This window comes from Mytilus californianus, unplaced genomic scaffold (assembly GCF_021869535.1).
Source record: "Mytilus californianus isolate M0D057914Y unplaced genomic scaffold, xbMytCali1.0.p SCAF_6, whole genome shotgun sequence".
NCBI lineage: Eukaryota > Metazoa > Mollusca > Bivalvia > Mytilida > Mytilidae > Mytilus > Mytilus californianus.
This window is the reverse complement of record NW_026262712.1, coordinates 86,514,675-87,024,182: the sequence shown is the minus strand read 5'-3', so window position 1 is coordinate 87,024,182 and position 509,508 is coordinate 86,514,675. Positions and strand designations below refer to the sequence as shown.

At 32.6% G+C, this 509,508-nt stretch overlaps 14 protein-coding genes across 20 annotated transcripts in view; 6 read left to right on the top strand and 8 right to left on the bottom strand.

The window, feature by feature from the left end:
- Positions 1-6,552: 6,552 nt before the first annotated feature.
- LOC127705956 (uncharacterized) lies at positions 6,553-18,876 on the top strand. Its single transcript, XM_052210340.1, has 5 exons — positions 6,553-6,646; positions 13,776-13,842; positions 15,120-15,806; positions 17,624-17,740; positions 18,751-18,876. Exons 2-5 carry the CDS (start codon positions 13,788-13,790, stop codon positions 18,768-18,770), a joined length of 879 nt encoding a protein of 292 aa, XP_052066300.1. The 5' UTR covers positions 6,553-6,646; positions 13,776-13,787; the 3' UTR covers positions 18,771-18,876.
- Positions 18,877-34,796: 15,920 nt separating this feature from the next.
- On the top strand, positions 34,797-39,198 carry LOC127705958 (uncharacterized). The gene is made up of 5 exons (XM_052210342.1): positions 34,797-35,094; positions 36,598-36,759; positions 37,482-37,595; positions 38,191-38,347; positions 38,899-39,198. The coding sequence occupies exons 1-5, from the start codon at positions 34,987-34,989 to the stop codon at positions 39,024-39,026; spliced, it is 669 nt and encodes a 222-aa protein (XP_052066302.1). The 5' UTR covers positions 34,797-34,986; the 3' UTR covers positions 39,027-39,198.
- Positions 39,199-40,297: 1,099 nt separating this feature from the next.
- LOC127705945 (F-box/LRR-repeat protein 7-like) lies at positions 40,298-44,767 on the bottom strand. Of its 2 annotated transcripts, none has more exons than XM_052210323.1 (2): positions 44,627-44,767; positions 40,298-42,813 (listed from the first exon to the last, which is right to left on the bottom strand). In XM_052210323.1, the coding sequence occupies exon 2, from the start codon at positions 42,643-42,645 to the stop codon at positions 41,083-41,085; it is 1,563 nt and encodes a 520-aa protein (XP_052066283.1). In that variant the 5' UTR covers positions 42,646-42,813; positions 44,627-44,767; the 3' UTR covers positions 40,298-41,082. The 2 variants fall into 2 exon arrangements, with proteins under 2 accessions (XP_052066283.1, XP_052066284.1); XM_052210324.1 differs by having other exon boundaries at positions 40,298-42,655; positions 44,627-44,748.
- A 17,182-nt stretch (positions 44,768-61,949) lies between these two features.
- LOC127706654 (uncharacterized) lies at positions 61,950-65,306 on the bottom strand. The gene is made up of 4 exons (XM_052211309.1): positions 65,300-65,306; positions 64,546-64,702; positions 63,370-63,534; positions 61,950-62,121 (listed from the first exon to the last, which is right to left on the bottom strand). The coding sequence occupies exons 1-4, from the start codon at positions 65,304-65,306 to the stop codon at positions 61,968-61,970; spliced, it is 483 nt and encodes a 160-aa protein (XP_052067269.1). The 3' UTR covers positions 61,950-61,967.
- Positions 65,307-69,542: 4,236 nt separating this feature from the next.
- LOC127705952 (peroxisomal membrane protein PEX16-like) lies at positions 69,543-86,310 on the bottom strand. The gene is made up of 10 exons (XM_052210336.1): positions 86,168-86,310; positions 82,402-82,514; positions 81,749-81,882; positions 79,735-79,852; positions 79,028-79,124; positions 78,261-78,416; positions 75,493-75,565; positions 74,655-74,774; positions 74,036-74,100; positions 69,543-72,681 (listed from the first exon to the last, which is right to left on the bottom strand). The coding sequence occupies exons 1-10, from the start codon at positions 86,292-86,294 to the stop codon at positions 72,620-72,622; spliced, it is 1,065 nt and encodes a 354-aa protein (XP_052066296.1). The 5' UTR covers positions 86,295-86,310; the 3' UTR covers positions 69,543-72,619.
- Positions 86,311-88,846: 2,536 nt separating this feature from the next.
- Positions 88,847-134,856, top strand: LOC127705940 (xylosyl- and glucuronyltransferase LARGE2s-like). Of its 2 annotated transcripts, XR_007984121.1 has the most exons (20): positions 88,847-88,926; positions 92,367-92,504; positions 94,767-94,872; positions 96,128-96,251; positions 97,246-97,417; positions 100,137-100,171; positions 100,421-100,516; positions 101,113-101,196; positions 102,500-102,577; positions 105,674-105,805; positions 106,772-106,897; positions 107,154-107,312; positions 107,539-107,847; positions 113,280-113,435; positions 114,243-114,349; positions 114,933-115,005; positions 120,067-120,191; positions 121,074-121,172; positions 130,635-131,585; positions 131,715-134,856. XR_007984121.1 is itself a non-coding variant. In XM_052210303.1 (19 exons), exons 2-19 carry the CDS (start codon positions 92,408-92,410, stop codon positions 130,720-130,722), a joined length of 2,166 nt encoding a protein of 721 aa, XP_052066263.1. In that variant the 5' UTR covers positions 88,847-88,926; positions 92,367-92,407; the 3' UTR covers positions 130,723-134,856. The 2 variants fall into 2 exon arrangements, 1 of the variants encoding a protein (XP_052066263.1); XM_052210303.1 differs by having other exon boundaries at positions 130,635-134,856.
- A 1,082-nt stretch (positions 134,857-135,938) lies between these two features.
- Positions 135,939-287,387, bottom strand: LOC127705942 (uncharacterized). Of its 4 annotated transcripts, none has more exons than XM_052210307.1 (2): positions 286,985-287,387; positions 135,939-138,996 (listed from the first exon to the last, which is right to left on the bottom strand). In XM_052210307.1, exon 2 carries the CDS (start codon positions 138,976-138,978, stop codon positions 137,035-137,037), a length of 1,944 nt encoding a protein of 647 aa, XP_052066267.1. In that variant the 5' UTR covers positions 138,979-138,996; positions 286,985-287,387; the 3' UTR covers positions 135,939-137,034. The 4 variants fall into 4 exon arrangements, with proteins under 4 accessions (XP_052066267.1, XP_052066269.1, XP_052066268.1 ...); XM_052210309.1 differs by lacking the exon at positions 286,985-287,387 and adding an exon at positions 143,776-143,825; XM_052210308.1 differs by lacking the exon at positions 286,985-287,387 and adding an exon at positions 143,667-143,765.
- Positions 155,029-166,718, top strand: LOC127706653 (xylosyl- and glucuronyltransferase LARGE2s-like). The gene is made up of 8 exons (XM_052211307.1): positions 155,029-155,098; positions 157,803-157,908; positions 159,170-159,293; positions 160,303-160,474; positions 161,676-161,710; positions 161,967-162,062; positions 165,619-165,750; positions 166,713-166,718. The coding sequence occupies exons 3-8, from the start codon at positions 159,201-159,203 to the stop codon at positions 166,716-166,718; spliced, it is 534 nt and encodes a 177-aa protein (XP_052067267.1). The 5' UTR covers positions 155,029-155,098; positions 157,803-157,908; positions 159,170-159,200.
- On the bottom strand, positions 250,833-253,060 carry LOC127706652 (uncharacterized). Its single transcript, XM_052211306.1, is given in 3 exon segments — positions 250,833-251,249; positions 251,251-251,561; positions 253,051-253,060. Coding segments are annotated over 3 exon segments (738 nt in total).
- LOC127705957 (uncharacterized) lies at positions 268,738-272,414 on the bottom strand. The gene is made up of 2 exons (XM_052210341.1): positions 272,177-272,414; positions 268,738-269,735 (listed from the first exon to the last, which is right to left on the bottom strand). The coding sequence occupies exon 2, from the start codon at positions 269,489-269,491 to the stop codon at positions 268,757-268,759; it is 735 nt and encodes a 244-aa protein (XP_052066301.1). The 5' UTR covers positions 269,492-269,735; positions 272,177-272,414; the 3' UTR covers positions 268,738-268,756.
- Positions 287,388-287,516: 129 nt separating the features above from the next.
- Positions 287,517-302,132, bottom strand: LOC127705959 (uncharacterized). Its single transcript, XM_052210343.1, has 4 exons — positions 301,885-302,132; positions 297,700-297,838; positions 296,712-296,846; positions 287,517-288,961 (listed from the first exon to the last, which is right to left on the bottom strand). Exons 1-4 carry the CDS (start codon positions 301,946-301,948, stop codon positions 288,712-288,714), a joined length of 588 nt encoding a protein of 195 aa, XP_052066303.1. The 5' UTR covers positions 301,949-302,132; the 3' UTR covers positions 287,517-288,711.
- Positions 302,133-362,889: 60,757 nt separating this feature from the next.
- LOC127705398 (cholecystokinin receptor-like) lies at positions 362,890-364,073 on the top strand. Its single transcript, XM_052209703.1, has one exon. It carries the CDS (start codon positions 362,897-362,899, stop codon positions 363,938-363,940), a length of 1,044 nt encoding a protein of 347 aa, XP_052065663.1. The 5' UTR covers positions 362,890-362,896; the 3' UTR covers positions 363,941-364,073.
- Positions 364,074-428,051: 63,978 nt separating this feature from the next.
- Positions 428,052-485,644, top strand: LOC127706229 (uncharacterized). Of its 2 annotated transcripts, XR_007984334.1 has the most exons (13): positions 428,052-432,465; positions 434,189-434,841; positions 436,390-436,438; positions 452,063-452,143; positions 455,337-455,687; positions 457,162-457,293; positions 457,830-457,910; positions 461,682-461,879; positions 467,087-467,796; positions 470,845-470,935; positions 472,840-473,017; positions 474,651-474,749; positions 480,708-480,743. XR_007984334.1 is itself a non-coding variant. In XM_052210707.1 (12 exons), the coding sequence occupies exons 2-12, from the start codon at positions 434,239-434,241 to the stop codon at positions 481,076-481,078; spliced, it is 2,766 nt and encodes a 921-aa protein (XP_052066667.1). In that variant the 5' UTR covers positions 428,052-432,465; positions 434,189-434,238; the 3' UTR covers positions 481,079-485,644. The 2 variants fall into 2 exon arrangements, 1 of the variants encoding a protein (XP_052066667.1); XM_052210707.1 differs by lacking the exon at positions 472,840-473,017 and having other exon boundaries at positions 480,708-485,644.
- Positions 485,645-504,410: 18,766 nt separating this feature from the next.
- Positions 504,411-509,508, bottom strand: part of LOC127706651 (tyrosine protein-kinase src-1-like) — a 21,095-nt gene continuing 15,997 nt past the window's right edge. Inside the window, exon 3 of the mRNA XM_052211305.1 lies at positions 504,411-504,609. Within this exon, the coding sequence (XP_052067265.1) occupies positions 504,411-504,609 (199 nt within the window). The remainder of the gene's footprint in view (positions 504,610-509,508) is intronic.

Genomic DNA, 509,508 nt, shown 5'->3' with positions numbered 1-509,508 from the left:
GATTTGCATGTTATATTTGCCACTGGACGTTTTTTAAACACTATTTCATCATCATTGCCATATATTTGAGATCTTTTACAAAGTTTAACATTTTTTCTCAATGTTTGCGATTACTGCCAAACTGTTCTGTCCCGACCCTAATGCGATGCAATAAGAGGAGGAGTAAAGGGGTAGTCAACGCCGGTTTATGTCATTGATTTTTCATATCTTACTTCTCTGGGAACTTGTCATGTTTGGGTTCATATTTATTATGGTGTATGAAAATGATATGTGAAGATGATTTTTTGGGATTCCATTTTGATTCCAACTGCAATGGTAGTGTATAAAGCATTACATACAAGCAGAACTACATAAATGACGTAACAATATAAAAAAAAGCAGACGTGATATGATTGCCAATAACAGTATAACTGTGAATAGACCAAAATACAGATCAGTGAACAATTTATAGTTTAAGTTAAAGTATGTTGTATTCACATTTGAAACAGATAGGCCATTACACTTTGGTCATACAGACTAACGAAAACAAAGAATACATACTTACGTCATAAAATCGGTTCTGTGTACACAATATTAAAGATCACTGAACTTGTTAATTATCAGAAATCTTGGTCAAATTCGTTTTTAACGATTTCAATTATATTAAATTGAAATATCTGTTTCGAAGTAGTACAAATACGTTTAGTAAAACTCATCAGATACCAGGCTAATAATTTTATACTCCAGGCGTTCGTTTCGTCTACGCCCGAATGTATTTGAAATAGTTGGAAGGCCGCAGTTAGTGCGAAGTTGAAGAGTATTTAAACCCGGAATTTCAACAAAAAATAAAACCTAAATCTGGATAAGGTCATCTTTGCTTTGGGTAGAAAATCTTTAGTGTTTTCAAAAATTTTAACATTTTATTTGATTAAGATCTTTTGTATGATGACTCTTTTTTGAAAGCGAGTATTTCTTTTAGGATGTAGGTTATGTTTTTTTGTTGAATATAACTGTCAATACTACCCTTTTATTTCGGTTCAACGATGTTTGTGGAAGTTTCATTTTTCATTTTTGTAAGTCTGATAACACATGTTATAATTCTATATCATCTTTATCAATTCTTTTGTGTTTAGCGCCTTACACTACTTGACAAACTAAGCTATGATACCAAAGGAACATTCGAACTCATAAGTCGAAAATAAGCTGATGGCGAAAAAAAAATGCCAAGAGACAAACAACAGTACACAAAACACAACATAGAAACTAAAGACTGAGCAACACGATCCCCACCAAAAAAACCGGGAGTGATCTCAGGTGCTAAATAGTTTTCTTATATCGAGTAATGCCTCGTCGGCTGTATCTCGGGTTAAAACACAGTATATGATGTTGAGTGGCTAATTTTGTCTATCCTTAAGGATGATTATTTTACTTACCTTGCAGTCACATTAATTTTATTATATACGTCTTAATATATGAGAACTTTATAACAGACGTTCTCCATCGTATAACCTATTTCATTTACTATGAATTATCTGCAGTCGTCTGTAGATTTACGAACAAAGAGATTGTCAAGGTAAATTGACAGTATTTGTCTTGTATTTATGAAGTGTTGTTTACTGTATACTTCTATTTTATTACTTGTGTGTCTTATCTAATGATTGCACGACGTCATTGGGATGTACTCTAAATTCATTTCACGGTTGTCATTGAATCTTATCTACTGATATAAACAGGTTTTAAACCAGTTTTTTAAATTATTCCAAATTTTTCAATGATCAATATATAGACTTTCTTCGGTAATGATATGATTTGCGAGCTGGCCTGTTGTCTTGTAGGATCGGTTGGGTCATACTTTAGATATTAAAAGTGGCATTTGCTGCTTGTCTACTCACTCCATACTATTTAAGGATAAAACTATCTTGGATAAATAATAAAATGTCGATGTATTTACCCCCAATGACTATTGTCATGGCGTTGTCAGTTTTTTTTTCGACTTAGGTGTTTGAATTTCCCTTTGGTATCTTTCACCTCCTTTTTGCCTACTATTTTATTGCACTTTTAAAACGATTTGTGAAATCACAAATACAAAGTCTACTATGGAATTGTTCACGTAAAACTTGACCGAAATGTGTTCATCTCTTGTAGATGAAACAAGTGTGTTTTCTATACCACTGTACAATTTAAAATTGAATTTTTGCACTCTCAATTGGTGATCTCTTCCTTTTATAAACACAAGTGAAAATGAAGGAGCTTGTAATGTTAATTTTCATCGTACCGACTATTGCAGCAGTGTTGCGTAAGGACATATTATCTCTTTCGAACATGTATCTTAATTAATCATCTCTCTTAATGAGTTTGAAAAAAAGCCCTAATATATACATGGAGAACTGTTTATTGAAATTAAATTTTTAACATGTCTCTCCTCCCCCCCCCCCCCCAAAAAAAAAAAACCCCGGCATCTAAAAAAAGATTAAAAAAAGGAAAACCGAACATTTCTTATTCCAAAAATCAAAATCTGATATAATAGGGTTGTCCATGCTAATTTTAGATATAACGATCTTTGAAAACGCGATGACAAAAAATTTCGTATGGCCAATTTCCCATTCTTGATTAGCAATTAACAACCTGTCCTGCATATGACATAATGCACGATTAGCAAAATCATATTTTATCGTTGTGATTTCACTTACAGAGGAATAGTCTAAGCAAGGTTTGTCAAGTCCCGCTCCGTTTGAGAATGCCATTCAGACTGTTTTTATTCCAATATTAGTATGTTTATTACTGACATTGGAATACTACTGTCATTTTATTACTTTTTGGATATTGATAGTTTAGAGATAAAACTAATATTTTGTTTACGTTTCATTATATTTTTAACTTTCTTCTATTTTCCAAATGTTTGTTTAAATATTAATGACATGTACATACAGACACATATATTCACGGACGTTCTAATTGAAGACTGTCTTGATTGTATTTCTTTTCGTGTTTTTTTTTCAGATTCTTGTCAATACGTGTACTATGCAACTCCTCAAAGTACGAAAGGGTAATATCGAATCTATAATAAACAACAACAAGTCTACAATGTATGGTGTGAGTTCCATCAAAACTATGGCTATGCATTTTTTTTCCAAACCTATTGCATGGACACGTGCTATCTTACGCCATATTACCACTTCCGGTGTTCAAAAAAAGATTGAAGTTGCACAATTAAATCTATATCATACGACGCCCTTGTCCTTTCAGTACAATAAAAATGATGGTTATGCTTCACCCTATCACCATGTTCAACAGGGACCATACATCTATCTGGGATTTCTTCCAACATCTAGCAGAGACATATAATACAAGAGATTCGCAACTCGGCGAAATCCCGTAATAACACGCGGCCACTAGTTAAACCTCGCGAGATCTCCTTAGGTAATAAAGTCATTAATAAAAGTATTAAAAGTACTCGAAGTAAGGATAATGTTTAAGTATAACATAAACTGTTTCAGTGTTAAATTTATCATAATTAATTAAATAATTTGAGTACATATATAATTATTTATCTTAATGTAATTTTGATTTTAGATTTGTATTATTGAAAAAGAGACATAATTTGATATTGTATTAAAAAAAACTGATATGAAATAATTAACACTTGATAAATTGTTTCAGAGTTCATTTTATTTGATAGTTACATAATGGGTTTTTATTGAATATACATCTGTCTCGGAGACATAATTTCACAGTGTGACATGTATATTAGGTTTGAATTATTCGATGGCATGGGTAAATCACGAACATGTTATAAATAATGAGTTTTAATTGACACCTTGTAAACAAGAAGTTGTTACACCACAGGTGTCCACACTCTTTCCAAAAATACAATTCACAAAATGTAAAATTAATTAATGTGGAAAAAAACTTAATTTATTTGTTAATTAATTGTTAATAATGATAGGCTTTGTTTTTTATTCTTGATAATTTAGCCTTCTAAATATTTTGATCGAGCGACGTCTAATTTTCTGTAAATTTCCCGCGTATGAATTTTTACATTATCAGAAACACTAAAGTTTTTTTTCTTCCCAACTTTCATATATAGCCTTACTAGATTTCGCACAGCTTTTTCGGAGTATTTAGTTTCCAACTTAGTTATTAATTTTGCTTTCTAAATTCAAGCCCTACTGATGAGTATTATGTAGAAGACACGCTCGTATAGAGAAGTAAATTATAAGCCTATAAATGATGAGTTTTCGTTACCACTAAGAAGATGCCACTACTGGTATGGTGGCGTATTGTCCCCGAGCGTATCACTAGGCCAGTAGTGAACGCTTCTTTGTGGGCATGAATTATCATTGATACGTCATTTTCTGTAAATTTTCCTTTTATGAAAATATGTTGAAATTTTTCCAAACACCAAGGTTTTACTACAGGATTAGATAATCTTAGGCAGATTTATTTGCCACAACCTTTTCGGAAAATCTTGTTTTCAGTGCTCTTCATCTTCCTTATTGATTTAGCCTTCTCATCTTTTTTCTTCGAGTGCCACTGGTGAGTCTTATGTAGATTTTATGCTCATCTGGCGAACACAATGTTCAGCCTTTGGTTATTTTTCACTACAAACTTAAAGGCATACAACATCAATCAATGAAAACTTTCATTTTGATCAGTGAACGATAGAAAAAAAAACCAGTTTAAATGTGAAATAAATTGAGGTGTCTTGAATGCAGAATACAATGAATATAAGAATATGTGATAGGATTATTAATGAGACAACTATCCATAAATAACCAACGTACAAGGTTGGTAACAACTACAGGTTACCATAAAATCTGCATCAATCATTCATATAATAAAATATCCACCTCTTGTTTAGTTTTTGAAAGTTAAAAACTCGTACATAGTAACAAACAAAAAAACTGCACGGATGCCGATTTCAACATTCAATATTATTATTTAATTTTTTTTAACATTAGATTTCAACATTCAACATTCAACATTCGATTTCAACATTTAACATTCGTTTTTCAAAATTCAACATTAAATTTTCAACATTCAACATTTAACTTTCTTTTTTTAACATTCAACATTCGATTAAAATATTCAGCAAGCGTTTTTCAAAATTCAACGTTCGTTTTTAACATTCAACTTAAAAAAAATCATTTTTCAACATTCGATTTCAACATTCAACATTCGATTTCAATATTCAACATTCGTTATGCAACATTCAGCATTCGATTTCAATATACAACAAACTTTCTTTTTTCAACATTTTCAACTTTTAATATTTGACATTCGTTTTTCAGTATTCGACATTCGTTTTCAACATTCAACATTAGATTTCAACATTCAACATTCAAAATTAAAACAAAAAGATATTTTCATTTTTTTTCAACATTCGATTTCAACATTCAAAATTCATATTAAACATTCGTTTTTATAAAGGGACATGACTAGAGAACTGTTCAAGTGACGCCACCCAAATTCGAATTTGATCTGTGTTTTATAGTAATAAGCACCGTGTATAAGTTTTGGTTGAAGCAAACCAAAGTTAGAGAAGAACAAGTGTAACTCCCTTCGCCGAGGCGGGGGCATAGAAATTACTGCAGAGTGATCTGGTTTGTATAATTAGGACAACAGTAAATTACTAATGTCCAAGTCTTATGAATCAATTAAGAAGACAAATTAAGGTCACAAACACAAACCTAATTATCATACCCTTAAATTTGGAACGATTGTGTAAGAGACTTTTTGAAACATTTTATACACGACCTAGCTACACCAAATTTGGATGATCCTTTTACATAAAATCAAACACAAATTATGATTAAAGATATGTTAATTTATTAAAAACTGAATCAATTAGAACGACTAATTTTATAGGAACAATTTTTTTTCGTCACGTAGAACAAAAAAATCATCATAGATACCAGGATTACAATTCTGTACGCCAGACGTCTACAAAAGACTCATCAGTGACGCTCGAATCATATTATGATATCCATGTCTAAATAAATGAATAAGTTAACTGCGTTAAGATATTGATCAAAAATTTTTTTTTACAAACACATGTCTGCCATCTTGCTCCAGTTTCTTATTAAGCATGGCACTGTTTTAATTGTTGATGTATATGTTTTTATTGTTAGAGAAAAGCTCTAAATACCTTGTGTTTTTCATGTTTGTACGAATACTTCACTTTTAATAAAATTTATCTGATCTTATTAACAGTTTCTATTCATTTACTATAGGTACATTGGAGTCCATATTTGTACATTATTGACTAATAATAGGAAATTGCGTATCTTTTAAATATAAGGAAATAATGTTCTTAAATGTTAAGATATAAAATTATTTCCGTAAAGATCTCACCATAAACTTGGATCTTTACAATAAATGTAGGGTATAATTTTTTTCCCCGAAATAATACGTTCCATATGAGTTCAAATATTTACTAAATAAGAAAAGCACTGTAGTCACCTATATATTTACGAAACAAGGTATTGTCACGGATAATCTTAGGATAGAGTAGGAGATATCGTGTATTTACGAGTTATTGGTCATTCTGTTCATTGATTATTTGTGTGTCTTATCAAATGGTGTCAATTTCGTCAATATGAAAGTGGTCATGTACTTCTATTTCATTTCACTTAAGTCATTGGATCTTGTCTGCTGCTGTAAACAGGTTTGTAAGAGTTGTTAAAATAATTACAAACTAACTGTAATGATCAATATAGACATTCCTCGGTTATGCGACATTTGTGCTTGCTTCTTGTCTCTAATTTCGTTTACTTAACCGGTTGGCTCATACTTTATTATTTAAAGTGGTATTTTCTGCTTGTCAAATCAATCAATTATTTTTAGGAGTAATATATTCTTGGCAAGATAATATAAGCTCGATGTATGTCCCAATGGCTACTGTCACATGCTGCATATCATTTCGTTGCCCAATAACTTGCATATCATTTCGGTGATCAATAAAACGTGACCGAAATGTTTTTATCTGTTGTAGCAAAAAATTTACAAACTAGTGAACATTTTATTTAAAGAGAGAGACATAGAGAATTTGCAATTTTAAAGCATATTATATTTAAACTAAATGATGTGCATAATTCTCACTTTTCGTTAGGATTAAAAGGGCTATTTAAGAACTGTTAAGTGTCTAAAAATAAACGCCACCCTATATATTGGTCTCGAGCGTGCCTAAAAACGGTTAACCAAGAAACACGTAAAAACACGGAAATCATAACATACAGATTTTTAAAACTGGGTCGGTACCGGTGATGGTAGCCAATTAGTCCAAGAGGGTACCATCCAGTAGCCAGTTGACAAAATACAAATGGTAATTTTACTATCAATTTACCGTAATAATACAGTCTTCATTCAGTCTTAAAATGTGTCAAGTTTTATATCTTTCGAATAAAAGTTGTAGATATATTTGACAGAGACAATCAAAGATGAAATCAAGACTAAATTCCCTGATAGAAAAAAAAACATTAGGAGATTTTTGTATTTGCTTTTTTGTTTTCTATTATATACAGGTTATTAAGTTAATTGATTTTTCCGAATTATTCTTATCGTTCGTTCTTAAACTTACCTTGATTGAAGTAAAAAGGGCAAGGATTGAATTCTTAAAAAGATAAACAAATGTTGACTGATGGATCACAATCATTGTCAAGTTAACTAATTATGTAAGTATGGGATGCTCACACTATTTTTTTTCACAATAGCAAAACTATAGTAAACTGCAATACAAGTTGGATATTAAGTTTGCTGTAAAACCAGGTTTAACGTACCATTTTCATCGGAAAATGTCTCTACCAAGTCAGGAATACGAGTTGTTTTCCAGTCGTTCCGTTGGAATGTGGTATAGTCGAGCGTTTTGTTTTGTCAGTTTTAATGGTTTTTTGCCTTTCTGAATTTACCTGGGACTTCGGTATTTTTGTTATTAATTTCTTTTTAATAAGAAGTAAAAAATAAGTCAAATCTCAGTTAATATTCTCGTCAGTGGTTATCTTAAATGACATGCATATTAATTAATGTTTTACTTTTACTTTTTTCCGCATTTTGGTGTCGATTGTATATACTCCCATGCTACTTTAAAACGTGGTATATAATATGTGTTACAAGCAATACAGACAGAATTATAGAGTTCACATACATATATAAGGTTTGACTATCTAAATTACTTAGAGATAAGTTTCACAATCATGAAATCATAATGATATAAAATAATATCAATATTGTATGAAAATAATGGAGAGATAATTGCTAGACAGTTTCCATGCATTAAGTCTTCAGTGAAGCGGCCTGCCCATAGATCTCTAGTTACATAAATATCTCTTATACATATATGAATTGGTTATTTTGAAGAAGACGTGAACATTATATAATGCTATATTGTACATAACTAAACATATGATACTGATTTCTGTTACCACATTATGAGTTTATAAAAGAAAATAAACTTCAACGGTACGCTGCAGACTGGAAACATAAAAGGCACACACACAAAAACTAAACCCGTCTATGGTCAACTTTGTCTGACGGAGTCGCAATTGTAAAACATTTTATAACTTACTTTTTAAACAATCAATTTGAAAATATCTTTTCCCCATAACATTAATAAACTTATTATTACCCAAACAGGTTAGAATCTTGTACGTTTGATGTCCTATTTTCGACCCAATAAAGACATTCATACTAATAGTTCCTAAAAAATGTAAACACAGATCTTAATGATGTTTAGCTCACCTGACCCAAAGGGTCAAGTGAGTTTTTCTCATCACTTGGCGTCCGTCGTCCATCGTCCGTCGTCGTCGTCCGTTAACTTTTACAAAAATCTTCTCCTCTGAAACTACTGGACTAAATTTAACCAAACTTGGCCACAATCATCATTGGGTATCTAGTTTTTAAAATGTGTCCGGTGACCCCGCCTTCCAACCAAGATGACCGACATGGCTAAATATAGAACATAGGGGTAAAATGCAAGTTTTTGTCTATTATTTTGAAAACCGTTATAAATAAAGAAAATCTGACATGAGCAAGAATGTTCAGAATGTTGAGCTCTACCTATTGTCTTTATACGTCAAAACTGTCAGACGACTTCTTTTAGGAGTAATTGCCCTTAAGGTAGCTGGGGTGTCTTCCTCCATCTTGGATTTTGCAATAGCAGATAACAATCGGTCTAGATCTTTAATGAAATTTACAAATTTCGAGAGTAGTGTGTAATTCATGTGTAAGACTTTTCATGTTTATAAAGAAAATTATGTGTTTAATCATATTTACGGCTCTATTTCACAAAAACAGAATATTTTTGTTTGATTAATTTTTTTTTCAACTTTGCCGCGTAAGGGGATATAACTCAGATATAAGGGGGGATATTACTCAGATATAAGTGGGGATAACTCAGATAAAGTAACTTTTATAATAGAATGTGTTGTGAATTTACGATTTTATTATGTAGCAAGAAAACAAGTCCAGTGACATCATTTTTCTCTTTTTCTTATCTGAAAGCATATTATTAGAGTTATTTTCTCATATTTTATCTTAAAATTCTAGAGGGGGTGGACAGGGGGTACCCTCATCCCACTTCCCGCCCCCTATCTCCCACCTCCCACTTTTAGAATCTTTTTTGTCTCCCACCTATTTTTTGTCTTCCACCTCCCGCCCCCCCCCCCCCCCCCCCCCCCACCTCCCTCAAAAGCTGTCCACCCCCTCATTCTATGGTAAAGTTTTCTTTTTATCACACAATATTGGGTTTTCCATGCATAATCTATACAAAATCTGACAAAATTGCACAACCTCTAGCGTGAAAAAAAAGCCCGGTGACCCATACTTTTTAGTTAACCTGGCCTAAAAGGCCAAGAGAGCTATTCTCATCACTTGGCGTCCGTCGTCGTTAACTTTTACAAAAATCTTCTCCTCTGAAACTACTAGACCAAATTTAACCAAACCTGGCCACAATCATCATTAGGGTATTTAGTTTTAAAAATGTGTCCGTTGACACGGCCCGCCAACCAAGATGGCCGCCATGGCTAAAAATAGAACATAGTAGTAAAATGCAGATTTTGGCTTATATCTCTGAAACCAAAGCATTTAGAGCAAATCTGACGGATTAAAATTGTTTATCAGGTCAAGTTCTATCTGCCCTGAAATTTTCAGAGGCTTTAAAGAGCCTGTGTCGCTCACCTTGGTCTATGTGTATATCAAACAAAGGACACTCTCCAACATTGTAGACGAGAACAGACTTCATGACAAAAATCTCTATTTTGTTGATCTTGACAGAGCTCCAGATAAGCTGCGTATTTGCGTGATCACGCAATACAAATAATTAAAAACCCAATGCAATTGCCCATTGCAGGGTTCAATTACCCAATTAATTCAAAGGAAAACCCTATTATATGCCAAAACCATGAGTTCTTAACGCTTTTATTCGCTATCGTTTGCGTTATTTACCCTTATCTGATTACAGTCGTCGCGTAAATCTATTTTTATAATATTTATAATTGGAAATGTCCTTTCGTTCTTAAAATAGAGCCCTGCATCAAGTAGCTGTAATGGGTTCCTGTTAGAATTTTCCGTTGCTCAAAAGGTACACGTGTTTATGAAAACATTTCGATCTTCTCGGCGTTTATCCAATTAGCGTGTGACATGCTGTCATATTTTTTAGAATTGCTCGGGATTTATCATAACATACAATGAATTAAAACGAAAGTAAATGTCCGATAAAAATATTGAATAGAAGCATGTTTTCGGCTTCTTTTTGATAGCTGAGGGAAAGTTATGATGATAACAAGACTCAGCTAGTGATTTTTGGAAGGTCCATTGAACGCACGGGCGTGTTTGAAGGTACGAGGGGGGGGGGGGGGGGGGGTCTACGAGAACATTGCTATAGAACGATAAACACGGGGTTTCGTCAAAAACGAAATCAGTTGGAAAAAGTGAAAGGCCAAATCAATTATGGCATGATATGTAGTTGGAAAGCATCGGAAACCAAAAGTTCTGGTAAGGGACAACTTAACCTAGATTTATGTAAATTGAATTAAACAAAAACAGTTTATATATTATTTTTTTTCATTTAAGTTGATGAATGAATACACATATCCGTTTTTTACGTCAAATTATGCAGCTTGACACTTTCTTTGTTTTGGTCTAATTGTTCTGGATGCTTTTAAAAGATAGTTGTCTTATTGGCAAGTGCAGTATAACATTGTCATTTATTTACTTGATGTTGCAGAATTATTTGTAAATTTAAGTTGAATGTGGTCTCCATCATTAAACCACCCTATAAATCTCAAGGTTTTGGGGTATATCTTAAATCTGGGAACTACTTTTTATTTTTATTAAAAAGTAGATCTGGCAAATAGGTGAAAGGACTGGCAAAACTTTCTTACAGCACCTAAATTTCACATATATTACATAAAAATCTAAACACTTAGCCACACTTATCCCAACTATAAACTGTACGGTGATCATATGGGATCTAGAAAGGCAATTAGTTGCTGTCCAACTAGTGACACCAGCTGCAGTTTACATAAGTTTTGAGAAAATACAAAACTGACAGAACGTTTAAAACGGGACACAAATTAAACGTACAATTGCTCGTCAGTGAATAAACCAAATAAAACAGCTAAGCACATATACAAAGAAAGAAACACATTTAAGATGGAAACACATCTGGGGTTGATATAATGTGATTATAACATGCCTAAATATTCAATATTGTGTTGATGAAAAAACCCAATACATTAAGGAGCTTGGTGGTGAAAAACCCAATTTGATATTTGCTTGAGGTGTGAATTGGAATTGATAATGCAATTAAAAAACTTTATCACCCAATTACATAAAAAAAATGGTGGGTAAAAACCCCAATTTGTGAATTCTTATCTGGAGCTCTGCAGTCAGTCTTGTATTATTGATCTTTTAGTCTGTTAAGTTTCTCTCTATCTTCTTTAGTTTTTGCTCAAAACACAAAAGAGAGTAAAACAAATCATCATTTAAGGGCAATCACTCCTATGAAGAGTGACAGTCTACTAACTATAACGGCAAATTTTGACTTTTTAATAGATCTTGCCTTGCTGATCATTTTTGTGATTTGAAGTGTTTATATATCTATTATAATTTAAATCATATAAAAATATCATAGTTTTCATGATAATAGGCAAAAATGAAAAAAATGGTAAAATTTGTCATATATGGGCAATAACTCCTATAAGAATTTGTCTAACAGTTTTGACGTATATAGACAATTGGTAGAGCTCATTATTCTGAACATTTTTGCTCCTTTCAGATTTTCTCTATTTATAACGTTTCAAAAAATAATAGACAAAACTTGCATTTTACCCTATGTTCTATTTTTAGCCATGTCGGCCAATTTGGTTGGTAGGCGGGGTCATAGGACACATTTTAAAACTAGATACTCTAATGATGATTGTGGCCAATTTTGGTTAAATTTGTCTCAGTAGTTTTAGAGGAGAAGAATTTTGTAATAGATTACAAAAATTTACAAAAAAATTGTTAAAAATTGACTATAAAGGGCAATAACTCCTTAAGGGGTCAATTGACCATTTTGGTCATGTTGCCTTATTTGTAGATCTTACTTTGCTGAACATTATTGCTGTTTACAGTTTATCTCTATCTATAATAATATTAAAGATAATAACCAAAAACGGCAAAATTTACTTAAAATTACCAATTCAAAGGCAGCAATCCAGCTACGGGTTGTCTGGTTTGTCTGAAAATTTCAGGGCTAAAAGATCTTAACCTGAAGAACATTATAAGGCAAAATAAAATAGTCAAATTTGTCGATAAAGTAAGTAGACTGTCACTCTTTATAGAAGTGATTGCCCTTAAATGAGGATTTTATTTACCCTCTTTTGTGTTTTGAGCACAAACTAAAGAAGAAAGAGAGAAACTAAACAGACTAAATGATGAGCAATACAAGATCAACAAAACAGAGATTTTTGTCATGAATTCTATTCTCGTCTACAATGTTGGGGAGTGTCCTTTGTTGAATATGCACATAGACCAAGGTGAGCGACACAGGCTCTTAAGAGCCACTGGTTCTTTGTGTTAACACTTCTTTGGCGACTGCCATATGTGAAGCAAGATCTACGTAACCCTCTGGAGAACCCGATTTTTTGGTAGGTCTCGTGTTGCTAAGTCTTCAGTTTTCTGTGTAGTGTTGTTGTGGAATGTTTGTCGTTTGTTTTTTAAATGGTTTTGTATTTTTTCTCTAACATATGGTTTTTTGGTTGTCACCTTGGTTTTTTTCGTCTTTTTCTTAACGTCCAACTCGAGTCTCTAGACAAGAACAAACAAAGGGGACATTACCAACCCAGTAGTCAACAACACTTCTGTGTTGACATGAATTGTCATTGATATGGACCATAATTTTAAATTATAAAAATTTACAAGACTTGTTTTTATTAAATACTGAAGATTTTCTACCCCAGGAATAGATTACCTTATCTGTATTTGGCACAACCTTTCGAAATTTGGGGTTTTAAACACTCTTCAATTTCGTACTTTATTTGGCCTTTTAACTTTTTGATTCGAGCGTCACTGGTTAGTCTTTTGTAGACGAAACGCGGGTCTGGCGGACGCAATTTTAAGGCTAGTATCTACGATAAGTTTATTTGTTGATTAACCTTATTCTAACTTATGTAAATGCTGATCATATAAGAACATACGTTAAATTTCATTTCGCCTGTAAGGAATATTATCAATAAAGAAAAAACCAAAAGAAGTAATGAGTTTTCTAATTTTAAAGAACATTTGCAATCCCAATATCCAATCTTTTCCTTTTACAGATATAACTCAAAATGATGGTGCTTGGAGTGTTGATTTTCATCGTACCGACTGTTGCTGCAGTGTTGAGTAAGCACGTCATATCTCTTTTGTATCTAAAGAAAAGTATCCATCTATATGAGATTATGTAGACTGCAGTAAAAAAAAAAACAAATTCGTTGTTTCCATCTATACAGTACCTTTTTAGAAAAACCACAATTAAGATCATGCACAAGAAATAACGTGTTGCTAGTTAAAAGAATGTTTGTTAGTTGTTTTATTATATTTACCAATATAGGATAACATGGATTATCAAATTACTGGAAAGTAAAACAGATCACAGCAACTACCAACGACTCCTTCGAAGTAATAACCGACATTCTACAATCTTCCGATACCTATATTTTGGACTTGCGCAAGGTCATGTTTTTCTCTGACAGTTAATGTAGTCTTTGCACTAAACCCATTGGATGCTGGATGTGCACTGGTTGATATTTTAGTCTTATATACATATTTTTTATTAGTTGTTGTTGGCTTTGAACTAGCTGTCAATAACGGTTTCCCCCAGATCTTTGGCTATTTCTGTTGTGAGGGATGTATAAATACCCTGCCACGTCTCCGGTCTGTGTTTTTGCTTGATTTTTTTTTCTGTTATATATCGATCTGATGATTTAAACCATTTTCTACTGATTTTTATAGTTTGTTCTTATGTTGTGCCGTTACACCAATTAGGGGGAGGGCTGGCACCTTCAAGCATGTTTAACCCCGTCACATTCTGTATGTGCCTGTCTCAAGTCAGGAGACTGTAGTTCAGTGGTTCATGTCTGTCATATTTGTTTTTCGTAAATTGTTTTGTCATAAATTAGGCCGTTAGTTTTCTCGATTGAATTGTTTCATATTTCGGGGCCTTTTATAGCCGACTATACGGTATGGATTTTCTCATTGTTGAAGGCCGTATGGTTGTCTATACGACTTCATTTGAACTTTGGTGGATAGTTGTCTCATTGGTAATCATACCACATCTCCTTATTTTTATATACAAACAAAGAAAGACAACAACAAACAGCACATTCATAAAACCTTCAAAATACAAGCCCAACGTACAATTAGAATAAAATGAAACGAATTAACCACCTCGCTCGGTATTGATAATCTAGAGTATGAACTAGTAAATATGTTTACTTATTATATTAACTTAGAAGTGATTATCGATTGAATTAAATTTCTTGATATGTTTTCTAATCATCGTTGTTTTAATATTTGTTATGCTTCACATATTTTCAAATATTTTTGAAATACACTGTCACTAACATTCACATATTTTGTCATTCTAAGTACTTGATTGTAATTCATTTAGTAATTTTTAGATTCTTGTCAAGATGTGTACTATACAAATCCTCAAAGTACGACAGGGTCATACCGAATCTATAATAAACAACAACAAGTCTACAATGTATGGTGTGAGTTCAATACAAACTATGGCTATGCGTTTGTTTCAAATCTATCCCATGTAGATATTAATATAGATGATTTGTATACAGACAGAACACGTGCTATCGTACGCCATATCACCGCTTCCGGTGTCCAAAAAGAGATTGAAGTTGCACAATTAAATCGATATCATACGACGCCCTTGTCCTTCCAGTACAACAAACATAATGGATACGCTGAACCCCAGAATCATGATAAACTTGGGCCATATATCTATTTCGGATTTCTTCCAATGTCTACCGCAGGTCACAGAAACGTTCAAGGATATCGTGCTGGTGGCGCCGACTACACTTTCACCAACTGTGACAGCAATCCTAACAGTTATTTAGCCTTGTTTTTTAACCGTAACAATTCCGATCCTGTAGGTTATTTCCAAAAATGTTGTCCTTCAACACTAATAACAGCATGGACAACACATTCACAACCTCTTCAGAAAAACAGATACATGGACCCTCCTTTCTATTTCATATTTGAAATGCATATGGGTGGTTGCGGTGGCTACGAAATTTCACTGCATCAAGATCTACGTGGCGTCATTGGTGCTGCTATCGGTTTCAGATTTGGTAAGTTGCTTTAATTCGAGCCATTTTTGATGCGGCTGGTTTGTATATATGTTATAATTATTTAGGAATAATTTTTAGTGCAAAGGATGTTCTTAAACCCTGCTGACTGCCATTTGCGATTGCCAAATAAACGGATCACCAGATGTAACAAAATGTCTCTTAACTTTTAATTTAATTCCAAACGGAAAACAATGTTTTAAAGGTTGTACGACCTGCTAGTCAGATGCGTTTTGTTAAAATATACTTTTTCACTTTTTTGATCTTTTGGAAAATGTAATTTGTGCTGTATTTAGACCCCTCTACCAAGAAATTTGTTTTGCATACACACGTATAATAATTGCGGTTTTTATCCAACGCAATCATAGGTTGGAACGTTGTTTTCAATTTAGACTTGTATATATATATTTATATATGTGTGTAGTTCATTTATGTTCAAACTGTTTTTTCTTTGTATGCATACTAGACTATTGTTGTTTGTTATTGTCTTATTAATGTCTTATATTGTATTATGCTCCTTGTGAGACCATTTAATTGAAATAAAACATCTTCTTCTTCTTCTACATGAAAATGTTCTCTGATTCATGTTAAGGATAAATCACGAAAATCCTGTTTGAGATATACATGTTACAGTAGTAGATTGGTCTAAATACATGGGATTTGATATTAAATTTGTCTCAATTTTTGACGTTCTGTGCGTATTTTAACCTGGACAACACCCGATTGACCATCAACATGACCTATGAGGATTTTCGATAGACATGTGACCTTGATAGAAAGAAAAAAATAAATGGACATATTAGTACGTGCAACATTATAATGCCAATTTTCCTAGTTCTATTTGATTTAAAAGATGTGCAAATCATTGTTTTATCTATATAAGAATTATTTGTTTGCGGGAAGATTCAGTCAATGAAATAGGAGTTCCTCCTGTCATCTTTACATCTGACGTTCTTTTCAATAACTGAATATGTGAAGCACAGAGGCAATCCATCGACAACTGAGGTCACACCATAGGCGTCATGCATACGTCTATAACGAAGTTAAGAGGATAGTTTTCTCGCTTAATTACTAAATTTTGAAGTATAATGAAAATTACACTGCAATAAGACAAAAATAAAGATTTGTTACTACATCAGTAAGAATGTGTTGATTGAATAATCTTGAGAAAAAAAGAATGCATGAGGTTAAATCCAAATTATGGTATTATGTCAAATGCAAGGATTTAGGGAATGTTCGCTATTACAGCCCATGCTAGGAGGCGTCCAATAGGGAATGCGGGATGTACATGTACAAATACACAACCACATATGGCCACAACGAGGAATTTAAAATCTGATGACACGTGTTCGGAAAATGTCATGTTAATTGCACATTGAAGAATCATAGAAATAACTCTTTGAGGGGTTCACAGATGGCCTATTGCAAGGCAAAATTCCATCCTGTCCAACATAACCTCTTGTATCAGTCTAAGTTCCCCACCCTTTTTCCGGGTTCATCAATTTTGCAGAACCTATATAACTATTGTATTATACTAGTACATTCGTTCTCGTCCAATGAGCTAAAGATCATAACATTAAGCCTACACAATTAAGGCAGACGGGCTAACATCGACAGCCATGCAATATGATTGGACAGGAAGTTAAATAATGGGGCGGGGTTGACGGTGTCTGTAAGTGCTCAACCCTACTCATAGAAATTGATGTCTGACTGCAGTTATATTGTGACATTTCTTAGACTCGCACATTAAACATAACAAAATCATAAAAAATATCAATGCATTCAGAATATATTTACAAGAGAGTGTCTGTGCTTTCTAGATATCAAAGACCCATGTGCTAAAAACCCATGTCAGCACGGAGGTACTTGTTATCCTGACGGCCGGGTGTATACATGCGAGTGTCCCGTAGGAATTTCTGGTGTTCTTTGTGAGACAGGTTAGTAAAACAATTCTAGAATATATTTATGTACTAAAATAAGAAAACCCCCAACAATTAACTAGAATATATTTATATGTACTAAAATAAGAACCCCCCTCCCCAACAGCAATTAACTTATGCAATATAACAAGATATAGGATCTTCGAGAATAAAGGATTGGGCCATATGAACCCCAATAGGAACTTAAAATTATATATGGTGCTTTTGGCGGGTATGTATAATGATCTCTGCATGCTTCACTCCTTGTATTGTAATGTATGACCATTCTAATGCCAATTCCAACTGTGAGAACGGTAAGCTTCTGGCGTACACATAATAAACTCTTGTAATTTTTTCGGATTAAATTATGTATCTCGTATAGATAAGAGGACATGTTGGGTAAAAGACAAAGAGACGGCAACCAACGACACAAATGATCTAAAGAAATATACACGTATATAAAGCAATTTTAGACAAGTGTCTATACATAATGTCAAGATCTAAATCCACCAAAGATATTAAGGGGACAATCAAATACCATACGTCGTTACAAAACAGACAACACCATGGCCAAAGAAAAACGACGAAAAGAATAAAAAAAACATTGTACAAAACAGATAACACCATGCCAAAGAAATACGACGAAAAGAATAAAAAAAAACAGTCTACAAAGCTTGAGCCTAGCCTACAAAGGACTTAGAAAACAAAACATTAAGCAACACAAACCACATCAAAGTTAAAACGTCATGAATATAACAGGCGATTACAGCTATAAGGGCGTAACGAGTGGAAAGCCGATGTGTAAAAGGATTTATATAATCAAAAAGAACTTTAAGAGAGACATGTGTAAAATTTTTATGATTTGTTAAAAAAATATATTCAAACTGGAGAAATATATCTTGGCCTTCTGCGCAGATAGGAACTATACACCTACCATCTCACAACTCACCCAAAACTAGATATTATCAAAATTGTTAATTTGTGTATGGTTTAGTATTACATATAAATACAAATAATCTTTTTTGCAGTTGGGTCATTTGTTGGATGAGTAGAAGACGTTTATTTTTGAAGGACGAAGTTCAGATAGTTTTTGATAATCAATAAACTGAGTAACTTGAAAAAAATATGATATTGATTTGAGAATAAAATAAGATATTAACCACTTCTATACGTTTTGAGTGTTTTATACTCGGGTTTGTTAACAAATTAAAAAAAAAAATCATCAGAAACTTGAAAACTGTATAAGTAGTACATTTTGATCCCATACGTCGATGACTTGAAAAAGTGTTAAAATATATATAAAAAAGGAATTGTGTCAATGAGACACCTATCAATGTATACCAAAGTACAAGTTTTATATGCGAATGATTCGTAAATAACACCGAACAGGTTTACCAAACATTTTTTTGACGGTGAATTGTGTGCCACTTTTTGCAGATAAACTTCTGGTTTCGTGTGAATTATAATTTATCTGTAGGCTATGATGGAATAGCCCAAATTAATCAGTCCCTATTTGTATTTCAGCATATGCTTTGAATAATATTCTGGTTATATGTGGCTCTATCTTAGCTTTCCCCTGTGATCGCTCTATAAATAAACGCACAGCTAATACTTTCTCTAGTTTATTGCATATGCTAGTTAACTTTATATTACATCAAACATGACAATTTCGGTTTTGGCTTTCCCAAATATTCGATATTTCAACAGTTATAACATTCATGTAATCTTGAAACCAATCGAATTAGAAACCAAATATCTAAAACGTTTAAGCCTCTAGGAGCTATTTAAATGCGGTTTGATAATGTCGAGCATTACAGTAATCCAAACTTATACCCATTCTTACTGACATACATGTACCTAGTAGTTTCTCCTATCAATGAGGGTCATAATGGGGGTACCTTCATGACGAATAACGGTAAAAATTCTTGCCAAATGACGTTAACGTTAATTTTTTGGTGCATGACGATAAAATGTACACTCTCTTTTAGACGATAAAAAAATCGATTGATTTTGACGAATCACGCTAATTTTTTTCCAAAATTAACGGTAACGATAATTATTTTTGATTAAATAAACTAAGACCCGTTCACACTAGGACATTTATATCGATTTAAATTAGATCGGTTCACTTTAGATCGGTTTAAGGGCTAATGTGAACGCTTTGAATCGATCTTCAATCGGTCTAAACTAAAACACCAAAAGAGGTAGTTTAGTTTGAATCGATCTAAAGTGAACCGATCTAACTTTAAATGTGAACGCAAAGATCGGTTTAAACTAGTACGATTGAATCGAAAATAATCTATGCGCATGTATAGCGACAAAACTACAAGTGTAATAACATAACACCCCTGTATATATCGGTGGTTCGTTGTTTAACCAATATTTCTCTGTTTAAAAACAGACCTTTGTGTAAATGCAAGTAAAAACAAACGGAAAAAAGTTGTCTTCGCCGTACCATAAATTTGTGTGTCTTCTTTTCTTCTGTTGTTTTTGTTGGGTTTTTTTTCCGAACCGCAGCATTTCTTCCTTGCTACAGTTTTTTGTTTCGAAATTAATGAGAACTACAAGAACACCAGTATCAAAATTTGAACTTGTGATTCAAGAGAAACAATAACTTCATTAATTTTTTTAAGAGTGTGTTTCAGTGTACCAACACATAAATTTGATTAATTTTTTCTATTTATACACAATGTTTACAGTTTTACGGGTAATGAGGTCAGATCGATTTCATTTTTAATTGTAGTGTGAACGCAGTGGTTCAGATTAGACCGATAGAGATCGTTATGATTAAAGATAATGTGAACGCTATCTGGTTTTATTTAGATCGATTCAAATTAGATCGATAAAAAAATGCTAGTGTGAACGGGGTCTAAATCTTTATCGTGTGTTCGAGTCTACAAAAGCACTTCAACATGTACAATAAAATAGTTCATCGACAATCATGCTGTAATTCTATTTTTCTGCTGTCATATTTAGTAATATTATCAAGAAAGAATGCCCGGGTCCTCCACCAATTTATCAAGAAAGAATTTGACACGTTTCCAGATAAAAATGCCGGAATGGCTTTGAGTGGGATCCCGTGTGTGGGATGGTGTTGAAGATGGGGAAACTAGCTTTTGTATCTGTTGTCAGATGTTGTTGTTCTACAAGATACGAGCGTGTTACATCAGGTTAGATGTTTCGGTACCAATATATGAGATATTGGGTTTTGGTTAATGGATTGTAATCTAGATCACACTCATTCACATCTAAGTTGGCAGTCCAATCCAATAAACGTAAACAAATTGGTAAAGTCCAAATTAGTTTAATACAGTCCAAATATAAAATAACAGTGTTATACAAATCAGAAATTTTAAAACAAAAACAGTATATCTGATTACGTTGGATAATCCGAACGCAGTTCATGTGCTCTCGTTGGCATATCCAAACGGAGTCCATGTGCTCTCGTTGACATATCCAAACGGAGTCCTTTGATTAAAAATTATCTTTCTTTAAATACCAAATATCGTTGCTAACAACAAAGTTTGTAATGGTCATATTGTCGACAGAAATTAGATAACAGATTGATTCCGTTTATCAAAGAGAATTATTTACACGCTTGTGTATTGAACTAAACATAATTGATCAAATAGAAATATTGAAAAACCGTAAGATTTAAGTTCAATCTTGACCATAAGTATTGACAAATATAAATTTATAATCTAACATGTTTCAGGTGTAAACAAATATTTCGGACATTTAAATTCATTATGAAATTCGAAATCATTGCTATTGAATAAATTAAATATGCCTGGTGCATACGAAATGTACACGTTAATAAGCTTTAATAGAAATCAACATATTTAGATAGTTTTGAATATAAAATTTAGTACAAAAATAGTGTGTGACAATATGAACTTACCTTCGTTTAACTCACAGACTGTATCAAAAATCCCGAAATTAACCAGTACATATTGATAACATACATATATATCTAAAATTATTGACCCTGACGAAGGCTATTTGTTCAGCCGAAATATTTTTCAACACGATTTTAATACATCGTCTTCGTATATTACCATCTAATATTAGTACCGTTGAGCAAATCTTTAAACTTTTATAACGTTTTCCTTATCTGCGCAGTCTCGTCTATTCTAGATGATCTGGTGCATATTAGATTTGCTGGTTGGTCCTTTTTATAGATTTATATATATATATATATATATATATATATCTAAAAGGGTACAACATCACCAAAAAATAACAATAAAATGAACAAATGTAACTATAAATATTTCGGATAACAGGTATCCTTCATCAGTATGATCATGATGTAAAATGAATCTTATCAACCTTTTCTGATTATAAAACTATAGCAATCTTGAATTCTATAAAAAAAAAAAACAGTTTTACCAGAACATCATAGAGACGCTAGTACAATTCTAAAGTTTCCAAACACGGCGCAACGACATACCTAAAATAAAAATATTTTGTAGTGTACTGTATCATAATTATATGATCCATCGCCCCGTAAGATTTATCGTTGGCTATTAATCAGTCATTTTATATATATATATATATGTAGGACTCAAATCTATGGTGGGTTCCAGATCTATGGCAAATTTCTGCAAATTCCTAATCTATGGTAAATATGATGTCACAAACGCCAAATCACAAATCTATGGCAGTATTTTGTTTTCTCCAAATCTATGGCAGATTTGGATACTACGCAATTTTCCGTCACAATTTTAAAATAACGTCATGTAACGTCGAAGCTGCCGCTGACGACGACGGTTTTGTTATACAAAAGGAAAAGAAAAAGATCAAGTTTGCAAGTATCCAAATTAATAAATAAATTATAATTCAGAATTGTGTTTGTTTCTACCTTTTTTTCTTCTTCTCGTGTTGCTGGTGTTGGCATCACCCTTAATTGTACGAGCTTTTTTACCGTGCATTTTGGTTTGTTGTTTTGTGTTTTTATGCTATTTTTTGTATTCCTATGATCTCTTTAATTTTCTGTAGGAAGTAACACAACATAAAATATTTTGTCAGCTATATAACAGTAACTAACTGTACTATTGAAGCAAATAATCTTTCTTGAGATTTGGAAAAAATAAATATGACATAGATTTCTAGTAGATATTTTATATCTATAAATATGTCGAATAACTGTACTGTTGAAGAATTAAGGATTTTTTTTTAGAGAGTCACGTGTTTGAGGCGAGTCATTGTTCATTAAAGGACTTAAATCGTCATCAGTCCAACAAGATTTATATTATTCAACGCTCAAATAGATATTAGCTAAAAATTCAAACTGTTTGTGTGTTGTTAAGGGACTTGGTTTAATAAAGGGTCAAACAGGTACTATGCACAGAGTAGGAAATAATTATTCTTCCGGGGCACATGATTTCAACCCTAAAGTCTGTGTTCATTTTACAAACGGTTATGGATAGGCTTCCTAGTAATAGTCCTATTTTTCTTATACTGGTTTTTACTTAAAAGCAGCTCTTTTGCAACCTTTGGACATTTCGACCTTTAAATCATTGGTCAGATATGTACTGACTGGTCCGACCTTTGCAGAAAATAAGTCATAGATTTGAAATCTAGAAATCCGCCATAGATTAGGAAACTAAAAAAATTGCCATAGATTAGGGAACTAAAAAGTTGCCATAGATTAGGATTCTTAAAAAACTGCCATAGATTTGGGATGGCATTATAAGTTATCTACGTTCATATCCATATCTACGGATATGAACGTAGATAACGAATTTATCCCCGGTCTTAGTCCAAATCTGGCGATTTTTAGGGAAATTCGACCACAAAGTGAAACGTGAAAACAATGTTTTTTTCATTTTTTAAATATCTTTTATTGAAATTTGGGAATTTGTCATATTTTTAACGGGGTGTAGGGTACTACCTTTGGTAGAACCCTACAGGTAGACAAATATAAGACTTTTTTAAACTAGAGACAGAGAAACTGAAATGGGTCGAATTTGGCGCGCAATGTTGTGAGAGTTACATCATAAACGGTGTGACGTCAACGTGGGTCATTTGGATAGCTAGGTCAGTAGTACCATTCATTGACAATGTGGCTGCATAGTGATGCATTTACTAAAATGAGTGCGAATAATCGATATAATAAGATAAAATCGTTAGTGGATTAAATATTTAATTATACAGACATCATTGAAAATCTACAGAATTCGATATTTCATAAGGAACAACCATGGAAATAAGGAAAGCGCGCGTGAAATTCCCTGATATAATGGGTAGCAACGTCCGGGGATATGGGTTAGCAACACCCAGGGGCTATGGGTTTTGTAATGACGTGCGTTAACCAATCAAACTCCTAGAAATATACTAAGCCGGGGATAAGACGTCATATTTACCATAGATAAGGAATCTGCCATAGATCTGGAACCCGCCATAGATTAGAGTCCTACATATATATACAAGTCTAAATTGAAAACAACGTTCAAACCTATGATTGCGTTGGATAAAAACCGCAATTTTTATAAGTGTGCATGCAAAACAAATTTCTTGGTAGAGGGGTCTAAATACAGCACAAACAACATTTTCCAAAAGACCGAATGAGTGAAAAAGTATATTTTAACAAAACGCATTTGACTAGCAGGTCGAACAAATGATGTTCTTAAACCCTGTTGACTGCCATTGGCGATTGCCAAATAAACGGATCACAAGATTTAACAAAATATATCTTATGATGTAACAAAATAGATCTTATAAATTGCCTAACAATGTAATTTTAAAAAAATATTTAGTTATAAATATTAGAATGTTTAAAATATTTACAACGCGATAAAAAATAAACGCAATATTTCGCTAGACAAACTAGCTTCATCAAGCGTACATCTATCCAGGTGAAATCGGATGTAGATAAGAAACTTTTGCAGCTCACTGTTCATAAATTTAGCTGTCTTGTGTAAAGAATTCAAAATTTGGATGAAGTTCAAGATTTTTGCAACGTCCAATATCATATAATAATTCGTCTAAATAACAGCCCAAAAATGTTAGATCTGTAAATTTGCTTTGTTCTTCCCTGGCCGGGATTCGAACTCATGCTACTGATATATCGTGGCACCAGAATGTGTTTTCCGCCTTGTATCACCATCACTGGTGATTCGATGGATAAAATCTGTCGTAGAGTTACCACTGGTTCAGACGTACTTATGATATAATTATTTCTGTGACTGCATCCTACATTAATTTGCAAGATCCTCAACGATAGATAATTCAGCTGATCTGTAATATTCCATCTTCATGCCGAGATATAGCCTTTCTGTGCTAATGCGGCGTAAAGCAAACAACAATCGATCAATCAATCATGCCTTGTATATCATGTACTGTGTTACGACGTTAGATAAAAACTGACGAGGAAAGGTCACACCCGGCCACCGAAAACTTGATTTTTGTCGAGCCTAGGTGGTCGGATGGTCTAGCGCGTCGGGCATAGTGCAAGGCGATTTGGTGCCACGATATATCAGTAGCATGAGTTCGAATCCTGTCCAGGGAAGAACAAAAAAATTGCTTCCGCAAATTTACAGATCTAACATTGTTGGACTGTTTTTAATTATGTACAGAATGTGTTTTCAGCCTTGTATCCCCCTCACTGGTGACCCGATTGATAAAATCTGTCGTAGAGTTGTCACTGGTTTCAGACGTACTTGTATATGTATATATCAAAGTCTAAATTGAAAACAACGTTCAAACCTATGATTGCGTTGGATAAAAACCGCAATTTTTATACGTGTGCATGTAAAACAAATTTCTTGGTAGAGGGGTCTAAATACAGCACAAACAACAATTTCCAAAAGACCAAAAAAGGTAAAAAAGTCTATTTTAACAAAACGCATTTGACTAACAGGTCGAACAACTGATGTTCTTAAACCCTGCTGACTGCCATTGGCGATTGCCAACTAAATTGATCACCAGATCTAACGAAGTGGATCTTTAATATTAATTTAATACCAAACAGAAAACAATAAACTTGTGAAAAAGATGGTATACCACAAACATGAGGTGCAAAAATTTGTACACCATATCCGGATTTCGACAATTAATGTCTCTTCAGTGATGTTAGGGATCGAAACGGTATTTGGAAGGCCATAAAATTTACCTCAATTTAGGATAGACTCTTGAATTTTAAAGAGTCGAAATAGGATGAACGGATCATATAAACCCGAAGGAAAATATAATACAAGCCCAAACGAAAAAATATATAAAAGTCTAAATTGAAAACAACGTTCAAACCTATGATTGCGTTGGATAAAAACCGCAATTTTTATACGTGTGCATGTAAAACAAATTTCTTGGTAGAGGGGTCTAAATACAGCACAAACAACAATTTCCAAAAGACCAAAAAAGTGAAAAAGTCTATTTTAACAAAACGCATTTGACTAACAGGTCGAACAACTGATGTTCTTAAACCCTGCTGACTGCCATTGGCGATTGCCAACTAAATTGATTACCAGATCTAACGAAGTGGATCTTTAATATTAATTTAATACCAAACAGAAAACAATAAACTTGTGGAAAAGATGGTATACCACAAACATGAGGTGCAAAAATTTGTACACCATATCCGGATTTCGACAATTAATGTCTCTTCAGTGATGTTAGGGATCGAAACGGTATTTGGAAGGCCATAAAATTTATCTCAATTTAGGATAGACTCTTGAATTTTAAAGAGTCGAAATAGGATGAACGGATCATATAAACCCGAAGGAAAATATAATACAAGCCCAAACGAAAAAATATATAAAAGTATATGTATATATCTACATACGTCTAAATATGTGACAACTTTACGACAGACGTTCTCCATCGGATAACCTGTGGTTCATTGCCAAGAATCTGTCCGGTTTAAGGGAGATAACCCAATTTGAAAACAATTATTTGTATCGACAAGGACGATAACCCGTCCTCGCTCCATATGGGGTCACTTGCCAATTTGACATAAGCGATAAGACGCACAATTAAGGGGTTGAACACCCGCTGGTCTGTAAAGATAACTTCAGTGAAAACCAATATCAGATGTTATCGATAAAATAATTTTAAATCATGTTTTCTGTATAATTAATTGAAGGCCGGAGTTCCTATTCGATCTTTGTTGAAACCTGGGACTACTGAATTAGTGTATTAATTAGTCCCAGTTGAAACATTGAAACGGCATGAGATGTTTTACCCAAATTGGTAAATGAAAAATGCATATAAATAAAAATAGATGTTCTTATTCAAAATGAATTGAGCATCAAACTGACTGAAATGTAATTGAAATTTTAGTTCAACTATTTCACATATAATTGGCCGAAAAGCCGTTGTCTTACGGTTCTTTTTTTATATATATACAAAACGGGTACCTCGAGAATTCGGAATGTCTGTCATTTTATTTAATTTTAAACATCCATTGACAGTTCATAATTATTGAATTTAACAGTATACATTGAGTGAGGATAACAGCACAATTCCTCGAGTTAAATGAACTGTTGTTGGTTAATGTCTGTCATATTTGTTTTTCGTAAATTGTTTTGTTATAAATTAGGGCGTTAGTTTTCTCAATTGAATAGTTACATATTTTTCATGTTGGGGCCTTTTATAGCCGACTAAACGGTATGCATTTTTCTCATTGTTGAAGGCCGTACGGTTGCCTATAATTGATTACGTCCACTTCATTTGAACTTTGGTGGATAGTTGTCTTATTGGCAATCATACCACGTCTCTTTATTTTTATATGTATGTTGGATGTGTACTGGTAGATAATTTATCTTCAGATCGGTACTTTAGATCTTTTGTCTTCTGTAGATAGTTTTTTCGTGCCCATCTGACAAGGAAGCCTTTTCCTACTAATTTCAACAGTTTGGTCTTGTGTTGTGCTTTTATACCACTGCCCCAGGTTCAGTGGGATTAAGATAGATTTGAGCACTCACAAGCATGTTTAACCCCGCCGCATGCCACGGTTTATAGTTCTGGTTTAGACCCATTGGTGGCTTTAGGCTGATTTCTGCTCTTTGGTCCGGTTGTTGTCTCTTTTAACACATTTCCCGTTTCCATTCTCAATTCTATCCTACAAAGCTTACTATACGATATGGGTTTAGCTCATTGATAGAGGCCTATAGTTGCTTTCAACCACGTTCTTTGGTCTATGGTGACAAGTTGTCTCATTGCCAATTTTACCACATCGTCTTATTTTGTAAATTATTGTATTTACTTCTAAGTTAAACCAGAGCCATATATATACATATAGCTCTGGTTAAACCATTATTTATGAAGGAACGGGGGGTTTAAAGCTTTTCATACATTATGATAGTCAATTTATTCAGTTAAAGCTTACATAACCCTCTATTATCTTGTGAATTTTGTGGGTGGAGTGTAGGTTATCTCGTGGATATTTACCTAATATCTCACATTATATAAACATCTACGACGCAAACAATGGAAGTTAAACAAGAAACAGAAAACATACAAGCTTCCAGCATCGTTTCAACCATATATCCACAGGTATATACCCTGAAGCTGACATGTTAATTGTCATACATGTACAAGTACCTGTTCAAAGCTAACAATCTTTACCGTTTTGTGAAGAAATTATTGATTTTTTATTAAATATTGTTTCGATTCAATAATATTAATTGAGATGAAAAGCTAGTGATAAAAAATTGACAAAGGGAATTTAATAAAAAGTAGTTTTTTGTTGTTTTTTTTCATTTTATACACTTTTCGTTTTGATTATTTTTGTCATCAACAAGTTTCTTTTTGACGGCGAATGTACAATTTATGTAATGAATGAATTTCAAAACTATTTAACGGGTCTTGCAGGGTGCAAACTTTCCAATTTATTGTGCGCACATATTATTATTCGTGTATTTAGTTTCAAGAAATTAAAATAACAGAAACTCGGTTTGATGTAAAATATATTATTAGATTTCATCTTGCCGTATCAAGTGGTCGAATTCGTGAAGTATTCTAAATGGTTTTTTTTATGCACTGTTTAAAGTGCGACGAAATGGAATTGTTCTCCTATATGATTGTGTATTCAAATCGTGTTAAAATTGTCTCAAAAAATTATTATCTAGGGATTGTCAAGAAAACGAGCCAGTTGTCTGATTGACAATCATACAACATCTTCTTCTTTTTTTTTAAATAAATGTGAATAGAAACCATGTAATGCCATTGAAAAAAAATATGATTGTGTATTGATAAAACATTCAGATGAACAAGCATTTATTTAAAATAATGCATTTTAGATTTTGATTGCATTCTAATGATATATTTATTAATTTTCGGTTATAACCACGTGAAAACAGAAACAAAAAAAACTTAAAATCTAATAGTCTTCAACAAGGATTTATATATATAGTGAGATATACAAATCCTTGTCTTTAATTATAAAAAAACGTTAATTATAATTATATGGTGTTTTGCTATTCCGTCAACCCTTAATCAAGTTTATACAAAATGTCGTTTACACTATATTACATGACTCTGGGAATATATTATGTCTCAGCATGACTGTATAAACACGATTGTATAACAATTTGTTATCTGTTTACACACACGATGTGTCCTGTTGTCAAATAGAAATTGATAGAAAAAAAAACAAAAATCGCCTACATTTAAATCAAATTTGGAGCAAGAAGAACATAACCAATTTGAAAATAAACTACACCACGTTAAGCTTTAATTTTTTATCTTTTTCTTGGTCGCAGCAGCTAAGGTATATCATAAGTAAAAGTATTTTATTTATTTTTTTCAAAGCTGACCACTCTTCCGAATAATGACATTTTCCTGTAAGAATAACGGCAAAAGTAAGCCATTTGACATCACTGTAAAAAATCCAAATTTGTTGCAAGAAGTTCAAACTTTATTTTGAAATAATCTATATCATTAAAAAGAAGACACATTAAGAATTCTGGGAATCGCAGCAGCTAAGAAAACCATTGAGAAGAAACTTGAATATCGTCTTGTAAAGATAATTTTCCATATAACTTCTATATAACGATTTTATCCATGTAGGGTATCTGAATTCACGCATGCGCAATATTGACCGGACTGATTCTTGACAATGTATACAGGGCTAACAACATAATTCATAGATACTTCGTTTTGTTCACCCAACAATGGTTGATCTGCAAATATGCGTTATCAAATTTTTGTTCTTTGGGTCTCGAATCCCTGCATCTGAGACATCGTGGCAACACCGCCTGCAACGTGTCCAGCGCCCTAGACCACTCGACCAACTAGGCTTTATATATATATATAGATATATTCGACTCTTTAAAATTCAAGAAATTGAGGTAAATTATATGGCCTTCCAAATACCGTTTCGATCCCTAACATCACTGAAGAGACATTAATTGTCGAAATCCGGATATGGTGTACAAATTTTTGCACCTCATGGTTGTGGTATACCATCTTTTCCACAAGTTTATTTTTTTCTGTTTTGTATTAAATTACTATTAAGATCATTTTGTTACATCTGTGATCAATTTATTTGGCAATCGCCAATGGCAGTCAGCAGGGTTTAAGAACATCCGTTGTTCGACCTGTTAGTCAAATGCGTTTTGTTGAAATATACTTTTTCACTTTTATGGTCTTTTGGAAAATGTTGTTTGTGCTGTATTTAGACCCCTTTAACAAGAAATTTGTTTTACATGCACACGTATAAAAATTGCGGTTTTTATCCAACGCAATCATAGGTTTGAACGTTGTTTTCAATTTAGACTTGGATATATATATATATATCTATAGTTGTAACCTCTACGCCAGTTGGTCTCTAGTGGAGAGTTGTCTCATTGGAAATCATACTAAATATATGAACCCCACAAAAAAAACGGGGTGACCTCAGGTGCTCTGGAAGGATCTGCAGATCCAGCTCCAAATGTGGCACCCGACATGTACTCATTATGAACTGTAATTGACTGGCTTAAATTTATAAACGATTATAAAATTATAATCATGGAACTTTGTATAAGAATTTACGGTGATTATTAAAAGCAGGTATACTCTATTTGTAGTATATAGTATAAATTAAATCATAGATTGATACTCTGGCACAAAATTATATATGACAAAACACCTAGTTATCTCCGTGAACAAATACCAGGTTTAGTAGAAAGTGGGCATAACCATAATACAAGGCAACGTCAAAATGTCTTAGAAATCGGTACAAGAACTCGCTTATATTCAGAATACTTTTTCCCTGCAACCGTGAAATTATGGAATAAGATACCTTTTAATATAAGACAGTGCGACTCTCTCTTTCTATTTAAAAAACATATTTGTAAACAAAATAAGAAGGTTCCCACACATTATTATGTTGGAAATCGCATTGGACAAATTCTCCATGCACGCTTGCGAATGAACTCTAGTGCTTTAAACTCCGATTTATTTTTACGTAATTTAGTGGATTCGCCAAATTGTCGTTGTGGTGCTATAGAAACAAGCTCTCATTTTTTATTAACGTGTCCTTACTATACTAACATACGCCAAGTGCTACTGAATTCTCTTGCTGATTTTCCGCAGCGTATTGATGTAAATATTTTGCTTTTTGGGTCAGATTGTTTAACTGATGAAGAAAATTGTACTCTTTTTGTATTGGTACAAAAATACATATTGAAAAGTAAAAGATTCACACCATAATATGAAAGCATCATTTATATGTTTTCCTTGCATTTCATTTAGCTCATTTCAATCACTTGTTTTTTGTTTTTTGTGTTTGTTTTTTTTTTTCTCCCTTTTTTCTCAAACTATATAATCAATCTTTTTTTGTATTTACTATTCTTAATATATTCCAATTGACAGAGCATGCTCCAAGTATTCATTATATTGTATGTCAACATTCTTTTGGAGACAGATTAAAATAAGCAATGTTGCTTGTTTCTGAATCCCATTGTTTATACTGTATTATATTATATAGAATGATTTGACTTATCGAATAAAATATTGTTTAAACCAATAACAGTGTTTTAAAAAGCGTGTTATTTTGAAACAGAGTAGCGAACATCCTTAACTTTGATTTGCAGGTACACAATCAAAATGCGTTATCATACATGCTAAGTAAATTGTCTAATGAGATCCAACGTTTATGCCATCTAACAGTTGATTGCAGTTAATTTATTCTTTTAATTTTTCTACTGTTTTTGAATTTATAAATACTAAATCGGCTGTTGCAATACATTTAGTTTTTCGTCATGTAAAATTTTTCTTCAGTATTTTAAATGAATTAATGAGTGGAAGGAATGTACGCCAACAATGTTCAACAGCAAAACAATTTAATGTAAAAACAGACATCGGAAGTTTTAGGATAAGTCTTTTATGTATAGATAAAGGGCTGTGGTATGATTTCCAATAAGACAAATATCCATTAAAGTTCAAATGACGAAGATAAAAGCAATCATAGGTCACCGTACAGTCTTCAAAAATGAGAAAAACACATACCGTATAATCAGCTATAAAAGGCACCGAGATGAAAAATGTGAAACTAAAAAAAAAACACAAAAAGCAATGGACACAAACGCTGAGTATAATACTGAAAGTAAGCTCAAAGACAATTACAACTTACAAATAAATCATGTCTTCCCAGACTAAAGTGTCATTTTTTACACATGCAACGGATTTAGTGTTAGGACGTCATAACAGTCTGCATATTAATAAGAGACGAAGCCTAGTGTCGATCCAATAATTGCACTTTGTTTCTTGGTATTACTGTTACAAACTCGTAAAATTCACATTTTTCGGCAAAAATGTGATTCAGTGGTTACTAATATAAACACATTATAACAAATTATTATCACGTGTTTTCTGACCCCCGGTCGAATAATTGCAAATTTCAATGTATCAAAAAATATGCTGTCCTGCACATATTCTTTTTTTTTTTCTTGTTAAAGGAAAAAATCATCAGTTAAATGTTTTTTTTATAACTCTTTGTGGCAATGATGTTAAGTAATTTTTTATGATACATGTTGGTGTTTTAGAAATCGTAAAATTATTACACGCAAACAACTAAATTTCGTCAAATGATTATTGATTCTATGTGCGCACTGTTGTCTTCACAATTTACCTTTATGAATATTACGATTAAACACATTATGTACCATAGTTTGTTTGATTTTCAATTGAAAAAGTGTGAGGGTATCTACACATATACCACATCCCAAAACGTTTAGATACGTACCAGCCTTACATAATTCGTGCGTATCGAGAAACCTTTTTATTAGCACTTTGTTGTTAAACGCCTTTTAAATAGATTAACTTCCACGGAATATTTTTTTTAAATTCGATATCGATTTTAGTTTTTTTTTCAATTATTCTATAGAAATGTTTTTATCTTGCCTATTCAATTTCATCTTGGGGGCCTTGACGCTTTTACGAACTAGAATATAGCTACAGGGCTTAACTAGACGTATACATACCAGTCAAATTACAAAAACAAGTTTTATATAATTCATGGAGGAAGTTTCTTGTAAGATAATTCTGACTCGAATCCTAGTGCAAGATTTGTCATGATAAGAAAAACAAGTTTTCCTTAAATCAAGGAGGAAGTCGTATGATTCCAATATATTCCTGAATTATCCGGTCGTTTTATTTGAATTTGTCCTTTTCTGAACATTAGTGCATTACCTGATATACTTCGTGAATATTAATGTCCTCCAAAAAAAACCATTTTATTCTTGAACTACTATTGAAGTAAAAAAAAATATGGTGCTATTGTAAAGAATTTCCGAAAATTATTGTCTTAACAAGTTCGCTGTATCACAGAAGATAGGGTATATTTTAAACACAATGTTTTTGTCCGAGAAAACTGAATTCCACAATGAATTTTGTGCTGTTTTAAGAAACTTGAATTGAGGGATACCTGCTGCATACACATTCTTTTAAAGTAAAGCTTCATACAGGTTAAAGGGAGATCAAAAGAAATTGGATGGAGGAGTGTGAGAGAGAGAAAGAGACAGGTGAAAGGGAAGTGAGAGAGAGAGAGAGAGAGAGAGAGAGAGAGAGAGAGAGAGAGAGAGAGAGTGAACGAAAAGTAGGAGAGTAAATGGCAGAGGGGTGAAAACTAGAGGGATTTTTTTTTTATTAATTAATCCAATAGATGACTAGCATTTATTTATTCAAAAATTTCAAGATCTAAAAAACGAACTACTGGTTGCATGGATATTTTTATATTTTCTTTTTAAGAAAACCCGATTTTAAGTCAAGTTCGGTTCTTCCTCCTGTCGCCTTTTGTACTAAATTGAGCTTTATCATTTTATATAACTCGGCAGATCAATAAACCCAAGTACAAATGTACTTAATTACAGTCAGATATCATGACTGCATCTGCTGTCTCCGTATTGTAAGCAAAAGGGTACTACATGAGAAACACTAGCTGCTTTAATTATTGCTGTTGATACCTGAGTAAATAAACAAGGGTGTGTTCACTTGAAGGATTTTCAGTGTATTTCCTTTTTTCAGATTAAACATGCATTCAGTCATCTTCTGCTTTTACTAATACAAGAAAGTAAAGAATTATGTTTTTTTTTAAAACTGAATTTCCTCTCTTCACGCAATAATTGGGAAATGAAATATTCAAAAGAATGTATTCTAGTAACCTTTTCCAGATCGGACTTCATTAAAGATTAGTAAGGGTTCTTACAAGAATCTGATTACAAGGACCACATGCATACACAAAAATTATGTTAATACTTGCTGGTATTGAAAATAATGCTGAACAAATATGCTCATTAAAAAACCACAAAAAAAAAAAACCACAAAAGTATACGATCTTTATTAGACTTTTTTTTTAGAACTTATTATTAAAATTTTAAGAAAAAGGGGATACAAGCCGTTTGACATGTTTGACTCAGTAGATGTATTTGTTTCTTTTTTAATATAATAATTATTTTAATGCATGTGAACACTGATTAAAATGGATCACTGAAAATTATTTTTGGAATCTGGAGTAACCGAATAGTAACCTAACAAATAGTAAGGTCAGTAACGTTACGAAACACAAGCTCTTAATATATATACCACGTGCATTGACACGTGCGCATGTTGTTTCCTGTAAGTAAACATGTAAAGATCAGAATCTATGATGTTTTAGCCAAAGGGAAACCATGAAGTATGTGGATAATTAAGACATCTAATCATGTAAGAACTACAGATGAACCTTTGCATAATAGACCACATGACACATGTAGTACACGAGTATATAAGAACCTAGTTGTAAATAGAGTTTGTCAAAACAGTAAACTTGCATCAGGAACAGAAACTCGAAATTCAATATGAATAAATTGATGTTTTTGTTTGTGTGTTGTTTGGCAATCGTTATTTGCCAAGCGAGTTGGAAAGGAAGAAACAAAAATAAATGGAGAAACTATGCACGAAGAATGGTAAGAGCACATATATTATTGTCTATTGAATTCTATTCATTGATTCAACCTGGTTTAATCTCTTTTAACACACAGATATTTTCACATGATCAGATATATTATACCTCTTTAATAATTCTTCACAACTGGTGAATATTAGCTATAATCATTAAATTTAATTATATATCTTCATATTTTTCAGTAACAATAAAGCTATAAATCATTTTCACACTCTTGTTAATTCATTTACGTTCCTGTAATATATATATATATATTTAATTTTCGTTCAATCAAAAAATGTATCTGGTTCTGAACAATGTTTTTGACATAAACATTTAAAGTCATAAACAATTATGTCAAATATTTTTTTTAAAAATAAATTTGGTGAGTGTGAACTGCTTTTCTGGATTTACGTTTGTAACCGGAGAGCATTATTCTACTTGCAAAATCGCATGTCTCCACCGGGACTCGAACCCGGGACCTTTGTGTTACAAGGCAGCGCGTATACCGACTGAGCTAAAGGAGAAGTTCTTCCTTAGATCAACCACTTACGGCTGACTAAGTATCTACTAATGAAGGGAAGCAATCCCGTCACACGTTCGTAAGGAACGTTCACACCGAAAAAAAATAATTAAAACCAATTAAGGATGTATAAATACCTGAACACGTGAAAAGCCATCTTACCAAAAGGAGCATGAAAAAAATTAGTCAAATACATCATAGATCAACTGTGTCTGCGCAGGAACATATAAATTGACGGGACTTGACACTACCTAATTGTAGCCGATTTTATCGTCGGGTCATAGTTAATAAAGATAGATATACTGTTCCCAGGTCTGCGAGAGTTAATCATTAGTTTTTTAAATAATTTCTAAATTGGTCAACGAAAAATTTATAACAAATAGAGAAAACGTCTGTGGCCATTGTAATTTTTTCTTCTCGTGAATGAAGTTATGTGAGGTAATACGTTAATCGAGAAGCAACCAAACCACAAAAAAATATATATAAGTCAATCTTAAAGATAACATACGGTCTATTTAGGCAGGTTTCTATACAATATGTAAATTTCTAAAAACAACTCAGACTAAAAAGTTGAGAATAATCTAATAAAATCTGACATCAACACAATATTTTCTAAAGGGCAGATAAAACAGTAAGAGATACACAAAGACAACAGCAAACTAGTTTTGTTTTTGGGACAGGCACATGTGCATGAAGCGGGGTTTAACTATAATGAATAAGATAGAATGCTCGCAGTTACTGTAAGTACGCAATTATTAAGTTCAAAGTACTTCAACAGCGAATGTCCGACACTTTTCGGAGTCTATATTTTCCGGTTTAAAAACTTTTCCTTATTGTATCTGGGTTAGCTAGCTCCAACAAATAAGCTGTATAACAGGAGTAAAAGCAATTTCGCCCATTTCCCTACTATTTCTTGAGATTGTAGACTATTGTACATCCTCGACATGTTCTTTTTATTCTCCAATGTATATTTATATTTTTTCGTAATATTATGTGTTTTAGAACTTCATAAATACAACATGGACTAACACAGTTGACAATGTGGATTTAGCAGAAAGCGCAATATACCGTGATGGGTTGGATGTAGTGTTTATGAAGTCACGTGACACGAACAATGAGGCTATTGGCTACAATACGTCGTTCTTCATATATGACGTTGATGCGGTGAGTATCTGATTTTGAATATTCGTAGAAATTATATGTTAAACACTTATTACTTGATGTAACCAGAATGTGGTTAGAAATTCTTCCTATTTTTCCAATAAAATGACATTTACTTAAATTTCCTTCAGATCACATTCCACATTCAAGTTTCATTTTTAATTCCGATTTTCTAAAAAGGTTGTCAAATCATGTTGTTCATTGTGTTATCAGCATAAACATGTTTACTGTTTGTCTAAAAGTGTCCATTGACAGCCTAAAAACAATATAAGACATTTGTTAAGGTTCAAAAGTTGAGATTTCAGTCAGGGTTGAGCATTGGTGATGTTGTCTGTGTATTTTGGTGTATATAATAGAATTTATATTTTCTATACAAAAAGAAATAACAGAATATGACCAGAATCGTACCAATGTACGCTTGCATTGTTGGCCAAACTTGGAACGGTTTAAAGATATAAAAGTTTAAAGAGTACTAAATGTTGATTAGGGGGTAATACCAAATGAAATTCTTTTAAATAGAAACATCCCAAACTAAAATGATTGATTGAAGGTGTTTAGCGTCTAGCGGCAAATATTACATTTATATTTCTAATTACACAACTGCTTGTACTTGTATAACGACAATTTTTGCATACTAGAAATTGGTCATCTGAGCACTGGTTACATGCAACACAGCACCGCTCTCTTTATCTTGAATTATATTGTGAGCTTGATTTTCCTTCCAGGCACTAGGTGCAATAAGTGTTAGAAACGGAAGAGTCAAGTACTGTTTTATCACCGAGATGGACGATACAAAAACCATGGAATCTGTGAAGAACGACTTAGAGGTTCTTAAAAATGTAAGTAAATATTGTAAAAACAAACATAGCTTGCTGTTCGGTGTGAGCCAATGCTCCGTGTTGAAGGCCGTACCTTGAACTATAATGGTTTACTTTTATAAATTGTTACTTGGATGGAGAGTTGTCTCATTGGCACTCATACCACATCTTCCTATATCTATTTAAGAACATTTCAGAAAATATAAAAGGCGAATATAAGCAAACGTCTTTAAACCATAAATGTTTAATCCAAGTTTCACAATATAGAATGTATTAACGGTTTGTATAGATCAAAGAGAGAGGGAGAGAGAGAAATTCGCTTAATTTTCAGTTTTACAATAATATGATTCAACTTCTTTGTATCGAAAGTCTGTTCAGCAATGTTATTTTGGCATTGCACAAGATCACATTCTGTACTGTTCAAGACATTATTGTAATTCACTATTCAATTTATTTACGACATTTGGAGACTGTCAATTTATTTACTGTAACAAAATTCTTTTTTTCTTTTTCTCCCAGAAACATAGTAAATAAACTGTGATTTTAAAGACCATTATCTACTTATACTTTGCTTTGTCTACAGAGATCGTTATTTGTACCTTTTAAATCGTTTTAGGATGGGAATGTAGTAAAGGATGTAAAGACTATATATGTCTCCCAGAACGATGCTGCCACAGTGGAACAGCTAATTGGAAAGAGTCGTATGATCAGTGCCATATGTTCTAAAGCAGCCAATTGTGACAAAGCTTTCATGGCGAGTTCAAAGCAAGCTGGTAAGTTAACATCACACAAAATCACATAACCACACATCGAATTGTCTCTTCGTTTTATCAGTTTTAGAATATAGAATATATATTCTTCATTTATTTCCCAACATTTCTCTAAGAACATGGTTAATTTTTTAACGACAATTTTCAATAATCTGCCACAAAAACATTAGCATATACTAGATATGTAAATAGAGAATTCAAGACACTATTTAGCATATATATCATCTGAAATTAAGCATAACAATGTTAGATCTGCAAGGCATCTGATTGTACGTCCATGTCCCGACCAAACGCAGCTACGTATTCATACAACCCGTATGTAGCCAAATGGACGTCAATCTTTGACATTGGTTCTACTAACAGGTAGAACTCAGGGTGACCATAACTATTTATACCACAGTCAACACTTGAGGTCTTTGTAAATCGTACATCAGACGACTATATTTAAGTGAATACCAATAGTAAATTGTTAAACCATAAATACAAAAACTGTTCACTGTTTTTTTAATGTATTATATAAGATACATGTATAATGATATTTTAATATATTACAGAAACAGTAACAACATGGAAAACATCTGGAATGTACAATGATTTTGAGATCCGTATGTCCTTTCAACCAGACTCAAGCAACACACTTTGTAGAGATTGGGTTAATTATTGGATGAAGAAAGCTAACTAGTTATACAACAGCTCATTGTCATTTTCATTTTTTTTTAATCTTAAATGCAAAATAATTTCATTCATGTTCATTGTCATTTGTATTTTTATATTTTATTTTTTTTTATCTTGAAGGCAAAATCATTTCATTCATGTTGTTATATAATAGAAATATAATTAAAAGTTGTTATTAACGAATGTTTTATTTATTTACAATTGACTGCTACATGAGTAAATCGAAGTTATATCCAAAATATGTGATTTATCAACACGACGGGTGCCACATGTGGAGCAGGATCTACTTACCCTTCCGTGGCACCTTATATCACCCCCAGGTTTTGGTGGGGTTCGTGTTGCGCATTCTTTAGTTTTCTATGTTGTGTTTCGTGTACTATTGTTTGTCCGTTTGTCTTTTTCTTTTTAAGCCATGGCGTTGTCAGTGTATTTTCGACTTATGAGTTTGAATGTCCCTTTGCTATCTTTCGTCTCTCTTTTATCCACGGTTGGATCTGAAAAAAAAATCAGTTTAAAAAAGTTAATTAGAAGGTTCCTTAAAAGGAAATTTCATTATAATTAATGAACTATTGAAGCAAAATGTTTCAGAACAAAATAGAATTCAGTGTATTTCATTTAAAATCACATTTTTTTGTATGCCAAAATCCTATTTCATGTCCGATTTTGATGAATTTTTTACTGTTAAACTCTTACATGTCTATAATTTTTATGATTACAATGAAATATTATTATGACATGTTTTTCAGAAAAATCCTTACATAAAAACAAATATTAAATCAAGTGTAAATCTTTTTCCTATACCCATACATTTTTTTTCATGCAGAAATTCCCATTTGTCTTTAAACAGTTATTTCCTTAAAAATATAAATCAAACACATGGATCAAAATTATTGCACAAAATTGCAGACATATTATGTTTAACGGTAAACATTTCATTCAAATCGGAAAAGAAATAACTCAATGATAATATTTTTAATGTGTTTTTATACGAATATATAGCAGAATTTTCAAGTGGTGAAACCCTTTTGCCCTCCAACTGTTCACTCGTTAAATCAACCTGTCATGAACTTGGAGAATGTACTTTACAATGATATGTCCTCTCATAAAATGGAAAGACTTGACTTTATTCTCTTACAAACACCAAAAGGCCATTCAAAAGCATGTAGCATTTTTCATTTACTTTTTTTTTTGCATAAACCAGGCCATTGGTTTTCTCATTTGATTTGTTTCACATTTTGCAATGCCGGGGCTTTTTAAAGCTTTCTTCACGGAATGGGATTTATAGTTGAAGGCAATACGGAGACCTGTAGTTCTTTACATCCATCCTCGTCCTTTGGTCTTTGGGGGATAATTGTCCCATTGACAATCATACCACATCACCTGTTTTTAAAAGACTTAGATTCATTTGTGTGTTAAGACAAAATTGGATTGTCCTACTTAGAATATATCATCTATATGCAATCAAGAAAGGAGATAAAATACCAAAGGCAATCAAAAATCAAACGTCGAAGAAAAACAGATAAAAGCATGACCAAAAAAGGTCAAGACTACAAGACCAACAACAAACAACAAGACACAATACACTACACAGAAAACTAAAGATTGAGCAACATGGATCCCCACCAAAACCCGGAAGAACTCATATGTTCCGAAAGATTAAGCAATTGCTCCATTAGTGGTACTGTAAATACAATTTTTTTTTCTTTTTGAAAAAAAAAAAAAAATACATGAAAGTACGAAATATGACATACATTTGACAAGGTGAATTATTGAAAAATTATTTATATCAATACTGAAGCAGTGATAAAAAAAAAACACTGATATCCTTGTTTCATTTTGAGACCTCAACAAGGATAGCTATCAAAACTGAATAAAAAACTAAAACAAATGTGAAAATGCCGAAATCAAGAAGACACTGCATGAATAAATCAATTGAAAGGCACACTCATAACGTTTTCTTAATTCCAGCCACACGACTTTCACGATGTACTGGTATTTTTCATTACTAATATCAAGATACTTTGAAAGTTTGAGCATCAAAAAACCCACATACGATACACTTATTACTTCAAGTAATCTTGCCTCCGAATTGTTGTTGTAGATAGTTTGAATTCGGACAAACAAACACAGTTCTCAAAAATTTCCTGGAACCATTCTTTATCTGAATCAATATCAGCAGATATTGATAACCTAAGAGATATCAAATCTGGTAATATTTTAGTTAACTTGGTTACTAATGTTCTTGTAACATGCATGCTTTCACTAAGATCCAAGTCTTTCAAGTGAGCGTGGAAACAATGCATTTTGGATCTAGACATATCGAGTTCACTATTGATTGACGAATTTGTTCTTGGTTGGTAGGTTTGACTCTGTGTATCCAACATATTTTCAAGTTCGGACACATTTGTGTCATCAATATTGTTGCAGTTCGACGTATTCAATTTGGTAAGTCCTTTGCAATTCTGTATTAAATACATTGCGCCTTTGAGGGATATAGCACTGTTTCGTATCTCGCACACATTCAGCAATGGACAATGGTCAGCTAGTGCAAATAATGAAATATCTGTAATATTGGTACAACCGTTTAGATTTATACCCAGAAGACTGCCGCATGACGATGCCAGATCCATTATACAGTCGTCTTCAAGTTTTGAACAGCCAATTGCAGAAAGGAATTCCAGATGAGGACAGGCTTTTGCTATTTTTGTGATGACGTCACTAGATAAGTCAGTTACACAATTCGAATTTAATTCTCCAATAAATAGCCTCTTGAGATGAGAACAATTAAATGCAATATGGAGAAAGCCACGTTCTGTTATCAAACTACAACCTTCAATATTTAGAGTTTTTAAACACGAAGTACGTTTTGTTAACGCCTCCAAGTCGTCATCTCCAAACTCGCTTTGCGATTTCATAGAAAACTCAGTTAAAGCCAAACCATTTGTGGACATTTTGAAGGATTCCGCTGATACATAGGCTCCTGAAATATTCAACGATGTTAACGTTGGACATATTTCCAAAATTTGCGCCACTGTATTTTCCGCAAAATAATGCGACGCCCTGATTTTTAAGATTTTCAAACTTCTTTGACCATGCACAAATTGTATAAACCTATAGTGCAAATCGTGTAGGTTGCCACCATACACTGTGCTACCATAATATCCAAAGTCTAATTCAATGATCGAGTATTTAGATAATGCATATAAACAATTTTCAGCGTCTTTCCAAAAGTCAGGAGTGATCTTGATTATCTGAAAGTTTGGGAACATAGAGAAAAAGTTATTGAATACAGAATTTGGCCACCAAGTACACTGAACCTTACTAGTGATGTGCAATGATTTAAGATTTTCAAATTTCACATCTTGATAATGTTTCTCGAATGTCTGTATATACGTAGAATGCATAACAAGTTTCTTTATATAGAGTTGTATGGCCGAGAAATATTTCAGGGGATATGCGAATGAATCCATGTATTTATTTAGCTCCACATTTTGTCGAAGGATCGGTGATGTAGAAATAAGATTCCATAATTGACAGACATGGCGAGCATTTCTAAGGAAATCCCATTCTGGTAGGTAAGTGAATATCTCAATCAGCATCTCTGCCGGTAAATCATTTATATTCATAATTGTTTATCTAAAATAAAGCAAAGACTATGTATAAGTTATTTGTACTAATCAAAAGTAAGTATTCTTAATCTTGTTATTAGTTGATGTCATGCGCCATGATGAATTCAGATCCTGAAATCGATTTACCATCCGGTTTGGTCACTTTTCTATACAAATCAGGGATGGCTACAAGAAAAAATAAACAAATAAATACTACAGTGACGTTTACAAATTACGGTAAGAGTTAGCAATATTAAATAAAACAATTCCAATGAATAAATACCTAAAGTTGAAACGAAGAGCTAAGAAAGAGGCGAATGATACCAAGGTATTCAACAATCATAAGTCTATGAGAAACTGACAATGCCATGGCTAAAAACGGACAACACACGAAAAGACAAATAAGTTGACAAAACACTACTTAGACTAAAGACGAAGTAACATTAACCCCACGAAAAACCGGTGGTCATATCATGTTCTCCGGAAGGGTAGACAGATTCTGCTCCACATGTGGCACCCATCATACTGTTCGTGGTTAGTACATCATAAGTGCATGTCAACTCGGACAAAGACAACTTAACCACTTTCCAAGATTATTTTAATAAATTATTTATTTTAGATATCCTTCTGGTTGTCCGTCCTCACTTCTGTCATACTTTCACATAATGATTCAATATTATAAAAATAAAATCACAGTTGATAGATTTGGTTAATTTTCAAAAACTAAGGATACAACTCTATTATGTTATTATTTTTGGCTGTACAGTTTTGTCTTTTTTTGGCAATTCTTAATATCAATGTACGTTATACAAGATAGATAACGAAAACATCAAGGCCCATCATACTGACTGTTTTAGGAAAAACTTTTCAAACGAACCTCATTTTAAAATTTTCCATTGACTGTCAAATTCCTAAGTTTTTACACAAACCTTTGAATGAAGGCAGTAGGTCGAACCAGGTTTTGAGCGCGCAAAACCTCCAAACATGTAGACTAAGGACACATTTAAGTCACAATTAATAAAAATTTATGTATCTTTTATGCTAATGTTTCTTTCCGGAAGTGTTTATGTTTTTATATACTAGTATCACGCACAGCAAAACGGACGTAAAAGAGGGACGAAAGATACCAGAGGGACAGTCAAGCTCATGGATCGAAAACAAACTGACAACGCCATGACCAAAAATAAAAAGACAAACAGACAAATAATAGTACAGATGACACAACATAGAAAACCAAAGACTAAGCAACACGAACCCCACCAAAAACTGGGGGTGATCTCAGGTGCTCCGGAAGGGTAAGCAGATCCTGCTCAACATGTGGCACCCGTCGTGTTACTTATGTTATTACAAATCCGGTGAATAGTCTAATTCGGTAAGTCACATTCGTGAAAAGGGAGGGTATTGTAGTTACGACATAAGGAACATATCCGATATCATCTGTGAAACGGTTATTCCATAACGGTCAACCAACTCGTGATGGCGTCCGTAAAATTTACGAAGAGATGACTTCAACCTCACCATTTGGAACTCTTGGTTTAATAGCTTCCTTGTGACGTAACAGTGTATTTATACATCCCTCAAAGTCAAACTGACACCCCTCAGGTAGAGTAGCCGCAAGCGTGGAACCGATGCATGGCGTTCCCATTGACTGATCTATATATTCAAGATTATCTGTTATCTGTAGGATATTTACCTGTGTATCATGTATTGAACTGTAATGGACATTTTGCACTAGCCTGCATAGCTTCGCTGCACATCATAGCTACTATATCAAAGGCTCATTTTTATTTTAATGGCGTATATGACATTCCATTCTTTTGTTTGAAGCCATTTTATATGAAAAGAAACATACATCAGGAAGAAGATGTTAATCGCTTTCTTCTTTCATTAGTATTCTATAATAATTAAATTAAAGCATAATGGTACTATATATAAAATTATCGAAAAAATGACGTCGGGTGTATAGTATATTGACCATTGTAATAGGTCTAAATCTTACCTGTTTGTCTTCTCAACTTTATACGTTGTTAATCGTTGCGAGGAAGAAGTATATTAAAAAATAAAATACGAATGCACTATTTATAGAAAATGTCCATTATTAAGTCACCGATAAATAATTTAAAAGCATATGTTCAATGACTGGAACAGTTTGGTTATAAAATTAGTATAAATTGTCACAGGGGAAATTCCATTCTCTGCGATATTAAAATTGTTGATACCACATATAAAACAGCTTCAGATCGGTAGATTTATGACAACCGAATACACTCGCATGCTACAGTGTCTAAATAGATTTTTTAATACGATGAATTGTTCAAAGATAGGCAGATTGGTTAAATACTGACATGATGTCATGTCTTTTTTCGTATTGGCTGAATGATATTGACTCTAGTGACAGCCCAAGCCGATTGAAAAATGTGATTTATTATAAAGAAGTCCAAGTATTTTTAAACCGTTCGTAAACGTGCCTAAAATTAGTTTCGTTGCTTCCTGTTCGAATGATATTTAAAAAAAACACGTTGTATTGTACGTCTATTTTACCTAATAATTCATCAAGTTTTGGATTTGAAAAATTTTGTGAAAAACTTATAACTGGGTCTCTAACCTTAGCTGTATTTGGCAAAATTTCTCAGAATTTTGGTCTTCAATGCTCTTTAACTTCGTACCTTATTTGGTCATTTCAACTTTTTTTATTCGAGCCTCACTGATGAGTCTTTTGAAGATGAAAATTGTCTGGCGTACAAAAATTTAACCCTGGTATCTATGATGAGTTTATTTACATAGCTTACTTTTTATCTCATTGATAAAACAAATGAACACTCGCCCAGTTTCCGTTTTTAGGGTGCCAAAAAAACCCATATGATATGATTATCATGCGTTCAACACATGCTACGGGAATAACATCCATCAGGTATGCTGGAAACCAAACGTTTGGAAAGCCAAAAATATAAACTATTGGAGCGTTTAGAAACCAAAGGTCCTAAAGAGAACAGCACTTTTGCCCCAGGATGCTGCAACCGTAACTTAAACACCAATAGATAATGACTTGAAATTTACCGACTCCTAAACTTTTGTATGTATTTGTCTCACAAAACAGTAGGTATCCAAAGAAGCTTAAAAACACGCATTGTGCGTTCGGAAATTTTTATCTTAGGTTTATTTTACTATCCCTGTGTCGTTACAAATGATGGCAGACTCTTAGCCCGCGAATGTACCATTTTCGCAGTGGCCAGGTCTTAAATTAATTGTAAATTTACATGAATTATGATTGCAATCTTTGAGGCAAAGTTGACTCTTTAAATGTTTTTAGTTGTTCTGTTTAAGGACTCTTTTAAGTATATTTATAATTTGGTTTTCCTTCCTATTAACGACCTTATGCCTTATGAAGCTTAAGGTAATTCCAGAAAGGCATGTCGGTATCACACACTTATTTGAACTTGTCAATCTTACCTGGGAAAATATCATTTTCAAGTTGTTTTGGGACAAGTACAGTCGTTTGTGTAGTAAGTTTAGTCTATCAAATAACTATGAATACAGGGAAATGGAGTAATTAACATAGTACATGTAATTTATTTGATTTGATTTGATTTTTTGAAATTTCGAAATAATGTTATTTTTCGTTACTATATATTTGGACTTTTTACCATTGAAATGTAGAAACAAAAATAACAAAAATAACTTAACAAAATTAAACTATCTGAAAGAAAAGGAAAAAGAAAAAGAAAAAAAGTTGTCCATATGGCTTAATAGCAAAGTCAGATTAATACAACTTCGAAGTGAAATACAAATGTATAAAATAACTGAAAGTTGGATCCTACAACCACAACAAATGTCTGTATTAGTTTGTCAAATTCATGATAATCCCTACTGTAACAGCTTATTATATACGGAAATGTGACGTTTATTAAGCCCACATTGAACCGAAGTTCCTTGTGAACTATTTTCATCACTAGACGTCCGTCCTCAAAATCGTTCATTTTTCGTAATCACAATCCATTTCCTACTTTTCCCAGAATGTGATCTACCGAATAAGACTTATCACCGGGTTTGTACTTACATGATCAATACGACAGGTGCTACCTGTGGAGCAGGGTCTGCTTACTCTATTGGAGTACCTGAGATCACCTCGGGTTTTGGTGGGGTTCGTGTTGCTCAGTCTTTCGTTTTCTATGTTGTGTTTTGAATACTGTTGTTTGTCTATTGGTCTTTTTTCTTTTTTGACATGGCGGTGTCAGTTTATTTTCGACCTATGAGTTTGAATGTCCCTTTGGTATCTTTCGCCTCTCTTTTTCAGGAGGCCAAAAAGGCCTCTCGTGTTGGACAGTCGATCACGGGGAAGAACAGAACTATTCGGGTGAAACAATAATTAGTGTCATTTTCTTCAATTTTCATGATCGATGCGTCCGAATATTTAAAAAAAAAAAAACAATTAGCCATGGTTTACTTAATGTACTTCTTGAATTTCTTGTAAAATCTCATCAAAGATGCTACATTAGGTCCATCAGTGGCACTCGAATGGCAAAAAATTGAAGGGCCAAGTCAAACTCGAAGTTGAAGAGCATTGCAATACAGAAATTCCGAAAAGATGTGACAAATACGGTTAAGACTATCTATGCCTGGGGGTAGAAAACCATAGCGTTTCGAAAAAATCTAAATTTTATAAACAGAAAATTTACAGAAAAGGACCATATCAGTGAAGGTAATTACAATGGTAAATTGAAAAGTTATTCTTGTATAATCTAAAAAGTCTAACAATATGACGATGGCCTTAATTGAAAACAATTCACGATGATCGTCCCGATCTCATCTGATTTAGAATTTTTGAATTTGTACAGAATACATATAATAGATACGAATAACAAACACTTTTAAGTAACTGCGAAAAACCCGCCGGACATGGGTATAAAAGTGATCGATCCAATTTGACGCCTCAGAGCAGCTTGTCAAGGGAAACTTAACACCAATATGGACACGCATTTTCCGATCTTCAATTTGAAATATGATGATTTGTCACATCTTATGAATTTTCAGCACGATCGGTCGTTTCACGGTTCGTATATTACCTTAGCTAGGTTCCTGTATTGGCGAGTACATTTTGGCCCTACTTTTTTTTTTAAATAGAGTGCCTACCCTTATTCTAGTTAGTTGGTAACTGGAATATGACTTTATCTTTAATATGTGTATTTCTTTTACGACAGAAAGTCCATTTGAGGCAAAAGAAGAGGTTTGTGCTTGCTTAAAATTAGTTAAATTCCACCACTTTTCATGTCTTTACCAAGCTATTGGACCATGTGTTGTTCGTGGTTGTTTGTCTTTGTTTGTATTTGTTTGAGGAGTTGGTTTTGTCGCATGGTGTTATACTTTCAAAAATTTTGGCAATTCCTGTTATCATTTTTGTATTATCAAAAATATTGTTTTATCAAAATCCATGGCATTTTTTACACTTCTTTTCATGTATGTACGTTTATATTCGCGTGTTTGTGACATAAAAGTTGAATGTATATGTTTTAAATAAACAAAATATGTATGTGTAGCGCGTTTTATACAGCCTTTGAGTCGCATTACTTTTAACGTTTTTACAAAGGATAAGCCTCACTCAGCTCAGAGTCAAATTTAGCGAAAATCACTAACAGTATGTACAATGTGTAGTAACAGCTACAGAATAAAATTACATTGTGTTGTTCCATTGTTTTTCATAGCTTACTATAAGGTATGGTTTTTGTTCGTTGTTCAAACCGTACAGTAACATGTATTTTGTTTACATCCTTGTCATTTGGTCTTTAGTGAAAAGTTACCTCTTTTACAATTATACCATATTTTCTTTGATAAAAAGCCAACAATGCAATTGAGAAATCAGTTTTAAAGAAAGCTGTCTATAATCATGTTCTCCAAGGAATATTTTGTTATGTTTTTTGTTACACATTGTAAAACTATGATGATATTTGTTTTTTTTTTAATATATTTTCAACAACTTAAGCATATACATGCCATACATACCATTTAATACATGTAACAAATACAATATCATTAAAACAATACCTTACAGTTGGAAATATTAAACATTTTATAGAAAGCAGATATAAAAAAAGTTCAGAAAAAAGATCAAGTTACAGAAAGCAGAGAAAAGAAAAGAACCAAAGATTACGTTACAGAATGTAGGAGTGAAAAAAGTAGTAACAAAGATTAATTTACAGAAAATAGGAGTGAAAAAAGTAGAAACAAAGATCAAGTTACAAAAAGAAGAAGAATTATTCTGTTACATCCCTAATTTCATTTTAAGTGTAAAATATCAATTATGAATAATATAAAAAACTGAAATATATAAATGAACCTTTTAGCTCTTTCAAATCAGGTCAAGTACATTACATAACAAGAGTGCACACGCTGAAATGTCTCGCCTGCTTTACTGACCATTGATTTTACGCTGAAAGTCTTAAAGATAAAGGTTTTGCTAAAACCATTACAGAAACTTAACATTTTTAAAGATCTATGACAATGAGGTCAAATAAATCATGTCAGACAGACATATACACCTTTTTTTCGGCATCACCCCTATGGATTTTTCTAACCCTCTATGGATCCGTAGGGGGTCAGTAGCAAACCATATAACTTATGATATATTCTCTCTCATTACATAAAAATGATATATTCTCTCTCATTACATAAAAATTATATATTCTCTCTTATTACATAAAAATTATATATTCTCTCTCATAACATAAAAATGATAGATTCTCTCATTACATAAAAACAATTTAATGATATATTCTCTCAACTAAATCCATGAGAAAATGCCCGTACCAAGTCAGGAATATGACAGTTGTTTTCCATTAGTTTAATGTGTTTGAGCTTTTGATTTTGCCATTTGATAAGGGACTTTCCGTTTTGAATTTTCCTTGGAGTTCGGTATTTTTGTTATATTTACTTTTTAACAGGTTTGCAAAAACCTTCCGTACATTGTCATTCAGTTTTGTTTTGCAGATTCCTTTTCAATCGTCTAGAGTTATACACATATAATGCTTAAACATCATGTTGTACTTGTTGTTTGTGAAATTTTTGTTCTAAGTCTCCAAAACTGGAATTAAATGTATTGTCATGTCAGTGGGATACCTATTCAATCGGAAAGGAAGCAGTTATCAATATCCTGCAGAAAATTGTGTACAGTATTACAATTTCAAAAGAGATGTTCTATAGTTCCTGTTTTACAAAATGAACATAAAGGATAATAAGAATGTTTTATTAAATTAAATGCTGATTTGTTGCACGTATTACTAGCTTTAGTAACAGCAAATGGCAGTCTGAAAATATTTTTCCTGTTCAGATCTTGTTCACCTAAAATGTTAACCCGCTTAAACTGTCTAGACGGAATGACATCATTTCTAGTCAAAACAATATACATATCTGTTGACCCTTTACAGTGTTTAAACAATACTTGTAGACATGATGGTATAAATGGGAAAAATAATTTGTCAGATTATTGAATGAAAGATTGTGATGACTCTTAAAGAAAATTCTAAATATCTACTCTACCATCTCCTGACATTACCATTGGAAGTTATTTACTGTCAAAAGGCTTAAAATTCATAGTACTGAGAGAATGATAGTTTCTTTCCTTTACATAATGACATTGATGACTTATTACTAGCTCTCTTTTTCCAGGGTAATATTTCTCACAAGTTGAACGTTTTGATGATATTTTATCAGTTATTATATGGATTAAAATGAAGAGAACAAAACTGTCATGTCACAGAAATATTACTCAAATAATACACCCTAAACACATATTTTTTTTCCTTTAAGCATTTTGTGTAAAACTACCAATCAGGAACAACGGCCATGACGACTAGCTGACCTCCAGCAACAAACTGGCATTCTTCAGATTTGCCATTGAAGTTGATTCCTATGCAGTCGTCACTTCAAGAACATTTTAATGCACAACCAATTTCCTTGGGTTCCATTGAGGTGGATAGTAATGTCATGTTACCATATGTTCCTGCTTTGCCACAGTTACTGTAATAACCAGTAAATAGAGCTGAAAAATAAACATCGCCATTTTGGTATCTTCTCATTCTTTTAATTACGATGAATAATGTTTTTCATATTTAGATATGGGTGCATAGGTACTCGGCACTAAAAAGTACTTCCTTTTTGGTAAATATTTACTTAACCCCTGTCATATCCAACCAAAATATTTAAAACCAAAACAATAAAATAAAGAACTTTATTTCCACTTTTATTCTAAATAAAGGAACGAATAAAGTTTGAGTTTGGTCTTTCTGTCTTTGTACTTAAAATAAAACAAAAGTGTCCATATTATGGCTGAAAAGTATTCGCAGTTCATGCGATTCCCTTAGTTTTGTTGTTTACCATGATTTGTGTGTTCTAAATGGATTCAACAGATTTGAACAGCTTTCGGATAACTATTGTTGCCTTTAATGTAGGGTTTGCAAATGATAATTAGCCAGATAGATAAAATCTGCAAACAATGTAGTAGACAATGAATCACATGCAAAAATCAGTTTTCGCAAATTTGACATTTGCAGTTGTTACAGAGTGAAGAAAATATTGCTTTGCCAATCTCATGAAGGTATTTCCATATAACCGGCTATAAATTTCAGTTTTTGGTTTTGGTTATATTTTTGTTATTCCTTTGTTATCAGCAGTACATGAGCAATGTTATTGACCACGTGAAAGTATATTTAGTAGAACAAAGATATAAGATAGCTTTAAAATGAATCAAAACTATTTTACTGCAGTTGTTTTACCTACAGGTATTGTTTCAGTATAGAAATGAATAATTCCCCAACTTCATGATATTTGAGGAAATAACAAATTGTCTTATTTCTGAACAACTAGTCAAATTGTAAATGAGTATAGATTACCCGGGTGCTTATCTAAAAACATCATTTGGACATTTAAAGAAAACTATCGCCGAAATATTGAAAGGAACATTTCCAAAAAGTTATCATATAGAAAAACAATCGTTTAATTTTAACTTTTCTCGTAAGAAACAATAATAGCGAATGTGTAACTATAAATCATTTTCAAAATGTGTGACTTGTTTGTTTGATCATTTACATCAAATTATCCCTACTTGACTGGAGTTTAGTGTAGAAATATTTATTATCACGCAAAAATTGTGAGTAATTAATTTCCTTTTAAACATATAACAAAACCCCATTATTTTAGACATTTTTGTGCTAATACTTTCATTCTATCACATTCAAGCAAAATTTCTATCGCTTACATGCATGCTCCACAATCCACAATCCCTCAGATCCAAAACCCGTCATAATCCCAACGCCTTGAATATGTATGGGTAATGGGTCTGTCCAATCCAGGACTGTTCTAGAACCTGCCATTACAGTTATCCTTCCTAATACTTCCCAATTGACTTCAACCAACCTGTGCTCTGAGCAGCTTAGTATATATTTTGCATAAAAATGTATACAATTGTAATGAATCAACAACACTTTGACGTAAAAATATCTTTGTATTGTGCTGTCCACCGATGCATATTTCATAACCGTCAGGACAGTTCAGATTGATGTCAGCAGAGAGAAGAACAAAAGCGTTTGAGCATGCTTTAATATGAAATTTCACAGATCTTCTGTTGGCAGGAAATATGTGGAGAGTTGACAAACTGGTGTAATAAGTATCAACATTTGAATTTGAGCGGATATCAAAGTTTCCACTGTTGTTAGTTTTAATCCATATTTCATCTAAAAGATTACCTGCAGTTGAATTATATACATCGCAATTTAAAAACTTGAATTCGTTTTCAATCACTAGTATTTTTAATCTTAAAGTTAAAAAGGTGTAGGAAGATCATCTGCAGACATAACCAAGCATTATCCTGTCTTTGTGGTCATGTGTTTTTTGTTAAATCTTTTTACATCGGTCATCGATTCATTTAAATGGCGTAACCTAGTGATGTGACATCATTCAGACATCAAAATATAATGAGAGATCAAACGAAATCGCTTCCGGTTACAAGTTCGACCGAAAATTATACCGAGTAAATTCAATAAATCTGTATCATATTTAAAACCATAGTCGGAAAGAATGACAAATGTTCCTGAACTGTCATTCCAGTGGTAATATGACACTACAATGTAAACTAAAGGCACATTAATGTGTTTTCGTGGACCATGACGATGTTTCAATAGAAGAGCGCATACCTTCTAAGAAATTGAGACATGAACTTTGTTCAATTATGTAAATTGCAAACATAAAGTTACTGTTTTTGAAATATTTGCCATATATTGCAAAAGGGCACAGCTTCTTTTTTCCGCTAGTATTCAAATCATTAAGGCAACGTATGCAGTTAAACTTTCAGTTAAATCTAACTAATAAGTAATTGAAGTTCTTTTCTAAATACACTTTTAAATTATGAGTCTACAGACGGCAATAATGGGAATCAATTTCGTTAACTCATATTTAAAATCTGAATTCTGACATTATACGGGAAAACCTAAAAATCAAGAATTAAAGGTGTTCCATAGGTCAGGGAAAGACCTGAAAATTGCTACTTGCAAAGGTAAATAAATTTAAGTTCCGAAATTATTAAGTTTACTCAGTGCTAGGACTGGACTTTTTCCTGTTATCAAATAAAGTAAAATACAATTGATATTAAAGAATACAATATAAATTAAGACAAAGAATTATTTGTATAATCAAACACGAATGTCTCAAATATCTCACTCACCGCAAGTTTCAGTACTTGAGTTCCTGTCATTCTATTTCAAGACTCACTCCTCTACCAGTTTGATCAGGTTTGAAATAACTTATAGGACGTTGCTGTTTTCCTTTTTCTATAGGTTTGTTCAAGTCATAAATTTCAGACGCCATTTGATAATGTCAAAAAATAATTACACCATGTATGTATCATTACACCAAGTGATCGGTTTCTCGACATGTGGATGCGATCGAACACCGAAATATTTGCAAAAACAATCTTTTTAAATCATCGAAAGTGTTCTACATGTAAAAAAAATGTTTCATGGATACATTTTATGATCCTTGCACAGTATATTTTAATTTTTGGATTTAACTTTTTGTTAACGGAAGCATAAGGTATTTCTAAGCGTGGTTAAGACATGCTCCTACCAGATCGGGTCCATTAGCAGTTTCTTAATTCCAAATTGGAAAATATAAGCCCAATCTTTTTGATATGTCTCAGGGTTTGCTTCCATAATCGATTGGTAATTTGTTTCCGAGATCTTTTATCTTAGGATGTTTGGCTTTTCTCTACAAGAATAACAAATGGACATTAAAAAGCGGTGTCGACTTTGTTTCCGAGACACTAGCACTTACCTTCATCCCTATCCAGTACCTACCTACCGACCTACCTGCATGCTTCAGGTAGTTAAGTCATTCAAAAAGAGGGAGAACAAAAAAGGATTACAGACATTTGAAATACATTTTAGGTTTCAATGATTTCAGTAAAATAGGTCTCGTAATAATTAGAATACATTCCAGTTTATTACTATATATATGCAAACAAATTCCAGTCTAATAAATAAAAGATACGCAAAGGAAGTATTATCCTAGAACTTAGACCAATGAACTAGAAGTTAGTAATTTAGACCAATTGACTATTCGTCAGTGAAGTATTTTATTTGAAAGGCAGTAGTTTGTATTCCACACAAAGGTCAAGAGTCAACATGGTCAATTTTGCCGATATTTAATGTCTTAAAGTTTAATCAACGACATTGATATTAACTAATTCTAAATCAGTATTAAAAATCGAATAATGGTATTATTCATGAAACACGAAAGTATACAATTAGGAGAAAACCATTTTATATTCCTGTGGAGTGGTATGCGTTTCTTTTCTGAAGGAACGATTATTTTATTTTTGCTGCAATGCAGCATGAATATTTATCTTCGTTTTTCATGTACAAATATTCCCAACATTTTGTTGGTCAGCTGCCTATGGAAATATTATTAATTTTTGTAAATTACAATGTCATGAGTCATTTTTCGACCCCACCCCAAATCTTTTCGAATGATCGATCCCTTATATTTAAAATTAGTCTGTTAGTGATTACGTAAATTTGCAAAATAGAATATAGATAAGTTAAGATAAGATTTATTTTATTAAAGTGTCATATTATATATGTAAGTCTTTAATGATTAAAGGGATAGTAGCTACGATTTTGACAAAATTATGACCAAGTTTTAAAGCTGCTAAAATCAAAGATATGTACTTTAAATTAACAATAAGATCGGTGGAATGTTTATATAAAGTACAGAAGTGTTAATAATTGATAATTAATATCGTGTAGCGTGCATTTTCATCTCATTAATTATGCATCGGGTTTACTTCCCGAACTTTGCCGACACAGCGAGTGCGATGACCAAGATATGAAAATGTACTCGATAATTAATATTAAAAAAAATGCTACTAGTGTTATCTTACCAAGTTCAATCGTGGTCAATACAGTAAAAAATGTCACCACTATCATCATATTTATTCTGAAAATGTTCAGACTGCAAATACGAATTTTGAGTATCTGTTTTACTTTATATCAATTTCTTTGTCAATCAAATATATTCTATCCAATGAACATTACAATTCGAAGCATAACATTTTTAATTCGGTGTGGAAAAAAAAAAGATCCTGATCGGGTTTCGAAGTAATTGATTATAGCTCATCAGCTATGAAACTTGATATCCAATAAAGACAGATTTATGCCAAGAGCTACTGTTTATTAGCTTGATATGATATGGATACAGCATATTTTCAAATTTAAAGCAAGCATTTACATTGAATATGTTAAAGATATTGTAAAAGAGAGGTGTAAGATACCAAAGAAATATTCAAATTCAGAAGTCAAAAACAAACTGGCAATGCCATGGCAAAAAAACCCGAAAAACGACGAAAAGACAAACAACAGTATACAAAACACAAAAACGCTATTATGAATTTGAAATAAAGGTAGTGAAGGAAATACACTAGCAATCAATGATACAGCAATATTTCAAATTACCTAGATTAACAGATAGCTTAACATAAAAAATAATTGTGTGATTTTAATGTAACTTTTAATGAATATGGCTACCATAATAAATTATTTACCACGTTGTAATTTTGTTTATATTACATGTACGTGAAGAATTACATTCTTTTGGATTTGGCTGACTAGGGAATCCTTCTGATTGAAGCATACTAGTAGCTGACCTTCAGGTCATTGTGCATGTGACTCTACTCTGTCAGCCGTCAGAAACTGAATGTGATACAGGTATATATTATTTGGTTTGCAAAAATACGCGACAGGACTAACGAATATCATACACTAATAAACAGATATTTATTATGTTACAATCATGAGATGAGAGTATATATAGTGTCTCCGTAGTGTTATGTTGATAAACTAAGAGTAACTCGAATAATGTCAGTCGTTATATTCCGCCGATCTCCTACTGATCACTGATTGCTACATTAACCTCGATAGGCTATAGGCCGCAGAATTATTCGAGTTTAACTAAGAGTAATCTCAGTGATAAAAAAAATTCATTGAGACAAGTCGTAATATACTACAACTCTTGGAAACTGGATTTATATTTTAAAAACATATAAGCTTATAATGATTACTTAAAATACGGACGCACACATAATAATGTTTTTGAAAGCTTTCCATAAATACATATGTTCAACTGTTGATCTTTTGTGTGATGTTTATGTGTATCTTTTTAATTTGATTTTTGATACCGGTATTTTACCTGAGGCATGGCTTATAGGCAATGTAATCCCAGTGTTTAAAAACAAAGGTAGTAAATCAGAGCCGAAGAATTACCGGCCAATAACACTTTTATGTTGCCGCGGGAAAATATTTACTTCTATATTGAATACAAGATTATGTGATTACCTAGACCAAATTTTAATACTTCACAAAAATCAGGCAGGTTTTAGGCATGGATATAGCACGAATGATCATATATTTTCGTTGTACGCATTATTTGAACTATTGAAAGTAAAGAAGAAAAAGTTACATTGTGCTTTTATTGATTTCCAACGCGCGTTTGATTCTATTCAGAGAAATTTACTTTTATGCAAACTGTTGAATAATAGTATAGATGGTAAATTTTATCGAATTATTCAAAACATGTACAAAGATATAAAGTCATGTGTAATTCATAATAATGAGAAATCAGCCTTTTTCCCATGCGAAATCGGTGTTCGACAGGGGGAAATCCTATCTCCTGCCTTATTTTCAGTACATCTAAATGATCTCCAAGATTTTTTAGAGTGATCAAATTTATCTGGTTTGACTTCTATTAATTCAGATTTAGAAAGTGAGTTCAACGTTTACTTGTTTATATGCTGATGACACTGTTCTGTTAGCAGAAACCAGTTCTGATTTACAAAATATGTTAAATGCTTTCTCAAGCTACTGTAAAAAATGGAAGCTGATTGTTAATGTCGATAAAACAAAAATACTAATTCTTTCAGGTGGTAGAATTCCACAAAACTTGAATTTTTTATAGATGATAGTAAAATTGAAATTGTCAAAGACTACAAGTACCTTGGTATATTTTTCGCAAGAAGTGGTTCGTTTTTGACAACACGAAAATATCTATATGAGCAAGGTATGAAAGCAATGTACTCTGCCTTGAAAAAATGCAGACAGAACAATCTATCTATAGAGTGTCAGTTAGATATTTTTGATAAAGCTGTAGTGCCAGTTCTTCTATAGGCCTCAGAAATTTGGGGTTTTGAAAATTTTGATTTATTGGAACGTATTCACCTCAGATTTTGTAAGATTATTCTACATTTAAAACAAAGTACACCGAATTTTATTGTTTATGCTGAGCTTGGCAGATATCTTATATCATTAAAGGTAAAAGTTCGTATGATAAATTTCTGGGGCAGATTATTAAATGATAAAGAAAGTAAAATATCTTGTCTACTATATAAACTTTTATTCTTTAATTTTACTATGTATGGATATGAAAACAAGTGGCTTGTTTATATAAAAAATATTCTAGACAGCTGTGGAATGTCAAACATATAGAGTATGCAATTTGCGGATAAATGGGTATCAAAAAGTGTTGAACAAAAACTGCAAGACCAATATAAACAGCCATGTTTGTCAGATATAGATGCAGCACCAAAAGGGTTATGTTATAGAATTTTTAAGACAGAAATTAAGTTAGATAAATATTTTAATATTTTGTCAAATACCCATTTGTATACATTGTGCAAATTTAGATGTGGTAGTCACCGATTGCCAGTTAAGACGGGAAGATGGCAGGGTCTTGCAAGAGACAATAGAGTATGCCATCTTTGTGACTCAACTAACATTGGTGACGAATACCACTACATTATGACTTGCGAAGCACTTAAAACAGATAGAACAAAATTGTTATCTAATTATTTTTGGAAAAAATCCAAACACATACAAATTTTATGTTTTATTCAATTCTACAAATACTGTACAACTAGAAAAACTGTGTAAATTTATTAAAATTATTAATGTGAAAGTATGTCCTCCTAGTTGAAATATGTAACTTACATGTTGTATTTCACACATGCATGTAGTTAATCTATTTATGTATATATATGTACCATTCTCTGTAACTTTGTATTTAGTTTATGAAAATAAAAGATTCATTCATTCATTCATGGCTAACCCTCCTTAATTGGGTTAGTTTTTATCATACATTTCTTATCAATTTTCAAGATTTCAAAATTATTTCAGATTCAAACAATTTCTTGTTTTTGAATTAAAGAGTGCTGCACCCCTCTTTGCATTTACATGAAAGAAACCCCTGACCACCAGCTTTTAAAAGCTTTTTAATTGCGTCACGTAGCAAAAGTTGAAGCTCATGAACCGTTGCTGCAAATAAACATGGGTCTTTAACAGCTTCAATTTGAATTCTAGACAAATATCCTGTTATAATTCCTGCAGCTGTTCCAACGCGGTACTAAAAATTCTTGGTAAACAAATGATTGTGCTTTCATGTATTATTCTCTGCTAGGTTCATAATTTATTGGATAAATGTAATTATCCTGCTGGTCAACAATGCTGGTCATGTTTACACTATTATATCAAATGAGTAAAGAACCAAAAGAGTGTTCACAAACACCAGGGATATATATCTTTGACAACTTATTAAAACAATTGACCCCAAAATAATGAACAGTCCAAAAGTGTTCAAAAATAGCTGAATACAAAAATGTTTTCCTCGAGGTAATTAAAATGTATAACAGTTAAAAATATATAAAAAGCCATCTTTTCTGTCATATTAAATTATCATATATCCTTTGTACAAGTTATAAGTGAATTTTAGTCAAATTTTGAACAAATTGTAATTTGTACAAGCATTTTTTGTACAAATTACAATTTGTACAAAGTTAACATACAAATTATAATTTGTACAAAATGATAACTTGTACACAACATATATATTCTCAAGATAAAACATTGTTGATTACAAATAAATGTTCTTAAAACATATTTTCATGAATTTTCATTGATAATATTAATAGATATATGAAGCAATAAAGAATTCAATTTTGCACTCGATAACGTCAGCGTATTTATCATGTTTATATATACGCAGTAAAGCGCTGTTAAAAGCATACTCAGAAACTGCCATAGCATTACTTCGGATGACCTCCTCAAGGTCATCCGAGTAAAAAAGTACTTATTCTAAGTATATCTACATAATAAAAAAAAACAAGTTGTTTTCTTTAAAAAAAAGAAAAGCAGTACGTGAACCCGATACCGCTGACTGGTCACCAAACATTGTTGCTGAATTTTTGTTTGCTTTTGATTTGAAATAATTGACTGTGAATAGAATAAGATAATGATGATGTTAAAACGCCTTCATTGAAAATATGTAATTGTGTGTAGATTCTTGCACAAGTCAATTGAAAGCAATGTTGGATAGTTGTGAATAGAAAAGTGTATATATATACTGCTACTATTTGAATTTACATTTTAAGGCTTGACTGTTTTATTTATTACTTGGGAGTGTACATCATTTTTTCATAATCCTATTGCAAATCCCAGTTTCTGCAAACCTGATGTCTAATGCAAATTGCAAAAACAAAATCGCAATATAAATTTAAGCACTCAGTTTTATAATCTGGATGCATTTATTTTATCTATCATATCTTCATATTTTGTTTCCTGGGTGTCTTCAATTATATTTATACTCGTTATTGAAGCTGTCTGTACTCATGTAGATGTTGCATAGATAAATTTAAAGCCCAATTTCAATGTGAAGTGAAACAGTGTGGCATGCAACTTGTAAGAAGGTTTCGTATTTTTTCTTGAGAGTAACATACCAGCTTCATTGGGACGGGCTTATATACTGACAATTATTTTGGTCTCATAAGACATCTCAAATTTTAAGGATTTCCTGAAGTTACTTAAATCAATCCAAATATTCTACAGGAAAACTTGGTTTTGAAGAATATCTTATTTTCAGAAGTTTTATGAATACCTGAACATACTCTCAAAAGGACGTGCAGGATAGCTGGTCAACACAATGGATACAATTTTCAAAATCATACCATATTGCAAAGTTTAAGATGCTATAAGGTTGAACTATTAAAAAAATTAAATTTAATCATTAACATACATTCCTGTTAATGAATCTTTTCCGAAAATTTAGAATATAATATCAATAAACACCAGCTTCAAGTATTTATTGATGGACATTTTATTTATCAAATCAATCTGTTCTTAAACTCTAACTGTCTACTATATGAATATATTGCTATACAAAATATAAGCAAAGACTTATAAATCCATACTAAAACAGTATCAAATTATTAACGTAGTAATGAATATTGTTAAATATTAATTACCGTGTTTTTTTTGTGAAATGCAAGGATTTAAAATCCTTGTGAATTGAAACCATGCAAGTATTTTTTCATTTACCACCGTTTAAAATTTAGATACTAACTTGTGTATACGCATCCCTGCTCATTAGTGCATATAATTTTCATAAATGCATTCACTGTTCAAACCTGTGGGGCACAATACACGTATATATAACATTTTTAATTATATTCTATTAAGGATAAGTTTAGTCTCAGTTTAAACTTAATAATTTTAATGAATACAGCACGCTGTATAAAACTACACACACAACACGTACAGGGACCGTCTCAAAGCATGACTTATATAATTGCGTTATCATTATAATACGTGATATTTAATAAACATTCGCATCATTAAAAACACTTATGTTTTGTCAAAAGGCAAATAGGTTCTAACATATAAATGATTTTTTGACTGCAACCTAGTCTTTATTTCTTTACTATCCGATCTACAAATGAACTTTGATTGTTGAAATATAAAATGTCAGGTGGTAGCCTATCCATAGAGGGACCGTATCAAAGACATAGATAACTACCTGTATAAATGATCGAAAATTTTCGAGAAGTTCCGAGAATCTTGTTTCCGGAAAGATCCGAATGGCCCATAGAAGCTACAAAAACCCACCAAGACTATACTTCACGAGAATATTTCACTCAACGAAACAATAACAATTGTATCTTTCGTGCAATAATTTTCCAACGTCAATAATAAATCAAGAATAACATTACAATGCACTTTCTTTAGTTTGTTCATTTTAAGGTACTACAATGTCTTTAGTAAAGGGTCTTTATTTTGACAGTGAATTTAGTAAATTTGTCTTCTTTAGACGTCTAGGGGTTTATTCCAATAATGGTTAACATGTTGTGAAACAACACATCTTTAAAACTTTAATTAATTTTGCCATAGCTATTCATTTGGTTTTTTTTTTAAATATTTCTCCAAAACAATATTAAAGAATACTCATTGTATACGTTGTTTACTTTATCGGTAATTAACACAACCCCAATTCATAGTCATAGACAGTAAACAAACTTTTTTGAAACATTTCTCTAGAGAATCGGTTACACTAGCTTTATGGATATCAAATGTATATTCGAAAAGGAAATTTAATATAAGCTTTTAATTTGTTTCACATGCATTTTCAACCTAGACCTATTTAAAGTGAACTAAGAAAGCATAAAATATGCCTCCATTCTTGTCGAGAGCTTCCTCAGTGCAAACAACGTAATCAATATTGAATCAAAATTTAAGTGTTTGGTCTTAGTTAAAAATATCGGGAACACCAATTCACTACAGATAAATGCCAGTCAAGCGATTTAGACTCTGATTTCCAACTTTGGGATTTAGTGATCTACATGTGAAAATTAGCACAATCAGTGCAATAAGACAAACAAAATTTGAATTGCATTTATGAATTTATATTGATACGTGTGTCAAATGGAGATTCAATTACACAAACTTATATCTTTCCTGGCAAAACAATGACGCTTTCTGATATCAAAAGTTTTTTATTGTTTGTCCACTCCACCACTCTTCTTTATAATTTGAGTTACAAAATTCGTCGTCTGGTAAGCTGAATGCCGGGTGATCTTTTGACTTTTCCATGATTTCCTCCTCTTGTTTACGTCTTTCGACGCGACTGGCACAACATCTGAAATACCAATATCGGTTTACATTCAAGGACACAAAATAAACATGAACGATAAACCACATTTTGTTATTTGTGTTTCTGCTTAGTTTCCGATCTGAGGAGTCCATCACTTTTCAGTTTGTTCTAATTTTGGGTTGTAACAACTTAGCAGTGCGAGTTTTGATGTTTTACCTAGCCTTATTTTGTATTGTGTATAAAGCCAGGTTCCTCGAGTTGTATGTTTGTTGTCGTCGGTTGCTGTCTGTCATTATCATTCAGCCCGTTAGCTTTCTCTTTTGAATTGTTCGCATTTTTTTTATCCCATGTTTTGAATAGCTTACTACTGTATATGGTATGGGTTTTGCTGATTGTTTAAAGCTGTAAGGTGACCTGTAGTGGTTAACATCCTCATAATTTGGTCTTGTGTGGACACTTGTCTAATTGGAAATCATGCAAATCTCCTTATTATTTCATTAACATGATACTAGTAAATTAAACTTATTGAGTAGCTATCGCATATGTTCTGTGCATTTAAATTGTTTTTAAACTATCGAGGCTTAATTTAGAGCAGATATCGTTCTCTCAGGCTCGACGCTGATTTCCTTTCCAAAGTTTTAAAATACATAGATACGGATTGATGTGGCCTTCAAGTACGTTTAATTGTGCTGTTCTTGGTTAACAATTTGACAACTTTTGCTTCATTGTGTTTTTAGTTTTTTTTTTTTTCATTAAAAATTTTGTATATCTTAAAACAGATAGATAAAATGAGTTCGAAAAGTAGCATGAGTTGTGTCAGCAAATATTATTTTTACTTCTGAAATTAATTGGTGTGATGTTGGAAGACTTGTCGTAAAAACAGCAGTTCCAAATTATATCAAGTAAGATGTTGACACGGAAGGTGACCGCCATGGACTTATGATAAACAACTATAACGTGTCACGAGTTCAGAGGAGTATCTCAGAAACTTGCTTACCTCAAATATGGCTAGTTGAAATGAAAAAGTAGGAATCTTTAAATTTAGATTATGATAATGCGTGTTACATACAGTATGTATGTCGACAAACGGTACTAAATTGCGAAAATAATGGTATTTTTTTTCTGTTTACCGTAATAATTTCATTTACCCATACGACACAAGAAATAAGAAGAAATGCAGACGGGTTTTTTGACAATTGACTGTGAACTGAATTGTCACATGTTCTATAAAGATTCGGTCGTTCTTTTTGTCTCAAAATACATATAACTTAAACTCATTATCGTTGTACTTACGGAAGTGATTCTTCAGCTTGATGGTATTTCTTTTGTATTTTATCCTGACAACGACCGAGACAGGGAATCGTGTCCTTCTTACACCAAAACAAATAGATATAAATAACAGCTAAAGTTATGAATGTCAGTCCTATACCCAGGCTCATGGCAAGAATTTTCTTCCACCTAAAACAAAGAAAAGTCATTATCAATACGAGGTGAACTGCAATCTTCAGTCAGGAATTTATTTATTCAATTGAAAGTGCTTCTTATTCGGTGCCGATTGATGTGTTTGAAAGTATCCAAATGCTTGAAATGTTAAAAAAAATGTCGTTACATGGAGTTACTCGTACACGTTTCAATTTAATCAAAATAAGTTCTCCGCACTTGTTCGATTTCCTCATTTTCGTTCGGTTGTCTTTATGTCGCGTGACATTAAAACCGAACAGAAATGAGGAGCAAGTGCGGTGGACTAATTTTAATACGTTTAAAAAATGCGTATTGTCAGAGCTATTACGTATTATCATATAATAATGTCTCTGGTATAGTCATATCATGTTAATATATTTATATATATAGATGAGGTGCGGTTCTTTTTCGAAGGAGGTGGGTGTTGGTGATTCAGTTGGTGTGTTGAACTGTAGTACATTTTTGTCATATTATATTTTCTAAATTATTTTCTGGTGATTTGAACAGTAATGGTTTTTTTCAAATTTTTTTACTTATTACAATTGATAAATGACATTGAATTTGTTTAATTAAAAAATCATTCATTGGAAAACAAATTTTATAAACGATAGATTCTGAATAATTCTGACTTATTTTCCATTATTTGGTGAAAAGCTGACATTTTATGAGTCTATTTGTTTTTTGTAAATTAAATATTTAAGTAAACCCGTCTGATAATTTTAATAACTTTGATAAATATTGTTTTTCGTTTATTGTTTTGTACATAAATCAGGCTGTTTGATGTTAGATACATTTGTCATTTTGGGTCCTTTTTTAGCTGAATTTGCGGTATGGTTTTTGTTCATTGTTGAAGGCCGCACGGTCACCTTTAGTTGTTAACTTCTACGTCATTAGGTCTCTGGTGAAAATTTGTTTTATTGGCAATTATACCACATCTTCTTATTCTTATATTGACTTCTTTTGTCCGGAGATTGATCTTTGGTAACACAAATACAAATACATATATACCTGCCACCAGGTTCGCAACACCCAACACTTCCCTCTATTTTACAACACTTAGTTCGTCCTGCTGCAACCATTTCTTTTGATGTACAGTCAATATAGTTGTCGGCTGATGAAGCTGGTAAAGTGTCATCCACTACACAGTTTTGATCATCATAAGACACTGGAAAGTGTCAATTGCATATAGTAATTAGTAGTAATAAAGATTTTTTAAAAAGAAAAACGGAATTGTTACGGTTCACTGATTTCTTATTGATAAATTAAGACCAAATTAAAGATTTAAAAAAAAGGAGGGGCGAGCAGAGGGGCCCATCGAAAAAAAAAATTGTTGAATGTAAAAACTTAGAATACATTTATCAACTTCCACTATACCTTTTAGCAATTTTCCAACCTGTCTGTAATTCGTTTCTAATTTCTACCAAGAAAGGGGGCAATCACAAGTCAAATAAGTACACAACACATTAAAAAACAAAAAACAAAAAAACCGACAAATGACTTTACAAGAAAAATCTCAGGACACGTACAATTCGGCAATAAGTCTGATTAGGTGACAATGATATTAATAAAAGAAAAATATAATACTTACTAGATTCGACATAGTCCATACAGATATTGCTAAATAAAAATATCAAACTAAACGTTAGTGTGGAATGCATGTCGCAAAACTTTGAAACTTTTCAGGTTTATAACTGACAAAACACACCTGGACCAAGAAATATACTTAAGGAAAAAAATTGATTAATAAAAGAAAACAGTTTACTCTTCATTGTGTTGCTTTTAACTTTCGATTATTTCATTGACAATGAGTATAAGCAAATGGTACAATTTATTGACAAATCTATTTATATGTAACTGTATGAATTATGTAAACAATTAACGTCTGCTGAACCAAGGATAAAAAATACAAATCGAAAATTAAAATTTAGGTCATTTCATTTTATAAAAAAATCATGTTTTCTTGGAAACAATACATTTACATTATGATGAACATTATTATGAAATATATTTTTTGTTACAAATTCACACAACCTGTAAGTTGAGTTCATTGCTTAGTGCTTCATTTGTTTATTTTGGGAGATCCAATATATATATCTACATATTTGTTTGTTCACCAATACAAAAGATCGAATCAGAACTTTTAGGACATCCGAATTTTTGTATTTTGTATTAAATGAAATATACATGTCATGCATGTATTGCTGGCCTGGCCCCTTTCTGAACACAGGTCAGTATATACAGATTAAGAACCATTATATGTGTGAGTTTGCTTTAGCAGAATTGTGTACATGAATCCGGAAAAAAAGTCACTCTTAATAAATTCAGTTACACTTTGTAATGACTGGATTTATGACTCTCAGAATATGATAAAGCGAGGACAGTTTTATCAACATTTGGTCACAAAAGGCTTCCTATAACAAAATGAAATCCTTGAAATATAGCATTGTATATTCATTTGATAATTGAGGATAATTTTTTACACTTATCATTGAATTTTGCATCAATAAAAATCTGTTTGATAAAAACCAAAATGCTGGATGTGAAATAATTGCCAATGAGACAACTCCCCACCAGAGACCCAATTGCAAAGAAGTTAACAACTAAAGGTCACTGTACGGCCTTCAACAATAGGCAAAAGTTAAACCCATACCGCGCGGCAAAGTCAGCTATAAAAGTCCCGAAATGACAAATGTAAAACAATTTAAACGAGAAAACTAACGGCCTGATTAAAAAAAAACAATCATCGAACGAAATACAAATATGAGATACAGCAACAAACGACAACCACTGGATTACAAGCTCCTGATTTGGAACAGGTACATACAAAATGTGGGTTAAATATGTCAGCGGGCACCCAACCCTCACCCTAACCTGGGACAGTTGTGTAACAGTGCAACATATGAACAATGCAATGACTTTGTCTTCTCTGCTTTAATGACCTTGATTGATTTAACGTTGAAAGTCTTACAGAAAAAGGTTTAACAATAAGCATTACAAAATCTTAATATTATCAATGATCAATGAAAATAAGGTCAAGGTCGGGTAAATCATGGCAGATATACATGTACACCTTACAATCATTCCATACACCAAATATAGTTGACCTTTTGATTATAGTAGAAAGGAAACAAACCAAACCATGAACATTAAACATTGAACCATGAAAATGAGGTCAAGGTCAGATGATAAATAACAAACAGACATGTACACATTACAATCATTATATGCACCAAGTATAGTTGAACTATTGCTAATAATATCAAAGCAACAGCCTTAACCAGGAAAACTAAATATTGACCAATGAACCACAAAAATGAGGTCAAGGTCAGATGAACCCTGCCAGACAAACATCAATACCCTACAATCATTCCACACACCAAAAATAGTTGACCTATTACAGTACTTATAGTATCTTAGAGGAGGACCAAACTTCAGAAACTTAATATTGACCAATGAACCATGAAAACAACTGATATCTACCAGGCAGACATGTACACATTACAATCATTCCATACATTAAATATAGTTCACTCATTGCTTATAATATTTAAATCAAAGCATCATGGATGTTGTGATTCAGCCAACTTTGTAGCTAGTCTTGACATTTTTTCTGACCATACTTTCAATAATTATTTTGTTATCTTCATTTCCATAATCTCACTGTAAATTTTCTAATCTATTGCCAAAAGATGGCAAATTTTGCAATATTGATGCAAATTATTTTGGTATTTCAATTGAAGACACTGTCAGATTTTTATACATCTTTTTTTTAGAAACATTTGAAATTCAATGACTCTGACAAGAATGTTAAAGGAAATCTTCACTTTCTCAACAACAACAAAAATAAATAACTAACTTTTACCTAAATTGGTGTTCATTCTTCATTAAAGAAACAATACATTCCTGTATTCAAATATAAATGTACAAATACCTAATGCTGAGATAATTTCAATACTGTTAAATAGCAATATAATGGGGAATATACAAATAAATTAATTGCAGAAAATGCTCAGGTAAGAGTTATGCAATTGTGTTTATTGATAGACCTTAAAATCATCAACTTATGTCAGATGGTTATGACACTGATTTTACAAAGTTCTTTTGAGGTCAAGGTTTTTTTATTCAGTTAGATGTGTAATAAATTGAATACACAAATTCTTGACCTCAATACCAGTATGATTATCAACTGTCATGATGTGTTATTATATCTGTGGTCAATTAAAACTGCATTTGAGTGGAGTTTAATCCAATTAATACTTACACCTTTGAGTGTAATTGTTTGAAAATCGTGGCAGCTGTCCATCATACTGGTATTGAAACAATAATCTCATTTGCCTAATGCAAGAATGGGAATAACAGCATTTCAAAAAAGTGTGGGAATCAACTCTGATATCAATACACATCTTGAACCAAATTTTATTCAATGGCTTACAGGAACAGAAGATACTGATAAAATGCCTTAAAATTCTTTATCATTCTTATCAACTGCTTAAATTTGATAAATCACATTTTCCACATTAATTAATAAATGGCAATTTAATATAAATTTTAATTTACAAAGGAACTATATGCAAGTGTATATCTAAAATAAAGAAGTTGTTTGCCCAACCTTTTTTTCATTTAAGGACAATTTACATATTAAAAGTTGGCATTTGATGATTAAAATGGTGTATAAAGTTCCTGCAAGTCATAGAAACACATAATTATTTTCATGATATGTCTTCAACTTAGAATTTTGCACCATCTCCAAATCCGGAGTGATCACATAGATCCAGCATGGTTGAATCAAAAACAGACCAAACACAAACACTTAACATTGACCAATGAACCAAGAAAATGAGGTCAAGGTCAGTTGAAACCTGCCAGTCTGAAATGTACACATAACAATCATTTCATACACCAAATATAGCTGACCTATACTGCTTGTTGTATCTGAGAAACAGACCTTATGATGTTACTTTAACCTTGATCAATGAAAAATGAAATAAAGTCAAGGCCAAGTGAACCCTGTCTGACAAACATGTAGAAGTATCAAACTTAAGGAACCCATATACCAAATACAGTTATCAAACTTATCATATTACTTATAATAAGCAAGAAAAAAACATGAAAAAAGAACCTACTTTTTTTTTTGAGCAGTCACTGAACCATGGAAATGAGGTCAAGGACAATGGACATGTGACAGACAGAAACTTCATGACATAAGGTATCTGCATACAAGTTATGAAGCATCCAGGTCTTCTACTTTCTGAAATAAAAAACTGTATACAACTCCTGCCACCTGATTATAATCCAAATGTCTATCATTCTGTGACTTTAGCCGCCGGCTAGACAAAAATTATTACAGATTTGTCATCACTTTCATTAATCTCAAATAGACTAAAGGAAAAACCCACAAAAACCGCCAAAACCAAAAAGTTTCCTTTCTATGGACAGGCAAACCATCATATAGTGGACTTTAAACAATTTTATTGAGATCTAAACCTCTCCACTTTTATGGCAGAAAAAAAGGTAAAAAATAAAGAATTGAAAATTAATGGGTGCTACAATATAAAGAAAAGAGAATAATGGGCATAAAAAAACAAAAATAGAGAAAAATGGCAATAAATAAACAATGCAGAATTGAAGACATTCTTTAGGGGAGAAATATGGAATAACAAAGTACAGATAAAAAGGCAAAATCAGTCTAGAAAACCACTTAATTCAATAAAATTGGTTTTAACTGAGGAAAAAAGATAATAATTATTTTCATGAATTATGTTAAAATAGCAAATAAACATTAGTTGTCCCTTTCAGCAGAGGGCAAGCTAGATATTGGATAAGTTTTGCAGGTAATATCAGGAAAGTATAGCTATTTTGGAAGCCATGAATTTCATAGAAGTCCTTTACTTTTTTGTCTTTGGGTTGCTGTCTCATTGATTTATACCACACATCTCCTTTTATTCATACTAAAAACTCTCAAGTCATACATATTGGATGTAAAATCAGGCAATGAGCAGTCAGTACACATTACTATATCTTTATTGTATACAATACACAAAAGTAATGTATTTACACAATTTTATTAGTCAAGTATTTAATCATTGTAATTTGCATATTCTGCATAACAATCAAGTTTCATAGATTTTTAAAACAATTTGATCATACAATTTTATAAATTAATAATTATAACCTGTAAACTATAATATGTACAGTAAGCTTGGTCTCTCAATTGACAGTCAAAGCCAGTGTAGTCCAAATATTGGGGGAGTTATCATATTAAGTATCAGAATGGTAATTCAAATAGGGTTTCAGTGAATATTACACAAACATAAAGAGGACAACTAAAGCTTTAAAAGGTGAGCAGACTAAAAAAATACAGCATTGAAGCACCGAACATTTAGTTATAACATATTTCTAAACTCAATAAAATGCTCCGCTGGGGCGCAGCTTGATACGACCGCAGAGGTCGAACCCTGAACAGTTGGGGCAAGTATGGACACAACATTCAAGCTTGATACAGCACTGAATTTGGATTGTGATTAAATATTTGACACAGCATAGGTTTCTGACACAGAATGAATGTGGTCTAAGAAATTAAATTTTTTTAATTTACCTATTCAAACCATATCATTATTATTTGCTTTTATATATAAATCAGAAATAACCAATTCAAAATGGAAAATTTTAAAGAAAAAAAAAATCCCTCCACTAAATTTTTTGAACCCCCTTATGATTCATCACCCCCAAACTCAATCCCAGCCTTCCCTTTGTGGTATGGTACCTTGCAGTACAATTTCAGAGAGATCCATACACTTGAACACAAGTTATTGTCTGGAAACTAGAAAAATGCTTGTTTTTAGGCCCCTTTTTGGCCCCAAATTCCTAAATGTTTAGGGCAATTACCCCCAAACTTAAACCCAGCTCTCCTTTTGTGATATGGAACCTTGTAGTACAATTTCATAAAGATCCATACACTTACACACAAGTTATTGTCCTGAAACTAGAAAAATGCTTGTTTTTTGCCCCTTTTTGGCCCCTAATTCCTAAAATTTTGAAGCAATTACCCCCAAAATCAATCCGAGCATTCCCTTTGTGGTATGGTACCTTGAAGTACAATTTCAGAGAGATCCATACACTTGAACACAAGTTATTGTCTGGAAACTAAAAAAATGCTTGTTTTTAGGCCCCTTTTTGGCCCCAAATTCCTAAACGTTAAGGGCAATTACCCCAAACTCAAACCCAGCTTTCCTTTTGTGATATGGAACCTTGTAGTACAATTTCATAAAGATCCATACACTTACACACAAGTTATTGTCCTGAAACTAGAAAAATGCTTGTTTTTTGCCCCTTTTTGGCCCCTAATTCCTAAAATTTTGAGGCAATTACCCCCAAAATCAATCCCAGCATTCCTTTTGTGGTATGGTACCTTGCAGTACAATTTCAGAGAGATCCATACACTTGAACACAAGTTATTGTCTGGAAACTAGAAAAATGCTATTTTTGGCCCCTTTTTGGCCCCTTATTCCTAAACGTTTAGGGCAATTACCCCCAAACTCAATTCCAGCTTTCCCTTTGTGATATGGAACCTTGTAGTTCAATTTAAAAAAAATCCATATGCTTACACACAAGTAATTATCATGAAACTAGAAAAATGCTTGTTTTTTGCCCCTTTTTTGGCCCCTAATTCCTAAAATTTTGCAGCAATTACCCCCAAAATCAATCCCAGCATTCCCTTTGTGAAATGGAACCTTGTGGTACAATTTCAGAGAGATCCATACACTAACACACAAGTTATGTCTGGAAGTTACAAAAATGCTTATTTTTGGCCCCTAATTCCTTAACTGTTGGTACCATAACCCCCAAAATCAATCCCAACCTTCCTTTTGTGGTATTGAACCTTATGGTAAAATTTCATGGAGATCCATTCACTTAAACTAAAGTTAGAGTGCGAAAACCAATGTGTCTTCGGACGACGACGCCGGACAGCGACGTCGACGACGCCATACCAATATACGACCAAAAAATTTTTAATTTTTGCGGTCGTATAAAAATTGATTGAATTTTATGAATTTTTAAATATATTCATTTATATAACAAAATAGATATAAGAAGATGTGGTATGAGTGCCAAATGAGACAACTCTCCATCCAAGTCAAAATTTATAAAAGTAAACCATTATAGGTCACAGTACGGTCTTCAACAAAATGACTATTTTGTGACAAATTGTGTTATTCTTAATGGCTGCTATTTCATGAACAGGTAGTTCTACTAATTGTTTTGTTCATTTAGTTTAATTTAAAAAGTATTATTCCATTCATTATTTGAGAGGGCAGCCAGTGAACCAGAAATGTGTCATGAGAGGGCAGCCAGTGAAACAGAATGTGTCATGAGAGGGCAGCCAGTGAACCAGAAATGTGTCTTGAGAGGGCAACCAGTGAACCAGAATTGTTTCATGAGAGTCTAGCCAGTGAACCAGAATTGGGACTTCTAATATGCCATGTTTCAGACATTATTTACAAATAACAAAAGGTTTATTATTATGTACAAATTTTCTATAGGATTTCGACTAGACTTTCATGCTGGTTTTCCTTTATGAGAAATCATTCAGTAACTTTTTATTTTAGACATGATAACTGTTAGCCTTTAAATTATCAGCCCAGCCTCCAAAATATTATGATGTACCTACATGCTCACATTTCAACAAAGATTTGGTCCACATTTGGATATGATCCTGCATAACCTATCCCACCTCCTCTACCAATCAATCATACCTCAAGATCACCTATGATAGCCTTATTGTTATCAGTAACCATACCCTGAAAGATGTAGCTTATTTGCTTATCTTTGCAGATAAAAGAAAATTAGGCATTTCTGATAACAATGTGTAACAGGTGCATTCATATATTTGATATAAATATCTTTCTTCCTTTTGTTTGTCTTTTAAAGCAAAGTCGAGCATGGAACAATTGGTCACTTGGTATAAAACTGGTGATCAAACATATATGTTGTAACTTTATGGTTTGAAATAAAATTCAACATGTGAAACATGTAAAAAAATACATTTATCAGTTTAATAAACAATTTAAAAATTTGTCAGTGATTATGTTGACCACAAGTAGAAATAGACTTTCTGCCAAGCAGGTAGGTACTGTGCCAATGGACCTATAACAAAAATAAAATATTTATATAGTAGAAATGTGTCATAAACAAAAACATTAATCAAGATTGAACATATTTATAATTAAACATTAACATTCTCACAGCTGAATGCTTTAATTCAAGTATCTTTGATCTTGGTTTCCATGTCCATTTGGACTTTCATCTATTGAAAAGTTTGTGTTTGTAAAAGATATTTGTCCTCTTGAATAAATGTACTTACAAATTTTCCTTGACTGGGCTCAGTGGTTGTTGTTTATTTTATTTTTTTTTTGTACATTAATCACAGAACATTGGTTTTCTGGTTTGAACTGTTTTACCTTTTGTCATGTTTGGGCCTTTAATAGCTTACTATACAGTATGGGTTTCGCTCATTGTTGATGATAACAGTACAGTAACCTATAGATGCTTATATCTATATCATTTGGTCTCTGGTGAATAGTTGTCTCATTGAAAATCATACATCTCCTCTTTTATATTCATGGCATTGCACTTGCACATTATTGAAAACTATATTGTGACCTCCAGATGTCTATTTTGATTTATGTTGTTGGGATGTTGTCTCATTTAATTTTACCACCACAAGTCCTTTTTCATACCACACTTATAACAAAAACTGTGCAATACTTTGAGTATTCCAAAGTACTATCAGGATTTTAAAGTGAAATACACTGGCGATTCAATTAGTTTTTAAGTCATTGGAATACAGTCGTAAAAATGTCTAAACTTGTACTGCAGACTTTGCTTCATGTTGGACATAACTTTGTTTTACATATTTGTACCCACATGTGACTATTATTTTTAAATGTTCATAAAACAAGGAATGCTATTTTGTCTGCAAATAGTCAACTTAAAGGTTGCACTTTGTAAATACAGCTGTTTCACAAACCACGCGTCTTTTGGGGAGAATTTTAATAATCATAGATTTTTTGTTTACCTACTGGTTCCCAGATATGATCTCTATGCTTCATCTCTTAGAGACACAACTTGGGACGGTTACCAGTATAAATACACATGGATAACAGCCAAATTGAATTCTGAGGAAGACCCAAAGTGAAATGATGGGTAGTACAGAATTTTAGTATAAGTTTAAACTTTTAGAAGTTCGAGGCATATAAATGTTGAAAATATGCCACACAGCCCTATGTTTTGACCTTTGAAGAAAATAGTTGCACATATTAACTTTCCATTCTATGATATAATTTTTTTACGAAACTTCATAGTAAAAGTGGCACAGTTTTAGCTGTAAAAGGTGTTCCTATGGGAAATTGCACTGTCTATATTTACAGAAGTGCACCCTTAAATTCTAAAATACAATGAAACCTCTTCTTTCTTCAAAAAAAATTCCATTAATACTTACGTAGAATTAACCCAGTTAATGGAACATGGTCAGATATAAACTGTAATGTGGACAAAATCTTTACTCTGAAATTCACAAGAAAATATTACTGACATTGACATAATAAAACATTACCACTGTGTCGTAAACCAGTAATACCCCACTCCTTTGGTGCGGGGGTATAATTATTCAATTCATTTATAAATTGGATAGTTGAGTACTGTTAATGCTTTGATATATACCGGTAGTCTTAATTTTTGTTATAATTATATTCATCAATTTGCTAAGTGCTAATATAATAAATAAATAAAAAATAATAAAGTCTAAAATGTTAGAATAGAAATTACCACTAAATACGTTTTTTATTTGGTGTACTCTTCCACAAAAATTATTATCTTGATAAATTCTAGGCCCATAAAAAAGGACTAAAAGCTTAGTTAAGTACAGAAGTTTGGCTAAATGGACATCTATTCAACAGATTGGTGCAACTGCTTAAGCCATACCTAACAAGTGCTTATTGGTCATGTTATTCTTAATTGAGCACTCATGAAAAAGTTCTTTTGTGTGATTGTCATCATTCTGACTGGTTTATATTAAAAAAAATGTTCTAACTTCCAATTCCATCATTATTTTTACTTACTTAGTATGTCTATCATACATAGGAGACTTCAATAAATATAATAACAACATGTATGTCCTTTTCTTTATCTCCTGTTTTTCTTCTTGGTTAAGGTCTTGAGGGTCACCAATCATACATAAACTGTAATGAAAAGTATTTACATAATATCTCTAAACAGTGAACTGAAAATTACAGGTATTTCAAACATAATGTAATTTAACAAAAGATTTAAACTTTGAAAAATTAGGGCATTTCTTTTTGAAGTAAAGGTTTTTGATTTCTATTGTCTATCTATAAGAACGATGTCATCTCTATTGGCTGGTTACCGAATCCCAGATTAATTTTGATACTTGATACATTATTGATAAAATATCCCTAATGAATAAGAAAAATACTTGTTATTTCACCTGTGAATGGTCAAAACAGATGGATCTATGGAGATTCGAAGATCTAGCAAATTTCATTTGAACAAAATTACCACAGATTAAATATACAGATCTACAATGTGTAAGGAAGGGGTTTAAGATTTAAATTTTTATTTTGAAAAAATGGACATATCAGGCATAATACAGTAAGCATCCATTTGTCTTTTGTACATTTTTAAATGCATACAAATAGGAGAGATTTCTATATTGGTGACTTATATAATGTTTGTAACAGTGTTCTCCTCAGTAATTTCAAACAGCACAATGGGATCGGAAATAGCACTCTTTCCCTAAAATTATAGCACTACATTCATAATACATTCTATTATAAAACCTATTCAGATAGTAACATGGTAAAAAATATAGCACAATGGTACCAAGGAACTATAAGGTCCTTAAAGAGAACACTGTATAATAGAATGCAATCATATTACCTTGAAACATCAGCAAATCCAGATAACAAGAAGGGCTTCCATGACTCTATCCCAAATAGACGCATGCTAAATACTACAGATATTTAAGGAAAAACTACACTGAACAACAATATTTTCCTGTAGCTTAAAGCAAGCGTTCATAATTGTAATCATGTAAAAGGCATCAACTCTGCTATCTTAATATCAATAGTAGGTACCAATAATCATGGCTGAAAAAAGTACAGGTAGGGCTAAAGGATGCAAATTCAATCAGAAGACTTTGGTTAAAAATATATGTCCTTCTTGTAGGTAAGAAGCTATTTAAAACATGCTGTAGATAGAACCAAGGATTATCACATGATATTCATCTAGAGTGTCACTTACAGTACAGACACATGTCTACTGCCCAAAAATGTAAGTTAAAGGTGCATTAGCTATGAGGTATACAAAAATTTAAATATTTTTTTTTTGTTCAATCATTTTATGAAAGTGAAATAGTGAAATAATAATTAGCTTTTAGCAGCCAGTTTAGTGTATTTTGTCAAAATAAGCTAAGAAACATTGCTGATGAATTATTCACCTGCAAGTGAATAATTCGACCTCATTGAATCTGTATTCATTTGACCTTCAATTTAACCCCTTAGCTAGAGATTGGTTACACATGTATTAGTCGTGTTCAGCCATTAAAAGGGAAAGAATATAAACATTGAAAGTGAAACAAAGGTGAACCATTTTGTTGACCTATTCGATCCACAAAAAATCATTCTGATACAGGTAAAAAAGATGATTAACTTGTTTTTTTAACCCATAACATGCAATCAATCAGACCTAGAAAAGTCCAATTGCACGAGGTCACTATCTATTTATATTTATGTTTATATCGGGTTATGAGACCATCGGCAGTCTTCAAGGTCATTTCGATGATTACTTAGATGCCGTTTAGACTAAAATAAACACGAAATACTGATATATATGTAGGACTCAAATCTATGGTGGGTTCCAAATCAATGGCAAATTCCTAATCTATGGTAAATATTGACGTCACAAATGCCACACAAATTACAAATCTATGGCAGTTTTTTGTTTTCTCCAAATCTATGGCAGATTTGGATATTATGTAATTTTCCGTCACAATTAAATAACGTCATGTGATGTCGAAGCCGCCGTTAACAATGTCGGTTTTGTTATATAGAAGGAAAAGAAAAGGCCAGTTTTCAAGGACCCTAATCCATAAATTAAATTATATTTCAGAACAGAATTCTAGTTTACTTTATCGGAAATCCCTGTAAATGAGATGTAATCATCGGATTCGGCCGAAATAAGAATACTAGCGAACAAACCCAGTCATTCGTAGCAGCAAAATGGCTGGTGCAGGCAATTTCACACAAATGAATATGTTTTTGGTGTTTGCTTCAATGTTTATGTTTCGTGTTTGTTTCCGCTCCTTGTTTTCTTGTTCTTGTGTTTCTGGTGTTGCCCTCACCCTTAATTGCATGAGTTTTACTGTGTATTTTGGTTTGCTTTTTGTTTTTCTTTCATAATTTTTCTTTGTGATAAGCTGTTTTCTTGTTATTTTTTTTATCCCTATGGTCTCTAATTTTCTTTTACATGTAACATAACCAATAGTATTTTTTCGGCTATATAACGGTGACTACCTGTACTTTTGTTTCAAATAAGCTTTATTGAGATTTGGAAGCTTAAAAAAAAATCTGTGATAGATTTCTAATAACTATTTACATTATTTTCAGCTATATTTAAGTCGAATAACTGAACTGTTGGAGAAATAAGCATTTGTTTAAGAAAGCCATGTGTTTGAGGCAAGTTATTGTTCGTTACAGGACTTTGACTTAAATCATCATCAGTTAAAAAAGATTTATTAACGCTCAAATAAATTTTAGGTAAAAAGTGAAACTGCGTTTTGGGTTGTCAAGGGACTTGGTTAAATGAAGGGTCAAACAGATACCATGCAAAGAGTAGGAAATGCTTATTCTTCCGGGCACATCATTTCACCCCAAAAGTCTGTGTTCACTTCACAAATGGTTATGGATATGCTTCCTAGTCGTACTCCTAATCCGTTTTTCTTATACTGCCGTTAAATAAAAAACAGCCTTTTCGCTACCTTTGAACATTTCGACTTGTTTAAGGCAACTTTGAAATGATTGGTCAGATATGTACTGACTGGTCCACCATTTGTAGAAAATTATGTTATAGATTTGAAAACTAGAAATCCGCCATAGATTATGAAACTAAAATAATGCCATAGATTAGGAAACTGAAAAATTGCCATAGATTAGGATTCTAAATAATCTGCCATAGATTGGGATGGCATGATGTCATATTTACCATAGATTAGGAATCTGCCATAGATCTGGAACCAACCATAGATTTGAGTCCTACATATATAATCGAGTCCATGCATTGTTAATTGTTTATTTCGACTTATTGTAATTAAGATATATGTTTTAGTATGTTATAAATCAAATATGAGAATTTGAGTCAAATCCGTGAACATGAATTTGACAGCTAATGTCCCTTTAAACTCTATACTTGCAATAATAATAAAAAAAATCTTATGGCAGGCCATATAGGAGAAAAGAAAAGTATTAAGGATAATTCTTAATCTTTAACAACGGATATCAACATGTAAGGGGGTCTCCTTCAAAGTTGGGAGGGTTATACTACAGGCTAAATAGCAGTGGAAACTTGTTAGGATTCATTTTCTAAAATGTAAATCTGTTTTTACGATTATAAAACATTGTGAAGGCAATCAATGCAGTGACAAAGGATACAGTGTAACAATGGTTTGATTATATAAAAAGTTTCTGCATATAGTCTCTGCTTTGACAATGACGTTGGTGAAATTCCGTACGGTAATTTTTTGTTTTTGGAATAACTGGATTTTTCTTCTGAAGGTAACTTCCAAGTTCTGAAGTTGATTGGAGGAGCTGAAAAGAAAAAAGGAAGTTAGGTACAAAGAGATCATAACTAAAATTCACATTAATAGACAGAGTAACATTATTTAAGTATTGACAATTATCTAGGTTTCAACAATTCTTCCATTTAATAACTTTTCAATCTTTATCCCAACTGCATTAACCAATTTATTAATTGTCCTTCTTTGGATAGCAAATGGAGACATTGAAATGCCTATGGTTTTTTGTGGGTGTCTTATGTAATTTCTGCCTCCCCCATTTTCTATCATCTATATAATTTAGAGTATGGTCATGATAATTAAGTTGATGCAAAAATAAGAACAGAAAAAAAGGGTAGAAAACACTGATATATTTAGTATCTAATATGTAACTATTTGTTGTCTATTGTTTTATTTGCTCGATGCCCATTTATCACTGTTCAATCACCTGCTTCACTTAGTGTCAGGCATGTTTCACTCCAATCTTAATTGACTAGGATTGTCAGTTTTCCTATTGAAGGTTCTCAACAGGCACTCTGGCTTCCTTCAGCAATAAAAACTGACCGCCACGAAATAGCACAATAATGTGAAAGTGGCATTATACACAAATCAATCAATCAATCGATAGTACAATCTTCAACTTACATGTAGAAAGACGTCTCATTACTTTGCCGGAACTTTTCAGTGTAAAAGTAGGACTTTCATTTTCACCATCTAAATTTTCTTCCAAATCAAGCAGTTCCTAAAAAATATGACAAAATGTATAAAACAATGCATATACAAATCTAGGGCAGATAAATCACCCCTGGTTTAACTGTCCCGGTCAATATTTTCAAGTGTAAAAAGCTGGTCGATTGAATTTTAAAGGTGAATAATCTTAGAATATTTCTGACTTTGTCTAACAAATGGCAATGGCTATATCATAAAACCAATTGCTACCAATAGGCATTCTTGCAAAGTTTTAGAGAGCAGTTAAGCTTGAATGTAAGTGATAATAATCTTGGAGATCACATCTTATGGGAATAATGTCAACCACAGTTAATGTCTTGTCATATCGACAATACCAGATGGTATTTTCCAAAAAAAACCAAAAAAACTTGAAAATCTCAGGAAATCTTTTCATGATGAAAATCTTATCAGCTAATTAGGTACCAATATGGGCTCCTAATATATTGAAATATTCTTAATTATGCTGAAATACCTATGCAAGATACCTATTGCTGATGAAGTCTTCCTGTAAAAATTTCACAACATGGTTGTGTTTATGTTGAATTTGGAATGTAATGCATCTGCTCTTGTATTTAGCTGTGTGTTAATTAAGGTATTTCCATAAATCTGTTATTAATTTTTACCTTTGAAACACTTCTCTTTAGCTTGGGTAAAAGTTGGTCCCTATCAAGTGGAGGCTGAGGAGGATTAGTCTGAAACCCTCCTTTATGTTTCCAAAGCAGCATCATCCTTATAACTGTCCTAAGATTGAATTTCAAAATTCATTTTTACAAAGTTAAAATAAAAGAATAAATAAGAATTTGAAAATCCAAAGTAATTTAAATCTACCAAATAAAATCCTTTAGGTGTTCACACATCTTTAGGACATCAGTATTTACATTGTTGAATTTTGTTGTAAACATTGGCATTAGGGCTTTAAATTTCTTACATTTAGTGCAAAAAATCAAAACTGCCAAATAAGTCTAATTAATATTAAAGATGTATCAGCCAGAGCTTTACCCAACTCAAAGTGACATCACAAACTTATGTTTCCAGATTTAAGCAACTGGTTCATTTATCAATTACAGTCGAACCTCGTTGTGTCGAAGTCGAAGGGACCAGACCAAAGTATTCGACTCATCCGAGGTCGAGTGTGCCGTCATACATTTAGAATGCATAAAATACAGTATGAGATTTGCGTAAACTAGATACTTTGAACAGTGTGCCTTTTTTTTTTCGATATGACACTTTATGATTGTGTATTCAATCTCCATTTTTGGTCCTTCATAATTATTAAACATACAAGTACAGATACAAATCATGCACAAATAAAATCAATATTTACAATGGTCAATCACTATAAATTATGAAATCACTCGCAGAACGAAATAAGGTCTTGAACGATCAACAAAGGTGTTAATTACCGGCAACCATAAACATATCATTTTAACTGTTATACAAACAAGTATGTTTATTCAGCTTTAATCTCTTGTGAAAAATGATTAGGTTACATAAGAAATACATCCGATTTGAATTTTTATCATTAGGTCTGCATTTTTCAAAAAATCTTACTTTCGAACTTCGAGACATCGGGGTCAATTTACAATAATTTTATATCGACAGGACTATAAAATTTACTCGACTTAACCGAGTATTCGAATCAAACGAGTTCGACTCATTATAGGTAATTATGCATTGATCAAACGGGAATTTTACCGGGACCTAGAAATTACTTCGACACATCCGAGTTTTCGACACAACCGAGTTCGACACACCGAGGTTCGACTGTAACATTATTTTGGGGGCCTCGGTGGCCGAGTGGTCTAAGTAGTTAATACTGTAATCACTAGCCAGTCAACACTGAGGTTGTGAGTTCGAACCCCGCTCGTGCGGTTGCACTCGACTGCAATCTTAATTGACTAGGATTGTCAGTTTTCCTATCAAAGGTAGGTGGTTTTATCCCGGCACTCCAGCTACCTCCACCAATAAAAACTGGCCGCCACGAAATAGCCCAAAAGCGGTGCTTAAAAGTGGCGTTAAAACACCAAAAATCAAAATCAAATCAAATCAACATTATTTTGAAAGGCTGGAATAAGTTTACTATTTTTGCATGTTAAGGGGCCAACTAATGGCTCTTATCATACTTCCTATTTTCTGAAATCAATATTAAGTTATTTATTTTTGTCCTAAACTGCCAGGGAAGGGGATTTAAGGCATAGGCATAAAGGTACGCAATATTTTTCAGAATGACATTTCTAAAATTGCACTCAAAGGTCAAAGAGCAATTACGATTAATATCAATGATGTCAGTTTTTATTTCAATGTTTCACATACAACAAGGTCCACTGGAATCCAAATGAAAAATAAAGTTCATTGAATAAATTTAAAATTATTTGTCAAGACAGATGTCTTTGAGTTGGGATAAGTTTTAAAAATATGCACATTTGTATTGAAGAAGAAAAGCTTTCTTTAAGTTGTATAATTTTTGTCTTCAATGAAAATGCTTTACTGCTTCATACTAATTAGCTCATTCCAAAATTTTCTGCTCTTTTTTCACCCACATACACAACTTTTTTTGATGGACACAAATTAAATTTGGTCATTCTATATATACATCTATATAAAGCAGATAAATCTGTAGAGAAACTGCATGTTTACTTTGTGAGCTGTACAACTAATATAATGAACCATCTTCCTGTTTCTCCCCATGCTCTCTGTGCTGCCATTTCTAGAAAAACTTCTGCATACTGCAAAACTGTTAGAAATCTCTTCCATCTTTCTACTGGGACAGACTGTAAATACAAAGACCATAAAACAGTACATTTAATAGTCCAGTGTTAACAAAAGTCAGTCATCTACCTTGCATAAACATCAAAGAAGTAAACAGATGACACAGTTCATATCAGATACATACATCTGTACATCCAATATATGTCCAAGATATTTCTGATCATGTTTTTTTTGAAACTAGGATGCTATTCACCATTTCTCAGTATTCATCCATGACAACCAATCATAAGTTGCTTTATAAAAAAATTGAAGTATTATTTAGTTACAAAGTGACTAAGAGATAAAAACCAGGATTAAAAAAAGATGTCTGGCCAGCTCAATTTTTATTTTGGAAGCACTGAGTGGACAGCCGGTTTTGCTCTTACTGGTTTGTATGACTTTTAATGGCTTTTGAAGATATAAGTGTATTACTTTGACATCACGGATATTTACTGAGTTGCTTTTTCAAATTCAGTATTACTATTAGCTACAACTTTAACCATTAATAAATTATGTTGAATCACAATTTAACAGAGACTTACTATGTTTTTTAAAACTTTGGCTGTCTGTCTAAAGATTGTATCATTTAGTAGAATCAGCAAATTAGATGCCAAGTAGACAAGTTCTGACAAAACCTGGGAATCTTCAAATCTACCTGAAAGACAAAATTTGTTAATTGGTTAAAAAGGTATAAAAGAAATCATAAAAGAATGATTTTAACCTCTGGATGATTATTTCTGATTTTTTATTGTTCTATCTAGTTCATTCATACACAGACATATCCATATATACATGCATTAATTATATATAAAGTCCTCGAATATAAAGGTCACCCTGTTGCAACATTTCAGATTTGGACCATCAAATTTGATTTCAGTTCCTGTTCCAGTATTTTTCATGTTGATCAAATCACCTTTCTACTATTTCTTTCAGAAACCTGTACATAAAATCAATGATCTTTGTGCAAAAACGTTTTCCCTGGATCCAGGATTAGCCCATGAAAGTAACAAATAAGAATAGGTTTTTGTTTATCATAAAAAAAAAAGTAACCAATAAGAGGCCTTGGTGCTGATAACTCAAAAAAAAAGTGAACATTTGTTGGGGTTAAAACTATTATTATTCCAATTTTAGAAAGTATCTTTAAGGGGGGATTAAAAAGACATTGGTATATTGGGGTGAGGAGGGGCATGGGGGTTGGAGGGAGGTAGTAAAATATATGCTTTAGTTTTCTATTTGGACCAGTCAAATTCTATTTGGGCTTCCAAAATTCAATTTTCTGACATCAATGTTGGTCCAATTTTTTTCATTTGAACCAAAAGAGTTAAAAAAATAACTTTATATAAATGTCCTTTCCTATTTAATCAGTCATTATAAAAATAAAGACATGTGAAATGATTTATAGTTCTCAATTTGCTTGCTAACGAATTTTGCTGTTTATTGATTCACTCTATCCCTTATTATAATTACTGTTTTCAAGATACATAGTTATATCCAAATAACAAAACCATCAAAGATATCAATAAAGGGCAATAGCTCAAATTAGAAATCCTCTGACAATTTTGAATAGTCAAGGGTATGACTTAAACAAGTGATTTTATTATCACTTTTTTTTACTGATTAGTAAATTTCAGTAATCACCTTAAGCAGTTAAGCATGTTAAGTAGTAAGTGATTTTGATGTTTGCTTTGATCTTTAAATACAGATTTCAGGAATGTTCCACTCAATATCAAATTTAAGATCCCTTTCTATTATATATCAACTTCATGAGTGCAGAGGCCAGTAACTTGTACAGTATACATGGTATATATGGAACTTGCAAACAAGTAAGAAAATCATCTTTCTGAAAATGAAATTAAGTATTATTATCATAATCTACTATACATGCTATACAAAACCACATAAAATATTGTTTCGTGTTTTGAGCTTGTTTTGCATTGTTTTTCTGGTTATCTAGGTAACAACTTTTACCCAATATTTTGATTTCATTTTAATGGGGATTCTAATAGATGACTTTCAAGTACATGCACTTTCCTGTAAATTTCCTACGTCACTTAGCATGCTTAGTATTCTTATGTTATTACGTCACAGTAAGAGCCGATTATTCAATGACATCATTACGCCAATTGACCTCAGGTCAACCAGTGTAACTCATTCATAAATAAATGTGGATAGTGTCCACATGTGGACACAGATGATGCCCCCACTTGCATAGCATATAGTTATAAAGGGACATAACTGAAGAATGGTAAAAGTAACGCTACCCAAATTTGAACTTGATCTGAGTTTTGTGGTAATAAGCATTGTGTGTAAGTCTTATAACATTTGGTTGAAGCTAACTTAAGTAGAGAACAGAGACTAAAAATTCAGCAATTTTTCTATTTGTAAACACGCATAACTCTAGAACGGTTGTGTATAAGTTTTATAACATTTGGTTGAGACAAACTAAAGTTAGAGAACGGAAACAAAAAATTCAGCAATTTTTATGTTTATAAAGGGACATAACTCAAGAATGGTAAAAGTGTTCTCACCAAATTTTGTACTTAATCTGTATTATGTAGTAATAAGCATTGTGTATAAGTTTCATAACATTTGGTTGAGGCAAACTAAAGTTAGAAAACGGAAACACAAAATTTGTACTTGATCTTAGTTTTGTGGTAATGAATATTGTGTATAGGTTTCATAATGTTTGGTTGGGGCAAACTTAAGTTACAGAATGGAAACTAAAAATTTTGCAATCTATCGATTTATAAAGGGCATAACTCAATAATGGTTAAAGTGACACTACCCAAATTCAACTTGATCTGTGTTTTATCAGTGAAAGTCAAAATTAAACATTGCATTGTATAAAGCATTAATTGTAGTTGATTCAACCATAATCTTTGACAAAGAAAGATAACTCCAATTTTAAAAATTACTTGATATTTAGAAGAAAAAAAATATTTTGCAATTTTTCCATGTATAAAGGGACATAACTCTAGAACGATTAAAGCGACACCACCAAAATTCAAACTTGATCTGTGTTTTGTGGTAATAAGCATTGTGTATAAGTTTCATAACATTTGGTAGAGGCAAACTTAAGTTAGAGAATGGAAACTAAACATTTTGCAATTTTTACATCTATAAACATGATAAAGGAGCATAACTCTAGAACGGTTAAAGTGACACCACCAAAATTCAAACTTGATCTGTGTTTTGTGGTAATAAGCATTGTGTATAAGTTTCATAACATTTGGTTGAGGCAAACTTAAGTTAGAGAACGGAAACTAAACATTTTGCAATTTTTCCATTTATAAAGGGGCATAACTCTAGAACGGTTAAAGTGACGCCATCAAAATTATCACTTGATCTGTGTTTTGTGGTAATAAGCATTGTGTATAAGTTTCATAACATTTGGTTGAGGCAAACTCAAGTTAGAGAACGGAAACAAATTTTGGGACGTACGTACAGACGGACAAGGGTAAAACTTAATGCCCCCACCGCTATGGCGGGGGCATAAAAAAATCTCAAGATTAATGTATGTACTCCAGTCAACCAATGGGTATTTTTTCTTCTTCTTTTTCCGAATACTGGAGTAAGACTCCTAGGTAGGTGTGTAATACTTCCCGGAACTTGTATGCTATGTACATATGGACTTAATTAAAATTACTATAAACAATTAAGTAAAATAGTCTATAGAATAACATAAATACATTATGTACAGTGGCTTTGGTGGTTTAATAAGTTGGTGTGGGTCCTTCAAATGTCAGAGTGGATATGCCATTTTTTGAAGGATTCCAGGTTGTCAGACATACCTATTGCTTCAGGTAGTGAATTCCAGTCGAATAAAAAGAGTATTTATAGAAGTCTTTATTAGTTGCAATTTGCCGAAATTTATGTTGCCCCCTAAAACGCGTCTATCAGATTTTGTCAATTGTTCCGAGTTTTCTTCAATACTTCAACAGACAGGATGATTTCATGGTATTAAATGAATGGGGTTGTAGATTGTTCGCTAATATACTTGAAATACAGTGGTTTGACAGCAAAGTTGGGAACCAAGAAATGTGACAAATGATAAAACTGAACCATGACCTTTGCCTTGGCTTGTATAAAAAAAAAAATAGCAGCATCAATCAGTAGGAGTATAGTTTCGGCCCTTTCAAGATGATACATATGTGTAAAATCAAGCAGGAAAAAATTTATTAATGCATGCCATGGTGTTGCCCATCAAAAAGGATTTTGTTGATGTGAAACTGAAAGTAGGATTATAATCTGAGTTATCCACCCCTTTTAAGATTTCTTGTAAAAATTCTTCATAAACAATTATTTCACCTGCTATAACATATGACACAACTTTGAATGTGGATTCTAGCTGACTGACGGTTTCAGGGTTTTCCCTCACAATCTTCTGATAGCGTTCCCAAACTTCTCTCACGAAATCTGATGCAGCTGAGGCCATGGTCAATACTGGGGCGTGTTTTTTTGTTCTTCGGTAGTGAGCCAGAAGAGGTCCATTTTTATTTTTTTGAATTAGGAAGATCTTCTGGCTCTCTTCCATCTCTTCTTTTTAAATAGGTGGTTTAGACGGCAGAGGCAAAAAACAAACATGGCGTCGTTAAGTCTAAATGACATTAATTAATTCGTGAATGAAGATATATTAGAATGTGAGCTGTGTTATAAACGTTTTTATGGTATGACAGCCATAGTAGGACATCTCTGTAGGACGATAAGCTGGCTGAATATAAGAACTACACGGACAATAACAGTTAAGGGTCAACTATTTGAAATCCCTAGGGAAGGGATTTTGATTCATTGGTGTTTTACGCTACTTTCAACACTCATGATTGGGCTCAGTAGTAGTCAGTTTAAATCAATAGATGAGGAATAAATGAAGAAGGAAAGAGGGCATTATTATTCATTTTAATTTTTCGCTAATCATGCCTATTTTTTAGCTCTTACCAGGAAACCATATTCATATACGAAATCCTCCTGTCCCCCATCCCAACAAATAAATAAATATCAAATGGTTTCTCTTATTAAACACAAGTTTAAATTGATCATGCTAATTTTTAACGACCAGTGACAAATATTTCATGCATGTTCAGGAAAACACGAGATAAAAAAAGGTCGGATAAATTATATAAAAACGAAGAGATGTGATATGATTGCTATTGAGGCAACTATCCTAATATGAAGTGGATGTAAGCAATATATAGACAACCTTAAGGCCTTCAACACTGACGAAACCCGATACTGTAAAGCCGTTTATAAAAGGCCATTAAAAGTGTGAAACAATTCAAACGATAAAACTAACGGCCTAATTATACAAAACAAAACAATTTACAAAATATCAAATATGAGTTGAGACATGAACCAACGACAACCACTAAACTACAGACTCCCGTGACTTTGGACAGGTTCATAAAGAATATGGCAGGGTTTATATAAAAACGAAGATGTGGTATGATTTCCAATGAGACAACTCTTCACAAGAGACCAAATGCTACAGAAATTAACAGCCATATGTCACAATACGGCTTTCAACAATAAACAAAGCCCATACTGACCACATAGTGAGCTATAAAAAGCCCCGAAATCGCAAATGTAAAACAATTCAATGGTAAAAGCTAACGGCCTAACTAATGTACAAAATAAAGTGAACGAAAAACAAATAAGTAACATAGCAACAAACGACAACCACTGACTTACAGGCTCCTGACTTGGGACAGGCACATACATACAGAATGTGGCGGCGTTAAACATGTTAGCAGGATCCCAACCATGCCCTACCTGGGACAGCGATGTAACAGTACAACATCTTGTTTGTGAGAGCTCAATCCTCCCCGAAGCTGAAACAGTAGTGTAGCAGTTCAATATAAGAACAACCTGCGCAAATCAGTTGCAATTAGATTAACTCAAAAGATCGGTACGAGACACACAAAAGAAACCGGCCAACTAACATTAAGACAATAGACTCAAAGCATCGAACTAAGAGTATTTGCAATTACTAGAAGTTTGTTCAAAGCTAGTTGCAACTAGTACTGAAATAAATCTTGTTCTCCAAGACTTAAGTATCAATCAGTACACAACCAACTGATTTATTAAATAAAAGTCTAAGAAACGTCTGTTATACGTTGTAAATCCATTGGTGGCCTTCGGCTATTGTCTGCTCTTTGGTCGGGTTGTTGTGTCTTTGACACATTCCCCATTTCCATTCTCAATTTTATTACATCTAGATCCATATACAATAAAAAAAAATTGAAAAGTCCGAATTAAGGTTTTGACCATCGAAATTTTGCATTAGAAATAATAGTTAGGATCAGAAGATTTTCTTTATGGACCGCCAGAGAAAAACGATTTTTTCGAACTTTCTGATATCTTGTTAATCCAGTTCGGTTACTTTAAAAAAAAAAAATATGGAAAGACTAAGATTTCCTTTTTGATCAGTCATATTCCAGACAAACATTGACGAATTCTTGTGCAGTTTAAGATTATTCTTAAAAATCAAATAGTGGGGGTTAAGCCTGATTTGTTTAGCAAAATTGAGTTGGACGTATCTTAATTTTCTAAAAAAATCGTAAACTTAATTTATGTCATCCAACATAACAGAAACCTGCTATATTCGACGGCAAATTGCATTTTTATTTTATTGACCTTCCATAGAATATCTCCAGAAGAGGTCCAGATTCATTTTTTTGGACTCTTCACCAGAAGACATTCTGGAGATGTACCGAAGAGACCAATAAAACACACCCCTGGTAAAATATATCTGAATACCGAAAAGTATAATGTTTTTTACTCAAAAATGTGTGCGGTTAATGTTTAATATTTTAGCATCAACTTTAAAGTACACTCTTTTCTGTAAAAATAAAAAAACATTTTAAAAGTAGAATTTCAACTATGCCTCAGGGTCAAAACCTTTAACTTTTTCGTCTAGTTCTTGTTTTTCGGTGATTGGGAAATTCTTTTAGGCTGGTTACCTGTTGATAGTTTTCGTTCACATCTGGGTACGTCTTATAAAGAAGTTCCAGTTGAAAATACAACTGAAAAAAGTTATCTATTTTTATAATGAACACATAAATTTATATAAGGTATTAATTGACACTATAATCTAAAAAAAACTAATCCAGCGACATTGAAGCCACTGCAGTAGAATACTTTTGTCACTTAAAAATTGTGTTTCTTCTGTTTAATTTTGCTTGTTGGCCCAATCAATCACATTTGAAGTTATAGGTTTTGTATTAATCATAAATTATGAGAGATAAACATTGCCTGGTTTCTAAAGTACAAATCTGGTACAATATATATTTGATATAATAGTTTCCTTCTGCATCATCAGTAGTAGTTATTTTTTTAAATGAACCAGATCTAGCATTTTTCTGTAAAAAAAAATGACATCTCAAAATAAATATCTTTAGGTCACAATGTCCTATAACATGTTTTCCCCCAAATGACCCCAGGGCAGTTCATTCATTAAATTGAAATTGGGAGGTCATCTATAGGAGAGTTCAGGATAGTTGTTGTTTCAATGTGGAGATAGAAAAAGTCATATCACATGACATTTTTCTATGCACATGCATACATGTGAACCTCCCGACGGGAGTACAATAATCCTGTTTTCAGGGGTCTCCTCCCGTCCTCCCGTTGGAGAGAAAAAACTATCATGAATGAAAAATTTCAGGCACCATTTTTGCTACGACTTAAGACTAAATGTTTGTTATTGATGATGTAAAAACCTGAGTGTATCGAACGTATCCGGTGTAACTGACATTACCTGATTACGCAACATGTGGAGATTTTGACCTGGCCGACGGCTAATTAACAAGTGATTATAGTTTGATTGAACAATACACAGGTGATAGGATAATAAATACTTGATATGACTTCTGTCTAATGGCACACGCTGATAAATACCGGCATTGATAGAAAAGTGGAAGGTTTTGATGCCGAAAAAAAAAAAAAATTTAATAAACTTTCAACTCGGCAGAGAAATACTAGCTATTTCACACTCCAGTGTGGACATGAAGGTCCTTCAGCATGTTAAAGAAGATCCAAACCTGGAACATTATTTAATAGTTTCAGTCAACACTGACAGCAGACAAACATTGACTCAAAGACAATTCACAGCCTCCTAACAACTATAATAAACTGTTACCAGGATCAGGATTACTTTAGTACAGAGTCAAGTGCATTAAACTAAAGGCAGCCAAGTCAGCTTGTACTTCTTACATGACCCAGTGTTCTAAGACCAGTGTTTTGTTTCTTAAATAACATTTATCACTGTAATATAGACAGTGCTTTAGCTAATATATTTGACATGACTTTCTTAAGGTAGATCGGGTGTCTTCCTCCATCTTGGATTTTGAAATACCAGAAAACTATCAGTCTAGATCTTTAATAAAATATGCAAATTTTGAGAGTAGTAGGTAATTCATGTGTAAGAATTTTCATTTCAAGATAGAAAATGACATGTTTTATCATATTTATGGTTGTATTTTACAAAAAATAGAATACTTTTGTTTGATTCAATTTTTTCCATTTTTGCCACATAAGGGGAGGCAACTCAAATGTAGGGGCAGATAATTCAGATAAAGTTACTTTTACAATAGAATGTGTTAGGTATTTACCTATTTTTTTATATAGCAAGAAAACGGGTCCCGTGACCCATTTTTTTCTTTTTCTTATCTGAAAGCATAATATTAGAGCTATCTTCTCATATTTTACCTCAAAATTCTATGGTATAGTTTTCGTTTTATGGCAGAAAATTTGGTTTTCCATGCATAATCTATACAAAATCTGTCAATTTTGCACAACCTGTAGCGTGAGAATAAGCCCCGTGACCTATTCTTTTTATTATTTTTTTTTAAAAAGCATGATATAAACTATGTTTTTGCAAATTATTAAAAAATTCTATGGATTATAATTTAGACACCCCATCTACCTTAATGCTTAAAAACCATGCATAACTATTGTTTGTTTATCATTCATCTATTTATCATTTTATAAATGTATAGCATATTTCATTCTTATATATATCTATGCCAATGACATTGAAATCAAATAAAGAAGATTGAGACATAAATAAAACATTATACTTAGTACTCGAAGAAAAGGTTAAATTATAGTACTTTATTTATGAGCAGACTGCAATCAAAAACAAAACAAGAAACAGAATTTTCTCAATATTTCTTTCAAGTGATCTCATTCTAACAGAAAGGCTTCATGGGCAGATGGGTACTGTAAACACATTGCATTCAGGTGGAAAATTGAAGGAAAAACACTTAAAAAAACAAATTTAACATCAGACGGTTACATTTACGACAAAATTTATGTCAATAAAAAACCTCCTGATCTGAGGTCTAAACTCCTGACCAAAATTTCCCAATCTCCTGATCTTAGTTTCATAGTCCATCACATGTATGCACATGCCTAGATTTTTATAAAGGGGAATTATGCAAATGTTATGATTTAATTGAATTTCTACCTAAATTAATCAACCACGCTGCTCTAATTTGACTTCCTCACCCTGATGAAACCTATGGTAAGGTGACAGCGTCCATAAGTTGATGTTTTCATGCAGACGATGTTGTACTGATCCTTACACTGCATAGATTTCTGACATTATCACATGGTTTTTGTGTAGTTATATATGTATATATGTAGTTTATAGAATAGAAAATAATAACAGAAATATAGTTTTTATATATTACAAGCCAAGCGAGTAAAACACGGATCTATTACATAAATATCAAACTTTGTTTAGAATTGTTATTTGTAAAAGGTTACTCTATGAAAAATGCAAAATATTACTTCTAAAAGTCATTTTTATACATATTTGAAATAGATAATAATAACAATTGCAAAATGTATATAAGAAACTATGTAATTGTTTTTGGTTACAAATTTATAATAACTTCAGGGCTCAATTAAATTACATCACATTCATGTATATGTTTTGATCTATTTATATCTGTCTACCTTCAAGATTTCTAAGAAAAATAATATTTCAATAGTCCCAACTGACCAATCCTTGACCCAGAGGCGCCACTCTTTAATGTGTGTCTGGAAGGGAAATAGTTTTAGGAGGATTAGTTTTTCTACTTCTGATATGGGAAAAAATAACCAGATGTTTGACAAAACTGAATGTTTATGCATATTAAAATCTTTATGAATGTACACCTGTAAATGATCTTTAAAAAAGTAAGTTTTTTAAGAAATATCATGAATATATAAAAGAGCCTTGTATAGGTTATGAAAGTTTACTTGTTTAAGTAATTCCCCTGACTGCTGAACATGCTGAAGATACTAAAACAAAACAATAAAGATGGACTAAATACAAATATGCTGGTGAAAAAAAGATCATGAACACAAACACACTGTAAATTAAATATACATTAGTGCACAATTAAATTTCTTTCACAAATTGAAACATCAGTTTGTTGTATTTTTTTCTCTTCAGTTTTTCGAAAGTATGCAATTTCTAGTTCAGAAAAGAATATAGCTTTTCATATCAATTTTTTTCAATTTTTAGAACAGTATGCAATGTAGCAAGAGAGACTATGGGTTACCACAATGCTGATAAGAATGAAAAAGCAGACTTTGGTTGTGTTGGTGATAATAGGAGCATTTCCAACATGTATTTTGGTTTACTTAGCTTTAACAACTGATGGTAATTATCAACATTATAAATTTGTAGAGCATGTAGAGTGAATTAGTAAGGGAACTAAAATGATAGATTTAGGAAATGAGAAATTTACTCACTTGTTATCATCAAAACTTTCCCCCAAAATGATCACTACCGGTATTCATAAATTTCCTGTTTCTTCATCAATCATGTTTTTGTCTGCTAGCCTGATTATTTTCAACATAATATAAAAAAAACTAGGAATTGCACTTACAATAAAATGGATAATATAAATTCTGGTCGTGAAATTTTTTTTTTCTTTTAAATATGTATCATACTCTATTGATAATTTTGACATTTGTTAGTTGGATACAAAAAATACCGGTACCTTATCCTGGCCTCATTAACCATTAGTAATATATAATAATTTGGTTAGTACTTAAAAGTTAACTTATTTTGGCAACAGCAAAAAAAAAAAATATGTCTTACAGCATTCATTACAGCTCACAAGGATTTTTTTCTTTTGGATTATATTTGTACAAGAAACTATGACGAACATAAATGCAGATATAAACTTAGGTATCTTTTTAGTTATGTAAAATTTACCTGATTTTCACAAAGTTTTGTTTCATAAATATAGAATTTTGTCAGGAGTATTATGAAGTTTTTATGCCTCCGCCTCTAGGCAAAGGGGGATTTAAGTGTTACCCTTGTCTGTCCCATCCGTCCCTTGCATACGTCCCCAAAATTGGTTTTTGTTTCCTAACTTTAGTGTGCCTCAACCAAATGTTATAAAACTTATACACAATGTTTTTTTGCCACAAAACACAGATCAAGTTTCAAAATTGGGTGGCGTCCCTTTTACCATTCATGAGTTATGCCCTTTATAAACATAAAAATTGCAAATTTTTCGTTGTTTCCGTTTTTCTAACTTTAGTTTGCCTCAACCAAATGTTATGAAACTTATACACAATGCTTATTACCACAAAAGTCAGATCAAGTTTAAATTTGGATGGTGTCACTTTTAATGTTCTTGAGTTATATCCCTTTATAACATTATATGCAAGCAGGGGCATCATCTGTGTCCCATGGATACATTCTTCATTTATTTATCTTATAATTTCCTGTGTTTCCTAAATTTCCAAATAAAATAATATCCATATTAAATGGAATTATTATTTGTGTTTGGTAATAAATTCAATCACTAAGTTTAATCCATAAATCTGATATTTTATTGCATGTCCAAAATATGTGCTCAATATCTTCAATAGCTTCACTGCAGAACGTACATTTATCTGTTTGTTTTATCTTAATTTTGAATAAAAATTCATTTGTGCCTATGATTCTGAGTTTTATTCTATACTGGAATCAATGAAGTTTTGAGCTTTTTGTGGTGTGAAAAGACATAATGACTTTGTGCACTTTTATCCAATCTTAATTTTTTTTATAATCTTAGAGATCATTTATCTTCACAGTTAAGTCTTGTACTGCTTTTTTTAATAAAACATAAAATAATGATCAGGTATGTAATGATTGTGTATCATCTTTTATGTAACAGCATATTGACATATTTGTCAATTATACTGTTAAATTCAAATATGAATATAAAGGAGAAGGTCCGCTAAGGGCTAATTTTGGCCTAAAATTCAAAGTACATCCGATGAAAGATTTTTGACATTTTTTAAACATATAATTAGTGTCTACCACAGTCGATTCAATTAGTTTATGTATAAGATTTGAATTGATTTGGTCATTAAAGACGCTCAAATGCAAGCTTAAATGTGAAAAATCTATCAAATATGCCATAAAACGTAACTTTCCAGGTGGTTTTTGTCAAAAATGAAAGTGGCTGCATTGTGTTCAGTCTCAATCTTTATATATGTTATGTATTATCATCAAGTACAACATATATTTAAATATAAAGGCTGAACACAAATGGGGCCACTTCCATTTTAGGCAAAAACCTTTTAGAAATTAGCACAAATGTTAAAATTGTGAAGATTTCAGTAATTTTGCATAAATTAATGATGCTAGTACCTGATGCATGTGCATTGTATTGTCAAAACAGCCAATATTTATGTAGCAAAAGTATTCTACTTTCCAATAAATAGCGTAAAGTTGACAATTGAACAAATTTATAAAAATGCTTTATTCTGGAGCCAAAAGGGGGTCTTACCGGGCCTATTTCTTTCTTAATCATAAAACAATTTTTCAGAAGACATTTATAAAGGGAACATAGAACAGTAAAATATGCATGGAAATTCTTAAATCTACATTCAAAACGTTATTTTTATTTTTATTTCATAGAAATTCCTAAATATGATGGCCAAGCCGGGCAAATTTTGGAGTCCAGACTTGCACAGAGATTGAAAGAAGCTGATCAGGAAAATAAAGTCCTTAGGAAGCAACTAAGGTACAAATGAAATCTAGAACCTTACATTCAAAACCTTGTGTATATTTAATCCTATATTCTTGCACAATTAGGTCTATTTGAACAAATAACATGAATAAGTTGAAAAAAGAATTTTGAGAAATCAGGAAATGGTCTTGTAGTATATCTAGGTATTGATATCCAGAACAATAGAAACTTATTCTGTCTCTCTAAAGATAAATATTCCTTGAATATAAAGTATCACTCTCATTACTGACCCTATTATTCACCTATAAATAACTAGAGCTTCTTGATTTGTACACAAGTTATCTCCCATCAAAATTATGTCTCAGACATAAATGGCAACTGTCATGTTAGAAGCCCATGGAGTGACAGGGAAACAAGGCTTAGAAATTCATCTAGTGCTGAGGGTATCTCTAATAATTGGTCCTTTAAATGAGTTTTCAGGGCCATCAATATTTTGTAGGAAGAGTTTTCCTTTGTTGTATATTGTACATACAAGAAATTCTTAGACACAAAATAATTTTCTAACATAACTGTTTTGATTGATTGATTGTTGGTTACTCAACATCGTGTGTAACTGTTTGACAATCTGTTACTACAGTAAGGCAAGTGCTTTTTCAATGGTTCAAAAGACCCTTTCTCTGTTAGTTGGGTATAATAAAATATTTCTGGCAATTTGAAGAGATGAATATCCAAAATTGTCAACCCTGAAAAGTTATTTTCGAAATTAAAGGCAATACAATCTGACTGAAATATCATTATGCTGAACCAGAAATACCATTTGTGAGTCAGGCAAGGTAAAAACCCTGCTAAAATATTGTATTTCTTTACCAGTTATATTAATGTGTGTAGTTGGCAGGCAATAATATAGGTTATAAAATATGCAGAAATGCTTTGACTTCCATTGTTTACTTTCCTATCACAAAATATAAAGTTTTGATCTTATCTTGTGGGTTTCATTCTTGAAGCTGTTGTTTTTCATCTGCATTGTTGTTAAATTTTATACGCAAACTTAAATTGACACCTTCCTTCTAACAGTTTATATGTCATGTATGTGTGTTTTGTTTAGAAAATATGGATATAATACATTTTATTCAAAAATTTATTAATTGAAAATTCTTGTTTTACTTTAGATTCAAATTCATTTATAAGCTATAAATCTATACATCTTATTACATGTATTTGGGAGTCCTACATTGTCATGATTGTATTATTTGTCACTATAGTATTCTTTTTAAGATCCATCAATAATTGTATATCTTTGTTTCAACAGTAAAACAAGAAATAAACTATTAGGCCTACAGATGAGTATTGCTGTACAGAATGGCACAACATATGGTGGCAATAAAACCCTACTAAGGTGTCTGAATGCTGAACTAGAAATACCCAAGTGTGAGGTAGGCAGGCAATGACAGTCTATTAAACTCTGATCTAAAACATGTAGAAATACCAAAACACAATAATTTTCTACTGAAATATATAAATGCAATAAAACTTGCTGAATTACTAATCTTTGAATGAAAGATTTCCAAATGTGAGCCAGGCATGCAATGATACACTTCTTAAGCATCTTCATGGGTAGAAAATACTAAAAATTTGGGTTGATATCCAATAAAGATTCAGTTGAAGTTTCTAATTTCTGAAACAGAAATAAAAAGAGAAGGCAGTAAAATCTTACTGAAATATCTTAAAGCTGAACCCAAAATACTGCTGCTAGAGGCAGGCAAGGAAAAAACCCTGCTAAAATAGCTTTTTGCTGAACCAGTAATATTAGTGTTCAATGTTGGCAGGCCATTAAACCCTTTTGAAATGTTTTGCTAGACTAGAAATACAAAATATGTGAGATAGATAGGCAATTCAATTTTTCTTGTATTTCTTAATGCTGACTCAGAAATCAAAGTTTTCAACCAGAAATAACAAGTGTGAGATACATGTACATGTTAACCAGCAATAAAAGCCCTGAAATGTCTGCATGCTAAAATAAAACCAATATATACAAAGTAGCACCACAATAAAACTATATTTGATTTCTTTGTAACTTTTATATTATGCATTATAAATCAGCAATAATTTTGGTGGATGTATGTTATTGTCACATTTGTGAGAATACAATAAAGGGAGCATTGATCATATTAATTATGAGATACCATTGCCACAAGTTTATGGCCTTTTCACATTGTTGAAGACTATGGTGACCTCTAAATGTCTTGTTTCTGTAAATTTTTGGTTTTGAGCATCTGTTTTATTGACATTTACAACATTTATTCTTTAAATGCAAAAATGCAAACAGAAGAGTTTTAGCACAAATTTCTTTATTTGTTTTCTCCTTTTTAATAAGAATATAGATTATATAGCAAAATCAGCAATGAAACTTAAAAAATTTTGTTACAGGTAATACACATAGCGATTGTATGTGCTGGACACAGTGCCACAAGGAGTGTTGTCACATTGATTAAAAGTGTACTGTTCTACAGAAAGAATCCTCTCCACTTCCACTTTATATCAGATCATATAGCTCAACTAATTTTAAGTCGTCTGTTTGACACATGGAATGTTCCTGAAGGTATTTACATTTATTTTGACTATGTAGTAATTTGCAACCGAACCTGTCCTCATTAGGGTTAAAATTGGTCAAAATGTAATTCCTTAATCTGTGATCTGTATGTACTTCAGTGCTTCTTGTAACTGGTGATTAGTTTTGAGACACAGACAAATGGACACTTGTCCCTCTTTTACATTATATGTGTGACTGCTAACTGATAGATGAGTGCTTGAATTTAAAGTGACAGGGGACCAGTCAGGAGAATGACATCATTATGTGTGTACAAAAGGCATAATCATTTTTATAATTGTACAGAGGACAAATTATTTGATATTAATCTAGCTGTTTGCTTAAAAGTCTTGTAGCAAATATTCATGCATATTCTGGATAAAAACAAATCAAACTATTATTATACGACTGCAAAAAAATTTTTGTGGTCGTATATTGGTATGACTTTAGTTTAAGTGAATGGATCTCAATGAAATTTTACCATAAGGTTCAATACCACAAAAGGAAGGTGGGGATTGATTTTGGGGGTTATGGTACCAACAGTTAAGGAATTAGGGGCCAAAAAGGGGCCAAAAATAAGCATTTTTGTAACTTCCAGACATAACTTGTGTGTAAGTGTATGGATCTCTCTGACATTGTACCACAAGGTTCCATATCACAAAGGGAATGCTGGGATTGATTTGGGGGTAATTGCCTCCAAATTTTAGGAATTAGGGGCCAAAAAGGGGCAAAAAACAAGCATTTTTCTAGTTTCATGACAATAACTTGTGTGTTAGTGTATGGATCTCTCTGACATTGTATCACAATGTTCCATATCACAAAGGGAATGCTGGGATTGATTTTGGGGGTAATTGCCTTCAAATTTTAGGAATTAGGGGCCAAAAAGGGGCAACAAACAAGCATTTTTCTATTTTTATGACAATAACTTGTGTGTTAGTGTATGGATCTTTATGAAATTGTACTACAAGGTTCCATATCACAAAGGGAAAGCTGGAATTGAGTTTGGGGGTAATTGCCCAAAAAGTTTAGGAAAAAGGGGCCAAAAAGGGGCCAAAAATAAGCATTTTTCTAGTTTCCAGACAATAACTTGTGTTCAAGTGTATGGATCTCTCTGAAATTGTACTGCAAGGTACCATACCTCAAAGGGAAGGCTGGGATTGATTTTGGGGGTAATTCCCTCAAAATTTTAGTAATTAGGGGCCATAAAAGGGAAAAAAACAAGCATTTTTCTAGTTTCAGGACAATAACTTGTGTGTATTAAGTGTATGGATCTTTATGAAATTGTACTGCAAGGTACCATATCACAAAGGGAAAGCTGGGTTCGAGTTTGGGGGTGATTGCCCAAAACGTTTAGGAATTTGGTGCCAAAAAGGGGCCAAAAAACATGCATTTTTCTAGTTTCCAGACAATAACTTGTGTTCAAGTGTATGGATCTCTCTGAAATTGTACTGCAAGGTACCATACCACAAAGGGAAAGCTGGGATTGAGTTTGGGGGATGATGAATCATAAGGGGGTTCAAAAAATTGGGGGGGGGGATTTTTTTTCCTTTTTTTTCTTTAAAATTTTCCATTTTTAATTGGTTATTTCTGATTTATATATAAAAGCAAATAATAATGATATGGTTTGAATAGGTAAATTAAAAGTTCTTAGACCACATTCATTCTGTGTCAGAAACCTATGCTGTGTCAAATATTTAATTACAATCCAAATTCATAGTCCTATAATATACTATCAATGTTGAAACCCGAAGTCTTATCGATTAATGCTTTTTTCGGGTTTCAACATTGATAGTAAAAAAAAAATATCCAATAAAAAACGTTGAATGTAATTGATATGGAACTCCGAAGTCTTATATTATAGGACTATCCAAATTCAGTGCTTTATCAAGCTTGAATGTTGTGTCCATACTTGCCCCAACTGTTCAGGGTTCGACCTCTGCGGTTGTTTCAAGCTGTGCCTTAGCGGAGCATTTTATTCTATTTACACCCATGAATTTAATAGAGACATTGTCTGAAACACATGCACTTTTATAACAATTTTTTTGCCGATTTGAATTAAAATTAAGTAATCGAAATTCATTTCTGCTATGCCAACTCCAACAAGATAGAGGCCTTTGTCTGGACCAAGTGGCAATGTAAAAAGAAGAAATAGATAACTGCAAATCGAAATGTCAAGCAGATTTGAAGGAAAGATTTTGAATTTTTACGACTAAGTTCACTTGGCAATGAATCTTTTTGCACATCATGTTCAATCAACTTTTCGATTTCTTCTGGTGGTCTGTACGATGTTTGAAAGCATGCTTAGTGTGAGACTCACAACAAAATCAATATATGGAATCTTATGAGTTATGAGACTCTGAGGTATTGAAAAAGGCTAAATAAAACCCCACCTTGTATAGATTATAACCATGAATTGAAGAAATAAAGTATATTTATTAAGTCTTTTTGGTGTTTTGTAGATGAATACTTAAACAGGTCATATATTTAACTTGAAAATGTCGTTTGCGCAAGATCTCCCTCTTTGAAGGTTTCAGAGGTTGGCAGGTATGCATTAGTGGGAAAATTTTTATTCGTTGGTTTTAATACACAACTTGTCATAATGCTATCTTTTCAGTACTAGCTTGTATCTCAGAAAATTAATTTGTGTTCAATTTATTTCAGTTTTTTATAAATTCAATTTCATTTTTTTACTTTTCATTACATTGAACATACAATTTTTTCTGTATTTCAGTAAATGTCAGTTTTTACTCAACAGACAAAGTTCAGGTAATTTAAAATTAATATTATTAGAAATGATGTAAATTCAGAAATTTATATAATGCAATGCGTTTTTTTTAGAAAAAGTGAAAAAATTGATAATGTGAATTTGTGTAAACTTTTTTTAAGTTATATAATTGAAATATTTTTTTTTATCTTATTATAATAATTTGAATTTGTGTAAACATCTGAGTTGACATAGTGTTGTGAAATTTTACCTGAGTTTTTAAACATAGCTATGAACATGTTGTATTGTAGGAAGATGTAGTATGGATATCTAATAAACATTACTCTGGGGTGTTTGGTCTGATGAAGTTAACATTACCAAAAACTTTACCAAAAAATCTCTCCAAGGTTTGTATTACTAAATTGGTTATACAACTATATTATCATGAGAATTTCACAACAGAATAGATCATACTTAATCAAAAAAATGTTATATATTTATTGATATGGTCACCTTATTTTAAATAAAACCATAATAAAAAATATTTCAAAATACCTCCTTTAAAATTAGCATTGAAAATATTTTCTATCTAACAAAAAATAATTATTGAATTTGGTGTGTCAGAATTCCTTTGTACAATGCCAAATTTCGTTTGTTTTATAAGCTAGCAGAATTGAAACAAGAATTCTTATGAATGTGAAATAAAAAGAAAAGGTTTCTAATGAAATTGGTATGGTTCAACATGTTTCCATCCATCTTGTATTAATTCCTCTTAATTGCAACTTTTATTGTTTATTGCTTTACAGTTTTCCGTTAAGCACTAGAGTAAACTTTGAATGATAAATACACCAATTTTGAGTTATGGGCTTGACAATGACTGACCTTAGTTTTGAGCCATTTGACAAAATGATGTTAACTAATCAATTACTTTTTTTGCCATCAAATGTTTTCTGATGTGACACACACTTAAACTAATGTAAAATTATTTAATTTACTTCGATAGGTTATAGTATTAGATACAGATGTGACATTTGCTACAGATATAGCTGAGCTGTGGAAAATATTCAGCATTCTAAAAGGGAAAAAGGTGAATATTATTAATTATCGTACCCTACTCAGTCATCATTAATTCCCATATCATGGCTTTATGAGGTTTGAGCAGAACTTATCAGCAAAATAACAATGTGTAAGGAGAAGTTATCAGCAATGCCACATTGTGAGAGCAGACCTCAAAAAGCTTACTTCAGTGAGGACAACAAAGTGTAAAAAAAATGGCTTGAGGAGGAAAAAATAACCAGAATTAGTAAGATAAACAGATTATCAGGTTTTCTTTGTATAGATATTGTAAAATATTAGTCACTCTACGCAATGTGACTCGACTACTCACCAAAAAGGTTCACAATGTACCTCTTAACTGATATTTTACGATACCAATGGAGGGAAAACCCACTGATCTATACCTATTGTTTGAAAACATGTAAATGTTTTTGTTCAGCAGATTAGAATAATACCTTACTGTTATATAATGTAAAATAAAGAAAGATAATTGAATAAAATTAATGGAATGAATGAAAATGTACCAGGTTATCTATATGATTAAATCAACAGAATGACCAAGTATTAAAGGAAAGAATGCAGTGTTACATTTAAAGGTAAAAATGATGGTTCTTAAACATTTATTTAAAATGGGAACAGACAAGAGAGTGTTTTAGAAACAATGAAAATAGTGCACAAAACAGAACAGAGAAAACAGAAAACTGAGTAATGCAAAACAACTACTATAATAGGAATCTTGGATGATTTTTATGCCCCACCTAGGGGCATTATGTTTTTTGGTCTGTGTGTCCGTTCGTCCGTCTGTCCCTCCGTCCATTCGTCCGTCCGTTCGTCCGTCTGTCTGTCCCGCTTCAGTTTAAAGTTTTTGGTCAAGGTAGTTTTTGATGAAATTGAAGTTCAATGAACTTGAAACTTCGTACACATATTCCCTATGATATGATCTTTCTAATTTAATGCCAAATTAGAGTTTTGACCCCAATTTCACGGTCCACTGAACATAGAATATGATAGTGCGAGTGGGGCATCCGTGTACTATGGACACATTCTTGTTTAGGACTAGCTGTTAACTTATACATATATAGCAAAGATTCTCTGTTATTGTGACTATGCAAAAGCAGGTTGACCAGTAACTCTGTTTGAGAGAGTGAAGTTTTAGAATTATAGTGATAAAAAATCATGTCGTGAAAAAAACAAGAAAAAATAGAAACATCAATAAGGAGCTGACAGTTTCGTTTATAAATATCTTTTCATTTTACACTTCAGATAATCTGTGATTATACTTTTTTGTTAGATTGATATTAAGCTTTGCATTAGTAATTTTGATGATATTTCAGACTATAGGACTGGTAGAGAACCAAAGTGACTGGTACCTTGGTAAACTTTGGAAGAATCACAGACCATGGCGAGCTCTGGTACAGTAATATATTTTGTGCAGATTATTATTAGCTATTATCACATCATTATATGATGTGTGTTTTAAAAGATTCCTATTATTATTTTTCTCTAGAGAAAGAATATTATTCCATGTAAATAAAGTTTAATGTATATCATCAAGATCATCATTGTACATGTTATATAGAAAGATAAATCACATGTTTAAGGATTATATTAAAATGAACTTCTGAAAGGAAGATATTTTGCAAAGACAAATGGTCATCATATAAGAATAATAACCTACTGTTCAAATGAAGAAAAACATAAAAGTGAATATCAGTTATTAAGTCAGTTAAGTCTGCCTCATATCTTGACTTACATCTAGAAATTGACAATGAGGGTCGGTTGAAAACAAAACTTTACGACAAAAGAGATGATTTCAGCTTCCCAATTGTAAACTTTCCATTTCTATGTAGCAACATTCCAGCAGCGCCTGCATACGGAGTCTATATCTCCCAATTGATACGATATTCCCGGGCTTGTGTTTCCTGTCATGATTTCCTTGACAGAGGATTGCTGCTTACAAGGAAGCTATTAAACCAAGAGTTCCAAATGGTGAAGTTGAAGTCATCCCTTCATAATTTTACGGACGCCATCACGAGTTGGTTGACCGTTTCACAGATGATATCGGATATGTTCCTTATGTCGTAACTACAATACCCTCCCTTTTCACGAATGTGACTTACCGAATTAGACTATTTACCGGATTTGTAATAACATAAGCAACACGACGGGTGCCACATGTTGAGCAGGATCTGCTTACCCTTCCGGAGCACCTGAGATCACCCCCAGGTTTTGGTGGGGTTCGTGTTGCTTAGTCTTTGGTTTTCTATGTTGTGTCATCTGTACTATTATTTGTCTGTTTGTCTTTTTAGCTCACCTGACCTGAAAGGTCAAGTGAGCTTTTCTCATCACTTTGCGTCCGTCGTCCGTCGTCCTGCGTCCGTCGTCCGTAAACTTTTACAAAAATCTTCTCCTCTGAAACTACTTGGCCAAATTTGACCAAACTTGGCCACAATCATTATTGGGGTATCTAGTTTAAAAAATGTGTCCGGTGACCCGGCCAACCAACCAAGATGGCCGCCATGGCTAAAAATAGAACATAGGGGTAAAATGTAGATTTTGGCTTATATCTCTGAAACCAAAGCATTTAGAGCAAATCTGACATGGGGTAAAATTGTTTATCAGGTCAAGATCTATCTGCCCTGAAATTTTCAGATGAATCGGACAACCCGTTGTTGGGTTGCTGCCCCTGAATTGGTAATTTTAAGGAAATTTTGCAGTTTTTGGTTATTATCTGGAATATTATTATAGATAGAGGTAAACTGTAAACAGCAATAATGTTCAGCAAAGTAAGATCTACAAATAAGTCAACTTGACTAAAATGGTCAGTTGACCCCTTAAGGAGTTATTGCCCTTTATATTCAATTTTTAACCATTTTTCGTAAATTTTTGTAATCTTTTACAAAAATCTTCTCCTCTGAAACTACTAAGACAAATTTAACCAAACTTGTCCACAATCATCATAAGGGTATCTAGTTTAAAAAATGATTCCAATGACCCCGCCCGCGAACCAAGATGGCGGACATGGCTAAAAAATAGTACATAGGGTAAAATGCAGTTTTTGGCTCATATCTCTGAAACCAAAGCATTTAGAGCAAATCTGATGGCATAAACTTGTTCATTAGGTCAAGATCTATCTGCCCTGAAATTTTCAGACCAATCAGGCAACCCGTTGTTGGGTTGCTGCCCCTGAATTGGTAATTTTAAGGAAATTTTGCCGTTTTTGGTTATTATCTTGAATATTATTATAGATAGAGATAAACTGTAAACAGCAATAATGTTCAGCAAAGTAAGATCTACAAATAAGGCAACATGACCAAAATTGTCAATTGACCCCTTAAGGAGTTATTGCCCTTTATAGTCAATTTTTTACAATTTTCATAAATTTTGTAAATTTTTGTAAATTTTTAAAAGTATTTTCCACTGTAACTACCGGGCCAAGTTCATTATAGATAGAGATAATAGTAAGGAGCAAGAATATTCAGTAAAGTAAGATCTACAAATACATCACCATCACCAAAACACAATTTTGTCATGAATCCATCTGTGTCCTTTGTTTAATATGCACATAGACCAAGGTGAGCGACACAGGCTCTTTAGAGCCTCTAGTTATTTTTGGCCATGGCATTGTCAGTTTATTTTCGATCTATGAGTTTGACTGTCCCTCTGGTATCTTTCGTCCCTCTTTTTCATCTATATCATTAACTACAGATAACAAAGAATAATAAATGTCTCTATTTGTGATGAAAATTCTACTACTTATCTCAACAATAATCCTAATAAGTTTGAGGAGGATAGAAAAATGATTTGCCCTAAAGTCTGAATTTAAGACCTTATTATGCTAACAAATCATATAGATAGAATGTTAATTCAAATAGACAAAATCATTAAGTTTACATGCATCATGGAAACTGTTTTGCTCATTAATAGTGTTTTCCTTCATAACAGGAATGTTTGTGGTCTTTACTATTTAGTCTAAGCTTTCCTTTCAAAAGATTTTATTTTTATTCTTATGTGGTTCAGCAGACAAACATGTCCCATTTGTACATACATTTTTAGTTAATAGATGTGTTGATTGTTCATGTTACTTATATGTAAATTTTAGGACTGATTATTAATGAACTGGTTCCAATTAAAAGTGTTTCCTTTCATGATTAAGTAGATAGCCATTCAATTTACTTGATACCAGAATCAGGTTTGATATACCGGTATCGATTCTGATATGAATGCATGATAGTTGTTATTCCCTGAAAGTATTTTTATTTTCTATATATCTCTCTTTATTTTCTATAGATACATGACTACCGTAATAAAATTGAGAATGGAAATGGGGAATGTGTCAAAGAGACAACAACCCGACCAAAGAGCAAAAAACAGCTGAAGGCCACCAATGGGTCTTCAACACAGCGAGAAAATCCCGCACCCGAAGGTGTGCTTCAGCTGGCCCATAAACAAAAATGTGTACTAATTCAGTGATAATAGACATTTATATGTACATTTATATGTTTCAGGGTAGAGGTTTCAATACTGGAGTTATCTTACTTGACTTACAAAAGTTACGTGATATGGGATGGATGGAATTATGGACTAAAGTAGCCCAGGAAGAATTACAGACTATGTTATATACTTCATTAGCAGATCAGGTAAAATAGGATAAATTATGTGGCTTATTTCAACATGCTTAGCTTAGCAGATGGTGGTAAAACATGCAGTTGGTATTTCATCTGCAACAAATCAAATGGGTTTTGATAAAATGATAATCACTATGTTATGAGAAATCTATACTGGTTGCTGTTAGTGTAAAATCTTTGTAAGTCTACTTGTTCTATGTGTGGACAATTTGGTCATTTAAAAAAATGACATATACAGAATTATAAAAAATGCCTTTATAGGTGATTTACTGATATCTTAACTTATACAGTTAGGTATTCAATTACCAATTTAGTTGGACTGCTTTCGCTTCAAGTATTTTGATAAAATATGTTTTCATGGAAGGGGTCAGTATAATATTTTTTGTCTGTATGTCTGTTTAAAGATTAAAGTTTTGGTTCAAGGTAGTTTACCATAATACTTGAAACAAAGTACACTTGTTCATTATTTGCCAAATTAGGGCTTTGATCCAGATTTTGCAGTTTAATGTACATTGAAAGAAGAATGATAAAAAGTGTGTGGGCACAATGTCCTATTTACACATAAATTCATAACAAATGAACATAGATAACTTTTACAGAAAATGTACATCAGAAAGTTGGAACAAGATTTCTGAGATTGCTGACAGTTGATCACAAAACAAATTTAAACAAACACTACCTCATAGTATGTTTTTCTTGAGTGTTGCTGGAATGATATTTAAAAGACATAAAATTTAACTGTAAAAAGTGCAGAATAATATAACATATGAAGATACAATTTAAGTGAGATCTGACACTTTAGTCAATAAATTTACAGTTTATGAAAACTTAAAATTTTTTTTTTTTAATTAAATGAACTCTATTTGACCTTTGTCTTGGCGATTGAGGCAGATGACAAGTATGAGTCCTCTAAATTTGATTTATTTTTTTCTGAAGCAAGTTAAAACTGTCTTAAATGAAACATGTCGTTACTTTCAGGATATATTTAATACAGTATTAAAACTTCATCCCTATCTGTTGTATCAGTTACCCTGTCAGTGGAATGTACAATTAAGTGATAACACTCGTAGTGAACAATGTTACAGTGAAATCTCTGATCTCAAGGTAAGACACAATTAAATGATAACACTTGAAATTAATGCTTTGGTAAATATGAATGAAAAACAATTACATTAGAACTGTTATATCTTGTTTCTGAACTTTTCATCGATATAAAAAATTATAAAAAAACTACATTACATTAGTTTGCTATAAAAAACTCTTTTCTTAAGAATAAACAAGAAATTACTATTTATGTGTTGATAAAACAACAGATTGAAATTCTGCAAGAATAGTTAAAATTACTCTTGTTTTCTTTTAGATAATCCACTGGAATTCACCAAAGAAATTAAAAGTAAAAATTAAGCATTTAGAATTTTTCCACAATTTGTATCTGACTTTCCTGGAGTATGATGCCAATTTGTTGAGACGTGAATTGTTTGGATGTGATAACAGTCAAGAAAACCCTATTGAACAGCAGGTAAATTTAATAAATTGATGGATGAAGTTTCTGATGATTAGCATTTTTATAGAAAGGGATTAATCAAGTAAAACTTAATGTATCAGGGAATGAAATCAAAAATGCCTTCTAACACCATCACCAAAGTATTTATTTTAGTGAACAATTTTAACTTATTATAGTCAGATGTAAGATCCACTTAATATTATTTTGATGTATGAAGTTAAAACATTTTGTTATTTTACAGTTGAGTGCTTTGAATGAAGATGATGAATGTTATGATTTTCGAAGAGAACGTATCCTTGTACACCGTACACACTTGTATTACCTGGACTTCGATTACCAACCAACAGAATGGGATGTGACATTAGTGGCACAACTAAGCATGGATAGACTTCAAATGCTAGAAACAATCTGTAGACATTGGGAAGGCCCTATCAGTCTAGCTCTTCACATGTCTGATGCAGAGGCTCAACAATTCTTACGATATGCTCAGGAATCAGAAGTATTGATGCAGAGGAAAAATATAGGATATCATGTAGTTTATAGAGATGGGGTAAGATAATATGATGCCCCCCTCAACTTGTGACCTTTGACCAACAGTAATCAGTTGGCCTGTTTGTTATCAATCAACACTTTACATGTCCCACAACAACTCGAATTTGCTTTATATCATCAAGCGGTGTGTATAGTGCGCACATTTATACCCTGGGTTGTGTTTCTTGTAAGAGGGGTGCGCATTATACATGCCTACAAGCATTTTCTTAGTCTTTTTTCAGGTCCTTCAACAAAGAAAAAACCAGGTGAAGTGAAGAGTACGGAATTTTTCGCTAAAACCTCGGTTTTTATTATGTTTTACATGTTATATTTGTAATATAAAATTGAGAATGGAAATGGGGAATGTGTTAAAGAGACAACAACCCGACCATAGAACAAACAACAGCAGAAGGTCACCAACAGGTCTTCAATGCAGCGAGAAATTCCCGCACCCGGAGGTGTCCTTCAGCTGGCCCCTAAACAAATATATATACTAGTTCAGTGATAATGAACGCCATACTAAACTCCAAATTGTACACAAGAAACTAAAATTAAAAATAATACAAGACTAACAAAGGCTAGAGGCTCCTGACTTGGGACAGGCGCAAAAATGCGGCGGGGTTAAACATGTTTATGAGATCTCAACCCTCCCCCTATACCTCTAGCCAATGTAGAAAAGTAAACGCATAACAATACGCACATTGAAATTCAGTTCAAGAGAAGTCCGAGTCTGATGTCAAAAGATGTAACCAAAGAAAATAAACAAAATGACAATAATACATAAATAACAACAGACTACTAGCAGTTAACTGACATGCCAGCTCCAGACTTCAATTAAACTGATTGAAAGATTATGTCTTCATCATATGAATATCAGGCACAATCCTTCCCGTTAGGGGTTTAGTATCATACCATCATAACATATATGAGAAGAACATAACCCGTGTCATGCCAACAACTGGTTTTTAAATAAATGTGTTTAGTGCCGATGCAAAGACCCTATAAGGGAATCAATATTAACGCCAAAATATGCAATCTTTAATGACCTGACAACAGTATCGTAACTATATCCCTTCTTAATAAGTCTATTTAAAGGTTTTGTTAGCTTCAAAGGTGAATACTGACATTTTTGTGCTTTATAAAGAATATTTCAATGTATCTTATTGTACTTGATATGTCATGTTTTATTCAAATAAAATACATTTTATATCTCTGTAGTTACGTTTATCGTGTAAATTTGTCCATCTGTTTGCAATCCTGAAGTTTGCCATGTCTTAATAAAGACACAATGAAGCTTTTGGTGTCGGTTAATTTAGCCTCTGTGTTTCTTGTGGTCATAACTTACTGTTTTTGTATGTGTTCATCATGGAGGGTAGAAGATAAGTGTATGAAAATTGAATAAACCACGCTCGTTTTGAAAAGATAAACTGCCATTTTTTTCTATTGTATCAGGTGATCCCCAGTCATGTGACTTAACATTGTAATTTGATGATTTAGTCTATGAGAAGTTTTTTTTATGCCCCCGCCGTAGCGGTGGGGGCATTAAGTTTTACCCTTGTCCGTCTGTACGTACTTACGTACGTACGTACGTACGTACGTCCGTCCGTACATCCCAAAATTGGTTTCCGTTCTCTAACTTGAGTTTGCCTCAACCAAATGTTCTGAAACTTATACACAATGCTTATTACCACAAAACACAGATCAAGTTTGAATTTTGGTGGCGTCACTGTAACCGTTCTAGAGTTATGCTCCTTTATAAATGGAAAAATTGGAAAAATTTTAGTTTTCTGTTCTCTGACTTCAGTTTGCCTCAACCAAATGTTATGAAACTTATACACAGTGCTTATTACCACAAAACACAGATCAAGTTTGAATTTTGCTGGCGTCACTTTAACCGTTCTAGAGTTATGCCCCTTTATAAATGGAAGAATTGCAAAATTTTAAGTTTCCGTTCTCTAACTTAAGTTTGCCTCAACTAAATGTTATGAAACTTATACACAATGCTTATTACCACAAAACACAGATCAAGTTTGAATTTTTGTGGTGTCACTTTAACCGTTCTAGAGTTATTCCCCTTTACAAACGGAAAAATTGCAAAATTTTTATTTTCTGGTAAATATCAAGTAATTTATATTAAAATTGGAGTTATCTTCCATGATTGAATCAACTACAATCAATGCTTTCTACAATGCAATGTTTAATTTTTACTTCCACTGATAAAACACAGATCAAGTTGAATTTGGGTAGTGTCACTTTAACCATTATTGAGTTATGCCCCTTTATAAATCGAAAGATTGCAAAATTTTTAGTTTTCATTCTGTAACTTAAGTTTGCCCCAACCAAACATTATGAAACCTATACACAATATTCATTACCACAAAACTAAGATCAAGTACAAAATTTTTGTTTCCGTTTTCTAATTAATTTGCCTCAACCAAATGTTATGAAACTTATACACAATGCTTATTACTACATAATACAGATTAAGTACGAAATGAGGTCAACACTTTTTCCATTCTTGAGTTATTTCCCTTTATAAACATAAAAATTGCTGAATTTTTTAGTTTGTTTCAACCAAATGTTATAAAACTTATACACAACCGTTCTATAGTTATGCGTGTTTACAAATAGAAAAATTGCTGAATTTATAGTTTCTGTTCTCTACTTGAGTTAGCCTAAACCAAATGTTATGAGACTTACACAGAATGCATATTACCACTTAACCCATTTCTCTGACGTCAGTCTATTGTTCTTACTGTAGATTATTTTTCAAGATTCCACTGACCACAGTATTAACTTAAGAGAACTTATACTATAACTTTAAACTTTTAACTTACGATGTTTTATCCTCTCAAAAACGAATGGCATGTGTAGGATTCGAACCCGCGCGCATTTTCTTCATAATCAATAGAGTCTTCAATCTATGCATGATACCACTAGACCACGATGGCTGACATCTATCATGATATGAATAGTACTCTTAAAGCGCTTAATTGTCAATACATGTCATTTAACTGTATTTCTGTCTCATTGATAATTCGCTTTTGTAATCTAATGAAATATATATATCTTGGTTTGTTCATGTTTATTGAATTTGTTTTATTTTGGGTGTTATTGTTTTTTTTAAAAGAAATCGGGGTTTAAACTACTTCTTTGACAGTAAAAGCAGAAACAAAATCATCGCCATTGTATGAAAATGAAATATATAATACTTCTACATGTTCTAGGATTAAAACAATATTTTGGTCCAGAAAAAAATTACAATGAAAAAATTTCATTCCGGATACAAGGTTCGAACTTTGCACTGTTAATATCACCGTTGTGACATTCGTTACCAACGACTAGACAATCACGGCTATGAACACCTTGAAGGTAAATTAATGAAATCAACATAATTATTCATTGTACATCCGTAGCAAGAGCAATTCTGATGGGGATTCAGAATGCTTACCACAGATAAAACTAGTTTATTGACCGGTGAACGATATATGCCAAATGTAATAACGTTAAAATAATCTTAACTTAATGAAACGGAAACAGTTTAAACAAAATTTAAATATAATTGTTCAATTTAAATCGTAAACATACAATTTTAATACTTCAGGAAAGGAACATGAATTTGAGCATTATTAAATAGCAGATTTATGGCATTAACGCTAACAATATTTATTTGACTAAGAACAGCTTAACGGTCTTTAGTCTTCAATTTACCAAATCATGTTGCTAAATATTATATATATAAATTTTGAAGGTTCTAAATTTTGGTAATTAAATTTTTTTAACTTTTCAAAACAAGATAAATAAATTCTGTATATTAATATATGTCTTTTTGAATAAATTAAATATACCAAAATCAATTCAATTTAAATAATTTGTAATGATTAAACATTAAATGAAATATGTATATACAAAAATAAAATCGTGTGTTAAAAAGGGGAGCTAACACCCCATTTAAGTTATCTTAAACTTATGTTAACTTGTCAAATGTCTAAATATAGATGCGAACCGTGTGGATATAATCATTTCCAGCTATTATAGATAAAAAAAACAAAATACGAAACTTTTTTTATGAAATATCGTTGATTCATTGTCAAAACGTAAAACAGACAGTCGTTTTACTAGAAATGGGTTGAGCTAAAGAATTGATAAGAAGTAGTGGATTCGGAAACGATAATCAACTTGCGACTAAAGTCCCTCGTTGATTATCGTTTACGAATCCACTAATTCTTATCAATTCTTTACTACAAAACTCAGATCAAGTTCAAATTTGGGTAGCGTCACTTTTACCGTTCTTCAGTTATGTCCCTTAAAACTATATGATATGCAAGCGGGGGCATCATCTGTGTCCACATGTGGACACTATCCACATTTATTTTATAAATACGTTTCTACTTTGTAACTTTTAAACAGTAACAACTGTTTAAAACCAATCAAGAAATTATGATTGAAAACATGATAATCCCATAATTGTAACGTGAACGAATTTAATTAGGAACAAGTTGAACCTGTCATTGATTTGTTTTGACATCAATTAGACCCATTGATTGAGGTGTGATAATCCAGATTAACAGCTAGAATCAACAAACAAAAAATAAAAATTATTAGATTTTAACAATTTATTTCAGCACTAATTCATAACATAACGGTGACCATTTAAAAAACTTCCAGTTTAGACTTCCTGTTTGCCAACAAACAACAAACATTAACTTGTGGGTTATAAAAAATAGATAACTATTAAAATTCTTTATTCAGCTACAATAAATTCTTTCCATGATATTAATCATGACTTCTCATTAAATCTTGCCGAAAAAAATCATGCTCAAGCAACATTTTACCGATTTTGGAGCTGTGACTTTTCCGAAAATGTCTATGTGTATTATACGAAGAAGAAACTTTTTTTTCAAGTTTCTTGGACCATAAAGGGGGTGCGCACAATACACAAATGCGCACTATAGACACCAAAAGACAGTACTTTTTTTGCTTTGTAGATTTCAATAACTCTGTACACGATGTTTGTAGAGGAAAATGAAGCTCACTTTTGATTTGGACTGTTTTTAAATTGTGTTGTTTCAGACTCATGGGACTTAATGGTAAAAAATTAGAAAATCTTTCTATTTCTTACAATAATGTAAGTTTTCAGTATTGAATTTTAAAATTTTTATTAAACCACCCTCAACCCCCACAAACAATATCTTGGTGGATATAAAGGAATCACACTGTCCTCCTGTCTGTCCATCTGTCTATCTGGTAAGTGCAACTCCTCCAAACAGGCTTGATGTGATGAAACTGTACACAGATGTAGAATGCTACCTTGGGAGGAATAAATCCTTGTCTTACATGTTGAAGGGGAGATAATCAAATTTATATTAAATTGGTTTCTAGAGTTCTCCACTCTTTCCAATGTGTGTTTAATAGTTCTTGTGTTATTTTGATATTTTATGTATATTTCAGCAATATTATCCAGTCAACTATTTACGTAATGTAGCTTTAAAACAAGTCAATACGCCATATGTGTTCCTGTCTGATGTAGATTTCCTACCCATGCATGGATTATATGAATATTTAAAGAAGGCTTTACCATTGATGGATATGGAAAACAGTAAAAAAGTTAGTACCAGTTTGTAAACAACATTAAAAATAAATCATTGTCAATGGCCTTCAAGTTATGAACTATCTGCACTATGAATTTCAAATTTTTAAGAATGTATTTTCAGTTTTACATTTATTACAAATTATTTTTGAAATCGATTTGAGTACAAATGTTTTGCATGTCTACTACTTATAGTCAAGTTGGAAATGATATGTTGAGAATTAGATTTTTATATTATTCATAAATGTTCAAGCATTTTATGGTCTTTTCAGCTTTGATTATTCCAGATTTTATGTACTTTACAGCATTTTATTGTTTTAGAAGTGTATGTTCTTTACAGGCCTTTGATAATTGTTCAGGCATTTAATGTTCTTTACATGCTTTTATTTTTTTAGCATTTTATATTCTTTACAGTCTTTTATTGTTCCTTCCCAGGCATTGATTGATCAAGTATTTCATGTTCTTTACATGCATTAATTGTTCAAGCATTTGGTGTTCTTTACATGCATTCATTGTTCAAGCATTTCATTTTCTTTACATGCATTAATTGTTCAAGCATTTGGTATTCTTTACATGCATTTATTGTTCAAGCATTTCATTTTCTTTACAGGCATTAATTGTTCAAGGATTTGGTGTTCTTTGCAGGCATTAATTGTTCAAGCATTTGATGTTCTTTACATGCATTAATTGTTCTTCAAGCATTTTGGTGTTCTTTACATGTATTAATTGTTCAAGCAGTTGGTGGTCTTTACAGGCATTAATTGTTCAAGCATTTGGTATTCTTTATATGCATTAAGTGTTCAAGCATTTGATTTTCTTTACAGGCATTAATTGTTCCAGCATTTGAAACACAAAGGTACAGAATAGACTTTCCTAAATCTAAGGCAGAATTACTGTCACAGCTGGACATGGGTGATCTCTTCACATTTAGGTAGGTGCACATAAACAACAGCTAACAGAGAATACATATTATACTCCTGCTTAAAGATACCTGGGGTTAAATTGTTTTTTGTTTATTATATTGTATATTTTTCTCGAGCATTAATTGATGTTTTTTTACATACATTAATTGTTCCAGCATTTGAAACACAAAGGTACAGAATAGGCTTTCCCAAATTCGAGGCAGAATTATGAAATGTCAAAGATCAACTTAACAACTTAACTGAATGATAAAGTCCACTCTTGCATCAAATCTTTTCAATGGCAGAACTGATACTTATTTGTTAGTCATAGGTCAAAGGTCAATTGGTTGACAATGTAAAGGACCACAAAACTGTAATAATTTGAACATATCTTATTAAATAAAATACTTTAACATCAATCATCATATTGACTCTGATAAATTTCGATATTAGACTAAATCTTAGAATTATATATGAGTCTATATGGATAATGCCATGCAATTATTTAGATATTTAGAACTTTTGCAGGATGAATATTGCACAATTTGAAACTTGATTACTTCACATTTCCATTTTCTCTTTTTATTTTATTTACATTATTTTTTTTTATAGATTTCATGTTTGGCCAAAAGGACATGCACAGACTAATTATGCCAAATGGAGGATTTCTACACAGCCTTACAAGGTAATTGTTCAATCTGGAAATAATTTTCGATATAACATCAGTCTATTAGTATTATGTATTTTAGAAAATGATAATTTTATTAGAAATTCCTCCACATTTCTGTTTGATTGTTCCTGTGTCATTTTGATGATGTTAGTTTTCTGGAAACTCATTGATCTGTTGGTAGCATACTTATACTTTAACTGTCTAAGGTTGTAGACTCTATCCCTGGCTGTGTCAAACCAAAGAATTGTTATTTGCTCCTTCTTTGCAAAACATACAGGATTCAGAATTCTGGCAAAGATTGTGGAGCATGAAGTCAGAATAATGAGGGTTTTTTTTCTCGAAACATTTGAAAAACAAATTACAATTGTATTGTTTTACCAAAAAAAATTTATATTCAAAAGTAAAGAAAGGTACAAGGCTATTCATTAGTGATTTTTTTTTTAAAATTTGGTCATTTTAAAAGATTTCACTTGTAATAATAAGGTGATTTTTGTATTAGCGGCATCCCAATTTTAGCATTGTAAAATAATAATACATATTTTATTTATAATGGTTCATGTTTCAAAAGGCAGGAGAAAGATACCAAAGGGACATTCAAACTGATAAGTCGAAAATTAACCTGACAATTAATTGCACAGCAAAAAGTGAAAAAAAGACTAATAGACTATATACCTATAGCTAACATCAATATACAAAACACAAGATAGAAAACTAAAGACTGAGTAACATGAACCCACCAAAAATCGGGGGTGATCTCAGATGCACCAGAAGGGAAAGCAGATCCTGCTCTACATGTGAAACCTGTGTTACTTCTATACAATATGTTGATGACAATGTGCCAAAAAAGAAAACAATTGAGGTCTGGAGCTGGCATGTCAGTAACTGCTAGTAGTCTTTTGTTAATTTATGTTGATGATTGTAATTTTGCTTAGTTTTATAGCTCACCGGGGCCTGAAGGGCCCCATGTGAGCTTATGCCATCACTTGGCGTCCATCGTCGTCCGTCGTCTGTCGTCTGTCGTCGTAAACTATTTCAAAAATCTTCTCCTCTGAAACTACTGGGCCAAATACCTTCAAACTTTAACTGAATGTTCCTTAGGGTATCTAGTTTATAAATTGTATCCGAAGCTTAGATCCATCGACAAACATGGCCGCCATGGCTAAAAATAGAACATAGGGGGTAAAATGCAGTTTTTGGCTTATATCTCAAAAACTAAAGCTTTTAGAGCAAATCTGACATGGGGTAAAATTGTTCAATTGGTCAAGTTCTATCAGCTCTGAAATTTTCAGACGAATCGAACAACCCATTGTTGGGTTGCTGCCACCGAATTGGTAGTTTTAACAAAATTTTGCAGTTTTTTGTTATTATTTTGAATTTTATTATAGATATATGTAAATTGTAAGCAGCAATAATGTTCAGCAAAGTAAGATCTACTAAAAAGTTAATATGACCATAATTGTCAATTGACCCCTTAAGGAGTTATTGCCCTTTAATGACAATTTTACACAATTTGTTCATCAAGTTTGCTAACATTTAAAAATCTTCTCCTCTGAAACTACGGGGCCAATTACCTTCAAACTTTAATTAAATGTTCCTTAGGGTATCTTGTTTATAAATTGTATCCGAAGTTTGTATCCATCGACAAACATGGCCGTCATGGCTAAAAATAGAACATAAGGGTCAAATGCAGTTTTTGGCTTATATCTCAAAAACTAAATCATTTAGAGCAAATGTGACATGGGGTAAAATTGTTTAATTGGTCAAGATCTATCGGCCCTGAAATTATCAGAAGAATTGAACAACCCATTGTTGGGTTGCTGCCACCGAATTGGTAGTTTTAAAAAAATTTTGCAGTTTTTTGTTATTATTTTGAATATTATTATAGATATATATAAACTGTAAGCAACAAAAAAGTTAATATGACCAAAATTGTCAATTGACCCCTTAAGGAGTTATTGCCCTTTAAAGACAATTTTACACAATTTTTTCATCAAGTTTGCTAACATTTTAAAATCTTCTCCTCTGAAATACAGGTGAGCGATTCAGGCTCTTGAGAGCCTCTTGTTCTGTTACCTATTCTAACATCGGACTCTGGCTTCTTTTAAACTGAGTTTTACTGTGTGTATTGCTGTGTGTTTGTTTATTCCACATTGGCTAGAGGTATATGGGAGGGTTGAGATCTCACAAAACATGTTAAATCAAGCCGCATTTTTGCGTCTGTCCCAAGTCAGGAACCTCTGGCCTTTGTTAGTCTTGTAAGTTTTTTATGCCCCCGCCGTAGCGGTAGGAGCATTAAGTTTTACCCTTGTCCGTCTGTACGTACGTACTTCCCAAAATTGGTTTCTGTTCTCTAACTTGAGTTTGCCTTAACCAAATGTTATGAAACTTATACACAATGCTTATTATCATAAAACATAGATCAAGTTTGAATTTTGGTGGCGTCAATTTAACCTTTCTAGAGTTATGCCTCTTTATAAATGGAAAAATTGCAAAATTTTTAGTTTCCGTTCTCTAACTTAAGTTTGCCTCAACCAAATGTTATGAAACTTATACACAATGCTTATTACCACAAAACACAGATCAAGTTTGAATTTTGGTGGCGTCACTTTAACCGTTCTAGAGTTATGCCCCTTTATAAATGGAAAAATTGCAAAATTTTTATTTTCTTCTAAATATCAAGTAATTTTAAAATTGGAGTTATCTTCCTTTGTCCATGATTATAGTTGAATCAACTACAATCAATACTTTATACAATGCAATGTTTAATTTTGACTTCAACTGATAAAATGCTGATCAAGTTGAATATGGGTAGTGTCACTTTAACCATTATTGAGTTATGCCCCTTTATAAATCGAAAGATTGCAAAATTTTTAGTTTCCATTCTGTAACTTAAGTTTGCCCCAACCAAACATTATGAAACCTATACACAATATTCATTACCACAAAACTAAGATCAAGTACAAATTTTTTGTTTCCGTTTTCTAACTTCACAGAATGAATGTGGTCTAAGAACTTAAAAATTTTTAAATTTACCTATTATGGTCCAATATCCAAAATCTAAATACATACACTGTTAGATTCAGCATATCAAAGAACCCCAAGAATTCAATTTTTGTTAAAATCAAACTAAGTTTAATTTTGGACCCTTTGGACCTTAATGTAGACCAATTTGAAAACGGGACCAAAAATTAAGAATCTAAATACACGGTTAAATTCAGCATATCAAAGAACCCCAATATTTCAATTTTTGATGAAATCAAACCATATCATTATTATTTGCTTTTATATATAAATTAAAAATAACCAACTGAAAATGGAAAATTTTAAAGAAAAAAAAAGGAAAAAAAATCCCCCCCCTCCAATTTTTTGAACACCATTATGATTCATCACCCCCAAACTCAATCCCAGCCTTCCCTTTGTGGTATGGTACCTTGCAGTACAATTTCGGAGAGATCCATACACTTGAAAACAAGTTATTGTCTGGAAACTGTAAAACTGCTTGTTTTTTTGCCCCTTTTTGGCCCCAAATTCCTAAACATTTAGGGCAATTACCCCCAACCTCAAACACAGCTTTCCCTTTGTGATATGGAACCTTGTAGTACAAATTCATAAAGATCCATACACTTACACACAAGTTATTGTCCTGTAACTAGAAAAATGCTTGTTTTTTTTTCCTTTTTGGCCCCTAATTCCTAATATTTTGAGGCAATTACCCCCAAAATCAATCCCAGCCTTCCCTTTGTGGTATGGTACCTTGCAGTATAATTTCAGAGATCCATACACTTGAACACAAGTTATAGTCTGGAAACTAGAAAAATGCTTATTTTTAGCCCCTTTTTGGCCCCTTTTTCCTAAACGTTTTGGGCAATTACCCCTAAAAATCAATTCCAACTTTCCCTTTGTGATATGGAACCTTGTAGTACAATTTCAGAAAGATCCATACACTTACACACAAGTTATTGTCATGAAACTAGAAAAATGCTTGTTTTTTGCCCCCTAATTCCTAAAATTTTGAGGCAATTACCCCCAAAAGCAATCCCAGCATTTCCTTTGTGATATAGAACCTTGTGGTACAATGTCAGAGAGATCCATACACTAACACACAAGTTATTGTCTGGAAGTTACAAAAATGCTTATTTTTGGCCCCTAATTCCTTAACTGTTGGTACCATAACCCCCAAAATCAAACCCAACCTTCCTTTTGTGGTATTGAACCTTATGGTAAAATTTCATAGAGATCCATTCACTTAAACTAAAGTTATTGTGCGAAAACCAATGTGTCTTCGGATGACGAAGCCGGACGACGAGGACGCCAACATCATACCAATATATGACCACAAAAAAAAAAATGCTTATTTGGGCCTCTTTTTGCCCCCTAACTCCTAAACAGTTGGGACCATACACCCCAAAATCAATCCCAACCTTCCTTTAGTGGTTATAAACCTTGTGTTAAAATTTTATTGATTTCTATTTACTCATACTAAAGTTATTATCCAGAAACCATCTGTCTTCGGCTGATACTGGACGACGACAAAGTGGTGACCAAAATACGACCAAAATTTTTTTAATTTTTGCGGTCATATTAAAATTGCTGAATTTTTATTTTCTGTTCTCTACTTAAGTTAGCCTCAACCAAATGTTATTAGACTTACACACAATGCTTATCACCACAAAACTCAAATCAAGTTGAAATTTGGGTAGCCTCACTTTTACGGTTCTTCAGTTATGTCCCTTTATAACTGTATGATATGCAAGCGGGGGCATCATCTGTGTCCACATGTGGACACTATCCACATTTATTAAATTTTGTTTCATTTATATGTTTCAGAGTTTAGTGTGACGTCCATTTTCGCTGAACTAGTATACATTATTGTTTAGGGGCCAGCTTAAGCCCGCCTCTGGGTGCGGGATTTTCTCACTGTGTTGAAGACTCATCAGTGGCCATGGGCTGTTTTCTGCTCTTTGGTCTTGTTGTTGTCTCTTTGACACATTCCCTGTTTCCATTCTCAATTTTGATTAAAATATGCACTACAGATAATAAAGCTGTTGTAGTATTATGTCTAGTTTATTTTTACAGGTTGAATGGAACCATGATTTTGAACCTTATATAGTTGTCGGTAAAGACATTCCAAAGTTTGACCAAAGATTTGTTGGGTTTGGATGGAACAAAGTCTCGCATATAATGGAGTTAGATGTTTTAGGGTATGTTGTAATGGAATTCCTTCCTAAAAAAAAATCAGTGATTCGCTCTACAATAATAATCTTTTATTTTGTCTCCTTTTCAATGAAGGGAGACATAATGTTTACTATTTCTTCTTCTTCTGGTTCTAAAACAACCTTGTCGAAGCAAAAACTTTTTTTTATCTTTTGACATTGACTAATGATTTTTTGCAGGAAGATGTATTACCATAAGGCAGTGCGTCGCATATGACCTTTACCTCCAAAATCATATCTTAGGTCATTTTCTTGTCTAGAACATAACTTTTTTTATCTCTTAACATAGGCTTTTCATATTTGGCACATGAGTGCATCACCTCAAGATGATATATCATTTACCATTGATCATATACCACTGAAGATGACAGTGATCTTTGACTTATTAACTTCTCATCATATTATTTGTATGAAGCTAAAAGTATTTCCTAAAATTGCATTTATTAATTTTTTCATTTTTGTTTGTTGACCAACAATCTTATTAATACATGCACAAATCATTCCTGTATTTACAGTATTTAAAAAATGAAAGGGATTACAGAAGAAATAACCAATTTTGCTCTATTTATTTTACCAGATGACTAAAACATGCTGCTGGCAATTTTCTCTGGTGCCAACATTCTGCCTTATTTGTTCATTTGTCTTTAATCATATCTGCAAATTTCACAAATAAATGCATTATTTACTACTGCATATGAATATGTACAATTTCATCATCTGACAGGTGTATGACAAATTAGAAAGATACATCATTTCAAGTGACCAAAAACAGTAACTTTGAAGTTTACTGTTGAATTTTAAATTACTGTAGTTAAGTTTTCCCTGAAATAAAAACTCACTAGAATACCATAAAATATTTTGTTTTTACAGATATGAGTATTACGTCTTACCTAATGCCTTTATGATCCACATGCCTCATGCTCCTAGCTTTGACATTGCCAAATTTAGATCAAGTTCTAACTACAGGAGGTGAGTGTCATATAATAAACGTACAAACTTGTCAATATGATTCAGACTTGTATAAAAATATACATTCAAGTTTTGCTTTTAAAAGTTTGATATACGGTCATTAAAAACTATGTCTGTTGTAAAGTTTTTATTAAATGAGTTTTTGCCCATGTTTGAAGAAGCCTAAAACCTGCTTATAGTACAGTGATGGGTGGGTGGGGAAAAGTGGGTACCTAATTTGTGTAATAAATTACTCCTACATTTTTCAACCCAGATCCCTGAATTTTCAAAGGAAGGTTGTGCATATATGTTGAAGTTGTGCACCAGCTATATATATATATTATGCAATTGTTTCAGGATTTGTTTTCTCTTTTTCCAGACTTGTGAACTTAGTCATGTTATGGAATCGGTTGAAGTTCCATCCTTGGGAACTTATTTTTTTTCAAAATTGTTTTAATATCCCCTTCATATAATTGCAAGTACATTGTAAGCATTCTACATTGATTTGTCATAAATATTGAAACTGTTGTCAGTCATTAGACAGAATAATGTCTTTTTTGCTTTCTTTCCATTCCGTAACATATACCCTCCATGATCTTATGCTATCAAAATGTCTGTCATATTTTGAACCTAGATTTGTTGTATTTATGATCTATTTATTTTTATGCCCCCGCCGCTAGGCGTCATGGGCATTAAGTGTAACCCTTGTCCGTCTGTCCATCGCGTACATCCCCAAAATTGGTTTCCGTTCTCTAACTTTAGTTTGCCTCAACCAAATGTTATAAAACTTACACACAATACTTATTATCATAAAACACAGATCAAGTTCGAAATTGGATGGCGTCAATTTTACCATTCATGAGATATGCCCCTTTATAAACATAAAAATTGTTGAATATTTTGTTTCTGTTCTCTAACTTAAGTTTGCTTCAACCAAATGTTATGAAACTTATACACAATGCTTATTACCACAAAACACAGCTCAAGTTCGAAATTGGGTGGCATCAATTTTACCGTTCATGAGATATGCCCCATGGTAAACATAAAAATTGCTGAATTTTTCGTTTCCGTTCTCTAACTTTAGTTTTCCTCAACCAAATGTAATGAAACTTATACACTATGCTTATTATCACAAAACGGTCTTAACTACGTGAATCCTGCATCTGTATGTGGAAGTTGACTCATGCATATTTACAAGTGGGGGCATCTGTGGCCCATAGACACATTCTCCATTTATTTTATTTTACATGTTATTTATCAAAGGTCAGGATTTAATTTGTTAAATGAAAAAGTTTTCGTCCAATATATTCCTTTTTGGTGTAGTATTGGCTTTATTGCTCTTCTTTTTTTACACCCGCCCTTTTTATAGTATGTTTTCTGGTCTGTGCAATGCAGTGATATTGTTTGCCTCAAATTACATCCGAAATTCAGCTTTTTCCAATAGAGAAAATTCCCAATTAATAAAAAAAAAATGGCTTAAAATTCCTCCCAATAAGTTTTAACATTTTTCCCAAAAGTGATGGCATTGGTATTAATGAATGTAAATTTTGTATTCATGTTATTATTTTGATATTATGAAAGCGCTTTTGAGATCCAGGTTTCTGATCAGAATCATCACGGTGTTTGTAACAAATGTGGTTTTCAATGCATTAAGTACAGTTGGGTGCAGACCAAGCATTACATGTAGACGGGCGGTAAAAGTTAACGCGGCGTTTACTCGCGTGCACTTCTTGTAAACGCCGCGTTAACTGTGCGTTAACTCTGAAATTTCAGTTGACATAAAAAGTAAACGGGGTTTACTTTCGCGTTTACCTCCGCGTTAACGCAAAATCAGCGCGTCTTCTAATTTTGTAAAGAGTAAACGGGTGTTTACTTTCGCATTTACTTCTGCATTAACGTGAAAAAGGCGCTTCTTCTAATTTCGCCAAAAGTAAACACACGTTTACTAATTGTAGTAAACGCGCGTTAACGCATATGGTCATCATATCCTGGATACACTGACCTTAAATATCAAAAACAATGACAACAAAATTTGGTTCGCATCAATTTATAGTGCCAGCATGTCCTCTTTTTATTTAAAATATTGAATCGTAAACAAATATCGGTAGTTTTCATACCTCAGACTGACTCATATAACAAATTATTTGTCTGCAACTACCAAAACTGACCATTTTTCCACTATGTCATGCAAATCTATGTAGCTGCATAGTAAATCAGTTATATTTTTAGGTCAGGACGGAGTGTATAATACAAATGACAGTTATATTAGAAAACAATGACTACAAAATTTTGATCGCATCAATTTATAGTGCCAGCATGTCCTCTTTTTATTCAAAATATTAAATTGTAAACAAGTATCAGAAGTTTTCATACCTAAGGCCGACTCGAATAACAAAATTATTTGTCCGCATCAACCAAAACTGACCATATTTGCACTTTATTGTGTAAATCTTAATAGCTGCATAGTAAATCAGTTATATTTTTATATCAGGATGGATTGTATAATACAAATGACAGCAATATTGGAAAACAATGACTACAAAGTTTGTTCGCATTAATTTTTAGTGCCAGCATGTCTCCTTTTTATTCAAAATATTGAATCGTAAACAAATATCAGTAGTTTTCATACCTCAGACTCACTCGTATAACAAAATTTGTTTGTCCGCATCAACCAAAACTGACCATATTATCACTTTATCAAGTAAATATATATAGCTGCACAGTAATTCAGTTATATTTTTAGGTCAGGAGGTACTGTATAATACAAATTACAGCAATATTTGAACACATTGAATACAAAATTTTGTTGGCATTAATTTATAGTGCCAGTATGTTCTCTTTATATTCAAAATATTTAATCGTTAACAAATATCACTAGTTTTCATGCCTCAGACTGACATGTATAACAAAATTATTTTTCTGCATCAACCAAAACTGACCTTATTTGCTCTTCTTTATGTAAATCTTAAAGTCGCATAGTAAATCAGTAATATTTTTATGTAAGGATGGATTGTATAATACAAATAATAGACATATTGGAAAACAATGACTACAAAATTTTGTTCGCATCAATTTATAGTGCCAGAATGTTCCCTTTTTATTGAAAATATTGAATCGTAAACAAATATCAGTAGTTTTCATACCTCAGACTGACTTGATTACAAAATTATTTGACCGCATCAACCAAAACTGACCATATTTGCTCTTTTATTGTAAATCTTATAGTCGCATAGTAAATCAGTAATATTTTTATGTAAGGATGGATTGTATAATACAAATAATAGACATATTGGAAAACAATGACTACAAAATTTTGTTCGCATCAATTTATAGTGCCAGAATGTTCCCTTTTTATTGAAAATATTGAATCGTAAACAAATATCAGTAGTTTTCATACCTCAGACTGACTTGATAACAAAATTATTTGACCGCATCAACCAAAACTGACCATATTTGCTCTTTTTTTGTAAATCTTATAGTCGCATAGTAAATCATTAATATTTTTATATTGGGATGGATTGTATAATACAAATGACCGCAATATTGGAAAACAATGACCATATAAACAAATATCAGTAGTTTTCATACCTCAGACTCACTCGTATAACAAAATTTTTTTGTCCGCATCAACCAAAACTGACCATATTATCACTTTATCAAGTAAATATATAAAGCTGCACAGTAATTCAGTTATATTTTTAGGTCAGGAGGAACTGTTTAATACAAATTACAGCAATATTGGACCACAATGACTACAAAATTTTGTTCACATCAATTGTGAGTGCCAGCATGTCCTCTTTTTATTCAAAATATTGAATCGTAAACAAATATCGGTAGTTTTCATACCTCAGACTGACTCATATAACAAAATTATTTGTCCGCAACAACCAAAACTGACCATTTTTCCACTATGTCATGCAAATCTATGTAGCTGCATAGTAAATCAGTTACATTTTTAGGTCAGGAGGGAGTGTATAATACAAATGACAGTTATATTAGAAAACAATGACTACAAAATTTTGATCACATCACTTTATAGTGCCAGCATGTCCTCTTTTTATTCAAAATATTAAATTGTAAACAAATATCAGAAGTTTTCATACCAAAGGCTGACTCGTATAACAAAATTATTTGTCCGCATCAACCAAAACTGACCATATTTGCACTTTATTGTGTAAATCTTAATTGCTGCATAGTAAATCAGTTATATTTTTATATCAGGATGGATTGTATAATACAAATGACAGCAATATTGGAAAACAATGACTACAAAATTTTGTTCGCATTAATTTTTAGTGCCAGCATGTCTCCTTTTTATTCAAAATATTGAATCGTAAACAAATATCAGTAGTTTTCATACCTCAGACTGACTCGTATAACAAACTTATTTTTCCGCATCAACCAAAACTGACCTTATTTGCTCTTTTACATGTAAATCTTATAGTCGCAGAGTAAATCAGTAATATTTTAATGTAAGGATGGATTGTATAATACAAATAATAGACATATTGGAAAACAATGACTACAAAATTTTGTTCGCATCAATTTATAGTGCCAGAATGTTCCCTTTGTATTCAAAATATTGAATCGTAAACAAATATCAGTATTATTGATACCTCAGACTGCCTTGATAACAAAATTATTTGACCGCATCAACCAAAACTGACCATATTTGCTCTTTTTTTGTAAATCTGATAGTCGCATAGTAAATCAGTAATATTTTTATATTTGGATGGATTGTATAATACAAATGACCACAATATTGGAAAACAATGACCACAAAATTTGGTTCCCATCAATTTATAGTGCCAGCGTGTCCTCTTTTTATTCAAAATATTGAATCGTAAAGAAATATCAGTAGTTTTCATATTTCAGACTGACTCGTATAACAAAATTATTTGTCTGCATCAACCAAAACTGACCATATTTGCACTTTATTATGTAAATCTTAATAGCTGCATAGTAAATCAGTTATATTTTTAGGTCAGGAGGTAGTGTATAATACAAATGACAGTTATATTAGAAAACAATGACTACAAAATTTTGATCGCATCAATTTATAGTGCCAGCATGTCCTCTTTTTATTCAAAATATTAAATTGTAAACAAATATCAGAAGTTTTCATACCTAAGGCTGACTCGTATAACAAAATTATTTGTCCGCATCAACCAAAACTGACCATATTTGCACTTTATTGTGTAAATCTTAATTGCTGCATAGTAAATCAGTTATATTTTTAGGTCAGGAGGTAGTGTATAATACAAATGACAGTTATATTAGAAAACAATGACTACAAAATTTTGATCGCATCAATTTATAGTGCCAGCATGTCCTCTTTTTATTCAAAATATTAAATTGTAAACAAATATCAGAAGTTTTCATACCTAAGGCTGACTCGTATAACAAAATTATTTGTCCGCATCAACCAAAACTGACCATATTTGCACTTTATTATGTAAATCTTAATAGCTGCATAGTACATGTAGTAAATCAGTTATATTTTTATATCAGGATGGATTGTATAATACAAATGACAGCAATATTGGAAAACAATGAGTACAAAATTTTGTTTGCATTAATTTTTAGTGCCAGAATGTCTTCTTTTTATTCAAAATATTGAATCGTAAACAAATATCAGTAGTTTTCATACCTCAGACTCACTCGTATAACAAAATTTGTTTGTCCGCATCAACCAAAACTGACCATATTATCACTTTATCAAGTAAATATATATAGCTGCACAGTAATTCAGTTATATTTTTAGGTCAGGAGGTACTGTATAATACAAATTACAGCAATATTTGAACACATTGAATACAAAATTTTGTTGGCATTAATTTATAGTGCCAGTATGTCCTCTTTATATTCAAAATATTTAATCGTTAACAAATATCACTAGTTTTCATACCTCAGACTGACATGTATAACAAAATTATTTTTCTGCATCAACCAAAACTGACCTTATTTGCTCTTTTTTATGTAAATCTTATAGTTGCAGAGTAAATCAGTAATATTTTTATGTAAGGATGGATTGTATAAAACAAATAATAGACATATTGGAAAACAATGACTACAAAATTTTGTTCGCATCAATTTATAGTGCCAGAATGTTCCCTTTTTATTGAAAATATTGAATCCTAAACAAATATCAGTATTATTGATACCTCAGACTGACTTGATAACAAAATTATTTGACCGCATCAACCTAAACTGACCATATTTGCTCTTTTTTTGTAAATCTTATAGTCGCATAGTAAATCAGTAATATTTTTATATTGGGATGGATTGTATAATACAAATGACCGCAATATTGGAAAACAATGACCACAAAATTTGGTTCCCATCAATTTATAGTGCCAGCATGTCCTCTTTTTATTCAAAATATTGAATCGTAAACAAATATCAGTAGTTTTCATATTTCAGACTGACTCGTATAACAAAATTATTTGTCTGCATCAACCAAAACTGACCATATTTGCACTTTATTATGTAAATCTTAATAGCTGCATAGTAAATCAGTTATATTTTTATATCAGGATGGATTGTATAAAACAAATGACAGCAATATTGGAAAACAATGACTATAAAATTTGTTCGCATTAATTTTTAGTGCCAGCATGTCCTCTTTTATTCAAAATACTAAATCCTTAAAAAAATATCAGTAGTTTTTATACCTCAGTTTGACTCGTATAACAAAATTTTTTGTCCCCATAAACCAAAAATGACTATATTTGCACTTCATCAATTAAGTATTATAGCTGCACAGTAATTCAGTTCTATTTTCAGGTCAGGATGTACTGTATAATACAAATTACAGCAATATTAGAACACATTGACTACAAAATTTTGTTTGCATCATTTTATAGTGTCAGTATGTCCTCTTTTTATTCAAAATATTGAATTGTAAACAAATATCAGTAGTTTTCATACCTCAGACTGACTTGTATAACAAAATTATTTTTCCGCATCAACCAAAACTGACCTTATTTGCTCTTTTTTATGTAAATCTTAAAGTCGCATAGTAAATCAGTAATATTTTTATGTAAGGATGGATTGTATAATATAAATGTTAGCCATATTGGAAAACAATGAATACAAAATTTTGTTTGCATCAATTTATAGTGCCAGCATGTTCCCTTTTTATTGTACATATTGAATTGTAAACAAATATCAAAACTGACCATATTTTCTCTTTTTTATGTAAATCGCATAGTAAATCAGTAATACTTTTATATCAGGATGAATTGTATAATACAAATGACAGCAATATTGGAAAAAAATGACTAAAAAATTTGTTTCGCATCAATTTATAGTGCCAGCATGTCCTGTTTTTATTCAAAATATTGAATCATAAACAAATATCAGTAGTTTTCATACCTCAGACTGACTCATTATTTGTCCACATCAACCAAAACTGACTATATTTGCACTATATCATGCAAATCTATATAGCTGCATAGTAAATTAGTTATATTTTTAAGTCAGGAGGAACTGTATAAAACAAATGACGGTAATATTAGAAAACAATGACTACAAAATTTTGTTCGCATTTATTTATAGTGCCAGCATGTCCTCTTTTTATTCAAAATATTGAATCTTCAACAAATTTTGTTGTTTTCATACCTTAGACTGACTCATATAACAAAATTATTTGTCCGCATCAACCAAAACTGACCATATTTGCACTTTATTATGGAAATCTTTATAGTTGCATAATGAACTGTCACTAAAGTCAGTAGTTCGGGATGGTTTGTATTTAAAACAAAACTATAATATTTAACGACATCATCCAACAATGACATGACTGATTAAAGTAATTTATTATGAAAAGTATGAGAAGTTCTCTTCTTGTAATAGTGTACTGTTAATATATTATGGTGTTTGATTGATTTTGTTTGTAGCTTAATGTCCAGGGGCAAATATTTTATTCATGTTCAGAACGAGTATATTTTTCTGACGTCCCAGATATCATTTATAATCGTTCTGGATAAGTCTGTCTAAATTGACGAGATGGTACAGATGTACATACTTATACAACACCTTATCAATATCCCTATATATACACTGTACAATTTTCGATTGAACATTTGGCAAAACAGAATCCTAAATCATGTAAATCCAAGGCAAACAAGGTGAATTACGATTAAAAATCAATGTATTAAATGCATAGAGTTATATTTAGGAAGAGACTGTTAAAAATGGGGAACGAAGCAACGTGAACCATGATGTTTATATCCCATCATATACAAATATTTTTCCGATGTGTTGGATAACCTTTCTATCCGCCTCGATATTTGTACATGTAACTTTTGAAAAAAAATATAGAAAATCTGCATCTCAGCAAAATTATTGGAAATGATTTTTTGTAATTAATAAAAGTTAATATTTCTAATCAAAAGTGTTTTTGAATTGTTCTGGTTTGAAACACTTGTACGTAAAATATTAAGATACAAGTGTTTCAATTAAAATAAATGTACAAATGAACACGAAGTTTATTTCTTAATTTACACAATCAGTTAACGTGAAAAGTAAACGTGCGTTTACTTTCAAGTGCACGTAGAAATACACTTGTGAAATCTGTAGTAAATGCCTGTTTACTTTTAAGTGCACGTAAAAATAAACTTGTGAAATCTGAGGTAAATGCCAGTTTACTACTGACTAAACGGACACAGAGTAAACGCCTGTTTACTCGGGTAGACATTAGAAATTTCCATTTTGAACGCGTTAACGTAATTATAGTAAACGCGCGTTTACTAGTAAATGTGAAAATTGAAGTTAACTAACGAAATATGTGCACGCGGCGTTAACTTGCGTTTACTTTATATAATGCTTGGTCTGCACCCAACTGTACCATCATCATTGTTTTCATCTCTTTCCCCTCCACAAAAAGTACCTTTCAGGTTTAAAATGTCTGACAATCAAAATATACGTGATAAAACTGTGCAAAAAAGACAGTAAAGTTTAGCAAAAAATCGGAGATGTGTTTAAAAAAAAACAAAAAACTTCCCAATTTCAATAAAAATTATGCATTTTTCCCAAAAAAAAATGGTAGAGGTAGTTTTGAAAAAAAGACAACAATATCACTGATATGTCACTCTGTTTGTCTGTCTTGTCTCCTGTTTAAGTATTGACATAAGGTAGTTAAATATGAAGTTGTGGTCACATCAACTTTGACGTTAGTACTCATGTTCATTTTGATTTAAACTTTTCTGAACATAGAAATGTGATTGTACAAGTGAGGCATGGTGTCCTATGGACACAAATAAATCCTTGTTTAATTTACATTTCCAACATTTTGTTCAGAGCACCACTGATGAGGAGTATATTTTCAAATTTGCATATTGTACATCAAATGAGTATCTTGTAATTTTATATTGTTATAGTGTATTCATGTTATACCAGTATTTTGTAGTTTTTTTATAAACAAAAAAACATGTTAAATACATACACAATGATGCAACTTTGTTACATTTTTAATTGCAGATGTCTTAAATTGCTCAAAGCTGAATTTAAACGAGACCTTTCATTGAAACATGGATTGAAAGCTTTAAAATATTTGTCAAATGATTGATTTTACAAGAAACAGAAGCCAATGTGAAATGAAAAGTAACAAATGGAAGATGTGGGAGAATATATTGTTTCAGTTTTATTCATGTAGTCAGAAAGTAATTCACACTATATTGAGATGCAGCTTACAAAATGCATTTACAAACTATCAAGGGAGACCATACAAATACATAAATATAAAATAGTCTGTCTAATAACAAAGGAGAGAGAAAAAGAGATCTATTTAAGTTTGGAGAACTTCTGCTTACCACTGAGAAAATGAATTGCATATATTTTAAATGTGACATCTAAAAAGGCAGTGGTGAAAACTGAGTAGAAAAGTGTGACAAGGAGAAACAAATTGATACAAATCATATCCTATTGATTCATTGTATTGAAGTGATTGCAGCATTTGAGTAAGGTTGATTAAAGTCAGAGTTGTACATTTTTTAAACAGGTTGAATATGAAAGTGCAATAATGTATATGTGAAACAAATATCTGGTATATAGATAAAGAGAACTCTGTTTTGAATATGTAAATGTGTAATTTTAGCTGCAGTTTGGCAGGAAGGATCTGCATTTTAGTCATTTAACTTGGTTTAAGTGGTTTTGACTCTTTTTCTGTGTTTATTTATATTATATATGATATTACTAAGTGTTTTATATACATAGCTATAGGTATGTACAGGTGAATCTTAAAACTGTTCCTGTTTAGAGAAGAAATACATAATTGAGGTAGTATCTCATCAAATACTAACAAGTTGAAGGGAGCTTTACTAATAATGACTTTAATTTGATATACAGAAAATTATGTACATGATAATTTTCTTTTTTGCAAATAATCAATTCCTTTTTTCTTAAATTTAAAGATATTTAACCATTTGATATGTATTTAAACCAATATTACTCTTTTTAAATCAGTTTACTACTGAAGATTCTACTTCTGAGTAACCTCCCATTGGACATTGAGCAACCAACAAACAATCAATCTGAGTAACCTCAGTACCACCACCTGAGGGATTTGGGTTTCTGTGCCTGATATAATGACAAAAGAGCATGAAATGAAATTATTTATTACTAACGCTTGCAAAAAATTGTATACCTACCAATACATTTTTTGGTTGTAAAGGAGAAATTTTAAAAAGTATGCTTACTTTGTTCCAGATATGGACTTTTCGTACATTTTTATCTATAGAATTATACGGAAGAAGAAGTCTATCACTCATTGACTTTAAGCAGCACTTGAATCTATAAATTCATTTGTTAACTTTGATCTCGTCCATGCTCTGCCATTGTAATTTCACTAAACATAATAAATCTCAGGAATCATTTATTGAGTCTTCAGCCACTTCAACAATTTCACTCAACAAGTTCACTCATCATCACATTGATGATGTTATGTTTGGTAAATAATATTTCCAAAACTATGTGTACCCTATGAGTACATTTTTATTATATTTCTTTAAACATATTTGTCAAGAGTTTTTGATTGTGTAAGTTAGATGCACATGTCTGGGTATACTTCATTATGGACCATTGGACCAATCTTAAATTTACTTTGAAAAAAAGGTCTGACCCTGGTAAAAAATCTCCCGGATTCCATTTGTAATATACTACTTTCGGATCATTTATTCACAGATATCTTAAACATATGTTTTTGATGATTTTGTTAATGGCAACAACAATGGGTTTCTCATTGAAATAAACCCCCACATCTGCTTCATAGTAGTCATAGTGAATATTCAGTCAGGTGTTTTATTGACTTTTGAAAATTAATGATTGACCAAATAAAATTATAATCATCCAAACTGGAACACCATACAAACAAAATTGATTATAAATTGTTTTGAAAATACATTTTAAATGTTATCATAACCCTGCTTCAAATGAGTCTCGGTATTATGTCTGTACTTCGTTGACTCTGTCTCTAACACATTTTTCTCAGCAACTGCAAATCAGAGTTTCTTGATATTTGTTAAATTATTTTGTATTGGTAAGCTGTACTGTCATTGACGGTGTTTGGCATATGCATTACTTTTCACTCAAAACCAAGAGTATAAACTATTGAACAGTTGCGCTCACTTCATTTTGTTTAAACAGATCACATGATTTGACTGAAAAGTACACAGTGCTATAAAATATGTACACTGAGTTTATGATGAAAAAGGTTGTTTATAGTTCTGTGATATAATTTTATGTACAATTTGAGTGACTTTGTTATACACATTTTTATGTGCATGTATGACTGTGTTTTTGTTATCTGAAAGTTTGTATAACATGAACAATATGTGTTTTGCATTTAAAGAGATTTTTATACGTCAAAACAACACCTGATGAAAACTTTATATACAATAATTTAATCAGTTTTAATTTTGTTAATTGTTTATTTCTGTATCCCTATTTTCATATGAAATAATTTACAGATTCACTGTTTCCTTGAATGCTCAACAGTTAATTGTTGCCATGTAAAAATATTAATTTGGAAGAATTTGACAGAACAATTCCAAGTATGTACTTTAACATTTTACTTCATTTTCATAAATAATTTTGGAACAAGTTGAACCAGTCACAATTTTAATATGTAGAAAGTTTATCTTATCAATTTCTTTACAGATTTATCCTTTTAAAGGTTGTAAAACAATTGAAATGGAATTATATTAACTTTATTAAAAAAAAATCAGGTTATTTCTTAAGTTAACTTTCTTTAGTGCTTAGTTATTATCTATAGCTGTTTAACAAAAAAAAATATTGTGATTAACACTGAAATGTTCATGAGTTACAAAAATGGTTTCTCCTAAGATTTTTTTTTTTAGGAGAGGCTCTATAACTAGAATTATATTTATGGATACATTTATCAGTATTGAAATGATTCAAGCACTCATGAGCCTCTAGTGTTGTAACATAAGAAGAAGATTAGATTCTTTCTATACATGACAAGCATAGTAAACAAAAAGATTTACTGATGTTTATTTTATCATTTTGAAAAGAATTAAGAAACCTAAAAAAAGATGTTTTATTTATTAAAATACTTTGGTGAAAATTTGCAAATTAATCCTGCATTCAAATAAGTTAACTGGTAAAACAGTTTCTGTTTTCAACAGGATATTCAGTCACCTTGAGATTGAAATTAATTGTTCATTACCTTTTACCACAAATCATCTACAATGAGATTGTTGCTACATAAAAGTAAAGTATGAAGTATGCTTATTTCTTTTTGTAACACTTTTGAAAAATTTATATTGTTTACTTTTATGGGTTGTTACTAATAAAACAAACTTCTTGAGTTGCAAACCTTTTAACGTGACTACCTTTTATAGGATTTCACCATTAAAATGACTAGAAGAAACGTTTCAATTGTTTCAAATCATGCATCTGAAATCTTTTGGATTTTTAGATACATTAATTTTATCATCTGTCATTAAATGGTTATCATTACTTTTATCAATAAATGGTGCTATATTGAACACTTGTTATAGTTTTGTTTGGATCCAACTTTGCATTTTTCTTGTCCTGGGACTAAGCATGGTATGTACAGTATTGTAGATGATTTTAGAGGATGAAAATTATTCGTATGGGAAGTTCATACATTTTCACATTGTATTATAATTTTCATAATTTTGAGATATATTGACGAGCATGATGAGAACTATGAAATATTTCAAATTAAAGACTGCTAGTTTATTAGAAGTTTGAGGATCACAATTTTATATTTTCAATACTACAAAACACTTTTTTGAAATTTCAAATTACTTGCCAAAAGAGAGGTCTACTCATCCTTATTGAGCATTTCTGTTTTAAATGACATTTCATTAAATTTCCAGTGACACATGTATAAGTTATTGACACTAATGCTCTAGTATTTATTATTATAGTTATTTAATAACCTGCTGTTCTTGTTGTTATCTACTTTAGAGGAAAAGGATAACATATGGTAATTCCGTTTTTATTTGGGTATGAAAGATTGTATGAAATGCAATTAAAACCCTCTTGCCACTGTCTTGATAGTTAAATTTTCAAGGCTTCATCTCTATCTTTAAGAGCACATACACCTTAGTGCTGTGAAGTTAACATTCTTAAGATTCAACCCTTGTAATTTGTTATCATTACTACTATTACAAGAATGCTTTCGTGCAAATTTTTAAATAAAAGTTTTTGTATATTCGTTTTTGCCATGGCGCTGTCAGTTTGTTTTGGGACTAGAAATTTGAATACCCCTTTGATATCTTCTGCCTCTACTTTGGTACGACGAATTGGGTTATCACTGCAGTATATCAGTATTGTAACTTACTACAGAAAATGTTAAACCTAGTTTAGATGATTTATAGTAACTTTTATCCATTGGAGATTATTAATGGTGTAATAGAGTCAATTGCCGCGACACTTTCTACTGGACATTAGTGGTTAAGGATCTGTCACCTTCATGACTATTATTACCGTTGATAAATTTAGAAATTAATTGAAACTAAGCTTTCATCTCCCGCAGGCAAACTGTACCTCAAACTGTTTTGGCTTATATAAAAAAGAAGATGTGGTATGATTTCCAATGAGACAACTCTCCACAAGAGACCAAATGACACAGAAATTAACAACTATAGGTCACCGTACAGCCTTCAACAATGAGCAAAGCCCATACCGCACAGTCAGCTATAAAAGGCCCCGAAATGACAATGTAAAACAATTCAAACGAGAAAACTAACGGCCTAATTTATGTACAAAAAATGAACGAAAAACAAATATGTAACACATGAACAAACGACAACCACTGAATTACAGGTTCCTGACTTGGGACAGGCACATACATACAGAATGTGGCGGGGTTAAACATGTTAGCGGGATTCCAACCCTCCCCCTAACCTGGGACAGTGGTGTAACAGTACAACATAAGAACTAACTATAAAAATCAGTTGAAAGAGGCTTAACTCATCAGATGGATAAAAATACAAATACTACAAATACAAGTGGATGTGGCCGGGTACTTGTACATCCAAACATCAAAAAGACACTAAGTACAGATCTGAGAGTACTCGCAGTTACTGACAGCTAGTTCAAAGCCACTAACAACTAATAAAAAAAATCATGCATCTAAGACTAAATTATCAATCCGTATACATCCAACATCCAATGGATTTAGTGTAACGACGTCATAAACAGTCAGAGAAAAACATGACCTTGTGTAATGCCAAGATACAGGTATCGACAGATTGTAGATCCATGAATGTGTATATGTATATAACAATAATATTTAGTTTGCTTTTAATTTACTGATAACAAAATCAATATTAGTACCAATAAAAATAATATTTAATGATCTAATTACAGTGTTGAATTGGTAACCTTTTAGAATAAGTTTATTTAAAGGATCGATAGGTTTACCAGGATCGTTTCTAAATTTCCGGGCACGATAAACAATATTGCCGTAAAAATGAGGATGTGCAATCCCGTTTGAAATAAGTTTTCTACAGGTACAACCTGGGAACATATATCTAGATATATAGTCAATATATATGTTCCTGGTACAACCAAACTTCAAAACCAAATCATTATATCTGTGGAAGAATTTAGTAAAGGTTTTAAGTAATTTGTGGTAACGAAATCCCTGGCTTAATAATTTACCAGTAATACATAAATTACGTTCGTTAAAATCAAAAACGTCACAACAGACACGGGCATAGCGAACGAGTTGTGAAATATAAACACCGTAAGATGGTGCCAAAGGAACATCACCATCCAAAAGGGGAAAATTAACAATAGGGAACGAAAAATCTTTGCTTGTCTTTTTATGTGCTTTTAGTAATAAATTTCCTCAAGTAGTTATACGCCCTGACTTTACAATGTTTGGCGTTGGGCATTCCTGATGATGGTTATATCCAGAAAAGCACATCAGATGCATTAAATGTTTAAAATGTTTATTTATTTTCATTCAATAGTTTACTGATTTTATTTAGATAACATTACCAAAAGGGATGCATTTAAAAAAAATTATTTTCTTTGTCATCATCTAGAGTGTTTAACATATTTTATTCATAAACTAAAAGACCATGTTTTATAAAAAATTGTGAAAAAAATAAACTTAAATGAAAAGGTTTATATGAAGTAAAATACCAAAAATACCGAACCCTAAGAAAAATTCAAAACGGAAAGTCCCTTATCAAATGACAAAACACCAAAAGCTCAAACACATCAAACGAAAGGAAAACAACTGTCATATTCCTGACTTGGTACAGGAATTTCTGAAGCGTTTCTTTGATTTCACTACACCCTTTCATAAATGTAAACAATTCTATAGTACAAAGTTTCACAATGCTTCTCGATCTTCAGTTTATTCTTTTGTTTCGGATCAAGACAAATGGTGGATACCATTCAATTTAATAAGTCGGTTTTGTGCATGCTTAGAAAATTCTAACATTTGTAAGTCGTTGCTGAGTTTGTGTGCTGATGTTGCATACTGCAGTGCTAATTGTGGCATTTTAATTCTAAAATAATAATCACACTTTGCTAAATCTGCATGCATTTTCAACATTTTAGGCATATCTTTTATGTACTCTTCCAATAATTTCAGATACTTTTCTGCTGTTTTGATACCACCACTTGAAGGGTGTAGTATATCCATCATTCGTCCGTTATCACCACATTGAAGAAGCAAAATGACCAAACGACATAATGCATATCCGAAGCCAAAAGGACCGTCTTTTCCAACATCTCTCTGGAAATGACATATCGATTTCTTAAAACTGTTTTTGGCTTTGCTGTGTAACAGTTTACATGCCCTAGCTGAATTTCTCTGTTGAAAATTGATGCATCCAATTTGAATTGCAGAATATCTAGCATCATTTAGATACAACCAGCCAGCTGCATGGCCAGTGCAGCTTAAAGGATCTGATTCTACAATCATTTTAGCATCATCAATTGTTGTTTGGAATTTTTCAAACTGTCTCTTACTTAAAAACATTCTAGATTTGGCAGATAACAATTCTGTTGTAAAGTACTTAGGATTAGAAGTCTTTGGTACGATTTCGAGTGCGTTAGTTATCAGTTTCTTTGCCTTATCAGAATCTGCTCTAAAAAGCTCTCTACTAGCTTGTAAATACATGATCAAACAGTTAAGATCATAGTCGTCGGTATATTTATGCTTTAACCCATCGCAATAACACTGAAAAATATCAAATTTGCCCTCGTTAATTAATGTACTTAAATAGTTGAAAGCCACAAGTAAATGTTGGTGTTGTTCTAAAGGGGGCCGTATTGACAGATCTTTAAAAATGAATAGTTTTCTCGATTTTGAATTCCCCATGTAAGTCGACTGAAAACACGATCTTATATCTGTCTTAATACTAGATGTAGAATCTGTGTCTGAAAATGGTACAGGTGAAAGCGATGAAGACTTTTTGGACGGTCTCCGTCTGTTTCGTGAATGCCTTGGTCGGAAAGTTTGCACAGTCGAAAGTTTAGGATGATTTGACACTAACTGACGGCAATTTCTTTTATCTAATACTGAAGTCTTGAAGGACGTTATATCATCCGCCATGTAACATTTGCAGTCATCAGATGATATTTGCCCTACACATATTTTGCAAGGAAGATCGTTCATATATTTTTGATGACGATCATGAATACATGTATGCTTGGAACTCTCTGCACATTCTAAAAGCAATTTATTGGTTTGGAATTTACCTTCTTCTACTGTTTGGTTAATGATTGTTTTAATGAAATCATATTTTGAGTTGAAGGCTTCATTCAACACGGGAAGGACAATATCTTGATGGCATAGCGAAAGCAGGTATAATAGTTTAGAACATCTAGACCTTCTTGTTCTACATTCCCGGACAGTTTCGTACTCGTCTTCAGAGATAACTCGCTCCTTATACAGAATATCTAAAATATCATTTGGTTCAACATTTTCCAAAATCAGGGTTCTAATCCCATGCATAGGTACTGAACTAGTTGTATTGGATGAGTTCTGAATTTCATGGACATTTCTTTTCTTCGGAAATATTTTAGTATACCTGCATTGACCAGAGGAAATTTTCTCATTCAGAAACTTATACTTTCCTAGGTTAAGAGCTCGTGTAAAAGAGCTATAAGCTTTTGGACCACGTCGTGTAATTGTATCGATCAGTAATCTTGACCGTTCTTTCCTCGTTTTACCACTAAAAATTAGTTCACAATCCGTATTCGTCAGTATTTCATCTTCATGAAGGTAGTCTAAAATATCGCCAGCTTCAAGATTGTTGATTATGTCAGCTCTGTATATTCTCAAACGCTCCCTATCTTGTTTTTCCATTCCCGTTTACATATATACCTACAGAAGTGAGACATTTACAGTTAGTACCTTTCATATATTTTTCGCATAGTTTAAATGATACGAATGGAAATTGTATCATAATGAAAATAAAGTCCAAAAAACTGCATGAACTTATGAAAATGGAGCAGTTTTGACATTTTTCATATTTCTATTTTTCTGTATTTAAGTGTCAGAAATATATTTATTTGAATTTGACGAACTATGAATACCTTATACAGAAATTGGATTAGATATAACACACTACATAGAAAACTAAATATTGAACAGATCGATTAACGGTGTAAAGCACGAGCATACACCAGAGGTAAAACAGATATTTTAGTAGCTCCTGTTTCACGAGTGACTCTCGTCGTGTTGCTCAATGCGGAAAAATATTCGGTAATAAGTATTTTAAGATGCTACATAAAAAAGACCGGGAATATGGCTACGACCAGAGGAACATACCTGTCGTATTCAGTGATACATATATTTCATAAGATTAACCAAATGTTGATGGGCCCTTAAAACTTTCGAACAGATGACTTCATGTTACGATCACTAAAAATTATTTTTAAAGATTAAAAACAATTTGTGAATTCGAATTCGAAGACCTTACAACTGAACATACCTACTGTAAACAATTTAACGGTAATGTAGATAATTCAAATTAAATATATCCATGGTCATCTAGAACAGGACAGTAAACCAAATCATAAAGTTGTCCGTAAATAAGAAGCAACATTAATTGTATACCGGTGTTCAAATCTCGTTGATATTCTGAATATACACATTAAGTAAAGCAAATGAGTGAAATGCGTAAAATCAAAACGAAGCGAGACAAGGTGCGTCGATAGGTTAACTTATCACAAATCATTCAAATCTAGACTCAGCCAAACTGTCACGATAGCAAAGAGGACACACTCGGTAAATTTACTGATCAGATGACTTTTTAAGATCTAAGACTTCGAATAGATGTGAGTTGAGACACAGACAAATCGCATAAAGCCAATTCGTGATGATGACCATGCTATTTGTGTATATTTCAATCGATCTTCCTGATAACCATGCTGGAGGAGATTTTGCATTATGAGCACATCCGTGATGATGGAGTTCGTATAATATGAACATGTACGCACGTAAGGTATCGATTGAGATATTTAAACGAAATAAAATTGGACAGCAGTTATGTTACAACTGAGAAATGGAAAGTTGACATTTTGGGAAAATGCAATTGTACCGTTAAGTTCTGCTTCATATGACTACAACAAGTCGACCAATGGGATACATAATTACCACCCTTTGTAATAACTACTTTTGAAGAATTGATTTCAATTAACTTTTAAAATCACCAATTTATCGATATCTTCTTTGAGCGCAGGATTCCTCTAGCAATGCAATCACGATACAAAACGTAAGCTGACGTATCAACTTGGAGATACATTCTTCATTTGCGTGTGTTGCTGGGTTTATATACGTAAAAGCGAAAGTTCGCAATTACACACTGAATATCTTATTATTTATTCTAACCATTCTTTGAATCAAATCAATATAGCAATATACAAGCACAACCCCTTTTTTTTATTCTTATATACAAGTACAACCCATTTTAAAATTACATTTTTCATTAGTTTGTCGTACCACTTCACTTATTTTCCCTGAGTTTAATGTACAAAAAGTAATGATGACAGTATTATAAATAAGGACGTAAACGTTTATCTGTCTGTTTTATGAATGACACCTGCAAAGTACAAAGATGTCTTGTACACACGTGGAAGAAAACATGTAGAAATCCGTTAGAATAAAGTGTTACAGTATCCTGCTTTTAGTTTAACTTGATTTGTCTCTTTCCTTTTTCTAATCGTTTTACGAGATTTGAATATCGATCTACAACTGTCACCTTAATTTGATATTTCACCTTTAGGTCAGGGTCAATTACTTTTTTCCCCCAACATTTGACACAACTCTCGCAATTAGACTATATGCTTCAATGAGACTTATCGTGGTTTATCTACTCATGACGTCTTATATAAAAATAAGGAGATGTGGTATGATTGGCAAGGAGACAACTATCCACCAGTACCAATCATACCACATCTCCTTATTTTTATATAAGACGTCATGAGTATACCAAATGATGGTAGATAAACCAAGATAAGTCTCATTGAAGCATATAGTCTAATTGCGAGAGTTGTGTCAAATGTTGGAAAAATAAAGTTTCGAAAATATTTTGGTATACCAACACCATAATGGAACTGAACACCATCAACATAGTTATTGCGATCCTAAGTGAAATTATGTTAGGTCTTTCGATTATGAATAAACGTTCCCAATCTGTGAACGTGTAAACTACCAACTACGACAATTATCATCGTAAAATTAAATTCTGTCTAAATAAACTATAGAATTTAAAATATCCGGCGCTTCAGCAGACTCAAAATCACTCACTAGACACAATATCAAGCAGACAGGTGCAAATTACTGCAAATAATGGCTATATGAATATCCGATGTCACATAACATATTGATGTTATATAATTGTCCACAGAATACGGTCCTATTCTTCTCGAAACAACAATGTAAACGTACTATTTAAACACAAATTACACAGATTGTAATAATAAATATAATTTTAGTTCCAAATTTTTCCTGCCACTTTCTACATGTATCTGCACTGAAGCGCCTTCTGAGATCAGATTACATGATCAGGGGAAGGATCTAAGTATTAGCATTTCTCCAATATAAAGTCAAAGAGTTATTCCGCTTTCTATAGTATCGCCAAGTTTGCCAAAAAATCATTTTTAATAAAAATTAGCATTGAGCGCAGGATTCCTCTAGCAATGCAATCACGATACAAAACGTAAGCTGACGTATCAACTTGGAAATACATTCTCCATTTGCGTGTGTTGCTGGGTTTTTATACATAAAAGCGAAAGTTCGCAATTACACACTGAATATCTTATTATTTATTCCAACCTTTCTTTGAATCAAATCAATATAGCAATATACAAGCACAACCCCTTTTTTTTATTCTTATATACAAGTACAACCCATTTTAATGTCAAATAAAATAAAGTAGTAAAATTACATTTTTCATTAGTTTGTCGTACCACTTCACTTATTTTCCCTGAGTTTAATGTACAAAAAGTAATGATAGCAGTATTATAAATAAGGACGTACACGTTTATCTGTCTGTTTTATGAATGACACCTGCAAAGTACAAAGATGTCTTGTACACACGTGGAAGAAAACATGTAGAAATCCGTTAGAATAAAGTGTTACAGTATCCTGCTTTTAGTTTAACTTGATTTGTCTCTTTCCTTTTTCTAATCGTTTTACGAGATTTGAATATCGATCTACAACTGTCACCTCAATTTGATATTTCACCTTTAGGTCAGGGTCAATTACTTTTTTCCCCCAACATTTGACACAACTCTCGCAATTAGACTATATGCTTCAATGATACTTATCGTGGTTTATCTACCATCATTTTGGTATACTCATGACGTCTTATATAAAAATAAGGAGATGTGGTATGATTGGCAAGGAGACAACTATCTACCAGATTTCCTATGAAGTGGATATAAACAATTATAGGCGATTGTACGGCTTCAACAATATGAAGAACCCATACCGTATAGTCGGCTATGAAAGGCCCCGTCATGTAAAATGTGAAACAATGTAAACGGTCTAATTTATAACAAAATAATTTATGAAAAACAAATATGGCAGGCATGAACCAACGAAAACCCCCGAACCACAAGCTCCTCATTGTATTAACATATGAACGTCTGTACATTTTGTAATCCATCAGTCATGATAATCCGTTGTGCATTTCAAGGTTTGATTTTAAAAATATACAGCATACGTTGTAGTTATGAAGATTAAATTTGGCCGGAAAATTTGTGATCTAAGTCTATACAAAAAAAGAGATGATTTTTTAATGAAACACCTATCCAAATAACGTGGATGTAAGAAATTTTAGGTCACCATACGACCTTTAATAATGAGCAAAGCGCATGTCGTATATTCAGTTGCAAGTATAATAGGCACTGGACAAGAAAACCGCGACCCTTGGTTTATGAATTTTTTTTTAACAAAAACAAATATCACAGACCTACCAACAATAACCACTGAATTAACTTCTAACTAAGGATGATTGCCAATGAGACAACTATCCACCAGAGTCCAAATAACGACGCGGATGTATGTACATTACAATAATATAGCAAATAAACCGACAGAGTTATTGATCAAAACTATCCTTTCCCAACTGTAAAATCAATGTTCATAATAAAATCAAATTTGTCGGTAAAATTCTATCTAAACAAGAAGATATTAGTAATAAACATACTGTTACATAAACAAAAAAGTAGAAAATATAACAGAAACATAACATTGAATAAAAGTAGAACAACGAAATGAATGATTGTGAATCAACATTTATTTTAACTTTCGATTATCGTTTTCAACAGCGGATGACATTCATTTTCAGAAGTGGGAAAAAAAATGACAAAATATTTAATAATAAGAAAATATAAGATAAATTTATACTTACACTTGTTCATTAAATGGCCAGTAAACTGAGTGAATTGCATTGTTTCATTGTAAAATTACCCAACTATTCTAAATTTAGAAAAATATCAATGGGAAGGAAATTCGTGAAAATTTGAAAGATATTACAAACTTACAAAGATATAGCTACACGATTTCATCATGCTTTCTTTCTTATGTAATTGAACTCAATTAGTAATAGCTGTTCTTAAAGTAAAATATGCGCCCAAATAAAATTCGTATTACCCTCACTTGATAATTAAGTGCGTCATCATGTGATAACATTACCAGGATTACGTAAGCGTATGTCACATGTTTAAAAATATCATATCAAACAACAAGAATTACAATAACTTAATATATTGTTTGGGTTGTGATTTTACCTTTCGCGTAGATTATCACTATTTATCCATAATGTAAAATTGATAAATATAAACCAAATGGAAGTATGCAATATACATTTAATACGAATTAACACCACGAACAGAAACACTGAGGGACTTATCATTTTTTACTTTGGAAAGGTTGGAAAGGGGGGTGGGGGATGGTCCATAATATTTCACTATTTCTATTTTATCCCCCCTTAAAAATGTTTAAAAAAAAATTGTTTCCCCCCCTCTATTAAACATGCCAAAATTTTAACATGCAAAACACACAACTTTGACACACATGATATGTAGGATATACTTGATGATTCAAAAGTTCACAAATGTTTCATTAGAGATAAAATTGATCCCCCCACTTTCAATTTATAAAAAAAATTGAACCCCCCTTTTCCACTTACAGAAACAAACTTGACCCCCCTACATTTTGACCAGCCCCCCTCCCAAGTAAAAAATGGTAAGTCCCTAATTTCCATATCATATACAGTTATTGGACGATCATTTGAAATTCGTGGGGGAGAGGGAAGGGGTAGGAGGATTCTTTTGCGGATTAAATATTCACTTTCATCTGTTGCTACGACAATTACTTCCTGCATTTTGTGTTGCAAAATATTCATTTTCATCATGTCTTGAGCAAGACTATTTATTTTCAGGTCTCACCAGAATAGAATTACCATGCCCCAACCCGACAGAAAATCAAATAATCGTATCCTAACGGGGAGAAAACTTTGATGCTCAATATATACAAGCAATGAAGATATCTTTGTTTTGACATGCAAGAAGCAGCCGTCATAGAATTGATTTGATATGAACCTTGATTTGTATAAACCTTATCTGCTTATGGCCAAAACATAAAAATTTATACTACAAATATTGGCAATTATTTCATTAATGATCCCTTTTCCCATATTCTTTATTATCAGTTCATCAAGATTTTTTGTCGTATACATATATTTGTCTTGTCAAGTTATGTAACACATATCTGGATCTGCATTATGGTGTAATACAAAAAGACATGATCATATTGTTTCTGTATTTTACAAGGAGATTAGAGAGCAAATAATGGCAGTATTTTCCCACTGTTATGGTGTGTAGTTAGATGATATTAACCAGCGTACAATACCTATATATTAAAACCGGTACTAATGCCGGCTTGAACTTGCAGAAAGCTCTTGTTCCATGTTTAAAGTCAGAATTTAACTGGGAGTTAAAAAAATAGCAGTTTAAGCGGTCTTTCTTTTCTTTATTTGTTGTTAAATCCATGTAGGTATTTTGTGTTTTAAGATGATACATTATATCCCTTCTTTTGGATAATATATAAACAGAATGTTATGTAGATGAAAGACTAACATTTCATACTGTAATATGTAAAATACAGCAATGCACTGGTTGAGGTCAATGATGCAAAATTTAAATCTGAGTTCTGTTTTTATTTTGAACATCCATTTTACTTTGTAGGTTTAACGAGGCTGCTTCCGTATACGATATATGTATGCTGCCATCGTTTTCGGTTGATGACATGCCGTTCACTGGTTCAATGTCAGACTCAGATTGTGAATCAGACCAACAAGAATCCTCGTCTTCGTTTAATTATGGTTTGTTCTTAATACCAGTTCTTGTATAAGTTGTAGAGTCTTTTCTGTTGGACCTTTCAGCAGTTGATGCTTCATCACTTTGTCTATTATTAGCTCTAAAAGAAAATCATTAAAAGAATAATTATAACATTGATATCTAGATAAAAATGAATTATAGAAAATTTGATAAACACGACGATAAAGTCGAATGAAATACTCGGTAATAGAAAATACGTACACATAAAAAACATTGAACTTATTGTTTTCATAACAATAACAATATACTTCAACGAGGGATAATAAAGTTTTTCCATTGTACCAAACAAAAAGCATCCTGATGCATTGATTTGGATGAATATTTTATTGTCTATGTATATTCAATTAACATATGTACCGAAGTCAACCTAAGCCCCATGGATGACCATATCGATGTGTTGAGCCGTGACGCTCATAATCTACAGACTCTAAAGAGCCTGTGTTGCTCACTCAGGTCTATTTGCATCTTCATCAATGGATGACATTGTAGGTATAAAACCACTAATTTATAGCCCCATTGCTTTCTATGTTAAATTCTGCAATTTCAAGCATAAATGGCTACTTTATCTGAAGTTCAAATAAAGTGGCAGTTATTTCATGTCAAAACTGTACCTTATGCTGACTTGTGCTGAAAAAATCAACATACCTTTAATTGCATATTAGAGCGTACTGGTTCCCGGAAGTTTGATAGTACAAAAACAGGAACTTCTGATCTGAACAACAGGCCAAATGAGCCCTCCTATTTAAATTTCCTATACTTCTTTATTATTCAAATAAAACTTTCAACAAGGGTTCTACAGTGACCCCAAGTCCCCAAGCTTTCATTTGATACTAAAACTACCCAAATATTCCCACTATTGACAAAGATACAGCTATGCGTAGGAACTATTTTGTTTAAAATATGTACTATTGTCTTGTATGTTCTTTCCGACCGGGCCTGAATTAGTGGTTCTATACCTATAACAGCACCAAACTTGTTATATTGACTTCTGCTTGACTTAATTTCCTTCTATGATCTATTTCTAGCATAGAAAAACACATAAAAGTTTTGTCAAAACACTATATCACTGAATTCAAGCTCAAATTGGGCTGGTAGTAACATATGCGTTAAACAAAGAAAACTACATATAGATACTAATAGTGACAGATATGACACTTTTTCAATTTTTACCAGTTCTGATTTGTTAATATCTACTCAAGTAACAGTGTTCTTACCTATATGTCTTATTTTTATCAGAGATTCTTCCTTGAATACAAATACAGTGGTCTGAACATAAAATATAATTGATAATTTTGTCCCCCCTTTTTTCTACATGTTGGAAAAGGAGAGTGATTAGGTAAAAAAAACATACTTTTATGTATAAACATGGATCAACAAAGCAATTTATGTATATCCAAGCTAGACAACTTGCTAAAATGATTATAAAATGCATTTCAAGTGAGATTTTGGAATTCCTATATAAGTATACACCAATTTTCCTTGAAATAAATAATTCACCAAGAAACACAATAAAACATGAACACTCACTAGATAATTTGACCAAAAACAATATTTATACTATAAACTAGTCATAATATACAAGTTTCATTGGTTTCAGTGTTAGATAATCCAAAAATTTAAATTTCAGGTAAAATCTTAACTGTGTGCATGCTAAATGACCAAAAAAGGCTAAAATACCTTATTGTAGCAATTTGAGGTCTGTAATTTGACACTAACATAATTGTTACATAAAAAAAAATAATGTAACATGATTTCTGACAACAAATGTGACCAATTTTCACTGTAAAGGGTATGATTTCTACAAATAGAATTTCACATGCCTGTCAGTAATAGGTATAAAACCACTAATTTATAGCCCCATTGCTTTCTATGTTAAATTCTGCAATTTCAAGCATAAATGGCTACTTTATCTTAAGTTCGAATAAAGTGGCAGTTATTTCATGTCAAAACTGTACCTTATGCTGACTTGTGCTGAAAAAATCAACATACCTTTAATTGCATATTAGAGCGTACTGGTTCCCGGAAGTTTGATAGTACAAAAACAGGAACTTCTGATCTGAACAACAGGCCAATTGAGCCCTCCTATTAAAACTACCCAAATATTCCCACTATTGACAAAGATACAGCTATGCGTAGGAACTATTTTGTTTAAAATATGTACTATTTTCTTGTATGTTCTTCCCGACCGGGCCTGAATTAGTGGTTCTATACCTGTAGACTAGAATATTATTCATGAACAAAAGCTCCTTGAACTTGTATTGATATTTTTACTGTTTACTGTTTCTCTCTATCTTCTATAGTCTTGACCAAAACACTAAAGGGTAAACCGTCATTTAAGGGCAATAATTCCTTTAAGAAGACAAATTCATCTACATGTATATTGATCTATTTGCAGATCTTGTCTTGTTGGTAATTTTTCATAAAATTTCTATCAATCTATTAAAGGTTTCAAGATAAAAGGCAAAATGCAAAACATAGTAAAAAATGTCATTTAAGGGCACTAAACCATTTAAAGAGTTGTACACCAATTTCAGCAATATCAACTTCATAGTAGATCTTGCCTTGTGGACCATTTTTGCTCCCTTTAATTTTTTGTATATATTATTAAAATATTTTTTTTCTCAAAATAATCAGCAAAAAAAAAAAAATGGTAAAATCTTCGTTTCATAGCAACAACTCCTTTAATGAATCTACTGACGTTTTCCATAATTAGACTTATTTATAGATCTTGTCTTACTGTTTGATTTTGCTCTTTTCAAATTTCTATTTATGTATTATAGTTTTAAAGATTATAGGCAAAAATGCAAAAAATGATAAAACTCGTCATTTAAGGACAATAACTCCTAAACAAATGATAAGGAGTAGGCTAATGATTTAGGCTAATAAACTAATTTGTTGATCTTGTCTTGTTGATCATTTTTACTATAACAAGTTTATGTCTATCTGTTATCATTTTCAAGATAAAAGACAAAAATTGGTAAAGTTTTCATTTAAGGGCAATAATTCTTACAGTAAATGTAAATAGATAGACTAAATAATTCAAAATTAGGTGACTATGTTGAACGCATCTATCCGATCGATAAAGGATACAACAGATACAGTTAAGTCTGCCTCATATCTTGACTTACATCTGGAAATTGACAATGAGGGTCGGTTGAAAACAAAACTTTACGAAAAAAAGAGATGATTTCAGCTTCACAATTGTGAATTTTTCATTTCTATGTAGCAACATTCCAGCAGCGCCTGCATACGGATTATATATCTCCCAGTTGATACGATATTCTACGGCTTGTATTTCTAATCATGATTTCCTTGATAGAGGGTTGCTACTCTCAAGGAAGCTATTAAACCAACAGTTCCAAGGGGTGAAGTTGAAATCATCTCTACGTAAATTTTACGAACGCCATCACGAGTTGCTTGACCGTTATGGAATATCCGTTTCACAGATGATAGTGGATATGTTCCAAATGTCGTAACTTCAATCCCGTCCCATTTTCCTCAAATGTGACGTACCAAATTACCGGGTTTGTACCAATATGAGCAACACGACGAGTGCCACATGTAGAGCAGTATCTGTTTACCCTTCTGGACCACCTGAGATCACCCCCAGTTTTTGGTGGGGTTCGTGTTGCTTAGTCTTTAGTTTTCTATGTTGTGTTTTGGTTTACTATTGTTTGTCTGTTTGTCCTTTTCTTTTTTAGCCATGGAGTTGTCAGTTTATTTTCGACTTACGAGCTTTAGTGTCCCTTTGGTATCTTTCGCCTGTCTATTCTAAACATTTTTGTCCTATCATATTTTCTCGATCTATAGTGGTTTACAAGATAATAGACCTTACTTGCAACTCACCCCTATGTTCTATTTTAGCCATGTTGGTCATGTTGGTTGGCAGGCGGGGTCATTGGACACATATTTAAAACTAGATACCCAATTGATGAATGTGAACAAGTTTGCTTAAATTTGGCACAATGATTTGAGAGGAAATGATCTTTGTAAAAGTCAACGGACAATGACAGACGACGGATGCCAAGTGATGGCTAAAGCTCACAACGTCCCTATGGGCCAAGAAAGCCCACAAACCAAAACAGGCAAACAAAACATCTTGGATAGATTATATTTTGGTATGTCTTCAGTACTTTTCGGCAAAAATGATCGTAACATATGACAATTGATGTAGGAGATTCTATAGTGGACGACAAAGACATAGTAAGCCTTAAGACACGATATTCTTCTCAATCATAGGTAAATTTTAAACAATAGTTATTAATTTGAGAAAAGTGTTAAAAACACAATTATAGAAAAACCAGAAAAAAAATCGTCAGTCAATACCGTAACATAATATTTTTGCATTTGAAGATTGAACGATCATATAACCTTTTACGATCTTTTACGTTTTACTATACATTATAGCACACAATGTTTACATTGCAAATTACTGTATAGAAATAAGAAGATGTCGAATGATTGCCATGTATAGTCTATTCACGAAAAGATATTTTTGGCAACTAATATAGTTTCATCAAAAGAGGATTTTGTAATTACGGTCCTAGTTGCTAAGCTCGGACTATCATTATTGTTGCAAATTTCTTTTTTTATTGGTACACGGTTTAGTTTATTATTTTAAGGGTATAACGATAACGGCATTTTGAACTTAGTATCGACGATTCAGTCATCGGTGAAGTCTTGTTGCAATTCCTTCTAATTTTGGGTCCTCAATGCACATAAACTTCGTTCTTTATTTGGACGTTTTAACTTTTTTGATTCGAGCGTTACTGATGAGACTTTTGTAGATGAAACGCGCATCTGGCGAACACAATTTTAAGCCGGTATCTATGATGAGTGTATTCTATTCATATATAATCGAATTAAACTACAATTGATTTTTTTTGCTTGACACAATTATAGCAAAAATTGCCCCAAAAAAGTCTGGTTTGGATAATAAAACACTGAGTGACTCTATAAATAACCTTTAACCTATCTAAATAAGCTAAGATTTATAAGTATAAATATGAGAATAGAATATACACCCACAGAATCATCTGAAAGTTAATTCCTTAAGATGAAACATCGATCACTCTATGTTCATGCTATGGAAGATTTCTGTCGCTGTCTTATTGTTCCGTACCCGTATCTCACTTCTTTTTCTTAATATTTTCTAGTGATCGGAGGAATTAAAGCAAGTCAGTGATAAAGCTCAGAAAGGCTAATAACAATACAAAAATAAAATAAACGTTTCCTGAAGTAATAAAACAAACCAACTTGATATGTCAGGCTTTTAACAATGTCAACCATATACCTTAACAGATGCAACGATCTTTAAAGCTGAATGTTACAGAGATGTATTTTATGTGCATTAGATATTAGTAGGAGTGTGGTGCTGTTATGATAGTCATACAATGTGGACACTTGTCTATGGTCTCTACATTTATCTTGGTTATTTTGTCACTCGGTTGCTGTCTCATTGACGTGTACCCAGCAACTCATTTTATTCATATAACCGTATGATAAAATCTTAACACCTGACATTTTTATTAAATTTTTGTTTCATATGAGTATTGAATAGTTTTAGTCAACATTAGTCTACCGATATTCAAATCTAACACATCGATTTCGAAGATACCAATGAAGGTAACAAAAACCAAAAGTGAGGGGATCGTATCAACTTCAAAAGGTGCGAGACAGGAAGCTTCGACAGTTTAAGCGCCTCCCATGCATGGATCATCCTCTATATCTTAGTAACAATGTCACAATCGGGAAAAGGAAACAATCGATACATTTGCAAATCAGACGAATATTCTGGTGTCTAAAGATTTAAGACAGCGAAACCATGTCGATAGTGAGTCTAGACATATCGTGTCAGTCAACGAAGTCGTGATTTTGACCGTAAAAGTAATGTAGTGTAAATTTAAGTCGTTCTTCCTCATATCTAAATTTTAATGTAATGAACACACCCTGATAATAAAGTACGTATAGTGTAAACATGAACACGAGCGTAACGTATTAATTGATGAGAAGAGAGGGTATGTTACTACTGAAAAATAGGAAGTTGACATTTGGAAAGTTGAATTCATCACATTTTTCAAAGTACTGTTGTAGAAGATAAAAATAAAGAATCATTAGATAATACAAAATTTAGAATAATGTAGACGAAATAAGTTTAGACTTTACCAAATTGACAATTCATATATACCTGACTACATTCACAATACTATAATATGTTTACCTCACAAGTGACAATATGCTGTCTTTCAATGTAGGTCTAGTGAAAATTTCAACATCTTTCTTCAAATACATGTAGATAATAAATATAATCATAATAAAGAATGCAACTACACCCCACAATTGGAACTGTTCCCGTCTGAAATATAAAAAAAATATATGTTTTGATTATACAGCACATAAAAAGTAACAAAAAATGTACAAACTTTCCAGTAATCAAAAATATAAATGACTTATCAATATCTATCACGTCACGGCAAACTAGTTCGCATCGAACCAACTTAGCTGTCAACGAAAGGAAAATTAATAACAGAAATAAAATATCGACCTGTTTACATTAACATTTTATTTGAGAAATTCTATGACAAATTCTAATATCAAGGTCTTGAATCAATAAACGTTGGGTTTGATAACAGGATGTAAAGTGTATACATTCAATACGTATATTTATAAACTCTGGATAGTTTACGGGGTATGTGTTGTCTAAACATTTGAAGGTATCGCTTAAAAATGTATCAAGAAGTATAAGCTAGATCATTATGACAGTTAATCATAAATTGCGATTTGCAACTACAGTATTCAGGCAAATCAAAAATAAGAGTGGCACAGCGAGTACCCATCGGAATACCAATCTCTTACCGATATAATGATTAAAAACGCTTTTATGATTTCTTTGCAAGTCTAGTTAGTGTATTTTTGTAAGTTTTAATACAGTAAAATGCATAGTAACGACTTAATCAAACTTTTAAAACTTTTGGTCCTCAATGCTTTTCAACTTTGTACTTGTTTTGGCTTTCGAACTTTTTTGATCTGAGCGTCACTGATGGGTCTTATGTAGACGTAATGCGCGTCTGGCGTAACAAATTAAAAGCCTGGTACCTTAGGATTACAAACTAGAAAAATGCTTGTTTTTTGCCCCTTTTTGGCCCCTAATTCCTAAAATTTGGAGGCAATTACCCCCAAAATCAATCCCAGCATTCCCTTTGTGATATGGAACCTTGTGGTACAATGTCAGAGAGATCCATACACTAACACACAAGTTATGTCTGGAAGTTACAAAAATGCTTATTTTTGGTCCCTTTTTGGCCTCTAATTCCTTAACTGTTGGTACCATAACCCCCAAAATCAATCCAAACCTTCCTTTTGTAGTATTGAACCTTATGGTAAAATTTCATAGAGATCCATTCACTTAAACTAAAGTAAGAGTGCGAAAACCAATGTGTCTTCGGACGACGACGATGACGACGATTACAACGTCATACCAATAACGACCACAAAATTTTTTTGCGGTCGTATAAAAATGCTTATTTTTGGCCCCTTTTTTGGCCCCTTATTCCTAAAGGTTTTGGGAAATTACCTCCAAACTCAATTCAAGCCTTTCCTTTGTGATATGGAACCTTGTAGTATAATTTCAGAAAGATCTATACACTTACACACAAGTTATTGTCATGAAACTAGAAAAATGCTTTTTTTTTCCCCTTTTTTGGCCCCTAATTCCTAAAATTTTGAGGCAATTACCCCCAAAATCAATCCCAGCATTCCCTTTGTGATATGGAACCCTGTGGTACAATGTCAGAATGATCCATAGACTAACACACAAATTATGTCTGGAAGTTACAAAAATGCTTATTTTTGGCCCCTAATTCCTTAACGGTTGGTACAATAACCCCCAAAATCAATCCCAACCTTTCCTTTATAAAGATCCATTCACTTAAACTAAAGTTAGAGTGTGAAAACCAATGTGTCTTCGGACGACAACGACGACGACGCCGACAACGACGACGACGCCGGACGACGACAACGACGACGACGACAACGACGACGCCAACGTCATACCAATATACGACCACAAAAAAGTTTTGCGGTCGTATAAAAATCTAATTCTCAACATAACATTTCCAACTTGACTATTAGTAGTAGACATGCAAAACATTTGTACTCAATTCGATTTCAAAAATAACTTGTAATAAATGTAAAACTGATAATACATTCTTAAAAATTTGAAATTCATAGTGCAGATAGTTCATAACTTGAAGGCCATTGATTTTATTTTTAATGTAGTATACAAACTGGTACTAACTTTTTTACTGTTTTCCATATCCATCAATGGTAAAGCCTTCTTTAAATATTCATATAATCCATGCATGGGTAGGAAATCTACATCAGACAGGAACACATATGGCGTATTGACTTGTTTTAAAGCTACATTACGTAAATAGTTGACTGGATAATATTGCTGAAATATACATAAAATATCAAAATAACATAAGAACTATTAAACACACATTGGAAAGAGTTGAGAACTCTAGAAACCAATTTAAATTCCATTATCTCCCCTTTTACATGTAAGACAAGGATTTATTCCTCCAAAGGTAGCATTCTACATCTGTGTAAAGTTTCATCAATATCCATCAAGCCTGGAGGAGTTGCACTTACCAGATAGACAGATGGACAGACAGGAGGACAGTGTGATTCCTTTATACCCTCCAAGATATTGTTTTGGGGGGTGGGGGTGGTTTAATAAAATTTTAAAATTCAATACTGAAAACTTACATTATTGTAAGAAATATAATTTTTTTCTAATTTTTTACCATTTAGTCCCATGAGTCTGAAACAACACAATTTAAAAATAGTCCAAATCAAAAGTGAGCTTCATTTTCCACTTCAAACATCGTGTACAGAGTTATTGAAATCTACAAAGCAAAAAAAGTACCCCGGTATAAAGCAAATTCGAGTTGTTGTTGGACATGTAAAGTGTTGATTGATAACAGACAGGCCAACTGATTACTGTTGGTCAAAGATAACAAATTGAGGGGGCATCATATTATCTTACCCCATCTCTATAAACTACATGATATTTTTTATGAATGTACACCTGTAAATGATCTTTACAAAAGTAAGTTTTTTAAGAAATATTTAAAAGAACCTTTTATAGGATATGAAAATTTACTTGTTTAAGTAATTACCCTGACTGCTGAACATGCTTAAGATACTAAAACAAAACAATAAAGATGGACTAAATACAAATATGCTGGTGAAAGAACATGAATACAAACACCCTGTAAATGAAATATACATTAGTGCACAATTAAATTTCTTTCACAAATTGAAACATCAGTTTGTTGTATTTTTTTCTCTTCAGTTTTTCGAAAGACTCAAAGCATGCAATTTCTAGTTCAGAAAAGAATATAGCTTCATATATCAATTTTTTTCATTTTTTAGAACAGCATGCAATGTAGCAAGAGAGACTATGGGTTACAACAATGCTGATAAGAATGAAAAACAGACTTTGGTTGTGTTGGTGATAATAGGAGCATTTCCAACATGTATTTTGGTTTACTTAGCTTTAACAACTGATGGTAATTATCAACATTTGTAGAGCATGTAGAGTGAATTAGAAAGGGAACTAAAATGATAGATTTAGGAAATAAGAAATTTACTCCCTTGTTATCTGACATCAAAACTTTCCCCCAGAATGATCACTACCGGTATTCATAAATTTCCTGTTTCTTCATCTCTCATGTTTTTGTCTGCTTGCCTGATTATTTTCAACATAATATAAAAAAAAACTAGGAATTGCACTGGCAGTAAAATGGATAATATAAATTCTGGTCATGAATATTTTTTTCTTTTAAATATCATGAATATGTATCATACTTTATTTATGATTTTGACATTTGTTAGTTGGATACAAAAAATACCGGTACCTTATCCTGACCTCGTTAACCATTAGTTATATATAATAATTTGGTTAGTACTTAAAAGTTAACTTATTTTGGCAACAGCAAAAAAAAAAAATAAAAAAATATGTCTTACAGCATTCATTACAGCTCACAAGGATTTTTTTCTTTTGGATTATATTTGTACAAGAAACTTTGACGAACATAAATGCAGATATAAACTTAGGTATTTTTTTAGTTATGTAAAATTTACCTGATTTTCACAAAGTTTTGTTTTATAAATATAGAATTTTGTCAGGAGTATTATGAAGTTTTTATGCCTCCGCCACTAGGCAAAGGGGAGATTTAAGTGTTACCCTTGTCCGTCCCGTCCGTCCCTTGCGTACGTCCCCAAAATTGGTTTCTGTTTAGTGTGCCTCAACCAAATGTTATAAAACTTATACACAATGCTTATTGCCACAAAACACAGATCAAGTTTCAAAATTGGGTGGCGTCACTTTTACCATTCATGAGTTATGCCCCTTTATAAACATAGACATTGCAATTTTTCATTGTTTCCGTTTTCTAACTTTAGTTTGCCTCAACCAAATGTTATGAAACTTATACACAATTCTTATTACCACAAAAGTCAGATCAAGTTCAAATTTGGATGGTGTCACTTTTAATATTCTTGAGTTATATCCCTTTATAACATTATATGCAAGCAGAGGCATCATCTGTGTCCCATGGACACATTCTTCATTTATTTATCTTATAATTTCCTGTGTTTCCTAAATTTCCAAATAAATTAATATCCATATTAAATGGAATTATTATTTGTGTTTGGTAATAAATCCAATCACTAAGTTAAATCCTTAAATCTGATATTTTATTGCATGTCCAAAATATGTGCTCAATATCTTCAATAGCTTCACTGCAGAACGTACATTTATCTGTTTGTTTGTTTAATTTTGAATAAAATTCATTTGTGCCTATGATTCTGTGTATTATTCTATACTAGAATCAATGAAGTTTTGAGCTTTTTGTGGTGTAAAATTAAAAGACATAATGACTTTGTGCACTTTTTTCCAATCTTAATTTTTATTTAATCTTAGAGATCATTTATCTTCACAGTTAAGCCTTGTACTGTTTTTTTTCTAATAAAACATAGAATAAAGATCAGGAAAAAAATGATTGTGTATCATCGTGTCTGTAACAGCATATTGACATATTTGTCAATAACACTGTTAAATTCAAATATGAATATAAAGGAGAAGGTCCGCTAAGGGCTAATTTTGGCCTAAAATTCAAAATACATGGGATAAAAGATTTTTGACATTTTTTAAACATTTAAGTGTCTACCACAGTCGATTCAATTAGTTTATGTATAAGATTTAAATTGATTTGGTCAATAAAGACGCTCAAATGCAAGCTTAAATGTGAAAAATCTATCAAATATGCCATAAAACGTAACTTTCCAGATGGTTTTTGTCAAAAATGAAAGTGGCTGCATTCGTGTTCAGTCTCAATCTTTATATATGTTATGAAATATCATCAAGTACAACATATATTTTGATATAAAGGCTGAACACAAATGCGGCCATTTCCATTTTAGGCAAAAACCGTTTAGAAATTAGCACAAATGTTAAAATTGTGAAAATTTCAGTAATTTTGCATAAATTAATGATGCTAGTACCTGATGCATGTGCATTGTATTGTCAAAGTCAACATTTATGTAGCAAAAGTATTCTACTTTCCAATAAATAGCGTAAAGTTTACAATTGAACAAATTTGTAAAAATGCTTTATGGTCCGAGTACACAGTTATTTCGTAGTGCATTTCTTTTAGACAATAAATGAAAATAAAAAAAATCACACCTGCGCTTTCTCAATAACATTTTACAGTGTGTTGTACTACTTTTGGGACAAATTATATCAAAATTATAGAAAACTTCATCGGCTCTAACTCAAAATATGGACAATTTCATTGTAAGGGAGTCTTGAAATCTTTTGACAGCTTCCAAAGTGCTAATTTGTAACCTTTTTCAGCTGGACCAAATCACTACTTTACTTTAAAATTCATGACCCAGTGTAATTTCATCCCCCTACTTGCTATTTGAGGCATAAAACATGAAGAAATACATTTGGAAGAGGTATAAAAAAAATGGCAAGTAACACACTGTCCACACTAGGGACTATATTTGTGGACAACGAAAATCAAGGGACGATAACTGTGTTCACGGACCTTATTCTGGAGCCAAACAGGGGTCTTACCGGGCCTATTCCTTTCTTAATCATAAAACAATTTTTCAGAAGATATTTATAAAGTGAACTTTAAACTGTAAAATATGCATGGAAATTCTTAAAGCTACATTCAAAATGGCATTTTTATTTTTATTTCATAGAAATCCCTAAATATGATGGCCAAGCCGGGCAAATTTTGGAGTCCAGACTTGCACAGAGATTGAAAGAAGCTGATCAGGAAAATAAAGTCCTTAGGAAGCAACTAAGGTACAAATGAAATCTAGAACCTTACATTCAAAATCTTGTGTATGGTTAATCCTATATTCTTGTACAATAGGTCTATTTGAACAAATAACATGAATAAGTTGAAAAAAGAATTTTGAGAAATTAAGAAATGGTCTTGTAGTATATTTAGGTATTGATATCCAGAACAATAGAAGGCTTATTCTGTCACTCTAAAGATAAATATTCCTTGAATATAAAGTATCACTCTCATTACTGACCCTATTATTCATCTATAAATAACTAGAGCTTCTTGATTTGTACAGAAGTTATCTCCCATCAAAATTATGTCTCAGACATAAATGGCAACTGTCATGTTAGAAGCCCATGGAGTGACAAGGAAACAAGGCTTAGAAATTCATCTAGTGCCGAGGGTATCTCTAATAATTGGTCCTTTAAATGAGGGCCATCAATATTTTGTAGGAAGAGTTTTCCTTTGTTGTATATTGTACATACAAGAAATTCTTAGACACAAAATAATTTTCTAACATAACTGTTTTGATTGATTGATTGTTGGTTGCTCAACATCGTGTGTAACTGTTTTGACAATCTGTTACTACAGTAAGGTAAGTGCTTTTTCAATGGTTCAAAAGACTCCTCCTCTGTTAGTTGGGTATAATAAAACATTTGTGGCACCTTTAAAGAGATGAATATTCAAAATTGTCAACCCTGAAAAGTTATTTTCGAAATTAAAGGCAATACAATCTGACTGAAATATCATTATGCTGGACCAGAAATACCATTTTGTGAGTCAGTCAAGGTAAAAACTCTGCTAAGATATCTTATTTCTTTACCAGTTATATTAACGTGTGTAGTTGGCAGGCAATAATATAGGTTATAAAATATGGAAAAATGCTTTGACTTCCATTGTTTACTTTCCTATCACAAAATATAATAAAGTTTTGATATTATCTGGTGGGTTTCATTCTTGAAGCTGTTGTTTTTCATCTGCATTGTTGTTAAATTTTACAGACAAACATAAATTGACACCTTCCTTCTAACAGTATATATGTCATGTATGTGTGTTTTGTTTAGAAAATATGTATATACATGTAATACATTTTTAATCAAAAATTTAATAATTGAAAATTCTTGTTTTTCTTTAGATTCAAATTCATTTATAAACTATAAATCTATACCTCTTATTACATATATTTGGGAGTCCTACATTGTCATGATTGTATTATTTGTCACTATAGTATTCTTTTTAAGTATCGTCAATAATTGTATCTCTTTGTTTCAACAGTAAAACAAGAAATAAACTATTAGGCCTACAGATGAGTATTGCAGTACAGAATGGCACAACATATGGTGGCAATAAAACCCTACTAAGATGTCTGAATGCTGAACTGGAAATACCCAAGTGTGAGGTAGGCAGGCAATGAAAGTCTATTAAAATAGTTAAGCTCTGATCTAGAAATACCAAAATGTGACAATGGATACACAATAATTTTCTACTGAAATATATAAATACAATAAAACTTGCTGAATTACTGAACTTTGAACAAAAGATTTCCAAATGTGAGCCAGGCATGCAATGATACACTTCTTAAATGTCTTCATGGGTAAAAAATACTAAAAATTTGGGTTGATAACCAATAAAGATTCAGCTGAAGTTTCTAATTTCTGAAACAGAAATAAAAAAAGAAGGCAGTAAAATCTTACTGAAATATCTTTAAACTGAACCCAAAATACTGCTGCTAGAGACAGGCAAGGAAAAAACTCTGCTAAAATATCTTATTGCTGAACCAGTAATATTAGTGTTCGATGTTGGCAGGCCATTAAACCCTTTTGAAATGTTTTGCTAGACTAGAAATACAAAATATGTGAGATAGATAGGCTATTCAATTTTTCTTGTATTTCTTAGTGCTGACTCAGAAATCAAAGTTTTCAACCAGATATAACAAATGTGAGATACATGTATATGTTACCCAGCAATAAAAAACGCTGAAATGTCTGCATGCTAAAATAAAACCAATATATACAAAGTAGCACCACAATAAAACCATATTTGATTTCTTTGTAGCTTTTATGTTATGCATTATAAATCAGCAATAATTTTGGTGGATGTATTATATTGTCACATTTGTGAGAATACAATAAAGGGACCATTAATCATATTAATTATGAGATAGCAGTGCCACAAGTTTATAGCCTTTTTACATTGCTGAAGACTATGGTGACCTCCAAATGTCTTGTTTCTGTAAATTTTTGGTTTTGAGTATCTGTTTTATTGATATTTACAACATTTACTCTTTGAATGCAAAAATGCAAACAGAAGAGTTTTAGCACAAATTTCTTTATTTATTTTCTCCTTTTTAATAAGAATATAGATTATATAGCAAAATCAGCAATGAAACTTAAAAATTTCTGTTACAGGTAATACACATAGCGATTGTATGTGCTGGACACAGTGCCACAAGGAGTGTTGTCACATTGATTAAAAGTGTATTGTTCTACAGAAAGAATCCTCTCCACTTCCACTTTATATCAGATGATATAGCTCAACTCATTTTAAGTCGTCTGTTTGACACATGGAATGTTCCTGAAGGTATTTACATTTATTTTGACTATGTAGTAATTTGCAACCGAACCTGTCCTCATTAGGGTTAAAATTGGTCAAAATGTAATTCCTTAATCTGTGATCTGTATGTACTTCAGTGCTTCTTGTAACTGGTGATTAGTTTTGAGACACAGACAAATGGACACTTGTCCCTCTTTTACATTATATGTGTGACTGCTAACTGATAGATGAGTGCTAGAATTTAAAGTGACAGGGGACCAGTCAGGAGAATGACATCATTATGTGTGTACAAAAGGCATAATCATTTTTATAATTGTACAGAGGACAAATTATTTGATATTAATCTAGCTGTTTGCTTAAAAGTCTTGTAGCAAATATTCATGCATATTCTGGATAAAAACAAATCAAACTATTATTCTATTTACACCCATTAATTTAATAGAGACATTGTCTGAAACACATGCACTTTTATACAATTTTTCATGCACCTTTATACAATTTTTTTGCCGATTTGAATTAAAATTAAATAATCGAAATTCATTTCTGCTATGCCAACTCCAACAAGATAGAGGCCTTTGTCTGGACCAAGTGGCAATGTAAAAAGAAGAAATAGATAACTGCAAATTGAAATGTCAAGCAGATTTGAAGGAAAGATTTTGAATTTTTACGACTAAGTTCACTTGGCAATGAATCTTTTTGCACATCATGTTCAATCAACTTTTCGATTTCTTCTGGTGGTCTGTACGATGTTTGAAAGCATGCTTAGTGTGAGACTCACAACAAAATCAAAATATGGAATCTTATGAGTTATGAGACTCTGAGGTATTGAAAAAGGCTAAATAAAACCCTTCCTTGTATAGATTATAACCATGAATTGAAGAAGTAAAGTATATTTATTAAGTCTTTTTGGTGTTTTGTAGATGAATTCTTAAAATGTCATATATTTAACTTGAAAATGTCGTTCGCGCAAAATCTCCCCCTCAGCCTCAGCTGTCATAGCTGTGGGGGAGATCTCCCTCTTTGAAGGTTTCAGAGGTTGGCAGGTATGCATTAGTGGGAAAATTTGTATTCGTTGGTTTTAATACACAACTTGTCATAATGCTATCTTTTCAGTACTAGCATGTATCTCAGAAAATTAATTTGTGTTCAATTTATTTCAGTTTTTTATAAATTCAATTTCATTTTTACTTTTCATTACATTGAACATACAATTTTTTCTGTATTTCAGTAAATGTCAGTTTTTACTCAACAGACAAAGTTCAGGTAATTTAAAATTGATATTATTAGAAATGATGTAAATTCAGAAAATTTATATAATGCAATGCGGTTTTTTAGAAAAAGTAAAAAAATTGATAATGTGAATTTGTGTAAACTTTTTTTAAGTTTTATAATTGAATAATTTTTTTTTATCTTATCATAATAATTTGAATTTGTGTAAACATCTGAGTTTATAATTGACATAGTGTTGTGAAATTTTACTTGAGTTTTTAAACATAGCTATGAACATGTTGTATTGTAGGAAGATGTAGTATGGATATCTAATAAACATTACTCTGGGGTGTTTGGTCTGATGAAGTTAACATTACCAAAAACTTTACCAAGAAATCTATCCAAGGTTTGTATTACGAAATTGACTATAAAACTATATTATCATTGGCATTTCACAACATTTTTCTATGTATTAGCAATAACTTTACCACATAGATTATTTAATATTATTATCTCTTAAAAACACCAAAAAGAGGTAAATAGACATGTTGGGATGAACTGTCACTCAGATTCAAATGATAATGAAAGAAATTCAAAACCGAATAGTCAAATACTGTAGTATCAGAAATTATTGCGAGGTTTTAATCATTGCGAATAATGCGACTGGGTGAGGACCGCAATAATAAGAACAATCAGATAGATATATCTTTGTGCAGATTTTCCTGAAATCACAATAATTACTCTTGCATTTTTGTCCATTCTTCAAAAATCGCAATAATAAAAGCACACATTAATTTCTGAATTTACGGTAGATCATATTTAATCAAAAATTTGTTATATATTTATTGATATGGTCACCTTGTTTTAAATAAAATAAAAAAGATAAAGATATCTCCTTTAAAATTTACATTCAAAATATTTTCTATCTAACAAAAAATGTTTATTGAATTTGGTGTGTCAGAATTCCTTTATACAATGCCAAATTTCGTTTGTTTTATGAGCTAGTAGAATTGAAGCGAATTATTAATTTGAAATAAAAAAAAAAGGTTTCTAATGACATTGGTTTGGTTCAACCTGTTTCCATCCATATTGTATTAATTCCTCTTAATTGCAACTTTTATTGTTTATTGCTTTACAGTTTTGCTTTAAGCACTAGAGTTACCTTTGAATTATAAATACACCAATTTTGAGTTATGGGCTTGACAATGACTGACCTTAATTTTGAGCTATTTGACAAAATGATGTTGGCTAATCAAGTACTTTTTTTGCCATCAAATGTTTTCTGATGTGACACACACTTAAACTAATGTAAAATTATTTAATTTACTTTGATAGGTTATAGTATTAGATACAGATGTGACATTTGCTACAGATATAGCTGAGCTGTGGAAAATATTCAGCATTTTAAAAGGGAAAAAGGTGAATATTATTAATTATCGTACTTCCCTGTGTCTATATTACCCTAATCAGTTAATTCCCATATCATGGCTTTATGAGGTTTGAGCAGAACTTATCAACAAAATAACAATGTGTAAAGAGAAGTTATCAGCAATGCCACAATGTGAGAGCAGACCTCAACAAGCTTACTTCCACGAGGACATCAAAGTGTCACAAAAATGGCTTAAGGAGGAAAAAATAACCAGAATTAGTAAGATTATCAGATTTTCTTTGTATATATATTGTAAAACATTAGTCACGCTACACAATGTGACTCGTCTACTCACCAAAAAGGTTCACAATGTACCTCTTGACTGATATTTTACGATATCAATGGAGGGAAAAACCCACTGATCTATATCTATTGTTTGATTGATTGATTGATTTTTGGTGTGTTAACGCCACTTTTAAGCACCGCTTTTGCGCTATTTCGTGGCGGCCAGTTTTTATTGGTGGAGGAAGCCGGAGTGCCCGGAGAAAACCACTGACCTTCGATAGAAAAAATGACAATCCTAGTCAATTAAGATTGGAGTCGAGTGCACCCGAACGAGCGGGGTTCGAACCCACAACCTCAGTGTTGACTGGCTAGTGATTAAAGTAGTAACTACTTAGACCACTCGGCCACCGAGGCCTCTACCTATTGTTTGAGAACATGTAAATGTTTTTTTTTCAGCAGATTAGAATAATACCTTACTGTTATATAATGTAAATTAAAGAAAGATAATTGAATAGAATTAATGGAATGAATGAAAATGTACCAGGTTATCTGTATGATTAAATCAACAGAATGACCAAGTATTAAAGGAAAGAATGCAGTGTTACATGTAAAGGTAAAACATGATGGTCCTAAAACATTTATTAAAAATGGGAACAGACAAGAAAGTGTTTTAGAAACAATGAAAATAGTGCACAAAATAGAACAGAGAAAACAGAAAACTGAGTAATGCAAAACAACTAATAGGAATCTTGGATGATTTTTAGGCCCCACCTAGGGGCATTATGTTTTTTGGTCTGTGTGTCCGTTCGTCCGTCACTCCATCCGTTCGTCCGTCCGTTCGTCCGTCTGTCCCGCTTCAGGTTAAAGTTTTTGGTCAAGTTAGTTTTTGATGAAGTTGAAGTCCAATCAACTTGAAACTTAGTACACATGTTCCCTATGACATGATCTTTCTAATTTTAATGCTAGATTAGAGTTTTGACCCCAATTTCACGGTCCATTGAACATAGAAAATGATAGTGCGAGGGGGGCATCCGTGTACTATAGACACATTCTTGTTTAGGGCTAGCTGTTACCTTATACATATATAGAAAAGATTATATGTTATTGTGACTATGCAAAAGCAGGTTGACCAGTAACTATGTTTGAGAGAGTGAAGTTTTAGAATTATAGTGATAAAAAATCATGTCGTGAATAAAACAAGAAAAAAGAGAAACATTAATAAGTAGCTGACTGTTTCGTTTGTAAAAATCTTTTCATTTTACACTTCAGATAATCTGTGATTATACTTTTTTTGTTAGATTGGTATCAAGCTTTGCATTAGTAATTTCGATGATTATTTCAGACTATAGGACTGGTAGGGAACCAAAGTGACTGGTACCTTGGTAAACTTTGGAAGAATCACAGACCATGGCGAGCTCTGATGTGTGTTTTAAAAGATTCCTATTATTATTTTTCTCTTGAGAAAGGATTTTATTCCATGTAAATATACTTTAATGTATATTATCATGATCATAATTGTACGTGTTATATAGAAAGAAAAATCACATGTTTAAAGATTATATTAAAATGAACTTCTGAAAGGAAGATATTTTGCAAAGACAAATGGTCATCATGTAAGAATAATAACCTACTGTTCAAATGAAGAAAATCATAAAAGTGAATATTCATCTATATCATGAACTACAAATTATAAAGAATAATAAATGTCTCTATTTTTGATGAAAATTCTACTACTTATCTGAACAATAAACCTAATAAGTTTGAGGAGGATAGAAAAATGATTTGCCCTAAAGGCTGAATTTAAGACCTCATTATGCTAACAAATCATATAGATAGAATGTTAATTCAAATAGACAAAATCATTAAGTCTACATGCATCATGAAACATGTTTTGCTCATTAATATTGTTTTCCTTCATAACAGGAATGTTTGTGGTCTTTACTATTTAGTCCAAGCTTTCCTTTCAAAAGATTTTATTTTTATTCTAATTTTGTTCAGCAGACAAACATGCCCCATTTGTACATACATTTTTAGTTAATAGATGTGTTGATGGTTCATGTCACTTATATGCAACTTTTGGGACTGATTATATACTGGATTAGACTGGTTCTAATTAAAAGTGTTTCCTTTCATGGTTAAGAAGATAGCCATTCAAGTTACTCGATACCAGAATCAGGTTTGATAAATTTCACGTATCGAATCTGATATGAACGCATGATACTTTTTATTCCCTCAAAGTAATTTTATTTTTCTATATATTTCTTTTTATTTTTGTAAAGATACATGACTGTACATTGATATGCTTCAGGGTAGAGGTTTCAATACTGGAGTTATCTTACTTGACTTACAGAAGTTACGTGATATGGGATGGATGGAATTATGGACTAAAGTAGCCCAGGAAGAATTACAGACCATGGTATATACTTCATTAGCAGATCAGGTAAAATAGAATAAGTTATGTGGCTTATTTCAACATGCTTAGCTTAGTAGATGGTGGTAAAACATGAAATTGGTCTTTCATCTGCAACAAATCAAATGGGTTTTGATAAAATGATAATCACTATTTTATGAGAAATCTATACTGATTGCTGTGAGTGTAAAATTTTTGTAACTCTACTTGTTCTATGTGTGGACAATTTGGTCATTTAAAGAAATGAAATATACAGAATAATAAAAAAAAAGCCTTTATAGGTGATTTACTGATATCTTGACATATACAGTTCGGTTTTCGAATACCGATTTAGTTGGACTGCTTTTGCTTTAAATATTTTGATCACATATGTTTTAATGGAAGGGGTCAGTATAATATTTTTCGTCTGTGTGTCTGTATACAGGTTAAAGTTTTGGTTCAAGGTAGTTTACCATGATACTTGAAACAAAGTACACTTGTTCATTATATGCCAAATTAGGGCTTTGATCCACATTTTGCAGTTTAATGTACATTGAAAGAAAAATTATAAAAAGTGTGTGGGCATAATGTCCTATTGACACATAAATTCATAACAAATGGACATAGATAACTTTTACAGAAAATGTACATCAGAAAGTTGGAATAAGATTTGTGAGATTGCTGACAGTTGATCACAAAACAAATTTAAACAAACACTACCTCATAGTATGTTTTTCTTGAGTGTTGCTGGAATGATATACTGTAAAAAGTGCAGAATAATATAACATATGAAGATACAATTTATGTGAGATCTGACACTTTAGTCAATAAATTTACAGTTTATGAAAACTTAAAATTTTTTTTTTTAATTAAATGAACTCTATTTGACCTTTGTCCTGGCGATTGAGGCAGATGACAAGAATGAGTCCTCTAAATTTGATTTTTTGTTCTGAAGCAAGTTAAAACTGTCTTAAATGAAACATTTTGTTACTTTCAGGATATATTTAATACAGTATTAAAACTTCATCCCTATCTGTTGTATCAGTTACCCTGTCAGTGGAATGTACAACTAAGTGATAACACTCGTAGTGAACAATGTTACAGTGAAATCTCTGATCTCAAGGTAAGGCACAATTAATTGATAACACTTGAAATTAATGCTTCAGTAAATATGAATGAAAAACAATTACATTAGAACTGTTATATCTTGTTTCTGAACTTTTCATCGATATAAAAAATTATAAAAAAACTACATTACATTAGTTTGCTATAAAAAACACTTTTCTTAAGAATAAACAAGAAATTACTATTTATGTGTTGATAAAACAACAGATTGAAATTCTGCAAGAATAGTTAAAATTACTCTTGTTTTCTTTTAGATAATCCACTGGAATTCACCAAAGAAATTAAAAGTAAAAATTAAGCATTTAGAATTTTTCCACAATTTGTATCTGACATTCCTGGAGTATGATGCCAATCTGTTGAGACGTGAATTGTTTGGATGTGATAACAGTCAAGAAAACCCTATTGACCAGCAGGTATATTTGATAAATTGATGGATGAAGTTTCTGATGATTAGCATTTTTATAGAAAGGGATTAATCAAGTAAAACTTAATGTATTGGGGAATGAAATCAAAAATGCCTTCTGACACCACCACAAAATTATTTATTTTAGTGAACAATTTTAAATGATTAATGTCATATATACGATCTGCTTTATATTATTTTGATGTATTACATTTAAACATTTATTATTTTACAGTTGAGTGCTTTGAATGAAGATGATGAATGTTATGATTTTCGAAGAGAACGTATCCTTGTACACCGTACACACTTGTATTACCTGGACTATGATTACCAACCAACAGAATGGGATGTGACATTAGTGGCACAACTAAGTATGGATAGACTTCAGATGCTAGAAACAATCTGTAGACATTGGGAAGGCCCTATCAGTTTAGCTCTTCACATGTCTGACGCAGAGGCTCAACAATTCTTACGATATGCTCAGGAATCAGAAGTATTGATGCAGAGGAAAAATATAGGATATCATGTAGTTTATAGAGATGGGGTAAGATAATATGATGCCCCCCTCAACTTGTGACCTTTGACCAACAGTAATCAGTTGGCCTGTCTGTTATCAATCAACACTTTACATGTCCCACACCAACTCAAATTTGCTTTATACCGTCAAGCGGTGTGTATAGTGTGCACATTTATACCCTGGGTCGTGTTTCGTGTAAGAGGGGTGCGCATTATACATGCCTATAAGCATTTTCTTAGTCTTTTTTCAGGTCTGAACTCCGACAAAAAAAAAACCAGGTGAAGTGAAGAGTACGGAATTTTTCGCTAAAACCTCGATTTTTATTATGTTTTACATGTTATATTTGTAATATGTATCTTATTGTACTTGATATGTCATGTTTTATTCAAATAAAATACATTTTATATCTCTGTAGTTACTTTTATCGTGTAAATTTGTCCATCTGTTTGCAATCCGGAAGTTTGCCATGTTTTAATAAAGACACAATGAAGCTTTTGTTGTCGGTTAATTTAGCCTCTGTGTTTCTTGTGGTCATAACTTACTGTTTTTGTATGTGTGTATCTTGGAGAGTAGAAGAAAAGTGTATGAAAATTTAATAAACCACGCTCGTTTTGAAAAGAAAACTGCCATTTTTTTCTATTGTATCAGGTGATCGCCAGTCATGTGACTTAACATTGTAACGTGATGATTTAGTCTGAGAAGTTTTTATTTTATAAATACGTTTCTACTTTGTAACTTTTAAACAGTAACAACTGTTTAAAACTGTTCAAGAAATTATGATTGAAAACATGATAATCCCATAATTGTAACCTGAACAAATTTAATTAGGAACAAGTTGAACCTGTCATTGATTTGTTTTGACATCGATTAGACCCATTGATTGAGGTGTGATAATCTGGATTAACAGCTAGAATCAACAAGCAAAAAATAAAAATTATTAGATTTTAACAATTTATTTCAGCACTAATTCATAACATAAAATTAAATAATACAAGATAATACACTTTCGTATTAATTACGTATTCTGTACGGAATTCACCGACATCAGTGACCATTTTAAAAACTTCCAGTTTAGACTTCCTGTTTGCCAATAAACAACAAACATTAACTTGTGGGTTATAAAAAGTAGATAACTATTAAAATTCTTTATTCAGCTACAATAAATTCTTTCCATGATATTAATCATGACTTCTCATTAATTCCTTGCCGAAAATAATCACGCTCAAGCAACATTTTACTGATTTTGGAGCTGTGACTTTTCCGAAAATGTCTATGTGTATTATACGAAGAAGAAACTTTTTTCTCAAGTTTCTTGGACCATAAATGGGATGCGCACAATACACAAATGCGCACTATAGACACCAAAAGACGGTACTATTTTTGCTTTGTAGATTTCAATAACTCTGTACACAATGTTTGTAGAGGAAAATGAAGCTCACTTTTGATTTGGACTGTTTTTAAAATGCGTTGTTTCAGACTCTTGGGACTAAATGGTAAAAAATTAGAAAATCTTTCTATTTCTTACAATAATGTAAGTTTTCAGTATTGAATTTTAAAATTTTATTAAACTACCCTCACGCCCACAAACCATATCTTGGCGGGTATAAAGGATTCTAATGCAATTTTTATGTAACCACTTTTTTCATTGGCTAAAAGTTGCCGTCAAATCCACAGTTGACCAGTCGTAACTAAGGAGGGACCCGCCATTTTGAATTGATTGAATCAACAAATGTTCGATTTCTACAATATAACCTCAAATTAAATAACACCAACCTCAAAATCGCCGTTTTAATGTGATGTCATCCAAATTTGAATCGTAGAGGTGACGTAATAACCTCCAGTTTGTAAGTTTTCATTTGTATGACGTCACGTTTTGCCATAACGTCTATGTGCAAAAATCGTTCATAAAGTTTCGCGGATTTTTTTTTTATTTCAAATTTATACATTTTTTTAAGCTCTAACGTATTATTTCTTTTTGTAATGCATTAGAATCGGAATAACAGTACTGTAGTTGAAGAGTTGCCACCGTCAATTTTGATTTGACGGTCGCAAATTGACGTTTTACTGTCTCCGCTACGCGTCGCCAGTAAAACTGCATTTGCGACCGTCAAATCGCCAATTGACGATGGCAACTCTTCAACTACAGACTGTTATTCCTTAAATATCTAGTAAGTTCAACTCCTCCAAACAGGCTTGATGTGATGAAACCGTACACAGATGTAAAATGCTACCTTGGGAGGAATAAATCCTTGTCTTACATGTTGAAGGGGAGATAATCAGATTTAAATTGGTTTCTAGAGTTCTCCACTCTTTCCAATGTGTGTTTAATAGTTCTTATGTTATTTTGATATTTTATGTATATTTCAGCAATATTATCCAGTCAACTATTTACGTAATGTAGCTTTAAAACAAGTCAATACGCCATATGTGTTCCTGTCTGATGTAGATTTCCTACCCATGCATGGATTATATGAATATTTAAAGAAGGCTTTACCATTGATGGATATGGAAAACAGTAAAAAGTTAGTACCAGTTTGTAAACTACATTAAAAATAAATCATTATCAATGGCCTTCAAGTTATGAACTATCTGCACTATGAATTTCAAATTTTTAAGAATGTATTATCAGTTTTTTAGATTTTTATATTATTCATAAATGTTCAAGCATTTTATGGTCTTTTCAGCTTTGATTATTCCAGATTTTATGTACTTTACAGCATTTTAATGTTTTAGAAGTGTATGTTCTTTACAGGCCTTTGATAATTGTTCAGGCATTTAATGTTCTTTACATGCTTTTATTTTTTTAGCATTTTATATTCTTTACAGTCTTTTATTGTTCCTTCCCAGGCATTGATTGATCAAGTATTTCATGTTCTTTACATGCATTAATTATTCAAGCATTTGGTGTTCTTTACATGCATTTATTGTTCAAGCATTTCATTTTCTTTACAGGCATTAACTGTTCAAGCATTTGGTGTTCTTTGCAGGCATTAATTGTTCAAGCATTTGATGTTCTTTACATGCATTAATTGTTCAAGCATTTTGGTGTTCTTTACATGCATTAATTGTTCAAGCAGTTGGTGGTCTTAACAGGCAATAATTGTTCAAGCATTTGGTATTCTTTATATGCATTAAGTGTTCAAGCATTTGATTTTCTTTACAGGCATTAATTGTTCCAGCATTTGAAACACAAAGGTACAGAATAGACTTTCCTAAATCTAAGGCAGAATTACTGTCACAGCTGGACATGGGTGATCTCTTCACATTTAGGTAGGTGCACATAAACAACAGCTAACAGAGAATACATATTATACTCCTGCTTAAAGATACCTGGGGTAATTGTTTTTTGTTTATTATATTGTATATTTTTCTTGAGCATTAATTGATGTTTTTTTACAGGCATTAATTGTTCCAGCTTTTGAAACACAAATGTACAGAATAGGCTTTCCCAAATTCAAGGCAGAATTATGAAATGTCAAAGATCAACTTAACAACTTGACTGAATGATAAAGTCCACTCTTGCATCAAATCTTTTCAATGGCAGAACTGATACTTATTTGTTAGTCATAGGTCCAAGGTCAATTGGTTGACTATGTATAGGACCACAAAACTGTAATAATTTGAACATATCTTATTAAATAAAATACTTTAACATCAATCATCATATTGACTCTGATAAATTTCAATATTAGACTAAATCTCAGAATTATATATGAGTCTATATGGATAATGCCATGCAATTATTTAGATATTTAGAACTTTTGCAGGATGAATATTGCACAATTTGAAACTTGATTACTTCACATTTCCATTTTCTCTTTTTATTTTATTTACATTATTTTTTTTATAGATTTCATGTTTGGCCAAAAGGACATGCACAGACTAATTATGCCAAATGGAGGATTTCTACACAGCCTTACAAGGTAATTGTTCAATCTGGAAATAATTTTCGATATAACATCAGTCTATTAGTATCATGTATTTTAGAAAATGATAATTTTATTAGAAATTCCTCCATATTTCAGTTTGATTGTTCCTGTCTCATTTTGATGATGTAAGTTTTCTGGAAACTCATTGGTCTGTTGCTAGCATACTTATACTTTAACTGTCTAAGGTTGTAGACTCTATCCCTGGCTGTGTCAAACCAAAGAATTATTTGCTTCTTCTTTGCAAAACATACAGGATTCAGAATTCTGGCAAAGATTGTGGAGCATGAAGTCAGAATAATGAGGGTTTTTTTTCTTGAAACATTTGAAATACAAATTACAATTGTATTGTTTTACCAAAAACAAATTTATATTCAAAAGCAAAAAAAGGTACAAGGCTATTCATTAGTGATTTGTTTTTAAAAATTTGGTCATTTCAAAAGATTTTACTTGTAATAATAAGGTGATTTTTGTATTAGTGGCATCCCAATTTTAGCATTGTAAAGTAATAATACATATTTTACCTATAATGGTTCATGTTTCAAAAGGCAGGAGAAAGATACCAAAGGGACATTCAAACTCATAAGTCGAAAATAAAACTGACAATTAATTGCACAGCAAAAAATGAAAAAAGACTAATAGACTATATATATATAGCTAACATGGATAGCGCACTGCATTTCAAGAAATTAAGATCTTTAACTAAAAAGAAACTACATTTTCAAGGCAGCTAAATTCAAGTGCAACATATTCATTTAGCTGCAAAAGTTTCTTATCATCTACATCCGATTTCACCTGGATAGATGCACGCTTGATAAAGCTAGTTAGTCTAGCGAAATATTGCGTTTATTTTCATCATTTTGTAAATATTTTAAACATTCTTATATTTACATACTAAATAGTGTGTTAAAATTACATTGTTAGGCAATCTATAATTTTATTTGTGTAATTGAATTAATCTCTGTACTGATTAATCCACACTCCCATAGATTTGTATGTCATGTGCTGCTATTTATAGGCACTTATATTATTATCTTCAGTAGCACGCATTTCACAAATGTTTGTGTAATCCATTCAAATCTATCGCTATCTTTACAACATGGATAGCGCACTGCATTTCAAGAAATTAAGATCTTTAACTAAAAAGAAACTACATTTTCAAGGCAGCTAAATACAAGTGCAACATATACATTGAGCTGCAAAAGTTTCTTAGCATCTACATCCGATTTCACCTGGATAGATGCACGCTTGATAAAGCTAGTTAGTCTAGGGAAATTTTGCGTTTATTTTCATCATTTTGTAAATATTTTAAACATTCTTATATTTACATACTAAATAGTGTGTTAAAATTACATTGTTAGGCAATCTATAATTTTATTTGTGTAATTGAATTAATCTCTGTACTGATTAATCCACACTCCCATAGATTTGTATGCCATGTGCTGCTTTTTATAGGCACTTATATTATTATCTTCAGTAGCACGCATTTCACAAATGTTTGTGTTATCCATTCAAATCTATCGCTATCTTTACAACATGGATAGCGCACTGCATTTCAAGAAATTAAGATCTTTAACTAAAAAGAAACTACATTTTCAAGGCAGCTAAATTCAAGTGCAACATATACATTGAGCTGCAAAAGTTTCTTATCATCTACATCCAATTTCACCTGGATAGATGCACGCTTGATAAAGCTAGTTAGTCTAGCGAAATATTGCGTTTATTTTCATCATTTTGTAAATATTTTAAACATTCTTATATTTACATACTAAATAGTGTGTTAAAATTACATTGTTAGACAATCTATAATTTTATTTGTGTAATTAAATTAATCTCTGTACTGATTAATCCACACTCCCATAGATTTGTATGTCATGTGCTGCTATTTATAGGCACTTATATTATTATCTTCAGTAGCACGCATTTCACAAATGTTTGTGTAATCCATTCAAATATATCGCTATCTTTACAACATGGATAGCGCACTGCATTTCAAGAAATTAAGATCTTTAACTAAAAAGAAACTACATTTTCAAGGCAGCTAAATACAAGTGCAACATATACATTGAGCTGCAAAAGTTTCTTATCATCTACATCCGATTTCACCTGGATAGATGCACGCTTGATAAAGCTAGTTAGTCTAGCGAAATATTGCGTTTATTTTCATCATTTTGTAAATATTATAAACATTCTTATATTTACATACTTAATAGTGTGTTAAAATTACATTGTTAGGCAATCTATAATTTTATTTGTGTAATTGAATTAATCTCTGTACTGATTAATCCACACTCCCATAGATTTGTATGTCATGTGCTGCTATTTATAGGCACTTATATAGCTAACATCAATATTCAAAACACAAGATAGAAAACTAAAGACTGAGTAACATGAACCCCACCAAAAATTGGGGGTGATCTCAGATGCACCAGAAGGGAAAGCAGATCCTGCTCCACATGTGACACCTGTCGTGTTACTTCTATAAAATATGTTGATGACAATGTGCCAAAAAAGAAAACAATTGAGGTCTGGAGCTGGCATGTCAGTAACTGCTAGTTGTCTTTTATTAATTTATGTTGATCATTGTAATTTTGATTAGTTTCTTCTGTTACCTATTCTAACATCGGACTCTGACTTCTTTTAAACTGAGTTTTACTGTGTGTATTGCTGTGTGTTTGTTTATTCCACATTAGCTAGAGGTATAGGGGGAGGGTTGAGATCTCACAAAACATGTTAAATCAAGTTGCATTTTTGCATCTGTCCCAAGTCAGGAATCTCTGGCCTTTGTTAGTCTTTGATGTTTTGATACGACCGCAAAAAATGTTTGCGGTCGTATATTGGTATGACGTTGGCGTTGTTGTCGTCGTTGTCGTCGTCATCGTCCAAAGACACATTGGTTTTGGCACAATAACTTTAGTTGAAGTAAATGGATCTCTTTGAAATTTTACCATAAGGTTCAATACCATAAAAAGAAGCTTGGGATTGATTTTGGGGGTTATGGTAATAACAGTTAAGGAATTAGGGGCCAAAAAGGGGCAAAAAATAAGCATTTCTGTAACTTCCAGACAATAACTTGTGTGTTAGTGTATGGATCTCTCTGACATTGTACCACAAGGTTCCATATCAAAAAGGGAATGCTGGGATTGATTTTGGGGGTAATTGCCTCAAAATTTTAGGAATAAGGGGGCAAAAAGGGGCAAAAAACAAGCATTTTTCTAGTTTCATGACAATAACTTGTGTGTAAGTGTATGGATCTTTCTAAAATTGTACTACAAGGTTCCATATCACAAAGGGAAAGCTGAAATTGAGTTTGGGGGTAATTGCCCAAAACGTTTAGGAATAAGGGGCCAAAAAGGGGCCAAAAATAAGCATTTTTCTAGTTTCCAGACAATAACTTGTGTTCAAGCGTATGGATCTCTCTGAAATTGTACTGCAAGGTACCATACCACAAAGGAAAGGCTGGGATGGATTGTGGGGGTAATTGCCTCAAAATTTTTGGAATTAGGGGCCAAAAAGGGGTAAAAAACAAGCATTTTTCTAGTTTCATGACAATAACTTGTGTGTAAGTGTATGGATCTTTATGAAATTGTACTACCAGGTTTCATATCACAAAGGGAAAGCTGGGTTTGAGTTTGGAGGTAATTGCCCTAAAGGTGTAGGAATTTGGGGCCAAAAAGTGGCCAAAAAACAAGCATTTTCTAGTTTCCAGACAATAACTTGTGTTTTAGTGTATGGATCTCTCTGACATTGTACCACAAGGTTCCATATCACAAAGGGAATGCTGGGATTAATTTTGGTGGTAATTGCCTCAAAATTATAGGAATTAGGAGCCAAAAAAGGGGCAAAAAACAAGCATTTTTCTAGTTTCATGACAATAACTTGTGTGTAAGTGTATGGATCTTTCTAAAATTGTACTACAAGGTACCATACCACAAAGGAAAGGCTGGGATGGATTGTGGGGGTAATTGCCTCAAAATTTTAGGAATTAGGGACCAAAAAGGGGCAAAAAACAAGCATTTTTCTAGTTTCATGACAATAACTTGTGTGTAAGTGTATGGATCTTTATGAAATTGTACTACCAGGTTTCATATCACAAAGGGACGGCTGGGTAGGAGTGTAGGGGTAATTGCCCTAAAGGTTTAGGAATTTGGGGCCAAAAGGTGCCAAAAAACAAGCATTTTCTAGTTTCCAGTAATAACTTGTGTTCAAGTATATAGATCTCTCTGAAATTGTACTGCAAGGTACCATTACACAAAGGGAAGGCTGGGATTAAGTTTGGGGGTGATGAATCATAAGGGGTCTAAAAAATTTTGGGTCTTTTTTTTTTTTTCTATTTTAAAATTTTTATGATGTATTTAAATTGGTAGTTATGGTTGCAAACTCCATTGGAAATTTTAATTGAGATCATGACCATATTTTGAGGGAAAGAATTTTTTTTTGGAAAAGGGGCGGGGGGGGGGGGGGGGTAAAAGAGAAGTTGTGGGGGCAATTTTTTTTTCATTTTTTTAATGGGGGGGGGGGGGGGGGTGTTTCAATACTCAACAGCATAGTGTATTTCATAAAAGCAAAAAAAAAGGGGGGTAATGTTTTTTTTTTTTTTGGGGGGGGGGGTTCAATTACGCAACAGCTTGCACGAAAGCAAAAAATTAAATTTAAATCAAATAACCAATTCTAAATTCTTTGACTACAGTTATTAGGTGTCAGAAACCTATTATGTGTCAAATATTTATTTACATTCCAAATTCAGACCTGTATCAAGCGTGATTATTGTGTCCATTTTTGCCCCAACTGTTCAGGGTTGGACCTCTGCGGTCGTATCCAGCTGCGCTCAGCGAAGCATTTTATTTAAATTTTGTTTCATTTATATGTTTCGGAGTTTAGTGTGACGTCCATTTTCGCTGAACTAGTATACATTATTGTTAAGGGTCCAGCTTAAGCCCGCCTCTGGGTGCCGGATTTTCTCACTGTGTTGAAGACTCATCAATGGCCATGGGCTGTTTTCTGCTCTATAGTCCTGTTGTTGTCTCTTTGACACATTCCCTGTTTCCATTCTCAATTTTGATTAAATAATGCACTACAGATAATAAAGCTAATATAGTATTACCTTTTGTTTATTATAACAGGTTGAATGGAACCATGATTTTGAACCTTATATAGTTGTCGGTAAAGACATTCCAAAGTTTGACCAAAGATTTGTTGGGTTTGGATGGAACAAAGTCTCGCATATAATGGAGTTAGATGTTTTAGGGTATGTTGTAAAGGAATTCCTTCTTGAAAAAAAATATCAAAGATTTGCTCTACAATAATAACCTTTTATTGTGTCTCCCTTTCAATGAAGGGAGACATAATGTATTAGTACTATTTCTTCTTCTTCTGGTTCTAAAACAACCTTGTCAAAGCAAAAACTTTTTTTTATCTTTTGACATTGACTAACGATTTTTTGCATGAAGATGTATTACCATAAGGCAGTGCGTCTCATATGACCTTTACCTCCAAAATCATATCTTTTCTTGTCCAGAACATAACTTTTTTTATCTCTTAACATAGGATTTCAATATTTGGCACATGAGTGCATCAACTCAAGATGATATATCATTTACCATTGATTATATACCACTGAAGATAACATTGATCTTTGACTTATTAACTTCTCATCATATTATTTGTATGAAGCTAAACGTATTTCTTAAAATTATATTTATTAATTTTTTTCATTTTTGTTTGTTGACCAACAATCTTATTAATACATGCACAAATCATTCCTGTATTTACAGTATATAAAAAAAGAAAGGGATTACAGAAGAAATAACCAATTTTGCACTTTTTATTTTACCAGATGACTAAAACATGCTGCTGGCGCCAACATTCTGCCTTATTTGTTCATTTATCTTTAATCATATCTGCAAATTTCACAAATAAACGCATTATTTGCTACTGCATATGAAAGTGTACAATTTCATCATCTGACAGGTGTATGACAAATTAGAAAGATGCATCATTTCTAGTGACCAACACAGAAACTTTGAAGTTTACTGTTGAATTTTGAATTACTGTAGTTAAGTTTATCCTGAAAGAAAAGCTCACTAGAATATCATGAAATATTTTGTTTTTACAGATATGAGTATTACGTCTTACCTAATGCCTTTATGATCCACATGCCTCATGCTCCTAGCTTTGACATTGCGAAATTTAGATCAAGTTCTAACTACAGGAGGTGAGTGTCAAATGATAAACGTACAAACTGGTCAACAATATACATTCAAGTTTTGCTTTTAAAAGTTTGATATACGGTCATTAAAAATTATGTCTGTTGTAAAGTTTTTATTAAATGAGTTTTTGCCCATGTTTGAAGAAGCCTAAAACCTGCTTATAGTATGGTAATGGGTGGGTGGGGGAAATGTGGGTACCTTATTTGTGTAATAAACTTCTCCTACATTTTTCAACCCAGATCCCTGAATTTTCAAAGGAAGGTTGTACATATATGTTGAAGTTGTGCACCAGCTATTATACAATTGTTTCAGGATTTTTTTTCTCTTTTTCCAGACTTGTGAACATAGTCATTTTATGGAATCGGTTGAAGTTCCATCATTGGGAACTTAGTTTTTTTCTTGCTGTTCTTCATCTGGTTAGGTTTTCAAGCAAAATTCTTTATCCCCTTCATATAATTGCAAGTACATTGTAAGCATTCAACAGTGATTAGTCACAAATATTGGAACCCAGCAATTTGAGTCTTTGACCCAATTTTTTTCTATCATCTCATTTGGTAATAATTGAAAAAAAAATTAAGCGTTTGGAATTTTGATAAACCCTTTAATTCTTGCAATACTGGTTTATCATAACAATCATGTTTAAGAAAATGTGTTTTGTAAGGAAGAAAATAAAATTATATATCATCTTTTATGAAATTTTATATCACATTATAAAGCTTCTACAGGAAATTACTAAATTGTTTCTTTCTGGCAGAATAACTTTTCCACCGGAAAAATTACATTTTTGAAAGGACTGTACAAAAAATACACTCAAACTTATATATCAACTATTTTGATTTAACAATAAACATACAATATAGATGCTTTTGTAGGTCTTGGTTGTTTCAGGTTATTAAGGTAAAACTAAGTTACAATGTATATATTATGTTTAAAAGATGATAGCACTGAACAGTAAACTAATGTTCAAGTTTAATACTTTATGGAATGTTTCCTCAACTTGTAAATGAACCTTTAAAAAATGCTGTGTAATGTTTCTTTGGCTGATTACTCATTGCTTACAATTAAATAGAATGTTTTCTTTTTCTGAAAGATATTCATTTCATTGACTTTTGTCAGAAAAAGAGCATGTTTTGTTTTATTTAAAAATGTTTCTCCCTTATATTTTAAACTTGAAACTGTTGTTAGTCATTTGACAGAATAATGTCTTTCTTGCTCTCTTTTTTTCTTTTTCATTATCATTTTTTCTCTTTAGAATTCTTAAAAAATAAGGAGTATACATAAATGAGACAGAAACACAATAAAACCATAAAATCAAAATATTACAAAAAAAAAAACGTTCCGTAACATATACCTTCCATGATCTTCTACTTTTAAAATGTCCGTCATATTTTAAACCTAGATTTATTGTATTTATGATCCATTTATTTTGTTATTTTACATTTTTTTTTTATCTTTTGACATTGACTAACGATTTTTTGCATGAAGATGTATTACCATAAGGCAGTGCGTCTCATATGACCTTTACCTCCAAAATCATATCTTTTCTTGTCCAGAACATAACTTTTTTTATCTCTTAACATAGGATTTCAATATTTGGCACATGAGTGCATCAACTCAAGATGATATATCATTTACCATTGATTATATACCACTGAAGATAACATTGATCTTTGACTTATTAACTTCTCATCATATTATTTGTATGAAGCTAAACGTATTTCTTAAAATTATATTTATTAATTTTTTTCATTTTTGTTTGTTGACCAACAATCTTATTAATACATGCACAAATCATTCCTGTATTTACAGTATATAAAAAAAGAAAGGGATTACAGAAGAAATAACCAATTTTGCACTTTTTATTTTACCAGATGACTAAAACATGCTGCTGGCGCCAACATTCTGCCTTATTTGTTCATTTATCTTTAATCATATCTGCAAATTTCACAAATAAACGCATTATTTGCTACTGCATATGAAAGTGTACAATTTCATCATCTGACAGGTGTATGACAAATTAGAAAGATGCATCATTTCTAGTGACCAACACAGAAACTTTGAAGTTTACTGTTGAATTTTGAATTACTGTAGTTAAGTTTATCCTGAAAGAAAAGCTCACTAGAATATCATGAAATATTTTGTTTTTACAGATATGAGTATTACGTCTTACCTAATGCCTTTATGATCCACATGCCTCATGCTCCTAGCTTTGACATTGCGAAATTTAGATCAAGTTCTAACTACAGGAGGTGAGTGTCAAATGATAAACGTACAAACTGGTCAACAATATACATTCAAGTTTTGCTTTTAAAAGTTTGATATACGGTCATTAAAAATTATGTCTGTTGTAAAGTTTTTATTAAATGAGTTTTTGCCCATGTTTGAAGAAGCCTAAAACCTGCTTATAGTATGGTAATGGGTGGGTGGGGGAAATGTGGGTACCTTATTTGTGTAATAAACTTCTCCTACATTTTTCAACCCAGATCCCTGAATTTTCAAAGGAAGGTTGTACATATATGTTGAAGTTGTGCACCAGCTATTATACAATTGTTTCAGGATTTTTTTTCTCTTTTTCCAGACTTGTGAACATAGTCATTTTATGGAATCGGTTGAAGTTCCATCATTGGGAACTTAGTTTTTTTCTTGCTGTTCTTCATCTGGTTAGGTTTTCAAGCAAAATTCTTTATCCCCTTCATATAATTGCAAGTACATTGTAAGCATTCAACAGTGATTAGTCACAAATATTGGAACCCAGCAATTTGAGTCTTTGACCCAATTTTTTTCTATCATCTCATTTGGTAATAATTGAAAAAAAAATTAAGCGTTTGGAATTTTGATAAACCCTTTAATTCTTGCAATACTGGTTTATCATAACAATCATGTTTAAGAAAATGTGTTTTGTAAGGAAGAAAATAAAATTATATATCATCTTTTATGAAATTTTATATCACATTATAAAGCTTCTACAGGAAATTACTAAATTGTTTCTTTCTGGCAGAATAACTTTTCCACCGGAAAAATTACATTTTTGAAAGGACTGTACAAAAAATACACTCAAACTTATATATCAACTATTTTGATTTAACAATAAACATACAATATAGATGCTTTTGTAGGTCTTGGTTGTTTCAGGTTATTAAGGTAAAACTAAGTTACAATGTATATATTATGTTTAAAAGATGATAGCACTGAACAGTAAACTAATGTTCAAGTTTAATACTTTATGGAATGTTTCCTCAACTTGTAAATGAACCTTTAAAAAATGCTGTGTAATGTTTCTTTGGCTGATTACTCATTGCTTACAATTAAATAGAATGTTTTCTTTTTCTGAAAGATATTCATTTCATTGACTTTTGTCAGAAAAAGAGCATGTTTTGTTTTATTTAAAAATGTTTCTCCCTTATATTTTAAACTTGAAACTGTTGTTAGTCATTTGACAGAATAATGTCTTTCTTGCTCTCTTTTTTTCTTTTTCATTATCATTTTTTCTCTTTAGAATTCTTAAAAAATAAGGAGTATACATAAATGAGACAGAAACACAATAAAACCATAAAATCAAAATATTACAAAAAAAAAAAACGTTCCGTAACATATACCTTCCATGATCTTCTACTTTTAAAATGTCCGTCATATTTTAAACCTAGATTTATTGTATTTATGATCCATTTATTTTGTTATTTTACATTTTTTTTTTATCTTTTGACATTGACTAACGATTTTTTGCATGAAGATGTATTACCATAAGGCAGTGCGTCTCATATGACCTTTACCTCCAAAATCATATCTTTTCTTGTCCAGAACATAACTTTTTTTATCTCTTAACATAGGATTTCAATATTTGGCACATGAGTGCATCAACTCAAGATGATATATCATTTACCATTGATTATATACCACTGAAGATAACATTGATCTTTCACTTATTAACTTCTCATCATATTATTTGTATGAAGCTAAACGTATTTCTTAAAATTATATTTATTAATTTTTTTCATTTTTGTTTGTTGACCAACAATCTTATTAATACATGCACAAATCATTCCTGTATTTACAGTATATAAAAAAAGAAAGGGATTACAGAAGAAATAACCAATTTTGCACTTTTTATTTTACCAGATGACTAAAACATGCTGCTGGCGCCAACATTCTGCCTTATTTGTTCATTTATCTTTAATCATATCTGCAAATTTCACAAATAAACGCATTATTTGCTACTGCATATGAAAGTGTACAATTTCATCATCTGACAGGTGTATGACAAATTAGAAAGATGCATCATTTCTAGTGACCAACACAGAAACTTTGAAGTTTACTGTTGAATTTTGAATTACTGTAGTTAAGTTTATCCTGAAAGAAAAGCTCACTAGAATATCATGAAATATTTTGTTTTTACAGATATGAGTATTACGTCTTACCTAATGCCTTTATGATCCACATGCCTCATGCTCCTAGCTTTGACATTGCGAAATTTAGATCAAGTTCTAACTACAGGAGGTGAGTGTCAAATGATAAACGTACAAACTGGTCAACAATATACATTCAAGTTTTGCTTTTAAAAGTTTGATATACGGTCATTAAAAATTATGTCTGTTGTAAAGTTTTTATTAAATGAGTTTTTGCCCATGTTTGAAGAAGCCTAAAACCTGCTTATAGTATGGTAATGGGTGGGTGGGGGAAATGTGGGTACCTTATTTGTGTAATAAACTTCTCCTACATTTTTCAACCCAGATCCCTGAATTTTCAAAGGAAGGTTGTACATATATGTTGAAGTTGTGCACCAGCTATTATACAATTGTTTCAGGATTTTTTTTCTCTTTTTCCAGACTTGTGAACATAGTCATTTTATGGAATCGGTTGAAGTTCCATCATTGGGAACTTAGTTTTTTTCTTGCTGTTCTTCATCTGGTTAGGTTTTCAAGCAAAATTCTTTATCCCCTTCATATAATTGCAAGTACATTGTAAGCATTCAACAGTGATTAGTCACAAATATTGGAACCCAGCAATTTGAGTCTTTGACCCAATTTTTTTCTATCATCTCATTTGGTAATAATTGAAAAAAAAATTAAGCGTTTGGAATTTTGATAAACCCTTTAATTCTTGCAATACTGGTTTATCATAACAATCATGTTTAAGAAAATGTGTTTTGTAAGGAAGAAAATAAAATTATATATCATCTTTTATGAAATTTTATATCACATTATAAAGCTTCTACAGGAAATTACTAAATTGTTTCTTTCTGGCAGAATAACTTTTCCACCGGAAAAATTACATTTTTGAAAGGACTGTACAAAAAATACACTCAAACTTATATATCAACTATTTTGATTTAACAATAAACATACAATATAGATGCTTTTGTAGGTCTTGGTTGTTTCAGGTTATTAAGGTAAAACTAAGTTACAATGTATATATTATGTTTAAAAGATGATAGCACTGAACAGTAAACTAATGTTCAAGTTTAATACTTTATGGAATGTTTCCTCAACTTGTAAATGAACCTTTAAAAAATGCTGTGTAATGTTTCTTTGGCTGATTACTCATTGCTTACAATTAAATAGAATGTTTTCTTTTTCTGAAAGATATTCATTTCATTGACTTTTGTCAGAAAAAGAGCATGTTTTGTTTTATTTAAAAATGTTTCTCCCTTATATTTTAAACTTGAAACTGTTGTTAGTCATTTGACAGAATAATGTCTTTCTTGCTCTCTTTTTTTCTTTTTCATTATCATTTTTTCTCTTTAGAATTCTTAAAAAATAAGGAGTATACATAAATGAGACAGAAACACAATAAAACCATAAAATCAAAATATTACAAAAAAAAAAAACGTTCCGTAACATATACCTTCCATGATCTTCTACTTTTAAAATGTCCGTCATATTTTAAACCTAGATTTATTGTATTTATGATCCATTTATTTTGTTATTTTACATTTTTTTTTTATCTTTTGACATTGACTAACGATTTTTTGCATGAAGATGTATTACCATAAGGCAGTGCGTCTCATATGACCTTTACCTCCAAAATCATATCTTTTCTTGTCCAGAACATAACTTTTTTTATCTCTTAACATAGGATTTCAATATTTGGCACATGAGTGCATCAACTCAAGATGATATATCATTTACCATTGATTATATACCACTGAAGATAACATTGATCTTTCACTTATTAACTTCTCATCATATTATTTGTATGAAGCTAAACGTATTTCTTAAAATTATATTTATTAATTTTTTTCATTTTTGTTTGTTGACCAACAATCTTATTAATACATGCACAAATCATTCCTGTATTTACAGTATATAAAAAAAGAAAGGGATTACAGAAGAAATAACCAATTTTGCACTTTTTATTTTACCAGATGACTAAAACATGCTGCTGGCGCCAACATTCTGCCTTATTTGTTCATTTATCTTTAATCATATCTGCAAATTTCACAAATAAACGCATTATTTGCTACTGCATATGAAAGTGTACAATTTCATCATCTGACAGGTGTATGACAAATTAGAAAGATGCATCATTTCTAGTGACCAACACAGAAACTTTGAAGTTTACTGTTGAATTTTGAATTACTGTAGTTAAGTTTATCCTGAAAGAAAAGCTCACTAGAATATCATGAAATATTTTGTTTTTACAGATATGAGTATTACGTCTTACCTAATGCCTTTATGATCCACATGCCTCATGCTCCTAGCTTTGACATTGCGAAATTTAGATCAAGTTCTAACTACAGGAGGTGAGTGTCAAATGATAAACGTACAAACTGGTCAACAATATACATTCAAGTTTTGCTTTTAAAAGTTTGATATACGGTCATTAAAAATTATGTCTGTTGTAAAGTTTTTATTAAATGAGTTTTTGCCCATGTTTGAAGAAGCCTAAAACCTGCTTATAGTATGGTAATGGGTGGGTGGGGGAAATGTGGGTACCTTATTTGTGTAATAAACTTCTCCTACATTTTTCAACCCAGATCCCTGAATTTTCAAAGGAAGGTTGTACATATATGTTGAAGTTGTGCACCAGCTATTATACAATTGTTTCAGGATTTTTTTTCTCTTTTTCCAGACTTGTGAACATAGTCATTTTATGGAATCGGTTGAAGTTCCATCATTGGGAACTTAGTTTTTTTCTTGCTGTTCTTCATCTGGTTAGGTTTTCAAGCAAAATTCTTTATCCCCTTCATATAATTGCAAGTACATTGTAAGCATTCAACAGTGATTAGTCACAAATATTGGAACCCAGCAATTTGAGTCTTTGACCCAATTTTTTTCTATCATCTCATTTGGTAATAATTGAAAAAAAAATTAAGCGTTTGGAATTTTGATAAACCCTTTAATTCTTGCAATACTGGTTTATCATAACAATCATGTTTAAGAAAATGTGTTTTGTAAGGAAGAAAATAAAATTATATATCATCTTTTATGAAATTTTATATCACATTATAAAGCTTCTACAGGAAATTACTAAATTGTTTCTTTCTGGCAGAATAACTTTTCCACCGGAAAAATTACATTTTTGAAAGGACTGTACAAAAAATACACTCAAACTTATATATCAACTATTTTGATTTAACAATAAACATACAATATAGATGCTTTTGTAGGTCTTGGTTGTTTCAGGTTATTAAGGTAAAACTAAGTTACAATGTATATATTATGTTTAAAAGATGATAGCACTGAACAGTAAACTAATGTTCAAGTTTAATACTTTATGGAATGTTTCCTCAACTTGTAAATGAACCTTTAAAAAATGCTGTGTAATGTTTCTTTGGCTGATTACTCATTGCTTACAATTAAATAGAATGTTTTCTTTTTCTGAAAGATATTCATTTCATTGACTTTTGTCAGAAAAAGAGCATGTTTTGTTTTATTTAAAAATGTTTCTCCCTTATATTTTAAACTTGAAACTGTTGTTAGTCATTTGACAGAATAATGTCTTTCTTGCTCTCTTTTTTTCTTTTTCATTATCATTTTTTCTCTTTAGAATTCTTAAAAAATAAGGAGTATACATAAATGAGACAGAAACACAATAAAACCATAAAATCAAAATATTACAAAAAAAAAAACGTTCCGTAACATATACCTTCCATGATCTTCTACTTTTAAAATGTCCGTCATATTTTAAACCTAGATTTATTGTATTTATGATCCATTTATTTTGTTATTTTACATTTTATTTATGAAAGGTCAGGATTTAATTTGTGAGCTGCAAAAGTTTTCTTCCAATATATTCCTTCTTGGTGTAATATTGGCTTATCTATTTTGTATTTACATTGTATCATAGATCAAATTTATTTGTTCAGTGTATGATCACTGGTGTTAATATGTCTTTTGATTGAGTTAAGCCATTTCAATTGATATTTTATAGTGTGTCTTTCTATGTTGTGATGTTACACTATTGTTTAAGATAAGGATGAAGGTTTGGTACCATTAAAACGTTCAAACCCGCTGCAATTGTTTGCACCTGTCCTAAGTCAGGAACTGATGTTCAGTAGTTGTCGTTTGTTGATGTGATTCATAAGTGTTTCTCGTTTCTCGTTTTTATACGACCGCAAAAAATTTTGGGGTCGTATATTGGTATGACGTTGGCGTCGTCGTCGTCGTCGTCTGATGACACATTGGTTTTCGCACTCTAACTTTAGTTTAAGTGAATGGATCTATATGAAATTTACCATAAGGTTCAATACCACAAAAGGAAGGTTGGGATTGATTTCGGGGTTATGGTACCAACAGTTAAGGAATTAGGGGCCAAAAAGTGGCCAAAAATAAGCATTTTCTAGTTTCCAGACAGTAACTTGTGGAACGGTGTATGGATCTCTCTGAAATTATACCACAAGTTTCCATACCACCAAGGGATGGTTAAGATATGGATCAAACCGTTTAGGAATTAGAGGCAAAAAAAGGGGAAAAACAAGGTTGTCCTGGTTAATGGACAAATACTTTAGTACAAAACATAATTTAAAGCAGTGTAAGGGAGATAAATTAAATACAATATTTGAATTACCTCCCTTACACTGCTTTTAAATTATGTATAAAGTAATGAACAATTAATACAATTTAAAACAGTGTAAGGGAGGTAATCCAAATACAACGTTTTGATTACTTCCCTTACACTGCTTTTAAATTATGTTTAAAGAAATGCATATTTATAAAGGAAGACCAGTAAAAATATCTGCAAATGTTGCATCTTTTTTTTTTACAAAAAAATCGATTTGAAAGATTTGACACCATATTTTAAATTCTATCATAAAATAGATTAAGTTAGCACTATGGTAAATTTAAATGGGTAATTAAAAATTTGAATTGCGATTATGACCATATCTTGAGGGAAAGCATTTTTGGGGTAAAAAGGAGGGGGGAGGGGTAAAAAGAAATTGTGGGGGGTCAATTTTTTCTCATTTCGCATTTCAGAAATTAAAAAGAATTATTCTTCAAATATTATTTTTTTTTCAAGTTTCATATATTGAACGTTCATACATTGAAAAATTTCAAGAAGTAATCTTTTATTGCACAGTATGGCGCATTAGATTTGTAAAATCTTTGACCACATTTATATGTTATGCCGAATCTAACAGTGTATTTAGATTTTTAATTTTGGGTCCAGTATTCAAATTGTTCTACATTAAGTTCCAAAGGGTCCAAAATTAAACTTAGTTTGATTTTAACAAAAATTTAATATATGGTGTTCTTGGTATTGATATGCTGAATCTAAACATGTATTTAGATTTTTGATTTTGGGCCCAGTTTTCAAGTTGGTCCAAATTGGGGTCCAAAATTAGACTTTGTTTGATTTCAACAAAAATTGAATATATGGGGTTCTTTGATATGCTGAATCTAACCATGCATTTAGATTTTTTATTTGCTATCAAATTGGTTCATATTGAGGTCAAAAGGGTCCAAAATTAAACTTTGTTTGATTTCATCAAAAATTGAATTATTGGGGTTCTTTGATATGCCAAATCTAACCGTGTATTTAGATTTTTAATTTTGGGTCCCATTTTTTAAATTGGTCTACATTAAGGTCCAAAGGGTCCAAAATTAAACTTAGTTTGATTTTAACAAAAATTGAATTCTTGGGGTTCTTTAATATGTGTTTAGATTTTTGATTATGGGCCCAGTTTTCAAGTTGGTCCAAGTTGGGGTCCAATTAAACTTTGTTTGATTTCAACAAAAATTGAATATATGGGGTTCTTTGATATGCAGAATCTAACCATGTATTTTGATTTTTGGGCCCCGTTATCAAATTGGTCCACATTGAGGTCAAAAGGGTTCAAAAGTAAACTTTGTTTGATTTCATCAAAAATTGAATTCTTTGGATTCTTTGATGTGCTGAATCTAACCATGTACTTAGATTATGGATATTGGACCATAATAGGTAAATTAAAATTTTTTAAGTTCTTAGACTACGTTCATTCTGTGTCAGAAACCTATGCTGTGTCAAATATTTAATCACAATCCAAATTCAGAGCTGTATCAAGCTTGAATGTTGTGTCCATACTTGCCCCAACTGTTTATGGTTCGACCTCTGCGGTCGTATCAAGTTGCGCCCAGCGGAACATTTTATTTATATAGATTAGACCGTTGGTTTTCCCGTTTGAATGGTCATACACTAGTTATTTTTGGGGCCTTTTATAGCTTGCTGTTCGGTGTGAACCAAGGTTCTGTGTTGAAGGCCGAAATTTGACCTTTAATGGATTACTTAAAAATTTATAAATTTTGACTTGGATGGAGAGTTGTCTCATTGGCACTCACTCATACCACATCTTCTTAAATCTATTTATTGCTCTTTTTATTACCCGACCTTTTTATAGTATGTTTCCCGGTCTGTGCAATCGAGTCCATAAGTCATTCTGTTTATCCTGTTTAAGTATTGACATAAGGTAGTTAAATATGAAGTTGTGGTCATATCAACTTAAAATTAATACCCATGTTCATTTTGATGTAAACTTTGTAAATTGTAGGCCAAATTAAAGTTTTAACCCACACAAATGTTTTTGTTTTCTGAACATGGAAATATGATTGTACAAGTGAGGCAGGGTATCCTATGGACACAAATCCTTGTTAGTCCCCTACTGACGAAGTCGAAGGGGACTTTAGGTTTTCACTCCATCTGTCTGTATGTCTGTCTATCCGTCAGTCCGGCAAATCAGTTATCCACACTTTTTTTCTTCGTGCTTGAAGATATTGATTTGATATTTTGTGTATTGTTTAATCATGACAAGTTACAGATCAAGTTTGAATTTTGTTCTGGTCTATTGATTTTGTGCAGAGTTATGGTCCTTGGACTTAGAAAATTTACTTAAATAATCAGTTTTCCGCACTTTTTTCGTCATGCTTGAAGATATTGAAAGGGTAATTGGTATATAGTTTTATCATGACAAATTACAGATCAAGTTCGAATTTTGTTCTGGTCTGTTGATTTTGTGCAGGGTTATGGTCCTTGGACTTAGTAAATTCACTTAAATAATCAGTTTTCTACACTTTTTTTTCGTCATGCTTGAAGATATTGACTTGATATTTGTTATAAAGTTTACATCATGACAAGTTATAGATCAAGTTAGCATTTTGTTCCAGTACAATTAATTTTTAACTGGTAGGGGACTATGTATTGCCATGCAATACTCTCAGAATGCTTGTTTAATTTTACATTTCCAACATTTGTTTCAGAGCACCACTGATGAGAAGTAAAATTTCAAAATTTGCATATTGTACATCAAATGAGTATCTTGTAAATTTATATTGATATAGTGTATTTATGTTATACAAGTTTTTTGTAGTTTTGAGATAAGCAAAAAACATGTGAAATACCTACACAATGATGCAACTTTGTTACATTTTTAATTGCAGATGTCTTAAATTGCCCAAAGCTGAATTTAAACGAGACCTATCATTGAAACATGGATTGAAAGCTTTAAAATATTTGTCAAATGATTGAATTTACAAGAAACAGAAGCCAATGTGAGATGAAAAATAACAAATTGAAAGATTGTGGGAGAATATATTGTTTCAGTTTTATTAATTTAGTCAGAAAGTAAATCACACTATATTGAGAGGCCAAATACAAAATGCCTTTACAAACTGTTGAAGGCAGACCATACAAATACATAAATAAGAAATAGGTCTATCTAATAACAAAGGAGAGATCAATATAAAATAGGTCTGTCTAATAACCAAGGAGAGATCAATATAAAATAGGTCTGTCCATAGGCGGATACAGGGGGGGGGGGGGGGGGGGGGGCTGGGGGGCCCGCCCCCCCCCTTTCGTGGGAAAAATTTGGTTGATTATATAGGGAATCACTGAAGCATGACTGGAGCGGCCCCCCTCTTATGAAAAGTTCTGGATCCGCCACTGCTGTCTAATAACAAAGGGAGATCAATAAGAAAAAGAGAACTATTTAAGTTTGGATAACTACTGCTTACTGCTGAGCAAATGAATTGCATATATTTTAAATGTGACTTCTGAAGAGGCAGTGGTGAAAACTGAGTAGAAAAATGTGACAAGGAGAAACAAATTGATACAAATCATATCCTATTGATTCATTGTAATGAAGTGATTGCAGCATTTGAGTAAGGTTGATTAAAGTCAGGGTTGTACATTTTTATGCCCCCGCCGTATTACTTTTGTCCGTCCGTCCGTACGTCCGTATGTCCCAAAGTTGGTTTCCGTTCTCTAACTTTAGTTTGCCTCAACCTAATGTTATGACACTTAAACACAATGCTTATTACCACAGAACACAGATCGAGTTTGAATTTTGGTGGCGTCACTTTAACAGTTCTAGAGTTATGCCCCTTTATAAATGGAAAAATTGCAAATTTTTTAGTTTCCATTTTCTAACTTAAGTTTACCTCAACCAAATGTTATGAAACTTATACACAATGCTTATTACCACAAAACACAGATCAAGTTTGAATTTTGGTGGTGTCACTTTAATCATTCTAGAGTTATGCCCTTTTATAAATGGAAAAATTGCAAAATCTTTAGTTTCCGTTCTCTAACTTAAGTTTGCCTCAACCAAATGTTATGAAACTTATACACAATGCTTATTACCACAAAACACAGATCAAGTTTGAATTTTAGTGGCGTCACTTTAACTGTTCTAGAGTTAGGCCCTTTATAAATGGAAAAATTGCAAAATCTTTAGTTTCCGTTCTCTAACTTAAGTTTGCCTCAACCAAATGTTATGAAACTTATACACAAAGCTTATTACCACAAAAAAACAGATCAAGTCTGAATTTTGATGGCATCACTTAAACCATTCTAGAGTTATGCCCCTTTATAAATGGAAAAATTGCAAAATTTTTATTTTCTTCTAAATATCAAGTAATTTTTATACGACCGCAAACAAATTTTGTGGTCCTATATTGGTATGACGTTTGCATCGTCGTCGTCGTCCGAAGACACATTAGTTTTCGCACTCTAACTTTAGTTTAAGTGAATGGATCTCTATGAAATTTTATCATGAGGTTTAATACCACAGAAGGAAGGTTTGGATTAATTTTGGGGGTTATGGTACCAACAGTTAAGGAATTAGGGGCCAAAAAGAGCCAAAAATAAGCATTTTTGTAACTTCCAGACATAACTTGTGTATTAGTGTATGGATCTCTCTGACATTGTACCACAAGTTTCCATGTCATAAAGGAAATGCTGGGATTGATTTTGGGGGTAATTGCCTCAAAATTTTAGGAATTAGAGGCCAAAAAAGGGGCAAAAAAACAAGCATTTTCCTAGTTTCATGACAATAACTTGTGTGTAAGTGTATGGATCTTTCTGAAATTGTACTACAAGGTTCCATATCATAAAGGAAAAGCTGGAATTGAGTTTGGGGGTAATTGCCCAAAACGTATAGGAAAAAGGGGCCAAAAATAAGCATTTTTCTAGTTTTCAGACAATAACTTGTGTTCAAGTGTATGGATCTCTCTGAAATTGTACTGCAAGGTTCCATATCACAAAGGGAAAGCTGGGTTTGAGTTTGGGGGTAATTGCCCTAAATTTTAGGAATTAAGTGCCAAAAAAGGGGCAAAAAACAAGCATTTTTCTAGTTTCAGGACAATAAGTTGTGTGTAAGTGTATCGATCTTTATGAAATTTTACTACAAGGTTCCATATCAAAAAGGGAAAGCTGGGGTTTAGTTTGGGGGTAATTGCCCTAAACGTTTAGGAATTTGGGGCAAAAAAGGGGCAAAAAAACAAGCATTTTTCTAGTTTCCAGACAATAACTTGTGTTCAAGTGTATGGATCTCTCTGAAATTGTACTGCAAGGTACCATACCACAAAGGGAAGGCTGGGATTGAGTTTGGGGGTGATGAATCATAAGGGGGTTCAAAAAATTTGGGGGGAGGGATTTTTTTTTTCTTTTTTTTTTCTTTAAAATTTTCCATTTTAAATTGGTTATTTCTGATTTATATATAAAAGCAAGTTATTATGGTTTGAATAGGTAAATTAAAAATTTATAAGTTCTTAGACCACATTCATTCTGTGTCAGAAACCTATGCTGTGTCAAATATTTAATCACAATCCAAATTCAGTGTGTATCAAGCTTGAATGTTGTGTCTATACTTGCCCCAACTGTTCAGGGTTCGACCTCTGCGGTTGTATCAAGCTGCGCCCAGCAGAGCATTTTATTAAAATTGGAGTTATCTTCCTTGGTCCATGATTATAGTTTAATCAACTACAATCAATGCTTTATACAATGCAATGTTTAATTTTGACTTCCACTGATAAAACACAGATCAAGTTGAATTTGGGTAGTGTCACTTTAACCATTATTGAGTCACTTTAACTGTTCTAGAGTTAGGCCCCTTTATAAATGGAAAAAATTGCAAAATTTTTAGTTTCCGTTCTCTAACTTAGGTTTGCCTCAACCAAATGTTATGAAACTTGTACACAATGCTTATTACCAGAAAAAACAGATCAAGTCTGATTTTTGATGGCACCACTTAAACCATTCTAGAGTTATGCCCCTTTATAAATGGAAAAATTGCAAAATTTTTATTTTCTTCTAAATATCAAGTAAGTTTTATACGACCGCAAAAAAATTTTGTGGTCGTATATTGGTATGACGTTGGCGTCGTTGTCCGAAGACACATTGGTTTTCGCACTCTAACTTTAGTTTAAGTAAATGGATCTCTATGAAATTTCACCATAAGGTTCAATACCACAAAAGGAAGGTTTGGATTGATTTTGAGGGTTATGGTACCAACAGTTAAGGAATTAGGGGCCAAAAAGGGCCAAAAATAAGCATTTTTGTACATTCCAGACATAACATAACTTGTGTGTTAGTGTATGGATCTCTCTGACATTGTACCACAAGGTTCCATGTCATAAAGGGAATGCTGGGATTGATTTTGGGGGTAATTGCCTCAAAGTTTTAGGAATTAGGGGCCAAAAAAGGGGCAAAAAAACAAGCATTTTACTAGTTTCATGACAATAACTTGTGTGTAAGTGTATGGATCTTTCTGAAATTGTACTACAAGGTTCCATATCACAAAGGGAAAGCTGGAATTGAGTTTGGGGGTAATTGCCCAAAACGTTTAGGAAAAAGGGGCCAAAAAGGGGCCAAAAATAAGCATTTTTCTAGTTTTCAGACAATTACTTGTGTTCAAGTGTATGGATCTCTCTGAAATTGTACTGCAAGGTACCATACCACAAAGGGAAGGAGGCTGGGATTGATTTTGGGGGGAATTGCCTCAAAATTTTAGGAATTAGGGGCCAAAAGGGGGCAAAAAACAAGCATTTTTCTAGTTTCAGGACAAAAAGTTGTGTGTAAGTGTATGGATCTTTATGAAATTGTACTACAAGGTTCCAGATCACAAAGGGAAAGCTGGGGTTTAGTTTGGGGGTAATTGCTGTAAACGTTTAGGAATTTGGGGCCAAAAAGGGGCAAAAAAACAAGCATTTTTCTAGTTTCCAGACAATAACTTGTGTTCAAGTGTATGGATCTCTCTGAAATTGTACTACAAGGTACCATACCACAAAGGGAAGGCTGGGATTGAGTTTGAGGGTGATGAATCATAAGGGGGTTCAAAAAATTTGGGGGGAGGGATTTTTTTTTCTTTAAAATTTTCCATTTTAAATTGGTTATTTCTGATTTATATATAAAAGCAAATAATTATGGTTTGAATAGGTAAATTAAAATTTTTTAAGTTCTTAGACCACTTTATAAATGGAAAAATTGCAAAATTTTTATTTTCTTCTAAATATCAAGTAATTTTTAAAATTGAAGTTATCTTCCTTTGTCCATGACTATAGTTGAATCAACTACAATCAAGGCTTTATACAATGCAATGTTTAATTTTGACTTCCACTGATAAAACACAAATCCAATTGAAATTGGGTAGTGTCACTTTAATCATCACTGAGTTATGCCCCTTTATAAATCAAAAGATTGCAAAATTTTTAGTTTCCATTCTGTAACTTAAGTTTGCCCCAACCAAACATTATGAAACCTGTACACAATATTCATTACCACAAAACTAAGATCAAGTACAAATTTTGTGTTTCCGTTTTCTAACTTTAGTTTGCCTCAACCAAATGTTATGAAACTTATACACAATGCTTATTACTACATAATACAGATTAAGTACGAAATTTGGTGGCGACACTTTTACCATTCTTGAGTTATGTCCCTTTATAAACATGAAAATTGCTGAATTTTTTGTTTCCGTTCTCTAACTTTAGTTTGTCTCAACCAAATGTTATAAATTTTATACACAACTGTTCTAGAGTTATGCGTGTTTACAAATAGAAAAATTGCTGAATTTTTAGTTTCTGTTCTCTACTTAAGTTATCCTCAACCAAATGTTATGAGATGTACACACAATGCTTATTACCACAAAACTCAGATCAAGTTCAAATTTGGGTAGCGTTACTTTTACCGTTCTTCAGTTATGTCCCTTTATAACTATATGATATGCAAGCGGGGGCATCATCTGTGTCCACATGTGGACACTATCCACATTTATTTAAACAGGTTGAATAGTGCAATAATGTATATGTGAAAAAATATCTATTATATAGATAAAGAGAACTCTGTTTTGAATATGTTAATGTATAGTTTCAGCTGCATTTATGCAGGAAGGATCTGCATTTTAGTCATTTTACTTATATTTATGTGGTTTTGACTCTTTTTCTGTGTTTATTTATATTATATATAATATATGATATTACTAAGTGTTTTTATATACATAGCTATAGGTATGTACAGGTGAATCTTAAAACTGTTCCTGTCAACAGTTTTTGATTGTGCAAGTCGGAGGCACATGTCTGGATATATTTCATTATGGGACATTGGACCTATCTTAAATATACTTTTAAAAAAGTCTGACCCAGGTAAAAAATCTCCTGGATTCAATTTTTATATACTCCTATGGGATCATTTCTTCACAGATATCTTAAACATATGTTTTTGATGATTTTGTTACTTGCATCAACAATGGGTTGCTGTTTCATTGACGTAAACCCCACATCTTCTTTATAGTAGTCATAGTGAATATTCAGTCAGGTGTTTTTTTGACATTTGAAAATAGATGATTGACCAAATATATAATCATCCAAACTGGAACACCATACAAACCAAATTAATTATAATTTGTTTTGAAAATACATTTTAAATGTTATTATAACCCTGCTCCAAATGAGTCGCGGTATTATGTCTGCCCTTTCTTGGATCTGTATGTAACACATTTTTCTCAACAACTGCAAATCAGAGCTTCTTGATATTTTTACAAAGCTTCATATTGGTAAGCTGTAAGGTTTGTTGGGCTTCCACATTGTTTGGCATATGTATTACTTTTCACTCAAAAGCAAGGGTATGGATTATTGAACAGCAGCTCATGCTACATCTTGTTTAAACAGATCACATGATACGACTGAAAAATAAGCAAATTGTGCTATTGAAAATGTATACTGAATTTGCTAGAGCTTTATTAAAACTTGAGAGTTTGCTAGATTTGTAGAAAAACCTGAAGTTTGTGATGAACAAGGTTGTTTATAGTTCTGTGATATAATTTTATGTACAATTTGACTGACTTTGTAATAGACATTCTTATTTTTATTTGCATGTTTAGATGCTTTTCATCTGAAGCTTTGTATGACAGGAAAAAGTGATTTCTTAACTGTGAAAACTAAATCGCTGAGAACAAAAATTAAACAATTTTTTATGCTATTAAATGTTTATTTTGGTAAACCCTATTTTCATATGAAATAATTCACAGATAATTGTTTCTTTGAGTGTTCAGCATTTAGTTGCTGCCATGTAAAAAAAATAATTTTGAAGAATTTGACAGAACAATTTCAAGTATGTACTTTAACATTTTCTTTCATTTTCATGCATACATTCTTGAACCAGTTAAAAATGTATGTAGAAAATTTATCTTATCGATTTCTTTACAGAATTCAAAGATTGTTAAATAATTGAAATAGAATTGTATGTCTCATCGACTTGATTATAAAAAAATTTTGTTTATTTCTTAGGTTGTGTTTAGTAATGATCTAAAGCTGTTTAACAAAAACAAACTGTTGTAATTTACACTGAAATGTTTATGACCTACAAACATGTTTTCTCTTAAGATTTTTTTTATGAAATGAGGTTCAATTCTCCATACTGAGATTATATTCATGGATATATTTTTCAGTATATAATGATTCCAGCACACATGAGCATCTAGTGTTTTGCATTAACATAAAAAGATGAACACAGCTGATTCACAATATTTCATTCTGTAGTGACAAGCACAGTAAACAAAAAGATTAAGTGTTTTTTTTTTATCATTTTGAAAATAATTAATAAACCTTAAAAACATATAAGTTATTTATCAAAATACTTTGGAGTAGATTTAAGAAATAATTTCTTCATGTTATGCTCTATGCTCATTTTAACATGGGTAGGTATTATATTTGTCAATATTTTACACTGAGGGATAGCGAGGTGTAAAATATGGTAAAATATAATGCCTACCCATGTTAAAATGAGCATAGAGCATGAATTGAAGGAATTATTTTGAATCTAATAAGACAAATACATTATTTTTATAGGCTGAAGTGTACGAAAATACCTTAGTATTGTTTGGCTATTCCCGTTTCCTCCCCATGAATTATGTACATTACATTTTCATACTAAATAAGTATAAAAACTTAGCAGGGTAAATATATGATGTTTTAATAACAAAATATAATAAAATTTTATGTAAGCAGCTAAAATATAAATATTTTATTATAATTAAAATAGAAATAACGAGAATGTAAACAGTAAGTTTGTGCGCATGTGTCAAACATATTTTGTGCTAATTAGAACACGGCTTTGTTTACAAAGCGTATTAAGGACGTCATATTAGAATTCCAAATTAATCCTACATTCTTAATAAGCTAGGTAGTAAAAAAAAATGTTTCAACAGGATTTTTAGCCGCCTATAGATTGAAATTAATTGTTTTACAGGATGTACACCTCTGAGGAGCCAAAAATTTCTAGAATTAAACTTTTTTTCTCAACCTGATTTTTAACTTTATATGACTGCAAAACATTATTGATGAAGAAAAAATCATATGGTGGTGCACTTCTTTTTTTTGCTACAACCATTTGAAAGTACCCAATTCTGATGATTTTCCCTTTTTTCATAAATTTTTACCCATTTTTGGGCTATTATCATGAAAAAAATCACAGTTTCACGATTAAACTTTTTTTCATACTTTTAATAAAGATGAAGTGGACCAATCTGAATAAATTTAACTTAAAATACTATAGGTAGGTGTTAATATAAGAAAGTTTTATAAAATTTTTGTTGCTTTTTCGTGTCAAATTTACCATGCTGTCAATTTTGTAAATTTTGGATTTTTTCTCTTTTTTTAAAACAAAAATAATAATATTTTAACTTATTTGTTATAAAATGATTGAAAAAATACATATCTAAGAAATTTGAAAAGAAAAAATTGATATGGGATGTACATGTTTCTGGTAAAATCATTTCTTGTACCCCTCACCTATTTTCTCAATACTTTGGCTAATGAGACTGACTTGACTGGTAATAAAATTTGAAAAATCTATTACTCAAAAACTACTTATTGTAAATAAACAATTTTTTCACAGAGTTAAGTTTGATTATATTATTTTAAAATTCATTGATATTTTCTACTTTTATCACGTTTTGGAAATAATTCCAGAACTAGATTTCAACGAGACTGAAACGTCAGAAAAATACATCCTTAAATGCCAAATACCACAAATGGCAATGAGATCGTTACTTCATGAAAGTAAGGTATAAAGTTATATTATTTATTGCATTATTTATTATGAAAACTATATTTTACCAACATGGTTATTACTAATAAAAACATAATTCTTGAGTAAACCTTATGATGTGGCTAGCGTATATGTTATTAACCGGATTTTCGAAGGAAATATCGGTTATTAAAATGGTGATGTACGGCGGGCGGCTGGGCGGATCTACGGGCGGCTGCCAAACAGTGTCAGCACAATAACATGAAAAAGCTTTAACAAATTTTTTTCAAATTTAAATATGTTGTTTCCTGGTTGAGATCCCCACCCCTAAACCATATATATTCTTGTACGGGACAATAACACAAATCAAATGAAATATAGGGGTAGTCCATGGGGGGTCACCCCCATCCCCCTACTTTTTGAAAACTTGTAAACGGTCAAGATCCCCACCCCAAAACCATATATATTGTTGTATGGGACAATAAAACAAATCTCATGAAAAAAAGGCGAGTCCCCTTGGGTCACCCCACCCCATCCTGTTTAAGAACTTGTAAACCGTCGAGATCCCCACCCCTAAACCATATATATTCTTGAATGGGACAATAAAACAAATCAAATGATATATAGGGGAAGTCCATGGGGGTCACCCCCTCCCCCTTCTTTTTAATAACTTGTAAACAGTTGAGATCCCATCCCTAAACCATACAAATTCTTGAATTGGACAATAAAACAAATCAAATAAAATTGAGGGGGAGTCCCCTGGGGTCACCCCCACCCCTTTTTTTTTTGAAAACTTGTAAACAGTCAAAATCTTCACCCCGAAACCATATATATTCTTGTATGAGAAAATCAAATGAAATACAAGGCGAGTCCCCTGGGGTCACGCCCACCCCCTCCTGTTTAAGAACTTGTAAACGTTCGAGATCCCAACCCCTAAACCATATATATTCTTGTATGGGACAATAACACAAATGAAATGAAATATAGGGGAAGACCATGGGGGTCACCCCCACCCCCTTTCTTTTTGAAAACTTGTAGACGGTCAAGATCCACACCCTGAAACTATATATATTCTTGTATGGGACAATGAAACAAATCAAATAAAAAATAAAAGGCAGGTCCCCTGGGGTCACCCCCACCCCCTCCTGTTTGAGAACTTGTAAATGGTCGAGATCCCCACCCCTAAACCATATATATTCTTGTTTGCAATAAAACAAATCAAATGAAATATAGGGGAAGTCCATGGGGGTCACCGCCACCCCCTTTTTATGATAACTTGTAAACGGTCTAGATCCCCACCCCTAAACCATATATATTCTTGAAAGGGACAATAAAACAAATCAAATGAAATTAAGGGGAAATCCCCTGGGGTAACCCCCACCCCCTTCTTTTGGAAACCATATATATTCTTGTATGGGACCATAAAACAAATCAAATGAAATATAAGGCGAGTCCCCTAGGGTCACCCGCACCATCTCCTGTTTAAGAACTTGTAAACGGTCAAGATCCCTACCCCTAAACCATATATATTCTGGTACAGGACAAAAAAACAAATCATATGAAATAAGGGAGAGTCCCCTGGGGATCACCCCCCTTTTGAGAACTTGTAAACGGTCGAGATCTCCACCCCTAAACCATATAAATTCCTGTTCGTAATTTCAAGAAGATTTGAATGACATACAGGGTCAATCCATAGGCGTCACTAATGCATATCATAAACCAATTAGTACTGGACATTGCCCAATGTCAAGCGACAATGGGAATGACGAATTATTGGAGCTTTGTTTGGGAGACTTCGTAACAGCATTCTGTTACAATTATTTCTTGTTACTGATAAGGTTTATAGATTTTGAAATGACATAGTATTAATGATAAATAAAATTTTGGATTTTTAACCGGATTTTCGAAGGAAATATCGGTTATTAAAATGGTGATATACGATGGGCGGCTGGGCGGTACTGGGACTGCCAAACAGTGTCAGCACAATAACATGAAAACGCTTTAACAAATTTTTTTCAAATCTAAATATGTTGCTTCCTGGGACTTAATGAAGGTCTCTATTAATCTTCAAGATTTTAGTATATCTCCTTTGTGAGTTATCGCCATTTTTAATATCCAAAAGTAGAATTTTAAAATATTTTACTGTTGTTATCATGTTATGATTTGTCTTATCTCAGAATAATAATTGGAGTGACAGATTTATATGAAAATTATATATTTCCTAAGTGGTAATGATTATAAGCTATGTCATTAGACATTTTGAAGATTATTACATTATTCATTATTTTAGAGTACTATGTTAAACAACCATAGTTCTGTTCAATTAGATATTATAAATATTTCAGCATATGATAATGATTTATTTTCATTATTAATTAGATCTTGGAAATATTTTAGCATATGATAATCATTGGAGTGACAGATTTATTTGAAAATTTTCAGTTTTCTGATAAGATCTGTAGGACTGTATATATACAGTTTGAAACTTACTAGTATTACTGTATAAATGAAGTTTGGAATTTACTGTTCATTATTAGACATTTTGTAGATAATTAAGTGTCCGTTAATCATATATATTCTTACCCCTACCCCCTTTCAATTTGATAATGGGCTTTTATCTTGTAAACGGTTGAGATCCCTACTCCTAAACCATATATATTCTTGTATGGGACAATAAAACAAATCAAATAAAATATTGGGATAGTCCCCGGTTTCACAGCTACCCTCCTTTTTTTTGAAAACTTGTAAATGTGCAAGCTCCCCACCCTGGAACCATATATATTCTTGTATGTTACAAATCAAATGAAAAAAAAGGGGAGTCCCCTGGGGTCACCCCCAGTGTGTCTGTTTGAGAACTTGTAAACGGTCGAGATTCCCATCCCTAAACCATATATATTTTTGTATGGGACAATAAAAGATATCAAATATAGGGGAAGTCCATTGTGGTAACCCCCCACCCCTTCTGTTTGAGAAATTGTAAACGGTTGAGATCCCCACCCCTAAACCATATTTATTCTTGTATTTGCACTAAAACAAATCAAATAAAATTTAGGGGAAGTCCACGAGGGTAAACCCCACCCCCGTCTTTTTGAAAACTTGTAAACAGTTGAGATCCCCACCCCTTAACCATATATAATCTTTTTTGGGTAAATAAAACAAATAAAATGAAATTTAGGGGATGTCCCCTGGGGTAACCCTCACCCCCTTTTTTTTTGAAAATTTGTAAACGGTCAAGATTCCCACCCTGAAACTATTTTTCTTCTTGTATATTACAATAAAACAAATCAAATAAAATAAAAGTCGAGTCCCCTGGGGTCACCCCCATCTTTTTCCTGTTTAAGAACTTGTAAACGGTTAAGATCCCTCACCCCTAAACCATATATATTCTTGTATGGGACAATAAAACAAATCAAATGTAATATAGGGGAAGTCCATTGGGGTAACCCCAAACCCCTTCTTTTTGATAGCTTGTAAACGGTCAAGATTCCCACCCAGAAACCATATATATTCTTGTATGGGACAATATATCAAATCAAATGAAATATAGATGAAGTCCACGGGGGTAAATCCCATCCCCTTCTTTTTGAAAACTTGTAAACGGTTGAGATCCCCACCCCTAAACCATATATATTCTTGTATGGGACAATAAAACAAATCAATTGAAATTTAGGGGAAGTCCCCTGGGGTAACCCCCAACCCTCTTTATTTGAAAACTTGTAAACAGTCAAGATCCCCACCCTGAAACCATATATATTCTTGTATGTTACAATAAAACTAATCAAATGAAATATAGGGGAAGTCCATGGGGTAACCCCTACCCCCCCCTTTTTTTTGATAACTTGTAAACGGTCAAGATTCCCACCCAGAAACCATATATATTCTTGTATGGGACAATATATCAAATCAAAAGAAATATAGGGGAAGTCCACGGGAGTAACACTACCCCCTTCTTTTTGAAAACTTGTAAATGGTCAAGATCCCCACCGCGAAACCATATATATTCTTGTATTTTACAATAAAACAAATGAAATGAAATAAAAGGTTAGTTCCTTGGGGTCATTCCCACCTTCCTGTTTAAGAACTTGTAAATGGTCGAGATCCCCGCCCCTAAACCATATATATCCTTGTATGGGACAAAAAAACAAATCATATGAAATAAAGAGCAGGTCCCCTGGGAAAATTAATCAGTTTGTGTGTGTGTGTATTATAATTGAATATATATAGGGTTCTTTCAAGTGCTGAATCTGAACTTGTTTTTAATTAGATAATAATCTATTTTTATTATGAGATAAAGTTTTTGACATTGATAAATAAGTTGCAGATCTGTATTATTTTTTGACACATGAAAGAAACAATATTAGCAATTATTAATTAAATTTGATTATAATATGGAAATAGATATAACATCATATCTGAATTTAGAGAAGTATTTTGCTGGTTTTTTACTGGTTTATGGAAATAAGTTTGAGTTATTTGTTTTGAAAAGTGATGTGTTTAATTGATAGATATAAAATCATATCTAATTTTAGAGATTTATGAGTGGTAAAGTCATATCTAATTTTAGAGAATTATTTTGGTGTTTTGTTACTGGTTCATGGAAATAAATTTGAGTTATTGGCGAAATATCATTGGTAAATTGTTTGAAACGTTTTTGGTAGGCTGTGTGTCTGTCTTTCTGTCTGTTTGTCCTTCAGTTTGGCAAATCAGTTTGCCACACTTTTATGCCTGTAGTTGAGGGGGCATTAAGTTTTACCCTTGTCTGTCTGTAAGTACATATGCTGTATGTCCCAAAATTGGTTTTCGTTCTCTATGGGACAATAAAACAAATCAAATGAAATATAGGGGAAGTCCATTGGAGTAACTACCACCCCCCTTCTTTTTGATAACTTGTAAAGGGTCAAGATCCCCACCCTGAAACCATATACCTATGTTCTTGTATGTTAAAATAAAACAAATCAAATCCATTTTTAATATCCAAAAGTGGAATTTTTAATATATTTATCTCTTGTTATTATTTTATGACTTGTCTTATCTCACAATAAAAATTGGAGTGACAGATTTATCTGAAAATTATCTATTTCCTAAGTGGTGATGATTATAAGCTATATTATTAGACATTTTGAAGATTATTACATTATTATTTATTAATTAGATCTGGTTTATATCTTAGCATATGATAATCATTAGAGTCACAGATTTATTTGAAAAATTTCTGTTTATTGATGAGATCTGTAGGACTGTATATATAAAGTTTTAAATTTACTAGTAGGACTGTATAAATGAAGTTTGAAATTTACTGTTCATTTTTAGACATTTTGTAGATAATTAAGTCTCCCTAAACCATATATATTCTAACCCCCACCCCCCTTCAATTTGAGAATGTGCTTTTTTCTTGTAAACGGTAGAGATCCCCACCCCTAAACCATATATATTCTTGTATGGGACAATAAGACAAATCTAACAAAATATTGGGGGAGTCCCCGGGACCACCCCAATCCCCCTTCTTTTTGAAAACTGGTGAACGGTCAAGATCCCCACCCTGAAACCATATATATTCTTGTATGGGACAATAAAAAAAATCAAATGAAATATAAGGCAAGTCCCATGGGGTACCCCCACCCCATTCTGTTTGAGAACTTGTAAACAGTCGAGATCCACACCCCTAAACCATATATATTCTTGTATGGGACAATAACACTAATCAAATAAAATATAGGGGAAGTCCATGGGGTTAACCCCCACCCCCTTCTTTTTGATAACTTGAAAATGGTCGAGATCCCCACCCCTGAACCATATATATTCTTGAATGGGACATTAAAACAAATCAAATGAAATTGAGGGGAAGTCCTCTGGGATAACCCCCACCCCCTTCTTTTTGATAACTTCAAAATGGTCGAGATCCCCCACCCCTGAACCATATATATTCTTGAATGGGACATTAAAACAAATCAAATGAAATTGAGAGGAAGTCCTCTGGGATAACCCCCACTCCCCCTTCTTTTTGAAAACTTGTAAACGGTCAAGATCCCCACCCTGAAACCATATATATTCTTGTATGAGACAATAAAACAAATCAAATGAAATATATGGCAAGTCCCCTGGGGTACCCCCACCCCATTCTGTTTGAGAACTTGTAAACAGTCGAGATCCACACCCCTAAACCATATATATTCTTGTATGGGACAATAACACTAATCAAATAAAATATAAGGGAAGTCCATGGGGGTAACCCCCACCCCCTTCTTTTTGATAACTTGAAAATGGTCAAGATCCCCACCCATAAACCATATATATTCTTGTACGGGTTAATAAAACAAATCAAATGAAATATTGGGGAAGTCCATGGGGGTAACCCCCACCCCCTTCTTTTTGATAACTTGAAAATGGTCGAGATCCCCACCCCTGAATCATATATATTCTTGAATGGGACATTAAAACAAATCAAATGAAATTGAGGGGAAGTCCTCTGGGATAACCCCCACCCCCTTCTTTTTGATAACTTGAAAATGGTCGAGATCCCCACCCCTGAACCATATATATTCTTGAATGGGACATTAAAACAAATCAAATGAAATTGAGGGGAAGTCCTCTGGGATAACCCCCACCCCCTTCTTTTTGAAAACTTGTAAATGGTCAAGATCCCCACCCTGAAACCATATATATTCTTGTATGAGACAATAAAACAAATCAAATGAAATATATGGCAAGTCCCCTGGGGTCACCCCCACCCCATTCTGTTTGAGAACTTGTAGACAGTCGAGATCCACACCCCTAAACCATATATATTCTTGTATGGGACAATAACACTAATCAAATAAAATATAGGGGAAGTCCAGGATGGTCACCCCCACCCCCTTTCTTTTTGAAAACTTGTAAATGGTCAAGATCCCCACCCATAAACCATATATATTCTTGTATGGGTTAATAAAACAAATCAAATGAAATATTGGGGAAGTCCATGGGGGTAACCCCCACCCTCTTCTTTTTGATAACTTGAAAATGGTCGAGATCCCCACCCCTAAACCATATATATTCTTGAATGGGACATTAAAACAAATCAAATGAAATTGAGGGGAAGTCCTCTGGGATAACCTCCATCCCCCTTCTTTTTGATAACTTGTAAAGGGTCAAGATCCCCACCCTGAAACCATATACCTATGTTCTTGTATGTTAAAATAAAACAAATCAAATCCATTTTTAATATCCAAAAGTGGAATTTTAATATATTTATCTCTTGTTATTATTTTATGACTTGTCTTATCTCACAATAAAAATTGGAGTGACAGATTTATTTGAAAATTATCTATTTCCTAAGTGGTGATGATTATAAGCTATATTATTAGACATTTTGAAGATTATTACATTATTATTTATTAATTAGATCTGGTTTATATCTTAGCATATAATAATCATTAGAGTCACAGATTTATTTGAAAAATTTCTGTTTATTGATGAGATCTGTAGGACTGTATATATAAAGTTTGAAATTTACTAGTAAGACTGTATAAATGAAGTTTGAAATTTACTGTTCATTTTTAGACATTTTGTAGATAATTAAGTCTCCCTAAACCATATATATTCTAACCCCCATCCCCCTTCAATTTGAGAATGTGCTTTTTTTCTTGTAAACGGTAGAGATCCCCATCCCCTAAACCATATATATGCTTGTATGGGACAATAAGACAAATCTAACAAAATATTGGGGGAGTCCCCGGGACCACCCCAATCCCCCTTATTTTTGAAAACTTGTAAACGGTCAAGATCCCCACCCTCAAACCATATATATTCTTGTATGAGACAATAAAACAAATCAAATGAAATTTAAGGCAAGTCCCCTGGGGTACCCCCACCCCATTCTGTTTGAGAACTTGTAAACAGTCGAGATCCACACCCCTAAACCATATATATTCTTGTATGGGACAATAACACTAATCAAATAAAATATAGGGGAAGTCCAGGGGGTCACCCCCACTCCCTTTCTTTTTGAAAACTTGTAAATGGTCAAGATCCCCACCCATAAACCATAGATTTTCTTGTATGGGTTAATAAAACAAATCAAATGAAATATTGGGGAAGTCCATGGGGGTAACCCCCAACCCCTTCTTTTTGATAACTTGAAAATGGTCGAGATCCCCACCCCTGAATCATATATATTCTTGAATGGGACATTAAAACAAATCAAATGAAATTGAGGGGAAGTCCTCTGGGATTACCCCCACCCCCCTTCTTTTTGAAAACTTGTAAATGGTCAAGATCCCCACCCTGAAACCATATATATTCTTGAATGAGACAATAAAACAAATCAAATGAAATATAAGGCAAGTCCCCTGGGGTCACCCCCACCCCCTTTGTTTTGAAAACTTGTTAACGGTCAAGATCCCCACCCCGAAACCATATATTATATTGTATGGGAAAATTAAACAAATCAAATGAAATATAAGGCGAGTCCCCTTGGGTCACCCCCACCCCTCTCCTGTTTGAGAACTTGTAAACGGTCAAGATCCTTACCCTTAAACCATATATATTCTTGTATGGGACAATAACACTAATCAAATAAAATATAGTGGAAGTCCAGGGGGTCACCCCCACCCCCTTTCTTTTTGAAAACTTGTAAATGGTCAAAATCCCCACCCATAAACCATATATATTCTTGTATGGGTTAATAAAACAAATCAAATGAAATATTGGGGAAGTCCATGGGGGTAACTCCCACCCCCTTCTTTTTGATAACTTGAAAATGGTGGAGATCCCCACCCCTGAACCATATATATTCTTGAATGGGACATTAAAACAAATCAAATGAAATTGAGGGAAAGTCCCCTGGGGAAACCCCCACCCCCTTCTTTTTGAAAACTTGTAAATGGTCAACATCCCCACCCAGAAACCATATATATTCTTGTATGGGACAATAAAACTAATCAAATGAAGTAAAAGGCCAGTTCCCAGGGGTCACACCAACCCCCTCCTGTTTGAGTACTTGTAAACGGTCGAGATTTCCACCCCTAAACCATATATATTCTTGTATGGGACAATAACACAAATCAAATGAAAATATAGGGGAAGTCCATGGGGGTCACCCCCACCCCCTTCTTTTTGAGAACTTGTAAACGGTCAAGATCCCCACCCCGAAACCATATATATTCTTGTATGGGACAATAAATCAAATCAAATGAAATATAAAAGTCCATGGGGGTAACCCCCACCCCCCCTTCTTTTTGATAACTTGTAAACGGTCGAGATCCCCACCCCTTAACCATATATATTCTTGAATGGGACAATAAAACAAATCAAATGAAATTGAGGGAAAGTCCCCTGGGGAAACCCTCACCCCCTTTGTTTTGAAAACTTGTAAATGGTCAAAATCCCCACCCATAAACCATATATATTCTTGTATGGGTTAATAAAACAAATCAAATGAAATATTGGGGAAGTCCATGGGGGTAACTCCCACCCCCTTCTTTTTGATAACTTGAAAATGGTCGAGATCCCCACCCCTGAACCATATATATTCTTGAATGGGACATTAAAACAAATCAAATGAAATTGAGGGAAAGTCCCCTGGGGAAACCCCCACCCCCTTCTTTTTGAAAACTTGTAAATGGTCAACATCCCCACCCAGAAACCATATATATTCTTGTATGGGACAATAAAACTAATCAAATGAAGTAAAAGGCCAGTCCCCAGGGGTCACCCCAACCCCCTCCTGTTTGAGTACTTGTAAACGGTCGAGATTTCCACCCCTAAACCATATATATTCTTGTATGGGACAATAACACAAATCAAATGAAAATATAGGGGAAGTCCATGGGGGTCACCCCCACCCCCTTCTTTTTGAGAACTTGTAAACGGTCAAGATCCCCACCCCGAAACCATATATATTCTTGTATGGGACAATAAATCAAATCAAATGAAATATAAAAGTCCATGGGGGTAACCCCCACCCCCCCCCCCTTCTTTTTGATAACTTGTAAACGGTCGAGATCCCCACCCCTTAACCATATATATTCTTGAATGGGACAATAAAACAAATCAAATGAAATTGAGGGAAAGTCCCCTGGGGAAACCCTCACCCCCTTTGTTTTGAAAACTTGTTAACGGTCAAGATCCCCACCCCGAAACCATATATTATGTTGTATGGGAAAATTAAACAAATCAAATGAAATATAAGGCGAGTCCCTTTGGGTCACCCCCACCCCTCTCCTGTTTGAGAACTTGTAAACGGTCAAGATCCTTACCCTTAAACCATATATATTCTTGTATGGGACAATAAAACAAATCAAATGAAATAAAAGGCGAGTCCCCTGGGGTCACCCCACCCCCTCCCGTTTGAGAACTTGTAAACGGTCGAGATCCCCACCTCTAATCCATATATATTCTTGTATGGGACAATAAAACAAATCAAATGAAATAAAAGGCGAGTCCCCTGGGGTCACCCCACCCCCTCCTGTTTGAGAACTTGTAAACGGTCGAGATCCCCACCTCTAATCCATATATATTCTTGTATGGGACAATAAAACAAATCAAATGAAATAAAAGGCGAGTCCCCTGGGGTCACCCCACCCCCTCCTGTTTGAGAACTTGTAAACGGTCGAGATCCCCACCTCTAATCCATATATATTCTTGTATGGGACAATAAAACAAATAAATGAAATATAGGGAAAGTCCGTGGGGGTAACCCCCACCCCCTTCTTTTTGATAACTTGAATCGGTCGAGATCCCCACCCCTAAACCATATATATTCTTGAATGGGACAATTAAACAAATCAAATGAAAATGAGGGAAAGCCCTCTGGGGTAACCCCCACCCCCCTTCTTTTTGAAAACTTGTAAATGGTCAAGATCCGCACCCCAAAACCATATATATATTATTGTATGGGACAATAAAACAAATCAAATGAAATATAAGGTGAGTCCCCTTGAGTCACCCCCACCCCCTCCTGTTTAAGAACTTGTAAACGGTTGAGCTTTTCATAAATAATAAGATAATACCACATTGAGGTCCAAAGGGTCCTAAATTAAACTTTTGTTTAATTTCATCAAAAATTGAATTCTTTGGTTCTTTGATATGCTGATTCTAACAATGTTTGAGTGTTAAATCATATCTAAATTTAGAGAACTTAGTCATCCCTGGTTGTTGTTATTATATTATTGATTATAATTTGAAAAATTGCATCATATCTTATTTTAGAGAACTATTTATCCAGTTTGAGTTATTTCCATTTGCACAGAAAATATTATGGATAAAATTAACCTGTGTTTCATTTCTACATATATTAAAAATATATATAGGGTTCTTTCAAATGCTGAATCTAAACTCTATTTAAATATTAGATTTTTAAGCCCAGTTTTTAAGTTGGTCCAAATCAGGGTCCAAGTTTAACATTGTTTGATTCAACAAAAATTGAATTTATAGGGTTCTTTGAAATGCTGAATCTAACCATGTATTGAGAGATTTTGGATTGTGGGCTCCTTTATCAAATTGGTCCACATTGAGGTCCAAACCTGTGTTTTAGCATAAGCTGAATTCATTTTAGCATAAGCTAAAATCAATTTAGCATATGCTGTAATGTTCAGCTTATACAGAAATGTTGGCGCGGAATCAAGGTCATAAATATTAAACTTCGCATATACGATCAATGAATTTAGCTTATGCTAAAATGATTTTAGCTTATGCTTAAATGAATTCAGCTTATGCTAAAATGATTTTAGCTTATGCTAAAATGAATTCAGCTTATGCTTAATTAATTGTGTTATCCAATGAAAATCTCGCTTTCTTAACTTCTTTTATGCTTTACTCTGGCATAACTAAATAACCACTTTTCTCAAATCAATAAAGTTCTATTTTTCACAACACATGTACCTCTATGGTACCAATAAATCAAGAGAACAAATCAAACTAATATACAATTCAATTACGGACTGCAATTCGCATATACACATAACCCAATAATTGGTAAAGGAGAGATAACTCTCTTAAAAGTATGCCAACTTGACCAAACGTCTTGACCATACCAAACTGACATATAAAATTCCCCTGAAAAAATAAACACACCCCGCTTGTTTTCAATGGTCAAGGCGTTTAGGTCATTTAAAATAAATCAAAAATTCAATAATGTCATAAACAAATATGCCTTTTTACGTCTTCAATCTATTATTCAATCAATATCAAATCTTTGTATACTATACGAAAAAATCACTATCTACTGCATATTCCACTATAAAATTGGTTATACAGAGCAAACTTTAATAAATGATGACACCAGCAGAGACCTTGGCTCTTATTAAATGGAATTATATTAAAGCAACACACTAGCCAGATACGCTGCCTCAACAAATACAACCATAAAAATAGGTTATTTCTGGTATTCTACACACAGTCCGTCATTACAAATGACAACACTTTAAATGCAGTATTTTTTCTCTTAATTGCCTAAATGCAATATTTGCTATTTATCAAACTTCAAAAAATGAAAGCAATCTCTAATGTTAATATATGATTTCATATTCAACAAAATGAATTACTAAAATTTAAAACTTTTACTACTAAATTAACTTCTCTTCACTCAAATCGTAAGCCTGAAAAAAATATACATTGAAGAATAAAACTTAAATAAAAATTCAAGAACAGTAAATTTGAAATAAAAATCTTTTGAAAACTGCTATCATAGCAATACTGAAGCAAATATTCTCTCGATATTTTAATAATAAAACAAATCTATTCAAAACACCTTTCCGCTAACTGACACCTATTACATTGTCAATTACTTCCTTCTTCTCACAAAATTATCACTTTCCATTTATACACATATTATTACTTTTAGACAAATTTTATAAAACCAGACACATTGTTCTTTTAAAGAATTCAGTACTTCAAATATTTCTTGTCACAAAATAACATCTGCGTATTACGATAAACAAATCAACATTGTCATAAAACGTCACAAATCATAATTCAATAATGTTCATAATAAAATACACCACTACTAGTCTGCACATGGCGGTTGTTTTGTTTGTACTATCTTTTGTGTGTGTGAATTATTCTGTTCGAATGGTATCCATAATGCATTCTGTGTCGGTTCGCCTTTAAATTGCACACGGTATTCTGTTTTTCCATTTCTTTTTCGTTGAGATAAAATTCGCTTCACTTTATAATAAGTCTGATTGGGTCGTAAATTCATCGGAAGAATTTGTTTTGTATCCAAAGATAAAATTTGAAAACGAACAGGATGTTTGCGAGATCGTGTTGAACGACGCACAACCACAATGACTGCCTTATGTTGATGATCATCATTATATGCTGTCGTCACAACATTATTATGCAGTGGTCACAACATTAAATGCAGTAGTCACAACATTATATGCAGTCGTGCCAACATTATATGCAGTTGTCGGAACATTATATGCAGTGGTCACAACATTTAATATATGCAGTCGTGATAGCATTATATGCAGTTGTCGGAACATTATATGCAGTGGTCACAACATTATATGCAGTTGTCACAACATTATACGTGTTTTGTTGATGAAGGTGATGATCAGTGATGGTGATGATGATACTTGATGTATGTGATGGTGGTGGTTCAGATTCGGTAAACTTCGGATAAATTTTATCGGAAATTACCGAATCCTATCACAATAAATAATGCCCCGCAAACAAATTGAAAAATTATTGAAATCATGTTATCATTTAGGCAATTCGATTGAAACTTTATCAGAAAAAAATAACGCCTGCTATTGTCTGCAAATTGGACAGACACCATTTTATAAATATAGGGGAGGTTCATTCTGACTGAGGAAATGATGAAACTAAGAGTTGAATGGATTAACCATAGTTTCTGTTCGTCCTAAGAAATACGCATGGCTTAATTGATGTAAAATAATAATGAAATATCGTTATTATGTATCTTAACGGAGAACTATTGTTTTACTGTGAACTCTTCTCGTTGTTGTTATTTGTGTTCTAATTCTTCTCACAAACAAGCTTGTCTATAGTCTGGATATTTCTGTTATTTTTGATAACAAAATGTTTTCCATATCCCATGTTAGGATCATGTCAGAGGTTGAAAATTTCATATCTGAATATTTTTCGTTATCTGGAAATTTACTTTTTATGGTGGTTCTGTGTTCTTGTTTCTGTGGGGCTTCTTTCTCTTAGATGAGAAAATTATCTAAAAACCATGAATTTGCATCTGAAGTACTTTGACCACCCACTTTACTTACAGGTTAACCAGTTAATAGGTCGAACGATGATCCAAGTAACCTGGTAGGCAAACATTTAAGGAAATTTAGGAAAGACTTTAAACAAAACAAAGTAGCTGCTCGTGTCTAGTTCCATCCATTGATTTGTTTGGTATCAAAGATAGGGAAGGCTATCAACATTATTTTCGTTTTTCTGGTTTTACGGGAATTGATAATCATTACAAAAATGTAAATATTTCGGGGCCTTTTATAGCTGAATATGCGGTATGGACTTTGCTCATTGTTGAAGGCCGTACGATGACCTATAGTTGTTAATTTCTGTGTCATTTGGTCTCTTGTGGAGAGTTGTCTTATTGGCAATCATGCCACATCTCTTTTTTTATATATATAGAATGAACATTAAAATTTATTAAATTACATGAAATTCTGTACAACATATATACATATCTTAATATTATTAAACTAGAGGATCGTGTGATCTTAAGCTTTTATCGTTCACTTGATCTAAATATGATCATTGTTGGTTTTAAGGAACACATAATTGAAGCTTTTTCTATTGAAGCGTATTTTATACTTTGGACCTATAGTGCTTGGTCCCCAAGGGCATGAATTTCTTCAAACTAAAATCTTCACGGCCACCCTACTGAAGCTTCTTGGGAAAATCTAACATCTTACATAGCTTACATTACCAACCAGGTCATGTACTTAACTTGACTTTCAACCGTACAGTAGTGGCTTCGATATAACCCTTTACTTATAATCTTATACCGAAATCTACATGCTAAGGACCCTGTACCCTACACATTCTCAGTCAAACAATCATGTACTTCATATGAGGTTTTGGAAGAAGGTAAATTCAAAACTAAATTGAGTGTACACTTCTCAGAATTCTTATCAAACTATTTCATTCGTGTAAAAAATCGAACACTGCCTTTTATAATAACTAGCAATTAACTGATAGACAGACATTCTGCATTAAATAAATGAAAGTATAACTTGTTCCTCTTTTTGTAAAAATCTACATTACTTTATAATATAAAAGGTTTTTTTTACATTTTTCAGTTGTTTACTTACTAATTATATCAAATTTTAATCACTTGCTATGTACGGAAGTTCCAGACCATATATACATATAGGAAGATGTGGTATGAGTGCCAATGAGACAACTCTCCATCCAAGTAACAATTTATAAAAGTAAACATATGCCCATTTCAAATTATGTATACGATCTGTACGTGCGCGGTCTGTCTACTTTTAAGAAAATTGTCACTCAAATCTAGAATTAATAAGAATAATTGAAATTAAAAGTTTTAATTAAATACAAAAGTCACGCTACATTGTAAATTTATCAGTTAATTTCCTATATTAAGGATGAAATTGTGTTAAAATGCTCAAGACGTTAAGCACAATGTTGGTGACGTTTTCTGATTTCACGTACCTGACACCAAAATTCGGCTTTAAATTAGATAAATAAAGGGAAGATCTAGTGTTATTTTGCTTACAAAATCTTTAAAGATCGTAAGAAATTTAGTTACAGATGGCTTATCGTTTTTCATTAAGTTTTGTCGATCAATTTTCCGAATACTAACAAGAAAAATCTTATTTTGTGTTGTTCTTCGAGATCTCCTCCTATTTTCGGGATCTTAATAGTAGATAAAGTATAACAATGCTATACCATTTGAGAGAGAAAAGTTAGGGCTTTAGGAGGACATGTGTGTAAGACGTAAATAACGCAATTTTCGAACCGAGTAGGCCTTGTAAAATGTCATTATTGGTTGTAGACACCAAGGAAAAATATCACTCCCCTACGGCACAACAGTTCAGAATGCATTTATAGCTAGAGGATTATGTTCTCAAATTGGTGATAGCGTATATCTTTTTGTAAAATAAGTTTGGAAAACTCTTTTAAAGCACAGAAATCAAATGTAAACGAGCGATTTCCATGGAAACCTCGACATCATTACCGAAAACCTAGTACAAAGTCATTGTCACAACAATGTTTAAAAATACTGTTCTATAAAGAACGAATCAATATTGAGTAAAACTGTGCAAAACATTTCATCTAGTAAGAAAATGTAACATGCGTCCTAATCTATAACATTTGAACGACATTTATTCGGACTTCAATCTCATTTATAGCATAACTTTTTATTAGCATTGAACAAAATCAAAGTACTGAAGTACTGAACATCGGATGACCGCAAGTTCTTGTGGATGGTCCGACAAGCACTTGTCTCAGAAAAAAATATCACATCTCTTTACCTGAAAGTGAGGTTAATGTACAGATTTAATAAAAAGTAAAATCACAAAAATACTGAACTCCGAGGAAAATTCAATCGGAAAGTCCCTAATCACATGGCAAAATCAAATGACAAAACACATCAAACGAATGGACAACAACTGTCATATTCCTGACTTGGTACAGGCATTTTCAAATGTAGAAAATGGTGGATTGAACCTGGTTTTATAGCGCTAAACCTCTCATTTGTACGACAGTCTCTCCAAATTCCGTTATATTTACAACGATACGTGAACAAAACAGACATGATAAATAAAATAGTCAAAATATGGGTACAGCAGTCATCACTGTGTTACAATATCAAAACAATCATTTACAAAAAAGCACAAAAGCATCTATCAAATTAAAAACCACATTCGCGTGTCTGACGTCAGAAAATGTAAACGTCACATAAGAAGAAATTTCGTCGTTCAATGTTCAATAATTTTTTGGGACAAGTTCGTGCGTGAATGATAAATTAATGCCAGGGAATTCAACCTCGCCGTAATTACTATTATATTGTAGTGATACAAATCAATATACCCTGGTTTATTGTTATATATTATATTAGTACTTGTATATTACAGTTACATGTTTATATAATTTTCATGCATTTGTATAAGATTCTATTCTACTATATTAATAATAGTGCAGTTCAAGTGCATGGTGGACACTCTTCTGTAATAATTCGATTTTTCTAATAATATGGATTTGAGTAGGCATTCATATTTTCCCGCAAAAAAATGTTTAATCATCCATGCAGAGTTATTGTTCCTTGAGATTGCAAACGTTCTTGAGATATTCTTCCGCATGCGTGTGCATAGATATTAATGATTTTTTACTTATATGTATATACATACAACAAAACATTTTAATATTATTAGTTTATCTTCTTTAAAAAGTATTTGATGAGTATTCATTGAAGAAATGAATTTGTAACAAGCGATAAGGAATGTTAGTTTGCACTTGATAATGTCTACGTATTCATCATGTTTACAGATCGGTTAAAAACCCAGAACGAATATTACGTAATGGAAATCTAGGCGATAGCAATACACCGGAATGCCCTCACGATCATCCGCTGTAAAATACGAAGTATATGAATCCCCAAAGGTCTTCCGTCACAAAACTTTATACCAAAATTTTACGTTAGTAATTCCGGAGTTGGTAATAGAAAACATTGAAAAATAATATGATTTGCATTTTTGAACGGAGAAATTAAGCCAGTATGATAAATTCCAAATATAAAAGAAAATATTCTATGCTTTCAATTTTAATCGATTAGTATCGAATATCGAAGCATTAAAAGGGTGTCTACCAAATTGTCACAATGTTAGCGTCATCTTTTTTTCTTTGAATTATTAGGCACAAGTTGTTACAAATCATTAAAATGACTGAAAACAACATCAGTTGTTCGAAAAAAAAACTTTTATATCAAATTCCTTTGCAAGACGAACGTTTCGATATATATATGATAAAGAATAATGTACAAATCATCAAAATAAAGTGGTCACATGGTGGTCTACCAAAACGTCACACCATCGCTAATTTGATGTTTTTGACGTTCAATGTGTAGGTAACGTATGTTTGCATTTTTGTGTTTTTGAAACGTACCTGTTTTATTAAAGGAATACCTAAAATATTAATTTACAATAATTGTTTTATTTGACCTCGTGGAATTGCATTCCTCTTTTCAATATAACATTATTTGCAAAAAATCCTGATTTGAGTACATTTCAATCAAACAGCAACTCAACAATAACAAAAAATACATATTTACACAAATCGTCTAAAGACCAAAGTGGAAATTCAAATATTGCTTGCATCAAACATGTATAATAATTGTATATTTAAATTAGAATGTTGATCATTATTGACTTATGATAAATTAACCCAAACTTGGCCACATCTGCAAGAAATCAAATTGGGAGAATTGCAATTAGTTACTGTTAAATTACAACAACAAAAAAAATCGTTATAAATGATATATTCCATACGTTGCCATATTCTTTATTGAACGTTATACTTTCTTGATTGATATTAGTATAAATATAGACTAAGAGTACATACTCAGTAAACATCGGTAAAATGCGTTTGAAAATACTTCTGCTCATTATATAATTCTAAATCAAGAAGCAATGTTTTATGAGTTAAACGAATAACAGAATGATGTGAGACAACATCAAACTTTGCCCCTAACTTGTCAGATGATTGTCTGACATATCGACCTAAAAATCTACAAAGTTGACTTAAATATTTGAAAAGAAAATATCTGACAAGTTTTCTTAAAAAGAGACAAATTGAATTTACATGAAGAAGAAAATGATACTATTTTGGAATGTGCGAGTGTATGTGTTATACTGTTTAAACACTGTTCCCGGGTAGGGAGAGGGTTTGGCGCCATCAAACATGTTTAACCTCGCCACATTCTGTATGTGCCTGTCCAAAGTCAGGAGCTTATAATTAAGCGGTTGTTTTTTCTTGCTGTGTATTCTGTTTTTGTTTTATACATAAATCAGGCCGTGATGTTCTCGTTTGAATTGTTTTTACATTTTTCATTTCGGTGCCTTTTATAGCTTACTGTGCGGTATGTGTTTTTCTCATTGCTGAGGGCCGTACGATGACCTATAATTTTTAACTTTTATGTCATTTGGTCTCTGGTAGAGATTTGTCTCAATCATACCACATCTTTTTATTTTTTTTTTATTATTTAAAGAAATGCCTAGGCCTTTTTGCCGAGTGATCTAAGAGTTTATCTGCATGCAGTAATCACTATATCACGTCAAGGTTGTGAATTAGACATATTCAATTCGTTACGAGTAAGATCTAAAGATGTTTTTTAGATCTTAACTTTAATAATTTGTCGAAAACGAAATGTGTTTTTCACGTCTTTTGATAGTAAGGAGTTCGTCAATTTCTAGATAAATATCAAATTTTTGTTGTTGAGTGTGAAAGCGTATATATTATTGGTTTATTTCGAAATTTGTGTAACATAAACGTCGAATTGGTTGAATATAAAGATCTTTGTATAGTTTTGCTTTGCCGAAGTAAATATTACTGCAGACGGAGGGGGTAAAGTTATGAAAACAAAACGTCTGTTAAAAACAGGTAAAACAACCCCATCCTATATATACAGATGACTATGATGAGAATGTAAGGATAGTTTTGCTATATAGGGAAAACACCCAAACGTATGTTTTGAGTGATGCTCTTATTACATGTTGTTTAAAGGTAGATTCACAAGGAGAAATTTTGACAAGGGAGAAATTTTTAATTATAGCCAATTTTACCCTCAATTTGTTTAGGTCACTATGATCTGTTATGAGTTCTGACTTGAGATCATACAACCTAACAACAAGATTTCGAGCTGCATCTATAGATTCATCGATGTCACAATTCGAAAGGTGAAATCTTCTTGGTTGTCCTGCAAGACTTTAAAAACAGAGCGCTTACCGATCCCAAACAGGGATGACGTTATAGTAGCATCCTGTTACAGCATGTGCGGCTGGTAGAATGTTACAGATGACAGACCCGAGACTTTTACATATTTCGTGGACAGGTATATAGCGGCGCAAACCTTGTGTGCAAGTTGAAGTGCCAGTTTAAAACCATAGCTTATGCGTATGCTGCATGGAGGGGAAGTAATTAACGTATAAGATCAGTAAATTTGTATTTTGTGACTTTATTATTATCCTACCCTTGATTCCTTTCATACCGAACTCTTTGTTTACATGAATAGCATGTAAAATCATGCGAGTATCTGATACCCTAAGAAACCACAAGATTTTGAAAAACGTGACCACGGAAGCTTACGACGACATTCATGATTGGAAAATATAATGATTTTCCAATAGTTTGCATATAGATATAGCCGTGTGTTATCCCTTAACTTAAACTCGTTAACTAGACGACTTTTTCGGTACTGGGCACCCTACTAATAATAATAATAATTCATAATCGGTGTTTTTGCTTATTTTGAAAAAAAAATAAACCATGATACTTGCTGCTAATACCGAATTATTATTATTTCACTATCTCACTTTCATTAATGATTGAACAAAAAAATTCGTAATGATTCCGCGGAACCCAGTCTCTCGCCTACTTTTGCTGTTCGTCGCAGGCTCAACAAAAATGGGGAAAAAAGTATCAAAAATTTTTCCTCTAGATACTATCTTTTGACTGTAAGGAGTTCTGTTCAAGTTTGGTAAAAATCCAAGAAGGTTTATGAATCTAATAAATGTTTTAAAAACTTTAACTGCAGACTGTACGTAATGTTAACTGGAATAAAACTGAGTCCATCTATAAGTAATATACGGAAAAACAGGTAATAAATTTTTACGAAATTTCCTTCTAGATACTATCTTTTGATCATAAAGAAGCTTCTGTCCAAGTGTGGTACAAATCCAGGATAGTTCAAGAAAGTAATTAAAAAATTGAAAGCTTTAACCACAGAGTGAATGTAATGTTAACTGGCAGAAAAAATAAGTCCATTTATAAGTGAAATACGGATAAACAGGATTTTTTTTAACATAATTTACTTTAATTTGAATACTATCTTATGATCACAAACAATCTTCTGTCCAAGTGTGGTACAAATGTAGGATAGTTTAAGAAAGTTATTAAAATTTGAAAAACTTTAACCACAGAGTGAATGTAATGTTAACTGGCAGAAAAACTAAGTCCATATATGAGTAAAATACGGAAAACAGGTTTTTTTTTTTACAAAATTTTCTTCTGAATACTATCTTATGATTATAAACAATCTTCTGACTAAGTGTGGTACACATCTAGGATAGTTTAAGAAAGTTATTAAAATTTCAAAAACTTTAACCACAGAGTGAATGTAATGTTAACTGGCAGAAAAACTAAGTCCATTTATGAGTAAAATACGGAAAAACAGGATTTATTTTACAAAATTTTCTTCTGGATACTATCTTATGATCATAAACAAGCTTCTGTGCAAGTTTGGTTGAAATGCAGGATACTTTAAGAAAGTTATTAAAATTTCAAAAACTTTAACCACAGGGTGAATATTTGTGGACGCCGCCGCCGCCAACGACGACGAGGACGACGACGACGGAATGTAGGATCGCTTTGTCTAGCTTTTGCGACAAAAGTCGCAGGCTCGACAAAAATCATAATCTAAATTTTTGAATGTATCTCGTAGCTAGTGCCCCTCTAAGCAATTATATTTTTATTACATTAATTTGGTGCATGGAATGAAATGATACAGCCATGAAAAGATTTATCTCACCTTGACATTATGTTTATTGATCATTGAATTGTTAATTTAATGTAATGCTTTTAGTAGAAATAAATTCAATATTATAAACACTGAAACAGGGAAGACGTTTCAGTGTGTCCAAACAGTCTTGGTATAATAATTATATATACAATGTAGATATAAAAAAGATTGCCAATGAGACAGCTCTCCACAAGAGACCAAATGACACAGAAATTAACAACCATAAATCATCGTACGGCCTTCAACAATGAGCAAAGTCCATACCGCATAGTCAGCTATAAAAGGCCCCGAAATGACAAATGTAAAACAATTCAAACGAGAAAACTTACGGCCTAAATTATGTACAAAAAAGAACGAAAAACAAATATGTAACATATCAACAAACGACCACCACTAAATAACAGGCTCCTGACTTGTGACAGGCACATACAGAATGTGGCGGGGTTAAACATGATTATTGTGTTAAAATACGTTAATCCGATAGCAATAATCAATACACAACTATTGGATGGAGACTGGTCTCATTGGCACGCAGACCACATCTTCTTATTTACACAAGTGCATTGGGTCATGATGATGTATCCTGTCCTCCTCCTTTTTTAGAGGCAATATTTTGTCAAAGTTCTGATTGCAAGTCATTTTATATAATTACATGTAACGTTTATCTTTCTATTTCCTGGCCATCTATACACATTTTTACTTATTTGTGCCGTATTACTATCTAGCTATGTTCTCTACTTTTATATCGGTAAACTATATAAAAGTTAAAAAAATAGCTGGAGGGAAGGGCAGGATACATTATTATGACCCAATTGCCTTGTGCTAATGTTTAGTAACAATTTAATTAAATCTAGAAAAATCGATTCTTATGTCGAATTTATTGTACGTGCTCATGTTTCTAATCAACATAAAAATTTAGAAAAAAAAACACTATTAATAACATGTCCCGATACTTTTACTATATACATTAGTTACGGCAAAAAGTTATTATAAATATAATTATACATTTCTAGATTTAGAAAAAAAACAACTTGAAGAATGCAGTAATTATGTATTAAGGAACTAATTTACTATATAGATATAAGATGATTTGGTATGCACGGGTGTCATTCGGTTTATCGAGAGAAATGATCGTGAAAGAATATCTAACGGTGGTCAAGCATTGCGATTGGATCGTGAAAGATCTGGTACCGGATCGTGAATGTAATTAAATGTAAATTTATCTTCAAAACCGTGAAAAAAATCGCTGTGTTTTCAAAACGCGGAACAAAAAATATGTCTGTCAAAATGATTCAACTTTCTAAACAATACTGTACATTAAGATAAATAAAATATGCAGTACTTTATGAGAAAACACAAAAGGCGCAATACATGTCTATGGGATTCATTAAAAATCCACGTTTTTTGTACCTATACTGTTCACATTCCAATATATCATGATATATTTGAAACTTAATCTTTGGTGTGTCCGATAGTACAGTAAAATAAAAATATGCTCTTCCCATGAAATCCGTCATTTGCTTATGAAAACCTTGAATTTTGTTGATTTTTCATCAAACTTGATTGTGAAAGATCAGGCAACGCATTATTTTGATCGTGAAAGGTAAAGCGTGACAAGACTTAATAATCAGAAAAAATTTCTTTTACCAATTGGTATACTTGCAACTGACGGAAGCGTGTAACTATTTTGATAGGAACGAACATTAAAGCTTTCATTTTTACAGTTCAAGAATTGTGTACCTTTATTTTCTTAAACATCAAATACTGCAAGCGTGGGTATATGCCTTCATTATATCATCTATTTCAAATACTCAATCACGCAAATGCTCATTATAATTTCGTAATCGTTCTATCGACCATTCTTCCTTATTTCTTTTCCATGTAGGTCCATATACCTTGATTTTTTTTCTTACTGCGTCTTCTTAAATCTGTATTGCTGAGATACTATATCGAGAGGTATTGAAGAAATTCGCCAAGATTTAACACAGTATAGGTTGTGCTATCAACTAAAGGTGATGAAATTCTGCTACTTTAGTTCTAATACATTAACCAAGCTTGCATCACCTGTTCCCACGAAGGCCAATATCCTGTTCTTAATATTGAACGAACATTAAAAGTTTATTAAGATTTCTTATATAAAAAAATAAATTTTTTGATATATTTCGATTGCAGGCTTATTACATGTCGAACTATTGGATGTCGGACTATTGGGTGTCGGACTAATGGCGTGTCGGACTGCTGGGGTGTCGGACGAATGGGGTGTGGGACTAATGGGGTGTCGAAATATCGGGGCTGCCCATAATGATTTACTTTTACAAACTGTGACTTAGATGAAAGATTTGTCTCATTAGCACTCATACCACATCTTCTTATATCTATTTCAACGCTATCTTTTCGGTTTGTCGGTTTATGCCTTAAAAATAATGCCGATGATTTTCACGTTTTTGATTGACTATGAGGTGAGGATTTCTGCTCCGCGTTGAGTGTCGTATGGTATCATGCAGTCTCTATCACCAAAGACATTTGGTCTCTTGTAGAGAGTAGCTTCATTGGCAATCTTACCAATTATTCTTAATTCCATATTTTTTTAATCGACCGTCACTGATGAATCCTTTGTAGGAAAACGCGAGTTTGGAGAATACAGTTATACATTTGCATGGTATCTTTCATGAATGTTTTAATTTATTATCCGATATTCAGACCTTAAATCACCTATACTTAAAATTGGCCAATAAACTATGAAACTGAGGTCAAGGTCAGATTGCCACTTCTTGTCGGATATGTAAATCATACATAAATTACATCTAGCCTATGTCGAGAACTCGGACCTTTGGTGAAGACAAACCATGAGTTGTCCCACCTGGGCCTTTTGGCCCATCGGACCTTTGACTATTACCTATCATATTCACTTAGTAGGTAAAAAAGTATCGCCGTAGGGAATTTTTGACGCTCTTTCAAAAATTCGGTGTAGGCATGTTAGACCCTTTAGACCCAAGTTTGGACCTTTTGAAGACAAACCATGAGTTGTCCCACCTGTGACTTTTGACCCATTGGACCTTAGACCATTACCCATAAATTGTACCTTGTGGGTAAAAAAGTATTGCCGTAGGGAAAATTTGACACATTTTCAAAAATTGGGGCTAGGCATTATTAAAAATATCTATCTTTGGACCTATGGATAGACAAACCATGAATTGTCCCACCTGGGTCTTTAGGCCCATTGAACCTTAGACAATTACATATCATTTGTACCTAGTGGGTAACAATGATTTACCGTTAAGATTTTTTGTCAGACTTTTAAAAATTAGGGGGAGGCATGTTAGACCCTGTAGACACAAGTCCGTACCTATGGTGAAAACAAACCATGAGTTGTACCACCTGGGCCTTTTGGCCTATTGGAACTGTGCTCTGTTTTTGGCATTTGATGTAATTATACAATAAGTGTGAAAACAAAGTCAATTGGTTGGAAGAAATCGCTGTGTTTGTGACTTTTTTTCTAACTGCTTTCCTAACTAAATTTTGCTTAACCAATCGGACTTAAAGCCTAGACCATTTGATTTTCAGGAATAATCTTAAACTATTCAATAATTTGTCGACTTTTGTCTTGTATATGATATGTAGATGATGGTGGCCCTTAAAGAAAATCTGCTAGTCCTAACTTTTATTTCTATTGCAAAATTTCGATGGTCAAAAACCTTCGGATCACAACTTTTCGAAAATCTGAATTGTAGAATACAAGGTCATGGCGTTTCTCAGACTGTTTATGACTTAATCTGTTGGTTGTGTAGTGATTGATACTTGAGTCTGAGAGAACAAGATTTATTTCAGTCTTAGTGTAATACGCTTTGGTCAAACTTTCAGTAATTGTACATACTCTTATTTCGATGCTTTGTGTCTATAGCTATTGTCTAAATGTTAGTGTGTGTGTGGTTTTTTTTGTGGGTCTTGTACCGATCTTTTAATCTATTTTCAACTGATTTTACAGTTTGTTCTTTCTTATGTTGTACTGTTACACCACTGACAAAGTTCAGGAATGGGTTGAACGCTCACAAACATGTTTAACTCTATTTGCATGCATATTTTGTATGTGCCTGTCCCAAATTAGGAGCCTATAGTTCAGTGGTTGTCGTTGGTTCATGTCTGTCGACTTATTTTTTATTTTTTGTAAAAAAAAAAATAGCCAACTATACGGTATGGGTTTTTGTCATTGTTGAAAGCCGTATGGTTGCCTATAATTACTAACATCCTAATAGTCTAGATGAAAGCCATATAACGCCGGGAAGCTCATCATATGGTTTGTTTTTAAGTTTTTTCATGTTGAAGGTAATAGGTAAGCTCGAAGTAGGAAATCCAGTCACTGTCTAATGCCTCGTTCACACGTACAAAAAATGTACATTTAATTCGAATTGAATTCGACTCGATTTATCCCCCCATCTATCGTTTAAAAAGGGGGAATGCATAAATTGAAAACAGCATAACTCGATCTAAGACTACAAATGCAATTGAGCTGAAAATCTAACTTGGCCTCACAGGCACTTGTGTCAGAAAAATATATCTCTATACGTTAGATTAAGGTATCAGTTATATTGTTTTCTGAGACAAGTTCCTGTGCTTTACCTTTTTTTTTTCAAAGCACTACGAAATTGTGCAAAATTTTTAAACAAATCAATTGATCAGTGTTTGATTCAAAGAGAGAAATTATTGCTACTCTCAATTCAATAGGAACGTTTTTGGCCATTTACCCAGTTAAACAACGGTATCCGAAGTTTTTCGTGATTGGCCGAGAAGGTCGAAGTCCCTGGAGGTGTGGCACTGACCCCTTCTGTTACAAGTAAAAAGGGGTGGCAAAAGTTAAAAACGATCAAAAACAGAACTACTCGAAAACTACAAATGGGATTGTGCTGCAAATAGAAATTGACTTGTATTTCTAATAGTGCTATAAGCATTGTACAAGATTTAAAAACATCATTTGTTCCAATCTCAACTTGTCATCTATATTTCAATGTCTAATTTTGTATACATTGTATTCGACCCTTTTAAACCCACACAGTAGTGAAATTTTCATTCCTGCGATCGGCCACAAATGTACACATTGTATATCGAAAGCACCGTTAAGGGTTAAAAGATCGAATACAATGTATACAAAATTACACATAGAATTTTATTTAAACAACAAACACGTGTCAATAAATTTCCCGACATGCGAGACCTGGCTGAATGTTTATACAAAATCGACTTATTAATAATTGGTAGCAGAGGCGGATTTAGCGGGATGGCAGAGGGCCCTAGTCCCATTGTTATATATGTATTTACATTAAGAAACAACATTAAATGTTTAGATGATAAAACGCTTTACAGTGATCGTCTTAAGGTTATTAAAGGTCTGCAGTGAATGTCAACATTTATATATATAGGGAGCTACCATTTGATTTTTATAGGAGGGGGGTCTATGATGAAATTGAAGAAAGGCAGGACCTGAATATTGGACAAAACAAAATGGCAGGTTTCAAAAGATGAGATAATAAAAAAACACGATATTATCTTAGAAAAACCTTCCAGAGATAGAGCGAAAACAAAGCAGAATACATATTTCGTTGAATAAAATAGTCAGGATATAAACATTCTTCCTGCCACCACCTAGAAATCAAAGTGTTGCCCCTTATGAAACGGATGCACTCATTGGGTGATATTTTCTTTAAATTCAGCAATTCAGTATATACTTTATTGAATTAAGGATATGCTTAAATGAATTAAGCATATGCTGAAATGAATTTAGCATATGCTGAAATGAATTAAGCATATGCTGAAATGAATTTAGCATATGCTGAAATGCGTTAAGCTTATGCTGAAATAGATTTGTAGAATTATTATGACCTTGATTCCGCGCCTACATTTCTGTATAAGCTTAATAATTCAGCATATGCTGAATTGAATTTAGCATATGCTAAAATGAATTAATTAAGCATATCCTAAATGATTTTAGCATATGCTAAATTATAATATAGCATATGCTAAATTATAATATAGCATATGCTAAATTATAATATAGCATATGCTAAAATGATTTAAGCATATGCTAAATTCGATATTTATGATCCTAATTCCGCGTCATAATATATATAGGATGCTTTGAAATGCTTAAACTAAACCTTTATTTCTTTTCATTATTAATAAGATAATACCACATTGAGGTCCAAAGGGTCCTAAATTACACTTTTGATTAATTTCATCAAAAATTGAATTCTTTGGTTCTTTGATATGCTGATTCTAGCAATGTTTGAGTGTTAAATCATATCTAATTTTAGAGAACTTAGTCATCACTGGTTGTTGTTATTATATTATTGATTATAATTTGAAAAATTGCATCATATCTTATTTAAGAGAACTATTTATCCAGTTTGAGCTATTTCCCTTTGCACAGAAAATATTATGGATAAAATTAACCTGTGTTTCATTTCAACATAAATTAAATATATATAGGTTCTTTCAAATGCTGAATCTAAACCTGTATTTAAATATTAGATTTTTGGGCCCAGTTTTCAAGTTGGTCCAAATCAGGGTCCAAAATTAAACTTTGTTTGATTCAACAACAAAATTATTGATGGGGTTCTTTGAAATGCTGAATCTAACCATGCATTGAGAGATTTTGGATTGTGGGCTCCTTTATCAAATTGGTCCACATTGAGGTCAAAAGGGACTTGAATTAAACTTTTGTCTGATTTCATCAAAAATTGAATTCTTGGGGTTCTTTGATATGCTGATTCTAAGATGTACTTAGATTTTTGATATTGGACCATAATAGGTATTTAAATGTCCAATTTCAAGTATTTCAGTTCTTAAACCACATTCATTTTGTGTCACAAACCTATGCTGTGTCAAATATTCAATCACAATCCAAATTCAGAGCTGTTTTAAGCTTAAATGTAGTGTCCATACTTGCTCAACTGTTTAGGGGTCGACCTCTGCAGGAAAATCCGGTTTGCTGTCACTCTGACAGCCTCTTGTTTCAGCACTAAAATGACAAGAAGAAATATTGTTGTCGTTTTGGTGTTGTGTTTGACGTTGCCATAAAAGCGGGAGGTTTGGCAGGTTTAACCCACCATATTTTTTTTTAAATGTCCTGTACCAAGTCGGGAAGATGGCCATTGTTATATTATAGTTCGTTTCTGTGTGTGTTACATTTTAATGTTGTGTTTTTGTTGTGTCGTTGTTCTCCTCTTATATTTGATGCGTTTCCCTCAGTTTTAGTTTGTAACCCGGATTTGTTTTTATCTCTATATCGATTTATGAGTTTCGAACAGTGGTATACTACTGTTGCCTTTATTATTCAATATTTTTAAATCATTCAGTGACATCTGAAATATATCCGATTTGTGGATACATTAATTTTATCATCTGTCATAAAAGGGTTATCATTACTTTTATCAATAAATGGTGCTATTGAACACTTTTTATAGTTTTGTTTGGATCCAACTTTGCAATTTTCTTGTAGTGGGACAAAGCATGATATGAACAGTATAAAAGATGATATTTCAGAACAAGCATTCTGTGAGTATTGCATGGCAATACATAGTCCCCTTACGGTTTAAAATTCATTGTAATGGAATGAAATTCTAACATGATCTATAATTTGTCATGGTGAAAACTACAAAAAATAACAAACAAACCTACCACTAAATTCTTCAAACAATTTACTAAAGAAAAGGAAAAAAATCCAAATTGTCATTTATCTTAATACAATGTCTTTTGAAAATTGAATTATTTCCCTTTGAACAGAAATCTAGTAATTAATAAGTATTTCATTAAAAATTTAATTCTAGGGAAAGTTAAAAAATGAGTTATTTTCCTTTGAACAAAAATCTAGTAATTAATAAGTATTTCATCAAAAATTTAATTCTAGGGAAAGGGCTTTAACTAAACAAGGAGAAAAGCTAAAATCGTGAAAATCGAACTTCACCTGTAACTTGTCATGATATAACAATACACCAAATATCAAATCAATATCTTCAAGCATAAAGAAAAAAAGTCTGGAAAACTGATTTGCCGGACTGACGTATGGACAGACGGACAGACGGACAGACAGACAGACGGACAGAGTGCAAACCTAAAGTCCCCTTCGACTTTGTCGGTAGGGGACTAATAAACATTGCTAGTTTTTTAGAAGATCAATGAAGATTGAGGATCACAATTTCATTAGTATTTCATTTTACTACAAAACATTTTTTTTAATTTCGAATTATTTGCTAAAAGAGTTTTTACTCATCCTTATTGAGCATTTCTGTGTTAAAACATTTCATAAATTATCTGTTGACTCATGTATAAGTTATTGACACTTATGTTCCATCTCTTTTGTGGTCATGTCACTCCTTCAGTATTTATTATTGTAGTTTAATAACCTGCTGTTCTTGTTGTTTCTTTTACTCTTGTCTACTCAAGAGCGAAAGGATAACATATGGTAATTCCTTATATCTAAGGATGAGAATTTAGTAAAGGTTTTGAGTAATATATGGTAACAAAATCCTTGACTTAATAATTTACCAGTAATATATAGATTACCCGTATTGAAATACAAAAACGTACTACAGACACGGGCGAAGTAAACGAGTCCAGATATGTAAACACCATAAGTCAGTGCCAAAGGAGCATCACCGTCCAAAAACAAAAGTAACAATAGGGAAAGAGAAATCGTCCATTTTGTCGTACAATTTTGTGTAGAGTTTTTTCATGTAAAACTGAAATATCTAAATCTAGGATAGAACAAATATTGCTGTTTGTATTATTAGATTTATTTAAAGTAAGTCAGACGTCCGTTTCGTCTACAAAAGACTCATCAGTTACGCTCGAATAAAAAAAGTTAAAAAGGCCAAATAAAGTACGAAGTTGAAGAGCTAAATTTAGATAATTCTTGATTATTTAACGAAAACATATCAATATCACGGTAATTGTTGTTAAAATCATCAATTAAATGATTTTACTGGCTTTTACTGAGTTTGGCCATAAACTGTGATTAGTAACTGTACAGGAACAAGTCTGCTATTAAAGGGGTACAACTGGTGTCCATTAGAAAACTTACAACCTGTTAATATTTTTTTTTTGCCCCGAAACGTACATAAAGTTTTCAAAGAGAAAATGTACAGTTTAAACCATCTCATCACACATCCAGTAAGTATATCTAGCATATTTACCTTCCTTATTTTTAAAAAAGGCTTTATATGAGTTGCAGCAAATAAATTTGCAAGTAGAGTTATCAAACGACTATTTAATTACAAAATTTAGCATACTGAAATTTAAAAAAAAAAAACTGTTTCAGAATAAAATGTATTTTTCAGGGAAACAAAGTCACTGAAAAAATTGACGAAAGAGTTTTAATAGATAAAAGAAGATGTGGCATGAGTGCCAATGAGACAACTCTCCATCCAAGTCAAAGTACGGTCTTCAACACGGAGCCTTGGCTCACACCGAACAGCAAGCTATAAAGGGCCCCAAAAATTACTAGTGTAAAACCATTCATTAATGTATGGATTATACGGACATTTCAGTCTCAACATGCTGATATTTTATTTCTAATTTGTAACCTGTGAATGTTGAGGATGGTATATTACTGGTACCAAAATAAATACTAAAATAAGAGACACGCATTGCTTGTTCCTATTATAATTATATCGACATGTTTGCAATCATATGAGGCGCTAAGTACATTAAAGATGAAGTAATATACTTAATTCAATAATTTGTTTTAAAAGTTTAAAAGGACAATTATAATGATGTTTGATTCATTTTTCTTTATAAAGGCGTGTATCTGCTGTACACATGTTTAATTTCAAGTATGGGTTATTGTCTAAATTCACATACAATATAACAATACTTTCGGCATTCATGGCCTAACACCATTTCATGTGGTATGTTATTTGTACTTTCATCTCTATTTCAGTCTATTTATATTATGCCAAAGAATGATTTATAATCAAGAAACTTTATATATTTTTATGAGCTGAAACTATTAATTGTTCATGACAGGCCTTCCCTTAAAACATAAAAAACTCAATTTCCAGTCACAACTCATATATGATAGACTTTTGTATAACTATAGTAAGTCTTATCCAACAAATGAATACTATGCTGCTACTTTCAAAATATGATACTTGACACTTCATGACACTTACAAATCAAATATTTTTACACTATTAGGTAGATATAGTATATCGAAAAACTGTTATTGTTTTTATATGGTGATTAACAAAAATGTCCAAATAATGAAAGAAACCAATAAGTTGATTTTTGATAATAAATGAGATGCATAGTAAAATTTTGGTTGATATTTGATATAATCTAGCTTATTTCATAGGTTGTAAGCTCTCTAGAGCGTTTAACTTTTTAATTAAACAGCGCCTGTTTTGATTATCTGAAGCAAGATTTTGATAGCCACCTGTACATGTTGTATATTTTATGAAATGTTAAACTCATAGATTTACAATATAACTTATTCAGTACCAGTTATTATTAATATAATACCAAAAACGAGCTATGTATTTTGGGTAAATTCATATACGCCGTCTGGTACTATATTGTTCATGTATTCATGGCTCATACTTCTAGAGTTGTAGTCTTCCATCCATGCGGTGTTCCAGTTGACTCTGTAGTCGTCTCCCATAGCGTTTTTCATAATGCTCTTTTCTTTAAATTCATCGCAAGGATACGTTATCCAGGCAAAGTTCAAACATGAGATCGCTGAGTTGTATCGCAATTGAACAATTGTGCACCTTAAAGAATGGAGATAACTGTGCTCACCACGAGACATTTCTTTTCTTTGGAACCCCCAAGGTCCAATTTTTCTTTTACAGAATGGTCCAATTTCTCTTCCACAATTGGTTTTAAACGACAAGTCTTTTACAAAGCATCCTAAATACAAGTCCACCGCGATTACAACCTCGTCTTCGTCTAGACAAAACTCGTCTTCCGAAATACATTTCGTCGGTTTTTTATTGTATTCAATTGTTTTTCCACTTTTATATAGGATTATCATCCCGCCGAGAACGGCTACGCCATCCCAGTCTACAAACCAAAGAGAAATTTTCTGAGGCCTGTCATTTTTATACATATATATTTCACTACATACAACATCAGAACGTATGCCTCCCTCAAAATTAGAATGTTTCAAAAGTTCTTTTGCTGATAGGCCATATGATTCATCTCCAAATTCTATTTTCCGTTTACAGATTGAAAAGTTCTTTTGATCTACGCATTGAAGCAACTTTTGATGGAGTTTACAATTTTCTTTACTCTTGAAGTATGCATTTACAATTTCACATAAAACTAAATTCGGATTATCAACTGGAATTCCATGTCGAAAAACTGATAAATTTTCATTTGAAAACAGTAATTCGAAATTATGCTCGCATAGCTGTAGTAATTCGGTAGAAAGTTGTACAAAGTTCTCCGAGACATAATCACAGATAGCTTTCAATATTTTTGTCGACTGGAATTTGTCGTAAAGGTTTATCATGGATAATATTTCCGATGCATCTTTGTTTTGCATAATTCTTATAATTACTTTTTCACATTCCTCTATAACAAAAGGACATTGTATATAATGTGCAACCTGGTAAAGTTTTTCGACATTGAGAGAAGAAAAGCTAAGTATACCGGTATTGGCATAATGCACGACACTGGAAATACTTTCGTAATCCTTAACTTGATCTTTATTTTCCTCTAAATCAACCTCTCTGACATGTATGTGCCATTCAAAATAAGAGTTAAAGTATTTAGACACCATCCCGAATATTTTGGGATGAACATTGGAAGACTCTCCTCCTGAGTGCAGAACAACATATTCGTCTTTTTTATTGAGTAATTTCTTGAAATCGTCGCTTTCCGTAACAACAACGTGAACTTCATCTATACATTTAAACTCCAAACACCTGCAAAGGAATATTATTTTTGCATGACTGTTTTGGAAAAATCATCAGATTTATATACACGTATGCGAACATAAAGAGGAATTTTATAGCTACCATTAATCAGGAAAATGAAACCATGCATTATAGAAATGAAATGCAATTTTCTTTTAAAATGTTTTGTTCTTCAAATTATGCATTCCAAGTCTCCTATTGTTGATAACGTTGCATCGTAGAAAAATAGCGTAAAGGTACGGGATGTCGATATTGCTAAAATAAGCCCTCTTTGGCTTTCTTTAAAAAAAAAAAAAAAAACGTTTTGTCATCATAATAAAAATAATTGCTTAACAATATATTTCAAAATAAATTGTATGCATTTGAGTAGTACATTGCAGTTGGTAGCAACTTTAGTTCTTCATCAGAGTTATATTTAAGTTAAGAGAAGCACCAACATCATTTGAAAGAATAACGAAATGTTGGCTTTACAGTTAGTTTTCTGAATTGAATTGTTTCATATTTTTCATTTCGGGACCTTTTCAAGTCGACTATACAGTACGGATTTTCCTCATTGTTTAAAGGCCGAACAGTTGTCTTTAATTACTTGCATCCACTTATATGAACTTTGGTGGATAGTTGTCCATTAACAATCATACATGATCTCCTTATTTTTTTTATACTAGCAGATGAGATTTTCATTCCTTTACAGCAACACTATGTGACTATACATGCTTTTTTTTAGCTGTTTGAAAAAAAAAAAAACAAAAAAAAAAACGTAACCGTCCTTTTCATTATGTTTCGGAAATATCTATTGAATAACTACATGTAAACGAGACATAAAATATCGAACGATTTTTAAATAAGAGACCGAATAACATATCAAAAGAAATGCGTGTAGCGCATGAGTGAATTATCATTTTTTTTAACCGCATTTTCTTAGTTTACTATTGCAAGTTGTTTTTTTCATCATATTGCCTTGATGGTATCGCTAAAGAAATGCGTCATTGGTATCATTGGGTTACACTGACACATTTGTTTAGTTGTTAAGCACCAGAGTTATCTCTTCCTAATCGATTTACGATATTTGAAGATCGGTAATGTTGTCGTCTTAATTTAGAAACCTTATTTTGAAAAATATACGTAGAAAATTTCATGCATTTTATTTGATATAACTGTGAATAAAATAAGTCTTACCAAAGGAACAGGTTTAAACATTTCAGGAATATTATGGATATAATAAATTATTCGTCGTTCAAGACGAGATTATTCAAAAGGTGCATTTAAACTTTGTATTTCCTCGAAAAAGTATCCAGCATGGCACTTACCGTTTGTCTTTATTAATACTTTTGATGTTTTCGTTTTGTTTAGAACATGCCATCTATTATATTTCTCCTTTCACTTTTCATCTACTTGGTAATGTGTGTATGTTTTTTCTTCTTCGTCAGAATCAATTGGATTTAAAAATTCTGTACCCTGTTTGAATAATAAAAAAATATTTAAATTGATAAATGCATTATGCAAGCATAACAACGGTCTGTTTATCTTTTAGATAAACAAACCTTTCACTATTCACAATGATTAAATATTAAGAATTTAAAACCCAGTTTTGATTATAATAATTGTACTAAACAAACAAAACATAAAAAGACATATTCAAATATACAAATCACAATTATGTTTTAACAATAATTTAATGCTTTGCAGTGGATAAATAGATGTATAAAAGAACAGAGAAATTAGATAAGTCTTCTTGCAAATACGTAAGAAGCTTGTTAGAGTCGTGTGATCTGATTTCGTATTACACTTTGTGTCCTAACACATACTTTTATCACAATAACACTGTGACAATTAAAAAAGTACAGGTTGTCGGATGGATGGATGCATTGAAGTAAATATTTACTCTGTTGATGCATCTGGTTGAGTTTTGTTGGAAGATAAATGATTAAAATGTATCCCCGAAATATCATGAAGACTTGTTCATAAGAAGAGATTTGAACATCGGTAAACTGTCTTTTGTGCATATTGAATACTTATTCTGTAGAGGTGTAAATCTATGCCTTGTTATTTATATAAACTAATGCACTATACACGCATAAATATGATATGCTTAAGTATATAATGACGAAATCTTTCACTATTCAACATTATGATATATGATCAATTTAAAATTCAATAGCGACTATCATAATAGTACGATACAAACAAGATATTTTTTTTTATCAAAACGTCATATATATGCAAATCAGAGTTATATGTTTTGCAGTGGAACAATAGATGAATAAGAAAATTGTAGAACTTCAATAATCTTGTTATTGTTGTCCTATTCGAAAATTAATGACTGTGTCCGATTGAATAAATTTGTCATAACAAGCTGATTAACTCCAGATTTGATAAGTAGGTGATGCGTGTATTGCAGGAGAAACTGACTCTTTTGGCTCATCTTGTTGGGTTTCTTTTTGAGTTCATGCTATTCTGAAAGTTTTTATAATGGTTTGTGTATATTGAAAAGGGAATCACGAACCTTTAACATAAGTAAAGAAAGTGCTGTTGCCTATAAATTACATTGAACTCTCATGTTTTGTTCATTTACATATTCTGAATATTGATAAAACATCATTTCGATATACAATAAATTCTTAGGATATTTCTATTAACAGAATAATGTTTTGTTTAGCATGTAATATATGTCTGTTCTTTTACTTTGGTTTTGATTGCCGACGTGTTATCTTTTCTTCTTTTTGTATAACATATTTGATCATGATCACCTTCTTTTTATGAAGCTAGTTATAAGCATGTGGACCTCCTCGTTGTCTCAGAAACTTTAGATTTCAAGACTATTTTTGTATTATTATAAGGATTTTAATGTTTTAAGTGTGTCTATCCACTTAAAATTCATCAAAGATATCAGGCACAAAATTTGGTATGTCAGATGCGCGATTCGTCTTCATACGACTCATCAAGGGCGCTCGAATACAATATTTCGAAGTTGAAGATCATTAATACCTGAAAATGCAGAAAAGTTGTGCCAAATATGGCTAAGGGAACGAATACCTTGGGGCTAAAAATACCATATTTGAACATATAATAAATAATAATTTTCTAGAACTCGAACATATCACTGGTTTTTCATGTCAGCACAAAAGTGCTGACTACTGGGCTGGTGACACCATCGGGAACGAAACATTTATATGCATTGGCATTGACTTAGTAGTTGTAAAATTTCTAAAACAAGGCAAAAGCGAACATTAATTTTGTTCCTGATTATCAGTTAAATGATTTCGACTGTTCAATCATGAATCAGTGTAGTTCATTATCGTAAAGGAACAGTACTATAAATTAACGTATTACTGTTTAATTAATTTGAGAAATAGTTTATACATTGAAGCATTTGAGAAAAACAAAAAATCTCTCCCATCTTTGAAAAATGCATATATCGCTTTCGGGGGAGGGGTGACTGGTGATAATTATATTGAAATAACAAATAAGTTAATTTCATTTTGTCCTGTTTTTTTGTGAACAGTTCCTATATTGTATAATGTTGCAACACATCATTTGTATTATAGCATTTGCATTTGACCAGTTCATAGTTTACATTCTTGTATTCTTGAATGTTTTTGATTTTTCTGCTGCAGTATTATGTTTACCGTTTAATATCATTACAGTAATTGCACTTGTGATTATAGCCAGTTGATGGACTGTTCATCAGTTACGGCATTGTCGTAAATTGCTATAGCTTTCTAATACATCTATCAAATGGTCAAGACTTCTTTCCTTTCTATCAACCACTTTATGATATTATAGTGCCGTGACAAGAAAAGCAACAAAAATTTCGTCAAACTCCTGTGGCTATGGCTTTGAGAAGGAGCGAGAGTGTAATTAAACGTTTAAATAAGGAACCAAAATTTACTATTAAAATATGGAGAAATAATTGATGATCGGGAAAAACGAGGGTTCATTGGGAGGATTGAAAATGAAGAAATTAAACCAAATATCAAACTTCATTACAAACCACATCATCAAGTGAAGAAGATTTTCAGTGACGACGTCAATCAGGATCGTATATGAGTGTAGTTGTAAAAAGACACCCGATAGTGCCAGCTTGAATGTATGTTTACTGAATGTACCACCGAAGCTAAATGAAGTCACCGCAATCCTACTTAGATTCCGCACAAATAAGTACGCAGTATCTACAGACATCGAAAAAGCGTTTCTTAATGTTAGACTGGATATTGAGGACCGGGACGTAACTAGGTTTCACTGGTTGAGTAAACCAACAGACCAAAACAGTGATTTAACAACTTACAGATTAAAGTCCGTATTATTTGGTGCTACATGCTATTGATATGCCGTATTATCAAAGCACTTGCATAAGCACCCATTTGATTTTACAGTAAAAAATTATCAAAGATTTGTATGTAGATAACATTATATCAAGCTTTACAGATGCACATTAGTTCACAGTAACCGGGGTAAATTTTCACAGAGGGAAAAAGGGGGGGGGAGGTGTTACCTCGATATTGTTTTTGCAACACGACGGGTGCCACATGTGGAGCAGGATCTGCTTACCCTTCCGGAGCACCCGAGATCACCACCAGTTTTTGGTGGGGTTCGTGTTGCTTAGTCTTTATTTTTCTATGTTGTGTTTTGTGTACTATTGTTTATCTTTTTCTTTTTTAGCCATGGCGTTGTCAGTTTATTTTCGATTTATGAGTTTGAATGTCCCTCTGGTATTTTTTGTCCCTCTTTTGGTAGGGGTGTGCAATGTTTGCCTTAAAAATATACCAATTCTAATATAACATTCACATATATTCAGTACCTATAGTTATATAAATATTTAAGAAAGAATGACCCCTACTTATTTAAAGATCAGGAGACAAATTTCCGAGGTCTATTTGGGAAATTATTTGAAAGGTGAACTTTCAAATGAATTGATTTAATTTAATATAATAATTGATCATAAATAATGTAAGATTTCGAATAGCATATTTATATATGGTATGTATATCATACATACCCCAAATCAATATACAGTTATCAAACGTAAATGCATTTTATTATAGGATGTTATAAAAAGGAGGGTCATTTTTATATACAATCTCGCAAAATTATGACCCATATTTTTGGCATATCCCCGTACACCCAATAATAGGAAGTGATCCTCCCGTATAGATTTTACTGGCGCCTTGAATGTTAAAAACATAGATGCACAAATAAGTGAAGTATATTTTTGTTTATTTACCTGCGCAAACACCCGCGCTGTATATTTGGAAGTAGTGATGAATTTATCTGAATAGACATTCTTATTAGTGTTTCGAAGACTCGCAAGTAGAAAAGCATTGCCGAAAACAATGATTTATGACAACGCCACAACAAAAATCGAAGTCGCCAAGCAGATTGAGGAACTAACACGTTCACCATCAATTAGAAAAAATCAATGCCTTTGGCACAACATGGAAGTCTACACCAAAAAGAGCACCGCGGTATAGTGGCTTTTGGGAGAGACTTATAGGACTTACAAAGGACTCTTTTAAAAAGATGTTGGGGTGTTCTTTGAGTAACGTTGAACTAATCAGAACCATATTTACGGAAGTTGAACTATACTCAACGACAGACCTTAATCATACGTCTCAACAGACCCGTTAGATGAACCGCTCACATCATCGCCATATAGACTGTGCAAATAGAACATGTCGCCAAGGTAAGAGTGTTGCCATGGAGAAGACAATGAAATGGACGAAGTGAATAATACAGAGACTGTAAAAAGTGAGATTCAATTTAGGTTTTCATGGACATGCATTCATTTTAGATACGTTTAAAGTTTTCAGTTATTGTACTTTCCTGATAATTGATTTCATTGTAATTTAGAAATTTTGGGCTAATTTAACTTTTGTGCGGTATGTTGTAAATACCACAGACATGACATTCACTATGTTCCGCGCTTTATGTAACATCACGTCACCCTCTCGTGTTACTATACCTTTCTTATACATTTATTAAATAGTTAAGACGTTTATTTCTTTCCATCAACCACTTTATGAAAAGCATCATCATCCCAGGAGCTCAATTCAGAGGTATTGAAAACACATTTACTAATTGAAATTTGTTGTAAAAAACTTGAAACGAATTTGAAATAAAGGAAAAGATGATTGCGTTTTTTTCCGGGTTTGGCTAAACTGTTCGCCCTGTTGTTTACAGGAGTTCGTCGACGACTGCGTGATATTTTGTTTTTCGTCTAGAGCATATAACAAAATGTGAAAAATTCAAAAAGAAACAGCTATGATTTTATGAATAAAAGTGTCATCTGAGGGGTTAATGGTCCAAGGATACTCACATTTCTTGATCGGATGTTTGTTGAAGTATAAAGCCCACACACACCGGAGCCAATATATTAAGTCGAGTCGATTAGTTTGACAAAGTAGTCGCGAATGCAGTATTTTCAAAACGGGGCCATGATATAAGGACATTAAAAAACCCACTTAAAGCGAAATTTTCGCAAAGAAAGTAGAAGCACCTTAGATCGTTTGCTATTGAGGATAAAGAACTGAGAGGAATTTGACTATCACAACACATCCTTAAATTATTAGGTAGGGTCGAAATATTTTGCTTCAACATCGGCTGCAAATTTGTCTACTTTAAGCGAAAAAAGCTAGGTTAGGCTCTGAAAAGTGATTGGAAATTGAAAGGGTGCCTATTTGCAATATCCCGCAACAATATGTAACTAAAGGCTGTTAGTCCGAGAAACTTGGTCCAATTGGTATATACCTTGGTTCCGTCGAGAGTAGTTGATTTTTTGGAACAGGAGATACCTACCTACACTGATTTTAAAATACTAATAATAGAACGACAATGACCTACAGTTAGAACGAAGCAATAATAGAACACTTATGACTTGGTTCTCATATGATTCATATATACTTAGCGGTTTTTTTTTCGAAAACGGAAATGATTAAGGTTATGACTGCAAATTTGAACGTTTGTAATATTTCGAAGAATATTCACTGACGAAATGTAAATAATGTGTCAGCTTGTATGCTAGGCACATCACTGTTTTCAAAATGTTTTTATTAATTTGATGTTCATGGTTTTCAATCAAAAATCTTAATTAATTGATTGATATGTGGCTTCAACATTGCTTAACGTGCCAACTATTTCCAGATCCGTACGTATATTAAAACAAAAATCAACTATCCATTAGTTAAAACTAGTTTAAGATAATATTACTTGTACATGTATATGAATATAACCAATACTGAAATCAAATACTTAAATAAAAAGACTCTACAAAAACATAATGTATTTAAATCTTTATGATAGATTTACAAATTAAACATTAAAATTTTCAAAAAGTTTCTAAAGTTTTAAATATCATACTACACTTTGATGTATTCAGACCAAATCATGCACATTATTAACGTTAAAACATTTCTTTCAAATAGTATTGGATGCATTTAAATAAAGTTTGATTTATTCTATCGTCTATTTTGAAGTTTCTCTATATCTATGTATAATAATCAATGATGTCATCAATATTTATGACAAAGACATATAAAAGAAATATCAACGATAATTTAAGACACGATTTCAAATATATTTATAAGGCCAATTCTCTGCCAAATTTATGACCACCGTCAATGCGCACCTTTGACAAATGAAAACAGACCCATAATCGCTCATTTATCGTTGTCTACGAATATAAACCCTTGTGTTGACAGTACATCTCATGGGGCTCCATGTACAAAGCAGTAATCATAATGGAAGGGTTTGGATGAATCACACTGTTAAAACCTTCAATGGGGTCAAAGGTGCACATTCACGTCTACTTGGAGTATGGGAATGTTAACATACGCATTCACGTCTACTTGATATTAAATTCTTTTTTATTTGTGTAGAGCGAGATTACAGAATAACACACCCTGTCAAACGGTCCTACCATTCATCTGGTCTACACACTTTGCAGAACCTTACCTGTTATATTAATTGTTCCTTTTTTCTCGCATTGAATTGACAAAAACTATTTCCTGCTTGATATTCAAAAATACAAACCGAACACTTGAGCATACAATTGTATCGTATCAACAAGAACCGCAATGACATTCCTGCTAATCAATAATTTCCATCAGTTAATTCGACCAGATTAGCTCGCACTATGGTACACATGTTTATCTTATAAGTAATGTCAAAATCAAAATTAGATTGACTGGCAATATACTATGTGTTGAAAAATTCTTTCCCGGAAGTGACGTTTTGAAGGAGTATCTGTACACAAATAATTCGGATAACAAGGAAATATTTACAGTTGCAATGCATAAGAAATATTCTGTGAAGTGTTCAATGAAATATAATGATGTGATAGGAGAATTAGATGATATGAGATGTCTGTTGTCGTTTGATGGTAAACTGCAACAGTTAATATTTTCCTATGATTACTTTATATTATGGTTTTGAGATGAGGAACAGTATTAAATGCATTGTATATTTGAAATTTGTTTTTCATGTTCATTTGATTTACACGGCTTTCTTTTAAATAAATCAAAACCTTTCTTTTATCAAATGTATAGTTTACTGTATTATTCATATATTTATAGAAAACATGGAAATATAAAAAAGATCCACCTTCAAGACATTTGAACTCATCATTAAATCCAGCTTTTCTGAAAGAAAACAAACAATTATGAAGTCGTGTTACTAGACCTGTTAGGATAGGTTTAAATACTGCGCTGACGTTAAATAACAATACCGATGTAAGATTTAAGTGTGAACCTTCTAAAAATACAATTGCATTGAAAAGTATCCAGGCGGGCGTATAGTTTACCCTAATGGTGTGTTTGATACAATATAGCACAAGGATAATAGTTACGCTGAAATGTGCCCAGAGGTAACCTCTATGAATAGTGCTATTCTGCGCAGTAATAGTAAGGTTCTAAAAATAAACCAATGGTTCTAAAATAAACTAAACTACACTTATTTACATCGCGTGAACTTTACTAAGGTACAGTAAAGACATGAGCAACTGGTTTTTACCGTGAATTACAGAAACTTTAGTTCAACTTAGCCATTTATAGTTTATGTATATATTATAGTAGATGTTTGCTTCATACATTTGTGATGGTGACATATATTATTTTAAATGAAACTTCACTGGAACAGCGAAATATTCCGAATGACTATTTATTCTTACCGAAATTTCAAAAATCTAAAATTGTAGATACAAAATGTTGAGAGATAGACTCAGAAGAATAAAACTAGATATAAAACTAGGTATCAGAAAATATTTTTTCACCAATGTCATTCGTACAACATGCATATAATATGTACATGTAGTCGATAATGTAATGATAGTTTGAACGATGAGTCATAAAAAAGGAGTATAATAGGTAATTCAATAAATTTAATATATATATCTGACCATCATATCTACCTTAAAAAAAACAGATAATATTAGTTACATGGTGTGCTAGTGACCTAATACGATATATATGAGGTCAGTTAATTCCATATAGGGTGAGAGCGAAGCTAGAACCCCATATGAAATTTACTGACCCCATATATATCGTATTAGGTCACTAGCACACTGTGTAACGAATTTATCTTATCGACTATCTTAACATGTGGCGTATCAAAGTGATCCTAGTGGCCTATCAAAGTGACCAAGTCTTCAATATAGAGAACCTACTTCTATTGGTCTATACGAAAACAAATGCCAACAATAAAAACTTGTTAGCTTTTAATGTGTTTTCTGCATTTATTTCAATCGTTAATCAATTTCTTTGTTTGTAGAAACGTTTAAGATTTTTTCTCAGGTATTGTTTTTTTATAAAGGGACGTAACACCACTACTAACCGTGTACTAGAATAAGCCCCGCCTACTAACCCCATATGAAATATACACGGTCTCCACGCGGTAGCGTTTAACCAATGATATTCCTAGAAATGTATAGGAGGTAAGATAATGACACAGATCTCCCGACACAGTACAAATGAAGACAAAGGTTACTTCCAACCACGTTATGCAGATATTCTAGATATTGACTTAGGTTACCTCTGGTCACCTCGCAAAGATAATGACTTTGGTTACCTCTGGTCACCTTACAAATATATTTACTTCAGTTTCCTCTGGTCAATTTATATATATTAACTCTGGTTGCCTCTAGTCACCTAGCATAAGTATTGACTTTGCTTATACCAAATATTGGCTTTGGTTACTTCTTGTTACCTAATACAGATGTTGACTTTGGATACCACCTCTAGTCACCTTACACAAATTTTGACTTTTGTTAACTTTGGTCACCCTACACATGCATTTACTGTGCTTACAATTGGACACCTGACGTAGATATTGGCTTTGTTTACCTCTGGTCACCTTACTTACACAGATATTGACTAAGTTACCTCTGGTCATCTTAATTACACAGATGCTAATTTTTGTTATCTGTGGTTGCCTCACACATATATTGACTTTGGTAACCTCTGGACACTATACACATGCAGATATTAACTTTGGTTGCATCTGGTCACCTAACATAGATATTGGATTTAGTAATCTCTGGTCACCTTATATAGATATTGACTTCAGTTAAAGATATTAACTTTGGTAACCTCTGGTCACCTTTCACAGACATTAAATTTCTTTACCTCTGGTCACCTAACACATATATTATCTTTGATTACCTCTGCTCCCTTACCAAATATTAGCTTTGGAAATCTGTGGTCACCATACACATGCAAAAGTTACATCTGGACACCTTACACAGATGTTGACTTTGTTTACCTCTGGTCACCTTTCACGTGCAGATTATGACTTTGGAAACGTCTGGTCATCTTTACAGAGATATGATTTTAAATGGTTACCTCTAGTATCCTACATAGATTGAATTTGGTAACATTTGGTAACCATATACAGATATCTCCCATGGTTACATCTGGTCACCTTACACACATAGTGACTTTGGTTGTCTCTGGTAACCTTACACATATATTAACTTTGGTAACCTCTGATCACCATACACATGCAGATATTGGATTTGGTTACCTCTGGTCACCCTTCATATATATTGACTTTGGTTACCTGTGGTCACTTACCCATGCAGATATATCAACTTTGGTTAACTCTGGTCACCTTACACAGATGTTGATTTTGGTAACCTCTGGTCTACTCACACATGGATATTTTGACTTTGGAAACCTCTGGTCATCCTCACATAGATATGACTTCAAATGGATACCCCTGTCATCCTACATAGACTGAATTTGGTTACTTCTTGTCACATTACACATATATTGACTTTTGTAACCTCTGACCACCATACACATGCAGAAATGGAATTTGGTTACTTCTGGTCACCTTACACACAAAAAGTAAAAACTCTGGTTACCTGTAGTCACAATATAGATGCAAGATTGAATTTGGTATATTGATTTTGTTTACCTCTGGTCTTCGTACCGTATATTGACTTTGGTCACCTCTAGACACCTCACACAGATATAAACCTTAGTTACTTCTAGACACCTTACATATATATTGGATTTGGTTACCTCTAGTCACCTTAAATTGGTATTGACTCTAGTTAACTCTGGTCACTTTACATAGATATTGACTTTGGTTACCTTTGGTCGCCTACCATAAATAGTTACTTTGGTTACCTCTGTTCACCTTGCATAAATATTGAAAAAGGATAACAATTGAAGATAGGGCATAGAAACAATTTTTTAGCAAAATACTTGAAGCAAAAGCAGTCCACATAAATTGTATACCTAACTGCATATGCCAATTATTCTGACAGTAAATAACAAATAAGATGGCTTAATTCTGTAAATTTCATATTTTCAAATGAACATATCGAACACACACAGAACTGGGTTTAAAAAGATTTTACACTGAGCAACTTTTCTTGTATTCTTTTGCAAGAGCTGGATTCTGTATTTTCCTCCACCAAGACTGACCAAGATGGAATCTACAAGAATTAATGACATCGTTTGGAAACATGTCTCTTAATGTTTTATGCATTCGTTCTTTAAAAGCTAGATGAATGGTGTTTACGTTCAAGGTCAGATTAAACATCTTAATTTTGATGAGTGTTCAGTTTAATCTTAGATCAACAGATTAATTATAATACATGATACATGTATAATATAGGTAAAAAAAGTAGACAGGTAATATTTACATGTGTAAGGTGTCCAACTCTGGTTACCTGTAGTCACAATATAGATGCAAGATTGAATTTGGTATATTGAGTTTGGTTACCTCTGGTCTTCGTACCGTATATTGACTCTGGTTACCTGTAGTCACAATAAAGATGCAAGATTGAATTTGGTATATTGATTTTGGTTACCTCTGGTCTTCGTACCGTGTATTGACTTTGGTTACCTCTAGACACCTCACACACATATAAACCTTAGTTACTTTTAGACACCTTACATATATATTGGATTTGGTTACCTCTAGTCACCTTAAATTGGTATTGACTCTAGTTAACTCTGGTCACTTTACATAGATATTGACTTTGGTTACCTTTGGTCGCCTACCATAAATAGTTACTTTGGTTACCTCTGTTCACCTTGCATAAATATTGAAAAAGTATAACAAAAATACTGAACTCTAATGTAAATTAAACAAGGGACGCTATCAATCAACGAAACATATAGAAACAACTGACATATTCCTGACTAGGTACAGGCATACCCGAAGAAAATGGTTGGTTAAACTTGACTTACTGCATATGTACGGTAACCTGGTGGTTAACTTTGGTTACCTCTGGTCACCTTACATAGATATTGACTTTGGTTAACTCTGGTCACCTTACACAGATGTTGATTTTGGTAACCTCTGGTCACCTCACACATGGAGATTTGAACTTTGGAAATTTCTGGTCATCCTTACGTAGATATGACTTCAAATGGTTACCCTTGTCATCTTAAATAGATCGAATGTGGTCATCTCTAGTTACCTTACACATCTATTGACTTTTGTTACCTCTGATCACCGTACACATACAGATATTGACTTTGGTTACCTTACATAGATATTGACTTTGGTTACAACTGGTCACCTTATATCGATATTAACTTTGGTTACCTCTGGACACCTTACACATGTAAATATTACCTGTCTACTTTTTTTTACCTATATTATACATGTATCATGTATTATAATTCATCTGTTGATCTAAGATTAAACTGAACACTCATCAAAATTAAGATGTTTAATCTGACCTTGAACGTAAACACCATTCATCTAGCTTTTAAAGAACGAATGCATAAAACATTAAGAGACATGTTTCCAAACGATGTCATTAATTCTTGTAGATTCCATCTTGGTCAGTCTTGGTGGAGGAAAATACAGAATCCAGCTCTTGCAAAAGAATACAAGAAAAGTTGCTCAGTGTAAAATCTTTTTAAACCCAGTTCTGTGTGTGTTCGATATGTTCATTTGAAAATATGAAATTTACAGAATTAAGCCATCTTATTTGTTATTTACTGTCAGAATAATTGGCATATGCAGTTAGGTATACAATTTATGTGGACTGCTTTTGCTTCAAGTATTTTGCTGAAAATTTGTTTCGATGCCCTATCTTCAATTGTAGGGGATGGGAGAGGGGGCTGTTCTATATACTAGTTAAAATTTCAGTTCAAATTAGTTTACCATGAAACTTGAAACAAAGTACACTTGTTCATTAAATACCAAATAAGGGTTTTGACACAGATTTAGCAGTTAACTGTACATTGAAATGTGAAATAAGAAAATGAGTGTGGGGTATAATGTCCTGTAGACACATTCTTGGTACCTGTGTTGCCGACTGCGTAAGCAAGTCTAGTAATCGCTCAACTCCGTTCGTCCGTCTGTCCGTCCTTTTGCCAGAAAAAAAAACTTTCATCATCAAAGTTTTTTGGCTTCAATGAAAGGTAATGATTTAATATTTGGTCTGCAGCTTTATAATGTTGAGTTGTTGCGAGTAAGTAATTTTTACATCTGCCATGTAGCCATTTACCTGTTTGCAGATATATGTTTTTGTAGCTTGAAATTTACAAAACAAGTACAAGATAAATTTTTGTCAATTTTTCTCAGCTCATATTAAAGGGAATGATTTAATATTTAGTCTACAGCTTTATAATAATGAGTTGTAGTGTGTACGCAATTTTTACATCTGCCGTGCTGTCACTTCTTGTTTTCCGATATTTCAAATTTTACAATACTCATGTTACCTTAATCACTTAAATGCAGTGACAGAGGTCTTGACCTGGTCTTGTTATTGTTAGTGTTAGATATTAATAAACAAACGAAAATAGATAACTTTTACAGAAAAAATACTACAAATACAACATCAGAAATTTGGCACAAGATCTCTGAAATTCCTCACAGTTGATCACAAAATATAATCAAACAAAAACTACCTCATAGTATGTTTTGTATGAGTGTTGATCGGATCATACTAAAAAAAAGAATAAATTTAAACTGTTAAAAGTGGAGGATAATATGTCATTTGAAGATACAAGTTAAGCAAGGTCACTTGAGTTTAAAATTTACAGTTTAATTAAACGAACTCCTTTGAACCGGTGATTAAAACTGTTGACAAATGTGGGTTATCAAATTTTTTGATTTTTTTCTCTTCTTAATTAGATATAGGAAGATGTGGTATGAGTGCCAATGAGACAACTCTCCATCCAAGTTACAATTAATAAAAGTAAACCATTATAGGTCAAGTACGGCCTCAACACGGAGCATTGGCTCACACCGAACAGCAAGCTATAAAGGGCCGCAAAAAATTACTAGTGTAAAACCATTCAAACGGAAAATTCAACGGTCTAATCTATATAAAAACGAGAAACGAGAAACACGTATGAACTACATAAACAGACGACAACTACTGTAATCAGATTCCTGACTTAGGACAGGTGCAAACATTTGCAGCGGGATTAAACGTTTTAATGGTACCAAACCTTCTCCCTTTTCTGAAACAATAGTATAACATCACAACATAGAAAAACACACTATAAAATATCAATTGGAAGGTTTAACTCAATCAAAAAACGTAAATTAACACACAATGAACGAATAAATTTGACCCGTGACACCTGAATGCAAATACACAGTTAATAAAAAATTACAAGGGATAAATAATTAAAGTCAAAAGTAAATAAACAGGTAAATAAACATGTTAAAACGTTGTAAAAAATCAACATATTATTATTTTCAGGATATTTTTAATACAGTATTAAAACTTCACCCCTATCTGTTGTATCAGTTACCCTGTCAAATGAATGTACAACTAAGTGATAACACTCGTAGTGAACAATGTTACAGTGAAATCTCTTGATCTCAAGGTAAGGCACAGTTAAATGATACTTGCATTAGTGACATTTAATGGTTGGGTAACTATGATTGAATGGCATTGGAACTGTTATATATCTTCTTTTCTGAACTTTTCATCATAAGACAGCTTATGAATAAAGAATTACAAAAATACTACATTACATAAAACTGTGCAAAAAGTTACTATTCTTGGGTTTGATTAAATCGTATAAACTACCATTATAGTTTATAGTAATGCTTTTTCTGTTTTATAATACAGATCTTGCACAGTTGATGACCATTTTGACTCCATTACTACAGTCCCAGTATAAACCAATAAATACTTTCAAAGGTTTCAACTGGCTTGCGTAATCTGTTTATTAATTTTTCTATTTTAGTTCTGACGTCATGGAGCTTTCTTAGATTTTTATCATATGCTAAATTATTTTGTTGACCACGAATGGTATATATGAATTTTTTCTTGTATGGTCCATGTTGATAAATACACAAAATACTCGAGATCTGATTTTTATACTCAGATTTTTCTAAATTCAGAAATGCATGTGGTTAACATCTACATTAATGTAGGCCACTTGGTAATTTTCTTATTTCTACAATTCTGTGCAAAAATTGGGAAGTTTAGGTGAAGAAATAGGTAGAATGTGAACACAATTATTAAAAATATTAAAAAATAGTAAAAATCACTCTTGTTTTCTTTTAGATAATCCACTTGAATTCACCAAAGAAATTAAACGTAAAAATAAAGCATTTGGAATTTTTACACAATTTGTATCTGACATTCCTGGAGTATGATGCCAATCTGTTGAGACGTGAATTGTTTGGATGTGATAACACTCAAGAAAACCCTATTGAACAGCAGGTAAATTTGATAAATCGATGTATGAAGTTTCTGATGATCAACATTTCTATAGAAAGGGATTAATCAAGTAAAACTAAATGTATCAGGGAATGAAATCACAAATGCTTTCTGACACCACCACAAAATTATTCATTTTAGTGAGAAATTGTAAATGATTAATGTCATATATACGATCTGCTTTATATTATTTTGATGTATTACATTTAAACATTTATTATTTTACAGTTGAGTGCTTTGAATGAAGATGATGAATGTTATGATTTTCGAAGAGAACGTATCCTTGTACACCGTACACACTTGTATTACCTGGACTATGATTAACAACCAACAGAATGGGATGTGACATTAGTGGCACAACTAAGTATGGATAGACTTCAGATGCTAGAAACAATCTGTAGACATTGGGAAGGCCCTATCAGTCTAGCTCTTCACATGTCTGATGCAGAGGCTCAACAATTCTTACGATATGCTCAGGAATCAGAAGTATTCATGCAGAGGAAAAATATAGGATATTATGTAGTTTATAGAGATGGGGTAAGATAATATGATGCCCCCTCAACTTGTGACCTTTGACCAACAGTAATCAGTTGGCCTGTCTGTTATCAATCAACACTTTACATGTTCCACAACAACTCAAATTTGCTTTGTACTTTTTTTTGCTTTTGTAGATTTCAATAACTCTGTACACTATGTTTGGAGTGGAAAATGAAGCTCACTTTTGATTTGGACTGTTTTTGAATTGTGTTGTTTCAGACTCATGGGACTAAACGGTAAAACATTAGAAAAATCTTTCTATTTCTTAGAATAATGTAAGTTTTCATTATTGAATTTTAAAACTTTTATTAAACCACCCCCACCCCCAAACAATATTTTGATGAATATAAAGGAATCACCCTGTCCTGTCTGTCCATCTGTCTATCTGGTAAGTGCTACTCATCCAAACAGGCTTGATGGATATTGATGAAACTGTACACAGATGTAGAATACTACCTTTATAGGAGAAATATAATCCTTGTCTTACATGTTAAAGGGAAGATAATCGAATTTACTTACTTCTATGTTGCAATAAATTTATATAGTCTCTAGTAAGCACAACTCCTCCTTAAGTAGACAAGTAGACAGATATTTGTAAAACACATTTGTATAACACTACTGTATATTAACCAGATCTTTACTTGTTGTACACACATACTTCTCTTGTTGTACACACATACTTCTCTTGTTGTACACACATACTTCTCTTGTTGTACACATATACTTCTCTTGGAAATTGGAAGTAGTAAACCTTTTTATAGAAATGCAAAACATTCAGTTTCATAATTTGTCAATAGACATTTCTTTGTTGCCAGGTTATGAAGAGCCTCAAACTTGCATATTAGCATCAAAATTCAGTTATGAAAAAAATTCTTATTCTCCGTATCAATGGTTAAATCATATGATAGTATTTCTAACCAACAACAACAAAACCAAAAACAATTGTCTAGAGGTCAGTGTGCTGTCTTCAAGTATCTTTATTAAGGAACAAGCTTAAAATCCTTCAGACCACAGACAACTCATAAATATATTTAACAGACACTCCTCCAGGATTGCCATTCACAAAAAATTCTTAATTGGTCAAAATCATTTAAATATATCCATGGAGATGTTCCTGACTATTGACGAGCAAACATATTTGGTTGATTAAATCAGTTTATGCAGTTCACAACTCTTCCCTGTGTTAAATAATTCATATGTAATTTTAATATTTTATTTTTGTCACAGCAATATTATCCAGTCAACTATTTACGTAATGTAGCTTTAAAACAAGTCAATACACCATATGTGTTCCTGTCTGATGTAGATTTCCTACCCATGCATGGATTGTATGAATATTTAAAGAAGGCTTAACCATTGATGGATATAGAAAACAGTAAAAAAGTTTTCATACTGCACTAAAAAGCTTCACATTTTATAGGGAAGAAGACCTGGATGCTTCATACTTTATATATAGATGCCTTATGTTATGAAGTTTCCGTCTGTCATATGTCCATTGCCCGTGACCTCATTTTCATGGTTCAGTGACTACTTGAGATTTTTTTGTAATGTTAATTTCTCTCTTATTATGAGTAATAAGATACCTAACTGTATTTGGTATGTGCATATCTAGCAAAATCCTCATGACTATCAGACAGTTTTCACCTGACCTCGACCTCATTTCTTGGATCAATGAACAAGGTTAAGTTTACGTGGTCAAGTCCATATCTCAGATACTATAAGCAATAGGTCTACTATATTTGTTGTATGGAGTGATTGTAAGGTGTACATGTCCAACTGGCAGGTGTCATCTGACCTTGACCTTATTTTCATGGTCCAGTGGTTAAAGTTAAGTTTTTATGTTTGTGTATGTTTTTCTAATACTGTGCAATAGGTCAACTATATTTTGTGTATGGAAATATTTTACGATGAGCATGTCAGTCTGGCACTTAATATTAGAGCATGACCTCATTTTCAAGGTTCATTGCTCAATGTTAAGTTTTTGTGTTTTGTCTGTTTTTCTTAAACTAAAAGCAATAGGTCAACTTTATTGGTGTATGGAATGGTTATAAGGTATATATGTCTGTCTGGCAGGTATCATCTGACCTTGACCTCATTTTCATGGTTCAGTGGTTAAAGATAAGTTTTTGTGCTTTGGTCTGTTTTTCTAATACTGTATGGAATAGGTCAACTATATTTGGTGTATGAAAATATTTTAAGATGAATATGTCAGCCTGGCAGGCTTTATTTGATCTGGAAATCATTTTCACATTTAATTGCTCGATGTTAAGTTTTGTGTTTTGGTCTGTTTTTCTTTAACCATAAGCAATAGGTCAACTATATTTGTTGTATCTAATGATTATGAGGTGTATAAATAACTAGTGTAAAACAATTTAAAAAAAGAAAACCAACGGTCTAATTTATATAAAAAATGAGAAACGAGAAACACTTATGAACCACACCAATTTCTGTCTTGTTGTTTCAGATACTTTGCTGCTGTTTTGATACCACCACTTGAAGGGTGTAGTATATCCATCATTCGTCCGTTATCACCACATCGAAGAAGCAAAATGATCAAACGACATAATGCATATCCGAAGCCAAAAGGACCGTCTTTTCCAACATCTCTCTGGAAATGACATATGGATTTCTTAAAACTGTTTTTGGCTTTGCTGTGTAACAGTTTACATGCCCTTGCTGAATTTCTCTGTTGAAAATTGATGCATCCAATTTGAATTGCAGAATATCTAGCATCATTTAGATACAACCAGCCAGCTGCATGACCAGTGCAGCTTAAAGGATCTGATTTTACAATAATTTTAGCATCATCAATTGTTGTTTGGAATTTTTCAAACTGTCTCCTACTTTAAAAACATTCTAGATTTGGCAGATTATAATTCTGTTGTAAAGTACTGAGGATTAGAAGTCCTTGGAACGATTTCGAGTGCGTTAGTTATCAGTTTCTTTGCCTTATCAGAATCTGTTCTAAAAAGCTCTCTACTAGCTTGTAAATACATGATCAAACAGTTAAGATCATAGTCGTCGGTATATTTATGCTTTAACCCATTGCAATAACACTGAAAAATATCAAATTTGCCCTCGTTAATTAATGTACTTAAATAGTTGAAAGCCACAAGTAAATGTTGGTGTTGTTCTAAAGGGGGCCGTGTTGACAGATCTCAAAAAATGAATAGTTTTCTCGATTTTGAATTCCCCATGCAAGTCGACTGAAAACACGATCTTATATCTGTCATTATACTAGATGTGGAATGTGTGTCTGAAAATGGTACAGGTGAAAGCGATGAAGACTTTTTGGACGGTCTCCGTCTGTTTCGTGAATGCCTTGGTCGGAAAGTTTGCACAGTCGAAAGTTTAGGATGACTTGACACTAACTGACGGCAATTTCTTTTATCTAACACTGAAGTCTTGAAGAACGTTATATCATCCGCCATGTAACATTTGCAGTCATCAGATGATATTTGCCCTACACATATTTTGCAAGGAAGATCGTTCATATATTTTTGATGACGATCATAAATACATGTATGCTTGGAGCTCTCTGCACATTCTAAATGCAGTTTATTGGTTTGGAATTTACCTTCTCCTACTGTTTGGTTAATGATTGTTTTAATGAAATCATATTTTGAGTTGAAGGCTTCATTCAACACTGGAATGACAATATCTTGATGGCATAGCGAAAGCAGGTATAATAGTTTAGAACATCTAGACCTTCTTGTTCTACATTCCCAGACAGTTTCGTACTCGTCTTCAGAGATAACTCGCTCCTGATACAGAATAACTAAAATATCATTTGGTTCAACATTTTCCAAAACCAAGGTTCTAATCCCATGCATAGGTATTGAACTATTGGATGAGTTCTGAATTTCTTGGAAGATTTTTTGCTTCGGATACAATTTAGTATACCTGCATTGACCAGAGGAAATTTTCTCATTCAAAAACTTATACTTTTCTAGGTTAAGAGCTCGTGTAAAAGAGCTATAAGCTTTTGGACCACGTCGTGTAATTGTATCGATCAGTAATCTTGACCGTTCTTTCCTCGTTTTACCACTAAAAATTAGTTCACAATCCGTATTCGTCAGTATTTCATCTTCATGAAGGTAGTCTAAAATATCACCAGCTTCAAGATTGTTGATTATGTCAGTTCTGTATATTCTCAAACGCTCCCTATCTTGTTTTTCCATTCCCGTTTACATAAATACCTACAGAAGTGAGACATTTACAGTTAGTACCTTTCATATATTTTTCGCATAGTTTAAATGATACGAATGGAAATTGTAGCATAATGAAATTAAAGTCCAAATAACTGCATGAACTTATGAAAATGGAGCAATTTTGACATTTTTCATATTTCTATTTTTCTGTATTTAAGTGTCAGAAATATATTTAGTTCATTTTGACGAACTATGAATGCCTTATACAGAAATAAGATTAGATACAAAACACTACATAGAAAACTAAATACTGAACAGATCGATTACCGGTGTAAAGCACGAGCATAAACCAGAGGTAAAACAGATATTTTAGTAGCTCCTGTTTCAAGAGTGACTCTCGTCGTGTTGCTCGATGCGGAAAAATATTCGGTAACAAGTATTTTAAGATGCTACATAAAAAAGACCGGGAATATGGCTACGACCAGAGGAACGTACCTGTCGTCATCAGTGATACATATATTTCATAAGATTAACCAAATTTTGATGAGCCCTTTAAATTTACGAACAGATGACTTCATGTTACGATCACTAAAAATTATTTTTAAAGATTAAAAGCAATTTGTGAATTCGAATTCGAAGACCTTACAACTGAACATATACCTACTGTAAACAATTCAACTGTAATGTAGATAATACAAATTAAATATATCCATGGTCATCTAGACCAGGACAGTAAACCAAACCATAAAGTTGTCCGTAAATAAGAGGCAACATTAATTGTATACCGGTATTCAAATCTCGTTGATATTCTGAATATACACATCAAGTAAAACAAATGAGTGAAATGCGTAAAATCAAAACGGAGCGAGACCAGGTGCGTCGATAGGGCAATGCATCACAAATCATTCAAATCTAGACTCAGCCAAACTGTCACGATAGCAAAGAGGACACACTCGGTAAATTTACTGATCAGATGACTTTTCTGGTATTTTAAGATCTAAGACTTCGAAAAGATGTGAGTTGAGACACAGACAAATCGTATAAAGCCAATTCGTGATGATGACCATGCCATTTGTGTATATTTCAATCGATCTTCCTGATAACCATGCTGGAGGAGATTTTGCATTATGAGCACATCCTTGATGATGGAGTTCGTATAATATGAACATGTACGCACGTAAGGTATTGATTGAGATATTTAAACGAAATATAATTGGACAGCAGTTATGTTACAACTGAGAAATGGAAAGTTGACATTTTGGGAAAATGCAATTGTACCGTTAAGTTCTGCTTCATATGACTACAACAAGTCGACCAATGGGATACATAATTACCACCCTTTGGAATAACTACTTTTGAAGAATTGATTTCAATTAACTTTTAAAATCACCAATTTATCGATATCTTCTTTGAGCGCAGGATTCCTCTAGCAATGCAATCACGATACAAAACGTAAGCTGACGTATCAACTTGGAAATAAATTCTCCATTTGCGGGTGTTGCTGTGTTTTTATACGTAAAAGCGAAAGTTCGCAATTACACACTGAATATCTTATTATTTATTCTAACCTTTCTTTGAATCAAATCAATATAGCAATATACAAGCACTACCCCTTTTTCATTCTTATATACAAGTACAACCCATTTTAATGTCAAATAAAATAAAGTAGTAAAATTACATTTTTCATTAGTTTGTCGTACCACTTCACTTATTTTCCCTGAGTTTAATGTACAAAAAGTAATGATAATAGTATTATAAATAAGGACGTAAACGTTTATCTGTCTTTTTTATGAATGACACCTGCAAAGTACAAAGATGTCTTGTACACACGTGGAAGAAAACATGTAGAAATCCGTCGGAATAAAGTGTTACAGTATCCTGCTTTCAGTTTAACTTGAGTTGTCTCTTTCCTTTTTCTAATCGTTTTACGAGATTTGAATATCGATCTACAACTGTCACCTTACTTTGATATTTCACCTTTAGGTCAGGGTCAATTACTTTTTATTTTTCCAACATTTGACACAACTCTCGCAATTAGACTATATGCTTCAATGAGACTTATCGTGGTTTATCTACCATCAATTGGTATACTCATGACGTCTTATATAAAAATAAGGATATGTGGTATGATTGGCTCTGGTGGATAGTTGTCTCCTTGCCAATCATACCACATCTCCTTATTTTTATATAAGACGTCATGAGTATACCAAATGATGGTAGATAAACCACGATAAGTCTCATTGAAGCATATAGTCTAATTTCGAGAGTTGTGTCAAATGTTGGAAAAATAAAGTTTCGAAAATATTTTGGTATACCAACACCATAGTGGAACTGAACACCATCAACATAGTTATTGCGATCCTAAGTGAAATTATGTTAGGTCTTTCGATTATGAATAAACGTTCCCAATCTGTGAACGTGTAAACTACCAACTACGACAATTATCATCGTAAAATTAAATTCTGTCTAAATAAACTATAGAATTTAAAATATCCGGCGCTTCAGCTGACTCAAAATCACTCACTAGACACAATATCAAGCAGACAGGTGCAAATTACGGCAAATAACGGCTATATAAATATCCGATGTCAAATAACATATTGATGTTATATAATTGTCAACAGAATACGGTCCTTTTCTTCTCGAAACCACAATGTAAACGTACTATTTAAACACAAATTACACAGATTGTAATAATAAATACAATTTCAGTTCCAAATTTGTCCTGCCACTTTCTATCTGCACTCAGGAAGCGCCTTCTGAGATCAGATTACATGATCAGGAGAAGGAACTAGGTATTAGCATTTCTCCAATCTAAAGTCAAAGAGTTATTCCGCTTTCTATAGTATCGCCAAGTTTGCCAAAAAATCATTTTAATAAAAATTAGCATTGAGCGCAGGATTCCTCTAGCATGGCAATCACGATACAAAACGTAAGCTGACGTATCAACTTTAAGATAAATTCTCCATTTGCGGGTGTTGCTGGGTTTTTATACGTAAAAGCGAAAGTTCGCAATTACACACTGAATATCTTATTATTTATTCTAACCTTTCTTTGAATAAAATCAATATAGCAATATACAAGCACTACCCCTTTTTCATTCTTATATACAAGTACAACCCATTTTAATGTCAAATAAAATAAAGTAGTAAAATTACATTTTTCATTAGTTTGTCGTACCACTTCACTTATTTTCCCTGAGTTTAATGTACAAAAAGTAATGATAACAATATTATAAATAAGGAGGTAAACGTTTATCTGTCTGTTTTATGAATGACACCTGCAAAGTACAAACATGTCTTGTACACACGTGGAAGAAAACATGTAGAAATCCGTTGAAATAAAGTGTTACAGTATCCTGCTTTTAGTTTAACTTGATTTGTCTCTTTCCTCTTTCTAATGGTTTTACGAGATTTGAATATCGATCTACAACTATCACCTTAATTTGATATTTCACCTTTAGGTCAGGGTCAATTACTTTTTATTTTTCCAACATTTGACACAACTCTCGCAATTAACATCACGGTACCCAAATTGCACCGAGTACCCAAATTGCACCTATTTAGCAAAAATAGCAGCGGAAATCTTACAAGTTTTCCTATAGATTAAACAGTTTGTATTTTTGAGATTTGACACTATGCACGTCTTTTAACATAGATAAATATATTTGAATATACACAACACATTCACAGTATATATCAACAGATGAAGTGATCACTGGAAAAAGTAAAATGTACGGAAACGTCGCCATGCGACGTCCACAAAAAGTCATCTTTTAAAAATTAGCAAACAAAATATGTTACAAGCATTCATTTAATAAAAAATGAACAGTAAGTATGGACTAATGTCAAATTTTTCTAAATATTTGAAGAAATAAAACAAAAGATCTGTTATTCGACTTTTAAGGATGTGAATTTAAGCATGGATGCAATTTGGGTACTCCTCATTACAGAATCATGGACCGTTTGAAGGTTCGTTCAAACCCATTTTTCTATGATTCATTATGGATTCAAAATTGAATTGGTGGAGCCATATAGTAAATAATGATACATCTACAAAATAAACACAGAATGGAAACTTTTGTCTGGTTCATGAAAAAACGTAGGTGAAAAAACTGTCAAAATAGGTGCAATTTGGGTACCCTCACGTTAGACTATATGCTTCAATGAGACTTATCGTGGTTTATCTACCATCATTTGGTATACTCATGACGTCTTATATAAAAATAAGGAGATGTGGTATGATTGGCAAGGAGACAACTATCCACCAAATTTCCTATGAAGTGGATATAAACAATTATAAGCGACCGTACGGCTTCAACAATATGAAGAACCCATACCGTATAGTCGGCTATAAAAGGCCCCGGCATGTAAAATGTGAAACAATTTAAACGGTCTAATTTATAACAAAATAATTTATGAAAAACAAATATGGCAGGCACGAACCAACGAAAACCCCCGAACCACAGGCTCCTGATTGTATTAACATATGAACGTCTGTACATTTTGTAATCCATCAGTCATGATAATCCGTTGTGCATTTCAAGGTTTGATTTTAAAAATATACAGCATACGTTGTAATTATGAAGATTAAATTTGGCCGGAAAATTTGTGATCTAACCCAGCAGGCACTCAACGTTGATTCAACGTTGTTCAGCGTATATTCAATGTAGAAACAACGTTATATTTTCAACGTTGGGTAATTAACATTTATTCAACGTTGAATTAACGTTGACCATTTCAACTTTAAAATTGGAACGTTGATTCAACATTGAATAAACGTTGATTTTAAATAAGTATTTATTGTAGATCTTTATAAAAAAAAGAATCATCCAATCAAGGTAGTACATGCGGATGGAGAGTTATCTCATTGGCACTCATACCACATCTTCCTATATCTATATAACGACAGCAGTATATATTTATTAAGAAAAGAATAATATAAGTTTTCGATTTCCACAGATATCTTATGTACACAAAAGATCTTATTATTTTCTGTGAAATAATCGGCACTGAAAGATATAGGCTGATCCAGGGTTGATTATATAGGGAATCAATGAAGCATGACTTAAGCCCCCCCCCCTTTTTAGGTCAGTCAGAGCCGCCCCCTCCCCCCTTACTAAAAGTTCTGGATCCGCCACTGAAAGATAATATTTAGAATTACTGCAATTGATTATGGGTGTTTTTTTACCTGTTGCTTACAACTAAGAACACTTTTCTTTACATCGAAATGGTCCTTCGAGACATCCACTATTAATCTTTGTGTGTGTGCATGTGGGGGGGGGGGGGGGGGGGGGGGGGGGTTTAAAATGTTAGATACAGAATTTCTTTGAAGAAAAAAAAAAGAAAAACCACAGTATATCATATCTCACATGATATTTATGAATAATTTCACATAATGATAACATGTACAGAAATTTGAAATAATGTGATTATTTACAAAAATCTCGAATTTTTCATATTCATATTTTCGCGGGGTTTTAACAGTCAGGAAGTTAAGATTACACATGCGCATTCCTGCAGCCCGCTCTTTTCCTGTTTAAAAGAAAAGAAAAACCATGGAAGAATTATATTGACAGGAACTACTACGACCCGACTTCAAACGTTTCATCTGCGATGCCGCGCGCAATTTAATGACATGTTAATTAGCTTGAAACATGGCACGTTATTTACACACCAGCGTGTAGTGCCCTACAATATCGTCATTCTCGGTTGCTTTCGCGATTACGGAAATAAACGAAGAAATCGAAAGTTGTGATAAATTCTTAGGAAACAACAATTGGCAAACCTCGGCAGATTCCGTTATCCTACATCTGCATATGTGTGCCGATTGATAGATTGATGGATTTGTGCGAGACATCATTAATTCTATAGAAAAACACATTGACGATGGAAATTTGTACCATATTAATTGAATAAATGCCCGATGTTTACTGTTTTTTTTTCGGAAGAAATTGCACTATATGTGATATATATCGCAAGTTGTGATAATATAATTACTGGTTACTCCAGTGGCACACATTTCATGCATATTTAAGACGATTGTAAAATGATTGTTCTGATACAAATTAAAGATCAAAGTGATTTGAAATAAATGTAGAAATTATCAAGCTTCGCTCTAAATGCAGATAATTGGTTGGTATACGAATGTTTCAGCTGAGCCCTGATGTGTTGAAATTTTGTAAGTACTGCAACTGTTCAATAATATTTATTAGTATCATTTGGACAGATAGTGATAAAATTTTATGGGACAGAGATGCTTTAGCTATTCCATAACATTTTAGAAGTCTCGTTTTTTTTCTGAAATTGATAAATACGGATCAAATCATAAGTCATGATTGGCACATTCTTAAATGACAAATAAAAAATACTGACACCGGCTGCATATTATCAGATAAAATTCGTTTTTTCGCATTTAAAACTGAAAATTTCTACTTTCCAGGGTAATCCAGGTTCGTTGCTCTATACATTAATCGGGTCGTCACAGTGTATATATTTATTTAGAAAATTTTCTTGACCCGGCGGTAACCGGAACACACTCTTTTGACAGTTTTAACTTAACCCCTGAAGAAATAAAATAATGTCACTGACTATTTTGAATCGTTGTAGAATAATTAATTCTGGGCCGATTTTCATTTTTTATGCATCAGTCGATTTGTTTAAATAAGTTGTTCATGAATAAATGTCAACCTACGCGATTGAAATAAGTAAAGGTGTTTTCCGACAGGTATTGATGTTAATCTGTCTGGAGTCTGGATAAAAACCACGTGATTGATAAGAAGTATCTCTGGTCAATTTATCGCAGATAGTCACAAAAGAAATTAACGACAACGTACTAATAAGACAGTTTCCATATCTTTTCTACAGAGCTACCCGGGTTATAAATAAGTGCTAATTAATCGTTGTAGTTCCTGTCAATATAATACTTCCATGGAAAAACAAAGGACGAAGTCGACGAGAAACTTGTCGTTATCAAGTATCATTATGGTAAGTAGATGTTTCTTTGTGGCTATAACTGTTTTTCATTGTTTGAATTGTATAAAGAAATGCTGAATTAGTGTCAGTATCGCTCAATCAGAGAAAAATATAACGTCAACAAAAGTGTCCTATCGTAGAACACGTGGAAGGGCCATAGTGAACAATATAATATATAATTTCCACCAATTTTGCTACTTTTAAGAGCTTTTAAGGTTGAATGCATATTTGTTTTCTCTTCAGGTAAAATTAGAGCCATTAACATGCTTGAAGTGTCCGACAAGAAAAAGGGAGGCCGAGGGTACTCGGTCTCAACGGCTTTATTCCTTTAGCCTTTACACTAGTTATAGTAAATCTAAATGGGATTGGGTGTTCTACTATACTATAGATATGTGTCTTCTCTCAGTTTAAGGCTCGGTTACTTGCACAAGTTTGACGATTGTAAACAATAAATTCGGTTGGACAACCATATATTGAACGATCATGTGCAGGAATTTTAAAATGTGATATATTTGTACTATTTTTTCAATTACATTAAATAATACCACAAAACACAATTACTTCACGCTATGGGATGACGACTAGAATATTTATACATTATTCCTACACCTAATTAACCTTTCTACACAACTAACAACATGTCAGTCTGACCCTTATCTGATCCTCAGTCGCTGGTTGTGAAAATACGAGAAATGATATTAACATAGCATGTGTATGGCACGCCTGAACCACTTTTATAGATAATCCTATATTATCTCAGATAAACTAGGATTATCTCAGATAAACTAGGATTATCTCACTATTTTACATTAAGCTCAGATAAACCGGGATTATCTCGATTTTTTTCAGATAATCCCGGTTTATCTCAGACTTTTAAGATAAACCGGGATTTTCTCAGCTTAATGCATATTTGAGATAATTCATTATATTCCTCACAAAATTAGATAAATAATTAACTGGAGAAAATCCGGGATTATCTGAAAATTCTGAGATAATCTGGGATTATCTGAGAATTTTGAGAAAATCGATTAACTGAAAAAAAGTAGCCAATAGAAAGCCACGACACATTGGAGGAAAATTTCATGGTCATAAGGGATAAGATATAGATACAATGGTGCATCTATACAGATAGAGAAGAATAAAAGATTACGCTCTTACGGGAAACGTTTTAGAAGTTTTAAATTTCCAAATTTGATAAAAATAACAATTGATTTGTTCAGGATGTACATGTATGACAAGTGTATCGATAATAATGAAGATCAGAGGGATCTAGAATTTAGAAGTTTGTCTTGAGAGGTTTTTTTAAGAGAATTTGAATGTTATATCCGTATTTGTCTTTATGACGATAGTGAAATATGTTACATAAATCTGGCATCCGCACAATTAACTAGGACAAATAACTAAAATGTTGAAATAAGTTTAGCAAAGTTGAAATACACCACTTCGAAGTTCTAATGAGTTTCCTTTTAGAAAGTTATAATCTTTAAAAAAAAATATCACGCGCCGTTTTTCTTTCCTTAATTTTCCCTTTTTGTTGTCAATTAGATAATCTAATCATGATAATGACAAATGCCCAATACCTGAAATATTTATTACCTTACAACTCTATTATATTGTTAATCAGTTTGTTTTTTAACGACACGTGGCCAATGCATAATTAACCTTTAAACAAACGCTGTTAAAACGGGGTTTTGATCCCTGAAGGACGCCACACTTTGCAATGAATTAGATCTATATTTAACGTTTTCAAATTAAATAAACTGAATGGATTTCTTAAAACTCTCAAATGGCTTTAATATTATTACAAACAAAACGAAACGTTTATTTAACATTTTTTGCAACTTTTATCTTTATTTTTGTTCTAAGAAAACCTTTCTTGCTTGGTTAACTAGTATGTGTTGATTACCTTCACTAATTACTAAAGATCAGACGACCTAATTAAGGATTTGTATAGAACTTATCAACATGATAATTGGTATCGAATATGATCATCGGTCATGCATGACATATTCCAAATAACGGCGCATGTTAATAAACACTTCAATAACTTCTGAAATATTCAAACAAAAATATTATGATAAAAAAATAAATAATTTATCGGACGCATACCCTCAACGCCCACTAAAATATCTATTACATGTCCTGAGTGTACTCAGGAGGCCCTGAGCGGTTTTAAAACGTACCACAAAATTATTACTTAAAATAATTTTTGTTGACTGTTAAATGAAATACATTTCAATTCATGGAGTGTCAGTGAGTTATAATATATTTTACAAATGAGGGCCCCACTTTGGTAGTCCAACTTGAACACATTGAGCGATCGTATATATGCAATCAGGAACAGATGTATCCACGAAATTATATTAACATTTTATGAACTTGCCTGCTTAAATAAATCATGTTTTAGTTATAACATACACTTTTAATGTACTATTATTTATAAATCAATGTTTAAAATTCACATATATGTGCTAAGATTAAAACTTCATGTAATATTTTAATACTTTATTCTTGTAAAATTTTTCATTAATAAATACTGTTTAAACTAAGATTAAAATTTCATGTGTCATACGGTCATTCCAAGTGTCACTCAGTCATTCGTGTTACGTATCTCCAGTACTTCTCTATGGATAAGAGCTAAAACTACCAAAAACAAGTTCACCAGAATTAATCGAAAACTTCCAGAAAAAGCTACTAATAAGCTTATACTCTCATTACCAACTTATGTAGCAGATGTTACTATCAACATCCTAAACGGAATACTACCAGTAGAAGCCCAACTACATATCCGAGTACTTGGACTATTGAACAACATCTGTAATCAGCCCGAAAAAAGCATAGATAAATTGCTAGCTGACGACAACTTAAACTGAAAACATAAAATGAGAATTCAAAGTTATAAATACAAAATAAAACACCTTAATGTATAAAATAACAATACTTAAGAAATCTGTGTGGTATTATAAGATATTAGATCATGCCAATCTATTTTTTTTTAATACCAATAACAAATTATCATATAATTGAAGAATAATATGAACGTCTTCGTAGCATTAGATCTTTCACGATCCTTTTCACGATCTTCAAAAACCGGTACGTGATCTTTCACGATCCGAAATATAAATTTTGTGTAAATATTTCTTTTTTTTACCAAGTTTCAGATTATGTTTTTAAAAAATAACTATGAGAACAATTTGATGCATTCAAATAGAATGCCCTTTTTCGAAGAAAAATAGTTTATTTAATTGGAATTTGTGAAAAAAATCATGTTTGTTTACATTTTTGATGTCACTGAAATGTCGAGGAGCAATATGCCTTTTGTTGTTTTGTAAAAACTATGTACTTTTAGAACTGGATTTTCTCACATACTGATCATAATGTTCAACCATTTTGACAGACAGTTTTATTTTGTTGTAAATTTGTCCGTGTAATTGATTAAATTAGATTATTTAATGACTTTTCATATGTCTTCTCGATTAAATTTCTTTCACGATCCGGTACATGTACCAAATCTTTCACGATCGTCTCGCAATACTTGACCTCCGTTAGATATTCTTTCACGATCATTTCTCTCTATAAACCGAATGACAACCGTGTTAGCGAGTTTCACACACATTTTGTATTCAGACAATGTACATTTATTGTTTATATCCTACAATTAATAATTGGCGCTTTAATGTTCGTGGCATATAAACTCTTACTTATTTAATTATTTTGAAAACAAAATGAAAATTATGTCTAATGAATAACCATGATGAAATAATTGTTTTTTCCATAATTGAATCGTGCATTATGTGTATTGGATTACTTAGTTGCCTTCTTTCTAGTGCTATCTATTTTGTTTACTGACAAATGACGAAATAATGCAATAGTTAAAATTAAATATTTTACAAAACTTTGTCACGATTAAAAAATTAAAACCGACTGAATGAATTAAAATATGAGAATTCAATGATTATCGATGTCGAAATTAGCCGTCGGTAATAAACAGTCAGTTTGTGTAAAAGAAATAGCTACCAAATTTGTTTATTATGTATATACAAAGTATATGTATATTGTATATAATCAGCTCTTTTGTATATTACTTGTTTTTATAATTGATTCAACAAATTTCGCTTGTCCAGGTGTCAATAACGGTGATGTTCACACCACGAGTAGTGATAAATGACACAATACCACAGCGATCGATCAATAATATAAGTAAAAATTGCGTGCCGTATGCTGAATGTCGCCTCTCCTCTGAAAAAGGACGCTAATTTTTATACAAAATCTCGCAAAATTATGACCCATATTTTGGCACATCCCCGTTCACCCAATAATAGGAAGTGAATTCGTCACCATCATGGTTTCAAAGAGAAAGTAAAACGTTAAAAGCCGGATTGTCGTCCAATTAAAACACTCGTTACATTGTTCTTTTGTATATTTAGAATCCGAGATAAACCTAGATTTTCTCGAGAAATGAGATAATTCATTATCTGAAATTGAGAAAATTAGTTATCTGGAGATAAATTAGGATTATCTGAAAATCGATCAGAAAAACCTAGATTTTCTTAATATTTTGAGATAAACCGGGATTTTCTCCAGATAATGAATTTTCCGTATTTTCTGATATAAACTAGGATTTTCTCGAATTTGAATTAAGCTGAGATAATCTTAGTTTATCTGAGATAAACCGGGATTATCTGAGATAATCCTAGTTTATCTGAGATAATCTAAGATTAATTAATAAAAGTGGTTCAGGCGTGCCATACATGTGCGCCAAATCAATTGTAGCCACTTTAAAATCAATATGACCATACATTAAATAAAAAAAAAAAAAAAGACATACATAACATATTACATACATAAGAAACTTTCATCAATTCGTTTACTAAGAAAAATAACATTTAATTTATCAAATGCTAGGCAGACACAAATTCAAAAATATGTATTCACTACAAAGTCAATTATTTATGTGGCGGGTTAAGACAAATAATACAATAAAAAGAATAAGCTGAATTAAAAAAAAAGGAGGTAGCCAAGATTGTGATTAGCATAATTGAGGATTTACACAGTGAAAACTATTTTGAAAACATTCATAGACTTCGTATTCATAAAACATTATCGTGTACTCGTCTGAAATGCGAATTTAACCTGCCGCTGAACATTAACTTACAACAGCTATCCATTATCTTGAACATGTATTATCTATTTTACAGAAGTTTGTCAAACAAATTAAAGGCTTAAAGGAGTTTTAAGTGAAGCAAAATCAAAATTCAGTTTTGGGAATTCCAATATTTTAGAAACATTTAAACCATATTATTTTTATCTAATCTAAAGTGTTCTATTAAAGTTCTGTAGAATATGATATTTTAATTAGGGATTTATTCTTTCAGTGGAAGTATTATTTATTAACACCAGGTGCTGTGCCCACACTTCAATATTTTCCCTACATTCTCATCAGCACCTTTTATAGATAATAAATTGTATCCAGTAATATACTTGCCATAATGCAATCTAATTAAAATTAAATCTCCGCACTTGCTCCTCGTTGTTTATATGTCGCGCGTGGGAGATCTAACAACAGCCGCTTGAGGGTCATGTCTAGGGTCAAATTTGCTGTAGCCAATCAGCGAAGGTGCTACAAAGTGTTAGGGTATTGGACTGGCATAGGAGTCTTAGTAGCGTCTAGAGGTCTTCCGAATGTATATAAACAAAAATGGCAGCCCCCATGCGAAAAACGTTTCGTAACATACAACTGTAATAACAGTTTGTATTATTGCCTTCCGAGGTTAAAATGGCATCAAGTGAAGTATGCACCCCAAGGAAAATATCAGTATGAACAAACATTTGTGTTTTATGCGGTTTTTCTTTCATCCAGATAGAAATCTCCTCAACGTTAGAACGTGTTGAAAAAAAACTGTTCAAACTGAAACTTCAGCAGAACTCAGAGAGAATCGCAATAATTTCTAGTGTTGTTACTGGTTTTGAAGTAAACGCCGAAGTAGACAATGACAATGGCGTCTGTATTAAATGTTTTAGAAAAGTCCAACAGTCAATCAAATTAAAGAAAGATGCATTAAAAATTCAAGAAGAACTAAGTGACTAACTTCGGGTGTCTTACCACCTGACCAATCAGAAAGATTATTTGCTAATAGATTTGTTAATCTGCAAGGTGGAACAAACAATAATATAAGCTTAGATGAATACTTGAGAGATGTTGAACAAGGATACAAAAGTAACATGTTCAGGACATCAGACAAAGGAAAATATCCTTCAACACTCTATAAAGAGTATCCTCATCTAGTTAATTTTGCAAGCCATTTTGATAACATTACCAATTTAACAGGAAAGAAGGGGTTCCACCATATACGGTCATACCAAGCTGATGTTCAGAAAATTGCAAAAGACCTACTACAAAAAAATGTACTACATGTAACACATAAAACTTCAAGAATAATAACAGTTAAGTGCAAGGAGCTAAAAAAAGACAAAAACCCATTTGACAGTGCATTTATAGGACTTCGTACATTGATTCTTCGCCGTGACATCAACCAACAGTCCCCTTCCATCGCCTTCAAATCCACATATTTGAAAAATATTGCTTGGAAATAAATTATTGTGAATAAAGTGTGCAGGTTTAATTTTCTCTTAAGTCATAACCTTAATTAGCTGGTACTTTTTTAGTAGTTTGTTGCTGATATTAAAGTGTCATAAGTCAATGAGACATCAACCCAACAAACTAAGTAATGAAATACTTTCAGTTTAGTTGCAGAATATCATGGTCATTTTGATTAGGCAGCATAACTACCTACAAAACATGTTTATAAAAATGTGGCATGATTTCTAATGAGACAACTATTCAAAAGGGACCAACTTATTTTTCTGTATTAAAGTTCACAGTTCCACCTCTGACTTTGAATAAAACCTATAGCAAGCTGTACAAAGACCCGAAATGACTTTATGAAAACATCAAGCACGATTGTACAAAACAACAATGAGATAAAAACCAAACTTTTACAGATTTGTTCACAAGGCGACCAGCATGCAGATATTTACCCTATATGTACATGTAAAGAGCTGTTGATAAAACTTATACAAGGTTGTGTTGGTTAAATGTGCTTTCCTGAGTGATGAAGTTATTAGTGCATATTATTTGGTTCAATTTCTATCTTAGTCAAATTAAACACAGTAACTTAATATAATAAAATGCTCTGCTGGGCCCAGCTTGATACGACTGCAGAGGTCGAACCCTGAACAGTTGGGGCAAGTATGGACACAACAGTCAAGCTTGATACAGCACTGAATTTGGATTGTGATTAAATATTTGACACAGCATAGGTTTCTGACACAGAATAAATGTGGTCTAAGAACTTATAAATTTTAATTTACCTATTCAAACACAAGTTATTGACTGGAAACTAGAAAAATGCTTGTTTTTTGGCCCCTTTTTGATTCAAAATTCCTAAACATTTAGGGAAGTTATTGTCATGAAACTAGAAAAATACTTGTTTTTTGGCCCTTAATTTCTAAAATTTTGAAGCAATTACCCCCTAAATCAATCCCAGCCTTCCCTTTGTGATATGGAACCTTGTGGTACAATGTCAGAGAGATCCATACACTAACACACAAGTAATGTCTGGAAGTTACAAAAATGCTTATTTTTGGCCCCTAATTCCTGAACTGTTGGTACCATAACCCCCAACTTACTTTTGTGGTATTGAACCTTATGGTAAAATTTCATGGAGATCCATTTACTTAAACTAAAGTAAGAGTGCTCAAACCAATGTGTCTTCGGACAACGACGCCAACGTCATACCAATATACGACCGCAAAATTATTTTGTGGTCGTATAAAAAAGAAGATGTGGTATTAAGTCTATATTTGACTGTTTTCTTGATGAACACATTGGTCTTGAAAAAAGTTGTAAGTAAGATATAGTCCAACTTCATGTTATTGTCTTGAATATGCATGAAATATTTGCCACTGAAACCCAAGTGAAGAAATCAATAATCAATCAACCTATCAATGTTCATTTTGAGCAAAAATAATCATCCTCTATGTATACTGTTGGTTACACCAAGTTAAATACAACGAGTTTGCTATATAGAACAAATATAACATCATCAAGAACAATGAACAAAAAGGTCAAAGTCATACATGTCATATGAACCATGCCAAAACTTAGCACAAAAGGACATACATCAATAGCAATAATTCTATACACCAAAGATAGTTGACTTGTTGATCAATAAACCATGAAAAGTCAAGGTCAGAAACCAACCAGAGTGATTTTTATAGTTCGTTCCTGTGTTGTACTGTTACACCACTGTCCCAGGTTTGGATCCTGCTAACATGTTTAACCCCGCCACATTCTGTATGTATGTGCCTGTCCTAAATCAGGAGCCTTAGGTAATTCAGTGGTTGTCGTTTGTTTATGTGTTACATATTTGTTTTTCGTTCATTTTTTGTACATAAATTAGGCCGTTAGTTTTCTTGTTTGAATTGTTTTCCATTTGTCATTTCAGGGCCTTTTATAGCTGACTATGCGGTATCGGCTTTGCTCATTGTTGAAGGCCGTACAGTGACCTATAGTTGTTACTTTCTGTTTCATTTGGTCTCTTGTGGAGAGTTGTCTAATCATGCTCATTGGCTATCATTCCACATCTTCTTTTTTATATAATATGTACATCTTACAATAATTCCACACCAAATATATTTTTCTGTTTGTTTATCATGTTTATAGTAATCGAGATGCAGACTTGACCCCGAATATATGCTTGTTTCATGAAATGAGGTCAAGATTAGGCGAATCTGCAACCATATCTGACATACATGGCAGACATGGTTTTCTCTTTTGAATTTTTTCATATTTTTCTGGTCGGGGCTTTTGTAGCCGACTAAAGGCATGGGTTTTTCTCGTTGTACTACAATTGCTTAAATCAAGTTATTGAAAAGTCTGGAGGGTAGTTGTCTGATTGGCAATCATACCGCATCTCTTTATTTTTAAGATGAAAACAAGTAAATATCTTATGATGTGTGTCAATCAGTTACTGTCTCATTTGTTTTTATACGCTACATCTCTTTTTAGTCACATTGACAGCTGCAGGCATGACATGAACCCAGATCTAGAGTGGCAATACAGCAATTGTAAGGGGGTTAAAAGTCAAAAAAATTTGAAGAGTCTAAAGTTGAATAAGTTACAGAAACTAGATACTGAAAAATTAAATAAATAAATATCAACTGTTTTAATCATCTTGTATTTCTAATAAAGCCATATCAAGATCTTCGAAGTATTCATAGGCCGACAAATTGTAGTCTTCAGTATCGCTATCTGAAACAGCAGAATCTTCTTGCTCCTCGAGCTCCTCAACAACTTGTTCTGACAGAAATAACTTCTCAAGAGGTAACATATCACAGGATTCACAATTACAAGACTTAGTACACAAGTCACAGCATGAATGTTTCCTGCTTTCTTTCTTCATCAAATCATCCAAGTCTGAATTTCTGAGGAAATTACACATTAGATCCTTTCTCCTACAATCTTTAGCTTTAAGAATTGCCTTAACTTCCGGTTTCAACTTCTGCAAGTGGTATCCATTGTATAGGATAATGGCAACTGATGGATTTCCATCCCTCCCCACTCGCCCTATTACTTGCAGCAAATCTACCAGATTATTTGGAGGTCCAAATAATACCACTCCACTACACTTTTTTACATCTAAACCCATTCCCAGGGCACTGGTTGACAAAATAAGTCTCAAAACACTACTTTCCTCCTTCAATGCATTAATTATGATGTTTTTGTTAACATCTGGAGTTTCAGAATGGAACATCTCAATATACTTGGCACAATGTGGCAATTCTGTTACAATGTATTTATAAAGTTTGGAAGTGTCATTTATCGATGAACAATACAAAAGTGTACGTGGGAAGTCCTGACTTTTTTCCTCTAATGCATCTACTAACCATGTCATTCCCATTTCAATTTAATTTTTAATTTTGGAAGATACATGTACTAGTTTAATATTAGACTTGTTTGGTGATAAATTAATTTCTGTTGTGTCCTCCGCTAGCTGCAATATTTTCATGACTTTTTTCCTAAAGCTTACAGTGCAAGTTGCACTTAAAGCCAATACTGTAGCATCGGAAAAGAGGGATCTTAGTTCACCTACATTTGAAAACCATTTTCGAAAAGCCTTTTTTCTGTCTCCTTCATCTTGGCCCCTGAAAGAAAAATAGAAATAAGTACTTCTATAAAAACTTTTATAAAAGGTAAATATCAGCACCTCTTGCCTAGATTGTTAATTCTTATGGCAAAACAAAATTAAATACATGTATGTGCTTGTCCATATTGTTATGTAACAGCCTATCATTCAGTGGTTGTTGTTGGTTGCTGTCTATCACATTTGTTTAGGGTTTTATTTTTCATACATTCTTATAATCACATTGTAATGGTTCATCATTTTGCAAGTAGTGGTCTTAAAAGAGCTTACTTTTTAGTATTAGGTTATCTCGTTCTTGAAAGCTGTACAGTTCTGTACCAGTGGTCTTAATTTTTTACTTCTATATTTTTGAAAATCTAAATTCATAAAAATGGGAAGGGAGTACACATCAATATATAGAAACAATTCATCAAAGATTCATGCAAATTAGTTGAATAGTTTTTGAGTTACTGTCTGACAGGTTGACGATTGACAGACAGTCACAGGTTAGGGGAGGGTTGGGATCCCGCTTACATGTTTAACCCTGCCACATTCTGTAAAGTGCCTGTCCCAAGTCAGGAGCCTGTAATTCAGTAGTTGTCATTTGTTTATGAGTTACATTCATTTGTATTTGTTTTTCATTCATTTTTTATGCATAAATTAGGCCGTTTGTTTTCTCGTTTGAATTGTTTTACATTGTCATTTTGGGGCCTTTGATAGCTGACTATGCTGTATGGGCTTTGCTCATTGTTGAAGGCCGTACGGTGACCTATAGTTGTTTATTTCTGTGTCATTTGGTAACTTGTGGAGAGTTGTCTCATTGGCAATCCTACCACTATTCTTTTTTATATAGACAACGGTATACCATAATATGTCCTGTAAATGTCCAAATAGAAATGAACATGGGGAATAAACATTGTATCCACTTACCAAATTGCTATTGTGTGAAACTCATCAATTACAAACAACTTAATGTTCAACTTCTTTAAACAAGTTCTCCAATAGGGATCACCAACCAATGTTTCTGGAGATGCAAAAATGACATCTATCAACTCCTCTTTGATTTGATCGTCACTCTGGGGAAGATGATCCTAAAATGCAAAAAAAAAATGTAGGTGGGCAGTCTCCAAAAAGACATATTTCTATGATAACTTCTATAATTTAAATGTACACTGTACAAATACCCTTTCTCCATTTCACTGCGTTTGATTAAAGATTGAAATCCAATGAAATAATTCTTATTGTTGTAAAGTCCAATACAGAAATGAATATAGGTGAGATTTCTATGAATGCATGGCATATTTTCTCGATTTTGAGATGTTTCTGCCAATGATTCTGTTTGGCCATCCAACAAGGTCTTTTAGACTGCACTTTTTCATATTTTTTTTTTATTTTTTCATTGTTTAACACAAACATGACAAATAACAATCTAATTTAAAAATTAAGTTTCCTTCACGTTTCTGAGCCATGTAAAGCTGATTATGCTGTATGATTTTGCTCATTGTTGAAGGTCAGATGGTGACCTATTGTTGTAAACTTTGTCATTTGTTGTCTGGTGGAGAGTTGAGTTGGCAATTTTACTTCAAGTCTTGTACATGTACGACATCTTCTTATTCTTATATGCATGTATATTTGTTTTGAGATTGATTATTAGTACATGTAATTAACAACATTTCCCTTGGACTCTGGTGCTTCATTAATACAACATGTAGTATATATCTTTATACAAAGTATGAAGAACTAGCATTATGGCCAAAACGACTGTAAAATACTGGCAATATGACCGATACAATCTGTTCACGGTGAAATGAGACAAATTTATGTGCTACCATGGCTATGATCTACTGCTTCTGCAGTTTTTTTTAACTTTGCTAATGTATATCTAAGTTTCATATTACTGCTTTGTTACTGTTAGTCATGTGTATGTGTTGATATACTGAAGTTTAAATGTATGTTCCTGCAAATAAATTTTATTTTATTTGATAAGGCATACATGTACATCTTTGCCTGGTCAGATGCGGATCCAGGACTATGGAAAAGGGGGTCCTGCATCTAGACACCATAAGGTGTGGGAATAACGTCTTAAGAATAAGATAGAGGCATTGCATTAATTATATAAGTAGCTACAACAGCATAGGCGGATCCAGGGGGGCCTGGGCCCCCCTTTTGTGGGAAAAATTTAGTTGATTATATAGGGAATCACTGAAGCATGACTGGAGCGGGCCCCCTCTTAGGTCAGTCAGTGGGCCCCCCTTACAAAAAGTTCTGGATCCGCCACTGTACAGGGGGATAACATGTCACCCCCTAACTGATTTCTCATGTGTTATAAACATCTTTATTATATAACACTGCCAACATAATAATTATAATATAAATTAGGTGTTTAATGGCATTAAATACTATAGTATAGACTATTCCATTTATTGAACCTTACTACCACTGCATGCTTAAAGTTATACTAACCTTTGTATGCAGCAGTAATATTTCCAATGTGCGAGAGTTTTTCCACCTGGTCCTGCATCAGAGCTACTAAGGGACAACAGACTAAAACTTTCCAGTCAGAACTGTTTTCAATAACCTCCCGGATAACTGGAAGGTACAGTTGAAACGGCAGTGACTTGCCAAAACCAGTCGGGAGTACAGCCACGCACTTCTTCTTGTTAACTAAACACTCTAAAATTTCGTTTTGCTCCTTCTTTATATCATTTATACCAAATTTTGGCAAAAATTTTGTCAAAACGTTGTCCAAACTGGGCGCATTCATGTTTTTTAACGATCCGATAATGGTATACAAGCCCGTCGCTGATTGGTTAATCGAAATTGATTTTCTGCACGCTGATTGGTCGGTCAAAGTTCACCAAATTTGACCCTAGACTGTCATTTGACTGAAAACGAGGCAGCAAGGAGAGTGGATGTGAAAATTGTGGGAGCGCATTTTATCCTATTGTATTGTTTTATCACGAACATTTTTAACATTTACACACTTCCTTTTAAGTACCAGTGTATATAATTACCAACGCACAAACTTTTTCTCTTACCTTTTATGACTAAATATTTTTTACCCCGATAGTTTTATTATGGAACATGTGTGATTGATCGTTGTCGGCAGCCATTTTCAGCAGCCATCTTGGAGTTTTCAGAAAACATTTAAGTTATCCCTTGAGATTGACATTTAAGTACAACAATTATAACACCAAAGATTAATTAATGACTGAGCATAAACTATTGAAATATTTGAGCAAGCCATTTGAACTTCCTACGGGAAAAAGAAAATTGACCCCTGTGGTCATTTCAGACAGTAAAGGTTTATATTTACAAAGAGCAACAACATCTAACTTTGAGACCCAAATTAAGTGGTGGTGCGCAAAATCAAGAACTTCCGCACAAGGGTTAAGTTGGCTCACACAAAATCTTGACCAGAAAATACAACATTTACATAACATCTCTGCATACGTCTGGCTAGGGACATGTGATTTAACCCAATACAACAAAGGGGTGATTTCTCTTAAAACTGAATCTGATGAAGCAATCAACTCACTACTGAGCAATTTAGATAAAATTGTTGAACTATTTCAAAGATATCCAGAGAGCAAAATAACTTTTATTGAAATTCCAGTTTATTCAATATACGAATGGAATAAAAGTCGAAATCATACTGACCCAAACCAATTTCTAGCTCAAGACGAAAAACTATTAGAACAAGTCCTCAGAGTAAATGACAAAATCAGAGAATTAAATACAACCTTAAATAGTAGAGCTCCAAACATAAATGCTGATTTAAAACGCTCAAATCTGAAAAGCTCTAAAAATCAACATAAAAGGATTAGAGACCAATATAATTGGACACTTCATAAGGACGGTGTACATCCTAATAGAAACCTGTCTAGGGTTTGGCTGCGAAAATTTAGCACTCAAATAAAAGCTGACTGCTGGTAGACAATTCAATCGTTCACAGGGCGACTGTGGGATTTCCACTACGACCCTGAAAAAGAACCATTTAGTGAATCTCCTGATTTCTTTGTTACATATATATTGGCAGGGCGACCGTGGGACTTTCCACTACGTCCCTGCACAATTAATATATTGTCCACATCAGGTATCACGATGTCACGCTCAATGACTAGACAGCTCTCAAAAGCGCTATCTACAAGCAGCCTATTGCCTACAAACTCTGTAACCCATAACAGACCATATAACTTGAACAAACAAAAAGCTCTAGATAAAAAGCATGACAATTGCCACCGTGAGCATATCAAATATGAAATGAAAGCAGGCAAAAACTTTGTCCTTATATATAGTACAGCGGCATATGAGCTAGCAAAAACATCTATTATGGATATCTTAAATTCAGAGGAATTTAGTGACCCTTATACTATCCAAACACAAACTGGCATAGACAACTCAAACTCAATCATAGATCATTGCTTCAAAGTTTTCAATAGAAAAAACAACGGTCATCCTGGAAATCAGTTAAAATTCACAATAAACTGTTATAATTCCACCAATACAATGACCGTAAATGGAAATCATGTAGATATATTTGTCAATGACATATTAGAAATATTATGCAATATTCTTAAAGTAAATTTGAAAACATTGGATGTGATAAACCAAAACATCTCAACACAGTTGAACAACCAAAATATTAAAGAGAATACTGTTTCAAGAACAAGTACATCTGATCAATTAGCTATCAAAGATAACGACTCGCAAGAGCAACAAACAGTTCCAACAATGTCAAAATCTAGACAACTATTAGAATACAAGGATAACAACACAAATTGTATAATAGATACAAATACAACATTAAATACGAACAGTAACAATTCATGCATATGTCCTATCTGTGAATCCGATGTAACTGTTGAGGGTATAGCATGCGACTCCTGTGACCACTGGTTTCACTTCAATTGTGCCAATATACTTCCATCAGCCGTTGATAATATATACAAAGAAACTGGATTTCACTGTGCACAGTGTAATGAACAGTTATTGTTTGATAACATTGATATACATGAAACTACACCAAAGCATGTACATGTAGACAAAAACACACCAAAGTGTCCTACTCAAGAGCATGATAGAGATCTAGATACACATGAAACAACACCAAAGCATGTAGACAATAATATGACAAACTATCCTGCACAAGAGCAGGATAGAGAATTAGAAAATCTGAGACAGTCAAATATTCGGGTATCACAAAATCCTGACACAGAGATACTGATACAAAATATATCTTCTGAGCCAGACACAATGCCCACAATATCACAAGACAATAATACAACTGGTATCACATTCAAACCAGCTAATACTGTTACACCAAATACGAATGTCCAAAATAGGAAGAACATAAGGAAAACCCAATCAAAAATAGAGGAAAGAAATATTACTAACTCTCAAAGAGCAAGAATTTTGAGTCTAGAAAACGAAATTCTACAACTGAAGAGAGTCATTGAGACTATACAAAACACATCAACTGGCACAAACAACAATATAGAAGCTCCAAACACTATACATGGAAACAACTCTATAACAAACAACTGCCAAAACAACATTATACCAAATCAGCAATATAGTAGCTGTAATACTTGCCACCACCATTCGTGCAATGATAGACAACAATCTTCCAACCATCAACAAGAGCTAATGGAACAACGTCTACGCTCTCTAGAAAACCACATTAGTCTCAGCACGGCTCTAAATCTCCATATCTCATTACAATCGAGAATAGTAAACCAACAACCAACTCATATACCTTATGCTCAACCCCCACAATTTCAAGGACATTACGCCTATCCAAATCAAATGGGGTACAATACACAGCACCCTAACAATTTCTATGGAGGACAGATGTACCAACAAGGTGTTCCACAATTTGGATATCCTACATTAAACAACCCCTACCATTTAAATCAAGGAGGGATGTCACACTCTGGCACATTACCAAATCATAATATCAATGTATTAAGACATCATACAGTTCAACAAGTACCAACATATCATCAAGCGCCAACATTCTGTCCGCCAGCATACCGTCCGCCAACACATCAACCGCCTATATATCAACATGACCAACAACATTCACAGCAAACTAGGCCAATTCATGTAAATTACCAACAAAGGCAATCATCATCAATTCTTCAACCAACAACAACATTGAGATCAACCCTCAAGTAAGCCAAAATATTCAGCCTATGAACAAAAATGCCTGTAGTTCAAGTATAAATATAGCAAATACTTCTGAACAACTCAAAGACAGTACTACTTACCTCAACCAACAGGAAAAACTACAAACTACCAATTCAAACCATACATTCAGTACTACAAAGATTAACATCGAGCATCAGACTAAAAATAGTGGGGCTGAAATATTAGATCACATTTCACACACCCATTTGAAAGACAAGAACAATCAGGATGAAATAACTAAAATCACACAAATCCAAAGTCATCCTTTTCGGCAAAAAGGCCTCAAATACAAACCACCAGACAATACAACTCTACTCGAAGAAATGATGGAATCCGGGAAGAGACGATCGATATAGTTACATGTAACATTGAAGGCGTTAAATCTAACACTGCATTTCTGGTCTCTTTGGCATCGGACAACAAGATTATATGTATTCAAGAACATTTTTTATGGGAATTTCAAAAACAATTTCTCTCTGATATACTACCAAATTTTGACAACAGTTGACGTACAATCAGCGTTTGATGTAGTCAAACATATTATACTAATGGACAAACTACTAGACCAAAATATTCCTCCAGATCTATTACAACTTATTAAGGGCCTATATACAGATTTAGAATCAAAAGTAAAGTGGATGGGGGATATCAGTGATAGTTTTAATATAAAACAAGGAGTAAGACAAGGAGGCATTTTATCTACACACCTCTATAAATTGTATGTCCAAGATCTACTTGAAGAACTCAAAAACAACTCTATTGGCTTCCATCTAGGAAATATTTACATAGTTGCACCTACTTGTGCAGATGACATTGCCTTATTGAGCTCGGACACATCAGAAATGCAATTAATGCTTGACATTATAGGTAGATATGCTGATCAGCATCAATATAACATCCATCCAATAAAAACTAAAGTCGTACAGTGTAATACGCAAGAAAAAGATAACAGTTGGGTATTAAAAGGAAAAACTATAGAACCAACAGATGCCGCAACACATTTAGGTCTTCAAAGAACAAACAAAAGAGAAAATGAAATTAACATTGATGACCGCATTAAATTAGCAAGAAGAACAAAATACTCCTTAATGAGCTCCGGTCTTCATGGAACAAATGGGGTTGACCCAATTACAGGATATAACATCTATAAGACATATATTCTCCCAAGACTTTTATATGGTTTAGAAATACTACCACTTACCAAAGGACAAATTGAAATACTAGAAAAATTTCATAAAAATACCTTGAGACATATTCAATCTCTGCCACAAAGAACAGCTACATCAGCAATATATCTACTCTTAGGAGCAATACCAGTTGAAGGAGAGCTTCACAAGCGGCAACTATCTATGCTCTACTCTTTATTATCGGCTAAAAACCAAACTATTCAAGATCTTGTACAACGCCAATCATCAATCAATTTTGACAATCCAAAAAGCTTCTTCTTTTGTGCAATGGAAACCCTACAATTGTACAAGCTTCCAAATATATGGGAACTCCAAAGCAGTCTGCCTACTAAAAATAAGTGGAAAACATTAGTGAATTTTAATATGTCAAATTACTGGAATAATGCTCTTCAAATTCACACAGTCCAAAAGACATCACTTAAATATCTATCTATAAACCAAATTAAGAATGGAAAGCCGCATATCTCCTACACCACATTGCAACCTACAATTCTTGATGTTCGAAAAGGTATAATCAAAAGTAGGATGATGACACGAACGTATACACTACAAGCTGATCGGCATAAATTCAGCAGATATGAAATTACTCCAACTTGTCAAATGTGCAACCAAGAACCAGAAGACCTTATTCATATGCTTACTACCTGCTCAGCATTAAGTGAGACAAGAAAAGAAACTTTCAACCCAATAAAAACTTATGTAACCAAATTCATTGGAGAAATGAAGTGGAAAGAGACATTCATTGATAGACATAAAATTACAGTCCTTATAATTGACTGTACAAACTTCACATATATATTTAGTGAAAGCAAGCTCAAAATAGAAGAACTAGAAATGCTCACAAGAGATATGTGCTACAAGATGCATAACTCGAGACTAAAACTGATAAGTGTGTAATGGCTGTTGACAATTATCACTCAACTTAGAAACTTAGTCTATTTTAGATTTTAGCAAGTGTATATATATTCACGGAGTGTGTACATAGTTAAAGACTTTTTATCCATATTACCCTCAAAAGAGGATTGTTCCTAACAGAGGAAGCTTATACGAAGAAAAGAAGAAAAGAAGAAGACATGACCCTCAAGCGTTGTTAGATCTCCCACGCGCGACATATAAACAACGAGGAGCAAGTGCGGAGATTTAATTTTAATTAGATTGGCCATAATGGTTTTAATTTTCATTGCAATTTGAAGATATCTAGAAACAAATTTAGGATGGCTCAAGTTTAGAATATCTTTTCAGGACATACAATTTATATTTATTATCATCTTATTTTTTCCAGAGATTAAATATACTGCAAAAGTATAAAGGTGTCACTGAGAAAAAAATATCTGATGAAAATGCCCTCTGCCTGAAGTCTGCGGCAGAAAAAACTTGGGGTTGTTGAAGAAAGTTGACATGCAAAAAGGACAAAAGAGACAAAGATATCGAATGAATTTATAAAATAAATCTTGTATCAAAAGAAATATCATTGTATTACTATAGTTAATGTTGTTCTTCGGTAAATGTGTATTCGTGTAATGAATTATACCAATCAAAGACAAGGTGTGAGGGTAATATATATATCATCAAGGACATTTAGTTTCTTGTGTAGAGTTTTCTTGTTATCAGCGTTATCTTATTTTCATATGTTTATAATCATTCTGTACACGTACTTGTTGGATCTTAATTATAATGTCTTCGCTATAATTCTTTATATTTGGTCAGGCGCTTGACAAGGACAACTTGTAACTTATGAGAATTGTTTAGAATTCTACATCTTCTTTTTGTTTTGTAATGCTTTCTGTCATGGGATTAAAGTGAGTGTCATAACTTATGCAAACTGTGTAATAAAATTCATTGAATCAATTGTATGTCATAGCTAATCAGAACATGAAAAACTGCAAGTAGTAATAGATGAAATGATGAGGTGTGTCCACTTGTATATCTATAAAGATAATTATTATAGTTATCTTTATAACAAGTGGACACACATTCTTTTCAGCTATTCCTACTTGTAGTTTTTCTTGGTCTCAATAGCTTAATACACATGATTCAAAAATTTAACAGGAACTCCCAAATATATTGGACAGTACATTATATTGCACCAACACCTACATTTTTAACTTACTGAGAGAATAAACACAGAAGCCAACAAAGATGTAAAGATATGACATTCATGATCTAGAGTATTGATTATGTACAAGCAATGAATGTTGTATCAGTAACAGTTTATGTATGTTTTACATTTAGTCTATTTATCTGGTTCATTAGTGTTTTGGGGGACAAACCAAGACATAAAAAACGTGCAAGGTTCAGCTGGCTATCATCAATAACAACAGCACAAGTTTGGAAAGCAGGTCAAAATATATATTTTATTAAGGGCATATGATACAGTAGAGATCCCTCGTTGATTTTTTCTTGAAATTTTGGTAGAAGGTCAATTTCGATGTGTACTTTTGAAATATGCAAAGAAAAATATACCTTCATGACTTACTTTTTGAGATAATTTGGTTCGAAATTTGCATATTTGAAGGAAAAACCCTGAAATTTCATAAATAAGGACTTTTAAGGAAACTACCAATACTTTTGAACGAACAGTCATAATTTAACCGGGTTTTTTGTAAAATGTTCCCTTGATCCATAGCATCAGCATGCTGTAACAAGTTAACGGTTGAAATAAATAATTATATCCTTAATTCTTTTAATACAATTGAAATAAAGAAGTTGAAAATATTTTTGCGTCTACACAGAAGTGCAGAAAAAAATCTATCGTTGATTTTTTCTTTAAATTTTGGCGGAGCGTTCTTGAAACAGAGTTTGATCGATTGCAAAAGAAAAAACTGGGGGTCCATGTGCTTGTTTTTTCAATAAAAGCAATAAACCTTAATTTTTATTGGCAAACGGGACGTTTGCCAATTAGGCGCCAAACTAAATTGGAATAAGTTTTATTCGCAACAACGTCTTGAAATCTTTCCCGCCGTTCACTACTCACGTGAACGTTGTCAATTTCAGTGGTAGAGCCAAGGTGTTTTTTTTTAAACCAATGATATTAATCATGAAAATTAATAAAGCTGGCTCCTCGTAAAATAGCATCATATTTTCCAAACCTTTATGAATTGTTACGAATTCAAACTTGGATAGAAAAGTATTCTAGTAAATTACTTTTAGAAAAGAAATGTTCGGAAACAAAACAGATATATATAATAAAAAAATTAATTTGCATCTCTGTCTGACATTAGTCATACAATTCATGTAGACAACACAGCTTGAACATAGTTTTAATTATTCAAAAGGCCCCGACATGACAAAATGTGCAACAATTATAAAGTAAGGGGATGATATAAAAATAAGGACATTTGGTATGATTGCAAAAGAGACAACTATCAACCATAGTTCAAATGACGACGATAAATGCTACTAAAGGTCACCCTACGGCCTTCAACACAAAAAAAAAAAAAAAGAAAAAGAAAAAGCCACACCGTATAGTCAGCTTTAAAAAGCCCCGACATGAAAATGTGAAATAATTCAAACAAGAAAACTAACGACCTACTCTATAGGCATTACATGATCACAAAATCATACCCACATTAAATCGGGTCAGCTTAGTCCATTACAGTTTAGTATAACATTTCATACAGCAGTCGATATTAGAGCATGAAATTTAATGATTCTGTATCAATAGATAAGTTACCTAAGCTTGTCTTCAGGGTATTTTTTTTTATTACGGTACATATAATCATTGAATTAATTGTCTGTATTATACCTTCAATCTGGGAGTGAGTGCAACCACATTGTTTGTCCGGTCCAACAAATATTTTGTTTTTTATCTGAGAAACTACTTTACAAAAAGACTTCGTATTTGGTCAGTAACTTAACATCAATGAGTTGCAACTCTGGTCTGTCAAATACCTAATTCCTGTGTGCCGATTTTTCTCTCTCAATATGTACATAGAGGATATGATTAGCACATTAACGGGTGCGTTTTTGTTTTTGGTCTATAATACGGGGCTTAAAACTGAGCCATTTTAAATGACAATTCTCCTTCATACACTTATATATTCCACGTATTAAATTCTAAAAATGCGGTAAACTCTTTAATGTACCTTTTCAAAGTTTGGAACAGTAAGATGCGCTGTCATTATTTATTACGTTTTTTTGTCATTTTGTTGATAGTCTCTGTTAAATTTATCCGTACAATTCTCATTACGATTTAGAGTTAGCCAAATGGTGAAGTTACTATATAAATTACTTATATTTTTTTTTTTGTGTAGTTGGGTTTCTCTCTCAACGACGTCTTATGTTTTTCATATCTCTTATTCATTTCCTATATGAAATAACAGACATACAAAATTAAGAATGTGGATTTGATTTTTTTCCCATTCGAAGTAAATATTGTTGACTTCCTTATTAATGAATAAATAGAACAATTCTCGTGATTTGGCCGATTTTCATTGCAGGTACTTTTTTCAAATTCGCGCAATCGGGATTATGACGTCAGTGGATTTCCGCAAATGTGACTACATCTAAAGCGACGTCGCGAAATATAATCGTTCTTATTAGAAACATCGCGAAATTACAACGTTCTGATTAACAACGTCGCGAAAACAACACGAAAAGTTTTGAAAACGTTATTATCTGCCCCTGCTACTGTATCGTATGCCCTTAAGGTAACACGATACCGAATGACGTTACGCCACGAGTTATCGTTCCTGACGTTATCGAATAACGTTCACACATACAAGCCAATGCAGCAGGTTCTGCAATCACAAAGTGATTAAATAATAAAAAAAATATTTTTGGTAATTCATTATGTGACATTTTTAACGGTAACTTTCCCTAGATGTAGAGTGCTGAGAGTTTTGATGCAATACGTAACGGTTAACTTATTTGACATAGATTGCTTTATCGTTTTGCGGCAATTCTTCTGCTCATTGTTAACCTTTAAAAATGTATTACTTTACTTTTAAATATTGTGTTTCTTTAATATTTAAGCATCTGCACGATTTATCTTATATATCATGTATATGTTTTCATGCATAACAGACTGAGTTTTAACACTTTATTTTATTCTTGGTTTATTTTTGCAATAAATACTTATTCATGATGCGCGCCGTATCGCCATGAAATTTTGTTTTGAAAGTCGAAATCTAATCTATAGACACTTGGGATGATGTGTGAAAAAACAACTATTAATTCATGTTAAAATGGTCGTCAAAAACACCGCTCGGACAAAATGGAACAAGGAAATTTATCGGAATGAGAATACGGATAGAATTAGGCGAAAAAGCACAATATAAGCAGACTTTGATACTCATACAGAAAATAGTTTGTTAGTATGGAATGTAAAACACGTGGTTTATTTTGCCGAATAACTTTCCCTATGTTCCAAGTGTAAACAGTCTCTGAAAATCATTGGTTTGTACAGAGTAAATCCGATATAGTTTCGGAAACATTTTAAAAATAAAGTGCTAGCTTTGTAACCCTATAGACCAAGTCTACACAGGGCAGACAGCAACATCGGAATGAGGCCTGAGAAAGTTAACGTAGGCTGAGAAATACATGGGAACTTGATTCGGCAAAAATAAAATAAAAAAAATTCAGGTCCCGTTACAGTCTGATTAAAGCCAGCTCCAAGTATCCACTTGCGTCTATAAACGCAAGTTGATAGTTCGGGCTGGCTCTAGTCAGACTGGTTCAGTTACAATTTTTTTCTCTCGAAATTTACAAGCAAACGACTGACTAATTATTTTTCAAACGGCAGAAAGAGACTGAAATAGCTTGATCTTGAAATCATTTAGATTTTATATATATTCGTGTTAATTTACGCTTGCATGGGTATTCGGTGGTAGTGTGTTTTTTTGGTGTGATTTGAGTTGGAAATAATTTACATTTACAAGTTCGGAGACAAAACGACTGAAAGAGAATAAACATAGTTGCCTTTTGAGGCCCTGAGGGACATATTGCTCACATACTAGGCGTCAGGAAAAGCCCGAGGAGTTTCACAGTCTTAAAAGGAGTTTTTAGAACAAGTATAAAAGTATATCTATATACATGTAAAAAAGAAGTGTTTTTATTTCGTTGTGTGGATAAATATACTATATACTAGTATATATATGTACATTGTAATATAAAATGTATGTGTACGAGCTTTAGAAACACGATGAAATGCGAGACTCGCCGACCTTTCCACTTGTTTCGTAGTGAGTACAAATACATTGAATTTTATATTTCTGACAATGTACATAATTTTTATATTTTGTTTTTATTCTACAATTTACACCCCAAGGATGACTAGGAAATAGAAATATGGTCACTTGGTCTTCTTCCGACCTGCAGTCAGAAAATGCTTCCAAAGTGGGGCGTCCATTTGGCTGTGCGGGATGTATCAAGTTTGCAGTCACGTCCGGTCAGAATGGGGACGTTAAATCCGATGCCTCGTGTAAAGAGAGTTCTACGCTCTTTGAACATTAAGAACCCTTGAAACAACTCTTTGAGAGGTCCGTAGGTGGCCTGTTGCGAAACAAAATGTCTGTCCCTATCCAATATACCCTCATTTTCCAGTGTCAGTCCAAATTTTCTCGACCATCATCCCAGATGGCCTCTATTACAAAACCTAGCTATTGTATTTATTGTTAACTTGTTCTCGTCCTGAACATGCATGAACTATTTGCCACTGGACGTTAAGCAACCAACAATCAATCCTATAATTTACACCCGTCACTTATAACTTTAATTGTTAAAATTTAAATCATTGCCTCTAATTTTTTCAAAGCAATCGACCGCTTCCTCATTATGGAAGTGGGGTAACATGAGACTTTATTTGTAAAAGGACAAGTACAAATAAAACAAAAAAATATATGGTACATATTTTTTGTACAAAAGTTGGCTGTTATAATGATAAATGGAGATATGGGATATGCAATTTATAAGATAGCAACATCTGGACATTTAACGACATCAAAACCAAAGACCTCAAGAAAATTGTGACTAATGCTAATTGGACGAGTATCTTTTTATTTCTAATTTGTAGTTTTAGTAAACGTTGGTCCCCTAAATTGGAAAGTATGTGTAGTATAATTATCACAGTAACATTTCAGTCTCTTAGTACATATTTGTTAAGTCTTAAAACTTTTGTTCTTCTTGAGAAAATTCAAACCATAATGAAATAAGGAGATGCGGTAAGATTGCCAATTAATCAACTTTCCACCAAAGACAAAATGACGGAAATGGTAGCTTGCTTACATTGCTACTTCATTTTAGATCTCCAAATTACCATTCCATTATATGAACTGCATATTCAAAAATATGTTTTGTCACCAAAATTCCAATAGAGCACATATCATCATATTGTTTCACCCGTGTCCGTTCGACCGTCAATCCCGCACTTGACATATATACATAGGGTTTATACATACGGCTAATTATTTAGGACTACAGTCTTTTTGCTTCAGGTTTAAATTATTTACCTGGTGTTACTACTCATATTAAAGGTACGCATGTCGTCTGGATTTTCTTTATTTTTTGTTCATGACAGGTTGCTGGATTAGGCATTTTGATAACATATAAAAGGAACGCAGTGTACAGACTCCGGCTTACATCTCCTACATGTGGAATTTCAAGCTGGAACTTTTATATTTCGCGGTTTGCTTTACTTATAAAGAATGAATATATGATCTCAAGATTTGTTTTGTAAATAATTTTCCACAAATGACAGACTGTTGAACTTTGTGAAATTTTGCATACAGTTTGCAAGGTTTGTCCGACTTGCTCAACCAACCAACTCACACATTTACACCACGTAGAGTACACTATACTAATGTATGTACCAAGTCAAGAATATGACGGCTGTTTATCATTCTTTCGATGTATTTGAGCTTATGATTTCGTCATTTGATAAGGGACTTTTAAGTTTTGAATTTTTCTTTGAGTTTTGTTATTTTATTTTTTAGAATGTGTATTTTATCAGGATCATTATATTCCCTCATAATTTTCACAACCAACAGAATGTTTAACCTTTTTTGACTGGTGCATCAAATTTGTCTTTTATAAACAACTGTTTTCCAAATTGTATTGTATCGTCCCGAACATGCATGAACTATTTGCCACTGAACGTTAAACAACCATCAAAAAGCAAGCAATTATAAATCTGTTAACTGAATCAAATTTTTAAAGTACTCTATTTCTGCATGGATGCAGCGATGACACCACCATTGTCTTAAATGATTGAGTTAAAAACTCAGTAATTCAAATGAACCACACGTGAAATTTTTCATGTTATTTTCACGTGAACTTTACAAACATTTGGAGGTATTTTTCATGATTTTAATTAAATTTAGAATAAAGATATTATTTGAATAATCTTATTATAAAAATTTACGTGAATTCAACGTGTACCAAATTCCGTTGATTTATGCATGAACTATTATCATAAGATTCACGTGGAACCAACCAGTTCAAGCAAGTTTCAAGTATATGCTCGTTTGGTGTGAAATTCAGACGAGATTAATGTTAATTCATGTGAGTGAAATTTCCATGTGCAGGACGAAATAAATTTATATCAATAGAATTTCATATTGCATAACTAGGAAATTTACGAAACCCGACAGGGGAAATGAAAATAAAAAAACAACATTCAGATCCTGACACGTATTTTGTTTTCCATATCTCTGAGTAGGAATAACGTTATATTCTGTATTCAATAACGTCATACGTTTTCGGTCAAATTCTAGGCATATCGATCAACTTTGAAGCCATTTATCTCAAAAACAAGGATGGTGACATATGAGTTTTTTTACGTGTATGGATTCAGTATGCAATCCTGGATATTATGTTAGTTTTTTGTTTTTCTCCGTATATAAGAACATATCCATCCATTGGAAAATCTAAAAAGGAAAGCCGAAAAAAAAACATTTCTCCTATATACCTATGTAAATTTGTCGCCAAAATTGACGTATTCCTATCAAAATACCAAGAAAACAAAAATGGTGACCCCCATTTTTTATTACATATTCCGATGTAATTCGATTCAAAGAACACGTGTGTCAAAAAATTTGGAAATTGGGAGATATGCCATTCGGTATCGTGTTACCTTAATATACTTTCAACTACTATTCAACCGTGAATGGATGTTGAAACTTCAACGTTGAAGTTTCAACGTTAATTCAAATTTTCAAAATCAAACATAAATTTGACATTGTTTCAACGTTGAGAAACAACGTTGTTTCAACATTGAATCAACGTTGAGTGCCTGCTGGGAAGTCTGTACAAAAAAAGAGATGATTTTTTAATGAAACACCTATCCAAATAACGTGGAGGTAAGAAATTTTAGGTCACCATACGACCTTTAATAATGATCAAAGCGCATGTCGTATATTCAGCTGCAAGTATAATAGGCACTGGACAAGAAAACCCAATCCCCTGGTTTATGAATTTTTTATAACAAAAACAAATATCACAGACCTACCAACAATAACCACTGAATTAACTTCTAACTAAGGAGATGTAATATGATTGCCAATGAGACAACTATCCACCAGAGTCCAAATGACGACGCGGATGTATGTACATTACAATAATATAACAAATAAACCGACAGAGTTATTGATCAAAACTATCCTTTCCCAACTGTAAAATCAATGTTCATAATAAAATCAAATGTGTCGGTAAAATTCTATCTAAACAAGAAGATATTAGTAATAAACATACTGTTACATAAACAAAAATGTAGAAAATATAACAGAAACATAACATTGAATAAAAGTAGAACAACGAAATGAATGACTGTGAATCAACATTTATTTTAACACTTTCGATTATCGTTTTGAACAGCGGATGACATTCATTTTCAGAAGTGGAAAAAAAATGACAAAATATTTAATAATAAGAAAATATAAGATAAATTTATACTTACACTTGTTCATTAAATGGCCAGTAAACTGAGTGAATTGCATTGTTTCATTGTAAAATTACCCAACTATTCTAAATTTAGAAAAATATCAATGGGAAGGAAATTCGTGAAAATTTGAAAGATATTACAAACTTACAAAGATATAGCTACACATTCATCATGCTTTCTTTCTTATGTAATTAAACTCAATTAGTAATAGCTGTTCTTAAAGTAAAACATGCGCCCAAATAAAATTCGTATTACCCTCACTTGATAATTAAGTAATTTAAAAATATCATATCAAACAACAAGAAGTACAATAACTTAATATATTGTTTGGGTTGTGATTTTACCTTTCGCGTAGATTATCACTATTTATCCATAATGTAAATTGATAAATATAAACCAAATGGAAGTATGCAATATACATTTAATACGAATTAACACCACGAACAGAAAAACTGAGGGACTTATCATTTTTTACTTTGGAAAAGGGGGGGGGGGGGGGTCCATAATATTTCACTATTTTTATTTTATCCCCCCTTAAAAATGTTTAAAAAAAATGTGTTTCCCCCCTCTATTAAACATGCCAAAATTTTAACATGCAAAACACTTAACTTTGACACACATGATATGTAGGATATACTTGATGATTCAAAAGTTCACAAATGTTTCATTAGAGATAAAATTGGTCCCCCCACTTTCAATTTATAAAAAAATTTGAACCCCCTTTTCCACTTACAGAAACAAACTTGACCCCCCTACATTTTGACCAGCCCCCTTCCCAAGTAAAAAATGGTAAGTCCCTTATTTCCATATTATATACAGTTATTGGACGATCATTTGAAATTCGTGGGGGAGAGGGAAGGGGTAGGAGGATTCTTTTGCGGATTAAATATTCACTTTCATCTGTTGCTACGACAATTACTTCCTGCATTTTGTGTTGCAAAATATTCATTTTCATCATGTCTTGAGCAAGACTATTTATTTTCAGGTCTCACCAGAATAGAATTACCATGCCCCAACCCCACAGAAAATCAAATAATCGTATCCTAACGGGGAGAAAACTTTGATGCTCAATATATACAAGCAATGAAGATATCTTTGTTTTGACATGCAAGAAGCAGCCGTCATAGAATTGATTTGATATAAACCTTGATTTGTATAAACCTTATCTGCTTATGGCCAAAACACAAAAATTTATACTACAAATATTGGCAATTATTTCATTAATGATCCCTTTTCCCATATTCTTTATTATCAGTTCATCAAGATTTTTTGTCGTATACATATATTTGTCTTGTCAAGTTATGTAACACATATCTGGATCTGCATTATGGTTTAATACAAAAAGACATGATCATATTGTTTCTGTATTTTACAAGGAGATTAGAGAGCAAATAATGGCAGTATTTTCCCACTGTTATGGTGTGTAGTTAGATGATATTAACCAGCGTACAATACCTATATATTAAAACCGGTACTAAGGCCGGCTTGAACTTGCAGAAAGCTCTTGTTCCATGTTTAAAGTCAGATTTCAACTGGGAGTTAAAAAAATAGCAGTTTAAGCGGTCTTTCTTTTCTTTATTTGTTGTTAAATCCATGTAGGTATTTTGTGTCTTAAGATGATACATTATATCCCTTCTTTTGGATAATATATAAACAGAATGTTATGTAGATGAAAGACTAACATTTCATACTGTAATATGTAAAATACAGCAATGCACTGGTTGAGGTCAATGATGCAAAACTTAAATCTGAGTTCTGTTTTTATTTTGAACATCCATTTTACTTTGTAGATTTAACGAGCCATCGTTTTCGGTTGATGACATGCCGTTCACTGGTTCAATGTCAGACTCAGATTGTGAATCAGACCAACAAGAATCCTCGTCTTCGTTTAATTGGGGTTTGTTCTTAATACCAGTTCTTGTATAAGTTGTAGAGTCTTTTCTGTTGGACCTTTCAGCAGTTGATGCTTCATCACTTTGTCTATTATTAGCTCTAAAAGAAAATCATTAAAAGTCTAATTGAAACATTGATATCTAGATAAAAATGAATTATAGAAAATTTGATAAACACGACGATAAAGTCGAATGAAATACTCGGTAATAGAAAATACGTACACATAAAAAACATTGAACTTATTGTTTTCATAACAATAACAATATACTTCAACGAGGGATAATAAAGTTTTTCCATTGTACCAAACAAAAAGCATCCTGATGCATTGATTTGGATGAATATTTTATTGTCTATGTATATTCAATTAACATATGTACCGAAGTCAACCTAAGCCCCATGGATGACCATATCGATGTTCATAGTATACAGCAAAACGCGAAAATAATTGTCCTGTCCCCAAGTACCTATGAAAATTATGTGTAATTCTAAACAATCCTCAACGGAAGTCTTGTCTATAACTCAAAATTCCGGCCGATGACGGAAAAAATTAACCGGACGCCTTTATTTTTGTTTTCCTCCGTGACGCTCATAATCTACAGACTCTAAAGAGCCTGTGTTGCTCACTTAGGTCTATTTGCATCTTCATCAATGGACGACATTGTAGACTAGAATATTATTCATGAACAAAAGCTCCTCGAACTTGTATTGATATTTTTACTGTTTACTGTTTCTCTCTATCTTCTATAGTTTTGACCAAAACACTAAAGGGTAAACCGTCATTTAAGGGCAATAATTCCGTTAAGAAGACAAATTCATCTACATGTATGCTGATCTATTTGCAGATCTTGTTTTGTTTGTAATTTTTCATGAAATTTCTATCAATCTATTATAGGTTTCAAGATAATAGGCAAAATGCAAAACATAGTAAAATTTTTTATTTAAGGGCACTAAACCATATAAAGAGTTGTACACCAATTTCAGCAATATCAACTTCATAGTAGATCTTGCCTTGTGGACCATTTTTGCTCCCTACAATTTTCTGTATATATTATCAAAATAGTCTTTTTTTAAATAATCAGCAAAAATAGAAAAAATGGTAAAAATCTTCGTTTAATAGCAACAACTCCTTTAATGAATTTACTGACGTTTTCCATAATTAGACTTATTTATAGATCTTGTCTTACTGTTTAATTTTGCTCTTTTCAAATTTCTATTTATGTATTATAGTTTTAAATATGATAGGCAAAAATGCAAAAAATGATAAAACTCGTCATTTAAGGACAATAACTCCTATACAAATGATAAGGAGAGGGCTGATGATTTAGGCTATTAAACTAATTTGTTGATCTTGTCTTGTTGATCATTTTTACTATAACAAGTTTATGTCTATCTGTTATCATTTTCAAGATAATAGACGAAAATTTGTAAAATTTTCATTTAAGGGCAATAATTCTGACAAAACATCTTCTGACAGTAAATGTAAATAGATAGACTAAATAATTCAAAATTTGGTGACTATGTTGAACGCATCTATCCCATCGATAAAGGATACAACAGATACAGTTAAGTCTGCCTCATATCTTGACTTACATCTGGAAATTGATAATGAAGGTCGGTTGAAAACAAAACTTTACGACAAATGAGATGATTTCAGCTTCACAATTGTAAACTTTTCATTTCTATGTAGCAACATTCCAGCAGCGCCTGCATACGGATTATATATCTCCCAGTTGATACGATATTCTAGGGCTTGTATTTCTAATCATGATTTCCTTGATAGAGGGTTGCTACTCTCAAGGAAGCTATTAAACCAACAGTTCCAAGGGGTGAAGTTGAAATCATCTCTACGTAAATTTTACGGACGCCATCACGAGCTGCTTGACCGTTATGGAATATCCGTTTCACAGATGATAGTGGATATGTTCCAAATGTCGTCACTTCAATCCCGTCCCATTTTCCCTAAATGTGACGTACTGAATTACCGGGTTTGTACCAATATGAGCAACACGACGGGTGCCACGTGTAGAGCAGGATCTGCTTACCCTTCTGGACCACCTGAGATCACCCCAGTTTTTGGTGGGGTTCGTGTTGCTCAGTCTTCAGTTTTCTATGTTGTGTTTTGGTGTACTATTGTTTGTCTGTTTGTCCTTTTCTTTTTTAGCCATGGAGTTGTTAGTTTATTTTCGACTTAGGAGCTTTAGTGTCCCTTTGGTATCTTTCGCCTCTCTATTCTAAACATTTTTGCCCTATTATATTTTCTCGATCTACAGTGGTTTACAAGATAATAGACTTTACTTGCAACTCACCCCTATGTTCTACGTTTAGCAATGTTGGTCATGTTGGTTGGCAGGCGGGGTTATCGGACACATATTTAAAACTAGATACCCAATTGATGAATGTGAACAAGTTTGCTTAAATTTGGCACAAGGATTTCAGAGGAAATGATCTTTGTAAAAGTCAACGGACAATGACAGACGACGGATGCCAAGTGATGGCTAAAGCTCACAACGTCCCTATGGGCCAAGAAAGCTCACAAACCAAAACAGGCAAACAAAACATCTTGGATAGATTATATTTTGATATGTCTTCAGTACTTCTCGGCAAAGATGATCGTAACATATGACAATTGATGTAGGAGATTCTATAGTGGACGATAAAAACATAGCAAGCCGTAAGACACGATATTCTTCTAAATTATAGGTAAATTTTAAACAATAGTTATTAATTTGAGAAAAGTGTTAAAACACAATTATATAAAAACCAGACACAAAAAATCGTCAGTCAATACCGTAACATTATATCTTTGCATTTGAAGATTGAACGGACATATAACCTTTTACGATCTTTGACATTTTACTTTACATCATAGCACATAAAATTGAGAATGGAAATGGGGAATATGTCAAAGAGACAACAACCCGACCAAAGAACAGACAACAGCCGAAGGCCACCGATGGGTCTTCAACGCAGCGAGAAAATCCCGCACCCGGAGGTGTCCTCAGCTGGCCCCTAAATAAAATTGTGTACTAGTTCACTGAAAATGAACGTCACACTAAACTCTAAAACATATAAATGAACTAAAATAAAAAAAAAACATACAAAACTAACAAAGGCCAGAGGCTCCTGACTTGGGACAGGTGCAAAAATGCGGCGGGGTTAAACATGTTTGTGAGATTTCAACCCTCCCCCTATACCTCTAGCCAATGTAGAATAAAGAAACACATAGCAATACGCACAGTAAAACTCAGTTTAAAAGAAGTCCGAGTCCGATGTCTGAATAGGTAACAAAAGAAACTAAGCAAAATGACAATGATACATAAATTAACAAAGGACTACTAGCAGTTACTGACATGCCAGCTCCAGACCTCAATTAAACTGATTGAAAGATCCCTCCCGTTAGGGGTTTAGTATCATACCATCATAAAATATATGAGAAGAACATAAACCGTATCATGCCAACAACTGGTTTTAGAATAAATGTGTTTATTTCCGATGCAAAGACCCTATGAGTGAATCAATATTAATACCAAAATATGCAATCCTTAATGACCTGACAACAGTATCGTAACTATATCATTTCCGAATAAGTCTGTTTAAAGGTTTGGATAGCTTTTGAGGTGAATGCCGACATTTTTGTGCTTTGTAAAGAATATTACCATAAAATATTGGATGTGAAATACCTGAACGTATAATATGTCTGTATTTTATATTTTACGGAAGCCTTTAGGGCCATGCTAATTTACTTTTTACAATTTGATATAACAAATTATCAATTTGATTTAACAAATTATTAATTTGATTTAACAAATTATTAATTTGATTTAACAAATTATCTATTTGATATAACAGATTATCAATTTGATATAACAGATTATAATTATTTGATATAACAATTTATGAATTTGATATAACAAGAAAGAAAATTTGATATGTCAAATTACTCATGCATGGATTGGGGTTATCCCCCTTCTCTATTTGACATAAAGGATATATAAGTGAAACGCTTAAACTGTATAGAGATATAGACCTAAATGTTTTTTGCATTGCTCATGATCTGAAATCCTTATTCTATATATACAACGTTATTAATGTGCTCAGATAATACTCGTGTGGTATTTTTTAACAGAAATTTGAAAGTCCACAATCATTCAAAATCTCACGCATGTTTCTTTATTTTTAATAAAAAAATCCAAATCAAAAATAAAAAAGATTTGGTTTTGAAGTTTGGTTGTACCTGTAGAAAACTTATTTCAAACTGGATTGCACATCCTCATTTTAACGACAATATTGTTTACCGTGCCCGGAAATTTAGAAACGATCCTGGTAAACTTATCGATCCTTTAAATAAACTTAATATTCTTAAAGGTTACCAATCCAACACTGTAATTAGATCATTAAATATTGTTTTTATTGGTACTAATATTGATTTTGTTATCAGTAAATTAAACGCAAACTAAATATTATTGTTATATACATATACACATTCATGGATCTACAATCTGTCGATACCTGTATCTTGGCATTGCACAAGGTCATGTTTTTCTCTGACTGTTTATGACGTCTTTACACTAAATCCGTTGGATGTTGGATGTGTACGGATAATTTAGTCTTAGATGCATGAATTTTTTTATTAGTTGTTAGTGGCTTTGAACTAGCTGTCAGTAACTACTCTCAGATCTGTACTTAGTGTCGTTTGAATTGTTTTACATTGTCATTTCGGGGCCTTTTATAGCTGACTGTTCGGTATGGGGTTTGCTCATTGTTAAAGGCCGTACGGTGACCTATAGTTGTTAATTTCTGTGTCATTTGGTCTCTTGTGGAGAGTTGTCTCATTGGCAATCATACCACATCTTCTTTTTTTATATATACCAACATCTCAATAGAACTCTTCGTTTCGCTTTGACTTGAAAATATGCAATATAAATTGATCAAAAAGTTCCCCCTTTTCTCTTTTATATTTATTCGTTCTAAGGCACCAGGTCCCATGTGCGAAATTGAGAAACTAGTCCCGTAAAACTGTCTCAAATAAAGGGGAAAGGAGAGGAGGGTTAGTTATAGAAACATTAAACCTGTAAATTAAGTTTTGAAAATGCATTAGATATTTGTCACTGGACGTCAGATGAACAATCAATTAATACACGAAATGCGCCAGTTCGGGTTATGCAACTTTTTATTAATCATTATTATGATAAAATCATACTATTTGTAGAGAAATTCACAATTTGTTATATCAAATTAATAATTTATAATATCAAATAAATAATTTGTTATATCAAATTAATAGTTTGTTATATCAAATTAATAATTTGTTATATCAAATTGATAATCTGTTATATGAAATAAATAATTTGTTATATCAAAATTGAAAATCTGTTATATCAAATTGATAATTTGTTATATCAAATTGATAATTTGTTATATCAAATTGATAATTTGTTATATCAAATTGATAATTTGTTATATCAAATTGATAATTTGTTATATCAAATTGATAATTTGTTATATCAAATTGTTAAAAGTGAATTAACATGGCCCAAAAAGGCTTCCGTAATATTTACGAATGATGTTTTTGTACCGATTATAAAATTTAGTAAATGTTTTGACTAGTTTGTGATATCGAAAACCCTGGTGTAATAATTTTTTAGTAATACAGAGATTTCTTTCGTTGAAATCAAATATGTTGTCACAATGTTTACATTGCAAATTATTGTATAAAAATAAGGAGATGTGGAATGATTGCCAATGAATAGTCTATTCAATAAAAGATCTTTTTGGCAACTAATATAGTTTCGTCAAAAGAGGATTTTGTAATTACGGTCCTAGTTGCCAGCAAGTTCGGATTATCATTATTGTTGTAAATTCCTTTTTCATTAGGTACACGGTTTAGTTTATAATTTTAAGGATATAACGATAACAGAATTTTGAACTTAGTATCGACAATTCAGTCTTCGGTAAAGTCTTGTTGCAATTACTTCTAATTTTAGGTCCTCAATGCAACTAAACCTCGTTCTTTACTTGGACGTTTTAACTTTTTTGATTCAAGCGTTACTAATGAGTCTTTTGATGAGTTACTTCTGTGTTGACATAAATTATCATTGATATGGTCATAATTATAAATTAACTGTTTACAAAACTTTGAATTTTTGAAATACTAAGGCTTTTCTACCTCAGGAATAGATTACCTTAGCTGTATTTGGCAAAACTTTTAGGAATTTTTGGTCCTATGCTCTTCAACTTCGTACTTTATTTAACCTTTATAACTTTTTTTGATCCGAGCGTCACTGATGAGTTTATTTGAAGACGAAACGCGCATCTGGCGTACACAATTTTAAGCCGGTATCTTTAATGAGTGTATTCTATTTATATATAATCGAATTGAACTACAATTGATTTATTTCGCTTGACACAATTATAGGAAGAATTGCCCCATAAAAGTCTGGTTTGGGTAATAAACACTGAGTGACTCTGTAAATAATCTTTAACCTATCTAAATAAGCTAAGATTTAATAAGTATAAATATGAGAATAGAACATACACCCACAGAATCATCTGAAAGTTAATTCCTTAAGATGAAACATCGATCACTCTATGTTCATGGTATGGAAGACTTTCTTTCGCTGTCTTATTGTTCCGTACCCGTATCTCACTTTTTTTTCTTAATATTTTTTAGTGATTGGAGGAATTAAAACAAGTCAGTGATAAAACTCAGAAAGGCTAAATAATAAAAATTAAAAAAAAATTTCCAGAAGTAATAAAACAAACCAACTCAATATGTCAGGCTTTTAACAATGTCAACCATATACCTGAACAGATGCAAGATGTTTACTGTTTAAAATTGGTCTCAACCATCAGAATATATGAAAACACTAACAATGAACAGATTGAGCCTTTAGTCAGGAATTTCGTCATGCGCAATCTGGGTGTGTCACTTGGTTTTTAACTTCTGTTCAAAAGTTTGTTTTGGTATCAGATATTGCATTCACTCTTTTGAGTTTTATTTTATATTAGTAGGAGTGTGGTGCTGTTATGATAGTCATACGATTTGGACACTTGTCTATGGTCTCTACATGTATCTTGGTTATTTTGTCACTCGGTTGCTGTCTCATTGACGTGTACCCAGCAACTCATTTTATTCATATAACTGTATGATAAAATCTTAACACTTGACATTTTTATTAAATTTTTGTTTCATATGAGTATTGACTAGTTTGAGTCAACATTAGTCTACCGATATTCAAATCTAACACATCGACTTCGAAGATACCAATGAAGGTAACAAACCAAAAGTGAGGGGATCGTATCAACTTCAAAAGGTGCGAGACAGGAAGCTTCGACAGGTTGAGCGCCTCCTATGCATGGATCACCCTCTATGCAAATACGCCCTTAGTAACAATGTCACAATCGGGAAAAAAAAAAACAATCGACACATTTGCAAATCAGACGAATATTCTGGTGTCTAAAGATTTAAGACAGCGCAAACATGTCGATAGTGAGTCTTGACATATCGTGTCAGTCAACGAAGTCGTGATTTTGACCGTAAAAGTAATGTAGTGTAAATTTAAGTCGTTCTTCCTCATATCTAAGTTTTAATGTAATGAGCACACCCTGTTAATAAAGTACGTATAGTGTAAACATGAACACGAGCGTAACGTATTAATTGATGAGAAGAGAGGGTATGTTGGAAAGTTGAAATCATCACATTTTTCAAAGTACTGTTGTAGAAGATAAAAATAAAGAATTCATTAGATAATACAAAATTTAGAATAATGTAGACGAAATAAGTTTAGACTTTACCAAATTGACAATTCATATATACCTGACTACATTCACCATACTATAATATGTTTACCTCACAAGTGACAATATGCTGTCTTTCAATGTAGGTCTAGTGAAAATTTCAACATCTTTCTTCAAATACATGTAGATAATAAATATAATCATAATAAAGAATGCAACTACACCCCACAATTGGAACTGTTCCCGTCTGAAATATAAAAAAAAATATATGTTTTGATTATACAGCACATAAAAAGTATCAAAAAATGTACAAACTTTCCTGTTATCAAAAATATAAATGACTTATCAATATTTATCACGTCACTGCAAACTAGTTCATATCGAACCAACTCAAATTAGCTGTCAACGAAAGGAAAATTAATAACAGAAATAAAATATCGACCTGTTTACAATAACATTTTATTTGAGAAATTCTATGACAAATTCTAATATCAAGGTCTTGAATCAATAAACGTTGGATTTGATAACAGGATGTAAAGTGTATACATTCAATACGTATATTTATAAACTCTGGATAGTTTACGGGGAATGTGTTGTCTAAACATTTGAAGGTATCGTTTAAAAATGTATCAAGAAGTATAAGCTAGATCATTATGACAATTAATCATAAATTGCGATTTGCAACTACAGTAATCAGGCAAATCAAAAATAAGAGTGGCAGAGCGAGTTCCCATCGGAATACCAATCTCTTACCGATATAATGATAAAAAACGCTTTTATGATTTCTTTGCAAGTCTAGTAAGTGTATTTTTGTAAGTTTTAATACAGTAAAATGCATAGTAACGACTTAATCAAATTTAAGTTCTGTCATAGAATTGAGAGGTTTAGCTAGCTATAAAACCATGTTTAATCCAACATTTTCTATACAAGGAAATGCATGTACCAAGTCAGGAATATTACATTTGTTTTCCGTTTGTTTGATGTGTTTGAGATTTTGATCTTGCCATTTTTGTTATTTTACTTTTTAGATACAGCCAGAGATGTCGAATGATTTACTTTGATGAAATTGAACATAAATACATATCAATACGTATATTTACAATGTAGTATCTTTTGCTGGTTCACAACAGGTAAACTTGTGATCCTTTTCACAACATTCAGACTTTGTTTGGTCATTGCAGCTGTAGATATTACCCTGACGCCATCCAATGTCGTCATTTTTTAAACACTCCGTTGCATCTATACAAAACATTTTCTATTTTTCAATATGACAACATATGTTATTGAAACTGGTAAAAGTTTGCTCATGAAATATTTTGCAGACTATAGAAGTAACTCAATGCGCCAGTAAAACAATAAATAGACAGTATCGTGTTATTTTTATTTTATTTACATGAAGTGTATTTGAAATTGAATAATTAAAATTAATATAGTGAAAGAGAGAACCAAATTACATAAAAAAAATTAAATAATTCCCATATATAAAATTTGTATGGTATGGGTAACGTTATTTCGAAGCAGAACTGAAAGAAATGGATAAAGTTACTTTTTAGACCGTTTGGATAGGAAATATGAAGAGTGATATTATAAATCCAACAAATAAATTCAATCAAGTGTCTACAAGACGTTTATCTGGCAGATATAAGTACAAGTATATTTGTAGTTGAAATTTAAATTGTGTCTGCCATGTTTGCTCTAGGCCATCTTGCATTTGAGGAAACTGCAAGTTAACTCAGATATTTTTTAAGCTGCTTATCATACTAGGTTTTACTGGAAATTTTATTTAAAAGGCCGTTGAAAGCAAACTATGTCTATTTTCAAATGTCAATGACGTACCAGCGACTTCCAAAAGACATATGTGTACACAGATGACTATATATTTCTATATGTGTTTATCAAATAATGAAACAGAATTTTGAAATTAAGGAAATTTTTGTTTTGACAAAATCAGGATTCAAATATTAGTTATTATACCTTCTTCTGTACATACGGGCTTTTCTCTTGCATACGCCCACCTGTTCTAATTTCCTGATTTGTGCTCGCAAATAATATGGTTGTTAACATTAAGTGCAAGTAATTACAGAGAACATACAAAGTCATTTTATTTCTTCTCGTCCAGTTTCATTATATATATTGTAGCACCAGTGAACAAAGCATTAAAGAGCCAAGTTAAAACTCTATAAAATTAATTCGCAATATGATAACAGTCTATTTAGACTTCAGGGACGTTCTTTAAAACAATGATTATCAACATCACCCCCCCCCCCCCCCAAAAAAAAAAAATCCACCAAAAAACACCAAAAACAATGATTATCAACAAATTAATAACCCGAAAACATTCCATAACAAACATCTTCCAAAAAACAAAAATGTCAGCCAACCAAATAAAAATATGTATATATAACTATTAACTCTTTGTATAATACAATGTGTTTTCGTCATGATATACTGTTCAAATCAACAAATTTCATAAAAGCATATATTTTTTATCATTTTCTACTTTGGCATGAACTATTTTATGTAATTAAAATGTCAGAAAATAGCCCATAGAACTTTACGGGTTTTTGCTTCAAAATTATTAAACTGAGATCTTTATCTGAATTTAATCTAATGAATTATTTTGCATGATGTACTGTAGGGAAGCATAACGGCGAAAACTTCATTTATAAAGCAAATATTGATATTTCATCATTATTGCAACAGGTGAATGTGATAAAACATATAGAATCTGTAAATTATATCTTGAAGCCGACTTTTTAAGATCAAAGTCCCATGTTGACCGTGAAACGTTAATTATGCGTGTTACATGAATGTCCTCATGGAATGAACATCAAATACGTTAATGTCAGTCTAGTGACAAACCAAGTGTTTTTAATGTATGTTATGCGCCTCATTCTTAAACTTTAGACCAACAATTATGTAGAAATGACACTAAGCCGTTCTGTGACAGATATTTTCAATTAAACGCCTTCATCTTGGTTATTAGAATTTTATTCCCTAGTCTAAAACTCTTATTTCGTGTTACTGAGTCGTTCTGAGTCTATGTGGTTTTTTGTCTACTGTTGTTTTTCTTTTCTTTTTTTGCCATGACATTGTCAAGCTGTAATCGATTTATCAGTTTAAATATTCCATTGGTTTCGTCCATCTATCTTTTATTTTCTTATTCACTATTTTTCTATTTTCTTGACTTTTGAGAATCATATCTTAGAATATTTTGACAACCACTGGTCCTCCCTCCGCCCCGAGGATATCACAAACCCAGTAGTCGGCATTTCTTTGCTGACATGAAATATCATTGAATCGATCATATTCTGTCCATTCGATGTTGTTATTTTCTACCCTGGGCATAGATGCACAAGACTATATTTAGATTAACTTTTTAGAGTTTTGGGGTCAAATGCTCCTCAACTTCAAATTTTGTCTACAAGATGTTTTTATTTGGGCGCCACAGATATGTATTATGCAGCTTTAAACGTGTACGGCGTAACATTTAAGCATATGATTTTTGATAATTTTTTTAATATAAAACAAATGTTAAACTACTTCTTGCAACCTTATTTTATAACAATATAAAACGACACAGCCTTGGTTTTGTACAAGATTACACATGTTTGTTTTTCTACAGAGAAAAAAAAAATATACGGGAATAAATATGAAGTAAATGCCTCCAAAACAATATGATATAAGGCTTTGATAGTTTCTGTGTATAAATAAGAAGATGTGGTATGATTTCCAAGGAGACAACTCTCCATCCAAGTCACAATGTATAAACAGTTAACATTTATAAGTCAAAGTATGTCCTTCAACACGGAACCTTGGCTAACACCGAATATTAAGCTATAAAGGACCCCAAAATGACTAGTGTAAAAACAATTCAAACAGGAAAACTAACGGTCCAATCTATATAAAAAAACGAAAAACGAGAAAGACCAACAAACGACAACCACTGAACAACAGGCTCCTGACTTAGGACAGGTGCATAAAAAATGCAGCGGGTTTAAACGTTTTAAAAGGCGCCAACCTTCACCTTAACCTGACAAAGTAGTGTAACATTACAACATAAAAAGACACACTATAAAATATCAATTGAAATGGCTTAAATCGATCAAAAAGACATTTAAACAAAAACAAAGACAACTTTAACCTGGGACAAAATGGCGTTAAATAAAACAACGTACACAGGTAAATTTAAATATAATAATTGTGTTGTTAGGAGTACGGAAGTAAACTTTTTTTTACAATAATAATAAATTTGTTGTTCACAGTACGAGTACAGAAGTGAAAATTTATCGTCATACTAAATACTTATCAAATGTGTTACATATAAGAAATAGTGAGACGAGATATAACACAAAATAAGTAAACATTGAATTACAGAAATGCATTACAAATTGTGTCAACAGGTCAAATTAACACGAAAGTACGATTTGAGAGTACTCGCAGTTACTGAAAGCTAGTTAAAAGCCAAAAACAATAATAATAAAAAAAGCATGCTTCAGAGACTAAAATCAATTATAACACATCCCAGGGATCTAGTGTTTTAACGCCATCGACCGTCAAAGAAGTCATGACTTGTGCAATGCCAAAATAAAAGTATCGACAGGCAGTAAGATCGTTAGGATTTAATCTTATAATAAATATATATCATGTTATATATAGGTAAAGCAATCTCTAAATAGAAAATAAACGCGGTTGTGTATTCATACATCCCAAAACCCATTCGAAAAGAACACAAATTTAGTTATATATTCCTTCCATAACAGTTTGCAAAATATTGTTTAACCTCAGACGAATGCTTGAAGAAAGTATGATCTGGATAATTGTAGCAAACGTCCACTCGAAAACATATTTTATGTATATACAGTACGAGAAAATGGAAATTCTGATCAAACGTGAAACTGCTCCGTTTGAAAAATTTAAAAGCGTGGCTCACTGCTATTAAGAGAGAGAGAGAGAGAGAGAGAGAGAGAGAGAGAGAGAGTGTGTGTGAGATAGAGAGGGTAAATTCTGCATGAGACAATTATTCATTAAATATAATATTGAAAATGTATTTATGTTCACTTGTACTGAATATACATGCATTGTTGTATTGTAAGCTACTGCGTATACAAATATATATATAAATAAAAAAACAAAACAAAAAAACAAAACAAAAAAACAAAAAAACACAATTTGAAAGTTTTTTTTTTCCATTTGAAAAATACATAACACATTATATTTAATAATAACATTGTAATTTGTTTGCTTCCTTTACTTTAAAAAAAGTTTAAATATATTTAACTTACCGATAGTGAACTCAAAAAATGATACCAGAAACACTTTCAGCCACGAAACAGTAACAACGTCCATTCTAAACACCTTTAAGATTTAATGAAATTATTGATTATTCTTTCTCAGGTAATACATTGTCAACTTAATGTAAGCTGTCACAATTAAGTCATGTTGATTCCGTCGTCATTCTTACATTTATCTGAAAACTAAATGGAAATAATGGTTTAACATAAAACAGAATAAAATTGTCAACCAACATTCAGGAAACCCTTCCTGTAAGCCGATATGTTCTAAATTATGTGTTAAAACGGACATTTGTTGTTAGGTGTTAAGAATCGATATTAGTGCAATTTCAGTTCTTGTATTTACAATGTCTATAAATAAAACAATTGACCGACAAAACACCAAATAAAAAAAACCCACTCTCCTCTTAGACAAATAATGGAAAATTGATAAAAATGTCAAAATTGCAAAAACAATACATATGTTTATGTGTCTTTTTATAGCATAAACTTCGGCTTTCATGTATGGTCTTTAATCATTGATTCAATAACATATTTGCACTAAGAAATCAAACAGCATCGTGCACTTTGGTAATTAACACAAGTTGCAACTATCAAGCTTGTCACAACTTACACGCTGCGTCATTATTTAAGATATCCACAACAAGTTTGACAATCCTATAATCATAAGCTTGAAGATTTATTATACTGAAAGCAGTGCTTAAAAGTCAGAAAAGTAAGAAAACAGATTTGGAATTGACAAGACAACCCAGGTGATTGTGTCATATTTTCCCTCCTCACTAAAATTCCACCCGAAACATAATTATAGATAAACTACAATAATTGTTACTCTTTATCTTTATTCCATTCTCTTTATCAGCATTGAATATTATTGTACTACTTCTTTCAGTGGAAATATTATTTCAGAGAAATCCTTGCTTTTAGAACTAAGTGATATTTTAGGAACTTTTGTTCCGTTGGACTTTCTTCTCAATTTTTATTCTATTAGTCCTATCTTTATTAATTAATCAAGAAGAGAAAGCTATAAACGATAATTCTTTTTATGATTTTACCTAAAATTCAGTTTTCTTGGTGTTTTTTATTCAAACTCATTAAAGCTCTTGCTTACTACTAACTTTATAGTTTGTACTATATTCAGTGTCTTCCTAAAATTAAAATTGAGAATGAAAATGGGGAATGTGTCAAAGAGACAACAACCCGACCATAGAACAGACAACAGCAGAAGGTCACCAATAGGTCTTCAATGCAGCGAGAAATTCCCGCACCTGTATGTATCTTTGTTAATGATTCCTGCATTGTTGTTGTTTTTTTTTTACAAAATCATTAATGATTGATTCAAAATTATACATTTTTTTCATGATTTTTAAATAGAAGTAATCTATATTTTCAGATTTTTTGTGGAAATGGCTACTTGTGTTTAAATTCTATCAATGGAATAACAACCAGTTCTGTCATTTAGAAAATCATAAAGTATATAACAACATAATATTATAATTCAAGCTGCATCTGTAAAAAAAATCCATGAGGTCAACATTTCATAAGATACAATTATATTGAATAATCCTGTTAACTCAAAATTTTAACATCAAATTGAATGACTGAAAGGTTTATCCTAATAACTTAAAGGACAAATATTTGGTTGATGACGTTATTTACATAATACTGAAGTTTCAAGGCGGAGCCGCCTTTAAAGATTCAAAAGTTAGTTTTGTGACTGAACAATGAGTTTATGGTACTTGTCATTTAAATACTATGGATAAAAATTGCAAACGACTGTGCAACTTTAGAACAGTATCATGAATTCCTACAATACCGAAAATAAATCTAAATTGTATAAAAAGATTAACATTAACAAAAAGCACCCTGCAATTGTATTTTATATTGATTCTGGTGAAATTCTGCACGGTGCATTATATTCTTTATTTACACAAAGCGGGCGGGGAATGACAGACCGATATTCTTTTAAAACAAAAAGACCATAAAATAGGGAAAAAAAAGAAAATTGAAAACAAGGACACAGTATTCTACGAATCCAGTGTGTTAATGTAACGCATTGTTTAGGACATAAATAGGTCTAAATGTATCAATTACTTTCATCTGTATAATGAACACTATAGACAAAGCAACGATGATATTTATTAAAATCATGCTGGAATAGTTAAAAAAAATAGATATGGTGTGATTTATGGTTATATACATTTTTCTTTTCCTATTGTAAATTTTCCTTTCCTTGATGGAGATGCTATTTTGGCTCCTTGTTATGTTGTGTATAATTTTCAAATGGTTTGATATACGCGTGTTTTCTAAAGTAAAAAAAAAATCCAAAGTTATATTCTATTAAAAATATACCCAGAACAGTAATATTTTTCTCATTTCGTAGAATTTCTTAACAAGTTTTCCCGACTTGTATATATATATATATATATATAAGTACGTCTAAACAAGTAACAACTCTACGATAGATCCATGCATTGGATCACCAGTGAAGGTGATACACGGCTGAAAACACATATTATATTCATGATTGCTCTAAATATCAGCACAACAATGTTAAATCTGCACATTTGCGAAAGAAAATTTTTGTTCTTCCCTCGACGGGATTCGAACTCATACTATTGGGATATCGAGACAACACTGCCTACACTGTGTCAAGCGCTTTTGACCACTCGGCCACCTAGACTGAACTAAAAATTCAGCTTTCGGTGGCCTAGTGTTACCTCGTCAGTATAATCTAGAGTTGTAACACAGTACATGATATATTAGGCATGCAGATGGAATTGATTGCAGATTAGCTAAATTATCTATCGTTAAGGATCGTAAAATGCAGTCACAGAAATAATTATATGATAAGTACGTCTAAACAAGTGACAACTCTACGATATATCCATCCATTGGATCACCTTTGAAGGTGAAACACTACTGAAAACACATATTATATTCATTTATGTGTGTGGATATATATGTTGCACACACCTCTAGGAGTTGGGGCTATATTGCAATCACCTTGCTCGTCTATTCATCCATTAGTCACACTTTTCACAGGTACTACTGAACAGAACGGCTTCATTATTGGTCAGCAGCTTAACAGTGATGAGTTGGAACGTCTGACAACTTTAGTTCTGTCAGAGAGGTTGCTACCTCATTGCCAATATTTAAACAATTTCAATATGTTGAAAGAACTTAACATATTTTTAAAAATTCTTTACAAAAAATATGCAAAAGATAGCAAGGGGATATTCAAAACTTGTAAACCGAGAGAAGCTGACAACACCATGGCAAAAACTAAAGCAGACGAAAACTTAAGATAACCAATTTCAGAAAACACTACATAGAAAACCGAGGACTGAGCAACAAAAAATCCAAAAAAAAAAAACACTGTGGTTGATTGCAGATGCTCTGGAAGGGTAAGCATATTCTGCTCCATTAGTTGCACGAGCCGTGTTACTCCTGATACAAATTAGGTGATCAGTCTAATTCAGTGATGTCAATACAGATAACACCACGCCTCTCTGTTGAGTCCGATATCTATCCACTATAGATAGTCACAAGTGGATATATATCGTAATCAACATGGTCACATGGTGGAATTTATATCTATATCATATCTGACAAAACAATTTTGTAAAACACTCGTATAGTATGTTTCATATCCGAAATTCACTAGAGATTAAACGAAGGTAGAATTTTATATATATTTTTTAATTTGAAAAAAAAATCCAATTAAAATACTTTTAAGGAAGTATTTGATGACATGTACAATATTGAATTATAAAGACAAAAAAAGTTTTTTAAAAGCTATATCATAGACGTTGTAATAATCTTAGGCAGTCATCTATTCATCCAACTAGCCTCAACAATTCTTCGAATGACGAACAGTGTCAGTGTGGAGAATCGGGGTTTCATTAATATTGGTTTTCAAATGAGTAAATTTAAATTAATATTCTAATCAGGAAGTTGGCAATCAATAGTTATTTTCTTGTTTTATTGATATTTCAGCAGACAATCTTCACGTGTTATAATAATCTTGCAACTAATACAAAAGGTATTTACATCTTTTTATGAGGAATAACATTGCTTCCGCTGATACAATGAACATTAATTGAATGATTAAAGGTAACAATAAAATCATGAAAGTAGTAATTAAATTACTAAAACCACTAAAATCTGGTTTTATTGGTTCCATGCATTTTATTATTCGTTTTATTGTTTGTTGGCCAAAAATAGTTAAAAGTAACATTATATTATTGGCAGGAATTCAGTAATATAAAAATGCTACAAAGTTAATTGTATATCATTACTTGGGATGCATTTTAACATGAATGTGGTACAATGTAAGATAAACAATATATATTTATATTTAAGACAGACAGACATATACCATAAACATACTAATGTATAGACAGAGTCTGAGCTTGTTGTGCTATATGATATAAAAACTAAATTGACGAAAAGACGTCATTTATTCAAAATCATAAAATGCAAAAAATACATTTTGCAAATAAAAGATTTGACATAAAAGTTCATAATTAATATGAAATTATTATACATGATTAATACGAAATTACATCAACTTAAATCATTTCAATATCATATAAATTGAATAAATGACAAGGAATAGCAAAGGTCGGGAGAAAAATCTGCCACAAATCCACTATTAGGTTGAAAGAATGGATCCCCCACCCGAGGACTCTGACGACGTGAATACAATTTATATATAACTTGTTAGAATTTTGAAGCATGACTATCAGATACAAAAAAAAATCCCACTGTATTTTTGTAAAACGTTTCCACATTGAAATGAAATATTAAAGTTCATATAATTATAAACCTACATATATTACTTTTAAATTATTTCTTGTTGATAAACATGAAAAATGATGTAATTTTTATTCCAGACAGGACCACAGCAATAAAGTTACAATACTCATCATTATTAAGTATATTTATTCACATTCCGTCCTAAATCTAGACATTTAATAACATAATCCTCTAAATATTTTAGTGCAAACAATTTTATTAGTACAGTAATTAACCAAAACCATTTTTGCCTCATTTGAGAGATCTGAAATATCTCTCCATAATCATTGTATACTGGACAACTAATAATAAAATGTTGTTCATATTCAATCTTTAAACAAAATAAAAGTACATTTTTACAAAACCCTGACTTCATTCTATATATGAAGTTTTATATCTGACTCTTTCTATAATGAGATCATGAGCACTGACTCTCATTTTGCATTTGCCATTGTATACACGACAGATAAATTTCTGAAGGAAAACAAGTTTTTAGTTTGAAATAAGTAAATAAGTGTCTAATTTAGTACTTTGTACTCTTTAATTTTTTGTTGTGTTCCCAATTGATATAAAACTTTTACAAAGTTTTTGCTTAACTGATGACTTGATAAAAAAGTTAAGCTTTACATCTGAATTTTGAATATTTAGCTTTTTAGAAATTTAATGAATGGATGAATACCAGCATTCAATATTAATAGTAATACATGTATTTCATATAGATATTACCACTGTAAAATATAACGGGAATCTACCAAATTTATTTGGCACAGCTAAGCTAGAGGACTTTTTATTTACACTTAAAATATACTTCATATATCTAGAATTGGATTTTTCTAAAAAAAAAAAAAAAAAAAAAAATAATAATAAATGTTTTGATATAAATATTTATTTTCTTCCTGGCATGCTGCAGAGCTAGTTTTGAACATACCTGTAATTGCACTGCCATACATTAAAAAGATTGTTATTGCGTGGTCGTAATTGAGTTGAAATACTTGGATTGGAAGATGAAAAATATATTTGAATTCTAAATACAGTTTTTAGTGATTTTTTTGTATAATTCGTCTTTACCTTGCGTTAAAAGTACATGAGATGTAAATTTTATTCCTAGTAAATACTTATAACTATTAACACATACTCTAATATCTTTCTCAAAAGAGAAACATTCTTTTAAATATTTACCAGGTTAGGTAAATATAATAACTTTGGTTAGTGATAGATTGACCTCTAAAGACCATAGCATTTAGTACAAAATTAGGATAAACCATCATGTCATTTTATATATATATAATTTGAAAAATTGCAAATTTCAATTAAAAAGGCAACGCTGAAAACCATAACATGATCTAAAACAATTCATGTATGCATACAGGAAGTTAAACTGTGCCATACAATTAAACAAAAACAATACAATAGTAGCCTATCAAATTTTAACATTGACAGTCTTAATAATGTGTAAAGACATCAGGAGAGCAGGCAATACTGACCCCAGACACCTATACACAATTTACATTTACCAAAGGCAAAGCTATATATTTATAAACTCGACAATGATCATAACTAAATTAAAAATACCATTTATCATTACAATATTAAACGTGAATCAAAGAACAATGTTCTTCTTCGACAGATCAACAGATAGTTGTAATTGTATGAAATAAAGTTCATAAACGTTTTGGCAAGCAGTAGTGACCACAAATAGAAGCATAGCATTTTATTACTAAAGATAATATAAACGTTTTGGCAGGCAATACTGACCCAAAACAGCTTAAGCATAAAATTTTATAACAAACTTAATCATTTTTATCCTTAAAAATTCCATAAACGCATTCGACTTCAATCATTGAATCGCGGAGACGGGAATTCCATCCATTAGCTGCAACAGAAGTCTTTATTCTAAAACTAGGTGCTGTATAGTACCGAGAGTCGAAACCAATTAACGACAGAGCTAACTTTCAAGAGGTGGTGAAATAAGAGAGTGCAACTGGTGCATCAGACTTACATTGGAATAAGGGTCTAGTTGTGTATCCAAATGCTGATTGAAGACACCTTTTGTAAATTAGTATTGATAAAACAGTCAAAGTAGACTTCGGCCAGTCAAGGATTATTGTTGATACGAATCGCACGTCCAGATCAAAATTCCAATCTCAAAATTAAGTATCTGTCATGAACGTCAGTGAAACAGCACCCCATCAATATTCGTATGTTTGTATTATCGGAACTATGACATACCACTGATATATAAAAGTATATGTAAGTTGTTGATATCACGCTTTATTGAATATTTCTTTCAATGGGTGAAAGTTCCTACGTAAATGAATACCAGAATCAGCGCTCTTCGTCCATCGTTAAGACATGAAATAAACAAAATTAAAATGTAAAATAACGAAAAACAAAAATGTCATTATTGATAACAAACTCGATCTAACTCTAGAACAATAAACAAAACACAAGTTAAGGTATAATATGCGATAATTATTTGTTCTTCAATCAATCAACCATAAAACATATATTATGTATTAAATGGAGAGTATGAACTTTAAACTATAATCTTTGTATTGATAACTTATGTCTTGTCCATTGTTATTTTTAATAGTAAAACTATTATAGATTATCAGCAAACGACCATACAATGCTTAAAAAATATTGGTACAACAATTGTCAATTAAGTTCATCGCAACCCAAAACTACATGAATTATACTAGTAAACATAATTTAACTTATACATTAACAACATGTATTAAAATAAAATAATTACAATACTGGCAATTATATCGAATAGGCTTAATTACAAAATAATTTGTTCCAAACCAATCACCATGATGAAATTAACAAAGTAGCATAAGTTTCATGACGAAGCATAAAACAATACCCGCTACATAATAACATATTTGCAAAAGCAAATACACAAAGGTCATAAGTCCAAGCTACAACGACCTCTGCAAAAACAATTACACTGAGGACATAAGTACAAGCAACCACGCCCTCTACAAAAGTAAATACACAGATGTCATAAGTATAGGCAACCACGACCCCGGTAAATGCAAATACAAAGAGGTCATAAATTCAAGCTACAACGACCTCTGCAAAAATAAATACACAGAGGATTTAAGTACAAGCAATCATGCCCTCTGCAACAATTAACAACGATATTTACCAAAGTAGCATGAACTTCATGACATAGCATAAAACAATAAACACTACATAAAACATATTTGCTTTTACACAGAGGTCAGAAGTACAGGCAACCATGCCCTCTGCACCAATATTACTATCTTCCACCTTACCCCAAAACAAGTAAGGCAAATTGGTTTGTAACATAATAAACAATAGCTTAGCCTCATTACTTAAACTGTATGCCTCTTTCATATATGTTTAAATGTAAGGAATAGTTTAATAATATCATATATAAGTATGAAACTTTTCATTCTATCATGTTTGTTAATATTATATATATATACACACGATATCTCAGTAGCATGAGTTCGAATCCCGGCCAGGGAAGAACAAAAAATTTGCTTCCGCAAATTTACAGATCTAACATTGTTGGGCTTTTGTTTAGACGAGTTATATATACAGAATGTATTTTCAGCCTTGTATCACCATCACTGCTGGTGATCCGGTGGATAAAATCTGTTGTAGAGTCGTCACTGGTTCAGACGTACTTATAATATAATTATTTCTGTGACCGCATCTTACATTAATTTGTAGACGAGTTGTATATACAGAATGTACACAGCCATGTATCACCATCACTGCTGGTGATCCGATGGATAAATCTGTTTTAGAGTTGTCACTGGTTCAGACGTACTTAAAAATATAATTATTTCTGTGACTGTATCTTGCATTAATTTGTAGGATCCTTGACAATAGATATTTCAGCTGATCTGTAACAATTCCATCTTCATGCCTTATATATCATGTACTCTATTACGACGCTAGATTAAAACTGACGAGGAAAGGTAACACCCGGTCACTGAAAGCTTTATTATTGTGAAGCCTAGGTGGTCGTGTGGTCTAGCGCGTCAGATACAGTGCAGGCGATTTGGTGTCACGATATCTCAGTAGCATGAGTTCGAATCCCGGCGAGGGAAGAACAAAAAAATTTGCGAAAGCAAATTTACAGATCTAACATTGTTGGGCTGATGTTTAGACGAGTTACAAGTTTAAATTGAAAACAACGTTCAAACCTATGATTGCGTTGGATAAAAACCGCAATTTTTATACATGTGCATGCAAAACAAATTTCTTGTTAGAGGGGTCTAAATACAGCACAAACAACATTTTTCAAAAGACCAAAAAAGTGAAAAAGTATATTTTAACAAAACGCATTTGACTAGCAGGTCGAACAACGGATGTTCTTAAACCCTGCTGACTGTCATGCGATTGCCAAATAAACGGATCACCAGATGTAACAAAATGGATCTTAACTATTAATTTAATACCAAACAGAAAACAATAAACTTGCGGAAAAGATGGTATACCGCAAACATGAGGTGCAAAAATTTGTACACCATATCCAGATTTCGACAATTAATGTCTCTTCAGTGATGTAAGGAATCGAAACGGTATTTGGAAGGCCACATAATTTACCTCAATTTAGGATAGACTCTTGAATTTTGATAGGATGAACGGATTATATAAACCCGAAGGCAAATATAATACAAGCCCAAACGAAAAAATATAAACAAGTCTAAATTGAAAACAACGTTCACACCTATGATTGCGTTGGATAAAAACCACAATTTTGATACGTGTGCATGCAAAACAAATTTCTTGGTAGAGTGGTCTAAATACAGCACAAACAATATTTTCCAAAAGACCAAAAAATGAAAAAGTATATTTAAACAAAACGCATTTGACTAGCAGGTCGATAACGGATGTTCTTAAATCCTGCTGACTGCCATGGCGATTGCCAAATAAACGGATCACCAGATGTAACAAAATGGATTTTAACTTTTGATTTAATACCAAACAGAAAACAATAAGCTTGCGGAAAAGATGGTATACCGCAAACATGCGGTGCAAATATTTGTACACCATATCCGAATTTCGACAATTAATGTCTCTTCAGTGATGTTAGGAATCGAAACGGTATTTGGAAGGCCATATAATGTACCTCAATTTAGGATAGACTCTTAAATTTTGATAGGATGAACGGATTATATAAACCCGAAGGCAAATATAATAGAAGCCCAAACGAAAAAATATAAACAAGTCTAAATTGAAAACAACGTTCACACCTATGATTGCGTTGGATAAAAATCGCAATTTTTATACGTTTGCATGCGAAACAAATTTCATGGTAGAGGGGTCTAAATACAGCACAAACAACATTTTCCAAAAGACCAAAAAAGTGAAAAAGTATATTTTAACAAAACGCATTTGACTAGCAGGTCGAACAACGGATGTTTTTAAACTCTGCTGACTGCCATGGCGATTGCCAAATAAACGGTCACCAGATGTAACAAAATGGATCTTAACTATTAATTCAATACCAAACAGAAAACAATAAACTTGCGGAAAATATGGTATACCACAAACATGAGGTGCAAACATTTGTACACCATATCCGGATTTCGACAATTAATGTTTCTTCAGTGATGTAAGGAATCGAAACGGTATTTGGAAGGCCATATTATTTACCTCAATTTAGGATAGACTCTTGAATTTTGATAGGATGAACGGATTATATAAACCCAAAGGCAAATATAATACAAGCCCAAACGAAAAAATATAAACAAGTCTAAATTGAAAACAACGTTCAAACATATGATTGCGTTTGATAAAAACCGCAATTTAGATACGTGTGCATGCAAAACAAATTTCTTGGTAGAGTGGTCTAAATACAGCACAAACAATATTTTCCAAAAGACCAAAAACTGAAAAAGTATATTTAAACAAAACGCATTTGACTAGCAGGTCGATAACGGATGTTGTTAAATCCTGCTGACTGCCATGGCGATTGCCAAATAAACGGATCACCAGATGTAACAAAATAGATCTTAACTTTTGATTTAATACCAAACAGAAAACAATAAACTTGCGGAAAAGATGGTATACCACAAACATGAGGTGCAAACATTTGTACACCATATCCGGATTTCGACAATTAATGTCTCTTCAGTGATGTAAGGAATCGAAACGGTATTTGGAAGGCCATATAATTCATCTCAATTTAGGATAGACTCTTGAATATTGATAGGATGAACGGATTATATAAACCCGAAGGCAAATATAATACAAGCCCAAACGAAAAAATATAAACAAGTCTAAATTGAAAACAACGTTCAAACCTATGATTGCGTTGGATAAAAGCCGCAATTTTCATACGTGTGCATGCGAAACAAATTTCATGGTAGAGGGGTCTAAATACAGCACAAACAACATTTTCCAAAAGACCAAAAAAGTGAAAAAGTATATTTTAACAAAACGCATTTGACTAGCAGGTCGAACAACGGATGTTCTTAAACTCTGCTGACTGCCATGGCGATTGTCAAATAAACGGATCAACAGATGTAACAAAATGGATCTTAACTATTAATTTTATACCAAACAGAAAACAATAAACTTGCGGAAAAGATGGTATACCACAAACAGGAGGTGCAAACATTTGTACACCATATCCGGATTTCGACAATCAATGTCTCTTCAGTGATGTTAGGAATCGAAACGGTATTTGGAAGGCCATATAATTTACCTCAACTTAGGATAGACTCTTGAATTTTGATAGGATGAACGGATTATATAAACCCAAAGGCAAATATAATACAAACCAAACGAAGAAATATAAACAAGTCTATATTGAAAACAACGTTCAAACATATGATTGCGTTGGAGAAAAACCGCATTTTTTATACGTGTGCATGCAAAACAAATTTCTTGTTAGAGGGGTCTAACTACAGCAAAAACAACATTTTCCAAAAGACCAAAAAAAGTGAAAAAGTATATTTTAACAAAACGCTTTGACAAGCAGGTCGAACAACGGATGTTCTTAAACCCTGCTGACTGCCATGGCGATTGCCAAATAAACAAATCACCAGATGTAACAAAATAGATCTTAACTATTAATTTAATACCAAACAGAAAACAATAAACTTGCGGCAAATATGGTATACCACAAACATGAGGTGCAAAAATTTGTACACCATATCCGGATTTCGACAATTAATGTTTCTTTAGTGATGTAAGGAATCGAAACGGTATTTGGAAGGCCATATAATTTACCTCAATTTAGGATAGACTCTTGAATGTTGATAGGATGAACGAATTATATAAACCCGAAGGCAAATATAATACAAGCCCAAACGAAAAAATATAAACAAGTCTAAATTGAAAACAACGTTCAAACCTATGATTGCGTTGGATAAAAACCGCAATTTAGATACGTGTGCATGCAAAACAAATTTCTTGGGAGAGGGGTCTAAATACAGCACAAACAATATTTTCCAAAAGACCAAAAAATGAAAAAGTATATTTAAACAAAACGCATTTGACTAGCAGGTCGATAACGAATGTTGTTAAATCCTGCTGACTGCCATGGCAATTGCCAAATAAACGGATCACCAGATGTAACAAAATAGATCTTAGCTTTTGATTTAATACCAAACAGAAAACAATAAGCTTGCGGAAAAGATGGTATACCGCAAACATGCGGTGCAAATATTTGTACACCATATCAGAATTTCAACAATTAATGTCTTTTCAGTGAGGTTAGGAATCGAAACGGTATTTGGATGGCCATATAATTTACCTCAATTTAGGATAGACTCTTGAATTTTGATGGGATGAACGGATTATATAAACCCGAAGGCAAATATAATACAAGCCCAAACGAAAAAATATAAACAAGTCTAAATTGAAAACAACGTTCAAACCTATGATTGCGTTGGATAAAAACCGCAATTTTGATACGTGTGCATGCAAAACAAATTTCTTGGTAGAGAGGTCTAAATACAGCACAATCAATATTTTCTAAAAGACCAAAAAATGAAAAAGTATATTTTAACAAAACGCATTTGACTAGCAGGTCTTAAACTCTGCTGACTGCCATGGCGATTGCCAAATAAACGGATCACCAGATGTAACAAAATGAATTTTAACTATTAATTTAATACCAAACAGAAAACAATAAACTTGCGGAAGAGATGATATACCACAAACATGAGGTGCAAAAATTTGTACACCATATCCGGATTTCGACAATTAATGTCTCTTCAGTGATGTAAGGAATCGAAACGGTATTTGGAAGGCCATATAATTCACCTCAATTTAGGATAGACTCTTGAATTTTGATAGGATGAACGGATTATATAAACCCAAAGGCAAATATAATACAAGCCCAAACGAAAAAATATAAACAAGTCTAAATTGAAAACAACGTTCAAACCTATGATTGCGTTGGATAAAAGCCGCAATTTTCATACGTGTGCATGCGAAACAAATTTCATGGTAGAGGGGTCTAAATACAGCACAAACAACATTTTCCAAAAGACCAAAAAAGTGAAAAAGTATATTTTAACAAAACGTATTTGACTAGCAGGTCGAACAACGGATGTTCTTAAACTCTGCTGACTGCCATGGCGATTGTCAAATAAACGGATCAACAGATGTAACAAAATGGATCTTAACTATTAATTTAATACCAAACAGAAAACAATAAACTTGCGGAAAAGATGGTATACTACAAACATGAGGTGCAAACATTTGTACACCATATCCGGATTTCGACAATCAACGTCTCTTCAGTGATGTAAGGAATCGAAACGGTATTTGGAAGGCCATATAATTTACCTCAATTTAGGATAGACTCTTGAATTTTGATAGGATGAACGGATTATATAAACCCGAAGGCAAATATAATACAAGCCCAAACGAAGAAATATAAACAGGTCTAAATTGAAAACAACGTTCAAACATATGATTGCGTTGGAGAAAAACAGCAATTTTTATACGTGTGCATGCAAAACAAATTTCTTGTTAGAGGGGTCTAGCTACAGCACAAACAACATTTTCCAAAAGACCAAAAAAAGTGAAAAAGTATATTTTAACAAAACGTTTTGACAAGCAGGTCGAACAACGGATGTTCTTAAACCCTGCTGACTGCCATGGCGATTGCCAAATAAACGGATCACCAGATGTAACAAAATAGATCTTAACTATTAATTTAATACCAAACAGAAAACAATAAACTTGCGGAAAATATGGTATACCACAAACATGAGGTGCAAAAATTTGTACACCATATCCGGATTTCGACAATTAATGTTTCTTCAGTGATGTAAGGAATCGAAACGGTATTTGGAAGGCCATATAATTTACCTCAATTTAGGATAGACTCTTGAATTTTGATGGGATGAACGGATTATATAAACCCGAAGGCAAATATAATACAAGCCCAAACGAAAAAATATAAACAAGTCTAAATTGAAAACAACGTTCAAACCTATGATTGCGTTGGATAAAAACCGCAATTTTGATACGTGTGCATGCAAAACAAATTTCTTGGTAGAGAGGTCTAAATACAGCACAATCAATATTTTCTAAAAGACCAAAAAATGAAAAAGTATATTTTAACAAAACGCATTTGACTAGCAGGTCTTAAACTCTTCTGACTGCCATGGCGATTGCCAAATAAACGGATCACCAGATGTAACAAAATGAATCTTAACTATTAATTTAATACCAAACAGAAAACAATAAACTTGCGGAAAAGATGATATACCACAAACATGAGGTGCAAAAATTTGTACACCATATCCGGATTTCGACAATTAATGTCTCTTCAGTGATGTAAGGAATCGAAACGGTATTTGGAAGGCCATATAATTCACCTCAATTTAGGATAGACTCTTGAATTTTGATAGGATGAACGGATTATATAAACCCGAAGGCAAATATAATACAAGCCCAAACGAAAAAATATAAACAAGTCTAAATTGAAAACAACGTTCAAACCTATGATTGCGTTGGATAAAAGCCGCAATTTTCATACGTGTGCATGCGAAACAAATTTCATGGTAGAGGGGTCTAAATACAGCACAAACAACATTTTCCAAAAGACCAAAAAAGTGAAAAAGTATATTTTAACAAAACGCATTTGACTAGCAGGTCGAACAACGGATGTTCTTAAACTCTGCTGACTGCCATGGCGATTGTCAAATAAACGGATCACCAGATGTAACAAAATAGATCTTAACTATTAATTTAATACCAAACAGAAAACAATAAACTTGCGGAAAAGATGGTATACCACAACCATGAGGTGCAAACATTTGTACACCATATCCGGATTTCGACAATCAATGTCTCTTCAGTGATATTAGGAATCGAAACGGTATTTGGAAGGCCATATAATTTACCTCAATTTAGGATAGACTCTTGAATTTTGATAGGATGAACGGATTATATAAACCCGAAGGCAAATATAATGCAAGCTCAAACGAAAAAATATAATTATGTCTAAATTGAAAACAACGTTGGATAAAAACAGCAATTTTTATACGTGTGCATGCAAAACAAATTTCTTGGTAGAGGGGTCTATATATATATATGAAATAGGTCTTAACCATTCATTGTTAATGAGTGTATGCCAATATGTTTTTGTATTTGTATTTAAATAAACCATGTCCATACAGATACATAAGGCGGAACTTAAACGTTTGGCATTTAAATGTACAACGTCATACGCTATTAAGGATTCAGTATCGGACCACATCACGATAATTGATCCATGTTATATATCCATGACTTCATTAACATGTTCATTTTAATAATGTGGCCGATTAACTGCAAAACGGTGAAAAAAGCCTGCCGATAATAATCCCATTTGGAATTAAAAGAGTTTATTTTAAATAGCGTATAGTAGGCTAGGCAGGCCCCGGTATGAACAATGTTAAACAATTCAAAATAGAAAACCAACCGCCTGATTTACAACGGAAAACGAATATAACAGACAACAACAACAACCATTGAATTGTCTATTTAAAACATAAACATGACGAAACAGGGTTATTTTAATGTTGAATTATGAGATTTTGTCAATGTTAAGTCAATAAAAAACGTAGAAAATAAGGGTATAAAAATACAACAGTGGGTTTATCATCAACTATCATTGGGAAATAAGTACAATTTGATCGCAAACGCACAGTGTCACCACCAAAATCAAAAATAATTTTACCCCAATATCTCTTTCAAAAAGAGACAAATTTGACCAATCGCTACGTGTATTGCATAAAACTTATAGGTGTAATCTATAGAAATGACAGAGAGGTCAAAAAACAACTGTACGTTTGTTCATAATTTAAGCATAGAATTGTTAAAACACAAAAATATGGTTCGATTTTACCTCAAATTGCAAGAAGGAAATCACTCCAGTCCAAAATTATTCATGAAATTTAATTTTTTTTAAAATTGTTTGATAAGAATTACAAGTTAACAAGTCAAAAGCTGATCATAAAAGGAATTGCCCACAGAGCACATGTACGTGAACTCGTGCTGACCTCGCAAGATCATTGACCAATAGATAAGATGTAATCCAATCATTACACTGGTCATTAGTAAAATTTCTCTACACCTGAAAACAGTTATCTAATTTCAACAATTTATCGTTTAATTAAGTATGACAAATCTGACCCATTGACCAGTACAGAGACATTATAAATTTACAGTATAAAAAGCTCCCTCTTTATTTAAGTCTGAGTAATAAAAAATACAGAATTAATCTTCCCTGCTGTCTTAAATGATTTTATTCAGCTTTTCGTGAAGCAAATAAAATTGGTTATATATGTTTAGTGTACCTACTATATTGAAACGCTGCCTCCCTGGTGCTAGAGTCGGCCACCAGAGAACACAGGGTCATAAAGAAAAATTATCTATAAAGTGTAAGGTTCGACGTCCACTGTTTACCGTCGGACCAAAACACGTTACAGAAAGGGAAATCGTATACTTGTGTTTATATATATATTCTCAGTTGTGAAATAAAATATCTGAATAAAATAAAGTTTCATATTTTATTAATATCAAAAATAATCCTCGACGGAGAGAATGGGTCTTGCCGGCTCTCTCACTGGTCTGACCAGGTCCCCGGTAATGGTTGGTCTTACATATACAAACAAAACTAGTCTATAATTCAACAGTCAAGTAACAAGGTTGTCGCTTATTTAGAATCTTTCTATAATCCCAATTTAAGGATATTACTACCATTCCACATTATACAACATCAACTCAGCATAATAAAACCAACAACATATTAATTACTTTAGAACCGTCATATAACAACCTTAGCACTGTCACCGACACATGTACACTTAATTTGCACCGTCAAAAACTATGTTAGCACCGGTACCATCAAAATAATTTATCACCGCCAAAAACAACTTATACACAACCAGTAACAACATTAGCACCGTCACCGACAAACTTAATTTGCACCGTCAATATAACTACCTTAGCACCGTCACCGACAAACTTAATTTGCACCTTCTAATATAATTAGCACCGTCACCGGCAACCGTATTCAGCACCGTCACCGGCAACCCGATTTAGCACCGGCACCGACAACCTTAATTTGCACCGTCAATATAACTACCTTAGCACCGTCACCGACAAGCTTAATTTGCACCGTCTATATAACTACATTATAATTAGCACCGTCACCGGCAACCGTATTTAACACCGTCACCGGCAACCGTATTTAACACCGTCACCGGAAACCCGATTTAGCACCGTCACCGACAACACCGACAATCTTAAATTAAAACAAAGTTAACTTTCAACGCCTGTCTGTATTACTCAGACATATTCCAGCTTCTATTAAAGTTTGTCACTTCCCATTCTTTGTCAAACCAACACTCCCCCAGTTCTGTTGTTGCTTTTGCTTTTATACTTCCGACTGACCAATGACAGAGCTTGTTACATATTGTTTACCAATCGGCAACCATGGATCACATAAGGGAAATTCCCGTAATGTTGATATTGTTTGTAAACATGGATTGATCTTCATCAATAAAGATGGGTTTTGATTTTAATTTATTAATAGATCATTAGAAGAGTTTTATTTGAGTTTATAGTCTAACAAGGTAATTACCGCGAAAATATGGAATCAGTACGTGAAATAAAACTTCATAACATACACAAATCTGTCGTATCCTTGATACAACAGCCAAAATAACAAATTACAGGTCTTATATTATTTTCAACATTGGCCATGGACATCTCACTAACATCTATCGTTTATCCTCAATAATATCCAGAAACTATACAGACATAGATTTACTTTAAAAAGGGGGGAAGGCCGGCATTCCAATATATATATAGTACTGAGGACATCAAAAGCATGATATAAAGAGCCCTTGGAGAATAACATATCTAGCCTGAAACTGGCCCAAAATTTAATAAAATACTACATACTGCTGGTTTTTCTCCCCGAGGGTATCACCAGCTCACTAGTCAGCACTTCTGTGTTAACATGAATTATCATTGATATGGTCATGACCTCAAATTTTTGTGAAATACTAAGGATTTTCTAACCCAGGAATATATTACCTTAGCTGTATTTGGCAAAACCTTGAAGAATTTTGGGTCCTCAATGCTCTTCAACTTCGTACTTTATTTGGCCTTTTTAACTTTTTTAATTCGAGCGTTACTGACAAGTCTTTTGTAGACGAGACGCGCGTCTGGCGTACTCAATTTCAATCCTGGTATCTATAAAGAGTTTATCATAGGAATGAATCAATCTAATTCACCGTATTATCTATGAACATTCATATATAAAATAATACTGACACGGTATTATAATCATCCGATCTCACTCCTTTTTTGTGAATGTAATTCCCTCAGTTTGTGTTTGTTAACTTGATTTGTCTTCCTAATCGATTTATGAGATTTAAATATCGGTAAACTACTGTTGCCTTAATTTATGCGATTAAAGATACAACACCAAAATATAAAAAGTAAAATAACAAAAATACCAAACTCAACTCCAAGGAAAATTCAAAACGGAAAGTCTTTTATCAAATGGCAAAATCAAAAGAACAAACATATCAAACGAATGGAAAACAACTGTCATATTCCTGACTTGGTACAGGCATTTCCTTATGTAGAAAATGGTGGATTAAACCTGGTTTTATAGCTAGCTAAACCTCTCACTTGTATGACAGTCGCATAAAATTCCATTTTATTGACAACAATATGTGAAAAAAAAACCAAACAGGAATAATAGGTAAACATGTCAAAATTAGGGGTACAGCAGTCAACATCGTGTTATAATCTTAATCACTATATCAACAAAGAAAAACAAAATGGCATACAGACAAAGCACATAAGAAAAAATGATAGTCAAGAATACAAAAATGACCACAGCACAACAACACCAAAAATGGACTACACAGTATAGGTTAATGATTGACAAAGACGAATAAAAAAAACACTATAACACGTAATTAAGATGATAAACAACGTGAGTACATAGAATCTATACTTCAAGACCATCATGTATTATTTTTGAAGTTGATACGGAATATTTTTCAACTAGGTCTTGGTATCTTCCAATGAACTTTTTTTAGAAAAAAGGATGAGACATTCTTTGACATAACCCTGGTTTATCAACTTTCTTATCAGACACTGGTGACGTTTATAAAGGAGAAACAATTATGCACTCAGACGGTAATTAAGAATACTAACGGTTGATCACCCGAGGAACTCAAATAATACCCTGATGTACAGTACTGAAGCAACAACGAAGGAAATTTTACCGTAATAAAATTAAATCAAAAACAAGTTTTGACTTGGAAATTCTTATATAACACCACAAGACTGTAACTACATGTTAACACATCGGGAATTTATTTGTCATTCAAAGTATTTGAATTAGTTTACCTCTTAGGACTATAACATTTATAATAATGAGGAGATGTTTAATGATTGCAAATGAGACAACGATCCACAAAATCCAAAAGACGTGGATGTCAGAAACTATAGGTCAGAGTACGGTTTTCAACAATGAGCAAAACCCAAATCGTAGAGTCAATTATACAAGGCCATGACATGACAAAATGTAAATAAATTCAAACGACAAATCGAACGGTCTGATTTATTTATTTCAAAAAAAATAACGAAAAAAAAAAACTTTTGACACACAACAACCAATGAAAACCACTGAACTACAGGATCATGCCTTGGGACATGTTTATAAGCTCTCAAGCCTCCCCTGACCTTGGACAATGGTATAACAGCACAATTTGATATAATATAATGTACGTACTTTGTCTCTTTAGTCCATTTGTTAGTTTGTTTTTGTGTGTTTCGTGCCAACCAGACAAGTCAGGCCTTTTTCAATTGAATTTTACAATGTTTCTTATGTTGTGCATTTACACCTTTGTTCAACACTATTAGGGTTGAGCGCTTGTAAACATATTTACCCCGTCCCCACCCCAGACATTCTTTAAATGCCTGTCCAAAGTCGGGAGCCTACAATTCAGTGGTAGTCGTTGGTTGCTGTCGGTCATAATTATTTTTTAGTTTATTGTTTTGGCTTAATTCAGGCAAAGGTTTTCTTTAAACATGTGTTCATGCCGTTTTGTTTTATAGCTTGCTACAGATTATGAGATTTGTTCATTGTTGAAGATTGTAGGATGGCCAATGGTAGCTTATATCTATGTCATTTGGTATTTAGTGTATAGTTGTCTTATTGGCAATTATACCACAACTTTTTATTTTAGCTCACCTGACCCAAAAGGAAGACCACAATTACAATTATGACGACAAGACCAAAATCGTTGGTCGACGCCTTAAAGGATTATTGCCCTTAATTGATGGTTGTTTCCAATTTCTGTTTTTGTTCTTTTTTATTTTGAAAACTATAATAGCTAAAGAGAAGTTTTCATAGCAAAAATGATCAGCAGGACAAGATCTACAAAATTATCATCACAAAACAATATCTACAAATATTTCAACAAAGACAAAATTGTAAGTAAACTGGTATGATAGAAGAATCATAAGATCAGCATATGACAAATTTGAGACAAAATTCATGGAGGTTATTGACAAACATATAGCTATGAAAAACAAAATTAAAAAGCCATCAACAAACCCGTATTTTATATGATTCAAACTTTACACAGGGAAATATATATATAAAAAAGGATGGCATTTAACAAATATCATCGTCTGAAATACAGAAAAGATTGAAAAAATTCAAGAAAGAGCTCCAAGATTTATTTATGAAGACTATTCAGCAAGTTATTAAGATCTATTGTGTCACGGAGCTATTCTAAGGCACTGGCTTTAAAAACTGATTTTCATATATACATATTTATTATGTACAAGTTCATATATATACACTGTAATTAAATTACATATATATAGAGACACATCCATTCTCTAACACTAACTATCTTAAACTCCCCCGCATCTCAACATTCACCAACTTTTATTATCGTGAAGGCCTTCACTACTTTCATGACTTTCTCACACATTAAATCGTCATTCATCTCCAGATCACACAAGTATAGGGACAGAATATAAACAAACAGAAAAATAAATTATACGGCTTCTAATTAAAAACGATTACAGTTAAAACACAGCTGCATCATACATTAAATCTAACGGTCAATCAGACAGTCTGCTAAAGTTCATGAAAACAATAAATCTACAAATACTTTACACGCTTGACCATAGTAAATTAATGTGGGCAATTAAATACCGATCTTAGATAAGAAATAAATGTACAAAGTTTTACTCTATGACATACTTCCCCAATGAACTGTGGGGTCTCGACACACAAACACACTCTTACTCATACATGGTATATACACATACACAATATTTTTATTTTTTTTATTGTTAAATTTTTTTTTAACCCATTTAAACAAAATTCAAAGTCTATTCATTGTTCTCATTGAAATATGAAAGTCATTTATAATGGCAAAATCTTTAATAGCATCCTCCTTTACCCACTGGGTCTCACCATTCTCATACTGTACAAAGTAATGTTTTTCTAATCTCTTAGACTCATTTCGCGATCGCATTGTATCTAAAATTTTCACCATTTTATTGTCACTATTTTCAATCGGATTAATGTTCGGAACGATGTCTTCTCCGTCTATAATGGTCCTATCTTGTGGATCAACAAATTGTTTGATGCGATTAACGTGTACAGTTTGTTCAAACTTTTTGGAATCACACATTTGAATCTTATAGTTCACATCTGAAAGTTTATTAATTATCACATATTGTCCATGCCAATTGTGTAACAGTTTTGTTGATAGTCCTGGTTTTGTACTCGGATTAAAAACCCATATCTTATCACCAATAGCATAGTTTATTACATCAGACTTTAAGTCATGTTGCTCTTTCTGCTTCTGTTGAGTTGCTTGCAAATTGTCTTTGGCTAGTGTAAATGCCTCTTGTAGTCTGGTCACCATTTCTGCTTTATAATCGTCACTCGAGGTTTACGTAATAGTAGGCGGACACATCGCTGCTTCAACTGGTAGTACTGGATCACGGCCATGCATCAAGAAAACGGAGTCTATTATATGCGTTCATGTAACGAAGTTCTATAAGCAAACAATACAAAAGGAATAAACGTGTCCCAATCACGCTGGTGTCCACTAACATACATCGATAACATTGCAGTTAATGTTCCGTTAAAACGTTCCACTAAGCCATCAGTCTCAGGATGGTATGCTGTTGTGTATGTCTTCTTCGTGTTCATTAATTCACAAGGTTTGATCGAAAGTTTTTCCCGTTGTCTGAAAGTAACTGTCTCGGCGCCCAATGACGACAAACAACTTCCTCTATAAAAACTTTGGCGGTAGTGGTAGCATCGGCATTAGGCACAGGTATTGCCTCAGGCCATCTTGTCAGATAATCACTAAATATTAATATGTATTTATTAGAGTTATATATTGGTGGAAAAGGTTCAAGTACATCAACTGCAACTCGGTCGAACGGTCCTGAAACTGCAGGTAATGAATTTAATGGCGCTTTAGGTCGGTGTTTCGGAGTCTTCTTAGTCGCACAGTCAAAACAAGATTTGCACCAAAATTCGACATCAGAATACATTCCTTTCCAATAAAATCGATCTTGAATCTTAGTGTACATTTTATTTAGAGATATATGTCCCGCTGTGGCATCATCATGACACGCATACAGTATCTCATCAATGAAACATCTTGGTATTGCTAATTGCCTTTTTAAACATTGTCGTCTTTTTCTGGATCCCGGTGTGATTAAATGATATAAAATACCACTATAATTGTCTAATTCATAATTATCCGATAAGATCACAGTTTCTCGCGCTTTCGATGAGTGGTCCGGCAGTTTCTTTTTTTCCAAGTAGTTTATTATTGCAAACAAATTTGAATCTTTTCTCTGCATTTCATAAAGTCTATCGATAGAAAGTTTCGGAATAATATCTTCAATTTTATTGTCTTTTAATGGCGCAATAGGAGGAATTCGCGATAGTGCATCTGCGTTCTGATGCTTACGACCGGCTCTATGTTCAATTTGAAGATCATATTCCTGTAGAGTCAATGACCAACGTGCTAACCTTCTAGCTGGGTCTTTAATGTTCATCAGCCATTTCAATAGATTATGATCAGTTATAATTGTTACTTTTCTTCCATAAAGATAATGTCTGAAATATTTTACACCCCATATGATAGCTAGAGCTTCTTTTTCTATCACAGCATAACTACGTTCGTTCGGTTTTAGTGTTGCATACGCGATCGCCCTTTCACCTTCTGGTCCCTGTTGAGCCAAGACTATTCCAAGGCCTGTATCACAAGCATCTGTCATCAATAGGAAAGGCAAATTAAAATCCGGATAGCGTAGTATGGGATATTGTGTCAAGGACTGCTTAAACATGTCTAAGGTTCTTACACAATGTTCGTCCCAAATGAATTTCGTTCCTTTACGTAAAAGATTATGAAAACTGTCTGCTTTACTTGCAAAGTCAGGAATAAATTTCCTATAATATGATATCAATCTAACAAAACTTCTGAGTTCACTGACATTGTTTGGCTTCGGAAAGTTTTTGATTGCACTAACTTTTTCTTTATCTAGTGAAATACAATGTTCATTTACACAATGTCCTAAGAAAGTGACTTCCCGTTTTGCAAAGAAGCACTTTTTCGCCTTGAGTTTTAATCCTGATTCGTGAAATCGTGTAAAGACACTTTCTAGTCTATTCATATGTTCATCAAAGGTTTCAGAGAAGATTATAACATCCTCGATATATACAAGACAAGAATTCCACAATAATCCAGAAAGTAGTGTATCCATAAGTCGTTGAAACGTTGGAGCACTATTGCATAATCCAAACGGCATAAAGTTGAATTCAAAGTGTCCACCGAAATATGAAAAGACCGTTTTTTCTTTATCGGATTCCTTAACAGGTACCTGCTGATATCCTTGTCACATATCTAGAACGGTATAGTATTTCGATTTGTTTAGAGCATCTAGCATTTCGTCAATTCTTGGAATCGGATATACTTCCTTTTTTGTAACTTCATTAATCCGACGATAATCAATGCACAGTCTTATCGATCCATCACGTTTGAGAACCAAAACGATCGGAGCAGAGAATGGACTTTTCGACTTCCGAATAATCCCTTGATCACATAAAACTTTAATGTTATTATCTATCAAACCCCTATCACTGAATGGGATTCTAAACGGACGTTGATAAATTGGTTTGCTATCACCAATATTAATCGAATGTTCCATCAATGTAGTATTTCCAAGCGGATTATCGGAAAATGCGAATATAGACATGTACCTTTGCAAAAGAATTTCTAATTTCTCTTGTTCGCTTTTCTCTAAACCTTCATCTATATTGAATGTATTTGTTTTTTCATCAATACTTTCTACTATATCTATTTCATTCATAGAATCATACTGTAAATTATCTCTTTCGGATAACTGCATATCTTCTAAACATTCAAAATTGACAGATTCCTCATTATTAAACACAATACAATTATTTCCTAAATCTACATTGCATGAAAAATCACACAGAATATCCAATCCTATAATGCACTGATAAGAAAAATTACTAGCTACATAAACATTATACACAAAATCACACTTATTTCCAATCTTGAATTCCACATTTGCTTTTCCAATGATATCAATTTTATCACCTGATGCCGAAGTGATACATACATTATTTACTTCAGATACATCCCTCCTATTAACAAAGCAATCATTCACAATACTAACTGTTGATCCCGTATCAACTAAGATACTCTTCTCATTTACTAATCCTCTAATTTTGGCGACACAAAACTTCGGATTTAATTCACTGGAAATAACATTTTCCTTTACAACATCGGAAATAACCACATCGTTCAGAACAGACGTCGCGACAGACGAATTTTCGAAATTTCTATTTTCACATACATTAGGATGATTCATTTCCTTTCCTGCTGCCTTCCCTCCTATCAAGGAAGCAGCTCTTAGTTTCCCGACGCATAAGTAGAATTCTTCTCATCAAAACTTCTCTCTACGTGTCCAACTTTCATACAGTAATTGCAAATCGGCCTACCGTCTGATGCACGTAGATTTCTGTTACTTCCATATCCTCGTCCTCTTCCTTGTCCTCTCGATTGTTGAAATCTATTACCACGATTTCCAAAACCACCTCTTCCTCTCGTAGGTATATTGTTCATTTGCATTGCCAACACTTTCATTTGTTCAGAAAGATCTTTGATGTTTTCTTCCAAATTATTATTACTTATTGCGCATGCTGCAACTGTTTGTCTGTCCCGATTTGTCAAAGTATTGTTATATTCCTCTCTTTTCGCTGACCTGAACGCTTCTTCAAATGTTGTAGGGTTCGATAACATGACGAATCGTTTAATGTCCTGCTTGAGTCCTTGAATAAAATGCTCTTTAATCAGAACGTCTTTTTGTTCTCTTTTCATGTCGGAATAAGCACGTGTTGCAAGTTTATTAATTTCCGATGCGACATCATCTACATTTTGACCTTCGCGTTGTCTTGCCTGAAAAAGGTTACTGTAATACAATGATTGTAATTCCTTGGGCATAAATCTTTTCTTAGGGATTCACACAATGTTGCTATATCTTCTTTTTTGTCAGGAAGCGTATTTGTTTTTCGTTCGCGACTCCATTCATATGCAGTGGCAATTCTGTCAAAATTTTTCAGCCAACTATCAATGTCTTCGTCCAGATTTCCATGAAAAATCATTGGTTTCACAATGTCTTTAATCGGTGATGGTTTAAATGTACTTAAGTTTGTCCGTATTTCAATTTCGTCATCTTCCGATATATTTCTTCTTGATCGTCCTTTGGGTGGCATATTGAAAAGTAAAGTCCAAAATGTTCAATTAAATAAAATAACAATAAATCCCACCGCTGCCACCATAATGTCAGCTAATGTGAGCTATTCTAAGGCACTGGCTTTAAAAACTAATTTTCATATATACATATTTATTATGTACAAGTTCATATATATACACTTTCATTACATTACATTGTTCAATATAGAGACACATCCATTCTCCAACACTAACTATCTTAAACGCCCCCGCATCTCAACATTCACCAACTTTTATTATCGTGAAGGCCTTCACTACTTTCATGACTTTCTCACACATCAAATCGTCATTCATCTCCAGATCACACAAGTATAGGGACAGAATATAAACAAACAGAAACTTAAATTATACGGCTTCTAATTAGAAATGATTACAGTTAAAACACAGCTGCATCATACATTAAATTTAACGGTCAATCAGACAGTCAGCTAAAATTCATGAAAACAATAAATCTACAAATACTTTACAGGCTTGACCATAGTACAAAGTTTTACTCTATGACAATTGTGCAAATCAAAATTACCATTTTTAAAAATTAGAAGAACGAGATCATTGGCTATTGAAGTTTCCAAAATAAATAACAAAGAATGTCTTGTTTATCTTCATGATTTAATCCACTCAAAGGAAAACTCTTACTCCTTAAGATACCAGAACACAGCAAACCTACCACATGTGAGAACAACTGTGTATGGCCTACAATCTTTAATGTATGCGGGTGCTAAACTTCGGAATGAGCTGTCAGATAAGCTGCGTAAGAAATCATCTATAAATGAATTCAAGAACTTGATAAATTATTGGTCTGGCACCTCGATCCAATGCTTCGCCTGCAAAACCAATTAATCCTGGTAATTAACTTGTAGTGCTTCTGTCATTTTGTGTTTATTTTAGTAACTCAATTAGTCTCAATATCCTTTTTTATGTTGCAAACCCTTTTACCTTTGATTTTGTGTTTTTACCCCATAAGTGCATGCATAAGTGTGTGTGTTTAAGCTGCTTGATAGAACTTTTGTGTTGTATGTTTGCATTATTTGAACTCTTGCTTTCTATAATTAATTGTACTGTGTATATGACTTGAAATGTATCTTATTTTTTTTTGTGCTTTTGTTTTGTCGGTTTTAAAAGCTCTTCAGAGCTTATGTTTGCAATTATATTGTATATACCGACTTTGGCTCAACTTTTAAATTGGTGAATTTTGCAGTGGTGTATAACGTCGTACTTTTGTTTGGCCTTTTTAACTTTCTTCATTTGAGAGTCACTGATGAGTCTTTTGTAGACGAAACGCGCGTCTGGCGTACAGATGTTCAATCATGGTATCTATGATAAGTTTATTTAAACAATTTGAAAAATGCATGAAATGCTTGCCACTGAACGTTAATCAAACAAGAAAATATCAGTCTCATCATGGTGTATATGTGGTAGTATATTAATTTGGATACTTTTGTTTTTTTCATTATACTTTGATATTTTGATATTATATATCAGGGGCCTGTTTATCGAAGCAGTCTTAGGATTAGGACGTGGCTAGGATGAAAAATGTTGTTCTGCTTTCTTTGTTGTTGTAATTTCTGTCCTTCCTTTTAATTTTTCACTCTATTCGGTCCTGCCTCTTTTTTGATTTGTTTACCCTGACTTTTATTTACATGTAAATTGTCATTCTGCTTTTTTTTTGGGGCAAAGTTCCTCAACTTGCCTTTATTTTATAAGTTTATTCTGACTTTTTTTTTTTACATAAATTGTCATCTTGCTTTTTTTGCAAAGTTTCTCATCATGCCTTTTTTCAAATTTAAACCTAGTCCCCCCCCCCCCCCCCCCCCCCCATGAAAATCAAATGGTAGTTCCCTTAATGCATATTAAATCCCTATCCCTCTTTTCAGCACCATTTGTTGCAAAATTTGACAATTTACCCAAAGTGTTACTCTTGTCCACGTCGTCCAGGAGAGTCTGTAGTTTTGCATCGGTAGAATTCGACATTCGTCTCTTATATTCACACGTATCATCGCATGTTATTTGCAGTAATAAAATATTTGAAGTACTCAGTATTTATATGAAAGATGCACGAGAGATTTGCCTTTGAACTTTTAAGTATGAAACCGTGACACTTCGAATTCAGCTCACTCAAAGCATATAATGATTTTACCGATTATATATTTTATTTTAACTATTTACAATTCGTTTGTTTCAATTCTTATATAAAACGTAGTTATATTTTTTGTCTTATGTTTTGTTTTATGAGTTTAAATGTACAATTATAATATAAAAAGTATTCATCACCTTTAATTTAAAACTAATAATTATTTTCTAATTATTTATCTTTTTTTTTAAATTATAGTTATTGGTTAAATTTTATACAATATTTTCATTTTTTCATTTTTAATTTGTTATTTTCTCTAACGCCAATACTTAGGACAGCGGTTAGGAATCCTAGCTAAGATAATCCTAAGATAGCTTCGATGTGCATGCTGAGACATGTCGTAAGTCGGTCCTAACTTTATCCTAATTTCTGTCCTAAGAAATTCTTAGGACCGATCTTAGGACAGTTTCGATAAACAGGCCCCTAATGATATTTTAAATTCTTAGTACTTATTGAGTAAATTATAGTCATGCATCAGTGGTTACATTTATTGTAAGACTTCTTCATGGCTCCGTGAGTTTTGATAGATTGGGTATTTTTTTACTCTGTAGGTTTTAATAGTTTGTGTTATGAAAACTCTCTCTTCTTAATAATTGTTTAATTAAGTCATATGTCTTTTTTGGAGGGAAATTCGGTTGTTTGGTTAGAATTTGCTTATATTTTCAACTGAATGGTGCTGTGCTCCTTAATATAATTTGTATTCATATTTGATGGACATCTCTGATTTTATAACATAAGATCAGTTTTCTCTAATTAATATCTCACATTTATACTAATATACTGATATTAATGTTTTGTATAATAGATGATTGTGTATGAATAGTCAAAATGAATGATTTCAGAATAAAAGGTGCGTATGAAAAATTAAAACCCATAAAGATACATTGTATATAAAATAAATCAGATAAGCAAATCGAGACAGTCAAAATAATCATTTTGTAAGTAGTTAAGCCAAATTATATGAATATCTCAGTTTTAGTGAAAAGAAGCAATAGTAAACACGTAAAAGTTAATACTCGATAAAATAGTTTTTGGTATCAAAAATATATAATAATTTGTATGTTGAGTCATATTGTTGTTTATACACAAACTATCATCAACAACATTTATGAATATATTTTATCATAAAAATATTATATTAGTTCCTGTCAATATAATACTTCCGTGGTTTTAATTACAGATATTGAACCATACTGTTCCAATATCGTACACGATGTAGTACCATAGGTTCTCGAGTTTTCTGTATACATGACCTTTCTACCTCATTCATGATCGGTTTTGTATTCTGTTTATATGTGTGTTTTTGTGCTTAACATTTGTTTTAAGCCCGGTAAAACAATATTTTATTGCAAGCTTATTTTGTTATGTTGCTGTATGCTTTATTTTATGTGTATATATACAATGTTGTTATAAATTTGATAGAATGACCTGAAAAATGATTATCAGCAGAATATTTGGTAGAACTTAATATGTAAAATATTAAGATTCATAATCCATGATGATTTCAAAATTTATCACAGTTTACATTCTTTATATATAGTTTTATTAGTCCAAATATAGTAGGAAATATTTGAGTACTGTATTTTTGATATTGTCATCTAAAATGAAGACAGTTATCTTTCTTTGTACTGATTATTTGTATTAGTATTGCAGGATCATTACAAAAATTATTGACCTGAGGTGTTTGTTTTTATTATACTATCAAATCTACCTACTACCTAGTTTTATATAAATATTTTCAAAAAAGTTTGCCTATTCGAATCGTTAATCCTAATTCAGGTTTTCTTTTTTGCAGAAAATGATCGATAGCAACAATCAAATGAAGAATCTTCAGAGTTAAATGCATAGAAAAGAAATATGAAGATAGCCAATGCATGACATAAGGAGAAGCAATTATGAATTTTGAAAATGGTATACGGGAGATATCATACATCAGAGAAGTCTTAAAGCAAAGTTTACAGGTATGAGACTTGATTGGTTGAATTTTATCAATTGTCATAAATTAAAGAGATGTGGTGTGATTGCCAATGAGACAATTATCCACCAGAGTCCAAATAATGCAGAATTAAGCAACTATAGGTTACTATACGGCTTTCAACAATGAGCCCAACCCATACCATATGATCTCGACATTGCTTGTTTACTGTACTGTAGCAAAAGTTTCATATACATTTATTCGAAATGATATAAAAAATAATAGATCACATACGTAGCTTCTGCATTTGTTTTTAAAATTGTGTTAGTACTTCGGTATTGACATGATTTATAACAAACCTTTCTAAAATTGTCCGTTTATAAATTTTATAAATTATAAAGAAACTAAAGTTTCAACTCCTTCAGTCAAAGTTGACCTTAGATGGATTTAGCTATTTGATAGGTATTTTTTGACATATAGCTCTTCAACTGTTTCGGTTCTTATACATCCTCGGCTTTCAAATATTCAGCTTTGAGCGTTCCTGATGAAGGTAAATCCAGAAAAGCGCTTCGGACGCATGAAATTAATTAACGTGTTTTAATTTTTTTTTTGGAGAGGAGAGGAACTATCACTGAAAAATAGGATTTGTTGGTGTTGGGCATAATATGTGCTTTGTAACAAACCATCTGCAGATTCTTCATACGAAGGGTTGTTACACAGGAGACTATTAAATAGAAATAGAAACATTTTTCATTGGTAATTTCCCTCCAAATCTTTTATCAGATCAGACTTTTTCTGTGAAAACATATTGGCATGCAATCCAATTAGCATTTGCTCATCTCATTTCTGTGGAGATTAAATGGTCCTGTTCCCCTTATGATGGTACATTGAAACGCTTGTATTGCTTATATGTTAAAGTTTATGTTTTGTCCAGGTTAAAGGGAGTCAATGGCTTTGGATTGTTTACATAGTCAGATACACATATATACAATGGTTTTATACTTCTTTGGAACAGTTTACATGTTAAAAAATTGCCATTTTAATTTCAGGACTAAATTTAAAATTTAAAATTTTTGCTCATTTTCCATATTTTACCTTGGACTTATATCTACTGATTCCGTGTTTTACCTGGAACTATTATACTAGTTAGTATCTAGGGTCAATATTTTGACCCCACTCCATTTAATTTGTATTTTAGTAATTATATTGGCATAGCTTTTTTGCAGTCAATATTTTGGTACAGTCTGTGATGATAAAGATTTCAAAACTTGAATAACTTTGTCAAAAATCTATCTGGAATTTAAAAACAAACAAAAAAAATGGACAGAAGCTTCTTCGTGATCAATTGAGAATACCCTGAGCAAAATCTAGTCTTTTATTATTTATTTACTATATTTTACTGATAAATAGACTAAGGTTTTTGTCAGTCAATATCAAACTTTTGCACTGACAGTTGTGGTTGTGGTAGGGACACTGTTTCTACAGAACCCTTTACAATCTGTTTTCAATCTGCACTAAAATTTATAAAATGATAGTATCATAAGCATAGTTTGAAAGTTGTAACAATATAAGGAATAAGGAATGGACAATAAGGTGTATCTTAGACAACGTGGGGCCAAATGACAAACATATATAAAGTAAGAAATATTCTATTTAGCAAATGTACAAAATTGTACGGCCACTGCTTGACAAAGAATGGGACTGCCAAGAAACACAATAGGCAAGTCCCTTGTATATATAATTAAACCTTATTGTCCATTCCTTATTCCTTATTTCAACATTATTGTCCCTTCCTTATTTCAACATTATTCTTATTCCTTATTTCTACATTATTGTTTTTCCTTATTTTCACATTATTATTTTTCCTTATAATTTCATTTTCTTATATCAACATAATATCCTAATTAACATTATTGCTTCCAAAATATATTGGATGCAGGCCCTGGGAAACAGAAGCTCAGCGGATACATAATTCCATTATAAGAAGCATAATATATTTGTAGATGTTGTGTCGCTATTTTCGCTGAATAGTCGAATTCAGTGGCTATGCCGAGGGTTATTGGACACTGATTCGACCACCGCCACAAATGCAGTGTCGACACAACACACCCGCCATGAACGTATGTACTTTTAAATGACCATATAGTTACATGCGATAAAACTGGTGGCCAAATGATATCATAATTATACAATTTACGGAACGCTTCGAACGCCAATAAACCCGTACAATATGTCTTTTTAGTGTTCACTGATAACTAGTTTATTATTTTCAACAGCAATATCAGCCTCAGAAAAGCTCGTGGTAGTGTTGTTGGTAATGGATCTGCCGATGGATCTATGCTTCTGAATCTTTCCAACTGTTTACGAGAGATTGCGTCTGCTATGCAGTTGAGCCGTCCTTCGATAAAAGCATGCTTTGAAGTGCAAATTTAACTATTCAAGCAGATATTTTTACCAAATTTACAACTTCCATAAAAGAAATCTAGAAATGTTAACCACATATTCATATCCTATTTCATGCTAACGGAAACTCAAATAGAATGTTCTGGTTTAACTACTCTACACATTGCGTCACAAAAGCGCCTATTAAAAACTCTCACTACAGAAATTGCTCTATCGCAGAAATTCAATAAACCAACTAGTGATTGTAGCGCTTTTAGTGTAACCTTCTTACTTTTTAAATGAAGAACACTTTTCCCCCTGTTTCTCTCAACTTTTCAAGCGGAATTCTTATAACCATTTTTATAGTGTCAATTTCTTAACCTAGAAAATTTATTTTTCTTGATGAACCAATTGTTTTATCTTCCGCTAGTGGAGTGCCCATTTCTGTACAAACGTCATGAAAAGTATTCATAAGTATTAAACAATTGTTTGAATATACTTTCCCGAAAAAAAGAAAAATTCACCCAAGTAATGTTCAACGTATTCCTGTCCCGATCTTAATCTTACCAACCATTCAACAAAAGAGGCAGATTTCTCGAACAAATTACAAGAGGCCGCAAAGCCTACCGGAAAAGCTTTTTGGAAAGAGTAATTATCATCAAATGAACAATTTTGAGGGTCAATAAAATTGTTTACACTTTTAACAAATTGATGTGACAAGTGATGAATGAGACGGGTCCGTGTATATTTGCGTCCATTCGTTTTTCATTTTGAAATATCAAAAACAAAAAACAAAAAACGAAAGTGTTTTCATTTTTCGTTTTTGATTTCTCAAAAACCAAAACGAAAAACAAAAGTGTTTTCATTTTTCGTTTTTGATTTCTTAAAAACCAAAATGAAAAACAAAAGTGTTTTCGTTTTTCATTTTTGATTTCTCGAAAACCAAAACGGAAAACGGAAGTCTTTTCATTTTTCGTTTTTGATTTTTCAAAAACCAAAATGAATATCATAAGTGTTTTTGTTTTTCGTTATTGATTTCTATAAACAAGAAAAGAATCAACATTTGCATTCAACTTCTGCATTTCGCTCTATTTAATTCTCGTTTAACATGTTTAAAGCTATACAATGTTTTCCTTTCCTTTTTTGATAGCCATTGATACCCCGGTGTATTTACTACTTAATGTAGACAGAATAGACCGCCTGACTTTGAAAGGTGATTAATGAATCAAAGACTTTCAAATTTCCTTGTTTTTATCTATAATGAAATATCAAATTATTATATTCAAATATCAAATGAATCACAAATGTAAATAATACAATGAAATACTATATAAAGATGGTAAAAATACGATTAATTACAACATCACATTAACAAGGGAGGTAAATACTTACATGTATCTGATAAGAAAACTAGCCCTGTCGTTAAGTATGAACAGCGGTTATCAGATCAATAGTATTTAAATCGGAGATAATGCCGACGAATGGAAAACACTTTATCAATCTGAACAATAAAGATGCATGATCTTTACTTTTTCTGTTCTGAAAGGTTATAGTTATCTTAGATGATTAGAACTGATGACCTATAGGTCCTTCTGTCAGTGTTAGTACTATTACACGAACATGCAGGACAATAATCGGATTATATTTTATTATTAAGATCGTTTGATTGAAAAACAAATTTCCGAAAGTTTACAATTCAAAATAGGGATTAGCATTCAATCATTTTGCCATTTACGGCCCATTCGTAATGACTTTTACCCATTTGTGAAGGCTATATGGTGACATATACTAGAGGGTGTGGAAGGGGTGTTACGGAATAGAGAACAATGGGCAAAAATATAAAGAATAGAGAAAATGGATAAAAAATAAAGAAAAGAGAATAATGCACTGTTAGAATATAAAGAATAGAGAATAATTGGCAAAAAGTATAATGATTAGAGAAAAATGACCTAAATCATTAAAGAATACAGAAATGAATGACCCCAATCCAGACCCCCATACTAGTAGTTAGTTGGATATACCAACGTTTTTTTTTGTCTCCAGTAGTTTGTTATTGGTAATCATACGTTTTCTCTTTACTTTTATGACTATCAATTAAAACGTGAGCTTCAATAATTTGTCAGCATAATTATGGTTACTTAACTTCTTTGCTTCCTGGTGACAAAATGTAAAAAAATTATTAATTTATTGCGTCCAAAGCACTTTTCTGGTTTTATCTTTATCAGGAGGGTTCGGCGGAGGAAAACAACAGTACATTTCACCTGTTGGTACTGTAGCGTCACTCTTCTTTCATATTCTTGTGCCTGCTTTTTTTTTACACCAGGTTATACTTTTCATTTTCAAAACCCGTTTATCCCCCACTCCTCCCCCATGCAAAATAATATAATTTCATTGATGGTGGCCCCTTTAATTTATGATAAACAATAATTGAAAAAAAAAACATATTATGTGTATATGTCATACAGCTACCGAAGACAACAACAGAATCACGGGTGTCAATCGATATATCGAGAAAAAGGTCGTGAAAGAATGCCTAACGGTGGTCAAGTATTACGATTGGATCGTGAAAGCTCTGATATAGTAACGTGAATTCAATCTTATCGAGAAGACATATGCGAGGTCAATTACTAATCTAAAATAATGAATTATACGAAGAAATTCACAAAAAACTAAAATTGTCTGTCAAAATGGTTCAACATAATGATTAGTATCTGAGAAAAATCAAGGTTTAAAAGTAAACCGTTCATACAAAACTACAAAAGGCAGATTGCTCCTCGACATTCCAATGACATTAAATATGTAAACAAACAAGATTTTTTTCATATTTCGAATGGCTTAACAACTTTTCTTTGAAAAATGTAATTCCATTTTAATGATTCAAATGGTTCTTACATTTATTTAGTGTTAAATGCCCAAAGACTTAGAGGAAAATGGCAATCCGGTGAAATACCTTTGCAATTATTTACGATGCATCTCTATGAAATATCCCCTGACTTAAGTGTTTAAGTGTTCTGTCTATACGGAAAGTAATTCCATCGTACACAAATCTAATGCGACCCTAGAAACGTATACTATATTCTTTATGATATGTCTGGTTTACCCGAATATTTTTTTCTGAATTTCTCGTTTGTTCGGATGAACTTTCAATGAATATGTGATCATCTTTCCATGACTTTGGTAAATTTTAAAGATTACATGATTACAACTATTATAGGTAAAACGTGCAAATATCTTGTCTATTTTGTTCAGGTGTATCAAAGTTAAAAGCGCAATTGTCCTTCAGCAAAACCTATTCAATGTAAGATTATATTTGTACAAGTGGTCATTAAGGGCACTAAGCCCTAAGCGTAATCTAGTATGCATCTTTTTCTCATAACCATGCCCTCATGAATATATTGTTTTACTACACAAATTGAGAATCTTCTTTGAAAACCTTTTGAAACTCGCCAAAGATGTTGCTGAAATTAGTTCAGTTGACAAGCTCTTCCAGTATATAATCGTAGCTAGAAGAAATGAATTATGGTATGCTACTGTTCTTGACCTGATAAATATCAAGTTGGCATGTCGTCTAAAGTTATAGTTTTCGTTGTTATGATGGAATAATGTAGATAATCTGGGACAAGATGATTTTTTATTTTTGTACAGGTATGCACTGAGTCTATGAACTTTACGGCGAATTTTAAGAAGCTCAAGGCCAACCTAAAGCTAGGAACGGTTTCAATGAAAAACACTTTTATTTTACTGTATTATCTGTCACACCAAAGATTAAGTTTCAAATATATCATTATATATTGGAATGTAGTCATTATAGGTACATAACGTGTTCTTTTTTTAATGAATTCCATATACTTGTGTTGCGCCTTTTGTGTTTTCACATAAAGTACAGTATATTTTATTCATCTTATTGCACAGTATTATTGAGAAAGTTGAATCATTTTGACTGCCATAATTTTTTTTTCGGACTTGTTCAGCATTTTTAAAATACAACAGATTTTTCACAGATCAGATTTTGAAGTAGAGTTTCAAGTAATTACATTCACGATCCTATACCAGATCTTTCACGATCCGATCGCAATGCTTGGCCACCGTAAGGTATTCTTTCACGATCATTTCTCTCGATATACCGATAGACAGCGGTGAGAATTAAAGGCTCCTGACTTCAAACAGGCCAATATATTCGAGTGATACTCCCCAATTCATACCTGGGTGGTGTAAAAATCAGTTCATAAGAACACAGTTGTTTTTCACATGAAACCACGTAAAACAATGGTTAATAGTTACTTCGGTATAAATGATCGAGAAAATAAGAAGGTAAAAAACAAAACAAAAATTAAAATTAAGACAGTAATCATGCAATAACTACAACTTGGATACATTGATTGATTGATTGATTGATTGATTGATTGATTGATTGATTGATTGATTGATTGATTGATTGATTGATTGATTGAAAAAGGATTTGCTCATGTTACACCGAACGAAAGTCATGTTTGTTGTTGTTATCATAATAATTATTTGTATTGCCGCCTTAATTTCACCAATGAAATTTTTCATTACAGTTTGCCTTTGTATTAAATTAATTTATAAACTTCTTGGAACTCTACAATGGCCGTCTGATTACAATTCGACCCGCAAGAATGTGAAATATGCAAATTTATTTGGCCTTCAATGCCTCAACTCTTTTAATGTGGGAATCCCATGGGAAAGAACATTGGCATAATTTTCTAAACGTTTTTTTGGAACCCAATGACATTGCATAGTGTTGCAACCATAGCATCGCGAACTAGCACGTCCGGCTCAGTGTATTGATTTAATACAAAGCAGGTTAATAATTCAACTTAAAAAAATATGTAATCGTCCTAAATATGCATTTAATTTGCCACTGGACATTAAACAGCCATCATTTGTTACTACCGCAGGCACAACCTTGCATAAAAGAGTGATTTTGCGGTCGTATAATGGCTTTACGTTTGTCGTCGTCTTCCGAAGACATTTGGTTTCCAAATAATAACTTGAGTATACATTTAAGTGTATGGATCTCTATGAAATTGTACCACAAGGTTTTGTACCACAAAAGGAAGGTTGGAATTGATTTTGAGTGTTATTGTCCCATCTTTGTAGGAATTAAGGACGAATAACAAGCGTGTTTCTTGTTTCAGGACAATAACTTAATTATAAGTGTATGAAGCTCTATGAATTTGTACCACATGGTTCCATACTTCATGAGGAGAGGAATGTTGTGACTGATTGTGGGGGTTATGACCCAAAACATTCAAGAATTACGGACTAAAAAATTAGGATTTTCTGGTTTCCGGACAATAAATTAAGTATAAGTCTAAAATGAATCGTTTTAGGAAAAAGGGCTCTTTCCATACTTGCCCATTTCTTGACCAATTTCAATGGGGTTTAATTCAAAGTCTTAAATTCTTGGTTTTTTTTATATGCATAATCTAGTCGTGTATTAATAGATTCTTTTTTTTTTTTTTTTGGTCCGTTTTCAATTTGGTCCACATGAAGGTCCAACGGGTCCAAAATCAAACTTTGCTTGATTTTAACAAAAAAAAAAGAGATTATTAAGGTTCTTTGCTATGGTGATTCTAACCATGTAATTTGATTTTTGATTTTGGACCCGGTTTTCAAATTGGCGCACATTAATGTCCAACGCGTTCATAATCAATTTTAGTTTGATTTAAAAAAAAATTGAATTCAAGGGGTCTTTTAATTGCTTAATCTACACCTGTATTTGTATTTTGGGTATTGGATCATGATAGGTAAATATCCAATTTCATTTTTTAAGTTTTTAGACCACATTCATTCTGTGTCGAAAACCAAAGATATGTCATATATTTGATCACAATCAAAATTCAGAGTTGTATTGCACACTTAATAGAAAGTGTAAGTAGATTAACAGTTAAAAATAGATACCGCATTAAATTTTAATTTTATATAAGAAATTATGTATAAGTATAGTTTGATATTTTCTTTTCAATATTAGATCCTTTTAAAAAATAATTAAAGGTACTAAGTTGTATGGATTTTTTTTAAACGATATTGTATTAATGATGAATGATATTTTGTGAATTGTCTTTTTTTTTCATTTCCTCTGTAAAGATTTTTGAGAACTTGGTGGTAGGTTTGTTTTTATTCCATATAAATTGATTTTCAGAATGCTATATATATATATATACATGTATATAATTTTTTTATGAAGCTAACCCCTTGACAAACTTACCTGTTATTGTCCATTGATAAATACTAGTAGATTAAATTCTTGGTACTGAATCTAACCTTGTACAAATGTATTTAGATTTTGGATATTGGACCACATTCTGTATGTGCCTGTCTCAAGTCAGGAGCCTGTAGTACAGTGGTTGTCTTTGTTTCATGTCTGTCATGTTTGTTTTTCGTTAATTGTTTTGTTGAAAATTAGGCCGTTAGTTTTCTCAACCGAATATTGTTTCATATGTTTCATGTTGGGGCTTTTTATAGCCTACTATATGGTATGGGTTTTTCTTACTGTTGAAGGCCTTATGGTTAGTACCTTTTAATTGCTTATATCAACTTTATTTGAACCTTGGTGGATAGTTGTCTCATTGGCAATTATATCAAATCAAATCAAATATTTTTTTATTCCAATCAGGGTCCAACAGGGGGCATTTACATTTAACAATTATGATAATATAAGCAACAAACATGAGACATTGTACAGTATATAACGTGACAGATATTATAATAGACAAATGAAAATAGCATTAATAACAAAACAAAAAATTCATTAAAAGTACTCTTGAGTATATTTTCCTTTCCTTCCTTATAACTATTATTATTTATATGTCCAGCAGTGCACAAATAAAAAATATAAATAAAATTAAAATTAAAAATTAAAGAAATAAAATAATAATAAAGTTTGAAATACTTAAGTTATTATCTTTAAAGATGGAAAATTTGTTCATCTGCAGGAGACACCAAGAGACGGTGCTCCAGGATATACTGTTGATTGCGATAGGCAATAACATCAATCCTCCCCGTGTCAGAAGCAGATGAACAAAATAAATAGAGAAACTGAATCCAGTCAATTAACAAATAATATTTTAAATAACAACAAAAATTATTGCTAATTATGCGAAACATGTCATATAAATCTGCTATTTGCAGTGTTTCACCAGGAATACACACAACTCTTTTAATACAGGCGAGTTCTCACAAGACAGCAGCCATAGCAATTTCTCTTGGGAATTTAAGTTAATGAAATTGGGACATGATTCCGAAATAATGTGATATAAATGGTGTCTGTCTTCGTTATATTTTGTGCAATAAAAGAGAAAATGAACTTCATCTTCAATATTACCAGAGTTACACTGATGACATAGTCTTAGGTGTGGAGGCCGGGAGTACCCTGGTATCGTCCTATTTCAATCTGCAAATGATGAGATGACACCCTAAATTTTGTTAATGATCTCTTAAACTCATGATCATGATATTTAGATACTTTTCGAAACCATAATTATTCTTAAATTTTACATAAGTGCGGAGCTTCCCTTCTGAATTATTGGTCAGTTGATCCAAATTTTTATACACGTCTCTTTCAATATTTTCCGGATGGTATTTTTTGAAATAGTTTTCCCATCATTTACTTGCGTGTTTGCCTTACAAATGTATATCTTAAAAATTATAATAGAAAGATAGAAACTTTAGTAAGCAATAATGATCAGCAACACAAGATCTAAAATTAACACAATATTGAGGAAATCGTCCGACGTCTCCTTGGAATTATTGCCCTTTAATGACGATTTTTGTCATGTTTTGCTTTACATGATAAAAATTAAAATAGATAAATAGAAACTTTAAATCACAAAAGTGACCGATAAGGCAAAATCTACTAACAAGTCACTTGCATACCCTCTTTTGTGTTTTTAGCAAAAACTAGAGAAGATAGAGAGAAACTATGCAGACCAAATGATCAGCATTACAAGATCAACAAAACAGAGATGTTTGTCATGCATTCTATTCTCGTCTTCTATGTATGTCCTTTGTTGAATTTGCACATAGACCAAGGTGACCGACACCGGCTCTTTAGAGCCTCTATTTAAAAGTATACCAATCTTTAACTAAATTCTAAGTACACGTATCGCAACCCAATGTATGTTCTCTAAGGTTCTAACAGTTTAATGGGTAATTCTTAAACAGATTACAAAACAATAAACGCCTAAAGAGTCTGCAGATAGTCCAAACCGGAAAATTTTGGAAAGATTTTGGCAACGTTTAAGTATTTATCGAATATACAAAAATAAAATATTTAACCAAACCACAACTCTACAAAATAGATATAAACATAGTGAAGCTATTATATGTATTGTCTTTCGGATACAAATAATTTCATTTTGGTTAGCGTCGCCTGCCGATGTAAAAGTCAAAAACATTTAAAAAGGGTAGAGCCGATTACCCCCTTAATTTATTTCAAACAAGGGCCATTTACAAAAAGTCTTTGAATCTTAAAGTTTACTTAGGGTTTTACAATAATTATATTATTATTATGATCGCTAAATTTTAAACGTACCACCGACTTATAAACGCCTAAAGCAAGTTTTTGCTTGTTAGTATTTATTCCTAAAACAAATAAGAAGGTCATCATTAACCAAAACAAAAATTGTGTTAGAAGTAAAGCTATAATTTTATTGTCTTTCGGACATCAATTCAGTTTGCCTATCAACGGCCTTCGATGCAAAATTTTACAAAAACATGTAAAAGCAAATTTGTATCTTCAACAGCATGCATGGAACATGTAACGCTGAGTAGCATTTTGAGTTTATGGAAATTTATGTGTAAAATTGTTAAAAAAGAATTGAGAATTGAAATTGGGAATGTGTCAAAGAGACAACAATCCGACCAATGAGTCAAAAACAAACCAAGGCCACCAATTGGGTTTCAACACAGCGAGAAAATCCCGCATCCGGAGGCGGGCTTCAGCTTGCACATACACAAAAATGTGTACTAGTTCAGTGAATATGCGTCACACTAACTGCGAAACATATAAATGAACTTAAATTCAAAAAAGATTATTCTAAAATATACAATTTAAACTTTTTGATATTACATTTCAAGTATGATAAATGTACGAAAAACACATATTGGGCCCTGTGAGTGAAAAAAAAAAGATATTGAGAACTAGGCTCTAACCCTTGGCAATTTTGTATTACAATGCCTTCAACAGAAACATATAGCACTTAGTATAGTATTTTGATTTCAGGGGAATATGCAAAACATTGTTACAATTTTTAACGTCATCTTCAATTTTCAATGTGCAGACCAATTTTAGATTCTGACTCTATGAGTGAAATTTATAAGTCCAGGGAAAATTGGCCTCGTCGCTTTCAAAGACCCCCCTTTTTTTCCCTAAAAATTGGAGGAAAACCAAATGTTTATCAAGTGCCTGTGCTTTTGGCTATTTCTGTGGTTGACCTTACCTGCTGCCAACAAATAGGTTTCGATGCTTTACTGCTTGAAAAAAAAATGGTTACACAAGTTCACGGTTATGAATGATTATCAAAATATCTTTATTGCAATCACGCAAAGTTGAAACCAACAAAATAAACCACCAATTACTGAGGCAAAATAATAAGAAACTGATCAAACTCAATAAGTCTCACAACCTTATGTTTTGTGATTTACGAAGTCGTAGCAATTTTATCACATATTTTATATTTTTATATAAATCAAGTAAGGCGAGAAGTACAATAATGTGCCGAGCATCGTGATAGACATCTTCTTTTGGACTGCTTCCTAGTGACTCATAAGATGGCCTACTAAACGACGACTTGGAGTGGGACCTTTTTTAAAAAGCTCGTGTAATATGTCTAATATTGGCTGATTGGCCTCAGTCATCATGCAATTCTAATAATCTTACATAACCAACCTTTCAAACTTAAAAGTAAAGATCATGCATCCTTATTGTTCAGATTGATAATATCTTTTCCATTCGTCGACATTATCTCCGAATTAAAAAATACTATTGATCTGGATAACCGCTGTGCATACTTTAATGACAGGGCTAGTTTTCCTATTCGATAAGTAGTAACCTCCCTTGTTAATGTGATGTGGTAATTATTCGTTTAATTTTCACCATCTATATAATATTTCATTGTATTAATCGAATTTGTGATTCATTTTATATTTAAATATAATAATTTTATATTTTTTTGTAGATAAAATCAAGGAAATTTGAAAGTCTTTGATTCATTAATCACCTTTCAAATCATAAGTCAGGCGGTCTATTCTACATTAAATTGTAAATACACCGGGTTATCAATGGCTATCAAAAAGGAAAGGAAAACATTGTATAACGTAAAACGAGAATTAAATAGAGCAAAATGCAGGATCGAATGCAAATGTTGATTCTTTTCTTGTTTAGAGAAATCAAAAACGAAAAACAAAAACACTTATGATATTCATTTTGGTTTTTGAAAAATCAAAAACGAAAAATGAAAAGACTTCCGTTTTCCGTTTTGGTTTTTGAGAAATCAAAAAATGAAAAATGAAAACACTTTTGTTTTTCATTTTGGTTTTAAGGAAATCAAAAACGAAAAATGAAAACACTTTCGTTTTTTGTTTTTTGTTTTTGATATTTCAAAACGAAAAACGAATGGACGAAAATATACACGGACCGAGACGCCATCCAGACTTTTTTTGGAACCAGACCTATTGGAGGTAATCGTAGATTTTTAAATGGCCTGTATGAAAATGAACCCGCAATTCGGACTCGAACTTCTTTAAAAGTTTAATTTCAAGTTCTTTTTTGTTTTGATATGCTGAAATTAAATCATTGACAATTTGTAGGCAACCTTGGTCCTTCATACATACATACAACCATACATAAAACCATCAGATAAAATCTGTTTGTCCACCTGATTATGATAATTTTTAACCAATTTTAATGATACTTCAACTTTAATCAGAGTTTTTGACAGCCTATGTATTTCGGATAAGGGGTATATGTCTACCTGCATCTGTTCCACGTCCGGTTTGTCTGAAATTTGATTTATGAATATATAAAAGCCAAATTTCTAGGTCAACTGTAGCCCATGAAATAACTAGGTTTCTAGCTTTCTTAGACGAAACTGTTGATCATGATAGTCTCTCCGGCCAACCTAACCCAATTGAACGCCTTGTTCCAAACTTAACCGAATACATGCACATATTTTAAAATATTTTGTGTATCTTCTAAATGCACACCAACATAAATACGTGAGTAAATAAGGAAAGCATTAATCCGTGTTTTACTTAGTCTAGTTTGTAATACCAGCATGCCATTTGTATCTAAATTAAAGGATTTGATTGCTCTGTGCTTGAATTTGTAAGCAAAGTACCTAAATCTACATAATTTTTTTATTCACCATTTATTATTTTATCCCGTTTTTTGTAGTGATATATTTAAACCTAGATTATCATTAATAATTAACACTAATAACCGGCAAAACGTTTAACTTTGTGTTATATCTGTATTCCATTGTTGCCTTTCATTGACTGAATCAGGAGCTGTAACAATAGCTGGAGAGTTAATTATTGCATTAACCGTCTGTATAAGTTCATTTCTAATATTTTGAGTCATCTAAGTTGAAACTGGCGTGGAAGTATGCTGTCTGACGACACTACCAGGCCGTAACTAGCCTCTTTTGTGAGTGAGGCAAAATATATAAAAATTAAAAAAATTCGGCAAGAGGTCTGGAAAAAATGACGCAAAATTGTGCTTTCTGAGCGTTTTTCGGACCCGTTCTTAATCTGGAACGCAAGTTTTGTTTTTAATTATGTTTTCGGCAATATTCTGGTCTCAAAGCAAAATATATAGACTCATTGTATGACTCTTAGTTTTTAGGGACATTAAAAGACCGATAAGTAGGATAAAGCAAAAATTGTATTTCACATAATTTTAGTGTGTGGCTGCTGTTTTTTTTTTGTTTTGTTTTTTTTTTCAATTGAGTTTCGGCTTGCAGAAAACGTATTGTACCTGTCAATTATTTTTTTTTCACATCAAGTTAAGAGGGGGCTGATTAACATTTATTTAACTATGTGAATTCAGATTTTATAACGCATTTTAATTACTAATTGATGTTGTTCCTAACTGGGATAAAATGGTACACTAAGGGTAGATTCAGGAAAACTGTTCTCAGACCTCATTGCTACAGCTTATACCGGCTGATTAATCTCGGATCTGTCTGTTCTGGTCTTGTATTGTGTTAAGACTTTGGTGTATTTTTTTGTGACTTTGAAATTTATTCACAGTACAATACCTTAAGTACCGCTTAAGTCGACGCAAGGGGTCGTCTTGACCTTGTTGTAGGGTATGAATGATTCTTTTATTGTTGAAGACCCTCAAGCGACTGTCAAGATGAAGAACAGGAATAAAAACCCAGTTCATTAATAATTTGTACTTTTGCTATGTAGTGTTTTCGATTTTGTCCCATGCACATTTACTCCATATCGCTTTATTTTCTATTTAAGGGCCTGAACACGGCTTATTGCAAGTTTAGCCCTTCAATGTTTAAGGTCGTATGGCAATACATGATTTTTCTTTTCAAATGATTTGATTTCGGCAGATTGATTGTCTCACTTTAATTTAACCCATGTCAGCTTTTTAGTTTTATTAACAAAAAGAGAGCCAATTTTGTATTCTTTAATACAAAGTTTAACTTTCCATGAAAAAGAAATAAAAAACGACCAATTTTTCTATGTCCGGTAGCATCGAATCTTCTCAAACCATTTTTTCGAACAATATCTGGACATCGGTGGATATGCAACATTGCCAAACCACACTACCTTTCACCCGTCATCGTTGATCTTTCCCAAGTCTTAAGTCTACTTAAAGCAGAGAATGAACGTTTACATCATACAGATGTTACGAGAAGAATTAACAACAGCTTGATATTGGACAACTGAAGCGTTCGTCATAAAGATTGATTGATTGATTGATTGGTGTTCGTTTAACGCCGCCTTAGAACAAAAAAGCGAGAGCTAATTTCAAATATTTGTACAATTTAAAGTAGGTTTTAGCAAAAATTAACAAAAATTAGACGAAAGGTCCTTAAATATAATAAAAATTAAGTTTAAAACAAAATTACTAAATTAAATTTACAAATGACATTCAACACTAATGTCATGGTATCATTTTGATCAGATTTTATTATTCTTGTGAAATTCTTAATTTCAGTAAAAATTAGAAAAGTTCTAAGTTTAAAGCAAATTATTTTTAGTTCAATATTTTATTGCAATTATGGACAGACATTTTAATAGCTTTAGTTTGGTTTTCACACAAACATATTTCCTTTTAGTAAGCCTTATTTGTTGTATATAGATTACGTAAGAAGTTATCGGACAATAGTCAGAATGTGTTGACAGATATGATTTTTAAAGTGAAGCCGACATGTAATAAGGTGTATTTCGGATTATTTCTATTGTAAATGTCCGGCTCAAATATGGTATAGAGTAAACATTGATAGCAAGATTACATAAGTAATTAAGATATTTTTTAGTCATACACGTCACCTATGACCCCACCTATTTTCTGTCAATTAGACTAAAGTTGTCATGGTTTTTGATTAAATGTTAATTTTGATTGGACAACCTGAAACAGTCCCCAAATTCGAATCTAAAAAGTTAATTCCAAAAAGCGTCACTTTTACATGCGCTCTTTGGAAATAAAGACATAAAACTATTTCAAGTTTTATTGAATATTGTTTCAGGCCTTGGCTCCAGACATCACAAGTCGTCAAGGTATAGACCCCGTTGGTATAAGACCAATTCCAAGCAAACACACAGAAACTCTAATTCTGACAACTGGCGGAGACCCTTTAGATCAAGAATACGGTACCTGATTAATGACAGAGGACAAATTGATCCCTTAAAGTTACAGCAATTGATGGTATTGGTTGGAAAATTAAAAGAAAAACAAGAAATATGATCTACACAGCAACTAACCAGACAACAAATTCGTTCAGAGAAGCAGAATCAAGAATGGAGTTCCTAGTCAAAGTCAAACGAAGAATGGTTAATCATTGCGGGAAAACCAAGGACGTGGTGTATGAATAAAACCTCAACAACACACAGTCAGAATTTCTTGAGACGCTGTACATAGAAAAGAAAGTTTCAATTCAAGATAAGTTAAACAACGGTTAAAAAATACATAACTATAATACAGATACACGCAATTCCCCCCGAAAACAGCAAAGCAAGACAAGAAACAGATATATAGTGCGGTGATAGCATGCAGAATTCGTTACCCATACAATTCAAGTTAAAGATTCATACTTATTTACGTTGACATTTATACTCAAATTCAGTTAATTCAATATTATTGTCGTTTGTTTAGAAATATTTGCCACTGGACGTTACGCAACCAAGAATCAATCAATCATTTGATGAGAAACATGAATAAGTTGTTTTAAATATATGTATGCATATTCTGCTAAGAGAAGTACTCATAATTGTTCTTTAGAGAAAATTACTCATTCTAACAAGTTAATACTCATTTTATATGTTAACGCTCATGTAATTAAGTTTTACACATGTATGTAAGTACTTATATTTTTGGTTCGTACTCATAAGTGTATGAATGGTTCTCACAAGTTAGTGGTAATCGAAGAAAATTTGACAAGCTCAGTATGTGTTGTAAAAGTTTATCAGTAGAAAAATAATTTTTGCTGCTATGAAAACATTGACGTCAAATTCTTGCTGTTAAATACAGAGATTGTAGAATCAGGTGTACTCAATAAGTGCTCAGTATTGAATAAGTACTCATATTTTTTAAGGTCTGTACTTATTGCAATTCATTTAAAAAATGGAGAAATCAGTAACTCAGTGATTCATATAGAATTGATCGGTAAAAGGTTTACTGCTATATGGTTCAGATGTTGATGTTATGTTCTTGCATTTTACTCGCAGAATTATCTGCTTAGACCGCACTTATAACACAAGTACTCATATGCTTATGGTTGTACTCAAATTTTTCAGACTATAGTACAAGTCTATCATACACACCAAATATCTTGAAACACAACTGACAAAAATCAATTTTATGAAAACGTAAGGAAACATTACTAAAGCTAATCACTATTTCATTACACAGTTTTGGATTTTCTTTTTTTTTTCACAAGGTGTTTTCAAATCATTTTATTAACAGTAATATTGGCCACCTGTTAATATTCAGTGCTAGAAATGTATGATTGCAACATTCATTTCAAACGACTTGCATTTCAACTTTGTGTTTAAAATTTTATTTTTTTTATTATTTTTACATTTTCGTATACAAATTTGTGGTTAGTCAGTATATTTCAGCGTCCATAATTTGATATTTATATCGTGCTTTCACAGTTGGTTCAGTGTTGATATGTGTACATCGTTTAGTCAAAATGAGCTTCCAAATCATGATCAAGAGTAAAACATTTTCATGTTCATTTTCCGTATTGAAACACAAAATTATTGTAAAAAAAGTTGTTCACAATACATACTTTTCTGATATATATATCTTAGGTACACAAAATGTTATTCATAACTTAACATTATCATCAAAGAATTCATACTTTACAATATTTTTTCCACATAATAGTTTGCAGACATCTATAGTTAAAAACATTTTGTAATCTTTATACTAGAATGTTTTTTTTTTACTGCAGTAAAGCAATGAGGACAAAACAATATTTAGTGTTCAGGGCTACTATTTCAAGTTTTATTGAATATTGTTTCAGGCCTTGGCTCCAGACATCACAAGTCGTCAAGGTATAGACCCCGTTGGTATAAGACCAATTCCAAGCAAACACACAGAAACTCTAATTCTGACACTAAGACAATAGTCATAAAGAAGGGCAATAAACGAACAAAAGACAAACCCGGTAACAGATAAGACACATAACGACAAACAATAGACCATCAACACTGAAAACTAAAAATAAATGAGGAACACGGATCCCGAAAAACAGGGGACGACATCAGAAGGTGAACAGAACTTGCTTCTTGCAAGACACTCGCCGTGAAAACAATTTGATATGAAGACAAGCTTTTGTTTTAACTTATCATTTTTTTTCGAAATTTTCAACGTGAGGCATTTGCTTCATTTGCCTCACTGTAGTTACGGCCCTGATTACTAGAACTGCTTCCCGTCTGTGGCGGTACGTCCCTCTGCTGTACTCTTTGGTAAATGACCTCGTCGGACTGTTGACTAACATTAACAGATGCTGGTCTGCTGGGCTCTGCTGAAGACCGTAATCTTTTCTTCGATGCATAAGGACTTTTAGAGGACCTCTGTGATATCCGAACCGTTTTCCCTATTTCTGTAGAATGTTTTGTTTATCAAACTGAAAATACTACAATAAGATTAGTGAAATGACCCTTAAAAAGTTATTATATTTTTAAAATTACCATTCATGCATGTTCAAAACTAGTATCTTTAAGTGTGGTATGTCTTCTTTAGAAACTTTATAGCTTTATTCATTATTAATTTATTATAATTAAATTGCTTGCCAACCAAATAATGAAGATATTTCTTACAAAGATATTTTTCAAATCGTAGACGACCATGCGACACGTGTTTTTTAAAAAACATGTGCGTTTCCTTTTTATTCAAAAATTATACGTTTAGCAAAATTCCTACTTTCTGGGAACGAAATTCATTAATTCTACTGAACTAAATCAACAAATACAAAGCTTCATTGAAATATCTAACTAATTCTCGTTAATCTGAACAGAATCGAAACCATGTGCTTTTTGTATCTTCCAAACTTTGACTTTTCGAAAGAAATTTCATCCAGTATACCAAATTAAACAAATACAATTCAGTATTCATTCAGATTTTTTATCTTTCGAATATCTTTTGAAACAATATATGTTAATTCATACGGAACCCAATTTTTACTTCATCATCTCTCTGCTGCAGCGTGGAAAAAAAGAATGACGTCACAGTATTGAACGTTAAAATAATCCCTCATAATACTTTTATTCCACCAAAGGCAAAAGCGGGATAAATCCAGAAAATTGAGTCCACTTTCCTCCGATAACCGGGGGCCTCTTTATCGAAACTGTCTTAAGATCGGTCCTTAGAATTTCTTACGACAGAAATAAGGATAAAGTTAGGACCGACTTACGACATGTCTCAGCATGCACATCGAAGCTATCTTAGAATTATCTTAGCTAGGATGTCCTAACCGCTATCCCAAGTATTGGCGTAAAAGAAAATAACAAATTAAAAATGAAAACATGGAAATATTGTATCAAATTTAACCAATAACTATAATTTAAAAAAAAAGATAAATAATTAGAAAATAATTATTAGTTTTGAATTAAAGGTGATAAATACTTTTTATATTATAATTGTACATTCAAACTCATAAAACAAAACATATGACAAAAAAATATAACTACGTTTTATAGAAGAATTGAAACAAACGAATTATAAATAGTTAAAATAAAATTTATAATCGGTAAAATCATTATATGCTTTGAGTGAGCTGAATTAGGAGTGTCACGGTTTCTTACTTAAAAGTTCAAAGGCACATCTCGTGCATCTTTCAAATAAATAATGAGTACTTCAACTATTTTATTACTGCAAATAACATGCGAAGTAAATGATACGTGTGAATATAAGAGACGAAATTCGAATTCTACAGATGCAAAACTACAGACTCTCCTGGATGACGTGGACAAGAGTAACACTTTGCTTTTTGGTAAATTGCCAAATGTTGCAACAAATGGTGCTAAAAAGAGGTATAGGGATTAAATATGCATTAAGGGAACTACCATTTGATTTTTATGGGGGGGGGGGGGGGGGGGGGGGGACTAGGATGAAATTTGAAAAAAGGCAGGACAGGAGTTTGGAGTAAAAAAAAAAAAGGCAGGATGAGCAACTTTGCAAAAAAAAAAAAAAACAAGATGACAATTTATGTAAAAAAAGTCAGGATAAACTAATAAAATAAAGGCAGGACAGGAGTTTGGAGTAAAAAAAAATGCATGATGAGGAACTTTGCAAAAAAATGGCAGTATGACAATTCACATGTATGTAAAAAAAAGTCAGTATAAACTAATAAAAAAAAGGGACATTCTTCACAAAAACTAATATTTGAAATAATCATAATTGTGAAAAAAAGTTTTTTTTGTAGATTCAAATAAATACATTAGTTTTGGGTAAAGATGTCCGTTAGCTAAAAATTCCACAATAACTTGTAAAATTTCCAATAGTTTACAAAATTGTCTTTAACTTCAATTAAATTAATTATGCCCTGAAAAACATTTTGTTTTAAATGAAAATCATTAAAATTGGTTTAAGTATATTGTATATCTGGGACCTATATATGATTAAATACTACTCCAATAAAGTAGACAATATATCTCAAAAAATATATAAGATATCTCATAGTATTTGTTAAAAAAATGTTTTGAAAAAGATAGGAGATATCTTATTAACTATAAGTTTGTTTAAAAGTTATCTTAAAGTTAACAGGATATCTTATATAAAGTGTATAAGATATTATAAACTTCAAAGTAAATAGGATATCTCAATAAGAATAAAAGATATATTTAACTTTAAAATAATATAAAAACGGCTTGCCATGCACAAGTTCTGGAAAATCAACCTTTCCTCTTTCTCATTGTCATTCCTTAAGGCATCAGATACCTATTGCATTGTGCAATTTTTTTAACAAATATTTTTTTCACATTGTCTTTAGTTCCTATGTGCATACATATTTACCCTATGACCTCCCCCTTTTTCCTCTTTTCATTTATCTGACATTAAAATTTGTATTTTGCAATTATTTAAAAATCAATTGGCATTTGATAAAGTTTCATAAAATTGTGAATGGAAACGGGGAATGTGTTAAAGAGACAACAAACAGCAAGAAACAGATAAGGTCACCAATGGGTTTTCAACACAGCGCGACAATCTAGCATCATGTTCATTTACCAATTCAAAAATTTTAAAACTGAACTTTTCATATGAATGTTTGATTTAAGGCTGGTTCAAATCCAACAAGCAGCATACTTTAGGATTATAAATGTTGTTTTTACTTTCCAGTATGTTGAGAAAAGTTCAGAACAAGGTATTTTGTTTGAAAATGAATCACATCTTTGAATAAAGTGAATTGTATTAGAAGTGAAGCCTTAACAGTCGTGAGACAATAATCCATATTTAATTGTTATTTCAACGATTATAAGGATTAATCTGACTAGCATTTGAATGACTTAGATGTGGCATTTTTCATATGAAGACTTACAAGGCAATTGTTTTTTCCTTTTAAAGACTGGAAGAACTTGTACTGTCTTCTGTAGATTTCAGTAGAATTTGTTTTAGACAGTCAATTCTGTGTATGAAATGAAGAATGTGTGCTCATCAAATGTATAATAGAAATATATGTTCTGCCTTGAATTTATAAAACTACATTTAATATAGACAAATTTCATTCTTTTTTTCCATGGCACTTATTACAGAATTATTTCGTATATACTAATTCTTGATAGATGTGCTACGAGAAATTCTACTCAAGGTGCCTTTTGCAAGTCTGTTTGTTAGCTTGAAATTGTAACTCAATGGGTTATCTACACTGAAAACTACTGTAATAGCTAACTCTCAGCCATACATTACTTATCAGTAAGCATTGGATACTTGACACATGTATTGGAAGTTAAGCCGCTTTCTGTGTTTAGGATTCACAATGCTATACCTGGGGGGGGGGGGGGGGGGGGGGGGGTCATACCTCCCTTTTAGGTATAGTAACGTCTTCTATATACAATACGTATCAAGTATCCGCTATTACTGGTAAAAACTGAGTGTGGTGGCTCAGTTTGACCGAGTCAGGTGGCTCGTTCACACAAAATTTAGGGGGGTGGGGGGGGGGGGGTGGGGGGGGGGGGGGGGAGTGGGTGGGGGGGGGGGGGGGGGGGTTTTCTACCATTCGTACCAAATATTCTCTATATCTGGTACAAACTTAGTGCGGTGGCTTAGTCAGCATGTGTACAAAAGTATGCCTTATTACTGCTACTAACTGAGTGCGGTAGCTAGGTTTGACAGAGCGTGGTGGTTCTGTCAATATGTTTTAATAGGGAAGGGGTATTTTATTTGTTTTTATCAAATTTTAATTGGGAATATGTTAGTGTTTATCCAAATTTTAATTGGGGATGTTTTATAGTTTTCATCCGACGACGAGCTGGGTTTTAACGTTTAACGACCTTGACTACTCTTAAGGGTCTTGTACGGTCGGTCGGTCGGTTTTTATCCAAACTTTAATAGAGCCTGTTTTGCTGTTTTTATCAGAATTTTATTTGGGGATATTTTTACTGTTTATATTCAAATTTTGAATGGGTCATTTTAGGGTTTAATTAAAATTTAAAATGGATTTCTTTTTTTTACTGTTTTTATCAAAATTTTAAATGGGTAATTTTATTGTGTTTTTAAAGGGACTTGGTATTTTATTTGTTTTTATCAAATTTTAATCGGGGATGTCACCGTTTTTACACAATTTCAAATGGGATATTTTACTTTAATTGGGATCAATATTTTACTGTTTTTATAAAAAATTCGAATTGGGGATGTTTAAATATTTTTATAATTATTTTAAGTGGGTCTTTTTATTGTTTTTTTAACAGAAACGAGGTATTTTGAATGATTTTATTCAACTTTGTTTGGGATTGTTTACTGTTTTGAGATCTTTACATTTTTTCTAATCAAAATTTTAATTAGGGATATTTTAGTATTTTTATCCAAATTTTAATTGGGCATGTTTTACTGATTTTATCTAAATTTTAATTTGGCATGTTTTACTGTTTTATCTAAATCTGAAATGTTTTTTTTACTGTTTTATCACAATTTTAACTGTTTTAAATGGGATATCTACCTTCTTTTTTAATCTAAATTTTAATTGGGGATATTTTAGTGTTTTATCCAAATTTTAATTCGGGGTGTTATAGTATTTTTTTTTTTATCAAAGTGAGGAAGAGGTAGGTGTCTTACTGCGGGCATTTGTCTTGGTGAACTAGCACCTTAAAGTACAGATAACCAATAGGCCAGCAGGCTAGTACAAGCAGACAGGTATTTATATACCATTTGGCATTTTAAAAAATTGTGGCAACTTTTACTTAAAGACCTTCACCTTTTTCTATTTCAATCTTTTTTTTCAATTGTTTTAAAATATTTTTAACACCTTTCAGTAAATACACATTTGGATGCATAATGGTTATCAAAGGATAAATTCATAGTTGAAACAAGGTATTGAAAAAACTTGATTATATATCTATATTAGAATAAAACACATCTGATGAACTCTGTGAAATAGCACGTCATCATCACTGTCATTTGTATATATAAACTGTGATGCAAATGTATACTGTTTGGTCTGTTTGTAAAAGTATCTGTGAATTGTCGACTCATTCGATTGTATTTCATTATGATCGGTTCAAAGACTTCAATTAATGCAGGTTCTTACACAATGTAAAGATATGTCAAGTGGTCGTGACTGGACAAAATATCTCTAGATCAAAATGGAATTCGGTTGGACAATGAATGCCATTGTTGTAGCGATACAATGTATTTGGAAAACTTAATATATACTTAAGGTGGTACCTAACACTACAGGGAGATAACTCTTTAAAAATCAACTAAACGTTTTAATCACGTTGTATTGTTAAGGAAATATTAAGCTTCTCAATGATCAAAATTAGTGTTTGTCAAACTGCTATATAACCAGTGAATTTTTTCTGATAAAGTGGTTGGTTCAAATTATTTGAAATTTTTATATTTTTGTCAAAGGGTCAAAGTAAACATTTTGTCAAAATTTTAGGAAAATTAAACGAGCCAAATTAATATTAGTCAAGGTGTTGGGTACCACCTTAAGTATCTACATAAGGAATAAGACTCGTGCCATGAACGACGGTCAAATAGTAAACCATCAACATTAATGTTGTGGATATAAACTTTGATGTAGGTATTTATCAACAAAAGTATTTGTGAATTGTTGTTTTCAAGCGATCGTGTTAGTGACTTCAATGATGGAAGTTCTTTCTATATATAAAGTACAATATAAGTATCGCTGATCCAATAGGTTAAATGAACATGCGGCGCGCAGTTTCTCCTCCATGATCCAAATATGAAATAAACAAAACAAATGTAACTATGCGCACACACAGCTGGTATCATATAACATACTCTACCCAACTCTTAAAAAATCCACCAAATTAGAAAATATAGCACTCTAATAAATACTAGTAAGTAGTATATCATATCTCAATCAATCAAACCAACTTACATAAATATCTAAACGCGATACGTAACATGATTCGTGATTGACATCATGCAATATCACTCAGACCGATGCTAGCGATCGTCTCAACTTGGAGAGGTTTGTTCCATGTTGACGTAGTCACTATGCCGTTGAAATAAAGGACGGCACCAAAATGATGTTGTGATATTGTTTCATGATTTGATATATCATATCCTTTCTGACATTTACGCATTTGTTTGTAATCGATATCGGTTGCGTAATATAATTTTTGAGGAGAAGATGTTGTTAAGTTTAATGACTTGTTTGTCCTTATGTTACGCGATCAATAAAATCACCATCTAATAAAATTGTACCTGTACTCCGATGATTTCTATCGTATTTCATCGGTGATTCTCATTGCAGTTGTAAACATTCAACATTGAGCTTGTTTATAAACATGATATTTGCATAACATAGAAAAAAAATAAAAACAAATTCTTGTCTGAAACTAAAAACTGGCTAAAAGCCCGTCCATTTCTATTCTCTCAATAACACAATAGTTTTAAATAAGATGTGAATATCAAATCCTTTAGGGACACCTGAAACTTACTTAAGCATTTGGAACCGAAACATAAGAAATTAAGGCCGAGGAGTCGATAACCGAAAAGCATCAAAAAGTATAGAGAGACGATAGTGACAATCTATAAGCCAAGTAACTTAGTAAGAGGCTTCTGTATAGAACGTGATGCTGCTGAGTAATTATAAATAAGTTATTATCATGATTTATAAAGTATCGTGCAAAGTTTACTAAGTACAACCTGATGCAACATCTGTTTCATATCGTACATGGTATACATAATCTGAAGTTCTATGAACAACTGCTAAATCATGTGATCATATGATATAGACCATACTAAGGGTTACCAAATCAGTTAAGACATCTCTCTGGAACTTTCATATCTCAAAAGCAAATAAAATGGTAATAATATATAAAACCGAATTTAAATTGTATACAATGTAAAACAAAAAACTGGAAAAAAAAACATAGAATAGCGCAGGTAGGATTCCAGAAAATCTATAAAAGAAAAACGAATTGGAATATCTCCATATTTTTATTCAGTTAACTTTGAACATTCGATTTTAAATATTATTCGTTACATTTTGCGCTTACATGAGCAACACGACGAATACCACATGTGGAATAGGATCAACTTACCCTTCCGGAGCACCTGAGATCACATCCGGATTTTTGTGGTGTTCTTATTGCCCAGTCTTTAGTTTTCTATGTTGTGTTTAGTATACTGTAACATTTTGTTGTTTCTTTTAGTCCTTTTCTTATTTTTTAGCCATTTCGTTGTCAGTTTATTTTCGACTTATGAGTTTGAATGTCCCTTTGGTATCTTTCGCCTCTCTTTTAGAAATATGTACAATAATTTTCAAAATATATCTAAAAATACTGCAGCACTCTCTTAAATCAATTCCCTATGTAAATACCACATGGAATTACAAATCATCGTCGTCACGTTTAATTTCATCACTTCTCACAGATTGGAACAAAGGACATATTGCCTGATAAATGATACATACTTTGGTTTAGAAACTTATTAACAGAGATTTAATTGAGTTTTCTCGGTTTGTATTATCCTATGGATATTAGTTTCATTGTACTACAGCCGCTTCTGTAACTTTTAATCTCTATTTTATATAAATCGGTTTAAAAGCAAACGAATAAGACAATAGTTACTATGGCATGTGAACACTAGTTTGGGAATCAATAACAATATTTCAACCAAACAACAAAAGAAAAATCGACACGCATTAAGTAAAATGAGAGATACGAGCTTTTGATAAATATTGAATAAACAAATTTGAATTTCTACCACTTGTTCCATTTGCTGCAAGTATTTTATTTCAACTAATCTCATTTCTTAAATTCTTCTCTTCGTTTATAATTTGCAACGTGGAGATTCGCTCGATATATGAAAGATAAACTAGAATATACCAATAGAGCTCAACATCCATATTTCCTTTGCAAAAATCGTATCCTATTTTTTCCATGCGCACAAAATGCGTTTCTTGAATAACCATAATCATGTACTCTCTTGCCTTAAAAAGGTTTATAATTGCAAAAGTCAATTCTCTTAGGCAAAGGTAACCTTAGACAGATTTGGCTTATTTAGGTTCTTTTTTGTCATAGCTCTTCAACAGTTCCTGTTCTTATACATCATTGGCTTTCAAAAAGTCGGCTTTGAGCGTTCCTGATGAAGGTAAATCCAGAAAAGCGCATCTGACGCATGAAATTTATAACGTTTTGTTCTCATTTTTTGCTAATGGACTTGCAACCTTAATTTCAACAGAATAACATTTTGCTTTGAACTGGAAAAGTAGCCATTCTGATCAGATGTATATTAAAACAGGAACTTCTTGAAAAGATAGCTAAACTACAATTTCACCAAACTGCACGTTTACATCGCCCAAATTATATTGTGTAATAAATTTATTGGATAATAATATGTAAGTTTCAGATTTTCTTTTTGAAAATATTCTTAGTGGAAAGTATTGCTCTTGTTCTGAAGCCAAATTTACAGGATAAAAAAAGAGTTAACATTAAAACATAATAAAGTATATACTGCTATAAATGTACAGGTATTTCACATCCTGTCGATACAGTTTTCTTATATTTTTGAATTGTACAATGTCAAGCGTTTCGCAGACTGTTTATGACGTCTGTAAACTAAATCTGATGGATATGCATTGCTTGATACTTAAGTCTGGGATAACATTATTCTTTATTAGATGTTTTTGGCTTTGAACTAGATTTGAGACTCTGCGATAACTGTTATATCGGTGGTTTGCGTCTATTTTTTTAAAAAATTGTTGTGTCCTTGAGCTTCGTTATGATCTATTGAGTTTAGCCATTTGCATTTGAATTTTACAGTGTTTTTCTTATACTGTGTTGTTACATCCCTGTCCCAGGTAAGGATGGTGATTGAGCGCTCACAAACATATTTAACCCCCCCCCCCCTTTCCCCACATTCTTTATGTGCCTGACAAATGTCAGGAGTCTCTTAGACTAATTCAGTGGTTGTCGTTGGTTCCTGTTTGTCATATTTTTTCATAAATTGTATTGTTATAAATAAGGTTGTTTGTTTTCTCGTTTAAATTGTTTCACGTTTGTCTTGTCGGGGCTTTTTATAGCTGACTACCATATGAGTTTTTCTCATTGTTGAAGGCCGTGGGGTGACCTATAATTGATTATATCCAAATCCTTTGAACTTTGGTGGATAGTTGTCTCATTGTCAATCATACCCCATCTCCTTATTTTTATATCGGTTAACAATCAACTTTGATTTTTTTTTTTAAGTAATGCAAATGAATTATTAGTTCCGAAGAATCAAGCTAGCTGAATTGCAAGTTTTATTCATAAAACCATCAGATGCTATACAAATCTATAAATTAAATATGTGCTATTACGTGTCATTTTACCATTTTACACACCTTTTTATCACATTCTATTATTATCTGATGTTCTCTTACTATAACACATAGCTTGCTTCCGAATAATAACTCATTATTTACATTACTCCATAAGAGTGTATAATAAAAAGCTTCATGTGCAAACAATGTAAACATATTATTGTTTTTTACTTTAAACACATTAAAAGGACGGTAAACAAAAGTACTTTCAAAACAAGCTTATCTGAATCTGAAAATGTAGCTTCGTGTCAACGACTGTATTGCGTAAAATGTAAGGATTGAGATTTGTAATTAATTACTAATTACGTTTGTTTGTGTAAATGCAACAATAAAAATCGATTGTAAATAACTATACTGATTATCAAAAAGAATTTGACAATTTCAAGAGAGTTAAAAAAAGGAAGGAGTAGTATAGAAATAAGAAGATGTGGTAGGGTTGCACATGAGACAATATTCCATCTGGTACAAAATGACGTTGAAGTTAGCATTTATAGGTTACATACCGGTGTAATATAGCCATTTTCCCCCAAAGCAGTTTTTCCCCGGGGGAAAAACTAGCATGATCCCATTTCCCCCCGGGGAAATTTGAGATCATTGAAATGCTTCCCCCGCGGAAAGTTGGTAATACAGTACGTATATACATGTAGCCACTTTTCCCCCACGATAAGTAACCATCAAAATTGCACGGCCATTTATTGCATATCATTTCCATATTTTCGTTAGAAATGATTGATCTCTGGAATGCTTAAATAATCTGTTTTTCGGCTTGAGTTGCAAAGAAGAAATGTTTGGTACAAATTGTGTTCGTTTTGTCTACAAGCGTCTCACTTTAAAGGTCTATCGTTAGGGAGAGGATGTGGGGTACCTATATTTATAGGGGTGCCGTTTGCAGTCAAAAAATCACCCCCATTTATATATTGACTCTGTCTACAAATCCGACCTATTCGTATGGCTGACATGAAAATCACGATATTTCATGGCGTCATTCAGTCATGTTACGCTTTGCAATTCCATTCTTTTGCGGGTGACATATGAAATGGAACGGATATGGGGCAATGGTACAAAGCCAGGACAAAATTACCCAATGCAACATGCAAACAAGACATAAATTGATTTCAGTACATCCATTGTGATGGGAACCCTCCTTTATAAGCAGTCGTTTCCGGACGGTCTTGAAAAAATATATAAAGAAAGCATATCCAAGTGCACACATCGTATGTTTCAAACATTTCCTACAACAACTGTTACCACCCGACAATATTCCTTCTTCATGTGGGCTTCATTGGATTAGAACATGGGTTGTTCATATGGCCTTACGACCTGCTGCTACAAAAAGTCACGAAACACATACCAAGGGTTCACAGAGGAGAATGGATGTGATCACGACATCAGACTATGCTTTATATATATCCTTTAATTAATTTCCAACTGACGTCGCCGACGTTACTACAAGAGCGGACCAATTGGCTTCTCGTGCTACTAAAGGGGAAAAATAGGCCTGATCCTGGTTTTCCCCAATCGCGCAGAGGGAGAAAACTGGGATCACGCCAATTTTTCCTGGGAGAAATATTTTGATACATAAATATTTGGAGGTTCGTCTGTGTTACTTTAAATACTATAACCTGAGTGGAAAATATAATTCTTACGCGAGTGAAAATAGCATCTAAACGTACGAATATATTTCTTTAGTTGTCAGTATGGCCATCTTAAAACGTTGCTGTCTATTTGTTTTATATGTTTAAAGATACAGCTTGTTTCTACCGAATCGGCTGAATGGTAACACTAAAATATTTATTATGTAGTCATCAGAATAGCGAAAAAGAATAAGAAGTCTGAGACAATACGAAATAAAACATAAAGACATTTGACGCTAAAATGAAAAACAAATTGAAATAAAACAATGACATCCACTTTCAACAAACAAGTATGCAAGCACCTACATACTACTCTAAGTTATTTAACAGAAAACAGGCCACTAAATATTACTAACTATAAAAATTTTATATACAAATCTGAGACTATTAGAGGAGACACTTGGAATTGAGTGTACATATTACTAAAGATTGTGTTAATAAACAAACAACTAGAATAGTTATCTAACTGTAGTAACAAAATCAAACTGGAGTAAACTGAAAGTATGAATGACTATTACAGATTATATCAAAATTACAGAAGACAAACAAGTAAAGACTAAATTATAAACAGCAAAGCGACAACCAGGATTGAATGACATAATTGGATGATTCATATTTTTAGTTTGCATGGCACTTATTTAAAACCCTTCATAAGGTACGCTATAAACCGAAATTTATGGAAGAAGTAAAATACTTTTAGTCGACGTGCATCTTTTGATTATTGAGTATATAACTGTACATTATTTTATTATGCCTCAGTGTCGTGCTGTCACGGATGCTGTACTCTGATAATTCACTTTATTTTCAAACAGAAATATAATTTAAGCCAATTGATTTCATTTGAAATGTCATTACACCACGCCAAGCGAACATATAAATCCTATCTGCGTATGAATCTTCACACAAATGTACAACATATATGCCATTGAAGATATGCTTTAAATATACAGTGATATTTCGTCCTTTATAAAATGGCATCTGTTGAATTATTAAATCTTACTACCAATAGCTGGATAAGTATGGTAGATAGTAACAAAACAATAACGTCACCAATTTATACTGGAAACGAAACTTTTTCGGAGCGAAACTTGTTGGTACCAATGGTTTTTATAGGATGTTTATCGGTAATAGGCGTTCCTGGAAATGCACTGATACTGGTGGTATTCAATTTAAAACATAAACCAAGTGTTCATAGAACTATTATTCTAACATTAGCTACATATGATTTCCTCTTGTGTGGAATTACACTTCCGTTTGAAATCTACGATATGAAAAACCAGTTTACATTTCATTCAGTATGGGTTTGCAAAATTTTCAGAACAATTAATTACTTCTTTGCTTTCAATTCGGGATATACATTAGTTTTGATGACCATTGACAGGTTCCGAAGAGTTTGTAAACCAATGAAAATTCAAATGACGATATCTGTTGGAAGGATCTGCATATTTGTAATCTTTGTCGCCTCAGCCATAGTAACAGCTCCAAATCTTTTTATTCGAGGAATACATGTCATTCAAATTAATGCAAACTTAAGTGGATATGATTGTACTATATCAGACAAATACATTAACAGCAACGTTCCTGCAATATATCATGGGATTGTACTAATTTTATGTATGCTGGGAATAATAATAGTTATATTTTTATATGTGTGGATAGGGCATGCAATATTGGTTCATCTTCGGTATCAAAAAAACTTCAAAATTGATCGACGCACTTCTGACCATTCTGCTAGTTTTGTGACTTCAACTTCTTTTACAGACATAACGGACACCAGTACTACAAATATTACAAAAGACAGGGAGACAACTCCTCCAAAAAGGAATTATAGAAAACGTAGTATTGGAAATGAGAGAAAAGAAAAGATAGACGCATCAAGCTTTAAAATAACAAAAATTGCCATCACTATCAGTCTTTTCTATATTGTAAGTTATATTCCAACTCTCGTAGAAAGCATACTAGAAGGCATTTATGGAGAAGTCGTAATGTCTAAATACTTATCCATACCTTTCATGTATCTTATTCAGAAAGCCTTTGCCATTAACCACGTGGTGAATCCGATAATATATGGATTCATAGATACAAAATTTCGAAATGATTGTAAAGTGATATTTTTTCAGTGTTTCAAAAAATGTAAATATTGAGCTATGTAGATGCAGATTGATTCTCTTTAGTATTCAGAGATTTATTGTATCAGGACACTTTTTTATATATATAATTTTGTTCAAAGCTACTAAGAGGACGATATGGAATGGTGTGCTGAATTTATCTATTGGCTGAGGTAAAATCGATTGTCATTAGATATCGTTGGTCCTATGTGGTCTGTAGAATGTCAAAATAAACTTTGCTTTAAATGTTAGATAGAAATGTTTAATACTAACCATTAAAAAATAAAGTCAACATTTTACGAGTTAGAGTTGTTTAAAAAGTCAGCGACGGAAAAGTTTGCTGTACATGACCTGTAATAAGAGGAAAGCTTTATTTCTCTAGGTCTGATTATTTGTGTTCACACCAAAAAACTTTAATATTTTACGAACAGCTTACATGTAAAACCGTCGATGTTGAAATATTTATCGCTTACTGAAAATGAAGACACCAAATTGTGGGTAATTTTAAAATTCCTTAACTGGGAATCGCAAGTCGTCTGTCGTACCAAATTATTTGCCTGATATCTTTGATGAGTTTTTGCTAACGTCAGATATGTTTGTTATCAAAACGCCAATACCGTTAAGTACCGATTATCAGGTTGTCTGCATATTGAGATCGTAAAATATTAGCTGCGAGTCACAAGCAGCTGATATTTAACAATATGAATATGAATACAACCAGATAATTCTGGTCAAACTTATCAACGTCGGTTCATATATTATGACGTCCGTGATATGTCCGGGTGAACGTATTTGACGTCACAAAGCCGTGATATGCAATTTTATTAAGAGCTGAGCAGAGTGATACAGACAGAGGGACGACTGATAAGTACCGATTATGAGGTTGTCTGCATATTGATATTGTAAAATATGGCCGGCTCAAAGTTATTAAGACCAGGTCAACATATTTGACGTCACAAAGCCGGGATATGCAATTTTATTAAGAGCTGAGCAGAGCGATACAGACAGTGGGACGACCGATAAATGCATTGATTGTATTAGAATAAAACAATATATCTATGTAATTTTATCAATCTTTATTTACATGATTTTGACATCGAAGACCTTAAATTTTGTGTCACATGTTTTAAAAATGTATCTACTAACAGCTAATATGAATAATGGAACTAAATAATTTCCAGACTAACTAGCTAAGTTGTAATATGACAAACTCCTTGTATACCACATCGAATATTTCTGATATAAAAAAACAATAGTAAAATAACAAAAATACCGCACTCCAAGGAAAATACAAAATGGAAAGTCCTTTATAAAATGGCAAAATCAAAAGCTCAAACACATCTCAGGAATGGAAAACAACTGTCATATTCCTGACTTGGTACAGGCATTTCCATATGTAGAAAATGGTGGATTAAACCTGGTTTTATAGCTAGCTAAACCTCCAAGTTGTATGAAAGTTGCGTAAAATTCCATAATACTGCCAACAATATTTGAGCAAATCAAAAATGTCAAAAAATGGGGTATAGCAGTCAACATTGTGTTATAATCTTAACCACTATAAAAACAAATAAATTTTTCAACAAAGAAAAACAAAATTGCATATAGACACTCTATAGACAAAGAATATAAGTAAAAATGAAAGACAAGAGTATAAAATTGACCAAAACACAATAACACAATACCACAATGGCGGGATGTATAAATACCAAGCCACGCCAAAAGTATAATACCAAAAATGAACTAAACAGTTAAAGTTAAAATTGTACAAGGACAAAAAAAAAGAAAACTGTAACATGTAATTAAGATGATAAACAATGCCAGTACCTAGAATCTATACTTCAAGACCATCATGTATTATTTGTGAAGTTGATACGGAATATTTATCAAAAAGGTCTTCGTATCTTCCAATGAACTTTTTTAGAAAAAGGACGAGACGTTCTTTGACATAACCCTGGTTCATCAACTTTCTGCTCAGACACTGGTGACGTTTTATAACGTCTAAGTAGCAGCTTCAAGCTCTTAAATATCGAATGAGTTGGGAAATGCATATCCCATATGCAGGGGAAGTTGGTATATTGCTGCTAAGGTGGGGAAAATTCTGACAAAGTGTCCAGTTCAACTTCTTCTCGTTTAGCCCATGCTCTGGCGTAATCCTCAATGGAATTCATAATTATTTTTGAAGTTATGGTTCCAATTGATGTGCTGGGGTGTTCTGAACTTAGGGCTATGAAATATCACCTTTCGGAGATGTTCATGTAGAATTATGTGTAGAACCCCATTAATAACATGTCCAGATTGGCTGTAAATATAAGGCGAGTGGGAACAGTCACATGTCAGAGGGTTTTTAATTTAGGTATTCTTCTAAATCAAGGTCCTGCAATGCCTGCTTGTAGTTAAATATTTTAGGTGCAATGGTTTTAGTGTAACTGTAAGATACAATAGCAACAGACTGATTTCGAAAAGAAAGTGGAATTTTAGATGTTACCTCTTTGTGATGATGAACGTTGCTGATGTTGATAGCATCAATTCCTTTATTAGTAAACTGAACTGAAAATAATTTCCTCTTATCATCGTGTAAAGGTTCCAATCTTACTGGTTTAAAATGACAGAAAAGAGCTACATCACAAATTATACTGACCAGTCTTTACATTGGAGAAAATATATTTACGCATCCCTTGTCAAGTGCATAATCTCTCAAACATTTAAGAAAATTAACAGGTAGTGAAAAAAGAATATTTCTAATGTAATGTAACCCTAGTGGATAATGAAGATGTGAAAGAATATCATCAAAGCTCCCAGAGAGCTATCTAGATTTGGAAGACTTTTTTTACATTGGGCCGTTGGTAATGTATTTGCCCATGAATACGCTGGGGTTGTAAGGTAGTATTAAATAAGCTCATTACATTTACATCACTGCAGGCTGGACTTGACGAATTCCCTACTCCTTTGATGTTATCATTGCAACCATATAACATTGCAGTTCCTAGTTCCCTAGTCCAGAAATTTTGTCTATTTTTTCGGAAAGGAGTACTTAGTCTAGGGCTATTAGTGTGGTTATAAATTTTCTCGATGATGCGTACTTTCTTAGATAAAGAAGGAGCATGGTCCGGTCGATTAAAATGGTTATAAAGAACCCTGAATTGTGGATCTTTATTATCAGACCGGTGTTGATTCATTTTATTACGCAAAGTTTGTCGAGTTTCACCAACATAAAGTATCCCACACAAAGTACATTCAATTCCATAAACGACATTGTCCGTTGAACAGTCCAGAGGCTCAAAAAATTTTGCATAATAAGTTTTTCCTGTTAAGTTACTAGTGAGATCTGGAGAAGTGATTAGCATATAACATGTCTTACATGTGCTATTCTTTCCTTTTTTATGCATATGGTTACATGTAAAAATGATAGTTCATTCACTAGTAGTGGGTGTCTTTAAACAGTCAAAAATATTAACAGTACATGGTTATAATTTTTGAAAAGTATCTGAATTTTAAAAGTAATAATCACCTTCCGGTTGTACATGAGTCAAATCATGGATACCCCTAACTATACAAACACCTAATAATGTTTAAGTATTTGTCGGATGGTTTGTCTATTATAATCATCCGTATTGTTATATGATAAATTCCATCTGCTAATCGTAGCTTTTATAAAGTCAAGAATATCGACAAAAATAAATGAATCCACAGTAATAAATATCTTTTGTATTTTCATTAGAATACATTTTAAGGGTGACTGAATAGCTACTTGGGTATTAGCTAATTTTGAACTGATTACTCAACAAATGTTGCACAACCTGTTTTTATCGGGTGAAAGTAAGACAAATTTATTTTTTGAAATGTCGAGTGACCTTTAACAAATGTCATATACATATTAATAAAAGAAGTTGTGAGATTTGCGTCACTGATACATCAACTCAACGAAAAAAAATGCACATCTAGACGTCAATTCACATTCAATACAACAGACAGGTGTCTATACAATATGTTAAGATCGAAAACGTCCTGAGTATATATAGGTTAGGACTAAATTTAACTTAAACATTCAAAGATCTGCTATTAATACCAATTGATCCAAAGAACAAAACCATTTAGATATGTCATCAAGATATCATGAAATAAGACTTATTATATTCACATGTATAGTCGTCAAATATATTCAAGATATGTTGCGTCAATTGTTCATAGAATAAACTATTTATCCATCAATAATTCTTCAGAATTCTCTATGTGCCTGTTGTGATTACACACGTAAATACTGACCCAATATCCCATAGCTTCAATTCATCCTCGCCTTTTAATATTCGTAATTAACTAAATATTGTGAAATGATAAATACCTGGTACTATATATAAAAATGTAACTCCCTAAACCAAGGTTTTTTTGTAAATTTCGAAAATTGTTCAATAAAAAGGTTAATTGAAATTTTGTATTTCTTGGATTTGAACAATTTTAGCAGACACCGGAACCAATTACGTAGGTGCTTCTCGTGTAAAGTACATATCGTAAACCACTTAATAGTTCAAACAATAAATGTTGACCTTGATCATTGTTAATGGTTTTTCTGTTATAGTTACAGATTGCAAATTAAAAAAGGTAATTGTATTTCTGTCATTTTTTATGAATAAAGAGAGATGTTATGTACAATAACTATGACTGCGATCCTTTGTTCCGACAAAAGTCATATAATTGTACTTAACATATTTCAGTGATCATAAAATGGATTAAGAACGTAACTTTCTATCATATATTCAGGCTACGTTATTCATACTATGCGTTTTGAGCTTATTTATGGGATGATAAATTAGATGAAAACGTTGAAAAGACGATAACCGGATATTTTCTATAAAGGCATAAAATCCTTCCTACCGTCATTTTATGGATATGTGACGTTTTTCATATTTCTTTCTTGTCGTACGTTGATGGTGAGTATCTTGGTAAACAAATGTTACGTAATTTTGATTACCGAGGTCTAGAAAAAAAAAAAACCCAAAAAACTCAGTTTTTCGATAAATTTTATGTCGACTAAGACATTAATTTGATTGTTTATAGTTTAATCTCGCCAACTGAAAATTTAAGTGATTATACCAGACGATTTAAAATGTATAACACAGTTACGAAAATAACGTATTTCTGTTTAGAAAGAGAAGAACTGCTATACTAACTACAGTTCTGCCGTAAACGATATTAACACATCAATTATGTCAACGCCAACTGAAGTTAACCCAAGTTATATTGAAGCATATCCGTTTCCATTGATATCATCAATGACATTCGTTGGATGTTTAACAATGATAGGTATTCCTGGGAACATACTTGTACTCATGGTTTATATATAGTATGAAGCGCAGATCTAGTGCTCAGGTTGGATGTTTAACAATGATAGGTATTCCTGGGAACATACTTGTACTCATGGTCTACAGTATGAAGCACAGATCTAGTGATCAGAGGACAATTATACTAGCCATGGTCGTTTATGATCTCTTGGTGTGTGCCATAACTCTTCCCTTCGGGTTCTATAATCTTTTTAATCATTTGAATTTTTTGAAATTATGGATGTGGTGAAAATATGTAGAACATTTAGTTATTTCAGAATCTTTGCTTTTAATTCTTCGTCTATCATACAGGTTATGAAAATTGTAAGCAAAAATATCAAGGAACTATCATAAGATTTATAGTTTTTGCGAGTAATGAAACATTGACAAATATAAAGTTGAAAATAACCATAACAGACAAACTATCTATGTAAATAACAAATTAAAACAGATGTCAATGCAGTGGACAAAACAAGCTATAAGAGGACTCGTGCTAGAAGCCGTCTTAAACTTGCATTGAGGTGAGAGTTTTTTCTTCCGTGTTAAAGGCCTCACTGTGACTTTGAGATGAAGAACGGCAATGAAAGCGCTGTTCCTTTGCTTTTTGTGTGTTTTTTTCGTGTGCATGTACTGATTTTGTGTCATGAATGGACCCATATCCATTGCCCTTCTATCTTATTTCAGTCGGTGTAGGAGTATTCTTTATAATACGCTACGTATCAACCTTGTAAGAAAGTGTTTAGGATGCAGTATATAGGGAGGACTATATCGGAATAATCCTTTCATTATCCGTTAAAAATATCATTATTTATTATTATACTTCATGTTTAAATGCCATATTTTGATTGGTTAATACGAGGGTGATAATTCTCTCGATCCCATGGATAATACTCTTTCACCCTTCACTGATGCGTTTGATTAATTGTGCGCTTCATTAAACATGGATGTTTTTTCTATGTATAAAACATTATAGTTTATTACTTGCATTTGAAATTTAATATACAGTTATAACAGAACACTCGGAATAATAAATTTAATAACACATAGTAGAGACAGTGATTGGGCAGATTGTTACTCCTCGAAAATAAAACAACATTGTCAACCTTGGCTTCTTCTCAGTTGACAATGTTATCTCAGGGTGACAATTTGCTCTATCACGCTCTCAGCTATGTGTCATCTATGTATTAATCGTGTAGTGAATCCTTTCATTTATGAATTTCTAGATAGAAAATTTAGATAAATTGCAAAGAAATTTAAAAATGCTGTTGAAAAGAAATTTTGAAAGAAATTATACCCGAATACCGTGTAATATCTCGTTTCATTGCGTATTATTCTAATTCAAATGTGGAATTTCGTTTTTTTTATATTGATGTATTGGTTTAAACGTATTAAATTTATATATAAGAAAAAATGCGGTACACCTCGGACTACGTTTCCTAAGATAAAAGTCCAAGTGAATGTCCCCAAGTTTAGCGTACATTCCTACATCCCTTAAATTTTCTTTGGAGTCAACACCATGTTGTGTTTTGTCGCACTCATTGTACGTCATTTTGTAGTACTCCTGCCCTTTGTCATCTTTATATTTTGCATAAGATGTTTTTTTCAAATCAGTAAGCCCCTCCTGTCCCTCCTTTCAAAATTCAACATAACGTCCCAGACAACTTTGTTTTGAAGGGATGATGGGTTATCGGTATTGAATATACCACTGGAATACAGCTTTTGTATGTCACCTTCTGCTACACCCTTTTAATGGACAGTTATATTTTTCCTTCCCTTTTCAAGATTTCCATCAAACCCCTGATTACATGATTTGATGGCTTAAATGATTTGTTAGTAATTATGTTCATTATGTTCATTTCCCGATTATAAGGCGGACCAGTTATGTGTCTGGAAATAGCTGACCTGATCCCGACAAGTGCTGATTTGGAATAATCAGTGCCTTTTTTTGGTCTGCAAACTTCCTAAGAAGTAGCACAATTTGTCATTTAGTGTAGAATCATCCAGTTCCTCAAAACTGCTGCTATATTTATTTTTAGTCAGCCAACCTGAAAATATTTGTACCTTACTTTTACCTATTCAAGTAATTCTTTTAATTATTTAATTTTAGTTGTGATGAATTATGCATATTTCAAGGACTTGATTCATATTAAATGTTAGAGATCTGTGTATTGTTTGTTGCTGTAATACTTAACAAAACAAAAACCATGGTAGTATTTTGGAAGTACACCTATCTATAGGAGGATGGGGTGCGATTCCCCAATGGGGTGTTTTGTTTACTATTTTCAGCATGCGCATAATAACTTTGTTTTTTAATATAACTTCAATTTATGGTTGCATATGTAATGAACGTTACGTCAGGTACAATAAAAAAAAAAAAATAAAAAACAAATATCAAGGAACATTTTAATTCTTATTCTTCCTCTTGACAATTGAAGGTAGGTCTCATTTAAGAATACTAACTTGCATCATCATTCCCATGAATACATTACAAATATTTGAAATATTGTTTAAAACTCTTTTGTTATTTAAGTAACATTCTATAACAATGAAGATTAAATTTTATCTTTGAAAAGGGTTAAAAAAATATTGCTAGGTTGCTGACTCATTGCCGTTACCTCAAGATTATGTATTTTTATCATTACAATGTTTTTATAATAACCAATTTACCATAAAGTTATGATTGTATTTTTCTTTCCATTGTAATTATTTTGCAATTTATGGTTTTTACCTCTTAGTAGATTAACACCTCATACTGTCTGCTGGTTTGTTCTTGGCTCAGTTCTGTCTAGCGCTAATTTCTCAATCTCTGTCTTGCTAGGCGGCTCCTTAAATCTTGGCTTTTTTGCAGGTGGGTCATGGGTAACATGTATGTATGTCTTCATCAATTTGAAAAAGTTCATGAACAGACTGGGACTGTTATTTTTTTCGAAATTAAAGATGGTATCCTCTGTCAATTTTGAGAATGAAGAACTAACTTTTGCATTACATATTTCATGCCTGAACACCCTTTTTGTTTCACCATCAGTCATTGATTGAATAAAATACTGCCTAACAGCAGTTTGTTCCATAAAGTGGTCAGCAATCCTATAAAATGACCCTTTATGTTCTACTCTTAGTCCAATTTTCAACGGAGATATTGTTGTATACATTTTGAGAGCAGACGATGAGTCATCGTACATGTGCATTTTCGGGGGAGGTTTGCTAAATGGACGGAACAGCCACAAAGAACGCTGCCGGTTGCAGCCATTTTCATAATAAATAAGTTTTTAAAAACTAATACAGGGTAAATAAATGGTTTTTACAACAATAAATAATAAATTTTATGTAAGCAGTTAAAATATATATATTTTATTAGGATAAAAATGAAAATAACGAAAATGTAAACAGTAAGTTTGTGCGCATGTGTCAAACATATTTTGTGCTAATTAGAACACGGCTTTGTTTACAAAGAGAAAGAAGGACGTCATATTAGAATACCTTTTCTTTACCTATTAGCATTGATCACTTCTATTATTATAAATATGGTATTGAGCTTGCTGAAAATAATAGCAATCGGATACCAAAAAACATGTTATCGTAATGTTTGTTTTTGCAAATAAAATTGTTTTGCGAGACTGCATATTACATTGGGCGATTGAATTTTATACATAAAATCGAAGACAATTAACAAACATGGCGAATTACTATAAAATTTCATATTTTTATAAACTGCTTCCTCGTCTCTTGGTCTTTCGCCATCCAATTAAATATTAGTCTGTAAAGGTTATTATTCCGTTTCCTCCTTGACCATTTAAGCTTTGGAGTTATTGTCTTTTAAACTTCAAAAGTTGGATGAAAAGCTAACAAACTATAAGGTTTTTGGACAGAGCCATGATTGTAATGAACCAATAGCTAATTTTCATATACTAAGAGGAAAACAGGTTTACTAGAGATTTCCAATAAAATGACATTACTCGACATAACCAACCTATCTGACTTTATCTCGGCCAATTGCATTGAAGGATGACGGAGGGGTGCATAGACTGCATGACTTTTTGGCTCCTTGAATACACATACTTTGTTGGAATATATGCTATTTAAAAATTAGCACAAACTACTATTTTAATTCTTTACATATTTTGTTATTAAATTTGGGATGATTTCATTGACAACAACCTTTAAAAGGAATAATTAATTCAGTTACTGGTAATTAAATGCACCGATCATTATTTCGTCAGTTCACTTGACCCATATATTTATCTCTCAAACGATGAATTCTTAAAGCTACTAAATCAAAATTTAGTTCGAAAAAATAAAAATAATGCAATCTGAAGCGAGATCATATTCTCATTTTTTGATTTAAAAGTTATAAGATTAAAACAAGAGTTTCAAACACGCCGGAATGTAAAAGTTGTACACGACTTGCTTCTTCTTCTTTTATGAGGAAGCATCTTCAAGAAAAAATATGAATACACTTTACTGAATCAGTTAATTTTTTTTATATCTTGTCTTTAATTATAATGATGCATGGATTCTAGGAAGAGCCCGTACAAACGTATGTGTAATTTAACGTCATTGCTCTTAAAAAATTTCTAAAATGTTTGGCGTTTAACTTATACAAATACATATGAAAAAACGGACATGTACGGAATATTTGATTGAAGTTTTGTTTAGTAGGATGATCATTTTAGTTTTATGACCAACTTATGATAGCAAGGGGACATTATATTTACTGGTCTGTGCATCCGTCCGTTCTTCCGTTGTGTTCAAAATATAAAACGTTTAAAATTATATACCAAATAAGAGTTTGACCCGGATTAAGTGGTGCACTGAACCTGGAAATATGATCATGTGAAGGGGCACGGTTTCTTAAGGCCACACATTCTTGTTGCAAATGTTTTGAATAATACACGTACATGTATATGTATCTTCCATATTCATAACTGTCTATTTGGTCGGGCGCTCGCCTCGACAGTAACCCCTCAAAGGTGATCGGGGGAATAAAAATATGGTCACTATTGTTCTTGTTCCGATCAGCAGTTTAATCATTGCCAAAGTGGGGAGTCCGTTTGGTTGTGCGGGATGTACAAGTACGCAGTCCCGTCCGGTCAGAGTGGGAACGTTAAATCCGATGCCTCTTGTTTAGAGAATGCCACGCTCTCTAGACGTTAATTATGCATGAAATATTTGCCACTAGACGTTAAACAACCAACTATCAATCAATTGACAGTAGCTTGAATTTTATTTCTGGTGAGGCAAATGATTTGAATCTTAGCAGTCAAAGCCTCACCTTGGTTGAAAGACGTCAATGACAATAGGGAGTGGACGGCGAATTGAAAATATGAATCGCAAAATAGGTGTAGGTGTTCATACTCTTGATAGGTCACACACTGGCAAAAAGATCCTGTCTATGAAAAATCCAGATTTGTGGAATTTTATCATGAAATAATATTTCTAGTGCGCATTAAATCAATATATTTCAATGAAACTGCTGGTTAAAGGTTAACTTCTCAGTATTCAGTTTCAGACAGGTCCTGATCAAAACAAAAATAATTGATAGAATTATATGTATGACCTCCTCTAAAATGCTTTTGGGGATTTGGGGATATTAAGTTTAAGGTCCACTATGTCTTTTAACTTTATACGTTTAGCTTTTGTCAAAATGTATGGATGATAATAACTGGGTGAACTATGAAGTCTTGCTTATATTAACCAAGGTAGAAGAGTACTACATAAACTATAGGAATGCCAAGTGTCTGTTGGAAACTTTGTCCACAAAAAAGTAACAAGTTTGTTGTCAAAAAAAAAAAAAAAAAAAAAAAAACCAAGCATCATATCAGTTTCACAGTTACGACCTCTTGTTTGAATCAGTTTTTGCGAGATTTACTTTGTCTGTTACTTAAAAATGATATTTGCATCTACCTTTTTCATTTTACGAAAGAAAAGTTGTCAAGACGTTAATAATGAGGAATGAGTAAAGAGTAAGCAGTCAACGTTTTGAACCGTCGTCACTCAGTATACTTTATACTATGACGTACATGGTGTATAATTATCTTTATCTCTCTCTCATTTTTAATGGTAAAAAATTTGGTGAGGCGGTTGCCTCATTGCGTCAATGAAAGCTACACCACTGCTCAAGTGCGGGAAGTCTTGGGCTCGATCCTCGCCCGTTTAAAATCGAAGATTGGCTGCCTCTCTGCCAAGCACGCAATATTTAGGAGTTAAAGCAAAGATTGGTCGGTCCGGGGTCAAAATCATGTGTCCGAGTAGGATGACATGTCTTCCTGCGGTATAATACAAAGTCTGGTTCATATTCATCTATTCGTTCTAAATATGCATATGTAAAATACATATGCAACAAACACTTATATATATGGCCCTACATCCTATTAATACTCCTATTTTTTGTTCCACTTCTAATGTTGCCTATATCACCCGTTTTCAAAAACCTGGATCAGCATCTGGCAACGAAATCTTATTATATTATGTTGTTCAATGTTACTTACCTTACACATTTCCGTTAATGATTTATTCAGTAAAATTAATTCGGTGACCCCCTTTTAATTGTTTATCAATAAAATGGATAAAATACTATAAGTTAATTTACTTCAAGGAATATAGAAGAAAGGAACATGGAAATGTCTTTTGTATTTGGACTCCGACAGCATTCCCGTTAAACAATTGATACAGAACTATCCCTAATCGAACACACCTTAATTCTAAAAAACAACATATGTAAGGATTTTTTTTAATAATACATTTATAATAAATGAAAATACTTTTGTTTAGAAATTAAATGGAAGCGATAGTTTTATCTCAATTTTCAACTTTTATAAAGAGACAGATTCTGACAAACTCTGGTTTCGATATTTCTGAAATTGTCAGAAAAATATTCTTCTAAACATTTTCCCTGCAACAAATATAATAAAAAGATAGATAAACTACTAAAGTATATAGAAAGACAGAAAAAAGTATAATGGGACGTTTATCTGCAAAGTATATTGAAAAATAATTGTCATAATCAAAACCATGAAAGATAACTCAAATCGTGCGTATGATAGGTATGGGATACGTGTGTTTATACGTGATCTTATGTCAGTGAAAATAAAGGCGGGAATCTGGAAAACTGCGTGATAAATACAAATGCAAGATCCAAATTATTTTATATGGACGAAAATTCCAGTGTGTGATTTTAAAAGTCTTGGAATACTTTGTTTAAACTTGAGCGACGTATTTAATCGAATTCAATGGTTGGCAATAACCAGTCCCATTAGGTCCGTACGTCGAGTTACGTACGTATGTCATTTTATTGGAAATCTCTACTAAGACCTTGTTGATAAATATTCCGTATCAACTACACAAATAATACATGATGGTCTTGAAGTATGGATTCTAGGTAGTGACTTGTTTATCATCTTAATTACGTGTTAAAGTTCCCCTTTTTTGTCCTTGTATATTTTAAACCTTTTCTGTTAAGTCCATTTTTGATTATATACTTATGACGTGGCTCGGTCCTTATACATCCCGCAATTGTGTTATTGTACTATGGTCAATTTTGAATTCTTGTCTTTCATTTTTGCTTATGTACTTTGTCTATATGCCATTTTGTGTTTCTTTGTTGAAACAGTTATTTATTTTTATAGTGATTAAGATTATATTACAATGTTGACTGCTGTACCCCAATTTTTGACGTTTTTACCAATTATGTCTGTTGTTTTGCTAACACATTGCTGTCAATATAATGGAATTCAATGCGACTGTCATACAAGTGAGAGGTTTAGCTAGCTAAAAAAGAAGGTTTAATCACCATTTTCTACATAAGGAAATGCCTGTACCAATTCAGGAATATGACAGTTGTTTTTCGATAGATCTGTTTGAGCTTCTGATTTTGCCATTTTATAAAGGACTTTCCGTTTTAGATTTCCCTTGGAGTTCGGTATTTTTGTTATTTTACTTTTTAGCAATAGTCTGGACTATAAAATTCGATAAATTTATATCAAAATTAGACGACAGGAATAAAAGAATTAAATCAATAGAAATAATGACTGTACCTAAACGAACCTACCTTATAAATGCCGTATATGCCTACAAATGCCCCGACATACTCTTCAACACCAAGAACAAATATGACCAATCATATAAAATAATCTCTTGTGGAGATCTAAATTAATACCATCACGAAACAACAATCACGATGTTCGACTCAAAATCTTTACTAATGATAATGGATTGAAGCCATCATAAGATATTCAATCCAACACCTACATATTATCATACAGCCGGAAAAGCTACTTCCCAAATTGACTTCTTTTTTAGCTCACCTGACCCAAAGGGTCAAGTGAGCTTTTCTCATCACTTGGCGTCCGTTGTCCGTCGTCGTCCGTTAACTTTTACAAAAATCTTCTCCTCTGCAACTACTAGGCCAAATTGAACCAAACTAGGCCTAAATAATCCTTAGGGTATCTAGTTTGAACAAATGTATCCGAAGACCCCGCCCATCAACCAAGATGGCCGCTATGGCTAAAAATAGAACATAGGGGTAAAATGTAGATTTTGGCTTATATCTCTGAAACCAAAGCATTTAGAGCAAATCTGACATGGGTTAAAAAATTGTTCATCAGGTCAAGATCTATCTGCCCTGAAATTTTCAGACAAATCAGACAACCCCATTGTTGGGTTTCTGCCCCTGAATTGGTAATTTTAAGGACATTTTGCAGTTTTTGATTTTTATCTTGAATATTATAAGAGATAGAGATAAACTGTAAACAGCAAAAATGTTCAGCAAAGTAAGATCTACAAATCAGTCAACATGACCAAAATTGTCAATTGACCCCTTAAGGAGTAAGGAGTCTTCAGTAACTATTGTAAGACTACAATGGGATGACTTTTTTTTTCCCAGGGGGGATGCAATTTTTTTCAGGGGGTGGGGTGGGGTGGGGATTGCTAATAGTTCCTCCTTGATATGTTCCATTTTCAGAATTATTCAGTGTTACTTTTTCTAAAAATCATTATTATATCTTTTCTATGAGCATACTTATATTTGGTGAATGCCCCCCCCTCCCCAGACCAGGCAGGTTAGTCGGGGTCAAGACCCTTGTTCAAATGTTTTTTAAGGGTGTTAAACAAAAAACATTTAAAGGCATTTCCAGCATTATACAGGCCCTGGGTGAAATAAATTTTGGAGCGGAGGAAAGGAAATTTTGCATTTTTTTTTAATTATCTTGAATAGCATTATAGATTGAGATATACTGTAAACAGCAAAAATATCAGGCAAAGAAAGATCTACAAATAAGTCAACATGACCAAAATTGGCAATTGACATCTTATTGGAGTTATTGTCCTTTAAAGTCATTTTCTGCAATTTATTGGTAATTTTTGTAAATTTTTTCAAAATTCTTCTGCTTTTAATTTAACTACTGGGCCAAATTAAACCAAACTTGGCCTCAATCATCATTAGGGTATCTATTATGATTTTAACGGTAATTTACATGATTTCCAAAACCACAGTAGATACAGGTGAGCGACACAGGCTCTTGAGAGCCTCTAGTTTCTAAATAATAAAGACACTTTGCAATCAACCAATATATAGGTCAGAAGGACAGGAGCCAGTAAACACATCAACTCAAGTACCAGTAAAATCATGGAAAAATCTGTATCCAAAATAAACAAAGAGAGAAAATCAAATGGGAAGAAATAGATAAAGACATATGAATGTATATATATGAGATTGATACACATCTTCAATACCTACCAACCCATGAAACTACTAATGATGATAAGCTAGAGAGTGTCATGGGAATATTACATAAGCTACCAATTTAGCAGTACCCTCAAGAATTATTACACTCAATGGACCCAAACAAAAGGCTTCTCCTGATGTTAAAAGACTAATTCGTATTAGTAAAAACAAACACATGCTCTTGAATGATGCAGGCAGACTAAGAGATAACCATCCTTTCTTTAAAGAAGGAAGCTAAATGAAATCTCATGAAACAGCAGAGGAAGGAAACTGCAATAGAAAAAAAACCATTTCTTTCAAAAGCTTAAAGAAAATCCTCATGACCAAATATTTTACCAACTTATCCGAAGAATTAGATCTGAAACTTAAGAATCTGATACTGATTTTCTGAAAAATCGGAGAAAGCCGTATCCAAAAATGAACAGTGTAAGGTTCTGGTAAAATACATGAAAATTTGACTAAACCAAAAGACAACGTGAATTTCAAAAAAGAAAAATGACTGAACTGTCAAACAAAAGATGTAAAATCATTGAAAAAATCGCAAAAATTTAAACCAACACAGAAATTACCATAACAAGGGAAGACATAAACCACAATATAACCCAACTCAACATTCAAAGCAACGGACGAATATGACTTAGCTGCATAATATTTGAAACACTCCAGTGACAGCCTACTAAAAATACTCCAAGAAATTTTCAATCAACTTCTATTAGAGGAAAAAGTACCATGAATTTATAAAAATGGAACATTATTATCAATTCTAAATAAAGGAAAAGCACTCTATGAAGTAGAAAACTACCGTGGTATACCAGATACTTCAGTTATCGGAAAAGAATTTGAATACGTCATTTTGGACAAAGCCATGCAATCTGGACAATATCTGTTACAATTTCAATTTGGTTCTACGCAAGAATTATCTCCGAACATGACATATTTAATTCTTTCCGAAGTATGCTTGGAGATCTCAAGAAAGCAAACCATCTTTGTCACATCTTTGTGACAGTCAGAAGGCATTTGACGTTGCAAGTCACGATATTTTGGTAGATAGGCTATATCATAACAGATTTAATCTGAATTTGTGGAACATTATTGAAGAACTATACAATGGTTGTCATCTCAACAGTACAATGGAAAGGAGAAACTAGTACTAGCTTTGATAAACAACAAGGCGTGTGTCAAGGAGGTGTCCTTACTACCCATTTATATAAGCCCTAAATAAATGAACTGCTTCTAGATCTGTAAAGACGAAATTTAGATACTCGTATAGGCCACATCTCCATAGATATCTACTTGCGCTGAAAACGTCATACTTCTCTCCATGAACAGAGATGAAATTCAAGAAATGCTTGACATTGATGATTACTACTTAATAGATCATAAATTTAATACCCACTCGCAAAAGAGTAACGTTATAATAAAGACAAGAGAAAGCTGAAAGAAAATATGAAAACAAAATTTATACATTTTATTGACAATACAATCTTAAACATTAAAATCACTTTGTAAATAGATTATTTATTTGTTACAAATATCTACATGTATTGACAGTCAAGGATTTAAATTGTAATCATTATGCCTCTGGCAGTATATGTTAATTTATTGAAGATAAAACAAACCAACATGTCAACATACAACAAGGAATACGTCAAGGAGCCAAACTATCTACTCTCCTGTACCAATGAAATAACAACACTAACCTAAATGCAATCACAGGCAGTCACCTGGGAGCAATGCTAGGTACCACCTGCGTAGCTTCGCCAACCTGTGCGGACGACATTGCACTACTGGATGAACCACAGGATATACAAGCAATGCTCAACATAATAGAATTCCATACTAAGAGAGCCATGGTGAAAATAAACCCAGAAAAATCAGAAGTCCTATGCACATCTAAAGGAAAGAACTATCAACAAAATACGTACACCCTCGGGGAGAAACAAATCTACAGAGTAGACAAGCTTAAGCATCTTGGTATTGCAAGGAATGTCAAAAGCAAAGTAAACACTGATGAAAGGCTAAAAACTGGTAGACAAACCATATATGCACTTCTAGGATCTGGCCTACATGCACGTACAGGAATGTGCCCGCTAGTACTCTGCAAAATCTGGAAAACATATGTAGTCCCAAGATATCTCTATGGTCTGGAAGTACAAATCTGCACATAAGCTGATATATATGAGCTGGAAAAACTACAGAGGAAAATATTTAGACAATTCCTTAGTCTACCTGAAAGGACTGCATCCTCTGCCCTCTATATTCTCCTTGGAGCGGAACCAGTTGAAACTATATTAGACAGAAATATGCTATCATTATTTCTTACAATCTCTCATCTTGATAATGCAGTAGAAAAGAAAATCCTTCAATGGGAACAAGAAATTGGAAAGGACTTCACAGAATCATTTATAAACAGAATAGACAAAATCTTAAATAAATACAGTCTGCCAAATCCAAAAGATATTTTAGAAAACCCGCCATCAAAATACAAATGGAAAAACAAGCTGAAAAAAGCCATAAATACATACTGGTCAAATATCTGGAAAGAGGAATGCCTAACAAAAACAACGATTAAATACTTGACAATCCAAGAAAACCCTACTGAAAACCCACATAATATCTGGAAAGCTGCCAGAAACAATCAGAATGACATTCGAAAAGCAGAATTCAAAAGTAGGCTAATAACTGGAACCTACATGCTTCAAACAACTAAATCAAAATTTAGCAAAAATCAAATATCTGGAATATGTGAGCTATGTACCAAAGCTGGAGAGGACATTAAGCACTTTCTGCTGGAATGTGATGTCTCTGGAGAGTGTACGACAAAAACAGATGAACAAACTTCTATCTTTAACCGAGAAAAAAAGGGGGAGGTGACAAAGCTAATTATAAAGAGGAGGATGTGCTTCAAATTATAATGGACTGCTCGAAGCTATCAACAACTAGCTTATCCCACCTAAAAGCAAATGACCTGATAGAAATAGAAAAACAATCTCAAAATTTCTGTCACCAAATGCATAAGAAACGCACCGAAATGCAAACATGATGATACATTAATAAGAGGCTGAAGTGAAACTGCTGAAACACCCAAGTAATTCTCTTCAAGACCCTTAACAATGTGAATTTACATTTAAACAACAACATTGTTACTGTATCCAGCTCTACAAACTAATATAATGCACATATATATACAAAACAGCAAAGATGGACCAAGCAGTCTGCATGGAATACCAAGCTAACTGCCTCCATCTTCGACTAGATTAGCGGCTTACATCTAATTATATGCTTAGACCTTGGCAGGAGATCACCTTATATTCAAATTTTATGATATATGAAAAAATTTTTAGTTACTGATATATTTTATTTCTGGTAATCTCGTCTTAAGCTGACACAACTTAATCCCAATCTTTTTGTTTTATTTAATCAACTTAATTTTAACTTTTATCGTTTGATTTTTATCCTTTTTCTTTCATATTTTAATCCTTTAACTTATTAAACATATGGTCGAAACACCCCATTGTCTCATTAAAAGGAATCAAAACAGTTTTTAAAATCAAAAACTTAAACCTAGGTAGAATTATAAATTATGTAAATAGCACTTAATTTTAAACACTTGTTTTTAAAATTCACAATCTTACCTGTATATAAAGTTTTAAACTTAAGCACCCCACCACACTGTGTAAATTTATGTGTAAATATCTGATTAAGCATTAAACCCATATATCCCAAGCGGGAGTGCTCCGATATATGACGGAGGAAAATACCTGTACAGAACAGAACAGAAGATCAAGGATTACAAGGAATATGTTTATATTCTTATGATCAATAACGGCGTCTAATTAGCAATGTCGATAGCCTGGCATATTTATGACATTTGTGAATAGAGTTTCATACGGTATTGTGTTTTCTTAACAATTTTAGAAAATTGACAATTATGTTGAAATTATATAGTGTTGTTGTCAAATTATACCCGGTATTTATTGCAAATGTTGGCTATGTATAGAATTGTAGGAAATATACGGAAGATATAATAGCATAAAATATTTTCCCCAACAATTAACATTACGATATTGTTATACCGGTAAGCAATTTTGGAGTTTCAATTTTTAGTGTTTGCTTTATTTTCGTGTGTTTAATTTTGGCACTTTCATTTGAGACGCCAAATAAACAAAAATAAAACTACAACCAAAATAACCCAATTTACGGTATCTGTCGATACCTATATTTTGGCATTGCACAAGGTCATGTTTTTCTTTGACTGTTAATGACGTCTTTACACTAAATCCATTGGATGTTGGGTGTATACTGATTGATATTTTAGTCTTAGATACATGATATTTTTATTAGTTTTTATTGGGTTTGAATTAGCTAGCTGTCAGTAACTGCAAGTTCTCTCAGATCTGTACTTTGTCTTTTTTGTTGTGAGGAATGTATAAATTCCTTGCCACGTCCAGTCTGTGTCTTTGTTAGTTATCATTCTGCTTTGTATCGATATGATGAGTTAAGCCCTTTCAACTAGTTTTTAAAGTTTGTTCTTATGTTTTACTGTTACACCACGCCTAGGTTAGGGGAGGGTATAGCGCCAGCAAACTTGTTTAATCCAGCCACATTCTGTAGTTACCTGTCCAAAGGCACTCAGTGGTTGTCGTTTGTTGCTATATATCATATTTGTTTTTCGTTTATTGATTTGTACATTAATCAGGCTGTTAGTATTCTCGTTTGGATTATTTTACGTTTGTTATTTCAGGGCCTTTTACAGTTTACTATGCGGATGGGTTTTTCTCATTGTTGAAAGGGGGGGGGGGCAAAATTCCATATAACTAAAGAAAACATTTTTGGACAGTTTTATGCTGAAAAAATTATATTCTTAAATCAATTGGGGACGTACCCCCTCCACGCCACACATACCACTGAATCTGCCGCTGGCATGTGTAACGTTTTCCGATGTAGGATTTATTCAACATTTTAACTTTGAAATAATTTTAATTTGAATATATTAATTTTAACCTGCTCCATTAAGTTAAAACAGCTAGCTGTGTGTTCTCCATCGTTGTAGGCATTTAGGTAAAGAAAAATCTTATGATCATATAATAATGTGCAAAGATTATTCAAAACTGCAATAATAGCTTAGTTGTCATATTTGGTGCAATCCTATTATTGCCTTTTTACGTGCAGATAACTGTATAATTGATTCCTGATATTATATCTCTCTATATATGATTCATACAATTCTAAGGAAGTTTTATTGATGGAGGTCACCGGCAGTCGTGTTGCTATATCATTAATAAAATGAATGCTGTTTTATCTTCTTACTGCAGACGCGGATCCTTATATATATATAAAATGGGACTCTAGTCTAATGTGCGACGTTTTTATCGTGAATGAAAACTAAATTCCGAATATTAAAGGGCTTCCACATGTCCATCCCCTCTTAATCGAAAGTAACACTGAAAACATGAAGCTATGATATCATGATACTCTTCGATATATATAATTTTAAATCCCATTTGTTCATTCTTATTGGTCTATTTTCAAATTTGGCCTTTGCAACTTCAAGTGATTAATATTTCAAAACTGTTGAAAAATGATATGCAACTGTGGAATCCCCAATAAGGAAAAAGGCCTGTTATAGATATGAGGTAAATAAATATAAATGGCAAAACTGAGATCTTTAAAACACAGAAAAACACAAGAACTGACCTATTCTTACCAAATAATTAATTGGATCAATTGGTACCAGTCATTATAGGAATAAATCAATGATATGTCCTTGCTCGAACTTAACCTAGAAGTCCTAGTATTGAAGTATTGTTACCAAATACAAATGAACATAATTTTTCCACAACTTTGGTTGTTTTAAAAATATAACACACAAAACTAATGGCGTGATATACGGTTTCAGCAAAATTTATTTCGGTAATTTTCAAGGTATTGATGAATATAAAATTTACGCGTAAATTATACCGATATGCCGGAACAAAGAATTAAATAAACAAATATTAATTTGCAAATACTTTTAAATGCAAACTTTTAATGAGTGTTTTGTAGTATGTTAAAGCCTATCCTCCAGTCATTCATAGAACCTACATCTTGAATAACTGCAGTCTTTATATTTCTACAGGAATATCTGTGAAATGTCTTTACATTCTAGGCACTCGACTATGTGTAAGATAAGACATCAGAAGAGCTTATATATGACAAATCATGGTCAAATACTAATTATGCCCCCACGCAACAAAGTTGTAAGGGGTATAATGTTTTTGACCCGTCCGTCCGTCTGTCAATCCTGTAATTGTCATCGCAACTCCTATGAATCCACGCAACAGAAATTCACGAAACTTTGTAGATGACAAGGACATACTATGCAGATGTGCATATCGACAGGAAATTATGATTCAATTTTTTTCAAAGAGTAATTCTCTGAACCACATAACATAATTCCTTAAACTTTGTAGTTAATGAGGGCATACTTTGTAGATATGCATATCGGTAGGAAATTATAATTGAAAAATATTTTTTTTCTAGGAGTTATGCCCCTTTGAACTTGAATTTTTGCCTTAATATACTACTGCAACAGTTTTTCATCGCAACTCTTCTGAAACCATAGAACAGAATTTCATAAAACTTTGTAGTTAATGAGGGCATACTATGTAAATATGCATATTGGTAGGAAGTTTGAATCATTTTTTTATTGGAGTTAAGCTCCTTTGAACTTCGAATTTTGGCCTAAATATACTACTGCAACAGTTTGTCATCACAACTCCTCTGAAACCATACAACGGAATTTCATAAAACTTTGTAGTTAATGAGGGGCATACTATGTAAATGTGCATATTGGTAGGAAATTATGATTGGAATTTTTTTTCTGGGAGTTAAGCTTCTTTGAACTTAGAATTTTGGCCTGAATATACTACTGCCACATGCAGTTTGTCATCACAACTCCTCTGAAACCATACAACAGAATTTTATAAAACTTTGTAGTTAATGAGGGGCATACTATGTAAATGTGCATATTGGTAGGAAATTATGATTGGTATTTTTTTTCTGGGAGTTAAGCTTCTTTGAACTTAGAATTTTGGTCTGAATATACTACTGTCACATGCAGTTTGTCATCGCAACTCTTCTGAAACCATACAACAGAATTTCATAAAACTTTGTAGTTTTTGAGGGCATACTATGTAGTTGTGCATATCAATTGGAAATTGTGATTCAAAATTTATTTTTTTTAGGAGTTATGCCCCTTTGAACTAAGAATTTTGAATAAATATACTGGTGCAATAGTTTTTCATCGCTACTCCTCTGAAACCACACAACAGAATTTTATGAAACTTTGTAGTTAATCAGAACATAATATGTAGATTTGAATATCCTCAAAAAATATTATCAGTTGACTTTTGTAGGATTAATGAATCTTTGAACGTAGGAATCTGGTAAGATTTTGTTTGCCCTGCGACAATGTTGGAGCTTGGGGTATGTGAATGTGCTCACAAAGGTTCTTTCATTACTCATAAAAAGATAACGAGAAACCATTTTTGATATTGTAATATATGTGTTTGTAATATGCAGTTAAGAACTGGAAAGTAAAAATGATAAGAGTGACATCGACTAGAGCACAAAGACTAATCACCAAATCTGAAATAAAAAGAATAAAAGACTCGATATGAGGACGATTTACACCTGTCAATTACCAAAACATAAGAAACATCTACATTAAAAGACCAGTGGCCAAGAATATTGAACCAAACAAAGCAATACCTATTGAAAGAAGACAGAGCTATGTGGTTATAAACTTAAGACACCAATTATATCAAATAATTTAATTATAAATATCGAATGAATACTAAGTGATTTTATATATTTTGGTAAGGACAGTCCTTGTAAGTCTTCAACGGTATGCGAAGTAACTTACGACAAAAACAGAAATCCAAGTTTAGCGTCGACGTAGGTTTTAGCCTTTGTTATACAGCAGTAAGCATTTCAATTTTGTTTAATTTTGTTATACGATTGTTGATGTTCAATTCTTTCTTTTTTTCTAAATATCAAAAAATTTAAATCCTATATACTTTCAATACCAGATTTGTTAATACTCAAGTTTGTCGTTCTGCCCTATAACTTTCCATTGTCTTACTTGATACGATTGTTTTTCTTCACTGATTTGATACAATGCACATCGTCTGTCAGAAGATAAAGTATTACAATATTGTAAATAGTACGTAAAAGCATATATATGTGCTCAACGCAACTAGTTTCATCAGTAACCTTTTCAAATGTGAGTACCGGTTATGATTATTTGTTGTATTTTTATGTATAATTAATGTACATTGATATAGTATACACTTTGTAAATTAGTACAAATTACGTAAATTCTAAATTCAAGGGTAAACAAAATGAAAACACCCTCTCCAGACATAATTCGTTCGACTGATTTTTATTTCTTTTTTTTTTCTTTTTATTTGGTATTCATTTTTATATATACCACTTAACGTACAATAAGATGGCATTTCTTTAACTGAACAGAATGAGGATATAAGATGGCATTATTTCTATATCAGGTCAGATTTAGTAAAGTTCTTTAGGTTGCATTCAGCAAGTGCTGGAATTCCTTGTTACGGAATTTGTGTTAACTATAACTGCATCTTTGATGAGTCTTTTGTAGACGATACGCCCGTCTAGCATACAATATTTTAAGCCTGGTGTCTATGATCAGTGTATGTGTCTGTAATTCAATTATCATTGAGTAAAGAGCTTATCCGGACTGATTTTATACCCTAAATTATTGTAAAACTGTTTTGTTATTACTTTGATCAAAATTCTCAGGGGGACGAATGAGTGCTCCAAATAAAGTAAAACCCACCACAAATTCATATTCATAGTCCTGGACCTCGTCATTGACTGGCCACATTCATATCTTACTATTTCAATTATTTGTATTGAATGAATACTAAGTGATTTGATATATTTTGGTAAAGACAGCCGTTGTAACACTTCAACGGTATGCGAAGTAACTTACGACAAAAACAGAATTCCTAGTAAAGCGGCGACGCAAGTTTAACCCTTTGATATTCAACAGTAAGCATTTCAATTTTGCTTAATTTTGTTATACGATTGTTAATGTTCAATTCGTTCTTTTTTCCAAATTTTAAAAGGTTTAAATCATATAAATTTTCAATACCGGATTTGTTAATACTCAATTTGTCGTTCTGTCCTATAACTTTCCATTGTTTTACTTAATACGATCGTTTTTCTTCACTGATTTGATACAGTGCGTATCGTATGTCAGACGATTAAGTATTGAAATATTTTAAATAATACGTAAAAGCATATATATATATGTGCTCAAAGCAGTTGGTTTCATTAGTAGCCTATTCAAATGTGAGTACTGGTTATGATTCTTTAATATTATTTCTATGTAATTTTATTATATTGTTTTAGTATACACTTTCTCGATAAAGTACAAATTAAGTAAATTATAAATTCAAGGGTAAACGCCCTCATGACCCTCTGCAGACAAAATTCTTTATTATTTTTTACTTTAATCAGGTATTCATTTTCATATTTAACACTTAAGTTACATTAAGGCAGATTATTTTTGAAAAACTTAATTGAGAATATTAGATGGCATTGATAGGTATCATATTTTGTATGTGTAACTGTATCTTTGAAACGCACGTCTACCATACAAAACGTTAAGCCTGGTGTCTATGATCAGTGTGTGTTTCTATAATTCCATTAATATTGAGTAAACCGCTTATCTGAACTGATTTTGTACTCTAAATTATTAATTGCAATACTCATAGAAGAAGACCCTATATTAATACTGAACGAATAACAATGAGATGAAGAACAACGATCAAGAGTTGTTGACGTATTTTCTAAACTATGTTGAAGTCCTTCCAAATTGTTCTAGAGTTGTCTCTCTTTGTCTGTTGTTAATTGTAATTCACAAATACCAAAATTAAAATACTCCAGACTTTCTGTATATTATACTCATTTGTGTAGAGGTTCCATTCTCTGTTTTTCCTTTATAACTTTTACAACTTTTACAAACACAATCATTCTAATTACACATACATTTTATTACACCAACTTGTATTTACATTTTCATGACTAGAATATACATTTTTACTTTGTGGCATTACTTTGGCTACAGAGTATTCTATAATATTTTGTTGAGGCGCCAGGGTGACTACCGATTACCTATACACAATGGCTATCAGCTGACCTATGTTGACATAGTGTCATAAAACCCCTGGTAGTTAAACACGGTTACATCACCACCTACCATGGGGAGTGACTGGGGAAACAGGTAGTTAAACACGGTTACGCCACCAACTACCATGGGGAGTGACCGGGGAAAACACTCGTATTACCAATGCTCCAGTTATTAGTGCCCCGCCTGTTGGCAGGTGTAGGCCTCCCCTCTATAAGATGAGGTGGAGGAGGTCCCAGAGTTACCCATCTGTAGACCCCACCGTTACCACTAACCACATTTTCCAAACCTGCAAATTGTAGAACTTGTCAGGCCCAGAGCAAGGTCCGAGTGAAATAATCCCCCAATCACTACCAGTCTCCCTGGACCTCCCCCATTCAAAATTGACTCTGAATCTCAAAAATGACTTCAAAATGTTGGAGCTTGGGGTATGTGAACGTGCTCACAAAGATTCTTTCATTACTCATAAAAAGATAACGAGAAACCATTATTGATATTGTAATATATGTGTTTGTAATATGCAGTTAAGAACTGGAAAGTAAAAATGATAAGAGTGACATCGACTAGAGCACAAAGACTAATCACCAAATCTGAAATAAAAAGAATAAAAGACTCGATATGAGGACGATTTACACTTGTCAATTACCAAAACATAAGAAACATCTACATTAAAAGACCAGTGGCCAAGAATATTGAACCAAACAAAGCAATACCTATTGAAAGAAGACAGAGCTATGTGGTTATAAACTTAAGACACCAATTATATCAAATAATTTAATTATAAATATCGAATGAATACTAAGTGATTTTATATATTTTGGTAAGGACAGTCCTTGTAAGTCTTCAACGGTATGCGAAGTAACTTACGACAAAAACAGAAATCCAAGTTTAGCGTCGACGTAGGTTTTACCCTTTGTTATACAGCAGTAAGCATTTCAATTTTGTTTAATTTTGTTATACGATTGTTGATGTTCAATTCTTTCTTTTTTTCTAAATATCAAAAAATTTAAATCCTATATACTTTCAATACCAGATTTGTTAATACTCAAGTTTGTCGTTCTGCCCTATAACTTTCCATTGTCTTACTTGATACGATTGTTTTTCTTCACTGATTTGATACAATGCACATCGTCTGTCAGAAGATAAAGTATTACAATATTGTAAATAGTACGTAAAAGCATATATATGTGCTCAACGCAACTAGTTTCATCAGTAACCTTTTCAAATGCGAGTACCGGTTATGATTATTTGTTGTATTTTTATGTATAATTAATGTACATTGATATAGTATACACTTTGTAAATTAGTACAAATTACGTAAATTCTAAATTCAAGGGTAAACAAAATGAAAACACCCTCTCCAGACATAATTCGTTCGACTGATTTTTATTTCCTTTTTTTTTCTTTTTATTTGGTATTCATTTTTATATATACCACTTAACGTACAATAAGATGGCATTTCTTTAACTGAACAGAATGAGGATATAAGATGGCATTATTTCTATATCAGGTCAGATTTAGTAAAGTTCTTTAGGTTGCATTCAGCAAGTGCTGGAATTCCTTGTTACGGAATTTGTTTTAACTATAACTGCATCTTTGATGAGTCTTTTGTAGACGATACGCCCGTCTAGCATACAATATTTTAAGCCTGGTGTCTATGATCAGTGTATGTGTCTGTAATTCAATTATCATTGAGTAAAGAGCTTATCCGGACTGATTTTATACCCTAAATTATTGTAAAACTGTTTTGTTATTTCTTTGATCAAAATTCTCAGGGGGACGAATGAGTGCTCCAAACCAAGTAAAACCCACCACAAATTCATACTCATAGTCCTGGACCTCGTCATTGACTGGCCACATTCATATCTTACTATTTCAATTATTTGTATTGAATGAATACTAAGTGATTTGATATATTTTGGTAAAGACAGCCGTTGTAACACTTCAACGGTATGCGAAGTAACTTACGACAAAAACAGAATTCCTAGTAAAGCGGCGACGCAAGTTTAACCCTTTGATATTCAACAGTAAGCATTTCAATTTTGCTTAATTTTGTTATACGATTGTTAATGTTCAATTCGTTCTTTTTTCCAAATTTAAAAGGTTTAAATCATATAAATTTTCAATACCGGATTTGTTAATACTCATTTTGTCGTTCTGTCCTATAACTTTCCATTGTTTTACTTAATACGATCGTTTTTCTTCACTGATTTGATACAGTGCGTATCGTATGTCAGACGATTAAGTATTGAAATATTTTAAATAATACGTAAAAGCATATATATATATGTGCTCAAAGCAGTTGGTTTCATTAGTAGCCTATTCAAATGTGAGTACTGGTTATGATTCTTTAATATTATTTCTATGTAATTTTATTATATTGTTTTAGTATACACTTTCTCGATAAAGTACAAATTAAGTAAATTATAAATTCAAGGGTAAACGCCCTCATGACCCTCTGCAGACAAAATTCTTTATTATTTTTTACTTTAATCAGGTATTCATTTTCATATTTAACACTTAAGTTACATTAAGGCAGATTATTTTTGAAAAACTTAATTGAGAATATTAGATGGCATTGATAGGTATCATATTTTGTATGTGTAACTGTATCTTTGAAACGCACGTCTACCATACAAAACGTTAAGCCTGGTGTCTATGATCAGTGTGTGTTTCTATAATTCCATTAATATTGAGTAAACCGCTTATCTGAACTGATTTTGTACTCTAAATTATTAATTGCAATACTCATAGAAGAAGACCCTATATTAATACTGAACGAATAACAATGAGATGAAGAACAACGATCAAGAGTTGTTGACGTATTTTCTAAACTATGTTGAAGTCTTTCCAAATTGTTCTAGAGTTGTCTCTCTTTGTCTGTTGTTAATTGTAATTCACAAATACCAAAATTAAAATACTCCAGACTTTCTGTATTTTATACTCATTTGTGTAGAGGTTCCATTCTCTGTTTTTCCTTTATAACTTTTACAACTTATACAAAATCAATCATTCTAATTACACATACATTTTATTACACCAACTTGTATTTACATTTTCATGACTAGAATATATATTTTTACTTTGTGGCATTACTTTGGCTACAGAGTATTCTATAATATTTTGTTGAGGCGCCAGGGTGACTACCGATTACTTATACACAATGGCTATCAGCTGACCTATGTTGACATAGTGTCATAAAACCCCTGGTAGTTAAACACGGTTACACCACCACCTACCATGGGGAGTGACCGGGGAAAACAGGTAGTTAAACACGGTTACACCACCACCTACCATGGGGAGTGACCGGGGAAAACACTCGTATTACCAATGCTCCAGTTATTAGTGCCCCGCCTGTTGGCAGGTGTAGGCCTCCCCTCTATAAGATGAGGTGGAGGAGGTCTCAGAGTTACCCATCTGTAGACCCCACCGTTACCACTAACCACATTTTCCAAACCTGCAAATTGTAGAACTTGTCAGACCCAGAGCAAGGGCCGAGTGAAATAATCCCCCAATCACTACCAGTCTCCCTGGACCTCCCCCCATTCAAATTTGACTCTGCGCCTAAGGATTTTAGAAGAAAATTAATTTCTTTAAAATGTCTTGTTTTCTTCCCAATTAATAAAATTGGTAATTAATATAAACTTAAATTCATTCTGGTTGCTTAAATCACAATAGTCCATATATAAATAAAGTGCTTAATAACGGAAATGTCCAAATCAAAGAGACGCAAGTTTACTCCAAACTATCCTGTATTGGTCCAATACCATGGAGGAACTGCTTGGATACTGGTAACCATAATATTGCAACCAAATACAGCAAACTAGTGCCTGAAAATATAAAACAAAAAACAGCAGCAATTATTCTTATTTGGGAGTGTGGGCGGGTTTTAAATAATTTAACTAATTTCTGCAGCACCTGCTTTGTTGTCGACAGCAAATTAACAAGTGCCCGATACGGGAATTCCAAAATTCAGATTCCACCTGAGAGCGCCATCTATGACCATGCCAAATATGGCAATGAGCTAAAGGCTGCAACACCCACACACCCACACAAATATTTGATTGAATTAAACCAGATTATTGAAAATATAAAATTTTGATAATCTCTTATTAATTGCAATACTCATAGAAGAAGACCCTATATTAATACTGAACAAATAACAATGAGATGAAGAACAACGATCAAGAGTTTTTGACGTATTTTCTAAACTATGTTGAAGTCCTTCCAAATTGTTCTAGAGTTGTCTCTCTTTGTCTGTTGTTAATTGTAATTCACAAATACCAAAATTAAAATACTCCAGACTATCTGTATATTATACTCATTTGTGTAGAGGTTCCATTCTCTGTTTTTCTTTTATAACTTTTACAACTTATACAAAAACAATCATTCTAATTACACATACATTTTATTACACCAACTTGTATTTACATTTTCATGACTAGAATATACATTTTTACTTTGTGGCATTACCTTGGCTACAGAGTATTCTATAATATTTTGTTGAGGCGCCAGGGTGACTACCGATTACCTATACACAATGGCTATCAGCTGACCTATGTTGACATAGTGTCATAAAACCCCTGGTAGTTAAACACGGCTACACCACCACCTACCATGGGGAGTGACCGGGGAAAACACTCGTATTACCAATGCTCCAGTTATTAGTGCCCCACCTGTTGGCAGGTGTAGGCCTCCCCTCTATAAGATGAGGTGGAGGAGGTCCCAGAGTTACCCATCTGTAGACCCCACCGTTACCACTAACCACATTTTCCAAACCTGCAAATTGTAGAACTTGTCAGGCCCAGAGCAAGGTCCGAGTGAAATAATCCTCCAATCACTACCAGTCTCCCTGGACCTCCCCCATTCAAAATTGACTCTGAATCTCAAAAATGACTTCAAAATGTTGGAGCTTGGGGTATGTGAACGTGCTCACAAAGATTCTTTCATTACTCATAAAAAGATAACGAGAAACCATTATTGATATTGTAATATATGTGTTTGTAATATGCAGTTAAGAACTGGAAAGTAAAAATGATAAGAGTGACATCGACTAGAGCATAAAGACTAATCACCAAATCTGAAATAAAAAGAATAAAAGACTCGATATGAGGACGATTTACACCTGTCAATTACCAAAACATAAGAAACATCTACATTAAAAGACCAGTGGCCAAGAATATTGAACCAAACAAAGCAATACCTATTGAAAGAAGACAGAGCTATGTGGTTATAAACTTAAGACACCAATTATATGAAATAATTTAATTATAAATATCGAATGAATACTAAGTGATTTTATATATTTTGGTAAGGACAGTCCTTGTAAGTCTTCAACGGTATGCGAAGTAACTTACGACAAAAACAGAAATCCAAGTTTAGCGTCGACGTAGGTTTTAGCCTTTGTTATACAGCAGTAAGCATTTCAATTTTGTTTAATTTTGTTATACGATTGTTGATGTTCAATTCTTTCTTTTTTTCTAAATATCAAAAAATTTAAATCCTATATACTTTCAATACCAGATTTGTTAATACTCAAGTTTGTCGTTCTGCCCTATAACTTTCCATTGTCTTACTTGATACGATTGTTTTTCTTCACTGATTTGATACAATGCACATCGTCTGTCAGAAGATAAAGTATTACAATATTGTAAATAGTACGTAAAAGCATATATATATGTGCTCAACGCAACTAGTTTCATCAGTAACCTTTTCAATGTGAGTACCGGTTATGATTATTTGTTATATTTTTATGTATAATTGATGTACATTGATATAGTATACACTTTGTAAATAAGTACAAATTACGTAAATTCTAAATTCAAGGGTAAACAAAATGAAAACACCCTCTCCAGACATAATTCGTTCGACTGATTTTTATTTCCTTTTTTTTTTCTTTTTATTTGGTATTCATTTTTATATATACCACTTAACGTACAATAAGATGACATTTCTTTAACTGAACAGAATGAGGATATAAGATGGCATTATTTCTATATCAGGTCAGATTTAGTAAAGTTCTTTTAGGTTGCATTCAGCAAGTGCTGGAATTCCTTGTTACGGTATTTTTTTTTTAATTATAACTGCATCTTTGATGAGTCTTTTGTAGACGATACGTATACGCACGTCTAGCATACAATATTTTAAGCCTGGTGTCTATGATCAGTGTATGTGTCTGTAATTCAATTATCATTGAGTAAAGAGCTTATCCGGACTGATTTTATACCCTAAATTATTGTAAAACTGTTTTGTTATTTCTTTGATCAAAATTCTCAGGGGGACGAATGAGTGCTCCAAACCAAGTAAAACCCACCACAAATTCATACTCATAGTCCTGGACCTCGTCATTGACTGGCCACATTCATATCTTACTATTTCAATTATTTGTATTGAATGAATACTAAGTGATTTGATATATTTTGGTAAAGACAGCCGTTGTAACACTTCAACGGTATGCGAAGTAACTTACGACAAATACAGAATTCCTAGTAAAGCGGCGACGCAAGTTTAACCCTTTGATATTCAACAGTAAGCATTTCAATTTTGCTTAATTTTGTTATACGATTGTTAATGTTCAATTCGTTCTTTTTTCCAAATTTAAAAGGTTTAAATCATATAAATTTTCAATACCGGATTTGTTAATACTCATTTTGTCGTTCTGTCCTATAACTTTCCATTGTTTTACTTAATACGATCGTTTTTCTTCACTGATTTGATACAGTGCGTATCGTATGTCAGACGATTAAGTATTGAAATATTTTTAATAATACGTAAAAGCATATATATATATGTGCTCAAAGCAGTTGGTTTCATTAGTAGCCTATTCAAATGTGAGTACTGGTTATGATTCTTCAATATTATTTCTATGTAATTTTATTATATTGTTTTAGTATACACTTTCTCGATAAAGTACAAATTAAGTAAATTATAAATTCAAGGGTAAACGCCCTCATGACCCTCTGCAGACAAAATTCTTTATTATTTTTTACTTTAATCAGGTATTCATTTTCATATTTAACACTTAAGTTACATTAAGGCAGATTATTTTTGAAAAACTTAATTGAGAATATTAGATGGCATTGATAGGTATCATATTTTGTATGTGTAACTGTATCTTTGAAACGCACGTCTACCATACAAAACGTTAAGCCTGGTGTCTATGATCAGTGTGTGTTTCTATAATTCCATTAATATTGAGTAAACCGCTTATCTGAACTGATTTTTTACTCTAAATTATTAATTGCAATACTCATAGAAGAAGACCCTGATTTTATACCCTAAATTATTGTAAAACTGTTTTGTTATTTCTTTGATCAAAATTCTCAGGGGGACGAATGAGTGCTCCAAACCAAGTAAAACCCACCACAAATTCATACTCATAGTCCTGGACCTCGTCATTGACTGGCCACATTCATATCTTACTATTTCAATTATTTGTATTGAATGAATACTAAGTGATTTGATATATTTTGGTAAAGACAGCCGTTGTAACACTTCAACGGTATGCGAAGTAACTTACGACAAAAACAGAATTCCTAGTAAAGCGGCGACGCAAGTTTAACCCTTTGATATTCAACAGTAAGCATTTCAATTTTGCTTAATTTTGTTATACGATTGTTAATGTTCAATTCGTTCTTTTTTCCAAATTTAAAAGGTTTAAATCATATAAATTTTCAATACCGGATTTGTTAATACTCATTTTGTCGTTCTGTCCTATAACTTTCCATTGTTTTACTTAATACGATCGTTTTTCTTCACTGATTTGATACAGTGCGTATCGTATGTCAGACGATTAAGTATTGAAATATTTTTAATAATACGTAAAAGCATATATATATATGTGCTCAAAGCAGTTGGTTTCATTAGTAGCCTATTCAAATGTGAGTACTGGTTATGATTCTTTAATATTATTTCTATGTAATTTTATTATATTGTTTTAGTATACACTTTCTCGATAAAGTACAAATTAAGTAAATTATAAATTCAAGGGTAAACGCCCTCATGACCCTCTGCAGACAAAATTCTTTATTATTTTTTACTTTAATCAGGTATTCATTTTCATATTTAACACTTAAGTTACATTAAGGCAGATTATTTTTGAAAAACTTAATTGAGAATATTAGATGGCATTGATAGGTATCATATTTTGTATGTGTAACTGTATCTTTGAAACGCACGTCTACCATACAAAACGTTAAGCCTGGTGTCTATGATCAGTGTGTGTTTCTATAATTCCATTAATATTGAGTAAACCGCTTATCTGAACTGATTTTGTACTCTAAATTATTAATTGCAATACTCATAGAAGAAGACCCTATATTAATACTGAACGAATAACAATGAGATGAAGAACAACGATCAAGAGTTGTTGACGTATTTTCTAAACTATGTTGAAGTCCTTCCAAATTGTTCTAGAGTTGTCTCTCTTTGTCTGTTGTTAATTGTAATTCACAAATACCAAAATTAAAATACTCCAGACTTTCTGTATATTATACTCATTTGTGTAGAGGTTCCATTCTCTGTTTTTCCTTTATAACTTTTACAACTTTTACAAACACAATCATTCTAATTACACATACATTTTATTACACCAACTTGTATTTACATTTTCATGACTAGAATATACATTTTTACTTTGTGGCATTACTTTGGCTACAGAGTATTCTATAATATTTTGTTGAGGCGCCAGGGTGACTACCGATTACCTATACACAATGGCTATCAGCTGACCTATGTTGACATAGTGTCATAAAACCCCTGGTAGTTAAACACGGTTACACTACCACCTACCATGGGGAGTGACTGGGGAAACAGGTAGTTAAACACGGTTACGCCACCAACTACTATGGGGAGTGACCGGGGAAAACACTCGTATTACCAATGCTCCAGTTATTAGTGCCCCGCCTGTTGGCAGGTGTAGGCCTCCCCTCTATAAGATGAGGTGGAGGAGGTCCCAGAGTTACCCATCTGTAGACCCCACCGTTACCACTAACCACATTTTCCAAACCTGCAAATTGTAGAACTTGTCAGGCCCAGAGCAAGGTCCGAGTGAAATAATCCCCCAATCATACCAGTCTCCCTGGACCTCCCCCATTCAAAATTGACTCTGAATCTCAAAAATGACTTCAAAATGTTGGAGCTTGGGGTATGTGAACGTGCTCACAAAGATTCTTTCATTACTCATAAAAAGATAACGAGAAACCATTATTGATATTGTAATATATGTGTTTGTAATATGCAGTTAAGAACTGGAAAGTAAAAATGATAAGAGTGACATCGACAAGAGCACAAAGACTAATCACCAAATCTGAAATAAAAAGAATAAAAGACTCGATATGAGGACGATTTACACCTGTCAATTACCAAAACATAAGAAACATCTACATTAAAAGACCAGTGGCCAAGAATATTGAACCAAACAAAGCAATACCTATTGAAAGAAGACAGAGCTATGTGGTTATAAACTTAAGACACCAATTATATCAAATAATTTAATTATAAATATCGAATGAATACTAAGTGATTTTATATATTTTGGTAAGGACAGTCCTTGTAAGTCTTCAACGGTATGCGAAGTAAATTACGACAAAAACAGAAATCCAAGTTTAGCGTCGACGTAGGTTTTACCCTTTGTTATACAGCAGTAAGCATTTCAATTTTGTTTAATTTTGTTATACGATTGTTGATGTTCAATTCTTTCTTTTTTTCTAAATATCAAAAAATTTAAATCCTATATACTTTCAATACCAGATTTGTTAATACTCAAGTTTGTCGTTCTGCTCTATAACTTTCCATTGTCTTACTTGATACGATTGTTTTTCTTCACTGATTTGATACAATGCACATCGTCTGTCAGAAGATAAAGTATTACAATATTGTAAATAGTACGTAAAAGCATATATATGTGCTCAACGCAACTAGTTTCATCAGTAACCTTTTCAATGTGAGTACCGGTTATGATTATTTGTTATATTTTTATGTATAATTGATGTACATTGATATAGTATACACTTTGTAAATAAGTACAAATTACGTAAATTCTAAATTCAAGGGTAAACAAAATGAAAACACCCTCTCCAGACATAATTCGTTCGACTGATTTTTATTTCCTTTTTTTTTTCTTTTTATTTGGTATTCATTTTTATATATACCACTTAACGTACAATAAGATGGCATTTCTTTAACTGAACAGAATGAGGATATAAGATGGCATTATTTCTATATCAGGTCAGATTTAGTAAAGTTCTTTTAGGTTGCATTCAGCAAGTGCTGGAATTCCTTGTTACGGTATTTTTTTTTTAATTAAAACTGCATCTTTGATGAGTCTTTTGTAGACGATACGCCCGTCTAGCATACAATATTTTAAGCCTGGTGTCTATGATCAGTGTATGTGTCTGTAATTCAATTATCATTGAGTAAAGAGCTTATCTGGACTGATTTTATACCCTAAATTATTGTAAAACTGTTTTGTTATTTCTTTGATCAAAATTCTCAGGGGGACGAATGAGTGCTCCAAACCAAGAAAAACCCAACACAAATTCATACTCATAGTCCTGGACCTCGTCATTGACTGGCCACATTCATATCTTACTATTTCAATTATTTGTATTGAATGAATACTAAGTGATTTGATATATTTTGGTAAAGACAGCCGTTGTAACACTTCAACGGTATGCGAAGTAACTTACGACAAAAACAGAATTCCTAGTAAAGCGGCGACGCAAGTTTAACCCTTTGATATTCAACAGTAAGCATTTCAATTTTGCTTAATTTTGTTATACGATTGTTAATGTTCAATTCGTTCTTTTTTCCAAATTTAAAAGGTTTAAATCATATAAATTTTCAATACCGGATTTGTTAATACTCATTTTGTCGTTCTGTCCTATAACTTTCCATTGTTTTACTTAATACGATCGTTTTTCTTCACTGATTTGATACAGTGCGTATCGTATGTCAGACGATTAAGTATTGAAATATTTTAAATAATACGTAAAAGCATATATATATATGTGCTCAAAGCAGTTGGTTTCATTAGTAGCCTATTCAAATGTGAGTACTGGTTATGATTCTTTAATATTATTTCTATGTAATTTTATTATATTGTTTTAGTATACACTTTCTCGATAAAGTACAAATTAAGTAAATTATAAATTCAAGGGTAAACGCCCTCATGACCCTCTGCAGACAAAATTCTTAATTATTTTTTACTTTAATCAGGTATTCATTTTCATATATAACACTTAAGTTACATTAAGGCAGATTATTTTTGAAAAACTTAATTGAGAATATTAGATGGCATTGATAGGTATCATATTTTGTATGTGTAACTGTATCTTTGAAACGCACGTCTACCATACAAAACGTTAAGCCTGGTGTCTATGATCAGTGTGTGTGTGTCTATAATTCCATTAATATTGAGTAAACCGCTTATCTGAACTGATTTTTTACTCTAAATTATTAATTGCAATATTCATAGAAGAAGACCCTATATTAATACTGAACGAATAACAATGAGATGAAGAACAACGATCAAGAGTTGTTGACGTATTTTCTAAACTATGTTGAAGTCCTTCCAAATTGTTCTAGAGTTGTCTCTCTTTGTCTGTTGTTAATTGTAATTCACAAATACCAAAATTAAAATACTCCAGACTTTCTGTATATTATACTCATTTGTGTAGAGGTTCCATTCTCTGTTTTTCCTTTATAACTTTTACAACTTATACAATAACAATCATTCTAATTACACATACATTTTATTACACCAACTTGTATTTACATTTTCATGACTAGAATATACATTTTTACTTTGTGGCATTACTTTGGCTACAGAGTATTCTATAATATTTTGTTGAGGCGCCAGGGTGACTACCGATTACCTATACACAATGGCTATCAGCTGACCTATGTTGACATAGTGTCATAAAACCCCTGGTAGTTAAACACGGTTACACCACCACCTACCATGGGGAGGGACCGGGGAAAACAGGTAGTTAAACACGGTTACACCACCACCTACCATGGGGAGTGACCGGGGAAAACACTCGTATTACCAATGCTCCAGTTATTAGTGCCCCGCCTGTTGGCAGGTGTAGGCCTCCCCTCTATAAGATGAGGTGGAGGAGGTCCCAGAGTTACCCATATGTAGACCCCACCGTTACCACTAACCACATTTTCAAAACCTGCAAATTGTAGAACTTGTCAGGCCCAGAGCAAGGGCCGAGTGAAATAATCCCCCAATCACTACCAGTCTCCCTGGACCTCCCCCCATTCAAAATTGACTCTGAATCTCAAAAATGACTTCAAAATGTTGGAGCTTGGGGTATGGGAACGTGCTCACAAAGGTTCTTTCATTACTCATAAAAAGATAACGAGAAACCATTTTTGATATTGTAATATATGTGTTTGTAATATGCAGTTAAGAACTGGAAAGTAAAAATGATAAGAGTGACATCGACTAGAGCACAAAGACTAATCACCAAATCTGAAATAAAAAGAATAAAAGACTCGATATGAGGACGATTTACACCTGTCAATTACCAAAACATAAGAAACATCTACATTAAAAGACCAGTGGCCAAGAATATTGAACCAAACAAAGCAATACCTATTGAAAGAAGACAGAGCTAGGTGGTTATAAACTTAAGACACCAATTATATCAAATAATTTAATTATAAATATCGAATGAATACTAAGTGATTTTATATATTTTGGTAAGGACAGTCCTTGTAACTCTTCAACGGTATGCGAAGTAACTTACGACAAAAACAGAAATCCAAGTTTAGCGTCGACGTAGGTTTTACCCTTTGTTATACAGCAGTAAGCATTTCAATTTTGTTTAATTTTGTTATACGATTGTTGATGTTCAATTCTTTTTTTTTTCGAAATATCAAAAAATTTAAATCCTATATACTTTCAATACCAGATTTGTTAATACTCAAGTTTGTCGTTCTGCCCTATAACTTTCCATTGTCTTACTTGATACGATTGTTTTTCTTCACTGATTTGATACAATGCACATCGTCTGTCAGAAGATAAAGTATTACAATATTGTAAATAGTACGTAAAAGCATATATATGTGCTCAACGCAACTAGTTTTATCAGTAACCTTTTCAAATGTGAGTACCGGTTATGAAAATTTGTTATATTTTTATGTATAATTGATGTACATTGATATAGTATACACTTTGTAAATAAGTACAAATTACGTAAATTCTAAATTCAAGGGTAAACAAAATGAAAACACCCTCTCCAGACATAATTCGTTCGACTGATTTTTATTTCCTTTTTTTTTTCTTTTTATTTGGTATTCATGTTTATATATACCACTTAACGTACAATAAGATGGCATTTCTTTAACTGAACAGAATGAGGATATAAGATGGCATTATTTCTATATCAGGTCAGATTTAGTAAAGTTCTTTTAGGTTGCATTCAGCAAGTGCTGGAATTCCTTGTTACGGTATTTTTTTTTAATTATAACTGCATCTTTGATGAGTCTTTTGTAGACGATACGCGCGTCTAGCATACAATATTTTAAGCCTGGTGTCTATGATCAGTGTATGTGTCTGTAATTCAATTATCATTGAGTAAAGAGCTTATCCGGACTGATTTTATACCCTAAATTATTGTAAAACTGTTTTGTTATTTCTTTGATCAAAATTCTCAGGGGGACGAATGAGTGCTCCAAACCAAGTAAAACCCACCACAAATTCATACTCATAGTCCTGGACCTCGTCATTGACTTGCCACATTTATATCTTACTATTTCAATTATTTGTATTGAATGAATACTAAGTGATTTGATATATTTTGGTAAAGACAGCCGTTGTAACACTTCAACGGTATGCGAAGTAACTTACGACAAAAACAGAATTCCTAGTAAAGCGGCGACGCAAGTTTAACCCTTTGATATTCAACAGTAAGCATTTCAATTTTGCTTAATTTTGTTATACGATTGTTAATGTTCAATTCGTTCTTTTTTCCAAATTTAAAACGTTTAAATCATATAAATTTTCAATACCGGATTTGTTAATACTCAATTTGTCGTTCTGTCCTATAACTTTCCATTGTTTTACTTAATACGATCGTTTTTCTTCACTGATTTGATACAGTGCGTATCGTATGTCAGACGATTAAGTATTGAAATATTTTAAATAATACGTAAAAGCATATATATATATGTGCTCAAAGCAGTTGGTTTCATTAGTAGCCTATTCTAATGTGAGTACTGGTTATGATTCTTTAATATTATTTCTATGTAATTTTATTATATTGTTTTAGTATACACTTTCTCGATAAAGTACAAATTAAGTAAATTATAAATTCAAGGATAAACGCCCTCATGACCCTCTGCAGACAAAATTCTTTATTATTTTTTACTTTAATCAGGTATTCATTTTCATATATAACACTTAAGTTACATTAAGGCAGATTATTTTTGAAAAACTTAATTGAGAATATTAGATGGCATTGATAGGTATCATATTTTGTATGTGTAACTGTATCTTTGAAACGCACGTCTACCATACAAAACGTTAAGCCTGGTGTCTATGATCAGTGTGTGTGTGTCTATAATTCCATTAATATTGAGTAAACCGCTTATCTGAACTGATTTTTTACTCTAAATTATTAATTGCAATATTCATAGAAGAAGACCCTATATTAATACTGAACGAATAACAATGAGATGAAGAACAACGATCAAGAGTTGTTGACGTATTTTCTAAACTATGTTGAAGTCCTTCCAAATTGTTCTAGAGTTGTCTCTCTTTGTCTGTTGTTAATTGTAATTCACAAATACCAAAATTAAAATACTCCAGACTTTCTGTATATTATACTCATTTGTGTAGAGGTTCCATTCTCTGTTTTTCCTTTATAACTTTTACAACTTATACAATAACAATTGCAATCATTCTAATTACACATACATTTTATTACACCAACTTGTATTTACATTTTCATGACTAGAATATACATTTTTACTTTGTGGCATTACTTTGGCTACAAAGTATTCTATAATATTTTGTTGAGGCGCCAGAGTTACTACCGATTACCTATACACAATGGCTATCAGCTGACCTATGTTGACATAGTGTCATAAAACCTCTGGTAGTTAAACACGGTTACAACACCACCTACCATGGGGAGGGACCGGGGAAAACAGGTAGTTAAACACGGTTACACCACCACCTACCATGGGGAGTGACCGGGGAAAACACTCGTATTACCAATGCTCCAGTTATTAGTGCCCCGCCTGTTGGCAGGTGTAGGCCTCCCCTCTATAAGATGAGGTGGAGGAGGTCCCAGAGTTACCCATCTGTAGACCCCACCGTTACCACTAACCACATTTTCCAAACCTGCAAATTGTAGAACTTGTCAGACCCAGAGCAAGGGCCGAGTGAAATAATCCCCCAATCACTACCAGTCTCCCTGGACCTCCCCCCATTCAAAATTGACTCTGCGCCTAAGGATTTTAGAAGAAAATTAATTTCTTTAAAATGTCTTGTTTTCTTCCCAATTAATAAAATTGGTAATTAATATAAACTTAAATTCATTCTGGTTGCTTAAATCACAATAGTCCATATATAAATAAAGTGCTTAATAACGGAAATGTCCAAATCAAAGAGACGCAAGTTTACTCCAAACTATCCTGTATTGGTCCAATACCATGGAGGAACTGCTTGGATGCTGGTAACCATAATATTGCAACCAAATACAGCAAACTAGTGCCTGAAAATATAAAACGAAAAACAGCAGCAACTATTCTTATTTGGGAGGGTGGGCGGGTTTTAAATAATTTAACTAATTTCTGCAGCACCTGCTTTGTTGTCGACAGCAAATTAACAAGTGCCCGATACGGGAATTCCAAAATTCAGATTCCACCTGAGAGCGCCATCTATGGCCATGCCAAATATGGCAATGAGCTAAAGGCTGCAACACCCACACACCCACACAAATATTTGATTGAATTAAACCAGATTATTGAAAATATAAAATTTTGATAATCTCTATTAATTGCAATACTCATAGAAGAAGACCCTATATTAATACTGAACGAATAACAATGAGATGAAGAACAACGATCAAGAGTTTTTGACGTATTTTCTAAACTATGTTGAAGTCCTTCCAAATTGTTCTAGAGTTGTCTCTCTTTGTCTGTTGTTAATTGTAATTCACAAATACCAAAATTAAAATACTCCAGACTTTCTGTATATTATACTCATTTGTGTAGAGGTTCCATTCTCTGTTTTTCCTTTATAACTTTTACAACTTATACAAAAACAATCATTCTAATTACACATACATTTTATTACACCAACTTGTATTTACATTTTCATGACTAGAATATACATTTTTACTTTGTGGCATTACTTTGGCTACAGAGTATTCTATAATATTTTGTTGAGGCGCCAGGGTGACTACCGATTACCTATACACAATGGCTATCAGCTGACCTATGTTGACATAGTGTCATAAAACCCCTGGTAGTTAAACACGGTTACACCACCACCTACCATGGGGAGTGACCGGGGAAAACACTCGTATTACCAATGCTCCAGTTATTAGTGCCCCACCTGTTGGCAGGTGTAGGCCTCCCCTCTATAAGATGAGGTGGAGGAGGTCCCAGAGTTACCCATCTGTAGACCCCACCGTTACCAATAACCACATTTTCCAAACCTGCAAATTGTAGAACTTGTCAGGCCCAGAGCAAGGACCGAGTGAAATAATCCCCCAATCACTACCAGTCTCCCTGGACCGCCACATGAGAGCCCAAGTCAGCTACCAAATCTGACTTGGGTTCTCACCTCCACAAAATTTACATTATTGAAGCTTTGGAAAAGTTGAAATTGTTGTGCGTAGGAAAGACTCAACCCCTCCTTGTATATTATTTAAGAAAACCTGATTTCCAGTTTGTGATAAATGAGTTCCATCTGTTCTGTATAAAGACACTTCACTTGCCCTAATGTTCTCATGTAAAATAGCTTTCCCCCCATTTTCTATTACAAAGTTTTTGACCACTGAATTCACTCTTTTTCTCTTCTGTTCGATTATTGCACCCGCATTCAAGGGTGCAAAATGCCAGTATCTGCGCTGTAGCACTGAAGATCATATTTTAATAACATTTTTAAATAAAGACTGGTAACGTAGGATAGAACATTTTACATTTTCAATTAAACACTTCCCTGTCAATTCTAAATCTGTCAAATCATTAGCTCCACAGTGAATAATAATAAAATTAGGAGAAGGTAAAAATTTTCTTTTTGCATCCAGTAGGGAGTCTAAATCGTTAATCTGTTAACCAGGTTGCCCAATCCAGTATGTTGTAACACCTTTGGACTCCAGTCCCAGGTTGGTCCTACCATATTTCTTCGCCTCTACATTGGCCCAATGAACGAGGGAACTTCCAACAATCCATAAAATCTTGGGACCTGTGAAAACTTGAAGCTTGTTAGCCTTTTGAAACTAGAAAAATTGCAACCTAATATAGCGAGAATAAGCATGCGATTTCCATCTGCCTAATTTCATAATTACCTCCTCTGAGACCCCCTGCCTGTCTAGTTCCGTGGCTCCCCCAATTCTAAAACTATGTGACCTAAAATGACCTTTACTAATATGAAGAAAATGATAATCCTTTTCCAGTATACTGCTGAATTGGTATCTATTTAAAGGCATACCATTATAATGAATAAACAAATCTTTATTGTTACAGGTAGGTCGTACCTTTAAGTATTCGTTCATGAGTCGTATCGGACAGTAGTTTTTTCTGTTCTCAGGTATCAATAAAGTAACGGACTTTCCCTTTTGGTCAGTTTTTGACCACCTTACCCTTAGCTCCAGGACTTTTTTCTTAACTAAAATATCAGAAATTGTTAGGTTGGAGCCATTTATAACAGACTTAGTTTTTGAAGTAGTGATTTCCCCTACCCTTAGCAAACCAAAGAAGGCAACTGATAAAACTACTGAAAATAAAGCAGCTTCATATTTATTCTTACATACTTTATCTAAACAACCTATCATATCTGCTAACAATTGCACTGTAATTGGTGCTCTAATGTCATTACGTTTCCCTCCTTGAATTCTTTTTATTCCTTCTAATGCCTTGCCAATTATAAAGAATTTTGTAGTATCCTGTATGCCTTGTATTTTATGATGGTATGAAACTCCTGATATATAAGATGATATGGTACCCCCAGAAAGACCTTGTACTGACAAAAAAGCTATGAAATTTAGCAAATCATTGACTGGCACTGGCCAATGCTGTTTCAATTTGTAAGATGATCTAAAATTACAAAGTTTTGACAGAGCCAAATTGTATGATTTTTGTGTATTTTTGGACACACCTTGATTGACAATATAATCCGCCACCTGACTTAAATGTTCCAGATCTGTGTTGGAATTTTGGTTGGCCACTGGTCTGCTTCTGGAGCTAGGCTTCTGAACTTCCCCCACTGAGAACGAGAAAGACAATCAGCAATTTGGTTTTGTTTTGAAGGGATATAAATTGCCTTAACTGACGTATTGTTTTTTAAGTTCATTAAAACCATTTGTCTTACTAAAGTCATAACTCTACTTGATTTGCTAGTTTTCATATTAATGATTTGAACAACCGCCTGATTATCAACATGAAAAATAACTTTTTTGTTAACAAAATATGATTGCCAGGACATAAGTGCTGCTACAACTGGAAACAACTCTAACAATGTCATATCTCTGGTGATTCCAGTTTCAACCCAATGTTTTGGCCATATGCCTTGGGCCCACTGACCTGCAAAATAGATCCCATACCCACCTTTGTACCCCCCTGCACTATCTGGGAACAACTCTAATTTTTCAATTGAAACCCATACATTGTCGGTTATTACAGTGACACCATTGTATTGTTTTAAAAAGTCTAACCAAACTTCTAAATCTGCTTTCATCTGCTTGATTACTCGAATTTTGTAATATGATTTTCTTACCCCGATTGTTGAATTTATGAGTCTGCGACAGAAGGTGCGGCCTGGAGCAACTACCTTACAAGCAAAATTCAGGAGCCCAAGAAGAGATTGCATATCTTTAAGAGTTATTTTAGAACTGTCTAAGGCATCTCTGATTTTTTGTGAGAGTTTGACAAGTTTTTCATTTGTAAGCCGCATGATTAAATTCTGTGTATCAAATTCTATACCCAAAAAAAATGAGTAATGTAGTAGGCAAGTAGTCTTGTCACTAGCAAGAGGAATACCTATTTTATCGCATACCTCTTGGAATATCTTCAACGTATTGCCAACTTTTGATGTTTGGCTCGACTCGACAAAAAGAAAATCATCTAAATAATGGAGGATATGATCATTTCCGCTTTTTTGCTGTATTATCCAATGCAAAGCTTTTGCAAATTTCTCCCACAGGGCACAACTTATTGAGGCCCCCATTGGCATCATTTTATTAAGATAATATTCGTCTTGAAATTTTTTCCCTAACAAGTCAAAATCCTGCGGGGCAATTGGCAACAAGCGAAAAGCCGCTTTTACATCACACTGATTTAAACGGGCAAATGTTTTGTGTCTATTAATCAAACATGCTGCTTTGTCCACTGAACTGTACTGCACTGAACAATGAACTTTATCAATACAATCATTTATTGAATTATTCTCAGGATAGGATAAATGTTGAATAAGTCTAAAATCCCCATCCTTTTTTGGCACTAGCCCAATTGGTGATACCTGAAGTGTGGGAAAAGGCGGGTATCTGAAAGGACCAGCAATGCGACCAAGTTTAACTTCCTTCATTAATTTTTCTTTAAAAATGTTGGGTAGCTGTAATGCACTTTTTAAATTGGAACTCATCTTTGGTTCCCTAGAGCCAAAGTATTTTAATGAAAAACCATATTTGAAACCAGATATAATTTCATGTGCTACATTGTTATCTGGGTAAAATTCTAAATAATTTTCCAAGACCGATACTTTAACAGGAGTATTTACTAATGAATAAAAATTAATACTTTTTGTTACTTCTTCCTTGGGCCCGGTTTTTACATTGGGCCTTTCTGTGTTTGCCACTGCATATTTCACATACATGTTTAAACCTACAACGAGGGAAGTAGGGACAGTCATTACCATTATTATAGTATTTACATGACATATTTACACTTCCACTAGTTACCTGTGATTGTTGATGTGTTCTCGTGTTAGTGTTTCAAAGTGTAGCTGCATTTGAGTTATAATGACCACGATTTTGTGTATTTGTTCTATAACCCTGTGATTGCACTGACACATTGTTTTGTACTGCGGGAGATGTGATGTGTAATAGCCAATATTCACCGTGTATATTTCCCCAAGATAAATTTGGATTCTTTTCTATTTTTAGCCTAAATTGCTCGTCATAGGTGGCCCAGTTTTCTGACCTCGTTGCCGCTAATATCGCGCATATATTTTAACAATACCTGTGCCCGTGTCCTGTATTTCTCAATGTAGACACTCATAAAAACCATAAATGCTGAAGTCCATTCATTTATGGACAAATAAACACCCGACGATCTTTTTTCAATGCAAATTTTCCCCCTTTTTTAATTTCAAATCGCCCTCGTCAACCTCCTCAATTTCTTTTTGCGTTCTCAAAAGATAATGAAGCTCTATAAACTTTCCCTCCCAAATCTTTTCCTTAATTTTAAAAGGCACGTGTTCCCCTACTGTGTCATGAATGCTAGACTCTTGTGTCGGAGTGAAGTCAATGGAATTATTTGCCATTTCAAAATTTTTGTGTGACGGGTCGCGCCTAAAAAAGGGGAATGCCCGTGCATCCTCCTCCGACTCATTACCTGATGATATTTCAGCATTTTCTTCTGGTCCTTGTGTCTCCACGTGTCCCACCTCCTGTGTTTTCCTGACCATTCTTTTCCGTCCAACTCCGTCCTTCTTTTGAGTGATTTCTTCGTTCCGCACTCCCTGTCCTTCTTTCCTGCTGGTCGTCCTCCTCTTCTTTCCAATGGCCCTTGATGGCGATCCCCTGGCATTTCTTTTTTTTGGCATCTTTTCGTTTAAATAATTTAACTAATTTCTGCAGCACCTGCTTTGTTGTCGACAGCAAATTAACAAGTGCCCGATACGGGAATTCCAAAATTCAGATTCCACCTGAGAGCGCCATCTATGGCCATGCCAAATATGGCAATGAGCTAAAGGCTGCAACACCCACACACCCACACAAATATTTGATTGAATTAAACCAGATTATTGAAAATATAAAATTTTGATAATCTCTATTGTTTACGCTTTTTGTTATTCCTCTGATCAAAATTAACAAGGGATAATTGAATGCTCCAAATTAGACAAAACCCTTCACATATTCGTACTCATAGTCCGCGGGGACGCTGCCAAATTAAAATCTTAAAAAATTAAAAAATAGGGGATCATCTCAGATGTTATGGAAAGATAAACAAATCCTGCTAGACACTGGAACACGTCATAATGCTAATGTAAGTACAAGTTCAGTGATTAGTCTAATTTGGTGATGTAACATTCGAGGAATCATAAATAGTAAGTGAAGGGGCGATCTTGTACAATGTCAAGTGCAATTCTGTACAAAACATTTAAGTCTTGTTTCGACCAATGAATTTGGAAACTGATGTTCATTCCCAATATACCGAACGCTGTGATCGAACAACATCAAACTTCTAAACATTATATATCATTATGTCTTACTCTTCTGTAGTAATTTGTACACACACAATAAACTTCAAATACAGGTAGGCATCAATTACAAGATAAATCAAGTATTAGGAATGTTATCGAGACGAAGCATTAAAGTGCATATAAAATGGAAAACAGTAAAATAACAAAAATACCGAAAGGAAAACAACTGTCATATTCCTGACTTGGTACAGGAACTTTCTTATGTAGAAAATGGTGGATTGAATCTGGTTTTAAAGCTAGATAAACCTCTCACTTGTATGACAGTCGCATATAGTTCCATTATATTGACAACAATGTGCGAACAAAACAAACAGACATAATAGGAAAAAATATAAAGATTGTCAAATTGATTAACAGAGAAAACATTTATAGTTTTTGGAGGAATTTCCTTCCAAACATTTCCGTAGCAACTTAATACTGGTAAACGTCTATTCAATACATGTTAATACAATATTTTTCTCATAAAAAAACTGGCACGTCAGCAACGGCCCCACCATAACGTTTGTGTGTGAAGCAAAAAACAAAACAAAAACTCAAGCAAGCAATTCAAATTAATGAAGTATCAATGTGCATAATTTTTTTAGACCAGACATTAATTCAGTATGTGTTTTTCATGTGTTTAAAATTTCCTTAAAATCCAAGCACTACGTATTACATGTATGGGGTAATTTCGATAATGGTTAATAAACAATAATTTTTGACAACGAGAATGAATTAGAAATAGCAAAATATTCTTACATATTGATTTTCATTGAAATTAAAAAATTACCACAAACAGATATCTTTCATTAGTAACTAACATTTTGACCACAATTTTGAAAAGACGAGTCAATATCTGGAAAGCGTATTTTACCTTATTATCCATTTTGGTTGAAAATATAACACAAAAAGATCTTATTCAAAATGTTTGATGTTTTAAAGCAAAAATATTTCCCCGCATATTCGACATTGAGAATCAATAAACTCATCATGGATACCAGGCTTAAAATGTTCTACGGCAGACGCATATTTTGTCTATAAAAGGCTTATCAGTGTCGCTTGAATCAAAAGAAAATCAAAAAAACCAAATAAAGTACAAAGTCGAAGAACATTGAGGACCCAAATTTCCGAAAGGTAATGCCAAATACGGCTATGGTAATTTATTCCTGGGGTAGAAAATCCTTAGTATTTCGAAAAATTAGTTTTTTTGTAAATAGTTGATTTATACTTATGACCATATCAATGATAATTCATGTCAGCACAGAAGTACTGACTACTGGGTTGGTGATATCCTTGGGGAGGAAAACTCCACCAACAGTTCCATCGAATCAAATTGGTTTCTCAAATTATACCTATGTATCATTTTAAAATTCTAGCATAATAGATGTTTTAATTTTTTTTTATTTTAACCAAACGAAAGTTAATACCAAATTAAAAAAATAATTGGCACCGACACCGAACGATCAATTTTGAATAGCATTCACGTGTATTTCTATCAAATAGCTGGTATAAAAGACGATACTCATAATTTGTGATTTATTTTTAAACAAAAACAAGGTCTTCGCAACCAACCCCTTAAATTATCACAGACATTTATTTCTAGAAAACAATTAAGACAAGTAATCCTGTGTAAGGATGCTAACACAAAAGTCGCCAAAACGCCCTCCTTACCATTGTTCTGCTGTATCTATGGTAGCGGCAGCCATTCTAAAAATCCAAAGTCGGATTGCACATATACACATGACAGGTAAAATTCTTGGAAAATTTCAAAAAGATTGGTCCAGATTTCAATTTTAAGTATTTGTGCTATTTCCATGGTTACGGTGGCAATTTTGGAAATTCGAAAGTAAAATACCACACCTTCATATGCCAGATAATATTTGTGTAGAATTTCATTGACTTTGAAGCATTTTGAAATTTTTCACATTTTTGCAGTTTCCATGGTAACGGCGCCCATTTAAAAAAAATCCAAAGTCAAAGTGCTTCTACATATGGTGCTACCCATAATAATCTATCATTATATATAATATTTTATGTGTCTATGAATACTTGAACACTGATGTTCTAGAATGTTCCATGAAAATTTACCCCCTTTGAAAAATGCCAAGGAGACCCTCAGCTGAAATGAAAAAAAATGTTGAATGGACAACTAGACATGGGTCTCTTGTATCATACAAAAAATAAAGGTTCTACCTATTGAAATGAAACAGTATTTAATGAAAAAAATGACTCCACCCTTATTCCGACCCCCTAATTTATACCAAGTTAAACACCCCTGGTGTCAATACAAAATAGCGAATGCATCCCTAAGGGTACCGACCAAACATCATACCAAATATAAAGTTTCAATCGTATAAGACCTCGAAGAAAATATTCGGACAGTTTAAGGATAAAGAAAGATAATAATAACTAGATTTGTAATTGCTAGCAATAACGGATGATACCCTTCCCTAATTGCCACTTAACTCCCGCCATTTTGAAAATTTAAAAGTCACAACATATTTGTCTGTAAATGTTTAGGAAGTTTGGAGCATTTTTTCAATTTATCTTACTTTTGCAGTTTCAATGGCAACGGCGGCTATTTTGAAAATTCCGAAGTTCAAAGTCTTATCCTCACTTGCCAGTTACTATTTATGAGAAGTGTCATTAAGTTTAAAGCCTTTTGAATTTTTTTGACATTTTGCTGTTTCCATGGTTATGATGTTCATCACGAAAATTACAACAACAGTTGCAATATTGACTTTCGCCATGCTATATATTAATGAAGTTTCGTTGTGTTTGTTCTAATATTACTTTAGAAAATGCTGCTTTAATGATTTTTCCCATAGGGTCAATGTTAAACTTTTCTCCAGTTTCCATGGCAATGACAGCCATTTTTGAATTTATAAATACCGTTGGTTCCTCAAGGCATCACTGGCAAAATTTGCTAAAAGTTTCAATAGGTTGGCTCTTATAACAAAAGATTTAAAATTTTCATTTTTTTCACATTTTTTTGGTTTCCATGGAAACGGTGGCCATCTTGCACATTCCAAAGTCAGGTGCACAACTTCACATGGTGGTCCATATTATAGTATAATTCCATCATCATTTGTCCATTCAATTCCGAGATATGCCGCGGACAAAAAGTGTGGAAGAAAAATAAGAATAACTACATTTGCCATTGCAAGCAATAGCGGATGTCACCCTTCCCCCCATTGCCTCTAAGCGGCAGCCATTCCGAAAATTTTAAACAGTGAATGAACATATATGCATGGCTTTACATCTTTCTGTAAATTTTCAGAACATTTGGCGCATTTTGAAATTTTTACACCTTTTTACTGTTTCCATGGCAACGAAAACGGCCATTTTGGAAATTCCAAAGCCAGAAGTCTCATTTATACTTGCCAGTTAACATTTATAATAAGTTTCATAAAGTTTAGAGCATATTGAAATTTTTGACATTTTTGCTTGTTTTTTTTATGGTAACAGAGACCATTTCTAAAATTTTAATGACAGATGCCACATTGGTACATTGGAGGGAACATACCATCAAGGTTTCAATAGATTTGATCTACCATTTTAAGAGAGGAAATGCTACATTAAGGTTTTTTTTATCATTTTGACCTGTTTTGCATTGTTTCCATGGTAACGGCATTTTTGAAATTCCAACGCCAAATTCCACATCTACTAATGCTACTCATCATTACTACTGAAATTTTGAGCATTTTGATATTTTTGAAATTTTTGTTGTAGTTTCCATGGCAACATAGTAGTTCCAGTGATGGCCAAAATCATCCAAAACCAGTATATAGTGGAAACCTACATTGTATTAAAATATCATGATTCTAAGTTAATGCATATCCAAATAATCCACCAAACTCTTAAATTTTATTATTTCACCTTTCTTTGGTTTCCATGGTAACGGTGACCATTTAAACAATTCCAAAGGTGTGCATAACTAGAGTTGGTGGTCCTCATTTTGGTACCCATTCAATATAACTGGTCCATTAATCTATGAGAAAACAGGCGGACAAAAAAAGGTGGAATAATAATAATAATAACTAGATTTGCCATTGCAAGCAATAGCGGATGGCACCCTTCCCCCATTGCCAGGGCAGCGGAAGCCATTTAGAAAATTCCAAAGTCAAAGAGCGCATCTACACATGCAAATTATCATTTTTGTAAAGTTTCATTAAGTTTGGAGCATTTTGAAATTTTGGACATTTTTGCTGTTTCAATGGTTACGGCGGCCATTTTGAAAATTCCAACTTCAAAATGCAACTCTGCCCATGCTAGTTACCATTTCTGGAAAGTTTCATCCAGTTTGCAGCATTTTGATTTTTTTGGAAATTTTGGACATTTTTGCTGTATCCATGGTTACAGTGGATAATTCCAAAATTCTAAAAGCAGACATCTCATTGCCACATGTCATGTTATATATCAATACAGTTTCATTGACTTTGGTCAAATACCCTTTAAGAAAATGCTGATTTTATGCATTTTCCCATAGGGTCAATGTTAAACTTGCCCCCAGTTTCCATGACAACGGCGGTCATTTTTGAGTATCCAAATATCGTCTTGGCATCTTGGCATACTGGGTAACATTTTCATTAAGTTTCATCCAGTTGGGTCTTATAACGAAAGAGTTAGAATTTTTGATATTTTAGCTGTTTCCATGGTAACGGCAGCCATTTTTAAAAATTCCGAAGTCAAACTGCAAATCAGCACATGCCAGTTACCATTCCTGTGGAGTTTCTTCCAGTTTGGAACACTTTGATTTTTTTCGCATTTTTGCTGTTTCCATGGAAACGGCGGCCATTTTTTACCATTCCATAGCAAGGTGCACAACTTTACATGGGGGTCCTCATTACAGTAGAGTTCCATCAACATTGGTCCATTGGATTCCAAGAACTCGCGCGGACAAAATGTGTGGAAGAAAAAAGAGAAAAAAAAGAAACGTAGAATAATAGTATGTCACCCCAACTCCGTTGAGGGTGCCATAATAAAGAAACGGAGGAAAAGCAATATGTCACCCGACATTGTCGTACTGGTGACATAACTAGAATTGCTATTGCAAGCAATAGCGGGTGTCACCCTTCTCCCATTGCCACTAAGTGGCAACCATTTCGAAAATTTTAAACAGTGGATGCAGATATATGCATTGCTATACACCTTTCTGCAAAGTTTCAGAACATTAAGAGCTTTTTGAAATTTTTCACATTTTTGATGTTTCCATGGCAACGGCGGCCATTTTGGAAATTCCAAAGTGGAAAATCTCATCTATACTTGCCAGTCAACATTTATATTAAGTTTCATTAAATTTGGAGCATTTTTGAAATTTTTGAAATTTTTGCTGTTTCCATGGTAACTGTGATTAATTCCAAAATTCCAAAGACATATGCCACATTGACTGATGACATGCTACATATGATTGCAGTTTCATTTAGTTTAATCTTATATTCTTTAAGAAAATGCTTCTTTAATATGTTTTCCCATAGGCTCAATGTTAAACTTTAGACCAGTGTCCATGGCAATGGCAGCCATTTTGGAATTTCTAAATATAGTCGGTGCTTCCACACATACCAGGCAACATTTCCATTAAGTTTCATTTGGTTTGGTGTAATAATAAAAGAATTGGCTTTTTGAATTTTTTACATTGTTGCGGTTTCCATGGAAACGGTGGCCATTTAAAAAATTCCAAAGGTGTCGTGCATAACTAGAGTTGGTGGTCCTCATTATGGTACCCATTCATTATGATTGGTCCACTAATCTATGAGAAAACTCTATGACAAAAAAGGTGGAATAATAATAATAATAACTAGATTTGCCATTGCAAGCAATAGCGGATTGCACCCTTCCCCTATTGCCACTAGAGTGCAGCCAGTTTAAAAATTCTAAACAGTGACTGCACATATATACTGATGTCTATACGTCTTTCTGTTATTTTTTAATACATTTAGCGGATTTACAAATTTGTGGAAGAATAAAAATAAGACAAACTAGATTTGCCATATCATGTTATATATCAATACAGTTTCATTAACTTTGGTGAAATACTCTTTAAGAAAATGCTGATTTTATGCATTTTCCCATAGGGTCAATGTTAAACTTGCCCCCAGTTTCCATGACAACGGCGGCCATTTTTGAGTATCCAAATATTGTCTTGGCATCTTTGCATACTGGGTAACATTTTCATTAAGTTTCATCCAGTTGGGTCATATAACGGAAGAATTAGAATTGTGGATATTTTAGTTGTTTCCATGGTAACGGCAGCCATATTGAAAATTCCGAAGTCAAACTGCAAATCAGCACATGCCAGTTACCATTCCTGCGGAGTTTCTTCCAGTTTGGAACACTCTAATTTTTTTGGCATTTTTGCTGTTTCCATGGAAACGGCGGCCATTTTTTACCATTTCATAGCAAAGTGCACAACTTTACATGGGGGTCCTCATTATAGTAGAGTTCCATCAACATTGGTCATTTGGATTTGAAGAACTCGCGCGGACAAAATTTGTGCAAGAAAAATAATAAGAAAAAAAAGAAACGTAGAATAACAGTATATCACCCCGACTCCGTTGAGGGTGCCATAAAAAAAAAAGAAACGAACAATAACAATATGTCACCCCCAACTCCGATGAGGGTGCCATAATAACTAGATTTGCCATTGCAAGCAATAGCGGATGACACCCTTCCCCCATTGCCAGGCGAGCGGCAGCCATTTAGAAAATTCAAAATTCAAAGAGTGCATCTACACATGCAAATTATCATTTTTGTATAGTTTGATTAAGTTTGGAGCATTTCGAAATTTTAGACATTTTTGCTGTTTCCATGATTACCGCGGCCATTTTGAAAATTCCAACTTCAAAATGCAACTCTGCTTATGCCAGTTACCATTTCTGTAAAGTTTCATCCAGTTTGCAGCATTTTGATTTTTTTTTAAACTTTGGACATTTTTGCTGTTTCCATGGTAACGGCGGCCATTTTTTTCCATTCCAATGTATCTTGCACAACTTCACACGAGAAATAGCGTGGACAAAATGTGTGGAAGAATAAAAATAAGTCAAACTAGATTTGCCATATCATGTTATATATCAATACAGTTTCATTAACTTTGGTGAAATACTCTTTAAGAAAATACTGATTTTATGCATTTTCCCATAGGGTCAATGTTAAACTTGCCCCCAGTTTCCATGACAACGGCGGCCATTTTTGAGTATCCAAATATTGTCTTGGCATCTTTGCATACTGGGTAACATTTTCATTAAGTTTCATCCAGTTGGGTCTTATAACGGAAGAATTAGAATTGTGGATATTTTAGCTGTTTCCATGGTAACGGCAGCCATATTGAAAATTCCGAAGTCAAACTGCAAATCAGCACATGCCAGTTACCATTCCTGCGGAGTTTCTTCCAGTTTGGAATACTTTAATTTTTTTGGCATTTTTGCTGTTTCCATGGAAACGGCGGCCATTTTTTACCATTTCATAGCAAAGTGCACAACTTTACATGGGGGTCCTCATTATAGTAGAGTTCCATCAACATTGGTCATTTGGATTTGAAGAACTCGCGCGGACAAAATTTGTGCAAGAAAAATAATAAGAAAAAAAAGAAACGTAGAATAACAGTATATCACCCCGACTCCGTTGAGGGTGCCATAAAAAAAAAAGAAACGAACAATAACAATATGTCACCCCCCCAACTCCGATGAGGGTGCCATAATAACTAGATTTGCCATTGCAAGCAATAGCGGATGACACCCTTCCCCCATTGCCAGGCGAGCGGCAGCCATTTAGAAAATTCAAAATTCAAAGAGTGCATCTACACATGCAAATTATCATTTTTGTATAGTTTGATTAAGTTTGGAGCATTTCGAAATTTTAGACATTTTTGCTGTTTCCATGATTACCGCGGCCATTTTGAAAATTCCAACTTCAAAATGCAACTCTGCTTATGCCAGTTACCGTTTCTGTAAAGTTTCATCCAGTTTGCAGCATTTTGATTTTTTTTTAAACTTTGGACATTATTGCTGTATCCATGGTTACAGTGAATAATTCCAAAATTCTTAAAGCAGACATATCATTGCCACGTGTCATGTTATATATATCAATACAGTTTCATTGACTTTGGTCAAATACTCTTTAAGAAAATGCTGATTTTATGCATTTTCCCATAGGGTCAATGTTAAACTTGCCCCCAGTTTCCATGACAACGACAGCCATTTTTGAAATTCCAACACCAATTACCACTTCTACACATGCCAGTCAACATTATTGTGAAGTTTCATAAAGTTTGAATCATTCTGAAAATTTTGAAAATTTTGCTGCTGTATCCATGGTAACATAGTAGTTCTAATGATTGTGAAAATCATCCAAATCCTGTATATAGTGTACAACTACATTGTATAAAAATTTGATGATTTCAAGTTATAGCATACCCAAATTATTAACCAAACCCTTTAGTTTCCATGACAACGGCGGCCATTTGTGAGTATCCAAATATTGTCTTGGCATCTTAGCATAATGGGTAACATTTTCATTAAGTTTCATCCAGTTGGGTCTTATAACGAAAGAGTTAGAATTTTTGATATTTTAGGTGTTTCCAGGGTAACGGCAGCCATATTGAAAATTCCGAAGTCAAACTGCAAATCAACACATGCCAGTTACCATTCCTGCGGAGTTTCTTCCAGTTTGGAACACTCTAATTTTTTTCGCATTTTTGCTGTTTCCATGGAAACGGCGGCCATTTTTTACCATTCCATAGCAAGGTGCACAACTTTACATGGGGTCCTCATTATAATAGAGTTCCATCAACATTGGTCCATTGGATTCCAAGAACTCGCGCGGACAAAATTTGTGCAAGAAAAATAATAAGAAAAAAAAGAAACGTAGAATAACAGTATGTCACTCCAACTCCGTTGAGGGTGCCATAATAATAATAAGGACTAGATTTGCCATTGCAAGCAATAGCGGATGGCACCCTTCCCACATTGCCACTAAACTGCAGCCATTTTGAAAATTTAAAACAGTATTTACACATATATACATTACAACATATTTGTTTGTAAATTTTCAGATATTTTTGAAATTTTTGGTGTAGTTTCCATGGCAACATAGTAGTTCCAATGATTGCCAAAATCATACCTAAACCAGTATATAGTTGGGCACCTACATTGTATTAAAATATAATGATTCTAAGTTTAAGCATATCGTAATAATTCACCAAAACCAAAAACTGGATTTTTTCACCTTTGTGTAGTTTCCATGGAAACGGCTGCCATTTTTTACTATTCCATAGCAAGGTGTACAACTTTATATGGGGGTCCTCATTGTAGTAAAGTTCCATCAACATTGGTCCATTGGATTCCAAGAACTCGCGCAGACAAAAATGTGTGGAAGAAAAATAATAAAAACAAGTAATCCTGTGTTAGGATGCTAACACAAAAGTCGCCAAAACGGCCCCCAACCATTGTTCTGCTGTTTCCATGGTAACGGCAGCCATTTTGAAATTTCAAATTCAGATAGCACATCTACACATGACAGGTCACATTACTTACAAGTTACATAAAAATTGGACCATTAAAGGTTCTACCAGTAGCGAATCCATAGTTGAAAAATGACCCCACCCATGTTCCGGCCCCCAAATAGTGCCAAGTTGACCCCCATTTGAAATGAAAAATAGCGAATGCACCCCTAGGGATACTACCCTAACATCATACCAAATATCAAGTTTCCATCATTTAAGGCTTGGAAAAAAATGGTCGGACAAATTAGGGTTAAGAAGAATAATAATAATAACAAGAATTGCTATTGCAAGCAATAGCGGATGTCACCCACCCCCATTGCCACGGTTACGGCAGCCATTTTGAAAATTCCAAAGTCGAATGCTAGATATATGTTTGACAGTTAGCATTTCTGTAAAGTTTCAGTAAGTTTGGAGCATTTTGGAATTTTTCACATTTTTGCAGTTTCCATGGCAACGGTGGCCATTTTGGAAATTCCAAAGTCAAAAGTCTCATCTACACTTGCCAGTTAACATTTATATTAAGTTTGGAGCATTTTGAAATTTTTGACATTTTTGCTGGTTTCCATGGTAACAGAGACCATTCCAAAATTTTTAAGGACGGCTGCCACATTAGTACATTGGAGAGAAGATACCATCAAAGTTTCAATGGATTTGACCTACCATTTTAAGATTGGTTTTTGCAGCATTTTGACCTTTTTTGTTGTTTCCTTGGTAACGGCAGCCATTTTGGAAATTCCAATGTTGCTAATCGTTACAGTGAAGTTTCATTAAGTTTGGAGCATTTTGATATTTTTGAAATATTTGGTGTAGTTTCCATGGCAACATAGTAGTTCCAATGATTGCCAAAATCATCCAAAACCAATATATAGTGGGCACCTACATTGTATTAAAATCTAATGGTTTTAAGTTTAAGCATTCTCAAGTAATTCACCGAAGTCCAAAATTATATTTTTCACCATTTTTCAGTTTCCATGGTGATGGCAGCCATTTTTTAGTTCCAAAATTGCACTGCAACTCGAAAGTCAGCGTTCCTTGTTATAGTGAACTATCATTTACATTGGTTCCTTTGGCTCTAATAAAGCGGGCGGACAAAATTAGGTGGAAGAAAAATAATAATAATAATAATAACAAGTTATCCTGTGTTAGGATGCTAACACAAAAGTCGCCAAAACGGCCCCAAACCATTGTTCTGCTGTTTCCATGGTAACGGCAGCCATTTTGAAATTTCAAAGTCGGATAGCACATCTACACATGACAGGTCACATTACTTACAAGTTTCATAAAAATTGGACCAATTTTCAAATTTAGGCATTCGTGTTTCCATGGTTACGGTGGCCATTTTGGAAATTCCAAAGTCGGATGGCACATCTACACATGTTAGGTCACATTTATGTCAAGTTTCATAAAGATTGGACCAAATCTAGATTTTTCGCATTTTTGTTGTTTCCATGGCAACGGCGGCCATTTTGGAAATTCCAAAGTCAAATTTCAAATCTACATACACTCGTTAACATCTCTGTAAAATTTCATCAAATTTGAAGAATTTAAAAAAAAATTCACATTTTTGCAGTTTCCATGGTAACGGCGGCCATTTTAAAAATTCCAAAGTCGAATTACAGCTACATATGGTGCTACCTGTAAAAATCTATCATTATATAACATAAAAAGTACATAGGAATAATTCAACACTATCACATGACTAATCACATGACTATTGCTCTAGAATGATCCATGAAAATTGACCCCCTAAAATAATGCCAAGATGACCCCGGGCTGAAATAAAAAATGTGGAATGGACACCTGGACATCGGTCTCTTGTATTACAAAAAACTTAAAGGTTCTACCAGTAGCTAATCAATAGTTGAAAAATGACCCCACCCATGTTCTGGCCCCCAAATAGTGCCAAGTTGACCCCCATTTGAAATAAAAAATAGTGAATGCACCCCTAGGGATACTACCCCATCATCATACCAAATGCAAAGTTTCAATCATTTTAGGCTTGGAAGAAAATTGTCGGACAAATTAGGGTTAAGAATAATAATAATAATAATAATAATAATAATAATAATAACAAGTAATCCTGTGTTAGGATGCTAACACAAAAGTCGCCAAAGCGGCCCCCAACCATTGTTCTGCTGTTTCCATGGTAACGGCAGCCATTTTGAAATTTCAAAGTCGGATATCACATCTACACGTGACAGGTCACATTACTTACAAGTTTCATAAAAATTGGACCAATTTTCAAATTTAGGCATTCGTGTTTCCATGGTTACGGTGGCCATTTTGGAAATTCCAAAGTCAAATGTCACATCTACACATGACAGGTCACATAACTGTCAAGTTTCATAAAGATTGGACCAAATCTAGATTTTTCGCATTTTTGTTGTTTCCATGGCAACGGCGGCCATTTTGGAAATTCCAAAGTCAAATTCCAAATCTACATACACTTGTTAACATCTCTGTAAAATTTCATTAAATTTGAAGCATTTTAAAAAAATTTCACATTTTTGCAGTTTCCATGGTAACGGCGGCCATTCTAAAAGTTCCAAAGTCGAATTACAGCTACATATGGTGCTACCTGTAATAACCTATCATTATATAACATAAAAAGTACATAGGAATAATTCAACACTATCACATGACTAATCACATGACTATTGTTCTAGAATGATCCATGAAAATTGACCCCCTAAAATAATGCCAAGATGACCCCGGGCTGAAATAAAAAATGTGGAATGGACACCTGGACATCGGTCTCTTGTATTACACAAAACTTAAAGGTTCTACCAGTAGCGAATCAATAGTCGAAAAATGACCCCACCCATGTTCCGGCCCCAAATAGTGCCAAGTTGACCCCCATTTGAAATAAAAAATAGCGAATGCACCCCTAGGGATACTACCCCAACATCATACCAAATATAAAGTTTCCATCATTTAAGGCTTGGAAGAAAATGGTCGAACAAATTAAGGTTAATAATAATAATAATAATAATAATAATAATAATAATAATAATAATGATAAATAACGGGATAAAAACATAAAGTCCCCAAAACTCCGTTTTGGCGACTTAATAATAATAAGAAACGGGACAAAAACATAAAGTCCCCAAAACTCAGTTTTGGCGACTTAATAATAATAGGGAAAAAGAAACAGAGGAAAAAGCAATATGTCACCCGACATTGTCGATCGGGTGACATAACTAGATTTGCTATTGCAAGCAATAGCGGAGGATGTCACCCTGTACTGGACATTGTCACAGTAGCAGCAACCATTTTGAGTGTACCAAAGTCAAATGGCACATCTATTATACATGCTGGAATTGGCATGTCTTTGATTCCCCCCCCCTTTTTTTCTCTTCCCGTAGAATAAGTTTGAGTTCTATACATAGTTTGGGAATTCTTTATAATCTAAAAATAGACCCACGCGCGAGAAAGAACGTGGCGTCACGTGATGCGCAAGTATATTATCGTGGACTTTAGCACATTTATATTCTTTTTAGAGGGGACCTTGGACAGACAACATGTGTATATATTGACGGAGCGGCATACAAACTGTTCATTTTGTTCTTCAAAAGCTCGCGTATCACACGATACATGTATCTTATCTTGTACAATTAAATTACACGTTCATCGATTGATTTCAGCTAATGTGTATATTTGAGCAGGTGTGTGATTCACGGATGTGTACTTTAATGCAAGTACAGAAATGTCACTGATATGTACTCTTAGTGTTTCTCTCTCTCTCGGTGGCGATTTTCTCTTCAAAACACGATTTTTGTATACAATAGAAGCACGTTAAATTACATATTTTTTTCTTCTGGCATATTCTAGAAGATGTTTTGCAGTACGGATTTGTATTTGATCGTATGCACATAATCGTGATCACAGAATTTTGCCTCAAATTTGCGAGGCGTTTTATGTTGGTTTTTTTTGCTGTTTCCATGGCAACGGCGGCCATCTTGAAAATTCAAAAGACAAATGGCAACTCTGCACATCTCAGTTGACATTTCTGTGAAGTTTTATCAAGTTTGGAGCATTTTTTTAATTTTTAAACATTTTTGAATTTGTGCTGTTTCCATGGTAACAGTGACCGATTCTAAAATTTTAAAGACAGATGCCACTTTGGCAGATGACCAGGAATATACCATGAAAGAATCATGGAATTTGACCTACCATTATAAGTGAGTAAATGCTACTTTTAAGAATTTCCCATAGGAGCTAATGGTAAATGTTTCTCCAGTTTCCATGGTAATGGCAGCCATTTTGGAATTTCTAAATATGGTCAACACATCTTGGCATGCCAGGCTACATTCCATTAAAGATTCATTCAGTTGGGTCTTATAATGAAAGATTTAATGGATTTGCAATTTTCATTTTTTTTCCACATTTTTTCTGTTTCCATGGTAACGGCAGCCATTTTTTAGTTCCAAAGTTGCACTGCAACTCGAAAGTCAGGGTTCCTTGTTATGGTGCCCCATCATTTAGATTGGTTCCTTCGGCTCTGAGAAAACGGGCGGACAAAATTAGGTGGAAGAAAAATAATAATAACTAGATTTGTAATTGCTAGCAATAACAGATGGCACCCTTCCCCCATTGCCAGGGTAACGGCAGCCATTTTGAAAATTCTAAACTCAAAGAGTGCATCTACACATGTCATTTAACATTTTTGTAAAGTTTCATAAAGTTTGAAGCATTTCGAAAATTTTGACATTTTTGCTGTTTCCATGGTTACGGCAGCCATTTTGAGAATTCCAAAGTCAAACTGCAAATCAGCACATGCCAGTTAACATTACTGTGGAGTATATTCCAGTTTGGAACACTTTAATTTTTTTCGCATTTTTGCTGTTTCCATGGAAACGGCGGCCATCTTTTACCATTCCATAGCAAGGTGCACAACTTTACATGGGGGTCCTCATTATAGTAGAGTTCCATCAACATTGGTCCATTGGATTCCAAGAACTCTAGCGGACAAAATGTGTGAAAGAAAAATAATAAAAATAATAATAACAAGTAATCCTGTGTTAACACAAAAGTCGTCAAAACGGCCCCCAACAATTGTTCTGCTGTTTCCATGATAACGGTTGCCATTTCGAAATTTTAAAGTCGGAAAGCACATCTACACATGACAGGTCACATTACTTACAAGTTTCATAAAAATTGGACCAATTTTCAAATTTAGGCATTTGTGTTTCCATGGTTACGGTGGCCATTTTGGAAATTCCAAAGTCAAATGCCACATCTACATAAGACAGTCAACATTTGTGTAAAGTTTCATTAAGTTTTGAAGCATTTTGAATTTTTTGACATTTTTGCAGTTTCCATGGTAACGGCAGCCATTTTGAAAATTCCAAAGTCGGATGGCACATCTACACATGACAGGTCACATTACTGTCAAGTTTCATAAAGATTGGTCCAAATCTAGATTTCTGGCATTTTTGTTGTTTCCATGGCAACGGCGGCCATTTCGGAAATTCCAAAGTCAAATTCCAAATTTACATACACTCGTTAACATCTCTGTAAAATTTCATCAAATTTGATGCATTTTAAAAAAAATTCACATTTTTGCAGTTTCCATGGTAACGGCGGCCATTTTAAAAATTCCAAAGTCGAAATACAGCTACAGATGGTGCTACCTGTAATAATCTATCATTATATAACATATAAAGTACATATGAATAATTCAACACTATCACATGACTATCACATGACTATTGTTCTAGAATGTTCCATGAAAATTCACCCCCTATAATAATGCCAAGATGACCCCGGGCTGAAATAAAAAATGTGGAATGGACACCTAGACATCTGTCTCTTGTATTACACAAAACTTAAAGGTTCTACCAGTAGCGAATCCATAGTTGAAAAATTACCCCACCCATGTTCCGGCCCCCAAATAGTGCCAAGATGACCCCCATTTGAAATAAAAAATAGCAAATGCACCCCTAGGGATACTACCCCAACATCATACCAAATATCAAGTTTCAATCATTTAAGGCTTGGAAGAAAATGGTCGGACAAATTAGGGTTAATAATAATAATAATAATAAATATAAATCAATTGTTTTAAAAACAATTGTTAAACGGTCTTTCCCCTCCGAAACATGATAAATTGTTTTTTTGCTTGGTTGGTTGGTTGGTTGGTTGGTTGGTTGGTCGGTCGGTCGGTCGATTGATTGATTGATTGATTGATTGATTGATTGATTGATTGCATGAATGGCACTTTTTCTGTGCGACGCAGCTAACTTAAATAACGCCTATATTCTAATCGAACGTGACTGCGTACCTTATACATCCCACACAGCCAAACGGACGCCTGAGATGTCCTCATAAAAATTGATCCTAGCATCATTCGTTTAGAAATTTTCTCTAGTTTCTATGTTACCTCGGACTTCCATTTTTCATCTATTTGTTGTGTATGCATTTTGATTGAATTTGTAGGAAAACGGAGTAAATTTTATCTTGGAAGTTTTATTTTCCTTATTTGGATATGGAATGTTTTATTCTAAATTTATGGAGTTTTCAGGGGAGACCGTTGAACAGAGCACATGTGTACTGATCGGACAAACATGATCACTTTTGGTTTTATTATTTACAGGTCATTGATGACGGATCATGCATGCATCTTACGTACACATGTTTACGGGAGCACAGATTTGTATTTCAATGCATGATTAAAAGATTTGATTGTAGGATTTCAGCAATATTTACGATTTTTCTACGTCATTGAATTTTATTTCTCAATCAAGCGGACCGCGTCTAACGGGAACATGAATTGGAGCCGATTTTTGCAGGAATGAATTTCTATTTAAGAAGTTTGTTCATCAGAAGGATTGCATTTTTACAGTCAAATGTACAGGACTGAACATCAAGGCGAAATGGGATTCCTCAAAGTAGAAGAAAAAAAAAAAAAAGGGAGGGGGAGGGGAGGGGAGGGAGGTGGAGAATGGTGGACCTTGGTTGATAAATTAAGATAAGATGCATGTATACATCATGATAGCTGCAAAGTTTGAGGCTATAATTAGTTCATTTTGTTCATTTTACTATTTCAGTGGCATGGAACCCCTAAAACAATGACGCGTACCATTTTGACAAAAACTTTCCAGTTATATCATGTCGCGACTAACATTTTAGTCAAATTTTTTCTATACGGCTTACGGTTTACGTGTTACAAAAACTTAACGATAAATTAATTTGGTAAAGGCAGATAACTCCTTTAAGATCTCACTGGATCGCTTCGATCCAAAATTAGGCAAAAATTCCTGAGGATGTAACAAACAATTTAGAAAAAGAATATTGTCGTTATCTTTTTTTGTTACGAAGGAGATGCACACAGATGATAAACAGTGAATAGGGAGATAACTCTTGCAAAGAAAATGGTTCCGCTTAGCAGGGTGAAATTTAAAAGCGCATAAACTATACGATACAATATGAGAAATATCTAAGCGACATATTGCGAAACAAACATTTATCGCAAGAACAAAATTTGGCGGAAAAAAAAATTAATAATAATAATCAGAACAAATACAATAGGTCTTTCCACAGAAAAGTGGAAAGACCTAATAATAATAATAATAAGAAACGGGACAAAAACATAAAGTCCCCAAAACTCCGTTTTGGCGACTTAACTAGATTTGCCATTACAAGCAATAGCGGATGGCACCCTTCCCACATTGCCACTAAACTGCAGCCATTTTGAAAATTTTAAACAGTATTTACACATAAATTTATTACAACATATTTGTTTGTAAATTTTGTAGACAGTTTTGAGCATTTTTTCAATTATTCACATTTTTGCAGTTTCCATGGCAACGGTGGCCATTTTGGAAATTCCAAAGTCCAAAGTCTTATCTTTACTTACCATTTACCATTTATAATGATTTCATTAAGTTTGGAGCAGTTTGAGATTTTGGACATTTTTGCTGTTTCTATGGTAACGGTGTCCATTTTGAAAATTCCAACAACAGTTTCAACATTGACTATTATGCTATGTTATATATTCATGAATTTTGTTTCAGTTTGATCTTATATTCCTTAAGAAAATGCTGCTTTGATGTTTTTTTCCATAGGATCAATGTTAAACTTTTCTCAAGTTTCCATGGCAATGGCAGCCATTTTGAAAATTCCAAGTACTGTTGGTACCTCAGGGCACCACTGCCAACATTTACATAAACTTTCAAGAGGTTCCCTCTTATAACGGAAGATGTAGAATTTGAATATTTTTTTACATTTCTGCAGTTTCCATGGTAACAGCGGCCATTTTGAACCATTCCAATGTCTCTTGCACAACTTCACATGGCGGTTCATATCATGGTATAGTTCCATCAACATGGGTCTGACCAATCTCGAGAAATAGCATGGACAAAATGTGTGGAAGAATAAAATAAAAAGAACTAGAATTGCCATTGCAAGCAATAGCGGATGTCACCTTGGTCTGCCAATTGCCACTAAACAGCAGCCATTTGGAAATTTTCCATCAGTGAATGCAGATTTATGCGTGACAACAGAATTATCTGTTTTAAATTCCAATGAATTTGGAGCATTTTGATATTATTTGTATTTTTGCTGTTTCCATGGTAACGGCCGCCATTTTAAAAATTCCAAAGTCAAACTACTGCTGCATATTGTTTTCCCCATAATAATATACCATCATATTACATTTAATGTCTGTAGACCTATTTTAACACTAATGTTCTGGAATGTTCCATGAAAAATTCACCCCCCTCAAATTATGCCAAGGAGACCCCCCAGTTGAAATAAAAATGTTCCATGTTGAAGTGTGCATGAGTCTCTTAATATCATAGAAGTTTCATATAAATTGGAGCACATTTCTATTTTTCACATTTTTGCTGTTTCCATGGCAATGGCAGCCATTTTTTTTATTCCAAAGTCAGGTGCACAACTACACATGGTGGTTAACATTATGGTATAGTTCCATCACAATTGGTCCATTCAATTCCGAGAACTAAGCTGGACAAAAAGTGTGGAATAAGAATAATAATAAAAAGAATTGAACAATAACAATATGTCAACCGACCTCCGTCAGGGTGACATAAAAAAAAGAAACGACCAATAACAATATGTCACCCCAACTCCGTTGAGGGTGCCATTACTAGATTTGCCATTGCAAGCAATAGCGGATGGCACCCTTCCCACATTGCCACTACACTGCAGCCATTTTGAAAATTTGAAACAGTATTTACACATAAATACATTACAACATATTTGTTTGTAAATTTTGTAGACAGTTTTGAGCATTTTTTCAATTTTTCACATTTTTGCAGTTTCCATGGCAACGGTGGCCATTTTGGAAATTCCAAAGTCCAAAGTCTTATCTTTACTTACCATTTACCATTTATAATGAGTTTCATTAAGTTTGGAGCAGTTTGAGATTTTTGGACATTTTTGCTGTTTCAATGGTAACGGTGTCCATTTCGAAAATTCCAACAACAGTTTCAACATTGACTTATGCCATGTTATATATACATGAAACTTGTTTCAGTTTGATCTCATATTCCTTAAGAAAATGCTGCTTTGCTGTTTTTTCCCATAGGATCAATGTTAAACTTTTCTCCAGTTTCCATGGCAATGGCAGCCATTTTGAAAATTCCAAGTACTGTTGGTACCTCAGGGCACCACTGCCAACATTTACATAAACTTTCAAGAGGTTGCCTCTTATAACGAAAGATGTAGAATTTGAATATTTTTTTACATTTTTGCAGTTTCCATGGTAACGGCGGCCATTTTGAACCATTCCAATGTCTCTTGCACAACTTCACATGGCGGTTCATATTATGGTATAGTTCCATCAACATGGGTCTGACCAATCTCGAGAAATAGCATGGACAAAATGTGTGGAAGAAAAAGAAAAAAAAAGAAACGAACAATAACAGTATGTCACCCCAACTCCGTTGAGGGTGCCATAAAAAAAAGAAACGAACAATAACAGTATGTCACCCCAACTCCGTTGAGTGTGCCATAAAAAGAACGTAACAATAACAATATGTCACAACAACTCCGTTGAGGGTGCCATAATGATAAGAAAAAAAGAACGGAACAATAACAATATGTCACCCCAACTCCGTTGAGGGTGCCATAAAAAAAGAATCGTACAATAACAATATGTCACCCGTCCTGCGTCAGGGTGACATACTAATAAAAAAAGGATGTACAAATAACAATATGTCACCCGACTTTCGTCAGGGTGACATAATAAAAATAAGGAAAAAAGAAATGTAGAATAACAATATGTCACCCCAACTCCGTTTAGGGTGCCATAATAAGAAAAAAAGAAACGTAGAATAACAATATGTCACCCCAACTCCGTTGAGGGTGCCATAATAATAATAGGGAAAAAAAAGAGAGGAAAAGCAATATGTCATCCGACGTTGTCGATCGGATGACATAATAATAATTATTAGAAACGGGACAAAAGCATAAAGTCTCCAAAACTCCGTTCAATGCTAAGCATTTCCAGTTTCCATGGCAATTAAGAAGTTCCAACGATTCCAAAAATCACCCAAAACCTGTATATGGTGGACACCTATCTCATGATTTTAGGTTGAGGCATACTCAAGTAATTCATCAAAAACAAAAAAAATATTTCTTCCATTTTTGCCGTTTCCATGAAAACGGCGGCCATTTTAAAGTTCCAAAGTTTCACTGCCACTCTACTGATGGTGGTCCTCATTATGGTCAACAATCATTAAAATTGGTTTCTTTGACTTTGAGAAAACTGCCTGAGAAAAAGTGGAGGTATAATAATAATATAAAAAAAAAGGAGGAATAGCAATATGTCACCCGATATTGTCGATCGGGTGACATAAAAATAATATATAAAAAGAAACGTAGATTAACAATTTCTCACCCAAACTCCGTTGAGTGTGCCATAATAAGAAAACAAAAAGAAACGTAGAATAATAATATGTCACCCCAACTCCGCTAAGGGTGCCATAATAATACTAAAAAAAAAAGAATCGAACAATTACAATATGTCACCCGACTTTCGTCAAGGTGACATAAAAAAAGAATCGTACAATAACAATATGTCACACGACATCTGTCAGGGTGACATAATGATAATAAAAAAAAAAAGACACGTGGAATAGCAATATGTCACCCTCACTCCGTTGAGGGTGCCATACTAATAAGAACGGAAAAAACATAAAGTCCATAAAACTCCGTTTTGGCGACTTAAATAACATACGTCATTGGTGACTGGTGGATAGTTTTCTCATTGGCTATCATACCACATCCTCTAATTCTTATATAAACACATCATAACTGTTTTTTTGGCACATTTGATCATACCTAATTATCGATTTTGAATGGCATACTAGGCCACAAAATGTTTCTAAAAAAAAATTAGAAGACGTGATTTGATTGCTAATAAAACAACTCACCACCAGAGACCTAATAACGTAAAATTAGTAGCCTTAGGTCACTTTACAGCCTTCATCTATGAGCAAAACCATCGCATTGTAAGCCATTAAAGTACCAGAAACGACAAATGTAAAACAATTCAAACGAGAAAAAAACCCGCTTGATATAGGTACACAACATATAAAAAAAAAAAGAAGAAGAAATGATATTCAGCAACAAACAAAAACAACTGAATAACAGGCTCCTGACTTGGGACAGGCACATAATGATTGAACCGGTGTTAAACATGTAAGCGGCGCCCACCCCTGCACTTGACCTTGGACATAGGTACAACAGCACAACACAAGAACAAAATTTACAAAACAATAGATGAAACCAAATATGACAAACAGCAACAAACGACAACCACTCAATTACAGGCTCCTGCCTTAGTCAAACACATATAGAATGTAGCGGAATTAACATTTTTGAGGCGCTGAACCCTCCCCAAACCTGGAACAGTGGTGTAACAACACAACACTTTTTGTTTTATAAATGTCAGTTGAAAAAGGCTTAACTCATCAGATCGATACAAAGCTCAAAAACTACTAACAAAATACAAACGACACAAAGGAAATTACATAGGGTACTCGCAGTTTTTGAAAGTTAGTTCAAATCCAAATCCAATAACTAATAAAAATTCATTTTTCTTAGACTAAAAAAGCTATCAGTGCACACCCAACGTCCATGGATTTAGTGTAAAGACGTCATTAACAGTCAAAGAAACAATCATGACCTTGTGAAAGGCCAAACTAAAGGTATCGACATATTGTAGAACCGTGAATGTACATATATGTACAACAATAGTATTTAGTTTTGATTTACTGATAACGAAAACAATATTCATACTGATAAAAACAGTATCCAAAGATCTAACAGTGTTGAATTGGAACCCTTAAGAATAAATTTCGATAGGTTTACCCGGATTGTATCTAAATTAACGGGCTCGGTAAACAACATTACCGCAAAAATATGCTATCCCGTTTGTAATAAAAGCATTCTACAGGTACAGCTTAACTTCCAATCGATTTAGTGTAAAGATGTCATTAACAGTCAGAAAAAAAACATGACTGCAATGGCAAAATATAGATATCGGCAGATTGAAGGACCGTGCATTTTCATATGTGTTTACCCGGATCGCATCAGTCCCGGTAAACAAAATACCATAAAAATGTGGCTGTGCTATCCCAATTGTAATAAGTTTTCTGCAGAAACAGCCAAACTTCCAAACCAAATGTTTCTTTCTATGAACATTTTTAGTAACGGTTTAAAGTAATACGTGGTAACGAAATCCTTGACTGAATAGTTTACTAGTTATTCATAGATTACGTTCATTCAAATCCAAAGGGTCACTCCTGACACGGGCAAAGCGAACGATTTAAGACGAATAAACACCATTACATTGTGCTAAAGGAACTTCACCGTCCAAAATAGGAAAATAAACGTTAGTGCTTGTTTTAAAAAAGAAGTTAAACCTCAATACTTATTTTGTTTTTTCACCTACAACAAATAAGTTTTATTGTTGAATTTCATCACACAAGATATTCGCAATATTTTTGAATTTTTGAAACAATGTTTTTATGGCCAATCTTATCCCAATTGTTCATTAACAAAAATCCCTTTTTGACACCGGGAAACAATTTTTAATAGCATATCAATCCTATATTTTAAAAGTAACACAAACAGATAGTCCACAAAATTTGTTAGATATTTAAAACAAAGACTTAAAGTCTTAAGATCAAATACTTCCCAAAGCAAAAATCACTGTTATTTACATTTTCTGTACTGTTTACAAAATATTGAATTACTCGAAGCACAAAGGTTTTTCTACACAAAGGGATTGATTGCCTTAGCCGTATTTGGCACGTTGCTTGGTGGTATTTTCGGTTTTTATAAACATCTACAACTTCGTATTTGATTTTTCTTTCAACTAATTTAATTTACTTTACACAAAACGTTGAATTATTCAAAACAGTAAGCGTTTTTCTACCCCATGGTATATATTGCTTAAGCCGTATTTGGTACAGAATTTCTGAATGTTTGCTTTTAAAAGCCTTACAACTCGGCTTTTTATTCGGCTTTCGAACTATTTTATTCATGCGCCACTGATTAGTTTTATGTAGACGAAACGTGCATCAGGCGTTCAAAAGTATGTTTAATGAGTCCTTGATATTTAGAATAGCGTATTAAAATCTATATAACATTTTTGTTGAAATTGTAGCACAAAAAGATGTTTCTCAAAATTTGTCATTTTAAAGAAAAATAAGGTTTGTAACCTAACTTTTGTCCAAATATTACAAACATCAAAAGGGACCTTTTATCTAAAGGTGTTCACAAAGTTAAAAAATATGGAATTCGGTTGATGCAATTTTTAGCTTTCATACGACATAAAAGTGCTGACGGACACACATACACATACAGAGTGAATGCTAAAACTAGTGCCGTAATAAGAGAATAATACATTGTTTTTTATTGCAATAGGTTAATAGACAGCAAAGATATATTAGCATGGTCCATGGTTATTGTTAGAGATGGACGATAATCTGTTTCTATCGAATCTTATTGAAATTACAACAATTGCGTTAGATGTACTGCATAACTATTTTGAATTGAAAATATTAGAAAACAAACCGTTTAAAATTTTTTTGGAAGATATTAAACACATTTTATTTTATGCGGCTTATTCAAAAAATCCATGTTGCCAATGTAAAGAGGACACAGTCTTAGGAAAAAACAAAAAGAAATTTAAGATATCGAAACACCAGTTTGAGCGGCTATATGATATAAATGACACACAAAAAGACAAAGATCATTTGAAGACAGATGACAAAAGGAAATCACTTATTCAAGACTGTGTGTGTCCTATATCTGTAAAACAAAACGTTGAAATCGATATCATGGATATCAATTTTACGTGCAACATTATCAAGCATTGCTGTAAATCAACACCTCCTGGGAAACCAAAATGGCTCGACTATATCAAGGAAACAAGAAACCATATCAGCCACGAGCAGGTAGAAAAAGATTATTATGACCAGAGATTTCCAAAAACGAAGAAAACTATTTTGAAAATAGCTAACACGGTTGGAAATATGTATCACAAACAGATAAAAAAAAGACTTGAACGTTTGAAGGTACGTATAGAGTCATTTTCTCAAATCCGAAGAGCAATGCATTGCATTCTAAAAGTTTTGTTATTTGAGTCACTTTGCTTTATTGGCACAACGTTTACTTTCGCTAAATGTTTATCATACAAAGATTGATTTTATACTTGGGCGATGTTTGATTTCTACGATATATCAATAAAAAATGGCAGAAGAGACCAAAGGGACTCTTACAAAAAGTCGGACAAAACCGGTAAAATCATGGTAAAATCGACGAAAAGACAAACAAAAGCCCCTCAAAACACAACAGGAAAAACCATGGGCATTATCATTTGCTCCGAAAGAATAAGATCCTGCTGCACACGTGACATTCGTCGTGCTACTCATGACAAGTACAAATTGGACGAGAAGTATCATTCGGTGCAGTCAAAATCGTGGAAAAGAGGACAGATTGTCGTTTCGGCGATTGGAATGAATCTTTAGTAATCTATGACACAAATATTCCATAATGGACAACCAAATCGAGACATGAATGAGAAATAATAAATGAGTAATTGTTATAAATATTATTAATGGGTCGACGGTACTAATTTAGACAAAACTGACAATCATATGAAACAAATCAAAATCAATAAGACATGTCTACGGAAAAAGTACATACTGATACGATTACCAAAACAAGTTTAAACTCATGTGAAGCTCGATTCTCCTCCTTTTGGACTTGACTTGAATTGGCAGATGATAAATATTGTAAATTTAAAGGAACCTCACGTTGAAACTCACGAGGCAAAATTGATATTAGGTGGTTTTCGTTATTCATTTTTTTGACCATATTAATGATATGGCTTCAAATGTTTTTAATTAGTTTTCTTGTTTGCTAATAGAGATACTATCTTCATAGCATAAAAAGCTAAAGAGCATTGAAATATTATGACCTACAGTTGTAAAACTTCATGTTATTTTGGTTATGTCATATATATCATAAAAATTTATGTAGCGCAGGAAAACTTTAAATATGAGACATCGACAGAAAGAAACAAACCTAAATAAATTCTTCAATTTGGTGTAAATTTAGGAATAAACTTGATTGCACTCATTTTAGGTATCCCTATATTTCCACAAAAATACTTATCATGAATTTTTAGACAAACTAATTTTGTGAGTACAAGCACATTATCTTAGATAAAATCTAAGAATAATCAACATGTAGCGTTAAACCATGTACTCTTCGTGGGTCCCTCAATAGTATTCATGCCGGTTTTAGAATAACCAATTGGTGACTGCAAACCAACGCACGGGAACCTAAGATGAATGAACTAGTGAGTTAAAGATATTCAAGAAGTTTCGGTGTTCATTCTATCTATTCAGTTGCAATTCAATTGGTCCTAACAGAGTAATGCCACAGCTGGGATGAAAAAATATGTGCTATGTGCTAATTTCTTTGCAATGACATATAATGAAAATTAGATAATGTAAGACAGTTCTTATATAAAACATATATATCAAACAAAAATAATTTTTTTTACATATGTAAAATTTAAACTTGAGAATTATTAGTATCTTTAAAATACATTTCAGGACGACAGATATAATGATGTACTAGAGTCTGTTAAAAACATGATAAAAGGTACTTCACTATATATTTAATACTAGAACACAAATATCTTCAAGTGTATTAGTTATTATTGCTTATTGGATCTCTTTTTTGACATCAATTATTTAAATATCGGAATAATAGATGTGATTTATTGTTTCGAAAGTGCAGCAGTGCACAAAATAAGGCTCAACATTTCCTATTCAAATGTGTAGATGTTATGGTCATTGGAAGACAAAGAATCACACAATATGGTTTAAAAGACCAATCTTTCAATTAATCTATATTATCAAAAGCAGTTGCATGAATGAAATTTCACAGAAACTTATTTTTGTTTTGTACATTTAAACTTGAAACATATCAGACTTGCCTTATACGTAACAAAAGAACTTGTAAACCTTCAAAGAAACTGTTCCGCTGTGCGATGCAACTTCGAACAAATATAAACATCCAGAACGTGTTTTTTTTAACAATAATTCCAATGGGGGTTAACCAACTGAGCCTCCTCTTCTTGTTGACTTGTTTCTTTATTCATATAAGGCTTATTTCATACAGGAGTTTCTAAAGGAAGAATGAAAAGCTGCTAGCATTATCCTTTACACTTCACGTTCCGCTATATAAATGATGTCTCTCACTAAATAAATCAAATGTTGATGACTATGTTAAACGCATCTATCACCATAAAATAAATGATAAACATACACAATTAAGTTTGCCTTATATCTTGACTTACATCTAGAAATTGGGTTGGCGACATTCCAGCAGTGCCTACATATGAAACATATATTTGGGGCATGGGCCACCTTTTTTTGGTCCAAATATAAAACAAATCAGATTCTATTTTTTATTCATATTTACGTTTTTTTAAATGATAAGATATATAACAAGACTCATGAACCAATTACTAGCCAATTACAATACCTTTTCTACTATTCACACGAACCACAAGTGAAAAATGAAGAAGGTATTTAGCCTTCGATGAATGACCTACATTCACTTTGGAGGTTCAGGTTGGGAAATCAACATACATTTCGTTTGAAAAACTCACTTAATTTTTAACGAATGAGATCCGTTGTCTCACGAAATATTTTTCTCGACGTTTAAATAGGTTACATGGTAATCTTCGGCGTTTTTATGTCTTGTTTTAGTTATTTTGATCTACAATTGTCGTCCGTTTCAATCTCGATTCACGGAAATGAACATACAGCGCCATCTGCGTGGTCGTTCGCTTTGTTCTATAACTCTGTTCAAAGAAACTGCTTTCCTGTTCATGATTTCCAGTCTTGCACATGAGTTCCGAAAGCAATGTAGCTAGACGAGAAGGTAACCAAAACATATTTATAATCACAAAACTTGTTTTTGTGAAAAAGTCGTCTTCGGATCAAACAAACTTTAACTCGTGGTTAATTGATAACATAGAAAAATGTAGCGATACCAGTTTTTGTTTTGATCTTCATGAAATTTGAAAAGTTAAAGCTTACCAGTGTCAAGTGCAGCCAATGGCAATTTATATTACAAATATTCAGGGGTGTCAAAAAAATAAAAAAATGTTGTAAAGATGACTAGAGGAAGTCTACTCATGTCTATTAGAGATTTCCAATAAAATGACATTACCCGACATAACCAACCTATCTGACCGTATCTCGGCTTATTGCATTGAAGGATGACAGAGGGGAGAATAGACTGCATGAATTTTTGGCTCGTTGAATACACATACTTTGTTGGAATAGATGCTATATAAAAATTTGCACAAACTACTTTTTTAATTCTTTACATATTTAAATTTGTTATTAAATTTGGGATGATTTCATTGACAACAACATTTAAAGTGAATAATTAATTCAGTTACCGGTAATCAAACGCACCGATCATTACTTCGTCATTTCACTTGACCCATATATTTATCTCTTAAACGATGAATTCTTAAAGCTACTAAATCAAAATTAAGTTAAGTTAAAAAATAAAAATAATGGGATCTGAAGTGAGATCATTTTCCCATTTTCGATTTAAAGAGTTTCAAACACGCCGGAATGTAAAAGGTGTACACGACTTGCTTCTTCTTCTTTTTTTTTAGCATACTTCTATAATTTATTTCAAGTTACTTTTGTCAAAGGTAAAAATTCAGATCACTGATTCATCTTTCTGATAGTACTTTGTCACCTTTTCGTAGAATTTTATCAAATGGAATTTATGAGGACGAATCTTCAAGAAAAAATATGATTACACTTTACTGAATCAGTTAATTTTTTTTATATCTTGTCTTTAATTTTAATGATGCATGGATTATAGGAGGAGCCCGTACAAACGTATGCACAATTTAACGTCATTGCTCTAAAATTGATTTTCTAAAATGTTTGGCGTTCAACTAATACAAATATGTATGAAAAACGGACATATACGGAATATTTGATTGGAGATTTGTTAAATAGGATGATCATTTTAGTTTTATGACTAACTTATGATAAGAAGGGGATATTATATTTACTGGTCTGTGCATCCGTCCGTTCTTACGCTCTGTTCAAAATGTAAAACGTTTAAAATTATATATCATATATCAAATTAGAGTTTGACACGGATTAAGTGGTGCACTGAACATGGAAATATGATCATGTGAAGGGGCACGGTGTCTTAAGGCCACATATTCTTGCTGCAAATGTTTTGATTAGTACACGTACATGTATATGTATCTTCTATATTCATAACTGTCTCTTTGCCCGCGCGCTCGTCTCGACAGTAACCCCTCAAATGTGATCAGGGGAATAGAAATATGGTCACTATTGGTCTTGTTCCGATCGGCAGTTAAACCATTGCCAAAAGTGGGGAGTCCGTTTGGTTGTGTGGAATCTACAAGTAAGCAGTCCAGTCCGATCAGAGTGGGGACATTAAATCCGATGCCTCTGGTAGAGAGAATTTGTGGAATTTTTTCATGAAATAATATTTCTAGTGCGCATTAAATCAATATATTTCAATGAAACCGCTGGGTAAAGGTTTAATTCTCAGTATTCAGTTACAGACAGGTCCTGATCAAAACAAAATAATTGACAGAATTATAAGTATGACCTCCCCTAAAATGCTTTTGTACAGATTTGGGGATATTAAGTTTAAGGTCCACTATGTCTTTTAACTTTATACGTTTAGCTTTTGTCAAAATGTATGGATGATAATAACTGGGTGAACTATGAAGTCTTGCTTATATTAACCAAGGTAGAAGAGTACTACATAAAATGTAGGAATGTCAAGTGTCGATCTGTTGAAAACTTTGTCCACCAAAAGTAACAAGTTCGTTGTTAAAAAAAATCAAGCATTATATCAGTTTCACAGTTATGACCTCTTGTTTGAGTCAGTTTTTTTGTGAGGTATTCTTTGTCTGTTACTAAAAAAAGATATTTGCATCTACCTTGTTCATTTTATGAAAGGAAGATTTCAAGTCGTGAATAATGAGGAATGAGTAAGTAAAGAGTAAAGCAGTCAACGTTTTGAACCGTCGTCACTCAGTATACTTTATACTATGACGTACATGGTATATAATTCCCTTTAGCTCTCTTTTTTAATGGTCAAAATTTGGTGAGGCGGTTGCCTCATGGCGTCAATGAAAGATACACCACTGCTCGAGTGCAAGAAGTCTTGGGCTCGATCCTCGCCCGTTTCAAATCGAAGATTGGCTGCCTCTCTGCCAAGCACGCAATATTAATGAGTTAGAAGAAGGAATGGTCGGTCTGGGTCAAAATCATGTGTCCAGGTAGGATGACATGTCTTCCTGCGGTATAATACAAAGTCTAGTTGATATTCATCTTCTCGTCCTAAATATGCATCTGAAAAAATATGCAACGAACACTTATATATATGGCCCTACATCCTATTATTACTTCTATTTTTGTTCCACTTCTAACGTTGCCTATATCCCCCCTTTTTTCAAAATCCTGGATCCGCATCTGGCAACGAAATCTTATTATGTTATGTTGTTCAATGTTACTTACCTTACACATTTCCGTTTATGATTTATTCAGTAAAATGAATTCGGTGACCTCCTTTTAATTGCTTATCAATAAAATGTATAAAATACAATAAGTTAATTTACTTCAAGGGATATATAAAAAATGCTTAGAAATGTCTTTTGTATTTGGACTCCGATAGCATTTCCGTTAAACAAATTACTACAGAACAATCCCTAATCGAACACACCTTAATTCTAAAGAACAACATATATAGGGTTTTTGTTATCAATACATTTTATAATAAATGAAAAATACTTTTGTTTAGAAATTAAATGGAAGCGATAGTTTTATCTCAATTTTCAACTTTTATAAAGAGACAGATTCTGACAAACTCTGGTTTCGATATTTCTGAAATTGTCAGAAAAATGTCCTCCTAAATATTTATCCCACAACAAATATAATAAAAAGATAGATAAACTATAAAGAAAGACAGATAAAGGTATAATGGGGGCGTTCATCTGCAAAGTATATTGAAAAAACAATTATCATAATCAAAACCATGAAAGATAATTCAAATCGTACGTATGATAGGTATGGGATACGTGATCTTATGTCAGTGGAAATAAAGGCGGGAATCTGGAAAACCACGTGACAAATAAAAATGCAAGATTTCTATTATTTTTCGTCATGATAAAATTATTTTATATGGACGAAAATTCCAGTGTGTGATTTTAAAAGTCTTGGAATACTTTATTTAAACTTGAGCGACGTATTTAATTAAATTCAATGGTTGACAATAACCAGTCCCATTAGGTTCGTACGTCGAGTTACGTACGTATGTCATTTTATTGGAAATCTCTATTATGGATTGTCATGGCGGTCACAGTCTGAAACAAATACATGTATAGAATTTAAAAATATAGTTTTTATTGTATCAAATGACTTTTTTTGTAATATCAAGTCTCCCAGATAAAGTAATGCTTATGTATTTCACAAAATGAATCATAAGACGCATCAGATTCATGTTTGAAATAAAATGTGAATCCAATGGGCAATGGTTTATTATTACTTAAAAAAGACAATTAAATTTGATCAAATTGGTATTGAAAAAAACAGTTATTTGAACATGTCAGTTCATTCTGTTTTTGAGACGGTTAGACAGTTAAATTTTTGTAGCGGTTTTCTTCTTTTGATGGCAACCATATTCAATCAGATGTTTGCATATATAAAGAGCATGTGTCTATTATTGGTAATGAAATCTCAAAGCTTATCCGGTTCAGGTCAAAACTATTTTACCATTCAAAAAATAATGTTCTCAAGAAAAGGAAAAGGAATATGCTAACTGTACTGATATACCTCTTGAAAAAAAAAAATCTAAAATTCATGACAAAAAGGTGAGGTAAGTGATGGAATATCATTAAATGAAAGTAAATATGCTGATATGAAAGAAATATTAAGAAAAATTTGCCCAATTGTTCTATCAAAATGCAAACATTTTTATTATCTCAAAAGATGACATTAGAGCGCCATCCTTTTGAAAGAAGGTGGAACAAAGAAATAATTAAATTGTTTTTTTAACACTGTGGTGTAGATGCCCAAAAGGTAATATTGAACTACGAAATAGTAATTTACCACAATATCTAGCGCCCTCATCGGTGTATCTTATACTTGAACTAAATCTCCTAGATAACATGAGATCACCTTTGTTTTATAGGGGGGTTAATTTAGTTCATGTTGTTTGGTCTTTAGTTTTCTATGTTGTGTTTTGTAGACTTTTTTTTGGTCTTTTCACATTTTCATTTTTATGCCCCTATCATTGCGGAGGGGGCATTAAGTTTTACCCTTGTCCGTCCGTACGTATGTCTGTCCGTACGTCCCAAAATTGGTTTCCGTTCTCTAACTTTAGTTTGCCTCAAAAATGTTATGAATCTTATACACACTGCTTATTACAACAAAACACAGATCAAGTTCGAATTTGGGTAGCGTCACTTCTATGGTTCTTGAGTTATGTCCCTTTATAATGTTATATGCGAGCGGGGGCATTATTTGTGTCCCATGAACACATTCCCCATTTATTTGCCATTTTTCATTGGTGATGGCTGTAGGATTGCCTATAATTGCTTACATCCACTTCATTTGGACTTTGGTGGATATTTGTCTCATTGTCAATCATACCACATCTCCTTACTTTATATATACCTTATTATTATATACTTTGATATATACTGGTACAAAAGAGAGGAGGAAGATAGGGATATTCAAGATCACAAGTCAAAGAGAAACTGACAATGCCATGGCAAATAAAATAGTAATTTCCTGATTTTACCATCCCATAACCCTTTGCAATTTTAATTTCTGTAGAACAAAAGAGTGGAATAAACCTAAAAAACCTACATTGGATGGCAACTGAGGCTAAAACCAAAAATATTCCAACCAAAGGTAATAAGGGAGGTCTAATGATATATAAGGGTCTATGCAATCAGATTTACAGTTTAGAAAGCGTAATGGTGATACTAAACTCAGTGGTTTTACTGAGTGTACACCAGAGTCAATAGTGTTCGAAAAATTGAAAAACAATTGCGACCCATTTTTCATAGTTAGTGTTCTTATGTTTTACTGGCTTTCGTTTTCCGTTCGCTCATTTCCCTACCACCACAGCAACTGGTTATGAGCTTAACTTGTTACTTTGGAAATCTGTTCACATGTTATAAATGTTTGGTTTCTGTACTGAGTATGTAAGCACAAACGCTTAAAGTAATCGAGATATGATGAATCTTCTGCTACCTGGTTTTGATTCTGCTAACCCTATCACATGTTCTTTGAAAAATTTGCACAGTCTCACTTGTCAGAAACTGTTCTAAAAAGTGGAACTGATGCATTTTGCAAAAACACTTGAAAGTAAATTACAAGTTCATAGAATGAAACCATTTTTAGGAAGCTTACCTGTGGGATCTTCAAAATCTATTTCCCATTTACACATAACTCACACAGGAACACATTTTTCTCACATCTGAAAGGAAAAATGCGGAATTGTTTGGCTTAGGATATAGCCAATAAAGATATGTTACATTTGATGGAGGTGTATAAGGAAACCCAGCAGAAAAATTACTCATTATTTAATTCAACTGTTGAACTACTTAAACATGCATACCAGTGTTATTATCAGTAGTGTTTGGTATCCAATGCCTATAACTAATACAGGTGATCATCAAATTACACAAAATAGAGTGGTTTGATTATTAGGAAAAGAGTAAGTAAATGACAAAACAATTACCAACAAACAAAAACACTTTATATCCTACCAGATAAGACAGGACATCGTATTATGTATTATGGGATTTGATGAGCTGTGCACTTACAAATTTCAAATTTCACATGCAGCCATAATTCCAAGCAGAGTCAACAGCGAGGTGGTTTGAAAATGTGTTTTGTCAGCAGAGGACAATACACAATGGCGCAAGCACAAACCCCATATATTAGGCATATTGCAACACAGTTATCTCTGCTAATTTAGGACAACATGCAATATCAAAAAATCTAATGCAGGAGGTGGAGAAGTTGCACAATCATGAATCTCTTCAGTTAAGGGAAAAATGTATATTAAAATCGAGTAATCTAGTAGTCATACAATAAAACCAGATAGCTGGTAACATTCGAAGAGACAACACATTTATATTCATGTAAATATAAGAAGATGTGTAAAAGTAAATGAGACAGCAACCCGACCACATGAAAATAAAAAAAACCCAAAAACATCTAAAGAACATAAGCCTTCAACAATGGTCAAACGTCCATACATACATGCATTTTTTTATTGTCCAGTCCACTGTCATAACATATATTAAGCAGTAAACAGTATGATAGATACTTGAAATCATAATTGTAAAAAAATATTGAAAAAAAGTGGGTAACCTCATACTCAATAGGGAGACCCACTGATAAAAAAACCTCTGAAATCTGAAATGTTTATTTCATATTGCCATTGTTAGTGTTTTAACATTAAACTTAATATGAAATATTTGACACTGGATGTTAAGCAACCGACAATCCATCAATCAATAACATATGTCAATTTAATTGCATTACTTCTCCAATAAAATCAGCTTACCTAATTACTGACAAAGAGGACAAGTAAACCGTTCACCGTTTTCTGTGAAACAAGTCTACTCAGTCTAATCTTGTAAATGAACACAATTTCTGTGAAACCACAACGCACATACATCACAACAAATCAAATCGTCTACTTCCTTTTATGATAGATAACAAATGGCACAATTATCACCTGGTTCATAAGTCTTTTGTTTCAATTTTCCCTTTCCTCTGTCCTTGCCTCTTCCAACTACTTTTCTTTTTCGCGATAGTTTTGATTTAGGTGGGACTACTGAAGCCTCAGAACAAGAATCAGTAATACAAATACGTGTGTCTGAAGTCTTAAGAGGAGAGTGTGTTGTATGATTGTCTATAATGGATGGGCCTGGTATGTATATATCCAGTATTTGAGATTGTTAAGTTGTCGAACAAATTGGCCTGACTGTTTTAAATGAACAGTTTCAACAGATTCTCTTAGATACAACTGATTGGTAGCACTATCATCTAATCTAAAAGGTATGCTATCACTATTTGAAATAGCATTACATAACACAGAACTGATATCATTCTTTCTTTTAGACGAAGACACTGTGACGTTATAAATTTTGCAAAACAAAAGCAGATAATTTTTAGTAAAAGTCTTTTCGGTGAAAAAGTTCGAGTTTGCAACAAGTTCAGATTTGAGTCGAAGGTGGGAAACTGTTTTTATCATCTTTAAAGAACTGCATGTTAAAAGCTCTTACAGATTGTTTTTGACTTGTCCATTACGTTTTTTCTTAGGGCTTTTCCTTTCTCTTTCTTCAGAAATTGAAGATAATTTCGACGAAATTTACTGAATGCAACTTTTATAAACAAATCCACATCCGCATCAAAGATGTCTATAGACTCCACACATTGTTGTGATAATGGAAACGACATTTCATTAATGTCACAGTTATTTTGACTTTCTGAGAAATAACTAGCTTTTGTAAGTGTTATACTTCAAATTTCAAACAGTTCTTTATCTTTGATAATTTAATCTTTAACGTGTCTAAACAGGTGTTTTTCCATCCTGAAAAAGACTGACATGAGTAAGACTGTTCCTACACAAAAGATCTAATTAAGTAAAAAATGTGAAGGCATTGCCAGTAATATTAGATAACCCTTCTCTTAAATTTTGTTTTCTTTTGGTTTCAATTAAACTTTCAGGATCACTAGAGTTTACCTATAATTCATTATAAGACATTGATAATGAATTTAAAATTGTTAATTGCATTTGTAAGTTATTTTGGATTCCATCCCATCGGCAAAAATAGCGTTCCTTGTTTTTACATAAATTTCATGCTTCGGTTTTGATTTAACATAACCACTAACATATTTTGCCTCTTGCGACTCCACATTAGCCATCACCCACATTACGTTTTGGTAAAGTTTGTGAAGATTGTGGCTGAAGATGACCAGACAATGTCTGAAATATTATAGAGGTCAAACATGGGTAATATGGGCCGTTTACATCCAATCCATCATTAACCTTTGAAATAAAACATATGAAAATAGTGGAATTAACTATATTTGGAGTGTACAAATTTCTTTGGATGCTTTAGATAAATTACGTGCTTTTGATGTTCCTTTTGATTCTGTTGACAGTTTTGACTTTTCAACTCTTTACACTACACTTCCACAAAATCTTATCACACCAAATTTGTCCTGTTTAATTAAATGGTCATTTAAAAAGCCTGATTGCAAATATTTTTGCTGCAACTCATCTTACTCATCTTCTTTATTGATAAAGGTAAATATGCTAAATAGACTTACTGGAGGTTTGATGAGATGATTGAAGCTGCTTATTTTCTCCTGGACAACATTTATGTACGTTTCGGCAATGAAATTTATTCACAGGTTGTAGGGAATCATATGGGCACCAATCGCGCCCCTTTAATACTTGTTCTTGTACTGTTATGAATCACAGTGTATGGCAAAACTGAGTAAAGAGGCGTCTAAGTTGCATTTTATTGATTAATTCAACAACACTTATCGTTATCTCGTTGATATTTTTTCGTTAAATAATCTTTCTAAATATACTGTCGAAATTTACTTACCTTAAGTAAATCAAATATGAACGGTAATAACTGTCTTTTCCTATATTTAGATATTTCAGTTTTACGAGGGAAACTATACACAAAAATTTACGACAAAAGGGACGACTTTTCTCTTTCCCTATTGTTAATATGCCTTTTTTGGATGGTGATGTTCCTTTGGTACCACCTTACGGTGTGTGTATATATCACAACTCGTTCGCTATACCAGTTTCTGTAGTGACATTTTGGATTTCAATGAACGTTATCTATGTATTACGGGTAAATTATTAAGTAAGGAATTTCGTCACCACAAATTACTTCAAACCTTTACTAAATTATTCCAAAGCTATAAAGATCTTGTTTGGAAGTTTGGCTGTACCTGTATAAAACTTATTCTAAACAGGATAGCACATCTTAATTTTTACAGAGATGTTTTTACCGAGCCCAGAAATTTAGATACGATCTGGGTAAACTTATCAATCCTCTACATAAACTTATTTTAAAAGGTTACCTATCCAACACTGTAGTTAGATCATTGAATATTGTTTTTTATTGGTTTAAATATTGATTTTGTTATTAGTTAACTCAAACCGAACTAAATATTATTGTTATATTCATATGCACACTCACGGTTCTACAATCTGTTAATACCTGTAATTTGGCATTGCATGAGGTCATATTTTTCGTTTTGAATTTTCCTTAGAGTTCAATATTTTGTTATTTTACTTTTTTCAAATAATTTTTATAGTTCTTTTTTTTTTTTTTTTTAACAACATAATTATTTTATTCATCAAATATTGCTTGTTACATAAATCGTCAAGATTCCAAGCTTCTCTTGACGTACCCTGTTATGATCCACTGACTACCCAGGGAATAGTCAGCTGATTAGATTAATTGACATACATTTTGTTTACAAAACATTATAATAACAATACTAGAAAAATTATTCATTGATTATGTTCCTTTTAATTGTTAGTAGCATTGGACTTATTGTCTTATGTCCATTAATATTGGTGTCTACTCTCTTAGTGTATTCATTGACAAAAATTCTTTAGACGTCTATGTTTTTTGTTTTCTGCTCAGATACATAGTATGACTTATATATTGAAAAACTAAGTATCGTAATTAAAAAATTTATTGAGTAATACTTGTTGTCTGTGATTTTGTATCCAAATATCAGGTGTTGTAGTTTTGATAAAAAAATCTATATTACTCCTTTTTAAGAGGTCGTATATTTGCTGCCAAAATCTTGTCAAATGAGAACAATTGAAAAAATAGTGATCATAATCTTCTTCTATGTTACAAAAATTACACATATTGTTATTAGTTATTTTCCATTGTAATAAAAGCTTTTTTGTTGGTACAATAAACTGTAGTAATTTCCATCTGAATATTTTTAATTTATTTTCAGTTAAATATTTAAAAATAAAGTTATATAGTGAATTCATATTTGGAGCTTCTTGCATTGGTAGAATTTTAAGCCACCTGTTTATCCCTACTGACGGTTCTTTTTTAATATTCACTAGCGAATCATATAACATTTTATTTGAAAAACATGTAGTCTCAAAATAACGATCTTTCCATGTGATCTTATTTCTATTGACATTTACTGTACTTTGAACAGAATTTTCTTGTTTAACTATGTGAATCCAATTTTGTGGAATAGCATGTTTCAATATATGAAATTCTGCAATCCAGTTTACCTTACACTTTAATTTGTTTAAAATATATTTTTCTGATAATGACATAGTGTCATCTAAAATGTCATTCAAGTATATCATACCACTCTTAATCCAGTTTTCAAAGAAAATTGGTTTATTATGAAATGTAATAAATTTTTTCCCCCATATTGTCCGCTTTCTTATATCAAAATATGTATCTGGTTGTTTTGTTTGCCCACCCCCAGTCAAACTATTTTTATAGTTCTTATGTTGTACTGTTACCCTACTGTCACAGGTTAGGGGAGAGTTGTGCGCCCACAAATATGTTTAACCCCGCCACATTCTTTATGTGCCTATCCAAAGTCTGGAGCCTGTAATTCAGTGCTTGTTGTTTGTTGCTGTATATCATATTTTGTTTCGTTCATTGTTTTGTTCATACATCAGGCCGCTAGTTTTCTCGTTTTAATTGTTTTATCTTTGTCATTTCGGGGCCTTTTGTAGCAAACTATGCGGTATGGGTGTTGCTCATTGTTGAAGGCCGTACTGTGACTTGTAGTTAACTTCTAAGTCAGTTGGTCTCTAGTGGAGTGTTGTCTAATTGGATATTAAAACACATCTTTTTTTTTATATTTGTAAGTAGTGATAATGCATTTTTTCACAATCATCTGACGTGATATACATAGTTAATTTTAACAAAAAGTCCTTTTAAGTTTTAGCAGAATGTTTTAAATCCCCTTTGGGAAAACAGTTCAGTTAAATATCTTCAATAAGTGAAAATTCGAAAGCAAACCAATCATTATAGTTTTCATATTTGCATTAAATTAACTGTTATAATAATGAAATATCATTTTCCAGAGGAGTGTTAATGAACTCATGTACAACAATGTCTAAACCCAATTATAATGAAGAGCTTGATTGTCCTTGATTTATTGTTATCTGCTATAAATTAACCCAAGAAATCTAAATGTTCGATTTCACTGTCCATAAATTCTGAGTTTGCATATGCATTCACAAAGACACAAATATCAGGTTGAGGCGGATCATCCTGATTATCATCATCAGTCATGTTATTTCTTATTCTTTAATACACTTGATAAGTCTTTGGTCACTTTTACAATGAATTAAATGTAAAATAATTCGATACGGAAAACAGTCATTGACCTATAATTGTTAATTTTTGATACATTGTGACTTTGATGGAAAGTTGTCTCATTGGCACTAATACCACATCTTCTTATTTATATTGAACCAACTAATTCTGTAACATTGATTTCCAGGGTCACCTAACAGTTCATTTGGCACAGGGGAGCTGGAAAAAATGTCCTACTAATACAATTTGAACACCACCAAAGTAATGAGTTGATTTTCTCACATTTCTTATTATAAATTCCACTAGACAAAGAACTTCGGAACTAATCATAGAAATTTCGTCAATAAATAGCTCTAGAACATTAATGTTCAGAAAATTCTCCTTTACAGAAATACTTTTATTTATCTGTTTCAATAAGATGAAGTAAATGTTCACTCATATGCCTACCATCTTCAAATCTGCCCATCTAGGTGTGGTTTGTGCTCCTAGATCGGAAATATGTGCGGCAGCAATGCCTGTAGAACAGACAATTTCTGTCTTTCGTTGATGTTTTCTTAAATATTTAACAACCTATTTTACCATGAATGTTTTGCAAGCTCCCGCTTGTCAATTCATTGCTCAAATTAAACGCTACAATTTGTTCTTCATCAAACATTTTAGAAGTTTCCCGTACGTTTCAAATAAAACTAAATACAATTCGAATATCTCTATTCTTTTCGTGTAGCTACATTGCTTCCGAAACTCATGTGTAAGACTGGTAATCTTGAACAGGAAAGCAGATTCTTTGAACGGAGTTATTGAACATAGGGAACGACTACGCAAATGGCGCTGTATTTTCATTTCCGTGAATAGAGGTTCAAACGGACGACAATTGTAGAACAAAATTACTGAAACAAGACATAAAACCGCCGCAGATTACTATGTTACATATTTAAACGTTGAGAGAAATATCTCCCGAGATAAAGAATATCATTCTTTTGAAAAGTAAGTGAGTTTTTGTACGAAATATAATGGAATTATATGTGACTGTCATACAAGTGAGAGGTTTAGCTAGCTATAAAACCAGGTTTAATTCACCATTTTCTACATAAGGAAAAGCCTCAGCCTGTACAAAGTCAGGAATATGACAGTTGTTTTTACATTCGTTTGATGTGTTTGAGCTTTTGATTTTGCCATTTGATAAGGGACTTTCCGTTTTGAATTTTCCTTGGAGTTCGGTATTTTTGTTATTTTACTTTTTTTGTACGAAATTTATGGCGATTTTCCGATCTGCACCTCCAAAGTGAAAGTTGGTCATTCAACGAAGGTAAATATCTTTTATTTTCACTTGCGGTTCGTACGGATGGTACAAAAGGTATTGTAATCAGCTAGTAATGGGTTTATGAGACTTGTTATATGTCTAAACATTTTAAGAAAATTATAAATATGAACAAAAATAGAATTTATTTTTTTTACATTCGGGACCTAAAATGGGGGCCATGCCTCAAATATCTGTGATATCTCCCAATTGAAACGATATTTCAGAGCTTTAGAGTGTTACCATGATGTAAAAGATTTCGAAGTGATGAAGTTGAAGAGGACAAAATGATAATGCCATGGCAAAAAACGAAAAACGATAAAAGATAAATCACAGCATATAAAACACAATATAGAAAACCAAAGACTAAGCAGCCCGAATGTCCTAAAAAAAAATTTTGTAGTTGAATGTTTATTGACAAAAACGCCGATAAAAAGGTTTTTTGTAGTTGAAAGTACATCTGATATATAGTATACACCTTCTCGATAAAGTAAAAATTAAGTAAAATATAACAAAAAAGGATAAACAAAATGGAAACAACACTGTAAAAACTTCTCGCGTCCGAATCGGACATTAGGATCCACCTGCACAAGAAACGCCCAAAGTCAAAAACACGATAGCGGAATGAATAAATACCCTGTCACGTCAAAAGTCCTACGAACAAAAGAAACATAATAGAACGAAGACAAATAAAGTAAATAATAAAAAAAAAAAAAACACTACTTCAGCACATAGGTAAAATATACAAAAACTTTAAGAATCGGAAAAACCCCAACTCCAATTCCGGAGGAAGACGGGATGCGTAGACAGGGAACTTGTCTCCTGCTGTGATCAACACTAACTCAATAAATATTTCACAATCGGGGAATTCGACACAATCGGTAAAATTACGACTAATCTGGTACCAATGATTTAAAAAGGTGAAAACATGTTGTTGGTAAGATGAGAGTCAGGCAGACTGTATCAACCAACAAATTCGTGAAGGTGACAGTTAAACTTGTGTAGTGTCGATGTCAGTCATTCTTCATCATAACTCTGATGGAGCAGTTTTGTGTTAAGAGTAAGCCCTGCTATTGAAATATTAAACAATTATACACATTAATGGATTGAATTGGGAAAGATAAATATTGTTACTTTCTTTAAACGAAAAGAGAGTTTGTGAAATGTCATCATTTCAAACCTGTTCAGCATAAATGGAAGTAGAAAAACAATTACTTCTCCTTGATGCAATTGCGAATTCCTATAAATGATTTTTTTTCTTGCTGTTTATATTTGTGTTTTTGTTTAAAACAGATCTTTCGCTCGATATAAAGCTTGGAACAGAAATATTGTTCAAACCATTATTATGTAGTCTCCGTGATTTCGTTCTGTGTTCCAAAATGTTAAATTATAATAATGAGCGTCACATTTGGAACAGACACTTTCATGGCAAATATATTGTTTTTACAACATCAAATCTTACATTTGTATTGCTATTGTTAATTAAATCAAGGAAATACAGTTTGTTGTTTGTTGTTTATATTTGTAGTTAGCTATGACCAAATTCATGTTGAGATAACATCCTTAAACGACAGTCGTTCGTTCCAAAGAGGAAATTTACCGTTACCAGGTAGGTAAAAGAAAATATGTATACTCTTATCATTATCACTGTTATTTGTCAACTTTTGATGCAATTAAGTCTAAATTGTTTGGAATCATTAATAGATTGATAATTGGAAGACTTTCTATTAGATGTTGATCAGGTTGACAACCTGAGAGCATTAGTTTCACAAAGTTCTCTTTGATGTCAAATGAAATGAAAGGGATAACGAGATATGATAGCCTGGCATTTCCCATCTGGTAATGAATCCACTGCATAAGAGGGCGTCCGTTAGGGTTTTCGGGTTGTATAAACACGAAGTCACATTCGGTCGGCAATGGTACATCTAATGTCTCATGTAGAAAAATGACAGGCTTTCTCCACGAAAAGAACCATTACAAATACTGGTTGAAGAATCTTTTAGTAGTCTTTTACAAAGCAAATTTGCTGTCTCTATCAACGCACCCTTTCTTACCAGTGTAAGTATTAATTTCCTGACCGTTTTCCCTCTCTAGCGTTACAAAACTTACCTGTAGGATTTATTGATAACTTGTTCTCGTTCTGAATATTCTGCATTTAATTTCGATTGAATAAAAAAACATAGCTGCTAAAGCAATTTTTTATTCGGATTTGTCGTTTCTTCATAACCATGATACTACAAGGCGAACAGTTTGAATCTTTAGGGGGAGGGGTTGAAAAAAACAACACCAACGCCAACAGAACTACATGTAAATGATTAAATACATAGAAAACATTTGTTCTATTATCTGTCCTGTGATCCAATTAACTACCTTATAGTGACAAAAACGTCTGTTTAAAACTACTCCACCTTAAAATCATGCAAGGTGATAAATGTGCAGAAAGTATATATAAAGAATTATTTTAGATATTTTGTTCAGAATGAAATTTTAAATCAAAAGCCGCCTGTATGTTCCAGTTGGAAAGTAACTCTTATTTGGCATCATTGGACACCACCTATTCGCGATATTTAGCAATTTTTATTACTAGAATTGAAGGCCGCGTTTTCAAATATTTTTTACTCAACTGTTTCAACATATTTTCTTTAGAGTTTACATTCTTAAGAAAATATTGACAATTAACGTTACGCTAGTAGCCTAGTAATAACCAATCTTAACAATTTAAGTAATATGTTTATCTAATCACGTATGCATTGAACTTAATACATTTTTTTTGAAAATGTGGCCAAAACTATGTCATATAAAATGTGTGCCTCTTTATATGCCATTAGAAGCAAATATATACATGACTATAAAACATTAATGAATTATTGCATCATTTCAAACTACCGTTATCATATATAAAGTTATTCCATGTAATTTTTAATAGGTAGAAAACAATGTAATATGTTTGCAACTTTATGTCTATTAATTTCATTTTTGACGTTCTGTCTAAATTGGTACTTGATCGTCGAACTTAAACATTTACAAATAAACAAATACATGTAATAAGTTAAAGAAAAAGACAATTAGCATCCTATTTTATCTTAAAAAATTTAATTATAAAGACCTACTTCAGAGAAGTTTTCTCTAATCGAAAAAAGAAAGGATCAACTACCACAGATACATGCAAGCCTGATTTCCATTTTTATGTAGCAACATTCCAGCAGCGCCTGCATACGGAGTATATATCTCCCAGTTGATACGATACTCCAGGACTTGTTTTTCCTATTATGATTTCCTTGATAAAGGGTTGCTGCTCACAAGGAAGCTATTAAACCAAGATTTCCAAGTGGTGAAGTTGAAATCATCCCTTCGGAAATTTTACTGACGCCATCACAAGTTGGTTGTCCGTTACGGAATATCCGTTTCACAGATGATAGCGGATATGTTCCTAATGTCGTAACTACAATCCCGTCCCCTTTTGCCGAATTTGACCTACCGAATTAGACTTATTACCGGGTTTATACTAACATGAGCAACACGACCGGTGCCACATGTGGAGCAGGATATACTTACCCTTCCGGAGCACCAGCTGAGATCACCCCCAGTTTTTGGTGGGGTTCGTGTTGCTCATTCTTTAGTTTTCTATGTTGTGTTTTGTTTACTCTTGTTTTTCTGTTGGTCTTTTTCTTTTTTAGCCATGGCGTTGTCAGTTTATTTTCGACTTATGAGTTTGAATGTCCCTTTTGGTATCTTTCGCCTCTCTTTTTCCACTAATTGTGGTTGAAAGCTTCCGGTCGTCATAGTGATCACAGAGTCCCAAAATATTTCAATTTATATTGAATCACAACATTTAAAATATTCATGAAACCTTTGAATAAGTTCTCATTATATTACCAAGAAAAAAAACCTAATTTGTTTTAAAAAATGCTTTGCCAAATTTGCAACTCAATAGTCTTTTTGTCAATTAGAGATTTGATTATGTTATAACAAAATTTTACACAAGTTGTTTCCCTTTGCCAACTGTATAATGTTTCTATATCGAGCAAAATGAACTGCTGCAAATGCAAAGCATGACAAGTTGAAAGTGCTATATAGGGGTTTTAACCAACGTTGAAAGAAAAATAAATTTGATAACAAAATGATTGGATAAGGAAAAGATTATAAGTAATCAAAATATTGTAAAAAAGTTACAGACTACAAACATTACGCACATATACACTTGCTCTTTCTGCTTGCGTTTCATGGGCGTCAGCATGGATATTTATCTATATCTTACTCAAAGTTGCATTTATAAGAATGCATGACTGAAGATACCAAAATACATGCAAAGTCAATGACTAACTGACAACGCTACAACGTTTTTGATGTCTTGTTTTCCAATTGATTTACTTTTGCTAGTGTTTGTAAAAAATGCAAACTATTTGGAATGGAATGCTGGTTTTTAATTCTAGAAAGGGTGATAACTCTATAACCTGCAGTGTATTTCTATGTATTTTTTGAGTCAATTTGCTTCTATGCAAAGGCAGGATGACCATGTGTACCAAGAAAAAAGTGAAATAACAGTAAAACAATAACTAGTAATATAATTATTTGTCCTCGTTCGAAACATATCAAATGTTTTATTGATACAAGTGTCGTCCGCAAGAAAAACGGTATCATATGTTTTAGTTATAGAAAATCATCTTTATAATTTTAAACCTAGATATAAAGCAATTTAATTTATCACCTCAAGGAAGTAATATTATAGTAAGTTTTTATATGAATACAAAGATATATGAATGAATATTTAATAAACATATTTTTTTTTCAAATACATCTAGATGACAAGAAGTGTTATCTCGAATGGAAAATGGAAACGCCAAAAAACTGGCTACCTGAAAAAATGAAGCAAATCCTTGAATCAACAAAAAGAATTAATAGATGGTTTGAGATAGAGTTTGTGTTTGTAGGATCTTTAATAATATCAACATCAATTTCTGGATTTGTACTAAATCACTCAGAACTACTGCATGAAGCAATTGAATCGTTTCTTAGAGGAATGATAGAGTTGTGTGCAATTGATACTTCAATTTCCACAATTCTTAAAATCGAATTAACAGTTTTTGACAACAAGGCCAGCAGTGTGCAAAGTTTGATGTCCCATAAAGATCAATTAGAGACAAGTCATCATTGTAAGTATTCCCTGTCTAAATTTTTATCGAAGTTGAATGTTTATCAAGGAGGAATACGTGGATATGGAAATGTCCACCTGTGAACGCTGCTCCCTAAAACCTTGTTTTCGAAAGTTTTCTTGATAGTATACGTAGAAGTATATTTAGTTCAATTTTGTCAAAATACCCTAAAAACATCCTTTATTGCCTTGCAAGACATTAACTCGTCTTCAATTAGAGCACAGCTGATAAAGTGAAATTAGGGAAAGGAAACATGAAGACCTATTTCGTTGACTGATTCGACCCGCAAAAAAATATTTTTTACAGGTAAAACGATAATTTAGATCTTTAATTATATTTGACCTGGAATCAATCAGACCTAGGAAATTGCAACAATACAAGATGCTGATTCTGATAACGATTCCATGCATTCATTATTGTTTCCTATGACACTTTTGTATTTCTGATATATGTTTTAGTAAATCATAAATCAAATTTGAGTGTTTAAGTTGATTCGTTGGTTATAAATTTGCAGCATATGCTGCTTTCACGCTACTCCTCTTAGATTCTATTTTCTAAAACTTTCATACATAGTGTGAATTTTTGTCATATGCATCTGACAAATATCTGACTTCGTGTATTGATGTAATTAGACACACTTTACAAATACTGTAAGATATATCAATTCTGTTTTGAAATAAAGATTTAAATCTATAACTTGATTTAATTCGATTTAAAATATTTGAATAAATCACGGATCTGATCACTTAATTTTTTACAAGCAGTGAGTTTTGCTGCAAATTTCTCTCATTTAGGAGAATTAGATAGAAAGCAACACACGTTTGTTAACAAAATAGAATTAAGATAACAAGACCTTTGCAGTAACATTTTAAATGGCATCTTTTATTTAATAAAAGTAGGAGAAATTAAAAAAAGATTAAGTTAAATTTTCTTGTTAACACTTCCTTAAAAAATATTTCTTTGAAAATCAAAATCATTTCTGTATTTGTAACACTAAAAATGTCATAAAATTATACAATATTTTCTTAAAATTTGACAAAAAGTATGAAGGAGTTGCTTAAAAAAAGTCATTAAACAGAATCCGAGACTATAATATTCCAAATACAATAATATAATCATTAAATAAAATTAACAATTAATTTTTTGTATTCTTTGAAAATCATGTACATAAAAAAGCATTGTCCTAAGTCAGGAATCTGATGTTCAGTAGTTGTCGTTTGTTGATGTGGTTCATAAGTGTTTCTCGTTTCTCGTTTTTTATATAGATTAGACCGTTGGTTTTCCCGTTTGAATGGTTTTACACTAGTAATTTTTGGGGCCCTTTATAGCTTACTGTTCGGTGTGAGCCAAGGTTCCGTCTTGAAGACCGTACTGTGACCTATAATGGTTTACTTTTATAAATTTTGACTTGGATGGAGAGTTGTCTCATTGGCACTCATACCACATCTTCTTATATCTATTGTCATGATTTTAGGTATACTCAATGAAGAAGGATGTAGTGATATCGAAAAGGCACAGACTCCTGACACTGAACGTGAAGATAGTTTCATATTAGAAGGAAAACAGAAAACGTTGCACAAAAAAGGTGAACGCAGAGCATCAATAGGTATTTCCATATATTAGTAATTTTTCAGTGTGTAAAACATACCAAGAAAAACAAATATTTGCCGTATACCATTTATTTACTCGGTGCAGTTCGATGTCTTTTCCATTAGGGAGATTCAGATGAGTCTTTTCTAATTTTGAAAATCATATGTGCAAAAAGTATATTTTCCTTAGACCACATGTTTACCTAAATGTAGCTGAATTTATCTCCATGATTTTTTGCTCTTTGGAATTTAATCATTTTCTATCAAACAGAAAACAATAAACATTTTCAGATTGTTTTCTTTTGTAACTCTAGACATGATAGAACTACAACAGCATATACTGATTTAGTAATTTTTCAGCAAGATATTATTGGTAAGTTATGTTGGTCAATATAAAATTAGCAGGTTTAGAATTTGTATTTGTGTTATGGCATAGTCATTATTGTTTTTGTAAAAGAAGCAAAGCATCTCTATGCTACATGTAAAATGTTATAGTTTTGTTTTCTATATTTACTATATACAAGATATGTTTTTTTCTGTTTCATAAAACAAGGATTTTTAGATGTCCCAAAAAGTCGAAGTCGCAGCCGCAGCCCAAGGCAAGAATTACAGGGAGACCAACACATCAATGAAGGTATGTTAAAGATTAGCCTGAATGGAACATAAATTTTGGCAAGTTTATATAAAAAGAGGAACAATACCCATACCACATAACAAGCTATAAAAGCCCCCGAAATCAAAGTAAGCTTCATGGGAAGTGTTTGATGGCAAAATGAATAAATCTTCTAGATGAAAAAGGGAGGGTGGTGTACTTCTCCCAAAAGAGTTCGCATTTCAAATATTTACCCTTGTCTATATTTTGGTTGCCGCAATACCAACACACATTCAAACATAATGATTTATAAAAAAAAAAAGAGCGGAAGACACCAATGGGACATTCAAAACTCATACGTCGAGGAAATACTGACAACGCCAGGGCTAAAACAAAACCATTCCACAAAACGAATGATTGAGCATCACAAATTTCGATAAAAAGCCAGGGTTGATCTTAAGTGCTCCGGAATGGATAGCAGATCAAAATTGGCCATATCAATTTAGCATAAAATATCAAATATCTGTGGAATTTTGCATTATACAAAAAAGAATATTTCTAATTTCTTAATTAAAAGTCAGCCAGGTCTCCAGTAAACATTATTTCAAGTTACGATATCTGCAGACAATTTTTTAGGTAAAATTTCATCAAATAATATTATATACATTTTGAATATCAAGACAAATCAGTTCTGATATTTTTTTTCGAAATAAATATAATTTACGTCTTAAATCTGTCATTTTGTAAAGATTGTATACTTCACTGAATAAGGCTCATTAAGTTAAAAAGTGAAGTTATGAAAAAAAGATATTATTGGAATATCATGTATATAACCCTTCAAATCACAAAACGTTAAAATGTTTCAACTCTTTCAAAATTACAATAGCAGATTATAATCAGAACACTTTTGTGTAGTAATGTTACTTGTGGTGTCACCGTGATGCCATTTACATGTCAACATTTATATTTCTCTTATGATGGTGACCAGTTATCTGTTTCTTGCATGAATAGGTATCTCTCGTTTCTCACTTCACGGAGTGTGATACGATAATGTAATACGAAAACTGCGTTGATTTGATTGGCTTATCCAGCATCATGAGACGATATTACGATATTTCCATTGGTTATTCGTTAGGTCATTGATAACTTTCAAAGGTTAAGACGAAGAACATTTCGTCCATCGCAAAGGGCATATATGATTTCTTCAAAAATATACAAAACGCTCACATTCTGTACTAGGAAATCTTCTTTTTGTCAAATTGTATTACATTCTGAAGCGAGCAAACAGTTTTAAAATATCTGATGTTATATTTTGATACCGTAAAAGGGCATATGACGTCATACTGGTATGTGCAAAAATTAGATCAACTATTCGCGGAATTTTTAATTTAACACAATGAGAAATTGGTTTAACATGTTTAACAACTCTCGAGAATTGGATATCGCTTCTGATACCAACTCTCGTTATTTAATTTAAATAGTAGTCATAAACTCTCTGAAGGATCCTTTAGTACTATATTGAAATTTAATAACTGGAGTTGACATCGAGCGATATCCAATTCTCACTCGTTATGAAAACTGTAAATATTAGATCTTAAATGACCATTTAACACATAAATTGTAGCAAAAATAAATATGAGCCAATTATTTACCTAAAAGATATTATAGTACAGCTAACATCAGTACAAAAATATTGAAGTGGAATAGTGAATAAAAACGCGGAATGATATGCAACTGTTGTATACTTGTTATTAGATTTGTGTTGAGTAACCCATATAACATATGAAAACAGTTGTATCAAAATTGGTTTATATCATCACCTCTGTCAAAAATAGAAATAACAAATATTTTATCGGATCTTATCTTATGACAGCTGTATGATAGCTATTGATTTATGTTGAAGAATTATACATGTATATACATGGTCAAAATTTATCGTTACTTCGATTTATCTACCACCAAAAATAGTTGGTCTTCGACAGATTTAGTTTTTTGAATTTTGAGTTTTCAAAGCTCCTCGAGTTCGTAATTGATTCTGTCGTCCAACTGTTCGAGTGCCCCTGATGAGTTTCGTATAGTCGAAGCGAGTGGTTGATGAATTAAATAACAACGGTATCTTAGATGAGTTTTCATTCGTTAATAAATTCAGAAAAAAACTATGTCAAAATATTTATGGCAAATAACCCTTTGGAATTTGCACGAAAAGCCTATTGTAAAAGGCAAGCGAAAGTTCATTTACATCAAATGACTTCCATGTACAAATTCTAAACAATATCTTCGAGTTCCATGCAAAAAATAACAAAGCGCAAAGAGTGTCAATTTAATTATCTATGCAACATAATGAAATTTGCAATGTGAAAATGCTACTTACTAATGATTTACAAATGGATTTTTTATTTCGTTTTATCTTTACATTTAAAAGTCTTTAGCGTGATAGGAAAAACAAATCATTGTTCCCTTGATCAAAATTGCAGAAGATGACACTTTGACAGTAATGAGCATCCGTGAAGATAATACTCTGCTAGCTATCCATGTTTATCATTTACAGACTTAACTTAATTATTCAAAATAAGGAGTGGATGAGTTGTGAATAGTCCTTAACAAAACAATGTCAAAACCATGAAGATTAACCAACCACATAGTTGACCACCAAACAATACACTTAATCAATAAAACTGTAATTAGCCAATAGTTTTCCATGTAAAAGGTCAACCATAAAGATCGTATTTTCAGTCATTATTTTGTATCTTATCTGATTATCAAGATCAAATTCTGTTGGATCTTGTCGGCGATAATCAAAAGTGAGAGGCCTATAATAAGGTTTGCCAGACGCACATTTCGTCCACGTTAGAATCATCAGGATTGATTTTGCAGGAGACAGTCAGTATACCAATGGATACTAACTGTGTACAACTACTGGTCAAATCGTTTTTGTACTCATATGAAGCAGAATTTATACAAAACCTTCTAAAACACTAAATGAAAAAGCCTCATGCAAAGCTTTTTAATCCACTTTCAGATATATTGATGATGTTCTGTCACTCAACAATTCTCATCCCAATGAGTGCTTTCTACTCATATATTCCAGTAAACTGCAGATTAAGACTACTACCAAAACTTCATATCTCGATCTTTTCCACGATGTTGACATAATGGGACAACTGTAAACTAGAGTATATGATTACTTTTAAATTGCCAACTTCCCATTTCTCAGCAGTCATATACCCTCTGCTCCATCGTATGGCGTCTACATGTCTCTATTAATTTGTTACGCTCGTGAAAGTTAAACTATATGGACTTCATGAACAGGGGTTTGCTCCTTACACAAAAACTGTTCCAACAGAATTATGAGGAAGAACGACTGTAATCGACACTAGATAAGTTTTACGGTCACTATCACGAATTGGTTGTCCGATACGACGTTTCGGTGTCTCAACTCACAAATGTCATGTTTTCGTAGTCTTAGATCGAAGGATACAAGTATACTCGTCTGATCTGTAATAAACCGAGTGTGCCCTCGTCCCAATTGTGACATTTTGACTGAGTGTGAATTCGCATGGCAGGTAATGCATGCATAACAGGAGACGCTTACCTTGTCGACACACTCTGTCTTCTCCTTTTGGAGTTCATGTGATTTCCTCAGTTTAATTGTTTTAACTTGATTGGTCTCTTTCAATCGATTTACGAGATATGAACATCAGTTGTTAATTTTTACACAGCAACAGAAAAAGTTCACTTTATTTAGATGTTAAAACAATTCTGTTCTACACTTCAATGTTTGTTTACTATATACATGATGAAAACTTTTATTAGGCAGTTCAACAAAAATCAATCGCAGAAGTCGAAGTGCTGGTAAGTCTTTAAAAAAAGCGAAAGATACGGGCAGTGATAGTAGTAATCTCGAGTCAAAGGGTTTTGGAAGTAGGAGTCAAGTATGGTCGTCAAAAGCAGAAATCCAACAGTCTGAACAAGATACATGTAGAACGGAGTCCTTATACAATCGAGCATCAGGTATAAATATACATTTTAAAGAGCAAAGGCGTTCAATTTGACATTTTCTGAAATATATAAAATGTATAATGTTATGGTTGAAAACAGACTTCGTTAAAAAATGCCATAAGGCAATTATAATTAGCCGTGCATATAATGTCTTGAACAAAAATGTTCTTTTAATCTGTAATTTTAACATGATGCAGGGAGAAAAAGAGTTGGCTTAATTCTTTCTTATACATCAAGCTCGTAAATTCTAAACTCATAAACTGTAACAAAAGGGGGAACAATATCGGCAGTAAGAAACGATGCTGAAATGATCAATCTCGAATTGTGGTAATTGGTATCGAAACAAGCTAAGTTTATGCTTGCTTTTTAACATTTTAGCATATCTTTTATATTGAAAAATGCATTCAGAAGATTAGTTTACTACAAGCTTAACAACGTTTTATCAAAAATACCGAATTCCAAGGTAAATTAAAAAAAGGGAATTCCATAAAACATGACCAAATCAAACGATCGACTAAATCAACCATCAGAACGACTGGAAACAAACTGTCATATTCCTGACGAAGAAACTGACGAGTTAAACCTGGTTGTATAGCTAGATAAACCTCCCACTTGTATGACAGTTAATTAAAGTTCAGTTATATTGCCAAAATAAGATCAGCAACACATACCGACATAATTGGTAACCAGCAGCCAAAACTGTGTAAGCATACATCACAGTGACGTTAAAAAAATTAAAGACTTGAACAGATCTCCAGTTTCATTCTGGGAACATTTTACATGGATTCTTCAAGTCTGCTACGTTGTGAATATTTACTCTGGATACCGCCGACTCTATTACAATGATCTCATATCAGGTGAAAGCTTACTTCAGTGCTATTTTCATGATCAGTATAATTTCGTTTTGAAAAGAAATCAATCGATTCAATGTCATCTATACCGACTGCAATTTTTTTGGGAAATTGCATCTTAAATAAGAGTCATGGTACTGAAACTACACGTGTATAAAGTAAAATAACGCGTTACATTTCGTAATTTTACATGTATAAATGATCTGCAAATTCTAATTCGAAAGGCTCGGTATATTAGATTTTGTGCATTATATCGATTCCGACTGATTTTATTATTACGAGTCATTATTAGTAGTGGTATGTAGGAAAACAATATATTTATAATAATAATAATTTTGACTCAATAAATTTAGCCGAATTTGCCTGGACAATTATCATGTTTTATGGATTTACAGTGGGATATCCAGTAAACGATGACAAAAGAAAATTCACTCTTTTTATGATAGAGTCGAGAAAGTCAATAATAAAACAATGCCGGTGACGATTCTGATCAAAAGTTATTTCCAAATAATAATTGTTCATTTTAAATAAGTTAATTGTTAAACTGTGTTATAAGAAATATACATGCAAATACACGATGTTTTATGTTCAGTATTTCTCGAGATAATTGCATTAGAAGCTTGTGAAACTGAAATTTTAAAACTGGCAATCTTAACTGCATATTGATAAAAAAAATTGGAAAAAATCATGAACATACAAAATCTAAAGATCTTTCGGGTCACGAATTTTCGGAGTGTTTCGCAAAGTCCTTGGCATGTTACAAGTTCCCAAAATATACTTATTTTTTCAAACCTAAGTTATCGAGCACACCGGTCTGCTCTTGTCACTTGTATATTCAATAGAGAAATATTGTCTTTTTGTGAATATGAAAATATAAAAGTTATCTGTGCAGGTTAAGAAATTAAAAATAACTTATTTTATAAAGTAGGTATCTTTCTACTATTTTTTATACAATTTTAAGAAAAGGTCGTCTCGATTTTTGTACATGTATTTGCGGTCTTCTCGATGTATTCACATTCAATGCTTACTTCGAGATAAGGACCGTTTGAATTTGCTTAGTAACTTAATTTCAAAAGTGCCAATCTTTGCTGCATATCAATCGATTCTTTTGGAATTTTTTCCCTGACTTTCTCTCTTTTAGCTGTATCTATATTCGGATAATTAGCATGTTCCAGAAAGGTATACAGCCAGTAGAAAAAAAATTGAAGTTGGTACTTCAGGAATTTATTTGCATAGCAACATTTTAAACCAATTTTACCTCAAGCTTCTATAGTCTGCTGTACTCGTCGTTTCTTACTTAAGGAGGGAAATGATAACATTGAATGGAAGTTTTGTTTTTATTTCAACTTATTTCTATTTTTACTATTTACCAGAACGTTTTCCCGTGAATTCATAATTGATAGCGTCCTTGCTAAAATGGGACAAACATTGAGAAGATTTAGTTTTCAATATTTAAAGGGGATAGAATTTTGGAAGATTGAGTAAATGATAACTAAATAATTTGATTTACCCAATAATATGTTGCATCTTTGTTAAATTAATTTGTATGTTTGTATGAATTGTTGAGTCAGTTGTGTTGTATGTCTGTGATGTATGTTTACACAGTTTTGGCTGCTGGATCCCAATTATTGTCACATTAACCTGTTATGTCTGTTTGGGTTGCTCACCCAATTTTGTCAATATAACGGAACTTAAAACAACTGTTATACTAGTCATAGGTTAGCTAGCTATAAAACCAGTTAAACACACCATTTTCTCCGAAAAATGCCGGTACCAAGTCAGGAATATGACAGTTGTTTTTCACTCGTTTTGGTAAGTTGATAAAGTTTGATTTTGTAAGTTTTTATGGTCTCTACCTTTTATAAATTTAAAAATGGAGCTCGGTACTTTTGTTATACTTTTTTATTCAGATTTTGTTGGGAGAATTTCATGCCTTTTTGTACTTTATTACCTCACAGTAAATCTTGGAAGGGTCATATGGTTATCGAGTGCATCTCCTTTCACCTTTACCCAACATGTTTGCCTTTTTCCTAGAAGTCAACACTTTCCGGCCTAGATACAAGTCGGCACATCTAGCTGTTGTATCTTTCAATTTGTTTTCGCCCAGAAGAGAGGCAAACAATACCAGAGTGATAATTAAACTCATAAGTCGAAAAACGAATTGACAATGGAATGGCAAACACGAAAAACGATCAAAAGACAAAACACAGTAAACAAAACACAACATAGAAAAACTAAAGACTAAGCAACGATAACACCACCAAAATCCTAGATTGATCTCAGGTGCTCCAGAAGCGTAAGCAGTTTTTGCTTCACATGTGGCAAAATATGTTCAAAATATATCCAAGGGGACATTAAGGAAAAAACTCAAATCTAGCAAATGTTTAAATGTGAAGCCACTATTATATGGGAATTCAGCTCCGTTTGACATTCATTTAATTTGAAAAAGGAATTTAGTCTGACTAATATCTTGTGTGATTCTGTTTTATTTCTGTATTATAATTGACAAATATAATTCAAAGAAATAACTAGAATTATATTTTTTTAACATTTTGATAAATAAAAAACGAATGAGGATGTACGTGTACCCAGTAAAACTGGATTAGTAAAAACTCAAATAAATCTGCACCCTCTAGCTGTCTATGACCTTTCGGTGTTTGAGTAATCCGGTTAAAATGTAAACAATATAACTCATAATACCTCGATAGTGGAGCAGCTACATTTGGTGAGTACAAAGAGATCTAAAAGACAAGGTTTACTTTGAAAAACAAATGATTACCTAGATATGAAAACAAAATCGATGCGACAACACTATTCCCATCGGCATCGAGGAAAATGTGAAGGTTCATAATTTAATCACATTTCTGTTACTCGGGACGAACTCGACAAATCTAAACTCTATTAGTAGCTGATAGTATATTCGTAAGATATCTGGACAATATTTACAAACGCGACACAAAAGGTATTTACAATTTACTTATTAAATACATTGGAAGTACGAACAAGCTAAGGAAAATCCATAGCCAGTCAGAAATGATAAAATAATCACTTCTTAATTATTACACATAATAATTGAACCCAATGAAATTGAAAGTCGACAGTTAGATGCTTTCTCATGCAGTATTTATTATGTCATTATAATTGGGGATTTTTTTCTATATTTATTTCTTGAAAAATTGGTTTGTATCAGCTATACTTACATGTATCCCTTGATAAACCGTGTTGATCTGACATCTTTTGTAACTAACAAGTTAATCATAAAGTCAGAGATTTCGTTGCATAGATACAGAGATTTTAGTTTGGAAGTAGGGATGTACCTGTAAAAACCTTATGACAAACGGTATACAACATCTTAATTTTCACAGTGATATTGTTTATAGATCCATTGAGACTTATTGATGCTTTGAAAGAACGTATTCGTAAAAGTTATCAATTTTACACGGTGGTAAGATCCTTTAAAACTGTCGTTTTTTGGTACTAACACATATCATATGTAGTCATCAATAAATACGCATTGCTATATAGTAATGAACATTTATGGTCTTGCATCTTGTTGATACTTATATGTAGACAGTTGCCCAGGGTCCCTTTTACTTTATTCGTTGGATCTGTATTAGTTTATGTCTTATTTTGGGAAAAACAGATTTATTTATGAGTTGTAATTGGCTTTCAAAAATGTACTTCTTCTAAGACGTTTTCGTGTGATGTGTATAACTTTTACCAGTGCGAAGCGCATGAAACTCACATTCTTACCCTTAACAGTTCAATGTCAAGATTTAACTAATATTATTACATTGGTTACAATTAAATACTGTGAATGTCCCTGTCAGATAAAAACCCGATATTTAAATATGAAACAAATCCTTCATCTATACTCCTTTGGCATCATAAAACAATAGGTATTGTCACACTTTGGTCCGCAAAGGTGCATCAAAGTAGAAGTGAAAACATGTATTTTAAATCTATTTACATTAAAAGTAATTGCAATAGAAAGAAATAAAAGATCCAAGAGTTTAGCATGTTTAGACATCTAAAAATAATCAAATCATGAACGAAAACACCGATAATTCACTCGTGCGGCGAATTAGTGAATGAATACATTATTTTTTCGGTTACTCGCCAAATTATTTTCGGCATTCAAATTCAAGGACTTGTTATTCTGTACATATTTCATTATTAATGGTGTCAAAAAACCAACAAAGAATTGAATCATTTTTCCAATTCTGATGAAACAAAAATTGTGGTAGTTTATATGCTTTTCATTTAAGTATCATTGTCAGTAGACATCATGTATAATACTTGTACATTTATACACATTTCGTCCTATATACATGTATGCAGAAGACTAATATTGACTTCTTCATTCAGATCCCGACCCACATATAACAGAAATGAGTGAAACATATTTCAATCGCTTATGCGTTCTTCTAGTGGTTATGGCACAGGATGTTAGCAGAAAATATTTTTCCGTGAACATATTGAAATCTGAAAGTCTTAGTAATTATCTTGAGCGATACAAACACACTTTGTTTCATCTCTATTCGAATATGAAATGTTGTGTCTTTAAATGTAACAATGAGCAATCAAAAATATTTTCGAAAGAGCAATTTGACATGTTATATGAAAATGACAGAACCAAGATTAAATCATCGCACATCAACAAGAGTTGCGGTAGAACCGAACAGACATGTATCTGTGGAATACAACCCAAGGAAGGTATTGATGTTGATATGTTAGATGTGACTTTGATTGCATCAATTACTTTAACCTGTGAAAAAGATACAAAGGCATTTGAAAGGCACTGCATAGAAACATGCTTTGGAACAATAGCAGGAACAAGAAATAAGGTTTTTCACTTTTCTGATATAAAGAAAATGTCAGTTGATGTATTTGAATATTATTGGCTTAAAGTTTCCGGGTCTGTTGAGGTGATATGTAAGTTTATAAATACGGAATACCAACATGAAATTCAGAGAAGAATCCAGGAGCTCAAAAGTAAAGCTTTAGTGACATCTGATATGTTGAAACAGGAAGAACTGTGCAGAGCAGAATGGAGACACAAATGTGCAGAATTTGAGGTAAGTCAAATAGCAAACATAAAGCATTAACAGTTTTGTTCCGAATTGATCTTGAAAATAAAATAATTAACGATATGATAGATTTAAATTGCAACTATCTTGTTAAAAAGAGCAAATGTACAAATATGAAAGGATCGAGATTCATAAATGCAATTTCACACAGAAAAGGAATAATAAAACGGATTTTTAGTCTTTTATTATCTATGAATCCGGTTTATCTGGTCCCAATGTTCACATAAATGTTTTTGTTGTCCACTTGTTTTGATTCGAGCGCTACTGGTGAGTCTTATGTAGAAGAAAAGTGCGTCTGGCGTACTTAACTATAAACCTCTTATCTTTGTGTAGTTGCTTCAGGGAGGTGTATACTCTTTATCATTTAAAATCTATAAAGTGCTGTTTTCATATTTTACAGCACTTGGTCGATACCGCTGCTGGTAGACTATCACAGCACGGGGTATCATCTCCTCATTGGTCAGTACTTCGGTACTGATATAATTTATAACAAACTTTTCTAAAATTGACCGATTATAAATTTATAAATAATGAAGAAACTAAGTTGTCAGCTCCCTCACGCAAGAATTGGGGAGGCATACCCTGTCGATGCAACCGCTCTTGCTCCTTTAGGAGTCCATGCGATTGCATAAGTTTTGGTTTACTACCTTGTTTTGTATCTTCTAAATATTACATTTTGTATACGAAACCCACGTCTGGTGTTTACAATAATAGCCTGGTATTTTTTTTATTAACTCTTTTAACAAGAGGGCATCTTACCAATTTTTAAAAAATGCTAATGTGCTTTTAAAATACTAGTATATGTTTTAAGTACATTCGCCAGATAAACTAAATGTAAAATATTAATTATAGGTCAAATATTTCAAGTTCAACAGGTATATATATGACACAATTATGACACCAAGAATGATATTTCCAGACCTTCTCTTCCTATTTGCTTTATTAATTAAACTAGCATAATTATGAAAGATTTGAAGAAATTTTTTATGTTAGCAATATGATGGCTCATTACACGCGGAAATACTCATATGGTTCTAATACTTCCGCGCTAAGTAAAAACCGCGGCTGGTCGACAGTCAATGCCTGATGGTAGTATCCGCCTCATCAAGAATATGATAACATTTTCTGACTGCAATTTTCAATTGATGTATTTTTTAATATACTTCATACTCATATATATCAAAGTTAATTATACTAAAATTAAAGTTGCAACATTGGAACTAAATTCGAACTCGAGTGACAGGTTTTGAGAAATAATATGAAACCATCCGCACTTTTCCTGAATAAAACTTTTAGATGAAGCCATGAGTGATTTTTTACGTCGAAGATGTGGCATGATTATCAAAAGAACGTAGAAATGGAAAAAAAAATTAGGTCCTCATACGACCTTCAACAATGAGTAAATTCAAAATTGTATAGTAGATGTGATACAAATCAAAAGAAAAGAAGATACGCTCTGATTATGCTTAACAATCAACAAAAACACACATGACAGGAAGGCACACATTACATGTAGCCTAGTGAACCATGTTTGTGATCTCTGATCCACCCTAACCTGGGACAATGGCGAAACAGCACACACTTTAAAATAAGTTGGAAAAGGCTTGACTTATTAGATCGACACTGTCTACATGATTTTCACTTCCCTCTTTTAATATATTAGTACTCTATTTAACTGCAGCTATGATAATATCATTTAATAATGTACAAATGCACAGAATTAATGTATGAAATAAAACAGCGGATTACAACTGACCGTGCTTCAAAAGATTATCTATTGTAAACTTGTTATTCCACAAAATTATCGTCATAAATATGTTTGAATCTTATTTTCTATGTGGTGAAATCTAAGTTGTCATCTTTACGAGATTTTGTGTAATTAACGTACATATAAAGGCTTTAAAAATTCGTCGAGATTCTACAATTTCTACTGACACATGTCGAATCAGACCATTATCTAGAAATAAATTATATTTCAATTTTGTCTATACATTTGTTGAACTCCTTCAAACTATTCCTATCTAGGTATGAGCATTAGCATTACCCGACAGATGTTTTTCACAATGTATATCTTATACAAAGTAACTGAAATATCAATTCAGAAATCTATTAGTAATATTCCATTTAACCAAATATCTCAATTAATGAACTGACACGTGTTGTCGATCGGCTATGTGCTCTTCAATCTTTTGTTTTCTTTTAAATTATTGGAACTGGCTTTTGGTTATAAGTTTTCAGTTTTAGCCTTAAAGACCACACATTTATTCTGTTCTTTATTATTTCCGCCTCATATAAATAAAAGACCAAGTCGGCGAGAATATGACCAAGTTATCTATAGGAAAATATCTAATGTCTTTTGAAAAATAGGTCCTCCAAACGTAAAATAATATATTGTAAGTAAAACAATCATGCCTCTTTTATTTGTCATTTTCAGAAAACGTTGTGCGATTTGCTCCTTACTACAACAGCATCTACGTTAGGCATACGTTTTTATGTAACAAAGCTGCATTAATTCTTGCGATCGGTCTTTAGGTTCGATTTGCAATATTTGCGTAGTGTTTTTTTAAAATACAGCAAGAGGAGAGAGAAATGGGTTGCATGAACTCTTTACAGATCTTTTGATTTGTTTATATCCCTATCACTTTCACATCGCTAATATAGTATGTACTTTCACAGTAACTCTAAAGCCCGGTTGTAGTTGCTGATAAATTAAGGCAACAGAAGTTTTCCGATGTACAATCTCATAAATTGATTAAGTAGACAAATCAAGGAAACAAAACAAATCTGTGGGAATAGCTAACAACACGCAGTCAAAATGTCACTATCGGGAGGACACAATCGGGAAAAGGTAGATTATATGACTATTTTGGTATCTAAAGATCTGAATGCCAAAAAAAAACTGATGTTTATATTTTCGAAAGAGGTTTCGTGTAACAGCCTCAATTGTACAAAGTTGTCTGTAATTTGGGTATCCAGTTAGGCGACGGAAAATCCAGGTCAATGTCTACAGGAATAATGGTTCTGCTTACATTTCAGATTATAGCAAATGCTGAGCTTCTGGAAAACGAAGAGTTGTATGCAAACTTCATGACTGGTAAAGCATATCATGAAATATTCACAAAGATAGGTAAGTAGTGATCCATACAGACATAAGTAAATAATACTAGAGGCTCCTAATAGGATGAATTGATGCATTGCGCATGTACTAACGTTTAGTATGATTTTAAGTGACATCTGGTTGATGTTAATGAATAGTTTATGAACAGTATTATAGAGAAAAGTGCAAAGTTTGTCGATGGAGTTCCAAAATAATTTTTCATTGAGGGTTCAGATTTGCCCAATTTAAATTTAAGATTGATGAAAATTGACCTGTTTCTCTTTAATTTCTCCTGATGAAATTGAAAAGAAAAACAAAGATGTTTATTTTCAAACACTATCATTGGGCCGATTTGGATTAGGAACCTTGTCCAAATATCCTTAAAATGATCAGGAAATATCATGCAAAGTTAGTGTAGTACGAACAAAAATTCATAATTGATACGAAATTGATGACGGTTTCTGAATAATACAATAGTAACGACACATCATAATTATTACTGTCAGAATAATGGAAACGAGGAACAGTTGCACGAAAAGAAGAGAGAAGAAAGATACAAAAGGGATAATCAAACTCACAAGTCGAAAACGAACTGACAACGCCATTGCAAAAATATAATATAAACAACTGCACATAAAACACAACATCAAAAACTAAAGACTGAGCAACACGAACCCCATGAAAAACTGGGAGTGATCTTAGGCACTCGGAAGGGTAAGCAAGTCCTGCAAGTACAAAAAAAAGTATAACAAAATTACCGAGTACCAAGGCAAATTCAAAACGGGGAAGTCCTTAAAACTGAAAAAAAATGAAACGCTATCAATCAAAAGAATAAGGGAATAACAACTGGCATATTCCTGACTTTGTAAGGCATTTCCCGAAGTTAATGGTGGATTAAACCTGCTTTAATAGCTAGAAAAAAAACTCCCACTTATATGACAGTTGTTTATAGTTCCATTATAACGACAAAATTGGTTGAGCAAACTCGGTGATAAGTCTAATTCGGTAGCTCACTCTTGAGGTAAAGAGGACGGAATTATGGTTACTGCAATGAGATAAAATTGAGCATGGAAATGTGGAAAGTGTCAAAGAGACAACCCGAACAAAGAGCTGAATACAGCCCAATATAAAAATAAGGAGATGTGGTATGATTGCCAATTAGACAACTATCCACCAAAGTTCAAACTTATACATCCCAAAAACAAAAATACACTAAGTACAGATATGAAAGTACTCGCAGTTACTGACAGCTAGTTCAAAGGCCACCAATGGGTCTTCAACACTGCGAGAAAATCTCGCACCCGGAGGCGGGCTTCGGGTAGCAATACACAGTTAGGAGTGAAGTTTCGCATTTTGGCCTGGTGGATTTTTTTAGATATGAAAGTTATTGTGCAATAACATTCATTTTTAGACAGCTGAAGTCTTATTTAGCCTTCAAAGTTGGTTTATAAGAACATCAAGATTATTTTTTTACATTTTCTTGGGCTATTTTCTTTTTGACTGTCCGTATTATATGATTTTTATTTGATCTCTTGATAGATATATGTAAACAGTTTCAGAAAAAGTATCACTCCAAGGGATTGATATTCTAGTTTAGGCCAAATTTTAGGGAAATATGTGAAATGTGTATAAATACCCCCCTTTTTGCAATATTTTATAAGGTGTGGCTAGCCATAAAACCAGGTTAAACCCACCATTTTTTCTTAAAATGTCCTGTATTAAGTCAGGAATATGGCAGTTGTTATCAAATAGTTCGTTTCTATGAATGTTGGCGTGTTTTTTTTTTGTTGCACTTCAGTGTTTCTGTTGTTCCATTGTTTTCCTCTCATAGTTGATGTGTTTCCCTCGGTTTTAGTTTGTAACCCGGATTTGTTTTCTCTCAATCGATTTATGTCTTTGGAACAGCGGTAAACTACTGTTGCCTTTATTTATAGTAAACAAATGCAGATTGTTGCCATGGATACACCAAAATGAAATTATATTCAACCATTTTAACTACTGGATATCAAATCTATGAAAGATACTGATTACATACGTATGCACAAACATGACACAAACAGTAAGCTAAATTTGTAAGAAAGCCAGGAAAAGGGGATGGTCAAATTTATGAAGGTAAATTTTAATTTGTTTTCCTAACTGTATATTGCTACCTTAGCTGGCCCCTAAACAAAAATGTGTGCTAGTTCAGTGAAAATGGACGTCCCACTAAACTCCGAAACTTATAAATGAACTAAAATTAAAAACAAATATACACGACTTACAAAGGCCAGAGGCTCCTGACTTTGGAAAGGCGCAAACATGCGGCGGGGTTTAACATGTTTTATGAGATCTCAACCACCCCTATACCTCTAGTCAATGTAGAATAAACAAGCACACAACAATATGCACATTAAAACTCAGTTAAAAAGAACTCCGAGTCCGATGTCAGAATAGGTAACAGAAGATCTAAGCAAAATGACAATGCTACATAAATTAACAAAGGACAACTAGCATGCCAGCTCCAGACCTCAATTAAACTGATTAATAAATTATGTCTTCATAAGAACATATCCGTCGTCATCTGTGAACAGATATTCCATAACGGTCAACCAATTGGTGATTAGACCAATTTTTGCAAATATTAATCACATGGATACATGCATTCACGTTACTACAATAACATTTAAAAGATCCAATTTTACTGAATCAGATGCATATTTCGATACATGATGTATATTAGCTGATGCTGATGGACAACATATTTCTAAATCCAAACCTAATAAAAACGTCAGAGAGCTGCATTAAATTTTTTTCTCTCGAAAAGCCGGTTTGTAATGTTTTAAGCAAGTACATGCAAACAGATCTTAAAATTGAATCGTTCTTTCAGTATTCTCCAAATGCGATTAATGTTAGATCTAAGGTTCAGTTACAAACTTTAGTCAACACTTATTGTTAATTTATTATGAATTAGGTAGGTGCAATGCTTTTAGGTGGACTTTATTAAAGTAATTAGAAGGATTCTAATGTTTAAAGTCTGTTATATTCGGCATCATATTGCAAAATGTTGAGCGCTTTGCTAATTTGCTTAGCGGTCATATTGTCTTATCATGACGACGGTCATTTCAATAGGTTTATGCATATCCCTAAAAATAAATATATACAAATAAAATGCCTAAGTCACATCAACAATTTATCCGCATATAGGTGAATTGTAAATGTTATTTGCCTTCTGTTCTTGCATGTACACATGAACCTTGTTAATTTTGAAAACTTTCGTCCATTTCAAATCGAAAAACGGATCCGTAACAGTTGTATAATTACTATATAGTATACCTTACATTCGTTTAAAAGCAAGATTCCAAATAGAAATTAAGATATTAAAAAGATATTTTTAATGATTTATCCGCGTATAACGGAACACCCTAAAGGTTGAATTTTCGTGTGGAATAACTTTTATCTTAACTGTTTTCTTTTGTTTTCTGTCAAATTCTTTTGAAAACCTGATGATTTATATACCTGATGATGAAATATCCGCCAATGGAAGTTTTTAAAGACACGTTAGTTTTAGATCCAAGCCGGAAAAAGACTTGATTATCCACAAATTTGATTTAATTTACATTTTCAATCTACAACTAAAGAGAATTAATTCAAACAAAAGGTCCAAAATCACGTGGTGCTAATCCTACGAATAAAGTACCTAGGATTTTGTATATGATAGCTTGAGTACTTGAATACATGTATATAAAATTTCCGTTTCTCTTTAAAGATCGCCTAAACTCTGACATTGAAAAAACACAGATACATTTTTATGGCAGTGATAAAGTTTCTCATATGTTGGACTCAGCTGATCCAGAAAACTATTCAGGTATTCATTTACATTTTCAGAAAAATGTTTATAATGACTTCAGTAACCAACATTTTTGAAGAAGAATCATTATTACATGACTTTAATCAATTATTTTCAACGAAAGTTAGAAAATACGAAAGTGTTACAAATTAATGACAGTTCCAGGAATACATACACAATTGATGGGAATAAAATAATTCACAATCAAAAGTACTCTAAACGGGTAGAGTGATATGGCATGTAAACAAAGCAAGTATCCTTCGATATCCATGTACTATTTGTCATATGACTCCAAGGTAACATTTAGACAGTTGAATAACTGGTTCCGAAAAGTGAAGGTTATGTTTTGGTATATATATGTACAGGTAATAATGAAGAAACTCTTCCGTAAAGCTTATTTATCAAATAATTACGTATATTCTTCCGACACGTTTGTAATCTCAAAACTTTGATATGTGTGTCTTTGACGTCGTTCTAATTGCAGAATTTAGTTGTAATTTTTCAGGGTTATGACTAGTACTGTATACCGAATTCGCAGAGTACCTTAGGATATCTTTTAATTCTATAAAGCGCAGTTTTGTCTAAACTTCATGTAAACCAAAGAAACTCCAACTACCAGATATTTAGATTGATCAGTTAATAAAATATGGATCCACGTATTTACAGTGACGTCACTGATTTCGATGAACAAATTGTTTACTCATAAAAGCTTTTAAATTCAGAAATGTTTTGGATATTTTATTATTACGAAAATTGCGACAGAATATGATTCGCGAAAATAAAAACTCGCATTTTGAATAACGATAGGATTATTTATATGCAGCAAATCTTGAAATCGCAAGAATGAATCTCGCATTTATGTCCATTGTTTAAAAATCGCTTTGATACATAAATGCAAAAATTTCTGAATTTACAGTATTCTTTTCGTTTATAAATAGGGCCGAAGATATTAAATTTTGTCAAAACGTTAACTTAATTTTATAGGATTTATTTGTAGCAAAAGCGTCTATGATATTGTGATAATTTGTATAAAAAAAAGAAACGAGAGGTACTGTTAGCAGAGCTCGTACATTGAAACACCGCTGTTTATACCCACAAATGCATCATGTCATGAAGAATCTTCAAAAGTTTGATTTGAATTCATTCAAAAGTTAAGGAGGAGTTGCGGATGGGAGATGTTATAATCATAATATGAAAGGGAAAAGTCCGTGTTTTTTTCAATGGGAAACCCCGGAAATCGTTCTGAGCAAAATGCAAAATAGGATGAACAAAATGACATTGTGTTATTAAGAATCCTTGAAAGTAAGTAGTATAAAAGGAGAATTTTTGGTCTTTCCCTCTCGGAACCGATTGATTGATTAATTGGTTGGTATTTAACGCCACTTTTAACACTATTGTGCTATTTCGTGGCGGTCGGCTTTTATCCGTTGAGGAAGCCGGAGTGCCCGGAGAGAACCACCGACCATCGGTAGGAAAACAGACAATCCTAGTCAATTAAGATTGGAGTCGAGTGCACCTGCCCCTTGCGGGATTCGAACTCACAACCTCAGAGTTGACAGGTTAGTGATACAGTAGTCCGAATACTAAGACTACTCGGCCACCGAGGCCCCCTTTCGGAACCGAGTTTTGTAACAAGATGGAATGAGGTGGTAAAAAAGACTGACGCAATAACCGAAACTAAGAAAGAGGGAGAAGAAGGGACCCCCTTCCCCCTTAAAAAAACAACAAAAAAAACAAAAAAAAAACATAAAAAAATACAAAGTTTATAATTCATGAATACCAATAAACTACAATACTCACATGCCTGCATCAAAGCGATAGAATCAACAAATACAATAAAGGGGATAAGCAAAAGATGATGGCATTTTTATGATCCTTCAAGTGTAATAACTACAAATCGAACAGATAATGACTTTTGTTACTTTATTTCACCTATGAAGATTGTAAATTAAGGTATCAATTACTTTACGATACTACATTTATTGCCAAGTGTGTGTAAAAGTAGCCTATCTATCCTGATAAGGATTAAATGATGTAAATAGAATAATTTAAATTTAACAAATGAAGTATCGATCTCTGAAATTAAATCTTGTTTAGACATGTTACGAACAATTCAAATATATTGATAGAAATAAAATATATCACGATCGGGATTGAAGCGTGAAATATACTGATTATTGTAATAATTGCCACTGGACTTACAAGACGTGTGCAAAGAATCTGATACTAACATGATTGAATGATTATATATCATCAATATCAATTTTATATCGATCTTAACATCTATAGAACTAAAAAATCTCTCTCACGCTTTCTTTGTCTTTTGATTTCTATCTTCTTTTTCTTTATTTTAATGAGGCACTACGTATTTATCCGTTCCTTTTTTTTTTATTGAAACTGAGCAATGATTTTTCTATTGTTGTCCTGCAAGTCATCTGTCGAAAAGTCATTTATAATAACCGACATCTCAACACCTCTCCATCTCTTTTTTACGTAATAAGCACAATACAGTCAACACGTTTCCGAATCACTGGGTTGTATTTGACAAGGGGAATAACAATTCTGTGATCCAATTTCGATCAAGACGTTTCTAAAGCGACGGTGATACACCTCCGGTGGTTGTCCCAGGGAATCGAAAAATTCGGCCGGACCCGATACCGGGAAATAAAAGGCAACCTAATGACTCCACTTTTTGTCAGAATTGTCCGTATTGATCACGAACGTTTCGGGTCTATTTATCATATCACGTATGCTGGTAAGTTGTCTGCACAGACAACGGTGACTGACACACAATTCAAGACATCTTCGATAGCCTTTCCCGACAGTGGAAGCTCGATTGATTTGTTAATCCCACAACCTTTTTGTATGTGTTCGTTGAAGTATAGGAGATGTACAAAGACCAGCCCACAGGTCCGATAAGCTTCAAGATCCTCTCCGTCATTCATCGGGTCAAAGCAATCTCTAACTGGCGTGTATTGATTCGATATGTCGGATGAGTCCAAAAAGTCTTCAAACTTCATGCCTTCGTCTCGAGTCGTGGATGTGGTAGGGGTATCGAGTCTTTTACCTATTAGCAAAACATTACTACGCTGCATTCTCAACGATGTCAGGGTTCTCACTTTCAGATCAACCAAGAAAATTCCGAACGGTTTCTGTGTAACCTTTTCAAATTTCCGCAAAATGAAATCTGGTCGAGACGGGTACATCTGTCGCCCAGAGTTATGATTGGTAGTTGATCTATGGGATTGTTTAAGAGTATAAGATAATGACAGTTTCGCCTCTGCGTAGGGTCTTTACCAAAATACAAGTTTTGATTTAATACCACTGCCGATAAATCTCTATGATGGCTTCCTTTCGTAAACAAATCGTTAATTCGGGAATCTCTGGCCAAGGTCAACATCAGATCGTCCAGTACGATCATGTTTCTCGTTCCGGGAATGCAAACGTCGTCATTTTCAAGATCGATAGGAATACCGCGGACGATCTCAACGCGCGGAATCACCGTTATCTGTTTTTCCCCGTAGAGAGGTTGCCATCTTCTTGTACAGCCATACGATTCTTTCTGGACGGGGACTGCACAATCTTCTTCCTGCGTGCTTCAGTAGGTCTTATGTCATGCCATAGGAGTATTGTCTCATGCTTTTATTGTTCTGTATCATAAAAATTTAAATTCCTATAGAAATAACAAAAATTAAATCGCAAATGAGACAACTTTCCACCGGAGACCGAATGACGTAGAAGGTTAGCATTAATAGGTCACCGTGCGGCCCTCAACATGAAAAAAACCCAATACCGCATAGCAATCTATAAAAGGATTCGAAACACAATGATGAACAACGAAACGATGTATTCCTGATTTAAATACAAAGCAATAAACGCAAAGCAAATATAATACACGGCAAAAAAAAGACAACCACTTAACTACGAGCTCTAGACTTGGGACAGGCACATACAGAATGTGGTAGGGTTAAAAATGTTTTTTGGGTGCGCAAACCTTCCCCTTAACCTGGGACAGTGGTGTAACAGCATAACATAAAATACAAAAGACACAAAGTACTGATCTGAGAGTATTCGCAGTAAAGACTAGCAGTGGAAGCTACTAGCTTCAGTTCAAAACTAATAACAACTAATAAGAAAATCATGTATCTAAGAATAAAATATCAATCAGTACATTCCAAAGGATTTAGTGTAAATACGTCATTAAGAGTCAGAGAATAACACGACCTAGTGCAATGTCAACAAATAGATAGGACCGTGAATGTACAGATGTGTTTAACTATAATATTTAGTTGGGAGACTTTTTGATTCTGAGCGGGGAGTAGTTTAAGTTTCACTTTTTGGTAAAGCAGAAAATAAATATTCTGCCCTGCGCTTTTAAGTGGTTGTCCCGTGACGTCTTTTTACTTTTGCCGTGGTATTATCAGTTTTTCTCGAAAAATGAGTTTTAATGTCTCACGGGTATGGTCCGCCTATTTTTTTAACAAGCTCTTAAAAATAGAATTACAAATAACTGCAGACTTTTCAATAGATTTTTTCTGACGCAAAAAGAAAGGATGTCATTATTCAAATTGATGTGTTAGAAAAGGTTTGCTTGACAAATTATATTTCAATAAATCAGTTGGTACTGATATCGGTACATGTGATATGATATTTCTCGACTAGAAGTTAAAAATTTATTTTTATTACGGAAGACTTGCCCAGCCTTTAAATACATACTTAAAATTCAACTGTCAAGAGTGGAGAAGTATCGTTTTGTACGATTTTCAGTGGTGGAATCTGTTTCTCTGATAATTTTTAGAAAAAATATATAGACAAACTTTTTCCTTCTTTTTCCATGATCTGTAGAGAGATGTGCTCCTTCTATGTGACGTCATCAGACATAGTCGCCTTTTTTTCATGACGTCACAAAAGCAAATTCAAAGGAAAGCAAGAACATTTGATGTCATAATTGAATTTAAATCAATAAAGAACTGAGATCAGACGAACCACAATGGATTACTAGTAGAAAAAAAATACCCGGTAGGGGAAAGAATAAATCGGTTAAGAAAAAATTTACATATATTTGTGCAACGGTCCAATATGTAATAAATTTGCTGGTAGATTTTTTTCTATTGACTCTAATATATATGAGAGTCTATAGAAGTTTGTCGAGAGAAATATTGCGTGATTTTGTATCGAGTTTCATGATTTTATAACAGTCATTTGCGTGTTACATTTTTGGCAGTAATATATAATTGTCATTTTGATTTTTTTCATGAGTTGTTATTGGCTTTGAACTAGCTGTCAGTAACTGCGAGTACTCTCAGATCTGTACTTGGTGTCTTTTTGTTTTTGGGATGTATAAGTACCCGTCCACGTCTACTTTGTGTTTTTTTTTTTATATGTATTTCTGTTTGTATCCATCTGATGAGTAAAGCTTTTTTCAACTGATTTTTATAGTTTGTTCTTATGTTGTACTGTTACACCACTGTCCCAGGTTAGGGGGGGGGGGGGGGGTTGAGCGCTTACAAACATGTTTACCCCCGCCACATTCTTTATGTGCCTGTCCCAAGTCAGGAGCCTGTAGTTTAGTGGTTGTCGTTGGTTCATGTTTGTCATATTTGTTTATTCGTAAACTGTTTTGTTATAAATTAGGCAGTTAGTTTTCTTAATTGAATTGTTTCATATTTTTCATGTCGGGGCCTTTTATAGCCGACCATACGGTATTGGTTTTTCTCATTGTTGAAGGCCGTACGGTTGCCTATATTTGCTGACATCCACTTCACTTGAACTTCGGTAGATAGTTGTCTCATTGGCAATCATACCACATCTCCTTATTTTTATATTAGAGATTTTACTTAGTGAAGTTCATTCAGGTTTATTTTATTTATTGTTTTCTTTTTTTGATAATTATATCACACTAGGACAAAAAGATTGGATTTGGCTTTGCAAAATTAAAATTTCACTTAAATAATTGTAACATTTTGTAAATTTTAGGAAAGACGTTTGTCCCTGTCTTACTTTTACTTGAAGTTCCAGAAAAATGGGATAAACAGAGGATAATGGATTCTACATACAAAATGAAAATTGCAATGAAACAAGACAAAAATATTGAGATTAAGTCATGTTCTGCAGAGGATCTAAACATTCTAGCCTATATCTTTTGGAAAATGTTTTCTGATATACAAAAGTTAAGACTTGAAATGCAGCTTTTCATTGGTTCAATCCTAACATTTGCGGGCATAAATACTACTAAGAAAGAAAGCATGCAAGTTTGTATGTTCATCAATGACCAACACAAACATTCACAACGTAGAAGAGGATCACACTGGATCAGATACCGTAACAAGAACATACCTATGTTCTGACTTACATCTTTAATTTGCCCTTTGCAGAATATCTCAAAGAAGATATGCTGTTTGTTTTTCTTCTTGGAAACAAATTTAGAGGAACAAAATGAGTACCCAAATTGCAATGAGTACCCAAATTGCACCCATTTAGGAAAATAGCAGCGGAAATCTTACAAGTTTTCTTAGAGAATTAACAATTTGTATTTTTATGATTTCGTTTGACATTATGTTTGTCTTTCAACATAGCTAAATATATTCAAATATACACAAAACGTTCACAGTTTATTATATTAACAGATGAAGTAGTTACTCCAAAAAGGAAATTCACAATGCGACGTCCACAAAAAGTCAACTTTTAAAAATTAGCAATTAAAATATGTTACAGGCATCCATTTCTTGAAAAAATAAATAACAAGCATGAACTATTGTCAAATTGTTCTAAACATTTGAAGAAATAAAACAAAAAAACCTTTGGAGAAATAAAACAAAACATCAGTTATTTTTACGGACATGAATTTAAGCATGCATGCAATTTGAGTCTTCTCATTACAGAATCATGGATCGTTTGAAGGTCAGTTCAAACCCATTTTTCTATAAATCAATATGGATTCAAAATTTAATTGGTGGAACTATATAGTAAATAAGGATACATCTACAAAATAAACAAAGATTAGAAACGTTTGTCTTGATCATAAATGCACGTAAGTGAAAAAACAGTCAAAATGGGTGCAATTTGGGTACCCTCACGTTAACCTCCAAATGAAATAATTTCACAAAAATTACCAACACATGTAACATAAAAATGAATATAAGATTGTCATCAACTTTTAAATACCCTCAACTTCCTTTTCTTTTCACAGGACAGCTTTGTAATATGTCTTTCTAGGATGCTAACTGGAATGGCTACATTGATTTGAAATATCTATTCCTCGAATGCCGACAAAATACACGGAATAGATATTGTTTGGCGAATGGGTGTTATTATTGACCAATCAAATCGGTATATACTAGTTATACTGCATAGCTTAGGTGACCCTACTTGACCCCAAACGACGTCAGGAGTACAACTAACATAATTATACCAACTAGGTTGTTCAATAACAATTCTATCACTTAATCAAACAGAATATTTGATCTGATTCTTTTTGTCCAGATTGTTGAGGAAGCACATAGACCTAGGTGAGTGACACAGGCTCTTTAGAGCCTCTAGTGTTTTTTTTTATATCAGTTGGTATAGTTTTATGAAATATTGATGTCTTACAAATGCGTTATTAATTTAATATGGACCATTGTTTTACACGCACATGTACTTTCGCATTCATTTCTTGCATTATTTATGATATAATTTCTCATTTGTTTTTTTAAATATAATCTTTTTCTGTGTGTGCCATGCTGTGTGATGTTTGTTCTGACATTGTTGTACTAGATGGTATTGGTGTAATTGCATGGTATGTATAGTCACCATTTTCGACAGACAAAACAGCTGACAAGGTATACCTTATAAATGACCCTGAAATATTTATCATAAAAAATGTTGAAAATTTTAAAACAAGAGTACATTCATATAAAATTCTGTCAATATGCATTAGGAGTTTGACCAAAGACTTCAAAAAATGGTATGAGAGGGGAACTTTGAAGTCTTCTATTGCTGTATAAGGTATATCTCAATATGATTAAATTTTGGATAAGACTACAGGGCGTTTGTAATGAATCTCAAAAGAACAAAGTTCAATGAAATGATGACAATCAAGATAACAAAAGTTTGATAGCTGCTTTTGAAGAATCAGTAGCTTTGTCATCTGCCAAGCAAGAATCATGGGTTAATTGTATTCAGAAAATATTTTAAATCTTGAACACTTATATATAAATATATCAAAACATAGACATTTACATTGAGGTTCTGAAAAAAGAAATCACCAATTCACCAACATTCCAACTGACTCCATTTTCAGAAAACGACATCTGTAACAAACATAAATTTTTAGCTACCGCTTTACATGCAGAACCAAATACAATGAAAGTCCCAACTATGTATTGGCTTCCAAAGCTACACAAAACACCTTACAAATATAGATTCATTTCGTCTTCAAGCCATTGTTCCACTACTAAATTGTCTATTCTTCTTACCAGTACACTTGGTACAATCAAAAACCTGATAATAAATTGTTCAAATAAGGCCTTCGAAAATAGTGGAATTAATTACTTTTGGAGTGTCAAGAACTCGTTGGAAGTACTTGATAAATTGCATGCATATATTGGTGATTTTGAATCTGTTCAAAGTTTTGATTTTTCTACCCTATATACCACATTGCTGCACATTCTCATTAAGAAAAAATTCACACACCTAATTGAATGGGCATTTAAAAAGTCAGAATGTGAATATATATGTTCAAACTCTTTTAGTTCATTTTTTAGTAGCAATAAACAAAAAAACTATGTCAATTGGACATGCTTTGATACTATATATGCCCTTGAATTTTTACTAGATAACATTTTTGTTCGCTTTGGAGATTCCGTATATCGTCAGGTTATCGGAATTCCAAAGGGAACTAACTGTGCACCACTTTTTGCGGACCTTTTTTTGTATTGCTATGAGTTACAATTTATGACAAAAATCAGCAAAGACCAATCGAAACAACATCTGATACACAAATTTAATAATACTTTTAGATATTTGGATGATATTTTGGCTCTCAATAATGACGACTTCAGTATGTATACTAAAGAAATTTATCCTGTTGAACTTACTTTAAATAAAGCTAATACTAACAATGACCACTGCCCTTTCCTCGATCTTGATATCTATATCATTAACGGAAAGCTTAATACTAAAATATATGATAAAAGAGATGATTTTTCATTTCCTATCGTTAATTATCCATTTTTAGATGGTGACGTTCCCTTGTCACCATCTTACGGTGTTTATATATCTCAACTTGTACGATTCGCTCGTGTATGTAACAATGTTTTAGATTTTAACGAGAGAAATTTATGTATTACTGAAAAATTATTACACCAGGGTTTTCGATATCACAAACTAGTCAAAACATTTACTAAATTTTATCATCGGTATAAGGACATCATTCGTAAATATAGCTCAACATGCAGACTTCTTATACGTTCAGGTATTTCACATCCAATTTGTTATGGAAATATTCTTTATAAAGCATAAAAATGTCAGTATTCACCTCTGAAGCTAACGAAACCTTTAAATGGACTTATTAAGAAGGGATATAGTTACGATACTGTTGTCAGGTCATTAAAGATTGCATATTTTGGCGTTAATATTGATTCACTTATAGGGTCTATGCATCGGCACTAAACACATTTATTTAAAAACCAGTTGTTGGCATGACACGGGTTATGTTCTTCTCATATATGTTATGATGGTATGATACTAAAACCCTAACGGGAAGGATTGTGCCTGATATTCATATGATGAAGACATAATCTTTCAATCAGTTTAATTGAAGTCTGGAGCTGGCATGTCAGTTAACTGCTAGTAGTCTGTTGTTACTTATGTATTATTGTCATTTTGTTTATTTTCTTTGGTTACATCTTCTGACATCAGACTCGGACTTCTCTTGAACGGAATTTTAATGTGCGTATTGTTATGCGTTTACTTTTCTACATTGGCTAGAGGTATAGGGGAGGGTTGAGATCTCATAAACATGTTTAACCCCGCCGCATGTTTGCGCCTGTCCCAAGTCAGGAGCCTCTAGCCTTTGTTAGTCTTGTATTATTTTTAATTTTAGTTTCTTGTGTACAATTTGGAGTTTAGTATGGCGTTCATTATCACTGAACTAGTATATATATTTGTTTAGGGGCCAGCTGAAGGACGCCTCCGGGTGCGGGGATTTCTCGCTGCATTGAAGACCTGTTGGTGACCTTCTGCTGTTGTCTGTTCTATGGTCGGGTTGTTGTCTCTTTGACACATTCCCCATTTCCATTCTCAATTTTAAATTTTAGAGTTATATAATTACAGCAATAAAGTAAAATGGATATTAAATCATAATATTTAGCCAAATTTAGACTTAGTGATCATAACTAAACACAGAGAGGGGTAGATACCTAAATTTAGAAATTATAACGACAGAAAATGAAACTCATGTAAGGAAACAGTAGAAGACGAGAGGCATTCTTTTTAGACTGCATGTCCTGAAAATTGTAGAATGCCATTCATCAATGATTTGAATTATAAATGTGAAAATGTTATCAAGCTTTCTTCGGAGATTAAATGTTCATGTTTATGACTAATCAAGATAGTTATGTTTTAAAACTTGTTTCAATTATGATATCTGAACTAACAGAAAATCGGGATTTCTTACAAAATCAAACCCACATATAAATTATGAGAATGATGGAATTATCTCTCCTGTGCCAAATCTAGCTGGATATCTTCAATAAAGAAAAAAAATGTACATCAATGTTGACAATTTTTTTTAGTGTTATGATTGCGTTAAAAGTTTTTATACAATCAAAATAGCTGTTACTTTAATGAACCATTAATGTCTTATTAGTTTATTGTTTAGTTTGTTTATTATATTATGAATAATTACATTAATAAAATTATCTGTATCTGTATCCTTTTACTATGTTTCAATGAGGAAAGGCATTACTGGACTAAAAAATACTTTTTTAAATGCCTAGTTAGACGTTAGATACGATATATTGATAGACAAAATATTTGCCAGAGCAAATATGCAGATCTAGTATTTTTCGGGCTAATATTAGACAAAGTATATCTTATGAGAGGTACCAGCCCTTTATAACATTATGTTATCTGATGGAAAACGTCTGTCGTACAGATATGACATATTGAGACGTATTAATATATGATATCACAACTTTTTAATTTAAAGAGTACCTGACTAAGGTAATTTTAGAAACACATGTTATCTCAAATGTGTACTTCCAGTGCTTTAGATAATTTTCTGCTAGTAGTCATTGCTATAGTACAGGCATATGTTAAAAGATACATGTATGTTTTGATTGTAATTGGTCAATGTATATATTTTGAAATTGTACTAAGGACGGAGCTCCATCAGGTAAAAGTGGCCTCAGGTTTGTTATGGTTATGCCCTTATTGTTTTGATGCTTTCATGTGTTTTGAAATTTGTGCCTCCCATTTTTTGGGTTTGACTGAATCTAATTAACGTTATCCAGAAACGCATCACACGTTTATTTATACTCAACTCAGTACTTTTTTAGTATTTTTTTCTTTAAAACTTTTTATAAATATCTTAAGAGATTGAAATGAAGGCTTCAGAGCAATTGCAATGTGATTTCCATTATGATTAATATTTTCAAGGAGCATAACTCGTTAAAAATATTTGATCAGCACTTATTTTCGAAAGTGACTAAGACATTGCTGATAAAAACCTATGATACAAGTTTCATATAATTCTGGCAATAATTGTACACATCAGAACGCTGACAATGCAATTTTCCATGTAATCAATATTTCCAAGGGGCCTAACTCATTTGGAAAAAAATTGATCGGCACTGATTTTTAAACTCCTCAAGGACATCGATGATATAAACCTATAATACAAATTTCAAAAACAATCTGGCAAGAATTGTATACATTAGAGCGCTCATAAGACAATTTTCCATATAATTGATATTTCCAAGGGGCATAACTCTTTTAGAAATTATTGATCGTCACTGATTTTCAAACTTGTCAAAAACGTTGCTAATATAAACCTATGATATAAGTTTCATAAAAATCTGGCAAAAATTGAACACATGAGAGCGCTAACGATGCAATTTTCAATATAATTAATGTTTCCAAGGGGCATTACTCTATTAAAAAAAATATGATCGGCACTGATTTTCGAACTTGTCCAAGACATTGCTGATATAAACCTATGATATAGGATTTATAAAAATCTGGCAAGAATTGTACATGTAAGAGCGCTAACAAGACCGGACGGATGGACTCTATGTGTTTCTATGTCCCCCGCAAAGCGTTGCGCTGGAGATAAAGAGGAGAAGATAGGTAGTCAAAGAAGGAAATGTGAGAGAATAATAGAGCCATAGAAGGATTAGTATTTGTTAAGTCATTAAGGGGCAGTAAGATCAACCCTTGACAGAAACACAGCTATAAAAAATTATTTAGGTCCCTATTCTCTACTTTTAGGGAAAGAATAAGGCCAAGTCAAATCAATTGCAAGACCAGACGTGTTCAATGTAATATTTACTGATTTAAGCAACCATTCAAGTAAATGGAACTAAATTTTGTACAATACAAGACAATTCATGTTCAGATATAAGATCAGTAATGTTCTATGTTATCAGTTAATCGATTTTCATACTTCTCAATGTTCCATTTAGAGATGCAAATGAAAAACGCCTCGCAGGATTCTCATGCCAACAAGAAATTGCTTCATCGTATACTTCCTGTGGGCAGTTCTTAGGCTTTGGTTGACGATATCCGGACTCCAGTTTATTTAGGATTTCGTGATTGGCTATTCCTAAAATACATATATAATTAAACGCAATTTGATTTAAAACTCTACGCTGAAAACTTCGTGAAAGAGGAAAATGTCAAACCATAATATACTACATTGTGTAAAACTTAAGGAACAGAGAAAATTGTGTTGTTTCATTTTCAAGAGGACATGCAGTTGAAAAAAAATTTAGAAACCAAAAGAAATATTATATGAACTAACATCAACGGGACCAACTTAACTGCCCAAGATGTGCATTTTGATAATAAATGTCACTTCAGTAATATTAGTGGCCAAGTTATTTGAAAATCCAAACTTATTCCGAAAGTTATTTGATCACTGTCAAGAACACTATTTACATTCAGTTGCATGTTCCTACCACAAATTAAGCTTTTCGATGGCTGTTTAAAAACGATTTAATTTTTAAGTATTTAATCAGGATTACACTAAAATATATTGTATTTGTGAGAGTATATGATATGTAAAATATCTTTTTGGCGACAAACTGGGTAACATACCAGAATAAGTTACTAGTAATAAAGTTGTCATAAATATGATGTCATATTTCGATGGAAAAAATGAGCGAGGTGGAATTTACCTCTATTTTTTCCTGCTTTCACAACGACAAACTAAGGTTTAATTAATACATGTAGCGTACTAAATCAATCGCAATGGCTGTTTTAAAGTTTAAAGGAGTGCTTTAGCCGCTAAAAGCTCTAATAGCAAATTATTATTTTAATTGATTATATATTATAAGATTTCATGGGTGGTGTTTCTCGAATACATATAATGTATAACACGCCACATAATCTATGGGGGTATCAAGCTGAAAATCTACGGACATGAAATAAGTTGTGTAATATAAAACTTGTTTTAACATGTCAATAAGTTGATCACGCCAACCTTGACAACCAGTTGATGTATGCACAATGTAAAAACTTTCTATCTTTTCAACCATGTCTACCCTTGTAAGTCTTGTCAACTCTTCCGACCAAGTCAACCCTGTCGACTCAGTCTACCCTCGCAACCTGTCGACCCAATCCAACCTGCCGACTTGTCGACCCAGTCAATCATGTCAACCTGCCGAGCCATTCAATCTGCCGACTCAGTCAACCTGTTGACCCTGTCAACCCGATTAAGCCATCCACCTTTGCAACCAGAAGGCGCAGCTCCATATCTTTATATACCAAATAATCCCTTTAAGATAATTGGCCTAGTAATCTAATTTAATATTCCGGAACTATTTTCCCCTGTACCCTACTTGAGCCAGCATTTGTTTCTTCATGTTATAGTCATTGTAAGGGTTATTGTTTTTATATGTTAAATAGTCATATTCATTGATTAATTCATTCATTACAAAACAAATTCTAAAATAACCAAGACTGTTAAAAGTAGTCTTTCAGGTTTAAAAAAAAGATATACAAGATGTGAATCCAATGTCAATTAAATATGCAAATTTGACAGCTCTACATAACGAAAATATTTGTTGAATCTGATAAATTTCTCTAACAAAAAACAGTGTTTGATATCATGTACTTGTACTCAAAAATAGAATTCCGCATACTAATAATTATTTTAGTACCTAAATATGGTTCACTTCCTTTGGTCATAATTTCTATTTAAACTATACCAAAGCACCGAACGTCCGACGTTGTTGTAAAATCACATTTAAAACCTTCCGGTGCTGTCCATTTTGCATGGAAACAATTGGCTAAAAGTGATTAAATACTTTTTTACAATAATTAAAAAAAAAACAAACTTTTACAACGCCTATGAATTATTTTTTGTCAATAGGTTAAACTTCTGCTGAGGAAACATCCGTTTGGTTGTGCCGTATTTATCAATATGCAGTCACTTCCAGTTGGAATGGGAAAGTTAAATCTTATGCTCAATGTAGGAAGAGTTCTACGCTCTCTACACTTTGAAGCACCCTTGTAAACTTCTTTTAGGGGGGGCCATAAGTAGCATATTGCAAGAAAAAAGAACATATATATATATATATATATATATATATCATATTCCTATTAACAAAAGCCCTCCAAACCCCGCTTCATCTAAGTCACATACACGTTAGATCGTTTATGTTCAATGCGCATCTCAATACCATTAATAGTGTTGCTATTTGAAATATAAGTAGAAGGAGCTTTTGTTCATTATTGAAGGCCGACTAATGAAATGCAATTATTCAAACCTGTGTACTTTGGATATTATAAACAGTTACATCATTGTAAATCACACGACAGTTCCTAATCTTCATTTTGAGTTTCTGAAGTTTAGATATTTTATGTTTTAGTGTTGAGCATTTTATTGCACTCTCTAAAAGTCTAAAGACATTTCAACAGTTTTAATGTTTTTAGTATAAATTAATGCTCAAACTTTAGTTTCAATCGAGCTTAAGTTTTAGTGGGGTCGGGTTTACATTAGACTTGATGTTTAAGATGTAGGTAGAGTAATTGTTCATTAGCAAGTTCAGGTTATAGTTTAAGGATTGGTGGTGCAGTCAAAGTTTGAATTAAAGTTGAAGTGACAGTTCAAGCTTTTCTCTTGTAAAACACTGTTGGAGGAGTTCCATGCTCTCTGTACTTTAAAGTATCCTTGCAAGAAATCTTTGAGGGAATCGTTGATGGCCTGTTGCAAGGAAAGACTCTTTCCCATCTATGTATCCAATCTATCCTCTCTATCGAGTCACAATCAAGTTTCTCGCTTGGTATCTCGGTCGATTTGAAGAACCTTCCTATTGGATTTATTTTAAATTTGTTTGACTTCTGAATTTTCTTGAAATATGTGTTGATAAGAAACAAAAATCAAACAAATTAAGGATGTTCGCTACTCTGTTTCAAAATAACAAGCTTTTTAAAAGACTGTTATAAATTGATAGTATATTAATAAAGGAACTAAAAAAGTAGAAAAAAATGAAGGGTCCGTGTGCTTGTTTTCGAGATATAAGCCACTGAAAATTTGGCGGGAAATAATTCTCTCTACACTTTTAATACATTTAACATTGGCACCCTTTTTCTTTAAAAAATTATGAAAAAATAAAAAAAAATGTATAGCATTTTCAAATATGGCTTTTTAAATTATATGTAATAAAATTATGAAAAAAAGTAGGGGTTAGCGGGGAAATTTGTTTAATGGCACTACATAGATAAAACCACAGGATTCCGAATATCTGGCAAAAATTCAAAAGCAAGAGTAGCGAACATATTTAATCTTATTTCCTACTTATTTCTAAATTAAACATGTTTTATCATTACACTCTAAAAAATGTGTTTAGAGCCTATACACTTTCCTAAACACATTTATGAAACCGATTTTTGACATGTTTTAAATCTAAACATGTTTAATATTTAATGTGCTAACAGCCTAAACGTGTCAAGCTATAAAGTGCTTAGACTGTAAACATGTTTAGCTGTAAAGCGTTTAGACTAGAAACACTTTTAGCTAAAAAGTGCTTAGACTGTAAACATGTTTAGCTGTGAATTGTTGTATCTGGAAACATGTTTAGCTGAGAAGTGTTTTGTCTGGAAACACGTTTAGCTGTGAAGTGTTTTGAATGTAAACATGTTTAGACCATAAAGGGTCGTGAAGAAACATGTTTATCATTTTATTGTGAGAAGCCGTTACTTCATTAGGCCCCAATTAAACTAATATTCTGGAAGGCTTGACTGTAAAACGTATGATAGCTCTCAATAAAACAGGTTTTCATACCATCACAAAGAGGAGCCAATGCATCAAACTAAGAAACTGGAATTTCCATATCAAATTGAATGTGACCAATATCCTTTTCAATCTCAATGAGTTTTTTTCTTTAATTCAATTCACGTCATTCGACTATTGCATTTTTTCTTCATTTCAAATATTCGTAAAACAGTCTAGAACTTTTGAAATGAAATTATCATTATAATAATTCTAGCATTAAAAACAAAATTACAACATATAAAACAAAGGGATTTATTTTATCATTTGTTTCCAGTTTATCATTGAACACAATCAAAAATAAATTCATATCAAGGTACATGTACATAATATTGACCAATCTTCTACTTGTACCCCATCCCTACAACAAAACAATTTGAAAATGTCCTGTTTTCATTTTACAGGTCAATAAGAGCTTCTCCTTTCTTAGTACCAAACTGCTGGTCAATGGCCTGAAATATAGAAAAATATTGATAAGCAACTAAGTAGAATTAATCTTAAAATATAAGGATACGAACTACAACACCAAAAAGTAAAAGCATGATTTAAGATCCAGATAACAACATTAGGACCGTGGTATAAAAACATAAATTTACTGATGAATCAATTGATATTTTTTAATATAAAACTTCTTTTCATGCTTAATATTATTCATTTTTAAAATCAAATACACTTTTGATTCTTACCTAGCAGCATATTTGCTACTGTTCTTTATCTCTTCTTTTAGCATGCCAAGACAGATGATGATTTCCTCTCCACTTCTCTCATCTAGAATAAAACAATACATATCAATAAAATTATAAAAAAAATCACAACCGCTTATAACTATTGAAATAAACAAGCATCTTTCTATTTATTTTGAGGAAATGTTGATTGTGCATATCGGAAGTGCTTACGAAAACAATAAACTCGATATGACACTGGATTTGCGAATGATGCACCTCATCTTGATAAGACTCGGCAGATTCCGCTACCCTTCATGTTCCATTATAATCTGCCGAGGAGTACCGAACGAAAATTACCATCACAAACTCCTTTCCAAGAACATATATAAATAAAAAAATAAATGCAAACTTGCATAATAGAACATTAAACAACTCTTATCATCTATACACAAGATAGTTTGAACACTTAAAGCTCTTACAAGCACTTGTTTCGTGGGATGGTACCCCCTTTTCTCTCCTGCATTGACTATACGGTAGTGTACTTGTTAATTATGCTTATAACTGTCAATAATCATTTAAAATTGGCAGTACAAAATAAAAGACAGTATAATCCCCATTTCCATTCTCAATTTTAAATTTTAGAGTTATATAATTACAGCAATAAAGTAAAATGGATATTAAATCATAATATTTAGCCAAATTTAGACTTAGTGATCATAACTAAACACAGAGAGGGGTAGATACCTAAATTTAGAAATTATAACGACAGAAAATGAAACTCATGTAAGGAAACAGTAGAAGACGAGAGGCATTCTTTTTAGACTGCATGTCCTGAAAATTGTAGAATGCCATTCATCAATGATTTGAATTATAAATGTGAAAATGTTATCAAGCTTTCTTCGGAGATTAAATGTTCATGTTTATGACTAATCAAGATAGTTATGTTTTAAAACTTGTTTCAATTATGATATCTGAACTAACAGAAAATCGGGATTTCTTACAAAATCAAACCCACATATACATTATGAGAATGATGGAATTATCTCTCCTGTGCCAAATCTAGCTGGATATCTTCAATAAAGAAAAAAAATGTACATCAATGTTGACAATTTTTTTTAGTGTTATGATTGCGTTAAAAGTTTTTATACAATCAAAATAGCTGTTACTTTAATGAACCATTAATGTCTTATTAGTTTATTGTTTAGTTTGTTTATTATATTATGAATAATTACATTAATAAAATTATCTGTATCTGTATCCATTTACTATGTTTCAATGAGGAAAGGCATTACTGGACTAAAAAATACTTTTTTAAATGCCTAGTTAGACGTTAGATACGATATATTGATAGACAAAATATTTGCCAGAGCAAATATGCAGATCTAGTATTTTTCGGGCTAATATTAGACAAAGTATATCTTATGAGAGGTACCAGCCCTTTATAACATTATGTTATCTGATGGAAAACTTCTGTCGTACAGATATGACATATTAAGACGTATTAATATATGATATCACAACTTTTTAATTTAAAGAGTACCTGACTAAGGTAATTTTAGAAACACATGTTATCTCAAATGTGTACTTCCAGTGCTTTAGATAATTTTCTGCTAGTAGTCATTGCTATAGTACAGGCATATGTTAAAAGATACATGTATGTTTTGATTGTAATTGGTCAATGTATATATTTTGAAATTGTACTAAGGACGGAGCTCCATCAGGTAAAAGTGGCCTCAGGTTTGTTATGGTTATGCCCTTATTGTTTTGATGCTTTCATGTGTTTTGAAATTTGTGCCTCCCATTTTTAGGGTTTGACTGAATCTAATTAACGTTATCCAGAAGCGCATCACACGTTTATTTATACTCAACTCAGTACTTTTTTAGTATTTTTTTCTTTAAAACTTTTTATAAATATCTTAAGAGATTGAAATGAAGGCTTCAGAGCAATTGCAATGTGATTTCCATTATGATTAATATTTTCAAGGAGCATAACTCGTTAAAAATATTTGATCAGCACTTATTTTCGAAAGTGACTAAGACATTGCTGATAAAAACCTATGATACAAGTTTCATATAATTCTGGCAATAATTGTACACATCAGAACGCTGACAATGCAATTTTCCATGTAATCAATATTTCCAAGGGGCCTAACTCTTTTGGAAAAAAATTGATCGGCACTGATTTTTAAACTCCTCAAGGACATCGATGATATAAACCTATAATACAAATTTCAAAAAAAATCTGGCAAGAATTTTATACATTAGAGCGCTCATAAGACAATTTTCCATATAATTGATATTTCCAAGGGGCATAACTCTTTTAGAAATTATTGATCGTCACTGATTTTCAAACTTGTCAAAAACGTTGCTAATATAAACCTATGATATAAGTTTCATAAAAATCTGGCAAAAATTGAACACATGAGAGCGCTAACGATGCAATTTTCCATATAATTAATGTTTCCAAGGGGCATTACTCTATTAAAAAAAATATGATCGGCACTGATTTTCGAACTTGTCCAAGACATTGCTGATATAAACCTATGATATAGGATTTATAAAAATCTGGCAAGAATTGTACATGTAAGAGCGCTAACAAGACCGGACGGATGGACTCTATGTGTTTCTATGTCCCCCGCAAAGCGTTGCGCTGGAGATAAAGAGGAGAAGATAGGTAGTCAAAGAAGGAAATGTGAGAGAATAATAGAGCCATAGAAGGATTAGTATTTGTTAAGTCATTAAGGGGCAGTAAGATCAACCCTTGACAGAAACACAGCTATAAAAAATTATTTAGGTCCCTATTCTCTACTTTTAGGGAAAGAATAAGGCCAAGTCAAATCAATTGCAAGACCAGACGTGTTCAATGTAATATTTACTGATTTAAGCAACCATTCAAGTAAATGGAACTAAATTTTGTACAATACAAGACAATTCATGTTCAGATATAAGATCAGTAATGTTCTATGTTATCAGTTAATCGATTTTCATACTTCTCAATGTTCCATTTAGAGATGCAAATGAAAAACGCCTCGCAGGATTCTCATGCCAACAAGAAATTGCTTCATCGTATACTTCCTGTGGGCAGTTCTTAGGCTTTGGATGACGATATCCGGACTCCAGTTTATTTAGGATTTCGTGATTGGCTATTCCTAAAATACATATATAATTAAACGCAATTTGATTTAAAACTCTACGCTGAAAACTTCGTGAAAGAGGAAAATGTCAAACCATAATATACTACATTGTGTAAAACTTAAGGAACAGAGAAAATTGTGTTGTTTCATTTTCCAGAGGACATGCAGTTGAAAAAAAATTTAGAAACCAAAAGAAATATTATATGAACTAACATCAACGGGACCAACTTAACTGCCCAAGATGTGCATTTTGATAATAAATGTCACTTCAGTAATATTAGTGACCAAGTTATTTGAAAATCCAAACTTATTCCGAAAGTTATTTGATCACTGTCAAGAACACTATTTACATTCAGTTGCATGTTCCTACCACAAATTAGGCTTTTCGATGGCTGTTTAAAAGCGATTTAATTTTTAAGTATTTAATCAGGATTACACTAAAATATATTGTATTTGTGAGAGTATATGATATGTAAAATATCTTTTTGGCGACAAACTGGGTAACATACCAGAATAAGTTACTAGTAATAAAGTTGTCATAAATATGATGTCATATTTCGATGGAAAAAATGAGCGAGGTGGAATTTACCTCTATTTTTTCCTGCTTTCACAACGACAAACTAAGGTTTAATTAATACATGTAGCGTACTAAATCAATCGCAATGGCTGTTTTAAAGTTTAAAGGAGTGCTTTAGCCGCTAAAAGCTCTAATAGCAAATTATTATTTTAATTGATTATATATTATAAGATTTCATGGGTGGTGTTTCTCGAATACATATAATGTATAACACGCCACATAATCTATGGGGGTATCAAGCTGAAAATCTACGGACATGAAATAAGTTGTGTAATATAAAACTTGTTTTAACATGTCAATAAGTTGATCACGCCAACCTTGACAACCAGTTGATGTATGCACAATGTAAAAACTTTCTATCTTTTCAACCATGTCTACCCTTGTAAGTCTTGTCAACTCTTCCGACCAAGTCAACCCTGTCGACTCAGTCTACCCTCGCAACCTGTCGACCCAATCCAACCTGCCGACTTGTCGACCCAGTCAATCATGTCAACCTGCCGAGCCATTCAATCTGCCGACTCAGTCAACCTGTTGACCCTGTCAACCCGATTAAGCCATCCACCTTTGCAACCAGAAGGCGCAGCTCCATATCTTTATATACCAAATAATCCCTTTAAGATAATTGGCCTAGTAATCTAATTTAATATTCCGGAACTATTTTCCCCTGTACCCTACTTGAGCCAGCATTTGTTTCTTCATGTTATAGTCATTGTAAGGGTTATTGTTTTTATATGTTAAATAGTCATATTCATTGATTAATTCATTCATTACAAAACAAATTCTAAAATAACCAAGACTGTTAAAAGTAGTCTTTCAGGTTTAAAAAAAAGATATACAAGATGTGAATCCAATGTCAATTAAATATGCAAATTTGACAGCTCTACATAACGAAAATATTTGTTGAATCTGATAAATTTCTCTAACAAAAAACAGTGTTTGATATCATGTACTTGTACTCAAAAATAGAATTCCGCATACTAATAATTATTTTAGTACCTAAATATGGTTCACTTCCTTTGGTCATAATTTCTATTTAAACTATACCAAAGCACCGAACGTCCGACGTTGTTGTAAAATCACATTTAAAACCTTCCGGTGCTGTCCATTTTGCATGGAAACAATTGGCTAAAAGTGATTAAATCCTTTTTTACAATAATTAAAAAAAACCAAACTTTTACAACGCCTATGAATTATTTTTTGTCAATAGGTTAAACTTCTGCTGAGGAAACATCCGTTTGGTTGTGCCGTATTTATCAATATGCAGTCACGTCCAGTTGGAATGGGAAAGTTAAATCTTATGCTCAATGTAAGAAGAGTTCTACGCTCTCTACACTTTGGAGCACCCTTGTAAACTTCTTTTAGGGGCCATAAGTAGCATATTGCAAGAAAAAAAGAACATATATATATATATATATATATATATATATATCATATTCCTATTAACAAAAGCCCTCCAAACCCCGCTTCATCTAAGTCACATACACGTTAGATCGTTTATGTTCAATGTGCATCTCAATACCATTAATAGTGTTGCTATTTGAAATATAAGTAGAAGGAGCTTTTGTTCATTATTGAAGGCCGACTAATGAAATGCAATTATTCAAACCTGTGTACTTTGGATATTATAAACAGTTACATCATTGTAAATCACACGACAGTTCCTAATCTTCATTTTGAGTTTTTGAAGTTTAGATATTTTATGTTTTAGTGTTGAGCATTTTATTGCACTCTCTAAAAGTCTAAAGACATTTCAACAGTTTTAATGTTTTTAGTATAAATTAATGCTCAAACTTTAGTTTCAATCGAGCTTAAGTTTTAGTGGGGTCGGGTTTACATTAGACTTGATGTTTAAGATGTAGGTAGAGTAATTGTTCATAAGCAAGTTCAGGTTATAGTTTAAGGATTGGTGGTGCAGTCAAAGTTTGAATTAAAGTTGAAGTGACAGTTCAAGCTTTTCTCTTGTAAAACACTGTTGGAGGAGTTCCATGCTCTCTGTACTTTAAAGTATCCTTGCAAGAAATCTTTGAGGGAATCGTTGATGGCCTGTTGCAAGGAAAGACTCTTTCCCATCTATGTATCCAATCTATCCTCTCTATCGAGTCACAATCAAGTTTCTCGCTTGGTATCTCGGTCGATTTGAAGAACCTTCCTATTGGATTTATTTTAAATTTGTTTGACTTCTGAATTTTCTTGAAATATGTGTTGATAAGAAACAAAAATCAAACAAATTAAGGATGTTCGCTACTCTGTTTCAAAATAACAAGCTTTTTAAAAGACTGTTATAAATTGATAGTATATTAATAAAGGAACTAAAAAAGTAGAAAAAAATGAAGGGTCCGTGTGCTTGTTTTCGAGATATAAGCCACTGAAAATTTGGCGGGAAATAATTCTCTCTACACTTTTAATACATTTAACATTGGCACCCTTTTTCTTTAAAAAATTATGAAAAAATAAAAAAAATGTATAGCATTTTCAAATATGGCTTTTTAAATTATATGTAATAAAATTATGAAAAAAAAGTAGGGGTTAGCGGGGAAATTTGTTTAATGGCACTACATAGATAAAACCACAGGATTCCGAATATCTGGCAAAAATTCAAAAGCAAGAGTAGCGAACATATTTAATCTTATTTCCTACTTATTTCTAAATTAAACATGTTTTATCATTAGGTCGGATGAAAACCGTATTTCGACAGCATTTGTTTCCGTATACGTTTCATAAGCAATGGTTAAAAGAGTATTTCAAGGGTAATTACTCATTTAAGGTGTTAATAATCATTTTAGTTATATTTGTAGAAATTGTCCTGTTGATCATCGGTTATTGTCGACGTTTATCCCTATTTTTTTTATAATTTACAAGGTAAAGTAAATAATGGCAATAAACACAAAAAATGAACATTTACTCATATGAAAAGAGGAATATAAGAGAGAAAAAATGGGAAAAGAAAAAAAAACAGTCCACTGAAGATAATTTTTTTTTATTAATCTTACAATGCTGATCATTATTGAAGTTTATATTTTCTGTCATATTATTATAGTTTTCAAATTATAAGGTAAACATTTTGAAATTGACAAAAAAATAATTGTCATTCAAGGGCAATAAGTCATATTTTAGTAGTCAACTGACAATTTTAGTACTACAGAAGTATTTGTCAATCCTGTCTTTTTGAACATTTTCATCGTTTATAGGTTTTCCCTCCCGCTGTAGTTTTCAAGATAACGTCTAACACCGAGAATTTGGATAAACATTTTCATTTTTAGAACATAATCATCAACAAGAATTCGTTTGAGGAGTCAATTGATGATTTCCGTCATGCGATCTATTTGTAGAAAAGAGACAAAAGACATCATGGGAAAAGAAAAAAATCTCGAATGTTCCAGATCTATCACAGCTCTTTCTGTCGTTTCCACTATAGCAAAAAATAGCCATTTAAGTAAAATAACTCCTATACATGTAAAATGCCATTTTACTTCATTGAAGACCTTATAATACTGACCATAGTGAATGTGAACAGTTTCTGTCTTTATTCAAGATAATAGACAAAAACGGTCAAATAGCTATTAAATGACAACCATTCCTATAAGGATTCAATTGACGGTTTCAGTCATATTGGTATTTTTGCGGATCTCGAATTGCTGATCATTTGAGCATTTTATAATTTCTCTCTTTCTATGACATTTTTTTAACGAATATAACAACTAAAAAAACCCAGAAAAGTCTGAAAAAAAATCACCATTTGTTTACAATTAGAAATTTTTAATTGATGTTTATATTAGTGTTTCATGTTCTGTCCGACTCGGCTTCTATCAATTCTATTATTTATTTAGGTGGATGATACACATTACGTACACGATTATAAAACTGTTGATGAATCTGTCCGTTCTGTTAATTAAAAATCGCGATCCTCGCCTTCAAAGAAACTTGTCTATTCAAGAATTTCTAGAAGCTTTCAATATTTACAAAACTATTATTTGTGAAAAGCAAGACCGACGCATCGAATTCGATATGTATATTGAAGATGTCATTGATATCTCTGCAAGATATAAAGGTCCCGTTTTCTACGAGTATCACAAGGCTTTCGCAAATAAGCTAGCTGCTATCAAACTGACCCACGGTAAAGTTGTAGATTGGTCCATCAGAGACGAAAAACTCTATTCATCCATCACAAGTGGACAAATTATTAAGGAATGTGAAACATGCGGTAGTCTTGGGCATCTCACAGCTGTTTGTCAAACGTTACCAAGCTTTGGTCAATCGAATAATCGATCCAAACCAACTTATAATCAAACCCATTTTCAGAAATCACAAGTTGGAAGTAACGGTCGTGATGATTCCAATACAGATATACGAGGACGCCCCGTTCTTTTCTTTCGTGGTAGGGAATTGTGTAACAATTTCTTATCAGGAAAATGTATCAAGGGGACAAAATGTTTATTCGTTCATGTCAATACTAGATCATCTAGTGGTGCTACTCCGAACAGTAGGCCGTCACAAGAACAAGCGCAGGCTAAAAATTGACTAGTGTCTACGCCTATTGATATCGGTCAACTTGAAGTTGAACTTACAGATACAACTTTTGTTAATAATTTAATTGATGGACTTCGATATGGTTTTGACACAGGCATAAACGTACTACCAAGTAAATCTTTGGAATGTAGGAATTTATTGTCTCCCAAGAAATTTCCCGATGACGTTACGAAACTGGTAAATGACGAACTTCGTAAAGGATACCTTATTGGACCATTTACAAAACCTCCGTTTGATACTGATAGAATTAGTCCAATAGGTATTGTTGAAGGAAAATATTAAAAAAAGAAACGATTAATTCTAGACCTTTCGGCTCCTCACAACAATGATGAGCATCACAGCATCAATGATTTAATAAATAAGGAAGACTATTCCTTACCCTATGTAAGAATTGAAGATGCTATTAGTCATTAGGAATTAACAGTCAATTATGTAAGTGTGACGTAACCGATGCATTCAAATTAATACCTGTACATAATTCTTTATGACGATTTTATGGATTAAAATGGAATGACATGTACTATTTTTATACTCGTTTAGCATTTGGTTGCCGTTCAAGTCCCAAGATATTCGATACATTATCAGTGGCAATATGTTGGATCTTACAAAATAATTACGGTTTGCGGCACGTGTTACATTTGTTAGACGATTTTCTCCTGATTAACATTCCTTACGTAGACGTTACAAGGAATATGAACACAATGTTATATGTATTTAATAGTTTAAAGATTCCTCTCAGCGCTCATAAAACAGTTGGTCCATCTACTTCATTAGAATATCTCGGCATAATTCTCGATTCAATGCATATGATTGCTAAATTACCTGATGAGAAACTTGTTCGAATTAAGGATATTTTATACAGCTATCTTAATAGACGTTCATGTACTAAGCGTGAAATGTTAAGTTTATTGGGTCATCTTAATTATGCATGTAAAGTAATTATACCAGGGAGATCGTTTGTGTCGTACTTATTGACATTAGCACACGCCGTTAAAGAACTTAATCACCACGTTACAATTACAAAGGGATGTAGAGATGATATGGCAATGTGGTTTAAATTCCTAAGTCAGTGGAATGGTATATCATTTTTTATCAGCGATAACGTTATTAATGCGTCCGATTTTCATTTATTTACGGATGCTTTATCAACAATCGGATAAGGAGGTTCTTTTAGGAAAAGGTGGTTTCAAGGCATTTGGCCCGACTATTTTGTTCGGCCCGATGAGGAGTCTTTCTCAATGGCTTACCTAGAACTGTATCCAATTGTTATTTCTGCTATTTTATGGGGGCATGAATGGTCTACTAAACGCATTCTTTTTCATTGCGATAATATGTCTAGTGTGTACATTATTAATAAGGGTCGTTCAAAGTGTAATGTAATAATGAATCTTGTACGACGTTTAACTTGGTGTGCGGCTAAATTTAATTTTGTTGTACATGCTGTACATGTACCAGGGAAAGAAAACAACATAGCAGATGCTCTTTCTAGTTACCAGATGCAGCGGTTTCGACAATTGGCTCCGGACGCTTCGCCGAATCCATGTATCTGCCCTCCTCATTCCGAAATTCTTTGGAGTTAGATCAAGCAGTCGACAGCTTATGGAATAAAAGTATCAATGTGAATACCCGCAATGTTTATTCAACAGGATATAAATGTTTTATTCAATTTTGTGGCGATCATATCACTGGATTCAACTCAAGGAATTTCAATATGTCTAAAGTTTCGGAAGATTTATTGATCTATTTTGTGGTCCATGGCCAATCAGTGTTAAAACTGAAATATTCAACAATCACATTATATCTCGCTGGAGTTCGTTTTCATGGAGTTAATTTTGAAAATGTGAACCCCCTTTGTGATAGATTTGGTCATACATACCAACGCTTGCAAAATGTGTTAAATGGAGTTAAAAAATCTGAGAGTAATCCATTACGACAAAAGTTACCAATAACGTTTTAAATTTTATAGGAAATAGTAACTTGTTTGCAATGTGGATTTTTCAATCATGATTATATGGATTTAATATTTCAAACAGCGTGTGTTCTGGTATTTTATGGTTTCCTGAGATGCAATGAGTTTACATGTAGAACTGTTTTTGATCCAGATTCAAATTTATGCGTTTCTGACATAAATTTCGTTTCAGAAAGCGAAGTAAATGTAAATTTAAAAGCTACAAAGACAGATATTTTCCGACAAGGTATTATAATTTCCTTGTTCAAGATAGATGGCGTCGTTTGTCCGTATAAATTGCTATTCCAGCTGATGAGTGTAAGACGAAACCTGAACGCAAGGCACAATGATTCGTTTTTCGTTGAAGAAACCGGAAAACCACTTTCCTGGAGCTATTTTATAAGCAAGCTAAAAACAATACTCATGGCATTAGGATATAGTGAAAAGGATTATAGCGAACATTCTTTTCGATCAGGTGCGACCACTAGCGCTAGTTCTCAAGGTATTGAGGACAGCATGATACAAACACTGGGACGTTGGAAATCAGATTGTTTTAAACGATACATTAGAACTTCTAAATTGGATATTAAATCCGCGCTGGAAAAGATTAAATAACAAAGATAACAATGCAGGCAAACGTTTTTTACAATCGCTTATAACTTTGTAACTTGTCCTCCACCCTGGCTTTGTGTCTTTCTTTTTCACGTTGATCTCAATATTGTGGGTAAGGATTTTTATATTGACATTAATTGTTTCTCTAGATCAACTTTAATTTTAACAAGACACAAGGCTTCATCAGGCACAACATCTTCAAATTTTGGGGTTACTCAATATGCAACTTGGGCAGGCAACATAACGTTACATATTTCGTTTTGGGCTATGATATTTTATTTTGGCCAAATATAATATCGTTCCCCAAAAATTTTCTGAGTAGTTAGGGTGCCTACGTACCTTAATCAGGAATAGTCTCATCTTGATTGCTCAACAGCTCTATTTCACGTCGGTCTATGCCAACAAAGATTTACTCTTATGCGGTACCACGTGGAAAATCTAGTAAGGCTATACCGCTCGGGAACGGCTTGCTTAAGTACTCTGAGACAAGTAGACTGGTAGTCGTACACACACGTGTATGCAAATACCCCTATGGTGATGCATTTCTGTCAAAGATATGTGACTAGCTCAGGCACAGTTTTTTTAGCGGCAAATTATCCTTAATTATCTGAGAACACACTATCATTTTATGTACATACTGTGTGTTTTGTGTCAACTGCAGGTAGCATGTAATTTGTTTTGTTCTTGATTTACAATATGACAGAACTGAGTGAATTACATGATACTAGAGAAAAAATATCCTTAAGCATTCACACAGTGTGTCGCGCACACTGCTCGGATAGTTAAGTATAATGTTGGCGTCAGTTAGTTTACATTCATCGCTTTTTATTCAATGACGCCAAGGAAGTTTTCTGTAACATAACGTGTTGCCCAAATATTTGTATAATAAAAATAATTATTTTATCATGTTTTATATTTCTTCAGTACTTCAACAATATCAGATCAGACTGGGTATCTTGAAATACTTCCTGCTGGACTTTTACAGGCTTTATATCAACAATAACTACTTTTGTAATTATGGTATAGTGTCTGTGATCGTTCTTATAAGAGTGGTCGTTAATAGCTATCAATTATCTGCGGTCAAGGTTTATTTATATTGAGCTATATATCTCTAATCATTGTTCACGCCAGTAATTCTCTTATCAATTGGTCTATTAAGGTCAACGCATTGAGGTTTTATTAGTTAATTGGCTTTGGTCTGCTGTGTCGGTATTTACTTTAGATCATACGCTTGATGTGTATTTTATTATGTTTGAAACATGTTATATAAATGGCTATTCTAAGTAATCACTTCTCTTTGACGTTTCATCCTCACCGGAAAATACTTGACAATGTTTCAGGTTCTGTGAATGATACAGGGTTAAAACGTAATATCTGCCTGCAAATTTTACTCTTTTGTTTGCTGTAGGAAAATTTATATCAGGTAATTATGGTATCCACGAAAATAAATGTATCCACTTTAAGCTGTCATTTATTTCTTAATTCTTCGAAATATATTGGACAATGTGTGAAAAGGTAAATTTCACAAATTCATCTGTTAGTTGCGTTTTTGTATAAATATATATACACACATGTACATGTATGTTTAAATCGTTCTTTCAGTATCCACAACGATATGTATAGTAAACAAAAAAACTATGATAGTTGGCTCATTGGCAATTATACCACAGCTTCTGACTTTTATATGTAATGCTACTACGTATGCTATAAAATTACCTCTTGGGTTGTAGACATTCTTATCAGATGGTGGATCGTGCTAGTCCAAAATCTGCAACTTTGGCGATTTTACATTTTCCAATCAGCACGTTCCTAGCTGCTAAATCCCTGTGTATAATTTTTTTGCTCTTTAAGAAAGCCATTCCATTTGCTATTTGCGGATAAATATATGCTTGTTTAATGATTAATGAATAACAGCCGGCACGATTTGAAATAGTTAAACTTATATTACATAAATTACACAAACGTATTTTGATGTAGCAAACAAAAAAAAAAAAAAAAAAAAAAAAAAAAAAAAAAAAAAAACAACCAAACCCAACCCAACCCAACCCGCTTGAATTTCGAAGAAGTCAGAGATGTATATGGAACGGGGACCCAGTTATTTGCCCCATTGAAACGCATTGACAATCATAGTAATTAAAGGGCTGCTGTTCAATAAATAATTTTGATAGCCACTTTGGGATCTCTGTTTCATGTTAGGCATTGGTTTCGAAGTTTCTAAGTACAATCTCAGTGCCTCATGACCGGCATTCTGTTGCAAAATTTTGTTTTGATTGACAACAGGGTCAGTCAGTCTACTTCCGGGGAAGAATAAAGGCTAGAATTTAGGCAATTTACTTTATGCACTGACGCCAGATTACATTTAAATCAATCAAAATTTTTACAGAAATTCAAATTCAAACTAGAAAGCCTACCCTTTCAAATAAATCAACATCCAGTTACAGAACTTGTGTAATAATAACACTACACCATTTTAAATAAAAGTTATAATTTTTTTAAGAACTACATTCGTGGGTACCAGACTGGTTGCCGTAACTTGGATCCTATTCCTGTCAGACTTTAATTTTTGTTCCAGACTTAAAACTGCACTTTATAAAAAAAGATATACATCTCAGTAGTTATTGTGCAAAGTTTCAATAAATTTGATCCAACAGTTACAGAGTTATTGATCCTTATCTATAACATCTCAAATACCAGAAAATTGGTCGGATAAAATCATAAATTCATGAAGTAAATATGCTTAAAATCAGCAAAACTTTTTTATTTCAAAAGATATTTACATTCTGTAAATTGCATATGGTAGATAAATTCATTCTTTGTATGGAAATCTAGTTAAAACAAATTTCTGCTGAAAAAAAATTAATTATTATTTTTTTAATTAAATTTAAATCTTTCGTTTTTTTTAAAAGAATTACATATGCTAAGAAGCATACCCGATAACAAGGGTATAAAATATGATACATAGTCTTCAAACAGTCAGCTAAGTTCATTTAAAATACAATGGAAAAGGCTAGATGCAGAAAAGTTTTCACTTGTAGCTAAAACCCGTCAAGACGGTACCTCCTATAGTTTAACAGATGTCGACATGGTCGAGGGCAATCCTGGATCTGCCTGAATGATTAATGCTACTGTGCGTTGTTATACTTGTGACTGCTCTAAATGTCCCACTAGTTCATACATGTGTGGTGGTGGACACTCAAACTGTTGGTGGCTGAGATCCATGTACTTGGGTGCGAACAAGTTAACCAACCTGAATATGGATAACAATGACAAGTTAATAATGCAGGAACTTTTAAAAATGAAACTTAGCGAGGAAGCATTAATGAAAATGAAATTTAATTTCAACACTCAAAAATGTGAAGCTGTTAACAGAGCACTAAGTGTTTACTTACCAAAGAATGTGAACTTTTGTAGAAATTTTGAAGGGAGGGCATGTGCAATAATTCACACTTTGAATAATGGTATAGCTAATTCCTGGAGACAAACAGCAGAATGTATTGGTTTTAAAATATCACCAGGTTCATTAAAACACTTGGACCAGATGCAAAGGGAGTGTGAACGGAACAAAGTATACCAAAATACTCCAGAAAGGAAAAAGAAAAATTAACAAGAAACCGGACAGAAAATTAAGGATTATTCGGAAGAAAGTAAATGTACAGACAGATATCAAAAGGGACAACTTGATCCAAAACTTGATGCTTCATTTGTTAAAAGCATAAAGGACGATCATTCATATGGTAGAGTAATACCAGCAAAGAAGAATATACCTACCAGAAGCTGTACTTCAAAAGTTCCAAAGTCAAAGAAGATGTAGCTGCATTCATCTACTGCTGAAAAAGATAAAGACAAAATTAACTAACGGTCCTTTTAAGGACCACTAAATCTTTAAAAAAGAGTCTAAAATTGTTGTACATTCAGTCAAAATTCTCTATATAAGCTATGCCCTACCCTTAAATATCTTCCAAAAATAAATCCAGTCGGCAATCTGGAAAATTTGCATGCCCCTGGCAAGAGTTTTGGTGTTTACAATAAATTCTGTTGTTGTTTATGTGATGCGGCTCTAAAGTAATGTGAGCCGCATTCACACACAAACTATTGTGACACAAGTGGCTGGCGTCAAATGTTTCATTTAATATCCAATAATTATCAAAAACCATAAAACTGAATCTATGGGCTTTTATCTATTTCCAGGTGCCAGAAATAGGATCCCAGAAAGAAATAAGCCCATATTTTCCATCTTTTGTTGTCCCCTGATCCCATATTAGACATTTGTTATTTCTTGCCAGGTGGCTCTTTTCTAGTATTTTTTGCTGATATTTTTTGAAAAATCCCTCCATTTTAACTTACAAGTGTATGATTACATATTACCAACAAAATGACCTTACTGTGACCCCTTTGCAAACTTTAAATTGAAAATTTCTTTTTTTAAATTTCATAAATTTAAATTTCATTTTAATTTAAAAAGTTTAATTCAAATTTGAAAAATAATTATACCATTGTTTTCCTTATTGAATTTGAAGTCTCTAGCAAAATTTCATCCATGTAAATTCAAAAATAAGCTTACAGAAGCAGATTGAAGTGTTCAATATATGCCCTCTGACAGGAACGGGGACCCAGTTATTTGCCCCATTGAAACGCATTGAAAATCATAGTAAATAAATGGGCTGCTGTTCAATAAATAATTTTGATAGCCACTTTGGGATCGCTGTTTCATGTTAGGAATTGGTTTCGAAGTTTCTAAGTACAATCTCAGTGCCTCATGACCGGCATTCTGTTGCAAAATTTTGTTTTGATTGACAACAGGGTCAGTCAGTCTACTTCCGGGGAAGAATAAAGGCTAGAATTTAGGCAATTTACTCTATGCACTGACGCCAGATTACATTTAAATCAATCAAAATTGTTACAGAAATTCAAATTCAAACTAGAAAGCCTACCCTTTCAAATAAATCAACATCCAGTTACAGAACTTGTGTAATAATAACACTACACCATTTTAAATAAAAGTTATAATTTTTTTAAGAACTACATTCGTGGGTACCAGACTGGTTGCCGTAACTTGGATCCTATTCCTGTCAGACTTTATTTTTTGTTCCAGACTTAAAACTGCACTTTATAAAAAAAGATATACATCTCAGTAGTTATTGTGCAAAGTTTCAATAAATTTGATCCAACAGTTACAGAGTTATTGATCCTTATCTATAACATCTCAAATACCAGAAAATTGGTCGGATAAAATCATAAATTCATGAAGTAAATATGCTTAAAATCAGCAAAACTTTTTTTATTTCAAAAGATATTTACATTCTGTAAATTGCATATGGTAGATAAATTCATTCTTTGTATGGAAATCTAGTTAAAACAAATTTCTGCTGAAAACAAATTAATTATTATTTTTTTAATTAAATTTAAATCTTTCGTTTTTTTTAAAAGAATTACATATGCTAAGAAGCATACCCGATAACAAGGGTATAAAATATGATACATAGTCTTCAAACAGTCAGCTAAGTTCATTTAAAATACAATGGAAAAGGCTAGATGCAGAAAAGTTTTCACTTGTAGCTAAAACCCGTCAAGACGGTACCTCCTATAGTTTAACAGATGTCGACATGGTCGAGGGCAATCCTGGATCTGCCTGAATGATTAATGCTACTGTGCGTTGTTATACTTGTGACTGCTCTAAATGTCCCACTAGTTCATACATGTGTGGTGGTGGACACTCAAACTGTTGGTGGCTGAGATCCATGTACTTGGGTGCGAACAAGTTAACCAACCTGAATATGGATAACAATGACAAGTTAATAATGCAGGAACTTTTAAAAATGAAACTTAGCGAGGAAGCATTAATGAAAATGAAATTTAATTTCAACACTCAAAAATGTGAAGCTGTTAACAGAGCACTAAGTGTTTACTTACCAAAGAATGTGAACTTTTGTAGAAATTTTGAAGGGAGGGTATGTGCAATAATTCACACTTTGAATAATGGTATAGCTAATTCCTGGAGACAAACAGCAGAATGTATTGGTTTTAAAATATCACCAGGTTCATTAAAACACTTGGACCAGATGCAAAGGGAGTGTGAACGGAACAAAGTATACCAAAATACTCCAGAAAGGAAAAAGAAAAATTAACAAGAAACCGGACAGAAAATTAAGGATCATTCGGAAGAAAGTAAATGTACAGACAGATATCAAAAGGGACAACTTGATCCAAAACTTGATGCTTCATTTGTTAAAAGCATAAAGGACGATCATTCATATGGTAGAGTAATACCAGCAAAGAAGAATATACCTACCAGAAGCTGTACTTCAAAAGTTCCAAAGTCAAAGAAGATGTAGCTGCATTCATCTACTGCTGAAAAAGATAAAGACAAAATTAACTAACGGTCCTTTTAAGGACCACTAAATCTTTAAAAAAGAGTCTAAAATTGTTGTACATTCAGTCAAAATTCTCTATATAAGCTATGCCCTACCCTTAAATATCTTCCAAAAATAAATCCAGTCGGCAATCTGGAAAATTTGCATGCCCCTGGCAAGAGTTTTGGTGTTTACAATAAATTCTGTTGTTGTTTATGTGATGCGGCTCTAAAGTAATGTGAGCCGCATTCACACACAAACTATTGTGACACAAGTGGCTGGCGTCAAATGTTTCATTTAATATCCAATAATTATCAAAAACCATAAAACTGAATCTATGGGCTTTTATCTATTTCCAGGTGCCAGAAATAGGATCCCAGAAAGAAATAAGCCCATATTTTCCATCTTTTGTTGTCCCCTGATCCCATATTAGACATTTGTTTTTTCTTGCCAGGTGGCTCTTTTCTAGTATTTTTTGCTGATATTT

Bases quoted from the DNA above. Each gene is read 5' to 3' on its own strand.
- LOC127705942 (XM_052210307.1), bottom strand. From the start codon at position 138,978: ATGGAAAAACAAGATAGGGAGCGTTTGAGAATATACAGAGCTGACATA.
- LOC127705959 (XM_052210343.1), bottom strand. From the start codon at position 301,948: ATGGACGTTGTTACTGTTTCGTGGCTGAAAGTGTTTCTGGTATCATTT. The intron at 296,847-297,699 runs GTAAATATACGT...TTTATATTTCAG, and splicing joins CCAGCAAAAGATACTACATT to ACGGGAACAGTTCCAATTGT. The intron at 288,962-296,711 runs GTAAACATATTA...ATTTTCTTTTAG, and splicing joins AGCATATTGTCACTTGTGAG to AGCTAATAATAGACAAAGTG.
- LOC127706653 (XM_052211307.1), top strand. From the start codon at position 159,201: ATGAGTATTGCAGTACAGAATGGCACAACATATGGTGGCAATAAAACC. The intron at 159,294-160,302 runs GTAGGCAGGCAA...TTTCTGTTACAG, and splicing joins TGGAAATACCCAAGTGTGAG to GTAATACACATAGCGATTGT. The intron at 160,475-161,675 runs GTATTTACATTT...TCTGTATTTCAG, and splicing joins CACATGGAATGTTCCTGAAG to TAAATGTCAGTTTTTACTCA.
- LOC127705940 (XM_052210303.1), top strand. From the start codon at position 92,408: ATGCTGATAAGAATGAAAAAGCAGACTTTGGTTGTGTTGGTGATAATA. The intron at 102,578-105,673 runs GTACAGTAATAT...TATATGTTTCAG, and splicing joins ACAGACCATGGCGAGCTCTG to GGTAGAGGTTTCAATACTGG. The intron at 114,350-114,932 runs GTAGGTGCACAT...TTTTTTTTATAG, and splicing joins GGTGATCTCTTCACATTTAG to ATTTCATGTTTGGCCAAAAG.
- LOC127705398 (XM_052209703.1), top strand. From the start codon at position 362,897: ATGGTTTTTATAGGATGTTTATCGGTAATAGGCGTTCCTGGAAATGCA.
- LOC127705958 (XM_052210342.1), top strand. From the start codon at position 34,987: ATGAATAAATTGATGTTTTTGTTTGTGTGTTGTTTGGCAATCGTTATT. The intron at 36,760-37,481 runs GTGAGTATCTGA...TTTTCCTTCCAG, and splicing joins TCATATATGACGTTGATGCG to GCACTAGGTGCAATAAGTGT. The intron at 37,596-38,190 runs GTAAGTAAATAT...AAATCGTTTTAG, and splicing joins ACTTAGAGGTTCTTAAAAAT to GATGGGAATGTAGTAAAGGA.
- LOC127705945 (XM_052210323.1), bottom strand. From the start codon at position 42,645: ATGAATATAAATGATTTACCGGCAGAGATGCTGATTGAGATATTCACT.
- LOC127705956 (XM_052210340.1), top strand. From the start codon at position 13,788: ATGATGGTGCTTGGAGTGTTGATTTTCATCGTACCGACTGTTGCTGCA. The intron at 13,843-15,119 runs GTAAGCACGTCA...AGTAATTTTTAG, and splicing joins GACTGTTGCTGCAGTGTTGA to ATTCTTGTCAAGATGTGTAC. The intron at 15,807-17,623 runs GTAAGTTGCTTT...TGTGCTTTCTAG, and splicing joins TGCTATCGGTTTCAGATTTG to ATATCAAAGACCCATGTGCT.
- LOC127705952 (XM_052210336.1), bottom strand. From the start codon at position 86,294: ATGGCCTCAGCTGCATCAGATTTCGTGAGAGAAGTTTGGGAACGCTAT. The intron at 81,883-82,401 runs GTAAGTCTCTGT...TTGTATTTACAG, and splicing joins CCAAAGTTTTAAAAAACATA to TCTGTCCCAGTAGAAAGATG. The intron at 72,682-74,035 runs GTAAGTATTAAT...TTTTTGTTATAG, and splicing joins ATTAACTGGGTTAATTCTAC to GTCCATTGGCACAGTACCTA.
- LOC127706229 (XM_052210707.1), top strand. From the start codon at position 434,239: ATGGACGATAATCTGTTTCTATCGAATCTTATTGAAATTACAACAATT. The intron at 436,439-452,062 runs GTACTTCACTAT...TTATATTTGTAG, and splicing joins TGTTAAAAACATGATAAAAG to TTAGCTATGACCAAATTCAT. The intron at 457,911-461,681 runs GTATGTTAAAGA...AACTTTTATTAG, and splicing joins AGACCAACACATCAATGAAG to GCAGTTCAACAAAAATCAAT.
- LOC127705957 (XM_052210341.1), bottom strand. From the start codon at position 269,491: ATGGGAATGACATGGTTAGTAGATGCATTAGAGGAAAAAAGTCAGGAC.
- LOC127706654 (XM_052211309.1), bottom strand. The intron at 63,535-64,545 runs GTATATATGTAT...TCTTTGTTTTAG, and splicing joins TGTTGCGAACCTGGTGGCAG to GTGGAAGAAAATTCTTGCCA. The intron at 62,122-63,369 runs GTAAGTACAACG...TTGGTATTTCAG, and splicing joins CAAGCTGAAGAATCACTTCC to ATGTTGTGCCAGTCGCGTCG.